This window comes from Hemicordylus capensis, chromosome 4 (assembly GCF_027244095.1).
Source record: "Hemicordylus capensis ecotype Gifberg chromosome 4, rHemCap1.1.pri, whole genome shotgun sequence".
NCBI lineage: Eukaryota > Metazoa > Chordata > Lepidosauria > Squamata > Cordylidae > Hemicordylus > Hemicordylus capensis.
In genome coordinates, this window is record NC_069660.1 from 171,314,663 (window position 1) to 171,872,199 (window position 557,537).

At 44.6% G+C, this 557,537-nt stretch overlaps 6 protein-coding genes and 1 long non-coding RNA gene across 7 annotated transcripts; 2 read left to right on the plus strand and 5 right to left on the minus strand.

Annotated features, from left to right (window-relative positions):
- The first annotated feature begins 24,233 nt into the window (after positions 1 to 24,233).
- On the plus strand, positions 24,234 to 40,145 carry LOC128325221 (uncharacterized). The gene is made up of 6 exons (XM_053250785.1): positions 24,234 to 24,494; positions 24,939 to 24,962; positions 25,646 to 25,674; positions 26,860 to 27,318; positions 27,499 to 28,148; positions 39,824 to 40,145. The coding sequence occupies exons 1-5, from the start codon at positions 24,463 to 24,465 to the stop codon at positions 27,645 to 27,647; spliced, it is 693 nt and encodes a 230-aa protein (XP_053106760.1). The 5' UTR covers positions 24,234 to 24,462; the 3' UTR covers positions 27,648 to 28,148; positions 39,824 to 40,145.
- Positions 40,146 to 42,348: 2,203 nt separating this feature from the next.
- LOC128322159 (uncharacterized) lies at positions 42,349 to 72,286 on the plus strand. The gene is made up of 4 exons (XR_008305566.1): positions 42,349 to 42,442; positions 70,089 to 70,257; positions 70,747 to 70,887; positions 72,074 to 72,286. It is a non-coding gene; the product is annotated as an uncharacterized LOC128322159 (long non-coding RNA).
- Positions 72,287 to 80,044: 7,758 nt separating this feature from the next.
- Positions 80,045 to 347,421, minus strand: LOC128323186 (protocadherin alpha-5-like). Its single transcript, XM_053245905.1, has 5 exons — positions 344,928 to 347,421; positions 334,178 to 336,592; positions 172,874 to 172,932; positions 169,208 to 169,296; positions 80,045 to 83,162 (listed from the first exon to the last, which is right to left on the minus strand). Exons 1-5 carry the CDS (start codon positions 347,298 to 347,300, stop codon positions 82,852 to 82,854), a joined length of 5,247 nt encoding a protein of 1,748 aa, XP_053101880.1. The 5' UTR covers positions 347,301 to 347,421; the 3' UTR covers positions 80,045 to 82,851.
- Positions 284,140 to 285,462, minus strand: LOC128322158 (protocadherin alpha-8-like). Its single transcript, XM_053242929.1, has 2 exons — positions 285,064 to 285,462; positions 284,140 to 284,324 (listed from the first exon to the last, which is right to left on the minus strand). Exons 1-2 carry the CDS (start codon positions 285,286 to 285,288, stop codon positions 284,280 to 284,282), a joined length of 270 nt encoding a protein of 89 aa, XP_053098904.1. The 5' UTR covers positions 285,289 to 285,462; the 3' UTR covers positions 284,140 to 284,279.
- A 32,950-nt stretch (positions 347,422 to 380,371) lies between the features above and the next one.
- On the minus strand, positions 380,372 to 382,744 carry LOC128323187 (protocadherin alpha-8-like). Its single transcript, XM_053245906.1, has one exon. It carries the CDS (start codon positions 382,742 to 382,744, stop codon positions 380,372 to 380,374), a length of 2,373 nt encoding a protein of 790 aa, XP_053101881.1.
- A 20,856-nt stretch (positions 382,745 to 403,600) lies between these two features.
- Positions 403,601 to 405,952, minus strand: LOC128323188 (protocadherin alpha-5-like). Its single transcript, XM_053245908.1, has one exon. It carries the CDS (start codon positions 405,950 to 405,952, stop codon positions 403,601 to 403,603), a length of 2,352 nt encoding a protein of 783 aa, XP_053101883.1.
- Positions 405,953 to 514,238: 108,286 nt separating this feature from the next.
- On the minus strand, positions 514,239 to 527,360 carry LOC128322157 (protocadherin-10-like). Its single transcript, XM_053242927.1, has 4 exons — positions 524,556 to 527,360; positions 518,511 to 518,563; positions 518,315 to 518,403; positions 514,239 to 517,931 (listed from the first exon to the last, which is right to left on the minus strand). Exons 1-4 carry the CDS (start codon positions 527,178 to 527,180, stop codon positions 517,672 to 517,674), a joined length of 3,027 nt encoding a protein of 1,008 aa, XP_053098902.1. The 5' UTR covers positions 527,181 to 527,360; the 3' UTR covers positions 514,239 to 517,671.
- Between the last annotated feature and the right edge of the window lie 30,177 nt (positions 527,361 to 557,537).

The window sequence follows — 557,537 nt, forward strand, 5'->3', positions numbered from 1 at the left end:
CAGGAAGAGAAGGGTTTCTTTAGGCAGTTAAAGCCTAGGCTGGGGTTGCAGCAGGACATGTGACCATGGAGTTTGGCTGCAGAAACAACTGTAGATCCTTGAGAGACAGGATTGCAGGAAGCTTGATTCTCATCAGGTGATGGTTGAGTTCAAGGGAGAAGGAAGCCAAGGCTTTTTTGTTTAGGAGATTTCTGACCCTTGCGCGATTGAACGTTCTCCCTTCGGCAGTACTTGATGGTAAATTCAAGCGACTTCCTTATGATCAGCGCTGTTGTCCCTGCGCCTCAGGAGATATAGAGTCTATCACCCATGTTATTCTTTATTGCCAGTTTTATAAGAACGCTAGCACCAAATTTATTGCTCCTATTTTAGCCATTTATCCTGGTCACACAGACCGATTTTATTTGGAAATTATGCTGGCCAATTTTAAACCTGTAATTTCAGATAATGTGTCAAAGTTCTGTTCTGTAGTGTCAAAGCTCCATAAAGACTGTATTAGTAATTTGAACAGTTTGTGATTTTGTAAACTTTTGGAATTCTTGAATTTTCTTATTAATGTTATTAATTGTTGTTTGTTAATCTGGTCTATCACCGCAATAAACATACTGCTACTACTACTACTACTACAAGGCTTTTTCACATCTGGAAGTTTAGTCTAGGGAAGAGTTTGTTAGTCAGTTAGCGTTAGACTTTTATTTTCCTTTTGTGTGCTCTGTATATTCTTGCAACTGGTCTAGAACTGTGTGTGTACCTGTAATGTAAAAAAGCTAAGAAACAATAGCCTGTGCCCATCCATCCAGGGCACTGCAAAAGTCTCCGTAAATGTTTAAAGATGCTTTTGTATTTTCCTACATCCCTGTTCCTTGCAACTGGGGTGCTTTTTGGAAGTATTCTTGCAACTACTGAGTGTTCCTTTTACCTGTAACTAAAAGATGAGAGAGCGTCAGATGGAAACTCTCTGTAGTATTTTTAATAAAGTTTCTTTTTCTTTTTGCAATTTTAACCAGCCTCTTTGAGTGGATTTTAAACTCAGGAAGGGGGGGCTGGAAAGGGGTCTACTTTGGTGCAACATGCCTCAATTTGATTGTTCAGCTAACTACCACCACAAGTAAGCTTGCATGTGGAAGGTTTTTATACTTTTCCAATAGTAAGAAAGGAGAGTTTACCTGGAAATTCACACAAGCCAGAAGGGGGTTGGTAAACTCTGTTAATAATTCAAGTGTGGTGGCAGTGAATAAATTACTAGAAGTCCAGGAAAGTTTTGGGGAGAAGCCTTTGTGCAGAAAGCTCAGGGGGGAGATGATTCCGCATTTTGCTGGGTAAATCCACTACAATGAGTAGAATTTTCAAGTATCCCCAACACATTAAAAAATTATTGAGTTATTTTATGCCCAAAGGAGAGTCAAGGCTTGAAAATTATTCAATTTGTTTATCATCTTAGCTTGTTGGGTTAAGATTGTTTGCTAAAATTCTCATGTAAAATATGATAATATATTAAACACATTCCTAGGTTAATATATAGACAGTGTCCAAATAGATTGTATAATTCTTAAAGTTCTAAATATTATTAATTTAGTAAAGAACTGAAATGTGGAAAGTGTTCTTCAAAAATTTTATGTTGTGAACCCAATTGTTGTATATGTTAATTGTTGTATATCCTGTATTGCACCACCAGAGGGTGTGCTGCTCACTCTTTCTTGCTTTCCTGACTGCCAAAAGGAAAGCATCTTCTGTCAATGGGCTCACAGACATAATTTCCAAATGGAAACAAGAAACTGAATGAAAGGATGTCTTCAGATGGTGTGGAATTTGCAAAAGATCATCTATGGCTATGATTCTATGTGTATTTACATTGGAGTAAGTCCCACTGGGTTGGGATTTCTTCTAATGCTCAGGATCAGATTGCAAATGTGTGTTTTTTGGTCATTCAGTCACTGAATGGCAGGTGGTTTCCTGCTAGTTTCTGGAGTAGCAGCAAGATGCTTGCCTGTATTCCCTGTGTCTAAAAGGATTGTGCCATTTTCCAAATATTTTGCTGTCCAGAAACATTGTGAGAAGTTGAAGCATGCAAAGAAAATACCTTGTGTGAAGTGGTCCTAAGAGGACAATGGCACAACACACTTTCAGACAGCAGCACATGCCTACACAGGAATCTGTATATCCAGAGCATGAGATTCAAACTGAGCTGGATTTAGAAGGAAAGTGGGCCAAGTGGAGAATAATATTAATCATTTTATCTCTAAACGTCCAGAGGGAGGGTAATGGAGATGTAGTGGATTTAGCAATAGCCTTCTGTTTTCTGACTTCACCTAACTAACTAACAAGGCAAACATAAAGCCAGATTTAGATATTCTTGATTTGAGTCCTTGCTGTTTAAAAGTACAAAGCAACAATATCCCTTTATAGGTTGGAGGGCTGATATTTGCTGACTAATGCTCACTGTCCTCTGGGACAGATGGAGAGGAAGGGGGATAATCAAGATGTTTGCTATCCTAGCTCCAAGTCCATCAAGTCTAGAATGGGTCCTGCCCCCACCTTGGCACCTTCCTTCCTTCCTTCCTTTTTAAGATCAAGCAGTGCATTCCCAGTCATAACAGCCCATTCTCTTATGCAGGGACCATTTGACATGTAAGGAAACTACATGTCAATACGTGTCTAATGAGGGATATTGTCTTATTCTCCTACTTTCATCACTGACTTCTCTTTAGAAATGTCCAATCTAGTTTGCATTGGACCTCACCTCACAAAACAAGAGATGCAAGCAAAAGTTAGGTGTGGATCTAAGGGATGGTATATCTGTTTATTTCCTAGAGGCAAAGGCATCTGCCTGTGCAAAAAGCAAAGCTGTATTTTTAGCCACATCATTTTGTAGTGTGTTGGTAAGTGTATGCGTGCACAACACTTCCATTTTCCATTCTCCCTATCTAACTGTCTTCACCACTTTAAATAAACACCTCTTTGGTTTACTATAATCAGACACAGGTGTGGCACTTAGGTAAACTGGACAAATTTGGGGAATTCCAATCCATTTCCTGTCAAAAATAATAAATGTCAGCTGTCAAATACCCTCAAATGTCAAAAGATGAAATAAAATGGAGTCAGGTGTGGAACACTGAATACATGGGAAGTGTTCTCTTGGAGTGGCGGGCGGTGGGGAGAGTCACGCTTTCTGGAGCATAAATCAATGAATCAGTAAATCAAACCAAACTCTACAAAGACATGTAGAAAGTCATTCTCTGTGGTTTTCAATTCCCTTTCTTTGGAGGTCTGCCAAAATCCAAGCCTCAACAATTTCCAGATGTGACAACCTGTATTCAGGCATGCTATAGTTCCTGGTACAGAGACATTTTAGTCTTTTTTTCTTTTAGTTTTCCTAGTACTATATCATTATATTGATTAATGCCATGTGGCATTATTGGATGGATCACATCCTATGTGAAGAATCCTTTGTGTTTCTGCAGACAGCTACATAAATCTGTAGTCTGATTGTTAAGAATGAGGCTAGACATGACAAATGCCTCATCAGAAAACGTATTTATTTCAGGCTGAAATTTGGGGGGCTCAAAGCCTGTCATGATGTTGTCTCAATACAGAGTTGCAGAAAGAGTTTTAGGTTTTCCATGAGAGGCCCAATTTAAGCTCCTGCTCAGTCATGAAGCTCACTCAGTTGGTGTCCTTGAGCAAGTCATTCTTTCTTATTCGACAGGATAAAGGAAATTATAATGGTTAAGCACTTTATACATGGTCTGATGCTCTAAAAAGTAACAACAATAACAGCAAATTATTATCTCTGAACCATTTCTTCCCATGTACAGAGGCAAATGTGTAACGTGCCTATTCTCATAGGCTCAGCCACAGTGGCTCCCCCACAGCCCCATCACCACTTTTAAACATTGCCAAAGGCTTTGCTCCATGGCTGTATGCTGCATTCACAGACACTGCAATAACCTGTGCTCTGTTGATTTAATGGGCAAAGGTTAAAATATACCAGAAAGATGTTGGCCAACAGTCTCACCGTTCTCAGCAGCCACAATATGTGAAATAGCAGGCCGTGCATTGCATGACACAGTTGTGTTCACGGTCCTTGATTTGTATACATATGCACTAGAGACAAGATACATCCACCTCCCACTCAGAGATAGAACATCTAGAGAACCTTGGGAGGGATTTGTCTTTTCCCTGCTGGAAATGGTGTGCACAGCATCATTTAAGAGAATGTCTTCTTTGCCATGAGTCTGGCCACCCATTGAGATCATCCAGAGAGGTCCATCTACAGTTGCCACTGGCCCATCTGGTGGCTATTTGGAGCCAGTGTAGTGTAGTGGTTAGAGTGCTGGACTAGGACCGGGGAGACCCGAGTTCAAATCCCCATTCGGCCATGAGACTTGCTGGGTGACTCTGAGCCAGTCACTTCTCTCTCAGCCTAACCTACTTCACAGGGTTGTTGTGAGGAGAAACTTAAGTATGTAGTACACCGCTCTGGGCTCCTTGGAGGAAGAGCGGGATATAAAATGTAAATAAATACATAAAATAAAATAAAATATCCAGGGACAGGCCTTCTTGCTACCATGCCAGGGCCATGGAATGCGTTCCCTGCTGAAATAAGAGCCTTGAAATCTCTGTCAGTTTTTTAAAAAGATCCTCAAGACACATTTTAAAAGTAGTCTCAAGAGATAGACATATCAGGCAGTATCTAAATGTGATAGAAAACTTTATTCACCCAAGCTTTTAACAAGATTTGTAGAATTTTGGCTTGTTTTTAATGTGTTAATTCCTGTTTTAATTTGTGCTATGTTGTAAACTGCTCAGAGACATGAATTTGGGGTGGTATATACACATGATAGATAGATAGATAGATAGATAGATAGATAGATAGATAGATAGATAGATAGATAGAATTTCCTGCCAGGGTTGCTGGGACATTGTCTTAGTCCACTCCCCAGAAAAAGAGCTCTGTTGGGGAATGTTCCAGATGCTCTGGAACACTCGCAGCCTTTGCTGCCACCTTTCCCCACCTCCAGTGTAAGTGTCTGGGGCCCTTGAGGCAGGGAAAAGGGAAAGTGGTTGTGCTGGTTCTCAGTAAGGGTATGCACAGAACCGATTCTGTTGGTTCAGTCTGAATTCAAACCAAATTTGAACTGGGCCACCAGTGTGTGAGCCGGTTCGAGTCAGACTGGCCCCCGTTTGGTTCGATAGTCAAAATGGGTCAGACTGGTTCAGAACCAGTTCAATTTGGTTTGAGGGGTAAACTTGTAAAGGGCAATCTGGTGAAGATTTCCCTTTTCAAGCAAAGGGGGGACCCTGCCTTTAAAATATTTCTAATGGTGGCCGGAGTGATGGTGAGCAGGCACCTTACCCCTGGTGTTGGCATTGGCAGCAGTGGCGCCTCTAGACTCCAGACCAGGTCCAGCTCCAGGCGATGGAGGCTGGAACCAGGCCACCATGCTGGGAGTGCCCGGAGTTTAGAGGAGCCACTGCTGCTGCCGCCAACAGTGGAAAGGTGCCCTCTCAACACCTCCCCCCCAGCCACCATTAGAAGTATTGTAAAGGCAGCCCCCCCCCAAGTATACCCCTTGAATCACCGAACTTGTTCCAGACCGCTTCCATTCAAACCGGGGTCACTTTGGTCTGAACCCGGATAGGCACCCCTTTTGGGAGGGGCAGTCTGGTTTGAGTTCAAACCAGTCACACTGGACCAGTTTACATCAACGTGGGTTCAAAAAGAACTGGTTCTGCACATCCCTAGTTCTCAGGATGGGGGCAAACACAGCCCTGCTCACAAGAGGCTGCCATCAGGTTTGTGTTTGCCCTGATCCTTCTTGCAAGCATATAAGCAGAACCATTTGCTATTTAGAGCTCCTCTACTACTTCAACACTCACCTGCTAACTTGGCAAAGAGGCACCTTTTACCATGGTGATTCTCTTTATTTAGCAGGGAGAGAGTAACTGGCCCTATCCACCTCCAGCACAGTACCTCCAGTGACTGTTGCTGGTGTCTCTCTTATGTTTCTTTTTAGACTGTGAGCCCTTTGGGGACAGGGATCCATCTTATCTTATATATTATTATTTCTCAATGTAAACCGCCCTGAGCCATTTTTGGAAGGGCGGTATAGAAATAGAGTAAACAAACAAACAAACAAACACACCCCTACTCTTCAGAGCTGCCACAGGACAATTCCATTTAGGAGTACTAACAAGTGTCAGAGCAGTAGATGACCAAGTCAGGACCAGTGGATTACAGAGACAGTGGTACCCAACCAAGCTTTTTGTTGCTCTTAACAAGTTCTTTGAATTGAGCAATTCAGAACGGTACCTACTATCTAGACCTAGCTATGACAATCTGGTTATCATTCGGAACACCTCTTCATAAGTGTTTGCACTACATTTCGATTTTTTAAAACCCTTAACTTTTTATTGTGCTTCATAATATGCTTGTGATGTTGTCTAATTTCTATGATGAAAGTTGCCATGCTTTTAATTAGTTACAAATCCTAGTTTTACAAAATTCTGGCTGACTGATATTTCCTTCATTCCTATAATATCCGTTTCAGAGTAACTCGCAGCATACTGATGTACTAGAATCAATGAAGAGAAAGAGTTGCAAGAGATAAAGAGCTTGAAGGAAATTAAATATGAGGAAAGGGAGTTAAATCAGTATACCCTGGGGAAAGGGAGATGAAAAGATACGATAAAAGCTGAAAAACATACAAAGTATGTCAACAACAAAAAGAGAAGGGGAAAAGTAAGAAAAGTTGGAGAAAGGAATAGAAGTTATACTATAAAATGACTTCGAGCACAGCATGTGTGGGCAATGCGTATTAGAAGGACAAGTGGTGCTTGCATGTAAAACTTGGTAAGTTCACATACGCAATCATTCTCAGAAACAAAGCCATCTCATGGAAGAATCATTCTGCAGTTCAGATGGAAGTAAATCACAAAGTTCATGAACTTCATTCCTGCAACTCTTGGGCCATCATTGGCTCTCTAAAACAACTCTATCCACTCAGTATGCTTGGAACTCTCTCCCAGCAAAACTCTTCCTTAAAACCCTCAACCCCAAACTTTCCCATGAACTTTCCCTTGGCTTAAACTCTTATTTTCTCCCCACCAGCTGATACCTGGTCGGCAGGTGAAAACCTATGCTCAATTAATACTATTGGATAGCTTTAGGAGGATGCAGTCGATGCCCTGCTGGATCAGACCCAAGGCCTATCTAGTCCAGTTTCCTGTTTCACACAGTGGCCCACCATGCCTCTGAAAAGCCCACAGGCAAGAGATGAGGGCACACCCTCTCTCCTGCTGTCATTCCCCTGCAACATAGGGACATACTGGAGGACAGGAAAGCAGCAAATGTAACTCCAATTTTCAAAAAGGGATCCGGTTGGGGGCGGGGGGGGGAGTCTGGGAATATACAGAACAAGTTACACATTTTTTGCTAGAAGACCAGCAATTTGAGTTCCTTCAGAGTCAGTTTAGAACATCCTCTCTCATCACCTCAAATTGGCCCAGTTATTTAGCCTCCAAGCCTGAGAAGCTCAGTTACTGAGTGCATATAAGGTTAGTATCCTCCATCGTGAAAGCAGAGACAAAGAACTCATTCAGTTTCTATGTAATCTCCTTATCCTCCTTAATAATCCCTTTCACAACCTCATAATCAAAGGGGCCAACTGCCTCCCTGGCAGGTTTTCTGCTTATGATATATTTAAAGAACTTTTTGTTATTCCCCTTGACACTTCTAGCTATATGCTCCTCAAACTCTTTTTGCATCCCTTGTCTCATTGCATTTATTTTGCCAGAGATTGAGGCTAGTCTTACTACCAGCCAAAACCGGGCTAAGGGAGCCCAGTCCAGTTTTGGCTGGTCATGTGCTGCAACAGGTGCTGCATGGCTCCTGGCAGCCAGCCCTCTGGCTCCTGGCAGCCATGCCCCCAGTTAAATGAGGTTAGTGGAGTGCATTCTTCGCTAACCCCATTTTCCTGCTTGTGCCTCCATGGCATGGCTCTGTGCCACAGCGACTCACAAGTAGACCCCCCAATGGGGAGGCTACAATACGCCTCCCAGCATCGGGGGCTCCCCAGAATGCCCCGTGCACTCTCACGGGGCATTCTGGTACTTCCAGGGGCCAGGAGGCCCCTGATCCCCACCGCCCCAACCGGCTCCGTGATGGAGCCGGTAGTCGTGTGGGCGGCTGATCTGGCCGCCTAGGGCAAGCTGCCTGCTCGTGTATGGGGAGAGCGGGTCAAGCCCGCACTCCCTGCAAACCCCCTTATGGCGCTTCACACTGCTTGTGTGAAGCGCCTCCTTATGTTCCTTTATGTTCTCTTCATTTGGGCAGCACTTCCATTTTCTGAAGGAAGTCTTCTTCCCTTTTATAGCTTCTCTGATTCTACTTGTTAGCCATGCTAGCATCCTCCTGGACTTGGTGGTACCTTTCCTCCTTCTTGGTTTACATTCTGACTGAGCGTCTATTATTGTGGTTTTGAATAAGCTCCATGCTTTCTGGAGAGATTATATCCTCCTGACTTTCCTTTTCAGCTTCCTTTTTACCAGTCCCCTCATTTTTGAGAAGTTTTCTCTTCTGAAGTCCAACGCATCTGTGTTGGACTTCCTTGGTAGTGCTTCACTCACATATAAGTTGGATTGGATCACACTAACCTCTGCTAACTTGGCAAAGAGGCACCTTTTAACATGGTGATTCTCTTTATTTAGCAGGAGGAGAATAACTGGCCCTATCCACCCTCAGCACAGTACCTCCAGTGACTGTTGCTGGTGTCTATCTTTTGTTTCTTTTTAGATTGTGAGCCCTTTGAGGACAGGGATCCATCTTATTTATTTATTATTTCTCTGTGTAAACCACTCTGAGCCATTTTTGGAAGGGTGGTATAAAAAAACAACAATAAACAACAAACAAACTATGGTCACTGCTCCCTAATGGTTCCACAACGCTGACATCTTGCACCAGGCCCTGGGCACCACTCAAAATTAAGTCCAAGATCATTTTATCTCTGGTTGGTTCCATGACCAACTGTTCTAAGGTGTAATCATTTAGCATGTCTAGAAATTTGGTCCAGGACCTACTGAATACATTCCCAACATGGTTGGTGCTGATGTGCACAACTGCCAACTTTCCCCCACTGCCTAACAGTTTATTTAGATGCTACGTGACATCCGCAACCTTCACACCAGGCAGACAAGTTACCATGCAGTCTGCATGTGGCTCACAAACTCATCTCTCCATGCCCCTAATGACTGAATCACCCACTACTAGGAAGCCCCAACCCTTGGAGGAGTATCCTCTGTGTGAGAGGATATGAGTGCATCACCCAAAGAAGGGGTCCCTTCTAAGGGACCATTCCCCTCTTCCTCAGACTGATGTCCTTCCCTGAGACCTTCATTCTTCATGACGGCAGAGGAGCTGTCAGCCAGGAAGTGAGATGCCTCTACCACATTCCTGAGAGTCTCATCCACATACCTCTCTGCCTCCCTGAGCTTCTCCAGGTCAGCCACCATGGCTTTGAGGGAACAAACTTGTTTCCTGAGAGCCAGGAGCTTTTTGCACTGAGTGCACACCAATGCCTTCTGTCCAGCAGATAGTCATGCATGCAACACTCAGTGCAATTCACTGGGAAGCATGCCTTCTTCTGCTGACAATCTACCTTTATAACTTATTTTATTGGCTATTTAGAATATAGAGAGCTTGATTACTTGAAAACTAGGTCTTAGCTGAAGTTGTCATCTAACTGAAAATTTCAAGCTCTGTCCTGAGAGCCTTGTCTTTTCAAGAACTGCTTCCAAACTGAGCCATCTCAGGAATGTGGCCCCTCCCACAAAATGTGTGAATCACCTGTAGCTAATCTCCACCCACTATCTTTCTAGGCACAACTGAAACTGAAACTGCCCAGTCAAAAACAAACCCCTAGCCAGCCAGAAATCAAACCTTAGAAAAGACTAGTCCTAACAAACCTAACTTCTCATTTCTCTCTTGTTTTCTTGTTTGTTTGCTTGTTTCTTCAGGAAAGAAAACAAAAGTTTGCTGTCTCTCCTAGACTGAGCATTGTCATCTCAAGAGCTGCTTCCAAACTCAAAGGATTCTGACTAACCCACCAAGAGCAAGATATAATTCCTTTACAGAGAGCCCATACTTCGGGTGATGGATTGTGCAGTACAGCTTTATCACTCTGTCCTCATGTTGTGCATACCCAGAAGAATATGTGGAAAACTGTGACAATGAGAACAAAGGTGAAGGGGCATTTGGATTAAAAAAAAAAAAGAAGCACTTTGCACAAACAGCCTGGCCTCATAATACACACAGAAGAAGAGCATGTTGCTAGGGAGGAGAGCTGGCCTTGTGGTAGCAAGCATAAATTGTCCCCTTTGCTATGCAGGGTCCACCCTGGTTGCATTTGAATGGGAGACTACATGTGAGCACTGGAAGAGATTCCGCTCAAGGGGCGGAGCCACTCTGGGAAAAGCATTTGCATGCTTGCATGCAGAAGGTCCCAAGTTCCCTCCCTGGCATCTCCACGATAGGGCTGAGAGAGACTACTGCCTGCCTGCAGCCTTGGAGGAGCCGCTGCCAGTCTGTGTAGACAATACTGAGCTAGATGGACCAATGGTTTGACTTGGTAGAAGGCAGCTTCCTGTGTTCCTAGCACTGGTTTTTAGAAAGCTTGCAGGTACTTTTCCTCAGGACTCCAAATATCCACTGGTTCCTCAGTTTGAGTGGAGTGATAAGATAAAAGCATCCCACGCAGCAAAGCAGAAAAATAACTAAGCTCCCTGTATTATGATGGGAATGAAGGACATCAAAGACTAAGAAAAGAAAACATTATGGGACTGATATAACTATATAAAAAACAAAAGAAATATCAAGTAAGGCCCTAAATAAAATATCTAAACAGGGCCCTAAGTAAGCATGTGAGTATCTGTAACTGAATGTTTGCCTACAAAACTCATGCCAAAGCATAGCATCCTGTCTCTGGAGTGCTTTTTGGACACTCAAGGGACTCACAACATGGACTCCACCTCTCAGTGTCACAATAGCAAAAACACTTAATTATGGTTTATGGCTAATATAGTTGAGTGCTTGTGAGCTCAGATCAGACAATAAACATTCATGCTTTGTCTCCGTATCATGGAATTCTACTCTAGGGAGGGCTGCACTCCCCCTAAAGGACCAGGTTCACAGTCTGGGGATACTCATTGATTCAGCATTAGCACTAGAGGCTCAAGTGGCCTCTTTTATCAATTTCGGCTGATATGCTGGCTGGAGATCAGTTGGCCACATTGCCCAGGTTCTGGTAACCTCCTGTTTAGAATACTACAGTGCATTGCACATGGGGCTGCCTTTGAAAACTGTTTGGAAATTGCAGTTGGTCCAAAATAGGGTTGCAAGATTATTCACTGGAACTGGATGTTTTGATCACATCATGCTAGTGTTTTCTCAAATCAAATCAAATCAATCTTTATTATGGTCTTTGACCAGCATAAAGTAGGTTACAGTCTTAAAGATGACATTAAAAGGCATACAAATGGTGATTAAAGTATTATAATCCCAAAATAGTGTTTTCTCGGCTGCACTGGCTCTTAGGCCACTTCCAGTCCCACTTCAAAGTGTTGGTTTTAACCTTGAAAGCCCTAAGCTGCTTGGAACCAGGAAAGGGCTCCTTGCCCAAGCTGGATCTTAAGAGGCTGAGACTCAACTCTCATGCAGTGGGTGAGAGGACCATGCCCTGCTGTGCAGTCCTGCATACCTCAGGCCTCCTGTGATGCTGTACTGGTGCAAATCCTTGTGGCACATGGTGAGTCCATGCCATAAGCCCTTGGGGGTACTACACCTGTTGCCAGACAGATACCAAGGGGCAATTCACATGACCCACGTGCACCATCTGAGAGGGGAGAAGGCAGGTTCCAACCTACCTTCTCCCAGACAAATGATGGGAACACTGTCTCCAAGCCCTGGAGGCATGCAAATCATGTGCCCACACGGCCAGCACGGTCCAGGAACAGCGCGGATGACACTTCATGGGGCTCCTGGCAGCACTGGTAAACAGAGGCCAGGACAAGTCACCCTGGGGCCTGTAAATCCCACAGTGCATCACGTGAGTGTGTGGTGCATTGTGGCGATCCCCCCAGTGATGGGTGGGCACCTGTCAGTGTTTCAGCACCAGCTAAAGCAACCAATGCTGACAAACAGGCAATTAAATGGGGTTAAATATGAATACGAATATGGTGAATATTTATATACTGCTTTTCAACAAAATGTTTCCAAAGTACCCGCTCCCTTAACCTCATTTAACAGCCCGGCTTCTTAGCCGAGGTTGCCACTGAGGCGCCACCAGGAGCTGCTCAGCTCCTGGTGGTTCCCATGGGCAGCTAAGCCTGGGCTTACCTGCCCTAGCCCAGTCTTGGCCGCTCATGAGAACAGCTGCCAAGCCTACTGGCCCACTTCACCATGCTTCATGGTTGGGCTAGGCCTGTGGCCCAGGGCTTCCTCAAACCTGGAGCTGGCCCTACAAAGTAACCTGTATGACATGGTATGATCCCTAATTCACTCTCCAGACTGTGAAAGACGAATGTATAGGGTAGGTTAAAGATTGCAGAAGTGATATGAATGGTGCACTCACACTGAGAGAGAGACCTGTTCCCTGGATGCCACCGTTTACTGTCTTGGTCTGCACTTGTTCAGTATGGAGCCATCAATGCTAAACTACAACAAAAGCAAAAACAACAAATTGGAGTAGACACAGGGCCAGTGTCAGGGGCTGGTCATAACTGGCAACTGCCAAGGGCTTTCTGAAGTGCTCACTGCCAAGCCCCTTGACCACCATTGTGCCCACAGCCTCCATGTGATGGTGGCAAAGCAAGCTTCTTGGGGCTCACTTGGAGGGGCAGCATGGAGGTCACTTTATAGTCTCAAACCTGGAGCTGGCCCTGAGTAGGTGGATATAAGACAACTGGCCCCCCACCCCAGAAACAGAGACAGGTTTCAAGAAAGATGCCCTATTCTTTTTCACACCTAGCCATGGCTATCTTCTGTCTTTCCTCACAGCCAGCTAAAGAGAGCCACAGAAACTACTCCAGTGGTGCAGGAATGCACTGCAAAGTAAGATGATGACAAAGTTCCCACTTGTGCATGAGAAGCAAATGTTCTTGTTCTTTTTCATCTTCTTCACACTTTTCAGCAGACATATCCTGACCACTAACTGATCAACTAAATAATCACAACTGCAACAATATGCTACAAAACTGAGTCACACTAAAACATCACAAAGAACCACCACCTCTGATTTTAAAATGGTATGTGAACATGCAAATCAGGCCTCAGAAAACCTACTGGATGAAATCTGAGTCTTGCCAGAATAGGTACTTAAAAATGAGAGCAGTTGAAGATTAAGCAGCTGCACAAAATTAGAAAATCTCATCCCAGAATCCTACAACGAGTGCCAGAGGAAATGGGGCAATATTAGCATATGCATTGAGAATGTCTGTAGAAGCTGAAATCACATAAAGAGTGTCTAGTGTGTCACACAGACACACAACTACAGGAAAATCAAGATCACAAGGGTGTGGGAAATGGTCAGAAAATAGCTCTGAAACAGGGACCAGCTGGAGAGTTCTAATTTAATTAAGTCAAGTTAGGCTGAGTAGGATTCACACATGAAGGATTATGCCCTCCCAATCTGATAAAATATTGCAGAGTACTTAGAAACCCCAGCAATGAAACTGTGGCTCTATATAATCACCTGACAACTCAGGCTGATTTGATACTCTGATACACACTAGTCTGTATAACTGGAGATAAAAAATTTTTTAAATGATATAACTATGTGGACTTTTTAACACCAAATCAATCTTGTTTCTTACTGGATTCAACATTGCTACTTTTCCATGTTTTAATTTAAGCAATATTTAGCAGAGGAACAAAATGTTGTGTTCTTGCAGTTGCATTTTTACAGTTTGAGGCACAAATAACTCTTTCACTTGTACTCTTTAAAATGTGTGGTTGTTCTTTGATTCAAAGACTTGGACGCACGATCAGTGGGAGCCGCCTGGGGAGGATTAGCGGGGAGAGCGGGCTTAGCAAGCAGTCTGCTCCGGGCACACGAGCGGACACATGAGCAGGCAGTCTGCTCCGGGTGGCAGAAACAGCCACTCACACGACTGCCAACTCCATTATGGAGCCAGCGGGAGCTGGGAGGATCGGGGGCCCCTGTCGAGACCCCTGAGCTAGGAGGCTGCTTCTCAGCCTCCTGGTTGGGGGTCTACTTGTGAGTTGGCGCGGCACGGAGCCATGCCGCAGCAACTCACAATTGGAAAGCCCAGGTTAGCGGAGTGCTCGCTCTGCTAACCTGGGCTTAAGGCAGGGGCAGTTAAGTGGGTTACCTGCTTAAGAACCACTGGGCTCTCAGCTGAGCCCGGGGGTTCTCACGATGGGAGAAAATCGGGCTAGCCTCCGCTAGCCCAATTTTCTCCCATCGTGTGAATAGCCTCTTGGTCTTCTCCAAGCAATGCTCAACTGTTTTACTTGGCTGGAAGGGCCTGTTGTGGAAAGAGACCAAGGGCAGCTTCACACAACTGCCAGCAAGTCAGTAAGCCAGGAATATGTTGGGGAGATGTTGGGAATCAAGCGTATGTGCTCCCAGCAGGCATGATATCTGAACCACCCAAGTTCAGTTCCCATGCAGGCTTCCTGAGATTCACCTGACATTCTCCCAAGATCCTCGCCTCCGGATATCCCACAATGCACTGTTCCATGAGTGTGGTACATTGAAAGCATCCCCCATCAGATGGACACTCTAGGTGCCCATCTCTGTGTCTCCTGCGTGCAGCGTGAGCACACGCACAAGCGGGGCAGCTGGGTTAAGGGAGCACTTCCTCCCTTAACTGTGTGGATCCCGGTGCTCCACACGAACAGCCTAGTCCAGGCTAGGCTGCCCTAGCCTTGGCTAGGCTGCTCATGAGAACAGCCTCTTAAAGTCCTGCAGGACTGTGGCCGCAGCATGGACACACTGGAAGGAAGGAATAAGTGTAGACACATATTCTTGAAAACAAAGAGTTGCTTTATGGAGGGATAATAGGGGTACAGAAAGCAGCAAAGGGTGGTTAACTTTGAGGGACGTTACCGGGCGTCCCAGTACTGGGAAGGGAAAGATGCTTAAGAGTGAAAGGAAGATAAAGAGGAAACCATTTATCATAGCTACTTGTGTCTAGCTAGGGATCTGTCTCTCCGGTGGCTCAAGCACAAGGCGTGCAATGAGGTGCTTCCAGGCAGTGTGGGCACAGAGTCCGACGGCAGGATGCAAGCGAGCGCACAGGCAGCAAGGGTGGCACGTGTGGCAAGAAGGTGGCAAGACAGCAATGCAGTGCCATGGTTGAGGGGGTTTTAATAGATAAAAGCATGCCCTGAGGCATGATTGAGAAGCTTCAGTGGAGGGGACTAGTAATGAGACTTTCTGAGGAATTTTCAGGATTGTAGGAGTCTAGGAATCTCTAGAATTGCAGAAGTCTTGCTCCAAATAAGGCATGGATATTGAGTATTGGTTAGATTAGGTCAGTGTGGTTCTCCTGTATGCGCCTTTAGACAAAGAGATGTTAATAAAGAAATTGCCCTGGGCAATCACCTGGATAGAGAAGGAAGGGCTTATAATGCTGTCTGGCTTTACTCACTTTTCTGATAAAGGTTGGGAGGAAATGAGGTGAGAAGTTTTGTTTACTCTTGAAACTACCTATCATCTTACATGGGAGGAAGATAGCTTGTATTCCTTTCCCTTTTGTCTCTTTTCAACTCTAATTTGGGTCTGTCCTGCATTTCTCTCTGCCTATGCTTAGATGCAGTCAGAGAGGGGCATTTCCTTTAGTCCATTGCAGTCATTTGCAAAATGACCTAAAAGGCACCAAGGGAAAGGGAAACGCCTTGCCAGAATGACCTTTTGTCTGGAGTGCAGCCAGCATTTCTCTTCTAAGCAGGCTAAGGAAAAAAAGATGGCTTAGTGGCTAAGTTTGAGAAGCACGCTGAAGCATACTGAGCATGGCTAGTAACAGATATGGAACTTGAGCCCATTCGGTCTTGATCATATCTCCTACCTTTAACAATTTTTACCCTTCCCTGCCTGCTCTTTGGAGCCCTTGACCGGGGGCGGGGGTGGGGACTTCCATGCCAAGCTCTATATGGCTGAGTATGATTTGGTACTGTGTGGATTGTGGCTGTTTTTCTGTTGCAGCATTACGTTTTCTTGGATCTCCCCTTGTTTGTCCCAGATTTGAGTGACTGAATAAATGTGCTGCCTCTTATGGGGCATACTTGGTGATAATTTTCTTGGGGGAAATAACGGGGCACACTAAGTTTTTAACATACTGATATTATTTTAGAAATGAGTTAGAGAGTTCTTGGTAAAAGTGGTGCTTACCAGTAGTTGGGGTAGTTAGAATGGAGTAATCCCAGTAACTGTCTCAGAGAAGATCAAACAGAGATGGAAGGAGTATACCGAAAATCTGTACATCAGGGACGTCAGCATCCAAGATACCCTAGAAGATACTCCCTGTTTGCAAGGGAAGATGAAGTTAGATCAGCACATTACCAAATCAGAACTCTACAGGAACTGATGGAATAGCTACAGAAATATGGCAGGCAACAGAAGAAGAATCAGTCAAGGCTCTAACCAAACTATGCCAGAAAATTTGGAGAACAACACAGTGGCCAACAGATTGGAAGAGGTCAGTCTACATACCCATACCAAAGAAAGGAGACTTAACAGATTGCACAAACCATTGCACAATATTCTTAATTTCACACACTAGCAAAATAATGCTCAGGATCATCCAACGCAGATTAGAGCCCTACATGGAAAGGGAAATGCCGGATGTTCAAGGTGGTTTCAGAAAAGGCCGAGGAACCAGAGACATCAATGCTGATGCATGCTGGATAATTAAGAAAGCCAAAGAATACCAGAAAGAAGTCAATATGTGCTTTATTGACTACAGAAAACCCTTCAATTGTGTTGACCATGTCAAGTTGTGGAATATCCTCAGGAAAATGGGCATCTCAGAACATCTCATTCTTCATGAGAAACCTATACACAGGACAGGAAGCCACAGTCCAGACAGAAAATGGAGAAACAGACTGGTTCCAGATCGGCAAAGGGGTAAGACAAGGCTGTATACTTTCTCCCTCTTTATTCAATGTATATGCTAAACATATACTGAGAGAAGCTGGATTGGAAGACAGGGCCGGATTAACATAGTAGCAAATGTAGCATTTGCTACGGGCCCCGCATTTTCTAGGGCCCCGCACGCCTGGCTTGAACGTCTGCCCCTTCTTTTGCTCTCTATTTGGTGCTCTCTGCTGACTCTCCTCATTGCCTGCTGCTGCCCATTCTCTCGCCTCACTCGAGGGCATTTAAGCAAGGTCTTCCTGGCACCATGGTGTTGATTGGGTTATCTATTATGTTAAGCAGCAGGGGAGGGAGTAGTAAGAACAACAATAGGAACAGATAGCTTGCAAAGGGGTCTTAGATAACTTAATCGCCAGGGAGTTGGTCCTTATTTGTTTAAACTGTAAAAGCTTTTAAAAACATACACAGAGAGAGTAAAAGAAATAAAAGCAGTTTAGATTAAAAAACAACCAACTATTAATGCCGGGCGGAAGAAAGGAAGCTAAAGAAGATGCTAGTTGAATGTTGCCAGCGTTTTCCGACTGACTGGGAGAGGGTAAAGATAAACACTGAGAACGTGTACCTTTAAGAGGAAAAAGAAAGCCGGAAGTAACTCAGAGGAGTCTCAAAGTTTAGTGGAACAATTGAGGGGCGCTTGGAGGGAGATTATATTATGGTCTTGTTGGGTAAGGTCACTTATATCCTCCTTTAGTATCTAGTGCTGTTGGGAGGGAATTTGTGATCATTGCTTTTCAAGGAACTGCCAAATTTAAGGTGAGCTCCTTTCCTCTCCTCTAGAACTGAAATAACTACTGCTGCGTTGCCAACTTCATTCGCTTTACATTGGGATGCCCGTTGAAATTGTCCAAAGATAAACGGAGGCTGCAAACCTAAACACACTTACTAGAGAGTAAGGCTCATTGAGTTTGGTGGGACTTACTTCTGAGTAAACATGCTTAGGGTTGCACTGAATGATTTGTGCATTTCCTCCTTTTAATATTAAGCATGTTAGTGTAATTTAGATGGAAAGAGGCTGTGCCTCCTGCCAAAAGATTGTCTTTTGGATACTTCTGTTTTCATGGAAGTTGCTAATGCACCTCATCATAATCACATTCATTTGCAATGCATCAACTATTTTAAATATACGTCTGCTTTCCTGTCAGGCTTGCACAAGAGGTTAACCATATATTCTTAATATTGTCAAATGGCCCTTTAATGTGATGGCTGCTGGGATCCAATATGTTCTGCACACATTGGAATCAAACATCCACTGTTGTGTGCCAGAATTGCTAATAGGTTCAGATTTCTCAAAGTACAGAATTCCTGATAACCTTTTAATTTCAACATTCAGAGTTTTGTTCCCCACCCCCTTTCTCTTTGTGAAAATAACTCCAAAGGAAAACCCATGGTCAGGAGTCACAAAAGTGTGTGTGTGTCTGTGTGTGTGTGTGTTGCAAAGTTTGTTGACTGGCTGGCTCAGCTGAGTGGAGGCATGGTGGTTGGTGGGGGGGCACTAGGCAAATGAAAAAATTGAATTAATTTACTATGCAAGTAAATAATTTATGTTTCAATATTTATGTGCATTTTTAAAATTTGGGGCCCCTTCATAACGTATGCTACAGGCCCCACACTAGCTTAATCTGGCCCTGTTGGAAGAAGATGAGCGTAGTTTTAAAGTTGGAGGAAGAAATATCAATAACCTGCGCTACGCTGATGACACCACTCTGATAGCTGAGAACGCAGATGATCTGCAAGCTCTAGTAATGAAAGTCAAGGAGCACAGTGGAAAAAATGGGACTGCAATTAAATGTAAAGAAGACTAAACTAATGGCAATGGGAACAGCAACCAGCATCAGAATTGACAATGAAGACATTGAAGTGGTGGATAGCTTCTGCCTTTTAGGATCAACCATCAACAATAAAGGATCCAGCAGTCAAGAAATGTGCTGCAGACTAGCACTTCGTAGGGTAGCTATGAAGGCCTTGGAAACGATATTTAGATGCCATGATGTGTCTATATCTACAAAGATTAGAATTGTTAGGACAATGGTTTTCCCTGTGAAACTCGATGGATGTGAAAGCTGGACTTTGAAGAAGCAAGATAGAAAAAGCACTGACGCTTTGAACTTTGGTGTTGGAGAAGACTTTTGAGGATACCATGGACAGCCAGGAAAACAAACAAATGGATCATAGAACAAATCAATCCAGAATTTTCACTTGAAGTACAAATGACGAGGCTCAAACTATCAAACTTTGGACACATTATGTCCAAAGCTCCAGCTCCCTTGAGAAGTCCATAATGCTGGGGAAACTTGAAGGAAAGAGACAGGGGCATATCTAGGGTGGGGCAGGCAGGGCACATGCCCCGGGCACCACTTGAAGGGGGCGCAATTTTTTTAAATAAATAAATAAATAAATAAAAATGGCCACCAAAAACAAAATGGCCACCGTGCATGCTCAAATGGCCTCTGTGAGTCCCTAGGCCATGCCAGGCCTCGCAGAGGCCATTTGAGCATGCACGGTGGCCATTTTGTTTTCAGCCATTTTAAAAATATATATATTTTTAAAAATGGCCACTGCACATGCTCAAATGGTCCCTGCGAGGCCGTAGAGGCCAGAGGGGGGAGGGGAACCTTTGCAAACCCCCTCATGGCCTTTAGGAAGCCCCTCGAAGGGGCTACAGGTGAATTGTTTTTTTAAAAAAATTAATATAAGTCACTGTACACATATTCAGATTGGCACTATGTACAGAGAATCAGGGCTTGTGAATACTGAGCTGAAGCTTATGAGCTAGGATTGTATTCATTTGCTCTTACTTTGCTTCTTGTGATAAGTGAGTTAAATAAGATGTCTTAATAATATGGCTATTAATGGTGAGTTTGTCTTTGAATCAGTGTGAAATCCTTAGTTTTAAGGCCCACTGGGAGTTTCTTGCTCTCTTTCTCTCATTTTAACTGTCTGAAATACTAGAATATATTCCAAGCAGTGACGCAGTTTACTCTGCATATCCTTTAATTATTTTCAGAGTATCTGGGAAAAGTCAAATTCTCCATTTATTTTTTAAAACTTGTGTAATAGTGATGCTACAGTGCATAATAGAGAATTAGACAGGCACTTCTGTTTAGTTTTCCAAGTATACCTCCACATAGTATTTGGGTATTTCATGAGCTCCAGCATACTGAAATTTGTAGTTTTCCAGCATTTTTTGGTCTGGCTATGTCCACTGCCATATAGTTTTTGAAATATTAAAAGATTAAGAAGCTTGACTTGTATTTTTCAGCTGATATTATGGTAAAGTTATCTGAAAGATGGGTGTCAGATGTTTGGACAGCTGGCCCTTGTGCATCAGAAAAATATGTTCCAAAGGGCTGTGAAACCCTCAGGGACATCTTTTGGGAACACACAGTGGGCTTCAGAGGGAAGGGGAAGTCAAAATGTTCATTTTGACTGTCATTGGACAGTCTCCCACGAGTGCAATGGAGCAGCAGCAGTCTGGATGCTGACATGGATTCACATGTGCCTTGTCAGCATTGGTATCAACCAGTGTCTTTATGCTACCTTTATGCATTATTTATTTTGTAAACATTCCTATGGCAAAATACATATGTTGCTACATTGTATTCATGACAGAATCATGCCATCTTCTCCATAACTGGCCATTGATAGCCCCTGATATAGTTTGATTGATTGGTTGGTCAATAAAAGATATTACAAAAATAGCATAAAATGCTAGTGCTGTTTCCTTTTAAGGAAATTGAAGTGTGCTCCTTGGACTGCCATGTAAGCATACTTGGAATCAGTGTCCTTGAAAGCATATTATGTGTACAAATAAGCCCTATTCACAAGTTATGTTCAATGCACAAATAATGGTACACTTCATATCTGTAGCCTGTGTTTGAGGGGCCTGTACTCAGGTCCACCTTTTAAATGAATCCATGTACAAGCATTCACAGAAAAATGTGTACATGTGTAGCATCTGTAACATCTGAACATAATCTAACATCTGAATAGGGCTATAGATATAAAGAAAATCAGAATTTATCTGATGGCATTTTCAGCTCAGTACAGAAAGGAGTGCTTACACATGCATTGTAGAATGTGGAGCTGGTTTTATCACCTTTTTGAGACAGAGGAAGCTACTCATGGATGTGGATTTTAAAACATCAGCACATGTGGTACAAGAAGTCCATATAGAGTTTTGTGACCCCTTCTTTGCATTTGTGCACCTTTTGGAAGTTTGGAACTCATGAAGCTATAAAACGAAGGGATTAGAAAGAATAGTTGAAAGAATAGTTGGGTGCTTTTAGATTTTATGTATTAGCCCATATGAAATATTAACATAATGGGTATTATTGGTTATTTTAATGTGTATGTATATGTGAATTTTGATGATTTTAAGGATTTATGTATTGATTTGAGTATATATGTGGGTAATTCTAAAACAGTATATATTAAATATCCAGCAACTTTCATCCTTTGGTATGTTTTGAGAAAAATCCTTACAATATTAGGTTGCAGTTGAATGTGTCCCCTTAATGTCTTTTTACAGATTTATTTAATATTGCATACAGCAAAGGGTTTGTCTGGGTGGGTTCTTGTGGTGCAATATAGAGTTTCTATTGGACTCACCTAGGTCCTTCTTCTTTTTGTTGCCATTCTTTCACCTGAAACATGTCCTTTATTTTTATTTATTTTTTGTGGGGGGGACTCTTTAAAAAGTTGAAAAACTTCTGTGGAGAGGGGTGGGAAAGTTGGCCTCATGACTGTAAACTATGAGAGCAGGTCCACCCTTCCCCGTGCCAGGGATGCACCTAGGCAATTGGGGTGCCTCCAGCAGCCACCCTGTGCCCGCCACACCACGCCACCAGGGTGGACTTGATTTAAATCAAACTGATTTAAATCACGATTTAAATCATGATTTAAATCACTAGCAGGGTGGATAAAAATCAATGATTTTTTTTTAAATCAAAAAAATCAGATTTTTAAAATTTAAATCAGATTTTTTTATTTAAATTGGATTTTTTTATTCCGATTTTTTTGATTTTTTTTTAAATCATTGATTTTTATCCACCCTGCTAGTGATTTAAATTGTGATTTAAATCGTGATTTAAATCAGTTTGATTTAAATCAAATCCACCCTGCACGCCACGCCTCTGTTTTTTGTTTTTTTGTTTTTGCATAATTCAAGCCACCATGGCATGTGTGTGGTTGAGGGGTGGGCCGGGGGGGTGAGCTGAGCAGGACTTGCCTCCCACCCCCCAGTGGTGGTGATCGGAGTGACCACTCGGCCTGTCCATTTGGCCCAGAGGTTCTTGTTTACTGCGAGGTGCTACAGCGCACTGGTGCAGTTAAAATAGATTGCCACAAGCCCATGATGCCACGCGCTGGAGCGCTTCGCAGTTATCAAGAACTACTGGGCTGAATAGACAAGCCCAGCGGTCACTTTGGACAACACCAGGGGAGCAGGTAGGCAAGTCTTGCTAAGCTCACTCCCCAGCTGCCACTCCTCGCTTAAGTTATACAAAACAAAAACACCGGACGTACGGTGTGGCGAGGCGGGCACAGGTGGTTGCAGGAGCCCCCCCCCCCGACCATTTGGAGTCTGCCCCTGGAGGCCATGGACCAGGGCCCCAATGTCCGGGGGTAAGAGCGCCTCTGCCCCCCCCCACCAACCAGTCAATCCTCAAGGAAAAACATTCTGAGCAAAAAACACTCTGAGCAAAGTGACTTTCAACAGCAACTGAGTGCTTCCGTATTTCTATGTGACACCTTTTTGCTTCCTGACAAAATAATATACTGGAGAGTAATTGCAGTGCTGTTGGTGGCGGCAGCAGCCAGAGGGGCAGGAAGTGAGGGATACATACCAGCTGACAGAATGTCAACAAAACATTAAGCAAAAGCACTTCCAACAACAACATATGGTTTAACAGAAATAATAACTGTAAGGAGGCAATAGCTAGAATGCCTAAAAATGTAAGAGCAGCATCTTTAGCGGGATTCATCCATCCCCTGTGGGGCCATGAGCTACCATGGTGGGTCTTTTGAGAGGACATAGAGGAGGTCCCTTTGTCCAATGTTTATTTTAATGTGCAGTACATCAAACTATATGCAGCAGAAACTAAGATTTTGTACAGTTGGGCCTATTGAGTTTAATAAGGATGTGGGTTGTTTCCTAAGAAGAAACAGAGGGGGCGGGGACAATTGTTTGCTTTCCATTGTCATAACCTTATACTAAAAGTACATTACAGCCTTCTGTTGCACCCTCTCATTCTTTGTGGGCCATCTGTATTTTTTGTGCTTCCCCTCTTTCCTTGTCCTTCTTATTTCCCCTCCCTCCCTCTTGGTCACTTTCGATTCATTCGCCTTTTTCCTTCTGTAAGCAAATTCTGAAGGAAGGGGGTGCTTGTGGGTAGGGGTGCGCTGCAGCCGCTGCTTGTGCAGTTGGACACAAAGTTTATAATAAACCTGCATGCTTCCTCTGTAACATGTAAGAATGCAAATGCAACAGCCGCACCCACTGCATGTCCCCAGCATCTGGGATTCTGCCTGTGCACCTGGAGGTTCTCTAGAGCCATCATGACTAATAGCCACAGAGGGATCTCTCCTCCTCCGTGAATGTTTCTAACCCCCTTTCAAGCCCATCTAAGCCAGTGGTCATCAGCACATCTAGAGGTGGTGAGTTCCAGGAGTTAATTGACTTTCTTTTTGTGTATTCTGAACAGAGACGGGCCTCAGTGCTGAATGTGATTTAGAGGAATTTCCTAGCTAAAGGACTTCAGCAAGTGATTAGGTGGAAATCTAATCTAAGTGATTAGGTGGGAAATTAGCTGGGGACATGCAATGGATGTGGCTGTCGCCTTTGCCCTCTTACATGTTACAGAGGACTCATGCAAGGCTTATTATAAACTTTGTGTCCAACTGTACAAGCAGCAGCTGCAGCCCACCCCTATCCACAAGCATCCCCTTCCTTCAGAATTTGTTAACAGAAGGGGAAAGTCAAATGAATAGAAAGTGACATGTGGGGAGCAGGGAGGGCAGGACTGGGATGACTCAGCCCTGGTGCTCTGACACTTTGAGCTGCACCCCCAAGACAGTGTTTGGATTCAAACCAGAGCCAGCATGACCAGTAACAGTAACTTGTGACTTCACAGTCAGCCACAGAATTCTGCCATCATGGTTCCCCTTGGAAACCTGCGAAGATTCTGCAGCAGGCTCACTTGGCAGCATTTTAGATTAGCTGAAGCATCTTCGATAAATTGGCTGTCTTTGGCTGTCAGTTTATTAGCAGCTTATCAGCTTAGTTGTCAAGATGGGTGGCTGTTGGTCATGTGTGGCCTGCAGGTAAGTCTCTGGCATGATGGGTGAAGCAAAATCTAATGGCGGTGTGGACTTGGTTTTTAAAGATGCCCTTCCGTTGTTTTAGCCTGTCTGGGCAGAGAACTGAAGCCCAGCCTGCTGTGTTCACACGTGTTTGTGCTCCCTGTGGGAACTTCAGTGGTCACAAGTTCACCACCACTATTCACACCACACAGCTTCTCCCTGAAATACACGCAGCCCTCGAAGGTCACCTGCTTGGCTGATTTCCACTGTGTTTCTTAAGCTTGGAGGTCCTAGACCAGTGAAGCTGTATCACTCAGGAGCTACTGGCTGGCTCCTGTGGGCCCACTTGGGGGGTTGTGGGGAAATCCTGCCCACCAGTTGAAGCTGACTTCAAAAGCTGCCCCCAGCACCCCCATGTTATTTCCAAGAACATGCCTAACCTTTTCTTCTTTCATGTTCCCATAGGTCTCACCCAGAGGCAGAACCAAAGTGAGTTGCTCTCTTCTCTACCCTTGACTCCTCTTAATGCTTTTGGCTCTGGTGTGGCCAGCTAAAGGGGTCGGGGGGGGGGGAGTGATGAGGGGGAGGTGTTCAGACATAGCCCAAACCCAGGTGTGGCATATATTGCCTCATCAAGGTGAGCCCATCTCCTTTCCATGTTCAGAATGCCAGTAATTGGCTGCTGAATCAAATGCCAATTTCATCAACTGTCCCCTTGATACCTTTGGCAGGCTGCCTCCCTCCTATTTAAAACACAAAACAGCATGTATGTGTCCCTTTGGGGGGGGGACTTTTTAAAAAGTGGGGAAACTACACTGGAGAGGGGTGGGAAAGCTGGTCTCATGACTGTGAACTACGAGAGCAGGCCCACCCCCTGCCCCACCACAACCAGTCAATCCTCAATGAAAAATACTCTGAGCAAAATGCAGTGAGTGACATTCAACGGCAATTACATTCACTGCTCCCGACTATGGAATCATCCAAAATTAGCTGGGCCAGCTAGAAGGATTAGGGGAGAGGACATACTTGGCTGCATGTGAATTAAAATTGGAGGGAGGGCACATACTAGTAATACCCCTAGTAATACTAGTAATACCCCTAGTATTACTGGGGGAGGAGACCCTCTCTTTCCTGTGATTTGCTACTAAGAATATTTCTCCTTATCTCTGCAGGGATGAAGATGAAGAGGGGGCACTGACAGGTAAGTGGATGATGAGAGTGCCTGCTTCTCCTCAGGGCTCCCCAGCCCCCCAGGGAAAGCCTCCTTGGAGAACTGTTTCTCTTAGACAATGGAGAGAGATGGGCAGACATCCATCTGATGGATGGATAGCAGGAGGGCAGGTTCAGCCACCTCTATCCTTTGCTGTTGATGCAGCCGAAAGTGTTAGAGGAGACTGGGGTGTGTGTGTGCTCTGTAAGTCACATCTAGATATCCTCCACTCAAGGAGGAGATGGGGAAGGGGCTGTGGCAGCAGGCAGGTAGGTTTGGTCATTCTCCTTTAGAGGTTGTGCACTTTTGAAAAAGTCCTGCGAGAACCCTTTGCCCACACCCAGCCCCAAAACTTCCTCTGGGTCTTTTTCTCCCTGCCTTCAAGAAGAGGAAGCTAATTATTTCCAAAGTATCTCATTTTTTTTACAATTACATGGGTCAAGATGGAATTAGAGGATCACCTGAAAACAAGGGCAACATTTCCTGGCCAATGTGCTCTGAGCTTGGTCCAAAGAGACTCTTTCTTTCTCCGACCACAGTTTTCTACCTCTAGGAGCCAGGCCCGCATTCCTGAGATCACAGCTATGCTTCCTGCTTATGGCATCCAGGCAGATGTTCAAGACCCCCACCCCACTAGGCCAAGAGGTTGTAACTGGGGGTTGGTTCGTGAACCAGAGATAGTCCATGTCAACCATCAGCTCCCATTCTGCTCAAAGGAGAAGCTTCTTTCCTCACACAGAAGGGAGAGCCCATAGCCCAGTAGTAGAACAATTGCTTTGCATGCACAAGGTCTCCTGTTGAGATTTCATCATCTTCTGTTAAAGGATCTTAGCTAGCTAGGAAAAGGCCTCTGCCCAAGAGTGGCTGCCAGCCAGAGTAGGGCAAAGAGAGCCAAGAGTATGACTTGGTAGAAGGCAGCTGCACTTGTATGTACAGCAGACAGAGCCTGGCCATTGCACTCCCTTCTGAATTGTACTTGGTGAGGGCTGTCTTGCCAGTCAGTGCTATGCAATGTACTCCTCTTCATTCCTTGCTTGTTTCCTTGGGTGGCCAACCTCACCCACAAGCCCAGGCTACTTCCCAGCTGGCTAACCTAGGCAGAAAAGGGAGGCCATTTCTATCAGGCCAACAAGCCACAATCATTTCCTGATTCCTGTTTTATTTCCTCTCTTTCAGGTCATCCCAGAAACCCAACCCATGTTGCACCACTTTCTGGGGGACTCTCCAATGTTTTGGGGGACACTCTGGGGAAAGAGCTCATTGAGGAACCCTCCATGCCAGAACCCCTTCCAGCACCTCGCATCACCAATGACATCCTGGAGGAAGAGCTCACTGAGGAACCCTCCATGCCAGAACCTCTTCCAGCACCTGGCATGACCAATGACATCCTGGAGGAAGAGCTCACTGAGGAACCCTCCATGCCAGAACCCCTTCCAACACCTTGCATCACCAATGACCTACTGGGGAAAGTGCTCATTGAGGATACCTCAGTGCCAGGTCCTTCCATCCTCACAGACACTCCAAAGGAAGCAGCTTCTGTGTCAGAGCCCTTACTAGAGCCTTCCATTGCTGATAATTATCTTGAGCAAGAAGCAGAACTCCTCAAAGGGTTACAGCATGACTATGTCCAGCAGCGTAAGTACTACGACACCTCAGAAACCTTTTGCATATACACCCAGCACAAAGAACAGCTGCAGTTTTCATACCCAGCCCAGATGATGGACTAAGCCCTAACACTGCCCTTTTTGCAAGTCACCAGTACTCAGCCTGGTCAGCACATACAACATTTGTTCCTTTTTGTTCTCTTTGTTGCAGAACTGAGGGTTCGCCGCATTTCCCAACAGTTCCCTCGTTCTCTCCGGGCCATCAACCTGCAAATCGGACACACGCGGACAAGGCTCATCCGCAGTGAAGTTCGGCTGCAGCGGTGGGAAAGGGAAGGTATGTTCACAGCCTGCCCCTGAAATTGCTGCTGGGCTAAGAACGGCTCTTTTGTTTATTTCATGTTGAAATGCTTGATTTGAGTCTGCATCTAAGGTTTCAGGGGGGAGGCCTGTGAGTGGGTTGTCAGTGCTTGCTGAAGTGTTCCTTCGTTTTCTGTCTTTCATGTGTCCAAGCTCCAGTGCCTGTAATCCAAGCAGCTTCTCAGAGTGAGCAGTGAGGGCAAGTGATGGTGGGTGTGGTAGGATGTCAGCCTTTGCAGCTGACCTCCTGCTTCTTCTTCTCTCTTGCAGAAGTTCCTGCAGGCCCTGCTGCACTTCTCCAGCCCTCTGGGTCTGATTCATCATTGTCCTCTGCTTCCCTTGAGGTTGCCTCCATCCCACCCTCCACCTCCACTTCTTCCCTCCTCCTGCATCCCTCTCCACCTCCTCCTCCTTCCCCACCTCCTCTGGAGCCGGACCTCAGCAATGTAAAAGAAACTCTGCAGAGTTTGGTAGAGATGCAGGTCCATCAGCTGCGTGACCGTAAGTCTCACAGAGGCAGCACTCCATAACCTTTTCCATCCTCATTGTGATTTTACAATCTAAAAAACTTATAGTCTAAAAACAGAGGCAGGGATAGTGATGTGCGGTTCGGTCCGGATCCGGCGGTTCGATCCCGGACCGAATCGGGCCCTTCTGGGACCGAGCCGGACCGAATCCGAGCCGGTTCGGTACCGAACCGGCTCGGGTTTCCCGAACCGGTCCGGGAGTGCAATTGAGTCTCTGGAGTGTCTCTTTAAAGTTTCAAGTGTGTCCTCCATTTTGTGTCTCCTTCCCGAAACTTTTGCTCCTCCTTGCATCCATTTTGTGATGCTATTTCCAGGCATTGTATTGGCTGCGCTATTGATCCTTGATTGGCCAGAATGAGTCCTTTGGTCTGGTAGGCTGCTTGGCTGTTGCACTGTTGAGAGCTGGCACCCTGTTGGCCGTGGGGGGAGTGCAAAGGTGGGGGCTCCCAAAGGAGGGAATTTCAAACCTATATAAACCCAAGCCTCTTCTCTGGAAACTTCTCTTGGCTGCAGTTGTGGGATCATCTCTGAGACCTTGCTTGCTCTTTTGCTGCTGGTGTCTGCTGTGAGTCCCTGACTGTGTGTCACATTAGTGTGTGTCTGTCTCTCTGCTCTCTCTGTGTGTTGTTGTGTGCCACCTTGTCCATCTGCCCTCTGTCTGTCTCTGTCCAAACCTCTTTAATACTTTCTCCTCAACTTTTTCCAACTTTTCCTGTTGTGTTTTCTGTTCTCTTCACCCTTTCTCTCTCAACCCTTCTCCCAAAGTTTTGGCTTGCCCTCCTCCCCCCCCCCCACCCCCATCTTCTGCATTGCTTTCCTGTTTTTGTGCCTTGCCTGACTTTTGTTCCACTTTTTGAGTTTCGTTCAATTATTGCTTCTGTGTAAATTTATATATTTGCTGATTTTGGTTTTTAATTAATAACTTCTGCTATTGTTATTGCTGCCTGCCTGTCTGAGTTGTGTTCCTGAGGATTTAGTTTATATTATTGCTGCAATTGGATTCCTTGTGTTCTGATTTTGATTGTTAATTTGTTCCCCTCTGGCCCTGCTCCTAGCTTCCCCCCTCCCTCCCTCCCTCCCTCCCACCCAGATAAGATTGTTTCCCTCCTGTGCTGCTGCCTGTTGAGTCTTGCATTCTTTGGATTTCTTTGTGGAATTAGGTTCTGGTTTTGGTTTTGCTCGCTGTGTGTGTCCCACCCACTCCCCCAGTCCCTCCCCTGGAAGTTGTTACCCCCCCCCCCCCGCCCTGAGACTTTCTGGCTGCCCTTTGGTTTCCTTTTTTTTTTTTACTTTGTGTATAGATTGTTTTGATTCAAATTTGATTGTTCCCCTGTGTGGCCCTCTGCTCCCAGCTTCCCCCTCCCTCCCCTCCAGAAACCCACTCCCCCCACTGCCACCTCCTCCTCCTCCACTCCTGCCCTGCCTGCCCCCTCCCACCCAGACTGAGTGTTGTTCCCCATCCTCCCTGGTGCTGCTGCTGCCTGTTGAGTCCTGTCTTAGTTACTTTGGTTTTTTGTGTGAAATCAATTAGCTTCTTTTGGTTCTGGTTTTGCTGTGTGTGTGTGTGTGTGTCCCATTCCTCCCTGCTGGTTGTTGTTGGTTCCCCCCCCCCCCGACTTTCTGCCCATTGGTCCCAGGTTTTTTTTTTTTTTGGACTTTTTTTCATATTGTTTGGTTTGCTTTGATTGATTCATTGATTGTTTCCCTCTCTGTGTGGCCCTCTGCTCTGCTCCCAGCTTCCCCCCTCCCTCCCCTCCAGAAACCCAGTCCCCCACTGCCACCTCCTCCTCCTCCACTCCTGCCCTGCCTGCCCCCTCCCACCCAGATTCATCCCCCTTTACGCATACTAATCCCCCCAAAACACACCCTGCCCTCTGGTCTCTCCCCCTCTTGCCCCCCAACTCCCCGCTACATACCCCAGACCCCCTGAAACACACTCCACCTCCCAAACACCCTCTGGTCTCTCCCCCTCTTGCCCCCCTGACTCCCCGCTACATACCCCAGACCCCCTGAAACACACTCCACCTCCCAAACACCCTCTGGTCTCTCCCCCTCTTGCCCCCCTGACTCCCCGCTACATACCCCAGACCCCCTGAAACACACTCCACCTCCCAAACACCCTCTGGTCTCTCCCCCTCTTGCCCCCCTGACTCCCCGCTACATACCCCAGACCCCCTGAAACACACTCCACCTCCCAAACACCCTCTGGTCTCTCCCCCTCTTGCCCCCCTGACTCCCCGCTACATACCCCAGACCCCCTGAAGCACACTCCACCTCCCAAACACCCTCTGGTCTCTCCCCCTCTTGCCCCCCTGACTCCCCGCTACATACCCCAGACCCCCTGAAACACACTCCACCTCCCAAACACCCTCTGTTGGTCTCTCCCCCTCTTTCCCCCCTGACTCCCCGCTACATACCCCAGACCCCCTGAAACACACTCCACCTCCCAAACACCCTCTGTTGGTCTCTCCCCCTCTTTCCCCCCTGACTCCCCGCTACATACCCCAGACCCCCTGAAACACACTCCACCTCCCAAACACCCTCTGGTCTCTCCCCCTCTTGCCCCCCTGACTCCCTGCTACATACCCCAGACCCCCTGAAACACACTCCACCTCCCAAACACCCTCTGGTCTCTCCCCCTCTTGCCCCCCTGACTCCCCGCTACATACCCCAGACCCCCTGAAACACACTCCACCCCCCAAACACCCTCTGTTGGTCTCTCCCCCTCTTGGGACCGTCACTGCTGCTGCTGCTGTCCTCCTCCCACACCCGAATCCCCCTCCCTGCTGCTACATTACAGCTCCTCCTCTCTTCTTCCTCTCTCTCTCTCTTTCTCTCTCCTCATCCCTTCACTTCTTCTTCCTCCCACAGCTGCAGCCACACAGTATCCTACCTCCGACCTCACCTGGAGGTCCCCGCCATCGGTTTTTTTTTCTTTTGAAAGTTGTTTTATTTCATTTGTCTCTGCTTGGGGTTGAGTTGAGCAACAACACATAAACAGTGTTGTCTCCTCACTTCTGCCCCTCCATCGTTGAACTACCCCGGTTGCCTGTGCCTCGTGCAGCCGCCCTGTTGTGTCCCAGCCCAGGGGGTTGGCTGGCGGCGGCGCATCCGTGACCAGCAGTGAGCGGCAGGAGAAGGACCGAAAGAAGAGGGGTTAGTGCGTGTGCAATTGTGCACCTTTTGTTGCCCCCTTTCTCTCCCTAGCTGGCAGTTTTAAATAGGGACACCCCTATCTTGAAATGCATTTGGGTGTGGGGAGGAGGGAGAGGAGATGTACCGTTGCAACTTGTGTCTTCATGCCCAATAAAGAAATTGCTGCTGTGTGTTGCGTTGCATTGCATGCGTCTTGCAGGTGGTTTTTGAACAGGTGCCTTCTTCCAGAGTGTTTCCTTGCCTCTGGGGCAGTCTGAGTGGGGTCAGGGGATCGGATGCTGCCACTACATGCTGGGCCAATGCCACGCCAGAGTGCTTCGTTGCCTCTGGGGCAGTCTGAGTGGGGTCAGGGGATCAGATGCTGCAACTACATGCTGGGCCAATGCCACGCCAGAGTGTTTCCTTGCCTCTGGGGCAGTCTGAGTGGGGTCAGGGGATTGGATGCTGCCACTACATGCTGGGCCAATGCCACGCCAGAGTGCTTCCTTGCCTCTGGGGCAGTCTGAGTGGGGTCCTGGGTTCTGATGCTGCCACTACATGCTGGGCCCATGCCATGCCAGAGTGCTTCCTTGCCTCTGGGGAAGTCTGAGTGGGGTCCTGGGCTCTGCTGCTGCCACTACATGCTGGGCCCATGCCATGCCAGAGTGCTTCCTTGCCTCTGGGGAAGTCTGAGTGGGATCCTGGGCTCTGATGCTGCCACTACATGCTGGGCCCATGCCATGCCAGAGTGCTTCCTTGCCTCTGGGGAAGTCTGAGTGGGGTCCTGGGCTCTGATGCTGCCACTACATGCTGGGCCAATACACACATATGATGATGATCATGATGTTCAATCCATGAGGCTGCCATCAAGTGTTTGCTGCTGCTTGCTTACCATGGCATTGGGCGGGCAGAGTCACAGAGTGGGTGGGTTCAACCTCTGTGTAGGTGTGACTGGGTTCTGGTTTTGGTTGTGTGCAATTTAGAGTCACTAAATAGGCTGCATTGAGTTTGATGCTCCCCCCACAGGAGCATTACTTGAGAACCACCCCCCAGAACCCACACTTTGTGTTCCAGTTCACTAAATAAGGGTTTCCTCCTTTGATCTGCAGGTTCCCAAGCATTGACTGCGTCCCTCCCCCACCCCTGGTAGGTGCTGTGCCCTCCCCCCATCCACTCTCCCCCCCAAAAAAAGTTAAAAACTTGCCACCCACACCACAACTACTCCACCCAACTGCCCGTGCCACCCTCCCACACCAGGGGTCCACCCTTTAACCCCCTATTTTTTTTAAAAAAAACCCTCCCAGTCCCATCTCCCCAATTGGCTTGGTAGTTGACTCCCAAATTCTAAAAGGACACCCTCCCCCTCACTTCAATTGGCTTTCCCCCCCCCCATATCAAAAAGTCTTCCTTTCCCCCCAATTGGCTTCCTTTTTTAAAAACAAACTCCCCCCCCCCGCCATCTCCAAATCAGCTGCCTTTTTTTTGGCCCCTAAGCCCCTCCAAATTATTTTTTTTGACCCTGTCTGGCCTTCCTCCTAAAGTCTCCCTCCTTCTGACCTAGCAGCATGTCTGAGCGCCGTGTGGCGGGAAGGGCTCGCTCAAGGCTGGCAGGCAGAGGTGGGAGAGGCCAGGTGCGGGGTGCGCCTGCGGCACGGGGAGGGAGAGGACGTGGGGAGCCTGAGGACACCCCAGTTCTCCCCATTGGAGAATTCTTTGCTCCGGCCCCATCTTTGGTGCGCAGGATTCAGTTCCCCACACCTGCTGCCACCAATCGTGGCAGAGGCAGAGGCACCGTTAGGGCTGTGGTGGGTCCCTCCTCGCCGGCGGCACCAGGTGCTGCTGAGGTACCGCCAGTTGTTGAGGTGGAGGAGACTGTGGAGTTGGAAGAGCAGGTAGAGGGCGGTGAGGACCGTGCGGCTGGCAGCGATGCAGCCAGGTTCTCCCTCCCTCTGGGGCCCCTTCCCCCTATCCTTTCGCCGCTCAGTGGGGCCCCCCCTCGTGAAGCCTGACACTCTGGTGGGGAGCGGTCTGGCGAGGTGGTGGAGGAGAGGCCTGCCTCTCCAATGCCAGTTGAGCCGGGCCCTTCCTCCGCTGTGGAGGGCGGAAGGGGCGGGTTGGGTGGCAGCAGTGGGCAGGCAGTGGCGGCCGCCCCCCCCCCCAAGGCCTGCAGCCACCCAGCGAGAAACGGCCTAGGATGGCGCCCAGGGCGCAGGAGGCCAAGGGCAGTGGTGCATGGGTGCATTTTGAGGTCCCTCAAGATGCCCCATTCCACGCCCGCTGTGTCCACTGCAGGATGCTTGTCAGCCGTGGAAGGGACCCTGCGCACCTGGGTACGACGCCTATGTGGAGACACATAGAGCGTCACCACCCAGGTCTCAGGGGACAGGCTGGCAGCGCTAGTGCGCCTTGTGCATCTGCCACTAGGGCAGGCAGCGGCAGTGTGCCAGCCAGCAGGCAGGCTACACTGCCCGTCCAGCAGTGGACGCAGTCCTCGGGCAGCCAGCGTATTGTTCGCGTGGACCATCATCACCTCACCCGCCTCATAGGGGAGATGATTTCCACCGATGACCAGCCGTTTCAGGTGGTCGAGAACAACGGCTTCCGCCGGATTCTCCAATACCTGGCTCCCGAATACGTCATCCCCTCAAGGACCACGTTCAGCCGGAACGTGGTCCCCTCCCTGTACCGCCGGTGCAGGGAGCTCGTGTCGGCCGAGCTGCGTGCAGCTCCAGCCGGGACAAGCGTGCATTTCACGACTGACCTCTGGACCAGTGTCAGTGGGATGCACGCTTCTTTCCTGGCCCTCACTGCCCACTGGTGGGGACTGGAGAGTGAGGGGACCTCCGCGGGCGATGCTTCCGGGTCCGGCGCGGCTCCCGCTGCACTACGGCACAGGTCGGCCGTCCTGCACGTGGAGACGATGGACACGAGGCCCACCGCGGAGGAGGTGGTGGCCGTACTCGACCGCCAGATAGAGGAGTGGATTGGCGGGTGTCCACACCTCTCCCGCAGCTTCATTGTCACCGACAATGGAGCCAACGTTACCGCCGCTGTCGAGACAGTCATGGACTGTGTGAACATACGGTGTATGGCACACGCTCCATCTGACCGTCAGGGACGCCCTTGGCCTTAAGGAGCTGAAGGCGTCCCAGGAGAAGGGGGCCCACCCCATCCCAGCTGCTGTTGCTGCCACGGCCACGCTTGTGGATAAGTCTCGCAAGCTGGCCGCCCACTTCCACCGCAGCGAGAAGTTCAGGAGACTGCTTCGCCAGAAGCAGGATGACCTTGGCCTTCCTCGCCATCTCATCCCTATGGATGTGGAGACGCGGTGGAACTCCACCTTCCTCCTGTTCCAGCGCCTGTTCCAGCGCCCTGGCGAGGGACGAGTCCTTGGATGTCTGCGACTTCTCGAACGCAGAGTGGAAGCAGATGTCCGAGGCGGTGTCGGCACTCGAGCCCTTCCAGCTTGCCACGAAGGGCTTGTGTGGTGACACCACTCCCTTGAGCCAGGCGCTGCCCACAGCTGTTGGTCTCGAGAAGCTGATGGGTGGACTCCATATCTCTCTGACCACGCCAGAGGGTCGTGCTCTGGCTGGGAGGCTGAGGTCTGGGGTTGACAAGCGGCTCGTTGATGTGCTGGGAGACAGGGAGGAGTATGTCCTCGCTTGTCTCTGTCACCCAGCCCTCAAGGGCAATGCCGTGAGTGCCGACGAATTGCCTAGGTGGAGGGGCATCCTGGTCGAGAAGGTTAGGGAGGAGGAGGCCGCTAGGGCCCGCAGAGACCAGGGTGTTGGTAGTGGTGCGGGGGCAGCCCTCGCGGCCCAACCCGCACCCAGCAGCAGCATGGGCGGCCAGCCGGCGTCAGCTTCCCCTTCCCCGTCCAGCAGCGCGGCATCCCAGGCGGCGCCATCGCAGCAGCCACTTGCTACCGACTCGAGATCCGCCCAGTGGTTTCAGTGGTTCTGCTATGGCGCCATGCCTGGTATGCGGGAGGCTCGACCTGCCAGGCCCCCCTCCAGTGCTGAGCAATGCGTTGCGCAGTACTTGGAGGAGCCTGTGGAGGGAGACGGCGTGGACTGCGCACAGTTCTGGGCGAGCCGCCGCCAAGTGTGGCCGGACCTGGCGGTGGTGGCTGTGCGCCTCCTCTCCTGCCCCCCAACCAGTGTCCAGAGCGAGCGGGTGTTTTCACGTGCCAGGGACGTGGTGACACCCTCTCACTCCCGCTTGGACCCTGGTCTGGTGGAGCAGCTGGTCTTCCTTAAGGTGAACCTCCCCCTGTTGGGCTACCCCAAGCTGGAGTTTGAGCCGGGCGAGTGATTACCGTTGGTTGCCCCATGGTTGGTCACCTGCCTGGCTCGACCTCTGTGCTTATCCCTACCCTCCCCCCTTCCACCTCTAGCTGAGCTGACGTGACAGATGCTGAGCCGTGCCAGCCAGTCGCAGCGTGTAGTGTGCCCACACAGAGATGCAGTTGTAGTAGTAGTTGTAGTGCTGCGACTGGCCAGATGTTTACAATGCCCACGCCCACCTAAAAAGAAACCCAATGCTGACCAGCACAGGCCCTTTATCTATCCACCTGTCAGCATTTGGGGACCTGGCGTGGGCACGGCACACCCCCCCAAAGTAGCACAGCCCACAGAGTACTAGACTTAGCGGCAGCGGCGGGTATACGTTCTAAAATGCAGTGTAGATATGTAAATACTGTATGTAAATAAACATGTAAATAAATTTTTCTTTAAAAACCCCATGTTAAAATCAAGCCTCAAAATTATGCAAAAGAAAGAAAAAAAGGTGACAAAGGGAGAACAAAATGATGAATGCCAAATGAATTGATTTTATTGAAAATGTCGCCAGAAATCATGTGTGGGGGGCTTGGTTTACATGGAGAAAATGATTGGATGATTTTTTTCTAATGAAACGAATGAATTATTATCATCTTATGTTCATCTTGATTGTGGTCACTGTTGATGTTGGCTGATGGCAAAAAACCCAAAACCATCAGAATAGCAATGAACTGGCTGCCAACACAACATATTGATTGATAACTGTGCAGGGGGGGGAATTGGGTCTGTGTGTGTGTGTGGTGCAGGCTCAGTCTGTCTCTTCCTGTTGTGTGTCTGTCTGTCTGTCTGTGTGAATGGATGCCTAGCACTGTCTCTGTGTGTGGATGCTTTCTGTGTGTAGTGTGGTGTGTGTCTGTCTACATGGTTTTTCCTCCCCCCTCCAACTCCCTCCCCCCCGTGCCTCCCTCCATCCCTCCCCTCTCATCCTCCCCCCTTCCTCTTCACCACCCTCCATCCTCCCTCCCTTCCAGCCCACCACCGCCTCACCTGCCCCCAACCCCGGTCTGGCAGATGATGAGAGTCTGGTCTCTCCCACCGAAGCACACACGTGAGCACGTGTGTGCACAAATATGTGGCTGAGCAACTCTGAGCCGGACCCTCCCCCCCTTCAATCCCCTCTACATCCCTCTCCCCCTCCCCTTTCCTCCCCCCTGCCTCCCTCCCTGCCTCCCTCCCTCCCCCCTCCTAGCTAGCAGCGCACACATACACAGTACACACACAAAAAACACCTGTGGTGGCAAACACCACCAGCACACATGCACTCACACTGGTGCCACCACCTGCCTTGGGCCTCTCTGTGTCCTTGAGCAAATATGTGGTGGTGGACCAGAGAAGCATTTCTTTCCAGCAAGGCAAAAGGCATGCACTCACTGCGCACACACACACACACACACGAAGAAGAGGTGAAAAGACGAGAAGAGGCAACTTCTAGAACCAGCAGCAGCAGGTGAGTGTCGTGTAATTGTGTTGCTTCCCAAGGCCACTGCCCATGCTCAATGCTCAGTCTGCTGAAACTAAAGAACTAGCCACAATCATCCTTCCTCACACACAGCGCAGCGCAGCTCAGCTCAGCTCAGCTGCACAGCACACTGACTAACTAGATACTACAGCTGGTGGTAGAAAAAACAGAAGTCTAGATTCTAGAAGATGTCCTGGTGGATTTTAAACTTTCAAATCTGTGCTAGGATTGCCTCGCCGCCTCCTCCTCCTCCTGCTGCCTGTAATTGTGCCCTCTCCCCTTGCAGTTGCGCCGTCATGATGGGTTGGTGATGTGCGTGCGCCGTCTACTTAGCGCTCTCCTCCTCATGTTGGCTGGGCTTGCCAGGCACTGGCTGGCAGCAGCTGTTGGCTGTGTGCTAGGCTCAGGCTGTGGCGCGCGTGACTGGACTGGGAATGTGATTGTAGCGGAAACACTGGTTGTGGTGGTAGCAGTAGTAGCTGTTGCTGTTGCTGGGCTGGTGGCTGCTGGCCTGTGCTGACTCTGCGCACTTGGTCTGGTCTGGTAATTTGGATGCAGATGTAGGGTGTGTGTGCATCATCCATGGGGAGCATCAGAGCAGAGCAGAGCAGGTTGGCTGGCTTCTGTCTGTCGGGCCTAGTCAGTGGCAGGCACTGAGTGAGGCGGTGGTTTCTTTGGGCATCACATCTCCCATCATGCAGAGCGGCAGGTCTGCTGCTCTGCTGCTCCGCCTCCTGCTTCTTCTCTGTGTGTGCTGCTCTTGTGCTTAGTGTGCTTCTCCGCTGCTGCTGCTGTGCTGGCAGGCAGCACAGCAGTGGCCTTTTTGTTAGATCAGAGAGTGGGTGTTGTCTCTCTGAGTGTCCTCCTCTTACTTGCTTGGATAGGAGTGGTGGTAGTAGGTAGGCATTAAGATGGACTGACTAGGTGTTACGTGTTAGGGCGCCCAGAGAGAGGCGCCAAAAAGATGGGGTGGCAATTGTTGGGTTGCTCCTAGTATTATTGGTGAATTTTTGAAGAAAATTTTTTTTTCCATTGGCTAGAATGGGGGTTTGGGGTTGCCCCAGACCCACCTCTGTGGGGTGGCAGCACCGCCAAAGTGGGTCCAGGGCCATGGCAAAAATGCCCTCAGTCCCTCCCAGCAATCCCCGTAGAGATAGAAGTGATGGTTCTGTTGTTTTTCTGAGGTGTTCTGAGTGAGTGTGGATTCTGTGATAGCAAATGAGAGTGGATTCATGGTGTCTCATTGGAAATCTCATTAGCTATCATAGAATCTACACTCAGAACACCTCAGAAAAACAACAGAACCATCACTCCTATCTCTACGGGGATTGCTGGGAGGGACTGAGGGCATTTTTGCCATGGCCCCGGACCCACTTTGGGGGTGCTGCCACCCCACAGAGGTGGGTCTGGGGCAGCCCTAAACCCCCATTCTAGCCAATGGGAAAAAAATTTCTTCAAAAATTCACCAATAATACTAGGAGCCACCAATTGCCTTGGGATTTTTGGGGTGGAGGACACCCATGGGTGGCTACCACCCACCCCAGCTTTTTTGCCCCTAAGGGCTCCACATTGTGAGTTATGGGCAAAAATTAATTTTTTTTAAAAAAATTGTAAAAAATCAGAGGAAGGTCCAATCGACTTGAAATTTGGGTGGCAGGTAGAACACAATGTCCCCTTCAAAACCAGCCACTTTTTGTGATCCGAATCGGTTCAGTTCGGATCCGAACCGGACCGGGGTGGTGGTCCGGCAAAACCAAAACCGAACCACCCCGGTCCGGTCCGGACCCGGTCTGGACCCGAACCGAACCGGGAGAACCGGTTTTATGCACATCCCTAGGCAGGGATACAATAGAAGAAGTAGAGGGAAGCTGAGGTGGGGGCAAGTGGGGGAAAGATGTGTATGTATTTCAGCTGCACCTCCTTAGGACCAGGGAGACCCAGGTTTGAATTCTCATCCAGTCATGAAACTCTCTGGGTGACTTTGGGCCAGTCACTTGTCCCACAGCCTAACTTACCTGTTAGGGTTATTGTGAGGAAAAAATAACCATGTATAAACCTCCCTGAGCTGCTTGAGGAAGAGCAGAATATGAATGCTAAAAGAAAAACAAATATCAGCCCTTTTGAGTTTAAGCTGAGATGAAACAGGAAACCAAGGAGGATGATATACAATTGTGCATATTGCAAATCCTCCTTATAGTGTCATCAATGTACATGGGCAAAAGTTCCCTGCCACCAGGAGCATACAGTCTAAAGTTTGGCTTTAGAGAGAGAAGTGAGGAAGAGGAGGAATGGGAGAGGAAAGGATAAGGGGCATTCAATTCAAGCCGATGGAGCTGCCTCTACTGAGGCATTACGCCAAAGGCTGCGCAGTGGAGGTGGGTTTTCAGGTATCATTGGAGGGATAGGAGAGAGACGAGGGGGCACATCTGAGTGGCTGTTCCAGACCCAAGGGTCAGCGAGAGAGAAGAGAAAGAGTTGTTTTAGAGAGCAGGAGACCTTCAGGTGGCTCCTGAAGACAGAGAAGCTGGAAGAGCAAAAATCAACCTGACGAGGTGCAAGTTCACCGGGGGGGGGCGGGTACATAGCCATGGAGGGTTTTCAAGACAGAGAGGAGGAGTCTGTGCTGGGCATGGAAGGGGACTAGAAGTCCGTGCAGGGACTGACATGGTGGAGGACAGGCCCCTTCACCCTGTTTGTTTTCTCTCCTTCAAGGCCAAAGAGACCTCCGCAGCTGCCAGGAATGCTTACAAAGCTTCAAGGCACTGAGGGGACAATTGAGGCGGCTAAGGAGCAGACTGGCCAGGGTGGAAGCCACTATGGGGATCATGGTTCCTCCAAGGGAGCTGGACGTTGCTGAGGAAGAAGGGGAAGGCAAATTAAAAGAGACAACTGTGCTACTATTTACATAAGTAGCAATAAAATGCTGTGTATATATTTTTTAAAAATTAAATATTTGTTTTAATAGGATGTAGAGATAGAACAGCAATAAAACTTGCATATTTATTGTTTAAAAAAATAAAATGTTTTATTTTAAAGAAAATACATTTGTCTTGCTTTGAATATTCTTTGGGTAGAGTTGGGTAAAAAGGTCTTTGGGTCAAACTCAGCTACAGAAAAGACTCTCTTGGCCAGTCCACTCAGGGCCAAGAGATGTTTGAGAGGTTCAAGATGTAGCTCAAGATAGACAGTTCCTTGCCAGGAGGCTCATGCAGAGCTTGTCTGCCCCAACATGTATGGCTAGGAGGCTGGATTTTGGCCCTGAAGAGGGATCTGCCCCGTGTGGAAGAAGATAGAATGGTGATGCGGAAGAGGAAGCTTGATTTAGGGCAGGGCTGCACAACTCTAGCCTTCCAGCTGCTGTTTGGCTACATTTCCCATCAACCCTGACTATTGGCTACTGCAACTACTGGGGACTATGGGAGCTGTAATCAAACAACAGCTGGAAGGCCCAAGTTCGAGGCCAAATGTTATTCTCCAGCCCTCTTATTTTCCACCAAGAGCCAAAGCAGCAGCTGGAGGCTTAGATCCAGGCAGAGTCAAACTGAGTGACTGATTTGGCCCTGGGGGAACAGCTAGGGCGTGGCACCTCCATTTCCTTTGCAGGAAGAAAAGCTGTGGGGGTGGCTCTCTGTAGAGCATGACAGGAAAGAACCAAAAAAGGCAGCCTCCATATCAGGCCACCTCCCAGGACCTTCCAGCCTTGCTTGTACTCTGGCAGAAGAACCCAAGGAGACCACCTTTATATCATGAGAGCTCTGTATCAGACCTCCACCCCGGGCAATCCATCCCTGCTGATACTTCAGGGAAAGAGAATGAAGAGGCCCCCTACATAGGGCCTCCTCCCAAATGCAGGATCAGCAATGAGATTAGACCTTTAGCCTCCAGGCTGTTTTTCTGCCGGAGAAGAGAGAAGAAGGAAAGCCTGAAAGATAGCACTTGTCACTGCAGATGTTAGATTTGATATGACAATGAAATAAGACAACAATGCAGGGACCACTGCATTAGCTACACAACTTGGTGGTCGAATGCCTGTCCTTGACCATCTCTAACAGCCCTTAAAGATGGTCAAGTGTAAGGACAAGAATATGTTTGCTCTTGAGGCTCATTGTGCATGCACTGAGAAGAATCATTAGAATCAACAGAAGATGCCTTCTTAATGGGATACATTGGGCTGAGTGTTTGCACCTAGAACAACACATCACCATGGGAGTGCTGTGCCCATGAATGCAGTAATGCAAAGAGGTGATGTTTCAGACAAATGGTGCGCCTGATTCAGACAGCTCTAGGCAACAAGCTTGATACTCTGGCAATGATTCAGGAATATCATCCAGTCTTCAATGTCAGTTTCCTTTTAAAAGTGAAGAGAGAATTTCTGTAATCCTGACACCATTATTACATTTTATTAACATTATGCTAACTGGATGGTCATACATTGATTTTCTTAAAAGGATTCAATTTCCTGGCCAGAGTGACCAACATTTAGTCTACTAATTGTTTTAACTTAAGAGAAATAAACAGCTCCAGGAGATATGACTGTTTTGGATGCCCCTTAATAAAAATGGAACTACTTTGATAGAATTTCCTTATTTTGCCAAGACCAGATGGCTGAATTTTGAAAGCACATTTAGCAAATAGTTTCTCTCTCTCTCTCTCTCTCTCTCTCTCTCTTTTCTTCTGATAGAGAATAGTTCATATCTGTATCAATATATGCCAGCCCAGGGCCAACTCCAAAAGTAAATGGGATATTTGGCCCAGGGGTCGGGGAGCCAACAAAACAGCAGCTGAAAGTCCCTTGCTGTTGCCTAGCAACTAATACACATCCCTTTGCCTTGGCTCAGCAAAATTGCCAAATCAGATCTCAACATGGATATCACAAGCCACTGCACACCTAACCATGACAGTGCCTGCAACGAGGCAAGAAAGGATGCATCTTGTCAAGGAAAGGGACACCACCTGCATTCAAGGGTGGAACTTGAGGGGGCAGCCAGGGCACATGCCCTAGGGCCACTGAGGAGGGGGCGCCACACCATTTCCTGCCACCCCCACCCCATTGCCCACCGGCCCCGCCCCAGGGCCCCTCAGCCACTTGCCATCCTGCTTGCCTTGCCCTCCGGCTCTGGCCTAGGATCCAAGCGGCCTGCAAACTGCAGAGAGCTCTTCTTCTCTCCCCGCCTCTCAGCTGATTGGCAGGTGGGCGGGGCTTCCAGAGAGGCCTCCGTGTAGGCCTCCCTGAAGCCTGAACTTGGCATTCCCCTGCAAGCCAGGAAGGAGGCAGGAAGAGTTCTCTGCAGCAGACTCTCTGCCCAGACCATCCAACACAGCTTTTGCAAGGTAGACTGTGAATTCCTTTTTGTGGTTACCCTCCCCCCACCCCAGGTATATAGGGATCTGCTTGCCATAGAGCTTTGATATGGGGGGTGGGGAGAGACTGAGAAGTCTCTGAATATTTAATTTAGAACAGATTGAAAAATTTCTGGCTTTAAATTTCTGGCTTTTTACTATCTAAAAAGGCCTGTTGCTTGTTTCATGGCAGAAAATTACAAAAACTTCTGGAACAAACAATATTATATTCATTCATTTATGTATAAATGCACTTATGTTCAAGTTGTTTTGCAACCCAGAAGATCTGAGTGAGAACTGTGAAGCATGTGTTGTGCTTTTATTTTATTTTATTTTATTTGTGTGTGAACTGCTCTCCAATAACTCACAGGACTTCAGGGTATATCTGGCCAACATGTGAATGCAGCACCTCCATTCCAGAGGAGATGTGTGTTAAAGGGCTTTAAAAGCCTCATGTGAAAAACCTCCTGGAATCAAACTTTACTGAATTTGTTCAAGAATTCTGAGAAAACAAACATAGGCTCACCCTGCATGGTTGAAAGTCTCCTTTGCTAATCTGCAGCGAGGAGGCCATTTTAATAATTAGTGTTTCTGGTGTGTTCTAGGTATTAAAAGTAGCACAAATATATAATACTCAATGTATATCACTATATATTGTGAAGTGTCTGTGTGTGTATTCAGTGAAATGTATTTCCAGGCAGCATACTTAATTTGAAATATCAGACTTAAATCCTTGGGGGCCTGGGGTGCGTGGAGGCCCTGGACTTTGAGGGGCTGGTGGCCCATCTTGGCCCATTCCAACCTTGCTATGCCCCTGGCGGTCACTACACATGGGTTTCTGCACAGCACCTGCACAGAAGAAACTTCCATGTAGAAAATGTGTCTCTTGTAAACTGACCTTGAATTTTCCATCCATGAGTGGGATATCTGAGATTTAGAATCAATAATAAAAGAAAAGCACTCTGCTTGTGATGGGAAGGGGCAAATTACAACGATTTCTTAGTCTGGCAGGGGCTGGTTTTGGCCCTGGCAGAACTTGGCTGTCTGATCCTGTTGAAAATTCCTCTATCTAGTGTGGCAAACTAATGTATCCTCCTCCCTCCTGGTGTCAAAGTAAGCACTGGTGTGGTGAATGCACATATACCCCATCATGAGCCAACAGTCATCATAAGACAAAGGCTGGCAGGAATCATTCACTGGTTTATAGACACACACACACACCACCACCACCACCACCACCACCACCTTCTTCCCCTATTTTGCTAGTGGCTATTTGGGTAGGTGATCCTCTAGTCTAGGACAAAGTCATGTTTTTTAAAAAGCATGATATGAGACAGAGAAAATGACACTTGGAATCCTCACATAACTCCTGACTGTTGTTCTAAGTCTTTTACAGAGATGGCTCATGTTTTCAGGTTTTGATCAACAACCATGCCTAGATGGTACAGTGTTCCTTTTAACAGGGATTTCCAGATATTGTTGACTACAAGTCCCATCATTCCTGTTTGGATAAGGGCGCAATTTCAGTGCTTGCCCTAGGCGCTATTTTCCCTAGATACGCCTCTGGAAAGAGAAGAAGAGGACAACTAGCAGCAAGGTTGATAGACTCGATTACGACAGCAATTAATGCACCACTGAGAGACCTTAAAGGCCAAGTTGAAGACAGATCATCCAGGAGAGATTCTATCGCTGTGGTCGCTAAAAGTCAACACTGACTTGATGGCACTTAATCAATCAATCAATTCCATGAACCTGGGGGCCCTGTCAGAGGTAGAGCTAATCCTGGGTGAATCTTCATCGTTAACTGGGTGAATCTTCTTCCAGTCAAAAATAACAAGTTCTGCCTCATAGTGAGGTCCTCCCATTGGTTCAATTAACATGTTAGTGAGCCTCCCCCATAGTGCCTCCTGGCTCAATCAAGTGAGCAAAGGGATATTGAAATGTATAGTTCCCATGCTTCCTGGTGGCAATGGATGCCTTGAGAGCGCCCTCTTTCCCACCAGAAGTTGGTGCCAAGCTAAACCCAATGTGAGCTGCAGCCAGTTTTTGGTGGACATCTGTGGGGGCAAATTCCAGCAATTGATATACACAGCACCTACAATATTTCTTTAAACTAAGAGCAATCGTGTTGCCCCCCCCCCATGGTCCATACAGCATCTAATTAAGCATAGATATCCTCACATTTTAAGAGCTTGTGTGCATGTTTATGTGCATGAGGTACTACTGGCGCAACATCCATACAACCATGTGCTGCTGTAACTGTTTCTGTATAATGTGAATGGAGTGGGTGCATTCACATATCGGCTAGATTTACCCCGAAGTCCCTGCGAGTTATCCGGGAGCAGTTCACACACACTTCAGGTTTTTCACTGAGTGTTAGAGCGTAGCCCAATTTATATCCAGGGTAAAAATATCCACTATTTATGGCAGTTTTTGGGGACAACTTCAAGTTTGTAGTAAAGCCTCCCCATAAACTCGCGGTAAAACCTGCTGTGAGTAAAAGTCCCTGGTAGCTTAAGATAAACCACTCTGTTTCAGCCTCATCTGTTGTATGGGGATAATCTTCCTTACACAGTCGTATAAGATCTTCCTTACACAGTCGTATATTAGATGTTTGAACACTCTAAAGTACTATATAAATGCTATTAAAAATAGGACTTTTAATTACTTTAATCTGACTTTGAATGTGCACATGTCACTTCTGAAATTAGCCAACCCAAGCACAGTTCTAAAATGTTTAGCAAAACAAATATTTGATTATAGCTGGACCATTAAGGCTGAAAAGTGTAGGTGTAGATAACACAAAAGAAAGAAATGAAAGATTGGAATGATGGCTAATCTACTCACTTTATTTTCACAACACTGTTATCAGCATCAGCGGTCATTTTAAAACAGCCTCATATTTTGGAGGAAATTAAAAGTAGACTTTGACTCCTATCTGTGCAAAAAAAAAAAATCATAGCTGTAGGATCATAATAATAATAAAACTCTTGTCTTTGTTCACAGCATCTGTTGGCTTTTAGTTTGGCAGCACTATGACTATGCATTTGTTTGGGGGCCAGTTTAGCCCTGACAGCAGCAGCCACATGTCTGCCTTATTCACATACAAAATGGAGGGTGTCTCGTTTTAACATCAAAAGGAGCACAAATGTGAGGGGAGCTGAATCCCCCCCCCACTCCCCATGATCAGCCACCCATGAATTCCTCCCCTCCCCTCCCCCATACTACCACCCAAACATCTTTTTCACCAAGCCTGGCACCAATATCAGAAGGAAATAAGCATGGTTTGGTGGAGACAAAAGTGTCTGGGGTGAGGAACCACAAGAAGAAAAGATGAGGGAGAGGGAGGGTTCAGGCTTCCCTTACCGTTTATTAAAAGCAGATTAACATTAATCTACTGCTAACATTAAAAGCAGATATGTGCTGATATGTGAACTGGGCAGACACATGATCAAATAAACATGATTGTCTTGTCATTTAATTGACCTTTTGTCTAGGCTTGTGGTTATTTCTTGTATATATATTTTTCTTTATTTGATTTATATACCACCCCTCCAAAAATGGCTCAGGGCGTTTTACAATTTATGTTGACAGAAAGGTGAGGCAGTGAGTTGAGTCCAAAGAAGTAAAGTGTTGTTTGGTCAAGTATCCAGTAGATACTAATAGCAATAGCAATAGCACTTACATTTATATACCGCTTTATAGCCAGAGCTCTCTAAGCGGTTTACAATGATTTAGCATATTGCCCCCCCAACATTCTGGGTACTCATTTTACCGACCTCGGAAGGATGGAAGGCTGAGTCAACCTTGAGCCCCTGGTCAGGATCGAACTTGTAACCTTCTGGTTACAGGGCGGCAGTTTTACCACTGCGCCACCAGGGGCTCATGAATGGTTTGTCCTCATAAATATTTAATACCAATTTTGTAGACTGTGGTGTTTTGGGTTAATCCATTCCTTGATCCAGGCCAGCTTTTGAATAGGGCTTTAGTTACTTATATTCCAGCCCGGGAGTAGAGGCAGGGCTGACAAACAACCAGCAGCAAGAGCACTGAAAAACAGTCTGCATTTGCCTATCTGTACATAATATCTGTTTCATTAAACTATTAATATTCCTGATTCCACTCCATTGCCTTGTCTTGCATACCACAATTCTTTCCCCTTGGATTATACAACTACTATAGATAAATTCAGCCTTCCAACTGGTGAGTAAATAAAGAATTAGCACCGAGAAAGAAAGTTGACATGCACTACTGACATCACCAAGCAGAGAGGAGAATTCCATTAAGCCCTCTCCTGTAAGGATTCAAACTATCATCAGGCCAGCTGTCTGTGAGAAGCACGGTGTGCCAGGAAATTGGCTGGGGCTGGGGTGGGGCTATTTTGGGAAATGCCTGATCTTTGCCCTGTTGCAGCATCATTGGAGTGCTATGAGTTGAGCTATTCTCAATTCATCTGATTGATTGATTGATTGATTTTTGTGCCTATATGCAGAACTTTGCATTTGTCTCTGCTGGATTTCATTTTGTTAGTGACAGCCCAGTTTTCCATTCTATTGAGGCCATTTTGCATTTCATTCCTGAGTTCTGAGGTGTTAGCTCTCCCAGTTCTGCATTATTTACAAACTACAAAGAGCACCTGCACCTCTAGTTCTGCCCCTCCCCACTGCTACCGTTTCTTCCCCCGCCTGCTGCTACCATTTTCTTCCCCCACCCACCTGGCCACCCACTGCCGCGGATTTCTCCTCCCACCCCTCGCCATCTTTCCCGCCTCTCCTGCAAGCCTGTTCACTGGCACCACCGCTTTCCTCTCCCCCTGCCAGCAGCTCGCTCGTGAACTCTTGCGAGAGCTGCCATGCATGGGATTAGTGACCGGTACACCTTAGAGAAATATATATAGATAGATTTTATGAAGATTCCCTCCAAAAAGCCCTATGCCTCCCCACTCAAAACCTCCCTCCAGTGTGATGAGCCACAGATGAGCACTCTTTCAGTACACTTTTCAAAGCAGTTGTGAATCCACCTGATGGTATTATCATCTAGTCCACAACAGACCAGTTTGGTAACCAAAATATCATGGGGAACATTGTCAAAAATGTTACTGAAATCAAGATAATTTATGCCCGCAGCATGCCCACAAAGCACAAAGATAGTAGTCCAATCATAAAAATAGAAAAGATTACTGCATTGATAACAATATGAGTACAGATAAACTGTTATTCTCTGTTCTGATATCTTCCCTGATTCCGAAGTCAGACTGATCAGTCTATAGTTTCCCAGATCCTTCTCCTCCCCACCTTTTTAAAGATGGGGATATTAATTTGTCTTCAGTCTTGTGACACCTCATCCACTCCAAAATTTCTCAAAGAGGATAGAAAGAGATTCTGAGAGTACATCAGTCAGTTATTTTAGTACTCTATGTAGTTCATCTGGTCTTGACACCTTGCTTTTTTTGTCTGTTCACTATATTTCTAAACCACTTTTGTAAAAACAATTGTATACAAAGCAGTTTACATAAAGCAGAACACAATATCAAGAAATCAAATATAAGAAAAAGTTACCAACAAACAAATACAACAGAATACAAGTAATTCTAAGTAGAACTGATTGAGCCTGCTTTCCACTTCCTTAAACATGATGACTCTTGCCAAGGACCCCCTCTCATGTGCTGAGGATTGGGTTTATATCCAACTATCAGCACATAAGGTACAAAGGGGTGCTGCCTATAGTGCCTGCTATCTTGAACCAACTTGGCTGATAGGCAAAAACAAGGTTCCTCTAGGACCCCCTCCCATGTGCTGCAAATTAGGTTTGTAATGGCTGTAAATGCAAATGATACTAGAGGACATACACATAGTGATCTCATAAATCTTCTTTCCTTCAGAAAGTCCATTAAAAATGGTATAAAGCCTGCTTAAAATATTAATTGCCGTTAAAAGCCAATTGAAAAGAGATGAATTTTGTGGGCAGTTAATGATTACCAACTTGGGAGCCTGTTGGAGCTCCTTGGGTAGAGAATTCCATAAATACAGTGCCATGACTGAGAAGGCCCTGTCCCTGGTCCCGACAAGTCAAAGCTGTGTTGGCATACAGGCCAGACTGCAGGGCCAGCTGTTCAAACCTAAGAGACAGGCAGATACATATTGGGGAAGGCAGTCTTTCAGTAACTCAGTTCTAAGTTGTGTAGGGCTTTAATGGTAACAATCAGCATCTTGAATTGGACTTGAACACATTTAAGACAGCTAGGCATTTCCTGACCAACTCCTTATCAAGCCTGAACTGTAATCCAGCTACTCATCATTCATGACCTGTCCCTTTCATTTCTCATACATGTTGCTTTTTAAAAAATCATCTCATTAGAAATCTTTTTGTGTAGCCAAATTGTCTATTTTAGGTGTCTCTCATTGGAACTGTTTGCTACTGTATCTATAGTAATTCCCTAAGGAACACCCATCCTTATTAGGCTCATTTTCCCATTAGTCATGGGATCCCACTTGTTGTTGAGTTTGTAAAAATCAGCTTTCCTGAAATCCATGGTACATGTTTGAATACAATCACCTTTAACTGTCCATTAGATCAAGAGTTTCAGCATTAACCACCACTTCCCCCAACGTTCCAGCCAATCTCATTGACCAACTCTTCCAGGTTGTTAGCATTGAGTCAAGGATTCCCCTTGTGCCTTCCTCCACCTTCTAAAAGAAGAAGTTGTCAGGAAGGCATGTCAGGAATTCATTGGTAATTTGATGCTTAGTGGAGTTTGTCTCTCAACAGCTATCAGGGTAGCTGAAACCCCCCATTACTTCTCATCCTTGCTTCCTTGAAATATCTATAATTTGTTTCAGGAATGGAGGCTGCTCAGCAGCAGCAGCACATGGTAGATTGCTGCTATGGAATCTGGTATGTGCAACACTGATGTGCACTGAAGTATACTATTCTGTGAGTATGTATAGAATTAGAGCAGGAGGTTAGAGATGGACTTGGGAACCCAGTCAAGTGAAGTGCATTTTGCTGCTGCAAGCATCAGCAATATTCAGTCAGTGTAAACCACTTGTGTTACAGAGATGCCTTTAACCTCTGTGTGCTCCATGGAAGAGTGGATCCCCAGAGTTATACCTGGCCTTTGAAATCCAGCACCTGTCAGTTGAGATTAGATTTGCTTCTCTTCATGTCTAGCAGCTATTTTAATGGAAAGGCATGTAGGTGCTCTAAAGAACGCTCAGTTTTAAAAGAAAACAATTCTTTTGGCTATTGCAATAAGGGAATCTGAACAAAAAAAATCATGGCTAAAGCCAAGGAAGAGAATTCAAAAGCTCATTTTATGCAGATGACGTTGTGATGACTGTGATTAAGACTGGTGATTCCTTGAGGGTTTATTGGAAATTAATTAGTGTTCATATTGAAATCTCTGAATACAAGGTTGGCAAGACTGCACTGGAACTTTTGGGTCTTAATTTAACTAAAGCTGAGAAAAAATTGCTAGGAGAATTAGTAGAAACATCTTGCAAAACAACACCAGTGAGATACTTGGGAATAAAAATGACAACAGATAATGAGGATTCTTTTAAACTGAACTGCTCATGGGAAAAGAAAGTCATCAGAGATACAAGGAAGGTCATACATGAAAATCAATCAATCTCTTTATTTCGGTCAGCGACCAGCATAAGATTAAAACAAATGTAAAAGAGAGGACAATCAAACTTCTATTGCAAACAGTAACACCAGATAAATTTTAAAAAGTCCTCCTCAGCATAGATCAGGATACTAAAAATACTACTAAAATAATTGGAGATAAAAGAGGCAGCAGTATTTCCTACTTATGAGGCTATTACACAAAATCAAAACTCAACCAATTGCCTTCTCGACTCCTAAATCTGAGGGGGGTTAAACAATTCAGGAGCTCTGAAAAATATTGTCATTAAATTTACAGCTGATATACAGGTGATACCAGTACCTGCGTGCCCACCTGCAGCTAGCTACATTATGGCTACAAGTTGCTCTGGCCTTAGATCCATCGCCTATTTTCCCATTACTAAGTTCTTCCGCAAACGAAGGGCTGCACTGCGAAATTTAGCTACCTGTCTGGTAGCGCAGGAATTGCTTCCTTCCAACAGCCTGTCAGTCATCTGAGGAGAATCAAGACCTGGGCATTTAGCTATCAAAGGGTAAACAAGATCCCGGCGCAGGTCTCTATAGAACAAACATTCCAATAGCACATGGGTGACTGTTTCCACTTGACCCTCACTACATGGGCAGAGCCTCTCCCCATAGGGAATCCCTCTATATCGGCCCTCTAAGAGGGCTGAAGGCAGGGCATTGCATCTTGCCAGGGTAAAAACTCTTCTAAGAGGGGGCACCTCCAAGACAGTGAGGTAGGATGCTGGGGCCAAACTATATCTGACTGAATCCTGGCTCTGAAAGTCAGGTACCCTTGCTGTATCTGTTTGTCTCTCGATATCCTCAATTCTCTGTTTGATGAGTTTCCTAGCTGTCTCCAAACTTTGCGTAAGCAGGGCAGACTGATCGAGGCCCAAAGTGGTCATCTTTTGGTTCAGAGCACACTTCCAGGGCGACTGATAAGAATCCTCTAATACTAAGCGGCTCAGCCCTGTGTCCGAGGAAAAAACTCTCAGCCAGTAAAACAGCGCCATTTGCCAACATCTGGCCTCAACTTTGATGAGGCCCGCCTCCAATCTGAGCCTCGCATTAGAGATACACTTGGGTGTCTGAAATACTGCTCTCAAGAACTTAGACTGCACCACTTCTAAGGGGGACAGATCTGGGTAAGGACCCAATTGGGCACCATACAATAACTGTGCCAATGATTTCACTTGAAAAAGTTTTAAGGCTGCGGGGATAAAAAACCCTCCCCTGGTTCTATAGAACCGCAAAATAGCTCAGGCGCTGTTTTGGGCAGCCTGGGCCACGTGAGAGGCATGGGCCCGTCTTGATCCCGATGAGTGAACTGCTACCCCCAAGTATACAAAATTTTGGACCTGCTCTATCCTTTGTCCATCGATTTTCCATACCCGTCTCTTGGGTCTCCTAGCAAAGGAGAGAACCTTTGTTTTCTGGTAGTTAATACTCAGCCGTTCTCTCTTACAATAAACAGCCAGTGCCCCCAAGGCCCTCCTTAGACCGACTGGGGTTCTGGCCAGAATGGCCGCATCGTCTGCATACAGCAACACCGAGATACTTCTTCCAGCTAGCTTGGGGGGATGGAAATCGCAGCTATCTAGATGGGTCACCATATCATTAACGAAAAAGTTAAACAGCAAGGGCACCAGCACACATCATTGACGGACCCCCTTTCCAATTGGAATAGCTCTGGTTAATCCTCCCTGTGGATTACACCTAACCCTCATGGTTGGCGATATGTGTAGGGCTCTAATTAGAGCTAAGAGTCGCCGATCAATGGAGGAAGCTCTCAATTTATCCCAGAGCCTATCCCGTGGGATTGAGTCAAAGGCAAACCTAAGATCTACAAAGGCAACATGCAAGGACTGAGCATATTTCTGTGCTAGATGGTGCAGAACAAAACAATGGTCAACAGTAGACCTCCCTTCTCTGAACCCCGCTTGCTCTTCTGCAAGAATGTTATCCTGGTCCATCCAATCCCTCAGCTTCCCATAGAGGTGTTTAGCGTAAAGTTTGCTAACTGTACTCAGAAGGCTGATCGGCCTATAGTTGCCTGGCTCACTTCTGCACCCCTTCTTATAGATAGGTACAATGATGGACAGGCCCCAATCTTTCGGTATGCACCCTGAGCTATCAATGGCAGTAAACAACGATGCGAGCACCGGCGCCCACCAGTCCACATTGGACAAAACCAACTCCGGTGGAACCAGGTCAGCGCTGGGGGCCTTGCCAGGCTTCAGTTGGCGTATTAGGTCAGCAACTTCTGCTGTGGTAACGGGCGGCCAGTCAGGTAATGGCTCCTCATTGAATGTAAAGGGGCCTGGCAAAGTCCCTTCCTCCCAGTACAACTTTCAAAAGTGCCTCTCCCAAAGCTCCGGATGGATGTGGGCATCGGGCGTCAGATGTCTTCCGAGCGGAATCCCTGCCACTGTTCTCCAGAAAAGGGACTGTTGTCTTGATCGGATTGAATACAATAACAGATCCCAAGAGGATTTCATATAGACCCTCTTTTTCTGTCTGATCAGCTGTTTATATTGCTTTTTCTGTAACATTAGTTCTTGGGCTGATGTTGAAGTGGGATCTACCTTGTAAGCTTGGAATCTGCCCAAAAGAAGATGTCTACTCTCCACACAATCTTGGTCAAACCATGGCTTGGAAGGTCTCCACTGTCCATTGGAGGGTTCATGCTGTTTAGAAATAAGATGTTTTTGCAATTCCAAGGTGATGGAGTTGTAGACTTGTAAGAGTTGAACCGGGTCCAAGGAATCAAGCATATCTTGGCTCAGCTTCTGTAGATGATGCGACTGGAGAAGAGTGGAGATTTTATCAGCCAAACTCTGGGACCATCTGACACGACAGCAGTTATCCTCTGTCTTCATAGAAGGCACTGACTCGTACTGTTTAGGGCCCAGGGGGATTTGCAACAGCAGAGTAACTGGGTGGTGGTCACTTTCCACTTGTGGGACCACCTCCAGACTTGGGGAGTACTGGGCCAGGCACCTCGAAATAATAAAATAGTCAATGGCACTCGCTCTCCTCCCCGCCCAAAATGTCAACTCTGCCGGGTGGTCGTTGTCCCCTGAGCCATTTAAAACAAATAAATCTAAGCCATAGGTCATTTGGGCCAAACAATAACCACCCAAATTTGAGGTGTTGTCCTTAGAGAGGCACATGTACGGAAGCACTTACTCTTCCCAAATAGGGGGACTTCTCTTATATCGGGCATAAAGTAATTCATCACTGGGGCCCATTCTTGCGTTAAAGTCACCTCCCAGAATTATACTTGCATTGGGAAATTCCTCTGTGAGGGCAACGATGTACCCTTCCAGCTTCCCCCAAATTTCCTTAATTTCCTGGGCCCTGCATTTCGGGGGGAGATATACGTTGACTATCAGCACTGCAGTCTGATTGTGAACAACTTCCACAGTCAGTGCTATGTTATCCAAAGAAGAGACCCATTTTGATAATGCCCATAACTTAGTTGAGATAAAAGTCCCGAGGCCCCCACTGGGTCTGCCCTTTTTCTTACTCTTAACGGCCTGTAGGGAAAATACATAAAATCCGTTAAGTATCAGATCAGAGAGTGCCCAGGTTTCTTGCATCAATATGATGTCAAATCTGTCCAAAAGGCTCAAACATGAGGGGTCCTTGGATCTAGCATCCCATCCCCCCACATTCCAGGACACTAGAGCAAGCCCATGCTGATCTGCCTCCCTTCAATGGCTGAATGGAGCCTCTCTACCCCTGGGAGTTTCCTGGGCCAATATTTCTTGACCTGTTTCCAGGGAGGAGTTCTCTTGCGTTTCCTTCAGAGCCATTGGATTAGGATCTGTGTGAGAAGCTAGAATTTGTAATGGAGCAGTAAGAGTGTTCGGGTTCATCATATCAGCTTGGGTTTCAGAGGTGATGCTTTTAGTTGGAAAATCTGGAGTTTTAAAGCAGTCTTGGCCTGACTTCAGAAGTGGCATAGCAACTGCAAAGTGGGGGTCAGCCAACAAATTAAACCACCGATCTTTCTTAGGGGGAGTTTCCAGCTGGTTAAATACCTCTGCAAGGTGTACCAAAAGTGGAAGGTCCGTCTTGATTAATTCCAGCTCATGTTGCAAGTCAGCCCCCTTCTGGCCCTGTGAGGAAGGCATATGATCACTAGTCATAACTGGTGAGGAAGAAAGAAAGTCTGCCTTGTTATCTGTCGGCTCCTCGGACTGTCTCCAGATAGGCTGGTTACTTGCATCGGACGGCTCTTCTATCATTGAAGAGATGCTAATTACCGAAGGGTTCAACTCGTCGATTGTAACGTTGATTCCCTCTGTAAACTGCATGAAGAGGGAGTTAACTGAGTGAGATTCCATGGGCGAAAGTAATTCAGACACATTAGGTTCAGTCTCGGCACGTTTACGGTGCCCTCGTTCACCCGGCTGCTCTGGTATTTTCCTGGGAGATTTTAAAATTAGGGGCTCCAAGATGGTGTTGGCAAAACAACGATTAGGGAATATCTCAAAACCTTCAATCCAGGATTTTCTTTGGAAAATCCTATTTGGGATCCGGGAAGAATAGAAATCCAGCATGAACCTACTTTGGAAATGGTTAGATGGTAGCCTCTCAAATCGTTTGAGGTCTACATCTCTCAGGCTGCAATTCAGGAGCTGACTTAGTGAGGATCTAATAGCATAGAAATTATACCACTTGTAGTTTACCCTATTCAGGTATACTACAAGAGAAATACGGTGTGGTTGTAATATTCTATTAACTAAGCTTCTACCTCCTGGAATCACATGGGAATTGTGGTAGGTCTGATAAATGCCACAGCCACAGCCATGCTTCTTCTCCCCACTAATATCATTATCAGACCTCTCCCTCTTAGTCTGGCCTTTAGACAGATCATGCAGAAGAGTCTTAACAATGTCCACCTTCCTCTCTAGTAATGAGAGTCTATCAAACACAGCTTTGAGCGTTTCCGCTACCAGTCGACAAGATGATAGTTCTGAAGGCTGCTGAGGCTGAGGCTTTTGGGGTATCTTAATTTTGGGGGCTGATAGTTTACCCATCCCCTCATTGTTGTTAGAATTCTGAGAGGTATGGGAAGTTGCTTGAAGAGATCTCCATTCCCTCCCTTTAGCATTGGGTGTGGGCTGCTCTGTTGAAGTTAATAGGTCATTCCCTAAGCATAACAGCTTCTGGGAGGCTCCGTTTCTCTCCGTGGTATGCCTAAGCTGTATAAGATCTAGCTCTGGTGCACCTGAGATTTGCGTGTGACCCTGCACCACCAAGTTAGAAGATAGAGAGCCTGAGTCCAAAGAACTTACAGTGTCTGCAGTTGGCAAGTAATGACAAATTGAAGCTTGCTTGCTTGCTTGCTTGCTTTGAAACTTGCTTTGCACGTTTGTTGGGCTCCGTGGTTGAATTGCATGGGCTGTTTCTTGACCGCTTTCTTCCCACTGTAACCAGCTAAAGTCTAACTCAGACTGAGTCAGCAAACATAGAAAGCAGACGGGAGCTTCGGACTTGTATCTCCTACTCCAAGTGCCGACCTTGAAATACCTTGCTGACAGGTTCAATGTTAGCAGTAAAAAGGAACGAAGGGCAGAGGAGAGAAAAAACAAAGCCTCAGAACAGAAGATTCTGAGGGGATAGTGAGTCCCCTTGGAAAATGCCTCTTCTAATGCTAACCTGTCCAAGTGTCTCGCCATTGATTGTTAACTGTGTACGCCACATGCTCATTGCTTTTTTTATAAATATCTGAATGTTTTTGCTGACACCAGTTGTTTCTAAACATTTTAGTATCCATGTGTGAGGCAATGAATCGAAGGCTTTCTTGTAGTCAATCCATGCAACACTTAGATTGGTTTTTCTTCTCTTGCAATTTTCTAAAATCATTTTGTCAATCAGCAGCTGGTCTTTTGTGCCTCTGGTGTTCGGGCAATTTCCTTTCTGTTCGACTGGAAGCTGTTTGTTAGTTAATAAGTGTTGCATCACTTCATCTGCTATTATTCCAGTTAATAATTTGAACATGGTTGGCAGACAGGTTATCTGTCTATAATTACTTGGAACTGCACCTTTTGCTGGGTCTTTCATGATGAGATGAGTTTTCCCAGTTGTTAGACATTGTTCAATATCACCTCCTTGAAAAATGTGATTGAACTGTTTTGATAGTTGTTTATGAAGGCTTGTTAGGTGTTTAAGCCGAAAGCCATGCAGTTCATCGTCGCCTGGCACAGTCCAATTTTTAATTTTCTTTGCTCTTTCACTTATTAATTCTGGTATTATTATTAGATCTTGCATTTGTTGGTGACATTTTTTGACCTCTTTCATCCAGCCTGCTTTTTTATTATAATCTATTGGGTTGTTGTTGTTGTTGTTGTTGTTGTTGTTGTTGTTGTTGTTGTTGTTATTATTATTATTATGTTTTAATATTAAAATTCATTTTGGGCAAACAAATATCCAAATCTAAGATTACTCTGAATTTAAGATGACTCCCCTAAAAAAAGGTTGTGTTGATCAAAAAGTAAAAGGACCCTGAATTTAAGAGAACCCTCTTAAAAAAGGAAATCTTATACTGGACACACACACACACAGAGATTATTGTAAAAAATCTTTATTGCATATTGATTTGAACCAAATTTGCTACAGCTGTAGGGACTCATAGGACATACTCAGTGGTGTAGTTTGTGATGATGTTATCCACCCTGATTCAAGAGGGCGGAAACATAAACATTTGAGGCACAAGTGGGCTGATCTGTGGACCGTCTATGCATTTTGAACCAAATTTTGATACAGGTGTAGTGAGTGACACACAGGGAGACCTCAACAGCATAGTTTGTGATGAAGTCATCCACCCTAATTCAAGATGGCAGGCGCATAACTATTTGAGGCACAAGTGGGCTGATGTGGACTGTCTAACAGATTTGAACAGTTGTAGTGAGTGACACATAGGGACACCTCCAAGGTGTAGTTTGTGGTGATGTCATCCATTACAATCCAAGATGGTGGACACATGAACATTTGAGGTAACAGTCAGCTAACTTGTGAACTGCCTAACCGATTTGGACCAAATTTAGTCCAGTTGTAGGGATAGTGAAAGTAAAGTAGTCAGACTAGTTCTTACCAGAACTTCTCTTTAAAAAAGAAAAAAAGAGCTACTATAGATTCAGTGAATAAACCACCTTTGAGAGGCACTCTAAAGACAGCCACCTTGTACTTTCATGGTATTAGGGGACAGGGCAGGAAATACTGCAGAGAAGAGAGAACAGAGCATGGGGAGGAGAGATCAAATCTAATTGTCCCTTTTTAGACAAAATAAAATGAAGTCATCTGAGTTTGAAAAGGTCCACCATCCTCCTTGTCTGTACAAGAATATCTGCTGTGGACAATGTGCACCATACTTCCACCCCCACAGTCCCTGGTAATGCCTGAGGAGCGCAAGAGCTGCTCTCGTGCTGGAATCTCCAAGGGTGGAAGAGAGTGGAAGTGCCCCCACTCACTCACTCTCTCTCTCTCTCTCTCTCTCACACACACACACCACCCCGGTGCAAATTCATATTGGCCCCACCCCTCCTGCAGCATCTTCAAGCATGTTTCCTCACCTCTAGACTCATCTTGCTCAGCCCAGCCCTCCCTCTTGCCCTCCATGGGGCACAGCCAGTTCCTCCATCCCTGTCTGCACATTGCACGCATCCACCCCTGCTGCCTGCACTCTCTCAGACCCCAGACCATTGAGGCTAGCCAGATTACAAAGGGTGGGGAAGGCTGAGGAGGAGAGGATAACACAACTTGTTGCTAGCGACTGAGGTTTACTTCTGAGTAAGCAGCTGCAGAGCTTGGTGAAAGCACGGGGCAGGGCGAGAGCCTAGTGGGTTTACTTTTGAGTAAGCACAGCCTTCAGAGCTTGGTGAAAGTGTGTTTTTGCCAAGCTCTGCAACTGTTTACACAGAAGTAAATCCCACTTGGAACTTCTTTTCTATGAAGTATCTCTGTAACTGTAACTTTAAATATACATTAAACTTTTTCTCTGTGGAAATCAATGGATTTGATTTGATAGCTTTTTAGTTTTGATCTGACCCTTCAAATCCAAGACCTTCCACATGCAAACCTGGTCTCCTCTTTGTTTACACAGGAGTAAACAAAGTATCCTACTGAGTGCAATACTTACTCCAAAGTAGGTATGCCTATGAGTCTCTCCCAATTTCCGGCTCTACTGCCACACGGCAAGGAGGAGCTAGCAGGGCCTGAGAAGAATGCCTGCTCAGGCCGGAGGAATGATATTCAAGCATGTGTGCACACTCACTCTCCAGGACTCAGGGGAATGGCAAGGAGGAGCATTGGTTCTGAGGGACTGCATCCGCTTGCACTCAGACTCTCAGAGCAACTCTTGATCACAGCTGGCTGCCCCAGCAGGGATTCCTGGTCTGCACATTTAAGATGACCCCCCCACACACATTCTAAAATGCAGGAAAACCTCATCCTGGGTTCAGTAAATACAGTATCTGAGAACTGCAAAACATGTTTTGCAGAGGCCTAGGGGGAAAGGAGATATTGGTCTACCATGCACTACCAATTTTTAATTTATATGCCAACTAGTTATAGTTGGCATATAAATAATAGTGCATAGCTAGTTCCCAATATAAAATCTGAATTTTCTTATTTGCTCTCAGCTCCCTGCTCTTATCCCAGCCTTCTATCCACTCTCTTTCTCTAAACCTGACCCCATAAATCTTTCCCAGCCCACATTCCCCATATTTTATGTGTACATAAGATAGAGCTTTCACACCTTCCTCGTGTCCCAGGATTATTTTATATAGCCCTCTCCTAATGGTTTTCATTCAGACCTAGTGAAGTTACTTCATGAAAAAGTAGATGTGGAGATGTTCAGAGTCATTCCAATGTGTGCTTTTTAATGGCTGCAATTCTGAGAGACACTGTTGTTTTGTTTAAAAAAGCAAATCAGGGGACCTTTAGCTCCCAACCCCTAATGCCCTGTGACGAGACTCAGATGCATGCCCATAGATGCATACTGTTAGATTTGGTCCCTACTTGCCCGCGTAGTAAGACATTCCAGGGGTGAAGCACTACTTGAATTCTACTACTATGTCAGTTTTCAAATTCTGGCTTCCTTTGGAAGACAGGTCATTGGGGACTTACAGCACCAATGCAGTTAATTTGAGAAGTTCTGTGAGGTTGCTCTCTCAGTGCACTGATACATCCTTGTACATCTACCAGGACATGGCACAATGCATCCTTGTGCATGTACAGCCACGACATGTACCATTTTAGTATGTGAAGCAGAAGATGACACTAACACAGTGACAGGCAAGTGCAAAGACTGCCTTCTCACCTTATGCCAATAGTGTGGCATGTGTGCCACGCTGCAGCTCCACCTTCCTAGTCTGTCACCTATTTTGAGAGAGAGATTGCTGATGTGCCAGAAGGAACAGCACTGCAATGGCCCCCACACCATCAGCATAACATAAAAAATGGGTCTGAGAGGCCATGAGGCTAGGGAAGGTAGAGAGACAGCATGATACGGGAACTTATGCTAATTGTCTTAAAATTGGTGCAGGGAAGAAGGTTGTAACACTCCTTATGCTCTCTCCCTTATAGCAGCGTAAAGCCCAGAAGTGGCTAAAAGCAATACTCCCATCTCCCCATGTCCTCTGCAACATATGGAAGTCGGATAAATGATACTGTCACACTTGGAATATTGGACACAATTCTTGTTTCTGGATCCCAAAAAGGATATTGTAGCACCAAGAAAGATGGAGAAAAGAGCAACCAAAATGATCAAGATGCAGGCCTGCTCAACTTAGGCCCCCCAGCTGGTTTTGGACTACAAATCCCATGATCCACAGACACAGTGGCCAATAGCCAGAGATTATGGGAGTTGTAGGCCAACATCTGCAGGAGGGCCAAAGTTGAGCAGCCCTGAATGAGGATGAAACACCTTCCCATCAATGTAGGCTAAAAGCATCTGGAGCTTTTTAGTTGAGAAATGTGACTAATGGGGGACATGATAGGTAGTTATAAAAGTATGCATGTGGAAAAAAGTGGCTGGAGAGTCATTTTCCTCCCACGTCCATATCATTGTAGTGCTGAATCCCCAATTATATTAATTGGCTGTAGATTTCAGATAGACCATTAAAAAGAGTCCTCCTTCACACAACATATAATTAACTTATGGAATTCAGTGCCACAAGATGTGGTGATGGTCACTGGCCCAGATAGCTTTAAAAGGGGGTTTAGACAAATGCATGGAGGATAGGCCATCAACAGCCATGGTAGCTAAATAGAACTTGTATGATCAGAGACAGTGTACTACTTCAGAGACTTTACCAGTCCCTGGGGATGGAGCCATTGCTCAGTGGCAGAGCATCTGCTCTGCATGCAGAATGTCCCAGGTTCAATCCCTAGCATCTTCAAAGAGGGCTGGGAAAGACACCTGTCTAAATACTTGGGGAGCTGCTGCCAGTCAGTGTAGATAATACTGAGCTAGACGGACCAACAGTGCAAGGCAGCTTCCTATGCTGCAGTTGCTGGTGGGCAAGCAAGAGGGGAGAGCTGCTGCTTCATGCCCTGCTTGTGGGCTTCCATGATAGTGGACTAGGTAGATCATGGACCTGATCCAGCAAGGCTCTTCTTATGTCATATTTCACTCTGACGTTAGCAGGAGGGAATCCAAGCAGGCTCCAGTTTTTACAACACATTTGTCATGGATTATGAATCCTCCAACAGAAAGGAAAAGAGGCAGCACCAAGGACTCCAAAGAACCATGGAAAAAAGAGGCAACGTCTCAGATGGCTGCTCTAAATAATGGAAAACGATTGTCGTGTGTAATGTGGCCAATGGATTTCAATTTATATTTTCTTTGGAGACAAGAAAATATTATACTGTGTTGTTTCCCTGTTTTGTTACATCGGTTTACTTAATGTTTTTGGGCTCATGGGAGAAGAAGGGTACTTGCAATCCTCAAACCACTGCTCTGAGGGTAATCTAATTATTATACATAAAACTGCTTCAGAATACAAAGTCAGATGTCTTTAGATTAACTACTTGAGCTGCTACAAATGTTCCAGAGGCTGTAATTCTATGCAAACAGATTTAGGAATAAACCTTACTGAACTTAGTTGGTCTTACATTCAAGTAAGCATGCACTGGATTGGGCTGTAGATCCTCTAGGGCAGTGGTTCCTAACCTGGGGGCCTCCAGATGTTGCTAAACTATGACTCGCATCAGCCCCAGCTACAATTTTCCATCAGCTGGGAATAATGGGAATTGTAGTTCAGCAACATCTGGAGGCCCCCAGGTTGGGAACCACTGCTCTAGAGTGAAGCTTCTACAGTACAGCTGATCTACATTGTAGGGTTGTTGCTTTTTTAAGGATGAGTTTAGGTGATGCTGAAGGGATGGACAAGCTCTTCTTGACTCAATTCAGAATCAGCTTGGCATTTATGAGCCTTTATGGTAAGCATTCAGAAGAAATTTGCCTATTTAACAACAGTTTCCTCCCAGTTCCTAATATTAGCTTTTGTGCACTGATGCTGCTGCATGCATGCACATTACTGTATTCCCTCCTAGGAATTTGGTTTCACCTGTCTTGCACCTACCCACAGTACCAGCCATGGCAGAGAGCTGTTTGGAAATGCAATCTCTCCAAGCAAAGACACACACACAGACACACACCAAAGGGTCTTAGCGCTGAATGAAGGGCAACCCCATAAAACTTTGCAATGAACAATCACAAGAGTTGACCCAAACAAAATGCTGCTTGCTCAGATAGTCTGGTCACATCATCCATAGCCATCAATAAGTGTTTCACGAAGAGTAAGCTGACTTTGGTTGGCTGGTCTCTCCAGAATGCTAGCCACAAATGTGCAGAATCTAATGTAACATTCAGTCATTCAAAAACTCTCATCTTTTGTTTAAGATGAGAGTTGATGCTTCCCATTTTCACTTGTGCTCTAAAAAGCATGGAAATTGCAAGTTACAGTGCCCATCTTAACTTCTGTGCCATTTAAGCTGTAAAGTCTTTAAACAGTCTCATATATGATGTTGGCGTTACAAATGAGGCTCCATGCAGACACACTTTGCCTCGGTCTTTCAGCTGGACATTGGACTGCACAGGGATTCATCCATGTAGAAATTTAATAGGTGCAGCTTCCCCAATAATTTCCTCAATATGCCCCGATGTATTTCTGCCTCTAAAAAGCACATGATCATTATTATTAAGAAAATAGTAGAATGATCTTGTAAGTCCTCAAACCACACAACAGCACATCCAAATGTTGAATGCCAAAAATGCTGTAATCCCTTCAACTAAAGTCATAAAGTGGATTCAGTAACAGTGGCAGTGTGATCCTACCTTGTGATTGCTACAGCAGTGAATGAAGACACAAGAAGCATAATTTGTGTTCACTTCAAATTTGTATTTCTTTTCTTTTTAAAATCACACAAATAAGAATGGTCAGTTAAAAAAAGCAACAACTGCTTTAGACATAGTGTCCAGAATTAAGGATTGCCTTCCCAGAAATTTCCCACAAGTCTCGCCTTCCTGCTTGATTCAGATCCCTTCATGATGGTGTTGAGAGCAGATCTTCACTGTTGTCTCCTGAAATAGTGACTGTATAATGGCTTATCAACAGGCCTTAAGTCAGGCTGCTATCTCGGCCTCCTAAAACCTTCAGATCCTCGATATTTTGGATATATGATAACACATACTCTGCTTTATGGATCCCTAGTCAACAGCCCCCAACTTCTTCGCTGCCAGTCTGTGTAGACAATACTGAGCTAGATGGACTCAGTAGAAGGCAGCTTCTTATGTTCTTGAAACTCCAACTCTGCTAAAGATTGGAAACCTATGAGTCTTCTTGTTGTTTTTCCTTCCTTCACTCAGGACACACAGGTCTTAAGTAGGGATGTGTCTTAAGTAGGCTCACCTCGAAGGTTTGCCCTCGACTAGCTCAAACCAGAGGGGAGCTGGTCCAAGGGCGAGCTGAGCCAAGCCCGGCTCGAAAATCCACCTTGAGAGCCAGCTCAGTGGCTCAACAGCCAAGGATTCCCTTTACAAGTCAAAGGCTAAATGCCATGGGTGGGGGTGCAGTCAGGGAAAAGGCTCCTTGAAGTTTTAATTACCTTTTAAAACAAGCCGCAAATGAGGATGGCTTCCTTCCACCACCACTATCCTCCTCTCCTGGCCTCCCAAATGACAGGCCAGCCACTCTACAGCCCGTTTCTGCAGTGTGTGCAAAGGTCCTAAACGGGCCACAGTGTGGCCAGTGGGGGTGGAAGGAGCCCCTGCCTCTGCCACCACCATCCCCGCCAGCGGAGATTGGTTGATGGATGGATGGATTGATTGATTACATTTCTATACCGCCCCAAACTCACCTCTCTAAGGTTTATTTTTAAGGTAAATAAAACCTTAAGGAACCTCCCTCCCACACACACATCTAACCCTTTACTTGTACAGGGGAATCCTTGCCAGATTCCCCTGTACAAATATCCCCATCTAGCCCCTCGATTCACCTTGCGAGGCGGCTCGTCGGTCAGGCTCAAATCCAGGGATGGCTCTGAGGGAACAAACAAGGCGGAAACGGTGTCAATGCAGGACCTCCTGAACATCAGAAGGGTGCGTTTATTTATAGAGTACAAAAGAGGTGGTGCAAATGTATAGGGAGAGAGCGTGGAAAGAACGGATTGGTTCTATTTTGCCGTAAGTATGGGAGGAGTGCTTATCAGGGTGCGACCGCCACATTCCAGTATGGTATGCCAGTCCTGGGTGGGGTGTTTACCCTTATCAGCCTACATCTCCCCCTTTTCTGTTTTCACACGGTGATATGCATAATAAAGCTCTCGGCGTGTAGGAGTGTGGGGTCGGAGAAGGGTAAAAAAGGAGGGGACACATTGTATACAGCAACATAACAGAACCCCGACACTCAATACACCGACGATAGTCAGGAGGACATAGCGAAGCCAAGGGAGGCCAGGCAACCAGTCCCAAAGCCAGGCGAAGGGATTCTGGGCGCCTGCCACATTATTTGTGATCAGGGATTGCAGATGAGCGAGCTCATCTTCAATTTTGCGGTTTAAATCATGGTAGTGTACCTGACAGCCGGAGGAGCCTACAACAGAGCAGAATCCTCCACTCTTAGCTAAAAGAAAGTCTACTGCAAATCGAAGCTGCATTTGATCTTGGTGGAGGCCAGCTAGTTCCTCCTGGACGTCGCGAGCTATGCGTCCAGTAGCATTGATGGTTTTTTCTAAGCGGCACGTGAGACCAATAATGGACCGCCGGTTTTCCTGCGCTATGATTCCTGGATAGGAGCCAAGAGTCAGAAATCCAGTAAACAAACCTGCTAAGGCCCGCCCTCCCGAAGAGCCCTCAGAGAGTTGAGGTCCCACAATGACCTCATCTTGGCACTGCGGCCCCATGGCCTCCCTACGGGCTCGTTGCGGGCTGGGACGGGTTGCTGCCGGTGTCACAACTTGCACCGGAAGCGTTAGGTAGCCCACTGCCGCGCACAGGTATTGGACGGGATGATAATTTGTGGCAGTGGAGTTAAAAAAGAACCATAAGTTGGGGTCCTTGATTTGCCATCCATTGCAGATGGAGCCCCCAGAGAGGCCAGTCAAGTTGGGTGTGAACATGGGGAAGGCGGTGTAAAGATCATCTAAAGAGCCATTCAAAGCTGTAACATTAAACACGTAAGAATTATTATACGTTCCATACAGATAAAACCGATCAGTACATCCCGAGTAGTTGCCTGCACCTTTTCTCCAATAGCCCACCTTTTTATGACCTTTCCACTTGTTATCCCAAGTGCCAGAATTATGGCAACAGAAGCAAAGGCCTGGGAGCGCGCGACGATACCGTAAAAGACGGAACGTCGTTGCATTCAATTCACCTGGGGGGTCGGAAAATAGCATGGACCGATTAAGGTTCTGCAACTGGCCTACAATTACTTCCGGGCTATTGATGGGGGTGGGCAAAAAGGACAGGTGGGACACAGATAAAGGGTGCTCATATATCAGGGAGACATTGGTTCCATGGGTGTGAAACATATAATACGCGTGACGGACCCACATGTTGGGGTGTGAAAGAGAAGCCAAGGGCAAAGCTTCAGTAGGTACATAAAAAAGGCAGAAGAAATAACAAAACAGAATAAGGCAAGAATTTGCATTCAGGGCTGCAAACACGGCTGCCAGAAAGTTCTCAGGGGTCTTTTCTTTTTCCTCCTGCTCCAGGAGCACGGTCGCCTGCGCTGCCAGATTCTTCACCATTCCCCAGGTCACTGGTGGGTTGTTCTTCCTGTTGCTGCCTCGTTGTTGGGGCTGTGCCGGGAAGCTCTCCTTCAGGTGGAGGCCAAAGTTCAGGATCGGGTTGGACAGACCTTGATGCCATGACATCCTGGGTTGGTCGAACACAGCGGGCAGGTACCCACAACGGGCCTGTTGGGAGATCCACAGCAGCATAACCCCGGCCCCAAGTGATCAGGGGAACAGGACCTTTCCACTGCGGGTCCGGCAGGCACTTGTAACGCACCAAGGGCCGGGGGGACGGCTCGGTGGTGCGAAAGTGTTTTTGTACGCGGGATAAATAATGAGAATCAGAGAAAATAAGGTTTAAGTGATTAATAGTAAATAGAACAGATGCAAGCAGTTGCTCCCTGTCCGGCAAGGACAGGGGACTTCCCCCTTTCCTGTCTTGTCGAACCAAAGCAGCCTTCAAAGTGCGGTTGGCCCGTTCGACGATAGCTTGGCCCGTTGAATTGTAAGGTATGCCGAAAGTATGACGGATGTCCCAACGCTCACAGAAGGAAGCAAAGGCCGAGGAACAGTAGGCAGGGCCATTATCAGTTTTTAAAGCAGACGGCTGTCCCATGACTGCAAAGCAGCGGACAAGGTGATTGCAGACATGGCGAGTTTTTTCGCCCTTCTGCGGGGTGGCCCAAATGTACCCTGAGTAAGTATCGTGAAGCCAGCGCCAGGGAGCGAATGGGGGCCACTGCGCTACATCCATCTGCCACAACGCATTGGCTCCCAACCCCCTGGGATTTACCCCTGTGGACGGATAAGAGGCTTGGCCTGAACATTGGGGGCACTGTTGAATAATGGCCTGGGCGTCTGTGAGGGGAATAGAGAACCTATGGGCGAGGCTGCGGGCAGATTGATGGTGCATGGCATGACTTTGCGCTGGGGAGACTGGAAAGGCGCGTAATAGCTGATCAGCTTTTGCATTTCCCTCTGCCAGCGAGCCTGGAAAGGGTTGATGGCTGCGAATATGGGCGGCAAAGAGAAGCGTTCGGTGCTGCGCCAGCAGACGTTGCAATGCAATAAACAAACCAAGAAGGTCCCTGTCTAGATTGTGAGAGACATAACTTCCTTCAAGTACAGTGAGGACATTATAAACGTACAAGCTGTCAATGTGATTAAATTAAAACTAGAGTCTGCAAACACTGTGCAAGCCAGGACTACCGCAGCAAGCTCTGCACGTTGCGGAGATGTTTGTGGGGTAGTATATCGGGCTTTCCATTCGCCGTCCACCTGCCAAGTCATCACACCTCTGGTAGGTGACCCATCAGTAAAGACAGTGGGCGCCCCTTGGAGGGGGGCTGGGCTTAGGCAAGTGCCGAGTCTAATAGGCAAATGGGGGAGAAGTTGCAACCGTACATCCTTGGGAAGGTGGTATACAACCTCTCCAGTAAAATCAGCTAACACGAGTTGCAAGGCTAAGGAAGAACGGAAACCAGACTCCCAGTCACTTTGGGGGATGGGTATGTGGAGTCGAATAGGATCCATGCCAAAAAGGGCCAAGCAACGATCGCGCCCTTTGCGGAGGATCAAAGCTAGCATAGCCAATTGAGTCAAGACAGTGGTTTTTGGCGTATGTGCAAGGTGGAGCCACTCCAAAATCTGCACCTCCGACAAGGAGACTTGAGCGATTGCTCCGGTGAACTGAGGTCGGGTTGCTACGATTAGAAGTGCAGGGGGCATATTTTCTATTGCACGATCTACCCAACGCTCTTTTAGGGCGATATTCACCTTCTTAATCACTTCTAACTGAGGCTGAGATAATGTAATGAGGTCAGCCGGTTGTCAGCCTTGCTTAAGGGCCTCAAAAAGCAGGTGGAGGTCATCAGTTGTCAATTTATAGTATGGCCGTGCCCAATTAAGGGTCCCTAAGATTTGTTGTAAGTGTACATAAGTCAGCTTTGGTGGCAAAATAATTTCGGGTAGTTGGGGCATGGCGTAGGCGCTCATCAAACAGTGGCCAAGATACAAAAAGGGCTCGGAGAGCTGGATTTTTTCAGGTGCAATTATTAACCCAAACTCTCTCAGGGACTGAGTTAGAATAGGTAACCAATTAAGAGGTAATCTAGGCCCCGAAACCAAGATATCATCTATGTAATGAATAACTAGGAGGGTCGGATAACGCTTACGAAACTCCGATAATGCTTGATGCACGTAAAGCTGACACAGCGTAGGGGAGTTCAATATGCCTTGGGGCAATACCGACCAATGATACCTTTGTGTGGGCTGGGCATTATTCAGAACTGGTACCGTGAATGCAAACTTTTTCTTATCTTGAGGTTGAAGGGGAATAGTGTAAAAACAGTCTTTCAAATCTACGATGGCGACCTGGTAACCCGCAGGTATTAAGTTAGGATTAGGTAGTCCACATTGCAAGGGGCCCATGGGTTCAATAATTTTATTTACTTCCCTCAAATCATGTAAGAGTCGCCATTTCCCTGATTTTTTCTTTATCACAAAAACAGGGGTATTGTAAGGGCTAGAGGAAAATTCCAAGTGTCCAGCTTGCACCTGCTCCTTTACCAGGTGCAGCAGAGCCTCTAATTTGTCTTTTGGCAAAGGCCATTGCTCTACCCAAATGGGTTCTTCAGTTTTCCAGGTGAGGGCCAATGCTCGGTGCGGGGAAGCTACTCCCGCATGTTGATCCGAGTTCCCAGCTGTTGCAGGAGGTCGCGTCCCCATAGGTTAAAAGGGAGCGGTATTATGACCGGTTGAAAGTGAGCTATAACTGGACCGGCTTGACTTGCTCTCACCGCCAACCACTCAGTGCTCTGGCTAGAAGATTGTTCCCCACCCACTCCCCAAATAGAGGGGGTGGGCTCCTTAGGCCACTGAGACAGCCATTCCTTTACCGTAAGTGTCCAACAACCCTTCTAGGCAGTGCCCATGAATCCAAAACTTACGAGTTGGCTTTCCACTGGCAATGTTCGTCTGGACCAGCGCAACCTGTGGGGATAACATAGAGGCCTTAGGCCCCACTGGGGTGAGGTTCCGTACACTTAGGCAATGAGCCCACGAATCTCCCTGCTTAAGGGTCAGGGGCATGTGCCCCCAAACCTGAAGCATGATAGATGTCTGGGGAATGTAGTCAAGCAATTCCGGGACCACAAAAATCCCTTGGGGGCTCGCTGCTTGCGTTGGTAAAATAAGCAGTGGCTCAGGACCCTCAAAGGGAGTCGCTGGCAATGTGGGAACAAGTATAACTTCCCCTGGGAACACTGAGGTGGCATTCTTTTGAAGCACAAGCGCGACAGCACATCCGGGTGTCAGCAATGATTCCTCTTTCTTTATTCCAGGGCCCGAGGAAGGCCTGCTCCCCGATTTCCCGGGGAGGTCTCTGTTCCTACAGGGTTAGTACGGCATTGGTTAGCCCAATGGTAGCCCTTACTACATCTGGGACACTTCTTCGAGGGGCGACCAGCATTCTTCTGGTTCGATCCAGATTTATGTGCTCCTCCGCCTGGCGCTCGGCATGCAGCATGGAAGTGGCCAGGCTTCTGGCAGTTGTAGCAGTTCCCCGTGGGCTTATTGGATTGTTTCAAAGCCATAGCTAGCAGGCCCATATCGTACGATTTTGAGCCAATTTCAGCACAAGCCTGAATCATGTCCGCCAGGGAATAAGTCTGACGGTGGATAACTCCCTGCAAGGCCTTTTTGCTGTCCGTGTTGGCATTCTCAAATGCCAATTTTTGCAGCAGCTCTCCCTGAGCCTCTACATTGTCCAACTGCCGAGCGATCACAACCTTCAGACGGTCCACAAAGCTTGTGTACGGCTCTGAGGGTCCTTGCTTGATTACTGCAAAGGAGCAAGCCGGGGTGCCAGCCGAGGGCACCCTGCGGAGCGCTCGGAGGACACACATTCCAACCGCCTTAATGTCTCCATCAGGCAACTGGCATTGCATGGCCAGAGGCTCGAACTGCCCAGAGCCATAAACCTGCTCTGCTGTAATCTGCGCTGTGGCGCCCAAATGGGCTGCCTGCTGGTATTCGCTATCCCACACCACATACTGTGAAGGCGTTAAAATCATACGAAACAACGCCTTCCAGTCGTGCGGGGTCATGAGGTATCCATTGTTAAGACCTTCCAAAATGCCCTGGACAAAGGTAGACTGGAGTCCTGAGTCCTTCACGGCTCGATTTAACTCCCGGAGGACTGAATACGGAAGTGGTTCCCAGTCCACTTGGGCGTTTCCTTGGCCGTCTACCAGACCTCGCGTCACTGGGAATAGAGCTGGGTTCTCTCCAGCCCATTCTTCCCCATCTACCAGGATTTGTCCGGACTTTTTGGCATGATGGAGTCCCTCCATAACAACCCCTCGAAAGCCCAGATTCTCCTTAAGAGCCCTGGCGTTCGGGGGCCCCGAGGCCGTCGGCGTGACGGCGGGCAGCAACACAGGGTACGGAGGGGGCGCGGCATCCACAACTTCAGATTTCAGGAGCACAGGCTCCCCACCGAAAAAAGCCGCGACTGCTTCCAGCACCTTTCTGCTGAGCAGGAGGTGCTGGATCGGAGCTCGTGGCTCCGCCTGCAGCTCGGTCCCTATCTTTCTCCAATGTTCTGCTTTCAATGTCCCTTTGTACGGATACCAAGGGCATTGACAATCGACCTCCCGTAAGAGATCAGCGAGATCGTGCACAGGCACCACCTCCCCGGAATGTTGCCAGATAATTTTTTGCAATTCTTCTGCATGCTGTTTCTGATCAACAGAAAGACTAGAGCCCATACTTACGAGGGAGCCGAAGCTGAGTGCACTAAGAAGACTGTTCCAGTCACGTAAGCAGGGTGCTGAGGGATCTGGATCACGTCGGGGTCACCAGATGAGGGAACAAACAAGGCGGAAACGGTGTCAATGCAGGACCTCCTGAACATCAGAAGGGTGCGTTTATTTATAGAGTACAAAAGAGGTGGTGCAAATGTATAGGGAGAGAGCGTGGAAAGAGCGGATTGGTTCTATTTTGCCCTAAGTATGGGAGGAGTGCTTATCAGGGTGCAACCGCCACATTCCAGTATGGTATGCCAGTCCTGGGTGGGGTGTTTACCCTTATCAGCCTACATGGCTCGAATCCAGTCCAGATTCAAGCCGAACTGGGCAGCCATCTGGCTCACACATGCCCAGTCCCCTAGTCTTAAGCAGGCCCTGGAAAGGTGAAAAAAGGGGCTGCTCAAGTTCTCTCAGCCCAGAGCTGACCCCTCAGGCACTGATAATGTGAGCTCCTCAGGCCTTAGTTCTTTTTCTTCTTTTAATAAAGTTGGGTTCTGTTTTAGTAACACTTTTGTTTATTTATCATCATCATCATCATCATCATCATCATCATCATCATCATCATCATCATCATTTGTGTTTGTCTCTTTTTCTCCTATCCAGAAACTAGTACATTTTAAAAGCAACAGGCAACATAGCCTCTAAGCATGGGCAGAGTACATTTCTACTCTTCAAGCCACAGGTTTCCACTTAATGATTGATATGAGTAAAATTACGCAAAAAAGTCAAATTGAAATTAAAAAGGTAGGCATTGCCTAACTTGTCTTTTTAATTTTAACAGAATTACTTTGAATAATTTCCTTGTGTCAGCCTCTCTTTTTCTTGCTGTATTATTTACAAAGTGGGAGAGGGGGATGTTATTGGCATTCTTATTCTAAATATACTATGCCCTCTGGGAAGCTGTGGTTAATGTCAGATTCTGTGAGCCCAGTCTGTGTGCTGGTTGGGGCGGTGGTAGAGCTGGTGGGCTTATATTACAGGATTGTTCAGTGCTTCTCACACACATTTTCTAAAGGATATTTCCAGTATTCTTCCCTAAACACCATTTTTTCAGGGATTGTTCAGTGATTTCCTCTTTATAGGCAAGTCCCATTTTGTTCAACAGAGCTTATTTCAAAGCAAGTGTGCACATAGAATTACAGGATCAGTCATTAGAACGCTGTTTGAAAGGGGATTCAGCCCAGCTTCCTCTTTCCCAAAGTGCTCAGCCAGATAAATGCAGGAAGCTCCACACACTATCCCCACCCACTGCCAACAGTCTAGTATTCTGGTGTAGACTGCCCTGCCCTTGAACATGGAGGTTCTTCTTCAGAGCCACGTTGTCTATGAATACTTCCGCATTATGGGCAAGTGAAGCCTCCATATTCACAGGCAGTTCGGTTCAAGTAGAGTTTGCACCACCAAGGGGTCAGCTAGTTTGTTAGTGGTAGGCAGACATAATTCTTGGGATTCTGTTCCTTGCAGAATCCCAAGGAACAGTTCTTTCCTTTGAATCCTGTGGGATTCAAAGAAGAATCCCACTTCTTTGGAGCTTCCTAACCTTGGTTGCAATCCTACACATCTTTACTCAGAAGTAAGCCCCAGAGAAATCCATGGACTTTTATTCAGTACGTTTTTCTATTCTATGCTTGCTGGGGGGCGGGGGGAAGCGGGCACACATTCTTGCCAGGATGAGCAGAGTCCTTCGGGTCTAAGGACTCTGCTGGTCCTGAGTCCATGTGTATTTACTCAGAAGTATGCCCTCCTGAAATCAATAACCTTACTTCTCTGTAACTTATTCCAAGGTTTGCTGAAGGGCTTTGCTTCCCTTTTGCTGAGGGAAAGAGAAAAGAGGCAGAAGAAAACAAAAGCCCATAAAAGGAAGGGGAGGGGGGAGGAATGGTTGTTTAACCATACACGTGCCAGAGTGCTCATAGACACTCCTTATCAGGTTCTATTTTCAGAACCAGGAAGTAACTCTCCAGAACCTGCCAGGACTGGAGGAGGAGGAGGAGGACGACAACAACAACAACAACAACAACGACTCAGGTGACCAACTAACCTCCTCCCCTGGCTGTTCCTGAGGCTGGCCTTTTCTGTGCTTACCCAGTCATTCTGGAGTTCAAGAAGGGCCAGGAGCCCACCTCACCGCTGGAGGTTTGACACTGCTGTTATGTAGGGATGTATGCAAACAGACTGACTGGCCGTTTGGTGGCAAGGGGAAGGGCTAGGAGGGTGCTCTTCTCCTCACCCCCCACCACATTTCCCCCTCTGGAACTCTCACCAAAATCACTGGCACAGGGTGGCAGCCTACCTCCTTGCCGCCCTGGTCAGTGTGCTCGTGCATCGGGTACATCCCATTTTGGCAAGAGCACCAGTGGTGGGAATGGGGGGGTGGGGCTTAAGAGCACCATCCCAGTCCCTTGAAGGTAAACCACCACCACCCTGAACTGGTCTGAGCACCAGACCTCTGATCCGGTTTGAGCACATCCCTACTGTTATGGAGACCCTGGAACACTTATTACTCAAAAAATACTAGTTGGGAGCTTTTCAAACATGCAAAAGGCACTACTCTGAACTGACCTGAACTTTTGGAGATAATTAAAGATGCATTAAAATTTTTAAAGCTTATGTTATCTGTGGTGAAAAAGGTTAGCCAGCAATCCTTCTGTATAAGAGTTATTTCTTAAACTGTTGAATCTAAGCCATTTTTCAACAGATCTGCACCAAATTTGGAGGGGTGGTGTCTGCTGTCACCTAATTGATGTATTTGACAGATGGTTTCAGTTTTATGTCCAATGGAATGTTCAGGGCTCATAATGGTGGGATGTTGAAACAACTTCTCATCTTAGCCAATTTCTTAGTCAAATAAGAACTTCTAAGGCACTTGATTCATAATTCAGCTGAGCATTATGAGCTGCTCAAATCTGCATACTGAACCAGGTAATTATGAATTTCAGTTACATCACTGGCTGACATACTGTGCAAGAGTACTTCAGTCTAGTAGCATTGCAATTGGGCAATTTGCATAATTGCATGAGTTGCACAAATGCAAAATTTGTGTAGATTATGCAAGTTGTGCAAATGCAACATTAAATTATTTGGCTGATGTTCTCTTGTGCAGGGGCAGAGCTTTCAGTGTTCCAAGATATGTTGGAACATGAGGCATCTGGGGGCAGCCTCACCTCCCCCTTCCCCCCCCCCCCACTGGCCAGCATTCTAGCTGCCTCACCAGCCCCTGCTGCTGCCGCCTCCTGCCTGCCCACCTGCTGCCACTTGCCAGGGCTCTTGGGCTGGTTGGAAGCAGGAAGGCTTCCTCTTTCCAATGAGCCTGTAAGCCTCCTGGGAATGGAGTTCTGTGTCTGCAGCAGGGTGCATGTATGCCCTCCATTCCCAGCAGACTTCCGGGCCCAGTAGAAGCAGGAAGCCGTTCTCCTTCTAACTAGGAATGTGCACAAGTCTACACCAATTGGGGCTTGTGCTGGCATGGACGTGGCAGGGAACAGTTCCCTTAAAAAGCAGGTAAGCAGCCCTTACCTGTTCTGCTGCTCCCCTGCCGCTTTTACAGGCACAGTGCTCACTCCACCAAAGGCCGTGTGTAGCTGTGGCGCTGTTCCCTGCAGTCTGCGCATGGGGTCAGTACGCACATGGTCGCTGCACATGCATGTGTTGTGTGTCTGCCAATGCCACATACAGCCTGCAGGGAACAGCAACATAGCTGCGCACGACCTTTGGTAGAGCGAGTGCCATGCCCGGAAAAGCAGCAGGTCAGCAGCGGAACAGGTAAGGACTTGCTTACCTGCTTTTAAAAGGAACCACTCCCCATCCCCACCTCACCGCCAAACTGGTTTGGCTGCGGGTGCCCAAGTCGGTTCAGTGCTTCCCAAAAGAGGCACCAAACCGGCTAGTACACATCCCTACTGGGAAGCAGCGGTGGCGGTGGTTAGATGGCAGAACAGTGGCGCATGAGGCAGGAATGGTGGTATGGTGCCCACTGTGCGTGAGCAGGGGGATGTGACATGGACCTGGGCCCGCTCTGCTCACAGTACACCACCAGCAGTATGTCAGCCACTAGGCTCCAGAACTGCTACACCTCTGCTCTCTGCACTTAGCACATATTTATATTAGTACAGTATACGATCTTGCAAATGACCATATGTTGATGGAATATAGATATGTTACCAGAGCAATACAGGTGGAACTGAAGAGGCAGTATCAACCATGGCTTTCATGCCAGTGTATGAACTGGGCCAGAAACTGCAGTCTTAAGCACACGCCCTTGGAATAAGTTCCAAACTAAGTTTAGGTACAATCCTGCAAGGCTCACATCTAGAAGGCAATGTGTGGAGCTGCCCTACAGCAGTCAGTTCACTGCCTGGCCTCCTCCACACAACTGGCTGTGCAACATTGTGGCCAGGCAATTGATTTCAGGACAGGGCTTTCTGTCCCTCCCCTAAAAGCAGGCATCCCCAAACTGCGGCCCTCCAGATGTTGCCAAACTACAACTCCCAGCATCCCTAGACACAATTTTTTGTGGCTGGATATGCTGGAAGTTGTAGTTTAGCAAGATCTGGAGGGCCGCAGTTTGGGGATGTCTTCCTAAAAGCATCTGCAAGTCCGTCCTCCCCCTGTCCCAACCTCAGCTTGTGGCTTACTCTTCTTTTTCCTGGAAATTGCCTGTGCCCTAGTGAAGGATACCTGTAGAGGGAGCACATAAGAGTCTTATTTGAAAAAATAATTTGTACTTGCTCTGCTATACGTTTGGCAGCATTGTGGTAGTTCAGCATCACAATGGCCCAGGGCTCTACAGATTCCAGTAGGAGTCTAATAGCATGGGCTATTCTGTACAGGTAGGTCCTGCAACCTGAGGCATTTTAAAGACTATCAGATTAATTGTGGCACAAGCTTTCATGGATTAGATTCTACTTTAGATTCTACTTCCACAAAGTGCTGCATTCACTGGTACCTATATGAAAGATGGTTACATTTTAAAAATAAAATAAAATTGAACACAGTGGGTACAAAAGACCATGAAATGCGAGAAGTTCAAGAGGTTATTGAAACACAACTCAAATGAATACAAGATTCACAATTTCCCCATCCTGGGCTAGTCCTTAATTAATTAATAGCTATTAATTATTATCAATTTTAATAATTGAAATTATTAATAATTATTAATCATTCTCTTCAGTCCCTCATATCCAGCTGTAGCAACTCCAAAGGCAGCCCTGACGGTGTAGCGACAGGCCTGCTGTGGAATGACTTTCAAGCGCTTCTGGACTGCAGCACAGCACTCCTTTCCACTGTTCAGAAACAATGGAAATCATTCCAAAGATTTACATATTGCTTTATAACCAAAATAAAAAAAGTTCTAAGATCATTTACATAGCAAAAAGAATGAAAAATTGTTCTGCATCCCAAAGTGGTAGATTCCAGATGGTGTCACTTAGAGACTGTTGCTCTCCAAAGCAAGAATTAATGTATGGAGTTCCACAAGGCTCCATACTGTCTCCAATGCTCTTTAACATCTACAGGAAACTTCTGGGAAAGATCATCAGGAGATTTGATGCAGAGTGTTACCAATAGGTCGGTCTTGATAAATCTTTTTCTCCATATCAGCCATCAAGAAATGGCATAACTTCCCTAAATGCCTGCCTGGAGGTGGTAATGGGCTCGATGAGGGATAACAAACTGAAGTTGAATCTAGATAAGATGGAGGTACTGATTGTGGGGGGTCAAGACCCAAGAGATGGTTTAGATCTGCCTGTTCTGGATGAGGTTACCCCCACACCCAAATAACAAGTACATAGCTTGGGAGTGTTCCTGTATCCAAAACTTTCTGGTTTCTCAGGCTGAGGAGTGCTTTTTATCAGCTTCGGCTGATATTTTGTGCTTTTATCAGCTATGCCAATTTCTGGAGCTAAATGACCTTAAAACAGTGGTACATATGCTGGTAACCTTCAGACAACTACCACAATGCACTCTCTGTGGGGCCGTCTTTGTACATAATCTGGAAACTAAAATTGGTATAGAATGTGGCAGCCAGACTGATCTCTGGGACAACCCAAAGGGACCATATAACACCAGTTTTAAAAGAACTGTACTGGCTGCTATGTTTCTGAGCAAAATACAAAGTTCTGGTTATAACCTATAAAGCCCTTAATGGCTTGAGTCTAGGGTACTTAAGAGGGTTCCTTCTTTGTCATGAACCCTGCTGCCTATTAAGTGCATCTGGGGAGGTCCAGTTATGGTTGCCACTGGCTTGTCTGGTGCTGACTCGGAACTGGGCCTTCTCTGTGGCTGCCCCGGGGCTTTGGAATAAGCTTCCTGTCAAAATAAGAGCTTCTCCAGCTCCGATTGCTTTTAAAAAGATCCTCAAGACACACCTGTTTTCTCAGGCATTTAGTTAAAAGTAATTTTAAACTGTTTTAATTGTCTTTATTCTGTTTTAAATTGTGTTTTGGATTGTTTACACCCCCTAGAGATACACATATCAGGCAGTATATAAATTAAATTAAATTAAATTAAATTAAATTAAATTAAGCAATTCACAGTCTAAACAGAAACACAAAAGAGACATCAGCAACAGCCCCTGGAGAGATGCTTTGCTGGGCAGAAGTGGGATAGTTGCTCTCCCCTCTTAAATATTAGAGAAACGCCACATTAATAGGTGCCTCTTTGCTCACTTAGCAGAGAATAAGATACTAAGGAGGCATAGCAAGGTGCCTGCCTCAGGTGGAGGATTGGCAGAGGTGCACCCATCATGAATTTTTTAAAGGCAGTCTTCTCTTTTATTTAGCAGGGGGAGAGTAACTGGCCCTATCCACCCCCAGCACAGTACTTCCAGTGACTGTTGCTGGTGTCTATCTGATGTTTCTTTTTAGATTGTGAGCCCTTTGGGGACAGGGGTCCATCTTATTTATTTATTATTTCTCTGTGTAAACCACCCTGAGCCATTTTTGGAAGGGCGGTATAGAAATCAGAGAGAGAGAGAGAGAGAGAGTCATCACTCTGAGGCATTCCTGCCAACAGAGTGGCAGGCAGTTCCATACATTTCCTGCCACTCTATTCCCCAACCTCTGCCTTTTGAAAAAAGCAGGACAAGACAAGTAGGAGGAGTAAGGAGAAGGAGTAACAGCTGTTGCTGCCACTGCCTCCACTATCACCAGGTTTAGGGGAGACAGGGAAAATTGGGTGGGGGAGAAATCAGCATACTTTACATGCTATGGGGGGGATTTGTGGGAAACTGGCATGCGGCATCATGATTAGTTGGAAACTGGCATGTGGCATCTTCTTCACATCACAGGAGTGGGAAACAGGGAGAAGATTGGTATGTGGCACTCTACATGCAGAGCAGGAGTGGGAGCAGCAGAACACCCAGGCCCAGGGAGCACAGTTGGTAATAGTTGGTCATCCTGTGCTAATTTAAAACCTGTAATCAAAGAACATAGCAAAAGTAGCATAGCAAAGCTAAAAAGGTGATGTCATCTCCAGTTTGTTGTGAAGTCAGTGGCTAACATGTTGAGCAGCATACTACATGCAGGAGTTGTACTAGTGCAAAGCTGTTGTGCTAACTCATTGTACTATGTCTGGAGTGTGTGTTGTAGACTAGTGTCACATAGCTATCGTGCTATTGTACAATGATTCCCAAAGTTAATGGGAACCTGTGTACAATCGCGCTATAGCACTCTTGCACAAATCCCAATTTTAACCTAACTATGACAGTAGTGCTGTTTGCACATGTGGTACACTGCTCAACAGGTCTTATATACATTTTATGAGCTTTTAGCCCCATGATTTACAATCTTTTTCACTGTATTCTCATGTATAGTGTTTTTCATAATCAAGCTGTTTTTGCTTAAGGTGCTGCAGACCTCTTTGTTCCCTTAGAACAAGCCCAAGGTTGAATTTCTATTGATTAAATATGAACAATCCATAAAATATGAACAACCCTGCACATATCTTGCAGCACCAATTACTTTAACATGAAGTTGTTTGCTTCATGGTGATCGATATATAGCTAACTACATTATTAATATTGATCAGGTTAGAAAGGCACGTGACAAAATGCACCAGTGGACTGATAACTTAAACTGTTTGTGCATCAACTTATTCAGAGTATGTGTATGTGAGTCCATCCAAAGGAATACATCCATGAGCACAGAATTGTGCATAATTGAATGTGTTACCTTTACTGCAGGTGGCTCAACCATCATACAAAGAATGAATGGAGTTACCAAGTACGTTGCAGCTCAAAGTCTGAGTCTCTGGTATTGCTGATATCAACTGTATCATATATCTGGTAGTACAGCAGACAACAGGGGCTGCCTGGCCCAGGAGTCCATTAAGAAAACAATCTATATGAGCAGCTCTGCATCTTTCAGTTTGAAAGATGAATGCTTTCTATATGGCATATAATGATTCCTTCCCACATGATGCACATAACCTTCATTTGTAGATTTGTAGATTAAAAAGTCAGATGGTCTGATTTTTCTTCTTATTTTCCTCAAGAGCAAATGAATCACAAGACTGGATCAAACAAACCCTATTATCCCACTCCTAAAGCATATTGGATTTAGAAGCAAGAGCAACAGTATTATTCTGGGTTTAGAATCGTATCGCTCATATGGGTGTGCAATTTCTCTCTGAATCTTGGCCAAATCCATGATCTTACCCACTTTCTATGGCAGTAACAGTGAGTACTAGGATTTTATTACATAGCCTGCAGAAAGCATTGTTCTACTTATTCCAAAACATTCAGTCATATCCCTGGTTATCTTTTCATGTGCTTAGCAAAATAAAAGTCAGCTGTGGTCATTCTCAGTTATTATACTTCTCAAACCAGAAGTGGCAAGAGACAGATCCATGCACAGTGTAGGTATTTTGGAATTACAATCATTGTAACACCAGCAAGATTTCACACCATAATTGCCATGGTTGATATATAATATTTCACATCTTGTTTGAAAGAAATGTATGGAAGTCACTGTGCAAGTAGTTTTCTTACCAGCATCAGTATTTTTGTGTATTTCATCCAAGAGGTCCTAATGATACAACTGGGTAATTCCTCTTCTTGTTCTTCAGAGACATCCAGATCTATGCTACATACAAATACAAGCAGACCAACAGATCACAGCACCATGTGCAGCCTGAAGATGATTGAACAGTGATGACCCCCCAGGATCTTTGCAGTGGTTGCATGAATATTGCTGCTGTGCAATACGAAAAGAAGCTGAATTGAGTTCTTTACTAAAGATGCCGTTCTAGAAGTTCACAGTGCTATACGTAGTACTTTGTTTTAGTCTTGAGGAATGCTAAAGAAATAAGGTATAGATAGGGTGCAATGATTCCCAGAACAAATTGACATACAGACGTTATTTCATCACAGCATTAACCGGATTCCTCAATTGTCTGTGGTACCTTCTCTTATGTCCTACTCCCTCAAGAGGCAAAAGCTGGTAAGTAAAGAAGTTAGTAACAATTTTAAAACAAGAATGTTTTAAGAGGCTTTGAATAAATTTTTTTAAGTTGCCTGATACACTCTAAATATGAATCAGGAAGATGTTTCATCATACATTTATGGCAGACACATAATTGAAAATGTTGTAACAGAGAGATCTTATTGCAACAGTGTGACATCATGCAGGAGCCAACATGGTTTGGCAAGAGTATTTTTGAAACATGTAACCTTGGAAATGTGTTCAGTTAGGCAGAATGGAACTTACTTCTAACCAAGTGTGCTTCGAATAAAGGTGACAGGCTGCTGTTTTCAAACTTTCTGTATCAAAGCAGTCCCACTGGCTTCAATGAGATTATTCCAATTTAAATAGTTCGAAAGGCACATTTTTACAGCACAATATTGGGACACAGGTTTTACAAACAGCAGCTTTTTAAACTTAATGAATTGCCAACAAATTTGAAATCATATTCAACCATTTTACAAGTATTCAATATATTCCCTTTAATAAAAGATTAGAGTGAGCATTAATACTTTAAGAACTCTCATATCACACAGAGTTTGCATTTACAGAACCCTCTGAGCGATGGGCCAGTATCTGGTATCCCCATGCACATACAGAACAGTCAGCCCCCTTCTGTCTGCCAAAGAGTGGGTGGCTCTCTTTTGGGTGGCTCTCTTCTATTAAGCAGGGGGAGAACAACTGTCCCTATTTGGCCCAAAACAGCAGCTTTTCAGGTGACTCCTGCTGGCGTCTCCCTAGTCTTTCATTGTAGATGGCAGATTGTCAGCTCCTTTGGGACACAAGGAACCATTTTCTTACTCAGTTTGCTATGTAAATGGCTTTGATAGTTTTTTTTTAAAGAAATTGAAAAGAATAACATAAACGTTGAAGAATAAATAATAGCCAGTTTCTTGATTTCCACTTTCAACTGCAGATCCTTGCACTGTGTCAAAAGTTACGTATGAGGCTTCTTTGACTTCAAAAAACATCTTAGGTCATATGGGGAGGATACAATACTTACTTACTACTATTATTTATATACCACTTCTCAACAACAACAAAATCCCAAAGCGATTTACATAGAAAAGGAGTAATAGAAGAGGGGCCTATAAATGCCTTAATGTGTGAAAGCTCCTCAAGTCGCCTTGTGGCATACCCTCCAATATTTAACATTTCTTCTTCTAGCACTCCTTGACAGCCTCTATGCTGCTTAATACACAGAATAGTTTTGTGTCTAGTACAATTTCAGTCCAAATCTCAGCTGTATATTTGCTTTTTAGGAGGCAAAGCTACATTGCTTCATAGTCCCCTCACTCCCACTTCTGAAATAATATCCTGTGATGTACTGATTTCTTGATTTAAGAAAGATATTTTACTTGTGTTTCAATTCATACACAAAAACTGGTAACTAACAGTGGCTTAAAAATATTAACACTACACTTTTTCACAAGCGTACAAAAAAAAAATGGATTTACATTCAACAGTAAAGCTTAATGTCCACGCTAGGTAATAGTTGCATTGACATTCACATACACAAAGCACAGAATAAATATTTCAGGATACTTATAAGAGCGTATAGCATACATACAGTACTTGAATTTTACATAATGAGTGTTAGTTGTAGGGTCAGAAATGTATTAACTCATCGAGAAGTAAAACTAAAACCCAAGGAGGTCATGTGGGAGATAATAACACCAAAACACTGCACAGGGCTAGCAGGTTAGTAGATCTGCTTGTGTGAAAAAGGGTTTGCTTCCGCTTCCTCTGATGAAAATTTGTTTGCAAATGTTGTGTACTCAAAGTGCAGAGTAAAGAATGCAAAAAGAGAAAGAGAAAATCTTGTATTTCTTAATGCATGCAAGAGGCAGCCCCCCACCCCACCCAGTGACCTGACAGAATAAAGCTGTGATTGGCAGATATAATACAGATGTTTCAGGCAATTTTTTTTTCTAAAGCACTTCAATAGCAGCAATTATATTTTCTGATGGCTGTAAATTTACTTCAGTTTGGGTTAAAGGACATCGTATATCTTTTTCACCTACAGCTATTTTCCCTTTATAAATAAAATCACAATTAGCATAGATAAGGTTTTTCTTGTTTTCTTGTTTTGTCCTTACTTTTGCATATGTGTTATGGAAAATACTCTGACCTTTTCAGAGACATTATGTGCAAAAGAATGTTAAATAGAGTGGAAACAAGGACATAAAGGAAACATCACAGTCCGTTACATTCCTGAGATGTCAGCCCTTCCTTCCCTTGTTAAACTCTGAGGGCATGTCTGCACAGTGGTTTCAAAAGGCATCAGATGTGCCCTGGATGGACATCCAACTCCCTGTGGTACACACATGCCATGGTCTGGGTTGCAGGACCCCCAGTGCTGTCTGTCTACACAGCTGAGTACAAGATGTGAGCAAGGGAATTCCCACTCCCCAACGTTCCTGTTGGGGTTTTTAAGAGAGAGATCTCCCGCACTTCCTGTTAGCACTAAAGCACTGAGCCAAGAGTGTGAGAGGTTGCCATGCAGACGTTCCCTGAGGGACATCCTTGCAAGGAGAACAAAGGCCTTATTGTGGCGATATGGCCAATGGCTTGGAGGAAGATATACTTTATGGTATCTCATAAGAGTTGCCAAGTGAGCCTTCCACTTTGCTGGAGTGTGTATATAAAATATATAAAAGCTCCAGCGGACTACACACTAGATTTGGTGTATTACGAAAAATCTAATTGCAAATTGTAAGATAGTTCCCCAGGCCACTCAGCATTGCACATTTCACAAGGAACTTCATTTGTTCATGTTTTACAAGCTCTTCTTGTGACATTTTAATTTGATCTTGCATCATCTAGCCAATAATCAGCACACAAAAGTTTCTAATCAGATACAGGGTGCACAATACCAAAAATGTTTTTCCCCCCTATAAGTGTCATCAAGACAGGATCACAGGAACCACAATGCAAAGAGTCCAACCTCTCACTGGCTGTATTGTGAAGAGTCTCCTTTTCGGCGTAGGAGAAAAGAAACTTGTGTCTGCTTTTTAGATTCTGAAAACAAGCCAGAGTGGAGAAAAAGAGTTAACACCAGGCTTAATAAAGCTTTCAAGACAAAACCTGTTAAGCAATCTAGACAGAAATTGTGAATTCCCTGTGGATTTTTGAAGTCTTGCACATACAGGAAATTGGTTAACAGTAGGAAGAAGTCGGGAGTTGCTACATAGGAGAGATCTTCCATGATTACAAAAATTGGCTAAGTAGATTGTTCTGTATAAACCCCTCACTGGTCACTGTTGTCAGTGGTGCTGTTGCCCTTTTCTTTTTTCTCCTGAGCCTTGTTTCCCTTCTTCTTTTTCTTCTTTTTCTTGGTCTCCTCCTTCTTGCCGAAGGTTATGAAGTCACTTTTGTCAGTTTGGCTGTTTGGTGGATCCTGTCGAATGGAGATGATTGCAGGAGATCCTGGGATAATGAATTTGTCTGGCAACTCACCGGGCCCAGGCTGCTTGGAGTTGCCAGGTCCATATTTAAAGGTCCAGCTGTTGCTGTTCACGCCAGCTCCCACTGGGGGGGACACCTCGCCAGCCTCAGGTTCTGAAAGAAAGACAAAGCAAACATTAAAACCCTACAGCATTAGTATTATACAGTTATCTGCAACTGCCGGTGCCACACATTTGCCAACTGGGTCCTCTCAAATGAAAATGAAAATTAGACCATAATTACAGACTCCTCCACAGATGGAGTTTACTCTAATTTAAAGAGAAATATATTGCTAGGTACTCTTTCAAAACATTGGAAAATGAAAGCTGTGGGGGACTGCAAACTGGAATACCAAGTCATGACTATAGGCAACAGATTCAGCATGATGTAGGAGAGACAATGGCTGCCTAAGGAACTCACCTCAGGTTCGCCTTGCCACCACCCCGTCATCCAAATGGCCAGAACCACATTGTCCAAATGACCCAACCGCAGTTCCGATTTTGCTACCAAACCTAGGAATGAACCCTCAATCTGTAGTGAGTTTCACTCCCCCAACCGAGGGTCCATTGCCTCCTCCGTGTTGTCCGGATTTGAATTTTAATAGAGGAAGCTCCTCTATTCCCTCACATTGGCTGGTGTGGGCTATCCTTCCATGGTTGGAGGAAGCCCGTGCAACTAGTCCTGCCCCTGTTGCTGGCTCCCAGACTGGGATTGTTATCATCTGGGAGAGCGTGGAGGGGGGATGGAGGCAAACTGGGGAGCTGTTGGACCTGCGGTTTGCCCTTGTGTCCAAATGTATCAGTGAACTGAATGATCAAAAATATTTTATCATATTATATCTTCATAACTGAATTATATGTATATCAGCATATTTTAGAAGCTCATACATATTTAATTTCACGTTTAATTAGGTTTAACTCCATGCTACTACAAAAAATAGACTCTTGTCTATGAAAGATAAGCATTAGCAGACATTCCTAAGGCTTAAACTACAGTTATTTTATTTATTTATTTATTACATTTTATATCCCACTCTTCCTCCAAGGGGCCCAGAGTGATGTACTAGATACTTAAGTTTCTCCTCACAACAACCCTGTGCAGTAGGTTAGGCTGAGAGAGAAGTGACTGGCCCAGAGTCACCCAGCAAGTCTCATGGCTGAATGGGGATTTGAACTCGGGTCTCCCCGGTCCTAGTCCAGCACTCTAACCACTACACCACGCTGGCTACCTTGCATGCTTGTTCTTTCCCCCCAAAGAAGTAGTGATGTGGGGCCCAATCTAGACTGGAAGCATGCATGGGGAAGGGGGGCTTTAATACTTTGCCTCTAGGCCCATTCACTTTAATGTTCAACTCTTGTACGAGTGTACAGTATACACAGGTGCAGAGCTGTACATCAGTACAGTCCACAAATTATGCTGAACACAGGTACAGCACTATACTTCCTATCTGTACTATGAATTTGAGGGACCTGTACCCAGGCAGAGGGGTTTTTATCCCTGGACCTTGGGGCTCCAGTCTGTGGCCTCCAAGGGTCCAGGGGGCCCTCCAGGGGGGTCTCAGGATGCCACCCCACACCTGCCCCACCGCACTGAATTGCCAAAAATTACATTAATTTTAGCCACCAATGTGTGCAGCCAGAGGGTGGGTTGAGCAGGACTCCCCCTGCCCCGTGGTGGACGCAGTGAGTGGAGCAGCTGCTGGGCCTGCCCGTCTGACCCAGCTGCTCTTGAAAACAGTGAGGAGCTCCAGCATGTCTGCATTCTGCACACGCATGCCGGAGTGCCTCGCAGTTTTCAATGGCCACTGGGCCAGACAGTCACCCACCAGCCGCGCACATTGGCGGCTAAAATTAATGTAAATTTTAGTACATTGGCATGGCAGGGCAGGTGCAGGGTGGCAGCAGGAGGCCCCCCAAAATGCAGGGGGGTGTCGTAAATCTGTTAGCTCGGCTCACCCAACAGGATTTACAACCCCCTTCAGCACTCCCCCTATGGGTTAACAGAAAGCAGCAGCAAAGCTACACGAAGGAAAATAAAAGGCTCACAAAGAAAACAGTAAATGAATTAAGTCCCCCTGAACTGAACTAGGTACTCCCCTCTAACAATAACTGAGTAATAACGGAAAAGAAAACACAGAGCGGAGAATGAAGGACACCAGAAACAAGGAATTAATGGAACAAAGCAGGAAAGCATAAACAAGGGCAAACTGGAATTTGGAAAATTCAGAACAGCACACGGACTTCGGTCAGCAACGTTGCTAACAGCATCTGAGCAACTGACAGACTGCTAAATATATATGGTTCAAGAGAACCAGCAGCCAATCAGGCTTCCCTGAGTCAGCACTTCTGCTTCCTCTCTTGTTATCTCCTGCGCCTGCGTGACTCCCACTGAGCCTGCCTCTTGAGACGTCTTCTCAAGACAGGTGAAATCCCAGGCTCCTCCTCATCAGAAATCATGTCTGGCAGCTGTTCTGAATCCTCAGCTCCAGAGTGTGGTCTCCCTGCCCAATCCTGTTGCTGTGCCTCTGAGCCCTCACTAGCAGGCGAATCTAACTGCTCTGACTCTTCTGAGTCAGAAGTCTGAGCCATGACGGGGGGGGGGCACTCTGGGTACCAGTATTATGTAGATGTGCCACTGTACCCAGCTTCACTTTTAACATACATGCTGGTACAGTGATTCACACGAACACATGTATGAGTGTACAGACATCATACAGAATAATATCTGAATGGACCTAATGTCATATCCCAATCCAGTTTGGATTCTCTCTACAGTTATTTTCCCCAGGAGGGTCATAACATCATAAAAAGAGTCAGCAATGCCTATTTACTATAAATTAAAACATATTGTTGTTGTTATTAAAAAAGGGTTTTTGTTTCATTTGGGAGAAGAATAAAGTTTGTTTTGCCCACCTTAACAATTATCTTTCTTTTTAATGTTTTAAAATTACATCAACTAATATTTTGCTTTAGTATAGCATTCTTTTTAACTTAAAAATCTTATTTACTTTGCTCGTGCTTCCTTTTGGTGACTCCAGTGTTTCAGAAATGACTTTGACATCCAAAGCTCTGTTTTTACTTAAACTTAATTAAATATTTTTGGGGTAATTGTGTATTCCTCTCACCTCCTTGAAATAATAAATTACACAGTTGAACATTGAGTATCTTGGCCTACTACACATCATAATTCAATCCTCCCTGCCTTTTGCACAAAAAATGAAATGTGTTCTGAATAGTAAATTAGCTATATTTGACAGTTAATAGTGTTTTGTCTATAACTTCTGTAACTGTAAGGTATCAATAACCTTGACCTAGATGCACAGCTTCTAGTGTTCAAAAAGGATCAGGATGAAATGGGAAGTAAGAGGGCAAAAAACAGAAGAGCTAAACTGTCAGTCACTATAACTTTTCCCCAGCTCAGTAATATGTGCAACAGTTCATAAAACCCATGGTCACACTTTTAGGAACACAAGAAGCTGCCTTATACTGAATCAGACCATTGGTCTAGCTAGTATTGTCTACATCAGGGATTCTCAAACTTGGGTCCTCAGGTGTTATTGGACTTCAACTCCCATAATCCCCAGCCTCAGTGGCCTTTGGTTGGGGATTATGGGAGCTGAAGTCCAATAACACCTGAGGACCCAAGTTTGAGAATCACTAGTCTACATGAATGGCAGTGGCTCTCCAAGGTTACAGGCAGGAGTCTTTCCCAGCCCTACCTGAAAATGCCAGAGTATGAAACTAGAACCTTCAGCATGCAAGCATGCAGATGCTCTTTCGCTTTGCTATGCCCCCATCCCCTAAGGGGAATGTCTTACAGCCCTCACATGTAGTCTCCCATCCAAATGCAAACCAAGGCAGACCCTGCTTTGCAAAAGGGGACAATTCATGCTTGCTGCCACAAGACCAATTCTCCCTTTAATTAGGGGTGTGCACAGACTAGTTTGTGGTTGAACAAGTCCACCGCAAACCAGGTGATTTGAGTGGTTCGATTACAAACCGCTCCAAACCAGTTTGAGCTGTTTTGTCCGTTCGACCAACCCAGCTGGTAGGTCCAACAAACTGGTTTGTGGAGCAACAGTTAGGTTCACATTCAGACCGACTCCTCACATGTGGTCCATATACACCCCTACCTTTTATGGTTCCACTTTGGAAAAATACCTGTTAGCACAATTAGTAGTTGGTGACACTAGAGAGATGGAGGAAGAAAGACCCGGTTTGGTGCAAGCTGTTGTGTGACACTGTCAAAGGCTGTGAGAGAGCCATGGCTGCATGCAGCATGTGGTAGGGCTGGCACCTCTTCACTGACAAATTATGGATAGTTACGCCATTTACCATATCAGTGGAGCAAAAAAGAGGGGGTAAACATTGGAGAGCTTATTTTAACCACGGGATAATCTCATGGCTTGCCATTTATTTTTACTGTTAAAAAATGAAGATGGGAAGTAGGTCACTAAAGCCTCATTAACGTTCGAGTCTCTTACTATCCTAAACTGTTATTTGAGCTGCCTTATGGTTCATGCAGGTGGCCATTCCATATAGTCCAGTATTATCTATTCTGTCTCCCTCCAGGGTTTGGGGCTGGAGTCTTCCCAGTCCTGCTGGTTGGGATACTTTGAGAGCCAGTGTTAGGGACTTGGACCTGGGAATTTCTCCATGTTCCGCCACTAAATTACAGTTCAGCTACAGCCCCTGTGAAATGTTCAGTTTCCAGAGTGGTTGTACTATACAAAATAACTACAATGGGTTATATTTAATGTTTGCTCTTGCTCTCTGTTGCCACCTCAAGTCCTTTCCCCCCATTAAACATATTTTTTGAACTGAAGGCAGGGTTGAAGATTGATTAAACACAATCTGACTCCACAAAAGTATTGAAAAACGTGTGTGTTCAAAATAACAGTTCACAACTTGCAGCTCCATCCATTACAATTAGTACATTTTCTTGAGTATATTTATACATTTCATGAAAATACTATATCTTTGCTGACATTAAAAAGGAAACTAAGTTGAAATCTGCATTTTTTAAAAGAACAAATATTACATAACTTTTCATTTCCCCCCAGATTTCCTTTCACAGATACCCACTCCCCAAGGAAAAAAGAGAGAAAAAGAAATACTTTTTCTTCCTCCATGGTTTCAAAATTTCTGGAAATTTTATTTTTCAAGGTGGATCCCAGCAGTAAACACTGTTTATCCACAGTCTCCTGTCATCATGCTATACTTGCATATAACAAGTCAACCTAGTGCAATCCAGTTTTCAAATGCCTTACAAGGCAAAGCAAGAATTAAAAGTGCATAAACAAGTGAGGACAGTTATAAAATGATCACAGGCTTAGAATTTAAAACCAGTGCAAAGCTGATCACTCAAGCAATGGTGCCAAAGCCAAGAACATGACTGCTGATACTTCAAAACTCATGCAAAGCAGCACATGTAGCTTGTTCATTTCCTTGAGTGATCTGCAAGCTGCTTAATGGAAGTGGATAAATTACATGCTTCTGAAACTTAACATGAAATAGGTAACTCCAGGAGGTGAGCCAAATCCTTAGTCCTCTTCTCACCTTACTCTCTATACACAGACTGAACATGTGGAAAGAGAGCAGGATTTTCCTGGCCACCCTGACCACTGTACATTAGATGAATGTTAATACTGGAGTCTACCTGTGTACAGTTGATTTCCAACAATAGAACATAGAGCCCTACTTGCATAAGTCTGAAGATTTGTGTAAGTCTGAAGACTTGTGTAAGTCTTGTGTAAGGGAATGGGGCAAGGCCATGCAGGGTCCCACTGTGCAGGTGCGGTGGCCTCCAAAATGGCCACCACACCGGGGAATAGGCCCAGAAAGGGCCAAAGATGCCCTTTTTAGAAAAAGGAAGGCTGGCAGGGGGAGGGTGAACCTCCGCAGACTCTCCTTCCAACTTGGAGAAGCCCCACGGAGGGGGTAATTTAAGAAAAGAAAAGAAAAGGACCCCCCCAAAATGTTCAGCGAACCACCACCCCCATACCGAACCACACTGGGGCCACAGTTTTGAAGGCCGCCAAAACCAAACTGGCCCAGTGCGGTTTGGGTTCAGTCCAAACTCAAACTGAACCAGACCAGGTGGTTTTGTGCAGACCCCTAGGCAAAACCAGTTAGCATGTTCTTCCTCCCACTCCATGCATTCAGTCAATATGTTAAAGATAAGGTGAAAAGGGGGCCACTCCTATTCACACGCACAGGAAATACCATCTCTCCTTCATTCTCATTCACACAGAGAATCCTTATTACTCTCTCTTCTTGTTCTGTCTGAATCACACAAGGAACTCCTGGTGCTCCCACCCCTCTGTTTCTCTCTATCACAGAGAGAGAATTCTCCTAGCTCACTCTTCCTTTTGGTATGAGCAGCCTGCATGGGAGGAAGGGGTCTGAATGGTCCCTGGATGGCTCAACTGGAAAGCGTCAGATTGTGACATCAAGGCCCAATATATTGTGACACATTCAACACAGCTGCACCATTGGATAGGACCAGGGTGCTACAAGAGTCCTCTTCTGTGCACCAATCTCTTGAATATGGAGAGCTAGATGATGGCCACTGTTACAAAAAAGAAAGTTTAAAACTAAGGACAGGATTGAGACTAAGTTAATCATGACTAAGCATCACTGAAATAAATGAGATAAGTTAGTCATTAATAACTTACATCCCATTAATTTCAATGGGAGTTAGCCATGACTAACTTAGTCTGGATCATGCCTCAAGGTCTATACAAAAATAGCAAATTTCCCCATATTGTATTAATCGGGACAAAAACCTGTGCCACTTATCTTCACATAGATGAGCCAAGTCTAAGTTCAACGGAAATGAACTTCGAACTGACACTGATCTTCATTTTGGTCATTAAAAAAAGTAAAATACACTTTGAAATGTGCAACACTGTAAAGCACAAAACATGAAAAATCCATTCTTTGTTCGTACCCTGAGACTAGTTTATATAATTAGGAGGAGAACTGGTCTTGTGCTGCTTCCATTTGTTTCCCTTTAGCCAGCTCAAAAGAACTTCCCAGTGGGTTCATCATTTCCTTGGCACCAAATTCTGTGGCTTTCTGCACCATGCAATACCTGCTCTGATTAAAAGGCTGAGGGTCAGAACACAAAACGTGTAAATGCATTCGGTTGGAGAAGATGGGTTTTGCTTGCTTGTAATCCATTTTAAATGAAGTGTAAGTAGAACAAAGCTGACAATACAGAGTGACAGGTAAAAATAGCAGAACTGAGATGTCTCAACAGGCAGACAAGATGGCTGTTTATTGAGCACAATGAAGAATGCCACTCAGTTGGAAATTCAGTGCTCCAGCAATATCAGAAAGGGCTCCCCCCCCCCCACTTTTCCTTTTTAAAACTGACAGTCTCTTCCTTTTGGGGGAGTATGTGCACGCTCTTGTCGTCTCTCCACAGCCTTAAAGCCGCAATCTGTCATTTCCTAGGAACAGGTGGGGCTCACTCTGTCTAATGAAAACTATATTATAAGCACCGTGACTCGTCTCTGCCTCTTGTCCCTCTGTTGCTTTCTCTTAATAAATCTTTGTCATTACAAGGGGAGCCTTCAAATGCAAGAACATTGCAAGGAGAGATAGTTCAGGCTTTGCCACGTAGCTCGCTTTCCCTGCAGAGACATTTGTGTCTGGATGACATGTTCAGCCCAGACTGCAGCTTTTTCATGTAGCCCCACCTCTTCCCGGTGATCCTTTGATTTTTCTTTCTCTGTAAGGATTTCAACATCTTGCGTATTGGAGAGGCTATTCGGATAAAAGCTTTACTCAAATGACTTGTACTATAGCTAAAGGAAACCTTCTTGGGTTTCCCAATCATTTCAGCCACCACCAGAACCCACACTATAAATACTGTATATATTTAGGACTAGCCCACTCATCCTAAAGGTCAATGTAAAATAACACTATTATTAATTAAATGCATTTCTTAAAAACACAAGCAGGCTGGCAGGAAATTGCAGCAACAACTAATGATTAACCTGATTTTTCCTCTTTCCTGCCTTTGTTTATGCAATGCTGGGTGCTGCTTCTCCCTCTGGCTGGCATGATGAATATTTGCTGCTACAAAAAGAACAGCTCACAGAGCACAAACATTACCCTTGCTGAGAAACAAAAGAATGTCAGTGTAATATGATAAATAAATAAATAATATTCTGAATGCACTTATCTTCTCTAACCCTTTTCTGGATTAAGATATCTAGGCTGTCCTTGTTGATCAACAGCAATAACTATTATTATTTGAATTAAGAGCAAAGATAGAAAAGGAAAGAGAGAGAGAAAAACCCAAGTCAATGCATAATTTTAAGCAGAAAAATCAAACTAAGCCCTGCTCTTCTCTTGGTACTACATATTACATCCTCTATCTGATTTAGAAATACAACATCCAAAATAAGAGTCAGCTCCTCCATCAAGATAGCCTGCTGCTTTAAGTCTTGCTTCATACCTAGCCATTAAAGTAGGTCATCCTTGCAAAAATCTGACCGCGTAGTACTCTAGTAAAGTAGAGTAAAGTGTGCCGTCAAGTTGATTGTGACTCCTGGTGCCCACAGAGCCCTGTGGTTTTCTTTTGGTAGAACACAGGAGGGGTTTACCATTGCCTCCTCCTGAGCAGTTTGAGATGATGCCTTTCAATATCTTCCTATATCGCTGCTGCTCAATATAGTACCAGCGGGGATTTGACCAGCAACCTTTTGGTTGTTAGTCAAGCATTTCCCTACTGCGCCACTTACTCCAGTGCCACATACAAAAAGACCACATGGTGTTCACTAACATAGAATTGGAAGCTCCAAACAATCCTTAAGCAAACACAGAATCAGTGCTCCACAACTCTACTGCCATTAAACTCATCTCTTATTTTAAAGCATTTTCACAAGCTTCATGTTTCATTTTCTTTCAGACTAGTCAGCTTATACACTTGTGACAAGCCAAATTTCCCCATGGCTGCTTCTCCAGCTGTAGCAGTAGACACCTGTTACACTTAGCCACAGAGTCTTAAAGTTCTCTTTTCCAAACTGAGAAGTAACAGCAGCACCTACATATGGGTGTTTTCCAGACTATAAGTTTTGCAATTGGCAAAGTGTTGCAAAGTGTGACAGGATAGTGAAACGGTTTAAAACCAAGAGTAAAGCATTGTTCAATGTTGTTTTGTAGGCTGGTGGCCATTCATATTTTCTGTCCACTGCAACGTGTTTTCAAGGCAGGACTGTGCATATTCTCCTTGTAACACGTTCATCTGCCCCTCCTCCTGCTCCATTTGGGCCAATGGAGTTGCAGGGGTGGGGGTGGAACATGAACATTTTTAAAAATATATTTCTTGGCTGCCTAGTAAAAATCTGCCAGCAGGGGGAAGCGCTATTCTCAAACAAACAGAAATCATTGCATTCATTTGCATTGTTGCACCTAATAATATTAATAATAATAATAATAATAATAATAATTATTATTATTATTATTATTATTATTATTTTAAAATCCCATGGTGGAGAGGAGGCCGTAAAAGGAGGGAGCTGCACCAAGTGTCTGCCCAGCCCTGGCCCTGCACCTTCCGCCCTGCCTGCCTGCCTTCCTAGAGGCTCCGCTCTGCAGGGCTGGGGGAGGCGGGTGGCTGCTGCCCAGGAAGAAGCCGTGTCTCTGCATCCCGCACCCCCCACACGAGCGTGGCAGGAAGTAGCAAGAGCAGCCTGGAGGCTTTGCTCCACTGGGCAGAGCCCGGGGGGTGCTGCCTGGGCTGCCCACGAAGAGGCCGGGTCTCTGCACCCTGTGACCATGCCGGTTGGTAGCAAGAGCGGTGGCTCCTCTGGGACTGGGAGTTGTTGCGGGCGGGGGGGGGCCCTGGGTCCTGCCTGGGCTCATGCGATTACCACGTTATAGAGTCACTAGTAACTTTAAGCCCGTTAAATTAACAGGCGCTAGTAGACCGCTATTGCGTCCCGCATCTTGCCCTTCCCCCTCCCCCTCTTGCTCTTCCCCCTCCCCGCTGCCCCACTCCCTCTTGCCCCTCCTCCTCCCCCCTGCCCCACTTCCTCTTGCCCTTCCCCCTCCCCCTGCCCCACTCCCTCTTGCCCCTCCCCCTCCACCCTGCCCCACTCCCTCTTAAGTAAATAACGGGTGCTAGGAGGGGGTGGGGGGGAGTCAGTCTAAGGGGGCGTGTGTGAGACAGACAGAGTTCCAAGTTCCCCTTTTCCAGCACTCCCTTTATTTTTAGTGTTGGCTCTCGGGTGGCTGGGAGGGCGGAGAGCGTTGGTGTTGGCCACTGCTTGTGTGTTTTTGTGTGTTGTGCTTGGTGTAACTGTTCGTTTTGGGCTTCGGGCGGCCGGGCCGGACCCACCGTCACCACCTCTGCCCTCCCCGTGGCCGCCTCTGGCCTTTCCGCGGCTGGCCTGACCAACCGGCCAACATGGCCGTCTGGTGCCAGCGGTCGTGTCTCGCTCGGCTGTTCTGGGCATGCGCGCCGCGCATGCCCAGAACAGCCGAGGGAGACACGGACGCAGACACCAGCCTTACAGACACGGATGGACATGCCAGGCACTTTATTATATAGGATAACACATCATTCAAATTAGAAACTAGATATTGGAAATATGGATGGCACGCTGCTGACAGCACAGCAAGAGTGATGTCAAAACACTGGCAATACGGAGGGGCACTTATGGTACACGTGGCAGCATGTAATCTGGAAAACGTCTGAGTGCCACATTCTTCTTAAAGGAAGAAAAATAGGGCCAGAAAGATGGGAACTCCAATAAATCAATTCTATGTCTACAGTATTTCCTGTATAGTATTGCTGTGAGTTTGGGATGGTTAGGTGGCTGGGTGTTCTTTTGTAAATTAAATCATGTTAACTCTCAATTACTTACATCTTGAAGTCAGGAAATGTGGGAAGTCACATACTTCTTGCCTTATGGGAAGGTGTAGGATTTTTCTGAACACCTTCCTTGCAAGGTGTTTGTATGTTAAACCCGTGTAAAAAGAGCAGGTGAGCTGCTAGGTGAGAGATTGAATTTACTCATGCCACAAAACTGTGGGGTTTGTGGCCCATGTAGAGGAGCAATCTGGATGATCACCCTTCTCATGCAAGTAAAGGATGTCCCAACAGCCTGATGGGACATCCATCAGTGACATCAGGGTAGGTGCATTCTCAACACTTCCCTGCTTTCAGTGCATGTGTTGGAAGTGATTGTGTGAACCAGTTCAAAAACATCATAAGTCTCCAATGACGCTCCTTCCAGTGACGCTCCTTCCAATGACGCTCCTTCCAGAGGAAATCAGAATCCAAGGTGCACAAGCTCCTGGGACTTCTCACACTTGGGTAAGTGGGGCAACCAGAAGCAGCATTAACAGCATTTATGGTGAAGTTAGATGTTAGATTGTAGACATTTACAGCTAGAAGCAATTTCCCTGGTTGCTGCAGCTGCAAAATTGCTGTTGCAGTTATGGGAATTCATGAGAACTGAATCTGTGATCACTTGGTTTACACTGTCTATATGAATGTATGACTGAGAACATAGGGACTACTTCCTTGTCGGGTCAAAATAGCTTATGTAAACTAGATCTAAATATTACCATGAGGGCTTATTTCAGGGAGAAAAACTGAGAAAGTTTCACTACTTTCCTCTGTAGCTGTAGACTTACTGGCGGTCAGAACATGCCCCTCTCTTCTCCTCCCAGTTTATGCCAGAGTGTAATACAGTATTAAGCATCCATTGTATTCCATTTTTACGTAAGGGAGCAGGGAATGAGGGTGAACAGAACAAATGAATAGCTCCTTGGGGAACCAGCCCATCTGTTGCTGTAACTTTCACAGTCTTTACCCATTCATTCTCTCTGTTTATAAAAACAAAAAAAATTGTTAGCTAAGACAAAAAAACACTATTCTGAGTGCAGTTAGCTTGTGATGCATGAGGAAATTACACTTGGAAGAATATGCAGGAAGTCAGATAATTTTGTTAGCTATATTTCAGAATTGCATCTCCTCTGGTTTTGTTTTAAAATAAAGTTCTATGAGTAGAAAGAAAGTCATAGAAGGGGATTTTCCCATTTCCTCCCCCTTGTTAAGCTCCTGCTCCTGAAGTTCAAGAGACCCTTGGGAATAGAATGGCTTGTGCCACAGGGTAAGGGGAAATCTGCTGAAATTGGGCAGTGGCCTCTTGTCTGAGTTGACTTCTGGTAGGATTCTTTCTCCTAATTTAACTATTGACATCATTTAAAGCTATTATGATTTCACTTTTGTTTGTTTTCTCTTTCTGGTTCTGCTTAGGATGTGCAAATTTGTACCCAAATTTTCAGGTGATTTGTGGACAAAACAAATCACCCCTGTACTAGATGGCCAGATTCAGGTCCAAAACAAATCACCAGGATTTTGGACCCCAAAAATTAATAGATTCAGACCTCCATTTTGTGGCAATCTCTCTTGCTGTCTCCATTTTGTGTCAGGAAATGTTTTTGAAAATCCTGCCCTCCCAAGTTTAAGATGTGCAATGATTCAGTATGCAATGATTGGCTGGCAATTCCCCCCTAGTTCCAGATTGGCTGATTTCCATTCAAACATTGTGTTGCCAGGGATCACTGACGCAGCATTGGCTAAGGGAAGGGTCAAAGAAGGGACAAGGGTGGAGGGAGTTCAAAGGAGGGATTTTCAAATGTACTTAAGGAGGCAGGAAGCCACTATTCTGCCTTTCTGCCTCGTGGGAAGAGAGAGAGAGAGAGAGAGAGAGAGAGAGAGAGAGAGAGGAGCTTTGCTTTGCTTTGCCTTGTCTGCCTGCTGCCTAGAATAGATTCTCTGGTTTTTGTTCCTGCTTTTCTGATTGAGGAAAAGAGAAGAGATTTTTTTCCCCACCCCCTTCCGGCTGCTGAGAGAATCACTGCCTGCACAGTGCTGTCTCTGCGAATCAATTTGGGTACAAAACGATTTGTACCCGAATCTAAGTGTTTTGGGCAATTTTTGAACAAAACAAATTGCCCCTGTGCTAGCTGGCCAGATTCAGACCAAAAACAAATCAGGGATGATTTGCTTCCGGTACAAATTGGTGTGTGTGTGTGTGTGTGTGTGTGTGTGTGTGTGTGTGTGTGTGTGAGAATTTGTGCACATCTCTAGTTCTGATGCATTTTCCTCCAATAAATAAATATTAATAGTAATAAATAAATCTCATATTATTATTCCATAATAATTCTCTCTTTCTCTTGTGGATTTTATTTGATTTTAGAATCCCCCCCCCCACCCATGTCCCTGTTTTCTCAGCCACGGTTTTCAAGTCTGCTAATTCGCCTGATCTTGTCCTGTTTCTCATCATCTCCTGCTCTTTCTCTCTTTTTTCCTTTGTTTATAATCTTACACACCACCCTGGCTATGTGAGTGGCTTTTCCATCCCATGGGGTACTGAAAGCATGACCTAATTAAAGTTTGCTAACGAAAATGATGGCTTCCAGATATATTGCCATGGTTTCAATTAAACACTTTGGCAGCCTGCTGCTTTAGTCCATTGTACTATTGTATTGTTGTGGGTGATTTCCTATCAGTGTTTGACAACGCATGCTCCACAGGACACTTCCTCAGCCAGGGTGGGATTGAGGCCTAGTTCTTGGGGCCAAACTAAATGTGACAGGAGCAGCCATATTTGTTCTTCAAATGCTTGCCTCATTCATGTATAATGGGGTCTAATGCTTCGAGTGCTTGCCTCATTCATGTATATATAGTGGGGTCTAATTTCTACAACAAAAGGAAGTAACTGAACTCTGCCCTTGCCATACTCTGCTGCTTCAGGCTCTCTTCCCCCAGCTCAATTCAAATACTGGCAGTGAACTAGGCTGGGAAGAAATGTGCCTGAAGCAATGGAGCATAGGGAGGCAAGGCAAAGGAGTGTTCTGTTCTTCTTACCTGAGCACAGTGGCACACCTAGGTCATTTTGGAGCCCGGATCTGAAGGGCTTCTGAGCCCCTGCCCCTGCTAGGCCCCGCTGAAAAATCTTTTGGCCAAAAGCCTGCTGCCACCCTGCCACTGCCCCACTGATCTTTGATGTTTTTGCCATCATTTGCGTAGCCAGGGGGGTGGGGGTGGGGGGGAGTGAGCCAGGCAGGCCTCCCCCATGGTGGTGGTGGCGGCAGGTGCAGAAGCTGGTGGGCCTGTCTGACCAGGGAAGCCTGAGCAGTGAAAGGATCGAGCGTTGCAAGCCTGTGATGTCACAGGCTTGCGACACTTGATTCTCTCACTGGATGAACAGGCCCACCATCCGCTCCGACTGCCGCTGCCACGGGAGGGGCCTGCTTGGCTCACCCCTCAGCTGTGAAAATGGTGGCGAAAACGGCTTAGATCAGTGTGGTGGGGCAGCAGCAGGACGGGTGCAGGGCAGCAGTTGGGCAGGTGTGGGGTGGCAGCAGGCCTCTGAGGAGGCCCCCCTGGAGACAGGAGGCCGTGGGCCAGATCCTCAAGGGAAAGATCAACTCTGCCTGTGCACCCTGTTTAATGTTAAAATTAGACTCCAACTTCGCTTTATACATGAAAAGGGCAGTGATATGAACAGGTATAGCTGCCTTTAGGCCTTTCCAGATGGCAATAAATGGCAGGATGTTAAAAGCTTTTGAACAAGCCCCAAGTGTGATCTTATTCCCTGTACACATGCTGCACAAGCTTCCATGCTACTTCCTAGCATGACCTTACACACGCCAAGCAGGGACCTCATGTGATTTTCGCAGAGCCATCTGCCAGCCAGCTCTCTTGAGAGCTGGTCTTGTGGTAACAAGCATGAATTTGCTAAGCAGGGTCTGCCTTGGTTTGCATTTGGATGGGAGATACATGTGAGTGTTGTAAGATATTACCCTTAGAGGATGGAGCCATACCTCAGTGGAAGAACATCTACATGCTTGCATGCAGAAGGTCCCAGGTTTACTCCCTGGCATCTCCAGGTTTGGCTGGAAGAGACTCCTGCCTATAACCTTGGAGAGCTGCTGCCAGATGTAGACAATATTGAGTCACAACAACAAATACTTATATACTGCTTTTCAACAAAAGTTTCCAAAGCGGCTTACATATAGAATTTTAATTAATGAATAAGTAGATAACTAGATGAATGAATGAATGAATGAATAAGATGGACTGTCTGATGCAGTTAAGGCAGCTTCTTATTTTCGAAGAAGAACCCACCTTTCCCCAAGTTGCCACAAAAGTAGTAATGGAAAGGGATGGGTTCTTCTTGGAATGCAAGAGCTGGCTAGCAGGTGGAACAGCAAAAACTGCATGAAGACCCTGCTCACTGTGCATACAAAGGATAAGAATGCGCTAGGAAGTACTTTGGAAGCTTGATGCAGTGTTTCTACAGGGAGTAAGATCATGTTTAGAATCTGTGCAAAAGCTTTTAACATCCCATAGTTTATTGCCATGGAAATCCCCTTCATTACATCTAGTTTAGCCCTCAAAAGAGCAGATAAGGCGCTAAACCTGTTTCTGGACTATAGGACGGCTTCTGAGTGCATGTGAGTGCTCACATAACTGAATGCTCCTCCGTCCAAAATTATTCCTTCCATATAGAAACATTGAGGAAAAGGCTATGGAGTACCCTTCTCCGTAACATGCAGATTTTATGTTCAGGGAATTAATAACAACAACAACATTGTTCAACATATTGAGTAAGAGTTGAACATACACAGAGGGCGGGGAGGGGTGAGTTTTGGTGATCATCCTTCCCTCAACCTCAAACCTCATGTCCTTTTCTTCTCCTTTCTCTCTCCTTTTCCTCATGTTCTTTTCCTCTCCTTTTCCTCTCTCCTTTTTAGAGACATTCAAAAGGCAAATAGCTTTAAAAAGATGTTAGCACAGGCAAATATGCACTGTTTTTTCATCCCCTCCTTCTCAGATATCCAGAAACTAAATCTATGAACAGCAGGGGGGAAAACACATCTTTTGGTGCTATACATACATACATACATAGCATATAAATGCGCACACACTGCACACATACATGGGCACACAATACCAGGGCTCTGCTCCCCTTCCATCTCCTTCCCCACCATATAACCACCCATATTGCTAAAGGTATAAAATAACTGCATTGCAAAGGCCATTTGGTTTAAGGAAGAAGATGAAGACTTGTGTGTGTGTGTGTGTGTGTATACATACACACACACACACATATATATACACACATCACTTTTCAACAAAAGTTCCCAAAGCAATGTACATAGATATAAAGGAAAGGAAAGGAAAGGAAAGGAAAGGAAAGGAAAGGAAAGGAAAGGAAAGGAAAGGAAAGGAAAGGAAAGGAACAAGTTAGAATAATAGAATCATAGTGTTGGAGGAGCACTGTAGTCCAACTAATCCAACCCTCTGCTCACTGCAGGAAATCCAGAGCTAGAGCATACCCCAGATGGCTTAAAGACCTCCAGTGACAGAGAGCCTACAAACCCCCCCAAGTAACCTATTCCATCACCAAACTAAGCCTAACATTACGAACTTTTGACCAATATTCAGCCAAAATCCACCCTACTATAACTTAAGCCAAATAGATCTAGTCCTGCTCTCTGGGGGCAGCAGAGAACAGAAAGTATTTACCCTCTTCTTTCTGACAGCCCTTCAGATATTTGAAGAATGCTATAATGTCCCCCTGTAGGGATTTGCAGAACTGGTTAGATTCAGTTCGATTTGAACGGGGCTGGTTCAACCAGTTCAAACTCGAACCTGACCAGCCTGCAAAAAGGCGGTGCCAGACTGAGTTCAGACCAAACTGACCCAGTTCAAATGGAAACAGTTCAGAACTGGTTTGAGGAATATGCTAGTAAAGGGGAATCTGGTGAGGATTCCCCTTTACAAGCAAAGAGGAGAACCCTGCCTTTAAAATACTTCTACTGGCGGCCGGTGGGGGGGGGGGCGGTGGCAAGAGTGGACCTTACCACTGGTGGCACTAAACTCCAGACCAGGTCTGGCACTCCCAGCAGCACAGCCCGGTGCCTCCATGCATGCGTGGAGGTCACACAAGTTGCTTCCACACATTTGCGGAGGCTGGAACTGGGCTGCGCTGCTGGGAGTGCCAGACCTAATCCAGAGTTTAGAGGAGCCACCAGCACTGGTAGTAAAGTGACCTGTCATCACCACATCCGGCCACCATTAGATGTATTTTAACGATAGGGTTCTCCACTTTGCTTGTAAAGGGGAATCCTCACCAGATTCCCTATACAAGCATACCCTTCAAACCGAAGCAAACTGGTTCTGAACCGGTCCAAACCGGTCCGACCATTGAACCGAACCAGGGGCCCATTCAATTCAAACTATCTTGTGGAGTGGTGGTCCAGTTCAAATTTGGCTTCTATTCTAACCGAACCACCGGAATTGGTTCCATGCACACTCCTATCCCTCTCAGTCTTCTCTTCTCCATGCTAAACATATCCAGCTCCTTCAATGTTTCCTCAGGGATTTTCTCCGCAGACTTCTCACCATCTTTGTTGCCCTCCATGAGCCTGTTCAAATTCATCTACATTGTCCTTAAAATGTCACACCCAGAACTGAACACAATCTGGTCAAATAGGGTTTAATCAATGTGGAATAAAGTGGATTACTCCTTGTGACTTAGTTCTGCTAATGCTCTATATGATTCTTTGTTTTTGGTATACTGTATATGGCTAAGTCTGTGGGATGACAAATGTGTCTTTTTCTTGACCTGCTATGGCTGCTCTGTGGTGTGTGCATTGTGGGTTTGAGACTTCCCTCCTTCTCCTCTTTTTCTTTTGGCACAGGTGTTGCTGGTCAGGCATGCAAATGACATGGTTGGCTTTAATTCTAGCATCCACCCCCCTAGCATTCAGCTGGGCTCAAACCTGGCTTCCTTGACTCCCATCTTAGGTCTCTTTGTAGTGAGCTACTAATATCTTGGAGAGGAGAGGAGGTCTTGTGGTAGCAAGCATGACTTGTCCCCCAAGCTAAGCAGGGTCTGCCCTGGTTGCATTTGAATGGGAGTCCACATGTGAGCACTGTAAGATATTCCCCTCAGGGGATGGAGCCACTCTGGGAAGAGCCGAAGGTTTCAATTTCTCTCTCTTTGGCTTCTCCAAGATAGGGCTGAGAGAGATAGGGGTGTGCACGGAACCACCAACTGCGGTCCGGCACTGGGGTGGGGGGTAACTTTAAGAGCGGCAGGAGGGTTTACTTACCCCTCCCGCCGCTTTCCGCTGTGGTGCCCGTAATCCTCTGTGTAATTGGGGCGGCAGGACACCTCCCTGCCGCCCCTTCCCCGACGTTACTTGCAAAAAACCCCAGCAGTCCTTTGCGCGCACGCAGGCACGTCACAGAGACGAGCACGCGCACAAAGGACTGCTGGGGTTTTTTGCAAGTAACGTCGGGGAAGGGGCGGCAGGGAGGTGTCCTGCCGCCCCAATTACACAGAGGATTACGGGCACCACAGCGGAAAGCAGCGGGAGGGGTAAGTAAACCCTCCCGCCGCGCTTAAAGGTACCGAACCACCCAGCTCCGGACCAGTCCGGAGGCCTTTTTAATGGCCTCTGGACCGGTCCAGGCCCATCCCTAGAGAGAGATTCCTGCCCACAACCTTGGAGAAGCTGCTGCCAGACTGTGTAGATAATACTGAGCTAGACAGACCAATGATCTGACTCAGTATATGGCAGCTTCCTATGTTCCTATGTTCCTATCTTCCTCTATGTGAGTGTGAAGAGGTTCTCCTTGTTGCTTGTTCCAATTCCTCTTCTGGCAAAATGATCATTTGCTGTACACAAAGCCTCTGTGTTTGTTTTACCTGCTTTTTCCTTCTCAAAAGGGCTATTGTCATTGTCTTTGTCTTTGTGTTCCAAAAGTTGGTTATTACTGTGTTTGTGTGAGTGAGGAGTATAGGGTGATTTCTCTCAGGGTGCCGAGGTCCCTGGCATAATTCAGTTTCTGGCTTCTTGCAGCCTGTGCCAGGGCAGCTCATGCAATAGAAGGCACTATGTCAGGTGGGGTTGTATGTTTTGTGTATGTGGTATGGTGTGGTGTGCTGACATCATGGGGGGCATCTCCCTGTCACCACAAGGGGATTGGTTCCTTCCATGACAATGCATTGTCAGCATGCCACCCTGTGACTAGTGTATGCCAATGTGGTTGCTATGGGTGCTGTGAAAGTGACAGCATGATACTTTCTCCCCCCCCCCTCAGATTGAGCCAGTTCCCATTGAATTCAAGGGGTATACTCCCAGAAAGGGGGTGATTGGGTTGCTGGTTTCCCCACACACACACATGCCCCCGTGAAAAGTTCTGCAGATGGCCTTATTATTATTTATGATTATTTATTTATTACATTTATAAACCACCCCATCTGAAGGCTCTGGGCTGTGTACAACAAATTTTAAAAGACACAAACATAAACACTATTTAAAAGACAATGCTGAAAACAATATAAAAACAATTTAAAAACCATTTTAAACCATTTAAAATACTTTAAAAACAATTTAAAAACCTTGGAAGGCCAGGCCAAAAAAATAGGTTTTTAGGGCTCTCTTAAAGGCCAACAAAGAGCCTAAACTGTGGATATCTGCCGGGAGTACATTCCACAGGCCAGGAGCAGGCACAGATAAGGCCCAGTTCCAAGTCGCCACCAGACAGACTGGTGGTAACTTGAGACGGACCTTTCCAGATGACTTCAACGTGCAATGGGCCTTGAAGGACAGGTGAGGTTTTTGGGGAGACCTTTCTGGTTTTTGTTTTACTGCTCTTGTTTTCTCTTCGCGTCTTATTTTGGAAGTAAGTAAGTTACACCAGTGTAATTGGACCACAGAATTGCTCTGCCAGTTCAAGGGCATTTTGAGTGCTCATGTGTTTTTGTGGTACACTGGGGGAATGCTTACCTTACTTTAGTAGTAAGGAGAAAGAGAAGACATAATTCAAAATGGTTGCAAAATGACACAATCACAAAAGGGAAGAGTTGTGATGTTCATCACTAGTGCTCTGACAGGCACTAATCAAAAGGTGCTCATGACACTCATATCGCCAGTGTCCAAAATACACAAATATACTACAATCGCTGCACAAGCTGGGGAGAAAAATAATGTTTTTTCCAATTACATATTTCATTGGAAGGTGTGTAAATTCACATTTCCTACAAACAAACTGCTTTCTGGGGTGGGGGGAAGGAATCTGTATTTTCCAACAAGTAAGGAATAACTACATATCTATTGTGTTAAAAAAAATGTCTCATTTCACTTGCCCCTGCCCCTGCCTCCTTTGAAAGCTAGTTAAGGCTGCTTTAGGCTGAAGAGGCTGTTCTCACACACAGCCTAACCCAGGCTAGGGATGCTGCCTAGCCCCACTTCTTAACCCAGCTTTTAGCCAAGGTTAAGAGAGCAAGCACTCCCTTAACTCAGGCTTGCTGCTCATGTGCGAGCCGGGCTGCTTCCAGCCTGGCTACACACAGAGACAGATGCCTAGAGTGCCTGACTCCTGTGGGAATCCCCCAATGCATCGCACGTGTCATGTGGTGCATTGTGGGATCTCTGGAGGCCAGGACACGTTATCACGCCACGCAGTGCTGCTGGTCTGGGAGCATGGTCCGCACTCCCAGAGAAACACCATTGCTTGCCTGGGAGGAAAGTGAGTAAAACCAGCCTCCACCCCTGCCCACCCGGTCAAGTGAATGACCTCAATATGTTTTTTGCACGCACTTTGTTTTGTAAATCTTAACATAGATGGGTATGATCCAGCTCCTTCTCTGCAAGGGGCAATGTGTGCACACATAGCTCTGCACGTGCATGGGAAGATGACATGCAAGGGGAACCAGCAGTCCAGGATTCCTCCACCCACACAGCTTCAAATGCATCATGCATGGGAGAGGGTTGATCTTGAGAGAGGCTGAGTCGTACCTACATCTTTTGTGCTTCAGAACAGGGGCGTAACTATAATAGAGCAAGGGGAGACAGTTGTCTGGGGGCCACTGCCTTGGGGGGCCCCCAGAGGCAAGTCACATGACTGACTCCACCAGCCCCCACCCCCGCCGGGCTTCCTTCAGTTGTATTCATCTTCCAAAATTGATGTGAGTGTTAAGACCTGGAGCTACCAGAACAGCATGTCTTTCTCTAGTACCTTGCCACAGGGAACTCCTGGAGTATTCCTTGACAGGACCTTTAGCTCAGGAATGGAGGGCATGAGTTCACATATTGGCCAGATTTACCCTGAAAGTCCATGAGACATATCGGAGGTCATACACAAATTGGATTTCCCCCTGCATATTGGAGTCTAGCCCGGTTTATGTCCGGGAAGTTTTTCACACTTGGCTTTTAGTGTACATCTCCTCTGGAATGGAGCGGGGATGCTCACATATCAGGCAAATTTACTCCAAATCACTGTGAGCTATCGGGGAGCACTTCACACACAATTCAGGTTTTTCATTGCATCTTAATATATGCCTCAAACCCACAGTAAATTATGGGTAAAGCCTGCTGTCTGGGAAAGCTCCAGGTTGGCTCATAACTGCCATTATGCCATTATGGGTAACACATTTACCCATATGGGGAAACTATGGTTCCCTTATGCAAGATGTTGCTTAGGTAAAATGATGTGAAATGATCTAAAAATGTATTTTCATGTTCATCATATATTTTGTTTATGTTGAAAAATAGCAAGTGTTTGCTTTTTTTAAATGAGCAGACAAAGAAAGCTGTATCTTTCCTATGCAGTCAAGAACTGGTTGACAAAAACCAGAACAAGAGAATTCCTGTCCTTCCGACAATATGCGAGTCACCTCACATTAGCTGTTTCCTATCATCTCCTGTTAGGATCTCAGCCTATTATTATTCTTTTTATGAATGCACTACAAACAAAGCTAATATGGCACCAAGCCATATTAGCAAGGAAAAAAGGAAATTAATTAAATGTGATGGGTAGCTGCTAATATTATGTGATGAGCCTAGTGGAGAGGGCATATAATAAGTTTCTCTTCTCTCCCCACTCCAGAAACTTTCCTAGAAATGAAAATGGAACTGGTTTTCAATAATAATTATTTTGAAAACATCTTGGTAAGTTAAACTCACACAAATAAAATGATTCTACCATCATTATCATGAAAGAGTTCCGTTTATACCTAGTTCGCTCAGGCAATGACTTAAAACATTAACACAATTTCCCCCTCCAATTACTCTAAGAGCTTAATTTTGTCATAATCTGTTATCCCAAAACAATAATCCTCTATCTCTCATCAATCTCTGATTTGTTAATGCAATCAAGGGGTCAGTCCAAGGCTGCAGGGAGTTCAGAACAAGATAAATCACTAGGAAGGTGAAAGGCCTTCGGCTTAACTCTCTGGTGCTTACCCTCCAAAAAGGGCTTGCATGTACAACAGTTTTGTTATGGAGAGAACATGGGGCTCCAGGTTCTCAAGAAGCAAATATATCCTCTACTCTAATTACTTTGTGTGACAAACGCAGAGCTCCATCATCTTGAAGTGAGAGCATCACTCCACATAGACCCTCCCTTCACCCATTCCCTAATCTTATCTGACACAGGCGATAGGGACCCTTTGCATCTCACCACCCAGAGGGGAAGAAATTGGAATACTCTTTGAACTATGGACAGGTGTGAGACCCACAGCTGCCTCTGCAAATGGGTGTTCCAGGGAAGACTAGAGATTAATGCTCTCTCAGCCAAGGACCTGCCTACTGATAGACTAAGGTAAAACTCAGTGCTAGTCAGTTAGTAAATGTTTTGTATTTTCTTTTGAATTCCTGTGTGCCTTTCTTTACTTCCAGTTTCAACCTATTTTCCCCTAATACCTTATTCTGCGTGCAACCCTTAAAAAAAGAAATAAAGTTAATATTCTTAGAAGTGGCTTCAGTCTGATTTAACAGGTTCTGGAGGGTTGCTTGCAAAACTCTTCCCCATGTGCCTCGTAAGGTCATTTGTTACTGTTGAGTTTTTTTCAGAATAATATATTGTTGTCTAGAGTTGGATCATGAAGACTTTGGCTATAAATGCCTATAAGCCCCAAGCCAGACAGTTCTAGGTTGTTGGAGCCGTGTCTAAGCCGGGTCAGTGGCTTTAGATCAGTCTTCAACTGGTGGCAGCCTACCTTGAAAGAGTGGCATGCTCCTAGGGATCAGAGCAATCTCTCTAATGGGGGTAGATCCCAGGAAAGCCTAGGGTAACCCCTGTTTTGTTACACTTCCTTTTCGGTGGAATTAGAATGCCCTGACTATTTCAATTTGAAGTATATGTATGAAAAATAATAGGAGGAAAAAAGGAAAAAAAATGAAAGAGAAAGAGAAAAAATTATCTTGCTGCTGGCAGCATTTGGCTGGGTTTATTTGTTTGTTACGTGTATGCCTTGCTTTTCTTCCATGGTGGACCTAGCAGTGGTCTTCTACCTGGGTAGTGGCAAGGCCCAGGCCTGCTTGGCTTCAGCAAGGCTGCCTTCCAGAGGCGTAACTAGGGAAAACGGTGCCCGGGGCAAGCACTGAAATTGCGCCCCCCCGCCGCCGCCCCAGCATACATCTGACTGACACACATGTGTTTTTTCCTCACAACAACCCTGTGAAGTTGGCTTGTATCTCAAACAACAGAATTATGATGCAATGATGATACACACACCACATTATACTTAGGTTTTCCCTCACAAGCAACAACCCTGTTGAGTTGGCCTGTATCTCAAACAACAGAATTATGATACAATGATGATACACACCTCATTATACTTAGGTTTTCCCTCACAAGCAACAACCCTGTGGAGTTGGCTTGTATCTCAAACAACAGAATTATGATACAATGATGATACACACCACATTATAATTAGGTTTTTCCTCACAAGCAACAACCCTGTGGAGTTGGCCTGTATCTCAAACAACAGAATTATGATGCAATGATTGATGATACACACCACATTATACTTAGGTTTTTCCTCACAAGCAAGAGACAATCTCCAAAGGTCCTGGCATATAACCCCCTCCCCCATTTTTCTTGCCAAACTTTGTGTCTTTAGCAGAATACCACAGGCACTTGTTAAAGCTAACGCCGCAGGTTTTTCTGAGATGGAGCTGTTATAGGAGCACTTCAGCGTAAACTGAGATCACAAGGCAAGCTTTCACAGTGCAAAAACGAGCATGCCAGCAAGCAGAACTCATGGTAAAACTCTCTTGAAACACCTTGTAACAATGCACAGGCAGCTATGTTACACTGCTTGAGTCAACTCACACTGCTGTACTACCCAGGCTGTGGGAATTGACTCTCAGTTCCATATACATGCATGCATTTAAGATTGAGTGCCAAAGAATCTTTATGATTGTTTTTCTTTCTTTTGGGGTGGAGAGAGGAGCATATAATGCAAACATTAACACCTGTTAGGCACCTGAGACCATAGTTGGGCAGCTAAATAAAAGCCTGAATCTTTAATATGTTTTTCCCCCACATGTGGCTTCTGTAGTTTTTGCAACTCATTCAATTTCTCACCCTGACACTTGGTCTGCTGCTTCCACCCGCCCGCCGCCGAATCCTTTCTTCTGTGTAGGTGTCCGTGTGTGTCCTCGTCATCCTGCCTGCGCCTGCTGCAGTGCAGCCCCATCCCCAGCAACCACGCTTTCCTCCGCGACGGCGACCGCGCCACCACATGCAGGCAAACAGAGGAGGATGGACGCACCACACGCATGCGCAGCGCAACTCAGCACTCTGGCCAAGTCGTGCGTGCGTGTGTCACTGACTAGAGACCCTCTGGCTTGCAAGCCACTTGAGGGCCTCTTTCTGGCTGTTCCAGACTAAGCGAGCGATGGAGCGAGCAAGCCTCAGCCAAGGGCAGGCGCAGTGAGCAGCATGAAAGGCGCCCGCTGCGGTGCCCGCCGCCGCCAAGCCAGGCCACTGACTGGCCGCCAGCAAAGCAATGGGGGGGCACGGGCGGCGCGGAAGGAACCGCTCGTGGGGGAGGGGGCGCTGACACGCTCCCTTGACTGCTGCAGCGCTGCTGCACTGAGCAGGAGAAATTTGTATTTAAAAAAATTTAAAAAATGAATTTGGTCATGGCGGCGCCCCCCATGTGACCCGAAAAGATGGCGCCCGGGGCACGTGCCCCCCCTGCCCCCCCTATAGTTACGCCTCTGCTGCCTTCAGACCACTTTCCCCACCCACTGTCCACTTCAATGGTACACTTCCTCCCAGAAGGGGTGCCATTTTAGGTTTCAATGTGCTTTTGGAATAGGGGAAGATTTGGTACAATTCTCAGCAAGTTTCAAAAGCCTACTCTTGGATGTATTCAAGATTCAATGAGGAACATTCAAGAATAGAAATAATGCATTATTAATGTAAGGAATTTGCTGCCACAAGAGCAACGTTTAGTCCTGGCACGTTATATTGGCAATTGTTGGGGACCCTCCCCAACCCCAACATTAAACCCAGAGCCACCAACCCAGAATTATATGGAACCCAGGCCTGTGTCTGATTCCATTTTATAAGAGTTCAATTAAATGCCTGAACTCAAGGTGAACTGACACCCAGATCTCAGGACTGCCTCACGAACTGCTCTGTGAAAGAGGAGGTAATCCAGCATTGTATTGTGAAATGGGCACTCACAGAAACACAAGGGCGAGGCCTGAGCTAATCAATATGCTAAAATGTAACTCACTATCAGATAATGTCTGTGGAAGAGGCCAGGGGCTGATCTCCCACTTCCTGTTGCAAGAAGTCTATGTTAATCCTTGTCAATGATTGCTCTGCTATGCCCAAAGGGGATTACTCAGTTGCTGTCTATAGAAATTCCACCCTAGGAGAACACCTGTAGATTTAGTCCCTTTACTAACACCTTCTGGGACCAGGCCCAAATCTGGGGACAAGAGAAGAGGCCCATTTGCAGCTCAGAGATGCAGATTTGCTTTGGTCCCCTCCCCAAGATAGCAGCTAACGGAAGATGGGATTAAGATCTCCCTGGACTGCCTGAATAATTAAAAAAGACATTATCCAGAAGGTAACAGCAAGTTGTCACCTTTTGGGACCCAGGAAAGATGATGGGAGATCAAAGGAAGATACAACTATAAAGAATGAGGCTTACTGGACAGAGAGCTAGCAGTCTTTTGCCTACAAGCAGTCTTTTGCCTACAAGCAAGATCTGCTCATGAGCAATCCAAGGCTTTGCTGCCCAAGCCGCGGGACAGGGGCGTAACTATGGGGGCAGGGGGGGCACGTGCCCTGGGCGCCACCCCAGCGGGTCACGTGGGGGGCGCCAAAAAGTGGCTTCCCCCCACACCCCTCTGGATCGCCCGCCGAGTGTGGCGGTGGGCGTGCGGTGTTGTTGGCGATGGCCAGGCTGTAGCAGGCCGAGCTGCGGCGTTGGCAATGACCTGTAGCGGGCTGAGCGGCAGCACGGCGGGTCGCCCGCCGAGGACTACTGCAGAGCGGCACCGAGCCTGCCTGGCGGCGCCGGGCCAGCAGGCAGGCTCGGCGCCGCTCTGCAGTAGTCCTCGGCGGGTGACCCGCCGCGCTGCCGCTCGGCCCGCTACAGGCCATCGCCAACGCCACGGGCGACCCGCCGTGCCACCGCTCGGCCCGCTACAGGCCATTGCCAACGCCGCGGGTGACCCGCCGCGCCGCCGCTCGGCCCGCTACAGGCCATCGCCAATGCCGCTGCTGCACGCCCGCTGCCGAATTGCCGCCGCCAGGTATGTGGGGGGCCGAGGGGGCGGCGGGGGGCGCCATTTCAGGGCCAGCCAGCCCTGGGCGCCATTTACCCCCGATACGCCATTGCCGCAGGGCTAGAGGCAGGAACTCTTTCCAGGGAGAAGGGACTGTCTGTTTATGACTTCTGCTGCACAGTAAGAAGTCAAGACTCCCTGGCCATGATACTCCCTAGCAATCTTGCCTAACAAGCATACTTGCTCAAGAGCCATCCCAGAGTTTGCTGCTAAGCTGTGGGGCAACAAGCAGGAACTCTGTCCATGGACAGGAACTCTGTGACTTCTGCTGCACAGTGAGAAGTCAAGACTTCCCCAACCATAGTGCTCTGACTCTCAGCCTTGCTTTGAGCAAACTGCATGCTTGATCATCGCTCTAAAAGCTCCTGTCCCCAGCCACAGCCTCACTCCTTCAGCTGAAAGATCCACCGTTCTCAAGCCTCTGATCCTGGTAATATGCTGCCTTCACAAGCCTTGGATCCCTCTTCCCTCCTTTCTACTAATCACTGCCATCCCTCTCCTAAGCCCTCCCTCCTTCTTTCTTCTCTCTAAATGTTTTATTAGGATTTGTTAGATTATTAGATGGCTGTAATTACTGATTGCACATACATATGTTAGTTAGGCACATTACACTACACTTTGAATCAGAAACATGTTTTTAATGTGGATTATTTTATCCCGATGAGCAACTTTTTATAATTGAACTTTCTGAGTGTGTCTCTATCTCTGTTTGTGCGTCCAGATCCTACATGGTCACCATCTCCAAGAACCAATTCAGTTTGTGTATGATGTGACTTTGCCTCTTTCCCTCTGAGCATGTACAGAGTGCAAAACCAGGTGTAGTTCACAACACAATCCCTACCCAGAGAAACTCACCTGGTGCCAACCCAGATGTCCTTTCAACACGAACCTAGCAAGGACTTTGACTATGCTAGGGATTCTCAAACTTGAGTCACCATAACAGGAGCATAGCCAGGAGGGGCCTGTGAGAGCAGCGCCAGGCGGGGAGGGGGGGAGGTACCTTTAAGGAGGTAATAAGCAGGTGCTTACCATCGTGTAAGCAGCACTTGCAAGCTGTGGCGCTCCGCCTGCAATCCCACACGGGGCAGCAGTGCTCCGCCCAGCATCCAGCAGGGCCATGTGTGCGAATGGGCGAATAAGGGAGAGAGCAGCTTTGTTGATGGTGTGTGAATATATGAAGTGACTGCATCATCATCATCATCATCATCATCATCATCATCATCATCATCATTTCTTGTTTACACAGTCAGACAGGTGTTATTGACTGGTTTGTTTTATCCAGACATCGAGTCCTTCCCAAGGACCTGGGATAGCTGAATTGTATCAATGTTGTTGCTGTTATTATAGATGTCGTCACAGGCTGTTCCCAGTAAAGTTGCTTTTTGTAATTGGCTGATGGTGATTTCTATGGCCCCTATAGTGTTGAGGTGCTCTTCAAGTTGTTTTGGAATTGCACCTAGGGCACCAATTAGCACTGGGATTATTTTTTCTTTTTGTGCCACAGCCTTTCAATTTCAATTTGTAGATCTTTGTATTTTGTTATTTTTTCTGTTTCTTTTTCTTCTATTCTATTCTATTCTATTCTATTCATACTACTACTAATAATAATAATTCTATTTCTATACCGCCCTTCCAAAAATGGTTCAGGGTGGTTTACACAGACAAACAATAAACAATTTGATTTCTAATTCGATTTCTAATAATTTGATTTCTATACCGCCCTTCCAAAAATGGTTCAGGGTGGTTTACACAGACAAAAAATAAACAAATAAGATGGCTCTCTGTCCCCAAAGTAGTCCCCTGTCATAGTATGTTTATATGTTAAAAAAATATTTCTGAGTCAGGGAATGCACATATATATAAGCATATGTGTGAAAGTGTGCATGGGGAGTGTGATATTTTTTGTATAGGAGCAAGAGAAAGGGTGTGCCAAGAATGTTTGTTTTTCACAGAATCCTTACAGTTTGTCTGCAGCAAAGACATGGAGGGAGAAGGAGAAGAAGGCGGGGGTAGGGGTCCACCTTCACGTCTTGTCCCAGGACCCTCTCCAACACTGCTGTGTCTCTGCCCCAGATATTGCTGGACTACAACTCATATCATCCTCAACCACAATGGTCTTTGCCAACAACACCTTTTTAGATCACAGTCTTTTTAGGGGGGCAAGGGAGGGCAATGGCCCCGGGGCTCACTCACAAAGGGGAACCCCATCCAAAGTATGGTTCAGTATTTAAATGATCAGATCAATCATTTTCATTCAAAGCAGTAAAACTAATCAGTTAAACTGTAACCCAGGTTCAAGAGTTACTTCAGTATTTTGGGTTATTACATTGGCCGGATTCAGACGAAATACAAAACCAGAGGTCCCTTCACCTCTGGTTTTGCTAATCGAACATCCAAACCTGGGGAACTACAGTTAAAAGGGAAAAAACAGACCCATGGTTTCCCTAGCCAAACTCCATTTGTCACCTTCTAGTATCTTTAGGTTTCATTAGTATGTTCAAACGTGGCACTGCTGTTAGTCTTTTCTCAAGCTGGAGTTGAGGGAGGAAGCTCCTTCCTTGCTCTGGCTGCTATTGGCTATGTGGGCCTGTCCTTCAGGAAAGAAGGAAGCCTGCACAGCCTGCTCCTTACCTCTCTGCATTCTCAGTGACTGCAGAGCGGCCCCTCTTCCCCAAATGTGGATGGGAGAGCGGAGGGAGTGGGTGGGGAACTGTGGTTCCATATTATGTCTTAACAGGGCCATGGACACAAGATGCAGTAGCTGACATACTGTGCAACATTATGCATGAAGTGGACAGTAATGTTTGTGCAGTTGTGCAAAAGCGCCGTTGTAGTACTACAAAAATTGTGCAAACCAAGTTGTGTGACAGAGCAGTCATATAATGGCTGCCTTGTTGTGTAACTCTGTTTGTGCCATTTATGCACTTACGCAAATGTTACATTCCACTGTGTGCAAAACACTGCACAGTATTTCAGCTAGAGAGAAGATGCGGGGCGGGGGTGCTCAAATAAACATTCTGCCTCTATGCGCCTCAGGGCCTTAAAAAGGCCCTTCTGGGGACCCTAGTTTGAGAACCTCTGAAGCCTCCCAGCATGTGGAGCAGTTGATTTTACTTGATGTTTTATCGTTCCTTTGGATTTTATTGTCTGGTGATAGCTGCAGTTGCTGCTTTGATTTTATGAGGTTTCCTTGATTGGTTCTTGGCTCTTGACTCTATCCTGTCCCGAGAGCTTTATGCCAAAGGCTGGCTAACCCATTTTCTAAATAAAACAAAATAAATAAGATGGGGTCTTCTATGATGTATATAAATGCTCCAGAGAAATAACCACGAATGTTCTGAAAAACATGGAAGGGGAACTACCTCTCCTTGCTCTCCCAAACTGGAGCTCATGTAATCCAGATTCCTTGTTTTAGTTAAGTTCAAACTCTGTTGTTATTAGACGCAAGTGCAATCATGATTTCTCCGTAGCGATATCTTTTAAAAAATAGTTTTCAAGTAATGTTTTGTTCTTCCATGAAAATAAAAATGCAGACAAAAGAGAGAATCGCATGTGTGGAATGTTTTGGACATTTTAAAATTTTTTGAACTGTAAACCATGCTCTGAGACAGCCCAGGTGCCCTCAAGTAAACCACTGGTAAGTGGTTCTCAGTTTACATCTTTGCCCCGGTAGCATGTGACATAAGTGAAAATCTACCTTTTTCATCTTCCTCCTCCTTTGAATTGGCTCTCCATTAAGGCTGCAGTACTATAAACATGTACTTGGAAGACATGCCAACCATTACCTAGGACTGGGCTGCAATTCTGTCAGGCAACACTGTACCAAATGGGACTGAGCTTCCCTGTACTGAAGCACAGTCTTTTTGATGCCGTTAGTCACTCACATGATATTTTTATTTTAAAATTTCCATGGAGAAAAATTAATTGGATTGATAAAAACCCTACACATTAATGAGGTCTGCAGGCAGTTATATCCTGTCAGCTTTTGCAGCTACAATTGCTATGCTGCATACAGAATATATCACCTGTTTTAGCCTGGATTAATTCATCCAAAATTGCTGACACATGTTAATTGATGAATAAATAGTTCTTGAACAGGCATACCTGCACCCCCTGCTCAGTTACCAACAGGGTCAAAGCAACTCTGCATGAAAATGGTCAGAGGAAAATGTCATTCCAAGAGCAGAGGCAAAGCATTGTTCCACTGCTGCACTTTTAAAGGCAGGACATTCAAGAGTCTGCCCATTTGGCTTCATGGTTTACACTGGTATTCGGTGTGTCAAGGCCAGAGCAGCCACATCCAGTCTTCCCTCTTAACAGGGATTTCAAGATGTTGTTCACAATAACTCCCAGCATCCCCAGCTGCAATGGCTTTTGGCTGGGCATTATGGGAGTTGTAGTCAACAAGATCTGGGAATTCCTGTTAGAAGGAACACTGGCCACATCACCTTATCGAGCTGCCACCTCAGCAGTTCAAGAGTGAGCCATGCATATGTATTGTTATTATTTTACACAGTCAGACAGGTGTTATTGACTGGTTTGTTTTATCCAGACATCAAGTCCTTCCCAAGGACCTGGGATGCCAGAATTTTATTGTCAGTTGTTATAGATATCGTCGCAGAATATAGGCTGTTCCCAGTAAAGCTGCTTTTTGTAATTGGCTGATGGTGATTTCTGTGGCCCCTATGGTGTTGAGGTGCTCTTCAAGTTGTTTTGGAACTGCACCCAGGGCGCCAATTACCACTGGGATTATTTTGGTCTTTTTCTGCCACAGCCTTTCAATTGCAATTTGTAGATCTTTGTATTTGGTGATTTTTTCTATTTCTTTTTCTTCTATTCTGCTATCCCCTGGTATTACTATGTCGATTATTTTGACTTGTTTTTCTTTCTTCTCAACTACAGTTATATCTGGTGTACTGTGTGGCAGATGTTTGTCTGTTTGTATTCGGAAGTCCCATAATATTTTTACATCTTCATTTTCTTCAACTTTTTCAATTTTATGGTCCCACCAATTTTTGGCTACAAGTAGCTTGTATTTTTTACAGATGTTCTAGTGTATCATCCTGCTACTTTGTCATGCCTTTGTTTGTAGTCAGTCTGTGGGATCTTTTTACAACAGCTGATTAGGTGGTCCACTGTTTCATCTGCTTCTTTACAAAGGCGGCACTTGCTGTTTGTGGTTGATTTTTGGACTTTTGCTCTTATTACATTTGTTCTTAGTGCCTGTTCTTGTGCAGCCAGTATTAAACCCTCTGTTTCTTTCTTCAAGTTGCCATTCTTAAGCCATTGCCAGGTCTTGGTGATGTCTGATTTTCCACTTATATTGTGCAAATATTGACCATACAATGGCTTATTTTTCCATTTTCCTGCTCTTTTCTTGACTTGTTCTTTCTTGTAGGCCTGCTTTGTTTCATTGGTCTTGAATAGTTTCGCATTATTGACCATTTGAATTGCATCTTCTTCACTGTCCTTGATATATTCTTCAAGGCCTCTTTTCTCCTCCTCTACTGTTTGATGGACTTGCAGCTTTCCTCTTCCACCTGAGCTGCGAGGGAGCTGAGGTGGAAGCTCTGGTCAAATTATTATTATTATATCTTGTTTACACAGTCAGACAGGTGTTATTGACTGGTTTGTTTTATCCAGACATCGAGTCCTTCCCAAGGACCTGGGATGGCTGAATTTTATCATCAATACTGTTGGTTATTATAGATATCGTCGCAAAATATAGGCTGTTCCCAGTAAAGCTGCTTTTTGTAATTGGCTGATGGTGATTTCTGTGGCCCCTATGGTGTTGAGGTGCTCTTCAAGGTCTTTTGGGACTGCACCCAGGGCGCCAATTACCACTGGGATTATTTGGGTCTTTTTCTGCCACAGCCTTTCAATTGCAATTTGTAGATCTTTGTATTTGGTGATTTTTTCTATTTCTTTTTCTTCTATTCTGCTATCCCCTGGTATTGCTATGTCGATTATTTTGACTTGTTTTTCTTTCTTCTCGACTACAGTTATATCTGCTGTATTGTGTGGCAGATGTTTGTCTGTTTGTATTCGGAAGTCCCATAATATTTTTACATCTTCATTTTCTTCAACTTTTTCAATTTTATGGTCCCACCAATTTTTGGCTACAGGTAGCTTGTATTTTTTGCAGATGTTCCAGTGTATCATCCCTGCTACTTTGTCATGCCTTTGTTTGTAGTCAGTCTGTGCGATCTTCTTACAACAGTTGATCAGGTGGTCCACTGTTTCATCTGCTTCTTTACAAAGGCGGCACTTGCTGTTTGTTGTTGATTTTTCTACTTTTGCTCTTATTGCATTTGTTCTTAGTGCCTGTTCTTGTGCAGCCAGTATTAAACCCTCTGTTTCTTTCTTCAAGTTGCCATTCTTAAGCCATTGCCAGGTCTTGGTGATGTCTGATTTTCCAGTTATATTGTGCAAGTATTGTCCATTGCCAGGTCTTGGTGATGTCTGATTTTCCACTTATTATTATTATTATATTATCATTATCATTATTATTATTATTATTATTATTATTTTACATTTATATCCCGCTCTTCCTCCAAGGAGCCCAGAGCGGTGTACTACATACTAGTTTCTCTTTCACAACAACCCTGTGAAGTAGGTTAGGCTGAGAGAGAAGTGACTGGCCCAGAGTCACCCAGCTAGTATTATGGCTGAATGGGGATTTGAACTCCGGTCTCCCCGGTCCTAGTCCAGCACTCTAACCACTACACCATGCTGGCTCTCAAACATGTTTGCCATATCAAACCGCCAAGATATGAATTTTGGCGGTACAGAAATGTGAAAATAAATATTAGTCAGTGGGCAATCACTTTAAAAACACACAGATATAATAATACAAATCTAACTTTTCCAAACCTAGCCATAAACAGATTAGGCAGAAACTAGAACTAGTGTCAACATTTCTAGAGAAGCAGGTTTTCAAAACCATATTTCATAATGCGGACACTAATCATTTTAAGCAAATGTAATCACTGGGGAGCTCTATGGACAGCAATTCATGCAGTCAAGCCAAAGACAAAACCCACAGTTGCTAACCCCAGTTTAACAAAGAAATAGAGGAGGGTAAGAATGGTAGAGCAGAGAAGACAAGACTCCTTGGGGAATTTAGCCAATCCTGAAAATTTCCCTTTTAGCTGATTGGTTTATTATTTTAGGCATATGCAGGGATTGATGAATGCAAAAGAATTATTTGAACTACCAACCCTTATTATGTTTAGCCTGCTTTTTGAGGGAAAGAAGCATTTATGAGATCACCATGCCTTTGTCTTTGTGTGCGTCCCTAATAACTTGTGTGCGCAGTCCAATACAATATCAAATTTACAACACAGGAAGGGGATCCTAGGGGACCCTGATGTGGGTATTTCCCCCCATCTGTCATCTTGTTTCAAGATGGCAGCCAGTATAAACAAAAATCTTTATAAACCCTTGATTTTATTTTTAATTTTTTTACATTTTATATCCCGCTATTCCTCCAAGGAGCCCAGAGCAGTGTACTACATACTTAAGTTTCTCCTCACAACAACCCTGTGGAGTAGGTTAGGCTGAGAGAGAAGTGACTGGCCCAGAGCCACCCAGCAAGTCTCGTGGCTGAATGGGGATTTGAACTCGGGTCTTCCCAGTCCTAGTCCAGCACTCTAACCACTACACCACACTGGCCCCCTTGATCTTAAATATAAACACCATCCCCTTAGAACCTGTGTGCTGACAGTCCAGAACACACCAGATTCATAACACATGGAAAGGGGGTCTAGGGTATTTGCATTACAACCCTTCATCTTGAAAACAAATGGCAGCCATGCACATTATAGGCACTTCTCTGTTAAAACTGCATGGGGGGAGGGAGGGAACAGTGGATAAACAAGCCACATTTCCAAGAACGGTAATAAAATACTATCAAATGGTTTTAAACCCTTAATATGTTTGGGCCCTTGGATGCTTAGTGGAAAATATGCTCCATCATGTGAGAGCCAGTGGGTCCCACATCACTACTTCTTTGGGGGGAAAGAACAAGCATGCAAGGTAGCCAGCGTGGTGTAGTGGTTAGAGTGCTGGACTAGGACCGGGGAGACCCGAGTTCAAATCCCCATTCAGCCATGAGACTTGCTGGGTGACTCTTGGCCAGTCACTTCTCTCTCAGCCTAACCTACTTCACAGGGTTATTGTGAGGAGAAACTTAAGTATGTAGTACACCGCTCTGGGCTCCTTGGAGGAAGAGCGGGATATAAAAAATGTTTTGTTTTTTTTAAAAAAATAATTCTAATTAGAAATGCTTGTTTAAAATTAAAAGGCATCACTCAAAGGAAATGGAAGAATTTCGTATTGTTGTACTGAAGAATGTATTCTAATGTTTTCTGCAAACTGGGGCCACTTCCTTAATATGACAGGATGGAATTTAAATATCAAGACTGCTTAAGTTGGAGCTGTAGGGCATCCAAATGTTCTGTCTCAGACATTTTGCTCAGCTGGGCAAATGGGCAAAGTTCATAAAAGAAAGGGTTTAAAGAAAAGAATAGAAACAGTGGTGAACTTTTCATGGTTATGAAACTGGTGCATGAGACATAGCCAGCTTTCATGTCTGTAATATGGGAAACACAAATCCAGAATTCTGAGTGTCAAGCATCACACATACACAACCAATATAAGAATGCCATATACCCTAGAGGACTTTCTTTTCAATATGCCTACAACTGGACTAAATTCGGTCCAAATTGGTTAGGCAGTTAAATTAGCCCAGTTGTGCCTCAAATGTTCATCTTGAATTGGGGTGAATGACATCATCACAAATTATGTGTTTGAGGTGTCCCTATGTCTCCCTACAACTACACCAAATTTATTCCAAATCTGTTCCTGCTTGAACCTCAGATGTTCACATGTCTGCCATCATGAATCAGGGTGGATGACATCATTAAAAACAATGCCATTGAGGTTTCCCTATGTGTCACTCACTACAGCGGTAGCAAATTTGGTTAGGCAGTTCACAAGTTAGCCCACTTGCACCTCAAATGTTTCTTCATCTGCCATCTTGAACTGAGGTGAATGACATCATCATAAACTACACTGTTGAGGTGTCCCTGTGTGTCAGTCACTACAACTGTACTAAATTTGGTTCAAATTGGTTAGACGGTCCACAAGTTAGCCCACTTGCGCCTCAAATGTTGATGCATACACCATCTTGAATCAGGATGGATGACCTCATCACAAACTAAGCATCACTACTGTAGGGACATCACTATGTGATGTATCCCTACAGCTGTAGCAAATTTGGTTTAAGTTGGTTAGGCGGGTCACAGGTTAGCCCACTTGCGCCTCAAAAGTGTATATATCTGCCATCTTGAATTGGGGTGGATGACATAATCACAGACTATGCCATTGTGGTGTCCCTAGGTGACCTACAGCTATGCCCATCAATTTAGTTCATATTGGTTCAGGCATTGCAAAGTTGATGGGGGTGGGGGAACACACAGATGGATGGACACAAACACGGGATGCCAGGTTATCTCATAAGCCTACTGGAAAGTAGGCTAAAAAAAATCATTCTTTCAATCAGTAGTTATCAGAATACTATTGACAATACAATCTGCTGCTCAGTGATGTGTTTTGTCTAGTTATTAGACCCTCGTTGTTTTGTTTTGTTTTTAATCAGCTGTATTTTGTGTATGATCATTGCTCTGCTGTTTTATGATGTTTTAACTTTGTAAACCACCTTGAGCAGTTCCATTTCCTGAACAGGAAAAGCGGATATAAATTCTCAAATGAAGAAAGGTATGCACACAGGCTCCCACCCCCCCTCCCCCGGAAAGTGATGAGGAAGTGTGAAGCATTTGCCTTTCCTGTTAATTCCAAAACACTGCTTGTCTGCTCTGGGCAAAATGTACTGACATTTAGGGAGATTTATAATGTACAGTCATCCCTCACCAATCACGAGGGTTCCGTTCCAGGAAAACCTCATGATTGGCATATTTGTGGTTGAAAAGCAATGGAAAGCTATGGGAAACAGGGGGTTAGGGGAACCACAGTCACAAAAGCAGCTCAAAAACAAGGAGAAACAATGAGAAACAAAGCACCAAAATCCACTCACAAAGGGAAACAAGTTGAAAAGCACTAAAAATCCACTCTCGCTCTGTTCTGGCCCGAGAAGGTAGCGGAGGACCAACGTTCCCTGCCCGCTTGCTTGCCTCTCTCTCTCTCTCTCTCCTTTGCTGCTCTCCATCTCTCTCTCTTTCCTCCCTCCCTCTCTCTGTTCATATTCTCTGCTTCCTCCAAGGAGCCTGCCCTTTCCTCCCAGCCCTCCTCAAGTTTCCCCATCCACTCACTCACCTGCCGGCTGACCCACTCACTCACAAGCCCATGGACCAGAATAGCAGGCACACACGTTCTTTGGCTCTTCTGTTCCTAATTCTTCATCTCTCTCTTGTCTCTTCCCTCTCTCTCTCTTCTCCCTCCTTCTCTCTGTTCATGTTCTTTGCTTTCTCCAATTAGCCTGCCCTTTCGCCCTAGCACACTCCTCCTGTGGCTGCCTCACTGAGAGGAGGAATGGACAGTTTTGCACCTCAGATGTTCACATGTCTGCCATCATGAATCAGGGTGGATGACATCATTAAAAACAATGCCATTGAGGTTTCCCTCTGCGTCACTCACTACAGCAGTAGCAAATTTGGTTAGGCAGTTCACAAGTTAGCCTCAAAGTGCAAGTTTTGCTGCAATGCAAACCAGCAGCGGCTACTTGCCACATTTTGCTAAAATGGAACTAAGTGGCGCGTGAGGATGGAGAAGCAAGTGGAAATGCGTGCACGACCCCCAGCAGGTCCTAGGCAGCTCACAAGCTTAGCAGGACATGTTGGAGACATGATGCAGCCACCTCCTCCCCTCAGCTCCTGCTCACCCCCTGCCCCGTCCTTCAGGTTGGCACCTCTCTGAAGCAAAGCCAGCCCTGTCTCCCCTCCTGAGAGCTCTCTCCCCCATGAATGACAGACAGGTTGTCTCTTTCTCACCTCTGCTTCTCTCTCTCCTCTCCTTCCCGCTTCTTGCCACCCAAATAACAACATAACTCGTGGATACTTGGGTCGTATTAGGCAAGACCGGTCACAAATGCCCAGTCACGGATCCTGAAAATCACATTTGGGAAAACAGCAGCTGGAGAGGGATAACTGTATAAAAGGACTTGAGGACAGTGGCAGCAAGTTCCAAAACGAATGCTATAAGAGTGGTAACCCAGGTTTCAAGTTCTTTGCATAAACACACACAAAGCACAGCTCAACAAATGAATATCTGTTTGTATCACTTCTAGTTGACACAAAGTGAGTACTCCTCCTAAAGTCGTGTATTAACAGACAATAAACAACTGAAATTTCAGCAAAGGCTTAAAAATTGTGGGAATATAGTAGGGATGTGCGTTTCGTTTCAGATACAAAATGTTTTGTTGTTTCGGCTGTTTTGGAACTCCATTTTGCAATCACAAAAAGTCTTTCTCCTTCAGTCTCCATTTTGAGTTTTGACATCTGTTTGAATTTCCAGCCCTTCCAGCCCACAGACTGGCCAGTGAAAGCACGGACTGATCTGCTGGCAATTGCTTCCTTATTCCTTTTAAGCAAATTTAAGGGTAAATTTTACCCTCATTGGCTAGTGGGGCAGTGTGCATTTACCCTCATTGGCTAGTGGGGCAGTGTGCATTTACCCTCATTGCCCAGTGGGGCAGTGTGCATTTCATAGTTGTTGTTTCACACTGTTGTGTATAGCTCAATTGCATTTTGGGCGGGAGGGATGTGGATGTGCATGACCTTTGGAAATCTGCCTGATTTTTTCCAAAGCTCTGCTGTTGTTGATGTGTGATGTTGATGTTATTTGGGGTGGCTTGGGGCAGAAAGGGGGCTTTAGGGGCAGAAGAGTGGTTCAGGTGGTAGTGCCCCAATGGGTGCCTGCTGCCACCCAGATACCAAAGGAATTGGGGAAAGGGCTGATTTTTAAAGAATTTCTGAAGTTGACATGTCTTTGGGGCAGATTCGGGGCAGAAAGGGCACCTGAGGGGCAAAACAGTGGGTTAGGTGGCAGTGCCCCAAGGGGTGCCTGCCACTTGCCCTATTCCAAAGGAATAGGGCAAAGGGCTGATTTCTTAGGAATTGTTGAAGTTTATGCTTCTTTAAGGTCCCCCCTCCCAGGTAATAAAGGAGGTTTCAGAAGGGTAGCCTGGGGGGCACTGGGGTAGCTTCATGTTGGGGGGAAAGGGGTGGCCCAGAGCAGAGTAGGGTGGGTGGTAGTGCCCGGGGGGGCAAAGAAGCTGCCAGAATTATTTCAAAGGAATTGGGCAGAGGGCTGATTTTTAAAGATGTAATGGAGTTTGCGCATCTGTAAAGTTCTTCCCCATCGGGAATGATGGACCTCCATAATTCCTGCCCCATAACTGCACTTGGGGGGCACCAGGGTGGCCCAGAGAGAGTGGTGGTGTTGTGCACACAGGGTGCCAACCACAGGGTGCTGGGTTCTGCTGTTTCTGAGGTGTACTTAGTATAGATTCTCTGGTAGCACATGAGATTTTCAATGACAAACCATGAATCCACTCTCATATGCTACCAGAGAATCTGAATCTACACTCAAACATCTCAGAAACAACAGAACCCAGTACCCCATGGGTTAGCAACCCATGGGGGTGGTTGGCACCCTATGTGCTCTACACCACCACTCGCTCTGGGCCCCCCTGGTGCCCCCCAAGTGCAGTTATGGGGCAGGAATTATGGAGGTCCATCATTCCCGATGGGGAAGAACTTTACAGATGCGCAAACTCCATTACATCTTTAAAAATCAGCCCTCTGCCCAATTCCTTTGAAATAATTCTGGCAGCTTCTTTGCCCCCCCTGGGCACTACCACCCACCCTACTCTGCTCTGGGCCACCCCTTTCCCCCCAACATGAAGCTATACTTTTGCTGAAACCTCCATTCTTCCCTATGGGAAAAATCCTCTACTTCAAAAATTCACCAAAAATCAGCCCTTTGCCCAATTCCTCTGAAATTTGGGTGGTAGTTTCCACCCATTGGGCACTACCCCCCCCCCACTAGTTTTTCCCCAGGGCCATTTTTCAAAATCCAAAACATTTCAGATTCGGATTTTGCAATTTCAAACAAAGAACAAAATTGGGGTGTTTTGGATTGGCTGATTTCGAACAAATCACAAAACAGGGGTGTTTCGGATTCGCGCCAAAAACAAAACAGGAAGGAAAAAAACGCACAACCCTAGAATATAGTGACACCCAATCCACTTCATACTCAGAGAGAATATAATTAAATGATATCTGAGGATACTAAGCACATGTGATAGTTACATGTGTAGACAGATACAGTGGCACTACTAACTTCTGCTTACAGAGGGTGAATTGAGCCAGTTATGATAGCTAAGTTAAGAGGTCAACTGTAAGTTAAGGCTTTGTCAACATTTTCTGTTGAATGGGGAAAGAATGCTTTACATATAGGAAAAGCAAAACCAATAGAGTCTTGCAGCACCTTAAAAGTAACAGATTCATTTCTTGTGGTATCAGCTTTCTTGGACTAGAGACCACTTTGTCAGATGTGCAGAATTAGCTGAGGATACCTCTTAATGCAGCCACCTAATGGCACAGTGGGGAAACAATCTGCCTAGCAAGCAAGAGGTTGCTGGGAAACTCCTATATCAGGCAGCAGCGATATAGGAAGCTGCTGAAAGACATCACACTGTGTGGGAGGAGGCAATGGTAAACCCCTCTTGTATTCTACCAAAAGAAAACCACATGGCTCTGTGGTCACCAGGAGTCGACACAGACTCGAGGGCACAATTTTACCTTTACCTCTTAATGCATATGATAGAGCCCTCAATGGCTTGGGTCCAAGGTATGTAAAAGAGCACCTTCTTTGTCATGAACCCTGCCGCCTATTAAGATCATCTGGAGAGGTCCAGTTACGATTGCTACTGGGCCTGGCTCATTTGGTGGAGCCTTCTCTGTGGCTGCCCCGAGGCTCAGGAATACACCCCCTGTTGAAATAAGAGCCTCTCCTTCTCTGTTTGCTTTTAGGAAGGCCCTATTTTCCCAGGCTTCTAACTGAAATTTGAGATTATTGAATATGCTTTTTATCTTCTGAAGTCATTTTTACTTGTTTTGTGAATGTTAACTGTTTTTATATGGTTTTACGTCTGCTATGTTTTTAACTTTGTACACCGCCTAGAGACGTCTATATCAGAAGGTACAGAAATATGACAAACAAACATATATGATGAAGTGGGGTCTACCAGTCCACAAAACCTTGTTCTACTTGTTAGCCTTTAAAGTGCTACAAAACTCTTTATTGCTTTTTTTGCAGCAGACTAATACAGCTAGGTAAAGGTAAAGTGTGCCGTCGAGTCGGTGTGTTGACTCCTGGTGACCACAGAGCCCTGTGGTTGTCTACTCCTAGGGAATTTTATATACCGGAAGCCAAATCTTGTTGAGACAAAATGAAACTACACTCAAATTTGACAAAACATTTGGTTGCATACCATACAGTGAGGAGCATAGATCCTTGACATTTCTTTTAACTAGGAAAGTTTTAAAAACTTATAGGCAAATAATTTCTATAATTTTACCTTTCACTAATGACATTTAAAGTTCCTACCCTCTCCTGCGAGGATTCCACTTTAGGGGACAGCAGTAGCAGGGGGCTTCTAAAAGTGTTTTTTAAAGTGAAAAATTTAAAGAAAATTACTCACCATGGTTGCCGGTGGCAATGGGGTGGGGGCCCCTTACCCCTGCTGGCCTCCCGTGTGCCCACTCCCGTGACCTGGGATGGCTCAGGCCTGATTTGGGCCCAGTTTGGGCTTGCTTTGGCCCATTTTGGACCTCTGATCATGCATGGCCCTCTAATTTTTTTCCCTTCTGTCTGCTGAATGAGCTTTGTTCTAGGCGTCAGTTTCAAGGCAGTATGCACACATGTGAATTTGGAGTGGAGCCTTCCAGATTAAATCAGAGTGTTGGATCTAAATTAACTGAATGGACATCAAAAAACCTGTGAGCATGCACATGTGCACATGCCTTAGAGGGTCATCTCCTGCCTTTCTATTCCACACATGTGGTCATTTTGACACCAAACTCAATACAAACTCAACACAAGCTCTTACTTTAATCAGATTAGGATTTAGGATTCAGCAGATAGCAATTTCCTGGTCAACCTCATTTAAAAATAAAATGAGGAGTGAACTGCAGATTCCAAGGTCACAGTGCAAGAATGAGCAAGTGTTGACTTCTCATGCTGAGGATTTCTGCTCTCCTTTTCTCCCCTCTTTTTAACGTATGCATTTCATTCACTCTCACACACTGATAGATCTTCAGATTCCAAAGATTATTTTTTAGCCTACTTTCCAGTAGGCTTATGAGATCACCCAGTATTCTGTGTGTGTGTATCCGTGTGTCCATCCGTGTGTGTGTCCGTCCGGCCCCCCGCCATCAAATTCGCAACACCTGGACCATAATGAACCAAATTCGGTACAGTTGTAGGGACACATAGGGACACCTCAATGGCATAGTTTGTGATGATGTCATCCACCCCGATCCAAGATGGTGGACGCGTAAACTTTAGAGGCACAAGTGGGCTAACTTGTGAACCATCTAACCGATTTGAAGCAAATTTGCTACAGCTGTAGAGACACATAGGGATGCCCAAATGGTGTGGTGTGTGATGATGTCATCCACTCCAATTCAAGATGGCGGCCACATGAACATCTGAGGCTCAAGTAAGCTAATTTGTGGACAGTCTAAACAATTCAAACCAAATTAGGGACAGTTGCAGTGAGTGACACATAGGGACACCTAAATGGCATAGTTTGTGATGATGTCATCCACCCCGAACCAAGATGACGGATGCATAAACCTTTGAGGCACAGTGGGCTAACTTGCGAACCACCTAACCAATTTGAATCAAATTTGCTACAGCTGTAGAGACACATAGAGATGCCCAAATGGCATGGAGTGTGATGATGTCATCCACTCCAATTCAAGATGGCCACCGTGTGAACTATTGAGCCACAAATGGGCTAATTTGTGGACTGCCTAACCTATTTGAACCAAATTGGGTACAGCTGCAGTGAGTGACACACAGGGACATCTCAATGGCATAGTTTGTGATGATGTCATCCACCCCAATTCAAGATGGTGGACACATAAACCTTTGAGGTGCAAGTGCAATAATGTGAGGACTGTCTAACCGATTTGAACCAAATTTGGAACAGCTGTAATGAGTGACACACAGGGACACCTCAATGGTTCGGTTTGTAATGATGACATCCACCCCGATCAAAGATGGCGAACACATGAACATTTGAGGCGCAAGAGATCTAACTTGTGGACCTCGATTTGCACCAAATTTAGTCCAGATTTAGACACAGTGAAAGGAAGGTGAGCTGATTAGTTCTTACTAGAACAACTTGTTTGTGTTTAACACAGGAAGTGAGGTCATCTGTTTCATTCTGAAATCACAGGGAACAGTCGCTGCTGACAGGATCTGGGGACAATGCTTGCTGCTCAGGCTTCAAAACACACAGCAGGCTTCCCCCAAGAGTGCTGTGGAGGCCATTTTTTGACCTCCGCACATGCACACCTGTGTCACACAAATGGCCAGTGCGCATGCACAGAGGTCAAAGAAACATCCTCCATTCATGCGCAGAGGCCTGAAATGGGCTGGGAAAGGCCCAAACTGGGCCTGAATTGGGCCTGAGCTGACTCTGAACACTGGAGAGGAGGAGGAGGAGTTGGGGGAGCCGCCATTGTTGGTGGCCATAGTAATTTCCCTTAAATGTTTTGCTTTTTAGAACACTTTTAGAAGCCCCCTCCCCCCACTCCCACTGCCCCTTGCTGGATTCCCCTTTGCTGGTACAGCTCTGAACCATCCCCATCGGTCTGATTCAGACCCGGTTCAGTTCAATTCCAAGCCACTCAAACCTAACCAGCTCTAATTAGAGGCTCGCAGTTCCCTGTCCCAGTTCAGGCTATTACAGAGCATGAACATGAGAAAAAGAAAGGGGAATGAGGGTTTATCAGCTTTGCAGATCTTGCTGGGGAAATTATTGTTCCGTTCCTCTGCTGTTTGTCCCATGAGAAAAGATCCCGCTTGTGCCAACAACCGCTATTTCCTTTTAAAACACGCACACAGATTAACATATGAATCATATGGCCATAAGCAGTTGTGTTAGAAAGTCAACTCCCATTTCTGTAGGGCAACTGAAGGTGCTGGTTGCTTATCACACTGTCATGAGAGACAACTGCACCCTTTCAGATATGTCAGCATGAGTGAATGGAAAGGAGTATCATCTCTGATCCAGCAGGGCTCTACTTATTTCTTAGGAATTCAGTATGCCTGGAAAGCTGGTATGAGAAGTTAACAGAGGAATGGATTAAAGAGATACTGAGGTAATTCACACAATCAAAAACTGTGTTCTACCTGGGTTTGGGAGCTGTGTGTAGGGATGTGCACAGAACCAGTGGTTCAGCTGGTTCGACAGTGGTGGGGGTCTCCCTTTAAGAGTGGGGGAGTGTGCACTTACCCCTCCTGCCACTTCCCCCTGCTGGCGTCCGTGTTTCTTAATGCCCATCAGGGTGACAGTGTACCTCCCTGCTGCCCTGTTGACCTTGTCTTCTGGATATGACCAGAAGTTGCTGCTGTGCCTGTGCATGCCAGCACAGGTGCACGTGTGTGCATGACGTGCCAGCGCACACAGACATGTCGGTGACTTCTGGTCATATCAGGAAGACGAGGGTGACAGGGTGGCAGGGAGGTATGCTGCCGCCTCAATGGGCATTAAGAAACACGGATGCCGGCAGGGGGAAAGCGGCAGGAGGGGTAAGTGCACTCTGCCCCGCTCTTGAAGGGAGACCCCCGCCACCTTCGAGCCTCCCTGCCATGGTTCCATGCACATCACTAGCTGTGTGTGCTCTAGTGGTGTGCCCGAACCGGTCCGGCGGCCATTCCAAAGAATGGCCGAACTGCCGGACCGGTTCGGACTGGGCTGGTTCGGGTCCGGGTGGGGGGTATATCTTTAAGGGCGGGGAGGGCTTGCTTAGCCCTCCCGCCTCCTTGCCCCCGCCAGCGCCCGTATTTAACATTATAGGGGCGCTGGAAACCAGCCGCCCCCCCCACCGCCGCCACCGCCGCCACCGCGAAATCACTCTTAAAAACATCCAGCCCTCCCTCCCTCCCAGCTAGCTGCCCGCCCGCCCGCCCCCCCACCCACCCACCCAGTCGCTCACCCGGTCGGTAGATACTAAGCGAGAGGAGCTCCGGCACAGAGCTCCTCTCGCTAGGAAGGCCTCCGGGAGAATGGTGGCTTGCGCGCGCGTGCATGCGCGCGCCGCAAACCACGCCGTTCTCCGGAGGCCCGGTCTACCCGCCGGGAAAGGGCCAGGTAGACCGGGCCTCCGATCGCTGGGTAGACCGGGCCTCCGATCGCCGGAGGCCCGGTCTACCCAGCGATCGGAGGCCCGGTCTACCCGGCCCTTTCCCGGCGGGTAGACCGGGCCTCCGGAGAACGGTGTGGTTTGCGGCGCGCGCATGCGCGCGCAAGCCACCATTCTCCCGGAGGCCTTCCTAGCGAGAGGAGCTCTGTGCCGGAGCTCCTCTCGCTTAGTATCTACCGACCGGGTGAGCGACTGGGTGGGTGGGTGGGTCGGGGGGCGGGCGGGCAGCTAGCTGGGAGGGAGGGAGGGCTGGATGTTTTTAAGAGTGATTTCGCGGCGGCGGCGGTGGTGGCGGCGGGGGGGGCGGCTGGTTTCCAGCGCCCCTATAATGTTAAATACGGGCGCTGGCGGGGGCAAGGAGGCGGGAGGGCTAAGCAAGCCCTCCCCGCCCTAAAAACAAGGCCCCCCTTCGGTGCCGGTCCGGACTTCTCCGGACCGTGCACATCCCTAGTGTGCTCCCAATTTTCAGTTTTGTGGAAGCAAAGTAGGTGGAAAACCTGGGTTGAAGTGATTGCGTGAAAGCAAGTTAGGAGGAAAACCTGGGTAGCTTTTCCTCCTACCCTGCTTCCACACAATCACTTCTACCCAGGTTTTCCTCTTACCTTGCTTCCACACATCTGAAAATTGGGAGCACATAATTGTGTGAATGGCCTCACTGTGTGAACGACTTAAGAGTCGTCCCAGATAGAGATGACTTAATTTCTCTGTTGTGATCTCTCTCTTCCAGATGTCCAGAGGTAATCCAGAGTTAGTCTGGCATCTCTATCATTCTTCCAAATGATAAGAAGGACTCTAGCACACATAGGCCCAAGCCTATCATTTCTCTGAGCCTGGTATAAACTTTTGATGTTGACCACCTCCTCCTCCCTCTCATGAAAGGCCATGTCTTTTTGGAAAACTAGAAAATAGTTTGGTGTCCTGTAGCTTCTAGAAGTTCCTTTCTAAAGCTGTTTACGTTTCTGGATGCCTGATTTGTGTTTATATCCAGATATGGCAGTATGGCATGGATATTAATTATACACAAGAGACAAATGCCCTTTAGTCCTCTTTGTGAAGCCAGAACACAAAGGAAGTTTGTGTTTCAAAAAAGGCTGTGCCAGACATTGATAACCCACTTCCTATATACTTGGATTCCCCACACCCCCAAATGTTTAAGAATTGCTTTTTAAAAAATTATTTGGAAGCTTATTTTATCAATGACAGTGGTATGGAAGCTTTGTAAATTAACTACATCATTATCCTTACAATGCACTTTAATCATAGGTATACCCCCCAATACATTCTGAAGTTAATATACCTGCCTTTGAAAACAGTGCGCTCGCACTTTTGAGCTCTCTCTCTCTCTCTCTCTCTCTCTCTCTCTCTCTCTCTCTCTGTCAAAGACTGATTAATCAATAATCATGGTCTGCAACACAAGGGGAAAATGCGTACCAAAAGCTTACTTCAAATTTCTGCAGACGCCTCTCTATTCTTCTTTAGCATTCCGGTATTATGCTCCTTCCCTAAAGGCTGCAAGGACCTACACTATTTCCCTGCATAACTGCATCTGGCACTTGACCTGAATATGTTTCTCCAGATTAGGCAATGACATTCTCATCTGGAAGCTCCATTTGTACATGGCAGACTTTTATTTCAGTACAGGAGGCAGACTCCATCTATTCTGGAAAACACTGTCTGGAAATGTTGTGTGTGTGTGTGTGTGTGTGTGTGTGTGTGTGTGTGTGTGTTTCTACAGTATATAGCTTAAACCTCTGGAGATTTCAACAGCTGAAGTGATATGGAGCCTTTCACCTCTAGATCACTGGCCTGAATTACAGCTTAATGCTGTGACTGTCTCATGCTTCCTTGATAATCCATGTGAAATGAGGTTGATCTGTGTCAGATCCTGATGAGACAGACCCAGATTTCTTTGTCACAAATATGCATAATAATAATAATAATAATAATAATAATAAGAAGAAGAAGAAGAAGAAGAAGAAGAAGAAGAAGGACGATCTGAAGTTGTGTGGAAAGTCCCAGTCAGAAATTGAATCACTGCTAAACACTGTCCGTATATTCAGTAGCGATATAGCAATGGAGTTTGGACTAGACAAGTGTGCTGCATTAATAATGAACAGAGGGAAAATAAGAAAAACAGAAGGAATAGAACTGACCAATGGAAACAACATCAAGAACCTGGAAGAGAAAGAACATTACAAATACTTGGGCATTCTCCAGGCTAATAACATTGCACACACTGAAGTTAAAAGAAAAATTGGAAGTGAATACATCAGGAGAGTTAGAAAAATCCTAAATGGCGGGAACACTATACAAGCCATAAATACCTGGGTTATACCTGTTATCAGATACACTGCAGGAATAATAGACTGGACCCTGGCAGAGCTAGAGACGCTAGATCATAAGACCAGGAAAATCATGACCATCAATCATGCTCTGCACCCCTGCAGTGATGTAGATAGGTTCTACCTCCCTTGCAGCTCAGGTGGAAGAGGAATGCTGCAAGTCCATCAAACAGTAGAGGAGAAGAAAAGAGGCCTTGAAGAATATATCAAGGACAGTGAAGAAGATGCACTTCAAATGGTCAATAACGAGAAACTATTCAACACCAATGAAACAAAGCAGGCCTACAAGAAAGAACAAGTCAAGAACCGAGCAGAAAAATGGAAAAATAAGCCACTGCATGGTCAATATTTGCACAATATAAGTGGAAAATCAGACATCACCAAGACCTGGCAATGGCTTAAGAATGGCAACTTGAAGAAAGAAACAGAGGGTTTAATACTGGCTGCACAAGAACAGGCACTAAGAACAAATGCAATAAGAGCAAAAGTCCAAAAATCAACAACAAACAGCAAGTGCTGTCTTTGTAAAGAAGCAGATGAAACTGTGGACCACCTAATCAGCTGTTGTAAAAAGATCGCACAGACTGACCACAAACAAAGGCATGACAAGGTAGCAGGGATGATACACTGGAACATCTGCAAAAAATACAAGCTACCTGTAGCCAAAAATTGGTGGGACCATACAATTGAAAAAGTTGGAGAAAATGAAGATGTAAAAATATTATGGGACTTCCAACTACAAACAAACATCTGCCACACAATACAGCAGATATAACTGTAGTCGAGAAGAAAGAAAAACAAGTTAAAATAATCGACATAGCAATACCAGGGGATAGCAGAATAGAAGACAAAGAAATAGAAAAAATCACCAAATACAAAGATCTACAAATTGAAATTGAAAGGCTGTGGCAGAAAAAGACAAAAATAATCCAGGTGGTAATTGGCGCCCTGGGTGCAGTTCCAAAAGACCTCGAAGAGCACCTCAACACCATAGGGACCACAGAAATCACCAACAGCCAATTACAAAAAGCAACATTACTGGGAACAGCCTATATTCTGCGACGATATCTATAATAATAACAACAACAACATTGACAATAAAATTCAGCCATCCCAGATCCTTGGGAAGGACTCGCTGTCTGGATAAAACAAACCAGTCAATAACACCTGTCTGACTGTGTAAATTAATAATAATAATAATAGTAATAATAATAGTAATAATAATAGTAATAATAATAATAATAGAAAGGGCCCAATAATTAAAGTACCAAATCCAGTCAATAACATCTGGTAGACTGTGTGTAAATAGATAATAACTAGCTGAATCCACACAGAGCATCTGGGAACAGCCTATATTTTGCGACAATATCTATAATAACCAACAGTATTGATGATAAAATTCAGCCATCCCAGGTCCTTGGGAAGGACTCGATGTCTGGGTAAAACAAACCAGTCAATAACACCTGTCTGACTGTGTAAATTAATAATAATAATAATAATAATAATAATAATAATAATAGAAAGGGCCCAATAATTAAAGTACCAAATCCAGTCAATAACATCTGGTGGACTGTGTGTAAATAGATAATAACTAGCTGAATCCACACAGAGCATCTGTGCGGTAGGACACTGAGCCTGTGGCATCCCCCCCTCTCCTCCCACAACTCACTCTCCCTCCACAACCCTCTCTCTCATGCGCGCTGCCCCCCACAACACTCTCGCTCACGCACACACACTGCCCTGCAGAACCCTCTTGCTCTCTCACACGCACCTCCCCCCACAACCCTCTCTTGCGCACACACTGCCCCCCACAACTCATCCCTCATCCTTGGCCTGCCGGCGGCTGCTTTCCTTCAACCCGCCAGCAGCCGCACCCCCGTCAGCCTGCCGGCAGCCGCTCCCTCTCGACCCACTAGCTGACCCAGCAGCAGCCACTTCTCCTTGGGCCGCCGGCCAACCTGGCAACAACTGCCTCCTCAATCTGTGCCCTCTTCTCGGGCCACTGGCTGGCCCAGTAACAACCGCCTCCTCAACCTGAGCCCGCAGCCGCCTCCTTCCTCTTGAGGCCAGTGGGGCTTTGCCCGCTTGTGGGGCTTCTCCTGAGGCCGGAGGGGCTTCTCCCCCCTTCCCCACCAGGCCACTTCTCCCCACTTCCCCGCTAGACCGCTTCTCCTCCCACCACTACTACGCCTCCTCCTAAGCTAAGCCTGGCGGTGGCCTCCTCCGGGTGGTGAGGCTTTGCCTGCCACCTGGCTCCCTCCCTCCCTCTCTGCCAGCCAGCTAGTCAGGCAGCCATTTGCGGGCAGCTGTGCCGCAGCCGCGTCCCCTCCTAAGCCCATTGTCTGTCCCCGGAGCTGAACAGCAGCTCCGCCTCTGCCTTTTCATTGGTCGTGGCTGCAGTGGGGGCAGGGCTTCCCAAACATCCCCATACATCCCCACCCAGTTCTATACTCAGTCGGCTGTAAGAAAATTAAATATATAGATAATAATACCACCCGGTGTTAGTGGAATAGAAGAAAAAGAAAGAGAAGAAATAACAAAATACAAAGATCAACAAATTGAAATTGAAAGGCTGTGGCAGAAGACCAAAATAATCCCAGTATTAATTGGCACCCTAGGTGCAATTCCAAAACAACTAGAAGAGCACTTCAACACCATAGGGGCCACAGAAATCACCATCAGTCAATTACAAAAAGCAACATTACTGGGAACAGCCTATATTCCGCGATGATATCTATAATAATAACAGCAACAACACTGATAATAACATTCAGCCATCCCAGGTCCTTGGGAAGGACTCGATGTCTGGATAAAACAAACCAGTCAATAACACCTGTCTGACTGTGTAAACAAGAAATAATAATAACTAGTGGGCCCGGGCACAGAGCATCTGTGCCTCTAGTGCGGCCGGGCCCGCCGCCTTTCCTCCACGGTCAGGCCCGCCGCCGCCGCCTGGCCTGCTGCCGCCGCCGGGCCCACCGCCTTGCCTCCGCAGGCGGGCCCGTCGCCACCGCCTGGCCCACTGCGGCCAGGCCTGCCGCCTTGCCTCCGCAGCCGCCCAGCCAGGCAATTCTCCTGGGTGCGCCAGGACCAATCAGGCGTCCCCGCAGCCCAGCCAATCAGCTGGGCTGCCGGGACGCATTTTTCCTGGGCACACCCAGGATAATTATATATATAGATCAGCAAACTGTCCTCCTGTTAGCTTTCTTGATGGGGAAACTACTATCTGTGCAGGAGCAGATTATAAAGTCTCTATATAAGGGAAAACTAAAGAATGACTGTCACAAGTATCTCTACTAGGCCTCTGCTCACGTCATGTAAGCATGCTTTCACAAGCTTCTAGGGGATGCACACAATAATGGCTTTTCCTAAATCTTATACTAATCCAAACAGGAAAGATTCACCTTGAAAGTATTTTCCAACCCAAGGTGACCAGCTGCTAATTATGTGGAGCAGAAACTGAGAAATGTATGGCATGATGACTTTCTATTGATTGATTATTTCTCTATGTAAACCGCTTTGGAACCTTTTGTCGAAAAGCGGTATATAAATTGTTGTTGTTGTTGTTGTTAGTGGCATGCAGCAAATGATCCTAAACATTATGAGGGTAAGGGAGGCAACTTGACACTCAGTGGGGCTATTCAGATGATTGGCAAAAATCAGGCTAGGAATTCCTAGCCTGATTTTTGCCGATCGTAAGAACCACTGGGCTCGCAGCCAAGACTGGTGGTTCTAGAGCGGGTAACCCACTCGAGAACCCCTGCCTTAAAACTAGGTTTGTGGAGTGAGTGCTCCGCAAACCTGGTTTTAATTATTGTGAGTAGCCGCGGTGCGCCTTCGCACCACGCCTACTCATGAGTAGATCCCTGGAGGGGAAGTGAATAGCCACCTCCTAGCTCCGGGGGTCTCCCCAGTATGCCCTGCGCACTCACGCAGGGCATACTGGGGCTTCCGGGGGCCACACGGCCCCTGAGCTCCCCAGCCCCCGCTGGCTCCATCTCGGAGCCGGCAATCAGGTGGACGGCCGATCTGGCCACCCAGGGCTCCCTTCCCGCTTACCGCCCCAAACCAGGTCTCACGGATCATGAGACCCGGTCCAGTATCACAAGATATATTTCATATTGATGCTTTTAAATTCTTAAATTCACAGAATATCCTAGTGTTACTGGGTATGTTTCCTTTCTGCTGCAGAACTGGCTGTGGTTTACTACAGTATATGCAATATGCTTTAATGCAGTTTAAGTTATTCATTTTCTTGGCAACCTGTTGGTTCAGCTGACTTCTCAGTTAAAGATGGGAGGTGGAATCATGCTAATCTGTATTGAAAGAGGAATGCAAGTAATGGTATTGAAAGAGGACTGGTGATGATGGCATGAGAGCAGTGAAGCCTGAATTTACAGCCAGACTTCCTGTTTTTCTTCTTTTCTTTGTAGTTCCTAGGCCTCTGCACGGCCCAAAATGTCAGGTTTCAATCTGACCCAATCTGACCTGTTGAGAAGGGCCATATTAGCCCCTCCCAACTGCTGTGTCATAGATGTCACGTCAGGGCTGGTTGGGAGACCCACATGACCGTTAGATCCCCCACCCACTCTCCCCTCCCCCCTTCCTTTACCTGAGGCAGGGCTGGGAGCAGGGGGTGTATTTTGTTTGTTTGTTTGTTCTTTAAGTTCTCTTCTTAGGTGGCTCTGAGATTCATCTTTTTTCTGAAGCAGGCAAAGTGAAGAGGGTGTTGCACAACCTGCCTCCTGCCCCCACCTGGGTCCCAGGTAAAGGATGGAGAGGAAGAATGAGCAGGAGAGGGGAGGGGAGGGCTCAGCAGGCATGTTGGAATCCTCTGAGTTCTGCGACAACAGCAAGGGGGTTTCCAACAGTTCCAGCCCGCTGGGAGGCTCTCTGCTGTCATGACAGAACTCCCCCAGCAATGCCTGATGAACTGCACAGGCCTAGTAGTTCCTATAGATGAGGAACTAACATTTGGGAGGATTTCTCTGGCACATCACAGAAGGATCAAACCTATCTTTTTTCTTCCCTTCTGAGTTTTGTTTTGTTTTTTACAACCGTACCTCTCTCATCCAGTAGTTCAAGAGAATGAAGAGATGACCAGATATACATGCTAGCTGACATACTGTGCAACGGTATTTCAGCCTAGTAATGTTACACACATACAAATTGCACAAATGGTGTTATGTGAGAGTAAGCCTATTGGACATAATGGGCTGTAACATCATATCCACACATTTTGCATTTGCACAACATGAATAACTTGGGTGGATGCAATATTACTAGGCTGACATACTGTTGTGCAGTATGTCAGCCACTAACAGTTATTGTACAGAATTAATAATACCCCTTTCATTAAGCATCTCTTGAAAGATGCAGCTTTAGTTCTGAATATATTGGAGTGGATAAAATTTATTTGTGGGGGGAAATCAGATTTTTGTGTAGTTAAATCAATTTGTGTTATATTTGAATATTATGTATCATATATTTTTAATTTTCTCAATAAAACTATGAAGTACACAATTTTACCACACCTGAGATTCTCCACCCAACTTGTCACCAATATTTGGAGTTGGGCAGAGAATCTTGGGCAGAAGTTAGGAACTGCAGGTTGGCAGGTTCACATCACACCCACTGGGAGTATGTGCTCCCTGGGAACCTCCGGTTCCCATGTTACTTTTGGGCGGTCACACAGGAACATAGGAAGCTGCCATATACTGAGTCAGACCATTGGTCTATCTAGCTCAGTATTGTCTTCACAGACTGGCAGTGGCTTCTCCAAGGCTGCAGGCAGGAATCTCTCTCAGCCCTATGTTGGAGATGCCACAGAGGGAACTTGGGACCTCTGCATGCAAGCATATACATGAACCAGCCGTATATAAAACAAGGTCTTGCTATTCCTTCCTGTCATAAATCTTATTTATAGCTTTCTTAAGAAGCAGTCAGATCATGCATACATGTAGGATTAGTGAGTTACTGTTGAAAAGAGGATGGGATTGTTTGGAATTGTAGCTATAGCCACTTTTTGTTATGGCTTGGGTAACCACTTCCTTCTCCACACTGCAAATCACCAAATATATGTGTGGAGTGTTCATTGAAAGGCTTTGGGCCTTCACTAATGCCGCAACTTGAAGCATCACAAAATATATTCCATGTAGGGAGGAATTTTCAGAGGCTGGCACGATGCCTCTCAATACCAGTTGCAGGGGAGCAACAGCAGGAGAGAGGGCATGCACATACCTTTTGCCTCAGAGGCATCTAGTGGGCTACTGTGTGAAACAGAATGCTGGACTAGATAGGCCTTGGGCCTGATCCAGCAGGGCTGTTCTTATGTTTATAAAGTATACAACTTAATAATTAAAGTCACCATTTGTTGTGCCTAAGGTTGCCACATGTCCAAGATTGGCCTGGACAATACAGAAATCGTACGTCCTGTCCAGGATGTAGGAAAAGTGTAATCCTGGATATGAAATGTCCAGGAATTTGAGCAGGAAGATTGCTTTAACAATTTTTATCACTTCTCTCCAGGTGCTTCTCTCCAGGAGCTTTTTCAGATGGTGATTTTACTGTGACTTTACTTTGGGAGGGTGTGTGTGTGTGTGTTCACATATCAGCCTGATTTAATTTGATATTTCAGAGAGCTTTGGGTTTCCCCCTCCATATTAGAACATAGGAACATAGGAAACTGCCATATACTGAGTCAGACCATTGGTCTATCTAGCTCAGTATTGTCTTCACAGACTGGTAGCAGCTTCTCCAAAGTTGCAGGCAGGAATCTCTCTCAGCCCTATTTTGGAGAAGCCATGAAGGGAACTTGAAACCTTCTGCTCTTCCCAGAGTGGCTCCATCCCGAGGGGAATATCTTACAGTGCTCTCACTTCTAGTCTCCCTTTCATATGCAACCAGGGTGGACCCTGCTTAGCTTAAGGGGACAAGTCATGCTTGCTACCACAAGACCAGCTCTCTTCCCTATAAACCTAGCCCGATTTATGTCCAGGATACAAAAATCCTCTTTTTGTGTCGGAGTATCCATTATTCCCCGAACTCACAGTAAAGCCTTTCAGTAAACCCGCAATAAAGCCTGCTGCTTGAAAAGACTCCAAGCATTGTAAAGTAAAGTAAAGTTGTGTCCTTGAGTCAGTGTCGGCTCCTGGTGACCACAGAGCCCTGTGGTTGTATTTGGTAGAATACAGGGGGGGGTTACCATTGCCATCTCCAGCACAGTATGAGGTGATGCCTTTCAGCACCTTCCTGTATCGCTGCTGCCCGATATATAGGTGTTTCCCATAATCTGGGAAACATACCAGTGGGGATTCGAACCAGCAACCTATTGCTCGCTAAGCAAGTCATTTTCCTGCTGCGCCATTAAGTGGCTCCAGGCATTGTAGCTACTCCTAAGTGGGTTTGTACACACAAAGTGGTTTATACACACATTTGCTGCATTCCAAGGCAGTTAACTTGCATTCAACTTCAAACCACTTCACCACATTTCAGAAATGGCTGTCTGTCTTCACCTTAACTGTCTTTTCCTGACTAAGACACTTTCTTGTATCTAACACAAGAAAAATGTCTACTATGATGCCAAAGAGTTGTACAGTTTTAATGAAGGTTTCTCTCAAAGTATTGCTTTGGGCACAAAGACCTACATCTTGCTCCTACTCACTGACCTATAAGACACCCGGTACTACTTCCCACAAATAAGCCATTTCATCCAGACAAAAGAACTCCATAGACATTTCAAAATCTAATATCATTCTGGGCAGACGAAGCTGAATTCCCCAACTGGTGTTATAAAAAAAAAAAAGAAAGCCTGCAGTCAGGATTGTCCTCATTCATCTACAAAGGGCTCCACTCCAGCTTTCAAGTTGTCTGCAACAAATGCCAGTTTTATATGAGCCTTGCTTAGTTATTGTGTGATGAAAAGAAGAATGATAAAAAAGCAACAAAAGTTAATTGCAATGCTTCATACATTCTTTTTTTTTTAATTCTACATGCTTCTGCTAATTCTAAAAAGAAGCCATCTAGAAACCTTAATTTCACATATGCTGCTTTACAGATAACCTAGTTTATTTTTGTACAAATTCTCATTTAACTTCTCTTTCAGGATCTATAACTTTAACAGAAAGAAAACTTGCACACATAGCAAGCACAAAACATAGAATGGAAGTGCAGCCTTCCATGGGCACTGCGTATCCAGCTGTGCTTCAAACATGACCTGAATTTGACCTCTGAGGGATTCAGGCTCCCTGACCCATTAGCCTCCCTGCTAAGGCGGCCAATTATGATGGCTTATATGAGAGTGTTTCCTATCATGTGACTGCATGTCTACTGGGAGCCAGGCTAGACTCAGAGGATGGTCAGAAAGCACATGATGCAGCTCTACTGCTGAAGCTGAGTGGGCCAGGTCCTGAGCACAGCCTGGATGGGAGGAACCGTATATAAGCTGCTCTGGAAGGAAGGCGGGACACAAATGCTAAAAGGGATCAACACCTCATTTTGCCTGCTGGAGATCCAGAAATGAACGCTTCCTTTTCCTATTTGATAGATTTTAGGGCCAGATACTTGAAGCCAGTTTGAAATGATGCGAAATGTCTCCTTCATGGTGCCATTGTGAAGTAACACAGCCCAGCATGCAGTTCCAAAGAGCATTTACACATTATAGTCGCACATTATAGATGGAAGGTGGCACTCATGTGGAATCTCTCTATGTAATGTGGAGTAATCTCACAAGCCACCCACTGCACAACATGTTACAAGCAAAAAAATGGAGAAGATATTAAATGTGTTTTTATAACATACAGGCCAGCCCTAAAAAGAATCTGATGGGCCATTCTCCATGCTCTGTCTCTGAAACTAAAATTTAATTATAGTTAGGACAGGGTTCTGTGTGATATTAACAGTTGTCATTCTGTCTACAACTCAATGTGGTACCAAAACATAATATTTTCAGATAAATAATTGAATTTACTTGTGCATCTTAATCCTCTGGTGTGAACATTATGGTGTATGACATCCTTCTGTTCCTTGCCATTCATCTATGGTTTTTTGTTGGTTTTCCGCCTGACAGGTGGCCCCTACTTCATTGTTTGACAGCCTTTTCAGAAAACTCAACCAACAGTAGAAATGTGTGAAATGATTCGGGTACAGAACGATCTGTACCCAAATCTACCTGTTTCAGGTACCCGAATCTACCTGTTTCAAAACAAATCACCCCTCTGCTAACCCAGCCAGATTTGGGTCCAAAACAAATCGCCTGAATTTCAGAGCCAAATGTTTTGTTGTTTCGGACCTCCATTTTGTGACAATCTCCATGCAGTCTCCATTTTGTGCTTTGACATCGTTTTGAATTTCCTGCCCTTCCAAGCTTCAGATTGGTGAACGAAAACATGGACTGATTTGCTGACGATTCCCTCCTGGTTCCAGATTGGCTCTTTTGGCTCTTGCCACTGCTGACTGACCTGGCATTGGCCAGGGGAAGGGTCAAAGAAGGGGCAAGGGCGGGGGGAGTTCAAGGAGGGATTTTAGAATAGATTTAAAGAGGCAGCAGCCACCATTCTGCCTTTCTGCCTCGTGAGAGAGAGAGAGAGAGAGAGAGAGAGAGAGAGAGGAGTTTTGCTTTGCCTATTGCCTTGCGAGCCCAGCCTGCCTGCCCCTACTGCATGCCAGCCTGGACTGGATTCTATGCTGCATTACTTTTTTTGTTCCAGCTGCTGATTTGGGAATAGAGAAGAAAAGAGAATTATTTTTTCACCCTCTTCATGCTGCTGAATCACTGCCTGCCTGTGCCTGCTGCCTGTGCCAGCCACCAGACCCAGAGCCCCCAGACCCAGCCAGCCACCAGACCCAGCCAGCCACCCCTTCCCCCCCAGATTTTCCAGGCTTTTGCCCCAGCCCCCCCCCCCCCGCTAATCTGAAGACTGGAGAAGGAGAAGGAGATTGAAGAAGAAAGAATAGACTCAGCAGAGACCAGACCACAGAAGTGGACAACTGGATGCAACATGGGCAAAGTCCTAGGCTGAGGAAGTATCTTCTTTAACACACACATACACACACAAGCACACACACACATCTTGAATTGTGTGTTTGGGGTTTTTTTTCCTGGATGGAGGGAGGTTTGACTTGCATTTTAAAAAGTTGTGTGTGTTTAGTTTAAAAGAAGTTTAAACAGGGGTTCTGTTTGTGATCCCCATTAGCTAGGTACGAGATCCCCATTAGCTAGGTACGAGGTGGTTAGGAAGAGTAGCCTAGCCTATTGGTTTAAAAAAAATCATTCTGACTTTTTTCCAATTCCAAAGATTTATTTATTTATTTTGCATTTTTAAAAAACACACAGAGGCCTCTGTCTCCAGCCCTCTGTGTGTGTCACCCCACACTCCAGCCTTTAAGAAAGGAAACCCCAGACCCACCCCAAGTCCACCAGCAGTCATAGGTCTCTGCCAGCCAGCAGCCTACAGGCTCTGAGCGGGCATACACCCCAGCCTCCTCCTTGTGCCCAGTTCTTGCCCACCCACCCCCTACTCTAGCCTTAAAACAAGGAAACCCCAGACCCACCCAAGTCCACCAGCAGTACCAGGACTCTGCCCACCGAGCAGCCCACAGGTTCTGAGAAGGCACACACACCAGCCACATCCAACTCAAGCCTTCTCAGCTTCCAGCCCAAGCCTATTTTCTGCTGCACGTGCTCAGCACAACAACCCATTGGCACTGGGTGTGTGTGTGGGTGCACTCCACAGAAGTCAGCCCAGCCCCAACTGAGTCAGCCATTTTCCCAACTGAGCACCCCCTGCCCTGAGACACTCATCCCACTTCTGCCCCTTGCCCCCCCAATGGTTTCAAAAAAGTTTTGTTTTTTTTAAGTCAGGGTTTTTAAAAGAAGCCCCCAAGAAAGATGGCTGGGAGGGGCAGTAGAATGTCAGGTAGGGGGAAGGTCGCTGATCATGGTGGGTGGCAGCAACAGGGGCCTAATCCCCGAGTCCCCCCCCCCTTCTGCTTTAGTGCGCAGGCTGGACTTCTCTAATCTGCCTGGCCCTATACCAGAGCCTGTGGCTCGGAAACAGTTCGGGGAGAGGGGCCTCCCTTGCCAGGGAAGAGGTTCTTCCCATGGCAGATGTGGAGGTGGTGAAGGTGGAGCTGGCTGCCAGTCCAGCCAGATCCACCTTGCCAGATCCAACAGTCCCTGTGGAGGGTGGGAGCCCAAAGGTTGTGTTGGAGGAGGCCCAGGAGGAAGCCTCTGTGTTTCCTGTCCCTGGGACTTCCCAGGGCAGCTCTGAGGGCCATGGTGGTGGCATGCCCCAGAAGAAACCAGGAGAAGCACCATCACCCAAGTGGCCACATGCCACAGGAGAGTCGAGCAGTGTGGTGTGGGATCACTTTGAGCTTTGACCTGGTGATCCCAGCCATGGTCCCTGCATCCACTGCAAGGCACTTGTTAGCAGAGGCAAGGACCTCAAGCATTTCAGCACGTCTAGTCTGCTGTTGTACCTGTAGGGTCACCCGGGGGTCCAAACCTCTTCTGGCAGCGGTGCTGGGCCAAGTTCCTCCTCTAGCAGCAAGAAGTCAGCAGCTCCTGCTCCTAGGCAGGAAAAGCTGACTGAGTGGTGGGTGCAGCCTCTGGGGAAGCAGTTTGATCGCCCAAAACCATATCTGATTACCCAGACCATTGGGAAGATGATGGTATTGGACAATCAGCCATTTAATATGGTGGAGAATGTCAGCTTCCACCGTCTGCTCCAGCTGCTTGCCCCAGAGTAAAAAATCCCCTTATGCACTACCTTCAGTAGGAGCATGGTGCCCTCCTTATACAGGGAGGCTGGATTGGCCCGGTTGCTTGCCCAGCACCAGTGCATACTTCACTGCGGATCTCTGGACACTGCCTTCATGGTCCTGACAGTCTACTGGTGGAGTCATGAGGGTGAAAGGACATCCAGCTCCTCTGGTGCTGTAGCCATCTCCTCCCATGCAGGCAAGCCTTCTTGGACAGTGTTGCATGTGGAGGCGAGGGACACAGACCACAGGTTGGATGAGTTGTCGGCGATCATGGACCAACAGGTGGAGACTTGGCTAGCCAGGGAGAGAAACCTCCGCCGAGGTTTTATGGTCACCGACAAGGCAGCCAACATTAGTAAGGCGGCCAGGCAGGTTCAATTTGTGCACATCGCTTGTGTTGCACACACTTTGAACCTGGTGGTGCAGGATGCACTTGGACTTAAGGAGGCAAAGCCCAAGTGCCAGCAGAGGTTAGGTTTAGTTCCCGCCCCAGAACCTGCGGCTTCTGTGGCCACTCTTGTGGACCAGTGCCACAAGATTGCTGGCCACTTCCACCGGAGTTAAAAGGCAAGGTGCCTGCTCAAGGCCAGGCAGATTGAGCTGGGCCTGCCTGAACACCTGATCATTCAGGATGTTCCTACCCGGTGGAATGCCACTTTTCTCTTGCTCCAGCACCTGTGGAAGCAAGAGAAAACCATGGACAGCCTGGCAAGGTGTAGTGGCTTGGATGTGTGTGACCTGTACACTGTGGACTGGAAGCTTATTTCCAAGCTGGTCTTACTACTCGAGCCATTCTATGCCACATACTCAGCTATGCTGAGCCAGGCTTTGCCCACTGGTCTTCTCCTCAAGACAACCATGGGTGATCTCCAGGCCACTCTGACCACTGGGGACACAGTTGCCCTGGCAGGTCGGCTGAGGACTGGGGTAGTGGAATGGCTCATGACACCCTTGGGTGCATCTGCATGGCATGTCCTGGCATGCATCTGCAACCCAAGGATGAAGGACAGAGCTGTCACCCTGCCCAGCTGCCCAGGTGGAGGGACCTCCTGGTCGAGCATGTTAGGTGTGCAGAGGAGAAGAGGCTAGGTGCAGATAATGACCAGGAGGAGGGGGCTGCTGCGCAGCCTAGCAGTGTGCATTCCAACCCCAGCAGCACTGCCACCACCACCACTTCTTCCCAGTGCAGCAGCGTGGTTTCTCTGGCAGTGGCACCAATGGAGTGGCCAGTGCCACCTCTGTGTTCCACCACCTGGTGGTTCACAGAGGGCTTCCTTGTCAGTGGGACAGGAGGAGCCTGCCGCTCCCTGCAGCCGTGCTAAGCAGTCTGTTCTGCAATACCTACAGGAGCCGGTGGAAGTCTGGGAGGTGGAGCCCTGCCAGTTTTGGGCAATGTGTCGCCATGTCTGGCTGGACTTGGGAACCGTTGCTGGTCGGTTCCTCTCATGCCTGCCAACCAGTTTCTTGAGTGAGAGGTTGTTCTCTATGGCTGGGGACTTGGTGACCCCTCTGTGCTCATGGCTGGAGGCTGAGTTGGTTGAGCAGCTGGTCTTCTTGGAGGCCAACCTCCCCCTGCTGGGCTACCCCAAGCTGGCCGTGGAGGGGAGTGACTTGTGTCACCCCCTTTATGCAGCACCTCCCACGTCACGGCAGCTCATCCCAACCAAGATGTGTCACAGTCTCTGGCCCTTACTGCTGCTGACACATCCAGAAATGCACACAGGCACCGCCACACTGCCAGCCCGAGAATGGTGCGATGAGGCACTGCTGCTGTGCTGGCACTCAGGGCTAGGAGAAGTGAGTGCTCCCGGCATCAGGGAGGGGTTCTCCCAGATGTTACTGAGAGAGACTACAGCTCCCATTCCCCACTGTTGAAATGGCTGGCCACCATCAAGACTAGGGACAATGGGAGTTGTAGTCACTCTCAGCAGCATACATCTGTGGATCCCTCCCTCTTGCAGGAGCACGTGCTTGCCCAGTCCTGAGGGCCGGAAGGCAGAAATGGCACACCATCCATCACAGAGGCAGGCTTCTGCTGAACTTTTGGATGTTACGTTTCACACATGCCTATGTTGAACTACACACATGAGGAGCACACTGTCACAGAGGGTTTATTTTGTTTTCCTTTAATGTTGAATATTGTTTGATTTGTCTCAACCACACATGACACAACTGAGGTGGGTGGCATGCTGGCCTGGTGCCACCATGGCCCAGCAGCAGCACCACCACACATCCATCAGAAGCTGTGCGGGGTGAGGGGGACGCAGGAGGGAGGGTTTTGGAAGATGCATGCTGATGTGAAAGAATTGCTTTTATTGACTAATTGAATTGACGCTGAACTGAAAATGATGAATGTCAATGTGATAATATGATGCTGATGCTGATGATTTGGTGATGAGTTGTTCATGCATTTCCATTTTGTAATGTGGCTTGCATTTGTCTCTTTAATGTTTGTTGTATGAGACTTTGCTTTGCTTTTTCCACTCACGGAAGGACTGTGACTGAAGCAGCACATGCACCTACCCCCACCCAACACCCCACCCCAGCCGTGGCCAAGGATGAGCTTGCTGCTGGTGCCCTCACATATAGTCACCCTGTCTGTGTCATGCAGAGGGCACATAGCATTCTGAGGATCCCCATTATTCCCTATGGGGGAAAGTATTAAAGACTAGGGATGTGCAAACCAGTTCGAATTCTAACTGGTTCAAATTTGAACCAGGGTAGTTTGAAGGTTCGAATTCGAACCAAACCAGCCATCAGGTTCGAGCTGCATGTTCGAATTCAAACCGAACCAGGGGTGGTTCGATTTGAACTGGTTCAAACTGGTTTGAACTGATTCAGACATCCAAAAATGGGTAGGGTGGTAGCTGGCACCCAGGGGTACCTAGTACCCAAACCCCAAAGCAATCGGACACTCGTACGATTTTTAATGACTTTTGAATTTTATTTTTATTTTTTCTCATAGAGTATAATGGGACTTGAACCAGCCCATTACTCCTTATTGTGGAGCACCCATGGGTGCCAACAACCACCCAAACCCTGAAGCAATTGGACACTCATACGATTTTTTATGTATATTTGAAATATTTTCAATTATTTTTCTTATAGAGTATAATGGGACCCAAACCAGCCCATATCCCCTATTGTGGAGCACCTAGGGGCACAAAAGTGGGGTGGGTGGTAGACAGACAGGGGTGCCTACCACCCACAAAACCCCAAGGCAATTAGACACTCCTCTGATTATTGGTGAATTTTTAAACTATTTTTGAATTCCTCATAGGGAATAATTAGGATTGCAGCAAATGTATAGCTTCATGTTGGGGGGAAAGAGCGGAGTGTGGTGGGTGGTAGTTCCTAGGGTGGGCAAGGAAGCTATCAGAATTATTTGAAAGGAATTGGGCAACGGGCTGATTTTTAAGTGATTTTTGAAGTTTATGCGTCTTTAAGGTTTTTCTCCATAAAGAAGCATGCAGGTGTCAGCAAATGTATAACTTCACGTCGGGGGCAAAGGGGTGGCCTAGAGCAGAGTATGGAGGGTGGTAGCGCCCAAGGGGGGCCAGGAAGCTATCAGAATTATTTGAAAGGAATTGGGCAAAGGGCTGATTTTTTAAGTGATTTTTGAAGTTTATGTGTCTTTAAGGTTAGCAGATGAGAGTGGATTCATGGTTTGTCATTGAAAATCTAATATGCTACCAAAGAATCTACACTCAGAACACTTCAGAAACAACAAAACCCAGTACCCCATGGGTTAGCAACCCATGGGGGTGGTTGGCACCCTCTGTGCACTAGATCATGGATTCTCAACGTGTGGGTCCCCAGATGTAATTGGACTTCAACTCCCATAATTCCCAACCAAAGGCCACTGGGGCTGGAGATTATGGGAGTTGAAGTCCAATAACATCTGGGGACCTACACGTTGAGAAACCCTGCACTAGATCACCACTCACTCTGGGCCACCCCAGCACCCCACAAGTGGCTTTAAGGTTTTTCTCTCTCCATAGGGAAGAATGGAGGTTTCAGCAGCCCCATAACTGCACTTGGGGGGTGTTGGGGTGGCCCAGAGCGAGGGAGACACCCCTGGGTGTCTACCACCCACCCCACCTTTGTGCCCCTAGGTGCTCCACAATAGGGTATATGGGCTGGTTCGGGTCCCATTATACTCTATGAGGAAAATAATTAAAAATATTTCAAATATTAATAAAAAATCATAGGGGTGTCCGATTGCTTTGGGGTTTGTGTGGTTGTTGGCACCCATGGGTGATCCACAATAGGGAATGATGGGGTGGTTCGAGTCCCATTATGCCCTATGAGGAAAAAATTAAAATAATTTTCAAAAATTCATAGAAAATCGTACGAGTGTCCGATTGCTTTGGGGTTTGGGTGGCAGGTACCCCTGGGTGCCAGCTACCACCCTACCCATTTTTGGATGTCTGGACCTGTTCAAATTCAAACCAAACCAGGGGGAGGTTCAAGCAAAACCAAAACCGAACCACCCCCTCCTGGTTCGAACCTGGTTCGAATTTGAACCAAACCGGGCAAACCGGTTTTGTGCACATCCCTATTAAAGATGTGCAAACTTCAGAAATTCTTTAAAAATCACCCCTTTCACCAATTTATTTGAAATCTGGGTGGTAGCAGGCACCCATTGGGACACTACCGCCTGACCCACTCTTCTGCCCCCAAAACCCCTTTTCTGCCCTATCTGCCCCAAAGACATGCCAACTTCAAAAATCTTTTAAATATCACCCTTTGCCCAATTCCTGGGTGGCAATCTGGGTGGCAGCTTCCTTGCAGCCATTGGGCACAACCACCCACCACAACCCACTCTGGGCCACCCTGGTGTCCCGCCCCCCCCCCCCCCCCCCCCGGAGAGTTATAACTAAGTCTGCTGAAATCCCCATTATTCCCTATGTTTCCCTTAAAGATGCGTAAACATCAAAAATCATTTAAAAATCACCCCTTTGCCCAATTTCTTTGAAATCTGGGTGGTAGCTGCCTTGCACCCATTGGGCACTGCCACCCACCCCACTCTTTTGGCCCTGGGACCCTTTTTAAAAATCTGAATTGATTCGTAAAATTCAAGTACAAATTGAATCTGGGGTGATTGGGGGGGTCAGATTCGGACCCAAAACAAATCGGGGGTGATTCGACTTGGGTACATCCCTAACCAATAGTGCTGCAATTGCTGCTTATTTCTTGAGTAGAATCTAGGTATCTTTTCTCAAGAAAATACTTCTGTTTTCAGATCACCAGATTTTCCCAGCACCAAAATCTAACATACTGCTACTGGCAAAATGCAGTTCTTTCTCCAGTTTCTCATGGGCCAGTGTGATTTAATTGCTGCTTGGAATGTGGTCGCACAAGCACCATTCACAGGATTCTCATGACAGCTAAATTTGACTTGCCTCTATGGTAATATGAGTGTATGTGTCAGTTTGAGGCTCAGACTGCATGCAGCAGACACATTTGTTTAAAGCTGGGTTTGCCCCCCAATAGGGTGTGTGTTGCAATGTTTAGAGCAAAATAAATGCACAGATGAGAATGCTAAACCTTCTTCCCCTGCTTGTATCTTACTTCCCTTCAGTCTGCTCTCCTCAAGCATCTTTCTCCCAGCTGGGGGAAAGAGATGTTGGGAGCAGTGTTCCCTCTAACAAGGATTCCCAGATGTTGTTGACTACAATTCTCAGCATCCACAGCTGCAATAGCCTTTGCTTGGAAATTATGGGAATTGTCAACACCATCTCTGAATCCCTGTTAGAAGGAACACTGGTTGGGAGACAGGCTTCAGGGAGCTAAGCCACAAGAAGGAGAGAGGAGTTAGCACGTCCACCTATCCCTTTTCTTAAATTTAAAATACAGGACCCCCACTTCCCACTTAATAAGTGATTGTGACAAACCTGCATTTAAACAAGTGGGTCAGTCCCCATCATCTACAGTCAAAGCCCAAGATACAGACACACAAACACACAGGTCGAGCGAGCGAGCTACTGCAGCAGGGTTGCACGGGGGCCTTTTACATCTTGCAGATTCTGAACCTCTCATTTCTTGAAGGCACACAGAAGGGAGGGCGAGACACCAAGAGGTGTAGTATGTTGCATGAGAAATATAGTGATAACTGGCTTTGTAGTTCTCCATTAAATCTTCTCCACCACAATGTTAAGGATTTGTGAGAGAAAGTTGGACAGTGACCTGTGCTGACTCTGTTTCATTTGTTTTTACTGAGCACACTAATTAGTTCTGAGAAGCCAAGTATAGCATCATTGTGCTGATATTTCTAAGTTATGAGGGATTTATTTTCCTGTGGGAAATCAGATCATACGAATGCAATGAATATTTATATACCAAAATCAGATCATTCACAAAAAGCACTTTTCTGCATACCTCCTGCACTATAAATTTCTTTCAAGTCTGAAGTTTCTTCACCCTGAAGAAACACTTCACCTGCTCTTTTATACAAACACTAGCTGTTCAACATGAGTATACAGACAGTGTCATACCTGCCAACAGTTCCTATTTCCCCATTCAGGTGAATGGAAAAATAGGGACATGTTGGCAAGTATGCAATGTGCTCCCAGGTGCAGAAGTTTGCACCCCAAGCACTAACTCCCTTCTGCTGCTGAATGAATTACTTCTGTGACCAGATATTTTGCTCAGTCACAGGTAGGAAGCTGCTTCCCTGTGAGGCTATCCTATATGTGAATATTGCAACCACAGGGATAGTAGGGAGGGTGATAACTGTTGGAAGTGAAGGACTTTGCGCTGTCTCTTGTCTCAATGACAGTGGAGGACAGACTAGTGAGTCAGAGGGCTAGAGGGTCAAGACACTGGTCATCCCTTCTCTACTGCTCTGACACTATCCCTTTGGAATGTAGATTGCTAATCTTAGGGAGTTCCTTCCTGCCACTTCCTCTTCCCTTTCTCTTCCTGTTCCTTCAGCCTTGCAACATGCAAGCTCTCTTCTCTCCCTGAACCATGTGTGCAGAGATGCAGAATCCATCTGCATCCAGCTAAATAGATAGATTAGAGATACTAACTCCTTACTTTCCTATCTAGAATAGAGTTCTCTAATAAATGCCATATATATTGATTTGAAACTATGAACTGGCTCCAAGTTACTTTACTCTCAGCATACACGCATGCCTAACCAGATTCCGCTGTGTTGTGCCTCTGTGCACTCTGCTATAATGAAAAAGGGATTCTCTTACCAGAGAGAATTCCCAACAATAACTGGGTGGAAACCCCATGTGGTTCTCATCTTCATACACATATCACAGCTAATAATGGGGAATAGCCCCATGGGTAAGGAATTCCACTCAGGTCCCCCACCCACCCACTCCCATGAGAGAGATGGGGGGTGGGGGACCTGAATTTCTATCTCTTTATGTTTATATGAGTTTCCCCCCATTTACATAGCACATCAGTGCTTTGCTCAAAATGAAAGAAAAAACAAAGAAACAAGCACTAAGAAAAAGACCCCACCCACACAGACCTCAAAAGGAGAAAGGAAACAAACTCCTGCAAACTCACTTAAAGCTGTACACACATGTGCACACCATAATCCCAGTTGGTCTGTATCTGTTTTAAATGTGCCGACTAAGCAGAGAAATGGAAGCTAAGTGGTAAATGAGCAGAGAGTGCCTGCCAAGGTCTCCTGCTCTTTTCTCTGATGAGTCTATCTACCTGCACACAACTGCATCCAATTTCCTTCAATACAAACAGAGCCAGACAATTTCCATAGCAGCTTACAAAAGCTGGGTTTTTCCTCCAGTGAATCCATTTTCTTTCTGGATTGTGAATGCATGCTGGAGGGGGATGCTTTTAGTGATACGTGAATCTAATTATATAAGACAACAACAGACACAGTGCACTCAGACACATATTTTCTCCACAGCAAGAGCCTTGGCTTTCTGGGAACTAAATCCCCATAATGAAGAGGAAACCACTGAGTACTGTTGTGACTGTTTTACATCCTTCATTACACTCCGAGAGTGCACACAAGTAATGACTGAACTGCTCAGAGTTTAAAGATTTCACAGCACATGCAGCGTCTTTAGGTCAGTGTTATGTAAACACATTATGCACTGGAGAGGTAGAAAATGCAGTGCTGGAGACTGCTGTGCTCTGCCTAGTAAACCTCACCATTGCTTTGGGCTTTGCAAGCAAATAAGCAACAACAACAAAACCTGGAGCATTTCCAGACAGCAGGCATTACTGCGGGTTTACTGCAAGGCTTTACTGAGAGTTCAAATTTGCCCCCAAGAACGGATGCAAAAAGTGGATTTTTTTACCCCGGACATAAATTGGGCTAGGCTCCAATGAGCAATTAAAAACCTGAATTGTGTGTGAAGTGCTACCCAATATCCTGCACAGACTGCGGCGCAAATCCGGCCGATGTGAGAATGCACACCTACCATTCTAGTAGAGGAGCGAGCCAAAAGCCCAGTCTGAGAATGCTCCTGGTACAGAAATAACAGAAAAGGCACAGGAGAGATATGCCTACAGTTCCAATAAGGAGCTTTCATGTCTTTCCATGTCACTACAAATATTACTAGAATGGAAAATGGACTGGAAGGCAGAAAGTGATTTCTTAATGATCAGTGACGACCATTATTTCATGTGGAAATATCAATGGAGCCAGCACGGTGTAGTGGTTAGAGTGCTGGACTAGGACCGGGGAGACCCGAGTTCAAATCCCCATTCAGCCATGAAACTAGCTGGGTGACTCTGGGCCAGTCACTCTCTCTCAGCCTAACCTACTTCACAGGGTTGTTATTGTGAGGAGAAACCTAAGTATGTAGTACTCTGGGCTCCTTGGAGGAAGAGCGGGATAGAAAATATTTAAAAAAATTTATTATGATTATCATGTTATAACAACAAAGATGGAGCACAATCCACTGGGAATTCTCAGTGCAACTTCAGCGGAATAACTTTTAGGTGGATCATGCCCCTCTCCCCTGCCCCCATCTCTGAATGACTGATTGATTGATTGATTGTGCTGGCAAGTTGGTGTCGACTCTTAATGAGCACATAGCTAGATTCTCTGCATGATGATCTGTCTTCAACTTGGCCTTTAAGGTCTCTCAGTGGTGCATTCTTTGTTGTTGTAATCGAGTCCATCTACCTTGCTGCTGGTCGTCGTCTTCTCTTTCTTTCAACTTTCCCTAGCATTATAGACTTCTCAAGGGAGCTGGGTTTTCACATAATGTGTCTGAAATATGATAGTTTGAGCCTGGTCATTTGTGCCTCAAGTGAAAATTCTGGATTAATTTGTTCTATGGTCTGTTCTATTGTTCTATAGGGGTGTAGCTATGGGAGAGGGGGGCCTGTGTTCATCCCTCTCTTTGGCGGCCCCTCACAGTAAGAGAGATAATGAAAAGAATAGGGAGGGGTGGAGCTGGAGGGCCCACAGGAACTCAGGGGTCTGGGTTCTTTGAACCCATTCGCTCAATTATAGCTACACCCCTGTCCATTTGTTTGTTTTCCTGGCTATCCATGGTATCCTCAAAAGTCTTCTCCAGCACCAAAGTTCAAAATCATCTCTACTGCCCTGATATTTTTAAAAAACGTGTTTACCCCTGCTAACTGGGCAAAGAGGCACCTTTTACCGTGGTGATTCTCTTTATTTAGCAGGGGGAGAGTAACTGGCCTTATTCACCCCCAGCACAGTACTTCCAGTGACTGTAGCTGGGGTCTATCTTATGTTTCTTTTTAGAATGTGAGCCCTTTGGGGACAGGGTTCCATCTTATTTATTTGTTTGTTATTTCTCTGTGTAAACCGCCCTGAGCCATTTTTGGAAGGGCGGTATAGAAATTGAATTATTATTATTATTATTATTATTATTATTATTATTATTATACATAGCCATAACAAATATTTAAAATCATAGGAACATAGGAAACTGCCATATACTGAGTCAAACCATTGGTCTATCTAGCTCAGTATTGTCTTCACAGACTGGCAGCAGCTTCTTCAAGGTTGCAGGCAGGAATCTCTCTCAGCCCTATCTTGGAGAAGCCAAGAGGGAAGCTTGGAACCTTCTGCTCTTCCCAGAGTGGCTTCATCCCCTGAAGGGAATATCTTGCAGTGCTCACACATCAGGTCTCCCATTCATATGCAACCAGGGCAGACTCTGCTTAGCTATGGGGACAAGTCATGCTTGCTAACACAAGACCAGCTCTCCTCGCCTTACTATTCATGTGAAAGGCAAGAATAAATATGAGCTGGAGGGATGGTTTTTTAAACCCATTAAAAAAAAAAAAGCTGCCAGGCCAAACTTTAATTTCAAAATCATTCTACATGAAACAGTGTATCTGTGAAGTGAGAAATGATCTTAAGTAGTGCAGTCAACACAGTAGCTGCTGTCTTGGATGAGATCCATAGAATCCTTCCAAGTAGTGGCCACACAATCCCTTGCTTAGTTTATCACAAGATTAACACCCAGGGAAGTGAAGCTGCAGGGCAGTGATATTTCCTCTTTTGCTTGCACTTACTGAAGCCTCTGAGAAATAACAGGAATGAGATCCATGTTGTCTGCACTGTGCCCTGCAGCAGACTATTACCACAAGGCGTGCAAAGCATCAAATCTCGGCATTCTCTGAGTGTCATGGTTAATACAGCTGCACAAATTGAGTATCATGTGAAATGTTGGTTGCCCTCAAAACTTGATTGGGAATGAAGCTGTAACATTCTAAAGTTTGGTGAAAGAGGCATTTGTTGCCCTGAAAACAAATACCTCAAAATGCAGTGAATTGGTGTTCAACCATTTCCATCACACCTTAGAATTTGCCTGTCTTCACTCTTTGAAAACTATAGGAAAACTCATAGGTTACAAAATGAAATAAACTCTTATAATTTAACATGAATTTCACTCAATGAATGAAGTCTTTAAAACTTTTAGAAATGTAATTTCCTCGATCCCTATTCTGTTCTCTTCCTGTGGACTTCCACTCTTGACACAATTAAGTCTTTCATTACGAATCTCCAAAGATAATGTGCAGAACATTCCAAGGACAATTTCAAGTGTTCTGAGCTTGGAACAGAGCATCCTTTAAAGGGGGGGCCTGTTCCGAGCTCGGATCAGAATGACCCATTCCGAAGCTAAACATTCTGACCCATTCTGAGTGCCATTTTGCAATCCAAAATGGCTCTTGGAACAGAGCAGAATGTTCTTATGGAACAGAGTCATTCCATTGGAACAACCAACTCGACTGGTTGCTCTGATGAAACATTCTGCACATTTTGCATTCCGTTCCGAGCTCGTGCACATCCCTAAAGAAACTAAATCTAGACCACACCATTCCTTTCCTTATTGTTTCCTAAAATATGAACCTTAATTACAAATCTGCACCAATGGCAGTGATATAGATGAGATGCTGATTTATCTATCAGCCAGAAGCAAAAGTTACAGATTTATTCTCATTTTATTTTAAGGTCTGATTGCTGCAGTATATTATTGGGGTTAATATTGCCCCCCCTCAAAAGTTCAAAACTTTAGGCATATTTCTCTATCCTCGATTTTGCCTTTCTTCCAGGTAATCCAGGAGAAACCAAGCTGCATGTGTGGAGTGGGTCTTGTCCTTTTCCAGAGTTTCATTTTATCAAGGGTCTACTTGAGCAGTACTCCAGTCCTTATGCTTGAGGCCAGGGCTCGTATTCAGGGCATGTAAAATAATGATTGTTATATTTTTTTAAAGAATGCCTTCAGCACATGCATTTGCTTTCAAATGCCTCAAGTTTGCATACAGGTGGCTCTCATTATCTGCAGTCCCAGCACCCGCGATTTTACATATCCTTGGTCAGGCAACAAAAACTCAACCTCATTATATGTGGTTCAAAAAAAGTAAATATTTGCTTATCCATGGTTCCTGAGCATGGGCGGAACTGGGGTGGGGCAGCCAGGGCACGTGCCCTAGGCGCCACTGAGGGGAGGGCGCCATGCCAGTTCCTGCCACCCCCACCCCATTGCCCACCTGCCCAGCCCCAGGGCCCCTCAGCCACTTGCCATCCTGCTTGCCTTCTGCGAGGCCTAGGATCCTCTGCGGGCTGGGCCTGCAAACTGCAGAGCAGCTCTTCTCTCCCCGCCTCTCAGCTGATCGGTGGGTGGGCGGGGCTTACAGAGAGGCCTCTGTGTAGGCCTCCCTGAAGCCTGAACTCGGCAGGCCCCAAGGAAGCCAGGAAGAAGGCAGGCAGAGTTATCTGCTGCAGCAGACCCTCTGCCCAGAACATCCAGCACAGCTTTTGCCAGGTCCTGTGAATTCCTTTTTGTGGTTTACTCCCCCCCCCCCCATATATAGGGATCTGCTTGCCATAGGGCTTTGATATGGGTGGTGCTGGGGGGAGACTGAGAAGTCTGAATATTTAATTTAAAACAGAGTGGAAACTTTGCTGGCTTTAAAAACAAAAACTATCTAAAAAGCCCTATAAGTGGCTTGTTTCATGGAAGAAAATTACAAAAACTTCTGGAACAATATTATATTTATTTATTCATTCATTCATTTGTTCATTCATTCACTCACTCATAAATGCACTTATGTTCAAGTTGTTTTGCAACCCAGAAGGTCTGAGTGAGAACTGTGAAGCATGTGTGTGCTTTTGTTATATTTTATTTTATTTTTCTTATGTGTGAACTGCTCCCCAATAACTTGCAGGGACTTCAGGGTAAATCTGGCCAACATGTGAATACACCACCTCCATTCCAGAGGAGAGGTGTGTTATAGGGCTTTAAAAGCCCCGTGTGAAAAACCTCCTGGAATCAAACTTTACTGAATTTGTTCAGAATTCTGAGAAAACAAACATAGGCTCACCCTGCATGGTTGAAAGTCTTCTTTGCTAATCTGCAGCGAGGGGTCCATTTTAATAATTAGTGTTTCTGGTGTGTTCTAGGCATTAAAAGTAGCACAAACATATAGTACTCAATGTATATCACTATATATTGTGAAGTGTCTGTGTGTGTATTCAGTGAAATGTATTTCCAGGCAGCATACTTATTTTGAAATATCAGACTTAAATCCTTGGGGGCCTGGGGTGTGTGGACGCCCTGGACTTTGAGGGGCTGGGGGCCCATTTTAAAATCTCATCTCTGGGCCCATTCCAACCTTGCTATGCCCCTGGCAGTCACTACACATGGGTTTCTGCACAACACCTGCACAGAAGAAACTCCCATGTAGAAAATGTGTCTCTTGTAAATGGACCCTGAATTTTCCATCCATGACTGGGATATCTGAGAGTTACAGTCAATAATAAAAGAACAGCACACTGCTTGTGACAGGAAGGGGCAAATTACAATGATTTCTTAGTCTGGCAGGGGCTGGTTTTGGCCCTGGCAGAACTTGGCTGTCTGCTCCTGTTGAAAATGCCTCTGTCTAGTGTGGCAAACTAATGTATCCTCCTCCCTCCTGGTGTCAAATTAAGCACTAGTGTGGTGAATGCACATATTAAGCACATAGTGTGGTGAATGCACATCATGAGCCAACAATCATCATAAGACAAAGGCTGGCAGGAATCATTCACTGGTTTATAGACACCCCACCACCACCACCTTCTTCTTCCCCGATTTTGCTAGTGGCTATTTGGGCAGGTGATCCTCTAGGACAAAGTCATGTTCTTTAAAAAGGGTGAGATGAGACAGAGAAATTGACACTTGGAATCCTCGCATAACTCCTGACTGTTGTTCTAAGTCTTTTACAGAGATGGCTCATGTTTTCAGGTTTTGATCAACAACCATGTCTAGATGGTACAGTGTTCCTTTTAACAGGGATTTCCAGAAATTGTTGACTACAAGTCCCATCATTCCTGTTTGGACAGGGGCGCAATTTCACTGCTTTGCCCTAGGCGATATTTTCCCTAGATACGCCTCTGTTCCTGAGTCACCAGAAATGACTTCTGATGTCATTTCTGGCCACCATTTTACTGAACAGAACCATTTTGTGGCTCTTTTGTCCCGTTCCCCCCCCCCCCCGGTGATTTTTTGCAGTAAATTGGCAGAATTGGGGCTTGGAGAGATCATTGCTGGACAGCTGGAAACCTGGAGAGCATGGTACAGTGCTTTATTTCTCTTTATTTCTGCCTCCTCCCTGCTTTTTTAGGCTTTTTTTGACCTCCAGGAATCGAATCTCCCAGTCCCCATAGGGTTAAGACTTCATTAACACAGTTTTGTTATCTGCTATTGTAGGTGAGAATGGAACCTCAGGGGGGCCACCTGTACTTTTCCAATAAGAATATGTCACTTTACTTGCTTTTTATCCTGAAGAATTTGAAGAGAGGGAGTTTTTACACATCCTTGAAAGTGAGAACTGTGATTACTGAAATTATTTCAGGGGTTGCCATAGTCACAGCAGAGCTTTATCCTAATTTGGAGGTTTAATTCTATAACATGAGAGATTCAGAGCTGGTTCCCTTGTCAAGTCTGGGTCAGCTGTGGCAATGAAGAGAACAGCTTGTGGAGATAAGAAGCATCTTCGAATTCTCCTAGCTGGCTGAGGAGGGGGTCAAAAGGAAATTTTCAGGGTTTTAAAACTGGTTTAAATGTTTTAACTGTGAATTGATTCTAATTGTTTTATTTTAATGTACACCACCCTGATCCATGCTCTGTCATGGAGCCAGTTGGGGCTGTGGGGAATGGGGGCTGCCCAGCCCATGGAAGTCCCAAAATGGGGAGGTACTCTGGGGAGCCCCTCTGACACCAGAAGACTTGTTTTAGCCTCCCAGTCGGGGGTCTCCTCATGAGTCACTGCAGCACAGAGCTCAGTGGCTTTTTTAAAGCCAAATTTTGGGTTATGGCCCATTTGACCCAAGAGTATACACTGCAGGTTCTGGCAACTATGAGCTGCACCGTGGTCACTCATGATCACAGAAATGGGGTTAGTGGAGCACTCGCTCCGCTAACCTTGTTTCAGGGGAGGGGTATTTTGGTGGGCTAGCTGCTGCTGAACCACCGGGCTCACCTGCAAGCCCATTGGTTCTCATGACCACTCAAAAGTGGGCTGGGCTCCCTTAGCCCCTTTCGAGCAGTCGTGAGAATAGCCTTTTAGTCAAAGAGCCACAAGTTCAAAGGGGGCCACCACTGACTCTGAAGTCTTCAAACTAATATTAAGCCAAAGAAAGCCTCATGCCAACCTCCAAAAACCTAGGTCTACAAAATGATAATAAAAACTGTTCTCTCTCTCTCTCTCTCTCTCTCTCTCTCTCTCTCTCTCTCTTTCAGTTTCTTGGAGCATTTGCACACTTACAGCAGTGCTTCCAACCACTGGATAGCATCTGTCAGATTTTCTGCAGTGGCTACACACAGTGGCTACACAGTGGCAGCCCAAAGCACAAAAAAAAACCACACACACACACAAGGGAAGGTGGGAGGTGAAGCACAATCAAAACCCAAGCTTTTGCAGCAGTGGAATGCAAGTGTGTGTTTGTGTGTGTGTGTGTATGTGTGATATGGAAGAGCAGAAATCTAGCAAAATATTGGAAGTGAACTGTGTGCCACAGGAAAGTAGAGTGTAGGGATATACCCAGGTGAGGAGGTGGGGGCATGCCATAGGTGGATTCTGCATCCTCCAAACTGCAGTTTGCATTTAACCTGTCCACACATATTTTCACACTCCTCACTGCCATTTTCAAGATAGTTTAAATACACAACTATGTTTTAAAGACACTTATTTCATGCACTGAAGGGCTAATCATCATGCAAACAGCCAGGAAAGGCCTTTTGCCATCTGAACACCTCACAGTTGTGACTGTAATTAAGCTGCTCTAAATCACTGAGACTCTACACACAATCCGTGTGTAGAGCCTGAAAAGGTTCTGTGGAGAGAGTGGGCTCAGCCCTCTCTCCCCGCAGATGAGCAGCCACTTGTTGCTGGGCGGCTGGATCAGCTGCTCACATGGCTACCGGCTCTGTCACAGAGCTGGTAGGGGTTGCAGGGATCAGGGGCCACCTGGCCCCACGGAAGTGCGTGGGGCTTCCTGGGGAGACCCCTGGGACTGGGAGGCTTGTTTGAGACTCCTGGTGGGGGTCTCCTCATGTGTCGCTGTGGTGCAGAGCTGCACCACGGCAGTACACAATCAGAAAACCTGGGTTAGCAGAGTGCTTGCTCTGCTAACCTGGGTTAAGGGGAGGGCTACCTTGGCGGGCTTGCTGCCAGAGAACCACCAGGCTCGTGGGTGAGCCCGGTGGTTCTCACGATGGGAGAAAACTGGGCTGGGCTCCCTTAGCCCGATTTAGCCTGATCGTGAGAATCGCCTCACTATCTGGAAAATCTCTATGTGAAGGCAAGGAGCCCTGAAAAGCCTAACAACACTGAGGCTGTTCTCATGAGCATCCAAGCCCAGGTTTAGGTAGTCAAGCCTGGGCTTGGCTGCCCATGAAAACTGCCAGGATCCAGATGGATCCTGAAGGTGCCTCAGCACCAAACCCTGTGCTGAAGCCTGGGTCTGCACCTTAATCCAGCAGCCAGGATTGTGTATCAGTGCAAGCTGCTGACACAGAGACGGGCATCTAGAACACCTATCCCCCAGTGCACTGCACTCGGTGAGTCCAGCCTCAGAGCGATCCACCATGTTCCATACTACACAGAGCACTGGGGATCATGTGGGGACACACTCCCACCAAGCAAACAATGAGGCTATTCTCATAAGCAGCAAGAACCAGGCTAAGGGAGCCAAGCCTGGTTCCTACTGCTCATGTGCAGCAACAGGAGCCATGCAGCTCGATGGCAAGCCCACTTACAGAACCCGCTGCTTAACCCAGGTTTCAGGTGCAAGAGCGCCCAAAAACTGGGTTAAAGGTTCGTGTATCACTGTGGCACAACTCCGCTCTGCAGCAACTCACGAGTAGCCTGCCAACCAGGAGCCTACAACAAGCCTCCCGGCATCGAGAGGCTCCCCAGAATGCCCTGCGAACTTGTACAGATCATTCTGGGACTTTGGGGGGCCAGGAGGCTCCAGAACCCCGCTGCCCCAACCGTCTCCGTGATGGAGCCGGTAATCATCTGGACAGCCGATGTGGTCGCCCAGGGCAGGCTAGCCCGTCGTCTGCGGGAAGAGCAAGCCAAACCCACTCTCCCCACTAACCCCCTTTAATGATTATCTGGAGGGGAAGGCAAGGTTGTGAACGGCCCCTTTGCCTGTTACAATGGATAGACTAGAACTGCAACTGCATTTCATTATTAAACCATTTGCAACAAATCAAGCCAGGAAAGGAACCCATTAGAAGTCACCATTGTGAAAATGACATCTAGTGGATGCTCTGCTAGCCAGGATTCCAAATCTCCCAGAGGTGACCTCTGGACATTCAGGGCTGCCATGTATGGCTAAGTGCTGAATGCATGGATGCCTGGGACTGTGACCAGCCAATGAGGCTCAGCACATGATCTGTGTGTAGAGCCTGGGAGGGTTCTGCTGGGAGAGCAGGCTTAGCCCGCTCTCCCCACAGACAAGCAGTGGCTCCGTCACGAAGCCAGTGGGGGCTGTGGGAAGTCCCAGGATGCCCCGCACGAGTGAGCGGGGCATTCTGGTGTGGACCCCTGATACCAGGAGGCTGCTTGTAGCCTCCCAGTCAGGGGTCTACTCATGTGTCGCCGTGCACCACAGGGGTACACGAGCAAGAAAACAAGGTTAACGGAGCGCCCGCTCCATTAACCTCATTTAAGAGGAGAGTGTTCTAGGCAAGCTAGCCGCCTTTGGAGCACTGGGCTTGCCTGCGAACCTGGTGGTTCCCATGATCACTCAAAAGCAGGCTAAGCTCCCTTTCCTCGTGGGAATAACCTCAGTGTGTTGGTGCAGCAGGGCCGCTGGATAGCCAGTGTGCTCTCATTTTCCCCTCACGCATTGGCTATACACATGGGGATAATGTCTGAAGAGCGCTGATGTCTGAAGGCACCCTCTGTTTCACAGCCACACTTGAAAATGTCTGGAGCCTGCAGGCAGTGCAGAACACAGAGGCCCATCTGCTAAGAGGAATAGGCTCTGGGAGCAAACTGCAAGTTTAAACAGCAAACTTATAGAGACCCCCTCCTTCCTTATGTTGCACTGCAATCCCTACAATTGACTAAGAGCTCCCACCATATCGTAGGGCCAAACTAGGTTGATGGAGGCAATTGTGTGTGTTTATTTACATGTACAAAGCAAAGGTGAGGCATGTATTTTTAATATCAGAAGGGGTACATGGGTGAGGGGAGCTGAATCCTCTCCCCTCCCTGCACTCCATTACTTCAGCCAATTTTCTGTCAGCCCAGCTCACTTTTGGTGTCTGAGCTGAGCTAAGAGGAAAATGCCTCAAGTGATGGAGCACAGGGAGATAAAGCAAGGGAAGGAGAAGAGCAGCAATGGAAGGGGAAAGCCTCCTAATCAGTGAGCACTGAGAGGCGATGTTGAAGGCAGGAGGAAGCTGGGCCAGCACCATGCATGCGGACAGCTGCTGGCTAGCCAGTGAGCACACAGGTGGCCAGTCAGTAACTGCACACCAGCATGGCTGCCCACTCAGCCTCCTCTAGATTTCTTGACACATTCTGGTAGAAGACTGGAACTCCCCTCCCCCCCAGTAACTACTTAATGTGGTGGGGGCCAAGTACTATCAGCCACGCAGAATGATTTAAAGGCAAGCCAGTTCTCCATTTGCTGATCTGGCAATCCTTGTTCTGAAAATCTCAGCCCTTTCCCCTCCATTACTCTCTCTAGTTCTTAGTTCTTGTCCCTGGTTCACCTCACATTTCCTTAAGTGCCATCCTCCAATTTTAGTTCAATTGTCTGAATATATTTTTTAAAAATGATATTGGCAAAAGCCAATCAGAATAAAGTATGCAAATTAAACAAATATAATTCAGCATGATTTATTCTATTTACAGAACTTATTTGGCATAGGACATTGTGTATTAAGCACACATTTTACCAGAGAACAATTATCTTTAGTACATTAGTATTCTACAACCATGGAATAAACATTTCTAAATCAGCATTTCTAACAGCCTGTCTCCTGCTGACAACGATGGAGAAAAATCAGAAATCCAGTAAGCCACCAAAAGGACCGATCTTAACTGTTTCTTCTGCTTTACACATAGGGAGTCCCTTACAACAACAGACTAGCCATGGATTTAAAAAGCAGCTCAGCCATTCTTTTGCAGCTTTGAGCACTCTCATTATGCCAGAGTGAAATTCAGGGCACCGCATTAGCTTAAAAGGAATAAGCACCAACAGGATAAACTCTGCTGTTCTTTGCTTAGGTGAAACTCCCTTTGAATCCGATGGAAGTTTGATCCATGTAACTGAGAACAGGCTTTAACGTTAAAGGTACAGAACCACCACTATGCCACACAAATTCAGAGTGCAGCTGTGTGCAAGGAATTAAGGATTTTCTGGCTTAACGATTAACTTCTTTATCCTTCTTAAAACTTACTGTGACATCATCTTTTGAAGCTCTCATTGATTAACTCTCTGATTCCTCCACTATGAAGCATTTTAGTCCAAGCTCTTGTGGACAGCTAAACTAAATGAATGGTTTACTGACCCACCTATTGGAATTAATCAATTGAGCAAACCGGCTACATAGCATATCTACCTAAAATTGGGATCAAAGGCACTTTATTCCAGTTACAGGCTGAGAGCTAAATGGCTACATATGTTGATGGCTGCAGACAACAAGCAGCTAATTAATGCGTGATGATGAGACACAGGTGTAAGGGACAGTGAAAATGACACAGCAAAAGCAAATGTTTGGTTGGCTTATGTTAGTGTAATTGCATGAAATGGGTCAATTGCCAAATGAAAAGCATATCTTTGCATCTTAATTTGATGGGGAAAGTTACATGAGTTCATGAACCTGGGCATCAGAGCAGAAAGGAACAAATGAAACAAGAGGTGCTGCTGGGAATAGAGAGCTATAATTAAAACACAGGAGGTGCAACATTATTTGGAAATATCACATTAGCCATATGTTATACTGAAAATGTTTTTTAAAGCACCCCTCTCCTTTGATGACCTTGACATTCCCCTTTTGGTTTGCACCTAATGTGTTCACCAGTTAGAGCTGACAGATTTAGTACTGGACAGAGATTAATAGCTGTACAGAAGGACATTTTCCCTACTGTCATGGTGTAAGAAAAGTAATAGAAGAAGCTGCAACTTGCCAACAACTTCATCTTTACATAGGCTCTTAAAAAGACAACTGCCCGGTCCCATACTGATATAGGCAAATCTATCACCAATAGACATACTGACGGATACTCCTGCCCCTTCCTTTAGAGCCCCAGTCTGGCCATATTGCATTATACTGGCAGAAAACTTGTTGTTTTATAGTGTTTTATAATCTCTGTTTAATTGATTTTAATGGTTTTGTTTTAATTGTAAACCACCCTGAGCCATTTTGGAAGGGCAGTATAAAAACGGAATAAATAATAAATAAATAATAATGTGGCAGCGGTGGCGGCAGTGAAAAGTTAGCAGTTAGCTAACTAACTTTACGCAGTTACCAGCTAACTTTTTAAAGAGGTGACTCTCTTCTTCTTATCATGGGGTGAGCAACTGTCCCTATCCAACCCCAGCACAACATTTCCTCAGTGGCTGATGCTGGTGTTACCTTGCATTTATTTTTAGACTGTGAGCCTTTGGTGGGGCAGGGGAGCACCTTTATTATTTATTTTTCTTTGAAAACCACTATGAAACCTTCTACTGAAAAGCTGTCTATAAATATTTGCAGTCGTAGAGAACAGCAAGCAAGTGGGAGACCATGCACACACCACTGTGCCAGCATTCAAAGAGGCTGGCTCAGGAGCCAGCTGGCTGCCCTGCCTTGAGCCAAGAGGTGAAGCTGCTGGCCTGGCTGGGGAGAGCGGGCTGGGTGACCCAAGGCAGGGAGGAGGACAGAGGACTGTGTGTGTGGTAAACCTACCCAGGAAATGAATTTATGGTTAAGAAGGAGGGGCCTTGAGAACTCTCTGCACCTAGACAGTAGACTGAGCAGAAACTCAGCTCACCTGGTCATCAGCTTCACAGTGGTGAGCTATATTTTTTCTCAAATTATCCAATTTTTATTTAAAAAAAATATGCATATATAACACCAATAAATATGCAAATTTTATGCCAAGTGGAGACTTTTTGGAAATATTTTGGTGAAGATCATCCTCTGTTTCCGCTTTTTTGGTGATGGATATCAACTTTTTTCACCATCTAGATCTGGCAACCCTAGTCTTTGCACCCTAGGCTCCTGTCATTACCACCTAATCTGTTTTTCTCTCAGCACAGCCACTTGCACACCTCTCCCAGGCTTCTATCCAATCACAGCAGTAAGATTGTCCTCCCCACTCCCACATGTTTCTAGTTCTTTAGTCCCAACAAGGAGGGATTGGAGCAGCAAGTGTTTCGAGGCATATGCCAGCAGTGCCTGGCGTCTCTTGGCCCCTTAGGATGGAACTTCCTCCCCAAGAGCCCCCAATTCCTCTCCCAAAGTTGGGACTTGCGGTGAAGCTCTCATTCCTCCTCCCTCCTGGCAGGTTTCAGAACAAGGAGGGCTGCCTCTGGTGATTTGCTTTCCACCTCTGAAGGGGGGGGGGGGGCGGGAGTCAGACTAAAAGTGGGGCTGGAGATGCAAAATGCTGTGTTTTACTTTTCTGTGAAGTTTTCCTCTGAATACATTTTCTCCCCCTCTCCATATCCACTGAGTTAACTCACAGCCTCCTTCCCACCTCGTTTCCATTCAGAGGCAATAAACAATGGCCAGTCCTGTAACTTCCCTATTCTGTAACCAGACCAGAGCTCAATGGCAAGTCCCAGCTCTGGGAGATAAATTGGGGGCTTGGAGGAGCCTTTGAGGGAGGACAGCATTGGAGAAGACTCAAGAACTCTTGCTGGCATTCCATATTTATCTCCTGCATTTGGGGCACTAAGGGGAGAAGGAAGCTGGGTTGTTGCTTTGGCATTTGTGTTGATGCAGCAAAAAAAAATTGTTTTGTTTTGCTTTGGCTTCCCTTTGTACACTTCTCTCTCTTCTCTTGTTCTCTTTAGGGATGTGCATGGAACCAGCGGTGACAGGAGGATACCTTTAAGGATCGGGGAGGGTGCCCTTACCCCACAAACACATTTTCTCCACAGGCACTGTGTTTAAAAACAGTCGTGGGGCAGCAGCATACCTCTTTGCCACCCCAGTGCACGTCAGACTGGAAGTATCCAGTGCATGTGTGTGCATGCAATGTGCATGCGCTCTGAGTACTGATGTGCACTGGGTACTTCCATGCACACACACACTAGGTAATATATTTCCGGTCCGACATGCTGACACGTCCGATATGGGTGACAAGGAGGTACACTGCCGCCCCACGGGACTGTTTTTTAACACAGCACCGGCGGGTAGGAAACACAGTGGGGAGGGGGGTAAGGGCACCCTCCCCGATCCTTAAAGAAGCCCCTCCCCCCTCATTTGAACTGGTTCAAATGCCAGTTTCCAAACCAGTTCATCGTTCTAGGAATAGAACACCAAACTGGTTCGTGCACATCGCTAGTTCTCTTACCTCTCCTTCAGTTGTTTGGAACAGCAGAGATGAGGGAGACTTTTGTTTAGAAACAGCAATGGGGACACAGTTCTGAGGCAAAAAAAATTATGCCTGCCTCATTGTAGGGGCCTTTGCTGAAGGAGGAAAAGAATCAAACTTTGTTTCTCTCCCTCCTGGCTGCTGTGCATGTGAGTTAGCTAATGAAGCTGCATTTTATGCATAGGTGGACATACTGCTTGGTGTTATTACTCAGAGGTCTAGCTTAAGGAGCTAGATTAGAATTTTTAAAAATTCCCTTTTTGGGTGGGGGGTAGACTTGTTTAATACTGTTGAGTTCGACCTACAAGCCAGGGATATATTCACACACTAATCAATTCAATTTAAAATCTATGGTTATCCCCCAATCATTCAAGCAGGCAGGGCTGTGTAAGTACACAGCATGTGTGCATCACAATGAGGCTATTCACACAATTGTAGAAAATCGGGCTAGCCTCTGCTAGGCTAGCCCGATTTTCTACAATCATGAGAACCACCGGGCTCGGCTGCGAGCCCAGTGGTTCTTGAGCGGGTAACCCGCTCAAGTAGCCCACCCCTTAAACCAGGTTTGCGGAGCGAGTGCTCCACAAACCCAGTTTTTGAGATCATGAGTAGCCATGGCGGGAGGTTGAAAAGCAGCCTCCCGGCTCGGGGGGTCTCCCCAGTATGCCCTGCGCGCTCACACAGGGCATACTGGAGCGTCCGGAGGCCACGCGCCCCCCAAACTTCCCAGCCCCCACTGGCTCCATCACGGAGCTGGCAGTCATGTGGGTGGCCGATCTGGCCACCCAGGGCTCCCGCCCTGCTCATCTGCAGGGAGAGCGGGCTTAACCCACTCTCCCAGCTTAGCTTTACAAAACGGGTCTCGGTCCAAGCTGGCTTGTGATCCAGGTGTGTGTTTGAACTGTGGAACAAGAGACACGCATTATGTCCCAGTTGGTTACCGAATGGACAAGAATCCATTGGTCTTTTTTTACAAATGCACTCTGGCCACACCTGTGAGTTTATGATAAATGAGCAAGAAGGTGTGTAATCAGCCAGAATTTAAGTGCCTGGACTCTCAGTGCAAAATATGGTATGTCTGTGTAGGTCACTGGGAAGTATATTCTTCAGAATTTTTTCTTTTTTTTAAAAAAGGGTTGCTTTCCCTGAGCAAGTTCTGGTGTAAAAAAATTAGTGCATTGCAGCTTATTTTTTGGCGGTGGCAAGGGGGCATCTCCAAAGGGCATGAGGGGGCGGGGGGGCCTCCAAAGGCCTTAAGGTCCAGGCTCTAAAACTGTCTAGGTGCACCTTTGCGCCCATGCCTGTTAGGTCCAGGAAGGAGGAGCTATTTTTACAACAAGGTGGCCATCCATGGCAGCACTGCACTTGCAAAAGTCTGCCAAGCTCAGCCCATAGTGACTATAAAGGAGTTTTGCTTCTGACTAGTGTTTGGAGGACTCACTGGTTTTAACACTGACATTATTAGCTGGTGGTGGTTATTTGAACTGAGTCTCTGTTTCTGGTTCTACATATTTTTCAATGTTTCAGGCTATAATTGTATCTGTTTTATTGCTAGTGGTTTGATTTGCTGTAATACACCTTGAATCCCCTCTAGAAGGAAGGGAGAATATAAAAATTTAAAACAAGTGAAATCACAAAGCAGCAAACAAAAGAGAGGATATGGGATGGGGGGCCATGCTGTGCAGTGCAAACACTGTGCCACTGCACCTGCACAGAGGTCTCCACTAACCAGAATGGTTATGAAATTGATTAGGCTTTGCTACAGTCAGGGGCAAAGCTGTACTAGGGTGGGCGGGTTCAAAGAACCCATTATGCCCTTCATCCGGGAGCCACCAAGCCTCTGGGAAGAGCCACCCAACTCCCCCTTCCACTGGCTGGAGCTCCCACCACTGTTGTCATTGGGCATCTGTGGCCACCACCACCAACCGCTTCTTTAGGTGGCTTGCCTGGCTCTGACCATCCTCCTTCCATCAAGAGAACATGCACTTACTTCCAGTAGTCCACAATGGAAGGAAGATGGGCAGAGCCTACCAAGTGGGGATGTGCACCGCCAGCCACCTCCTTTGGCTGCTTGCTCTCCTCCCATCCTCCCTCCATCAACTGGGAACCTGGCCAATGGAAGGAGGATGGGCAGAGCCTGTTGAGTGGGGATGTGTGTGTGCCACCACCACACCACCACGAGTGAATGCTGTCCATGTTTGAACATGGGACCCCTCTACCCTTGCTATGTCCCTGCTGGTAGTAGGTGGCCACTGCACAGATATGGTGCACTGAACGGCCTGGCCTCCCCCTCACTCCATCTTCCTTTCATCTGTTTCTCAATATACAGCAATAGCAGCCTGGTAGCATAGTCTCCCCATGGGCTTAAGACCTTTCAGTTGTTCTTGTGGTATATTAAACCACTACTGTGTAGATCTTAGTTCTGCTCAGGGGAAGGCCTGTAAGATACCTGCAGTGCCAGATTGAGGCAGAAGCTAAGTAAGCTACAGCTTAGGGCCCCACATTATGAGGGGCTTCTGGATAATTTTTTGAATAAAAGAGAGAAACTAAACTTTTACATAATTGGTTGAAAAATAAATAAGAAATGAAAAACATCTAAAACATACATTCAGAAAAGACAAAAATATACTTATATGGATATACGATTATTTATCATATTGAGTTTATACATCTGAGGATAATTATTATTTATATTTATTATTTCTATTTTCATTGTCCTTTTTGTTATATTAATGCTATGGAGTTTTTTAAGCTTAACATGACTTAGGGCCTCAGCATGTCATAACCCAGCCCTGGATTCCTGGCATATATGTTCAGAGATCTTTACATTAGATAGATCCTTTAATAGGTAGATCCCCTTACACTGCTGTCTGTGGCACTGTGCCTGGTAAAACTGTGCCCCAGCAGAAGAAGCATGTAAGGGGGCAGCTCCTGAGGGCTGCATGGTTTTCAGGGCAGGGTACCAAGGGTTTTTTATCCTGGACCCGAGACGGCTTGCATATAGTGATGTGCACAAAATGGTCTGCAGGCCATGTTAGAGGCCTGCGAACTGGTTCGCAAGTGGCCCAGTCCAGTGGTCCGACACCAGGGGCGGGGTGTCTCGCTTTAAGGGTGGGAGGGTTGTACTTACCCCTCCTGCCGCTTTTCCCCCTCTGGCGCTCCATTTTTCAGTGAAATGTTTGGGGCGGCAGCATACCTCCCGGCCACCCCTGCCCACTTGTTGACTGGTAAATGTGGAAGTAACTTCCGTGCATGTGCCCACGACTGCCGTGCCCACCACACAGCATGCACACGCAACCTGTGACGTGTGTGGCGGGTGCACGGGTGTCAGCGGCAAGCGCATGCGCTGAAGTTACTTCCACTTTTACCAGTCAACAAGGGTGGCAGGGAGGAACGCTGCTGCCCTGAAAATTTCACTGAAAAATGGAGTCCCGGAGGGGGGAAAGCGGTGGGAGGGGTAAGTACAACCCCCCCGCCCTTAAAGTGAGACACACACACACACACACCCAGCGTCGGACTGCGCCTCAGCGCTCCGTGTACAACCCTAATTGCATACATGTGGAACATCTACAACTTTCCTTCTTCTCATCTTTTTGGGTGCAAGGTAATAGCCATAGGAACATAGGAAGCTGCCATAAACTGAGTCAGACCATTGGTCTATCTAGCTCAGTATTGTCTTCACAGACTGGCAGCAGCCTCTCCAAGGTTGCAGGCAGGAGTCTCTCTCAGCCCTTTCTCGGAGAAGCCAGGGAGGGAACTTGAAACCTTCTGCTCTTCCCAGAGTGGCTCCTTCCCCTGAGGGGAATATCTTACAGTGCCCACACTTCTATGCTCCCATTCACATGCAACCAGGGTGGACCCTGCTTAGCTAAGGGGACAAGTCATGCTTACTACCACAAGACTAGCTCTCCTCTCCTTTTATAGTCAATTGGCTATAATGCTCTAAAACATGGTTGTTATCAGTTATATCTCAAGTCTCTTCTGAGAAGTGGAAGGAAATGCACAAGCACTTTACCCTGAGCTCATAAAATAGGAATGGAGGATAAATTGCATTCTGCAGTAATTACTTTGTACCCGATTTTGCATGATAGGTCTCTTTTATGTTGACTAACATTTTTCTTCAAAGCAAAATCCCTGCCCAGAATACTCCCAAAGTATCTTCTGATGAAGATTGCTGGGACTCAGCCCCTTATCTCTGGTATCCATTTGTACCCTACTGTTTCTTTGTTGTTGTAGTATTTGTCCATATTCAAGAGGTTCTTTGACAGAGAGTGGGTTCAGGTTTCAGACATGAAGCTGAGAGACAATCAGGAACAATCTAGCTGGAAGTCTTATGGTTTCAAGACTAAGAAACCATAAGAAGCCATTTACTGGGAGACGGTTCCCACTATTCCTTTAACAAAAAACCAGAATATTCATTCCCTAACCTGTTGTTGCACTGGATACAGTTGGCCACTGCTGTTCAGGTCCTCCTGGTCCTCCACGTAAGCCTGCTGCTTCCTCCATGTGCACAGCACTAAACAAATATACACAGTGATTAGATGATATAGTTCTTAGCAAAACCGCATGGCTCCTTTTTGCATAACCAACCTTTCACATAACCCTTTTGTGATCATCTGTCTCCAAAATGTATACTATTACAGTGGCACACAATTTGCACAAGTGGTACTATCTGCTCTATTGCAGTGTGCTAGCCATTGTTGAGGTCTCTCGTGTTTCAGTTCTGTAAAATTTGCAATAATTGACCTTCATTACATATTTGCATTCCACAACTTAATGCAGGGAGATCATGTTGCACAAATGTTGCCTTTATGGAATGGTCTGTTTCCATTAATGAGCTGAGACATGTCTAACATGGCTCAGAAATCACTAAATCCCGATAGTGTTTATGTCTTAGTGTTGAAGTAAATAATGAAACACTGTCCTGTCAGTTCCAGGCATTCTTCAGCATGCTATCGTCAACCAAACCCTTAGAGCAAGTATTCTTTGTAATTTACAGTACTCAACAGTGATTGCACCTTATGCCTTTGGCTAGCAAAAAGAGAAAACTTCAGAAAGCATACTACAGACCAGAGACAGCTGGTGAGGGTAGTGTTGTGGGGACAGTGAGAGGTACCTTTAAAAAGTCATTCCCAGCAGTACCACTGGCACCTGCAAGCTGCCGGGAACAGCCGTGCTCCCTCCAGCATCCTGCATGGTGGCTGCCACAGCTACGGCACTCACCTGACCTCTGTGAAAGCACGTTGGCCATTTGCATGGTCAGCATGGTATTTATTTTATTTTATTTTATTTAACATATTTTTATACCGCCCAAAACTGATGTCTCTGGGCAGTTTACAACAAAGCAAAATAAATGACAACAGAGAAGTTAAAACATTACAACAATTTAAAATTTTAAAACAATGTTAAAACTATTAAAACATATTTAAGTAAAAGCCTGGGTGAACAGATGTGTCATTAAAGACTTTTTAAAAGTTGTCAGAGATGGGGAGGCTCTTATTTCAGCGGGGAGCACATTCCAAAGCCTCGGGGCAGCAAAGGAGAAGTCCCATCCCCGAGTAGCCACCAGACGAGCCGGTAGCAACTGCTGATGGACCTCTCCTGATGATTTCAATGGACAGTGGGGTTCATGACAAAGAAGACGTTATTGCTGACCACACAAATGGATGCCACACATGCGCAGAAGTCAGGTGAGTGCTGTAGCTGTGGCAGCCACTGTACAGGATGCCAGACAGAGCACCGCTGTTTCCAGACAGAGCACCGCTGGTGATATTGCTAGTAATTACCTTTTTAAAGTCCCTCTCACACACACACCCAGCGCCACCCTCACTGGCCGCCTCTCCCATAGACACTTTTATGGAACAGCATATGATGAACATTCAGCCATGAGACTAATGAATTTATTTGTCTCACATTATTACAGTGTAATAGGAAAAATGAGAAAAGAATGTTCATTAAAAAAACAATAAGTCCAGTAGATCCACGGTTCCGCACCTGCTCCCCCCACCCACAGCCAGATGAAATGGAGAGCTACCTCTCTTCAATCTCGCTGACTGCAGAGAGGAGAGGGAAGGCTGTGCAGGCGTCCTTCTTTGATGATGGACAGCCTGCACAGCCAATAGGAGCCAGAGTGAGGGAATAGTTTCCTCCTTCTACTCCAGTTTCAGAGGAGTGAAACAGCGGTGCTAGCATTCAGTTGTAACGCTGGCACCACATAGCCACAGTTGTAACTCAGTGAAACCTTGTGCAAAATGAAGGTACAATTTACAGTTTGGGGAAGAAAACAGTGGGTCCATTTTTGGTCAAAACTGTGGTTCCCTGCATTCGGATGTACAGCTTTAGAAGCTAGAGGTGAAGGGACCTCCGGTTTCATGTTACGTCTGAATTTGGCCAGAGGGTCTGTTCAGACATCACACAAACTTTAATTGAAGCTGGGCCCCATGCAACATCTCTGCACCTCAGACTAGGAGTGTGCACAGAACCGGCTGGTCCGGTTCGGTTCAAGTACGAACTGGACTGGGCCACTTTGGTTGGCACCCCCTCGAACCGGTTCAGTTAGGGAGGGGTTCACAACTCTCTTAATTTTTTTTTAACTTACATCCTCTGGGGGAATTGCTCAAGGCAGCGGCAGGGGGTCTGCAGAGCTTCCCCTCCCCCACCCCCGCTGGCCTCCCTTACTGCCCAAACCGGCCTGTTAGGCCAGCTCTTTGGCCCATTCAGGCCTTCCCCCTCCAGCACGGCAGCTATTTTGGAAGCTACTGCAGCTGTGCAATGGGCCTCCCCAGGCCATGCAGAGGCCTTTTGTGCAGGTATGGCAGCCTTCAAAATGGCCACCGCACCACAGTGGGAAGGCCCAAACAGGGTCAGACCAAACCGGGGGTGGTTCAGTTCAAGCTGAACCAAACCGGTTCGACGTCAAACACATTCGACATCGAACCTGTTTGCACATCAATACCTCAGACATATGTGTCCCTGCACAAGTGCTACTTTCTACCTAGGTTAAAATAAAGCAAGATTGGTTGTGATGTCTAAACCTTGGTTTATAGTTGCCTACTTACTTCAAATATGCCAAGAACTGAACCCAATGTTTGAAGTAAGTTACAGATCTTTGCATATTTGAAGTAAGTAGGCTACAATAAACTGAGATAGGCTAGTTTGAATTTCATGCCCAATCTTGCCTTATTTTCACCTAGAGAGGAAATGAATGGTGCTCATGTGGGGATGGGAGAGGGGAGCACATGTGCCCCAGGCCCAGAGACATCACACAGAACCTGTCTTTAACCAGGTTCCGCATGGCATCTGAATCATCCTATTGTAAATTTCTTGGCCCAGTTATTAACTTTCATTAATGAATGCAAATGCAAAATAACTCTTTAACCCAGAGCAGGTTACTTACTGCCATTTTTGCTACCTTACTGCTGTCTACTTAGCCTCTGGCAATGTCCCCACATCTACTATTGCTTGGATATTTGAGTCTGAATGAGGAGACCCACTGGACTCAAATCCCTGATCAGCCATGAAGGAAATTTTGCATGGCTTTGGACAGGTTATAGTGTCACCACCTAGCCTACTTCACATGATAGCTACTTCACTTAGCCTACTTCACATGGGAACATAAATGAGACAACAGTTACAAAGTGCTTGAACCAAAACAACTGATCAAACAGTCCTAATGATACAAAATTAACAAGATGTGTAGAGATAAAATATGTGCAGAAATGATTGCTGTTGATTATGACAATGAGCTTTAATGGGGTACAATAATTCAGTAACTGTAATCAGTCATTATTCATCAACGTGTAAGGAAAAATGGGGTGCACAAAGCACATATTAATATGATGTAAGAAACTATTAAAACAAGCCTGGAAAAGATCTGATAGTTGCAGGATCCAAAGAGCAGAACTTGAGTGCTTCCCTCACAGCTGTTTATGGGCACACAAACCCTACAGGAAGTATAGGCCCCAAGAGCATGTGCAGGAGAATGTCCCAGTGGATTGTGTCCTTGCCACTCATAGCAACCAAATTACAAAGCTACCATTTTTTTCACAGAAGGGTTATGGTATAATCCCTTAAAGATGGGAAACAGTACATACCCTTGCATTCCAGCTCTTAAGGATGCAGAATAACGCCAGTCAGGATTAGGTGGTTTTGGCTGCAAAACAAAAGAAAGAATCAATATTTAATTGTGCTTTAAATATATTTAAAAAGCTATGCATTCTCATTTAGGATCCCATCCAAAATTCTTCCACTTCTTTATTTCTTGCTAAATGATCACATCAACACTTAGTCTGGCTGACATCCAGACTAAGATATTCAATAGTACTACTTAGAAGTCACTCTAAAAGACTACTTAATTTCAATAGAACTTCTGTCAAGTAGTCTATTCAGGATGTCAGCCATTATTTTAAATGCAATAGGAGCAGCTAGCCCTTCAGCCCTATATATTTCACAGCAGCATTTTTTTTTTCAATCACACCAAAGCCACTGTTGGTAGAATTAGTTTACAGAAGCTGGTTTTAAGCATAAATGATTTTTTTTTTTAGTGATTATTTCTCTAAAAAAATAATATACCTCTCTGCAAGAGCCAGTGTTTCTTGTTCTGCTCTACACTGCACTTTGCTAGGGATGTGCACGAATCGTTTTGGTGGGACAGGGAAGAGTACCTTTAAGCACAAGTAAGGTTGGTGCTCACCCTGCTCCTCTGCCGCTCCAGAGACTTGTGTTTTGGGCAGTATACAAATGTGTTAAATAAAAAATAAAAATAAAATACAGTGATCTACATGTTTGTTCCTTAAATTACTGCAACAACTAAACTCTATACTCTGTAACTGGTGTGGTAGCTTCCTTGGACTTTACTTAATAATCACAAACCCCAACATGTGGGCATGCGGCATTTGCCTACTTTTATCACTGAGGGATGCATGGATGAGAAGAGATGAACCCTCCCTGCTTACCTCCCCATGCACCATCACTTCAGACACTTTTCTCAACTGAATTCTAGCACTTCTAGCACCAGAGTCAGGCTAGAGGAAAAGAGCTTCAATTGATGGAGCACAGGGAGGGATCAACTTTCCTCACCTGCAGCAACCTTTCTTATATAAAAAGAAGACTTTGGAGAACATTTGTGGCTGCCCAGAGGTTGTCTAATTTTTTTGCAAGAAGGCAAGTGTTCGTTCACACTTGATCATATCATGGTGTCCATACCTACTTCTGTTTGCCACTGCCCCTTGTGTTGTTTTTCCATCCACACACACTTTTTGCGCCACAAACTACTGCAGAGTTTGAGCTCTCCTACATCCCATTAGCCTACCTTACTCGGCCCCTTTTGGTTTTGTGCCCGCTATTTCTGCCCACAAGCTGCAACATGCTAAGCACATGCACACCTGGGGAAACAGTGAAGATGACAAAACCTTCACAGGTCTTGCTCTTCTTCACTGTTGCCACTTATTTGCGTGCACAGCTGAGGATCCAACCTTCCTGTTTTTTGTTTTTGTTTTTTTCATTGCTTGCATATTCTGAAGCGTGCAATGAACAACGGTGTGCCCTGTTTTGAATGGAATGTCCAGTTTTATCAGCCATTGCACCTGAGCACCCTAACTAGCCACTAATGGTGGTGGTGGGGTCATTCTATGTTTTCCCCTCCTTCCTATGCTGGTAGAAGTTGTATAAAAGGGTTTCCTGCTTCAGTTCTCTTTATATTTCTTTGAGTTGCTTTCTGGTATGTTGTGGTTCAGCACTCTGGAGGGCCATTATGCTCCCCAGCAGTAACCAGCAGATTGGGTGTGCCTCAAGTACCAGTACTGGGGGCTGCAACTGGAAAAAGTAATTCTTGTTGGCTGGTGGGTTTGCAAGGAGCAGGGACATTTCCTCCTTGGAACCAGGGGGACACTCATCTTTCCCAGCCATTGTGAAGGAAAGGCACTGAAGTCAAACTGGAGGAGGGTAGCAGGAAGTATATGGCAAATGCAGCAGCTCCATAAGGGGACAAAGTAGGGGCAAGTGGGGAGCCATGGGAATCCACCCCCTAAAAAGACTTTTGGAGATCTGAAAGTGACAGCAGGGCCACAAATGAGCACTCACGCCTGTAAAAATCTGTTTCTTTCTTTCTTTTTTTTAATGGTGCTTTCAGCCCAAATGCAGAACAAAAAACCAACCACACTGGAGCCCAAACGGGAAGAGGAATGAGAGGAGAAAAAAGATGTATTAAAAGTGTGCCCAGTCATAAAAGTCAGGGTGTTTGTTGGACAGGAAAATTGTCCTCTATGCTGCCACTCACATAATTATCCATACCCCACCTCCTTGTGTAAATTCTAGCTACACACTGATTTGCAAAGTGCAATAAAATTCCTCTCGCACTTAAACAAACAAACAAACAAACAAAGCAGGGGTTCTACTACATATTTCATGGATTAGAAGGCTATTTGTTGTGCAAAAACTGTGGGAGGGGTTCACTCACTTGGTTGTGCCACAGCATTATTCATGGAAATCATCAGTGGAGTTGAGATAAATTACTGCATAGAAATCCTCCCAGTCACACCTGGTCGGACCTGGTGGAAGGCTACCATTTTTGGTAGTAGCGTCTTGGCTTACATAATTGTTTTCCATTTTAAAAACTATCATAAAAACTATTCATTCATTCATTCATTCATTCAGTTTCTATACCACCGTTCCAAAAATGGTTCAGGGTAGTTTACACAGAGAAATAACAAATTAATAAGATGGCTCCCTGTCCCCAAAGGGCTCACAATCTAAAAAGAAACATAAGATAGACACCAGCAACAGTCATTGGAGGTACTGCACTAGGGGTGGATAGGGCCAATTACTCTTCCCCTGCTAAATTAAGAGAATCACCACGTTGAAAAGGTGCCTCTTTGCCCAGTTAGCAGGGGTTGTGAAAAAGCTGTAAGAGGAAAAACAGTCACAATAATAGGGTTAGGGTTAGGGTTTTAAAAAATGGACTAACTCCCTACAAGAAAAGATTCAATATCTACAAAGAAGAAGAGGTGTGTATTTACAGCACTGTGAAATTTCTACTGTGTGCCATGCTCTGCTACACAGAGATGAGAAATGATGTGATGGGAAAGAAACTATTAAGGCTGTAATCCTCGGCATATTGGTACTTGCTTTTAAGTAAATATGCCCAGGATTGTACTGTAAGGATTACAGAGAAATATGTGGAAAAGGCAGAAGTTTTTTGTTCGTTCGTTCGTTTGTTGGTTTAAATAAATAACACTTTGCTTGTCTGTCCTGTAAAAATTAGAAAAGGGTGTTTTCAACATTAGAAAATGTTGTTTTTCTGGAAGGTGTCTTTCCAAGTTCCTATAAAGTGCAGCCTCCTGTAAAGAGTGCATTTCAGCCAGTCTGCTTATGATGGGTTTTCTGCTGGGGTTTATGGACTGCAGAGAATTGCACTAGATTATATCAGGCTTGCCGACTGCAGCAGATTTTTATTGAAGGCAGACATGTTTTTCTCACAGCAGCAGGAGCTTATGTGTGAACAAAAATGGCCCAGAAACAGGAGGAATAAATGGAAAAGAAACCCTAGAAACAAACTCAAATTTCAGCACTGACCAGTAGCATCAGTATCAGAGTTACCTAAGAATACAAACAACAGTCTTATGGCACCCTAAGGATGACAAAATTTATTATTTATCTATTCATTTATTCATTTAATTTCATTTTTATCCCCCTTTTCTACATCAAGGTGAGCTCAAGGAAGCATACAATACAAATTAAATATAAATATCAAAAACAATTCATAAAACAGTGACTGACATCCTGACAAAGGTTGCACACATGCTAGATGAGATGTGCCTGTGCAGCAAAAAGCTTCTATTAACATTGCGACACTTATCACATGGGGGTGGTGGGCAGATTTTTGTTAATCTCCCTTTCCCACAGAAGTGCCTTATGCCACCTGAAAATATGTCCCTCAAAGAAATGCAGTCCTCAGGGACATATTTTTTGGTGGCACAGGGCAATTCTAAGGGAAGAAGGTCATCAAAAATCACACACACACACACACACACACACACACACACACACACACACACACGTGCTGCGGTTGTCAGGAATTATTCACAGCACAAGCACTTCTTCCCACTGTGTGTGCACAACCTTAGTCAGGATGTTAGCCGGTAAGAAAATAAACAATAAAACAATATAAAAGAAGAGCAGTGCTTGCTTGAATATAAAAACCATTGAAAAATAGGCAATGAGGAGGGTATTCCTGAACTGTGGCACCACCACTGAGCAGGCCCTGTCACTAGTACCAGCCAGCCATGTCTTCAAAAGCAATGCGCCAGAGAGAATCAGAATGTCCATCAGCCTCCTTCAGAAACTGGAAATGAAAAGTCCAGCTGTGTGTCATTGGCATACTGATGGCACTTTTAGACCAAACTCTCCAGATGACCTTTCTCAGCAGTTTCATGTCTATGTTAAAAAGCATAGGGGGAAAGATAGATCTTCGTAATACCCTGCAAACCAAAGGCTACAGAGAAGAACAGCAATCGGCCAGCACCACTTTCTGAGAATGTTTGTTCAGGAATAGGGATGTGCAAGCTCTCCCCCAGCTGCCCTCACACGATGCTGGCACACATTCAGGAAAGACAGAAGCCATTGAAAAACAGGGCCTCCTAGCCCTGTCCTATCCAAATGACCCAGAAGGATACCGTGATCAATGGCACTGAATACCATCATTCCATTTGGCAATGCAAATTATCCACTAGGGCAACCATGGCAGTTCAATGGCAGTTCAACCATGGCAGTTCAACCATGGCAGTTCAGAATCCAGAAGGAAATGGATCCAGATAACTTGTTTCATCCAGAAATGTCTGGCGCTGAGGCATCACTATGTGTTCCAATACCATGTTCAAGAATGGAAGATTTAAGAGCAGGCAATGGTTGTTTATATTGTCGGGGTCAAGACTGGGTTTCTTCAAGAGGATATCACCACCGCTTCCTTTATGGCAACAGAAACCATATATTCTGTCAAGGAGGCACTGCGCATCTATAATAGCTACAGAGAGAGACCCAGTTTGGCAGCTTTTAAGAAGGGCAAGGACACAAACACAAGTGGTCTGTGTCCGTCTCAAGCCTCTAAGCAGTCAGTCCACATCCTCAGGTTACACAAACTGAAAGGTATACATAATAAATCCAGTTGGATCCAGTTAGATGGCATCATAGCTACATCCATCTCCACCTCTGCTGTTAACTGTGGCTATGAATCAGAATGGACGTGAGCAATTTTATCTGCAAAATGTTTTGGAAAACAGTAGGCTATTGAGGGTTCTTCTCCAGTCCAGATTGTAAAAGGCCATGCAGAAAAGCTCCACTTCTCAGCACTATACAGATGCAATGATAGTAGGGAAATGTTTTTTTGGTTGCCGCCACCACCACCATGACGGTGGTGTAGGTCCTAACATGAGCTTCAGTCTATGTTTGGCTAACATGAGTTTTCCACCATTTGTGCTCCAGCCATCAGCCCAAACATTTCATTCAGGGGTGGCGCAAGGTATTGTGGTGCCTGAGACAAAGTGCCAAATGCAGCCTTGCCCCATGTCCCTGGTGGGGGCCAGCCCTCTTTCAAAACCAACTCTGACAAGCTTTGAAAGTGACACAGAGGAGGGAAGGTTGCTGGCAGCCTCCTCTTATTTCCTTGACTGCCTTCAAGCCTTGCAAGGACTTTGAGGGGAAGGGCTCCTTGCAAAGATTGCAACGGTCAGATGGGTCTCAAGGAGCTGCTCTGGTGGCAGTAGCTGGGAAAAGAATCTTGCTGTTCTCCCAGCACCCCAATAATCTTCTGACTGAGGTGAGTGCCTCAGGCATCTTGCCTCATGAAATGGTTGTTTCTGATTTCATTGTCCCCAATTCCTTAGTGAACATTTTATTTCAGATGTTCTAGCCACATTATTCTGCTCCTCTTCTGCCCTGCTGTAGCCTTGATGTGCCAGCTCTCTCAATCTAGTAGACCTGAATTCAGGAAAGTTTATGCCTCAGCAATCTGTTCATCTTCAGGTGCCAGAAGACCCTTCATTGTTTTTGCTTTGAGGTAGGGCAGGGAGAGACTACACAACTCCCAAACGATCAATACATCTTGATCATTCACCACAAACCCACAGATCTGAAGTGCACACCCCCCCCAAAAAAATAAACCCCATGAAAGCCCTAATGGATTCACACAGCTTCTTGGCCATTCACAAACTATCTGGGATACGACATGTGTCCCTTGCTCCACAGTATAAACACAAAACCAACTTGGACATATAGTGCATTCATAACGAAAATAAATTAAAGCCACAGCACATGCCCCTTGCTTCATAGTTCTCATGCAGACCTTTTGGGTCAAAAACCAACTTGAGCATAGTGCATTTGTAAAAAGAAAATTGTTTGTTTATTCAGATGAAACAGTTAGTTCCACTTTCACTAGGCGTGAAGTACTTTATGGATTGAGATAACTCCTTCTGGCAGCTTTACTGCAGTAGGGGAAAATTCATTAAAAATCACAGGATTGACCATTTTCCTTGAAATAAAAATAAACAGAGTCCTGCCATCCTGGGCTATATGTGTGTCCAATTTCAGAACTCTAAGCTGAGTCATTCTAGAAATGTAAAGGGTCAGGAAAAAAGTGGGGTTGTTGGTCTTTTTTTTTATGAAGGCAAAAGGCAGAATGACAGTCCATGCTAGGCTTCAGTTCCAGAAGTTTTTGTAATATTCTGTCATGAAATAAGCCACTTTAGCACTTTTTTTGAAGTTTTTTTTAATTAAAAAAAATCCATTAAAAATAAATGGATCACTTCAAAATCAATACACGGAGATCTGATAACCTGTCCTGCATCTGTGCCAAATTCCAGAACTCTAGGCCAAGCCATTCTGGAAATATAAAATGGGCCCTCTTTTCCCCTAGGAGAGTGGGCACACAGACCTGAGCCCCCAGATCCGTGCCTAAAGGTGCCCCTGACCCAGCTACAGCCAATGTGTGCAGAGTCACACCCACTAACGACATATTCATGCTGCCACCAGGGGTGCACCTTAATCCTAAGCATTTGAGGAGTTCCTCCCTTCATTTTACTGAACCCTCCAGCCAAAGCTAATAACCCATGTTTCCTTTAAAGCGTCCCTCCAAAGGTTTCAGGGAGGTATACATGAGGTTTTTTATTTCATCTTCACAATCAAGGCTGCCAACATGATCATCATACACTATTTGTAATCAGGTTCATCATGTACTGTGTACATATACACACATGCATGTGGCCATGTAGCACCATGCTGAAATGTGAACCCAAGCTCCCCTAACCCTGCCCTGTAGATTCAGCTATATTCCCCACCCTCTAGGGTCCCTGCTTACGAGAACCCTGGCCGAGCACTTCTGTATGTCTAACAGAGCACTTTCAGAGCTAACAGAGAGCTCAAAAATAATTGCACTCTTGCACAAAAGTGCCCACAATTCAGGTGTGCAGTCACAGACTAGCGTGGTGGCTAGCGGTGCATTCACATTGGAAGCATTAATGCTGTGTGTTTGAAGCATTCATACATATGAGTCCCTCCAGTGGATGTTGCTGGTGTCTATTTTATGCTTCTGTTTTAGATTGTGAGCCCTTTGGGGACAGGGGGCTATTTATTTATTTATCTACTTACTTACTTATATCTATGTAAATTGCTTTGGGAACTTTTGTTGAAAAGCAGTATATAAATATTCATCATATTCATATTTGTCATTTTATGTGGAGTTCTGTGATTCTTTCTTCCACATCCCACACTTAACCCTAAGCAGCCTGGGTAGGCTGCATTTGGAAGTGGAAAAAAGCTGTTGAACACTTTCCCTTCAGTTCACTTTTCAGCTCAGAATAGGTTTTCTCAAGCTGCTATTTTACCCATGTGGGGGGCAGGGGCGTAGCAAGGTTGGAGTGGGCCCAGAGACAAGATTTTTAAATGCCCCCCCCCAAGTCCAGGGCCTCCGCACACCCCAGGCCCCCAAGGATTTAAGTCTGATATTTCAAAATAAGTATGCTGCCTGCAAATACATTTCACTGAATACACACACACGTGTCACAATATATAGTGATATACATTGAGTACTATACATTTGTATTACTTTTAATGCCTAGAACACACTAGAAAGATGAATGATTAAAATGGGCCCCTTGCTGCAGATTAGCAAAGGAGACTTTCAACCATGCAGGGTGAGCCTATGTTTGTTTTCTCAGAATTCTGAACAAATTCAGTCAAGTTTGATTCCAGGAGATTTTTCACAGGAGGCTTTTAAAGCCCTTAAACACACATCTCCTCTGGAATGGAGGTGCTGCATTCACATGTTGGCCAGATTTACCCTGAAGTCCCTGCGAGTTATTGGGGAGCAGTTCACACACAAGAAAAATAAAATAAAATAAAAGCACAAGACATGCTTCACAGTTCTCACTCGGACCTTCTGGGTTGCAAAACAACTTGAACATAAGTGCATTTATAAATGAATGAATGAATAAATAAAATTAATAAAATACTGTTCCAGAAGTTTTTGCAATTTTCTGCCATGAAACAAGCCACTTATAGGACTTTTTAGATAGGTTTTTTTAAGTCAGCAAATTTTCCAAGCTGTTTCAAAATAAATATTCAGAGACTTCTCGGTCCCTCCCCCCCCCATATCCAAGCCCTATGGCAAGCAGATCCCTATATATGGGGGGGGGGCGGGAAAGGTAGCCACAAAAAGGAGTTCACACTCTACCTGGCAAATGCTGGTCTGGGTTAAGCAGGGCAGCAAGGGGTCTTCTGCTGCCGAGAACACTCTGGCTGCCTCCTCCTTCCTGGCTTGTTTGGGCCCTACTCGAGTTCAGGCTTCACTGCGGCCTACACGGAGGCCTCCGTGGAAGCCCCGCCCACCCGCCGATCAGCTGACAGGCGGGAGAAAAGGAGCTCTTTGCAGCTGGGCTGCTGACTCAATTGCCGGCCAGGAGAACAAGCAGGAGAGACGGCGAAGAGGGCAAGTGGCTGAGAGGCTATGGGGCTGGGCAGGGGGCAATGGGGAGTCACATGAGGTGCCTCTGGGGTGCCCCTCCAGGCAGTGGGGCCCCCAGACAACTGTGTCCCCTTGCCCTATCATTGTTACGTGCCTGGTGGGGGGAAACCCCAGGCAACAGGGGGTCTGTTTGGCTCTACAGAACTGTGACTTTGGCTTAGGTTTCTCAGTCTGAGCAGCTTGTCTCTAGGAGTAGCTACATCGACTGCCTCACTTCCCAAGACCTCATCCTGCTGCTTTTCGAAACCCAGCCTTCTGCTTGACTTGACTATGGTCAACACCCCTGACTAATGCTGCACACATGCAGCCAAAAGCAGCATGCAAGCAGCGGTCACACAGCACTCAAGGATGTATTTGCATGTTGTACAGAGTGCTTCCAGAGGAAGGGGAGATCAACAGAAATCGCCTTCCCATCCACAAGCATTCATGCCTTAGAGGTAGGAGCACATCTGCTGTACATGTGCTTCTTTTGGCTGCATGTGTGTGTGGTGTTAGAATGTCAGTTTCTGCTTCTCCCCATGGAAAAACTCTGTTTGCTGTGCTGGACCTTGACCTGCCTGCCTATGTACCTGCCTCAAATGCAACCCAAATTTTCCTCTACTTTATTTATTTTTTATTTTTACATTTCTATTTTATTTTTACATTACCTTTCGTTAAAAACAACCCCAAGGCGGGGTTGCATTCAAGCTATCATCCCAACTGTTTCATTGCCCCAGCTCCCTCTTGTGTTAGTCTGTAACATCTCAACGAGCCCTATGGCTCCTGAAAAACTAACAAATTTATTGCGGTATAAGCCTTCATGGACTAAAACCCACTTCATCAGTTATATGAATTCTTATCGTCAGTTGAAAGTGCGCTGTATATTGTAAATAGTGGCTGACATCCTGACTCAATTCACTAGAGGAAGTCCTACTGAAATTTAGCCATCCTTTACAGAAACTCCTGAGTAGGACTATTTAGTCAGAATGTGAGCCAGTGAAAACAGAATACTATACTGTGCAAGGGGCAGAAGTACATCTGTCATATTTCTGTGTAGAGCCCACATGTATACCAGATATGAGATTGACGCATTCACAAGAGTTGCCACTGGTGATAAGGATCTTTCTTGCTCTGTTAATTTAACACATAAACAGAGGTAATACTTTCTAGAGTAGCAGAGATACCCTCAGTCTCAGGTCCAAATTGAACAGAATCAAAATTTGCTGATAAATCATGCTTATGCAATTTTGCATTGGAGCCTCCTTTGAAATCTTTTTAAATTTATGTATGGTTAGCAGCTAAGTGTCCTGAAATATTCTACCACTGGTTTTAGTAGTGCCATTTTAATGTCTGAACTGTGTCCATTTGCCCTCTTATATAGAAACTGACTTGTTTCTCCCATGTAAACAGCAGAGGGCATTGTTGCCAGAAGTTCAAGCAGATAGCAGGCTTTACCACGGGTTTACTAGGAGCCTTTACTACTAGTTAGAAGTTGCCCAAAAAAACCAATGAAAAAAGTGGATTATTTTTGATTGATTGATTAAGCGCCGTAAAATCGGTGTCGACTCTTAGCAACCACAAAGAGATTATTTTTACCCTGGATATACATCAGGCTACACTCTAGCATGCAATGGAAAACCCAAATTGTGTGTGAACTAATCACCGATAGCTCGCAGGGACTTTAGAATAAATTTTGCTGATATGTAAATGCACACCTCCATTCTGGAGGAGATGCAAACTAAAAGCCAGATGTGAAAAACCTATATATGATGACATATACGGCACTGGAGTATATGTAGGCAAATAAATGATGTGGCTAATGTTATTTGGTCCCAAGTGTAAAGATTATCTACTAACTGAGGATAACTCATCATGCATAAGACAATGTGAGCTCCAGTTCATAAAAGCACATGCCACAATAACATTATTAAGGTGGCATGGTGTACCCCAGTGTTCTGCTGTTTATGTACTCAAAGCACTCCACCCAGAAAATCCTTCTTGGACTAGCCTTGCTTAATGTCAGAAGTCCATGTTTGAAAAAGTTGGCTCTGTGTTATAATGGATGATATTCATTCTAGTACAGTGCCAGGCACACAAATAATACATGATATTAAGACTGTCATTGCCGTGAAACTGGGAAACAGCCCAGGAACGAAAGCCCAGTCCTGTTCAAGAAAATGGTGTGCAACACCATAAATTATGTAAAGCTAGTTCTGCTTTTACTCTTGGGGTTCTTACAGAATGCTCTCATGGATCAATATGCTTTATACAAATAAAGAAGCTTCAACAGCCATCTTCCTTCTTTATTTAATTAGAATCCACATTAAACCTCACAGCATCTCTACCAATATGATAATCCATACTCTGCCATTTTGCACACCTGTGGAACGTTTCATTCAGTGCAACAAGATACTAGTGCTTCAGTATGAGAGGATGGTGTGGTGGCGGGTGTGTGGGTTGATGTTTGAGTCACAGAAGTCCATAGGTCTGCTAGATGTGTGATTCCCAGTTTGTGGTCAATAGACTAGACACAATCCAGTAAGTCATGACTAACATCTTGATGGCCCCATGAGAATGCCTGCAGGAGTCATGAGCATGTGTCCTGAAGAAGATTGTGTGGCATTTGCCCTGGCAAGGATGCCAGCAAAGCCCACTGCACTCAGCTCTGAATACAAGCTTCAGGAGTTCATAAGTCTCACTTCAAAAAAGTGAGGCACCTCAATGAAGTGGCAAGCATTAGGAACCTCAGAATGCTTCACTGGCTTGGATTAAAACCCAAACCAGAGAAGAATTCCCAGTTTACCCAGACCTCCCGGTCATCATCCAGACTCACTGAGCTTATGTTTCAGAGGGAAGAAAGGAGGGAGAGTGAGAAAATATGCAAAAATAGCTGATCTATGATGTTAAATGGAGATACAATGTTCTGTCTTAATGGACACATACATACATGTATACACACACACACACACACACACACACACACACACTTGCAATAATTATCTATATAACACATAACTTTATACACCTTTCATATACATAATTTCACAAACATTTAGTATGCTCTATCAAAAAGATGGGTTTTGAGGGGGGCGGGTTATATGACAATTTATCTAATCCTGTCTGACTCATGAGCATCTTACTTGGAGTAGAGTTCATGGGAGCCCTGTGCAGGTAGTCACTGAGTGTATACATGAGTATGTGGGGAGAAACCCAAGATTTGGGTGTACATAGGAAAGCTTATGTATAAACAGGATCTTGAATGTGTGGAGTTTGGGGATAGGGACAGTAGACGTGATCCTTCATGCACTTAATTGTACACTCAGTGACCATCTGTTTGTATCTGTATCTGGTTCAGTGAATATGACAATGGAAATGGCTCAAATGAAAATGACAATGGAAATGGCTCAAATCCTGTTCAAGGTAGAGAAATATAAATCACATCAATACAAATAATAATCAAAAGTCAATGCTGCTAAACACACATGAACACACACACTATATAACCACTCACAGACACAGTGGAATACCACAAGTTCCTTTTTTCATTTTTTTAAAAAAATGGTCCTCTTTGAGGTAAAAGTGAGGTGGTTTATGAAATCCTTCTAATAATGCATCTCAGTTTTCCTTCTACAAAGAAGCTATTCTGCAATTGCATAAGCTTGATGTTCAGATTTTTTTTTTAATCTAAATTCTGTGACTACAATGACAAATATTTATATCCTGCTCTTCAACCAAAGTTCTCAAAGCGGTTTACATAGAAAAATAAATAATACATAAATAAGATGGTCCCTTGTCCCCAAAGGGTTCACAATCTAAAAAGAAACATTAGGCAGGTACCAGCAACAGCCACTGGAAGGTGCTGTGCTGGGGTTGGATAGGGCCAGTTGCTCTTTCCCTGCTAAATATGAGAGAATCACCACTTTCAAAGGTGTCTCTTTGCTTAGTTAGCAAGCAGGGGCAATTCTATGCAGGATTGGTGGGAAAATGCTTCTTATTAATTCTGTGTGGAGATTCAACTATTTATAGCCCTAGCATAAGCTTGTCTTTCAAGGAATTAGAGTGAAAAGCTAAGAAACAACTAATTCCTCAACAAATCATTCCATACTAATAATCACTACTTGCATTCCCATTTTTGTCTTCAGTGAGACAAAAATGAAATTTAAAAGAAAATGTCTCCAAAATGTATTTAATGAGTTTAGAATGGGGGCGGGGGGACCATTCATTTATTGAATGGTAGTTATGGCAACTTTTCATACAAAAATATTGTCCAAGAGAAGGACCAAGACCACAGTGCTCTTGCGTAACTCCAGTTTATTTCAGTGGGACTTGCACTAAGAAATTCCCTACTACCTTGTTTCAAATATCTTTAACCCTCATCTGGATTTTATGTAAATGTGCATAAACAAGCAAACCACTGCATTCCTAGCTATGCCCTTGTTGTCATACTCTTACCTGCACTTTGGTACCCAATATATCCACAAGTATGGCCCACTCTCCGGTTATGATATTTATCTTATTAGTAAAAATATGACACAGAGTAGAAAACCATCCCAACATGAATAGACTCCCTATGGTGTGATGGTTTCTATTCCATTCCTATTTTATGTCAATTGGGAGAAAAACCACCCCAGAAATAAATGGGCTTTCTATTGCGGGATATCCTATTCCCATGTTAAGCCATTCCAGATAGGAAAGAATTCCCTGGAAACTTCAGTTTTGTTTCCCCTTGCAAACTCAATTGACCTTGAAAGACGATTGTGTCTGAAAAATAGTCAGAGGCACTCCATAGTTCTGTGCTCCTGAGTTAAGGCAGATGAAACCAGTCCCTCTTAGAATGTCAGACCTAGTGTTTGGAACAAGTACATCATTCAGAAGAACCTGTTCTTGCAGAAGCAGGGATTTTAGCCAGCAGAACAAACCAAAAGGATCACAACAGCATGTCAGCATCATACAGCATGTCATCATCAATAAGCTTGGATCAAACATACATAGTATGTCTCTGGTCTTTTCCCGTTTCTCCTAGTGGGACACATTCCAAAAAGGTGAGCTGCTGTGGCCCTGAAATTATGACATGTACAGGGCTGTGTTCATCTGCATTTGCCCAGAGGATTGTGCGGGGGGATAACTATTTTCCCAGTGTACAGCTGGCAGAGGCTCTCCTGAGCAAGGAGTTGACCTATGTAGGCACTATGAGACACAACAAGCCAGACATACCCCCAGAGATACAACCACATTCACAAAGAGAAGCACTGTCATCTGTGAAGACATAGGGTTTGTATGTATACAAAAAGTGTGTGCCCAAGAATAGCTGACAAGAAACCCAAACACAAAAAATATGATGACGGTGGGAGACTGACCTGTAGAATGTACTCGACCAACCCCCAGACCTGTGATGATTGCCTTTAGGTCAGTCACAGTGTGTCTCTTCGGCTGAAATGTTAAGATTTTAAGCATGGATTCTTGTTTTATTCATTTATGTATTCATTCATTACATTTCTATCCAAAGGCTCTGGGTGTTGTATGGTGTGAAACGCTCATTTTTCTTAGCTAACAACTCACATTCTCAGTGAGTTGTGCAGTCACACAGGTCACCAATGCACTCCCCTGAAGTGAAATCAGGGCTAGATTAAGACACGCTGAGGCCTTAAGCTATGGTAAGTGTAAAAGGCCTCATAACATTACAAAATGGAGACGAAGTCCCACCTTGGCGCATCACTCAACACCCCCTCCCCCACTCCCCTCACCACACTGCTCAAAGTTGCAGCAGCATTAGTCTGAAGAGGCAAACGCTGCCTGTAACCATGATGGTGGACCCTGGTCTAAACCAAGCTCTAATAAAATTTCAGTAAAATTTAGTTATTTCTGCACAGATTTATGAACTCAAAATGATAAATGATTATGTGTAGCCACATAAGTCTGTTTTGGGTCCCCCACCCCCCACCCCACTTTCTCCTTTATTTTTCAATCAGTTATGTAAAACCTGAAATTTTGGCTTAAAAAAATAATAATTCAGAGGCCCCTAAGTGTGGGGCCCTAAGCTGTAACTTACTTAGCTTATGCCTAAATCTGACACTGAGCGAAATATTACATTATTGTAGGTTCTGTGGTCTGGAAACATATGGGGGGGGGGATTCAATGTAACCAATGGGAATACTTGGGAGTAGGAGGTCCTACTCAAGATGATCATGATCTTGACTCAGGATGAGGAGTAAATCTCTCATGAAAAATCTTTGGTATTGATTCATATGAACATGACAATGCTTTGGATAGATTTAGGCTCTTCACAAAAGTTAAGGTATTTATTTCTAATATATAGCCTTTGAAGGAGACAGAGATCGGGTTGTGAGGTAGGGGGGAGCTGGCAGTTACTACCTTGCTTTAGGTTCCCGTGACAGTTTCCCATAGTTCAAGATTGATGTCTCAGTTTTCAGTGCCCCTCCGCCCTTTATCCTTCCCTAGGCTAGCCCTTATTTTCATTCAAGGCAGAGCTCCACAGCATTCTTCCTCAGCCTCCCCAATCCTCTGCCTTTTAGTAATGGCTCTCAGACCATGCCCACTTCCTACTGCCCTTTCCTTCCTTTGGAGTAGTCAACCTGTTTACCATTCCTTGCTCACATATAACTGCAGTTTCTCAGGAAAGCATCCAAGTATCCCTATCACATTTTCAATGTGGCCATCTCCCACTATCTCCTGATTACCCACAACCTCAACTTCCCACAAGCCCTTCAACTCCTGCCCCTCCCTCAGATCCCCTGCTCCTCCACAACACAGTCCCACACATGCACACAGATACCAAGTGCTGCAGAAGAAAACTGCTTCAGCAATGAGTTGGGCGGGGGGTGGGGAGCAATTCAAGTACAGTTCCAGATTTAACGGTTTGCAGTAAGCAGTTTCAGCATTCTTTCTGTAAAGTGTGGCCAATGTATTAGTCAGCAAATTGGGCTCTTCTGCTGCTGAATACCTTTTCTGAGCATCAAAATGGTGGCATGAGCTTCAAAGTGAGTTCACTGTTCTCAGGCAAAGTTGTATGCCAACTGCCCCAAAATAATAGCCTATCATGCATTTTTGCCAAAGGCACTGTTTTAAGACCTAGTGCCAATCTGATGGCTTATCCCTCCACTGAAGTGAAAGACTTGTCATAACAGCTGAGACTCACTGAGAAGGCTTAACTGCATCTGAGGAGAGCAACAGATGATAAAGGTAAAAACCCAGAGCATAAAACATCTGTAGCTATAAGTATTTCAGCAATTCACTGTGGTGGAATGGGAGATAAAGCATAAATGCTTAAGAAATTCAAGCAGTGACAGATATTTGCCAAACAAGGCAGCCCACCAGTCATGTTAAAAGCCCAACTGTAAGAGGATATTTCTTCCCTCCCCATGCAAGAAAGCAATTGCAAATGCTGGCTTTAATCTCTCAGTGTGTTTCAGTAGTGAAGCCAAGATGGTTTGCCAGAGTTGGTTGTTCCCCTTAGGTAATTACCCTGCCCTGACCGCACTGTTCATCCAGCAGTGATGAATTATAACACTAGACATTCATTAAATCCTATGCCACGATCCTTTGCCCCTGCAGTGCCACTGACAATCTCTCTGCTGTCTGCTGAATACTGGACTGCTGAAATGCCCCAGAGCTTTTCTTTTTTCTTTACACATAACACCGCCCATTTAAAACTGCCATTTGGAGACAGACAAAGCACTCATGTTTAGGATATGTTTTTTTCAGAATTACACTGAATTATAATTCAGTTAACGTCCTAATGGGCAGCATCAACATGAGCTTTTTCAGACAATGACTTTACTGCAACTTTACATTAGGAGGGTGGGTGGGTGTTCACATATTGGCCAGATTTACTCCAAAGTCTGTGTGATATTTCAGACAGCACTTCACACACGATTCGGGTTTCCTCCTCTGTATTGGAGTCTAGCCCGACTTCTGTCCAGCATTTTAAAAATCCTCTTTTTGCATCAGTGTATCCATTATGCCCCAAACTCACCCCACAATAAAGCCAGCTGCCCGAAAAAGCTCCATGCTGCCTCACCCTAGAATAAAATGGCTCCTTCTACCTGCTAACCCCTGTTAACTGGGCAAAGAGGGCCCTTTTAATGTGGTGATTCTCTTTATTTAGCAGGGGGAGAGTAACTGGCCCTATCCACCCCCAGCACAGTACTTCCAGTGACTGTTGCTGGTGTCTATCTTGTGTTTCTTTTTAGATTGTGAGCCCTTTGGGGACAGGGATCTATCTTATTTATTTGTTATTTCTCTGTGTAAACCATCCTGAGCCATTTTTGGAAGGGCAGTATAGAAATCGAATAAATAAAAATAAAATAAATAAATAAAATACTCTCTATAAAAGTGCTTCCTCTGCTTCACCATATTTAAGAACAATGAACCTGTCTTCCTTTGGCAAAGGTAAGAATGAGCAGACAGAGAGCTCACTTAGAGGTAGTCAGGTTATGGCCCCTTCCCCCTTGCATTTTCTCTGTGCTGTTACTACTGCTGCCTTGCTCATGCCCTAAGCCTTCATTGGAACTGGCTCTCTGCGCCTGTCCCATTGTCTATTTTGGAATAGTTATTATTTACTTTTTTGCTATGTTGAATTAATTCACTTTAGGATTCCAATCTTACCCTTCCACTTCAAAACCAAGAGTTCAATGAGCTAACATGAAAATTAAAAATGTTTTCTATATTGTTCCTGTCCTGGGAGCATAAAGCAGGGAAAGGAAATTGTTCATTTGCAAATTTTGCAAAAGGAGCTCATTAAATGACTGTGTAGAAACTGTAGACACCACTGCCTTTTTATCTGACTCCCTCATCCCATTCTTCTCCATCTACAGATCCATAGCTTCTGAAGTATATCTTATTTATCACAGAACTGAACTGATTTAGTAGCTATTCCTCCTTCTCCCCTGGGAATCCAGGGAATGGAAACCCAAGAACTGGAATCCACAGGATCAAGGCAAATGGAGGCAAGCAGTTCTCTATGAGATAATTTTCAGCACTGTTACCAAGCAACAATTTCCAGATTTATTTATTTTAAATGTGGGAAGACATGAAAGACACCCCCTGCCTGTGGCCTTCTTGGAGGCATCTGGTGGGCCACTGTGTGAAACAGGATGCTGGACTAGATAGGCCTTAGGCCTGATGCAGCAGGGCTGTTCCTAGGTTCTTATGAAAGTTAAACTGGTATATAAAGCAGATATAAATATCCTATTGAAACTTGCTTGGCAACTGTAGTATCACACAGTTGCAAAGCAACCAAAAGGCTGTGTAGCCCAATCCTTGCCCTAAGCCTCAGTATCCTATATTTTGCATTCCATATAGGTGCTCTTGAAGCCTTATCTTGAAAAAAAGAAGGAGATACCATAACCTACTGGATAACTTATGCCACTGACTGCAGATCCTGCAGATTAGCAGGATTTCCTCCTATTTTAACCGAAATCAAGCTTTGGCTTCCTATTCAAGTCCTGCATACCTCCTGGAGGCCTTTTCAGACAGCTCACCTTCCAATTACCCAGCTTGCTGAGGCTTTCTGAAAAATCTAAGCACAGGCGATCTGCTGGAAGCTACTGGGATGTGCTCAGCACCTTTTGAAAAAATGACCTTGCTTCTGATTGCTGAGCATGTAAAACCCTGGCTCACTTCCCTATAGAAATAGAACAGGAGAGGGAACAGAAACAATGAAGCATCACAGTTAAAAATGTCTTTCTCACACAAAAAATATCCTGTGATTGTTACAGCCCTAGAAAATTCTTCATCTCTTTGATACTGATAACACAGTGTAGAAACCATTCACAAAGCTACAAATCCCCTAATTTGGACAAAACAAGCATGACTTCCTCTTTTTTTTACCCCAGCATAGTATTGCTAAACACACACACACACACAGAGCAAAGACTTGTTCTCTGCTGCCTCAGACGCAAGACTATATCTAATGGGCTTAAGTTACATGTAGATAAACTTGGGATGAACATTAGGAGAAGTTTCAAAATGGTAAGAGCATGGAACCAATTATTGGGGGAGAGTGGGCATTACTAATTGCAGGTCTTCAAGCGAAGGCTGGACAGTCATCTGCTGTGGATCCTGCACTGAGCAGGGGGTTGGACTAGATGGCCTACAAGAAACCCTGTGATTTAAATTACATACTGTGGAATAATTCTTGGGCCAAGCTAGACAAGAAAGCTATGCACATGAGCAGCCAAACCCAGGCTGAGGCAGCGGGCGGGTGGGCAGGAGATAATAATGACGGCGGTGGTGAGAGAGCAGAGGAGACTGGGGCAGAAGGGGATGGGGGAGAGAGAGGACTGGGGCAGAAGGGGCGAGGGGAGAGGAGGCTGAGGCAGAAGGGGGCAGGGGGAGTGGAGACTGGGGTAGAAGGGGGCGGGGGGAGACGAGCGGGTGGGCAAGAAATAATGGTGGCACAGTGGGCGGGCAGGAGATAAATAATTGCGGCAGCGGCGAGAGAGCAGAGGAGAATGGGCCAGAAGGCAGGGGGGGCTGAGGAGATTGGGGCAGAAGGGGTGGGGGGAGAGGAGCAGTCAAACTAGAAAAAATAGTGGCCGAGCAGGCTAGCAGGAGATAAATAATGGCAGCGGCAAGAAAGCAGAGGAGATAGGGGCATAAGGGGCGGGGAGAGAGGAGACTGGGGCAGAAGGGGGCAGGAGAGAGGAGCGGGTGGGTGAGAAATAATGGTGGCCAAGCGAGTGGGCAGGAGATAAATAATGGCAGCGGCGAGAAAGCAGAGGAGACTGGAGCAGAAGGGGGTTGGAGAGAGAGGAGACTGGGGCATAAGGGGGCGGGGGAGAGAGAGGAGACTGGGGCATAAGGGGGCGGGGGAGAGAGGAGAATGGGGCAGAAGGGGAGAGAGAGAGAGGAGACTGGGGCATAAGGGGGCGGGGGAGAGAGGAGAATGGGGCAGAAGGGGAGGGAGAGAGAGGAGACTGAGTGCCACGGGCGGGAGATAAATAATGGTCGCGGCAGCGGCGAAAAGCAGAGGAAAATGGGCCTGAAGGTGGGGGGCCAGGGAGACTGGGGAAGAAGAGGCAGGGGGGAGAAGACTGGGGCAGATGGGTGCGGGGGTAGTGGAGACTGGGGCAGAAGGGGGTGGAGGGAGAGGATCGGGTAGGCAAGAAATAATGGTGGCCGAGTGAGCAGGCAGGAGATAAATAATGGCAGCGGTGGTGAGAGAGCAGAGGAAACTGGGGCAGAAGGGGGCGGGGGGAGAGAAGACTGGGGCAGAAGGGGCAGGGGAGTTGAGACTGGGGCAGAAGAGGGTGGTTGGGAGAGGAGACTGGGGCAGAAGCAGGTGGGGGAGGTGGGCAGAAGGTGGGGGGAGTGTACTGCCGCACAGATGCTCTGTGTGGGTTCAGGTAGTATCTGTAATCTTAAGTATCTAGTATCTAGTATCTTAAGTCTCCAAGATTAATACACTATGCGTGGGGACGTGGCAGAAAGGAGGCGACTGGCTGACAGAGGGGTAGAGAATTCCGGAGCAGCAGGGAGTTTTGCAGGGAGGCTGGAAATCAATTTGACAGTTGGCTGGGGCACTGTGAAGCGGCAGGGAGCTCTGAGGCTGGGGGCTGCTTCGGGAGCTGGACAGTTGGCTCTGGGGGCTTCAGGCAGCAGATAGTTGGCTGAGCTGCGCATGAAGAGGCATGGAACAGGGAGCTTGGAGGCTGTCAGGTGAGCATGCGACAGTCCCTGGCAGCAGCAGGGGGAAGCAAGGACTGCGAGACAGAGATAGAGACACGGAAGACAGAGATAGAGATAGAGAGAGGGTGTTGTGGGGAGAGTGAGCGAAAGTTGTGGGGCAGCGAGAGCAGGTGAGAGAGTTGTGGGGGGTGGCGAGAGTGAGTGAGAGAGTTGTGAGGGGATGGCGAGAGCGAGTGAGAGTTGTGGGGGCAGTGAGAGCGAGCAAGAGAGTTGTGGGGAGCAGCAAGAGTGAGAGAGAGTGTGGTGGAGGCGGCGAGAGCAAGTGAAAGAGTTGTGGGGGTGATGAGAGTGAGTGAGAGAGTTGAGGGGGCAGCGAGAGTGAGCAAGAGAGTTGGGGGGCAGAGCATAGTGGGGGTGGTGAGAGTTGTGGGGTGCGGCAAGAGAGTTGTGGGAGTGGCGAGAGCAAGTGAGAGAGTTGGGGGTGTGTGAGAGAATTGTGGGGGCAGCAAGAGCGAGCGAGAGAGTTGTGAGGAGCAGCGAGAGCGGGCGAGAGAGTTGTGGCAGGGGGGGAATGCCACAGGCTCAGTGCACGACCGCACAGAAGCTCTGTGCAGGGTCAGCTAGTAGTACTTATTCTGCAAGCATTTTATCTGGATTCTGATCAAACAACTGAATTATATCTATTGTTTCAATTCATAAATTAAAATCTTGGTTAGCAAGTTGGCACTGTATCCTCAATAGACTGTCCATCAAACCAAGCCCATTAAAACTTCTCCTGGCATAATCCATTCTGTTTCTCAGAAATGGCTAGTTTACTATAAAAGATGTAGCAGAAATCTTTTAAAATGGGGGATCACTGGAAAAAAACAACATTGGGACAATTTCATCTTAGAGCTTTTTAGCAGCAAATATTTTCACTATTTAACCTGCATTTTGCATTTTAACAACAGATAGCCTCATTTTCTACTGCGTCACTTTTATTTTCAGCAAAATTTGGCCTTTTTAAAGACTTTTTTTTTCTACCACTGGAGACAAATGGATTTTAGCTGATTAAAACTGCTGGTTTTCATTCAATTCAGTCATTCATTCCCTTTATTCAGACTATTTGGTTTGGTATTTAACCAGGAGGAATGCATTAAATAGTTCCTCCAGCAAGTTATAATTGTGTTGCTAAAGAAACCTTTTCAAGTTCATGTGGAAGGGAAGGGAAATCACATTATATTCCTCAAAAGGTATTGCCTTCATACATACATAATAGTTGGTATCATATCTTTCATAAACACAGTAAAGCAGTAATAAACAATAAATTTTACTGCTTATTAATCTGAATAAAAATATCCTAAATTGCCCAGCAAAACACCCAATACCATATTTCTGCTTTCAGTTCCAAAAGTTACAAAATAGAAATATTATACAAGTTCATTTATAAATAGATCCATGGGATGCATCATAAAAAACTAAAGCTACTAATGTATCGCTACAGGAGAAGATGATCATAGATAGAGGAGAAGCAAGCTTGGCCTTAGGTATTCCACAGTTTTCAACCGCATATCAACAGATGGCCAGTTACAAACCTGGCAAATGGAATCAACATACTGAAATATATTACTAGACATTTAGAGAAAGAGGGGATGTAGAAAAGGAGAAACAAGAAGAAGACTATGATACTGAGTAAAAACAATAACTTCAGTATGCTTTGTGTATTCTCGGGCTCCTGAAAAACATCTAACGATAAAACCAGAAGTATCTTAGTTATTAGTGATCTAGAAGATGGAACTGAACAGTAAATTGCCAAGTGTTTTAACCTCTATGAAGTATATTGATTCTCAGACTGACTGTTTCTTCTGTGCAACTCTACTAACATTAAAAAAAATTGTTATAATGTAATCTGTGGGGGTGGATGTTCTCCTACTAGTAGAAAGGTAGGGAAAAGAAGTAGAAAGAAACAGACAGAAAGGAAAATCTGCTCAAAATCAGGAATTTAAATACCATGTGCTGCAGAAATTAACATGTATGCCATCATACCAGCAAAAGTTAAAAAGCTTCAGGGTTTGTCCTGCAAAATAATGAATGGTATACTCTACAGTTCTTTCCATGCAGTCTAGTTTCCTGTCATTCTTCACCACTCAACGTTTATCTCTACAAGACAAGTGGTTAAATTCAGAACACATTCAGAACTATTATTCAATCCTCACCTCATTTGGTGTAATGGGCTCACTTTTAAGTAGAATCAGGTTTTGTGAGCTCTGTCCACTCTGTCCAGTCAGATGTCTCTCAGCCATCAGAGTCTGAGGGGTGATTCCTGCAGGGGCCCCAGTATTGTAAAACATGAAAGTGTCACTTCCTGACCCTGCAGTCAAGCAGGCTTTATAGCAGTAAGTCTTGGAGAGAGACCCATTGCCCCGCACTTCAATGAAATGGGGCTGAACTTTTAAGCCATGGGGCATTTGAGTATCAAGGTGGTTGTTTGCCTTCTTGAATGTTTCCACTGGGCACCTTTCTCTAGGGGTCCCACAGAAGCCCCCACAGCATGAGTCACCATGTACACTGTATCTGTAGCACTTGATCACAGTGAGGACAATGATTGTCAAGAGAAATATAAATGAGACAGAGCTCAGAGCAATGATGAGGTAAAGGGTTATCTCAGAGTAGTTTGTGGGACTTTTGATGTGTCTCCTGGTGTCAGGAATGATTTTAGAAACCCTGTCCACCACAGCAATGATTATAGTCACAGAGGAAGATAGGGGTGGCTCTCCATTGTCTCTCACCACAACGGTCAGGTTGAAGACGGCCATGGTGTCTTCCCCCAGTTTGCGAGTAGTCCTAATTTCCCCACTGTGAACTTCTACTCTAAAGACATCTGGAGCTGAAGCCTGGGCCAGGTGAAAGAACAGCCATGCATTTTGCCCAGAGTCTGCATCTATGGCTATGACTTTGGTGACCAAGTATCCAGCATTGGCAGAGAGAGGGATCATCTCCATTGCTGCTGAGGCATTAACTGAGGTAGGGTACAGAATCTGTGGTGCGTGGTCATTCTGATCCACCACATAGATGTGTACAGTAGCCGTGCTACTGAGAGGAGGCACCCCCGAGTCTTGGGCCTTCACAACAACCTGAAACTCTCTCAGTGTTTCATAGTCAAAGGTGCTGTCAGCATAAATGTTGCCAGTGTCAGACTGAATGGAGACATAAGAGGCAATGGGTAGCCCTTGAATAGCTCCATTCAGGAGAGAGTAGGTAACATAGGCATTCTCATTGGTATCAGGGTCAATAGCCTTGGCAGTGCACAGGGAAACTCCTGGGGCATTATTTTCAGGGATGTAAACAGAGTATGTGAGCTCTTCAAACTGTGGTGGGTTGTCATTGATATCAGAGATATCCACCTGGATGACTCTCTGGGAAGACAAGGGTGGCGTTCCGGCATCTATGGCTGTGATGGTGATGTTGTAGGAGGAAGCCTTTTCACGGTCAAGGAGCCCCTGAGTGACCAGGGTGTAAGAGTTTTTGAACGAATTGAGTTTGAAAGGTAGATCAGCAGGAATGTTCAAGCTGACTTGCCGGTTCTCACCAGAATCCTGGTCAGTGACGCTCATTAAGGCCACCACGGTTGCGGGATGGGCATCTTCGGGGACCGGGCTGTACAAAGAAGTCAGTATCACCTCGGGGGCATTATCGTTGGCATCTACAACATTGACTAATACCTTGCAGTGTCCAGCCATAGGCACAGAACCTCGATCAGTGGCTTGCACATAGATCTCATAGGAGGCGGCTTCCTCAAAGTCCAAGGTGCCATTGACTCTTACCTCTCCCGACTGGGGGTCCACGCTGAAGAGCTGGCGCACTTTCTGCGGGGTATAGCTGCTGAAGGAATAGTGCAAGTCCCCGTTGGAGCCCTCGTCCGGGTCGGAGGCGTTCAGCTTTACGACCAGAGTGCCCGGGGAGGCGTTTTCCAGCAGGCTCACGGTATAGGTGCCACGGTCAAACTCCGGAGGGTTGTCGTTGGTGTCCAAGACAACCACGGAGATTTGAGCTGTGGCAGATTTTGCAGGGTTGCCCCCGTCGACAGCTGTGAGCACAAGCCGCTGGAGGGTGCTCTGCTCGCGGTCCAGGGGCTGGAGCAGCACCAGTTCCAGGAGTTTGCTGCCACGCTCAAAGCCCCGGAGATCCAGGGCAAAGTGCTCGTGGGGGCTGAGGCGGTAGCTCTGGACCGAGTTGGAGCCCACGTCCGGGTCCTGCGCGCCCTCGATGGGGAAGCGGGCGCCCGGCAGGGCGGACTCGCTAATCTCCAGCTGGTACTCCTGCTGGGGGAAACGGGGCGTGTTGTCGTTGATGTCCAGCACTTCCACCTCCACGTTGTGCACTTCGACCGGCTGCTCGATTACCAGTTCCAGGCTGAGGAAGCAGGAAGGGCTGAGCTCGCAGAGCGCCTCCCGGTCCATGCGCTCCTTCACCATCAGCAGCCCTCGGCTCAGATCCAGCGCCAAGTACTGCCTGCCGCTGCCCGACGTCAGCCGGGCCCCCCTCGATTCCAGGTGCCGCGGGTCCAGGGCCAGGTCCCTGGCCACGTTGCCCACTACGGCGCCTCGCGGCAGCTCCTCCTGCACCACATAGCGGACCTGCCCGCCGACCAGCTCCAGGCGAAGCAGCAAGAGTAGCAGCATGCCGAGTGTCTCCGCCCCGCGGCAGTGCCGAGGACCAAGCGGCGTCATGGCAAATGGGAGGAGAGAGGCCCCGAAGCAGCTGCCCCCTCTCCAGCCAAGCATCCTCTCAGCCGCCCGGCAGCAGCAATAGGGTCATCTGAGCGGCTACCAGGCGACGCTGCCGAGAGTCCCTGGTGCCGTCGCAGCTGCAGCCACCGTGCCCTTCCTCTGATCGGGGGCCGCTGCCACCGCCGCGCCCAGCCGGTTCATGCCTCTTCGTCGCCAGGTCTGGCCCCGCAGCCTCGGGGGCCTCTCCTCCGGCGACGGCCCGGCTGCTTTCCTTCTCCTCCCCTTCCTTCCCCGCGGCTGACGCGGCTGCTCCGCTGCTGTTGCTGCTGGGAGTGCGTGCTGGGGAGGGGCGCGCTAAGCTCCAAGCTAGCTTCACCGTTTCAGCACCTGGGCTTGGAACAGCGACCTCGAGGCAGGCGGCCAAAAGCGGCCGCCCAGACAGAGCGTGGCCGAGGAGGAGGGGGGAGGGGCAAGTACAGGATGGCGGCGGAGCCCGCTCTACAAACCCAACGCCCCCTCTCACACACCCCGCTTCTCAGAGAAATGTAACAAACAAACAAACACACAAACTGGGAGTTTGTTGCTGCCACCTCATGTGGGAGCTACAAGTGCTGCCTGAGAGACGAATGGCCATCAGTCTGATTCCAGTCTTGATACAGACTGTTCCGTTCCCGACATGTTACAAAGCTGCTGGTGGTGCATTTAGCCCAGTGCTGTCTACTCCACCCAACAGCAGTTCTCTAGAGGTTCCCATCCCTGCTACTTTTTAACTAAAGATGCCAGGGATTGGACCTGGGGTCTTCTGGAAGCAAAGCCTGTGCTGTACTGAGCTGTGGCCCTTCCCGTCTGAGAGCGCCAATCCCATCCCGAGAGAACACCCACCCAGCTGAAAACCCCAAGGAAGGAAAACGGGGGTGCTTCTGCTTCGACACACTCACTGTAGTTCTGCACTCTTCAGTCCACCGATATTTCTATAGTGTGGGTGGGTGTGAACCCCAGTGTAAAAGTTGGAAACACCATCTTGAAAAGAATATTTTATATAAAACAAGGGAACAATTGCCACTCACAACTCACTGTAGGTAATTTACCTGAGGTAAAGAAGCAAAGAGGGTGAGAAAAAAGGAAATTAACTATTGGATTGCTTGTTAATATAAACCCACCTGATACTTAGGGTGATCATGGAAGAGAAAAACAACCAATTCAAATTCAATAAAAGAGTGACTAGATTATTTTTAACCCTATTAAAACATCAGGGCTTCACCATCATTTTCAGGCCTACTAGCAAGAGCCCACCCATTCTCACAAGCCTTCTGTGAGATTTTACCTGGAAAGCAAATTCTACAGTTGTGGCACAGCCTCTGGAAGGCCTCACCAAATATCACTGATGTCCACAATTGACAGTGCTGAGGTACCCTTGTCATGTCTTATTTCATGCTTTGCATTGCTACAGTGTGCCTGCCTCCTCCACTCCACCCACCCACACAAATCACCCATACCAGGAATCTCTATCTCAATACTTGCTGGACCTCCCCACTACTTTTCCTTCCCCCATCCCTTCAAGGCCCTACATTTCACTGCTTATACATTTCAGTCCAACACACATATACTGTGCCAACAATGATAAGAATGTTGCTTCACTTTGAAGTTCACTTCTATGAATTATATCAGACCCACATAATTTGTGACCTATCAAGTCAAAACCCAGCCCACCAAACCATGCCCATAACAAGCTTTTGCTGCCTGGTTGTTAAAATAGGGAAACAGTGTCAAACATCTGGTAGGTTGCAATGAATGGCTGGTAAACTACATTTGGCTTAGGGGTCACAAGTTGGGCAAGTCCATATTCCTGTTTATCTTGATTAAATCACATGTTTTATAAAATCTATAATTAATTGTAGTATTTCGGTAGAGGGAAGCATGGGCGTCCTTAGGAATTTTTCTGGGGAGGGTAAAGTATATATTATTGGGAGCCACCCAGACAGCATTTTGTTATGGGGTGGCTAACAAATTACATTTATGGGGGGGGGGAGTGTAAACTGCCCAGATGTGAGTTTGGGGTGGTTTATAAATACTTTAAACAAACAATTACTACTACTACTACTACTACAAATATATGTATACAATATGAAAACAGAAATCTAATTCAGCCATGAATCCAGCTGGCAACATCCCCCTTTGCCTGCCACCCTGCAGATGCCCATTGAGAGAAGGGACCATAGCTCAGGAGTAACGTAAATGCTTTGCACACAGAAGGTTGAGATCTCCAAGCATCTCAACCCCTGCCTGAAACTCTGCTGACAATCAGTGCAAATAGATATTGAGCTAGATGGATCAGTGGTCTAAATCAAAATGATCATCCAATCCTATGGATGAAAATGATCCAATCCTATGGATGAAAATGTGAAGTAAATACTATTAACTCCTTCTACTGCCCAAGGTTGTTCTCTGATAAGCTTAGATCCATTCTGTGTGTCGTGGTTTTAGACCTTGGAATCAAATCAATTTTCCTATTTTTCATAATGTCCTATTGATCATATATGAGAGAGCGGGGGAGCGGGGGGACAGAGAGAGAGAGAGAGTTGTGGGGGAGTCAGGAGAATGCTATACAGAAAACCTTAAACAGCAATGCAGCTTCTATAGACACTAGACAGACAGTGTCATGGGAGCTGAATCTAAAACTGTGTATGCTTTAGAGGCTAAATTGGAAAAAATGCAGAATCATTAGAAGAACAATGTCAGAAGGGTGGAGATCACTTCCTTAAATCCTTTGTCACTTTATGCCACACTTCATCCATATCAAACTGCACTGGTTTTCTGGCAATATGTGCCATCATTTTCTAGTTTACCACCTCAGTGGGAAATTACCCCATACATACACACACAACTGCTGTTGATGAAGAATCATTGTTTCTTTAACTTTGGGGCTAGAATTAGGCTCTTTGCAGTGGACACTGGATTCTCCATGAGCTGCTGAATTTCACTACCAAGATAATCTCCTCATAAAGCCTCTGGTTCTCCCCGTATCTAAATATATTTCTAAACCCCTCCTGAGCTGGTGTGTATTTCTTGTTCTCATTTTGCCTCTGACATTTTGTTTCATGTTTCAATCCGCTTTTATGCCTGACTTGCTTGCTTACATTTTCTCTCCTCATGCAAAGCTGTTGGTCTCAGTTTATCGCATAGGTGCAACTTTACTAAACTGACCATCGGTATGAATCTGTTCCCCACTCTCACCCCAGTGTTTCAATTTGAATCTCATCTCATCTTTGCTGTAAATCTCATTAATCCAATCTTTTCTTGGTTGAGTTTAATAAATCAGGAACCAGGCTGTTTCAAATACAGCTGCTTTTGTAATCAAAGCTGCCAGCAAACCAGAGAAAAAGCAGCATAAACACTTATTCTGTTTAGGTCGTACATCCTTTGATTTTAGGTCACTGCTGACTTTACTGTTGTTTCAGAAATTAGTCCACAAAAATAATAGTCCTCATCCTTTATCTCATCTCTCAACATGTATATGAGGCTGCTGGATAAGAATTAGATTTAAGTGACATTATAAGGTAAGGCTGTAGCCACCTAATGGCACAGCAGGGAAGTAACTTGCCTAGTGAGCAAGCGGTTGCCAGTTCGAATCCCTGCTGATATGTTTCCCAGACTATGGGAAACTCCTACATCGGGCAGCAGCGATACAGGAAGATGCTGAAAGGCATCATCTCATACTGCACAGGAGATGGCAACGGTAAACCCCTCCTGTATTCTACCAAAGAAAACCACATGGCTCTGTGGTTGCTAGGAGTCAACACCGACTCGACAGCACAACTTTCCTTTACCTTTATAGGGTAAGTCTGCAATGAAAAGTCAACGGAATTTGAACAGCCAAACTGTGTTCAGGAGTCTGCAGCCTTAAACAGATGGTGTCTAGGTCAAGTTCTTCTTGACAATAAACTTATGGCTGAGCTTGTACTGCCTCAGACTGCTGGCTGGGGGCATGCGACTGAATCTTCCACCTTACAGAAAAATTTCCCTGCACTCAGAAAATGTGTGTGCCAAAACGAGAAGGTTAGACTAGAACTTCTCTTCACCTAGTTTTCTATATGGAAGATCTAAAAATAAAATAAAATTGTGGAGCCATATAAAACCAAGCCCGCCATGTGAACCCCCCCTGCCATCTGGAGTCATGCAAGTGCAACCCAGAGACAGGTTGACAATATCAGTGGGAGAAGAATGAGGCCCTGGTGTTCATCCTCTCTCTCTTTGCTCCACTGCTTTTCATCCTGTTCAGGTCATTTGCTCTGAGTGCTCCTTTCTCATTTTCTGGCTGTGCTGGGGGCTAAATGTAGACAAGCTAATTGAAGCTGAATCCAGACAAGACAGAGGTAATGATGGTTGGCAGAGGGGATAAGGACACTCATTAGAGAGGATGTTCAGCCTCCTTAGGTCACATAGGTTCATGGCTATAGAGTGCTTCTGTTGTTATCATGCACCTGGATTTTAATGTTGTAGAAACAACCAGGAGTGCTTTGGAATGAGGGAGGGTGAGGGGTAGCTCTAGGTGATAGTTTGGAAAAATAATAATAACAACAATAATAATATGCTTGAGTGAATAGATCATCAGGCCAGGTGTGTCCCAGCTTCCTTTCAAGGTTATAGAGCTTATAAATCCTGAGATGGCTTGGGACTTAGATATTTCCATTATGGTCCCTAAAAGCATATGACAGTCTCAAATTGATTATACAACATAGGCACTAAGGTTATACAAGAAAATTGCCCAAAATCAATGGTATTTCCTCCCTCTGGAGAGTCAGAGGAGGAACCTGGGCATTTTCTGTCATCGCTGCTTGTTTGGAGGCTGGCTTTCACTGGCCAAGATTAAGATGGCAAGAGATCATTGTTGATGTAGTATCATCAATGGTATGTTACAAGACAGTGTATACTCCTGATTTCACTTGGTTGTGTTTCAAAAGTTGCTGAACTGCTAAAGCAAATTCATATGAAATGTTTTTGCACAGCAAGCTTGCCTGGAATCTCAGCCTCTGGTCCAAGAAGTCCTGCCTTCTATCCCAAGGTGCATGGAGGCTGCCTGCAATGGCTTGTTGAAGATTGTGAGGAAAGAACTCAGCATATTTATCTATTTTATTTTTACCCTATTTGTAACTGGTTGAAGCAAAACATCTTACATTGCTTCCAAAAACAGATAGGGCCAGCCTCAAGTGGGCTTCCAAGGGGATTGACTTGGATTATCCTTAGAGTTGCCATTAAGAATGGCTCCAGTTGATATTCCAGTTCTTCTCCAAGATAATGTCCTCCAGGAGAACATATCCATATTGATTTCAACCTTGTTATGAAGTAGACAAACTTGATTATATGAATGGCCCAAGCCAATATTCTTCTGTTCAACTAAAGAAGATCTGAGCACATGAGCTTCAATTATTGGTGGGGCCCAGTTTAATGGGATCCAGTTTGCACAGACTGACCATCCATGTCTGAGCTGTGTAACTCCAGACTGCAGGTGTGGGAATCCTTTACTGAATACAAAAACATGCCTCTGCATAGCAGTCTAGATGCAAGAGAGAAGGGTTCCAACCTAGTTTCTATATGGAGACACATTCAGTTATGTGAGCCCTGACCTACAATTTTAATTGGTCCCGCCCAGATACAGGCTGGCCATATCCGTGATGAAGTCTTTGGTAGCCTAATATTACAGGTTAGAGCAGTAAAAAAGAAACTAAATGCCTATCTAAACATTCATGAGGATTGTGTTGATGAAAAGAACTGAGCCTGGAGTTCCATTTTGTCCCACCCACACCAATTTCCAGAAAATTCCAGACCATTCAAAGGTAATTGACTATTATTTTTACATTACAGTGCAATCCTACTCTACTGAAATCAATGGGAGTTTTGCTACTGGCTTCAATAAGAGCAAGATTCTACCTGATGGCAATACTCAGAAGATATCCAGTTCAGTTCTGATTAAAACTGTGATTCCTACAGACTACTTAGGAAGTGCCTGGAAATTACAAAAGCTAATTCTATTTCCGGTTTTCCCCTGCCCCTAATGTTTGTAATGATTTGTCAAAGATTGTGGACAGAGGCATAGAAATGTTAACTATACAAGCAATTGGTAAGAGTCATTTTCCTCTCAGCTGAGTAGGAGAAAGGAAGTAAGACATACTGGTTTTCTTTCATTCCCTGTACTTCAGTGGTGCCAGCATTGCTTGGTGAATAAAGTCTTGGTCCTTCCTACAGGATGAATGAACATACAATATAGCAATGATCTTCATTATTTTTCAATCAGCGACCACTTTGGCAAAAAGCCTTCCCCACCTCACTGGCTTCCGTGCACTACTGTGTTTTGTCCTTTAAGAGAAACGGAGCTACTACCATCTTGAAAGGTGTACAGATGCTGGACTGGATGGGCCTTGGCCTGATCCAGCAGGGCTTTTCATATGGTCTATACAGTTCTAAAGGGAGAAATCTGGGAAGGACTACTCCTTTCAATTTTCTGTGCATGCCTTCCAAGATGACACTGGAGTTTGAAAGGACTCTATTTCCTTTAAAGGAGCCCAAGCTGCAATGGGCAAAGTGCAGCACTTCATGGTGGAAACAGCCGCCTCTGTACCAGGCGCCTCAAGGGCTGTGGGGAGTATCCGGCTTCAGCTGAAGCTTTGCACAGGATTAATAAATGGTGAGGTCATTCTCACGGCCAAAATGGGGAGGGCTGGGGGAAAGGCAGGATCAAGACTTCCCTCACATGATCAGCAGCTCCCCCAAGACTCTGCCATCTCTATGCTCAGACAAGCTGTGCGGCAGCAAGCAGTGCAATGAGAGGGAGATGCGGGAAAGGAAACTGGGCCACCAGACAGACCACAATGCACTGTGCGAGTAGCACAGTGCCCTGGGAAGGCTGGATGCTGCCAAGACGCTCTTTCCCCCCAGGCCTCTATGGTGCAGGTGGCTGTGGTAGCTCTGGAGCAGCTGCTGGCAGCCTGAGCACATACACAACCAGGCAGTGGGGCAGGAGGCATGTGGGCTTTCAAACCCGAGCTACCCCGTGGAAGAGCGCCAGGATCAGGGGTAATCCCAGCGCTTCTCATGACTAGCCCTATCCAGGCTAAGACTGCCCAACTTGGTTAGGGCTGGCCATGAGAAGGACCTCAATTAGTCAGGGAGCTGCACTTGGGGTCAATGGGAGCCGCCACTGCTTCCCAGGCCTGGCAATGAAGAACGCTGCAGTACAGCAGTCCTATATGGCAGCTGTACTGCAGTACAGCTTAACCACAGCAGTTCTTCTCCTCTTTCTTCCTTTAGCATGATGAGGTTGCAGTGTTCAGTGTTCAACCGTGGTTCTCAGTATCTACTTGAAAGAAAACCAAACCAAGCCATGGAGGGACTGAAGGGCTGTAGTGTGCGCTAGGGGGGCAAAATCTCCAGTCTAAATTCTTGGATTTGACTTCTGTGGCATTTTTGGTTAATCCATTCCTTGATACAGACCAACTTTTGAATAAGGCTTTATTTACTTGTATTCCAGTCCTGGAGTAGAGGAGGGGCTTAAAAAAAAACAGCCAGCAGCAAGAACACTGAAAGCAGACTCCACTTGACTCTCATAAATAATATCTATTTCAATAAACCATTAACATTCCTGATTCTACTCCACTCCACTGCCTTGTCTTTGCATATCACAACTCTTTCCTCTGGATTCTACAATTTCCACTCTAGTGTCTTGGACTTGACTTCTGACACAATATAATAAAAAGACTAAATTACAGAATCCTTTATCAGTTACAGGGTCCTATAAGCATTTGGTTATAGGGTTAATGGCTTATAGGATTTGGTTATAAGAACAATGAAATCAATGGTTATAGGATCAATGAAATCAGTGGGCTTATTTCTAAGCATAACCACAGTTTAAGAACATAAGAACAGCCCTGCTGGTTCAGGCCCAAGGCCCATCTAGTCCAGCATCCTGTTTCTCACAGTGGCCCACCAGATGCCGCTGGAAGCCTACAGACAGGAGGTGAGGGCATGTCCTCTCTCCAGCTGTTACTCATCTGCAACTGGTACTCAGAGGCATCCTGCCTTTGAGGCTGGAAGTGGCCGATAGCCCTCCAACTAGTAGCCATTGATAGACCTCTCCTCCATGAAGTTATCCAAACTCCGCTTAAAGCCATCCAGGTTGTTAGCTGTCACCACATCTTGTGGCAGAAAATTCCACAAATTGATTATGTGTTGTGTGAAAAAGTACCTCCATTTTCTGGTCCTAAATTTCCTGGCAATTAATTTCATGGAATGACCCCTGGTTCTAGTGCTATGTGAGAGGGAGAATTAACTCCGCTTAAAGCCATCCAGGTTGTTGGCTGTCACCACATCTTGTGGCAGAAAATTCCACAAATTGATTATGTGTTGTGTGAAAAAGTACCTCCATTTTCTGGTCCTAAATTTCCTGGCAATCAATTTCATGGAATGACCCCTGGTTCTAGTGCTATGTGAGAGGGAGAATAATTTATCTCTATCCACTTTCTCTCTACCATGCATGATTTTATAGACCTCTATCATATCTCCCCACAGTCATCTTTTTTCTAAACTAAATAGTCCCAGGTGTTGTAGCCTTGCCTCATAAGAAAGGTACTCTAGGCCCCTGATCATCTTGGCTGCCCTCTTCTGCACCTTTTCCAGTTCTAGTGTCCTTTTTTCGATGTGGTGACCAGAGTTGTATGCAGTACTCCAGGTGTGGCAGCACCATAGTTTTGTATAAGGGTATTATAATAATAGCAGTTTTGTTTTCTATCCCCTTCCTAATGATCCCTAGCATTGAATTTGCCTTTTTCACAGCTGCCACACATTGAGTTGACACTTTCAAGGAGCTGTCCACCACGACCCCAAGATCCCTCTCCTGGTCAGTCACCGACAGCTCAGATCCCAACAGCGTATACCTGAAGTTGTGGTTTTTCATCCCAATGTGCATCACTTTACACTTGCCAACATTGAACCACATTTGCCATTTTTTTGCCCACTCACCCAGTTTGGAGAGATCCTTTTGGAGCCCCTCACAATCTGTTTTGGATTTCACTACCTGAAAGAGTTTGGTATCATCTGCAAATCTGGCCACCTCTCTGCTTACCCCTGCTTCTAGATCATTTATGAATAAATTAAAAAGCACCGGTCCCAGTACACATCCCTGGGGGACCCCACTTCTTACTTCCCTCCATTGTGAAAACTCTTCATTTATACCTACCCTTTCAAGCAGTTAGAAATCCACACATGTACTTTCCCCTTATCCCATGACTGCTAAGTTTTCTTTTAAGAAGTCTTTGATGAGGAACATTGTCAAAAGCTTTTTGGAAGCCCAGGTATACTATGTCAACTGGATCACCTTGATCCACACACTCGTTGACACTCTCAAAGAACTCCAAAAGGTTGGTGAGGCAAGATTTCCCTTTGCAGAAGCCATGTTGGTTCTCTCCCAGCAGGGCCTGTTCTTCTATGTGCTTTACAATTTTATCCTTGAGGATGCTTCCCATCAATTTGCCTGGAACAGATATTAAGCTAACTGGCCTGTAATTTCCCGGATCTCCCCTGGATCATTTGCTACTTTCCAGTCTTCTGGTACAGAGCCTGATTGCAGGGATAAGTTATATATTTTAGCAAGGAGGTCAGCAATTCCACATTTGAGTTCTTTGAGGATTCTTGGATGGATGCCATCCAGCCCTGGTGCTTTGCTAGTTTTCCGTTTTTCCAGACAGTTTAGAACATCATCTCTAGTCACTTCTATCTGACTCAGTTCTTTAGCCTCCATCCCCGAAAACCCTGGTTCAGGAACAGGTATATGCCCAGTATCCTCTGCCATGAAGACGGACACAAATAACTCATTTAGTTCTCTGCAACCTCCATATCCTCCTCAATAACCCCTTTCACTCCCTCATGGTCTAATGGTCCAACCGCCTCCCTGGCATACAGCAATAAATAATAAATAAATAAATAAAATGCCAAACATAGTGCTTCATTTATTAATCCCTATATCTGGACAGCCATTAATTTAGCAAATACATTGAACTGCACCACAAATATACTGTATAAAGGTCCTGACATCTAATGCTCAGTTCTCACAAACAGCAGATGAGATTATATTATTATTATTATTTCAGTTTAAACCTGTGTCTGGGCTGAACCACTTCAGACTAAATGTGAGGCTCGCATAATTATACTCCTCCAAACAAAAAATAATCTCTGTGCTCAGAAAACCTGACATCAGGGAGAAAGGGATTAGCCTAGCATTCTCCCTGACACTTGCATATCATATTTAATTTATGCTCTATTGCCCTCAGAATTCCTTATCGTAAAACTCTGCTCATTGAAGTGCCTAATAGTTTCTTAATGCATTTTTAGGCTTCCAAAAATACCAGAGTCCTTCCTCTGACCTGACAAATGAGGAAAAAGTACAGTCACTTCTCAGCTGGTCCACATTATTTCACAACTGTTCTGAGTCCTCTAGTTATGCTTTAAATTATGATATAAGCCATAAACTCACTACATAGCTTTAGGTAAGCCTCTCCCTCTTGACTTAAGCCTCCTGTCTGCAATATGGAGATAAAAATGTTAACCAACCTCACTGGGTTGGTTAATTGGGTTGGAATTACCAAGATTATGTTTGTGAAGTGTTAGGAATACTTAAAAAAACAAACAGACCCCAAACCCTATATAGATGCTGTTGTAGCTGTGGGTTTTCTTATTTGCATTTCATCTGGGAAAGGATGTGAAAATCACTATAGCATAAGATGGCCTGCATGAAGTCTATATAGAACCCAACTTCTATCTGGAAAAGGAAAACAAATTGGGTAGATTTGGGTGAATGTGTTCATTCACTTTAGCAGTGTTCACTGTTTCGTGATGAACTGTGAACCTAAAGATTGAAATTAGACTTCTGCCATCCAGCAGAAATCTTATCTATGAGGATGTCAAAAGTATAGAAGTATGTAACTTTACATAAACTCACACAAACAGATCTCAGGGCTCGCAACAAACAAAAATCCTCTGGGATTTTGCACAGCAAGTAGTATACACTATTAGTAGTAGGCTAGCAGTATACACTGTTAATATTAACAATGACCTTCATAGTCCCCTGTGGTTGTAGCAAGTTTGGAAATTTGTCACCTGCCTTAACAGGTAAATTAAGGCAAGATTCATGCACACCAGTAGCAGCATGCTTGCCTTCAAATCCTACATTATAGAGGGGGATCCACACCACTGCTGGGAACATATGAATTGTTACTACACTGCCTCACCCCAGTGGTGTAGAACATTTTCATTCCAGCATCAGTAGCTTCCAGCAAGGTGGAACTCTGACATGAGAACGTTACATAATGTAGGGTGACTTTACACATAACAATACACAACAAGTAAATATGGGAGAGCCACCAGTTGCCACCGGGTGCACACGCCCACTACTGCTGCCATTTTCTTGATGTCTGAAGCTGCCAATGTCAGGATGACATTTGCTGCCTCCGCCCAACATACAAAACCAACATTCGGAGTTAGCTTGACGAAGTTCTTCAGACGTCAAGAAAATGGCAGTCGGAGTGACCATACTTATTTGCTGCCATTGGTTCTCCCATACTTACTTGCCACCATAATGTGTGAAGCCACTCATAATGTATTATTATTTATTATATATTTAATTTATATACTGCCTGACTCCAAAGGCTCTAGGCAGTTCACAATCATGTATGCAGCACAACATGGTAAACAAAGCATGTGTTCCCAACAGCAGCATGGCAAACCCCGCAATGTCAAAGTAACTTAGGGCAGCAACCACATGACTGCAAGTTTCATGTGAATCAGGAATAACATGCTACGTGCACTGGAACTGATGCTAGACAGTCTAGCATGGCTGCTCATGTTACAGGTCATCAGGTGTCCTACACAAGGGGACTTGATTAATTATGTGCCTGATTATACCATCAGCTGATCTTTTGCTTCTTCATTTAGGTGCTCTGCTGATGTTTTATCATGCTTTCCACTGCCAAGAGAGTATTGCCAGACATATATAACTTCTGAATCCCTATGCCAATTATCTTGCAGTTTATCTTGTTTATGCCAGATCTGAACAAAATTTTCCATCTGTTCCCATAGAGAGGCAACTTTCCTTTTTCCTGGTGACCAAACTTATGGCCCCTTCAAAGTCTGGCCATATATTATTAGGGAGTGATGTTTCACTTGCTCAGAAATTTAAATTTTAGTATGGAAATTCAGCATACATGCTGCATGGACAGAAGACAAAGGGCAGGATCCAGACTAAGTTAATCATCATGACTGAGCACTATTGAAATAAATGTGAGATAATTTAGTCATGACTTAAGCAGGATCTTAGTCTGGATCCTGGCCATCTCTCCACAACCTCATTAAAGAGAAATCTGGAAAGTCACTCCATTGTCCCCCAATTACAAGGGTGAATTTAAAAAGACAATATTCCAAACCCCTGGCTACCGTACTTTTCAGCTAGTAAATGGAGATGGGATGTCTTTAGAAATTGAGCACTCCCTTGGAACGGTAACCAGATTGTCTCCATTACTCCCTATAATTCCTTGGGTGGAAAGACCAACATGAGGAAGAGAGGTATAGAGGTGTTTTCAGGTGGAGACAAGTAAGTACTGTGTACCCGGATGGATTCTAAGTTCCTATACCTCAAATGTGCAAGTATGGAGAGACATAACTGAAGCACAAGACAAACACCTTTGTAAAGTAAATGCAAGGGCAGGCCAAAAAAACCCAAACCCCTTTTCACTTACATCAACAAAAGAAGGGAAGCTGCAGCTCTTGTTCAGTAAATGGATAAAAGAAGACATACCAGAGAGTTTAATCAATTATTTAAATCTACCCAAACTTGCAGTTGAACAAGCTGAGCTACAGTAATCAGAATCACCAAGGTCATGCAAGTCAATTTTACAGTTAACAAATAGCAACATCTTGCTCCTAAGAAAAGTAGAAGAGCCTGCTGGATCAGGCTAAAGGTCCACCTAGTTCCACAGTGCCCAGCTATTTGCTTTTAGGAAGTAGGGATGTGCGAAACGTTTCGGATACAAAACATTTTGTACCCAATACAGCCTGTTTTGGGTATTTTGTAGACAAAACAAAACACCCATTTTCCAGATCCAAAAGTTTTGTATACAAAACAAAATGTCCCTCTTTCGGCTACAAAACATTTTGTTGTTTCGGACCTCCATTTTGTGGTGATCTCTGAGTCAGTCTCCATTTTGTGTTTGACATTTCTTTGAATTTCCCACCCTTCCAGTCTTCTGATCAGTGACCTAAATCATGGGCTGACCTGCTAACAATTCCCTCCTTGTTCCCCATTGGCTCTTTTGCTTCTTCCCACTCTTTACTGACCCCACATTGGCCAGGGGAAGGGTTGCTAACCCATGGGGTGCTGGGTTCTGTTGTTTCTGTGGTGTTCTGAGTGTAGATTCTCTGGTAGCATTTGAGAGTGGATTCTTGTTTTTCGCTGAAAATCTCATATGCTACCAGGGAATCTACAATGAACACCTCAGAAACAACAAAACCCAGTACCCCACAGGCTTGTGGGTATGGGGGTGGTTGGCACCCTATGTGCACTACACAACCCCTCGCTCTGGGCAACCCCAGTGCCCCCCAAGTGGAATTATGGGGCTGCTGAAACCTCCATTATTCCCTATGGGAGAAATCTTAAAGACACGTAAACTTCAACAAATCACAAAAGATCAGCCCTTTGCCCAATTCCTTTGAAATAATTCTGGAAGTTTCCCTGCCCCCATTGGGCACTACCACCCACCACACTCTGCTCTGAGTCATCCCTTTCCCCTTGATTTGAAATGATACATTTGCTGGAATCCTCATTATTCCCTATGGGAAAATTCTTAAAGATGTGTAAACTTTAAAAAAAATTCACACAAAAAATCAGCCCTTTGGCGAATTCCTTTGAAATTTGGGTGGTAGCTTCCACCCATTGGACACTACCACCACCACCCACTCTTTTTACCCTGGGACCCTTTTTAAAAATCCAAATCGATTTGGATTCGGAAAATTTGGCTACAAAACAAAACAGGGCTGATTCAGATTCAGAAAATTTGGGTACAAAACAAAACGGGGATGTTTCGATTCAGATACAAATCGAAACAAGAAAATTCCAAAATGCACACCCCTATTAGGAAGCCCCAAAACAGGAGATCTGATATACAGATATACTGCCTCTGAACACAAAGGCTCAATTTAGCTATCTCATAGCTAACAGATACTAATAGACCTATTCTGCATGGATTAGTCTAATTCCTCTTTAAAGCTATCTAAGCCAGTGGCCGTAACAACACCTTGCAACACTGAATCCCCTAAGTTAATTATGGAGCTGCTTTTTTTTTTGTCCTGAATGTACTGCTCCTCAATTTCACTGTGTGACTCCACATTCTAGTATGAGAGGAAGAAAACAATTATCTGTATCTGTTCTCCACACCATAGATAATGCATAATAGATGGCAATGACAACAATGCTTGATAAATGGCAAGGCCAGATATATATAAGACAAAATGAAGAAGTATTTGTGCCTACTTCAGAGAATCAAGCTTCCAGGGATCTTACACAATAGGAACTAGGTCTGGCAAGAATTACAGAAGGTTTCTGTGTCTGGAGCAGCATATCTTGAGGGTCAAGACACATAGTCATCTGCTACATGAAGACCAATATATGTAATTATTCACAATGACCCACTATGATGTGCAAGGCAACACCAGCATTCCTGACTGGCTGTTGCTACTGCCCACGTGGAAGCCAGCCCCAGCAGGATTCACATGGTTTCCCGTGTAATTAGTGCAGTGCAAGAGTAAGTGCACTGTTTTAAGTAGTTGCACAACTGTGTTCTTGCACAACACTGCTGGGGCTAGTTTCTATGTGCACAGAACCAAGGGCCAATTGGGAACGCCTGTGCTGCCTTGTACATCATGTGGGCCTCTGAATTTCCATGGAACAGGTGCATAGTACAATCATACAGCTGTCAAGCAACTGGCCACGTGTCAAGGAACCCACTTGAAAAAATCAACAACGACACCATGAGAACAAAACATTAGAATGTAAGTAATGTCTTGCTAGATCAGACTAAGGCCTGTCCAATTCAACACTCTGTGTCCAACACTAGCTAGCCAGATATCTCTGGGAACTCAGGCTATGAAGGTGACCGCTTTGCCCTTTTGTTTCTCCCCAGCATTTACTATCCATAGGTATAGTGCTTCTGAATATGGAGGCTCCATTAAGCTATCTTGGTAATAGCTATTAATGGACTTATTTCTCTTGCATAATTTTTCTGTGATTTTTTTTTAAAGCCACCTAAAGGCACATAAGGAAGAGGCTGTCCATCATTACATCTTGTGGCAGGGCATTTCATACATTAATTGCATGTTGTGTGTATGTAGATGTATTTCCTTTTGTCTAACTAGAACCTTACTGTATGTCAGCTTCATTAGGTAACCCAACTGCATCCCTGTGTTCTGAGGTAAGAAGAAAAATGTCTACATCTACTCTGTCAACACCATTCATAGTTTTATAAACTAGTTTTATAAACCTCTAACAAAAACAAATGGTTTTATATTGTGAACCGCCCAGGGACTTTTTTGTATGGGGCGGCATATAAATGTACTTAAGTAAGTAAATAAGATTAGCACACCAATGATATTGATTTTTATTTTTATTTATTTATTTTGGTAATCTGCTCTGAGCAGCAGTATGCTAGGGGTGGGATAGAAATACTTAAAAAAAATTTTTTTTAAGACAAATCAATGTTTAATGGGTGGGGAGTGGGGACCCATCTTCCTTATCTTTTATGCCAGCTACTGAATGCTGCATGAGGACATGATTTAGCCAAATTTTGAGTGAGTCAGGGGTGCAGCTTCTAAATTTTGAGTTGACACCTCCTACCTTCTCTGCCTCCCCCCCCCCCCCGCCGCCCACATACACACACAGTAATTCAAGCACTGTGACAAAGAATTGTTGAACCTCTACTTGTCTGTTAGGCACACCCACTACTTAGAGCTAGGAGAGCTTAGCATATTGGTTGGAGATTAGATACTGGCCCTAGAGTTCTAATAAGTCACCCAGAAAACTAAACATTTCTTAAATCAAATATCTATGTTCTCAGTTGTTGAGTATAACCTTCCAAATGAAACCCAAGAGTAAACCAATATGCCTGTTCCCTTCCTGAGCTTGCATAAAGTTTCATTTTCCTTGTCCCTACCAATGTCATTGGCATATCAGCTCTAAAACACAGTGGTGACATTTCGCTGTCAGCTTTCATTATTTCTTTGCTGACAGATATTTCAGCTGGAGAAACAGGAAACAAGATTGGAAGGAAGCCCATGCAGAGGTGGGAAGTGGCAACAGCTGTAAAGAATGACAAGCAAGAGGGGAACCTGGAGGAGATGCTGGAGGATGGGGGAGGAGAGGAGGAGGCAAGAGATTACTAGGGGAGAGGATGAAGAAAGACGTTAGTGTGTGTGTGTGTGTGTGTGTGTGTGTGTGTGTACGTACAATATTGCTACAATAGTTCCATTTTATCACTTATGTAGCCCTGGGGACTGTTTTAATTAATATGTTCTTAAAACATTACTTAGAATACTGAGGCTATAAATTATAAATATACATGTTAGCAATTCTAAGAGCCTACAATTCCACAAGTGGATGATGTGACCAAGAAACAAAGAAAACAGGAGTGTCTTCATGTCAAAAGAGAGATGCTGTAAACTCTGCCCCTATATACAAAGTACCGTAGCTAGAAGGTCTCTAGTTCAAAGTGCAACTTTGCCATGAATCCACCCATGTGGCCTAGGCAACTGGCCATGTGGCCTTAGGCCTTGACCTCAGCTTTCCCTCTGCAACAGAGATCATAATTCTGGCCCACCTTACAAGGCTATTGTAAGGATTGTGATGCATGTACAAAAGGAAGAGACATGGAAGGGAAGGTGAAAGAAAGAAAGATACAGGTGAACAACTGAGAGAATGCACAGGGAAGTAGACGGGGATGTGGGGCAGGGAAGAGACATGAGAAAAAGATTTTCCCACAATCCACCAATTAGGAGCTGAAAGGTGTGTGTGTGGGAGGGGTGAATTCTGGTGGTTGGACTTTAGCAGACATTCACTACAGATCTCTAATGAGATAGGACTAAATACATCTTTTATTCCTATTGTGATTCTCTTGTGTCACTCTGAAAAGTTTCCTGTTCTGCCTCAGTAATAAATAACAAGGATCTGAACATAAAACTGCAGTGTCTAGAATATCCCACAAAGAACAGCAAAGGAAGTATTAAGTCCAAAGCTGTGGGGTTCCTCTGAGCCTAGTCCTGGGAAACCTCATTCAAAAGAATATTCCCACCTCAAGTAAGCACATTTTACTGAAGAGTTTAGCTTACGACATAAAGCAATCCAGAGTTATTGTCAAGAAATATACTTCGTTTTTTATAATTTCAGCACCAAGGATGTCACAATACACCAACTGTTACATAAAAGAAAAGATAGGAAGGAAGGAAGGAAGGAAGGAAGGAAGGAAGGAAGGAAGGAAGGAAGGAAGGAAGGAAGGAGATCTTTATTTTGGTTTTTGACCAGCATAAGGTAAAAGGAGACATATAAAGAATTAACCATTGTAGTGTTCACTGATAATGCATTTCTATTTTGTAAGAATGATGAAGTGATCTTCATTATTTTTCAAGTGGGGTCACTTTGGCAAAAAAAACTCTTCAACATGAGAGTCATTTCCCACTGTGCTGCCCTCTGCATAGTATTGAGCTTTTCTCAGTAGAGTTGGGAAGGCCTTTTAAGAGAGACCAAGTCAGGGGCGTAACTATAATAGGGCAAGGGGAAACAGTTGTCTGGGGGCCCAATGCCTTGGGGGGGCCCTCCAGAGGCAAGTTACATGACTGACTCCCCCAGCTGCACACCCGCCTGGGCTTCCTTCAGTTGTATTCATCCTCCGAAATTGTCTTTCTCTAGTACCATTTCTCTAGTACCAATTGTGGGCGACTTGCATCGTCCACAATTTACAAAACCTTTAAAAAATAATTTAGGATGATGTTCTATTGTGGCACATAGGAGATAGATAGATAGATAGATAGATAGATAGATAGATAGATAGATAGATAGATAGATAGATACTATGCTTTTTGTTACCACTATTCAGCCTCATTTAAGATTTCTTTACTTCATGAGCCAAGCTTCAATGGTGGGGGGATTTTAAATCTTGTCTCTGGGCCCACTCCAACCTTGCTATGCCCCTGGACCGAGTCATCTCTTAAAAGCTCTTGGAGGACAGCACTGGAAATAGCTACACTTCCTAGCACACTGTGCACACCTTCCATTATGGTGCAGGGGCTCAGGAAGGCTCCATTTCCCTTAAAGAAGCGCCCCGCCCCATGCTAGGTAAAGGGCAGCACTGCCTGATGAGAATGGTCACCTCCACATGGTGCCAGGGGAAGTGTTCAGAGTATGTATGTATGTATGTATGTATGTATGTATGTATGTATGTATATGTAAACAGCTTTGGGGACATTTGTTTAAAAGCAATATATAAATATTTGTCATATTCATATTCAGCTTACGCCGAATCTTTGCCCAGGTCCAGTAAACCATTTGCCAGGGAGCCACACTTTGGGTTGATGGGGTTCACCCCTGGCCCCCAGGCCTTACAATGATGAACACTGGTCTAAATATTGGTGGATAATATATTGAGGCAGACCATGGGTGCATCTAGCCCTCATCCATGGGCAGCTCTTCTTGACTGGGGATGCTGGGGCCTGAACCTGGGACTTCTATGCAGGCAGGGCATGTAATCTTCCAATGCACTAAGCGGGCCCCTCCCCTTCAGAGTTAGTGAAATCACCACTAGAACCCATTTTAGAGGTTCATTTGATTTGATGGTTTGGGGCACCAAAACCCAGGTAGTGAGAATGCTGCCACATGATTATGAATGATTATATTCAGTCCTTTCATGATTTCCCATGCATATGGAGTTGTTGTTGTTGTTGCTGGTTTTAAGGAAACACAGGCTTCTGCATTCATTTTTTTAAAGGACGTTTCTAGTCCTGCGGCTGGGGAGATAGTTCTGAAAATGTGTGGACAATGGCTCATAAAATATTTGAAGCCAGAGGGGAGAATAGAGCAGGATGGCACACAGTCATTCGAGTGGGACTTGGATGCTCTGCATCTTTCCTTTCCTTTTGTGTCCCAGAAGTTATGGCGGATTAACGTAGTAGCAAATGCAGCATTTGCTATGGGCCCTGCATTTTTGAGGGCCCCGCACACCTGGCTTCCAACTGGGAATTAAAGTTAAAACTTTACCTGTTTTATTTGGTCCATGTTAGATAAAATATCCCTTTTCTGCTAAATATGCCTTTTAAGAGAAGGCCCAGCACAGCATTTGTCCAGTGGCTGTTGCTGGTGCCTACCACATTTTTCTTTTGAGAGTGTGAGCCCTTTGCAGACAGAGAATCATCTATCCACTCTTTATTTTTCTATGTAAACCACTCTGAGAATTTTGATTGAAAAACGGCATATAAATGTTCACTGTTGTTGTAGTAAGTGTGAGTTTGTGGCTTGGTCTCCCATACTCCAAAATATAGCAAATGAAAAAATTGAATTACTTTACAATGCAAGTAAATAATTTATGTTTTAATATTTATGTGCATTTTTTAAAATTTAGGGCCCCTTTATAACATTTGCTACAGGCCCCGCACTAGCTTAATCCAGCCCTGCCCAGAAGCTGTGTGTCTCAGGCAAAATAAGTAAATCTATGTCAATTTGACTAATTTGCATGATTCATCCAGGTCACAGAACTCATTTTTCTTCATAACGGAAATTGATTGTTTTCGCCTCAGAGTGTGTGGGCGTGTGACATGCTTTCCATTTTGCTGCCACACACACGACAGGGCACAGATTGAAGCAAGATGCCATGACATGTAGTTCAGCTCCATCTCGCTTTCTCAACTGAAAGTCTACATGCAGTTCTATTTTTGGAGGCATGGCCTGGATTTCAGACACAAAACACTGCAGGATCACACATTCCATTTGTGCAAAGAGAATCTAAGCCCCACCGTCCACCCAAATGAGATGGATGTCTTTAAAATAAATAGATCAATGCAAACCCAAATTAACTACTGAAAAAACCATTGATTTCCTTTCATTTACTATCTATATAAAATAAATAAATTGAATAAATAAATAAATAAAATAATGAAATAATAAAAATAATAGATCACATGGACTCCAATGACTTTCACTCTTCGCATAGCAGTGAGGAGGTGTATAGTCTAATGGGGGGGGGAGTGAACCCATATTTGTAGCTCAGTCCTAGCTAATATTTACCCAGTTTCAACAGGAATAAAGCAAGTGCATTTAGGATTGCAGACATAAAATGCATGTGCATTTTCAGTGCAAATAGCTGAAGTTTTCTTTGTACTCTGCAGAGAGACAGAGTAAAAGCAGCATGCTCAGTATTGATCATGGTTAGCTGTCCTGAGCTAAATACTTCCATTTAGCTCTATACTTATTGTTGTTGTTATTGTTATCTCTTGCCAGAGTAAATGAGTAATGAATGCTTGTATCTGAAAATGGAAGTCAATCAATAACTCATCTAGCATGGATGTATATTGCATCTATTAGTATGTTGCGCTCACTAGTACTGAACGTTTTGATTTAATTTCTACTACAAAGAACATTTAGGGCATGGCACAAGTAGAAGTTACAAAATCACTTCTGCCCCTAGAAGTAGCCATGTGCCAAGTTTCTCCTCCCCTTCCACAATGTCTGTCTCAATTTATCTTGTGCCCTGGCATTTCCCCACCTCTGTCAACAGCAGCTAATGCTATACTAGGGTATAATGGTATTGTGTAAGGGCATCAGATGATGAAGTAAGTTAACATTGTGCAGGGACTTGACATAGAGTTTTTTTAATAGCAGCAACCTTGTTTTTTAGGTAAGAAAATTGTGCACAGTTTTACCAAATTTAAAGACATTTGTCCCATTGATTTCAGTAGAAGAGTCAGGCACATGCTTAAATCTACTCAGCTGAAATCAACAGAACTTAAAGCATTTAGCTTTAATTTGACCGTGCCCTTAGATTTCTGAGTGTTGACCTTACGGTAATTTGTTTTGCATTCCTTTAGCAACAGTATGCACTATGAGTATGATTCAAAGTTAGCAACAGCATGCACTCTGAGTATGGTTTTGAAGATACAATGGCAACAATAATTTTCTTGCAACAACCCGAAGCAGGGAAGGTATGTGAACTCATACTGCATACTTGTGCCATTGCATTACATAACATAGTGGGAAACCTTGACTTCTACAAAAATTTCATTGGCAAATTGGCTGTTGATGTGCACTCACCAGAGTTGTGACATATCTACAACCTTCTATCAGTTCAGGGGAAACTCCACCCCATCTAAAGAAAAGCCAGAGTTCCACAGCACTGATTAGCTGGCCTTTATGTCAGTCATAACGCAATCCATCCCTCTCAGAGCAGGGTTATACATATCTCTGATTGGCTGCTAGTCAGGCAGCCACATGCTAAGGTAAGGTTGCGCCATCGAGTCAGTGTCAACTCCTGGCAACCACAAAGCCCTGTGATTGTCTTTGGTAGAATACAGGAGAGGTTTACCATTGCCATCTCCCACACAGTATGAGATGATGCCTTTCAGCATCTTCCTATAGCACTGCTGCCCAATATAGGTGTTTCCCGTAGTCTGAGAAGCTTACCAGCAGGCCACCTGCTACCCAAGATAAATGGGAGGGAGTGGGAAAGCATGGGTGGGTGGCCTTTAACAAAGAGAACTGTTGATCAAATACTTGGGTGGGAGGAACAAAGCAGATGGCCTGCCTCCACACTTCTATTAGCTTTCATTCCACCTTAAGTGGTGCAGCAGGGAAATGCTCGACTAACAAGCAGAAGGTTGCCAGTTCGAACCCCTGCTGGTATTTTCCCCAGACTATGGGAAACACCTATATCAGGCAGAGGCGATATAGGAAGATGCTGAAAGGTATCATCTCATACTGCATGGGAGGAGGCAATGGTAAACCCCTCCAGTATTCTACCAAAAGAAAACCACAAGGCTCTGTGGGCACCAGGAGTCAATATCAACTTGACAGGCACACTTTACCTTTTACCAGAGCAAAGTACAAGAGAGAAAGTTGGGCGAAGCAAAGCTCACTTCTGAAGAAAAGTCCTTATGCAGCCTTTAAATTCTTATTTCTAATAACTTAATATCACATATTTCTAATAACTTAATATCACATCCCTATGCAGCCTTTAAATTCTTATTTCTAATAACTTAATATTTGTTAAGGTAACTCCGTTTGTACTACAAAGACTTCTCACCTCTTCATTTGATGCCCCCAGGGTTAGTTTGGTTTTTAATTAAGAATGTTTTATATTAAGAAAAGAACTAGTGTAGTATGTTGGTGAAGTGTATGAACTATAAGCCAACAAATCCCTGCTTTAAATCTTGTTTCACCTATGAACTCATTAAGCAGTTTTAACAGTTTGCCTATTTTCTCCACTGAGCTTGGAATATGTGGGTACTAATAAAAACCAACCAACCTTACAAGGCTGGATTACTGAGATAATATTTGTGAAGTGCTTTGAACACTAAAGTGTGAGGACTGTGATAATGTCCTCATTTCCAAACACCAAACATCATAAACTCAGATCTCCATGAAGGTGATTCCCATGCTCTTTAGATTCATTTTTGTATTACTATCCCTATCTTCTGCTTTGTGAGATGAGGTAACTTTAGTTCTCCTGTTCAACATTTTTGACACTTTTTACTAGAAGAACTACTACTACTTATATACCAATTTTCAACAAAAGTTCTCAAAGTGACATAGAAAAATAAGTAATAACATAAATAAATAAGATGGTTTCCTGTCCCAAAAGAGTTCACCATCTAAACAGAAACATAGACACAAGCAACAGCCCCTGGATAGGGTTGTATAGGGACAGTTGGTCTCCCCCTGCTTAATATAAAATACCCACCACTTTAAAAGGTGCCTCTTTGCTCAGTTAGCAGGGGTAGATCAAACAGTCTTTTATGATAAATGTATGTCCACTTTAAAATGAAAGTTTCTTCTCTAGGCATACATATTCAGGGGGAAACTAAATAGTGCTTTGAAGATTCAAGTGTGAGAAGCAGATGTTTCTTAAAATCGAGATATGCCTAACCCAAGGTGTCCAATAGTCTGGGAATGTAAAAAGAGCATCTATCTATTGCCAGGGGCGTAACTGGGGTGTAAGCAGGGGCAAGGGGAGACAATTGTCTGGGGGCCCACTGCCTTGGGGGGGGCCCCAGAGGCAAGTCACATGACTGACTCCCCCAGCCACGCACTGGGCTTCCTTCAGTTGTATTCATCCTCCAAAACTGATATGAGTGTTAAGACCTGGAGCTACCAGAACAGCATGTCTTTCTCTAGTACTATTAAATGACTTGCATCGTCCACAATATACAAAACCTTTTAAAAAATAATTTAGGACGATGTTCTATTGTGGCACATAGGGGTGTGTGTGTGTGTGTGTGTGTGTGTGTGTGTGTATATGTTTACTTCAGTGAGGGGGGGCATTTTAAATCTTGTCTTTGGGCCCACTCCAACCTTGCTACACCCTTGTATTGAGCTGATGAAGTAATGACTAAGGCTGCAGTCCTATGCACACTTACTAGGGAGTAAGTCCCATGGAATCCAGTGGGACTTATTTCTGAGAAAACATGCAAAGAATTAGGCTGCAACAGAGCTATGAATTCGAAAGGCCCTGATTTGAAATTTGCCTTGGCCTTGAACTGACTCGGTGGCCTTAGATAATCTGCTCTCTTTCTGCACCAACTCCACCCTCAATCTGCAACGTGGGGATAATAATACTGACCTTCCCTACAGGACTGCTCTACGGCTTATAATATATGCAATGTGATTTGAACTCTGCAAAGCCCTATTTAAGTACTAAATATTACTGTAGACTGGAAGTATTACATGCCTCGGAATTCTAATAACTGGGCCTCAGAATTCAAAAAGTGAAATATTGACCACTCAAGAATGAACACAGCCAAGAAGATAATGTAGGTGATATACTTTGAACACCTAACAGTGCTATATGAGTGTGAAGTATTATTAATGAACCGTGGCTGGCATCCAGGGCAGTCAGTAACCAACGCAGTGGGGCTGCATCCCCACACAGAGAGGCTGCTCTGAATTCAGCCAGTGTCTTCCAGAACAACAGAACATCCCGGGGGGAGTGGTTTTCGTTGCTCTCTCCTGCCCCTGTAAATGCTCTTTGCCTTCCAGAAATATGTTTGTGAGGGCTGCGTGCCCTCAGGGACATATTTCGGGAAGGCAAAGAGGTCAGGGGAGAGCAACAAAAACCACTCCCTCTGCATGCTCCGCTGCTCTGGAAGGTGCTGGCTGCATCTCCAGTTCTGCTGCATCTCTAGCTGGCTGATCAGGAAATTAGCCATGATTTCTATTTTACTTCTATTCCGAATATTAATGTCTGAAAAAGAACACATCTTTCCAATGCTTCTGTATATATTTTCAACATGTAATTAATCCAGTAACTACTAATTGGTGAGCTGGCCATCACAACTCATTCAGTCTTGCTTAGGATTGACATTTCTTTTTAAAAATGTCTGCCAAAGCCAGGCTGCAATTATAAACACACTTGTATGGCAGCAGAGTGCACTGAATCCAATAGCTCATTCTTCCAAGCAAATGTGTTTGGGAATGAGATGCATGATCCAGAAGTCACTTCAATCCGTGGATATCAGTGTACCTAAGATGGTACACATATAAATGCATCATCTGGGGGCTGAAACGATGAAAGAGATTTGTGATCACTTTTAAATGATCCCTGCTAACTTGGCAAAGGGGCACCTTTTCAATGTGGTGATTCTCTTTATTTGGCAGGGGGAGAGTAACTGGCCCTATCCACCCCCAGCACAGTGCCTCCAGTGACTGTTGCTGGTGTCCACCTTATGTTTCTTTTTAGATTGTGAGCCCTTTGGGGAGAGGGAGCCATCTTATTTATTTGTTATTTCTCTGTGTAAACCATCCCGAGCCATTTTTGGAAGGGCGGTATAGAAATCGAATAAATAAAAATAAATAAATAAATTAGAATTAAATTAGATTTGTGATCACTTTCTAATTAGAATTAATTTTAATAATTTGTTTTATATTTTTATTGTGTTTATGTATTTTAATTTGTGCTTTTTAATATCAAAATTTCTACACCACCTAGAAATGTACATATCAGTCAATATAAAATATGATAAATAAATAAAATAAATAAAGCAGCTGCGGGGGGGGGGTGGCGATCTAAAACTGCTATGAGCTCCCCAGTGGGGAAAATACAGGCACAGTGTAGACACCTTTATTTTTTCCACTGAGGTGGGGGAAATGGTGGGGGAAATGGTGTGAAGAAAAAAGTTAAGATATCTCCCCCAGCATCATTGCCAGGCCTCTGTGGAGCTGGGAAGGAGTCATTGGGTCCCACGTAGCAGCACAAGAACAGTGAATCAATATTATTCCAGCCAGGCAGAACAATATCGATTCATCATAAGGGGCTCCCACAAATCGTTTCTGCACTGGGTGCTGCAAAAGAACTAGAGGTGGCCCCCAGCTGCTTTACATGAGAAAAACGGTTGGGAGTTCTGACCACAGAGTGCTTGTATTATGTCTCTTTTGGATCTGAAGTGCACTTTGTATACTCTATGACTGTAATTAAAGGTCAGTGTCTACGCACGTTTGTTCTATCTTCTGTGAAATACTATGTTTTCAAAGGACATGTAATATGTTGAATTCCTGTATAGAAACTTTGCTTTTAAAAAAAAAAACTCAGTGGGAAAGCTGAGGAACCCAACTCCTGAATCCTACAAAAATTGTCTAGATTCTACATTCAACAAGTGCATAAAAACATCTGTTCCTTATTATATAATGTTACGAGCAGGGTTGATAAAAATCACATTTAAAAAAATTTTTTTAAAGATTTTTTTAAATTCAAATTGGATTTTAAAAAAAAATTCCTAAAGAACCTAGGTCAAATATATCATCATAAGTATTAATCATAATTTCGAATTTACAGGCCTGATCAAAGTGGAGGCCATGGTGTGGGTGGCCATTCTCAGCTATTGGCTCAGACTATCCTTTTGCCCCGTTGGACTTGCTCCCTTAACTTTATGTGACAACTACCAATCTAAATGGAAACAGTCAACTGAGATAAAAATAGGCCTTTCCCCCTTGAATCTACTTAATATGGGCTATGATCAGGCCAAAGTTTCTATCAAACAGTGTTTAATGGACATAGAGCACCAAACAGATTTAAGCAGGGTCCTGAATTTTCTCATCAGTGAAGATCTTACATATTATTTACCCTCCCCAGCATCATATCTTACTCAACTGGAAGTCCAAAAAACATAGGAAGGCATTCACTTTAGCATGTTGTCATGCCCTCCCCTTCAAGCTGTGCTTAAAGGCCATTTCAGAAAAATCCCACTTGTAGAGTGACAATACCCCTGTGGCTCCGGGCAGATAGAAACAACTGAGCATGTCCTACTTCACTGTGTATTACAGAGACATTTGCTCTTCCTTTATTCTCCTATTGCTATGCAAGTACCCAGGACATTTGAGCCATATCTATGTCTTTATGCTGCTTTCTATTACATAAAGCCTGCTATTACATATAGTGTTGCCAAGTTCTGTGTGGCGGCATCTAAAATCCTGACGCTGTTAAGCGATGGGCCCAAGCAGCCCTAGGGCATCCAACTGCAGCAGCACACCATCAGAAAGACTTATGCTCCTACCAATTTTTTGTGCTATAGATTTGTACTTTTTATATGTAGTTATATATTCTCACTGTATTTATCACTTAGGCTTTTATGCAATTACACCTTTTTGTGCCTTTGATCCCTTTTTAATGCCTTTTATACCTTTTTGTCTTGCATGCCTTTTTATAGTCTTCTATGCCTTTTTATGTCTTTAAATGATTTTTTAATGTTTCCTTAGGCCTTTTAATGTATCATTGTGCATTTTACTTTGCACTGTGTAATCATCCCCTGTATTTTATGCTGTTCTATGACCGTAATAAAGATGATTGATTGATTAATTTCCAATTATATTCTATGAGCACATTAACAGTAATATATGGGGATGAGAGATAACGGACCTGATCAGCCATATTCTGCAGGTGGTGTACATGCAGAACACACAAACACAGTCAAGCCCTTGCTCCCCACCTCAAAAGTGCAAAGACAAAGTACATCAATGAATGAACAGAGAATTTAGGGGGATGGAGTAGATCTGAGCGAGGAGGAGGAGTCTGGATATAAATGCACGGGATGGGGAGGGGAATAGAAAGTGAAATCAAAAGTTAACAGAACATATTCATGCAATCCTGATGAAATGTTTTCTGAGTGTATCTTCCATTGCAGAAGGGAAACACCTATCATGGCAGGAGGCCATAAAAGAGACCCAGTTTGGGCACACTTTAACGAAGTTCTTGTACCTGTGGGTAAGAAAGGCATGTGTGCAAAAGGCAAACAGTGCAATGACGAAATCCAAGGCCTGGTTGCATGAGTAAAACAGCATTATGAGAAGTGTGTACCTATTATAGTGCATATCTACCTTCTAAACCAACAGGCATTATAGTGCATATCTACCTTCTAAAAATGAAACCTATATCTCTATATATGGATTAAGGTTTTATTAGACAAGAAGAATGTACTTTTATGAAAAGTGATGATTAAATAGAATCTTCCTTAGTAATTTAAATTGTGATTTAAATCATTACAATTGAGTCCTTCTGTGAAGCAATTTAAATCATTATTTTAAAAAATCAACCCTAGTTACGAGTATTCACAATTTATGACATACGCACATACAGGTGTCTGAATGTACACATTTTTGTGAGTGTACATGTGTTCCTTTTAAAAGTCAACACGAGAATTTGGGTCCTCAAAAATATCAAGTACGGATCACGTGTACTATTGTTATAAACACTGGATGTAGTCTGTAAGTGTATATGCACATGATCGTACATGTGAACGATCATGTGCATCAGGGTGGATAAAAATCAGTAATTTAAAAAGTCAAAAAATCAGATGTTTGTTTTTCAAAATACTAAATTTCCAATGCTCATATAAAAAATAACATGGTTAAAATGAAATCTCATCACAACATGCTACACCAACACTTACAGTTTCCTAAAAATGGAATGAATGACCATCACACACTGGAGTTACCTACCAATCAAACATGGGCATTCCTTTCATAGTCATCTAATGATAATGAAGTTCTAGTCTGCCCAACAGTGTCCAGCAACTATCAGTTCTTGCTTTTGGAAATTTCTGGGTTTTGAGTTTCTGTTTCTAAGCCTCCTTTTCACACTGGATAGAAAGGTAGCTGTTTTGTGCACCCTTAATCACCGAATGCACATATATTGAAAGTAATGTGTGGAAAGGGCTATTCTTAATAGGCATACACCACTACTTCTGCAAGGAAAAACCTTTAAAATATGGGTCGTTCTAGAGAAGGGGTTTATTTATTTATTTATTACATTTATATACTGGCCCATCCAAACAGCTCTGGGCGGTGCCTTTGTTTGTTTGCCTTTGTGTTGCATTATCTACCTTTTTGAAAGTTTTCCTTACTAGAATCCCTGTGGTACACCTATCTATATATTTAATTCTCTTACAGCCGACTGAGTAGGGAACTATGTGGGAATGTAGGGATGTGTCTGGATGCCTGCTGGAACTCTCCAAGGTCCTGCAAGAGTTCCAACCATTGCCTTGGGAGGGAAGGGCAGCCAGGGAGGCAGGCGGGAGAGAGGAGGAAGAAGCAGAATGGAAGGAGATTCGGCAGAGTCAGGGGAAAGAAGGAAGAAAGGAGGAAACCAGACCCATTGCCTTGGGAGGGGACAGCGTCAAAGGCGGCGGGACACCGGGCATCCACCCTCAAGCCGCCCGAATAATGGTGGCAGAATGGGTGGGCAGGAGATAAATAATGGCAGCGGTGAGAAAGCAGAGGAAACTGGGGCAGAAGGGGCGGGGGAGAGGAGACTGGGGCAGAAGGGGGTGGGAAAGAGGAAGTCTGTGGGACAAGGGGTCGGGGGGGGGTAAGAGGTGACTGGGGCAGAAAGGGGTGGGGGAGGTGGGCAGAAGGTGGGGGGAGTGTACTGCCGCACAGATGCTCTGTGCGGGTTCAGCTAGTATGTATTAATTTTACAAAGCAAATGAAAATACTCATGATCTAACAATTGACATAATTAATCTGTGATCAAAGCCTAAGTACCCTAATGAATTAAAATGAGATTCATGTAGGCCAGCTTTCCTTGCAAGAATCTCAGCAACCAGCAGCAGCTATGTGGTGAACAAAAAACTGGCCGGTGATCTACCAGTGAACCGCAAAATACCTTTGCTCAACCTTGTTCTAGATTACCATCATAAGAAGCAATTTTATGGTAAATCATACTGCATTTTCTGAAACAAATTAACAACATAACCAGGTAAAGTCCACTAAATGGAAAATTTCTTCATTCTGCTACCTAGAAAGATTTATGTGTTGTACATTTTGATTTTTCATTTTTTCACAAATCTCAAGACTATGAGTATTCTTGCTCTTTTTTAAAAAAACTGACTAAGTGTATCCATTCATACAGATAAAAGTTTGCAATATATAACCATTCTTAGAAAAATCCTTAATAAACATAAGGATTTCAAGTCTTCTGTAGTTTTACAAAGCTGTTGAAGGGCCAGAATAAATTGAATGCGTGAACCAAAACATTAACTAATCAAAATAATTTTCCCACAGTAGCTGCTGTTCTTATACTTCCCATACTACAGAGAAGATAAAAAGAGTTCTGGAAGATGGGACCAAGAATTCATCTAGTCCACCATCCCATATCCAAGAGTGGCTAGCCAAGGGCTGCACAACTTCAGTTCTCCTGCAGATGTTGGCCAACAGCTCCCAAAATTCCCAACTATTGGCCACTGTGGTTAGAGATTATAGGAACTGTAGTCCAAAAACAGGTGGAGGGCCAAGGTTTTGCAGCCCTGGACTAGCCAGATGCTACTGGGAAGTCAGAAGCAGGACATGAATGCCACAGCCTTCCCTCACTGTTTGTGCCCCAGAAATCTGTATTCAGTGTTCAATGGGCAGCTTCACACAACTGCCAGTCAGTCTGGAAGTGGGAGAAATGTTGGGGATATGCACAAGTGCACACTCCTGGAAGACATGGTGTCTGAACCCATCCAAACTGGTTCCCAAGAATATCCATCTAAGATTCTCCAAACTTCTGTCCAAAGATCTGGAAATCAGACAGAGAACTTCCCATAGGAATGGGAATGTCAGGCGGAGAGAGCACAGGAACTGGGCTTGGGTGGAGTGCAGACATGACACCCACCGGGAGTACATTCTCATGTCTAGGCACATCCACGCTCTGTTGCCAGATTTGGCTTTTTAAAAGATAAATTTTGGGTTACGGCCCATTTGACTCACGAGTATACCCCTTAGGTTCTGGCCACACTGCGATCCACGTATTTTCCCCACTTCCAGACTGCCCGGCGATCATGTTAAACCACCCATTGTTTCTGAACATGGCGATTCCATTTATTTACCATGATTAATACCATTCATAAGCCATTTTTTTTCTAATCCTCTTTTAATAAAGCCATCAAGTCAGTAGCCATCACTATATATTGTTATAACAAATTTAATAAGTAAATTATGTATTTTGTGAAGAGGTACTTTCTTTTGTCTGCCCTGAATCTACTGTCCATTGAGTGAGCCTGAATTCTAGTGTTATAAGACAGAGACATTGTGAGCAAATGGAATATGTTCTGTTGGTTGCTTGTTTTTCCCCCCCATTCTGTCATTTAATGTATGAGATTTGGGGGTGAAATTTCAGGTTACCTCTGTAAATGAAATAACCTCTGCTTTCCCCTTTCCTCCATTTCCCTAATCTTCCACTTTGGATCATGATTCTCACCCAAACTAAACCGTCTTGATATACCCCTTTTCTTCCCCCACCCCACCTTACCCAGAAAGACACTCACATTTAAAAACAACAACAAAAACCTGCTTACCACCAGAATGGCATTAAAGTGGTCACTCTTCACTTTCTGCACTTGAATGCAAGATGCTGGCACTTGTAATAATCCCGCCCCTTTGGAAAGGTTTCCGGCATCTCCATTGGGCACCAAGTTATTATTGCTAGGCCCCACGCCCAGGGCTGCCCTATACAGATAGGTGTGTGTAAGTTTTCCCATTCCTGCGACCTCAACCATCTCTGGGGTAAAATGAGAGCTTGGGAGCATGCGCACATTGTAGCGGTACTTCTCATAATCATCTGTGGGGCAACAGCAGCAGCAGTTGTGGGAGGGGCTAGTCCTACAATGGAAAAGTCGAATGGCAAGAAGGAAGATTAGAAACCCAAGGAAGACAAAAGAAAGACAGGCCAGAGAGATGATCAAGTAAAAGTTCAAGTTTGACAGCTGATGCCCACGGGCTTCCAAGCTGTCATCAAAGTCCGGGAGTGCCTGTGGAAGAGAATCAGCCAGAAGGATGCCCAGGGTCACAGAGGAGGACAGAGGGGGCTCCCCACTGTCCTTCACCAAAACCACCACTTTGTGCTTGATGGGGTCACTAGACCTCATGGAGCGACTAGTCCTGAGCTCTCCAACATTTGGTGAAACCCGAAACAAACTGGCATCGGAAGACTGCAGCAGGTGATAAGATAGCCAGGCATTCTGCCCACTGTCTGGATCATGGGCTACCACTTTGGTCACCAGGTAATCAGCATCTGCCAACCTGGGCACAATTTCAACTGCCACTGAGCCATTCCTTGCCCCCGGGTACAAGATGACCGGGGCATTGTCATTCTGGTCAAGGATGGTAATGCTGACTATGAAGGCCGCTGCCAGGGCTGGAGAGCCATTGTCCTTGGCCTCCACTTGGAAATGGAAGCTCTGAAGCTGCTCAAAGTCAAAAGTTCCCTTTGCATAGACAATTCCACTGTCAGCATTGATAGCCAAATAGCTGGATAAGGAGCTGCCTTGGATGTCAATGTCCCTGAGTAGGTAGGAGACCCGGCCATTCTCCCCCAGGTCCGGGTCGGAGGCGGACACGTGGAAGAGGGACACCCCAGGTCTGTTGTTTTCCGTCACAGAAATTTCACGCATCTGGTTAAGGAACTTGGGTGGGTTGTCGTTCACATCTGCAATTTGCACCCGCAGCATCTTCTGAGTAGCAATGGGAGGAGAGCCCAGATCAGAAGCAGTGATGGAGATGTTGTATTCGCCCACCCTTTCCCGATCTAGAAGGCCGCTGGTAACCAAACTGTAGTAACTATCGAAAGAGGACTTGAGCTGGAAGGGAATGTTGGTGGGAATCTGGCAGATGACTTTCCCATTCTCCCCTGGGTCTTTGTCAGTAATACTCAAAAGAGCTATCACTGTGCCCAGTGAGGAATCCTCCGGGATTGGGCTGGAAAGGGAGGTGACAGTAATCTCCGGGGCATTGTTGTTCACATCGGTTATTTCCACCAGCAGCTTGGCGACACTGGACATCCCAAAGACTCCCTTATCCCTCGCCTCAATGAATATCTCCAGAAGGGGTTTCTGAACATCTACAACCCCATTTACTCTTATCTCCCCAGTCTGGGGGTTGATGCGGAAGATCCTCCGTAACTCAGCAGGCGTGCTGTTGCTGAACATGTACCGGATCTCTCCGTTCTGACCTTCGTCTAAGTCTGTGGCGTGAACTTGTGTGACGAGGGTGCCATTGGGCGAGTTTTCCAAGATGCTGGCCCTATAGACAGAATGCTCGAAGGTTGGGGCGTTGTCGTTAGTGTCAAGGACGGTGACCACGACCTGGGCATCCCCAGACCTCTGAGGACTCCCTCCATCTTTGGCTGTGATCACAAGTCTGTGCATGGCTTGCTGCTCTCGGTCCAAGGGCTTCTCCAGCACCAGTTCAGGGTATTTGCTCCCGTCCCCGCGCGTTTGCATCTCCAGCCCAAAATGTTCATTGGGACTCAGGGTGTAGCTCTGGACGCAGTTTGTGCCTTCATCGGGATCCTGGGCGTTGGGCAGGGTAAACCGAGCTCCCGGGGAATGGAACTCGGCCACGTTTAAGTGATATTCGTCTAGCGGGAAGATGGGGGAGTTATCATTCACGTCCAGTATTTTGAATTGCATTTTATAAAGCTCCAAGGGGTTTTCTAGCACCAGTTCGTAATTCAGAGAGCAGGTGGGTTTTAGTGCACAGATCTGCTCTCTGTCGATGGGCTCGTTAACAGACAAAGCCCCGGTGCTTGCATCGAGGCTAAAATATTGCTTACTTGAGCTGGTGATCATGCGGAATTTCCTGGAGGGAAGCGTCGCTGCATCTATGCCCAAATCTTTCGCTAGATTCCCGACAGGCGCGCCGCGCTCCGTTTCTTCGGGGATGGAATACTCTACTTGCCCATTCACGGTGTAGGAAATAAGGCAGCACACCATTAAATAGACCCGCATTCTTCCTTCCCTGGCTTCGTCCTCAGCTCCCTGCAGCAGATCGAGTCAATAGTAACATAATCCCACGTTTTCAGCAAAGAGCTGAAGCCAGCAATCCCGGAGCGAACTGGAGCAGCAGCAAATCGAAGCACAGCGCTTGCTAAAACGCAGGGGGAGAGCATTTGCTCTTCCTTGCGCTAGCCGGAGTCATGGCTGGCTGGCTGGCTGGCTGGCTCCTCTTGTGCTGAGCCAGCTAGAGCTAGTCTTTCGCGAAGGCAGCTGCTGCCTTTGGCTCGAGATGAGCTCATGTGAAAGAGAAAGCTCGCCTGTTACACACATGGGCCACGCTACTGGTGCACAGCGCCGCTTAGGGGCTCCTACGCGAACGGCAACGTCCACAGCCTTCTCACTACTGTATCAGTAGGTCAGCGGGGAAATGGGGGGGGAAACCATCTAAACGGCGGCTGACGGACGGCGCCGCTGAACCTACAGGGAAGCAGTATGCTGAAGTGGCGGGTCACCCCTCCCCGCTCTCCGTAACTTAAGGGAAATGAGGATATTCTTGCTGGGGAGACCTGCCCCTCCTCGCTTCCTCTCTTCCGCGCTCCGCCCGCCCCCAGCCAGCGGTTTCCCTGCACTGAGAAACGCCCAGCCAAGCCATGCTGCTGTGGGCGAGTGTGAGAAGCTGCTGCACGTAGCTTCTCTATTGGGATCGATCAACACAAGTCAAAGCAACCTGAGCTCAGCAAAGGGCGGCGGCGGGAGGGCATCTGCAAAGAGATGCATGCAGGAGTGGCAGCCTTAAGAAGTTGGACGCTGCCACGCCCAGGAAATGGTGGTAGATGTCCTTTGGGTCCTCGCCACGAGCGGTTGGAGCTGGCGGTGGATTTGAAAGCGTAGGGTTAATACAGCTCCGACACACCTCCCTAGTATGGGACATGCTTAAAAGAATAACACAGGAATGTACTGCGTTTCTAAGGAGAGAGAGAATTTTCTTAAAATTGAGAAGGAAGGGGTGTGTGTGTGTGTAGGCACTGAACTATTTCAGAGTCTTTGGGGACTCCGACTCCCCATCCTAGACCCATTCTCCTGATCCCACTGATTTCAGTGGAACTTACTTCCAAGCGGTTCAGAATCGTTGACCGTCCCTTATCTAAGGGTGTAGGCAACGGTGTCAGATTCTGTTATTGTTGTGTTGATACATTCTATTGCCTCTTCATCCTCCTCCCCGCACCCCGCACGAAACTGCAGCGAATGTTCCCAGGGCAAGAAGCACATGCACGGTTTCCAGAAAGTAAGTCCAATATGTTCATACACTCCCTTGCCTTTGGGCAGGAGTTCTTAAACTTGGGTCCTGATTCCCCTGATGTTTTTGGAGTACAGTTCCCACCATCCCCAGCCATAATGGCCAAAGACTATTGTGGCTGAGGATGAGATGATGGGCGTTGTAGTCCAACAATACTTGGCGATCTAGGTTTGAGAACCTCTGTTGGGGCATTTCCAGACGTGCCACCCAGTCCTTGCTATTCCGTTTTGTCTCCCAAGGCTGTTTCCACCACACCACCGTACTTGAGCACTTTTATAGTGCTCAAACACATTATATTTTGTATTTTTATATTCTTTTCTATTTTTATATTTGTGTAATTGTGTAATTTTTAATTAATTTAATTAATTGTGTAATTTTTATAGTCTTGTTTTAACTTTTGTGTGAACCACCTTGTTTTAATGAAAGGTGGTATATAAATTTATCAATCAATCAATCAATATAGGGTGATGTTTTTCATCTACACTAGTGGGTGGCCCATAGTGTAAGATCATAAGTATGACCAACCAACACAGCCAAACTATGTTTCTATCATACTTGGCATTCACAGATACATCAAGTACTTTTGTGTGCACCTCTTCAAATTATTAGTATTTTTTAAATTGGCACTATGCTGACCATTCTGCAGCTGTTTTGGAATTCTCCCATACATACTCTTCTCAAACATGTTACAAAATAAGTGCCACTACAGTACTGGTGTAAATATAGTGTCATCACTTAGTCAATATGGTGTTCAGTCCTAGAAAAATTAGGGGTTGTGTGGTTTTTTTTAAAAAAATTGCTTTCCCCCCAAATGGAAAATGTTTAGGTGTGCAGAAATGTGGCAATGGGGTTCAAACCTACTCACTAAATGTCACTCAATACATGAAAACTATACCTATCCAAAAGAATGAAATAGTAGCACAACATCCCGCCCTGCCCCCACACAAACTAATTGTGCAGCTGTACCACTGTTCTTTTTTAAAAGTCAGATTTTCTGCATTAATCATGTTAAGCATTATTATTTATGTTAGGCATCTCCAAGATAGAAAGATGCCTGAGAAAGATGCCTGCCTTGAACCTTGGAGAAGCCACTGCCAGTCTATGTAGACAATACTGAGCTGGATGGACCAATGGTCTGACTCTGTACAAGGCAGCTTCCTATGTCCCTAAGCAGGAGGAAAGTATGGGTTGACAACAGGATGAGACATCAAGTGAAAGCCCCCATAAAGAGTGTGTGGAGGTGTGAAAATCCCAGACTAAACATCCCATCTAGAAGTATCTTTTCCCTTTAACATTATGGAAACAAATGAGGGGTGGGGGAGATAAAGGGAAGCTGATATACAGTCAGGAGCCTTGAATTTCTTGACACTGAAGAAATGAGAATTTTTAAGGAAAGAGCACCTGGCTGGTCCTGAGACTCCCCACAGACAAACAGCATATCTTAAAAGAGGCATTTCTGAGTGTGTGAGGAAAGGGGGCGTGCCTCATTTAAGATACTGCTTGCCACTAGCCATTTTTATAAATACTTGCTGATAGATAGATAGATAGATACACACACACACACACACACACACACACACACACACACATATATATTTGCTGTCCAGTCACTTAAACATCCCATCCCTAATAACAACCATGCAGTTAATAAATTAATAATTGCAAGGTATTTTACAAAGAATGAGAAGACAGGTCTCCATGCCAAGGTGTTCACAAGCTAAAATTGATGCAAGAGAAACTGCAGATGGAGGGGAGGGGAGGCAGGGTAAACTGGAGTAGAATAAGAAATTAAACATTGAATAATCAAACATGCTTCAAACTGTTACATCTGAAACCTTTCAATTTGCTTAGAGGCTTGATGAGGGCAGCAGGCTAGGCAGTGGCACCTGCAACTTCTCATTGGTCCTCTGCTTGCAACGTCGTATTCATAAACAGTAAGTCATATTCAGCCACTGTATGGCATTGATGGGGGAGGAGAGAATCGGAAGCATGTGACGTGGAGTAGAAAACTCAGCAGGTTTTTTACACACCAGCTTCTCTCCTGCGATCTGAGTAGTGAGAGTTTTGGATTTCAAGTCCGCTCTTAATTACCCTTCCTACTGGTCCTAGAGGAGGCACGTAGAGCAAGAATCGTGTCCGGACAGCAGAGCTACAGCACTGAAACTCTGCTGTACAACCACAGGAACAGTCCCAGCGCCCTGCAACCCGCCTAGCACTCGGGTCCAAGACTGGAAGGTGAAGGGCAGGAGGAGAGCTCGTGGCAGTCTCGGATGCCCTTCCTAGTAACTCACCGACTGAGTTCAGTCGTTCCGGGCGACCAGACTTCCATCTGCTGATGTGCAGACGATCTCAGCAAACTGGAGGAGCCTTCGCGATCCGGATCATTGTCCCTGAAGGAAGAAACAATCTCACTTGGACAAAAAGAAGATGAGCCCTGAGATGTTGACTGGCTGAAGGAGAGTGATTTCAGAATTTCCATTCTTCTTCAATAGTTCTTCCTAAGTCTACTCTAGAAGGAATTATGGCGGGCTTGAAGCGCTAAGCATTTCCCTTCTGTTTCCTTAAGCAGCTTCGGGTGAGGCTTCCTTTCTTGCTTCTGCACAGCAAAGAACATCTCCTCCTTTAGGGCGATTTCACAGACACAGCAACAAATTGGGGTTTCTGCCAAGCGTACATTCAAGACCCTGACCAATCCGGTAAGTTGACCAGATCTGCACGTCACACCGCTTTGTCACGTTCACATGTTATATTTTTAAGGCTGTAAAATCTTGCTTGTAAATAGGAACGTAGGGAAGCTGCTTTACAGGAGTCAGATCATTGGTCCATCTAACTCAATACTGTCTACTGGCCAGCGGCTTTCCAAGGTTTCGGGCAGAAGTCTCTCCCAGCCCTGCATGGAGATTCAAGGGGCTGAACCTGGGGCCGTCTGCATGCAAAGCAGATGCTCTCTCCTCTCCCTGGTGAATTCCTAAGGCGATGAAAACATGCGAGTCGACCTACGTGTGGACGTCCCATTCAGACAGAGGCCGCCGCCAGGGGTTGCTGCCGGAGGGTCAAAAGCGCTTAAGTGGAGACTCTGCCGGCTGAAGCTTCTGGAAAAGGAACCGGAGTTCCTGGTCTTCAGGTCGGTAGGCAGAGGTGGGCAAGGGATCTCCCAGTACTGAAAAACCCCGTTGCACGAACAAGCGCACGTCTGACCCTGAAGCCATCTCTCGCCCTGCCAGGGACTTCGGCGAGGAGGCGAGCTACCACCTCGCGTTACCGCTGCCCAGTTGAGAGAATCCGAGTCCGACTTTGTTCTGGTGGCCTTTCTTCTTGCGCCTGGCTGGCACATCTGCCAAGTCGTTGCTGTTTTAATGTGAGGGGTAAAGTGGGGGGGGAGCTTGAAGTCGGGAATGGCCCCCCTGGGGGAAGGATTTGAAAAATCTTTGAAAAAAGCCCAGCGGGGAGGGGCAGGCTTTGCTGGGGAAAGACGTTTCTAAAAGCAGGGGGTGGTCTCCCCCCCCCCAAGCCTGCCCCTCCCCGCTGGGCTTTTTTCAAAGATTTTTTCAAATCCTTCCCTCAGGGGACGCCGCTCCCGACTTCAAGCTCCCCCTTTCCACCACTTTACTCCGGCTCCGCACAGAGTCTTCCCTTCCCCTTTCCTGGAGCCAAGAGCAAGAGCGCCCCGGCAGCATCTCTCTCTGCCAAGCCACTGCCACCACAGGCAGGCAGCAAGCAACTGCAACGGCAGCAGCGGCGGGAGCCAAAGCTCCGCGACCACAGGAAAGCAGCACCCGCGGCGGATTTCTCCAGGGAGCGGAAGGAGACAGCCGATGGTGAAAGAGCAGCAGCAGGAGGAGGAGCATCCTCAGCCCGCTGCCTCCGAGGACTGCCCAGTCTGCAGCTAGCATTACAACTCCGTCGCCTCGAAGTCAAAACCTTCAACAATTGGGTCCAACCGAGATTCCTTTCCCGCCTTTCTTTTAAATCTCCGAATAACAGACAACCGGTGCGGGGATCTCCTGGAAAGAGCGCCCTGTGAAATCCCACCGCTGAAGCTCAAGAAGAGAAGACCCCGTTGAAATAAATGGGACTTGCGCAACAGTTGGGAAGGAGGGGCTGGAGGGTAGAGTAGTCCCGTTCCGTTGGCTATGGGGCTTGAGCGCAGCTCTTGCACAAGGGAGGCAGTTGCACCTATGTGATGTATACCATGGAGGAAGAATGGGAAAGGAGAAGAGGCTGACCGACCAACTGCAGAGGTATGTCTCCAGAGGGTGGGGGGGGGGCAAGTCAGGAGTGCCTGTGCCTGATGGGCTAGCATCTGAAGTCTGACTGGAGGACTGACACTCGGCAGGTTAGAACAAGGGAGGATAAAGGGATGTTTCTGGGCCTGACACTGTCCTTGGAGGCATAGGTGGCAATGGTGTACAGAAGTGCCTATTACCACTGGTATGGTATGCCAGCTACAACCCTGCTTGGAGAGGTTGGACCTCAGTCACGCATGCTTTTGTAACGTCCAGATCGGACTACTGCAAGGAGGTCTATGTCAGGCTGCCCTTGAAGATGGTTTGGAAGCTTCAGCTGGTCCAGAATGTTGCTACAGGGATGCTTGTGGGTGCAAGTCACTTCATGAGTGTCACACTCGTCCTGCGGTGGCTTCATTGGTTACCAGTCCGCTTCTGGGCTAGATTCAAGATGCTGGTCTTAACCTTTAGAGCTCCACATGGATTGCGGTTGGGTACCTGTTGACCACATTCACCCATATGAACCTGCCAGGGCCCCCTGCTTGTCATCTAAGGCCCTGCTCATAGCCCCACCACTAACAGAGATCTGGTTGGCGGGGAGTTGTGGCCCCTCAGGCTTTGATACGCCCTCCCCGAACATGCTCCTTACCTGAGTGTTTTTAAAAAACAATTTAAAAGATCTTTTTAAAGAGGCTTTTTAATGTTTTAATCTGCTACTTATATCTGGTAGGTTCTTTAGTTTTTATAGATCTCAGTTTTTAGCTTTTAAAATGACTTTTAATTTGGAACTTTAAAAAATGTAATTTTAAATCTCATTTTAGCCTGGTCTTTTATTTTACATAAATAATAATTTATTTATTAACATAAATAATAATTATGTAATAATTATTACATAAATAATAAAATAATAATAATACAAAATAATCTTTTATTTTACATTTTATCTATTTTATTAACGTTGTGAGCCACCCTGAGCGGGTGGGGTATAAATACTGTAAATAAAATAAATAAATAGACCTTTTTAGCGGGGGCACCAACATGATAGAATACTTTCTCCAGGGGAGCCCCGTTGGTCCCAGATATGATCTTTTTAAATGCCCTGTTAGCTTTTGAGGAAAGCCTTTTCAAGAAGCTGATGGATTCTGGATTTCTTGACTGGGCTGCTTTCTCCTTTCTGTTGCTGCTGTTGTGTTTTCTTTTGCTGATTGTTGGCCTTTAAAAAAAAGTCATCCTATGATATTCATTCATTCAACTGCAAGCTGGTTTCAGTGTCTGTCACGAAGAAAATCAGAGCAAAATTTCCTACAAGGCGCTGCTCTAATGTTCTTAAACATTTGTGCCTATTCAGATTTACCTAACACAGGTTACTTAAGCTTAACTGTTAGGAGATCCTGTGCATGTGATGAGCTTTGTCAGTTTAAAACATACTGGTGGACCATGGAGATTCTAGACAAAATGTAAGTAGACCAGCAAGTCTCAGTCAACCCAGCTCTGAACAATGCCTCCCATTTTCTCTTGCTGCTCCTGAAATATCTGCTTAGTGTCCCTCCTCTCTCCACTTTCAGATCCCTCCTCACAAAACTTCTCCCTTCTTTTTCATGAAGCTTTTGGGTTAACTCAATCTTCACCTTTTAACCAAGCCACTAAGTACATATAAGTGGCATAGTCACTCTTTGCTACCCTTTCTTTCCTCTTCCCCAGTGTCAAACTTTGTTTAATAAGCTTCTTGGTGATGGGCATCTCTCTCTTTTTGTATTATTTTTTAAAATAATAATAGATACCTATTGCAGTACATTGAATGCGAGAGTCACATTTGATATGTTGTTTAATAATTCCATTAATAAAGGAAGTCTTGTTATGACCCAAAATAGTATACATTTGTTCTTATTCCATCATTCTCATATCACTGGTCACCTTTCGCAGGATGGACAATGTTCAAACAATTTCTTTTCCTATTCAACTACTGTAGGAGCTGATAATATTATCCAGTGTTGGCATAATTTACAGGGAATTGGTGTAGTGTAGGAACTAATCTCTGCCATGTATTTGCTAGGTGGATTTAAGTAAGCCAGCCTCAGACCCCTCCTTCCACCAGCAATATGGGGATAAAAATACAGATCTACCTTACAGGATTGTTATAAGGGTTATGGAAAGGTAATGGAGGCAAACCACTTCAAACACTTTCAAAACATCATATTAACACTACATATTATTAATAATCTTTCAACAGCAATCATGGATGGTATCAGTTCATAATGGCTGAAAGGAAGCTCCTTTGTATAGGTTATCTTTTCTGTTGCTACCTTGATACTGAGCAGTATTCCAGTGGAGGTGAAACAGAAATACTTTAAATAAATAAATAAAATATTCCAACATTTCTTAGCTATTGAACAAACCTACCAAATATGAGGGGGAATGAAACATCCTCTTTTTGGTACTTCCAACAGGATTGCTATTTGATGTGATTTTTAAAGCTGTGATATACCACCTTGTCATTAGCTTAAAGCAGTTCTCTCTTAAATAAGCACCTAAAAAAAAATTGTTGCCACACTTCAATGGTACCATTTCAGCTTCTTATTCCCTGCCTGGAACACCTCCCCTCACACTGTGGAGATGAAGAAGCCCATCATGAAAGCAGAACATATCTTTGGACCATCACAGTAACGGAGCAAAAATTAGTGTATATGTCTATTGGACAAGACAATCCTCTGAAAAGGCAACTGGAGCAGAACATGGATCCAATACTCCACATGTCTCTGTGCATGAAAGTGAGAGCAAGAAAGGTGTTTCAATTTCCTTTCTCAACAGTTTCAACATAAAGACTCTTGGCCCTGGAAACTACACTTCCAAATTGTGGAGATGCTAAAAAAATAAACTTTTAAAAAGAACAAAACACCAAGATAACTTAATGCTACTCTCTAGCCATCTAAAAATGCCTTCACTTGCCTCATATCGATATGAGTACCAGCACCTAGTAACCATACAAAAGATACTGCAGTATCATACACCACATAATAAAGAGTATATCCGTTTGAGAACCATAACATGTAGTCCATCTTTCAGTCTACAGGTGAAACTCGGAAAATTAGAATATCGTGCAAAAGTCCATTAATTTCAGTAATGCAAATTAAAAGGTGAAACTGATATATGAGACAGACACATTACATGCAAAGCAAGATAAGTCAAGCCTTAATTTGTTATAATTGTGATGATCATGGCGTACAGCTCATGAAAACCCCAAATCCACAATCTCAGAAAATTAGAATATTACATGGAACCAAGAAGACAAGGATTGAAGAATAGAACAATATCGGACCTCTGAAAAGTATAAGCATGCATATGTATTCAGTACTTGGTTTGGGCCCCTTTTGCAGCAATTACTGCCTCAATGCGGCGTGGCATGGATGCTATCAGCCTGTGGCACTGATGAGGTATTATGGAAGACCAGGATGCTTCATTAGCGGCCTTCAGCAATTCTGCATTGTTTGGTCTCATGTCTCTCATCCTTCTCTTGGCAATGCCCCATAGATTCTCTATGGGGTCAGGTCAGGCGAGTTTGCTGGCCAGTCAAGCACAGTACACTGTATACTTTTCAGAGGTCCGATATTGTTCTATTCTTCAATCCTTGTCTTATTGGTTCCATGTAATATTCTAAATTTCTGAGATTGTGGATTTGGGGTTTTCATGAGCTGTACGCCATGATCATCACAATTATAACAAATTAAGGCTTGACTTATCTCGCTTTGCATGTAATGCGTCTGTCTCATATATCAGTTTCACCTTTTAATTTGCATTACTGAAATTAATGGACTTTTACACAATATTCTAATTTTCCGAGTTTCACCTGTATGCTGCCTCCTGAACTTCAAGCTGCTGTGTGTGTGTGTGTGTGTGTGTGTGTGTGTGTTCCCCATTGAGAACAGGCAGATCAAAACCATCTCTTGGGTCTTGACACACACACCCATACCTCCATCTTATTTGGATTCAACTTCAGTTTGTTATCCATCATCCAGCCCATTACCACCTCCAGGTAAGCATTTAGGGAAGTTATGCCATTTCCTGATGAAGTTGATAGGAAGAAATAGCTTTGGGTGTCATCAGCATATTGATAACACCCTGAACTAAATCTAATGATGATCTCTTCCAGCTGTTTCATATTGTAGATGTTAAAAAGCATTGGAGACAGTATGGAGCCTTGTGGAACTCCATTCAGTAACTCTCGCTTTGCAGAGCAACAGTCTCCAAATGACACAATCTGCAATCTACCAGAGAGGTAGGAACAGAACCACAGTAGAACAGTGCCAGCTAATCCCACCCTCCTCAGGCAACCCAGAAGGATACTATATACCGCCCTTAAAGGGAAGGGCCATAGCTCAGTGGTAGAGCCAAGGAGTCAAACCATTAAAAGTTGAGGTTTAATTCCACTTCAGGTTCATCAGTATTTTTTAACTCTCTGGCTCAGCAACTAATTTTGAAAAGTGGTTTAATAACCAATTCAGACACTGAACTGGTTTAGATACATTTTGCTTGCAATGTATGCATGAACATGAACACAATAACTACAGTCGTCCCTCATCAATCACAGGTTTACCAATCGCGGATTTGAGAATCCACAACTGGGAAATTGTCACCACCCTCACCAACTGTGACCTGAGTATCCACGGTTTGGCGCCTTTAAAAATTATTTTGGTGGTTTGGGGGGTGCTTCCAGGCTCAAGGGTGATTGTTTGGGGGTCATTTCCAGGGGTCAGGGGGGATTTTTTCTATTTTTTTCTTTATTTTTAGATACTTTCCCAATCGTGATTCCCCTAACCCCCTGTTTCCCATTCATTTCAATGCCTCGTCAACTGCGAATTCACCAACTGTGAGGGTTTCCAGGAATGGAACCCACACAGCTGGCAAGGGACGACTGAACTTGATTAGAATATTATTAAACTTTTATTTTTAAAAGGTGTTTATGAACAAAATACATAAAAGATGAAAATCAGAAAAAATAAAACATTAATCATACAACTGCAAACTAAGCTAAGTGTCTAATAATTGAACCATTTATTTGGAAATGGTTACTTATTTTTGTGTTCAGCTATATAGTTCACCTCTGTGAACTCATTTTTGGGATTAGGTTAAATTTGATTCCCTTGGTAGCACACATGTTTTGTATGCAGAAGGTCCAAGAGTAATCCCCCAACAATGTGGGGCTAGATGGACCAATAGCCTGACTTAGTAAGGCAACTTCATATGCATTATTCTTATGTCAGAAAAACAAACAGATGGGTTGGGAAACTGATATTTGAAATTGGACTGTTCCTATGGAACTGTCATAGTAGAACACCAAAAATGCAATGGGGGGCGGAGTTAAATTCTCATAAAATATACAGTGAATGATTGTAAACTGTGATTATATTCAGAGAGATAACTATTCCAAAAAAAAATTTTTTTTTTGAAAGAAGATGTTGGTCTGTGGAAAAAGAAACTGAAACATGAAAATAGTTTTTGTACCTGTCACAAGTACAGGACAGATCTTTTGGAGTAATCTATTTCCTCCCAGCAGATTCAGTCCTCAGATACAAGAGGGGACTTAAAACATTCTAAATCAACCCCTTTAGTCTTGGTTAAAACAAATCTCTATTTTAAAGTAGTGAGAAGGCAAGCACAAGTAGAGACTAAATTGAGGCTATTTTGAATAGAAAGGTTTTGGACTATTTTTTGTACCAGAAACCACAATAACATGCCACCTCCTGAGACTTCTCTTAATCATTATGAAAAGCTCGGTAGTTGTGTGATCAAAGCCTGAGAGATACAGGGCATAGTAAGAATTCCCATGCAAAGCAAACAAGAGTACTTTAACAAGTTAACTAGTTTGTTGAGGAAAAGGGAACACCAGAGTAAAACATTAGAAAAAAGAAACATATGCAAAGTGATATTTAGACACTGGCAAACAAAAACAAAGCACATCAAGGCAGTAATACTATCTCGGTATAGAAGATTATACTCCTAAAGTCCAGATGTCCTAGAATGAAGCACAGAGCTTCTGATCTGCAGTTTCAGACTGGTGAGTCTCTCTCCCAGGCATAGACTCATCACAAAGGAAGTCAAAAGTCAAAGTGAGAGCCATGTCTTTCTGGTTTTAAAGACATCAACAGATAGCATGAGGGACTGGACAATATAATTTCAAAGAATTTCCAGTCCTCCATTCTTGAGTTATACAATGCATGTTAGATATTTAAATTTACAGATATAAATCCTAGGCTAATTTCCTGCAGAAATCTCACAGTGAATAAAATCAGATTCCTAACAGAACACTCTTAGACTGGGTTTAGTTCGGGCCGTGGATTCAATGAACAGTTCATTAAGGAAATGAGACTCCTCAAGCCAGGTACAGAGCTATAAAGGAAATTCTCTGAAGCTGATAGCTCAACCATTAAAACAAAATTAGTACTCCACAACTAGGTTGTATAGCCATCACACTTTGCACTGATAAAACACGAAAAGAAAAATCTACTACTTCTAAAAAAAAAAAGTATATACTGCTTTTCAACCAAAGTTCTCAAAGCAGTTTACATAGAAAAATAATAAAGACTAGCTGAACCTGCACAGAGTATCTGTGTGGCGGTACACTCCCGCCACCTTCTGCCCACCTCGCCCGCCACCTTCTGCCCTAGTCTCCTCTCCCACCCACCCCCTTCTGCCCCAGTCTCCTCTGCTTTCTCGCCACCGCCACCATTATTTATCTCCCACCCGCCTGGCCACCATTATTTCTCACACACCCGCTCCTCTCCTCCCACCCCCTTCTGCCCCAGTCTTCACTCACCCTGCCCCCTTCTGCCCCAGTCTCCTTGGCCCCCCACCTTCCGGCCCATTCTCCTCTGCTTTCTCACCACTGCAGCCATTATTTATCTCCCTCCCGCGCCACTCCGTCTCCTCTCCCCCGCCCCCTTCTGCCCCAGTCTCCTCTGTTTTCTCAGCGCCACCATTATTTATCTCCCACCTGCCTCCTTGGCCACCATTATTTCTAGATTGCCTGCTCCTCTCCCCTCCCCCCACTTCTGCCCCAGTCTCCTCGGCCCCCCACCTTCTGGCCCATTCTCCTCTGCTTTCTCGCCGCTGCCGCCATTAATTATCTCCCGGTCGTGCCGCTCAGTCTCCTCTCTCCCCCCCGCCCCTTCTGCCCCAGTCTCCTCTCTCTCCCGCCCCCTTCTGCCCCAGTCTCCTCTGCTTTCTCGCCACCACTGCCATTATTTATCTTCTGCCCGCCCGCTTGGCCACCATTATTTCTCGCCCGCCCTCTACTCTCCCCCCATCCACTTTTGCCCACATCTCCACAAACCCTGCCCCTTCTGCATTAGTCTCCTCTCCCCCCCACCCCCTTCTGCCCCAGTCTCCTTGGCCCCCCGCCTTCTGGCCCATTCTCCTCTGCTTTCTCGCTGCTCCCGCCGCCATTATTTATCTCCCGCCCATGCTGCTCCCAAAGCGGCCGTACTTCCCGCCAGGAGGCTTGAGGGTGGATGCCTGGTGTCTCAATGCCTTCGAAGCTGTTCCCTCCCAAGGCAATGAGTCTGGTTTCTTCTTTTCTTCCTCCTTTCCCCGGACTCTGCCGATTCCCCTTCAATTCTGTTTCTTTCTCCTCTCTCCTGCATGTCTCCCTCGCTGCCGTTTCCTCCCAAGGCAATGGTTGGAACTCTTGCAGGACCTCGGAGAGTTCCAGCAGCCATCCAGATGCATCCCCACATCCCCATGCAGTTCCCTACTCAGTAGGCCGTAAGAGAATTAAATATATAGATGGTTCCCTGTCCCCAAACAGGTCACAATCTAAACAAAGTAGATACCAGAACAGCTACTAAAGGGAAGCTGTGCTGGGGTTGGATAGGGCCATCTACACAACAGAAGGAAAATACAGACATTAATTCAGTTTGAATTCATGTCCACTATTGCTGGACCTTCCTCTTGTCATCTGTTGAACTTACTTGGGCATAGAGAACAGGTCTGATCTTATATTTTAAAAAGACAGAAACAAATCAGGCAGAGCAATCCTATGATCCCAGTTACACTGAAAGTCACTTACACCACTATAACTTTGCACAGGTGTAATGCTTGAACAGTGCAAGGGCGTCTACAGCAGTATATCTTCAAGATACACCAATGCAGGAGACTTAAAGAGGCAGCAGCCACCATTCTGCCTTTCTGCCTTGTGGGAGAAGAGAGAGAGAGCTTTGCTTTGCCTTGCCTTGCCTTGCCTTGCCTATTGCCTTCTGCCTTGCCAGCCTGAGCCCAGCCTGCCTTGCCACCCAGCCTGCCTGCACCTGCTGCATGCCAGCTTGGGAATAGATTATCCGCTGCATTGCTTTTTTTTTCCCTGAGAAAAAGAGAATTCTTTTTTCACCCCCTTCCTGCTGCTGAGAGAATCACTGCCTGCCTGTGCCTGCTGTGTCTGTGCCAGCCACCAGCCCCAGTGGCCACTGGCCAGCCACCCCTTTTCCCCCATATTCTCCAGGCTTTTGCCCTAGCCCCCAACCCCCCAATCTGAAGACCAGGTGTGTGTGTGTGTGTGTGTGTGTGTGTGTGTGTACTTCTTTGCAATTAAGATTGGGTCATATTGTGACTTCTAGTATCATCATCATTTTTATTCAAACTAGATTAATTGCATCTACAATAGGTTGTGCTGGTGCCACAGGCTCCGATCCATTGCAGAAATGTCCATTTTAAAAAATGTGCCAAAAAATTGTGTGCCATTGTTGTCATAATCACTCTTCTACTTGTGTAGATGGGAGGGGGGCCAAACCTCACTGTTCCACTGTCGGAATGTTGTTTTGCATCCTTCCTTACTTAACCCACTTTTATGGCCAGGTGCCACAGATGTAGCTGTGTCTGTTGCTTGTGGATGAAAAATGCTTGGGCGGGGGGAGGGCAGGGTACATTTTATGTTGTTGTTGGCCCTAGTCTGCTGCATCTGTGATATCACACTTACTTACTTGCTTGTTGCTGGCGGCTGCTGTTACCCTGCATTGGGAGGGGACATGTGGGTCAGTGCATTTCATTGGTGTGTGTGTGTGTGTGTGTGTGTGTAGATCAATTGCATTTCTGTTGGGGGGGATAGTGGAACACAATGGATGTGCGTGACCTTTGGAAACCTTGTTCTTTGCAAAGCTCTGCTGTTGTTGATGTGTGCTGCATCCACCCTATGGGACAATGGGGACCAGGGTGGATTGATTTAAATCAAACTGATTTAAATCACGATTTAAATCACTAGCAGGGTGGATAAAAATAAACTAAAAATCTGATTTAAATCAAAAAAATCTGATTTAAATCAAAAAAATTGGATTTTTTTGATTTAAATCAGATTTTTGATTTAAATCGGATTTTTATTTAAATCGGATTTTTTTTATTTTTATCCACCCTGCTAGTGATTTAAATCATGATTTAAATTGTGATTTAAATCAGTTTGATTTAAATCAAATCCACCCTGCAGACAGTGCCCATTTCTGCCTGTGGGTGCCTCCTAGGAGTGCCACAGTGGGTCGGGTGGTAGTGCCCCAATGGGTGCCTGCTACCACCCAGGTTTCAGAGTGATTTGGCAATGGGTTGATTTTAAAGAATTTCTGAAGTATGTGTGTCTTTGGGGCAGAAAAGGGGCTTTGTGGGCAGAAGAGTGGGTCAGGTGGTAGAATTTTTGAAGTTTGTGTGTCTTTAAGCTTTCCCCCCATAGGGAATAATGGGGATTTCAGCAGCCCCACAACTCCACTTGGGGGGCACTGGGGTGACCCAGAGCAAGTGGTGGTGTAGTGCACATAGGGTGCCAACCACCCCCATACCCACAAGCCCATGGGCTACTGAATTTTGTTGTTTATGAGGTGTTCTGTATATAAATGAATCCTTAATACAGTTGGGATTCATTTATATGCAGAACAAATATGACATTAACACTGCTATATCACCACAGAACAAATTTACCAATATAGAATTAAGTACAGAAATGACAATTTCACTTGTTAAAGATTGTATTTAGAGTTCATATTAAAAACAATTACAAGAAATTGCTTGATGGAATGGGAAAAGGGGGAAAGAAAGAAGAGGTGGCATTGAACTGTTTCATCAGAAACTCTACTCAGACTTGGAATTATACTCAAATAACAAATGAAAGTTTCTCATATCACTTCTTAAAACTCACCTTTTTTGTGAAGCCTTTGGCACATCCTCTTAGTTTTCTTTCCCTGGTGTAACTAAGTTAAGCACATGTAACTGAAATAATCACATTCTTACCCTGCTTACTGCTACCTCCATTTCCTCCCCTTCTTTTGTTGTCTCCCCTGTGTTAATAGATTGTAAGCCCCTCAGGGCAGAGACTTGCCATCTCATTCTTCATAAAATGTCATGCACACGGAATCCAAATTAAGCATATTGATTAACTCCTTTCTGATTGATTCATCACATGCATCTGTTTTTTTCACAGATATAAAATAGGCTATCCCTTTGTGATCTGCAACACTCAAATGACCTACCCTGTTCATAAATGTGTCATTTAGTTTATTTTCAACTAAAGCTTGAAGTTAGGGTTGTCAGGTTAGAAGCATCCCAAAACCTGAGATACAAGAGGTGGGGCCAGTGGTGTCACAAAGCAGGGTCTGGCAATTTCCTATAGTGGGCAACAACTGAATGACCAGAAAGAAAGAAAAAGCTATGAGGGCAGAACCCTGCAGGAAAGGAGGAGAGGAAAGCCTGAGATGTGAGAGTCCAGAAAAATGGAGAAAGAGAACAGGCCCTACCTACCTACCTACCTAAATAAATCCAAAACCAGTTTTAAAAGATGTTTTTCCAGTGAGGAAATTGAAATATTTAGTTTTTCAGAAGGTAGAGCTAAATACTTTTCAAAAATAAAAGCTTTAAAATAATACTACTGAAGCCTATTACACTGCTAAACTCCTAGATCCAAGATTTAGAGACAGTAACGTTAGCAGGCTCGGACTGGCCCACAAGGCAACAGGGCATATTCCTGGGGTGCCCGCCGCACTCGGCAGCCGTGAATACTCCCACCCTTAAGTACCCATTCTGCTCAAAACCTGGCACCCTCCTCACATACATTCCTCTGCCTTCTCAGTGCCCCCAGTCCAGCCCTGAATATTAGTGATGATAGTGCTGCTGTTGCATTTGTCTGGATTACTCTCCAGCATTTTACAAATAAAGATGGAGTCATGCTTGTAATATCTCAGTTCCAATACCAAGAATCGTTGCCTGAGCTCCACCTCTCCACCCTCCATATACGCAGGATTCCACCTGCTGCATTTGTTTTCCCAGCCATAGCTGTCCTGCACAGACTTAAAATCCAAAAGAGTGTCTGTTCTGTGGGCTAAAAGGCATACTTGGAAATAGAATGGCTATACAATAAGTTTGCAATTGTTCAAAATGAGCCTCATCAGAGTGTGCAGTGCTACGATACAGTATTTATGAGCACATATTTACATGCATGTGTGCTAGAGACACTATTGCACTTGGAAATATTAGTTATAGAGACACTGGGAAGAAATCAAAGTTGTGAAGACTGACAAGTCTAAAGTAAAGTAAAGTGTGCCATTGAGTCAATGTTGACTCCTGGCGACCACAGAGCCCTGTGTTCGTCTTTGGTAGAAATCCCCCGTGTCAGACCAATGTATAAAAGTCTGAAGAATACAATGGACTATATATATCTTATTAAAACTCTTTATAGGACTCTCTAGAGAGAATGCCTAGATAAACCATCGTAAAGAAAATTGCTTCCCCTGAAGATGCCAAAAACATAATGTATAAACTGAAAATCTTATAATATGTAAAATCTACATTGTGAAATAATCACAACACTATGAACATAAAAACAATAGAATGTAAGAAATCCCAAAATACTAAATATACAAACATAAATATATATACATAGCTTGAATAATATAAATCAACTATATGTTCACACGTGCGCATACATCAGGAGATAGCAAGTGAAATAAATACATAGAATAATAACCACCATTATCAATGTTTACAATCTTAATAAATGCCCAATAGGTCATAAAGGAACAAACAATGTACTATATCAAAATGTCCAATCCACCGATGTGGATATCCTCAAATAAGATGGTAAATACCGCTCTGTGGAAGTGCCAAGAATCACAGATTCCACTCCATAAAAGTGGAGATTTAATAAGAGATATATATAGTCCATTGTATTCTTCAGACTTTTATACATTGGTCTGACACGGGGGATTTCTTCATTTTTGGCCCCTTAGCCCTGTGTGGTCCCTAGTTTTGGCGTGTCTTTGGCAGAAGACAGGAGGGGATACCATTGCCATCTCCCCGCGCAGTATGAGATGATGCCTTTCAGCATCTTCCTGTATCGCTGCTGCCCAATATAGGTACCAGCGGGGATTCGAACCAGCAACCTCTGGCTTGCTAGTCAAGTCATTTCCCCGCTGTGCCATTAGGTGGCTCTCTGAAAAGTCTAGCAACTCACTAACAAATCAAAGACAAAAACAGGGACAGTGACTAGGTTTCAAAAAGTAGGATTCCTGCAGTTAACAAGCAGTACTCTAGGGACGATGTTAGAAAAGTATTTTTCAAAAAATTCAAACTCCAAAAAGGGAATATGCCAGAGGTCTTGGAAATATGCCAACATTGCAGTAATTCCAAAACCTGATCAAGATTTAACGCAAGTTAAGAATTACAGGCCAATTTCATTGTTAAATAATGATTATAAACTTTTTGCTGCCATTTTGGCAAGAGGAATGAAGGTTGTATTAAGAGCTTTTATTTATGAAGATCATGCAGGTTTTTTTGCCAAAAAGGCAACTAAGAGACAATGTGAGAACAGTCTTGAATGTACTGGAGTACTATGAAAAACATCGTGACAAACAGAGAACTATGATCTTTTTGGATGCAGAGAAAGCATTTGATAATGTCTCCTGGCAGTTTATGTTGAAGTTATTGGATGTAATGGGAGTTGGTAATAATTTTATTAGGGCCATTAAGCCAATATATTTGGAGCAATATGCCAGAATTATTATAAATGGGGAAGTATCAAATAACTGTAAAATTAAAAAAGGAACTAGACAAGGCCGTCTGCTTTCCCCATTACTTTTTATATTAGTTCTGGAAGTGCTTTGCAGAAATATTAGAGAAGATGACCAAATACAAGGACCGAAAGTAGGGAAACAGGAGTATAAACTCAGAGCCTTCACAGATTATGTGGTGTTCTTTCTGGAAAATCCATTAGGAAAGGTTGGAAGGCTCTTGGAAAAAATAGAACAATTTGGCCAACTGGCTAGGTTTTATATTAATAAGAGTAAAATGAAGGTGATGACAAAAAATACGGACCAGCAATCAAATGATAAACTTTATGAGATAAGTGAGTTGAAAGTAGAGAAGAAAATCAAATATTTGGGCATCTAGTTGACAAATAAAAACTCTTTGTTGTTTTCAAATAATTATATTAAAATATGGAATACAGTAAGAATTGATTTGCAAAGATGGACTAGAATGAACTTATCGTTAATGGGAAGATTTTCAGTTGTGAAGATGAATGTTTTACCTAAAATGTTGTTTCTTTTTCAGACTATTCCTATAATTAACACATTAACCTGTTTTAAGCAATGACAAAAGGATATACCGTAACTAAATTTGTTTGGCAAGGGAAAAGACCAAGGATTAAATTTAAAAATTTAACAGATGCTAAAGAAAGAGGTGGTCTTACTCTGCCTGATTTAAGGCTGTATTTTGATGCTGTTTGTTTGAGGTGGTTGAAGGAATGGATAACATTAAGAAATCCCATAATACTTGATTTGGCAGGATTTGATAGAAGGTTTGGCTGGCACTCATATTTGTGGTATGATAAAGGCAAAGTGCATAAAGATTTTCTTAATCACTATGTAAGAAGGAGTCTGATGGGAGTATGGGCAAAATATAAAAAATGGCTGGAGTGTAAAACTCCACTATGTGTATCCCCAGTTGAGGCTTTGGCACGTAAAGAGATACATATGCAATCTGAATGGGGTACTTACAGGGATTTGTTATATTTTCAAGAGAAGGGCTGTACATTAAAAAATTTAAATGAAGTACAAAATTTGGTTAGTAATTGGTTTCAGTATCATCAGTAAAATGAAATTTATAAAAAGGATCTTAAGGTTGGGTTTGTGGATTAAATGCTGAGATTTGAGAAGGAGTCTCTAAGATGTATACGTTGTTGCTTTTGGAGAAGACAAGAGATGAAGTGGTCATCTATGACTATGATTAAATGGGCTCAAGATGTGGGTCATAATATAGATATGGCTGCTTGGGAAAAATTATGGAAAACTGACTTAAAGTTTACTGCATGTTAGACTTTAAAAGAAAATTATTATAAAATCATGTATAGGTGGTGTCTGACACTGAAAAAATTAGTGTTAATGTATAAAAATGTTTCAAACAAATGTTGGAAATGTGGACAATGTTAAGGAACTTTTTCCATAGGTGGTGGTCATTCGGGAAGGCAAAGGCCTTTTGGGATATGATATATAATGAGCAGAAGAAAATCTTTAAAGTGACATTCTTAAGAGGCCAGAATCCTTCCTGCTGGGAATAATTGAAAGAGAGTTCTCCAGAAGAAATTCAACAATTTTTATGTATGCAGCCATGGCAGCCAGGATAGTATATACGAAAAAATGGAAAGACACTAAAATGCCCTCAAAAGAAGACTGGTTGATAAAAATTTTAGAATATGCTGAGATGGCACAGCACTTATAAGAGACAAAAATTTGGAATGTTTTAAAGAAGATTGGGAACCATTTTTGCTTTACTTAAAGAATTATTTTTCTAATATGGACTTTTCAGTAGGGTTTGAAATATAGTTATAACAGCAGGTTGGGTTGGGTAAAATCGAGTAGTATTGTGGAGTATGTATGTTTTGATTTATTATAGCAATGGTTTATACGTATAGTTATTGTGAACCATGCAGATAGGCAAGCGGGAAGTCAATATTCACTTATGTGTAGAAATTAGATAAATGAATGCAATTTGAATGTAAAAGCTATTGTAAAATCCAATAAAATTTAAAATGCAAAAAAAAAAAAAATTCAAACTCCAGAGCATCTTCAGTTATTGTGGTCCAGACTAGGAGTCCTATTCTAGGAATATATTGCTTCTGCAACATGCCTCTGTGCAATACAGTCTAATGTAACCACCTGCTTCTCACTTGTCTCAGATTCCTTCATCTTTTCCATCGAGTGAAAAAACCCTTAAGCATGTTTGAAAGAACTCTCATGCACACACACTCAAGGAACAAAGTAACATGAGAGAAAGCTGAGAACAGGGGTGTAACGATAGGGGGGGCAGGGGGGCACGTGCCCCAGGCGCCACTGGGGGGGCGCCAAAGTGCCATGTGGACCCCCGTGCCACCACCACCCCACCCAAAAATTTTAATTTTAGCTTTGGGGCGCACAGTGCCACGGCGCCCCAGCGAGCTCAGATCCGGGCGCCACACTGCATGCTGCTGGCTGCGCTACAAACCTCCTCCTCCTGAGTCCTGGCACTCCCCGCCCCCCGGGCGCCTCTGTAATCTCTAGTTGCACGTGCTTCATTGCACGCTGAGGCTGCTCGCGAGAGAGGGAGGAGCATGTGTTTTTTTGTTGCTCCGGAGTAGAAGAGGCTGCCTGGCTGCTGTGTGGGGAGAGCAAGGAGCAGTGGACTACAATGATCAAGCCGAGGACAGAGCCAGGAAAAGGAGGAGGGGGAAGCTTGCTGCTTTCTCAACAATAAGACCAAGGGGTGTGTGTGTTTATTTATTTATTAAAATGAATTTGCAGGGGACTTGCTTGTTGCTTGGAGGTTTCTTAGCGGGCGGGGGACTGTTGGGTTGGTACGGCTGGCTTGGAGGAGAGGAGACTGAGAGACTAGCAGCAGGGCAGGAGGAGGACTGCAGGACAGACAGAGCAACTTACAAGCGAAGCAATTTGATGCATGCAATACAGTAATCCTGCATGCATAAGAGGGAGGAGGGAATACATGATGGCTGGCTGCAAAACAAAATTATCTTCTCTGGTGGTCACTCATCATGAGCTCAAATATGCAGTGGCGGCGTGGCACACCCACCATGTGACCCGTGAATGCTCCTGAAGGGGGGGCGGGCGGACGGGCAGGTGGCATTTGTAAGAGTAAAGGTGGCGCCCAGCTTTTAAAAACAGGCACAAACTTGAGGGGAGGCAGAGAGAAGTGAAGGAGGTGGCCACTGTTCCTCCTCCTGCTGCCGCTGCTGTCGCACCTTGCCTTGCCAGCCTAGAAACACGCCCACATGCCGACAGAGCGAGCAAGAGGCTGAAAAACAAGTGTGTGACTTCCCAACATCCAACACAGAAGTTAAAGTCACTTTGATTTAAATGTGAGCATTAAGTACGTTCTTAAAGCAGCTCCGTTTACTTTTAGATGCCCCGCAGCCCACCCCCGCCCTGATCATTCAGCAGAGCGCAGCCTTCAGAAGTGGAGCCCATTCTAATGCATGCAGAGATAAGAACTTCATTTTACTCCCCGTCTTTTCTATTTGTGCTGCGGGAGGGGCGTAGAAGAGGAGGGGGTGGCTGCTTTGTCAAAGTTTTTGTCTGTGGCGACATTTCTTGGGTTGTCATCAGCACCAGTTGTGAGGAAAAGAAAGGCAACAGTTTTCCCTGTAGATTCAAGCCCCAAACGCTTAGGTCAGAGGCAGAAATGCTGTTTTGCAGACACCAGAAATCTGATGAACTGCATAAAACCTTTGCCTTTATGGCCAGTCGCCGTGGTATGAAAGGAATGGTGCACCGTAGAATTTTGGGGACATTGGGAAGTGCTAATGGTAGATTGCTGTCTTTTTGGTTGATATAGTGTAGGAGATGTTTTGTTATTGGAGCAAGGAGTAAGCAGGGAGAGATGATGAAGGCATGAACTTCTTCAAGCTTTGGCAATTTACTCCTAAATTAACTTAAGCAGTAAAAGTGTCTCACTTCTGTTCTGTCAGTGTTCCTATTGTTGTTGCTTAGTGGGGATTCAAGCTTCTTTGCTTTTCCTTCAAGGTGTGGAGAAAGCGGACAGAGGCATGCCTACCTTCCAAACTTGTAATATTAGAACTTGTGGGTCATTGAATGAAATTTAATGATCAGAGATTAGGAACAAATTTAAAAACTTATTCATACAAGGAATAGTTCTTATGAAACTCACTGTCACAAGATATGATGGCCACTTGCTGAAAGAATAAGTAGAGAAAAACATGTAGGCAAGATTTATAAATGGACTCAACGGCACAACCTTACCTTAATAAAGAATGAAAACAATTTCATAACATTCTCTCCCCACCCCTTCCCCATTTTGCTGAGATGCCTTTAAAAATATTATAGCTAGATTGGATAGGTCTCTCAGTGGTGATTAATGATAATGTTATCATTAATCACCACTGAGAGACCTATATAAACCTCCACGTTCAAAGATAGTAGGTATGCCACAGAACACCAGTTGTGCTGAGCAACTGAGAACACACGGCAGCAGGCAGTTGCCTCCTGCAGGGCCAGGCTCTCTCTTGCTAGGAGAGAGACTAAATTTTTTTTAAGGTATTTATTATTTATTTTTAGCCATCCAAAGGCTCTGGGTGCTTGGGAGGGGCGCAATTTCAGTGTTTGCCCTGGGCGCCGTTTTCCCTAGTTACGCCTCTGGCTGAGAAGCTTCTTCCAACTCACAAAAAAAAACTTCGTTTCCTGAAGTACATAGAAATACTCTCAAACAGAGGTTAATGAAACTCAAACAAAACATTACCCCACAGCTCTATGTAACATAACTTGTAACTCTGGCTGCTGCTGCTGCTTCTTTGCTTCAAAGAAGCATTGGAAGAGAGTGCAGAAAAGCAGTGGGTGAGTGGCAGGCTTCCTTTGCCACTTTCCTCCTGCAGGGTTCCAGAATTCTCCCTCACTTGCTGCTTCTCTACTGCAAATTGCAACCCTCCTGAAACTGCTTTTCAGCTCCATTCACTAAAATGATGGTTGATAAAACCATGTGCACGGTCACAGATCAAAGAAAGAAAATAAACTGCCTGGTGTTTCAATGCACATGGTTGTGCTTATGTGGAGGGAAAGGAATTGGGAGCAAACACCAAAAGGTATGGAAACCCGCAGCAAGAACAAACAGCATGTGTAGTGGTCTGCACATATTCCAGAAATCCAATCAAAAATAATGGAGTGGATAACTAATGCATTAGTGTCATTTCATGACCAGAACAATGTCATTTGGAAATCCAAACCCAGGGGGAAATTGGTAGGGAGGGCATTTCAGAAGCATCATTAGACTGTACCATGGGTTACAGATCAGATAATCCATACACAGAGTCAATGTATATACATAAGTTAGTAGGTTATGCATCTGCTGCTAAAGGGCAATTAGAATTATTCATTTTTGTCCTTAAGTGCCAATACAACCACTTGTTCTACTTAAAAAGGAGTAAGATTTAGTTTGAAAAAATATATTGAAATAAAATTTTCAATATCAGTACAAATACACTTTGTACAATCAGTACAAATAACTCTCACCATGTACCTCTTCCATATTGGTAGTGCACTGATCTCTCTTTCCATTATTGCTAGTTGTTGACAGACAATGAAAAAGGTGAAAATAAAGCAGAGAATCAAATGACAGGTTTCCCCTTTTCCCCTCTAAAAGTAGTATGTCTGATGCAAAACTTTCCCAAACAGCCAGATACAAATGTGTCTCTAATGCAGCCATCTTTATAGTTTCTTCTTAGAAAGAAGTTATAAAGATCATTATTATATTCTTCTTCCCTATTCCAAAACCATTCTTTTCAGAAACCTTCTTGCAATGAAAACCCAATATTGAAACTCAAACTAGAATGCTGAATTTCACTGAAGATTCTATTTAGCTTTAGTACTTTGACAATGAGAAGATGACCACACAAAAGCTTAAAAGAGAAATCAGTACTCAGTTATTTACTCAGCTGAAAAATGAATCAGGCAGCAGGGTTTCTTATTCAAGAAAATGTAAGACCTACAGATAATTTTTAAAGTACATTACTGAAAAATCAAATCTATGTTTTAATATGGAGATATCTGAAGCCATAGATCATGTAAATTGCTAGATGGAATGGCCTGGAAAATTTGAATTATTTGTCAAGGCTCACTCAAATTGCAAAAATTGTACACAGGCAGGCACCTGCTAGCAAAAAGTAAAATATGGACTATTTCCTATTGGGCTTGCTCCATGTTAAAAAAATATGCTCTTTATTCAGTCCGTCCAGTTTAACTGAGTTTAATTAAAAACAACGGCCATCAAACAAACAAAACAGCCATCGCTTTAAGACCTGCCACATTAAATAAGTAGTCCCCCAGACACTGCACAGACAGATTTATATCTGTTTCCCCCACGCTGAACATATCATTCGTCCCCATCCGCAGCACATCAGCCGAGTTTCCATGGGAGGAGTCTGGAGCCAGCATCAAAAGCCGACTGCATAGCCTCGTGCAGCGCGCGGCCAGTTGAGACGAGAGGCAAGGTTTTGCCTAATAGGCAAAGGCCGCCTTTCCTTTGCTGCGTGTTTCAGCTCAGCAAGCATCCGGCTCCGGCATCACGCTTAGTGTTGGTTTAGCTAACTGCTGTGGACGAGTAGAAAAATCTACCTCCCCCATTGGCCTTGGACTGCCCCCCCCCCCCCCGCGCTTTCTTCCCTAAACTGCGCTGTAAAACTGGGGAAACGGCAATGAATTACCTAGTAGAGGAAGATGGCAATTAGATTAATGAATTGCTCACAGCTGGCAGGAGTCACTGAATTTGAACACGGGAAGGGAAGATAGAAGATTTCCTTCTATATTGGAAGGGAAGATAAATTTGTAACACCCTGGGACATCTATTGGGCCTGGGGAAGGTAGATTTCCTAAACGAACCACACAGAGATAGTAGGCTCGGCGTGAAGAGAGACTAGGACCTAGTTTTGCGTGCCTGTGCTTTACCCTCCCAGAGCTAATAGGGAGTAATTCAGACAGGCCTCCCTCAACACATCAATGGATTTGTGGCAGTGTGGGGCCAGGGTGGCCCAGAATGGGGGATGAGGGGAGCACGGAATTAGCTCTGCAATCCTCAGGCCAAGGAATACTTCCACTGGAGGATTTGAAAGCTAATGTGCTAATCTGTTGCAGGTCTCCTCTTACATAGTTCAGTAAACTTTGGCCCATGTTTAAATTCAGTGACATTGTCTCGCTTCATTATCTAAATAAAAAGCAGTTTTACATACATTACAAACCTAGCTTGATCTGATGAATGGTGACACATTTTGTCAAAATCCTTTCTACTAGCAAATCTCCAAGGGTTCCAAACAGGAATCTACCCCTAGAGGCTGCCACATAACACCCAGTATAATACATAATGGACAACATCCTTTATTATCTGCCATCAGAAACACCAACAATTGTTTACAGGATTTTCCCCATCTCTCTCTTCCAGATTGACTGTGGGCATAGTCTGAAACTGGAAAGATATCAAACCTCAACGAGCAGAATATTATATTGTACAGATAATTGTTCAGGGTATGCTTGTATTTAAAAACTAGAACCAATATAAACATTGTGTATCAAAATACTTCCCATAACTAATGAAATATCCCTAGCAACCTATTCTCCCCCCCCAATAATTTTTATTCAGTTTTTCCACAACATAAGACACACACACACACTCACTCACTCACTCACTCACAAAGGACTTCCATGTCATCATTAGAACAAGTATCAGTTACAATACCAAAAACTTGCCTGTAGCTTAATTGTTCTCCCCCAGTCCCCAACCTATTCTTGACTTCTTTCCAGGCTCCATTATGATCCCAAATTCTCAGTTCATCTGGGAATTACCTGTTTGGCATTATTTCAATATTTTATTATTTCTTGCAATGTTTGCTGTTTAAAAAAGCATTTTGTGGGGGCAATGATGAGCTTTGATAAACTCTAGATTTTAACCAAAACAAACATAATGCTCCATTCCAGGCTGGATCAAAAAGAGCATTTTAAAAAATAATAATTTATGTTTTATTTAAATCAGATTTAAACTGGATTTTTTAAAAAAAGTAGATAAAATACTAAATTTCCAATTCTTATATAAAGATATGCAGATATGCTTACAATTAAATTTCATCACAAACATACTGCACCAACAGTAATATTTTCCTAAAAATGAATTAATGACTTTCTATAACACACATAGAGTTGCCTACCCATCAAACACGGGCATTCATTTCAGTTTCATCTCATGAAAAAGGCTCTGGTCTGCCTAGCAAAGCCCAGCAACTACTAGCTCTTGCTCTTGGAAATTTCTGAGTGTTTCATTTCTCTTTGTAATCCTGTGTTTCATGTGCAAAGAGGTGGATAGTAGGGTGGTTGTTTTGTGGTAGGGCTTGGACAAGGCAGGAGTTAAAGTGGACACAATATAGGAAAGGAGGTGGAGTAGAAAAACGGGGGGAGAAAAGGGAAGACATTATTTAGTACACAGCTTTTGTGTATTGCCCCATATTTGCCACCAAAAAAACCCTGTCATAGCTTCTGTAGGTAGGAGAAATCTTATCTGGGAATATTTTGAATAAATGTCTTCCCTGGGTAAAATGGAAAATGTATCAAGGGTAAGCAGTACAAAAAGGAGATACAGGGTGCTTGACACAGTTAATAAGTAATGGTGTCCATTACATTAAAAACCAGGTTACCAGAACCTGTAAAGAACCAGGTTCTTACGTTTGTAAAAATCAAATTATCAAAAAAAATACACAAAGTATACTCTCCTACATATTGTAAATACTCTATTGAGTTGTAAATTAATATGTTTTAATGATGAGAGCTGCACTGTGGTTTAAGAAATATATGAAAAAGTATCAGTGGGAAACTTGTTCTAAAATAATTATTAAAATAATTATTAATTAATAATTATATAATACTAATTAAATATACAATTATATAAATATTATATAATAATATAATAATTAATAATTATTAAAATAATTATTTAAATGGAGGTTTTCTCTTGGTGATTTAAATGATGATTTAAATCAGCTTAATTTAAATCAATCCACCCTGCTACATGCACATGGGTTTTAACAGCTTGATCCAAAATTCTACTCTCAGAATTGCTGCTTGGGATAAATTAAGAGTGATTTAAAAAATAATTTTCAGTTGCCTTGATATTTGTTTAATCAATCACATGCATTATGTAAATCTGCTGCTACATCAATGGCTTGTGACTTTTTTAGCCCAGCAAAGATTATCACCAGAGAGCTGCTAGATTATCTCCTTTACTCTGGGCAAAATGTATTACTGCTTGGGTTATGTATCCGCAGAGCAGATACACCAGGTCACCAGCTAACTAATTTTTTTCCTTACTTAATTGAATAAATGTTTTAAAGGCTTAACTTGTTCAATATTTTCATCATCACCTTCGTTTGGGTCATTTCTCCAAAATTACTCCCCGCCCCTCCAATTTTTGTTGTCGTTTAGTATCCGCTGGTGTTTCTTACAAGAGGTGCCAGATCCTTAAGGAGTTCTTACTTGCATCCCTATTTGTATTGTGGAAATAAGGGCTATAAATCAGCATATAACTGGGACGAAGGTTTATAATCTTCTATAGCAGCAAAGAAGTTCTGAGGGCCTTGGAAACAGTCTATGATTTTCTCGAAATTAAAGCTAAAAGGAAAAGGGAGTGCAAAGCTAACCCTGCTAGACTTTTTTAGTGGTGGGAGAGTTGTCCAAGCCTATTTTCAGACTTCAGTACACACACTGATCTCTGTGTCTGAGGCAGTGTGCCAAGTCGTCCCCCCACCCTGCTTGCATTCATCAGATCATCATTCTGCCTCACTGTTCCAGTGCCCCTGCACTAATCTGCTACCTGAGGTGATCGCCTCACCTTCTGTATGGAAGGATCGCTCCTGAGTGCACATTATACAGAAATGCATGTAACAATGCCCCAACAGTGGCTTTTTTTTTTTTAAGGAAAACTGTTTAGGGGGGAGACAATTTAGAGCAAAGAAGAGGGAGAGGAAACCCTTTCTCTCTCAGTTCACCATTCCAAACTGCTCCCTCAGCCCTCTTCTTCCCCACTGATTTCCAAAAGTGTTTGTAGTTACAAACATGCATTTCAAACTCTGCAAAAGAAAAAGCAGCTATGAGGGAGGGAATACCAATGTAGAGCATAAAACATGGCCAGTGGTGAAAAAATGATTTTGCCCTGTTACCCTCGTGCACCATTCCTCCACTCTACATTACACCCTCCTGAAGCAAGTTTGATTTTTTTTTTTAATTACCCCTGGGGGTAATATTACATACAGTTGCATATATTGTATAGTTTGCTGTCAGACATTTCTGATGATGAAATAAAGAAACAAAAAACCAGTGTCTTCTATATCTTGTCCTTCTAGAATTATTTATCAAAACACACATGCAACCAAACAAATCCTGCTTTAGATGTGTGCTAGATACAAATGACTTCAAACAGACTTTAACTCTCCCATGGATATGAATGTATACATGAATGTATGCATTTATCACTGGCTTCAGTTCTCTGGAAGACTTTAAATCAGTCATTCTCACTCAGATTCCAATTTACCTAACTTAATTTGTTTGAGAATAAAACAGGGAAAACAGTGATGATGATGATGATGATGATGATGATGATGATGATGATGATGATGAAAGATGGCATCCAGACTAACTTTGCAGTCAGGTAAATGCGGTTGCAGTAGCATAAGGCTGCTTTAGCCTTACTACTGTTTTAGGAAACGAAAGACACATCTCTTCAGCCAAGCTTTTTCATTATTTGGTAGTTTTATAGGTATTTTAATCATTATATTTTATATATGTTTTAATTGTTTAAAGTTCTTGGTTTGTTTTATTGTTGTAAACCACCTAGAGACTTCGGTAGTGTGCAGCATACAAATATGTTAGTCAGTCAGTCAGTTAGTTAGTTAGTCAGTTAGTTAGAGAGCCAGCATGGTGTAGTGGTTAGAGTGCTGGACTGGGGAGACCCGAGTTCAAATCCCCATTCAGCCATGATACTTGCTGGGTGACTCTGGGCCAGTCACTTCTCTCTCAGCCTAACCTATCCACCCCCAGCACAGTACTTCCAGTGACTGTTGCTGCTGTGTATCTTATGTTTCGTTTTAGAATGTGAGCCCTTTGGGGATAGGGAGCCATCTTATTTATTTATTATTTCTCTGTGTAAACCGCCCTGAGCTATTTTTGGAAGGGCGGTATAGAAATCGAAATAATAATAACAACAACAACTTACTTCTCAGGGTTGTTGTGAGGAGAAACCTAAGTATGTAGTACACCGCTCTGGGCTCCTTGGAGGAAGAGCGGGATATAAAAATGAAATAAATAAATAAATAAATATAGTTAGTTAGTTAGTTAGTTAGTTAAACAAACAAACAAACAAACAAAGGATGTAGCACAAGGTTGTACAAAGATAGTTACCTTTCATTCCACCAGACTAGTTCTTGCACTAGTGGAAGATGTATTAGCAGTAGCACAACGTGGTGCAGTAGCTCATTGTTGAGCAACACATTGCGCTTCTGATCACACAAGTTTGTATTTTTTTCTGAGATCATTCATCTGATGATTCCTCTTCCACTAGCAGTCATACAACATTGTAAAACACTGCAACTTCTGTGAGTGTCACTATGAATGTGTCAGGAGGTCATGGCCACTACAGATTTGGTAGGTGTATATTGGAGGGTATGGGGGGCAGGTATATAAGGTAAAGCTCTGAAGAAGTGTGTGAGCAGCATTTACCCTGAAATGGGTGGAAGTTCTGTGCACCAACATGGGTGCAGAAATCTTAGATTTTTTTAAATTAAGTAATTACAGTTAAATGTCAGGTTAACTCATCTGTGAGCTATGAAAAATAAATAGATCTATGGATTAATTAATGACTTGAAAAATAAACATGAAAGCATATATCTCCAGGGGAAATGTCCTCGCTTCAACAAAAGAAAGACACACATTGGCCATGTTCTTTTGGCCTAGTCGATGCCAGAGCAACAGGAAAGGGGAGGTTTGTGAGGTATGCATACTCCCAATTTCTGGTCATAATTTCTGGAAATGTTCAGTGATGTTGGGCTGGCACCACACCAACCTGACATATGACAGAGATTGGTAATCCAGGATTTGACCTAGGGTCTTCACGTTCCCCCGTATCATATGGGTAATGAGAACCCATCCATTTTCTAAAAGGCAAAAGGATCTGTTGGTTTTGTGTCCCAAGCACATATTGTGTCCAAGCACATATGCCATAAATGAGAATGGTTAATTTTATTTCAAAAGATGTTGTAAAAGAGTGACTAGAATGAAAAAAGCACAGTAACCACTCAAAAACACTCTTTGGTGTCATTCTCCAAAGACAATCACAATAAACATATTATTCCCTAAATACAATCTCATGGTAGATATTTATTGTATGTAGATACTGGCTGACATACTATGCAAGGTTCTGTCAGCCTAGGAATGCAGAATTTGCACAGTTTCACAAGAATGCTCTTGCACAAGACCATATAATTATGCAAACAGTTGTGCAATAGAGGGCCATTGTAAATAATGTACTTCTATAACATAGAAGGGCAATTATGCTGTCATGTGCAACTGTGCAAACACTCAATTCACAGGCTGATGGAGCCTTGTGCAGTATGTCAGCCACAGAGTTAAAATGAAAAACATTTGAAATGTTGTTGTTTTTTTAAATCAAAATCCATCTGCAGCTTACCTGTCCAGGTGCATTTGGAACCAGCTCCTTCCCATTTGGAACTTCCCCATTCTCTGCAAACACAGGAATGTTGGGGCTGAAAACCATGAGGTCGTTCTTGGCACTGGCCTCTCCACTCACACCGGCCAGGATATGACTGTGGCGATTTGAATATGACCAGCTCCCCACTTCACTGGCACAAACCAGAGTGGCTGTGCCAGGACCATACATCATTGTCTCCTTGGGCTGACACTGGCATCGCAGAGCCAAATACACAATAATAACCAGCAGGAACAAGCTGGACACTGAACAGATGGCAATAATCAGGTAAACATTGGCATTATCCACCAAAGGCCCTGGGCTCACTCCCAGCTTGGGAAGGCGGGCATCAGTGTGAATGGCTTGGGCACTTGCCACAAGAGACACGCTAAAGGTGGCTGTGGATGATAGCACAGGCTTGCCATGATCTTTCACCAGCACCAACAGATTCTGTGTGCTACTGACTTCTGTCTCATCCAGAGCACGAATGGTGCTGATCTCACCACTGTACAGTCCCACCCGCCAAGGGCCACTGGTTGCCTCAAGCAGCTCATAGCGCAACCATGCATTGTAGCCTGAGTCAGCATCCAACGCATGGATTTTCCCCAACATGTGCCCAGGTGCCACTGGGACCACCAGTAAGGTAGGGACATCCTGTGTTGGCCCAGACACCATGGGTGCATTGTCGTTCTCATCCACTACAAAGACTTGCACCGTCACATTGCCACACAAAGAGGGCAGCCCAGCATCTTTGGCTCTCACTTGGAACTCCAGCAGCTTCATCTCCTCATAGTCCAAGGGCTGCAAGGCATAGAGCTTCCCACTCTCTGAGTGCACTGAGAGGTAGCTGGACAGCGGCCAGAGCTTCTCATCTATCCAGTAGCTGATGAGGGCGTTCTCCGCCACGTCTGGGTCTGAGGCAGACACAGTGAAGATGTGAGCACCAGGCGGATTGTTCTCCTTCACAAAGATTGTATAGAGGGACTGTGTGAAAGTGGGTGCATTGTCATTTATGTCACTGATGGGGACAGTCAGACTGCTGGTGGTTGACAGCATTGGGTCCCCTTGATCTTGTGCCATCACTACCAGTCCATACTCAGCTACCTGCTCCCGATCCAGGTGCTCAGCCAGCACCAATGAGTAATAATTCTTGAAGGTGGACACCAGCTTGAAGGGGAGCCCAGGAGGCCACAGGGAGCAGCTGACTTGCCCATTGGTTCCAGAGTCTCTGTCAGAAATGCTGAGCAGGGCCACTACTGTCCCCAGTGGAGAGTCCTCTGGCACCGGCACTGACAAGGATGAGACTGACACTTCTGGGGCATTGTCATTCACATCCAACACCTCAATCAGAACTTTGCAGTGTCCTTTCATTGGTGGGGTGCCTTTGTCTACTGCTTCTACTCCAACTTCACCTAATTTAATGCTTTCAAAATCAAGTTCTCCATTTAACCTTATTTGTCCACTGCTTGGATCTAAATTAATCAGTGCACTTAAAGTGGGTGGATTAATAGATCGGATTGAATATGTAATGTCTTTGTTAATTCCCTCATCAAGATCTGTTGCATTGAGATTAATTATTAATGTCCCCATTCTTGCATTTTCAAGAACTTTCACTTTATACACAGACTGATTAAAAACTGGGGCATTGTCATTCACATCCAGCACATTGATCACCAGCTGAGCACTGCCAGTTTGCTCTGGCTGACCCCCATCAGTGGCTGTAAGTAATAAATTATATACATGATCTAACTCTCTATCAAGAGGTTTCCTTAACACAAGAACTAAAGACTCACCATGCTCCTCATTGTTTTGGACATCCAAGCTGAAATATTCATTCGGACTAATTTTGTAGCTGAGGTGAGAGTTTGAACCAATATCATCATCAGAGGCTCCCTCTAGTGGGAAAGATGAGCCTGGAAGTCTAGATTCTGAAATATTCAGATTGTGCTCAGCTGCTGGGAATACTGGAGAATTGTCATTGATATCCTTGATCTCCACTTCCACATGGAAGACTCTCAAGGGTTTATCCAGAATCATCTCCAGATGAATGGTGCATACAGGAATCTTGGTGCACAGCTCCTCCCGGTCTATCCGTGAATTGACAAATAAAATTCCGTTCTGAACATTTACCTCAAAATAATCTCTGCGGCCTTGAGATACCATCCGGAACATCCGAGGCATGAGTTCATCCACCTCCAGTCCCAGATCTTGTGCAATGCGGCCTACGAAGGTGCCATGCTGGGATTCCTCAGGCACAGAATAATGGAGCTGCCCACTCCCCATTTCCCAGAATCTGTGGAGCAGAATCAGCTGCAGCAGCCAGCTCTTCGCCAGGGGGCATTGGTGCAAAACAGCCATGGTAACGGTAGGTTTTTATTCCTGTTTTTAAGAAGTAAATCCACCCTCCAGTGTTGGCATTAAATGCTGAGAAACAGCCTATTGCTGCGCTGCGGTATCCATGCCATCACCCTGAGCATCTCACAGTCTCTTGTTCTTGCTCTATTGCTGGGAGGGGCTTTGATCTTGTTTGAAAAGACTATTTTGATTTTAAGTGGGTAGCGACATCTTGTGACGATTGGTAAAAATGCTATAGAGATCTTGATTTTTGATTTTCTCGATTCCTTAGACTCATTTCATCATTGTATTCTAAAATTCATATGCAGCTTGTTGATATTTTCTAATGCTGTTCCTTGCAAAGTTAAGGTATTTGTCTCAGAAAAATAACTTTAATTTTAAAAAAAAATATTCATAACCCAATCTACAGATTAGGCATATAAACCTGAATTGGCCAAAATAAACTTTGATCAAGGTACTTTGGTCCCACAGACCAAAGTCTATGAGCTTTTTTGCTAACCCAAACCCCCCATGCTTTTATATTAGTATTACAAGGATGTACTACTCATTTTAGAAGATCCCATTATGGATACCTAGGATATTTTGTCAGTTGGAAAGTAACTGAAATTATCCCTTGCTGTGTAATATCAAGGTTCCAAATGGGCATTATTTCTGGCTTCCAACGCGAAATATATAACCATCTGGTCCACTAGACTCCTCCTCCCTTCCCATTGCTTACACAATGAAGATGGTCAAGGCCCATTTTATTAAAGATTCAAAACTGGTTTTGAACAGAAAGTAATGGTACCCTTAAGTAATAATGATTTACGCCCCCACCCCCAAAGTTTCTCATTTTGCCATCTTTGCAATGCAAATGCATCATGATGTTCAAACCATCAGTGTCTTCTAGTATAAAGGAGATAATTTTGAATAAGTTTTGACTAAGCCACTTAATGGCACAGTGGGGAAATTACTTGACTACCGAGCCAGAGGTTGCCGGTTCGAATCCCGCTGGTATTGGGAAACACCTATATTGGGCAGCAGTGATATAGGAAGATGCTGAAAGGTATCATCTCACACTGCGCAGGAGGAGGCAATGGTAAACCCCTCCTGTATTCTACCAAAGACAATTACAGGGCTCTGTGGGTGCCAGGAGTCGACACCGACTTGACAGCACACTTACCTAGGTCATTATACAAAGTAATTTTGCTTTATCTTTAAATGTTTATTTGTTCATTTATTTTGTAACGTGTCCATGTGACTATACTTGCTATATATATTTAATAACAAATAGCTAAATAATAGACTACTATTATAACTTTGTCATGCAAAAGTTGTGTTTATTCCCCTATATACACACTGGGGCGGGGCGGGGGGATATTCATACCATGCTGCAGATGGTATTACTTATTTTAAAGAGGATCTCAATCATTAAAGGCATGGTCCAGCTGCCCCTTGCATTGCACCCATCCCTCCTGTGTGTGCTGCTGCTCTATGCACAGCAGCAGTTTCCTGCAGCAGCTGATCCCTCTCCCTGGCATCGCCCTTCTCACAAGCAGAGATCTTGTTTGTGGGACAGCATAAGGGACTATTTGGATTTATCCCCAAGTACTTCTGCAGTACTTCTGCAATCAAACAATGCTTATGATGATTAAGCAGTAGAGGCCACCTTTAATCAGAGAAGGCAACGTTTAGTTACTGGGGCTGAGAGTTACAAGGCACTTTTGCTTATTTTATGAGACTTGGGCATGTTACTATAAGAAAATATTTATAAGAAACTATTAAAATGGCATATCTTTCTAACTACCATTGCTAGCTTTAAAATATATGTTATCCTACACTTCCTTCAATATTCCAAAAAGCACCTATTTTTAGATTTTGAATAGTGCAGATCTATTTAAAATTGATCTATTGATGAAATGATTAATTTTGAATATGTGCAGATCTATTTAAAATTAATCTATTGATGAAATGATTAATAGTTTTGATGTAAACCGCCCTGGGCCATTTTTGGAAAGGTGGAAATAACTAAATAAATGATTGAATTATATATTGTAGTTTTATAGTATTTCCCTTTTTATTTATGTGTGTATAATATAAAATCATGTATGTTTTTGTATTTATTTTGTATTTTATGTATTATTTGATATTTATTTTGTTATTTTAAAAAAGCATTGTTCCACCATGGCTTAGCAGGAAACTGGAAACTTTTATTGAAAAGAGCTTGAAGATAAGGAATATTCCCAAGAAATATACTGACATATGGAGGCAACAGCTGAGATAAATTATGGGTCTCCAAAACCTCTTTTCTGGAGTTTCCTGGAATGGTGCTGTTGACAGTATGCTTCAGATGCCGCAATGTTGGATTTCTTAATGAATGAGGAAATATTCAAGAACTACGAGCCAAATAATTGTTAGCAGTTCATGTTGCAAATGGCAGGCACAGGTGCTGGTTCATGGGTGGCACAGTTGAGTGAGTGGAAGAATCGACAAATTCATGAAAAGGCAGGTAGCACTGCAGAATTAGATCGTTATTTTCTGAACTGGAAGCCAGGTAAATCTCTTCGGTCAGACAAGTTGGCACCTCAGGTTGTCATAGATGAAAAATAAATAGAAGAAACACCCAAATTAATAGGAAAAAATGTTATGGGATTTATATTTGAGCTTTATGTTTGGCATTTCATCAAAATGCTAACCATGACAGGAGGACTGTTAGTGCCCAGATTTGTTAGCCCTGTCCTGTTGTGATAGATTTGTTGATCCTCTCTGATTTCTTCCTGCATTTTTAACAAGATGTAACCATTGGCATGTTTTCTATTATGCACAGGCTTCTAGTTCCATCTCTGGTGATATAATGAATTAACCTTCACTGTCTCTTGAATTCTGTCTCTTGGAAAAATAATATGGTATTTCCACCCACTCTTTCATAGAGACTGTACTGTTTCCTTTTTTCGTGAATTATTTGATTTTTTAAAAAATAAGCATTGTTCGGAGTATTGAATTGAAGAAAGAACATACAGTCCGTAAATCTTTTACCTCCCTTAACCTGGATTATGAATGGATTTTCTTGCATATTTTCTTCCCTAATGTTACATTTATGTCATTCTCTCTTTGGAGATCATAAATTCTGACTTGAAACAGCAGCCTGTTTGGATGTTATTTTTAAAAATAAGAATTTTAAAGAACATTTTAATACATGTTTTGTCTGATTCTGGCCCTTGTTTAAGAATTTGCCCCAGACTAACCTGCTCACATTGCCACGTTAAATATCAAGGATCATATAACTGAAAAGCCTTACAAGGATCGCATAACTGAAAAGTGGCATAAGTGCAATGGCTGTAACAAACACTGTTCTCCTATGGAGGAAGCTTGTTCATCTAATTAAGTACAGAGGAGCACATATGAAGCCACAATTCTTTCTGACGCGTACTGCTAGGTAAGAGTGGATGCAAATCAAGTCATGGCTGTTTGCCAGGATGCAAATATCATCACTTTGGAACTGCATTTTACATTTCTCAACAGCTCCTGTTGAGAACAATGTTGGCCACTGCTGTTGAACAGCAACTGAGGGGGAGAGGGTGGACACCATTACCAGTGAGTACTGATAAACTGGAATGGGTTCAGAGGAAGGCAACCAATGAATGAGGGGTCCTATGAGAAACAGCTGAAGGAACTGGGGAATATTTACTCTGGAGAAGAAATGACTAAGAGAGTAGATTCAAATATCTGAAGAGCTGTCGTGCAAAAGATGGAGAGGATGTGCTCCCTATTGCTCCTGAGAGCAGGACTAGAACCAGAGAGTTAAAATAGCAAGGAAGCCAATTTAGGCTAGACACTGGGAGGAATTTCTTAACTTGGAGAGCTGTTTGACAGTGGGACAGCCTGCCTCATGCTCCCCTTCTCTAGAGATTTTCAACAAAGGCTGGATGGCCATCTCAGAGGCGTAACTATAATAGGGCAAGGGGAGACAGTTGTCTGGGGGCCCACTCCCTTGGGCGGCCCCCCAGAGGCAAGTCACATGACTGACTCCCTCAGCCACGCACCCGCCCGGGCTTCCTTCAGTTGTATTCATCGTCCGAAATTGCTGTGAGTGTTAAGACCTGGAGCTACCAGAACAGCACATCTTTCTCTAATACCATTCAATGACTTGCGTCATCCAAAATTTAAAAAACCTTTTAAAAAATAATTTAGGATGGTGAGCTACAGAATCAACTACAGGCTCCCATAGTGAGCCTACACCCTGGTAGGAATAGAGAATCTCCAAGATCTCTTCCACCTCTATAATTCTAAGATTATATTATCAAAGGAGTAAAGAACTATCTGGCTCTCTAGCCAGGCAGGACCTTCTGGAGCAGGAAGGATTACAGGTATTAAGGGCTTCTTGGTTTACGCTGAGATTTTACCTGAGCAAAGAGCCTGAGCAATATTCCCCTCAGGGGATGGAGCCACTCTGGGAAGAGCAGAGGGTTCCAAGTTCCCTCCCTGGCATCTCCAAGATAGGGCTGAGAGAGGTCCCTGCCTGCAGCCTTGGAGGAGCCGCTGCCAGTCTGTGAAGACAATACTGAGCTAGATAGACCAATGGTCTGACTCAGTATATGGCAGCTTCCTATGCTCCTATGTTCCTAAAGAGGCCTCCTTGGATCTGGTATATTCCTGTCTATGACTCCTGGCTTGTTTATCAGTCCTGACTTCTGACTTGACTCCTTAGTCCGGATGCCTGGCTTGTTTATCAGTTTTGACTCTTGGGTTCTGACTTCTGGCTTCAATCTTGACGTCTGGTCTGGTCCTTGATCATGGTTCCTGGCTTTCATCCTGTTTCTTTGTTTACTTTCTGGTCCTGATTCTCCTGTGGTGGCTGCCCACAGCCTTGTTCTGACAATGTTGCCTATATCGGCTGGCAGCAGGTCTCCAGGGTTTCAGACAGGTCTTTCTAGTTTATTTCAAGTTTATCAGGAGATACCAAGAGTGGAATTCCATATATAGATATAGATATATACTCACGCACACGCACACGGGATATTGTGTGGATAGATAGATAGATAGATAGATAGATAGATAGATAGATAGATAGATAGATAGATAGATACACATGGTGTGTGTGTGTGTGTAGTGTGTGTGTGTAGCAACTTGTTTTCCCTTGTTTTCAGTTAGGGTTGATTTAGGACACACACACACCCCGGAGAACCTCTCTGATGTCTACCAATGATAATCAGATTCTGCAATTTTTCTGATGTTCCACTCAACAAAGTATGACAAAGTGCTATATATGCTAAGTACTGTGTTAACCATATACTATTTTCTATCCTCTTTTAAATCACTTTCTTTCATAGATTTTCCCCACAGATTGCAACATTATCATTAGAATTTTGAAATTAGAAGCGATCAAAAGGCCGTCTAGCCAACCATGTAACCCAGCAGACTCTGAACAGATCAAGCAAAGAAAAAGAGGGCAGCAACAAAGCCAGGACACAAAAAAGGAAGCAGAGGCAGTCTCAAAAGGGTGCTCAGAATATTAGGTTCATTGGAGGAAATCTAAAATGCCCAATATTTCAGCATAACCTTGAAGCATCATGCTTTTTTGAGTTCACAATCAGTGGAACCTCTTACAAGCACCAACAGGGATTGTGTGTGTGTGTGTGTGTGTGTGTGTGTGTGTGCGCCTTGAAGAAGGCTTACTCCTAAACACTTTGGTTATTTCAGATTTTCTTCAATACACATGATGAGCACCTTTTTGCCTCTCCTTTTGTTTGTTGTTTTCAACACAGATAAACCCAGACAATCCAGAACACAAACTTCTGTAAGCAGAATGCAGATACAAGGACAGAATGTGCTCTGATCCATCATTTCAGGTGATTCATTCAACAAGCCAAGCCACCATCCATGGTTTCATATTTATTCATTTATTTTAACTTTTCTATATGTTCTAGTGATTGCAGCAATGGCACTAAACAAACAGTGAATACACAGAAACACTCAATTATTTAAAAGTTGATGACATTCACTGCTATCTTCTGATGTTACTTTATCAAAACAATCGAAGGTGCTTGATGTTATTCACACATTATCAAAGATCAACCCTGTCTTTCCGTTACATTAATTCATACCACTAAGTTATACATTAAGTTAAGACATTAAATTAAGTCATGAAAAGGTGCACCGTTTGCAAAAACAAACCATTCTTACGTTTTTGAACAGGAGGCTAATACACTTGACTTTAACAAGTATGGACATGCAACAAAATGTTGCACTATATCCCCAGTGTACGTGTGATTCTGAGGCTGGCCTTGGTGACAAAACAAATGGTAGCAACAATGACAGGACAGGAGTCTGTCCTCTAATTTTGGACTTCGCTTTATGAATAAGCAAATTTTAGTAAGCAAATTTTTAGTAAGAAAATTTTCCTACTCCCTTTACAGAAAAACCACAGTGGCTGGTCTTTCTTTCTTTCTTCCTCATACAATTTTTAACTGCCTTTCATAATGCATCTCAAGGCAGTTTACAAAAGTTAAAATACAATAAAATTCCATACAAATTACATTTAAAACGTTAAAATCAGTGAAACAGTAAAAAGCACCACAAAAAACCACAAAAAAACACCCCACCATTAAAAAGACAAACAGAAACAAGTAAACGGAGAGACCCAGCTAATGAGTAAAAGCCTGAACAAATAAAAAGGTCTTCAGTTGTTGTTTTGTTTTTTAAACAGCCACAGATGTCAAGGAGCAGACATTCACTGAGAGAACATTCCAGAGCCTGGGGGCAACAACAGAGAAAGCCCTGTCCCGTGTGCACAACAATTTAGCCTCTCTGAATGCCAGCACATTGAATAAAGGCCCTCTGATAATCTTATTGGGTGGGCAGAAAACTTTGGGAGCAGGCGGTCCTTTGGGTTTCCAGGGCCCGAACCGCTAACGGCTTTAAAGGTAATAACCAGCATCTTGAATTGGATCAGGAAACAAACTGGCAACCAGTGCAGCTTTTACAGAGTAGGTGTAATATGTTCCGAACAAGCAGTTCCAGAGAGAACTCTGGCACCTGCATTCTGCACCAGCTGAAGTTTCCAAATATTCTTCAAGAGCAGTCCCACATAGAGTGCATTGCAGTAATCCAGCCACAACGTGACTAAGGCATGGGTAACCATGGCCAGATCTGCCTTCTTGAGAAAGGAATGAAGCTGGTGCACTAGTCGAAGCTGTGCAGAGGCACCCCTGGCCACACCCTCCATCTGAGCATCCAAAAGCAGAGCCAGGTCCAGCAGCACCCCCAAGCTGCTCACTTGCTCTTTCAAAAAGGGAACAACCCCATCCAGCCCAAAGCTTTTCTACTGACCAACAGTACTTGTGTCTTGTTTGGATTTAGCCTCAGTTTGCTAACCCACATTCAGCCCATCACTACCTTCAGCCCTTGGTTCAGTACATTTGCTGCTTCCCTAGGCTCTGATGTGTCATTTGTCTCTGGAAATGGACCTAGCTGAAGCTGATAAAAAGTGCTCCTGGCCACTTCCTCAGCCTGAGAAATCAGAGAGAGTTTTGGATCCAAGAGCACTCCCAAGCTACATAGTTGATCTTTCAGAGGGAATGTAACCCCACCCAGATCAGGCAGATCTAAACCATCTCTTGGGTCCCGACCCCCCACAGTCAGTACCTCTGACTTATTTGGATTCAGCTTCAGTTTGTTATCCCTCATCCAGCCCATTACCACCTCCAGGCAGGCATTTAGGAAAGTTATGCAATACACCAAATAACTTGAAGCCTACATGCTCAAAAGATCATCTTCACGGGAACTGACAGCCAATGGCATTATTTAGATAGTCATCTTTATTAACCAAATAAGAATCGTAATGCACCCCACCATCACTATATTCTTGGTGATCTGTATATTTGTTTATTATTTATCTATTTATTTTATATACCACTTAACTGAAAAGTATCCTTGAAGTGGTTTATAAAAATAATATTAAAAGCAAGATCTAAAACAACAAAAATAAAAATAGACACACAGCATCAGTCTACCAAATATCATCAGTGTGAATCAAAGAACTCCTTTTAATTTGAGCATTGCTGTACCTACCTTGAGCCTGGAAGGAAAAGCGGAGAGGACAACTCAAAATATTAAGAATTAAATTACGTAATAAAAAATCACGGCATTTTAGAGTTGGATCCGTACTTAGAGGTCTTCTAGCCCAACCCACGGCTTCAGCATCCCTGAGAGATGGCTGTCCAGCCTCTGCATGAAAATCTCCAGCAAAGGAGAGCCCACCATTGACCAGGCAGACTGTTCCACTGTGAAACAGCTATAGTAAGCCTATACATATCAAATCCTGGCCAAGAGTTGCCCCCCATGCTCCAGTATTATACTTGGTTCTATATTTCTTACCAAAAGGCATAAAGAGATAACAAAGTATGTCAAACAGGCCAAAACAGAATAACTGAAGAATTACAGTATCAATCCACATAACTCACCTGCCCAGCTGAATTGGGACCTGGATCTTTCACATCTCCCACCTCTGCATTCTCCACACAGGCAGGAATATTGGGGCTGAAAACCATGAGGTCAGTCTTTGCACCAGCATCTCCGCTCACCCCTGCCAGGATGTGGCTGTGGCGATTGGAATATGACCAGCTGCCCACTTCACTGGCACACACCAAGGTGGCAGTTCCAGGACCATACACCATTGCCTCCTTTGCCTGGCATTGGCAACGCAGAGCCATGTATACTATTATCACTAGCAAGAATAAGCTGGACACTGAGCAGATGGAGATGATCAAGTAGACATTGATATTGTCCATCAGTGGCTTTGGGCTCCCTCCCATCCTGGAAAGGTGAGTGTCAGCACTGGCAGCCTTGGCACTCGCCACCAGTGACACACTCAAAGTAGCTGTGGATGACAGTGTTGGCTTGCCATGGTCTTTCACGACAACCAGTAGTCTATGGCTGCTACTCCCCTCTGCCTCATCCAGTGTGCGTGTGGTGCTGATCTCTCCACTGTACAATCCCACTCTCCAAGGACCATTGGTCAACTCCTGCACCTCATATCGTAGCCATGCATTGTAACCTGAATCAGCATCCAAAGCATGGATCTTCCCTACCACAAGCCCAGAAGCCACAGGGACCACAAGAGAGATGGAAACCTCTTCTGGGCCAGACACTGTGGGCACATTGTCATTCTCATCCACTACAAAGACTTGCACTGTCACATTGCCACACAAGGAGGGCAGCCCAGAATCCTTGGCACTCACTTGGAACTCCAGCAGCTTCATCTCCTCATAGTCCAAGGACTGCAGGGCATAGAGCTTCCCACTCTCCGAGTGCACTGAGATGTAGCTGGAAAGTGGCCAGAGCTTCTCATCTATCCAGTAGCTGACTTGGGCATTCTCAGCCACATCTGAATCTGAGGCAGACACAGTGAAGATGTGAGCACCAGGTGGGTTGTTCTCCTTCACAAATATTGTGTAGGAGGGCTGCATGAAGGCAGGTGGATTGTCATTCACATCACTGATTGGTATTATCAGGCTTCTCGTAGCAGACAATGGTGGGACTCCTTGGTCTTGTGCTGTCACCACCAGATTATACTCCTCCACCTGCTCCCGATCCACCAGTTCAGCAAGCATTAGTGAATAGTAATTCTTGAAGGTGGACACCAGCTGGAAGGGGCTACCAGGGGGCCCTAAGGAACTGCTTACTTGTCCATTGATGCCACTGTCACTGTCTGAGATGCTGATCAGGGCCACCACCATCCCCAGTGGGGAGTCCTCTGGAATGGGTATCAAGAGGGACATCACTGAAATCTCAGGAGGATTATCATTCACATCCAGAACCTTAATCAAAACTTTGCAGTGTCCTGATAGCGGAGGATTCCCCTTATCTTTTGCCTCAATCTGTATTTCATAAGAATTGATGTCTTCAAAATCCATTTCCCCTTTTACGTGAATCTCACCAGTCTTTTGGTCAAGGACAAACTTTTCCTTTCCATTTGGAGGAGAAAAAGTGCTTGATGTGTATGAAAACTCCTTATTTGTTCCCTCATCCAGATCTGTTGCATTGAGCTTAATTGCTAATAACCCACTCTCTGAGTTTTCAAACAACTGGGCTATGTAAACTGATTGATTAAATACAGGAGAGTTATCATTTGCATCTAGCACTTTGATCACTAGCTGGACTGTGCCTGTGAGTTGTGGTTGGCCTCCATCAGTGGCCGTGAGTAATAAATGGTGAGCAGTGCACTCTTCTCTGTCAAGAGGTTTATTTAAAACAAGGAATAAAGAAGTGCTGTGTTCAGGATTTTCCTTTACCTCTAGACTAAAATGTAGATTTGGGCTGAGTTTGTAGTTGAGCAGAGAGTTTGCAGTGATATCTGCATCAGAGGCTCCCTCCAGAGGAAAGCGTGTATCACGAATGCTGGACTCTGCAATACTAAAATGCTTCTCCATTACTGGGAAAATGGGAGCATTGTCATTGATGTCTGCAATCTCTACTTCCACGTGGAAAACCCTTAGGGGTTTGTCTACAAGTGCTTCCAGGTGAATAATGCACAGAACATTCTTGGCACACAATTCCTCCCTGTCTATCCGAGAATTCACAAACAAAATCCCATTCTGTACATTTACATCAAAATAGTCCCCATGTCCTTTGGACACCATCCGGAACATCCGAGGCACCAGGTCACCTACCTCCATCCCCAGGTCCTGAGCAATGCGGCCTACGAAGGTGCCATGCTGGGATTCCTCAGGCACAGAATAATGGAGCTGGCCACTTCCCATAAACCAGGCTGTGTGGAAGAGAATCAGCTGCAGCAGCCGCCTCTTTACAAAATCTCCCTCCCAAGCAAACATGGCAAACTCAGACACAAAGCCCAGCAGAGTCTTGTTATCTGCATAAATCTCTTTCCTTGAAAAGCAGTCGAAGAAGCTCATCCAAGGGGGGTTGTGTAAAATCAGCCGATTTCTGCATCCAGTATCTGATAGCCCTATTGGGGATCTGTCAGGTAGGGTTTTCTGTCACATTTGAGGGAGGAGCTCTGAATTTTCAATCTCATTTAAGTATTTTCTTAGGAAACACTGACCCCTAGTGACTGAGTTTTGAAATGGAGATAGAAACTACTATTTTATATGTTTTTAATCAAATGTTTAATCTTTTGTCAGGTGAAGTTCTTAGTCTCCATTTGTCTTTCTCTTATAGTTTCATGTGTTTTCTTTTGATACATGAGTATCTTCTTTTAGCTTCATTGAGGAATCGTCAGTTAATGGTTCTATTTGATTTATGTCCATTATATATTGTCATAATTTTCATTCTTCTACTGGATGTTTCCAGGTTCCATACTTTCAGGGGAAACCAGTTTGGTCCTTCCTCCACTTCATCTCTCTTTTGCTTCACTGGGAGAGTCACATGGTTGTTACCATTCTAACAATGCCAGTAATTGTCATGTTCTTTTTTCCTCTCTACGGAAACCAACTCTTCCCTTTCTGATACTAGGTAATTTTCACAATGATTGAAATGTTGGAGAGCTTTCCACTCCCCAGTTCAAATGTTAAGAGTAGTATATAGTGAAACTGTTACTCTCAAGAGCAAAGCAGAAATAAATTTAGGGCAGGATTCCCACCTCACTTCATTGTGAGCTTCATTCTGACTGTCCGTTGCATGCCATCTATTGTAATTTTGCTGTTCCTAAGTGAAAATGGTTTGTGAGTAAAATTGCTTCCCCAAGAGCATTTTCAGAGAGCAGGCTTTATCACAAGTTTACTGTGAGGCTTTACTGTTAATTTAAAGTTGCCCAAATATATCGATACAAAAAGTGAGTTTTTTTACCCAGGATATAAATCAGGCTACACTCTAATGTGCAATGAGATACCTGAATCATGTGTGAAGTGCTCCTTGATTGATTGCAGGGACTTTGGGGTAAGTCTGGCCGATATGTGAATGCATACCCTCCATTGCCAAGGAGATACAAACTAAAAGCCCTGTGTGAAAAAGCTCAAACTAGTTGCAGGCTAGTTTCCTTCCTTCCTTCCTTCACTCCCTCCCTCCTTCCTTAAATTTGGTGCACTGATATAATTCAAAGAGGTTTAATGGAATTCTGCAGGACTGATACCTTTTTTGCCGTGGATTTCAGTCTGTGTGAAATCATGGAGATATAATCAAGACAGAGAGCAGTATAGAGCTCAAGGCCAAGAGTTGCAGCTGAGTATTAAGAAATAACAATATGGCAGGTATAGAATAGCATCTCCTTTTTAATGACCTTTAGATCAACGTCCTTGTATTCGCCAAGGTATAATTGTGGATCATGTTTGCAGCTCTAATATGAGACATTTAGACAAAAGAGGAAGAAACCAAGATCCTGAGTGGTAAAGTGCTTCATTAGATCTCCAAAGAGATAGTTTTTAAGAAGAGTTTTGAATATGAAATCCTGATTCACTTAAGACTTTTGTTGCCACAAGTATTTCTGCCAATTCTGTTGCTTCTTAGTCCTTGAATATCAGTTTTGTCTTCTCTGGACAGGAAAATGGCAGCAACATGCAGAACCAAAGCTTTCCTCTGGGAAACTTTTAATAATATTTAGCACAACTATTAGGTGAAACCAACTGTTCCTTGGTTTCACCTAATCTGATAACAAAGCCCTCCACATCCTCGTGAAGGTTATGATGTAAACCAAGGGTCAGCAACCTATGACGTGTGCCAAAAGTGGCACGCAAAGTGATTTTGAGTGGCAAGTGTGCTGCCACAGGATCCCTCCTGCAACTGCAGCTCCATGACAGCAGCACCAGCAGTGCCACACCCACCACCCAAAGCATTGGAGGGTGCTGGGCTGGTATGGTGTCCCTCCTGGAGCTGAGTGGCAGGAAGTGGAGGGTCAGGGCTGTTGCTGCAAACAGAGGCAACGGGAGAGCCAGTGCAGAAGGGGCTGGATGTGAAGGAACAAGACAGCAGAGGCTTGAGAAGAGGAAGGCAACCAAAGTAGGAAGTGGTGGGAGGTGCTTAAAGTGGGAATTGATCCACTTTACTTAACATGGTGGGGACTGGGGATGAGAGGATGGACAGAATGGGAAGTCAAGATCTTCTGGAGAGAGGCCAGGCCAGTTTAAGAGACGTCGAGTAGGAGGAGGAATAGAGTGAAACAACTCCCTCCCCTACAGCTCTAAGGCCGTTAGCAGTGTGAACCAACCCCTTTCCATGGAGCAGCCCTGACTACAGCACTGTGTTTGACGTTAAAACGCATTACTGGCATGCAATACCAAGAATAAATGTAGACTTGGCACACCACTTCTAAAAGGTTGCCAACTCATGAAGTAAACCATAGTTTTAATTAGGTTTGATATCCTGGTTTGAAATCAAACTATGATTTGAGCAACTAAAGTTTGCCCAATTCTGATGCAATGGTAGACTAAATCATAAATGATTTAAATCAAAACTAAATCACTAAATCAGAAGTGAGGCAGGAAACCAAGGTATGTATGGGAAATAAGGGAACATGCAAACACAGGACTCATGTATATAGTGCCGGACCATGGACTAGTGTTATAAGTGAAACAAATCAATGGTACTGAAGAGACAATTTTCTAGAATTCTGTAACAGTAAAGGCTGGGTGTTTGTTGGGCTAGGAAGGAATTTCCCTCCATGAAAAACATGTCCATTTGCAAGTGATTCAGAGCCAGTTCAGGTGAGCATCCAGCGGCTCACCTGTTGAGGGCAGGGACACAGTGAGAATGTGCCTGTCCTGGCGTCACTAAAGGGATGATGTATGAGAAGGGCGTTCATCCTTTCATTTAGAGAGATCCAAGGCAGAGCTAAAGAGGCAATCTAGCCAACTATTCATTACAAGGTAATGCTTCTTCTGATCAAGTAAAAACACTGGGATGACGGGTAAGCATTTGGTCATTTGGCACATATTTCTTAACGTAATTAAACATTAAGATGAAATAGTTGTACTTGTATTTAGTTTTGCAGATTTGTCTTGTATTATGATGTCCCTCAGTCTACACATACACACACACACACACACCCTATATGAGAACACAGTCAGAATGTTTTTGGCTTTGATACAACCATTATCACAAAATTATTACTTTTTACTAAAAGAACAACCCAGTTTTAAACATATTTATGTCACAGAGTTCCAGAGACTGCAGTAGGTCATGAATTGTGCCAACATCTACTCTGGATTCATTCATTCATTCATTCATTCATTCATTCATTCATTTCTATGTACAACGCTTTGAGAACTTTTGTTGAAAAGCGGTATATAAATATTTGTCATATTCATTTCCTATAGCATTTCCAACAAAATCACATCAGGAGTACAATACTCATACAATATTCTAAAGAGCTAGAAGACTGCATACATTGATATGTCTGGCAGAAGTGTCCAAGAATGCCAACCTTTTGACAGCAAGCATGTGAAATGGAGTCAATGAATTAAACATTTGAGTTTAGTTCTGGTTCAGGTTCATCAGTAATGTTTTAACACTCCAGCTCTGGTTCAGAGAGTGGCTAATATAGTGCACAGTCCACCATTGGTCTAAGGAAGATGCCACCTTGCAGTGGTGTTCTTCTGCTCAAAATCAGCATGCACACAACAGCCTCCAAAACATGATGTCATCACAGGAGCTACAGAGATCCCATTATGCCATAGGAGCTCCATTGCTCCTGCAATGAGGTTGTGCTTTGGAGCCACGGAGGCTGCTGCATGTGTGCAAGCCATAGTGGTGTGTTTTTAAGTAGAAGAACACCACTGTGAGAGGGCATCTTCCTTAGACCAATGGCTTTAGAACAACTGCCACTGTATGTGAGTGCAGTATCTGAGCCACTGACTTTAAAAAGTGGTTGGGAAACTGGTTCGGACACCTTGATCTAGTTGTGAATTGGTTTAGGTACATTTCATGTTGAAAAATAACTGCTAACTGAGCAAAGAGGCATCTTTAAAAAGTGCAATTCTCTTTATTTAGTAAGGGGAGAGCAACTGGCCCTGTCCATCTCCAGCACAGCATCCCTCCAATGGCTGTTGCTGGTGTCTCTTGTGTTTCTTTATTAGATTGAGAGCCCTTTGGGGACAGGGAGCCATTTTAGTTAGTTAGTTAGTTAGTTAGTTAGTTATATCTATGTAAATCACTTTGGAAACTTTTGTTGAAAAATGGTATATAAATATTCATTCAATCAATATTAAATATCAAACCGACAATTTATATAAAGCTGTAAGAAAACAACTGAAAGTAATGTTGCTGTTTTCATGCCTGCTCCCTCTACATTCAGGTTCAACATCAGCATGTGGTATTCAAAGGTTGGGGCCACAGCCCATCAAAAAGGTCCTCCACCACCACTGATGTCTGCATTGCCACTGGGTCTCCTAAATCTTCACAGTGATCCTATGTCAGGGGCAAAGCATTGTGGGAAAATATCAATGGTGCTTCTATCCACTTTTGCACAGAGAAGAAAGTTACTACTGCTAACCACCTGGGGTAACTAAGCTCACCAGGTGAGCCCCCACATGGGTGGGTCCTGGTGGACTTACCAGGATATGGCAAAGTGATGATGGCCATGGTACCCATCTTAGCACCAGCACAGCTGGAGAGCATCACTACATCAGGGGTTGAGACACTGTGGGGAAATTAAAATGTCATCTCCAGTTGTGCTGGTGTTGAGAGGCGCGCTACTGCCATTGTTGCCATGGCCACAGCTGCACAACAGCAGTGGTCACTGCCACTTGCCACCCAATAAGCTCACCAGGATCTACTCAAATGGGGAGATATATCATAGGAGGAGGGCCCATGAGGGCAATTTGCCCTAAGCCCTCTCAAATCCGGAGTTGGCCCTGCCTATACTACAGCAATGTGCCATTATAAAAATATTGTTGGAGGGAGCTAAAATTAGGGAACTGATTCTTCCCAAGACCTTTGCTAACACTACTGAACTGCATACAATTTAAGCAAAGTAAGTGGCCTTTGCATCATGAAACTGCAAGCCGAATATGCAATGTAATATGCAATGGTTATTTTCTGGGAGAAAAGGTAAACTCAAGAAATAGGCTCAGCCACCCAAGGAAGCCTCAGGCAAAGTAATAAAATAATTATTTTATCAATGAGTGTAAAAGCTTCTAAGCACTCCTCTGCTTTCAAATTGAGCCTCCCTTCTTCTCCTACTCAATCTTACAGCCTTCCTCTCCTTTTAAACATCATCTCCTCTACTCCCAGCTCCTCAGGACTCTATCTTCTCTTTCAAAAAACCTCCACTAACTCAGCAAAATAGGAAATAGTGTACCCTGTTTAGGCTGAATGGTAGAACAGCAGTAAGGTGGAACTTCAGTACCAAGAAAACCCAAGATACTTCCTGCTCCGTTCAAGCATCCTCAACACGGAGGCCTTGTTCTTCAGCCACAGCCTGTATGTGGGCAAGCTTCTTCTTGAGAGAAATAGGACTAGCAGTCCTAGACTGTGTCTAGAAAATTTTCATGTTCCTTCTTTTCAAGATCACTGGGATACATAGTTCCTCCAATTATGCCTGCAGCAGAAAGGAACTCACCATCCTGCAAAGAATCTCCCAAGTGACCAATTATTTTGTTTGTTTGGTTGGTTGGTTCAGGTTCTAGGCAACCAAGAGAGTTTAGGTTTGGGTTCAATTCCAGCTCACTGGAAAACCCTCTCTGAACCAGTTTTTAGATTCAGATTCAGTTTGATTCCCCAATTATTTATTTTATTTATTTATTGTTAAATTTATACCCCGCCTTTCATTTGAAAAAATCTCAAGGCGGCTTCCACTAGTTCTACTACTAGTTCCACTAGTAGTAGCCACTAGTTCCACTAGTAGTAGCCACTAGCCACTAGTATACCACTAGTTCTACTACTATACATGGCTATAATATTTCACAAGACACTTATTATCATTCTTCCTTAATGGCGGCAAAGCTGGAGCTTGCCGAAGCCAATTGGAAGCCTGCTAAAATTCCATTGCGGAATCTATGGTTGCACAAAGTATGGGAGTTACCTGTCATGAAGAAACTCTCACATCAATGTAAAGAGACAATGAGGTTCATTACATGAGAGTGGGGTGGGCGGGGGGGGAGGCTTTGCTTCACTCACCTTCCCCCCGGACAATTGTCAAAATGTTGCTGGAAGCGCCATCCATGTACCCACACGGTTCACTTTCAGAGAGCTGGGATGATGCGTCCCATACTCGGGTGTTCCATAATGCACCGTGCACTGAGTGGTTGGAGGAAAACCTGGGTGGAAGTGATTGTATGGAAGCAAGGTAGGAGGAAATCCTGGGTAGCTTTTCCTCCTACCTTCCACACAGTCACTTCTACCCAGGTTTTTCTCTTCCCTCGCTTCCACACAACTGAAAATTGGGAGCACACACAGCTCCCAAACCTGGGTAGAACACAGTTTTTGATTGTGGGAATTACCTCATTGGGCATCGTTGATCCTGAATATTTCTGTTTAATATGGAATCCTTTACACAGAAGCTTAAGTGGCACTTGCCAACAAACCCTTCATTTTCAGCTCTCTACTTATTGACTTAACTGCCATTTTTAATCTACATTCTACAACAAATACATTTTCTCACATCATGCTGATCCTAAATTGGCAGAATAGAAATGTAGTGCTAGAGAAATTACAGTTAAATGCGTCATTTCAAGGATTCTCAGGGTTGCACATGACTTACCTCTCCTGATGAATTTGGGACCAGTTCCTTCCCTTTCCTGACTTCTCCATTCTCTGCAAAAACAGGTATGTTGGGACTGAAAACCATGAGGTCATTCTTGCCACTGGCCTCCCCACTTACTCCTGCCAGAATGTGGCTGTGACGATTGGAATATGACCAGCTGCCCACTTCACTGGCACACACCAATGTGGCTGTGCCTGGGCCATATGTCATTGCCTCTTTTGCCTGGCATTGGCATCGCAGAGCCATGTATATGATGATCACTAGCAAGAATAAGCTGGACACTGAACAGATGGAAATGATTAAGTAGACATTGACATTGTCCACCAAGGGCTTTGGGCCCCCTCCTGTCCTAGAAAGATGGGTGTCAGTTTTAATGGCCTGAGCATTTGCCACCAGTGACACACTAAGTGTGGCTGTGGCTGAGAGTGGTGGTTTTCCATGATCCTTCACTAGAACTATCAGATTCTGGTTGCTTCTGTCTTCCATCTCATCCAGTGCACGCATAGTGCTAATCTCACCACTGTAAAGCCCGACTCTCCAGAGTCCATTACTTCCTTCATGCAGCTCATAGCGCAACCATGCATTGTAACCTGAGTCAGCATCTAGGGCATGGATCTTGCCAACCACATGCCCAGCTGACAGAGGGACCACCAAAACAGTAGGGATATCCTCTGATGGTGTAGACACTGCAGGAGCATTGTCGTTCTCATCCACTACAAAGACTTGCACCGTCACATTGCCACACAAAGAGGGCAGCCCAGCATCCTTGGCTCTCACTTGGAACTCCAGCAGCTTCATCTCCTCATAGTCCAAAGGCTGCAGGGCATAGAGCTTCCCACTCTCTGAGTGTACTGAGATGTAGCTGGACAGCGGCCAGAGCTTCTCATCCAGCCAGTAGCTGACCTGGCCATTCTCAGCCACATCAGGATCTGAGGCGGACACTGTGAAGATGTGAGCACCAGGTGGGTTGTTCTCCTTCACGAAGACCGTGTAGGAAGATTGTGCAAACGTGGGTGTGTTATCATTTACATCACTGATTGGCACTACTAGGCTGCTAGTAGCAGACAGGGGTGGAACTCCTTGGTCTTGTGCCATCACCACCAACCTGTACTCAGCTACCTGTTCCCGGTCCAGAGGCTCAGCCAGGATCAGTGAGTAGTAATTCTTGAATGTTGACTCCAGTTTGAAGGGCAGCCCAGGTGGCCATAGAGAACAGCTCACTTGCCCATTGGCTCCAGAGTCTTTGTCTGAGACACTAATCAGGGCCACCACTATCCCTAGTGGGGAGTCCTCAGGCACTGGCACAGACAGAGAAGTCACTGACACTTCTGGAATGTTGTCATTCATATCTAACACCTCAATCAGAATTTTACAGTGTCCCGATAAGGGAAGATTGGCTTTATCTTCTGCAACAATTTCAAGGTTATACAAATTAATGACTTCAAAATCTACTTCTCCAATTACTGTGATTTCCCCTGTGTAGGAATTAATGCTAAAAATCTTTGTGTAACTTGGAGGCACATTATTACTATAAAAATACAAGATTTCCTTATTAATTCCTTCATCTAAGTCTGTAGCATTAAGCTTAATAACTAATGTTCCAATACTTGCATTTTCTAGCAACTGTACCCTATAAACAGATTGGTTAAATACAGGAGGGTTGTCATTTGCATCTAACACATTGATCACCAACTGAGCTGTGCCAGTCAGCTTCTGTTTGCCCCCATCAGTGGCCAGGAGTACTAAATGGTGCACAGGGGTCTCCTCCCTGTCCAGTGGACTTTTTAATATAAGTACTGGAGATTTATTCTGATCCTCATCACTTCCGGAATCAAGAATGAAATAGTCATTCAGGCTGAGTGTGTAGGTTAGCAGGGCATTGGCATCTATATCTGCATCAGAGGCACCTGCTAGTAAGAAACGACTACCTGGTAATCTTGATTCTGCAATAGCTAAACTTTGTTCATTAATTGCAAAAACAGGTGCATTATCATTTATGTCCTTGATCTCCACCTCCACATGGAAGACCCTCAGGGGTCTATCCACAATCACCTCCAGGTGAATGGAGCACACAGGGCTCTTGCTGCAAAGCTCCTCTCGATCTATGCGCGAATTAACAAACAAGATCCCATTCTGCACATTTACCTCAAAATAGTCCTCGGGTCCTTTGGAAACCATCCGGAAGAGCCGAGGCACCAGCTCACTCACCTCCAGCCCCAGATCCTGGGCGATGCGGCCCACAAAAGTGCCATGCTGGGATTCCTCAGGCACAGAATAATGGAGCTGGCTGGTCCCCACCTCCCAGGCTGTGTGGAGCAGAATCAGCTGCAGCAGCCGCTTTGCCACAAAATCATTCTCCCAGGCAACCATTGCAAATGCAGACACAAGCCTCGCAGTCTCTGATCTTTGTTAAAGATCTCTTTCCTTAGAGGAGTGAAGAATCCAAGCAACTCATCTAGACTGATAGGTGTAAAATCATTGGGATATTTTCCAGTGGTGTTGCATCCATTGTGTGATATCCCGCTTGTAGATTTGACAGGCAGGATTTTCTGTCGGTCTGAGGGAGGAGCTCTGAATTTCACCATCCTTAAATATTTCCTTAGACCACAGTGACCCCTTGTGACTGAATTGTGAAATGGAGATGCTGTACAAGCTTACAGTTCAATAGAAATGACGCAAAAGGGGAAAGGCATGAAGAGGGAAGGCCCAATTCAGGTACCAAACTTTCCAGTTGTATCATGACCAGGTGGGATGGCTACAGTAAAGACAGTTTTGGGAGGGGAAGAGCCATATGGCAGCTGGCCCCAACTAAGTCAATGGAGCAGGCCTTACCACCACCACCATCACCCTTCTCTCTCTCCTGCAGCCTTGGCCTCTAAAACCCCTTTACGTCTATGTAAAGTGCTTTGCAGTCATTAGTTTATCTCTTATGTTTGCATTTTTCTTTTCATTATCTGAATGTCCTGCTTGAATTCACATTTACTTCTTTCTGAAATAATCCTGATGCAGGCAGGCCAACTTCACACCTTGTGTTACTTTAGGTGTTCACCTAAGATTATGTAAGTGTGCATCTAAAATCTAGCATGTGAATTTGACCGGCACATGTTTGTCAAAACTCAGGCAAACTCATCAGGGATAGGGTTGCCATATTCAAGCTTCCCCAATCTGGGTGGCCTGATTAGTTGTGGATCCCTGTTGAGTGTACATTTGCAAACAAGTCTCAGTTTGTTGCCATGTAATGTGTGATGTGAAAGAGCCCTTAATTATTCTATTTGCTATATGTTGATTACAGGTAAGTCATGGTCCCTAACTCTGAACTGAGAACAGGCTTAGACTCATCTTCTCCCTGGTGTCTCCAGTCAGTGGTGGGCTACTTGCCAGCGTGGTGTAGTGGTTAGAGTGCTGGACTGGGGCCGGGGAGACCTGAGTTCAAATCCCCATTCAGCCATAATACTAGCTGGCTGACTCTGGGCCAGTCACTTCTCTCTCAGCCTAACCTCCTTCACAGGGTTGTTGTGAAAGAGAAACTTAAGTATGTAGTTAAGCGGGATATAAATGTAATAATAATAATAATAATAAAACCTCAAGGGCCTTTGCAGGTGTCCAGCCATGCCAACTGCTAATGCTGGTCCTTCTAATTTGATATTGCCTTACTTCCATTCTTTCTCTTCATCTTCTGGAACACACAGCACTGGCCCATAATGCTGGATGAATTGCCTTCTACGCATTTTCCTCTTCATTGTCACTTGTGCTACTGATGGAAGCTAATTTCCAAGAGCACTGAAATATTATCAGCCTCTCAAAAGAGCAATGCTGTAAGTTAAAGAATAACGGAAGTGGGATGGTTTCAAAGTGGGAGGGTGAAAGGAGGTGGAATCATCAGCTGCAACTGCCCTGTTTTCCAGGGACAGTCCCCGTTTTCTGGAATCTGTCTCTGGTAAATCACTGCCCTTATTTTGTCCCTAGTTGACTCTTAGGGATGCCTTGTTCGGTTTTCTTTTCCACACGTGTTGCTACAGTTGTCATTCTTCAGGATTTTGCTTCTTCACCAGAGTCTCTAGAAATTAAATCTCCAGGTGGGTGACTGAATGCATCGTGTCTCTAATGCACCTGCATGTAAATGGGTATACAGCACTAAGATGCTATGCAGTGTGCAGCTTATAGCCTAGTGAAATCCAGTCTTCAGCAATGTGTAATAGTGAAAGGATGGCGAAGCGTGGGCCATAATCCTTGTTCTGGAAGCTGGTGGTTGAAAGGGTATCTCTGTTTTCATCTGTGAAATGTTGGAAGGTATGGGCTTGGCTCACCTGCTTTGGTAATCTGGAATAATGTGCTTTGCAGGCACTTAACTACCTGCTTTCCATTTTATGGCATGCATTTTATGGCATGCACCCAGCTAGTATCATGGCTGAATGGGGATTTGAACTCGGGTTTCCCTGGTCCTAGTACGTTTGGGGCAGTATACAAGTTTGATAAATAAATAAAATGAATATATTCATTGGGATGTCTTTATTTTCATCAGTGAAATATTGGAGAGCATGTGGAATGGTTAGGCCAGGCTCTAAAAAGAAGTGGTGTAGTTTTAGGTCTTCATGAATAGAAGAGGAATCGTTTTAGGTCCACATGAAAAGAAGTGGGATGGTCTTTCCTCTCCGCAGTTCTTCTAGTACCAGTCGTTCATGGTGAAACCATTTCTTGCCTGCAAGCAGTGGAGCTTTGAGTTCCATTCTTTCCCATCACATGCTGGGTTCTCTTGCTTTGTTCGGCTGCATTGCACACAATGTGTTTTTTATTTGCTGTTGATTGCAATTCAAAATGCAGTGTGAGTGGCAGATGTGCCATCAAGAAAGGTTTAGAGGATGAGAAAAGCATGTTTGTTACGTACATCCTGTGGTGTCTGTACCTCTTTCCATCTTTGTTGCAGAATGATGAAATGGGACTGATGCAGTCTAAAAGACTCTGGAGGAGTTTTCAATAGGTTTTGGGTCATTTGAGATTATGAGGGTGTTACCAAGATAAGGAGTGGTGTATGGCTCATACCAAAGATGTATGGAAATATATAAAGAAATACTATTACTTTTGAGTAGGTAATCATTTCCCTTTTATGACCTCCTAACTAAATTTCATTGTATTGATCAAGGTGTGTGTATGGGTTAGGTTTGCAGCTCTGTTCTGATGAAACATTTAGGCATAAGAGGAAGAGAACAGTTGCAGACTGTTTTACTAGATCTCCAAACAGTTGACTCATGAAGAGAGTTTTGAATATAATGATAACAATTATTTTCCATCTTAGAGTTCAGTTGGAAATGCTTCTGCTGTCTCATATACCTGTCTGTCCATGGATTTCAATCTCTCTAGCCAGGATACTACCAACCACAATTAAGTAGAAGTAACAGATAATATTTAGCAATCTGAGAAATGTTATTTAAATGTGTTGCACAAATTCAGCTACAAATGCTTCAGTCGCCAGGAGTCGACACCAGCTCGACAGCATACTTTACCTTTACCATGAAGATGATCTCAGTGGCTAGGTGGTATGGCCAGAGAAAAAGGTAAGTCATCTGATTTGAAAGCCTGCAGTGGTTGCTTTGATTGGCCAAGACACAGGACCCCACCCAATCCCCCCCCCCCCGCAGGAGGGGTATCACATCCACAGCTCACACCTTTGGCCATTTTTCCATGAGCAAAGGAAAAGGTGCTTGCTGGGGGCGTGACTTATCATGCCCATGATAAGTCTTTCTTGTGTCTGCTGGGTAGACAGAACTGGGTACTGGCTGGCTAGTTATAGAACTGTTTTGGGTAGAGAACTACCAGGTAGAAGAGGCTGGGTAGTTACAGAACTGCTCTGTGGCCTGGGGAATATAGGTTTGAAACCTGCCTGTTCTTCCTCAATCTCTGTGCCGTGACCTGCAAGCATTTTATTTATTTATTTGGAGAGGGTGGAAAAGGAGTCTGACTCAGTATATGGCAGCATCCTATGTTCCTATGTTCCTAGGTCCCTGTCCAGCTTCTGCTTGAAGGCCTCCAGTGAGGGAAAGCTCTCCCTGCTCCCATAATTGGCTCCAATGCAAAACTGCTCAGACCATTAAGAAGTTTCTTCTAATGTTCAACCAATATCTACCTTCCTGTAACTTAAGCCTATAGATCTAGCCCTGACCCCTGAGATGGTAAAGAACAAATCTTTCGCCTTTTCTATATGGCAGTCCTTGAGGTATTTGAAGAATGCTGTCCTAGCCCCACTCAGCCTTCTACTCTCAAGGCTTAACACACTCAAGTACTTTCAACTTTTCCTCACAGTGCCTTTTCCCCCAGACCCCTGATCATCTTTATTGCTTGCCATTGAACCCTTTCCAATCTGTCTATGTCCCTCTTTACATGTGACTTCAGACCTGGAGACAGTATTTCAGATGAAGGCTGACTAGTGTGGAATGAAGTGGAACTATAATTTCTCGTGACTTGAAGACTCAGTGTGAGGCAGCTGTTAAAAAAAAAAAGGCAAAATCCATGCTTGGGATCATTAGGAAGGGGACTGAAAATAAAACTGATAATATTATAATGCTTTCATACAAATCTATGGTGTGGCCACATTTGGAGTACTGTGCACAGTTCTGGCCACCATCTCTCAAAAGGGATATTGTAGAAATAGAAAAGGTGCAGAGAAAGGCAACCAAGGTGATCAGGGGCCTAGAGCACCTTCTTTATGAGACAAGGCGACAACATCTGGGGCTTTTTAGAAGACTAAGAGGAGACATGATGGAGGTTTATAAAATTAAGAATGGTGTGGAAAGAAATTTCTCTCTCATAACACTAGTACCGGGGGGTGATCCCATGAAACTGATTGCCAAGAAATTTAGGATCAACAAAAGGAAGGACTTTTCCACACAGCGCATAATTAATCTGTAGAATTCTCTGCCACGGGATGTGTTGATGACCACCAGCTTGGATGCACTTAAAAAGGCCCAGACAAGTTCATGGAAGACAGGTCTATCAATGGCTACTAGTCTTGATGGCTATATGATACCTCCAGGCTCAGAGGCAGGATGCTTCAGAATACCAGTTGCAGGGGAGCAACAGCAGAAGAGAGGACATGCCTTCATATCTTGCCTTCTCAAACACATCTGGTGGGCCACTGTGCAAAACAGGATGCTGCATTAGATAAGCCTTGGACCTGACATTAGATAGGCCTTGGCCTAACATTAGATGTTGCATTAGATAGGCCTTGGGGCTAACAACAGCAGGGCTTATGTTCTTATGTTAGTGCAGCTTAAAACTGCATTAGCCTTCTTTGCAACTGTATCACACCACTAACTCATGTTCAGCTTGTGATCAACTGCAATTCCAAGATCCTTTTAACTTGTACTGTTGCCAAGCAGTGTTCCCTCTAACAGGGATTCCCAGATGTTGTTGACTACAAGTCCCACAATTCCCAAGCAAAGGCTATTGCAGCTGGGGATGCTGGGAGTTGTAGTCAACAACATCTGGGAATCCCTGTTAGAGGGAATACTGTTGCCAAGCCATTCTAGTCCTGTGTGTTTGATTTATTTTATTTTGTCGCCTAAATGTAGAATTTTGCATTTGTCCCTGTTGAATTTCATTTTGTTAGTTTCAGCCCAGTTTTCCATTCTGTGAAGAACAGAATGTTATTCTTCCCTTCTGAGGTGTTGGCTATCCCTCTGAGTTTTGTGTGATCTGGAAATCTGGTGATGATTTCCTCCATCCCTTCATCGAAGTCAGTGATAAACATATTGAAGAGAACTGGGCCCAGTACAGAACCTCATGGTACCTCACTCAAAACCTCCCAACAGTTTGATAAGAGTCATTGATGATACTCTTTGAGTATGGTATGGTTTTCTAACTGCTAGTGAATCTGCCTGATAGTATTGCCATCTAGCCCTCATTTAACAAATCTGTTCTGATGGGAACTTTGTCAAATATTTTGCTAAAAACATGATAAACATAAGGATAAAGAGGAGAAGGAAAAGAAAAGGTGAAGAAAGAGATTTTATTTTTAAAAAACTTTTATTTGATACTTCTTAATTGTTTTCAAGGAAACTGGATATCGCTGACAAAGGTTATGAACAAATTAAAATATATAATCTTTGGAAATATTGTGTCCAATTAGAAGAAATATTAAATTCTGAGACAGAGGATACTAAAAACTTGATTAGTAAATTGGACATTCCAGCATTATCACAAGGCAACACATGACTATTCCAGCAAGCATTTGGGGCTAGCTGACTGGCTTTTAAATTAAATTTTAAATGGCTACTTTGGGATATCTGCTATGATCTAGCTATTGTTCGAGGCTGCCATTTTATTTTATGTTGTGCTGTTTTGTTTAATATTGTAATTATGTTTGGGTTTTTAAAAATCATTTTTATTGATTTTTTTTGTACAAGGTAGAGATTTTAAAAAGAGAAAATTATTACAACAGATAAAATAGAAAACACATAAACAACATGCCTGAGAGTCTTATTTAGGTTTAATCAGAACAAAATATTTGAGTACCATTTGGTGAGGTAAGGCTATCGTGTTTGTTATTATTATATTTTGTTTTTATATTGTATTATAAACTTCTAGATTGGCATTTTCAGAAAAATGGAAAATATGTTTTAACAAATAAATACATGCACACATGCATACATACAGATAGACTAGAGGAACCTGTTAATAGGGAAGTAGAATATAAGGCAACAGAGTTGAACAACACTTTGGTCACAGTACAGGATTCTATTATGTTTTCAAAGGTTACTTAACTCCAAAGCTCGAGTTGCATATTGCATAAAGAATAAGACAACCCTGGATACAACGCAAAAATTATATTAACGTTTTACATTTTTGGAATTGCAAAATGTTTCAATTCCTTAATTTTTGCTATTTTATTTTTGAAGCAAATATAATCTTAATCCCTAAGGCAGAAAAAGATGAGGGGGGAAGCCAATTGTTTTAGACAGCTATCAATTCTAAACACTGGCTGGTATCCAGAGCAATGAACCACTTGCCAAAAGACTTTATGCTAGTGCAAAACTGTTGGACTAGCTAGCAGTTTAAGTCTGTAGCTTGCATTTCAAACAAATGTAGGGATGTGCACAAACTGGTTTGGCGCCTCCTTAAGGAAGCGCTGAACTGGTTCGGGCTCTTGCAGCCACACTGATTTGGTGGCCTACTCCTCTGCCACCCCAGTGCTTTTCCAGGTGTGGCACTCGCTTTATTTTTTGATTTGATTTGATTTGATTTGATTTGATTTGTATACCGCCCTTCCAAAATGGCTCAGGGTGGTTTACAATTAAACTTTACCAAATTTACCAAAGACTGTGTGTGGCTGTGGCACTGTTCCCTGAGACCTGCACATGCCCTTTGGTAGAGCAAGTGCTGTGCCCAGGAAAGCGATGAGGCAGCAGCAGAGCAGGTAAGGACCTGATTACCTGCGTCTTAAGGAAACCACTCCCTATTCTGCCTGTGGCTGCCTGAGCCCATTCAGACACAACCCCTAAACTAATGCTGCACAACTGCAAGCATACCTACAGTTGTACAGCAGTTGTCCAAATGCGGCATGCCTCATGAAGGAAAATCCAATTAAATCTGCACACAGCTTAATCAATACATGTTATTATGGTATGATAGATTGAAAGGAATCAAGGAATAGACTTTGACCTGTGGTTGCCCTGATAAAGAACACTTTCCACATAACTGGGTAGGCCAAGGTAACCGACGACAGAGAATAAGGTTAACAAGAATAAAAGATGAGTAAAAGGGATTGAGAACAAGAAGTTGACTGCAAGAACATACTTCATAACTGAGGGAGGGGGAAGTGTGTTAAGTCATAAGATGATATCAGGGGAAGAATTTACGTGAAAGGGGTGAACCAATCGCATGAAATGCAGTGGGTACAAGAAAGAACTACCTGGTCAGCATAAGCCAATTGTAATGGAGAATTCAACAAATACAGCCTTTTATTCCTCTAAGGTGGCACAATAAATGTGTGTTTTGCTGAGGAGATGGGACTGGCTGTTTCTGTCAGCCTAGCCTCAACATGCATGCTGTCTGTCAGTTGTTATTTGTTGTTGCAATCTATTTTGTATCTGCATACTGCTTGCTTTAAAATGAATGTGATACAATACATATTACAAATTTTACTTTATACATTTAATGTATTGGAGTCTGATTCTCTGGCAGCAGGCAATTGAAAGGAGAGGGCTTAAATTTTGTCTTGCAGCTAAATTATTGACTAGATTGGTGCTGCATGTAATCTGTTTTGGGGGAGCTTATTAACTCTCCTAAGCCACCTAATGGCACAACAGGGTAACTTACCTAGGGAGCAAGAGGTTGCTGGCTCGAATCCCACTGGTATGTTTCCCAGACTATGGGAAAGTTTGTATGTTTTCCAGACTATGGGAAAAAACTATGGGAAACACCTATATCGGGCAGAAGTGATATAGGAAGATGCTTAAAGGCATCATCTCATACTGTGTGGGAGATGGCAATAGTAAACCCCTCCTGTTTTCTACCAAAGACAACCACATGGCTCTGTGGTCGCCAGGAGTTGACATTGACTCGACAGCACAACTTTACAACTTTATTAACTCTCCTACACTCATTTATTGAGCCCCTGGTGGCGCAGTGGTAAAACTGCTGCCCTGTAACCAGAAGGTTACAAGTTCGATCCTGACCAAGGGGCTCAAGGTTGACTCAGCCTTCCATCCTTCCGAGGTCGGTAAAATGAGTACCCAGAATGTTGGGGGGCAATATGCTAAATCATTGTAAACCGCTTAGAGAGCTTCCAGCTATAGAGCGGTATATAAATGTAAGTGCTTATTCCAATGGAAACTTTTCCAGAAGAGCACTCTCTCACAATCCCCATTTTTAGTGCAACCAAGCCATCCTTTAGAGGTAGTGCAAAAGTGTTCATTTTGCATGCTGTTCCTCAGTCTGTATGTTAACCACTGATTATGAAATTTTAACAATGATATTGATAGAAAAGGTTAATCCGTTATTATGCAGTTATATTCATAGGGACTATTCCAGCTTTCTGAAGAAGAGGCAGCTTATGGAAAATATTAGGAAAGTGATCAATTCATCACCAATTTTCCAAATTACCTGCTTTTATTATATTGTTGTCATTACTGAGAAGGCATGTGACAGAATAGAATGTTCTTTACCAAAAGATATAGTGAAGGAATCAGGATTTTGTCTTAATATGCCAAACTGAATTGAGCTGATTTGTTGCACACCTCCTTCAAAAATAATTTTCAACAGGCAACAATCAAACCTTATACTCTTTAGAAGGAATACATTACATTTGATGTTTGCTAATATGTGTACAGACCTGGCAATCACAGAGCTGGAAAAAGATGCTAACAAGATTGGAGTACTTGAGAATTAGTTGAAAATAGCACTCTGTGTAGACGGTGTAATATTGGAGGGGGTGGGGGTGGGAAAATACATTCCAGAGTTTCAGTAAAGAAATACAGTGGGGTATAAACTAAATGTTTTAAAAGAGCTGTTAGGAATACATAGAAATTTGGAGAATAAGGATGTAGTAAGAAATAGTGGTGTGCTAGATGGACAGAAAAAATACTTCAGATATCTAAAAGTAAATTTATTTAAAGATGTATAGATTGTATAGATTGGAATCAATATATTATTGATAACTAAAATGACAAGATTTAAACAAGTGGTCAAAGGTAAAAAATATACTACATGAGGAGAATTAGGACTATGAAAGTAAATATATTGCTACAATTCTTATTAATTTTCCTAACTAAAATGAAAAATATGATTTATTATGTTTCTGTTGTTTATAACAGCTGACATGATGCCCAGCATGCTGACAATCATGCGAACTGCATTGGGGCTGCAGCAGACCCATAAGTCCTGTCACTATTGAGAATGAGTGGTTGTGCGATCAGCAGTGCTGCAGTTATTCCCATTGCTGACTGCTCAGTCATTCATTCTCAAGAGCACCAGTGCTGCCTTATAAGTCTGCAGCAGCCCTGGCATGTAATGTTTTGCCACTGGCATCTTGCGTGTTGTGCCGGCCAAGAATTTCATGGTTTTGTATTTCAATATTTAAGCCGTGTTTCGTAATTCACTTTGTAAATGTCTTTGAAATGAGAAGGCAGGGGAGAAATAATTTTAATCAATCAATCAATTAGCATACCATCGCAGATGCTAAATCTAATCCAATGTTTGATAAATCAATTCAAATTAGAATAATAAAACTCCACAAATTATTCACTAAATAAAGAATACAAACTGAGCAGCAGAAAGTTTTAGAAGATGATGTGGCCGTGCTAAATATTATTACCATGCTGCTAAGTATCTTCATCATGAATTTCTCAGTGGTAAGAAACAAAGGCTGCAGTCCTATGCACAGCTACTTCAGATAAAGTCCTATTCAGCTCAATAGATCTTGGTTCCATGGTTCACACACTAATATAACATGCATGTAAGAACATTTTGCATGTGCAAGGCAGGAGGGGTGATTTTGGTCAATCCCCCTTTCCTCTGCTGCTCCAATGCCCCCCTCCCCCCAAAAAAATGTCCCTAAGCATTGGGGGACCTTCAGGGATGTATTCTCAGGAGGGCATCAAGGGTGACAGAAGGAAGGGGGGATCAGAGAAAATTGCTGTTTGTCAGTATTTGAGCTCATGTAAGCATTCACAGGATTTTGTTGAAACAGTCTTAATTTCAGCTGAGATAGAACAGCATTACATTTCTCTACAACCTTCAAGCATTGGACCATGTGAGCTGGGGAAATGATAGAAGATGGATTAAAATCTTATTGTTACTGTTTTCAATAACTATTATAAATTATATATATATTTATTTCAGTCATAGACCAGTAAAATAAAATAAAATAAAAACAGATAAAAATGAAAATAGGAACGACAATAGAACATTCATTACACTATGTGAGTCCGCATTTGACATATTATATAGCAAAATTTAGCCACCGTATCTACAACATCAGAATTTAAGTTGGTAAGCAGATAATTTAAATAAAATTCATCTTGATGACCCGGGAAATTATTCAAGAGCAGGGCTATTAATTTACATCTTACTTCTCTATAGTGATCACAGTACAACAGGACATGAGCGGTTGTTTCGATATGGCCAGATCCACATGGGCACACTCTAGATACACTTGACGTGCCTGCGAATCTTCCAAATAAAACTGCTGTAGGTAGAGCGTTTAATCGGGTGAGAGTGAGAGCTCGTCTGAACTTTGGTATCAAGACATTACTTAAATATGGAGCTGGCTTAAACTCAATGTTCTGACTTCCAAGATATATACCACCCGGTAAGTTTGCCTGTTCCATTTGCAGCTCTACATCCTGTGTACGCTGTATAATCAAGCGCTTAGCTCGATCAAATCCTAGTCTGGTTATCTCCACTAGGGAGAATCCATATGCTGATAATTTTTCCATGATTCCTAATTCCCAATTAGATTTGAAGGATCCTCCAGGATAAGATATACCAACCCAACCTTTGTAAACACAAGCTTTAGCCAGAAAAGTATAATGGCTTTCCAGTAGCAGGATTCAATTGTGGTCAGTCCCACCTCTCTTCTAATGACAGAATTTGAGACACACCTTGGAAGTTGCAGTATACGTCTTATAAATTTAGTTTGCAAAGATTCGATCAAGGCAAAATTAGTAAATGTACCTAACTGCGCACCATACATTATTTGCGGAAGTACTTTGGCAGCAAATAGTTTTAATGCAACAGGTATATACCTAGCTCCACGTGAGAAGTGAAATGATTTGATTAAGTTAATTGAGGTTTGAGCGCTCTGGATAATATGTTTTTGGTGTACATTCCGAATGCCAGCTGCATGGAAAACAACTCCCAGGTATTTATAAGATTTTGCTTGTTCAATTTTATTTCCATTCATATGCCAAGTATGAATCTTAGGCCTCTTGGTGAAAACTAATACCTTGGTCTTCTGGCAGTTTACCTCAATCAGCTCTCTGTTGCAATATAAAGTTAATTGCGCCAGGGCTCTATGTAATCCAATGGGGGTCTGGAAGAGAAGGATCATGTCATCGGCATATAGCAAAATTGCTATATGCTTCTGTGCCAGCCTAGGTGGATGTAAGGATGAATCATCAAGGCAGCTCACTACCGAATTAATGTAAACATTAAATAAAATAGGCGCCAGTATACATCCCTGCCTTACCCCTCTATTTACTGAGACCTCTGCTGATAATTGATCATCCTGGGTATATCGCACCCACAGGCGGGTCTTCTCATATAACTTATATATCAATAATAGTAAACGTTTATCAATAGCCAATTCTATTAATTTCTGCCAAAGCCTATCTCTTGAGATGGAGTCGAATGCCGATTTCAAATCTATAAATGCAGTGTACAGGGCCACTCCCGGCCTAGCAGTATATTTTTCAACTAGATAGTGGAGAGTCAAAGCATGTTCCATCGTAGAGTAGCCAGCTTGGAAACCGGCCTGTTCAACAGCAAGAATGTTGTTATCTTTAATCCAATCCTCCAATTTGATTGCTAAATGTTTGGCATATATTTTGCTAACCACACTCAAGAGACTTATTGGTTGGTAACTGGCAGGATCACTTCAGCTACCTTTTTTATAAATTGGTACTATTATTACATAGGAACATAGGAAGCTGCCATATACTGAGTCAGACCATTGGTCTATCTAGCTCAGTATTGTCTTCACAGACTGGCAGCGGCTTCTCCAAGGTTGCAGGCAGGAATCTCTCTCAGCACTATCTTGGAGAAGCCAGGGAGGGAACGTGAAACCTTCTGCTCTCCCAAGAGTGGTTCCATCCCCTGAGGAGAATATCTTACAGTGCTCACACTTCTAGTCTCCCTTTCAAATGCAACCAGGGCAGACCCTGCTTAGCTAAGGGGACAAGTTATGCATGCTACCACAAGACCAGCTCTCCTCCCAGACCAGAAACCCCCCAGTCAGATGGGATGGTTGCAGTACTATCAATGTAAGTGAATAAGGAGGCTAATACTGGTATCCACCAATCCATATTAGATAAAGTATTTTCAATAGTGATTTTATCAATTCCAGGGGCTTTGCCCTTTTTAAATTGTCTCACTAGATCAGCCACTTCCGAACAAGAGACCGGGTTCCACCTAGGCAAATCAACTGTGTAGTCCTCTATGGACCTTATGGGGGCTTTATTTTGCCTGTTTAGCCTATTGAAATGGCTCACTCAAATTTCTGCAGATATTATATTATCAGGTGTGGATGGAGCCCTTCCCAATGGTAAAGCTATCAATCGCCAAAAAGTTGCCTGATTTTTCATATTGGCTGCTTCAATAATCTCCTTCACTTTCTGTTTCTCCCAAAGTATTTTCTTTTGTTTTAATAAACTCTGATATTGCCTTCTCATTAATAATAATTCATGAACATTATCCTTAATTGCATCATCGTTATACCTAGCAAATGCCTTCATTAGCATGCATTTTGCCTCCTTACAGGCTCTATCAAACCAAGGGCGTAAAGGTACTTTTTGCTCCTTGTTTGAAGTTATACCAGTAAACATTGGCTGTATTAATGCTAGAAGTCTGTCATAATGCTCTATTAGACAATTCCTGTCAGGCAATGTTGACCCAGAGATAATAGGCTCCCGCAAATATTGGGCTTTTGAAGAGTTGAGTAAATCAGTAAGACGGGCAGATTGCTGTGCCGTTCTTTTCACTCTATGCGTAACGTTTCCTTTAGCCATATCCAATTCCTGACACCCCCTAGATGAAATATTCACTCTTATCATTAAATTCGTAGCTAGAGGGAAGTGATCGCTTTCCGGACGAGGAATCACTTGAAAGCTCCCCACCCACGGGACTACATTTCTCGTGACCGAGACATAATCAATCAATGAAGGATTTAATCCTGCCCAATGGGAATAATCCGCTGGATAATCGGGTAACATCGCACCATTAAGTAAATGAAGGTCCAGTTTACGAAGTGTTAAAAGCAAATTTAGGCCCGAAAGATTAGCTACTACATCCTTTGATTGTCTTATTAATAGTGGAGAAGGAACAGGCACAGACGCAGGGAACATATGGTATTTTGCGAAGGCTAACTCATCCGACTCTCCCACCCGTGCGTTAAAATCGCCAGCAATAATTAGGTAGGAATCATAATATGTCATTTTGATATCAGCAATAAATGTTTCTACTTTAGCCCATACTTCAGACATCAGAGCATTTGTAGTTATTGGCGCTAAATAGATATTAATCACAATCAAATTAAAAGATCCAATATTAAATTGAATAGCAAGTGCATATGGATCCAGCTTTCTGATAAGAGACAGTTGAGAAGTCAGAGCAGTGGAGACAAAAGTTATTAAACCCCTGCTAAGCCTTCCTCTACTCGCAGTTTTAGCAGCTTTAAGGGAAATCGATGTAACACCAGGAAGGGAAAAATCATCAGTCAACCAAGTTTCTTGAAATATTAAGATACCATACTTCAGAAGAAAAGACTTGAAGTCAGGATCGTTAGATTTTGGTCTCAAACCAGCCACATTCCAAACTAGGACAGCGACTTGGTTAGAAGACTTTAACTGTCAATCAACTACAGATTTCTTTTCTGCCTCCAACGGTAATAATGAATCCTGGGAACCAGGTACCATTTGTATTTGATGTGCATCCTCATTATTCACCAGTGTTGAAGTCCTCAATACTATGACATTTGAGTCAGTGGATTGCTTACGTTCTTTTCCAGATACATTACTCATAATAGAGTTGGAGAAAGCCGTGACACAGTTGTCTCCCATATTCCTTTTTGGCTCAACGGGTATTTCTATTATTTTTCATAAAGATTTTTCTATAGTTAAAAAAGAAAGTCATTAGAGAGTTTAGAAAATATGGAAATGGTGAGATTACATTATTTTTGTATTGACAGGCTGACAATGAGATGATGAACATAATTCAAGAGCCTTAATTCTTTCAGTACTTACAAATGAAGGCTTAATGCAGACAATTTCACCCATCCCATACTGCATTGTATGCACAGCACACTAGATGGTCTGGGAAATGGGAGATCTGTGCACACCCCATCCCACCCTTTACCTCATGTTGCTCAAGCTGCAGCACTCAAATAACTTGACCAACAGAGTGAGGGCTGAATGGAGACATTAGAAGAGTGCACAGACCACCAAATCCGTGTAACAGTCCATTTTGCTGCAAAAGGGCAGAATTCTTTTTAGCCTACTTTCCAGTAGGCTTATGAGATCACCTGGCATTCTGCGTGTGTGTGTGTGTGTGTGTGTGTGTGTGTGTGTGTGTGTGTGTGTGTGTGTGTGTGTGTGTGTCCCCTGCTATCAACTTTGCAATGCCTGGACCAATATGAACCAAATCAGGTACAGTTGTAGGGACACAAAGGGACACCTAAACAGCATAGTTCATGATCATGTCATTCACCCCAATTCAAGATGGAGGATGAGTAAACATTTGGGACACAAGTGAACTTGTGAACCGCCTAACCAATTTGAACCAAATTTTCTACAGCTGTAGGGGCACAGAAGGATACCTAAATGGCACAGTTTGTGATGATGTCATCCTCCTCGATTCAAGATGGTGGACATTTTAGATGCAAGAGGGCTAATTTGTGGACTGCCTAACTGATTTGAACCAAAGTTGGCACAATTGTAGTGAGTGTCACACAGGGGCACATCAATGGCATGGTTTGTGATGATGTCATCCACTCCAATTCAAGATGGAGGACACATAAACATTTGAGCCACAAATGGGCTAACGTGAACCACCTAACCATTTTGAACCAACTTTGTTATAGATGTAGGGACACATAAGGATGGCTCAAGGGTGTAGTTTGTAATGTCATCTACCCTGATTCAAGATGGCAGACATGTGAATGTTTGAGGTGCAAGAGGGAACCAATTTGGACCAAATTTGGTATAGTTGTAGGGATGCATAGGGACACCTCAAACACCTACTTTGTGATGATGTCATCAACCCCAATTCAAAATAGCAGACACATAAATGTTTGAGATGCAAGTGGGCTAACTTGTAAACTGCCTAACCAATCTGGACCAAATTTACTCCAGCTGTAGGGATAGTGAAAGGAAAGTAAGCAGATTAGTTCTTACTAGAACAACTTGTTCATCTTGTTCTTTTTCTTAAACTTTTAAGCATATAATTGTTTTGACAGATGCAAACTTTCCATTCCACATCAAACAAAACATAATCAACTATGAACATTTAGAAATATCAGTTACACAACTCCATCAGTGAAAAAAATTATATCTCTTTAAATTTTAATAGACATAGTGGCAGTGGCAGTGGCATATTGGTGGGGCTGAGGAGGCACAGAATCACCCACAGGTGCAGCTCATCCCCACTCTTCTCACTGCATCCAAGCTGCCCCTCTCCCACTCTTCTCGCCCTGCCACAATGAGTAATGACCAGTGAGTAACTGATCCATATGTCTGGGGTTAATGCTAAGGTGGAGTGAGGCAAGAAAGAGAGAGAGAGGTAGCCTGGATGGGGTGAGAAAAAGTGGGAATTAACCACACCTATTCTCCACCCTGCCAACCCCACCCCTACTGACTGTCACAGCAAGGGATCTGGTGCAGGGGGCTGCAGTAGATAAGGAGAATTCCCAGGAACAGATCACAAGCACATTCTAGGACTGGAGCACCTAACCCGTCTAAGAGATTCAGATCCATTATATACTGATAGTCTGTTAATATAAAAGCCACATCACCAGCATATAATGCCAACTTACTTGTTCTCCCACTCTTAGTCATTTGATAAAATTATAATCTAGTTGTGATAGCTTGGGGACTTCAGTGGGGTGGAGACTGCCTTGATCAGCCTGATGGATGATCTCCAATTGGGAACTTATAGAGGGAGTGTGACTCTGTTGGTCCTTTTGGATCTCTCAGCAGCTTTTGATACTATTGAACATAGTATCCTTCTGGAACATCTGCGGGGATTGGGGATGGGAGGCACTGCTTTGCAGTGGTTCCAATCCTATTTCACGGGCAGATTCCAGATGGTATTTCTTGGAGACTGTTGTTCTTCCAAATATGAACTTTCGTATGGTGTCCCTCAGGACTCCATATTGTCTCCGATGCTGTTTAACATCTACATGAAACCGCTGGTAGAGATCATCAGGAGATTTGATGCAGGGTGTTATCAGTATGCTGATGACACCCAAATCTATTTATCCATGTCAACATCATCTGGAGAAAGCATAACCTCCCTAAATGCCTGCCTGGAGGCAGTAATGGGCTGGATGAGGGATAACAAACTGAGGCTGAATCCAGATAAGACGGAGGTACTTATCATATGGGGTCGGAACTCGGGAGACAATTTTGCTCTGCCTGTTCTAGGTGGGGTCACGGTCCCCCGGAAGGAACAGGTACACCGTCTGGAGGTGCTTCTGGATCGAGACCTCTCCCTGGTGGCCAGAGGTGCTTTTCATCAGCTTCAGCTGATACACCAGCTGTGTTCGTTTCTTGAGAAGAATGACCTCAAAATGGTAGTACATATGCTGGTAACCATATGCTGGATTACTGCAATGTGCTCTATGTGGGGCTGCCTTTGTATGTAGTCCAGAAACTGCATTTGGTCCAAAATGTGGCAGTCAGGTTGGTCTCTGGGTCATCTAGGAAAGACCATATTACTCCTGTGTTGAAAGGACTGCACGGGCTTGCTGATAAGTTTCCAGGCAAAATACAAGGTGCTGGTTATTACCTATAAAGCCCTAAATAGCTTAGGCCCTGGGTATTTAAGAGAACATCTTCGCCATGAGCCCCACCAAATGTTAAGATCATCTGGATAGGTTCGTCTGTGGTTGCTGCCAACTCATCTGGTGGCTACTCGGGAATGGACCTTCTCCGTTGCTGCCCCTGGACTTTGGAATGAACTCCCTGTTGAAATAAGAGCCTCCCCATCTCTGGGAACTTTTTAAAAGGCACTGAAAACACATTTATTTACCCTGGCTTTTAATTAGATTTATAGTTTTAAAATTTTTAATACTGGGTTTTAAATGTTTTAAATGATTCTAATTGTTAATTGATTTGATGTTTTAAATGATTTAAATTGTAAACTGCGCAGATATTCAAACTTTGGGTGGCACAGAAATATTATAAATAAATAAATAAATAAATAAATAAATAAATAAATAAATAAAAGCTAAGATGTCAATGCATAGAACAAAGAGTAGGCTCTATCCAAAGAGAATTAGTCATGACTAAATCCCACTGAAATGGATGGTGCTTAATTATGACTTTGAATATAACCCATTATCAGTGAGAGGGGTATTCCTTTCCCCAAAGCCACATTTCATTGTTCATTGTTAATATTAAGAAACATTCCGGAGTCTGGTTTACCATATGATAAAGATATTCTTTGTTACAAATTCTCTCCCAATCCAAACTGGTAATAGCTTTAAAAAATTGCCATTCAACTTAATCAAAAGCCTTTTTAGCATCTAGAAACATCATGTTATGATTATTTGCTAACACATTATTTCCCCCTGCAGAGAAAACCATTAAAAATAGCCTCTCCCCCTTTGTGTGACAGTGCAACATCCAAACGGTGACAGTCTGGATGTTGCACCAGTGCAGTGCTGGCCTAGATGTCAGCCAATAGATTTGCAGTGTTGAAACCACTTCTCATACATTATCTAGTTGTATCCCTTGCAACAACCCTATAAATTACATCAATGTTATTATTCCAACATGGGTAGGGGCAGGGCTGAGAGAGAGGGGGGTTTGCCTAAAACCACCTTGTGAGTTCATAGCAGTGATGAGATGTCTGCTGGGGACTGCCTGACTCATAGCTCAAGATTTTAGCCACTACACTGCACCAGATTTTAACAAGCACATTTCACTTCCTTTCAGCCTCACATATTTCTTCTTTACATCCTTCCAAACCCCTTTCATAACACTGCTAGTCTCACTATAATATATAAGAGGGATGGTGTGTGTGTGGGGGGGGGGCGGTTTGAGGAATGTGATGGATATGTATATACTATATAAAGTTGAGAAAGGGAAATGTTTTATTCTTGTCTTAATATATGTTTGCTAAACCTGTTCATCCTATCTGGAAAATTATTAATTAAAAATATCCACAAACCCTACCCATGAGATGTGACCACACTGCAGAGCTGACAAGACTGTTTGAAATATACTGAACTGCACTCAAGAAAAGCCCATTCCAATTGTTAGTCCAGCTATATTTGATCTATAGCACAATTCTCCTGCAACTAGTTTCTGTTGTGAGGCAGATAATCCTGGCATTACAGAGATTACAATGTGGTGCCTAAGGAAAACTCCAAATCCTCCCCACTGCCAGTGTAATAAATGAAATTTATTACACGGTACTTTATGATGGAGATATGCTTTATGGTTAGGTTAATAGATATAGTTGGACTACAACTCCCATCATCCCTTGCCACAGTGGCCTTTGGCCATTGTGGTTGGGGATGATGAGAACTGCAGTCCAACAACTTCTGGGAACCCAAGGCTGCGAACCCCTCCTGGAGGAGGACAGGAGTAACACTGCTGGTAAAAAGGGATGCCAACTGGACAGAAAAAATGTCATCTTCTTGTGCCTTTAGCAGCAGTTTGATCTGCAGTAATTAGCAAATAAAGCTTTTCATTGTAGGATGCTAAACTATCACCTGTTCATTGCTTCAGATCAAATGCTTGCTAAAGGGTGGGCTCAAGATAAAGCATACTGGACAATGTGAAGAGAAACATCCTGTTTAAAACAGAATAGGGCTGGAGCCACAGCAACCCTTCCTTGCTTTCTTAAACTTGTGGTCATAGGAGTGTTCCTATGCAGGAACGCTGCAGCAAAGAACTGCACAATATAACAAACAGGAATTTGCCTTGTGTGGGAAAGGATGTGGAGGAGAACATGGCTATCAGAGAGCCCTCTCTTTTCTCTTTTCATCTTGGTAAATTTGGGGAAGTGCTGGAAAGAGGAAGGAGGGAAACTGGCAGTAAGGTTGACTGGTGATAGCTGAGGAGCTCCCCTGGGCTAGATCTCTCCAGGCTTTGAAGAATGTATGAGTGAAGTCCACAGAACTTGCTTTCATAGAACAATGGTTATAACAAGAGATTATTGGAAGACTTGTCCTATCATGTGATGATACAGCACTTGAATAAATCACATGGCCACAATAGAATTCTCATCAAATGCTCTTGAGCAAACTTAGCAGTCATGGGATAAGGGGACAGGTTGATGTGTGGATTAGTAACCGGTTAAAGGACAAGAAACTGAGGTTTGGAATAAATGGACAGTTTTCACAATGGAGGGGAGTAAAAAGTGGGGTCCCTGGTCTCCCAGGAATCTGTATTGGGACCTGTGATTTTTAATTTATTCCTAAATTATCTAGAAGTTTGGGTAAGCAGCAAGGTGTCCATGTTTGCAGATGACACTAAACTTTTCAGGGTAGTGAGATCCAAAACAGATTGTGAGGAGCTCCAAAAGGCTCTCTCCAAACTGGGTGAGCAGGTAACAAAATGGCAAATATGGTTCAATGTAAGTAAATGTAAAGTTATGCAAATTGGGACAAAAAACCCCAGCTTCACATATACACTGGTGGGGTCTGAGCTGTCAGTGATGACCAGGAGAGGGATCATGGAGTCATTCATGGTGCACAGCTCATTGAAAGTGTCTACTCAGTATGCAGCAGCTGTGAAAAAGGCAAATTCCATGCTTAGGATAATTAGGAAGGGGGTTGAAAATAAAACTGCTAATATTAAACAAAACGATGCCCTTAAACAAAGCTATGGTGTGGTCACATGTGGAGTACTATGTACAGTTCTGGCCACTGTATCTCAAAAAGGACAGTATAGAACTCAAAAAGGTTCAGAAGAGCATAACCAAGATGATCAGAGGCCTGGAGCACCTTCCTTAGGAGGCAAGGCTATAACATATGGGACTGTTTTGTTTAGAAAAAAGGCAACTGAGGAGGGACATGACATATATGACATGACAACATAAGGAGAGACATATAGACCTCTATGTCTATAAAATTATGCATGATGTGGAGAGAGTAAATAGAGAGCTTTTTCTCCCTCTCTCACAACACTAGAACCATCCCATGAAATTTGGGGAATATGATGATTCAGCAAGGCTCTTCATATGTTATTACACTCTTATGAATTAATGTAAAACTGTGTGAGATCACAGAAATGGTTGCAAACTGTGTCTTATTAGGTAGTGATAATTAAAGTATAGCACAATTAATTTCTAATTATAGAAAATCATTAGATTTCTGGATTAATTCATGCCCTTATTGTTAATTAGTTGAAAATGAAACATCCATAGCCTTACCACATAACTCTTCATTTGAACAACAGAAAATCACACATATTAGCAGATAGATGAACTCTTGGTATTATATCTAAATACAAATTTCATCAAGTAATATGGTCAAATTTATCTCAAAATTAAATCCCAAGTAATATGGTCAAATTTATCCCCAAAAGGAACTGTAAAAGTGAATGCATAATAACCACCAAATAAAACTCAGCACAATTGAAAAATTAGAGAAAGAAAAGTTGTTCCTTCAACCTATATGCACAGAAGCATTTGGAGGCATATCCTTTCCATTCCTGACTACCCCATTCTCCACAAAGAGAGGAGAATTAAAACCATGAGGTCATTTTTGGCTCCAGCCACCCTAGTCACATCTCCCATGTTGCAGCTGTGGCACAGAGGATATGGCTGGCTGCCGTCTTCACTGGTGCACACTAGTGTGGTTGTGCCAGGGCCATGCATCACTGTCTCCTTGAGTTGACACTGGCATTGCAGAGCCACATATATGATGATTGCCAGCAGGAACAAACTGGACACTGAACAGATGGTGATGATCAAGTAGACATAGGTGTTCTCTGCAAGAGGCTCTAACTGCCCTCTGTCCTAGAAAGGTAGGCATCAGTATGGATGGTCTGAGTATTCACAAGTGATACACTCAGGGTAGCTGTGGTTGACAGTATTGACTTGCCATGCTCCTTCACCAGCACCAGAAGACTCTGGCTGATTTCAGTGGGGTCAAATAATAACTTTTGAGCTGTTCCCAAAGCAACTCTCGTCGTCCCTCTCGTCATCTAGACTGAAGATAGAATCAATACCCAATGATAACCTTGAAAATGCAGGAAGTTAAACCCACCTTCTTCAACAGGAAGTTGAAGTTTACAAAGTGAAAATTAAGGTGGGTATCCTTGCCATAAGAAGTCATTGACTAATTTATCGACTTCCTTAAAATATGCTGAAGGTACAAGAACTGGAAGACCTCTTAAAGTATATAAGAGCTTCAGTATTAATCTTAATCACATTTATTTTGCCATAAATACTCAACAGAATCGTAGCTCACCAATCTAAGTCATTTTTCATTTGAACCAAAAATTTGGAAAAATTTGAATTTACTAATTGAGAAAGCTTTCTAGAAATTACTATGCCTAAATATGTAATGACCTGCCTTGGCCGACTGCTGAGCAGCTGCAAAAACCACTCTTTTCAGAGGGGAAGGGAGAGCCAACAGACAGGGATGGAGACGGAGAGTAGTCACAAATGTTTCCAGAAGTCAACACCGGGAATTCCACAGGATCGGGGTAAAAACAAATCGGGGTCAGACAACAACAAACAGGTCCAGATTTCCAGGTTAAGGTTGCTCATGATAGAGCTGGTCACCACGGACATTGTTTCCAGCACAGACCCAGCTCTCAGGCTGCTCTAAATAGGCAGTGTGCTGAGAGTCCCGCCCAACTGCAGCTGAGGGAGATGCAGCCGGGTCAGAGCTGGAACACCTGTTCCTTCTGGTCATCCTCTCCAGCCTACAGTGTTCCTCCCTCCAAGCCTGTACTCTGGCCAAATGTCGCTGTTGGGGGTCTGGGGCAGGCACCTCGACTTCAGCAGCCTCGGAGGCTTCATCAGGAGGAGGGAGGGAAGGAGGCAGAGGGGCCTGCAAGCCTGTCAGCTCTGGCTCTGCTGATTCAACCGGAGTTTCAACCTGCTCCCTCTGCTCTGGGTCTTCATTTGAGGAATCCTCCTCCATGACACCCATGAGAGTCATCACACAATACACAAGAGACTCTGGACACCACCTAAAACCCCAAATCCTACACTCATCCAGAGAATCTGTAAAATAGGTGCACTGGTCTTCCCCGGTCATGTAGATGGCCAGTGCACATACGCAGCGGCCTCCAAAATGGCCACCGCCAGTGCAGAGAGGCCCAGAATGGGCCAGAAATGATGTGAACTGGGCCATTTTGAGACTGGGGGGGAGCAGCGGGCAGAGGGGGGGACCGCCAGAGATTTCCCTGTGGCTGCAGCAATGCCCCCTGGAGGCGTAAGGTTCAGGAACCCCTGAATCAGCTTGAATCCGAGCTGAGGCGGGGGGGTCTGTCTGGGGGCAACACCGAATACGCCAAGTTATGTTCAAGTCTGGTTTGGACTCAAATTGATCTGAGCAAACCAGTTTTGTGCACACCCCTACTGTAGAACCCAAAGGCATCAAATCCGTTTACCCCAATTTACGGAGTAACTCAATAAATTGCCAAACTTTTGAACTAAAGAAATAAGATTAGGAATGGAGACCCTGGTTTGTCAATAAAACATAGAATGTCATTTGCATATAAAATCAACTTGTGCTCAATCCCATCTAGTGTGATACCCTTTATATTATCAGAGTCTCTAACAGCACGAGCCACGGGTTCTAAGACCATATTTAAAGAAGAGGAGAGAAAAGACATCCCTGATGTGTGCCCTGTTCTAGCCTAATTGAAGGGGACAATACGCATTGGTGATTATTTATGAATAAGGAGCCATACTGTATATAGCTTAGTGACCCAAGTCAAAAAAATCCAAATTTAATCAAAACATTTTTCATGAACCCCAAATGGACCATATCAAATGCCTTCTTTGTGTCTAAAGATGTTACAGAGGCTGGGTCTTGCTTCTCTGAGGATAAGGCTAATACATCAATCAACACTCTTAATTGATTGCTTATTACAATCAATTATCTAATCCTTGGCGGCCCGATAGAAATCCTATCTGAACTGGATGAATAATGGTAAGGAACACAGTCTGCACCCTACATGCCAGAGTGGCTGTCAATATCTTAGCATCAACATTTTTTAAAAAATATAGGTCTATAAATATACCGGGATCTTTACCAGGTTTAAGGAGAACAGTCATGTGAACGACCTTAGTGTCTGGAACCTTTTCATCTAATCAGGAGAATGGGTTTATTCTTTGGATCTCTGCAAACATAATGTATTTTTTCTAACAAAATTAATATTCTAGGATGCTTGGACTTGATCATATAAGAAGGGGGAAAGTTATTCTACTAAACATAATAATTATTAAGAATCTATCTATCTATCTATCTGTCTATCTATCTATCTATCTATCTATCTATCTATCTATCTATAAATAAAATACCTGTTGCTAATCCCATGCGTGGCAGCTCTTGCAAGAGTTTGCGAGCAGCTGCCTGGGGGATAACAACGAGGATGGGGGAGAAAATGGTGGCAGCAGCCAGTCGGCCAGAGGGCAAGTGCTGGCTGGCCAGCAAGAGAAAGTGCCAGGCCGGCCGGCGAGAGAAAACACTGCAGGCAGGGAGGGAGGGAGGGAAAGCACCAGCCAGGCCGGCGGGCAGGCAGGGAAGCGAAGTGAAGCGCTGGCCAGGCTGGCTGGCAAGAACACTGCTGACGGGGAGGGAGGGAAAGCGCCGGACACACCAGCTGGCAAGGGAGGCCGGTGGCGGAGGGAAAGTGGCCTGGGAGGAGAATCGACTGGGTTGCAGTGTGGGGGAGGATGGACTGGGGCTGAAGGAGGGGAATGAACTAGGGGCTCAGATGTTCTGCGCTGGATCAGCTAGTATTTCTTAAGGATATAGAAATATTAATTAACACAATCTCTCTTTGTTCAAAGGTGCATTCTCTGTTATACCTCCAGCATCTTTAGAATATATATACCTCTACCTAATTTCTTAAAATAACATGTTAAAAACTCATGACATTGTTTCTCTTTTGTAGTAATTTTTCAGTGTATGCATTATGTGAATTTCTTCTTTTTGAAGGATTCCATCTTCTTCACTTGGGGCTAAACAGATGCCATTGTGAGTTCTTAAATGCTGCATGTCATCCGTAGCAAGAATATCCTCCACTGGCCATTTATATAGGAGCATTAAAATATATATGTAAGTTGGACATGTTAATAATCTTATGGTTTGTAATGGCTTACATCTGATCATGAGGACAAGTGCAAAGAAAATCAAATACTCCATAAATTGTATGGTTATAGTAGATCCCAGCAGACATTTATCTGAGTCCTAAACAGACATTCAAACTATATATAGCGAATGTGCATCGGGGGAACTAGATTATGACACCATATTCCATTTGAGACCTACTCATGCTCAGTGTATAGTCAGCACAAACCCTATGATTATAGAACTTGTTGGTGCATAGGCTCAGTATGTGCCTACATGCATGTAGTGTGAATGCCACAGGGCCTGTGCAAGCAAGGCCTGCTGTCTTTCCCTCTATGTGCATTCACTGTACACAGTTGAACACCCACATGGTCTTTAGTAATCGACCTTGCAGCAGATTTCCCTGTAACTCAATGAAGTTCTGAGAGATGTTTTAGTAGATGTTTCTTGAAAGCTTCAGTTGAAATTGACTCCATCATTTCCCTGAGCATATTTCTATGACTGCTATTGAACTGAACTTATCTACAGGACTTTCCCCCTAATAGTTAACCTAGATCCGCATTCCTCCCATTTAATTCCATTTTGCCTGCTTTGTGTCCTCCATCGATAGGGTGGTCTTTGATATTAAAACTCATCAGATAATTGAAAACTGTTACCAAGTCCAAATTCAATCTTATTGTATGTAGGACAAGCATAAGCAGTCCCTTCAGGTTTCATTTATATATTATTTGGATTTCCTTTTAGTCTTTTTATCAATTCCTCTTGCTTTCCTCTTGAACAAGCGGCAAGGTAGACGACTGGAGCGCAAGTGGAGGAAGACTCGACTCGAATCCGACAGATTACGACATAGAGCACATTTAAAGATCTATGCTCTGGCTATACGTTCAGCAAAGAAGTGTTTCTTTTCTGCCCGTATTGCTTCCGCAGGCTCTCGTCCAGCGGAGCTATTCAGGGTTGTGAGGGGTCTAGTAGGGCCCCCTACTCCCCTGAATCTGAATTTGGAACCATCAGTTGCCCGCTGTGATGCTTTTAATGAGTTTTTTGTGGACAAAGTCTCTCGTATTCGGGTCGATTTAGATTCCACAGTTATCGCAGTGTCAGATGCAGAGGTATCCAGCAACTCCTCTTGTGTGGTTAGACGGGATCAATTTCAGTTTGTGACTCCTGAGGATGTGGACAAGCTGCTCAGAACGGTGCGTCCTACCACCTGTCTGCTTGATCCTTGCCCATCGTGGCTTATACTATCTGGCAAGGGGGTTGTTGTGGAGAGCCTGGTGGCAATTATAAATACCTCTCTGAGGGAGGGCAGGATGCCTCCTTGTTTAAAGGAGGCAATTATTAGACCTATTCTTAAGAAGCCTGCCTTGGACCCCTCAGAGTTTAATAGCTACAGGCCTATCTCCAACCTCCCATGGTTGGGCAAGGTGATTGAGAGGGTGGTGGCCTCCCAGCTCCAGGCGGTCTTGAAGGAAACTGATTATCTAGACCCATTCAGGCGGGCTATGGGGTGGAGACTGCCTTGGTCAGCCTGATGGATGATCTCCAATTGGGAATGGACAGAGGAAGTGTGACTCTGTTGGTCCTTTTGGATCTCTTGGCGGCTTTCGATACTATCGACCATAGTATCCTTCTGGAACGTCTGAGAGTGTTGGGGGTGGGAGGCACTGCTTTGCAGTGGTTCCGTTCCTACCTTTCTGGCAGATTCCAGATGGTGTCGCTTGGAGACTGCTGCTCTTCAAAATCCGAGCTTTTATATGGGGTCCCTCAGGGGTCCATACTGTCTCCAATGCTTTTTAATATCTATATGAAACCGTTGGGAGAGATCATCCGGAGATTTGGTGCTGGGTGTTATCAGTATGCCGATGACACCCAAATCTATTTCTCCATGTCAACATCATCAGGAGAAGGCATATCCTTCCTGAATGCCTGCTTGGAAGCAGTAATGGGATGGATGAGGGATAACAAACTGAGACTGAATCCAGACAAGACGGAGGTACTTATTGTGCGCGGTTGTCACTCGGGAAGCGATATTGATCTACCTGTTCTAGATGGGGTCACACTTCCTCAGAAGGAACAGGTACGCAGTCTGGGAGTGCTTCTGGATCCACACCTCTCCCTGGTTCCCCAGGTTGAGGCAGTGGCCAGAAGCGCTTTCTATCAGCTTCGGTTGATACGCCAGCTGCGTCCGTTTCTTGACGTTCATGATCTCAAAACAGTAGTACACTTGCTGGTAACCTCCAGACTTGATTACTGCAATGCGCTCTATGTGGGGCTGCCTTTGTACGTAGTCCGGAAACTACAATTAGTACAAAATGCGGCAGCCAGGTTGGTCTCCTGGTCATCTCGAAGAGACCATATTACTCCTATATTACAGGAGTTGAACTGGCTGCTGATAGGTTTCCGGGCAAAATACAAAGTGCTGGTTATAACCTATAAAGCCCTAAACAGCGTAGGCCCACAGTATTTAAGAGAGCGTCTTCTTCTGCATGATCCCCATCGTCCATTACGTTCATCAGGAGATGCTCGTCTGTGGCTACCTTCATGTCGTTTGGTGGCCACCCAGGGACGGGCCTTCTCTGTTGTCGCCCCAAGACTTTGGAACGCACTTCCCGTGGGGATAAGAGTCTCCCCATCTCTAGTGGCTTTTAAAAGGGGTCTAAAGACTTATCTTTTTACCCAAGCTTTTTAACTTTTAGCTTTTTAACTTTTTAATTTTTTAAACTTTTGATTGTTATTATTTGTTTTAAATTGTTTTTAGTATTTGTTTGTTGTGAACCGCCCTGAGACCTTGGGTTAGGGCAGTATAAATTGTGTTAAATAAATAAATAAAATAAACAAACAAATCTAGCATGATAGTCATCCAGTTCTAGTACCCAGAGTTGAACTAAGTCCAGTATCCCATTAATCAAGTGGACTTGAATACTTTGTTAACTCTCTGAAGTGTGTTCCTCTTTGTCACAAGGGCTGCAGTCTTATGCATGCTTACTTTGAGAGTAAATTCTATACAGTTCTGTGGGGCATGCTGCTATGTAAACATGCATAGAATCAAGCTTCCAGTCTTGCACTCGCATTAGTCAGTTGGCTTCCTAAGGAGCATGCAAGAAACACTGAGATTCAGTACACAGTGGACTTTGGTTTATATTCTAGTCATCAGGTCACAGGATATATCTACTCCCTGGGTATATTTAAAGTTCCTAAACATTTCAGTTTCAGTATCACTTATTTTTGGAAAGTACGAGCACAGTTTCATTAATACCATTTATTTTTCATTCATTTCCATTGTTTTGCTCTCCACAGTACTGCAACTTCCATTTCCAAAGGTACCATTTTGAATTATAGCATGTGGAAAAACATATTCAGAACTGAAAGACTCCTAAAGAAAACATATGAATGTTCCTGATTATCCAGCAGTCTAATTTTTAATTATTTTTTCCAGCTCATGCATCAGCAATACATGTTGTTTGAAAGGAGGCATCCTATTCAGAATCTTCCCTATATGCAATGCAGGAGATATCTACCAGCATTGGTCAAATATTTAGTACATATATTTTTGAGGTCAGCATATTTTCCTTTGCAATGGTTGCTAGGAGTCTACATTATGCTCTCAGAAATTCATGCGTGAACAACCCTTTTTTTGAACATGGTTATGTGGAAGGACTTTTGATAAATTAGGGGAACAGATAACACAGATTTTTTGAGATTCGGATGACATATTGCAGTTAAGAATGGCCTCCCACAAACACAAGGTGTTCTTTGAGACACCAGTGAGGGGAGCTTGTGATACTCACATAAACTGCAAGGGCATTTGATAATATATGATGAAGATGCTGATGTTGCTATCGTATAAGAAGAGTGAATTCACTACTAATTAAGGTACAAATTCTTAGTGTGATTTATTATCTACTTTCATGCCAAACACATTTACTTGGACATTCCATTGACGTAAATAAGGCATCCAAATCAATATATTATGGATCAGGAATAACTCACCGACAAATTACAAAGATGATGCAGAGGACCTAAACAATTTCCCATATTACTACAGAACTGATTAAGGCAACTTTTATTAATACAAGTAGCACTATCAATATGAGAATGATATTCTTTTAAATCTTGCCATTTATTCTATAAAACATCCAGGCCGATCCTAGGCATCTTTCTAAAGTCCCACTAACTTCCATCGACTGTTTTCAAAGTGAGTATGCATAGGAATGCAACCTAAAAAAATTAGCATTAAATGGATATTTTACAATACAAGGAAATAGAACAAATATAGCTATTCAGCTCAGTTGCCAGCATGTCTATATACTACTGACTTTCAGTGGTTCTTCTTAAGTGTAAGAGTGCTTGATAGTGTTACAGTGGCTGACATCCTGACTGAATTACTCAGTGGAAGTCCAGTTGAAATTTAGTAGTCCTTTAGAGTAACTCCTGAGTAGAACTATTGTGTAGCTTTCTCTGAATGTCAGCCAGTCTGCCTTGCAGTGGGCTCTCCTTCGCTCAAGGCCTTCAAACAAAGGCCGCCTGCCTGGGTTGCTCCAGCAGATTTCTGTGCTGAGCATTCGGTTGAACTAGAGCACCTCCAAGGTACCTTCCAGCTATAAAATTCTATGCCTCTATTATTATCACCCAATTCCCAAGGGAGCCAGGAAATGTTGTTCAGAGAGGGAATTATGGTTCTCTTAACAGAAAATTTTCTCAGCACACTCACAAAACAATATATCCTAGGATTCTTTGAGGAGGTCATGCCAGTTTAAAATCAAATAAATATGTAATGTGATTATGCCCTGAATTCCACTGATCTGTTCTATACAAGAAGACTCCTCAACAGAAAAGATGCTGTAAAAGTATTGTATATAAACTGAGTAAAGCAAAGTGTGCCATTGAGTTGGTGTTGACTCCTGGCGACCACAGAGTCCTGTGGTTGTCTTTGGTAGAATATAGGAGGGGTTTACCATTATCTCCTACACAGTACGAGATGATGCCTTTCAGCATCTTCCTATATAGCTGCTGCCTGATATAGGTGTTTCTGGGAAACATACCAGTGGAGATTCGAACCGGCAACCTCTGGCTTGCTAGTCAAGTCATTTCGACGCTACGCCATTAGGTGGCTAAGGGATAATTATTGAAATGAAGTTCAACAGAAATAATTTCAAATTCACTACTGAATTACTAAGACATATTATTCTTCAATGTTACAGAAAATGCATAACCCCTGAGGGGGGAACCCCATAATTACTAACCATTGCACAGAGCAGGTCCTGCTGTTTCCCATTCTCAGAAGAAGCAGGTATATTGGGGCTGAAAACCATGAGGTCGCTCTTGGCACCGGCTTCCCCACTCACTCCTGCCAGGATGTGGCTGTGGCGATTCGAATATGACCAGCTGCCCACTTCACTGGCACATACCAGTGTGGCTGTGCCAGGACCATACATCATTGCTTCTTTTGCTTGGCTCTGGCATCGCAAGGCCACATACAAGATGATTGCCAGCAGAAACAAGCTGGACACTGAGCAGATAGCGATGATTAGGTAGACATTGACATTGTCCATCAGGGGCTTTGGACTTTCACCTGTCCTGGGAAGGCGGGTATCAGTTTTTATGGCTTGGGCACTTGTCACCAATGACACGCTTAAGGTGGCTGTGGCTGAGAGGGGTGGTTTACCATGATCCTTCACCACAATCAGCAGGTTCTGGCTGCCACTGCCCTCTGCCTCATCTAGAGTACGCGTAGTACTGATCTCACCACTATACAGCCCAATCCGCCAAGAGCCACTTGTCAATTCATGCAGCTCATAACGAAGCCATGCATTGTAGCCTGAGTCGGCATCTAGGGCATGGACCTTGCCTATCACATGCCCAGACGCCACCGGTATCACCAAGTGGGCAAAGGTCTCCTGTGTTGTCCCAGACACCATGGGTGCATTGTCATTCTCATCCACTACAAAGACTTGCACTGTCACATTGCCACACAAGGAGGGCAGCCCAGCATCCTTGGCACTCACTTGGAACTCCAGCAGCTTCATCTCTTCATAGTCCAAAGGTTGCAGGGCATAGAGCTTCCCACTCTCCGAGTGCACCGAGATGTAGCTGGACAGCGGCCAGAGCTTCTCATCTATCCAGTAGCTGACTTGGGCATTCTCAGCCACATCTGGATCTGAGGCAGACACTGTAAAGATGTGAGCACCAGGTGGGTTGTTCTCCTTCACAAAGATTGTATAGATGGACTGCGTGAAAGTGGGTGCATTGTCATTTATGTCACTGATGGGCACAACCAGACTGCTGCTGGCTGACAGTGATGGGTCCCCTTGGTCTCTGGCCATCACAATCAATCCATACTCAGCAACCTGCTCCCGATCGAGGGCCTCAGCTACCACTAATGAATAGTAATTCTTGTAAGTGGACATCAGCTTGAAGGGGAGCCCAGGAGGCCACAGGGAGCAGCTGACTTGCCCATTGGGCCCAGAGTCCCTGTCCAAGACACTGATCAAGGCCACCACCATCCCCAGCGCAGAATCCTCTGGCACCGGCACTGACACGGATGAGACTGACACTTCCGGAGCATTGTCATTCATATCCAGCACCTCAATGACCACTTGGCAATGCCCAGACAAAGGAAGACTGGCTTTATCTTCTGCCACAATCTGAAGATCATATACATTAATGTCTTCAAAATCCACTCTTCCATCTACTTTTACTTCCCCCGTGTTGGAATTAATGCTAAAAATCTTTTGGAAATTTAGTGGTACATGATTGCTAAAGGAGTAGGAGATTTCCTTATTCATTCCTTCATCTAAATCAGTGGCATTTAGCTTAATAACCAATGTTCCAATAGCTGCATTTTCCAATAATGTCACCCTGTAAACTGATTGGTTAAAAACAGGAGGGTTGTCATTTGCATCCAGCACATTGATCACCAGCTGGACTGTGCCGGTGAGCTCTGGTTTGCCTCCGTCAGTGGCTGTGAGTAACAAATGATGCACAGGGGTCTCCTCTCTGTCCAATGGCTTCTTTAAAACAATGGCTAAGGGCTTGTTGTGTTGGTCAGCTGTTGCCTGCTCTACAATGAAATATTCATTGGGCCTGAGCTTGTAGGTTAGCTGAGCGTTAGTACCAATGTCTGCATCAGAAGCTCCCTCTAATGGGAATCGGGTGCCAGGTGCTGTTATAAATTCTGCTATGCTCAGGGTTTGTTTGTTTGCAGAGAAAATGGGGGCATTGTCATTTATGTCTCTGATTTCCACCTCTATGTGGAAGACTCTCAGGGGTTTATCCACAATCACCTCTAAATGAACGACACACTCAGCATTCTTGGCACACAGCTCCTCCCTGTCTATCCGAGAATTCACAAACAAAATCCCATTCTGCACATTTACCTCAAAATACTCTGCATGGCTTTTGGACACCATCCGGAACATCCGAGGCACCAGCTCATCCACCTCCAGCCCCAGATCCTGGGCGATGCGGCCCACAAAGGTGCCATGCTGGGATTCCTCAGGCACTGAATAATGGAGCTGGCCGCTCCCCATTTCCCAGGCGGTGTGGAGTAAAACCAGCTGCAGCAGCTGCCTTGTGCAATCTGTCTTCCAAGCAACCATTGCAAACTCCGCTTCAAAGCCCACCAGTGTCTTGTCCTTTTTATAAATTCCTTTATTTAAAGGAGTGAAGAGCAGAATCCCAAGGAGCTCATCCAAACTGGCCCTTGTGAAATCATTTAAATAGATTCCAGAGGTGTTGCATTCTGTGTTTCATACTGCTATTGTGAATCTGAAAGGCAGATTTTTCAGTCACGCTGAGGGAGGAGCTCTGAATTTTCAGCCTTTTTCTATATTTCCTTAGGCAACAGTGACCCCTAGTGAAATTGAGAAGCAAATACTTGCATTTTATCCAAAGTGTCCCATAATCTGAGATAGCTTGTTCTTCCATATGAATCGATGCATTTTTACTTTCAAACGTAGTTCTTAGCATCTGTCCTGATGGTTCACACATGTATATCATTTCGCTGTTCTACATTTTGTCATCGTACACATGATGACTTGAATGTGAATGTTTGGACGAACATTTAAAAATGTTACATTTGTGGAGACACAAAATGGTATGAAAGTTATCAGTTATGCTAGATCTGTGATAGCTCTCAGGGACATATTTTCATGTGGCACAAAGCACCAGCAGGGGAAGAGAAGGTCGTATAAAATTTTCCCCATGTGAGTGCCCAGTGCTTTCCCATGTGAGCAGCCCAGTGCTTTCTCCCCTAGCACCAGCACTTTGTAACTCAGGATGTTAACCACTAATGTTACTTTCTAAAACTGATCTTACATTTGTTAATTACATTCAATAGTTGTCTAGTAAAACTAGACAGTAGTCTGTATGCAGTAAAAACCAGACTGATCATAATGTATGTAACTTCCAATCATTTTGCTACCATGGATAGTTGGAAAGATTTTATAATCCTGGATTAACAATAGTATTGCTCTGTAGCAATCAGTGAGACGGTTCTCATGCCCAGGCAAAACTGGGCTAAAGAATCCAAGCTGGTCTTGCCCACATGCAAGAACTGGCGAGATCGAGCCCACCTAGGCAGCCACCTGCATAAATGAGGTGGCTCCATTCATCCCATTGTGTTAATCGTGTGGCAGTGTTGGCTACTTTCAGTCGATGCTGCGACACTGACAGGCAGCTGCCCATCACTGGGGGAATCCCCATAATGCACCACGCACTCCTGGGGCAATGCATCTTGGCCCCAACTCTCCACACTGCCGGGGAAGCCAGCAGAGGCGTATCTAGGGAAAATAGCGCCTAGGGCAAGCACTGAAATAGCGCCCCCTGTCCAAACATCTGACACCCATCTTTCAGATAACTTTACCATAATATCAGCTCAAAAATACAAGTCAAGCTTCTTAATCTTTTAATATTTCAAAAACTATTTAGCAGTGGACGTAACCAGATCAAAAAATGCTGGAAAACTACAAATTTCAGTATGCGGGGGCTCATGAAGTACCCAAATACTATGTTGAGGTGTACTTGGAAAACTAAACAGAAGTGCCTGTCTAATTCTCTACTATGCATTGTAGCATCACTATTACGTAAGTTTTTTTTTAAATGGAGAATTTGACTTTTCCCAGATACTCTGAAAATAATTAAAGGATATGCAGAGTAAACTGTGTCACTGCTTGGAATATATTCTAGTATTTCAGAAAGACAGTTAAAATGAGAGAAAGAGAGCAAGAAACTCCCAGTGGGCCTTAATACTAAGAATTTCACACTGATTCAAAGACAAACTCACCATTAATAGCCATATTATTTAGACATCACATTTAACTCACTTATCATAAGAGCAAATGAATACAATCCTAGCTCATAAGCTTCAGCTCAGTATTCACAAGCCCTGATTCTCTGTACATAGTGCCAAACTGAATATGTGTACAGTGACTTATATTATATTAAATAATAAACAACAACACCTGTAGCCCATTCTGGGGGCTTCCTAAAGGCCGTGGTGGTGGGGGTCTGCAAAGGTTCCCCCTCCCCCCGCTGTCCTCTAGGGCCTCTCAGGGACCATTTGAGCATGTGCGGTGGCCATTATATATATATAATGGCTGCTGAAAACAAAATGGCTGCTGCACATGCTCAAATGGCCTCTGAAAGGCCTGGCATGGCCTAGGGCCTCACAGAGGCCATTTGAGCATGCGCAGTGGCCACGTGCCCTGCCTGCCCTACCCTAGATACGCCCCTGGCAGCCAGCAATCGTCTAGGCCCAGCCCTTCAAGCCCTTTCTCACCAATCATGAGAATTCTATTTCATTTAAGGTTAAACCAATTGTGAGAAAGGGCTCAGTAAGTGTTAATTTTTCCTCCTTTAGATATTCATGGTATCAACACATCATTCTAATTTGTTGGAATTTGGAGTAACAACTATTTATTAAAGCAGTTGTTAAGTGTGCAATGTCCAGATTAATCATGACTAAGTCCCACTGAATTTCCCACTGGAATTAATGGGACTTGAGTTAGACATGGTTAACTAGTCCCACTGATTTCAAAGGTGCTTAGTCATGACTACGTTTTCATGACATTATCATATTTTCCTGGAAACTATTTTGGTCTAGATTTGTTTTCTTTCAAGTTCTTTATAATCTGTTTTAGTAGGTCATATATTTATATAGTTCCCCCCACCCACCCACCCCCAAAATTGTGTTCCTCACTCAGCTCTTCATTTTCCAGTGGAAACAAAGTATTTTTGTTTGGAATGACTGGAAGTATTTGGAACAGATAATCAAGTTTGTCGTGTGCCAGCAAGCATCTCAAAATGGGGCTTTCCAGTGGCTAGACTCCAGTGTTTTACATCTTGCATCATTACAACTGTGTGACATCCAGAACAGTCAGATTGAGACTTAGCAGAGCTGTGTCCAGTGCAGAGAGGCTGTTCTTAACTCAGACAGAATGTGTACACACAGTACACACAGTATACATGCAGGGGAAAAGGAGCTATTTTTGCTGCTCTTCCCTATGTAAGTTCCCTTTGCCTTCAAAAAATATGTCCCTGCAGGTCATAGGAACTGGGGAGAACAATGTGAATAGCTACACAAACACACACACACATACACACACATACACACACACACAATGCTGTTCAGCAACACTCAGAGCCCAGAACAGCTTCTCTGTGCTGAACGCAGCTCTGTAATGTCCTGATTTGGCTACTCCGTCTCTACTACAAGCCTGTAAGACTGAGTTCTGTACTTTGAGAGCTCCATCTAAAGGAGAGCTGGTCTTGTGGTAGCAAGCATGACTTGTCCCCTTAGCTAAGCAGGGTCTGCCCTGACTGAATATGAATGAGAGACTAGAAGTGTGAGCACTGTAGGATATTCCCCTCAGGGGATGGAACCACTCTTGGGAGAGCAGAAGGTTTCACGTTCCCTCCCTGGCTTCTCCAAGATAGGGTTGAGAGAGATTCCTGCCTGCAATCTTGGAGAAGCTGCTGCCAGTATGTGAAGACAATACTGAGCTAGATAGACCAATGGTCTGACTCAGTATATGGCAGCTTCCTATGTTCCTATGCATTACCAGCCTGCTTGTGCATGCAATCAGCAAACCACAAAGGTAAATCTCTACCTACCATGTCATAAGAACAAAAGAACAGCCCTGCTGGATCAGGCTTAGGTGTTGGGAGACAAGTAGTAACTAATATTTGAAGTTTGAGCCTGGGGTGCCCAAACTTCTAAGGGTTTATGGGCAGGCTACTTAAATATATGTTGCAGAGTATTTCAGGAGCTAACTCATGCCCATTACAGCAGAAGTTAATAGGGTCTCGGGGGCAACAGCTTGTAAATTATAAGCATGGAGATTCATTAAAGGTTAAACTAATCTTCTTTATTTAGAAGTATATGATGATAGGAAAGACATATACCTAGCTGCCAGCTACATGGTGGTAAGAGAGAGACCCATAGAAGCATGGTGTTTCTAGCACCCTTTCTCATTGTCTGTTGCACTAGTTAACAACTCCCATCTTCTCACAAAGCAAAGTTACAGCCCCACTATAAACCCCAGTGATGAGAGGGGAGCTGGCCTGAAGAGCAATAGAGTTAATAGCATCTAGAGCTGATCTTTTGGTAGTGGCTTGGTCAGTCCATCTGCCACCAGCTCTTTAGTTGGGCAGTACTTCAACTTGACTAGGCCCTTCTCTTGTGCATCTCGCATGTAGTGGTGCTTTGCGTCAAGGTGCTTTGTTCAAGACTTGACTTTCTCCATCTGTGGGAGCTGAATACAACTTTGGTTTTCTTTAAACATCTCAGTAGGCTTTGGAGCTTCAATCCCAAATTCCAGCAGTAGCTTGTGTATCCACACAGCTTCCTTGCATGCTTCAGTAGCTGATATGTACTCTTTTGCTGTAGTAGTACTTTATTACAGCCAACGGCCTCTCAATAAAACAAAACCACACACAAAACTACACGTCACATCAGAAACATCAAAAGAAACTGCAATAGAAACAGTACAGTAAGAGTATCATACATGAAGAATTTTCAAAAAATGAAATCTGTTCACCCTCCTACTATACTATGCCCACATCTAGCCTCTCGACATATCTTCTGCGAAGTTTACTTGCAATACAAAGAAACTTGGCTACTCTTGTCGAGATGAAATCATCCGAGTCTGCAAGTAAAAACTCCACTTTCTCCTGACCTGAGGTCAATCTGCGATCTCTTAAAAGGGGGGAAATTAATTCTGCTCTTAGCTCCTTATAAAAACAACAATTCGACAACACATGTTGGGTAGATTCAACCTCTCCCGCATGACACGGGCACCATCTCTGGAGATAAGGGATTTTCAGAAATCGCCCTTCCAGGACGGCCAAAGGAAGGACATTGAACCTGGCCGCAGTCATTGCTCTACGGTGTTCAACGAAGGATAGCTTTGTCAAGTATCGAGCCAGGAGCCGACTATCAATTTGTGCCCCCATAAAAACCCCAGATCTTATTTTACTAACATCCTCCTGCCTGGCAATGTCCATTATGCGTTGGTTTATGGCGTCTGAGGCCTTCTTGAGGCCCATCTGTCTTATCACCAAAAATGAAAAACCCAACCTGCTTAATCTGTTGTCAATAACCCGTTTCCATCGGGTCTTAAAAGAATCTTTTAGGACTAACGGGGCAAGCCCATCAGGGCAGAAAAACAACTTAAGCCAAAAATTGAACATGGCCTTCCAGATTCTAGTATCAACAGTAGGCCAGCCCACTTCCAGTCTAAGGCATGGATTGGGGACCGACCGAGCAACCCTCAGTATACCCCTGAGGAATTTGGTTTGAACAATTTCTATCCTCCGAAAGTTAGTGTAGGAGCCCATCTGTGCACCCACCATAAGTAGGGCCAAAACTTTGGCTTTGAAAAGTTCAAGGACCACCTGAACTGATTGGGCATGTTTTCTGGCATGTAAAGATTGGATTGCCGAGGCAACTCTTTGGGCATTGAGACTTACATAATCCTTATGGGCAGCAAGCTCTTATTTGCCTGCAGAACCCATCCTAAGTATTTGAATTGCCTCACTTGCTCCAATTTATGGCCATTTAAGGACCAAGCACAGTTTCTAGGTCTATTTAAGAAAACCATAATTTTGGTTTTGTCATAATTTATGGCTAGCTCCTGGGTGGTGCAATAATCTGCCAACGCCCGTAACACGCTTTTAAGACCAATTTGAGTTCTTGAAACTAATGCGGCATCATCTGCATAAAGTAAAACATTAACATGTCTGCCAGCTAATTTTGGTGGATGGAACTCTAGTTTCTTCATGTGAGTGACTAGGAGTTAATATAAAAATTAAAAAGCATGGGGGCCAAAATGCACCCTTGCCGAACCCCCGTTTTGTGATAATTGGCCTAGTCACCTGTCCTCTGTTGTTGAGCCGGACCCTTAGTGAAGTATCATCATGGAGTTTAAGTATCAAGTAAAGCAGTCTCCTGTCTATGGATGTTGCAGCAAGTTTCTCCCATAGCCTACCTCTCGGGACTGAATCAAATGCGAACTTTAAGTCCACAAATGCTGTATATAATGCGTCTGGGGCCTTCCCCGAGTATTTTTCTGCCAGATGTTGTAACACAACTATAGAGTCCATAATCGACCTTCCAGCCCTAAAGCCATTTTGTTCCTCGGCAAGAATCTGGTTGTTATCAAGCCACTCCATGAAGCGAACAAGACGATGCCTGGCATATAATTTGCCTATAAAACTTAAAAGGCTGATGGGGCGGAAGTTCCCTGGTTGGTCCCTTTGACCTTTCTTATATATTGGAACAATAATCACCGACCCCTAATCTTTGGGGATCTGGGCTGTCCGATTGATGTGTGAAAAGAGGGCTGCCAGAAGGAGCCCCTGGTGGCGCAGTGGTAAAACTGTCGCCCTGTAACCAGAAGGTTACAAGTTCGATCCTGACCAGGGGCTCAAGGTTGACTCAGCCTTCCATCCTTCCGAGGTCAGTAAAATGAGTACCCAGAATGTTGGGGGCAATATGCTAAATCATTGTAAACCGCTTAGAGAGCTCCGGCTATAGAGCGGTATATAAATGTAAGTGCTATTGCTATTGCTATTGCTATTGCCAATATCGGGGCCCACCACTCCAAGTTGTTCCTAATACACTCCACCAAAATATAGTCTGGCCCAGGGGCCTTACCCACTTTAAATTGATTTACCAGGGATACTATATCAGAGCATGAGACCAGCGACCAAACTTGACATTCCTCCAGATTTACCAACATTGGGGGGGAAGGCCGTTCATCCGAGCCATATAGTCTGGGGAAATGGTCTTCCCATACAACTGCTGGAATTCGAGGTTCAACTCTGGATATTCCCCTTCCCAAAAATTTGGAAATCAAACGCCAAAAATAAGAGTGGTTTTTTTGTTGGGCGTCAAAGATCAGCTGCTGCCAGTCCGCTCTGTCTGCCTCAAGTTTTTTGACTCTGATACATTTTTTATATGCCCTCTTCAGGTGTAATCAATTGGAAGCAAGAGTTGAATCAGATGACTCACGGTATCTATTGTATTCATTAACCAAGACCCTTTTCAGCTTCCTACACTCGTCATCAAACCAGGTTCTCGAAGAGGGAGGGCCCATCCTCTTATGGGCTCCCTGCTGGACACACAAGGCAGGGCGGAGTAACTCGATTAGCCCTTGGTAGGCATCTATACGTTCCCTAGGTTCCTCGCCCATCAATATTTGGTTCCTTAAGGTAATAGCAGACTCAGAATTCAAGAGAAATGACGATCTCTCTTGTTGAGTTAGAGACCATCTTAATCTGGTGGGCATAACTTCTAGAGACTCAGCATCAAAGGCTGTGTAGTCATGTATCTGAATCTTAACTGGGAATGATAAGCATAACTCCAGTGGAAGGTGGTCACTATCAAGTCTAGGGACAACACTAAATCCTGCAAACAGATCTAGCAGATCTTGGGAGCATATCATATAATCAATTGTCGAAGTTCTAGAACCTGACCAAAAGGTAAATTCTGCTGGGTAGTCATGGGGACTGGTGCCATTTAATATGTACAAATTTAAATCATAGATGGTCTGGGCTAACTTTAGACCAGCAAAAGAGACCCCCCTATCCTTAAATCGGCGTACTAGGTGGCCATCAGGAACTGACTGATCAGGGGGATAAAGATGGAATCTGCTGAATAATGCTTTATCATCATGCCCCATGCGGGCATTGAAATCACCCACTATCAGAAGAGAGGCATCGAGAAATTTAATCTGGAATTCCGTGAGATATGGCTCAAGACGTAAACAGGTCTGGTTGACATAGGCTTTCTGGCGTCTCGGAGGTATATATACATTGACCACTATAAGGGATAAATTACCCAATTGTATATAAATGGCCATAGCAATGGAATCCAGAGATGCAATTTCCCTAACCTGCACCCTAAGTGACGTTGACACAAACACTGCAAGGCCACCAGCTGATATGTACTCTGCTTCTGTGGTTGAGAGTGCAAAAAGTGACTGCTTCTGTCCCCATCTCCATAGAAACGTATGGCTCTGTCTCCATAGAAAAAGAGGTGTCCACTGGTCAACCTGCAATCAGCTTTGTCTTCAGCCCAATCTGCATCCATGTAGCCCACTAGTCTGGGGTTGCTGCTTGCTGGTTTCTCTAATGTGTAATGTGCAGTATGTAGCTAATGTAGTGTGCAGTAGCCTTCAGGTATCTTACCAGCCTTTTGACTGTGGTCCAGTCATTCTTGGTTGGGGCACTTACTTGTCTGCTTAGGACTCCCACAACTGCAGCAATATCTGGCCTTGTCACTGAGGCTATATAAAGAAGCTTGCCAATTGCTTTTCTGTATTGGTTGTTAGTTGGTAAAGCTCCAAAATTTGTATCCATTGGTGTACTGACTTCATTGGCATCTGTCAGTCCCAGGCATTCTAGAAGATCCTTTATTTTCTGTTTCTGGTTGAGAAGGTAACCTCTCTCAACCTTCTCTCTTTCTATTTTAATGCAGAGGTAGTATGAAATGCTTCCAAGTTCCTTTACCTCTTTTTCCTTGTTCAGGTGCTCTACATAACAGATAATCTGGTCATCAACGTAAGTCAGGATGTAAGTCCATTTATTGTCTCTGAATCTGGAGTATAGGCAGGGATCAACTTGTCCTTGCGTGAACCCCTTCTTGAGCAGCAGTTGGTTCAGCTTTTCATTCCATGGTCTAGCAACTTGCTTTAAGCCATAGATGTGTTTTTGAAGTTTTCACTTTCTTTTCCAGATACTTCAAAGCCTGGTGGTTGCTGCATGTAGATGTCTTCCTCAATTTCTCCAGGTAGGAAGTCAGTCTTTATGCCCAAGTGCAATGGAATGGAATGGGATCTTTATTACAGTAATTGACCAGATAAAATGTCTAAGTGGCCAGTGTGTGTCTTTCTGTCTGCTGCTATGCTTAGTAGTGTCCTGATGGAATTGTGTTTCATGTCTGGTGCAAATGTCTCATCATAATCTTCACCATATATTTGGGAATATCCTTTGGCTACTTGCCTTGCCTTGTAGTGCTGTCCATCCCCTTCTGCATCTTGTTTGAATTTAAAGACTCATTTGCATCCTACAGTCTTTCTTCCAGCAGGTAGTTCCACAAGTGTCCATGTCTTGTTCTTGTGCAGAAAATCAATTTCTTATTCTGCAGCTTTCCTCCATTTCTCAGCTTCATGGGTTGGCATATTTTCAGCATCTTGCTATTTGCAGGGTTCCTTCCTGTAACTCTTCACTTCTGGTCATGAGTGAGAGTCTTTGGGGTAGGACCCCTTTGTTGAGCTTCTGTGAGTGCCTCAGCTCTGGCTCAGGCTGTGCAGCCCCTTCTGAATCTGGTTCTGGTTGGGGTTCACTAGCCAGTATGAGGTGTATGAAGTTCTGCTCACCTGTTCCTCTTTCATCTGGAACGTTGGCTCAGTTTCTGGCACTTCACTTTTGGTACATATGCATATACATCACACCCAAATACTCTGATATGGTTTAGGCTAGGCATGTACCCAAACAATAGTTCAAATAGTGTACTTTCTACTGCTTTGGTTGGCAATCTGTTTTGCAAATAGTTGGCACTCAACACTGCTTCTCCTCAAAACCTTCATCATGGATCTGGCCATTTCTAGTAAAGAGCTATTTTTCCTCTCTGCCACACCATTCAGTTCTGGTGTGTATGGGGGTGTAGTCTCATGTTCTTCAGGTATGTTTTCATGTCATTTGACATGTACTTGCCTCCATTGACTGGCCTTTGTCTTTGAAGATTTCTTCCAAATTTGTTAGTGACCAGTGCAACATATTCTTCAAACTTCTCAAGCACTTGGCTCTTCTCTCTCAGAGTATAAACATAAGCAAATCTTGAAAAATCATCAATAAATGTGAGTATGTAGTGATTGCCACCTGAGCACTGTTCCAACAGACCACAGACATCACTATGAATCAACTCTAGGGGGTGCTGTGACTCTTTCTCTTCCTCTCTCTTATAAAAGGTTGGCTTCACAGTTTTAGCAGAAATGCGTCACATCTGGATGCAGCTCCTTTGCATGGCTTAGTTTAGTTTAGTTTATTTATTTACAGTCATTGACCAAAAGTAAAGCCAGAAATTACAAAGGTTGCAATAGCAAAAAACAAATATCAGGTGAACAAACAATATCACTATAGCAATTAGAACGGTACCAAATCGTCATCTCTGCATGGCTGTACTTTAAAGTCTTTAATTCCCCCCACCCTCAAGATGATGAATCACTCTAATTTCACAATGAGCATGGCGTCATGTAGGTCACATGGCTTGTGATTGCACCCTGTTGTTAGACTTGCTCTTTCATTAATAGATTCCAGTTCAAACAATCCACTCTCTCTTAGAGTTGCAGCCCTAATCAAATCATTCCCATTCGTAATATAACAATGCTTGGCTATGAACACAACCCATATTTCAATTCCATATTTCACAGAGATCAAATTATTCTCCAATGATGGCACAAACAATGAATTCTCAATAGTAACAGCTACACATCATTATCTGGTAGCTTACAATGCACGTTGCAACACCTCTCCCCTCAGCAGAGACCCATTTTCCAGCTGCAAAGAAAATCGGAACTTTATAATCCTGTAAACAGTCTAATTTTATGAAAAGATTTTCTGTGGCTCCAGAGTCTATGCAAAATGCATGCTTATTGGTTTCAATCATGGTATTATAACTTTTAGGCTTGGGTCTGCCCTTTTGATAGTTCTGTTTATAAGAATCTCCTCCCGGTATGGAATTCTGATGGTTTGTAGCATCAAGAATCTTAACCTTCTTTGTCTCTGATTTGTCTTACCTCTCCTAGCAGCAGCTCTCTTGTGCTTTGAAGGGCAATTAGCATATAAATGGTATTCGCCTTTACACTGAAAGCATCTTTTGTTTGTTCTGCCTGAGTGAAATGCTGTAACATGATCTGCAGGGGCAGAAGAAGCCATTTCTTGCTTTCTATGGAAATGTTCAGCCAAGCACTCAGAGATATATTTAAAGTTTATAGTTGCATCTGATTCTTCAATTGTTGTTTTTATGGTTTGATAATTTTCAGGCAATGAGTTTAAAATGAATACTACAATTGCAGCCTCACTGAGGTCTGTGCGCAAATCTTTAATCTGTTTTGCCAGATCCTAGATTTGTCATGTGTTCAGAGGGATTTTGGCTCCCATTTAGCTTTAAGTTGGAGAGCCTTTGAATAAGAAAAACTGTATCACTGGGGCTCTTGTGGTTATAAAGCTCATCCAGTCTTTTCCAAACTTCACTGGCCAATTCTACTCCCATAAAATGGTATTTAATTTTGGACTTACATGCATTCCAAGGATTCCAAGAATTTTCTTGTTTTGAGAATCCCAAAGTCTCTTTGCATCTTCTCCTTCCTGACCAGATCTCTGTCCTTCCAGAACATTGTTGAGTCCTTGGCTCATCAAATAGGATTTCTTCTGAAATGACCAGCCACTCTAGTTTGATCCATTCAACTTGGGAATGCTGAGGCTACTCTGACTGGAATCCATGCTGTTTCTTTGTTACTGTAGCTGTTCCTTTATCTATCCTGAGACTGAGTCCCAAAAACTCTGTTAGGAATTGGGCCCATAACCCTGTTGGAGATAAGTAATATTTGAAGTTTGAGCCTGGGGTGCCCAGGCCTGTAAGGGCTTATGGGCAGGCTACTTCAATATATATAGCAGAGTATTTCAGGAGATAACTCACTCCCACTACAGCAGAAGGTCTCAGGGGCAACTGCTTGTAAATTATAAGCACGGAGATTCATTTAAGGTTAAACTAATCTAGTTTATTTAGAAGCACATAATGATAGGAAAGACCTATACCTAGCTGCTAGCTACATGGTGGTCAGAGAGAAAGCTATAGAAGCATTCTGGGAAGAAGAAGGAGGAGGAGGAGGAGGAGGAGGAGGAGGTCACTCCCAGGAAGTTCCTGAGTATATTTTATCAATAAAGCGGTCATAGAGGCAGAGATAACAGGATAGTGAAGGAGACCCTGACTATGTCTACTCCCAATGACCCTAGTGGTCATTAGGGTTATCAGTGCAAAAGATCGATGTCATCTGGAGCTGGATATCCAACACTAAGACCTATCTAGTCCAGCATCCTGTTTTCAACAGTGGCCCACCAGATGCCTTGGGAAGCCACACAACCAGAAGAATAAGGCATGGCCCCCCTCCTGCCGCTGCTCCCCTGCAGAGGTGTAGCTAGGTTTTGGAGCCTTGGACCTATTGGGCCGATGGGGCCGCCCTCTGCAAGATAAGCATCCTCTCCATATTATATACATATACATATATACACACACAAAATCCTTCCACTTAAATCAGTGGGATGCACTACTTTTCACACCAGAATATACTTAGGAAAATAATGGAATTTTATTTTACTTATTTGTATTAGAAAATACCAATTCTAATTCCTGAGCTTTTTCTTCAGTTCAAGCAACTAGTCTCTTGTATGAGATATTGCCTGACTACACTCTTGCTCCTTTTTCCTGATTGCTGCCTTAGATCTTGACCCCTGCCTGGTTTTGACTATGCACCAACTTCTGCCCCTCCTGATCCTCATTTGCCACTTTGAAATATGACTTCTGCTTATTTTGGACCACAATCTGATTCTGGTCCAATTGGACTGACAGCCAGGTGATCCCCCCCACCCCGCCACACACACACACACACACACCCAAATAAATTAAATAAACATTGCCACTGATGTTCCAGACCCTGACTGCCCAGCAATATCTTCTCTAATCTATATTGATTCTTATAAAACTTCACAACTTATTCTATGAACTCTTCACTGGTCATAAAACCATTAGTTCCTTTCTAAGTACCAGAGGAATCAATGTTTTCCTTATTCACCTGTTTGGTTTGGTCATGCAGTGACACATCCTCAAAGAATGACTCAAACATCATGGTCTACACCAGGCAAAAAAGGTCCAGAAGAGCTATAACTCCCCTGCTAACATGGCTAAGAGGCACCTTTTAAAAGTGGTGATTCTCTTTATTTAGCAGGGGGAGAGTAACTGGCCCTATCCACCCCCAGCACAATACAGCACAATACAGTGACTGTTGCTGGTTATCTTATGTTTCTTTTAAGCTTGTGAGCCCTTTGGGGACAGCGATCCATCTTATTTATTTATTTATTTATTTATTTCTCTCTCTCTCTCTCTCTCTCTCTCTGTAAACCACTTTGGAAACTTTTGTTGAAAAGTGGTATATAAATATTTGTTGTTGTGTTGTTGCATTAATTGATATATTACATATATTTCTTTCACTCCTTTTACAATGGATTATTGCTACCTTCTCTGGGACAATGACAAATTCCTTGTCTGCACTGTTTTTAATAGAGAGAGTTGCCCCCTCCCTCCCTCCCTCCCTCCCTTCTTTCATTCCAGCTGGGGGTTTCTTTTGGGAGCCCCAACTCTCCTAAAGAGAGAGGCATGGCCAGCCCTGCATTCCTGGGACTGAAAATACCACCCCTGCTTTGTTTCAAGAGCCACACATGTCTCTTGGTCCCTTGTCCCCAATATGGCTGCTGTGTGTCCTGATGCTCTCTCCTCTCCAGGCCTCTGTAGAAGCATCAGATCTGGGTGCTAGAACAAAGCCAGGCAATGACATGGGGGTTCATACCTGCCAGCCTGGACCCATACAACCTTATTACCTTACAACCTTATTGGCTTTCTTGAATAATTTTGTTTATGAAAACATTAGTATTTTTGCTGCTTTGTAAGTTTTCATCAGATTCAACTGACTGTTAGAATTATTAGATTAATCCAGTACACCCAGATTTGTTATCTTCATGTGCTATTTCCAGTTCTCTCATCTTTTGAAGGTGTTGATCTCTTCTATTTCTTTGTATTTCCTGCACTCTGTGATATTTATGGTAATTCCTCTTCTGAATGCTTTACTTGAATCCCAAACTGTACACCAAATTATACTGGGTGAAGTGTTGAAGTGGATCTCTTCCAGGTTATTCATTATTTTTGGTGCACTTCTTTAATTTGAATTGAAAGAGTATTTAGTTTCCAACTTTTTGTGTTAGGCCTGCCTGGAGGATATACCACCAACATGACCAAACACTGCTTAAATCCAAATTCTGTTGCCATGATTTCTGACAAAGACAATGGAATTGTTTTTAAAATATATATGAACTGACAACCCCTCTGCCCCCAACATTGAATGGCTGCATTCTGGTGCATGCAAGAGCTTCATGTAAGCATGAAATGATCTAAGGATGCCCTGGGATCTGGCTGAATAAAAATTATTATTATTTCTTGTTTACACAGTCAGACAGGTGTTATTGACTGGTTTGTTTTATCCAGACATCGAGTCCTTCCCAAGGACCTGGGATGGCTGAATTTTATTATCAATGTTGTTGGTTATTATAGATATCGTCGCAAAATATAGGCTGTTCCCAGTAAAGTTGCTTTTTGTAATTGGCTGATGGTGATTTCTGTGGCCCCTATGGTGTTGAGGTGCTCTTCAAGTTGTTTTGGAATTGCACATTATTATTATTATTATTATTATTATTATTATTATTATTATTATTAGCAGACCTGCACAGAGCATCTGTGTGCTATTTGGGGCCAGCCCCACTCTCCCTCCCCCTCCCTCCCTCCTGCCCCACTCTCTTGCCCCCCTCCCTCCCACCCCCCTCCAGCCCCACTCCCACCCCACTCTCTCTTTCCCACTCACCCCCTTTCCAGTCTCTTCACTACTTCCCCGCCACTTTTTCGTCTCACTGGCCATCCCACCACCGCCTACCACCCCCGGCGGCCATGGCAGGCTTTGCCACCGCCGCCACCTCCCCCTTACCCAGGACGGCCTGTCCTGTCATCTGGCCACCTCCTCCTGCCCCCGGTGGCCAGGCCGGGCTTTGCTGCTGCCACCGCCTCCCCTTTACTTGGGATGGCCTGCCCTGCCCTCCCATCCCCGGAGGCCGGGCCGGGCTTTGCCGCCACCACCGCCTCCGCCTCCTCCCCCTTACCTGGGATGGCCTGGCCAGGCCAGGTCGTCCCACAGCCACCTCCCAGCAGCCAGCCGAGGCCGCCTACTCAGGCCGTTTTGCAGCCCGCCACCACCATCTTCCACCATTTTTTTTGGCCCCGAACTCTCGCCCAATGCCAGGAACTCTCACGAGAGTTCCACCACCAAATCCTGGGCATGCATGCCAGCGAAGTAAATTAAATATATAGATGATGATGATAAATAAGCATATATAAAAATAATATATACAATGCCATGAACACAGTGGAAGAAAGATATAATAGACTTTCACCTTGCCTGTCATTTCCAGTTACTCGGCTAATCAAAGGTTTTTAAGATAGTCAAATAACTCTGCTCTGGAGCAGAAGTCTCATTCAGTGTGGGTTTTCAGTTATTGCACAACCTAAATAATAATATGATGGCAAGGGACTGACAAACTGCGCAAGAGTACATCAGCCTAGTAATGCTGCATCTGTGTAATTAGCATAAGTTGCACACGTTTCATTGCTCAAGAGCAAGCCCTTTATTTCCAATGGTCTTACCCTTGCACACTACACATTGCACAAACACATTGTTACTAGGCTGACATATGCTTGCACAGTATGTCAGCCAATGAGATTGCCCTTGTTCATGGGCTTGGTTGGCCCTACATTACAAATTAAGTCAGAAGATTGTGTAAAGCAATGGCTGGGAAAGGGGCATTTTCATGCCAGCTACACTTCTGCCATGAGGAACTGCACACAGTTACACAATAAGAATATCTGGAAATTTGTTTTGAAGGTATGCCACAACTAATATTAAATCATATTTTTGTTCAAAGTGGCTGACATCCTGACTAAGGCGGTGTGGATGCACCAGGAAGACAAGTCCGTGCTGCAGAGAGCTTCTCCACGAATACAACAAATATTTATATACCACTTTTCAACAAAAGTTCCCAAAGCAGTTCACAGAGATATAAATAAATTAATAAAATGACTCCCTGTCCCAGTTTAAGATCACAGCCCTTGAAAACTAGTGATGTCCTTGTTAGGAAGGAAGCTAGCAAATGCCTACCAATAAATTAAATACAATGTTACAATAAAAACAAAACAAAAGCTGATCAATTACAAGCCCTCAGTTCAGACTTTTGAAATGAAACACATGTGGTAGAAATTAGTTGTATGTGTAATTGCTACAAAATATTTCCTCTATGCCTGTAGAATAAAGTAGTGCAAAACACTGCAGCACTTGTAAAATCTGCAGGAAACTAAGTGTAGGTATATTCCTTTGGATCCCAGGGTAAACCTTCCAGAATAAGTATTGGTAATAAATGTACTACCAGATATCAGTTAATTGAAGTTCTATTTATAGTTTTAAATATATTTATATTCATCAGCACAGCATTGCACAGATACTAAGATTGGGCAGCAGTTCTTCTGCCCTCCTAGAACTTGCATATCCTGAATAGGTCCGTTACAGGAACTTCTACAGTCAGCCAATGATGTGATTTGGGCAGCCCCTTAATATATCAAATAAAAATAGTAGAACCTCTTCCACCACTAGCTCTGCAATAGTCTTCCTGCAGATCAACCAAATGGGAACTCACCTCTCCAGATGAATTGGGAACCAGCTCCTTTGCATTTCCTGCTTCCCCATTCACTGCAAAGACAGGGACATTGGGACTGAAAACCATGAGGTCACTCTTGCCACCAGCTTCCCCAGCCACACCTGCCAGGATGTGGCTGTGGCGATTGGAATATGACCAGCTGCCCACTTCGCTGGCACACACCAGTGTGGCAGTTCCAGGACCATACGTCATCGCCTCCTTTGCCTGGCATTGGCATCGCAGAGCCATGTATACTATGATCACTAGCAAGAATAAGCTGGACACCGAGCAGATGGCGATGATCAAGTAGACATTGGCATTGTCCGCCAGGGGCTTTGGGCTACTTCCCATCCGGGAAAGGCGGTCATCAGCCTGAACAGTCTGGGCACTCGCCACTAATGACACACTCAAGGTGGCTGTGGCTGACAACACAGGCTTGCCATGGTCCTTCACCAGCACCAACAGGCTCTGGCTAACACCATACTCTGGCCCTTCCAGGGCAAGTGTGGTGCTGATCTCACCACTGTAAAGCCCTACTCGCCAGGGGCTGTTGTTGTTTGTCTCATGCAGCTCATAGCGCAGCCATGCATTGTAGCCTGAGTCAGCATCCACAGCACGGACCTTGCCCACAAGATGCCCAGCTGCAACAGGGACCACCAGCAGGGCAGGAGTATCTTCTGCAGGACCAGACACTGCAGGGGCATTGTCATTTTCATCCACCACAAAGACTTGCACTGTCACATTGCCACACAAGGAGGGCAGCCCAGCATCCTTGGCGGTCACTTGGAACTCCAGCAGCTTCATCTCCTCATAGTCCAAGGACTGCAGGGCATAGAGCTTCCCACTCTCCGAATGCACCGAGATGTAGCTGGACAGCGGCCAGAGCTTCTCATCCAGCCAGTAGCTGACCAGGCCATTCTCAGCCACATCCGGGTCTGAGGCAGACACAGTGAAGATGTGAGCACCAGGTGGGTTGTTCTCCTTCACAAAGATAGTATAGGTGGGCTGTGTGAAAGTGGGTGCATTATCATTCACATCCGCAATGGGCACCACCAGGCTGCTACTAGCTGATAGTGATGGAGTTCCTTCATCTCGAGCCATCACTACTAGCACATATTCAGCCACCTGCTCCCGATCAAGGGGTGCCTCCAGCACCAGTGAATAGTAATGCTTGAAGTTGGATACCAGCTTGAAGGGAAGTTCAGCAGGCCACAGTGAGCAGCTCACTTGCCCATTGGCTCCAGAGTCTCTGTCTGACACACTGATCAGGGCCACCATTGTCCCAAGCGGGGAGTCCTCCCGTACTGGAACTGACAAGGACTTCAGCAACAACTCGGGGGCATTGTCGTTCATGTCTTGAATTTCTATCACAACTTTACAGCGTCCAGCTAAAGGAGGATTCCCTTTATCTTCTGCCACAACCTGAATTTCCCACAAATTAATGTCTTCGTAATCCAGTGGCCCTGTAACCTTGATTTCACCAGTGTGCTCATTTATTTGGAAGAAATGTTTAACTTTAGAAGAAACAAGGTTGCTAAAAGAATAAGCAACGTCTTTAAAAATGCCTTCATCCAAGTCTGTGGCATTGAGTGCAATTATAAGTGTCCCATTAGCTGTATTCTCTGGCAACCTGACTTTGTAAACAGATTGATTGAATAATGGAGCATTGTCATTTACATCCAGCACATTTATCACCAGCTGGACTGTGCCAGTGAGTTCTGGTTTGCCCCCATCTGTAGCCGTAAGTAATAAATGATGTACAGAGATGTCTTCTCTATCCAGCGGTTTCTTTAATTCAAGCCCAGCAGATTTACTCTGGTCTTCACTGGTTACTACACTCAGCCTGAAATAATCATTTGGGTTGATTGCATAGGTTAACAAAGCATTGGTGCCAATATCTGCATCAGAAGCACTCTCCAGTGGGAAAGGAGAATGTGGCAGTCTTGATTCTGCAATAACCAACGTTTGCTCAGCAACAGAGAATGCAGGAGCATTGTCATTTATGTCGGCAATCTCCACTTCCACATGGAAGACCTTCAGGGGTTTATCCACAATCACCTCCAGATGAATAGAGCACAAAGGGCTCTTGCCACACAACTCCTCCCTGTCTATCCGGGTATTAACAAACAAAATCCCATTCTGCAAATTTACCCTGAAATATTCCCCACGGCCTTGGGATTCCATCCGGAACAGTCGAGGCACCAGTTCACTCACCTCCAGTCCCAGATCCTGAGCTATGCGACCCACGAAGGTGCCATGCTGGGATTCCTCAGGCACAGAGTAATGGAGCTGGCCACTCCCCACCTGCCAGGCTGTGTGGAGCAGAGCCAGCTGCAGCAGCAGCCTCCTTCTCAAGGAGACTATCCACATAATAACCATAGAGAGATGAGATTCGAATATTTGTTTCAAATGCAGCTAATGCTGGGCATGCCAGAGAGTCTGACAGAAATCTCTCTGGGTCTTGTCATCGCATCCGGATGTCTTCCGACATTTTTTCCAAATGCTCTTTTAAAGGTGGAGCATTGTCTTTTGAGGTTTCCAAGAAGATTATTTAGGCAATTGCGACACCGTGTGACTGACTGTGTTAAGTGCAGACAAAACCTTGACTCTACTTGCTGCTTGAATGTTTGGCATAGGGTTTTTTTAGGGGGAGTCATTTCATGTGCTTGTTAATATTCTTCATACAAACAGAGAATTTCAGTCTGTCTTTATACGTTGTACAAATAATGAATTTTCCTCTAGATTTTCAGTTTTAGTTTTTAAAATTATTTCTGTGTATCTGTTCATTAAATAGCTTTCTTAATAATAGAAAGAGAACACTAATGTGTTAAAAGAACACCAATGCTCCTCCCAAACTGATGACTTTCAAATTCTTTATTTTATCCATTATTTTTCTTAATGATGTCTTCTGATCAGCTAGTCTTTTGAAAGAGGATGTTGTACCAAGGAAACATAATTGCTTCTAAAAAGGTTTCTGTGCAGTCATTATTTTATTTGATAATATAGATTGCCATTCATGAATATAGGAGTACTTGGGGGGAAATCATCACCTTAAATGCCAGCATGGGGTAGTGGTTAGAGTATCAGATGAGGATTAAGAAGTCCTGGCTTCAAATCTCCACTCAGCCATGAAGTTCACTGGGTGACGGTGGGCTATCTCTCAATCTAACCTACTTCACAGGGTTGCTTTGAGGAGACTGCATGCTGTCATAAGAGCCTTGAAGGAAAATGTAATGATAATATAATAAGTAAATAATGGGGATTAAGCAGCTATCCTGATATAAATTGCAGAAATGTGCAGGGATATGCCCAGACCCCAGGTTATGCACCTCAGCTTCCTCTAGTGGTGATGGAAAAGGTGTCATTGGTAAACTGCTGTAATGTTAGTGGATTGCAACCTAAGCCTATGATCTTCCTTTGCAGAAAGTATAGTTTTATTCCAGTATTCATTTATGCACTCATATTTCCACTAAATACAAAACATTGTAATGGGTAAACACACTTACTGTACCACATGAACTGACCCATTCACATGAAGAGTTAGCAAATCACTGATGTGTTAATGTTACAAGCCAGTTGTCCAGCTCAAATTGTAAATGTGATGAAGCACACACAAAAGCCCTGTTCACACATTATATTCAACACTTGTTCAACAAATGTATAGTGTACATAGGTACAGATCTGTTCACAGGTACAGCTATTCAGACATTATGTTGAACATTGGTACAGCAGTACACTTCCTATGTTGGAGTGTTCTGTACCCAGGTTCACTTTTACAATTAATATGGTCATTCACACAGAAACCTGTACAAGTGTACTGACATCTGTATACTCATACAACATAGTGTCTGAAAGAATGCTTTCAGATGGAAGCATTTTGATTTGCCCATGACCACCAGCACACCTTTTTTGTCTTTTCGATAACAGCTAAAATATTGCCTCAGATATTTAGCTCTTATAAATAATAAAACTTTTGTTTTATACACATTTTTTAGTTTCTGAGAATCCGTTAGATCTATTAATTCAATCTGAACCTTATTTTTGATATATTTAATAAATATTTTTGCCTAAAACCATTATTGTTTAGTCAACTGGAGTCTTCAAAAGCAAAAGACATATCTTGAATGCCTGATGATAAAGGAAAAATGTTTGGTTCTTTCTGTATTTATTACAAATTATCAATATGCAGTTCGGTGTTATCTTTCTTACTGACACCAAATGACTCACTTTCTTACTGACACCAAATGAATCACCAAATGATTATTGACTCAGTGTAATTTCTGAGTTGCCTGTTTTGTATGTGAGGAAATCCAGAATAAGTGAGTATAATTTTTCCCAACAGTTAAAAACAAAAAAACCAGCAAACATAGCTGTGGAAGCTCCACACTTGAGCAGAGGCCCAGCAGTAGCAGAAGGGCTGCTCAAGCTTTTCACCTGGGACCATTTTTCCACTCAAGATTACCACCCCCACAAAAAGTGATATCCTACTTTTTCCTTAGAGTACCCCAAGCAAATCACAAGAATATTCCAAGGCACTATACAATAAAATATGCCACAAAGATAAAACATGAATCAAAGATGAAGCAAGAAATAAAACACACATCAATAGAAACAGATCAGCTGGTCAGATATCATCGAGGAAGCCTGTCAGAACAGGAAGCACCAAAATGCCTGCAACGGAATGCCAGCGAACTCCCATGGGAGGGAGTTTCATAGTGGGGGGGGGGGGGGGCTACAACAGAGAAGGCTTTCCCTCATTTTACCGCTAAATATGCATCAAAAGGCAAAGAAACATGCATGAAACTCTCTCCAGATGGTTTCAGAATACAGGCAGGCTCATAAGCGAAACAACAGATCTTTTGGCAAATTGGTCCCAACTGATTTAGGGCTTTACAGGGTAAAAGTCAAAACTCACTATTCACTCTGCAAGGGAAACCATACAAGTAGCCATATATCCTTAATACACAGTTCATTGGAACAAATTGGAGGTATGCAGATTGGAGGTATGCAAGAGTACTGCCAGAATAACTTAGTAACATATATTAATACTTTTGCTCAGACTGTTATTTCATGGGCACAAATGTTAATATTTCTATCTGAGTAAGTTCCTCTTTTGGTACAATCTACCTGTATGTTTGATAAGTCCATCATTATCTGAACTCTTATGCTCAGGTGATCGCTTTTGAGACCTCTTAAGCATTCTCAGGGTGCTGTCAAGTTATCTTTTCTATGGGCTCTTCTCAAATGTAAGGTGGAGAAACTCCCAACTGTGATTCCGAAGCCATATAAGCTCCTAAAAATGGATCATGTGGGAGGTGAAATGTCAGAGGAGGACCAGGACATGAACATGTGTGAGAAACAATCCTGGTCGGGCAGGAAGGATAACGGACCTCCTCCATCCTAGATCAAATTCCAGATTAACGATATTGACTTCCCACATTGCCTGATGCGCTTCACGCACATGATCTCTTCCCAGTCCACTGCCTGACATTTCTGCCATCCACACAATCAATTTTTGAAAGTATGTACAGCTCCAGAATCGTGGCTGGGAGCTCCTCCACTTTACATAGAAAGTGGGTTGTGAGAACCAGTCCTATTTATCATTATTGCAATGTTACTAATATCCCTAAACATGCATCTTTTGTGCCTATTGAGTTCCAAGATATTCCTGAAAATCAGTTCCTAACTAGGAAAGCTACCATTCTGCATCAAGTTAATTCAAAATTTGTCCTTCTGTACATTACAGAATACCATTAATCTTTATACAATAATCCAATTCTTCATCTCTATGCTTTAAAAATTCTGAGTGCTTAGCATGATTAGATACCACTTGATCTAAAGCCTTTATATTTACTTTAGTGTTATAACACGATAATTATTTCTCCATTGCAATAAACTCAGATTCAAGCCTTTAATATGCACTACCAAAGACTTTACTAACTTGAGTGGGTTTTTTTAATTACAGTCATTAAATATATATTTACAGCATCGATATTTTAATAAATAATATAGATTAAAATTGAAAAGAAGCTTAATGATATATTTTGTCCAATGAATCAATTCCATTATCTAACAAATATTTTTCCTTTTTCACCAGCCCATGTGGCTAAATGGTGGCAAGGAGAAGCAATTGTAGCCACACTTTTACCTGTCCTCTCCCTCCCTAGGATGGAGAAGGAGGAGCCAGATGAGGGAGAACAGGAGGGTGTCTTGCTAAATGCCTCCCCCACTAAACCTGAATTTGAATAGACAATAATTTGTGACAAATGGCCAGGAAGAAGCTAGATTTTGTTAGCATACATAAGATAAAAGAGAAAGTGAATTTTGCAAGAGAAATATTTTCTGAATTTGGAAATAATCCTAGTAAACTGCAGGTATGGAACTAGCAAAACAACAGTTGGTCACTGTCAATGCAAAACTTTATTTTTGAAATGACAGTGGGGCTATTCACAAGACCAGGTGGATGGGGGAGTGGGTGGGTTGGGGGAAGGCTGAGTGAATCCTATCTCCCCCCCCCCCCCCGCAGATGAGCCATGGAATGATCAGGAAGCCTGGCTTAAGGGAGCACTCACTCCCTTAACCCTGACTAGGAGCCAGGCTAAAAAGCCAGGCTAGACAGTGCTGCCCCCCCGCCGGGATCGGGCCGGCAGTTCTCATGCACTGCCTATCCCAGGCCGGACATCCCTAGCTTGAGTTAGGCTGCATGTGAGAATAGCCTCAGTTACTTAGTGATTTGCTAGATTCAGTAGTAACTGGGACAGCTGTAATAGCTATTTCCATACAACAGTCGAAATACTACACCTTCTGTTACAGAGGCCTACATACACCAGAAATACCATCCTAAAAGAAATTGCTGAATATTTCAACATCCCTCAAGCAATTCAGTTAGAATGTTAAACATTCTAAACTGCCCAAGCAACAGATAAAACATACTATTATCCTTTGAGAATTACTAAATCCCTTGATTTACAAGGATTACCAGAAGAATAGTACAAAAAATTAAAAAAGAAAGAAAACCAATTATCTTGCCTGTCTACAGATTAAAACATCATTAATTATCTCACCTGTGCCCAGTGAAGCTGGTAATAAATTTACAAATGATTCTGAAATACTTGGAATAAAGCAAAACTGATGGCTTTATACCAGCCAGGTGAAGATCTTAATTCCTCAGATTTGTGCAGAGCTATTTCACTTCGTAGTGCAAACTGTCAGATCATGGCATCCATAAATAATTATTTGTAGCTTTTTCTAGCCTTATATTGATTCTGATGAGACTTGTTTTATTAAAGGTGGTTGCTTGTTTGATGATTATAATATTATTATTGTAAATAAAAAATAAGAACCAGTGCTGACAATTTTGAAGTCCCTTATTGCTCAGAAAGCCATTGATAGATTAGAATGTCCATTTTTAGAAAAAAATCTCTTGGAAGAATTTGTGCGGGATAAAACATTTAATCAAACGTATAGAATGATGAACAGTTACCAAGTGCCAGGATGCTGATTAGCAGAAATTATTCAGAGCTTGTTTGTCTACAGAGAAGCACTTGTAAAGGTTTCCACTATTTCCTATAATATTTACAGTGTGTATAGTACTTTTTGTCATAGAAGTTTAGGGAGACAAAGCAATACGGGGAAATAGTACTGTACAAAAAAGCCACAAAATTAAGTTGTCTTTGGATGATGTTGTTGTGTCAATTACTGCCCCTCTTAATTCAGAAAATGCAAAGTGTAATAGCTATAGGAAGGTATCTAATATACGGTGAATATGGGCAAGTCTGAAACATTAGCAATAATTTTATCTTTAGAGAAGCTAGATTAAATTAGACATCTCCGCAAATACTAGTGATCGGTGAGGTGTCTTCAGCTCTCATCACATTTGCTCTGAAATAAGTGGAATCACTTCTCCAGAAAACTGGGAAATAGCTCCACTTATTTCTGAGCCAATCTGAATTCAGTTTGAGCAGCCTGCACCCCTATGAGCCCACAAACCCAATCTCTCCCACCCATTTACCTACATACGTTTCCTCCAAAAGATCCCTTGGATCCCCCACCCCCACCCCCAGCAGAGGCAGCACTGTTGGAGCAACAATCCAGTTAGTAAAATAGGAGGTAAGTAGAGAGGAAGTTTGAGAATCATTGGAGGGATGAGGGGAAGAGGCCTGGTTGATTGGATGAGTGGGTGGGAGGGGTTTGCTGCTGCCTGGACAGGAGGGGAATCCTTACCTGGTTCAGATTAAAATCAAAGCCAGAGAAGAATTCAGGAGTAATGATATTCATATTTCAGGCAAGCATTATGAGCCCAAGACTTGTATTTCTGAGCTTAGAAATATGGCTCTCAATGACATCACTTATAATTACCATGGAGGACTGAAAATGGTGGCAAGGAGACACAGCAGTAGCCATTGCCAGCTGCCCTCTCTTTCTCCCTCTGTCCAGTGAGCTAGAAGAGGACATCTTGTCATCTTGCTCCACCTCCATGCGATCTCTCTTGCCACTCAGCATGACTCCATATCTGGCTACGGGGCAGCAACTATTACTGACTAATATAACTGGAAGTATGTTTGTCTCCTATAAAAATTGGTAAAACAAATATGACTAATTAAAATATTTATATAAGTGGCCTCAAATGTAGGATCTGCTGCTGAATGGAGATCAAAGTGCAAATGCCCCCTAGTGTGAAAAAAAGAAACTCCTGTACATTGCAAGGGAACATGTGAAAGAAATGGCTAGACTAGAACCGTCTTTCAGACACGTACTGTTTACTTGGGGGGCCCCAATCAAGACTCCAGTTAGGGATGGCACCCACTCACCCCTGGTTATGCTCCTGGCAGCTGCAGCAAAGGAGCCTGCAGGCCTTGCAGCTGGCTACACACTGATAAAACCAAAAATCACATCAAAGCAGCAGCACATACCTTGCCAAGCAAGGCAGGTTGTCATGGCAGGTTGCCATGGATGGGCTGTAATGAGCAAAGGTTAGGACTCTTCTGAGAGAGCAGGAACCAAGTGGGCTCTTGTGACAGCTTCAGGTGGAGGGAAGGGATATTAAGGCAGTGGGAGGCAGAGGCTGAGGAGGAGGCAAGCAAGGCAGTAGATGGACAGCCTCTTGAGTGGGGGGGAAGATGGCCAAAGGAAGCAAGATCAGCAGGAGGAGCAGGAGGAGGAGGAGGAATTGAGTGCTGGCTAAACCCCCTCCTTTCCATTGCTGAAGAGTCTGAGGAAGACATTCATCAACAGTTTGTATTTACTAGTGGGAGCATTCAGAACACTCAGTCCTTACCAGCAGTCTGAAGTGGTGCAGTTCAGCTTCAGCCCAGATCATGTACAGCAATAGCAATAGCAATAGCACTTACATTTATATACCGCTCTATAGCCGAAGCTCTCTAAGCGGTTTACAATGATTTAGCATATTGCCCCCCAACATTCTGGGTACTCATTTTACCGACCTCGGAAGGATGGAAGGCTGAGTCAACCTTGAGCCCCTGGTCAGGATCGAACTTGTAACCTTCTGGTTACAGGGCGGCAGTTTTACCACTGCGCCACCAGGGGCTCTTAGCTCTGCGCCACCAGGGGCTCTTACCACTGCGCCACCAGGGGCTGCTAAAGCTAATAATAACCAGTGGGTAACTGTAATAGCCTTCAGAGAAGGAAGCTGGTCAACTTTACCCATACCATACTTAACCTAGAATACTTACATTATACAAGTCTCTTCCAACAAATGTGGGTGCCCCAACCCAGCAAGGGAGATGTATAAGTGCACATAATCCAGATGTGCAGCTAGATACAGATGGGCATTGAAAATCAGATGCTCATCTTATCTCTGCTGAAGCTCAGGCCAAGCTCCATATGAAGTTGAATGTGTCATTAGCCCTGTTGGGCTTAGTAAGATGCTCTTGCATCAATTGCTACTGCAGGGATATGCTCAAGATGACAGCATGGAGGGAGGGTTGGACCAAATCCCTGTGCTGCAGTTCCCCCAGATATGGCTGCCATTTGCACCAACAGGAGTTTCCTTCCATTATTATTATTCATTTGTTTAAAATATTTATACTCCACCCTTCCAGTGCACTACTGCTCGGGGCGGCTCACAACAATTAGATACAAAAAAAGTAATAAAATTAATTAAATTAAACAAAAATGTTGTCAGATTAAAATCCACACTCATTATTAGGTTCAAATTAAAGGTTATTTTAAAAGCTAAAAAACTTTTCCATGCGCAAATAGCCATGGGCAGGGCAATCTAGCGGATATAAACCTATCTAATAGAATAATTGTGAGCTACAATTATTGTTATTGCATATCATAATAAAATATGTACATCTTTTTAATTGTTTTGACAATTAAACCTGTGCACCAGTTGTGGAGAGAAGGAATGAAAAGAAGTATAAGGGTTTGCAGCAGCCATACATACATTTGTATGATTGCCATACAGTGTATGTCATACACTGGCAACATACTTTGACACTGAAAAGTCCTTGCCTGTCACAAGAGCCATTCTAAGTAACAGAGGTTTAATGTACCATGACTGCAGTAATGTATGATTTTAAAAAACCCAGACTGTTCTGCTTTGACCTTTCCCTTAGCCAATAGTCCAACCATCACTTGGGGATTTTATTTTATTTTATTGTCATTGCTTTTAACCTTCTTTATTATTGTCCTAATGTTATTTTATTCATATGGAAAAATGCTTGTCTCAGAAAAAAGATGCTCTATAAAGAAAAAACCAAACTGTTCCTCACAATGTGCAACTCACCTGTACTGATGTGTCACAAAGTATTTGTTCCTGTTTCTCACTGCCAGGAGGAGGAGGAATGTTGGGGCTGAAAACCATGAGGTCGCTTTTGATACCAGGCTCACCACTTACTCCTGCCAGGATATGGCTGTGACGATTCGAATACGACCAGCTGCCCACTTCGCTGGCACACACCAATGTGGCCGTGCCAGGACCATAAGTCATGGCTTCTTTTGCCTGGCTCTGGCATCTCAGGGCCATGTAAACTATGATCACCAGCAGGAACAAGCTGGACACAGAGCAGATGGCGATGATCAAATAGACATTGACATTGTCCACCAAAGGCTTTTGGCCCCCTCCTGTTCTAGAAAGGTGGGTGTCAGTTTTACTGGCCTGAGCATTTGGCACCAAGGACACACTTAGTGTGGCAGTGGCTGAGAGTGCTGGCTTGCCATGATCCTTCACTAAAACCAGCAGATTCTGGCTCCTACCACTGCTCTCTCCTTCATCAAGGACACGTGTGGTGCTGATCTCACCACTGTACAGCCCCACCCTCCATGGACCATTGGTCGCCTCAGGTAGTTCATAGCGCAGCCATGCATTGTAGCCTGAGTCAGCATCCAGGGCACGGATCTTCCCCACAAGATGTCCTGCCATCACAGGGATCACCAGCAGGACAGGGGCCTCTTCTGAAGGCCCAGACACTGCAGGGGCATTGTCATTCTCATCCACCACAAAGACTTGCACTGTCACATTGCCACATAAGGAGGGCAGCCCAGCATCCTTGGCTCTCACTTGGAACTCCAGCAGCTTCATCTCCTCATAGTCCAAGGGCTGCAGGGCATAGAGCTTCCCACTCTCCGAGTGCACTGAGATGTAGCTGGACAGCGGCCAGAGCTTCTCATCCAGCCAGTAGCTGACCAGGCCATTCTCAGCCACATCCGGATCTGAAGCTGAAACAGTGAAGATGTGAGCACCCGGAGGGTTATTCTCTTTCACAAAGACTGTGTAGGAGGACTGTGGAAATGTGGGCGCATTGTCATTCACATCACTGATGGGTACCACCAAGCTACTGGTTGTTGACAGTGATGGAGCCCCTTGATCCTGGGCTGTTACAACCACCTTGTATTCTGCCACCTGCTCCCGATCCAGAGGTTCAGCCACAACCAGAGAGTAGTAATTCTTGAAGGTAGACACCAGCTTGAAAGGAAGCCCAGGAGGATGCAGGGAGCAACTCATTTGCCCATTGGCCCCAGAGTCCCTATCTGAGACACTGAGCAGGGCCACCACCGTTCCAGGTGGGGAGTCCTCTGGGACTGGCACTGACAGAGACTTCAGTAGCATCTCAGGGGCATTGTCATTGACATCCAGCACATCAATCACAACACTACAATATCCCGTCATTGGGTTGCTTCCTTTATCACTAGCTTGTACCAGAATCTCATATTGATGATTTTCTTCAAAGTCAAGTTTTTCTTTTGTTCTTATTTCCCCTGTTATGGAATCTAAGGTGAATATGTTCTTTAATTTAACAGGCACACGGTTCTGAAATGAATATGTAATTTCCTTATTGACTGCTTCATCCAAATCTGTGGCATTCAGTCTAATCACTAATGTCCCACTCGGAACATCCTCTGTCATTTGGACTTTGTAAACAGATTGATTAAAGGCAGGTGCATTGTCGTTTTCATCAAGCACAGAAATCACCAGCTGTGCTGTGCCACTAAGTTCTGGCTTCCCCCCGTCAATGGCTGTGAGCAGCAAACGATGCACAGCCTTGACCTCTCTGTCTAGAGGGGTCTTTAAAAGGAGTCCTAATGACTGGCTTTCATCATTTTTCCTCTGAACATCTAGAGAAAAGTATTCACTGGGGCTGAGCGTATAGCTGAGGCGAGAGTTTGGACCGATATCTGCATCAGAGGCTCCCTCCAGTGGGAAAAATGAGCCTGGCGTTCTCAGTTCTGAAACAAAGACATTTTGTTCCTTTTGTGGGAATGCTGGAGCATTGTCATTTATGTCCTTGATCTCCACCTCTACATGGAAGACTCTTAGAGGCTTGTCTACAATCACCTCCAAGTGAATGGAGCACAAAGGGCTTTTGGCACACAGCTCCTCCCTGTCTATCCGGGAATTCACAAACAAGATCCCATTCTGCACATTTACCTCTAAGTAGTTGCCGTGGCCTTGGGACTCCATCCGGAACATCCGAGGCATCAGCTCATCCACCTCCAGCCCCAGGTCCTGGGCGATGCGGCCCACAAAGGTGCCATGCTGGGATTCCTCAGGCACTGAATAATGGAGCTGGCCACTCCCCACCTCTGAAGCCATGCAGAGAAAGACCAGCTGCAGCAGCTGCCGCCTCCTCACCAGGCAGCATCGGAGCAAAACAACCATAGCAATGGTAGGTTGTATTCCTGTTTCTAAAAATTAAATCCACTCTCTTGGGTTGTGGCATTAAATGCTGAGGAACAGCCAATTCTTATGCTGCAGTATTCTTTCTGTCATCTCGCTGTCTCTTTTCTCGCAGTACAGCTGGGAGGGGCTCTGATCTTTGTCTCAAATGAGGAATTTGATTTTTAGTGGGTAGCGACATCTTGTGACAATAGGTATGAATGCCATACTAATTCTCCTTCCCTTTTTTTTTAAATGTCCCCTGTTTCTAAGACATATTTAATAATTGTATTCTGGAATTCATACACAGCTTGTTGATATTATTTTCAATAGAGTTCCTTGAAAATTAACCTAAATGTCTTAAACAAGATAGTTTTGAATGTCTTATGTAATCCTTGCGCTCAGCAAATTTCTTTGCTCCCTTAGATTATCTTTCTATCTAGAAACACCCAATTCTTCAAATTATTCTTGGCCTGATGAGTTTCCTGGCCATATTCAATATTTAATCAACATAGAGTTTTCCCTATGCAAAGTACAATGTCAGTGGAAGAACAGTGGGGCAGGAATAGCCCCATCCTCCTGTCCCAAACATTATCTGGAAGGGCTTCCAGGAAGGGCTTCTTGTTCTTTGCCCCAATACTGAGGTCAAGGCAGCCAGAATCTTGACATCTGTTTCTCCTATGACAATTCTAGCTGCCATCAGGTCAGCTTTCTGTAGGAAGAAATGTGGCAGGAGGAGAAGTCCTTAGCTTCTGTCCCAGACATTGTTACCTGCTCTGCTCCTGGATTGGTCTGCGGGTCAGCAGGGTTGGGCAAGGCTTGTTCTTTATCCAGCTTCCTCTGCTGTGGCATCACTGAAGGATAATGCCAGAGGATATGTGCTACACCATAGCAGACGTCAGGCACAGAATGAGTGGGGAGGTGGGCAGCCACGTATTATGGTAAGATTAGGATAAATGTGTGTTTTAGAAAACCCAAAGGAAAATAAAAATAATGTGAAACTACAATCCAAAAGAATCATCTCCAACTAAATAATTCATATAGCGAAATAGCTATGTGCCCCAAAGTATAATGTACTATAGTTCAAAGATAATGTGTCATACTGGTGCTTCAGATGTAAAGGTAAAGTGTGCTGTAGAGTCAGTGTCGACTCTTGGCGACCAACCAACCACAAGTTTCAGTACATCCATTTTATCAAGAAAAATAACTCCTTTTTTGTGCTCAATTCTGTCATTGTTTGGAGTGGTTTTGAAATATATTCTTATTAATATTCTTTAGAAGGACTTTTTGAGAATAGGGTGCTCTTTTCCTTTGCTGAACTGAACAACCTAAGAATCTGAAACTGAAGAGCTCTTTGCCCTTAGAGATTACATTTATTGATGAGATCTTTATCCCATCTTTCCTCCAGAGACCTTCCCCTTTATTATGCTCACAACAACCCTGTGAGGTGATTTAGGCTGAGAAGCAGTGACTCCCCCAGTGTCTCCCAGCAATCTTCATAGCTGCCTGGTGATCTGCTTCACCTTTCTTGACTTTTCCATTTATCCACAGGGATACTGACAAATCAAACAAGAGGATGCATAAACACAACTATTTAAATGGAAGCTTCATTCAGAGCTTTCTGTCTCCCAGTTTAACTTTTATTTTATATTCTCCACACATGATATGATAATGAATTGATGTTATCCATACATTATCAAACTTCAGTATATTTCCTTGTGATTTCTACTTTGAACACTCTCACATCATGTGTCTTGTACAAAAACATGCTTATATATCTGAACAGTAAATAATAGGAAAATCATTGTTCAAATAAAATTACTAGACCCTGCATCAATGTATTCTGTGCCTCAGTTGCTCAGTGACACTTGACAAATGTTCTTTCTCACATTAGTCTTCTCAGTCAAGATTATTTTAAAATTATTGATTTACTGCCATGCAGCCCACACACAAACCAATGCACTTCATGACAAAGCTCCCATTTATGTTGATGGATACTGATGGCATCATATGATACATAGCTACTGAACTCTCCTTTTTTGCAGAGGTTTTAAACTTTTTTGTACTTACAGACACACACACACACACACACACACACAATCCTTAAATATTACCCATGGACCCACTGATATATTTTCATAAGGCTCCAATAAAAATTAGAGGAAAAAAGTAAGTACTCTGGATAGTTATTTTCAGGAACTTTATTCTGGCTCACCAGGAAGCAAATTAAATTTAGTGTAACAAAGATTTCCTTCTGAATACCTGGACCTACCCCATGGAACTCCAAGTTAAGAATCCCTGCTTTTAGGATCACAAATCTCTTTGTTTTCAACAGCAAAACACTCACTAATTGACTTCTAGCACAGCTATTCAGTAAGCAATAAATGCAACCTTTAGTTTCCCCTAGGTTTTGAAAATCCAGGATTCAATTACCTACAGAAGCCATTTAATATAGCTTGGTTTATACAATTATTTAAATTCAAAGTAGGGCTGATGACAATAACAGATTACTGACAAATTAAAATAGTATTGAAATGAGAAAGAATGTCCCTGACAGTGGGAAACTGGTGCTGTAATTACTGTAAATGTGGAGGTGGGGTCTTAATTTAGGCAATACTTTTAAAAATTATCTCCCATTTGTTCAATCATTTGTATGTATTTTTCATTTTACTCCTTTCGTATATATCTTCAGAATGTCATATCATTTTAATTCTGCAGTAAGCTAAATATCCAATTTGAGATATGCCGCCACCTGCCAACAATGCCCTTTTGCTTCTGCATAGGACAAAAAATATTTCCAGGAGGCATAGACAGCTGCTGAGGAAAGAGAGGACTCTGCACATCTACCCCTCCCCTGCTGCAACATGAAATATTTTCCTGCATGCACAATGTTAGTCTGGATGTCAGCCTCTGATTCCATTCATGCAGCCTAAAATTGCATTAGCTTTTTTTGCAGCTGCATCACACTGCTGACTCATGTTAAGTCTGTGGCTGACTGCAATCCCAAGATCCTTTTCACATGTAGTACTACCAAGCTAGATATCCCTCATTCTATACTGGTGCATTTGCAGGTTTTTCTTCTTCCCTTTTTGCAGAGACACCTTGCATTTTTATCTGTTGAATTTCATTTTGTTAATTTCAGCCCAGCTTTCCATTTAGTCAAAGAAATTTGGTATGTTATGTGTGTCTTCTGAAAGGTTAAGTTATCTCTCCTAGTTCTGGGTCATTTGCAAATTTGGTGAGGATCACCTTCATCTCAGTAACTGAGAAATATCACGACTGACATACAGCGTTGCTAAACACTGATGCTATTCTTATGATCCACGGAGGCTCTCCAGCAGCATACATGCAGTTTCCAGATCAATGGAAACGGCAGCACAGGTGCCTTGCTCTTGAGTTAGTGAGGCACTGTGCTGTATGTAAGTCATGAGCAGCAGGCCTGGGTACTTGGGCCAGGGCAGAGCCCTGTTGTACCCCACTAAAAAAAACCCCTCCAGTTTCATGAGGAGCCATCAGTGAGCACTCTTTCATGATGGGTTTCCAACCAACTGTGGATCCACCTGATGGTATCATCATCTAGCCTGCAGTTTACCAATTTGCTCATCTAAATATACTGGGGAACTTTTTCAATTGCTTTGCTGAAATCATAATAAATTGTGCCCACAGCAGTCACAAAAACCACTAAGTTAGTAAATCAATTTTTTAAGGTATTACTCTAGCACAATGTGCTCTTGACAAATTCTTGTTGGCTTCTAGAAATCACTGCATTGTTATCATTTGCTTCCATATTGGCAGCTTCATAAGCTGTTCTAGTATCTGCCCTGATATCGAAGTCAGACTGGGCAGTTTGTAGTTACCCAGATCTTCCTTTCCCCCCTTTTTGAAGACTGGAACAAAAATCGGCTGTCTCCAGAATTTCTCAAAGATGATAAACAGAGGTTCTTCAAGTAAATGAGCCACAAGTTCTTTTAGTACGGTGTTATCAGTCTTCTATTCAGTCTGAAAGTGTAAACCTAAACTCCCACAATTCACAATGTTTTGGTGAGGATGCACACAGTTCCCCTTTTGGAAAAGATGGAGACAAAATAAGAGTTGAACAGTTCTGCCATCACCTTGTCACCCATTAACATTTTGTCATCTTTACTGAGCAGTGGACCTCTCATTTCCTTCTTCTTACTCTGACCATATGTGGAAAGGCCCTTTTTGTTGCTCTTTGCTTCAGCTCTAATAATTAATAATAATTGCATCATCTCAGTCCAGGTAAGTACTTTGAGAACAATTTATCTCGCGTTTTGTTGGATCAATATAAATAATAATGTGTCCTTTATAAGGACTCATGATTAATGACTGAAACTTGACCATTGCTCATAGAAATACACTGATTTTTGCATATGAAAACCAAGCAACTGGTTTGAAACACTCCAGTGTCACAGTAGACCAGAGACTGGGGCATCAGAAGTCATGGACACTAGCTTCAGCTTCCTACAACCTCTCCAGCAAACAGCCAAGAGTTCCAAGCCTACATATCTAATAGACCTTAACAGAGATAGGTACAACCAGCTGAAGGATGTTATTTGGACAGTCCCTTTCCCTTAAGTGAGTGGAGCCTCTCAACCCCCAAACCACCTCTATACTATTAACACTGCACCACCAAAAATTAAAAGTAGGAATCAAATTAGGTTTTTGACAAGCATCACTATACTTGGTAGGAAAGAAATTAATAAATGTAAAGAAAAGATATGAAGAAGCACCCAAGGTATTGTGCACCATGATAATGCAGGATGCACCAATGGCATTTTCCAATTTTTGCAATTCACACAGGAATACAAGTGAGTCCATTTCAAGGATCTTAAGGGTTCCATGTGACTCACCTCTCCAGATGAATTGGGAACCAGCTCCTTTGCATTTCCCGCTTCCCCATTCACTGCAAAGACAGGGACATTGGGACTGAAAACCATGAGGTCACTCTTGCCACCAGCTTCCCCAGCCACACCTGCCAGGATGTGGCTGTGGCGATTGGAATATGACCAGCTGCCCACTTCGCTGGCGCACACCAGTGTGGCGGTCCCAGGACCATACGTCATCACCTCCTTTGCCTGGCATTGGCATCGCAGAGCCATGTATACTATGATCACTAGCAAGAATAAGCTGGACACCGAGCAGATGGCGATGATCAAGTAGACATTGGCATTGTCCGCCAGGGGCTTTGGGCTACTTCCCATCCGGGAAAGGCGGTCATCAGCCTGAACAGTCTGGGCACTCGCCACTAATGACACACTCAAGGTGGCTGTGGCTGACAACACAGGCTTGCCATGGTCCTTCACCAGCACCAACAGGCTCTGGCTAACACCATACTCTGGCCCTTCCAGGGCAAGTGTGGTGCTGATCTCACCACTGTAAAGCCCTACTCGCCAGGGGCCATTGTTGTTTGTCTCGTGCAGCTCATAGCGCAGCCATGCATTGTACCCTGAGTCTGCATCCACAGCACGGACCTTGCCCACAAGATGCCCAGCTGCAACAGGGACCATCAGCAGGTCAGGGATAACTTCTGCTGGACCAGACACTGCAGGGGCATTGTCATTTTCATCCACCACAAAGACTTGCACTGTCACATTGCCACACAAGGAGGGCAGCCCAGCATCCTTGGCGCTCACTTGGAACTCCAGCAGCTTCATCTCTTCATAGTCCAAGGACTGCAGGGCATAGAGCTTCCCACTCTCCGAGTGCAACGAGATGTAGCTGGAAAGTGGCCAGAGCTTCTCATCTAACCAGTAGCTGACTTGGGCATTCTCAGCCACATCCGGGTCTGAGGCAGACACTGTGAAGATGTGAGCACCAGGTGGGTTGTTCTCCTTCACAAAAACTGTGTAGGAAGATTGCGCAAAAGTAGGTGCATTGTCATTTACATCGCTGATGGGTAACACGAGGCTGCTGGTGGCTGATAATGAGTGAACGCCTTGGTCTCGGGCTGTTACCACCAGCCTATATTCAGCCACCTGCTCCCGATCAAGGGGTGCCTCCAGCACCAGTGAATAGTAATTCTTGAAGGTGGACACCAGCTTGAAGGGACTTCCAGGAGGCGAAAGAAAACAGCTCACTTGTGCATTGGTGCCAGTATCCCTGTCTGAGACACTGATCAGGGCCACCACCACACCCACTGTGGAGTCCTCTGGCACTGGCACAGCAAGGGATGTCACAGAGAGCTCTGGAGCATTGTCATTTTCATCCAGAACTTGGATCAGAACTTTGCAGTGCCCAACCATAGGGTATGTGCCTTGATCAGTAGCTTCCACTTGCAGTTCAAATAAGCCAATGTCTTCAAAGTCTACCTCTCCTTTCACTGTGATTTCCCCTGTGGTTGAATCTATGGAAAAAATGTTTCTTAAATGGGAAGGCACCATATTGCTAAAGGAATACAGTATTTCTTTATTTGTACCTTCATCTAAATCATATGCAGTTAGTGTAAGGACTGATGTTCCCTCAGGGATATTTTCTAGCAGACGCACCTCATATACAGACTGGTTAAACACAGGTACGTTATCATTTGCATCTAACACAGTTATCTCCAGCTGCATTGTGCCTGTTAGCTCTGGTTGGCCTCCATCAGTGGCTGTGAGAAATAAATAGTGTACATGGGATATTTCTCGATCCAGGGTGTTCTGTAGCACAAGGGCTAGAGATTTACTGAGATCACCATGCTTTTCTTCACGTAGCTGAAAGTAATCATTCGGACTAAGGCGATAGGTTAGCAGACCATTGGAACCAATATCTGCATCTGAAGCACCCTCTAGTGGGAAATAGGAGCCTGGCAGCCTGGATTCTAAAACAAACAGTTTATGTTCATTTACTGGGAAAATGGGGACATTGTCATTAATGTCCTTGATCTCCACCTCTGCATGGAAGATTCTCAGAGGCTTCTCCACAATCACCTCTAAGTGAAAGATGCATACGAGATTCTGGGCACACAGCTGCTCCCTGTCTATCCGGGAATTAACAAACAAAATCCCATTCTGCACATTTACCTCAAAATAGTCTCCAGGGCCTTTGGAAATCATCCGGAACACCCGAGGCACCAACTCTCCAATCTCTAGCCCCAAATCCTGGGCAATGCGGCCCACAAAAGTACCATGCTGGGATTCTTCCGGCACAGAATAATGGAGCTGGCCACTCCCCACCAACCAGGCTGTGTGGAGTAGAACCAGCTGCAGCAGCTGCCTTCTCCCCATCGAGTCGAGGTTTACAAGAATGATGGCAAAAAAACATGGAGTGTTATTAATCCATTCTTTGGTTAATGGGAACTGCACTGGAAACGTAGGGATCTTCTTTTCTTAGAAAGTAAGGAGGTTCCATTCAGTGATATCCGGGCTTCCCTCTGGACACTTGCATCAAATGACTTGCTTCTCATCTGTGGGTGGGGAAACACATTTCCTAGGCTTCCAAAGAGATTTTGTAGGCTAGGGCGACATCATGTGTCTGAACTCAGAACCTCTGGTGGGTTTTGTTATGTGCATGTGGGGGTTACATATTTTATGGAATATATTGCCCCTCCCACACCATTATAGATATTTCTCATGTATTTGGAGTTTTATTTCCATTTTAATTGTTAGGGTTTTTCATTATTTTAAAATAATTATTTCCATTTTAATGGTTTTATTTCCATTTTAATTGTTAGGGATTGTTTTTCTTCCCAGAAATTATAACCATGAACCAAATCTTGTTTAAGTTTAAAAGAAAAAAATCCTTGATACATCATGGGCAATCCATTTTACAATCCAGTACTGTAGCATTCAAGTGTATTGTGCTTAAGCTGGACAAAGCTACATAAAAATAAATATATATCTGACACAGATTCGCTTATTGGCCATTTTTAATAATCCTGCTTTTGTTCACGTCTGTCTGTCAATTAGTGAGGATACTGCAGAAAATATCCTGGAGTACTTTGAAGTCTGTTCTTCCATAGTATTCCTAATCTAGTGAAATGAAAAGTTCAGCACCTCTTCAGTATGACACCAATGAAGAAAAGGAGGCAGTGTATGTTCACAGTCTTGTTTTGAACAGAAATTGCATACATGCAGTGGTTACATTTTGTCGACTAATGATTCATCTGTAATCCTGAGATCTGGGATATAAGGATAACCTTTGTTTGAAGGAATTTCTTTCTCTTCAGGGTTGATAGTATATAACCCAAACAGGAGGTGATACCAGAGACATTACTCAGAGCTTACTCTGAGAAACAAGATCTGGACTGTATACAAAGTTATTTACCTCTCATTGCATTATCCTTCTGCCTTAATTGTCTCCAGGGCTTTTTTCACACAGGGCTTTTAGCTTGCATCTCCTCCGGAATGGAGGGTTTGCATTCAGATATCAGCCCGATTTACCCCGAAGTTCCCGCGAGCTATCAGGGAGCACTTCACACATGATTCGGGTTTTTCTTTGTGCCCAATTTATATCCAGGGTAAAAAAATCACTTTTTGCATCCGTTTTTTGCGACAACTTCGAACTCACAGTAAATCCTTGTAGTAAACGTGCGGTAAAGACTGCTGTGTAAAAAATGCCCAGGAAAAGATGGAATCTCTATATAGTACTTACAGGTGAAACTCGGAAAATTAGAATATCGTGCAAAAGTCCATTAATTTCAGTAATGCAAATTAAAAGGTGAAACTGATATATGAGACAGACGCATTACATGCAAAGCGAGATAAGTCAAGCCTTAATTTGTTATAATTGTGATGATCATGGCGTACAGCTCATGAAAACCCCAAATCCACAATCTCAGAAAATTAGAATATTACATGGAACCAAGAAGACAAGGATTGAAGAATAGAACAATATTGGACCTCTGAAAAGTATACAGTGTACTGTGCTTGATTGGCCAGCAAACTCGCCTGACCTGACCCCATAGAGAATCTATGGGGCATTGCCAAGAGAAGGATGAGAGACATGAGACCAAACAATGCAGAATTGCTGAAGGCCGCTAATGAAGCATCCTGGTCTTCCATAATACCTCATCAGTGCCACAGGCTGATAGCATCCATGCCACGCCGCATTGAGGCAGTAATTGCTGCAAAAGGGGCCCAAACCAAGTACTGAATACATATGCATGCTTATACTTTTCAGAGGTCCGATATTGTTCTATTCTTCAATCCTTAGTTCCATGTAATATTCTAATTTTCTGAGATTGTGGATTTGGGGTTTTCATGAGCTGTACGCCATGATCATCACAATTATAACAAATTAAGGCTTGACTTATCTTGCTTTGTATGTAATGCGTCTGTCTCATATATCAGTTTCACCTTTTAATTTGGATTACTGAAATTAATGGACTTTTGCACGATATTCTAATTTTCCGAGTTTCACCTATATCATGCAGAATGACCTTCATTTTAGATTTCTCAAGATTAGGATCTATAGATTCACAAATTCTGTAGGTGGCCTTAGACAAGTCCCTCTGAGCCTCAATCCACCCATCCCCTGCAATATGAAGGTAATAATGATGACCTACCTCAGAAGGGGAATTATGATTACTGAGATAATGGAACACTTTGAACATGCAAAATGCACTATACACATGAAGTATTATAATAATAATTGATGATAATAAATGCTGCTATAGAAATACTTTAGCTCTGAAGAACTGAAAAGTATTCCTGCAATAGGAATTAAAGTAATTGGTAGGCAGGGGAGCTAAGCATGATGCCAAATCACACCTGTCAAAATTGTTTCACATCCATCATCATTTTCATGCTTTAAGCAGCTATTGACCAGTAAGAATAAACAGTAGTTTCCAGAGGTTTGGGAGGTCAACTGTAAAAGCAGGAAGAGTGGGTCATGGGATTTTGGTTTTTGTATGTGGGAAACAGTATTGCAAATAATATGACATGGGTGAGGCTAAGATAACAATCTATTATTGTGATGGAGTGTGTGTGTGTGTGTCACACCATGGCGTTCTCCAGACTAGACCCTACAATGGGGTCAGGACGTATCTCTGAAGTGTGCTTCCACACTTCCTGCGTTGTGACACCGCAGTCCCTATGTGGACAGCAGGGTGCCGTTCACATTTCCAATGCCTTGTTGCGAATTTAATCACTGCGATAGAGAGCAAGGATGTCATATATCCGTTTTGGGGGGTTCTTAGCTGATGCTAGACTGCTCTCCTTGCTGTTTACGATCCGAATGTGACCTGCCTGGACAGAAGCATTTTGCTGGTGATGAGCAGCTAGTCTGGAAAGTGCCCATGTATGTCTATAGATCAGTAGAGGGAGTGAAGAACAAGGGACACAAGGGACATGCCTGCTCCCTCACCAATGCTTTGGGAATGTGCCATTCTCATCAACATTTGCAATATGTATATGTGTGTTTGTAATATCAACAACGTGGCCACTGATTACTGACCAGAGTTGTCCACCTTCAGAATGCTTAATGCCTACTAATTGCATATAATTGGCAGGGTGGATCTTCTAGTTATTGGCAGCTGAGGAGGCAAATATGTGACTGAATGAGGGCACTGCAATAGACAGTGGCACATCCTCAAGGGAGAGCATAGAATCACATACACCTGGAAAGGGTGCCAAGGTTCAGCAAAATCGTAGTAACTGTGAGTGACAAACAATAGTGACATATCCTTTTCTGAGTGATGCATGCTAGCTGGAATAAAATTAACAGATGATGTTAATTTTTAGATTGTGAGCCTTTTGGGGACAGTTAACCATCTTATTTATGTATTTTCCTATGTAAACCACTTTGAAAACTTTGGTTGAGGAGCGGTATATAAATATTTGTTGTAGTAGTTGTAGTAGTAGTAGCAGCAGCAGAAACAACAATAGGAACAAAATTGTTCCATGAGTGGCTGTATGGAGGGAGCAATTCTAGGGAACACCAGCAAAGAATGTTCCCTAGAATTAACGGTTTGGGCCTGGGGTACCTGAGGGACCGCCTGCTCCCAAGGGTTGCTGCCCACTTGACGAGGTCATCTGAGGGGGCTCTGCTTCGGGTGCTGACAATGAGGGAGGCTTGGTTGTTGTGCACTCGGGACAGGGCCTTCTCTGTTGTTGCCCCCAGACTCTGGAATGCTCTCCTGGTGGGTATCCGATCCTCAGTCTCTATCACAGTTTTTAGAAAGCATGTCAAATCATGGTTTTTTACTCAGGCTTTTATATGGTTGTCTCCACTGCTGCTTCTTGTATTTTGTACTGTTTTTATGCTTGTGTTTTATTTTATTTTATTTTTTAAAAAATCAGATTTGTTTTTATACTTTTTAGCTCAGTATTTCAATGTGTCTTTTTTGGAGTCGCGTTTTTAAATTTTGTTGTGAGCTACCTTAGGATTTTCTTAATGAAAGGCGGGGTATAAACTTAACAATAAAATAAACTGAAGCCTAGGGCAGCCATTTGGAGATTAGTTGTTATGGGAGGTGCATAACAAAGTCTTTCTCCAAAGCATTAGTCTTCTACTGAATTGTTATATAAAGTGTGCAGCAGCATATATTACAGCAATGATGCTATTAGTATTGGAAAAAGTCTTTGCTGAATCAAGATCTAGATAATCATTCTTCGAGATTCTCCTTTCGTTCAAGAGGGAGTGATGAGAATGATTGTAAATCAAATGTGATTGTGGAGCACAACTAAATTAGTTATAACAATAGATTTTGACCAAGCTTGGACTGCACTGAGCTTCCACTCAGTTTTTTCGTTATGTATAAGTTTGGTGGGGGCAGGGAGTTTGTTTGCTTTTTAGATGTTCTCCGGGATTTGGTCCTAAAGCAAAAGTATTGCTACTAGGTTCAAATCTGAATCAAATTCAAACTGAACCACTTGCTTTCAAACCCGTTCGGTCAAACCGACCAGCAGTTCTGTTCCATTTGACTGAACCAGTTTGGCAGTTCAAGCAGCAATACTTGTAAAAGGTAACCCGGTGAGGATTTCCCTTTACAAGGTTGAACTGACCGCCTCCTGGTTTTTCTAGAACCAGGCTTCAGGGTTTGACTGAGGTCTTCTTCTCAGAATCTTCAGAAGGAGGAGTAAACTCTAAGGGTGAGGGGCCAGAATTAGGGTGGGAGCAGACTATTTTCTGTTTTGCTTGGGAGCTTTTGCTATGTTATTCACTCCATTCCCATGTCTATCAAGCTCTACTCTCAAGATACCAGGCACAGCCTCCTCACCAGCAAAGTGCCACCCTCTGTCCCCTCCAAGTACTGGGCAGTGGGGTTCAGCCAATTTGGGAATAACAGTCTCAGCTGTGTTCTCTAATATGTTCCCTCGTCCTCACCAATGCCTACATGCTATATGCTAGATGAGGGTTAAACTGAAGTTGAATCCAGACAAGATGGAGATTACGATAGCTAGTCGTCTAAGTGATCTAGCAGAGCTGCATTTTCCTGTTCTGGATGGGGTCACACTCTCCCTGACAGAATTGGTTAGCGATCTCATTGAACTCCCAGATCTGGACATGTTCCTAGCTACCATGATTTTGGCCAAGACTGTTTTTTACCAGGTACATTTGATGCAAAGGCCCTGGATAATTAGGTTCTTTCTACAGTCATACATGGCTTGGTAACCTCACAGTTTGGATACTGTAATGCACTCTACGACATGTGGCAGACTTTGAAAATAGTTCAAACAATAGGCCTATATTGCCTATGTGTTAATCCGCCCCTGTGTTCCTCTGAAGAGGCAAACATGCTCAAGCACGTGAAAGGCAGTCCTTTAGGTATCCAGGTTCCTAGCTAGGTACCTAAGGGGAGTCCAAGTGACTACTGGTTGTTCCTGAAGTGTAATACTGTCTTTGTACGTGTTGTGTTTTATGGCTTTATTTTGGTTAATCTATTTTTACTGTGTACTGTGCTGTACACTGCTCTGAATGCTTTCTCCTGCTTAAAAATTGGGAATCCCTGCTAACTGGCAAAGCGGCCCCTTTCAAAGTGGTGATCTTCTTATAAATTTAAGATAAGCAGAGGGAGAGCAACTGGCACAGCAGCCTTCCAGTGCCTGCTGCTGGTAGTTGCTTTGTGTGTCCTTGTGTTCCTTTTTGGACTGTGAGCACTTTGGGAACAAGGAATCAACTCTTTATTACTATTATTTTACTTATTTTTCTATCTAAACTGCTTTGAGAACATTTTTGTTGAAAAGCAATATATAAGTAGTTGTAATAGTTGTAATAGTAGTTGTAATAATAAACACACATAAGTAATTATGTTACTTTTTCACACAACTAGTGGAATTCTCTGCCACAAGATGTGGTGACAGCCAACAACTTGGATGGCTTCAAGAGGGGTTTGGATAACTTCATGGAGGTCTATCAATGGCTACTAGTCGGAGGGCTGTGGGCCACCTCCAGCCTCAAAGGCAGGATACCTCTGAGTACCAGTTGCAGGGGAGTAATGGCAGGAGAGAGGGCATGCCCTCAACTCCTGTCTGTGGCTTCCAGCGGCATCTGGTGGGCCACTGTACGAAACAGGATGCTGGACTAGATGGGCCTTGGGCCTGATCCAGCAGGGCTGTTCTTATGTTTATGTTCTTAATACACATTTTATTAATTACACATTTGTAACTGGAGACGTGCCTGTTGATGATAGAAATGTATACATTTTGCTTACTTGTGAAGTATGTAAAGAATACTATTTTTCAGTTCATTGGGAGGAAAGAAGCAGGGCCAGAGATGAACATGGTATTGGAGTGTATCATCCAATTATACCTTATTCAGGCAGTAAAATGCTATGTGCATTCCTTTTCCTGAGAACTGACTCTCACTTTCTTTTAGAAGTTTGCTTTTTGCATAGAACGCAAAGAGCAATAAATTAATTTATTAAAAATAAATTAAAGAATATAAATTTATAAGTTGATTTATGAATAAATTATATGTAAAATAAAAAAGAAATTTGGGAGATTTGTGAAAGAAATAATGAGGCTGTTCTCATCTATAGCCAAGACTGGGCTAAAGAAGCCCAGGCCAGGCTTGGCTGTGCATGAGAACCGCCGGTAGTCGTGTGGCTGCCAGAGATGCCTCAGCAGCAAACCCACCAAAGAGGCCCACCTGTTAGCCAAAGTTAAGGGTGCAAGGGCACCTTTAACCTGGGCAAAATGCTCATGTGTCAGCACCACACAACGCTAACACAGGAGCAGCCTCCTAGCTAGTAGCAGGTGGGGCGGGAGGGAGTCTCCAAAATGCACCAGACACTCATGCTGTGCAATATGGGATTTCCAGGGACCAGGGGCAGCCAGTGTCATAGGGACATAGGAAGCTGCCATATACCAAGTCAGACCATTGGTCCATCTAGCTCAGTGTTGTCTACCCAGACTGGCAGCAGCTTCTCCAAGGTTGCAGGCAGGGCTCTTGCAGCCATATCTTGGAGAAGCCAGGGAGTAAACTTGAAACCTTCTGCTCTTCCCCTCCATCCTGAGGGAAATATCTTACAGTGCTCACACTTCTACTCTCCCATTCATATGCAACCTGGGCAGACCCTGCTTAGCTAAGGGGACAAGTCATGCTTGCTACCACAAGGCCAGCTCTCCATCTGGGTGCACGATTCCTGTGTGCAGCACAGACCCAACCATGGTCTGTAGGGGAGGTAAGTTCCCTGCATGCCCAGTAGCCCTTCTCATTGATCGTGAGAAAGAGCACCATCTATAACATGACATATCATCAACTATTCAGGAAGAAATGATTTGCTGCTCATAACCATAATGTAAACCCTTTGTCAGTCTAACATATGCACTTCATCTTCTCTCAAGAGATACTGGAAGAGGCCATAAGCTTGAGGTCACGTGTGGCGTTGGATTCAAAGCTGTATTGAGAAAGGTGAGATGGCCATTTACCAGCACTTTGTTTACTTACATGAGAGATGCTCAATTCCATCTTGGCTGAAGGTCTTGCCCTTTGATCTAGAAATTCATCCCCTAATAACAGATAGATGTGTGTGGCAGGGAGTAGGTATGTGTGGATACTGTGTAGTGAGAGAAACATTTTGCGTATGCCCAGGAGTACTCTCTTCATGGATTTTCAGTCTTGACATGAAGTCCATGGCTTAATCTTAGCCCACATTTGTTCAGATTCTCTCCCCACCCCCTCAACCTTCCTTTTGTGTAGCCAGAGGTGATAGGGCTTAACATTAGGCCTGCACCAACCAGTGCTTCCCTTTTCTGTAGTGACTAGTCCTGAGGTTTATGGTAGCCTGAGTGTTGTGCCCTCTTCAGTTATTTAGCCCAGATCTTCGAGAAGATGATGACAGGGACTTGATTCTCTACTGATGAATGAAAGACACTCTGCACATGCTCAGAGGAACACATTCCTTCTCAGAGGCATGTTTCAGCAAAATGCTTTGCAATGAATTATTAAAAACATGCCAAGCTGAGTCATAGTGGACACACATTTTTCTCCTCCTAGCCTCCCCCTCCCATGACTCCTGGGGCAAATCCTCAACAGCAAACAAAAGGAACTCTCCAAAACTATTGAGATCTTACTCAGTTTTTCTACTCACTGTTCTCACTTGTCACTTGCTGTTGCAAAGGAAGGGAGGAAGCTAACAAGAAAGGAGAAGGGAGAGAAGGTGATGGTGGCAGGCATATGAGAATGAGCACAGTCAATAAGGGGTTAACTGATTCAGGACAGGAGGCATTTTGAAGTTCAATGAAAAGGACTAGAGGCTTGGGTCATTTAAAACAATGAAATCTGGAAAGTCTATGAAGGGGGCCAGTTGACCTGCTAAGAAGAAGTGCAAATGATAGTTTAAGCAGTAGCTGTTTCCTGATTAGAAGGTCTGGGGATAAGGTCTTGGGATGCCAGAACCTCATGGCAGAAGAAAACGGAAATAACAGCTGTATTGTATTGTATTGTATTGTATCGTATCGTATCGTATCGTATCGTATCGTATCGTATCGTATCGTATCATATCTTCTATATATTTAATTCTCTAAGGCATACTCATGGCTAATCTCATGAGTAGCAGCTCGCACGAGAGTTCAGAGAGCTGCTGGATAGACTAGCCACAGGACAGGTGGGAGAGAAAACAGGTGTACCACTGTTTTCAGGTCATTCTCCTCAAGAAAAGGGTAGAGTTGTTGAATCAATTGCACCTAGCAAAAAGCGCTTTTGGCCACAGCCTCAACCTGAGGCACCACGTTGAAAGCTGGGTGCAAGAGCACTTCCAAGTTACAAACCTGTTCTTTCTGGGGAGTGTAACCTCATCCAGAACAGGAAGTTCTATCCTGTCGTGCAGATTACAACCTGCAACAATGAGCACCTCCATCCTGCTTGGATTCAGCTTCAGATTATTATCCCTCATCCAGCCCATTACTGCCTGAAGGCAGGCATTTAAGGGGCTAAACTATTTCCTGATATTGATGGCAACAGATTGGAGTGTCATCAGCATATTAATAACACCTAGCACCAAATCCCCTGATGACCTCACCCAATGGTTTCATGTAGATGTTAAAAAACATTGGTGACAGAATGGAGCCCTGGGGGACTCCATATAGTAGCTCTCATTTTGAAGAGCAACTGTCACTGAGTGTCACCATCTGAAATCTACCTGAGATATAGGAGCAGAACTACTGTAAAACAGTGCCTCCTATCTCCAAATCTCTCAGGCAATCCAGAAGGTCGATGGTATCAAAAGCCACTGAGAGATCCAAAAGAACCAGCAGAGCCATACTCCCTCTATCAATTCCCTGGTGAAAGGCCAACCAAGGCCATCTCAACCCCATAGCCCGCTCTAAAGCCAGTTTAAAATGGGTCTAGATAATTAATTAGTTTCCTCCAAGACTGCTTGGAGCTGGTCAGCCACCACTGTCTCAATCATCTTACCCAACAATGGTGACTGGCCTATCCATCACCAAGGGTCCAGGGATCTAAAGTGGGCTTCTTAAGAAGGGGTTTAGCCAATGCCTCTTTCAAACAAGGTGGCATCCTGCCCTCCCTCAGTGAGGTATTAATGATATCAATTAGGCCAGCTCCAACAACCTCACTGCAAGATGAAATCAGCCATTTCAGATACAGCTGAAGTCACGTTACATCAGAGATCATGACTCTAAATAACCAACCAATTTCTTGATGATGGCTTGACATGCTTTAATTTTAATCTTGCAGTTTTGCAGAGGTTAAGCACTCCTGTCATAACTTCACAACAGCTCCTACAAACTCTAGTGGAAACATGGCAGTTGGGAAGCCCTTCTCTCCTTTATTCTCCTTTGTCCAGGCTCTTCTGAGTTTCTAGAGCATTTGGAAAGATATGACTACTAATGAGATATTAGATCACTAATATCTCCCACCCAGATGCAGCACAAAAGGAAGGACAGGGCTCCCCTATTTCCTCCTTCCAAACTTTGAGACTGGTCTACATTATGTGGGACTGCTCTTGATCATAGTTTGGAAGCTTCAAATGGAGCATAATGCTGGGACCCACCTTCTGATGGGTGCAGGCGCTCCAGGGTCTGCACTGGCTTCCTATTAACTGCAGTGAGGTAGGAATACTGCAGTAGGAAGACTGGCCCAGTATAAAGATTTAAACAGTCTGGGCCCAGCATAGCACTACCACACTTTCCCCATCAGAATCTTTAAAATCAACCAAGAATGTTTTCTAAAGCTTAGTCTATGAGCCAATTTGGAACCCCAAAAGGCATGCAGAGGAGCATTCTTGGTAGCTGTTCTTCAGTTCTGGAATTCTCTTCCCTGGAGGCTCCAAAAAGACCACAAGGTTGTTCACAGGGCGGGGCTGGAGTTTACCTAACTAAGATTACCTAACTTCCCCCAGATGATCATTCATTTTCTTTGTGGTTTGCCTTGCCATATCCCCCAGAATTTAGGGTAGCCCCCGGATTTTGACTCCTCCACCCGGCTGCTGAATTCCACCCAGATTTACACAGATTTCAAATGCGCTGCCCAGATTGTCCGGATTTTACTCTGGATCTGATCTAGAATGGGAGGGCAGAGAAGGAGGGGAAAGTATACAAATATGTCAAATAAATAAATAAATAAAATTCAAATTAGTTGCCACATAATTTGCATAATATACAAATTAGGACACCCGGATTTGAGAAGCTTGAACATGGCAACCCTATGTGTGGTACATGGCTCATGAACCCAGAGCAGAGTGGATCTCTAGAGGCCGGGAAAATGAAGCCCAACCTCCAGATATCCCTAAATGCACTGTGTGAGAAGCACAGTGAATTGAGGTATTTCCCTTCAAACTGGGAGCTCTAGGTGCCCAGCTCTGTGTCTGCTCAGGCTGCCTGCAGCCCGAACATGCACATGACACTTGCGCCCTTTTACCCACGAAAAAACCTCGATCCCGGCACTTCACATGAGCAGCCCTACTCAGGTAGGACTACCCAAGCCTGAGTAGTGCTGCTCATGTGAACAGCCTCCAAGTCTAGGTGCTTTCCACAGGCAGTGTTATATTGACATTGGTCAATATGCTCCACAATGCAGTGCTGGCATTTCTGAACTGCCAGGGCTGGTGTACACACAAAAGCCACTCCCAGTGATGTTGCACAAAAACACATTTGCACAGCTAGTTAAAGCAGTGTGCATGCAATTGTACAGCACTACCGTGTGACACAGCTGTCCACATGCCATTTTAAGAAGTTGCACAAATGTGCTCTTGAGGAACACCACCGGGGCTGGCCTTTGCATGCACACCAGACCCCGCGGGACAGAAACACCAACACTGCATTGCACAGCATGTCTGTCAGTGGCTCTCTGTGGCCTGGATAAGGTGGCAAAATAGGACAAGATGGAATTTAATTAATTGATTTAATCAACCAATTTAGGCTACAATCCTAAATATGTTGAGAAGAAGGGACGTTCCATTGGACTTAGTGGGATTTATTTCTGAGTAAATATAAGGATTTTGCTGTTAATTAATTTAATTGAACTAGCAGTTGCCTGAAGCCTAAATAGATGAAGGGAAGCACTCTCTGGCCTCTACCATGGGCCAGAGGACATAGAGCTGCTGAGGGTGTGTGTATGTATTATGATTAGTACAGTTTTCTGTAAGATACCCTAATGATCTATATAAATCTTCTAAATTAATTAATTAGGGAGGAGAATGTAATTAATATTTTGATACCTACCCCTAACCCTTGAGATAAGATATATTATAAATCAAATTAGATCAGTTGTCACAAGACCTCTCTTCAATGATAGAGACCTGGGAGCTGAATGTAAAGCAGATTTTACACTAATCTAGAATTTGACAAATGTGAAGGGAAAAACGGGATGTTAAAATAAACATCGTTACACACTTACAGACACGATTCCTATGTGGAATGTGAAGCATTTTAAATTGGGAAAACAGGAAGGCCATTAATGAAAATATATAAAGAGCATTTGGATATTCAGCACAATAAAAATCAAACTAAACCGTGGGTGATGCACATGAGGGGAAAACGTCAAGGAGAAGTAACACAAACAAAAGTGTCAATACTGGCAGTTGAAGGGAATTTAATGAAACCTAAGATTATAGAAGCAATGTTTATAGAGCAGTTGCAACCCAATATTAATGTAAAGGAAGTGATGAAAGAAGCCATCAGATATAAAGTTTGCTCGTTTCCTTCTCTCCCTCCTCTCATTTGTTTCTACTTTGGTTTGGCTACTGTATTTAAGGCTTAAAGTGTTACCAGCTGGTATGCCAAAAAGTACACTGATGATGGTTGGTGTTTTACACCAAAACCTTTGCTTTGCTTACATGTTTGTAACTTTGGGAGTTTATTTTAACATCCTGGTTTTTGCACATTAAAGAGGTCATTTTGAAGCTTTTGTGAAGTGTTGTCATGCACCTTTCATTGCTGTTATATTTATTGATTTGATTTGATTTGATTTGATTTGATTTGATTTGATTTGATTTGATTTGATTTGTATACCGCCCTTCCAAAATGGCTCAGGGCGGTTTACAATTAAAAACAAACCACTAAAACAATAAAGAGCTAAAACAAACATTAAAAACAATATGACAACAGTTAACAATTTTAAAACATTTTAAAACAAGAATTAAACAATTGGAGTAATTAAAAACCCCAAAACCTGGTTAAAATATTAAAACGGATTTAAAAACCCTGGAAAGCCAGGCCGAACAAATACGTTTTAATTGCTCTCCTGAAGGCTAATAAAAAATTCAAATTACGGATTTCCGCAGGGAGCACATTCCACAGCCTCGGAGCAGCTATAGAGAAGGCCCACCTCTGAGTCACCACCAGACGAGCTGGTAGTAACTGGAGAAAAACCTCCTCAGATGACCTTAATGTGCGGTGGGAATCATGCAGAAGAAGGCGCTCTCTCAGGAAACTTGGGCCTAAGCCATTCAGGGCTTTAAAGGTAATAACCAGCACTTTGTATTTTGCCCGGAAACATATCAGCATCCAGTGCAATTGTTTCAAAACAGGCATAATATGGTCTCTCCGGGTTATCCCAGAGACCAATCTGGCTGCCGCATTCTGAACTAACTGAAGTTTCCGAACTACGTACAAAGGCAGCCCCATGTAGAGCGCATTGCAATAGTCAAGCCGGGAGGTTACCAGCTGGTGCACCACTGTTTTGAGGTCATCCTCTTCAAGGAATGGGTGTAGCTGTCGAATCAGCCGAAGCTGATAGAAAGCACTCCTGGCCATGAGAAACCAGGGTGAGGCCTGGGTCCAGGAGTACTCCCAAGCTGCGCACCTGCTCCTTCTGGGGGAGTGTAACCCCATGCAGCACAGGAAGATCTAACTCACCCCTCAGATTCTGAGCCCCCACAATGAGCACCTCCGTCTTGCTTGGATTCAGCTTCAATTTGTTATCCCTCATCCAGCCCATTACTGCCTGTAGGCAGGCATTTAGAGAATGAGTGCCATTTCCTGAAGAAGGAAAGGAGAAGTAGATTTGGGTGTCATCAGCATACCAATAACACCCAGCACCAAATCTCCTGATGACCTCACCCAGCAGTGAAAAGCATTGGTGACAGAATGGAGTCCTGAGGGACTCCATATAACAGCTCCTGCTTTGAGGAGCGACTGTCACCAAGCTCCACCATCTGGAATCTACCCAAGAGATAGGAACGGAACCACTGCAAAGCAGTGCCCCCTATTCCCAACTCCCCCAGGCAACCCAGAAGGATACCATGGTCGATTGTATCGAACGCCGCTGAGAGATCCAAGAGAACCAACAGAGTCACACTCCCTCTGTCGATTCCCTGGTAAAGGTCATCCACCAGGCCGACCAAGGCTATCTCAACTCCATAGCCCGTTCTAAAGCCAGTTTGAAATGGGTCTAGATAATCAATTTCCTCCAAAACTGCCTGGAGCTGGTTGGCCACCACCCTCTCAATTACCTTGCCCAACCAGGGGAGATTGGAGATTGGTCTATAACTATCCATCGCTGAGGGATCCAGAGAAGGAGTCTTTAGAAGAGGTCTAACTATTGCCTCCTTCAAACAAGGAGGCACCCTACCCTCCCTCAGCGATGCATTTATGATATTAACTAGGCCATCTCCAACAATCTCTCCATAAGATCGAAGCAGCCAGGTTGGGCAAGGATCCAGAGAACAAGTGGTAGCTTGTTTGTTCAGCCTTGCAACTACTGAATACTGGGACACGGGTTTGAAGAAACATGTTAGCATAAAATCTTTTGCTAACTGTAAGACGAAAGGGACTGTTTATGTCATAGTGTGTCCATATAATCTGTGGTATATTGGGAGCACTATGAGACCTGTTAAGACCCATGTTCTTGAACACAGATCTAGGCTTAAGAATAGAATATTAGATGCCCCACTAGTGCCACATTTTGTTGAGAAATCTCACTCACCTGATGATTTTAAGTTTTTCGTGCTGTTTAAATTTACACCAAGGTCCTTTGACAAACAAGATAAGCAGAGGATCCTTCTTGAAAAAGAATCATTTTTCATTCACAAGTTCAATACATGTATACCCAATGGGTTAAATGTTAATTGAGATTTCTCCTGTTTCCTTTAAATAAATAAATTACAAAGAAAGGGAAATTAAGATCAGCACAGCTGGTCCAATATTCCCACTCATTATATAATTGATTGATGGTTGGGGAGAGTATTTAACTCTAAGTTTAAGCATCATTCATTAAGGAGCATAGCATGTCTGAGCAGGCATGGTGATGAGATGCTGCTTTTAGTGACAAGGCTTTTCCAGATTTAAGGTTGGTTTGTTTGCATTTATTACATGTTTTCACTATGTATTTTGTATGATGATTGGGGCTTTGTTATTATGATCATTGATGCATAAATTGTCATACTTCTGATGAAGATACTTGCGAAACAGACCACAACCTAGGAAGTCTGTCAAGATTCCAGTTTCTACTTTCAAGATTTCTGTGCCTAGACTTTCAGGTCAAGGTTTTGTGCAGAGTGCAGAACTTCGCATTTTTGAGGACTGTTTTCTGGCAGAGCAGCACCATTTACATCATCATTCATGACCAGCATTCCAGTGACTGTTGCCAGTTTTACATTCTTTATCGTATGGGGCTTGTATTCATTTACTGTCATAATATGGGTGCCTGTGGGTATTTGTTATTACATGTTTAATTTGGTCTCTATCTGCGTTGTGCCTCTGTAATCACTGCCTTTGTCTTTGTTCATGGGTTTTGTGCTATAGTTTTTGCCTCTATTGCCCATGTTCCCCTAGTTTTTTTCTTGAAGAAAATTAAATATACAGAATACTGATTTGAAAATGTGCAAGCAAATTTGAAATTGAAGAATTTGCTTGAGAGTTTCACCCTCAACATTTGTTTAAGCTCTAGGCGGACAATTTAATGGCATTCTAATTTTAGGTATTTTAAAAAGATATTTGTATAGTTCATGCATGCATTTACCACTTGATCACTGCAGCATCAATGAAAAGGATATTAAATAAACCACTGGGTGAAGTTTCTTGTGTAAAAATAAAAAGAATGCTCCTGAGCATTCAAAATGACAGTGTTCAATCAACACGGATGAATTTTAATTAGATCACACATATAAATGAAAATCTTGTGAGATACAAGACATGACTTGCAGGCAGAGACACGTGCCCACACAGCACGTTTGTTCCTTATCCAAGTACACTTAAGACCAGAAACCCACTCCTGGGTTCGAAAATGTTTCACCAACTCTTTCTAGCACCCATTCCAAAATTATTTCAGTGGTGATGATATACACTATCAGGAGCAGGATAGTCTCCTTATGAGTCTGTAGGGTCTTTTGGTTGTGGAGCTAACGGAAGCAGGTAAAGTATTATTGTTTCCAATTCCTCAAGAATTCTCCACCACTACTTTGTGATTGAGCAGCACCTCAAGATTCCTATGTCAGGCAGTGTATAAATATGACAAATGAATAATAGGCAAAAATTAATATGGGATCTTTCCATATCAATGGAAATAAGGAATACTCCTTATGTATTCATCATTAAGACAGTGTCAAAACCATGCTTATATCATGACAGGAAAGAGAACACTACTTCCTTTCAGTGCTTACTAAGATAAGGAAGAAGATGATAAGAGAGGAGAGCTGATCTTGGGAATGAATTGCTCCCTTTGCTAAGTAGGGTCCTCCCTGGTTTGCATGTGAATGGGAGACTACTCTGGGAAGAGCATCTGCATGATTGCATGCAGAAGGCTCCAAGTTCCCTCCTGGCATCTCTTGCCTGTAACCTTGGAGAAGTTGTTGCCAGTCTGTGTAGACAGAACTGAGCTAGATATACCAATAGTCTGACTCAGTATATGGCTGCTTCCTATGTTCCTATAATTGATCAATTTAGAGATCAATTCTTTCCCTAATAAGATCAGATTTCAATGGTGATGATAAAGACATATGTCTGTTCTTCAAACAAGTTTTTTCGAGCTTTTTAATGTGTAAAATAGAATAAAATAAACTGATCTAAAATTGAGCAAACGTGTTTCAATGTTCAAACATCATTATCAATGATATATTTCAAGCAGCTGGAAACACTTAAGATTAAATACAGTTATTACAGCTAAAGTAACCAAACCAAGGATAGGAGAGAGGGGAGGAGGGGAAAATGAGTGGCTTTTTTCTTGTGAGGATTCCCCCCCGCCACAATACATTTGCACCTACGTAACAATGTCAACACTCTTGTGCCACTTTCTGAGTCAAATTCAAGGAAAATAAACCTTTGCCATTTCTTGCTTTGATAGTAAAATGTGTTCATATAGAAATGGGAGGAGGGATCAGTAGTGTGTAAAATAAACTGTTACTGTACAAATATTGCCAAAACAGTACTTCACTATATGAGATGAAAGAAGTGTCACTAACCATTGTACAGAGCAAATCCTGCTGCTTTCCATTCTCTGCAAAGACCGGTATGTTGGGGCTGAAAACCATGAGGTCATTCTTGCCACTGGCCTCCCCACTTACTCCTGCCAGGATGTGGCTCTGGCGATTCGAATATGACCAGCTGCCCACTTCACTGGCACACACCAATGTAGCTGTGCCTGGGCCATACGCCATTGCCTCCTTCGCCTGGCTTTGGCATCTCAGGGCCATGTATACTATGATCACCAGCAGAAACAAGCTGGACACTGAGCAGATGGCGATGATCAGATAGACATTGACATTGTCTGCCAGGGGCTGTGGGCCCCCTCCTGTCCTAGAAATGCGGGTATCAGTTTTAATGGCCTGAGCACTTGCCACCAATGAAATACTCAGAGTGGCTGTGGCCGACAGGACTGGTTTCCCATGGTCTTTCACCAGAACCAACAAACTATGGCTGATGCCACCCTCCATCTCTTCCAAGGCACGTACTGTGCTGACCTCACCACTGTGCAGCCCCACCCTCCAAGGGCCAGTGGTAGCCTCATGCAGCTCATAGCGCAGCCAGGCATTGTAGCCTGAGTCAGCATCCAGGGCATGGATTTTGCCCACCATGTGCCCAGCAGCCACAGGGACCACCAGCAGAGTGTGGCCATCCTCTACTGGTGCAGATACTGCAGGCACATTGTCGTTCTCATCCACCACAAAGACTTGCACCGTCACATTGCCACATAAGGAGGGCAGCCCAGCATCCTTGGCTCTCACTTGGAACTCCAGCAGCTTCATCTCCTCATAGTCCAAGGGCTGCAGGGCATAGAGCTTCCCACTCTCTGAATGCACTGAGATGTAGCTGGACAGCGGCCAGAGCTTCTCGTCCAGCCAGTAGCTGACCTGGCCATTCTCAGCCACGTCCGGATCTGAGGCAGACACGGTGAAGATGTGAGCACCAGGTGGGTTGTTCTCTTTCACGAAGATTGTGTAGGAGGGCTGTACGAAAGCAGGTGCATTGTCATTCACATCGCCAATGGGCACCACCAGGCTGCTGCTGGTGGACAGTGATGGAGCCCCGTGGTCTTGTGCTGTCACCACCAGCTTGTATTCTGCTTGCCGCTCTCGATCCAGGGTTGCAGCCACCACCAGTGAGTAATAATTCTTGAAGGTAGACATTAGCTTGAAGGGTAGACCGGGGGGACTCATGGAGCAGCTCACTTGCCCATTGGCCCCAGAGTCTCTGTCTGAGATGCTGATCAGAGCTACCACTGTCCCCAGTGGGGAGTCCTCTGGGACTGGCACGGACAGTGACTTCAGAGACATTTCCGGAGTGTTGTCATTCACATCCAGCACTTCAATAAGAACTTTGCAATGTCCAGACAAGGGATATCCACCTTTATCTGTTGCTTCAACTTGAATATCATATGCAGTACTCTCTTCAAAGTCCACCTTTCCTTTCACCCTAAGTTCTCCTTTATTCGGATCTATGCTAAACCTTTCCTTTATAGTAGGAGCAACAAGGTCACTAAATGAATAGGAAATCTGCTTATTGATTCCATCATCCATATCACTGGCCTCCAACTTAACTACTAATGTTCCAATTGCAGAGTTTTCCAATACCTTGATTTTGTAAACTGACTGGTTAAACGTTGGTGTGTTGTCATTGACATCCACCACAGTGATTACCAACAGGACTGTGCCAGTGAGTGCCGGCTGCCCACTGTCCGTTGCTGAAAGCAACAAATGATGCTCTGGAGATACTTCCCGATCTAGTGGTTTATTTAATGTCAGAACCAAAGACTTACTGTGTTCATCATTCTTGATCTCTTCCACAGAGAAATATTCACTGGGACTGAGCTTGTAAGTCACCTGACCATTAGTACCAATGTCTGCATCAGATGCTTCTTCTATGGGGAAATGGGAGCCTTGGACTCTTGATTCTAAAATAGCTATATTCTGCTCCTTGACAGAGAAAACAGGAGCATTGTCATTTATATCTGCAATCTCCACTTCCACATGAAAGACTCTCAAGGGTTTATCCACAATCACCTCCAAATGAATGGAGCACAAAGGGCTCTTGCCACACAGCTCCTCTCTATCCACCCGAGAATTCACAAACAAGATCCCATTCTGCTCATTTACCTTGAAATAGTCCCCATCACCTTGGGATTCCACCCGGAACATCCGAGGCAACAGCTCTCCCACCTCCAGTCCCAGATCCTGGGCGATGCGGCCCACAAAAGTGCCGTGCTGGGATTCCTCAGGCACAGTATAATGGAGCTGGCCGCTCCCCATTTCCCAGGCTGTGTGGAGAAGAATCAACTGCAGCAGCTGCCCTTTCCCCATGGAGGAGTCTCTCCATGGAAAAACCATCTCAGATATATTTCCTTAAATCCCTCTGTGTTGTGGTATATCCTTGTAAAATCAATAAAAACAACTTAATCCAGCCTGGCAATTGCTCTTTTGCTCCTGCAGTTGCAAGCACTAGATGATCTCCGATGACAAAGCAGAGAAAGATCCTTTTCTCCCCCTTCTTTTCTCAATAAGATAGTTAAGCAGAGAGCGACATCATGCGACTAGATGTGTAAATACAATTACCTTTTATGGAGAGATATAAAGTGTCTCCGATGTCATCATTTTTTCAGTGCATGGAGCAAGAATTGCATATTTAAATGAACAATAATTAGAGCATATATTTTTATCAAAATGCATTAAATACATTAAACAGATTGATATACTAGTTAATAACCTCTTTTTCATGTACTCTACTTTTGACAGCTTCCATCTTTTAAAGAGATTGTCCCATACCATATGAATGTGTGCATTTCCAATTAATTTTGGATTTATTTTTGTAGTTGTTGTTCCTTTTCATTTCAGTTTTTCCATGCAAGGGGGAAGGGTACGTGGGAGGAAGCTTTGAGGATATGTGCATTCCCTCAAACTTTGATAATAAGGGCATTCCCTCGAGATTTTTTCCCCTTGAAATTTTTTTTGAGGAATTGCCCTTATCCTCAAAGTCTTAAGGGGGGGGGGTACTTTTTTTAATTAAACATACTTTGAGATAACCTTTTAAATAAAATAGGAAACTAGGAACTGCAAATAAGAGTGTGAGAACCAGTCTCATGAGTTAAACACCACACTAAGTGAAGGGACAAGGTTATGTAAAACAGATGCTCAGTGGCCATCAGAAGCTCTAGGCGGGAAACAGCCAATGTTTTTTCCCACCGCACTATTCCTATTTCCATCCACTCTTCCCATACTTTTGTTTCTGGACGTGCTGTCTTTTAATTCAGGAGAACTGCTGTATGCAGTTTGAGAAGCTTCCATGGTGTCAACTTTGAAAGTTGAGCCCTGAGATGAGCACATGCAGCATTCAGACAGGACGGCTCCAAACAAGTGGGTTGCTAGAACGTGGGACATCCTTTCTCTTTTGGAATCTAGTTTCCACTTAGTGTATAACTTCAGCCTCATTACCATGTGTAAGTTTAAGAATTCTTACGACAGATTTCTTCACAGAAGTCATATTCTGTGTCTCACCAAGTCAAGCCAAGGGTGTGAATGTCAATGAATGTCCAGAATTTAGTGAATTCCCTTAAAAGTGGGGAGCATACATATTTATTTTTAGACGTCCACAAAATTAATTTGTAATTGTGAACATTCACATAATCTAAGCCTCCACCAATTTTCTCCAGTGTGTGCGCTGTGCGTGTGAATGTGAATAAGTCACACACACACAGTGAAGACCACTTATTACAACCTCTGGAAGGCAATAACTGCCTGGCTATCCAAATCAACATGAGAAATTCAGCCCACCTCCTCCCCATCTGCTGCTTCATGGTCGTTGTTGCCTCCCCGCCTTTAGGGCTGCCAAGTTCCAATGCTGCAGTTAAGGATGGAAAGCCCAACTGGCAGAATTTGCCTGTAGAACTTTAAAGTCTAGTATTTGCTTCATAAGGAAGTGAAACAAAGAGAAACATTTTGAAAAGAAATGAGTGAAAAGTACAAACAGGGACCATTTTCAAACAGAAAGTCTAGAAAATGCAACACTTCATCCTCCCACACATCTTGGGTCTCTGTTGTTAAAAGTGCCTTATAGGTCCAGCCGTTGTTGAAAGATGCCTTATAGGTCTGGGCAAATAACAATTCTTTCTAAAGCCAGGCGACTCCAAAATGTAGAAGGAAGCATGTTGCAGGCAATCCAGATTGTTCAGTTCTGTCTAATCAAAGCTAGTTAGATTTGGTCATTATTGATTTATTTTTACATTGATATTCTGCTCTTCCTCCAAGGAACCCAGAGCAGTGGTTATGTTTATCCTCATAACAACCCTGTGAAGTAGGTTAGGCTGAGAGATAAGTGACTGGCCCAGAGTCACCCAGTGAGCTTCATGGCTGAACGGGGATTTGAACTCAGGTCTCCCCAGTCCTAGTCCAGATATCTAAACACTATGCCACGCTGGCTCACGTACTGGTCCCCTACTGACCACATGCAGTTCTTTAGAAATATGACCCACTGATGTCCATGAAACTTATAATTGCACTTGGCATGAGGTTGCTAGATGAACATTTTTCAGTTCCTTCACTCATAACCTCCTTAGAAGACTGCCATCCATTATGTCTTTTAACTCATTAGGGAATTTCAGTAAATATGGTAAGGGGACTACAACTTCTGCATTAAAAAGGAGAAAATCTGTATTCCAAATAGTTTCAAGTTGAACAAGAGAAGTTGTCTCCACCATTTAGAAAAGCAGCTGGGATTTGCTCAGCTGTGTTTGTGCACTCGCTTGATACTCATAGTCCATTTAAGAACATAAGAAAAGCCCTGCTGGATCAGGCCCAAGGTCCAGCTTCCTGCTTCACACAGTGGCCCACCAGATTTCTGTCAGTCTCCATTGTCAAAGCAACTGTGAACAAATTTTCTGCCTTTAGTGCAGAAATATATCAATAGACAACAGTCTTGGCTATTGCTATCAAGAGGGTGAGCAGAGCCAGGCATGCTGTCTGCCTTGTGCAGGGAGAGAGGGTGATTTTGCCCCATCCCATTGGAGGGATGAGGCATGTAGATGGTGGGATGGCTGCAAAGGTTTGTGCATCCTAGCCAAACAGGCTGCCACTGGTTTAAGGCACCAACACCTCCCCACAGCATAGTTCCTATTCAGCACCAACCTGCTGACTCACCCAGCTTTCCTCAAGATAGGATTAGTCAACTGCTTGCATTGGGTGAGGAATAAATAGGAATTTTGTTGCTCCCATTCCCTACGTTGGTGGTGTGATGGGAGCCTTTTTCACCTACTTGTTCTGTCAAGTTGGATGGCTTCATATTCAACTTGAAACAGAATTTTGCCTTTTTAATGCAGTTGTTGTAGGGTCCCCCACCATATTTACTGAGTTTCCATAATGAGTTAAAAGACATAATGGATGGCAGTCTTCTAAGGAGGTTTTGAGTTATGGAATTATCTTACTGAAGAACAGCAACCTCATGCTAAGTGCACTTGTAAGTTTCATTGACATCAGTGGGTCATACTTCTAAATAACTGTGTGTGGTCTGAAGGGTTAAATGTATCATATCAGTTTGTGCCCTGTCAATCACAAATGGCATGTTCGGTGAGCACTGGAATGAAGGAGAGCCCTGGGAGGACGAGGATGAGCAACTCAAGGTTTCAGATTGAAAGCTGGCTTACCCAAAGCAGTCCATCATCACAGCTTACTGCCATGAGGGGATCTGTAGGGAGCTGACCCTTGGACTCTGGTGGGTCACTGGCCCCAGAGCTGAGTACACCAATAGGGGCTCCTTGATCCACCTTTAAGGTGAGTGGGTGGTGAAGAGCAAAGACCAAGTTCTGTACTGATCCAATGCTTGTTGCTGGGGAGAACTTGCCATTATAATCTGAATGGCAGCCTAGCTCTCAACTTGAAAGCAGAGAAAGTCATTTTAACTAATTCCTCAATTGCAGAGCAGTTGTCTAATAACAAAGTTGTGGCCCTTTGCTTGCCTGGTTTCATGTCTATTTACCACATCTCATGTCTTTATTCCAGGGGCAAGAAGCGGCTGTATTTAGCAATAGCAATAGCAGCAATAGCACTTACATTTATATACCGCTCTATAGCCGGAGCTCTCTAAGCGGTTTTCAATGATTTAGCATATTGCCCCCAACATTCTGGGTACTCATTTTACCGACTTCGGAAGGATGGAAGGCTGAGTCAACCTTGAGCCCCTGGTCAGGATCGAACTTATAACCTTCTGGTTACAGAGCGGCAGTTTTACCACTGCGCCACCAGGGGCTCTGGTTACAGGGCGGCATTTAATTTAAGAACTAACCTTGAAAAGGGGTGAACACAAAGCATGTCAAAAATAAAGAAGGCTACTTTTCCTATACAGCCATCTGGTTTTTTGCATGTGTTTGCTGCTGTTTTGAATGATCTTCTATTGTTTTCTGCCTCCCTGAAAAGCCTGTTCCATAGTCCAACTGGTTGTTACGGTTAGGAAGTGTTAGCTCTGTCCAAAATCTTATTCTATTTTGCTCCAGATTAGTCTGATATATTCTTGTTTAGAGGATCAACTATAATGTATGATTGACAAGTTCCCATTCATAATAAGACAAGGTCTTCCAGTGATTCAGCTACAAGCACCCTATGGCCTACTCCTTCCCAGTCCCTTCCACAAAGCCTCATTCCTGCAGGTATCCTGTACACCAAGGGGTGGGGTCTTGTTTGGTCAACAATGATCATGTGCATTGTAGCATGACTAACAAAGCATTGATACATCCATATGAGACTAATGGTTGCATTGTTATGCAGTAACCCCTGTACCCTCCATTTTGCATGAGGAAGAGGCTGGATAACACTGGATTTTTGTTTTGTTTTGTTTTGTTGCTAATTCAAAGCAAAATGGAAGTTTCTTTGGTGCACTGTCATATTTTAACTGTGAACTGGATACAAATTTGTTCGCTGGGTATTTCTCTGAAACTTTTATGGCAGAAGCCCTTTTCACATGATAGTGCATGTAGGCTGAATATTGGGGTGAGGAGGCAAGATCATTGAGCAGACATGAGGCTCTCTTCACATGGCAAGCATGTGGTTCTCTCCATATGATGAGAAACTTGGGTTCCCAATTGTGAGGGACCAAGTGCACACACACACTCGTACATGTGTAGGCTCTGTTCACACTATCAAATGAATGCATGTATATCAGGGGCACAGTCCCGCAACCCCCACCATGCCCTTTCATTTGTCACCTGAAAGGGCACCATTCAGTTCCCAGTTCCATTCCTTCCAGTATGTTCATTTTTCCATAATCCTTGGATTTGCAACTGATCCCAGTTTGGCATTACCTGTAAATCTGATGCTTAACTGTCACCTTCCAATTGATATCAATGAAATTTTAAAATATTTCATGTTGCCTGGACCAAGCTTTTACACAATTAGCTCCCTCACAAGCTTATTCAAATAAATTGTCCTGTTGTCTCAGTATCAGTCAAAAATGGCTCCTCAAGTTGCTTCTTTTATTTCTAGGTGCAAGATCTTTTTCCTAGACATAAAAACTTTCAGATTTTTCTGGGCTTTCCTCTATAAATTTTCTGCACATATATAGCTATTGACCCTTATTATTACTAGCTAATGACATGAATGCTCATTTTATCTGTTTGTAGAAGACTAGAATAACATTTTTTTTCCTCTGGGTAGGTAAAGGTAAAGTTGTGCCCTCGGGTCAGTGTCAACTCCTGGCGACCACAGAGCCCTGTGGTTTTCTTTGGTAGAATACAGGAGGGGTTTACCATTGCCTCCACCCACGCAGTGTGAGATGATGCCGTTCAGCACCTTCCTATATTGCTGCTGCCTGCTTCCTATATTGCTGCTGCAGCACCTTCCTATATTGCTGCTGCCTAAGAGGAGAGCAGGTCTTGTGGTAGCAAGCATGACTTGTCCCCTTAGCTAAGCAGGGTCCACCCTGATTGCATTTGAATGGGAGACTTGATGCATGAGCACTATAAGATATTTCCCTCAGGGAATGGAGCTGCTCTGGGAAGAGCAGAAGGTTTCAAGTTCCCTCCCTGGTTTCTCCAGGATAGGGCTGAGAGAGATTCCTGCCTGCAACCTTGGAGAAGCCACTGCCAGTCTGTGAAGACTGAGCTAGATAGACCAATGGTCTGACTCAGTATATGGCAGCTTCCTATGTTCCTATAATATTGTAGTTTCATACCAGCGGGAATTTGAAACAGCAACCTCTTGCTCACTAGGCAAGTCATTTCCCAGCTGCGCCATTAGGCATGTACTTCCAAGGCACAAGACTACTAAAAAATTCCCACCAATATATTTTCTGGATTTTTCTCCCTCCTCTTTGATTACCAATCTCCTCACCCAAATACCACTCTTAAACAGTTTGTAGGCGGAACTAATTCTTTTTCATGATTAAATGAATGTATTTTATGTATTGAGGTATATATTAATTGACTTTATGCCTAAAAAGCTCCCAAGGCACTATACAACTAGTCAAAAACAACACAGAATTAAACAAAAAATTAACAATGCTCTGCCAAATTATCGTTTGTTCCTCTGATATTTTCATAAATACATGTCTAGTTCATTGACATGTTCACTGCCAAATTTTTTAAATTTTAATGTGTTTTTATCTATTTTATTTATCTTTTTATGACTTTTAAATGTGTTATATTTTATCTTTTAGTTCTGTACACCACCTAGAGATTTTTATACTAGGCAGTATATTAATTAATATACTGCCTAGTATAAAAATCTCTAGGCGGTGTACAGAATATTAATCAATCAATCAATCAATTAATAACTAAAGAACTGCATGTTTCCCACAATAATATTTCTAAAAATAAGATTACAGGCTCACCTCTCCAGATGAATCTGAAATGATCTCCTTTGTGTTCCTCATCTCCCTGTTCTCTGCAAAGACCGGTATGTTGGGGCTGAAAACCATGAGGTCATTCTTGCCACTGGCCTCCCCACTTACTCCTGCCAGGATGTGGCTGTGGCGATTGGAATATGACCAGCTGCCCACTTCACTGGCACACACCAGTGTAGCTGTGCCTGGGCCATACGCCATTGCCTCCTTCGCCTGGTTTTGGCATCTCAGGGCCATGTATACTATGATCACCAGCAGAAACAAGCTGGACACTGAGCAGATGGCGATGATCAGATAGACATTGACATTGTCCGCCAGGGGCTGTGGGCCCCCTCCTGTCCTAGAAATGCGGGTATCAGTTTTAATGGCCTGGGCACTTGCCACCAATGAAATACTCAGAGTGGCTGTGGCCGACAGGACTGGTTTCCCATGGTCTTTCACCAGAACCAGCAAACTATGGCTGATGCCACCCTCCATCTCTTCCAAGGCACGTACTGTGCTGACCTCACCACTGTGCAGCCCCACCCTCCAAGGGCCAGTGGTAGCCTCATGCAGCTCATAGCGCAGCCAAGCATTGTAGCCTGAGTCAGCATCCAGGGCATGGATTTTGCCCACCATGTGCCCAGCAGCCACAGGGACCACCAGCAGAGTGTGGCCATCCTCTACTGGTGCAGATACTGCAGGCACATTGTCATTCTCATCCACCACAAAGACTTGCACCGTCACATTGCCACATAAGGAGGGCAGCCCAGCATCCTTGGCTCTCACTTGGAACTCCAGCAGCTTCATCTCCTCATAGTCCAAAGGCTGCAGGGCATAGAGCTTCCCACTCTCTGAGTGCACTGAGATGTAGCTGGACAGTGGCCAGAGCTTCTCATCCAGCCAGTAGCTGACCTGGCCATTCTCAGCCACGTCCGGATCTGAGGCAGACACGGTGAAGATGTGAGCACCAGGTGGGTTGTTCTCTTTCACGAAGATTGTGTAGGAGGGCTGTACGAAAGCAGGTGCATTGTCATTCACATCGCCAATGGGCACCACCAGGCTGCTGCTGGTGGACAGTGATGGAGCCCCGTGGTCTTGTGCTGTCACCACCAGCTTGTATTCTGCTTGCCACTCTCGATCCAGTGCTGCAGCCACCACCAGTGAGTAATAATTCTTGAAGGTAGACATTAGCTTGAAGGGTAGACCGGGGGGACTCATGGAGCAGCTCACTTGCCCATTGGCCCCAGAGTCTCTGTCTGAGATGCTGATCAGAGCTACCACTGTCCCCAGTGGGGAGTCCTCTGGGACTGGCACGGACAGTGACTTCAGAGACATTTCCGGAGTGTTGTCATTCACATCCAGCACTTCTATCAAAAGCTTACAGTTACCTTGCATTGGCGCATGGCCTTTGTCAGTGGCTAAGACTTGAATTTCATATAAGTTTACATCTTCAAAATCCAGCTTTCCCTTCAGCCTGACTTCCCCAGTATTTTCATCAATTCCAAATGAGGGTAGGGGTGTATTAAAGGCATAGATTATGTCTTTATTAATACCTTCATCAGGATCTGTTGCTTCTAACTTAATAACAAGAATTCCATTTGCTGACATTTCTGATAGACTCACTTCATAGACTGACTGATTAAAAACAGGACTGTTATCATTAACATCCAGCACAGTTATCAGTAGCTGTACTGTCCCTGTGAGCTCCAATTCACCCCCATCAGTTGCTGTTAGCAATAAATGGTACGAAGGGATGTCCTCTCTGTCCAAAGTTCTTTTTAAAACAAGCTCTGGTGACATGATTTTGCCATTCTTATTCTGAGTGTTCAGGACAAAGTAATCATTCAGGCTGACCCTATATGCAATCTGGGCATTTTGACCAACATCTGCATCTGAAGCACTCTCTAGTGAGAGGCGAGAGCCAGATGTTGTTGATTCCGATATAAAAAGATTTAACTGGTTTACAGAGAAAATGGGGGCATTGTCATTTATATCCTTGATCTCCACCTCTACATGGAAGATCCTCAGGGGTTTATCCACAATCACCTCCAAGTGAATGGAGCACAAAGGGCTCTTGCCACACAGCTCCTCCCTGTCTATCCGGGAATTCACAAACAAGATCCCATTCTGCACATTTACCTCAAAATAGTCCCCATGTTCTTCAGACTCAATCCGGAAGAGCCGAGGCACCAGCTCACTCACCTCCAGCCCAAGATCCTGGGCAATGCGGCCCACAAAGGTGCCATGCTGGGATTCCTCAGGCACAGAATAATGGAGCTGGCCGCTCCCCATTTCCCAGGCTGTGTGGAGCAGAACCAGCTGCAACAGCTGCTTCCTCACCAAAAAGCTTTGTTGCCAAATAACCATTGTAATTCGTTTTCATGGAGAAAGCAAAGGGATGCACAATCTTTTGATCCTTTCAGTCCAATTAGGTGAGTATGAGTTTAATATTCCAAGTGTCCAGTTCTGTTCCTATGTCAAGCAGTCATAATGGTTATTTGCTTGCTGCAGATTTCTGCAGGAAGGAGGGAGGAGCTGACTGTTCCTGTCTTCTGAGACTATTTTTTATTAAACAGCGACACCATGTGATGGAAATTGTTAACATTGAGAAATGGTGTTTTCCGCTATCTGATTTTAGACTTTAAAACATAAAGTCTAAGATCAGATAGCAAGAATGTATGTTATAACTCAGGGTTCACTAAACCCCTAGCTTTTCAATAAAATAAATTTGAAAATGTATTTAAATGCATTGTCTATTCAGCTTTCCTTAAAAGGAACTGCCCATCTTTGGGCAAATACGCAACACTAGCATTGCCACATGCAGTTAACAAGTCCATTTATTAATTTCCACACTTTATATTTATATTTATTTATTTATGTAAAAGGTTTTATCTGATTCACACTTGCCTTCAGTGGCATGGGCACTAATTCCCATTATGCAATCCACTGATAATATGGGTCTGAAGGAATCACTTGGGCTAATTGTTCTTTTCCATGCAAATGTTAGATGGGAGGGAAACATTCACGTAGGAAGGAACTGCATCATTGGCTCCAAAAGATTCCTTCCTACAAACATTCCCAAAGCAGTGTAGAAATGCACTACTTTCCTGTAATCACTCCTAATTATCTTTCTCAGATGGGCAGCCACTAAGTGACGAGGTTGGCTTAACTTTGAGTCTTTATGGGCTAATGACCAAGTAGGGCCTTGTGCACAATAATCTGGGGGTGGTTTGGGGTAGGGAAGAGCCTCAACCCTGATCCCTGCAGACAACCAGAGCCTCTGTTTGGCTCTCCTAACTCACTACCCACACCATCACAGCTGCTGAGAGCTAGGATGAGGGAAAGTCTTCTGGGTATTGGGAGAGAGCTCCCACAATGCTACTAGCCATAGAGAAAACCTCATTACATCACAGCCGTCATCTGACTAGCCACAAAAGGGAAGGAGGCAGGGCAAGCCCATCCAAGCCATATTGAGCAAGTGATCATAGAGTGTGCCATTGAGAGCAGCACATTCACTAATCACAGCCCCTCTAGCTGCAGCACTCTCGGATAAACATGGTGGCCAACACCTGCAAAAACAGGGAAATGCTAACACACAGTCAACAACCTGAGGTAGCAGGGCTACTACTCTTCACTAACCTGGATGAAAATCTAGGGTTAGAAGCAGGGTTACCCAGAGCTGGACTACCAAGGCTTGGGGGATTTACCCTGGATTACATGAGCATGCAAACCTGGGTCATCTGCCTCAAACCCAAGTTTAGATGATCACTTATTGGGGCTATTCTCACAATCAGCAAAAATCGGGCTTGGAGAGCCTAGCCTGATTTTGGCTGATTGTGTAAACCACTGGGCTCACAGGCAAGCCCAGTGGCTTACAAGCAGCTAGCCCGCTTTTTTAGCCCTCCCCTTAGCCTGGGTTTGCAGAGCGAACGCCCTGCAAACCCGGGCTTTCCGATCATGAGTAGCCGCTGTGTGGCTGCTCACGAGTAGACCCCCGGAGGGGAGGCAAAAAGTCGCCTCCCGGCTCTGGGGGTCTCCTCAGTATGCCCTGCGTGAGCGCTCTCCCTGCACACAAGCGGGGAGGGAGCCCTGGGCGGCCGAATCAGCCACCCACACGATTGCCACACGGCCTCCAAGCTCCCACTGGCTCTGTCACAGAGCCGGCAATCGTGTGGGCGGCTGATTCGGCCACCCAGAGCTCCCTCCCCGCGCACTCACAAAAACCGGGTCTCACTGATCGTGAGACTCACTGATCGTGAGACCCAGCTCACTATTGTTCCTGAAATTCAGATTAAACCTGCAAACCCTATGGAAAGCATGTGCTAGAATGTGCTAGAAGAACTGCACACAAAGAGCTAGAAGAGCTGCACCCCTGCGACTCTTTACTGTTTCCTATGTGACTGACTGAGATGCTTGACTCTTTAAGGCTATGCACACAAGCAGCCCTACCCAGGTTAGGGGAGCCCTCAGGTAGGGCTTCTCATGTGCATCTTGGATCATGTGGGCATGCAGCAGTATGCCAAGGGGGGAAATCCACAATTGTCTGGGGAGAAAGTAAATGAAACCCTGCCTTCCCGCCCACCCAAACATGTGAATATGTCTCAGATCTAAATTATTTTCCAATAGCCGCAGCAACTCCTTTAAAAAGATACTTAGTCTGAATGTCCAGATTTAATTATTTTTATTCCATAACACTTGGGGAGGTAGGGATTTGATTCTACTGAAATGCCTGCAAAGAGAGAGGTTGAAGACAGATAACAGTTTTTCCAGCAAGTTGGGCATGGAGTGGAGGTTGAAAGAAAAAGCTTGATTGTGGTATATATGGTATACATAGTTGCCACAATGTGAGTATATATTGATCAGAGGTCTCAATGGAACAGATCCTAAATACATTGTGCTAAGTTATATTTTCCATTTTTCTTCAAAACTATTGCTGAGCAAAAGAGAGAAGCAAGAGTATATGAGGCATAGTGGGAGAGAGAGAAACAGACAGGGGCAATGGGGGTGGGATGAATGAAGCTGAAAGAAGAGAAGGAAAAAATAAGTGAGCAAGAAGCAAAAGGGATGTTTGTGTGCTTTTTCTGTGTTCTAAAGGACCAAGTCACAGCTATTTAAAATATGCATACTTTATTTCAAGTCTCTTAACCAACTGAACTACTTTTCCTCGCACAGTGCACTGTGGAAGTTCTGGAAGCTGGACTGCATTCCCCCGGCCTCCAGAATGCTGTATCACTCGCCGCAGTGGTGATCATGTGTGTGACAAGGTTATATAACTTGGGACAGAGGTATTTGGAAACTCGGTGAAATAACCCAGACCTTTTTGTCTGTTAACAGGAGTTTTTGCTTCTGGGCACCTTTCTCTCTCAAGGTTTATTTCCCAGGCTTAACACTCCAGACTTCTAAAGCACTGCACTAGTGTATCACTGGCTCTACAGTCTCCATACATTCACTGACCAAGACTCTCACAAACCCCTGAACAATTTCTCCTTGTTCAGTCACCACACAAAATCAATCTCTCAGTTCCGTTCTGTCCAACCTCTCACTCCTAACAATCTCCTCCAACTGTTTCCTCCAAATGTCTTCTTTAAAAACCTTCCCTGAACATTCCATGCTTGGTTGCTATGGCAACTCTTATTCACGCACTCTCCATCCCTCTCTCTCCAGCTGCTGCATGTATGTTTCATCACAGTCCCCAATGATTCATTGTTAGTATGGATCCTGGAAAATTGACTGAGATGTTTGAGACTAAAATATCTCAGTCTTATAACCATAAAACAGTCCTATAGCCATACCAGGGCTGGAATTATCAGTATAAATATGTGGCAATAACCTGAATATCTCCCACAGGAGATATAATGGCTGTTCTCATGAGCAGCCTGATCTGGCTAGGGCCACCCAGCCTGGGTTAAACTGCTCATGTACAGTGCTGGGATCCATGCAGATCCCGGTGCTGCTTATCCACCTAACCTCACCTTGGAGCCCAGTGTTTAGCCAAGGTTAAGGACACAAGTGCGCCCTTAATCCTGGTCCTGGGATTGTGTGTTCAGGCTGCTTGCAGCCCGAGCACACACAGAGATGGGTGCCTACTCAGTGCATTGCGGGATAGGTGTTGCACTGCATGCAACAGCGCACATCATGTGGGAGCACAGTGCACACTTCCCACCAGTTCTGCTGGATAATCTGGGGGAAAGGTAAGTTTTATGCAAACTTCCCTCCCTCCACCCTCCCTCCCCGCCTCCTGGTCATGTGAATAGCCTTAATAGGCCACTAAACATGGTTCATCCTAAAATATGCTAACACCATCCTAAACATGCTAAAATTGTGTACATCCTAAGCATCCTAACAACATTGAATCATCCTGTTGTGTGCAAAATCAAGGTGATTCTCCATTGTTTCTATGCCTGCTTAATTCTGTGTCAGTGGTTGAGAGCATGTAACCAAAGTATGTGTTTGTTTTTCTCATTTTGTCTAATTAGTAGTTAGACAGAATTTATCATATCTGATAGTGTATGAGGTGAGACATAACCCACACTCAAATCTTCTGCCTTATTCCACATACATGAATGAAATCATGCTTCTGCTATTTAGGATTTCACTGATTAGCTGACAGGGCAGAACTGTGTATAAGGCCTGCTCCTCCACCTTTCTTGATATATTCTCTGGTACTGTTTAATGCCTTGGGGGTGGAAAGTGTTGAGGGGTGTGAGGAGAAACACTAAAACCCTCACACAACAGAGTATGCTCTGGTGATAAAGAAGTTCAGCCCAAGAGACTATCTGGAGGCATCGGGTTGAGTTCAAAAAACAAATAAAGATTTATTAAGAAACTAAAACATCACATACTGAGAGAGACACAGAACAACATACTCAAACAGGCACTAGCATTCAACAACTGAACAGTTCTAACTGACCAAGACAGACCTATTAACATTTCATTATGTCTCTAGTGGCCAGAAGAGGTTACTGCAGTGCTAAGAGCTATGCTTTAGAATTCTCACTTCTAATGCTCCTTCTCATTGCTCGAGCACTGATCAACAACTCCAATTATCTCTTGCAATGCAAGAAAATGATCTCTTGGCAATAGATTTGTGAGTACATCTGCTAACATCTTCGCTGTTAGGCAGTATTTCAACTCCACCAAACCCTTTTCTTGTACATCATGTACATAATGGTATTTTGTCTCAATATGTTTTGTTCTAAATTTTGTTTTGTTAAATTTTGTTAAATTTTGTTTATTATTTTGTTTTTAAAAATTGTTAAATTTTGTTTTGTTTTTGTTTTGTTCTAAATTTGTGAAAGCAAAACACAACTTTGATTGTCTGCAAACAATTCAGTTGGTTTTGGTCCATCAGCTCCAAAGTCCTGCAACAATTTGTATATCCATGCCATCTCCTGGCAAGCCTGATTGGCTGACACATATTCCGCTTCCAAGAGCAACAGTGTGTTGCTTTTGACTGCACCAACCGATCACTCCACCTCCATAAAATAATAGGTATCCACTTGTAGATTTATGATCTGTTCAGTCTTCTGCCCAATCTGTAATCACATAACCCACTAGTCTAGGATTACTATTTGCTGGCAATTTAAGTTTTAGATGAGCTGGTACCTACCCAGTCTTTTAACTGCAATACAGTCATTTTTGGTGGATGTTTACTTTCCTGCTTAAAATGCCCACAGCTCCAGCAATGTCTCATCTTGTTACTGTGGCAAGATATAGAAGTTTCCCAATTGTTTCCTACATTGCTCATTGTCTGGAAGAAGCTCGCTATTTGCATCTTGATTGAAAAAGTTGACTTCCTTTGGAGTGCTGACTTCCTTAGCATCTGTAAGACCCAGACATTCAAAAATATCTTTTATCGTCTGTTTTTGAACGTGCCTTCTCTGTAGTTGACCCAGGACTGTGGAATGCAAATATAGATTTGTTTTTTGTTTTTTTAGCTTAATATTTTAATTGTGTCATTTGTATAGTCTTGTTTTTAATTTGTGTGTGAAACGCCTTGGGATTGTTTTAATGAAAGGTGGTTTACAAATTTAACAATAAATAATAAACGATAAAAATATGTATTTATTTAACAATAAATAAAACAATAAAAATAAAAAATACACTTCCTGCTGATATTAGAGCTGCTCCATCCCTGTTGGCTTTTAGGAAACAACTAAAGACAAATCTCTTCAACCAAGCTTTTTAGTTGTTTGGTGAGGCGATTCTCACCAAAATCGGATCTAGGCTAAGGGAGCCTAGCTCAATTTTGGCCAAGTGTGAGAACCACCAGGCTCGCAGGCAAGCCCAGTTTCTCCAAAGTGGGTGACCCACTGAAATACCCCTTCCCCTTAAAAGGGGTTAGCAGAGCAAGCGCTCCGCTAACCCCATTTTTTAAAATTGTATATTGCCACGGTGCAGGCAACACACGAGGAGACCCCCGCCGGGAAGCTGAAACAAGCCTCCTAGCCCTGGGGGTCTCTTCAGGGTTGTGCAGCCCCCGATCCCCACCAGCTCCATGACAGAGCTAGCCATCATGTGGGTGGCCGATCCAGCTGGCCAGGGCTCCGCGGGCGATCGTCTGCAGGGAGAGCGGGCTAAGCCCGCTCTCCCCACAGACCTCATTTTCAGCGAGTCCCACTAATTGTGAGACTCGCCTCAGTAATATGATTTTTATATGTTTTAACTGTTAAATTATTGGTTTGATTTATGCTCTAAACTGCCTAGAGACTTCAGTAGTGGGCAGTATACAAATTTACTAAATAAATACATAAATAAGAAGATAACCTCCGTCTTTCTATTTGTATTCCGAGATAATAGGAAATGGTTCCCAGTTGCTTTACATCAATTTATTTGTTCAAATGCTTTACAATTGTATCACTATCTTCTCTCTTTTGAGAATAAACAATCAGATCATCAACATATATTAGTGTTTAAGTCCCTCTGTTGTTTATAAACCTTGAATATAGACAAGAGTCAGTTTTCCTTAATTAAACCCTTGTTTAACTAATAACTTATTTCGCTTTGTATTCCAGGCTCTTGCTGCTTGTTTTAGACCATAAATGCTCTTTTGGAGCTTACACACAAGTCCCTCCTTACCAATTCCTCAAACCCTGGCAGTTGCTCCATGTAAATCTCTTCCTTAATATCACCATGTAAAATTGCATTTTTGACATCTAAATGGTCTACATACATTTTCCTCGCTGCTGCAATACAAAGGAGCATTTTTATAGAAGAATGTTTTCTATGGGGCAAAAGTTTAATCATAATCCTTGCCATATTTCTGGAAATATCCTTCAGCTATAAGCCTTGCTTTATAACATTGGACATCTCCTTCTGCATCATGCTTCACTTTGAAAACCCATTTGAACCCTACAGTCTTTCTTCCCATAGGCAACTCTGTAAGTATCCATGAATTATTCTTTTGTAGAGTTTGGATCACTTCTTCTGCAGCTTTTCTCTAATTGAGAGCTTGATTGGCTGGCATATTCTCAATATCCTCCCATGTACCCTCTTGCACATTTTCTTCCCTAGTCAGTATGATAGTCTTTTTGCTGGAACACCTTTGTTGGTTCTTGCTGAGTATCTTATCTCTGACTGAATCTTAATGTTTTCATTTTGCTCTGGTTAATTAGTTGTCGCAATAATTACATCAGGTTCTTTCTCTGGTTTTTCTTGTTCCTGCTGGTTTTTCCCTGGTTTTTCTTGTTCCTTTTGTATCTGAATGTCAATTTTAATATCTGGAACTTTGTCAGCAGTTGACTTTTCTTTTTCACCAATATACACAGCATTATGCATTTTTACAATTTCTGTGGCAAGATCAAGTATTCTATATCCTTTACATCCTGGTGCATAGCCAACTAATATCCCTTCCTCATTCCTGCAGTTGAATTTGGTTCTTTTAGACTTTGGCACATAGGCATATGCTTTTGAGCCAAATAATATGCCCCATATTAGGCTTCTTTCCATGCCACAATTCAAATGGTGTTGTATTTATAACTTTAGTAGGCAGTTTGTTTTTAACCAAGTAGCAGTCATAATTGCCTCTCCCAAAACTTACTATGTAGTCCTGCATCCAGCAGCATGCATCTGAACATTTCTATTAAAGACCAATTCTTTCTTTCTGCAACGCTGTTTTGTTCTGGAGTATATGGCATTGTCATTTCATGTTCAATGCTCTCTTTTTTCAGATATTCAGTTCTCTCATCTCCTGTATATTCATCTCCATCATCTGATCACAGAATTTGAGGCTTCCTTCCAAACTTATTGCAAACTCTTGCAACATAGTTGGTTCTTTTCATTAATCAAATAAGTAAATGTATATCTTGAATCTATGAAAGTTAACAAATACTTGTTTTCCCCTGAAGTATTGATCTGCATAGGCCCACAAATATCACTGTGTATCAACTCAAGAAGTTCCCGGGTCTCTCTTTCTCTGTGTTGAGGAAAGGTGGGCTTAGTTCCCTTCACCCTTACACAGCATGTACACTTGGACTCTGCATTACAGTGTCTTATATTTAGGCCTTTGGCTAGATCCTCCTTCTTCAGTAGAAGTATTGCATTGGATCTCTGTGTCCCATTGTTCTGTGCCATAAATTCAAGCATTTTTAATGTGCTTTGCAATTGCTTTGCAATTTTGACCTCTTTATTTATACAACCCATTTCCAATAGCCCACTTTTGAAAGTCCTGTTCATATGTAGCTCACCTTTGTCTGTGATAAAACATTGTTTGCCTTTGAATTTCACTTCATAACCTCTCCCTGTAGTATATTTAACTGACATCAGGCTGGACTCAAGTGTGAGTCACAAACAATACATCCTCATTAATCAGTTTCACTGTTTCTCCTGTTTGCAGTGTAGCCTTGCAGAACCTCTGTCTTCAGAAAAAATCTGTTTCCCATCCGCTAGAAAAATGGGAACCTTTTAATATGTGTCCAACTTAGTAAATCTTTTTCTTTCTTTAATCAAATTGCTGGTTGTGCCTGAATCAATATAAATTCCAGCATTGCATTTTATAGAACTAGTTCTTAAATTCTTCTCTGTATTAATAAGATACATTTTATGCTCGTCAGACCTATCTTTCCTTGCATCCATGCATTTTTCTTTCTATTCTTAGGTTACTCATGCCCTCTGAAATGTGACATCGCCTCCCTTTTTAGTTGCAAATTATTTGTTCTGAGGACATTGAGCCTCCATATGTCTGGAACTCCCACAGACAAAACACTTTTTGTTCTTTTGATAAATTTTTAAAGCATTTTCTCCATATGATTTTAGTTGCTACCCATTGCCTCTGCACAAATTAAAGTCTTCCAAGCGGTTTATTACAAACTACAAACTCAAATAATCTTTGACTTCCAATATATTTACAATAGGCTCAAAATGCTCAGGATGACTGTTCAATAACAATCCAATCTGAACTGTATCAGGCAAAATTACTCCATGTGCTTGCAGCTGTTGTGACATCTCCAACATCTCATTTACATGCTTAGACAGATCCTCTCCCTCCTTTAGTTTCTTATTAAGCATCTTTATAACTTGATGCACCTTGGAGACAGCAGACTTTCATATAACTTCTTTAAAGTCTCCCACATGTCCTTTGCATGTTGTTTATTTCTTAAATGCACCATTATAGAGTTACACACTGATAAACAAATTATCCTGGTGGCTTTATCATCTGCATTGTCCCAGGATCATCTTTCTTCTCTTTCTCTGACAGGGTACTCTGTGTGTAAGACCCTGCTGGTTCCGTGGCTTTTTAGGAGCATCTCCATTTTGAAAGACCACCGTTCAAAATCTGGACCTTGTAGCTTCTCAATCCTCTGTAGCAGTTGTCCTGTCTCCATCTTTGAGAAAACCTTGTTTTCTTATTTAGGCTAATTACTTTCTTCACCAGTCTCAGAGCTCTGGGCCCATAACCTTGTTGAGGGGTGTGAGGAGAAACATTAAAAACCCCAAATAGCAAAGTATGCTCTGGTGGTAAAGGAGTTCAGCCCCAGAGATTATCTGAATACATTAGATTGAGTTAACAATACAAATAAAGATGTATTAAGAAACTAAACATCACATAGAACAACATACCCAAACAGGCACTAGCCTTCAACAACCGAACAGTTTTAATTGATTCTAAATGACCAAGACAGAACTATTAACATCTCATCATGCTTCTAGTGGCTGGAAGAGGTTACTGCGGTGCTACGAGCTTTAGAATTCTAACAAGAGTTTAACAGGATACGTGTTTAACGTATCCTTTGTTGCTCAATGTTCTCAAAGCAAACAATGTTGTTTAGAGTCTTCTGATCTTTGTCCTGAATTTTGATTAATGGTGTTCTGCCTTTGTGGCAACTTTATACAAATGGTCCTGCCATTATCAGGATGCACACAGTACTTGTGTACTACAAGCCACAGCATGAAGCATTTCCCTGCAACCTCATGCGCATGCTTCCTCTTGGTAGAAGAGGAAGAGAAGCTGAAGATTAAAAGACTGAGGCCTCGTCAGTCTGTTCCAAGGTCCAAGCTGCTCAACACAAGACATTGCAGAACTGTGCACGCACTGCTGACTTTAAAAATGCCTGGTGAAAATGCCACTTTTTGTTTTCCCTCCCTCATTTTTGGTGACAAGCTGGATACAGAAAGGAATTACTAACCTAGGAGAGCAAACTGAGTAAACCAACAAAAATTGTATGTAGCTTTGTTGGTCATAAGAAAACTTCCAAACACAGTCTAATATTAGGACCAACCAAAAAACGAACCAGAACCAGACATGTAAGTTTGGGTGGGGTATGAATTTGATACATAAAATAACATAACATAACATAAAATGACACAATGTCCTGAACAGCTAGCTTCTGAGTTATTCAGAACTCTTCATCAGGCTGGATTGTAAGAAAAACAGAGGGGAGGGACAGAAGCACCTTTATGAATGGACTTCAGGGCATAGGTCCATGCCCCAGCAGTCCCCACTATCTCAGTGGGGCCCGCAAATGCTGCAGCCCCTCGGCCCCTGTCTCCCACCAGCCACTGTGACTGTAGTCATGCTAACACCTGCCTGGAGCGACTCTCCAAAGACAGTGCAGGCTGCGTGGATAGTTAGCTGGCCCTGGCTGGCTGCAGCCCCAGTACTGAGCTGTGCATCCAATCTCCACTCTGCCATGGCTGGGCCAGTAGTGGGCATAGGCGGGCTAGTCAAGGACCATGAAGCCCTCCTTCCGACTCTCAGCACACCTGCATTGTTCCCCCTGCTTCATGTTTGCTACTGCTGCTTCTGGTAAGGAAGCCTCCAGCATCCTTAGCAACAGCAGCAAGGGTGAGGCTACCGAGGCAGGCTGGCAGCTCATGAGTGAGGCCCCCATTGCCCCCCATGCTGGAGACAGTGAGCTGGCCAGAATGCACGCCTCCCTTCCTTTTGCCACCCAACCCCGCCCCATCTCAAGCAGTAGCAGCAGCGCCACTACGAAGACCCCAGGCATAGCACAGGAGGATTGGAATCTCCTCTGAGGTGGAGCATGCAACAGCAAGCAAGCATGAATGTGACTGAGCGAGTGAGTGACTCTTGTGGAGACTAGCAGCCCAGACATGAATTAAATGGAAATGGTCCCAACAATTGCAATATTTATCTCCCCACTGTGAATTCTTTCAAACAAAACTGCCAGCAACAGTTTAAAAAAACAGGAAAACAGCAAAAGGAACAAAAATTGTTTTTGGAGTGGACCAGAGTTGTAGAAATAGGTGAGAAAAATGTGTCTCCATCCTCAACTATATTTTGGGGAAATAATATCATCCATTGAGAAAACAGTCTCACCCATTCTTTACAGGTCACTTTCTTTTTTCTTCCTTCTCTTATTTTCCTGTCCTTCCTTCCTTCCTCTGCCATGTCTCTCTTATTCTAAGAAACACTTTGAATAAACCATACTGGGTAAGCCTTAACTCTGTGCTGGATTGTGCTGCTGCCTTTACGTCCTTGGAAAAATAAGTTTCTCAGTATCGCTGGACTCTCTCATGTGTTATGCAAAAGTTCAATAGAGCATTTGCTGGGATGCATTTGTGATGGCAGTGAGTTTTGAACATCCAGTGTTTCACCTGCTATTTTCCAGTGTTGGTTTGGCAGTGTTGTTATTTGCAGGTAGAAATTGATGAACCTTTACCAGCTGAAGAGCTGAAATGATGGGTAATGCTTCACTCATTGAATGTATGTCTTCCAAGCAGTTACTAAAAGCAGGTGTCTTAAGTGGCAAATCAAGAAGTTTGCAGAGGAATGGATTTTCTACACTTAATTCAGAAAGATGTCTCTTTCGGTTGATTGTGCATTTCTGAGGTTTTCTAATACACTCCATTTCCCATTACTGAGCCAAAATAAATTTGTTTTCTGAAAACTGCAGTGATGCTAGTGGCAGGATTGTTCATGCAAAATTTAGTAATGTAAATTTAGGTGTGGGTTAGAGTTATATGCCTTTTATGTACCTTTAATTGGGATCAACAGTTTTTTTAAAATGACTTTGAATCATTTCTATCCATTTGAACTAATTTTGCTGAGGCAAGGGGAAAGTGTGCATTGCTTAGTTTCCATCAAAGGGGAAGTGCATCTGTGTTTGTCACTAATATTTATACATGGGCAAGGATGATAGTGAATGCCTCTGTTTTTGCTATAAATGTGTGTATATTTGTGTGGAGACAATGCTTATCTTGCACTGGGGGCAGGCATAATGCCATTAGCTCCAAGTTCCAAAATTACCTAGCTGCACTTCTGAGGAGGGAGCTTGGCCTGATGAAATTGCCACAAGAAGTCAGTATTTCATAACAGTCTTAAGATGGCATCAGGAGGAGTTCTGTAGGCTCATATTGATGATCCTCTTAGATGCTAGACATCTCAGGCAGCACTCAGGGCTTCTGGGACAAAGAAGAAACAGTAATGACTACATCCCTGTTTTTAGAAAATATTAAATTTAGCTCTTTTCCAGTTCCAAGATATTAAGAAAGACTGGTTCTGTGGAAGCCACGAGGGTATGTGGAATCGTTTGGGAATGTGCATACTGAATAGATCATGAACCTCATGAGAACAACCAGAAGCACTGTGAGAACTGCAATAGACTGTGTGCCTTTGAACTGGCCTTATGAGTACAGGATGAGGTGCCAACCCTTTTGAATGGTATTTTTTTGCTGACTGGTTGATTTTTGGACCCAGCCTTAAGGCTGATTTGGTGAAGCATCTATAACATACCACAGCATTCAGTGGCATATCCAAAAAGAGCTAAGACAAGCTCCTTGACTGCATATTACAAGTAACCAGAGGAATAACCATTCTACAGAAGATAAGAGAGGTCTTTAGTTGTGACAAAGCATGCTGATGAGAAAATAGAAATCTCTACCCTGTGCCAGTTGGTGCTGGCCATCAGATGCATGGATCCAAAGAAGCATATTGAAGAGAGACTCTAGAGTTCCAGGCACCCCACTGACATATGTGCCACTGCAAAAGTCTCAGTACCACTGGAGCAGATAGATGCTGTGTTCACATATGACTGTGTAAAGAGCACACTCATGGGACAAAGAAATGATGGTGCCAACATGATGAATGGGATGCAGGTAGGCATTTAAAGAAAAAATGAAGCCAACAATCCAAGTAGACATTTTGTCAATTGCTGCATCCTGTTTCAAAAATGATGCAAGAGAATTGTCTTTTATATGAAGTTTTTATTTTGAAAATATAAACAAAAAGTAAAACATATAGCAATGAAGTATAACTACCACATTAAAAGAAAAGAAAAGAACACACTGGATCTGAGTTATAAAAATCTTTTTAAAATGCATATACATATAATACAGTAAGGGAAGGATTAGTAAATGCTAGGAAAAAATGGGCTCCATTTGGCTTTTTTCTCCACTCATTCGAAAATTGCAGCACTGGACAGCGCCAGCAATGAAGATGGCCAGTGACTTCATCAGCATGCTGCGACTTTCATAAATAAGACTGTAAACATCCTCTGTGATAACAGGGAAATTTCTCTGAAGTGTTTCAAGACAATCACAGGGATTGTGTCAGTGAAGGAGGCTGAGGGATATTTTCATTGGCCACACATTTACAATTCTTCCTTTCTTTTTATATGATCTGTAAGATATAGACATTTTCTGCAGCCAACTTCAGAATAGAGACGCCAGCATTCCCTTTCTTTAGAAGGCATGCCTTCTATCATATAACCATAGTTGCCTTAGAACTGATTTGCCAATCCTTTTGCCAAAGCTACAGTTCTATGTACATGCAGATTTTATCAATTTTAAAAGTGCATGAAATGTACTTTTTGCCTTACCAACCTCCTAATTCACCACCCATGTGTTTTAATTTGGATTCTGAAAAACAACAATCCAGCATGTATCACAGGTATGCAGAGTAAGTGTGCCGTATTGCCTACAATATATTAACTTAAAACAATAACTGAAACAAAGTCCCTACCCCCCACCACCACAGATACACAACCACTGTAATCTTCCCTTCCTCCTCCTCCTGTCCCCATCATGGTAAGTAAACGTTTTATATTATCATTATTGTTATTACTATTATTATTAGTTTAAATATGAACATACCACCTTTTGCACCCAAGGCCTTTCAAGGCAGCTAACAATTGTTAACAACTGTTTTCAACAACAGATGAAAACATCAAATAAGCAGCACAGCTGAAACCAGCAAAGGGAGGTGTAGAATCCAAGGGAAAGAGTTGCAGTGTGCAAGGACAAGGCAGTGGAGTGGAATCAGGAATATTAATAGTTTAATGAAATAGATATGTCAGAGGGGCAAGTGCAGACTGCTTTTCAGTGCCCTTGCTGATGGCTGTTTGTTAGCCCCGCCTCTAATCCAGGACTGGATACAGGTAACTAAAACCCCATTCAAAAGCTAGCCTGGATCAAGGAATGGATTAACCAAAAAATACCACAGAGGAGCAAGGCAACCCAACAACTAAAGGAGAGAAATCCCCTCCACACCCAAGAGGCTCCAAGTCCCTTCTGAAACAACATGACCCTCACCCGTTGCTGGAAGGTCAGCAGTGAAAGCGTGGGATGAACCTCACCCAAGGAGGAGTTTCAGAGTTTCTGTATCACAACAGAAACGGCCTCAAGTAACTCCCTCCATCCTTTGGTCATCCAGGACAGGGCTCTGCAGAAGTTCTTAACAAACAGGAAGATCTATATGGGAGAAGACAGTCCTTTTGGTCCCAGACCATGTAGGGCTTAAAAGGTCAGCGCTACGACTCTGAACTGGTCCCAGAGACCAACTGAGAGCCAATGTTCCTATTTCTGAGAACTCCTTAAAGGAAGCCCCATATAGGTTGTGGCACAGCAAGTTAGTTTGGACTTAACTAAAGATGCACTGTCATGGCTGGGTTGTTTCTTTCTAGGAAAGGGCAAAGTCTTGGCTGGTAAAAAGCACTCTTAGTGCTCACCACCAGCTAGAAGTCCAGAAGTAGTGCCAGAACTGAGAGCCATAACCCACATTGCAAACCTGAATCTTCAGGAAGAGGGTAACTCCATTCAAAACAGGTTGTACACCTACCCCAGAGTCAACTATATCTCCCCCCCCACCAATAGTTGTTCTGTCCCAACTTAAGCTTCAGTTTGTTCACCTTCATCCAGTCCATGACAACCCCCAAAGAGCTATTCAGAACTTCCACTACCTCCCCAAGTATTAGACAGAAAAAAGAGACAGAGCTGCATTTCATATTGGTTGATCCTCAGTCCAAATCTCCGGACAAGCCTAGTGGTTTCATGTAGATATTAAATGGCTTGGGAGACAAGATGGAACTTTGCAGCTTCCTGCAAGTCAACAGCCATTGCAAAGCAATAGCCACTGTGTGGAGCAGCAATCTCCCAGTACCACCTTCTAGGACATTCCTTCCAGGTATTACAGCTGCTGTCAAAGTGGAGCCAGAGGTTCTGCCAGAGAGCAGAGCTGGGGGGTGAGGGTCAAGTAATGAGGTCCAGCCAGGAGTCCATGCCAAACCAGTACAAGCCAAGTGCTAGGAAGACTGCTGTTGCCCAGGCAAATTCTGGCAGGAAACCTTTACAGCTTCTTCCTGTCAAGAAGGATCCAAACTGCTCCCCATCCTCCTACTCAGGTGCAGTTCTTAATATATGCATACAAGGGTTGTTCTTCAGAAAACAGAAAATAAAAATGGTACCTTTGAGCACATGCAGAATGGTTACACAAACCAACCTCAAGGAGACAGCACCACATGTCAGGGAAGGCCTTCCAAGAGTGAGGGCATGACTATTAAACAGGCAGTGCCCAGGGAACACTGGTGCTTGATTCAGTGGGTACATTCTTTTTCTTTTCCAGATAGACTTAGAAATGTGGTTTCTAACCTATGTTCTACAGCTTGTAAATGTTCAGAGGTGATTTTCCAACTCTTTTCTGAAAAACCATTCTAGCAGTTATCCCAATATCCTCCCTCCATCTCTCTCTCTTGGAAGAAATAGTCTATTCATGAGTTAAGAAGATCCTTTGTAGAAGGGCAGTGGTGGAAATAAAAAGAAGAACAATTCTACAAAACAAAGTATTTGTTGGTAACCAGCAGACTAGTAGTAGTCTCATGCTACTTTTCAAGTCAGATGTTACAAGAACCATTTCAAATGTTACAAGAACCATTCAACATCATTGCCATAGACCAAAATATTATCTGGGAAAGTACCAAAAAAGTTCTAAACAACACAGTCTTCCTTTAAATTATTTTAAGGAAAGCTAGCATTACTTATTTCAGGTGGGAAAGTGGTATCATTCAGTGAAAACATGAAAGCTAATGAGGATAATATAATTTAAAATATGATTACACAAACATGCACAAGCACATCAATTCACCATAGGATCTTAAAAGGGAGGTCACTAACCGTTGCACAGAGCAGATCCTGCTGCTTCCCGTTCTCCCCAGTTGCAGGAATGTTGGGGCTGAAAACCATCAGATCATTCTTAGCACCAGCCTCCCCACTTACACCTGCCAAGATGTGGCTGTGTCGATTCGAATAAGACCAGCTGCCCACTTCACTTGCACACACCAATGTGGCTGTGCCAGGACCATAAGTCATGGCTTCATTTGCCTGGCTCTGGCATCTCAGGGCCATGTAAACTATGATCACCAGTAGAAACAAGCTGGACACTGAGCAGATGGCGATGATCAGATAGACATTGACATTGTCTGCCAGGGGCTTTGGGCTACCTCCCATCCTGGGAAGATGAGCATCAGTGTGGATGAGCTGGGTATTTGCCACCAATGACACACTCAGTGTGGCTGTAGCAGACAGTGCTGGCTTGCCATGATCCTTCACCAGCACCAGCAGATTCTGAGTGTTGCTGCCTTCCATCTCATCCAAGGCACGTGTGGTGCTGATCTCACCACTGTGCAGTCCCACCCGCCAAGGGCCTCTGGTTGCCTCATGTAACTCATAGCGCAACCATGCATTGTACCCTGAGTCAGCATCCACAGCCCGGATCTTGCCCACCATATATCCAGCTACCACAGGAACCACCAGCAGGGTTGGGGTATCCTCAGCTGCGGCAGATACTGCAGGCGCATTGTCATTTTCATCCACCACAAAGACTTGCACTGTCACATTGCCACATAAGGAGGGCAGCCCAGCATCCTTGGCTCTCACTTGGAACTCCAGTAGCTTCATCTCCTCATAGTCCAAAGGCTGCAGGGCATAGAGCTTCCCACTCTCCGAGTGCACTGAGATGTAGCTGGACAGCGGCCAGAGCTTCTCATCCAGCCAGTAGCTGACCTGGGAATTCTCGGCCACATCTGGGTCTGAAGCAGACACTGTAAAGATGTGAGCACCAGGTGGGTTGTTCTCTTTCACGAAGACTGTGTAAATGGGCTGAGCAAAAGCAGGTGCGTTGTCATTTATATCCCCAATGGGCACCACGAGGCTGCTGCTCACTGACAGTGATGGAGCCCCTTGGTCTTGGGCCATCACCACCAGCCTATACTTGGCCACTTGCTCCCGATCCAGGGGCTCAGCCAGTGTCAGCGAGTAGTAATTCTTGAAGGTAGATGACAGCTTGAAAGGGAGCACATTGGGCCACAGGGAGCAGTTCACTTGCCCATTAGCTCCAGCATCTTTGTCTGAAACACTGATTAAGGCCACCACTGTCCCCACTGGAGAGTCCTCTGGCACCGGTACCAACAGGGAAGTCACTGACACCTCTGGAACATTATCATTCACATCCAAAATATCTAGTAAAACTTTACAATGTCCAGACAAAGAGTAACCACCTTTATCAGTCGCCTCTGCTCGAATTTCATACGAATTAATGTCCTCATAATCCAGTTCTCCATTCAGTGTAATCTGCCCAGTATTTGGATCTATTCTAAATACAGTACTTAATTTGGGTGGAGTTACACTACGAATGGAATATGAAATGTCTTTATTAACACCATCATCCAGATCAGTGGCATTGAGCTTCACCACTGATGTCCCATTGGAGGCATTTTCTAACATTTGGATTTTGTATATTGACTGGCTAAAGACAGGAGGGTTGTCATTCACATCTAGCACTGTGATCGTCAACTGAATTGTTCCTGTTAGCACTGGATGGCCACTATCAGTGGCCGTGAGCAGTAAGTGATGCACAGAAATATCTTCTCTGTCTAAAGGCTTTTTAATTACTAAACCTAAAGAGTTATCACCACTCTTTTGGAAATCTAACATGAAATGTTCACTGGAGCTGAGATGGTAGGTTAACTGTGCATTTGTACCAACATCAGAATCTAAAGCTCCCTCTAGAGGAAAAAGGGATCCTGCAAGTCTTGATTCTAAAATGAACATTTTTTCCTCCCCAGCTGTGAAAAATGGAGCATTGTCATTTATGTCTGCAATCTCCACCTCCACATGAAAAACCCTCAGGGGTTTATCCACAATCACCTCCAGATGAATGGTACAAATGGGGCTTTTGTCACACAGCTCCTCCCTGTCTATCCTGGAATTCACAAACAAAATCCCATTCTGCACATTTACCTCTAAATAATCCCTGTGGTCCTTGGAAACCATCCGGAACATCCGAGGCACCAGCTCATCCACCTCCAGCCCCAGATCCTGGGCGATGCGGCCCACAAAGGTGCCATGCTGGGATTCCTCAGGCACTGAATAATGGAGCTGGCCGCTCCCCATTTCCCAGGCTGTGTGGAGCAGAATCAACTGCAGCAGCTGTTTCCCCACTGAGGAGTCTCTCCATGGAAAAACCATCTCAGATATATTCCTTTAAATTCCCCAGTGCTGTGCTTACCTTTGGGGGTAAAAATGTTAATCCTTCCTGCTGATGTTTTTTGTGCTCCTTCAGTTTCCAAGTATTGCCTGTTTTCAGATGACAATGAAAAGGAGGAGCTCTTCTTTAAGTCTGAACAAGGTATTTAAAAGTAAAGAGCGACACCATGTGAAGAGATTTAAAAATGCAATTCTTGTAATACTTGGTAGGGCTCTTCGTTTTCTGATGCAATGCTTACATCTTGTATTCTTTTTAAGTGTATGAAAATATTCTCATTTACTTTTGCAATAGTTCAGCACTTAAGAAAGTGTTTTAATACATTAAAATGCACCATTGGTCTTTTGTGATATTGATCATTTCAGGTCACTTCCCTGCCTTTGAAAGCTTCCATTCCTAAAAGTTTGTGCTCTGCAAACATTCATTCATTAGTGGAAAACATTCATTCATTCATTCATTCATTGGTGGAAGAAACATAACAGGCATGATCCAGCCAAAGGCAAGCACTTTTATCTCCCATTGACCAAGTACTATATCTCCCAGTGTGAGAGAGATTTAAGCACGTGCCTAACTTCTCAATTAAAAACAGTGAGACAGAATGTTGTTAGATCCTACACTCTGTGTTTAATATAAAGTTCAGATGTTGCTGGACTACAGCTCCCATCATTCCCAGCCACAATGGCCAAACACTGGGGTTGAAGGGATTATTATAGGCCAACAACATCTGTATACCCAAGGTTAGGAACCCCCTCTACTAGGCCAAGGGAAAGAGGAGGCTTAAGGAGACACTGCACAGTTAACTGGCTATAGCAATAGCAATAGCACTTACATTTATATACCGCTCTATAGCCAGAGCTCTCTAAGTGGTTTACAATGATTTAGCATATTGCCCCCAACATTCTGGGTACTCATTTTACCGACCTCGGAAGGATGGAAGGCTGAGTCAACCTTGAGCCCCTGGTTATGCCTGAATGTGTCTCCTCTATAAGCAGGAATGAATTCAGAAGTTGCTGATGATCTCTCTGCTCATACTGGCTGCCCCAAGATGTATTTCTTTTTAAGGAAATGGTTCTTGGTTGATTTGTATTATGCTTTTCTACACAAAATAGGAAAGTGTTGCTTATGCTGGCTGAATATATATGGATTCCTTATTCAGTGGTTTTGCATCTCCCTCATAAACGACATTTCCCTTCTATCAATTTCTACTTTATCTCCTCATGATTGATTGATTGATTGATTGATATACCACCCTTCCAACAATGGCTCAGGGTGGTTACTACTTTGAGTATGTAGAGGTATTTCCTTTGCCCTATAAGCCTTCTTACTCATGAGTTTGCTGGTCTTCTCTAGTAGTAGCCCAAGGTTCATGCTCCTCTTCAGCTGTTGTCTCCTCTCCTGAATGGTGTGTTAAAGGTGGCAAGTTTGTGTTGTTTAGGAAGTCTGGTTTGTGGTTGAAGGGGAGGCCCCCTTTGCTCAGAGGCAGGATAGTAAAAATACAATATATATTGTTTTGTGTCATATTAACTGAGTGTTTCTATGTTTAAAATATATTATGGTCCATTGTAAATTAATGGACTAACTGAGCAAATTGAGTCTGGGATCCTGTTGCCCAACTATAATTATTAGTAGAAGCATTTTATTTCAAATTACAACTGAGCCAATACTAAGCCAACTATTTTTAGTATCATTTATTAATATTATTGCCTAGTGTAATCTCACTATATCCCATATTTCTATATATATAGCTTAGGTGCTTTAGAGTATTATGAATGGAGAATTTCATCAAGTTGTGCCCTGTGCTGGAATATTTTAACCTGCATTTTAAAAACAAACTCAGTATTACCCTTCTACCACCAAGGACAATCCAAAATATCTCGGATGAAACGTATTTTGAAATTGTGTTATCCTTCCTTGAAGTACATATTCAAGACATGTTTCAGTGCTCTCAAGATTGACACATCACATGACATACTGTCTGAAATGCGACACAACAATATTGTAAAGAGTCATTAGTGACTCACCTGTACAGATGAATCTGGGGCAAGCTCCTTCATATTCCCCACCTCCCCATTCTCCGAAAAGACAGGTATGTTGGGGCTGAAAACCATGAGATCATTCTTAGCACCAGCCTCCCCACTCACTCCTGCCAGGATGTGGCTGTGGCGATTCGAATATGACCAGCTGCCCACTTCACTGGCACATACCAGTGTGGCTGTGCCAGGACCATACACAATGGCCTGCTTGGGCTGACACTGGCATCGCTGGGCCACATACAAGATGATTGCAAGCAGGAACAAACTGGACACTGAACAGATAGCGATGATTAGGTAGACATTGACTTTGTCAACCAGTGGCCTTGGGCTACCTCCCATCCTGGGAAGACCAGCATCAACATGGACCACTTGTGTGTTGACCACCAGTGACACACTCAGTGTGGTTGTAACTGACCGTGGTGGCTTGCCATGGTCCTTCACCAGCACCAGCAGGTTCTGACTGCTACTGCCCTCTGCTTCATCCAAAGCACGTGTTGTAATGATCTCACCACTGTACAGCCCCACTCTCCAGGGCCCACTGGTCAACTCATGAAGTTCATAACGCAGCCATGCATTGTAGCCTGAATCAGCATCCAGAGCATGGATCTTGCCCACCATGTATCCAGCCATGGCAGGAACTACCAAAAGGATGGAGCCTTCCTCTGGCCCAGTCAGTGTTGGGGCATTGTCATTCTCATCCACCACAAAGACTTGCACCGTCACATTGCTGCACAAGGAGGGTAGCCCAGCATCCTTGGCGCTCACTTGGAACTCCAGCAACTTTAGTTCCTCATAGTCCAAAGGCTGCAGGGCATAGACTTTCCCACTCTCTGAGTGCACTGAGATGTAGCTTGACAGTGGCCAGAGTTTCTCATCTATCCAGTAGCTGATCAGGGCATTCTCAGCCATATCCGGGTCCGAGGCAGACATTGTGAAGATGTGAGCACCAGGTGGGTTGTTCTCCTTAACAAAGACTGTGTAGGAGGGCTGTGCAAAAGCAGGTGCATTGTCATTCACATCACTGATGGGCACCACTAAGCTGCTGCTTGCTGACAGTGATGGAGCCCCTTGGTCTTTGGCCAGCACCACCAGGCTAAACTCAGCCACCTGTTCGCGATCTACAGGCTCAGCCAGCACCAGTGAATAGTAATTTTTGAAGGTTGACACCAGCTTGAATGGAAGCCCAGTGGGCAACAGGGAACAGCTCACTTGCCCATTGACCCCAGAATCTCTGTCTATGATGCTGATTAGAGCCACCACTACCCCTGGTGAGGAGTCCTCTGGGACTGGCACCAACATGGGCTTCAATGACATCTCAGGAGCATTGTCATTTATGTCTAAAATTTCAATAAGAATAGTGCAGTGTCCAGACAAAGGAGGACTACCTTTATCTTTTGCTTCAATTTCAATATTATACACACTAGTGTCTTCAAAGTCTACTTTCCCTTTCACCCTGATCTCACCTGTATCAGAATGTATAGTAAATAAATTGGAAGAAACACTGTTACTGAAGGAGTAGGAGATTTCCTTATTTGTTCCCTCATCTAAGTCCACTGCAGTGGGCTGAATAACCAATGTTCCATCTGTCACATTTTCCAATAATTTCACCCTATAGACTGACTGATTAAATACTGGTGCATTATCGTTTGCATCCATCACAGTGATCTCAAGATGAACCGTGCCTGTGAGTTCCGGGTGACCCGCATCAGTGGCTGTAAGTAATACATTATGCACAGATATTTTCTCTCTGTCCAGAGGCTTATTTAAGACAAGCACCAATGATATACTGTGCTGGTCATTTGTTTTCTCTTCAACAACAAAATAGTCAGTGGAATTGAGCTTGTACTTGAGTTGGGCATTAGAACCTATGTCTGCATCAGAGGCTGCTTTCAGAGGGAAGCGTGTACTTGGCAACATTGATTCTGCAACACTGAGAGACTGTTTGCTAGCTGAGAAAATAGGGGCATTGTCATTTATATCCTTGACTTCCACTTCTACATGGAAGATGCTCAGGGGTTTATCCACAATCACCTCCAAATGAATGGAGCACAAAGGGCTCTTGCCACACAGTTCCTCTCTATCCACCCGAGAATTCACAAACAAGATCCCATTCTGCTCATTTACCTTGAAATAGTCCCCATCACCTTGGGATTCCACCCGGAACATCCGAGGCAACAGCTCTCCCACCTCCAGTCCCAGATCCTGGGCGATGCGGCCCACAAAAGTGCCGTGCTGGGATTCCTCAGGCACAGTATAATGGAGCTGGCCGCTCCCCATTTCCCAGGCTGTGTGGAGAAGAATCAACTGCAGCAGCTGCCCTTTCCCCATGGAGGAGTCTCTCCATGGAAAAACCATCTCAGATATATTTCCTTAAATTCCTCTGTGTTGTGGTATATCCTTGTAAAATCAATTTTTAAAAAATAACTTAATCCAGCCTGGTAATATATCTGGTAATTGCTCCAGCAATTGCAAGCACTAGATGATCTCTGATGACAAAGCAGAGGAAGATCCTTTTCTCCCCCTTCTTTTCTCAACAAGATAGTTAAGCAGAGAGCGACATCATGCGACTAGATGGGTAAATACAATTTAGACAGAGAGAAAGATATTCTGAAGAACTTCTGTATTTGTTTTCAGTGCATAGTGATAAATTCGTACTTAAATGAATTACCTAGGCCATACTATTTTCTTGAAAGATTTACTAAATATATTTAACATTTAATATATTTTCACTTGCTGGTGATTGCTCAATTAAGTACACTATCCTCACCTTCAAATGCTTCTGTCTTTATGACATAAAACATTATGCTTTTTTTTTTCATTTTACTTTTATAATTGTCTTATTTTATTCAGCAGTTCTTTTGCTTGCCCTGCTGGGGTTGAATCCTTGTCCTGGGGAGAGCTATGCATTTGTGGTAGATGCCTGCTGCCTGCCTGCTTCCCCTTTGTGTTGTGTGATCAAAAAGGTGGTTATTAGCAGTATGTGTTACCACTAAGGCCGCTCTGTGCTGGGGCCTTATAGGCTCTCTCTTTCCAGCCTCTTTCTGTCTGCGCCACAGCAGCTCATGCTGTTGAAAGTGCTGTGAGTCCTCCTGTCAGGTAGGTTGTGTGGGGTGCTGATGTCATGGCAACCTTTCCCTGTTTCCATGCATAGATTGGTTCCTTCCATGCCTGGCCCATGTGGGGGCATCTTCAGCATGCTGCCCATGACTGGTGCATGGTGGTGGTATTGCCAAGGATGCTGAAGCATGGCTACTGGGGTTGCAAATCTCTGTTTTGTTTTGTTTTGTTTCCTTTATTCCTATTGTGTTGAATTGGTATAGCATCTCAATTACATCAGGCCAGCATATCTGGGATGCTAGCCTAACCAGGATTAAAGTATTGTTATGTGTTTTAGCTAGATTTTAAACACTGTTTGTTTTGGATGTATTGAGGTTTTTTTTTAATTTTTCTATTTATTTTGTTTACCATCTTAAGTAGATATTTAAGCAAGGTGGGATTAAAAGGCTGAAATACATAAAGTCATTCAAAAGTGATTTTTAATGTGCCCAGCATCCTATGAGTGAAATGCATTGAGGATAGGAAGTACACACGTGGACAAGTTTTTTTGTACCCTTACAGCTAATTGAAAAAGTGTTTTATGCCTCCTGAAAAGCGATTAAATGAAAAGCAATTGACCCATGTATACCTGCATGCCTTTGATATGTCATATGTCATTCTACAAAGATATTCTAAAGTGGCCTGGATACATTTGTTGGTACCCCTAGAAAAGATCATGAATAATTGGATTAGAGTGATTTTTCAAATTAGCTATTTTCTTTAATTAGTATCACACATGTCTTCAATCATGCAATCAGTCATTCAGCCTATTGAAATGGAGAAAAGTAGTCACTCTGCTGTTTGGTATCATCGTGTTTCCCACAATGAACATGGACCAGAGAAAGCAAAGGAGAGAGTTGTCTGAGGAGATCAGAAAGAAAATGATAGACAAGCATGTTAAAGGCAAAGGCTATGAGACCATCTCCAAGCAGTTTGATGTTCCTGTGACAACAGTTGCAAATATTATTAAGAAGTTCAAGGTCCTTGGGACTGTAGCCAACCTCCCTGCACATGGCCACAAGAGGAAAATCGACCCCAGAATGGGCAGAAGGATAGTGAGAATGGTAGACAAAAAGCCAAGGACAACTTCCAAAGAGATACAAGCTGAACTCCAAGGTCTAGGTCCATCAGTGTCTGATCGCACCATCCATTGCTTTTTGAGAGGCAGTGGGCTCAATGGAAGAAGACCCAGGAGGACTCAACTGTTGAAAGAAAAACATCAAAAAGCCAGACTTGAATTTGCTAAAATGCACATTAACAAGCCACAATGCTTCTGGGAGAATGGCCTTTGGACAGATGAGACAAAACTGGAGCTTTTTGGCAAGTCACATCAGTTCTATGTCCACAGATGAAAAAAAATGAAGCTTTCAAAGAAAAGAACACCATACATACGGTGAAACGTGGAAGTTCGGTTATGTTTTGGGGCTGCTTTGTTGTGTCTGGCACGGGGTGCCTTGAGTCTGTGCAGGGAACAATGAAATCTCAAGACTATCAAGACATTCTGGAGTGAAACGTACTGCCCAGTGTCAGAAAGCTCTGTCTCATATTTTGTTCTTATGGAGTGAACCAATCTATTCCTTTATTGCTTGCAGCCATTTATTTATTTATTTATTTATTTATTTATTTATTTATTTATTTATTTATTTACACAGTCAGACAGGTGTTATTGACTGGTTTGTTTTATCCAGACATCGAGTCCTTCCCAAGGACCTGGGATGCCAGAATTGTATTGTCAATGTTGTTGCTGTTGTTATAGATATCGTCGCAGAATATAGGCTGTTCCCAGTAAAGCTGCTTTTTGTAATTGGCTGATGGTGATTTCTGTGGCCCCTATGGTGTTGAGGTGCTCTTCAAGGTCTTTTGGGACTGCACCCAGGGCGCCAATGACCACTGGGATTATTTTGGTCTTTTTCTGCCACAGCCTTTCCATTTCAATTTGTAGATCTTTGTATTTGGTGATTTTTTCTATTTCTTTTTCTTCTATTCTGCTATCCCCTGGTATTGCTATGTCGATTATTTTGACTTGTTTTTCTTTCTTCTCGACTACAGTTATATCTGGTGTATTGTGTGGCAGATGTTTGTCTCTTTGTAGTTGGAAGTCCCATAATATTTTTGCATCTTCATTTTCTTCAACTTTTTCAATTTTATGGTCCCACCAATTTTTGGCTGCAGGTAGCTTGTATTTTTTACAGATGTTCCAGTGTACCATCCCTGCTACTTTGTCATGCCTTTGTTTGTAGTCAGTCTGTGCAATCTTTTTACAACAGCTGATTAGGTGGTCCACGGTTTCATCTGCTTCTTTACAAAGTGGGCACTTGCTGTTTGTGGTTGATTTTTTGACTTTTGCTCTTATTGCATTTGTTCTTAGTGCCTGTTCTTCTGCAACCAGTATTAAACCCTCTGTTTCTTTCTTCAAGTTGCCATTCTTAAGCCATTGCCAGGTCTTGGTGATGTCTGATTTTCCACTTATATTGTGCAAATATTGACCATGCAGTGGCTTGTTTCTCCATTTTTCTGTTCAGTTCTTGACTTGTTCTTTCTTGTAGGCCTGCTTTGTTTCATTGGTGTTGAATAGTTTCGCATTATTGACCATTTGAAGTGCATCTTCTTCACTGTCCTTGATATATTCTTCAAGGCCTCTTTTCTCCTCCTCTACTGTTTGATGGACTTGCAGCATTCCTCTTCCACCTGAGCTGCGAGGGAGGTATAGCCTATCTACATAACTGTGGGGGTGCAGAGCATGATTGATGGTCATGATTTTCCTGGTCTTACGATCTAGCATCTCTAGCAATGCCTGGGTCCAGTCTATTATTCCTGCACTGTATCTGATAGCAGGTATAGCCCAGGTGTTTATGGCTTGTATGGTGTTCCCACCATTGAGTTTGGACTTGAGGATTTTTCTAACTCTCCTGATGTATTCACTTCCAATTTTTCTTTTAATTTCAGTGTGTGCGATGTTATCAGCCTGGAGAATGCCCAAGTATTTGTAATGTTCTTTCTCTTCCAGGTTCTTGATCTTGCTTCCATTGGGCAGTTCTATTCCTTCTGTTTTTCTTATTTTCCCTCTGTTCATTATTAATGCAGCACACTTGTCTAGTCCAAACTCCATTGCTATATCGCTACTGAATATATGGACAGTGTTTAGCAGTGATTCAATTTCTGACTGGGACTTTCCATACAACTTCAGATCGTCCATGTACAGCAGATGGTTGATTTTACTTGAAGTTTTAGATGTTTGGTATCCGAGGCCTGATTTGTTTAGTATTTGTGAAAGTGGGGTCATGGCGATTACAAACAACAGAGGGGATAGTGAGTCCCCTTGGAAAATGCCTCTTCTAATGCTAACCTGTCCAAGTGTCTCGCCATTGATTCTTAACTGTGTACTCCACATGCTCATTGCTTTTTAAATAAATATCTGAATGTTTTTGCTGACACCAGTTATTTCTAAACATTTTAGTATCCATGTGTGAGGCAATGAATCGAAAGCTTTCTTGTAGTCAATCCATGCAACACTTAGATTGGTTTTTCTTCTCTTGCAATTTTCTAAAATCATTTTGTCAATCAGCAGCTGGTCTTTTGTGCCTCTGGTGTTCGGGCAATTTCCTTTCTGTTCAACTGGGAGCTGTTTGTTAGTTAATAAGTGTTGCACCACTTCATCTGCTATTATTCCAGTTAATAATTTGAACATGGTTGGCAGACAGGCTATTGGTCTATAATTACTTGGAACTGCACCTTTTGCTGGGTCTTTCACGATGACATGGGTTTTCCCAGTTGTTAGCCATTGTTCAATATCACCTCCTTGCAAAATGTGATTGAACTGTTTTGATAGTTGTTTATGAAGGCTTGTTAGGTGTTTAAGCCAAAAGCCATGCAGTTCATCGTCGCCTGGAGCTGTCCAATTTTTAATTTTCTTTGCTCTTTCACTTATTAATTCTGGTGTTATTATTAGATCTTGCATTTGTTGGTTACATTTTTTGACCTCTTTCATCCAGCCTGCTTTTTTATTATAATCTATTGGATTGTCCCATAATTTCCCCCAGAATTGCACTGTTTCTTCTTTATTTGGTGTTTCTATGTTTCTTGCAGTTACTCCTTCTATGCTTTGGTAGAAACGTCTCTGATTCGACTGGAATTGGAGATTCTGCCTGTGTTGTGTAGTTCTGGCTTCATATCTGCTAATCTTCTTTGACACTGCTGTTATTTGCTGCTTTATTATTTCCAGGACTTCTCTAATTTTCCTTGAATCTAGGTGGTATTTTTGGATCAGATACTGTTTGGTGTTTTCATTCTTCAGCTTCTTGTCTTTCATATCTTTCAATTTACTAGCATCTGATCTAAGCCTGGAGATTTTATTTTCTAATCTAATCTTCCATTTAGGTGATGTACTACTTTCTTTTTTTACAGGTCCATTGATCTTATATCCAAGCTCTTGTGTTGTTATTGTTGCTGCACTGTACATTAGTTGGTTTGTTTCTTGCAAATTATTGGTTGTTATTTCTGCAAGTACAGCATTGACATCTTTTAATACCTGAGCAAGTTGTTTTTTGGCAACTGTTTTTAGAGCTGGAAGTCGAACCCTGGTGGTTGTTTGGTTCATGTGCTCAGTTATTTTTTGCTTTAGTTCTTGTTGCTTTTCTGTTAAATGGCATTTGGGTTTTTGAGGTGAAGGCAGAGGGGAGGTTGCCTGGTTTTGATTTTGAAACAGTTCAGCAACAATGGCATCCTCTATTTCCAACACCTCCCTCCACCTGCGCCTGAGCAACTGCTTCAGTTGGTGGTAATTCTTCTTCCATATCTTGAGCCTGTGTTGCTCCTTGCAGTTCTTCCAGCTCAACTCCTGTGAATACTTTATTTCTTATTATGAATCTTCTCTGGTCTGCTAGCCTTTATTCTGTTATTTCTGTATCTGGATGCTTCTCTTTCCAAATTTAGTACATTCTTTTAAAATAACCTCTTCTAGTTGGACTAGACTTGTAATAGCAGATCATTATTTCCTTGTTGGCATTTTTCGTATATTTTTTTCGGTTAAGCGACGTTTCTTCCAGTAACTTTGCTGTCTTCAGCCCTGGTTGCTCAACTGAAGATCCTGAGTCCTGTTGCCCACTTGCCACCAGATGTCCAGGGACTCCAGCACCTGGCGCGGTCCTTGTTGACCCAGGTGATGACCGATCCGGTATAGATGTATTAAAGTTACGTCTCACCATATTGTTGATGGGAGAGGCACTATTATTATTATTATTATTATTATTATTATTATTATTTTCACACATTTATATTCCGCTCTTCTTCCAAAGAGCCCATATATTTGAAGTTAGGTTTAGTCCCATTCCACAGATCAAAAGGTGTTACTCCTTCAGTTTTAGTGAGTACATAGTTAAGTTTCTCCTCACAGCAAGCCTGTGCAGTAGGTTAGGCTGAGAGAGAAGTGACTGGCCCAGAGTCACCCAGCAAGTATCATGGCTGAATGGGGTTTTTGAACTCAGGTCTCCCTGATCCTAGTCCAGCACTCTAATCAGGCTTTGCCTTCAGTTTTATGCCAATTCATAGGTTTGGGTATTTTTTCTTATCTGGCTGCCAAATATAATCTTTTAGGTGGGACTGGGACCCCTTTATTATGTCTATCTGAGTGTCTCACTTCTGGTTCCATCTCAGTCTCCTCTTCTCCATGAGATTTCTATACTATATTGTAACTTATTATTACTTCCTCATTTTGTTGTCATGGATGCTGGTTAGACTTAGTCACAGTTAGATATTGCATTGGGGTTTGGCCTTGGTCTCTCATCAAAATATGCAACTACGCAGTTTAACAGTTTCTGAGATAGGGTCAAGTATTCTGTAGCTTTTGCTACCCAGTTCATAACCTATGAATATTCCTTCTTCACTTCTGCAATCTAATTTTTCTCTTTGTTCTTTAGGAACATATGCATATGCCTTACATCGGCACACTCTAATATATTTTAATTTAGGTTTAGTCCCATTCCACAGATCAAAAGGTATTACTCCTTCAGTTTTAGTGAGTAGTCTATTCTGCAAATAAGTTGCAGCCATTACAGCTTCTCTTCAGTGTTTATTTTCCAGACCTGAATCAAGAAGCATACTTTTGGACATTTCAGTCAGGGTTCTGTTCTTTCTCTCCATCACCCCCTTTTGCTCCAGTATAAGGTATTCTTCTCTCATGCTTTATTCCTTGTTCCTTTAGGTATTGCTCAATATCTTTCCCAATATATTCCCCATCATTGTTGGTACGCAAAGTCTTACATTTTCTTCCAAACTTGTTGCTCATTCTAGTCACATATTCTTTACATTTTAGCAATACTTCATTTTTCTCTTTGAGTAGATAAGTGTAAACATAATGAGAAAAAAATCATATATTGAAGTCAGAAAATAAAGATTATTTCCTGATGTTCTTATTGGGAAAGGCCCACAGACATCCAAGACCTTGTTAAATTAAATCCAAGACCTCAATAGATTGCTTTTCTGTGGCTGATGCATATGTGCCCCTCGTTGCATTTGGTTTAATATATTTAATGCACTTGACATCAGATTTGCATAGTTTAACCTTTAGGTTTGTTTCATACAATTCATCATACCTCAGCATGCCTTTCATTAGAAGCTTTCCTCCATTGAAAACAAAGAAATGGTGCCTTCTAAAAAGAATTCTACATCCATGCCTTGTAGTTGTCTTCACATTCATCAGACTGTTTTGCATAATTCATTATTTCATTTGCCCCAAGATCACATTTCAGGTAAACTGCATTTCCCTTCTGCAAAAATATATTCCCCATTGGCAAGGTATATTGTGATTGTATGTCCCATGTTTATTTCAGAAAAATTGTGAAAATTAAATAATAGTTGCTTCACTATCCAAATATATATTGCTTCTACTTTGACTTGCACCAATTGTGCAGATGATTTCTCTTGTGATGCATAATTTTCCATTACTCACTGCTTTCCTTTCTCTGCTTTAACTATGGCATAGATGAGATTGTTTGCTAGGAAAATCAATTTTTCTGGAATGTACTCTTAATCCCTTTTCTTTGTTGGAAATAATTTCCATGCTCTTTATTAGGGCACACATTTCCCAAATATGAAGTACTTCCACATATAAAGCATTGCCTGCCACCAGCAACTTTGTAGGCATGATTTTTAACTGATTCCTCCCGCTCAGTTTGCTTTTTCAAGTTAAATCCTTGGAAACACTCCTGCACAAAACTCAGTTACATTCTCTTTAATTTGCAGAAAATTAACATTATTCTTATATTCCTTAGACAAGGTATTTGGCAAAAGTCCAATTTTTGCTGGTTAGGGCACTCCTGCAGTTCCAACTCTCTCAATATTCCCCAAAAATGAGCATATTGTAGACTCTCTCCCTCTTTTGATCTACTATTGCATACGCGCAGCATAAGAGAAACTTGTTTTTTGTTGAAAGACCTCCTTTAATCTTTTCCACATTTATTTTGCTGTAATCTTATCTTCTATATGATAAATAACTGATCACTTAGAGTCAGAGATATGTGTCCCATGGCTTGTTTGTTTACAGAATCCCATTCTTGTAGTTTCCTCTCATTCTCTGTTGGTCTCTGTTCCTCCAGAACATAAGATAATCCCAGTGTATTTAGCAACATCTTGACTCTATAAACGACCATTTTCTGTAGTTTGTATTTTTCAGCAGTTCAATAGGAGGATGTTTCCTTACCAATTCAAAAGTAGCTATCTTGTTCACCTCTCTCACCTACCAAAAACTCCTTGTTGCTTCAGATTGTTGCTTCAAATACACATACGCACACAAACACACACACACACACAACTGGGCGCATAACGTGGTGTCGCAGAGTGATTCCTTGATTTATAAGGAATCAAACAAGAGGCTTAACTTTAGTTGCAGAAACATCTTTATTATTTATTTATTATTTATTAGCACTAGCTAACAAGGTAACAGTCACTTCTGTAAGAGGGGGAGAGCAAAACCAACTGAACTGATAAAACCACCAATCAACAGAAATGAAGACTGACTCCACCCTAAGGACCCAACATAGACACATACATACAGAGGTAAGAGAGACAATGCTTAGTTACACAGTAAAATTCCAACACACAGTACTATGAATTTGGGTCCTGGGAGGCAATATCTCCACTTGAAGGAAACTTAATCACAGCCCTCTGCTTGATACAGGAACATACGGTTGTCCAGCTTCACAATAGATGGCTATATAATTCCTGCTTGAAAGCATCCTAGTACAAGAGTGATCCCACCAACCCTCAGACTAATTGATTTCCCTTGTTGAAGTCTCTCACCATTAAGAAGTTTCTTATGGAATTCAACTGATGTACTTTAAACTTCCTGTAACTTAAGCCCATTACGACCACCTTAAGTGGCGCAGTGGGGAAATGCTTAACTAACAAGCAGAAGGTTACTGATTCAAATCCCCGCTGATACTATATCAGGCAGCAGCTATATAGGAAGATGCTGAAAGGCATCATCTCATGCTACACAGGAGGAGGCAATGGTAAACCCCTCTTGTATTCTACCAAAGACAATCACAGGGATCTGTGGTCACCAGGAGTCAACACCAACGGAAAGCACACTTTACCTTTAAGTTAAGCCCATTAGTTCTAGCCATGCCCTCAGGAGCAGCAGAGAACAAATCCTTGCTCTCCTCTGTGTGAGAACCCTTCAGGAATTTGAATAGTGCTATCATGACCTCTTTCAGACCATGCTAAGCATATCCAATTCCTTCAACTTTTCCTAGGAGGGCTTGTCTTCCTGATTCCCAACCATCTTTATCACTGCCCTCTGGTTATTCCAATTTGTCTACATTCTGTTTAAATTGGACACTGGGAAAAGGGTAAATTATCATTAATATCAATGGTTTTTAATTTATTTCAAAATGATATAATGCAGACATATAGATTACATATAAGCAGATTAATTTCATACATTGCAATGTCACACATTAATATAGCACATTATCATACTTTACATATACAGTATACATTTATTTTATATATATATACACACAGTATACACATCACACATATGTATGCATAAGTGCACACACATAAAAATTGTTTTTTTATCTTGATGATTTCCATGTCCAGATAGCAGAATGCAAGAGGATTTTCAATCACAAGCTGAAATGTTAGTTCTTAACTTACTGTCCGCCCACGCAGCTCCTCCATTGTCACTGACACTCATGCACCATGCTGCAAATCCATGTGTTTTCTTTTATTTACAGCATAATAGGCAGGCTGAGAACTGTCAGGTTTCAGATACCAAGCTTCTTGATATCTGCAATTGACTCAATGGCAGCATTAGGTTCCAGCTCCTCAAGGATCAAGCAGCAGACTTCTCCAGCTAGAGGGCACACCCCATGGTAATAGGAAGCAGAACAGGGATATTCCAACCCTGAGCCCGACAGGTTGCTCATTTCTTCACAGCAGCAGCAAAATAAAGGGTTTGCAGTAAAATCATTTCTTTGTGTTGCAACTTTGGTTCACAAATATTGTTCTCTAGCAAATATAAATATTGGAATACTTAATCTCTAGTCAAATTCTACAAAATACAGTTGCTTTGCTCTTCATTCTGCTTAAATTCTGAGCCGATGGAAGATTCACTTTGCTAGTCATTGGTTCTTTCTTTCTAGTTGTGGACAACAGCAGCACCTAGCGACTAGAACACTACTTTGCTCCATATACTGCATATAGTGATGCACAATTGATGGCTATATAAAGTCATAGGATTTAGGTTAGTGTGAATTAGCAATAATATGCTCTGGCACCATAATACACAAACTACGTTTACAAATCTCCATCCTGGATTGGTTAGTAGCCAATTGGTAGCCAGTTCAAAGCATGGATTGTTGCACCTCCAGACTTAAATAATTTTCTACTAAGCCTCTGATTTGTATAGCAAGAATACTTCCATTTAGTCTGGAACGTGTTCACTCACTTTTTACAAGGGAAGCAAATGATGCCATCATCCATCCATTGTCAATCTGTATGTTCTCTGCACTTAAATAATCACATTTTAAATAGAGAAAATCTGACTGTTTGAGAACAGATATCTGCATAGTGATCTAGAGCAGTGAGAATCCGAAGGAAGAACACCTACCGTGAATCACACAGATGATCAGAGCCTCCATTTGGCTCTGTGTACACAGCAGCCAGATGTTCTGTGCAGCCACAGGATCCATTATTTTAAAAACAGAGCTGGGTCCTTCAAGTATCCCATCATTCATACACTGTGCTCACAGCAGAGAGGCAGCCCTCAGTACAGCAACAGCTCTCCTATGACTGGCTCCTTTAGCTGTAGAACTCTATGACAAACATGGCTGTCGGCAGCCGGGAAGATTTGTAAACAGCTTTTTCAATACACCAAACTCTGAGGTAGGAAAGCTGCTATTTTCGTCCTACGTCGTTTAGAAATTAGGTAGAAGGCTACAAAGGATTGAACAAGAGAGTCCTAAGAATTCTCACAAACCGCACTAGCCGGCTTTGCTGCCCCCTACCCTCCAAGTCTTGGTTAGGAGAATGGGCTTATTATATGGCATCAGTAAAAATCAAATCTAATATTACAATTAGGATAGGGACTGAAAGTAAAACTACAAGTATGATCATTTCTTTATATACATCTATGTGGTCACATCTGGAATACTGCTTACAGTTCTGGCTGCTACATCTCAAGAAGATTACTTCACTACCAGAAAGGGTGCAGAAAAGAGCAACCAAAATGATCAAGAAATTGGAGTGCCTTTCTCACGGCAGGGGCGAACGTAAGAGGGCATTTGAGGACACCAGTGTGCTCAGTGTGCCTTGAGACAGACTGTAAGCTCAGAAGAATATCTCCAATGGCTGGTTTTCGAACTGGAGGTTACACAGGTTCAGCTACATAGAACACAGGCTCCACAGTAGCCTCCTCGTATTTCCATAGATAATTGCACAACAGTTCCAAAACAGATTGTTTGATAGGCACTAGGAGGTCCTTGAATAATCTCACCAACTTTCATCCCTTTCCACTGATACCAGTGACTTTTAACAGCTTTTCTATCTCCTGGGGGATACCACTTCCCTCTGTGACATCATAGTATCATACCCTCTAGTTGTATTTGAACACAGGTGGTAAATTCTGGATGCTTTTCTCCATCCTGCAGGGTGGGGCTTGTTCTTGCCTTCACTATCATCTTCAGCATTATTCTAATTAACACAGAACCTCTTTGTGCTCAGTGACAATCCACATATATTGTTTCTACAGGCCAGGCATATTTTCTTTTCAGAGAAGCATGGCAGAAGACTCATTATTATTATTATTATTATTATTATTATTATTATTACATTTATATCCCGCTGTTCCTCCAAGGAGCCCAGAGCAGTGTACTACATACTTGAGTTTCTCTTTCACAACAACCCTGTGAAGTAGGTTAGGCTGAGAGAGAAGTGACTGGCCCAGACTCACCCAGCTAGTTTCATGGCTGAATGGGGATTTGAACTCGGGTCTCCCCGGTCCTAGTCCAGCACTCTAACCACTACACTATGCTAGCTCTCTCTCTAAATTAGCAAATGTAAGGTCATCACATACAGTTCAGCTGCCACAATCCTTCTGCAACTAATGAATGGCTTGGGCCCTGGGTATTTTAGAAAGTGCCTTCTTCATCATTAGCCCTGTCGCCTATCAAGATAATCAGAGGAGGTCCGGTTGCAATTGCCATCAGCTTGTGGTGGTGACTCAAAATTATACACTGCCTTCTCTATAGCTCTCTGGGATTTGGGGACACACTCCCTGTCAGAATAAGAGCTTCCCCATCCCTGAATGCCTTCAAGAAAATAATTTATCTGTTTTATCTTTTAGTTAAAATTTAAACTGTTTTTGAACTGTTTTATTGCTATCTGTTTTTAATTTTATTTCATTTTATGTCAACCACCTGGAAATGTATACATCATGCAGTAAATAAATAGAAAAATAAATAAATAAAGCACTGATTGTGGGAAGAGATGCCCAGATCTTCTTGCACTAGCTGTATAGGAGGAGGTCTCCTCTTTTGTTCCCAACAGATGTTCTAGTACAAGATCATACAGTGATCTTGTAGTCTTAATGTGTTACAATGGTCTTAATGTTACTGCAACCATGTTATGTTGCCACAACAACAAAATAATCCCTGTGCAAATGCATAGGACTGGGATGCAATTTTACTGCAAAGTGGATATCATGTCAGGGCAAGTCAGGTGCATTACGAGCAGTCCACCAGGAGATGCAGAGGCAGGAAGCAACTGTCACAAGTAACACTAGCACAGAGTTGAATACAAGAAGCTCAAAAGTCAGGTAGTCAGTCCAACAGGAGTAAGCAGCATCAAGGGCAGAAGTCAGGAATCAGTCTGCCAGGAGTAAGCAAGATTTAGGTCACAATTATCAAGGTCAGAAGCCAGGAATCCAAGAAGGCAGAGAACCGGAGCATGTCCTCAAATGATGTTGCTTCAGCAGAGAAGGCAGAGGCAACTAAAGTCTTAAGCAGCAGCCAGAGATGCAGCTCCACCGAAGCCTGAAATGTCTCAGGTCTTAAAGCGCCTGTGCCCTGTTTCCCAGGCACTGGCTATGGCGGAGCTGTGTAGTGGGGATTGTGAAGCCTCTGCATCATCCTTTGAGTCATAGGACAAGGGTAGGGGAGTGTGGACAGGGACAGGGACTCTGTTGTTGGATGCAAAGTCCCCTCAATCTCACCTCATCCTGGAAGTCCTCTTTGACAGACCTAGGCATTACAGGGTTGGACTAAGGGTTAACATCCTAAGAGTCCTCTGTGTCAGACCCAGATACTATGGGGTCCATGACAGTGGAGATCTCTCATCACATTGCCCACTAAATATTCCACTAGAATCAAAAATAAGGAGGAGCAGTAGTGTATCATCCAATATGGCATACAGTGCTCCTCATCCATGTTCCTTATCTCCAGTGGCTGTCCCCAGAGCATTGATGCCCAAGCTGAATTCCCAACTGTCTAAAGCATCTTTGGGTAGCTTTGTTTCCCCAAAAGGCCTTTTGGAATACCCAAATGGAGCTTTCCCAGAGTCCAATATGACAGCCACAGAAAATACTAACAGCCTTTTGGATTCTCCTCGGGATTCCAGCTAACCACCAACATCCTGTCCCAAGTCAGAGTGGTTAGAGATAATGTAAAGACTGAAATGGCTCCGCAGCTATCTCCTATTGAAGCGCCGCTTAATTTCATCACAGAACATGTAAGGAGATGGCAGAGATCACAAATGCTGTGCATAACACAGTAGGCAAATTATAAACGCCCTTACAAAAAAAAAGGGGGGGGACTAAAGGCAAACTTCAATGACCTAGAGAATTAGCAGCGGAGGACTAACATATGATTTCTTGGGCTCCCAGGGCAGGTGGAGGGTTATGATCCAGAAACCTTCCTAGAGCAGTGGCCAGCTATGCTCCTTTCCTACCTTCCTTCTCAGATTCTGCTCACTGGGCAAGCCTATGGACAGAGACAACCAGAATTAACACCAAAGATCCAAACCTAATTGCTAGGTTTGCTGTCCCCAAGATTAGGGAAGCCATACTTAAGCTCACCCTCACAAGCACAGATTTAAAATATTTATTAATCTGAGGCCATCTTTCAGCTGAAGTTTCCAAGGCAGTTAACAAAAGAAGAATTAAAAAATTAAAAACAGATTAAGATTGCATACAGCCAGGTTCAAGCCAAGATCCTCCCGTGCCTGAAGTACCACTATCCCCACGGCACACAGAGCACAACAGGCAGCAATTTATTCCCCCTTCCCACAGTCCCAAGCTCATCCAGAGCTGCACATCAATCTCCCTCCATTTCTTCCTGCCTGGCAGCAGCATCTGCCCCATTGCTCCTCCTCCAGATTCATCCATGTCCCTATTTTCCCATTCACCTGAATGGGAGAATAGGGACATGTAGGCAGGTATGCAGATTCTGGCTGAACGTGTTCCACTTTCCCTACCTTTTGAAAAGGCAGAGAGTGGAGAACAGCAGTGGGAATTGTGGACTTCACATTTCTTGCTGTTCTGCTCCTGTCTCCTGCCTTTCCAAAAGCCAACAAAATAATAACAATTTAGAACCAATTAAAAGTACAGAGGTTGGAGGAGGAATAGAGGGAGTGGTAACTGTCAGGTCAGAGCAGGATGGCTCAGTGAGGTGGCCACACAGGCGGTAAGGAGGGCGCTTGCTACTGCCCTTCTTTACCAATCGGCCACTTGAAGCTGCTGCTTCACCATGCCTCATTGGTGGGCTGGCCCTGAAAACAGCAGATAAAAGCAGCATTCAAATCAGGAATAAAAATGAGTAACAGCAAAGATAAAATTATCAGCCCAGGAAAATAAAAGATGTCATCGCCTAGCACCATAAAGACAACCAAGTCAGCGCCAGTCAAGAATCCCGTGGCAGAGCATCCCACAACTGGACACCACTTTTGAAAAGGCCATGGGCCAGTTTGCCACCTATTTCACATCTGCAGGTGGCAGCACCCAGAGCAATGCCTAATTAAGATCAGTATTAATTAACAAGCACATTCACAGAGGTTCTTCAGATACTCTGGTCCCAAGCCTCATAGGCCTATGTAGGTAAAGCCTGCTGTTTTAGTTGTATCCAGAAACAAATTGGAAGCTGGTATAGGTCTTTTAATATTAGTGAAAGTTATTATAAGTAGCCAACATCAATTAATAAGCTGGCCACCATATTCTGAATGAACTGATATTTCCAAATAGTTTTCAAGGGCAGCCCACACACAACACATGGTAGCAATGAAGTCAGGATATTATGAATAATCATGACAAGACTATTTCTGTGCAAGAGCAGGTCATACATCACTACCAGAATCTTTTCATACAGACCCTCCTCTGAAGAGCTACCTTGTAAGATATCGCCTTTGTCTTGAGAAATGCTGGACTGTCTTATTCCTGGAGCTTCCCTTTCAAATTATGGGTATTCCATACCACATTCACCTGACAAATTGTTATCTTAAAGGAAAGACCCCATTCCCTTAAAGATTTGGACCTGAAGACACCTAACTCAGCAACGGACCCAACCCAGCAGAGCTTACATCACCTTCTGAGAATGAGGGAGAAGACTGGACTCCAGTTTGTTGATGGAATCGGCCTCACAATGGTCAACGCTGAGACTAATGTCGCCTCTGTGGAACATTTGCCTTAACTGGAATTTGATCCTCTGCTGACACCTGGTGGTCTTTTTGCTGTAATAATATGTTTTAAGACTTACCCTGTTTCTTAAACAAGGTTGGCACTGTTAATCATTGCCAGTGGACTTCACAATATGGCGCACCCCACTATAAGTAAAAATGTTTAATTTTGTTAGGAGGAAGAGGCTGTATGTGGGTTTCCCTGAGTCCCTATTCTGGACTGTGCTTCTCCCTCAACCATGGCCATACAAAACCAATTAATTCTAATTACCTTTCTATGGGAGGGTTTTCTGGCGTTCTGGTGTTGTCTGGTGGCCTGTGAACAACAGAGCTAATGCATTGCTTGCTGGGAGATATAAGCTGAAAGCACAAGAAACAGGGCAAGATGAGGAAGAGCTTTGGCTTGAACCTAGAATGCCTTACTGAAGGATGCAGAAGTTGCTTGTGTTTTTGGTTATAAAATAAGCCATTTAGCCATCTTTTGACTCAGTTGCCTGACACAAAAGATTTGGGGGGTGGAAATTCCTAAGAAAGCTTTCTTCATAACCCGCTTGCTGTTTATACTTGTGGTTTATAGTTAAAATGCATTTATTGTTATAAATGCATCATAACATGCATCTATAGTTAAAATGATGGGGGGGGACCATTGGATTCCTAGCAACTGAGCATAGACTCCTTGAAGCTCTTCTCACGATCCATGAGAAGAGCTTCTGTCAGGTCTGTGGGGAGAGCGGGCTTAACCCGCTACCTGCAGATGATCAAAGAGCAGCCCTGGGGTGGCCGGATCAGCCGCCCACACGACTGCTGGCTCCGTCATGGAGCCAGCAGGGGTTGCGGGGATCGGGGGCCATGCAGCCCCCAGAAGTCCCAGGATGCCCCGTGCAAGTGCGCGGGGCATCCTGGAGAGACCCCCAAGCCCAGGAGGCTGGCTGCAGCCTCCCGGTTGGGAGTCTACTCGTGTGCTGCCATGCGCCGCAGCAACACACAAGCAAAAAAAAAAATGAGGTTAACAGAGCACTCACTCCATTAACCTAATTTAAGGGGAGGGGGAATTAGGCAGGCTAGCCACCTTGGGAGCACTGGGTTCACCTGCAAACCCAGTGGTTCCCACGATCACTGGGAAGCGGGCTAAGCTCCCTTAGCCCGCTTCCCAGTGATCATGGGAATAGTCTGCTTGTCTTCTACTGTTATAGCAAAGAGTTGGTTCACAATTTTATTTTTATTTTTAATTCTGCAAAGATCTGGACCAATATATTTCATATGTTATTCAACATATGACACATGTTATTCTTTTATACATACATACATACAGCACCATAACAAATAGTTTTCTGGGTACCTCACAGAACAATAAAATAAAGGATACAAATAATTAAAAACACATTAAAACAGATGATGGTGATGCTCATGTGGGCCTCACAGGGAAGGCTATTCCATAAATGGGGTCCATCACCCAAAGTGCCCTCTACCTAGTTGCCGCCTGCCTCACCTCATTTGGTTGGAGCAGGGCCTCTGTAGAGGATCTTAAGGCCTGGGTATGGACATATGGGGTAGGGTACTCTTTCAGGTAACCTAGTATGGAGCTATTTAGGGTTTTAAAACCAACACTTTAAATTGGGCCTGGAAATGGACTCTGAGCCAGTGCAACAAGATTATCACTATGCCCAGTCCCAGTTAATAATCTTGAGGCCCTAGTTTGGAGAAACTGCAGTTTCTGAACCATTTTGAAAGGCAGCCCAATGTGCAACACATTGCAGTAATCTAAACATGAGGTTGCCAGAGTGTAACTATGACCAAGCTATCTCCATCCAAATAAGGCTAAAGCTGGTGCCTATGTATCAGCCAAAGCTGATAAAAGGTGCTCTGAGCCACAGAGCCCACATGAGCCTCTAGTGAAAATGCTGGATCAATTAGCAGCCCGCAAACTACAAACCTGGTCCTTTAGGGAGATGTAACCCCATCTAGAACAGGCTGGACATCACTTGCCTGAGTGAACAAACCAGTACTTCTGTCTTGTCTGGATTGAGTCTTGGTTTGTTCACCCTTATACAGTCCATTACTACACTCAAGCACTGATTCAGACAGTCGCCAGCTCATCTGCATCTGATGAAAATGAGAAATACAGCTGAGGGTCATAGGCATACTGTTGAAATAAGAGCCTCCCTGTCTCTGGCAACTTTTTAAGAGGTACAGAAGACACATTTATTCAATCAGGCTTTTAATTAAATTTATTGTTTAAATTTTTAATGCTGGTTTTAAATGATTTTAATGTTAATATTTTTAATATTTGTATGATTTATGAATTGTTTAATTGATTTAGTTTTGATTTTAACTGTTAATTGGTTTTAATTGTTTTTATTTGTTGTAAACCGCCCTGAGCCATTTTTGGAGGGGTGGTATATAAATCAAATAAATAAATAAAATAATAATACTGATGACACAAGTCAAATCTCCAGGTGACCTCTCACAGTGGTTTCATGTAGATGTTGAACAGCATGATGAGGGGAAGAATGGAACCCTATGGAACCTCAAAGCATAACTGCCAAGGCATTGAGCAGTGGTCCCCCAGCAGCACCTTCTGGAAGTTACCATCCAGGCAGGAGCAGAACCACTGCTAAGTGGTGACTACCACACTCAACCCAACCATCCTATCCAGAAGGATACCATGGTTGATGGTATCAAAAGAGAAGACCAAGAGAATCAACAGCGTTGCACTCTCCCTGCCTTTCTCTTGGCAAAGCTCATCCCACAACCAAGCCAACCAAGGCAGTTTCAATTTCAAAATCAGGCCTGAAGCTCAATTGAAATGGATCTAGATAATCTATTTCCTCCAAGAATGTCTAAAGTTAATCAGTCACAACCCGCTTACTTGAGCACCTTGTTCAGGAAGTGGAGCTTGGCTACAGGTCAAGTTGTTAACATCCTTTGGGTTCAGACTAGGTTTCTTCAGAAATGATCGAATAATAGTTTCTTTCAATGAAGTTGTAACCACTCCCTCTCTCAGTGAGGCATTTATAGCCTGCCGGACCCAGCTAGAGATCCCCTTCCTGCTGGATTTAACAAGACACAAAGGGCATGGGTCAAGCACACAAGTGGTTGGCCAAGCTCAACCAAACACCTTGTTCACATCATTAGGTTCCAGTAACTGAAACTCATCCAACAAAACCAGATGGTACTCTGGACACCTCCACCAACGATACTGCATTAATTGAAGAGCCTGAGTCATGACCAATACAAGCAACTGTACCCTCAAAGCAAACTCATCACAGTGTGCTACTTAAGATCCAACCACATCTTCCCTTTCTGGAAGGTTCTGAAGCAAGTCTCTGCACAGGTGTGAACACCCATCAGTGTGATGCATAGAGACCACACAAAAGAAAGAAGCATTTCTTCTCCTCCCTCACTGCCACAGAGTAGGCTTGGTAATGAGCTCTAACTCATTAAGTCAGACTCGCCCTGAGTTTTCCCCCACTTGCATTCCAGCTATCTCCCCACTTGCTTCATCACCCTTAGCAATGATTTTATCGATATCTCAATTTAATATCTTATTCTGTAATAGTAAGGGCTTTTCCAGCCCTATAAAATGCGAGAGCAACCCAATCAATCAGCATGAAGTACCTATCCTGACGTTCTTATTCACAAAATACATAGGATGCTTTTAAAGCATTATCTCTGCCATAACCAAATTGAAGAAGGAGATGGAGCTTGGCTTGTTAGTTAGTGAACTACAGAGACTAGAAGAAAAACACAAAAGAACCAGCTCTAGCAGGGTATATGACAACCTGCTAATGACTTGTCATAAATTAAATCTGAAAAACAAGACCACAAAGGCCCTCGTATACACCAAACAGAAATACTTCAAACAAAGCAATATGCTGAGCAGGATACTAGCATAGTGCCTGAGAGATGTCCTGAAGAGGAAGCCGGTGATTACTAATAGAACCTCATCGAACACACTTACCACCGACCAATCTCTGTTTTACTGCCACACAGTGTCAGCACACATATGAACCAGACAAAACTATTCTTTGAGCAAGTCAAGTCCTTTTTTTCACACTTTCACGGGAACATAAACAAGCAGTGGCGAAACCCAACAGTGAGGAAGAGGTAACCTGCGTGATTGAACAATTAAAACCCACCAAGTGTCCTGGACTTTACAGACTCCCCATAGAATCCTATAAGAAATTTAACCATCTGGTTTTCAATCAGAAATCGTTTAACAGAACTTGGCACAAACAAACAAAAAGCTCCCTACAAAGTACCCCTGCTAACTGAGCAAAGAGGCACCTTTTAGAGTGGTGATTTTTTTATATATTTAGCAATGGGGAGCAACTGGCCCTATCCAACCCTCAGCACAGCTTCCCTCCAGTGGCTGTTGCTGGTATCTGCCTTACATTTCTTTTTAGATTGTTCCTTTGGGGACAGGAAAGGAAAGGAAAGATTGTGCCATCGAGTCAATGTTGACTCCTGGCAACCACAGAGCCATGTGGTTTTCTTGGTAGAATACAGGAGTGGTTTACTATTGCCTTCTCCCATGCAGTATGAGATTGTGCCTTTCAGCACCTTCCTGTATCGCTGCTGCCTGATATAGGAGTTTCCCATATTCTGGGAACACACCACACCAGCAGGGGGACCATCTTATTTATGTATTATTTATAAATAAATAATATCACAAAATACTTTGTGAACTTTGGTTGAAGAGTGGTATATAAATATCAGTAGTTGTAGTAGTAGTATAAAAACTTTGTGAAACTCCATTTGATTTATGCAAATTAGAGCCAGTTCTGTTGGAAGGGATGTGGTCAAACAGGGACTTTCCATCTGTTGTGGGAATGCCCAGCTGTCCAGCAGTTTGGGGAAATGCTAGTTTATTTCTGTCAACAACTTGTCCACATTAGACCCACTGTCAATCCTAAAGCTTTATTTCTCCACTGTATTGAGCAAAGTTTAAACTGTCTGGAAAAAACTGAAAACTAGCAAATCGCCAGGGCTGGATGGCATCCATCCAAGAGCCCTCAAAGAATTCAAATGTGAAATTACCGACCTCCTTGCTAAAATATATAACTTATCCCTGCAATCAGGCTCTGTACCAGAGGACTGGAATGTAGCAAATGCAACACTGGTTTTCAAAAAGGGATCCAGGGGGGATCCAGGAAATTACAGGCTGGTTAGCTTAACGTCCGTTCCAGGCAAATTGATGGAAAGCATCCTCAATAAAATTGTAAAGCACATAGAAAAACAGGCCCTGCTGGGAGAGAACCAGCATGTCTTCTGCAGAGGTAAATCTTGCCTCACGAACCTTTGGAGTTGATGGGATCTGAGCTGTCAGTGACTGACCAGGAGAGGGATCTTGGGGTCGTGGTGGACAGCTCATTGAATGTGTCGACTCAATGTGCAGCAGCTGTGAAAAAGCTAGGGATCATTAGGAAGGGGGTTGAAAATAAAACTGCTAATATTATAATGCCCTTATACAAAACTATGGTGTGGCCACACCCAGAGTATTGTGTACAGTTCTGGTCACCACATCTAAAAAAAGACATTGTAGAACTAGAAAAGGTGCAGAAGAGTGCAACCAAGATGATCGGGGCCTAGAGCACCTTTCTTACGAGGCAAGGCTACAACACCTGAGGCTATTTAGTTTAGAAAAAAGACGACTGCGGGGAGACATGATAGAGGTCTATAAAATCATGCATGGAGGGGAGAAAGTGGATAGAGAGAAATTCTTCTCCCTCTCACATAACACTAGAAATTGATTGCCGGGAAATTTAGGACCAGCAAACAGAAGTATTTTTTCACACAATGCATAATGAGCCATTTTGGAAAGGTGGTATAAAAATCGAATAAATAAATAAATACATAATCAGCTTGTGGAATTCTCTGTCACAAGATGTGGTGACAGCCAACAAGCTGGATGGCTTTAAGAGGGGTTTGGATAGCTTCATGGAGGTCCATCAATGGCTACTAGTCAGAGGGCTGTAGGCCACCTCCAGCCTCAAAGGCAGGATCCTCTGAGTACCAGTTGCAGGGGAGTAACAGCAGGAGAGAGGGCATGCCCTCAGCTCCTGCTGTAGGCTTCCAGTGGCATCTGGTGGGCCACTGTGTGAAACAAGATGCTGGACTAGATGGGCCTTGGGCATGATCCAGCTGGGCTAGTCTTATGTTCTTATGTTCTTAAGATGAGCCTAGCTCACATGGATTTACTGGAATAAGTGTGCATTGCAATAAAACTCTGCATGGCCAAAAATAAGAAATTAGTCAAGAACCTACTAAGCATAGCTGAACAAAATAAGGGATGTGATTATTATGTATAAATTCACTCATCAAATGCAGCTGGCTAGAAATCTTGCTGATAAAGAGATTATGGAACTCTTTATTTCACTGTCAGGTCAAGACTTTTCTTATCCAATGGGCATTTATCTGCTGCCGAGCTGAATGTATTATTAACTGCTGCATTTTGCTTTTACTTCTGAATGCTGTTGCTGATATAATTTTACTTGTGATGTTTTAATTTTATCTTTTATGTTTTTAGTCTCTTTAGCATACACTGCTTTGACTACTGCAGCAGAAAAATAGTCAAGAAATTTAATAAATAAATGCAATAAAAAGAATTCAATGACAGCATGGTGTTCATTGCTCTCCTGTGTTAAATATCTCTCCAATGAGGACTACATATGTGAAAAATATAGGTATGTGTATTCAGCTTGAATTGTTAATACATCAGTTTTGTATGTCCTTGCCTCCTCATGTAATTAGCTCCTTTTTTTTAGTAATTTGGACTATTTTGACATGCTGCCAAGAACAAGAGAAGAAAACATTTCAAAGTGCCTAAGAGCTTTATTTTCAATGCAGCAGAGGGCTCATACTGCAATTGAATCTGAGCCCCCGGTGAAGGAATCTTGTCCAAAATATGTTGGGCAACCTAACAAGAAACAAACAGGGAAAGTCTTTTTGAGCCCATTCTCATGACCAGGCCCAGCCCTACCTGGGTAGGATGGGGCTAGCCTAGGTAGGGCTGGTCATCGGAGGCCCTGAGATCACTCCTGATCCTGCTGCTCCTCCCCTGGGTAGCCCTGGTCAGCGACCCAGGTTTAAAGTGAAGTAGGAGGACAAGCACACACCTCCTACCTCACTTGAAGTCATCCTGGGCTCCGTGCTGCTGCTGGTGGCTGCTTCTAGGCTGCCGGCTGCCATTTTTATAATAGAGCAGGAGCGGGGGAGGAGCAGCCAGGTAGTATGGAGCTTCCCCAGTGCACCATGCTGCTCGTGGCCCTGGCTTCCTTGCCCCTGATTGCTGCTGGGCTCCCCATTCGTGTGGGCACACAGGTGGCGGAGCCCTGGTGGGCAAATGATCATCTGGGGGAAGGCAGGTAGACTCCTGTCTTCCCTCTAGCCCCACCCCGCTGTGGCTGAATGACCTCTTTTTCTCAGACACTCTGAGGAGGCATTTTCTTCTCTTGTCTTTGATTAGGTTTGGTGCCTCCCCACTTTCTATTTTGTTTGCTCTATTTTCATCTATTGCAAGATATTCCAGTTAGTATCTGTGTATGATAGCTCTAGCCACCTAATGGCGTAGCAGGGAAATGACTTGATTATCAAGCCAGAAGTTGCCGGTTCAAATCCCCGCTGGTATGTTTCGGGCAGCAGCAATATAGGAAGATGCTGAAAGGCATCATCTCATACTGCGCAGGAGGAGGCAATGGTAAACCTCTCCTGTATTCTACCAAAGAAAACCACATGGCTCTGTGGTTGCCAGGAGTCAAAACCGACTCAACGGCACACTTTACCTTTACCTTTATGATAGCTCTACTGTTCTTGTTATTTATACAGCACCAGAGGTGGGCATTGATGCCTTACAGTCTCTGACCCCAAAGAGTTACAGTTTAAATTAAACAATGAGGAAACAAAGGGAGAGGCGCAGTAGAGAGGGATGAATGTGAGCAAAAGCCGATTTGGGTGTTTTGACAGAAAAGCAGTATACAAATAATAAATAGTAATAAAAATGTAGTTATATGAACTTAAAGCTTAGTAGCAGTTGGAAATGAGGATTAAAGGGATCAGCCAAAAGCCACACAGAAAAGATAGCATTTGAGGAGGGATTTTAAAAGAAAGAGAAAAGTGGTACTAAATACAGGTTTAGGAAAAGGAGTTGCACACATGGATGGCAGCAAGAAAGGAAGAATGAATGAATTTGAGAGAGCAGAAAGCCTTCTCAGTCACATGAGAATTGTAGAATTAAATGATCAGAGGTCAAAGGCAGGAAAATCCATCTTATTTATTATTTCTCTGTGTAAACCGCCCTGAGCCATTTTTGGAAGGGCGGTATAGAAAAGAAAGAAAGAAAGAAAGAAAGAAAGAAAGACAGGGCTCAGACAGGACTGCGAGGCCATGAAGAGTATTAAGTGAGGAAAGGGAATTTATGTTGTTAATAGAAGAGTGATGGAAGCCAGTGAAAGTTTCTGAGGGCATCACCAGATATGAGTGTCAAAACAATGTAGAGATGTGCGCAATGTTCCACTAGTGGAACTTTCTGTCTCGGAGCAGGGCATTCCGAGGGTCCGAGCTCGGAACAGAACACCCTTTTAAAAAGGGTCCTGTTCCGAACACAGAATATTCCAAATGCAGAACATTCCGACCATTACGGTTGCCATTTTGAATTTCAAAATGGCGGTCTTTCTGGCCTTGGCCATTTGTGTGATAGTGCTGACCGCACAAATGGCCACCATGCATGTGCAGAGGCCAGAAAGACTGCCATTTTGAAAACCAAAATGGCAACTGGAACAGTCCGGCAAGACAGGGTTGTTCCATCAGAGCAACCGGCTTGTCCAGTTGTTCCATCAAAATGCTTCATGCATTTTGTGTTCTGCTCCAAACTTGGAACAGAATGTAACATGCATTTTGTGTACACATTTCGTGAAACATGACAGTAGTTTCGGATAGAACCAAAAGAACTGAAGTGTGATAAGGGCAGGAAGGACTGGCCCTGCCATGAAGCAGGGTGAAACAGGATGCTTCAGGTGGCAGTTTGTGGGCCAGTTATCAAAGTGGAATGGCAACCCACCCAGCACCTTCCTCATGGATGTCCTATTGGCAGGCAAAATGGCACCATGCTGCTTTCCCTCTTCCTTTTCTAACAGAACAGGAAGAAAGGAGGAGAGTTTTGAAAGAAGAAAGGAATTGTGTCAAACGTCAGTCCCACCTACAAACTGGATGATCCAATCCTGGGCTCCGTTCTATTTACAATTTGAACTCTATGGTTGAGAGGAGAGGGGAAACCACCACACTTCAATTCACATGATAACCACCACAATTCAAATCACATGATAAGGCAGCTTCAGACATTACAAATTCTCCCTGCTTTAGCCATGTACAGCAGGGCGAAGGGAAAGAAAGCCCCACCCCCTCCGCATCACTCACCCATGCACCCTGCTGCTCACAGTTATGATGGAGCTTGTCTGAAGAGGTCAGAGCCCTCCCTGTGATGGCAGGTGCTCCTGCGATTGTGAGAATCCAGACGCTCAATAACAGGAGTGCCCACCATCACGAGGAGGGTTCTGCCCTTTTCAGACAAGCCCCATCGTAACTGTAAGCAGTGCAACATGTGGGTGCTAGACACGGGCATGGGTGCAACTTCCTCTCCTTTCACCCCACTGTACATGGCTACAGCAGGGCGAATGTATAATGTCTGAAGAGGACTATTGTGACTACCCCACATTCTAAATCCTACATTAATCTAGTATTTAAATCCAGGGTAGAGATTGTGTTTTTCCATCTGGATGGTCATTTGTACACATGTAGAGAAATCTAAACAAGCCACGCAGCAGGGAAATGACTAGACTAGCAAGCCAGAGGGTGCCAGTTCAAATCCCTGCTGGTATGTTTCCCAGACTATGGGAAACACCTCTATCGGGCAGCAGCAATATAAGAAGATGCTGAAAGGCATAATCTCATATTGCGCAGATGGCAATGGTAAACCCCTCCTGTATTCTGCCAAAGACAACCACAGGGCTCTGTGGTCACCAGGAGTCGACACCGACTCAACGGCACAACTTTACCTTTAGAAGAATCTAATCAGGAGTTAAAAGTATCATCTGAACTGGCCCATAGAGTGAGGTGCTGGCAGTGACTCCTGCCTGCAACCTTGGAGAAGCCGCTGCCAGTCTGTGAAGACAATACTGAGCTAGATAGACCAATGGTCTGACTCAGTATATGGCAGTTTCCTATGTTCCTATGTGGTCATTACTTATACCATTTATCACTAGATAGTATTTATTACTACAGGGGAGAGCTTTCACTCTAGAAACAAGAAAGGCAAAGAGGGCACACTTGGCAGGAAAAGTGAAATATATATTCTGCTAGTGTTAGAATCTTCTTTCCTACAGTCATTTCGCTTCCTTCTCCCCCTTTCTTTTCTTCCCTCCTTCCTCCCTCCTTTCCCCATGAGCATCCTGGGAAGTGTAGTCATGATGAAGACCCAGACTACAGGAACTCTAAAGGGACATGTTTCTAAACACAAAAAGGAACAAACTACAGCCTCCACGACATCTCCCATTTTGTTGGACCGACAGAATAAAGCTGTCAGCACAATCCTGTGGCCCAGCTAAAATGGCTACCACAGCAATCTTGCCTGCATCAGTGCAAGCTAGCCAGTAGCCTCGTCGTGAAGTGCGTCCTTAAGCGCACAATTCAGACTCCAAACTCCCCCGCACTCCACCTCCGTTCTTCTCTTGGCTAGAGAAAAGCATAGACTTATTAAAAACGTAGAGTAGCAATTTCATTGTCTAAAGGCTTAAGCCAAGATTTCATGTTATGCCCTTTGCTTGCCTGCCCACCTGCTCTCCTGTCCCCCGCCCCCCGGACAGAAGTGACAGCTAGGCATAAGAAACAATTTGAAGATTCAGATTTTTTTCTTTGACTTTTAGTGTCGCTATGGCTGAGCCGCAGTAGGAACGCCGGCCCCCACATATCAAAGATAAAACCAAAAACAGGAGTGTCTGCTCAGATCTTGTTTTGTGTGGGAAATGTGTGTTTTTCCTAGTTATTACCTTTTTAAAAACTGTCTTGCAAATAAAATCGAGTCCATCTTTATATTTATAAATGGATTCAGATATGAATATATTCATATTGCAGGCAAGAGGTTGAGCTCCGGTTGAGAGAGAGAGAGAGAGAGCGCTCTGCAAAGTACGTAGTCCAATGTTATAATTATATTACTTGGGAAGAGGCTAAGAGAAAGTGATGTAAGGGAACCCTGCTGTGTAATCAAATGTTATTATCCAGTCTCCTGGGAGGGGGCCTTTTTGTTTTTAGAGAAATGCAAGGGGCAGCAGAGTTGATTGCAGAAATTGTGTTGGAGGATGTGTGATTAACCCTTTCCGTGCAGGCCATGTTTGTTAAAATCAGCTCCCTCCCACATTCCCACCCACAGGAGCCTCCCTGTATTTTCTTCATGGATGGGAAAGCTGCAAATCTCAACTTCAGTAGCAAATGGGCACTTCAGGGGGGTGAGTTTTTGATTGAACATAGCTTAGCAGAGAGGTTTTACCTCTTCTTCACCATGCATGGGCCACGTATTGCTTGCTTGTATGGTTACCAGCAAATATCTCCTATACTCTATTAGGTACATTTCCCCAGTCCCCCTACTAACTGGGCTGAGAGGCACCTTTCAATGTGATGATTCTCTTCATATTTAGAAGGGGAAGAGCAATTGTCCCTATTCAATTCCTGCATAGCATCCCCCTAGTGGCTGTTGCTGGTATGTCTACCTTATGGGGGGGTTAGATTGTGAGCTCTTGGGGGACAGGGAACTATTTTATTTTTATTTTTCTGGGCAAACTGGTTTGAGAAACTTTCTGCAGAAAACCAGTATATAAATATAAAAACAATGCATCTGAATTACTTTGGACATAACACAAATGCAAAAGGAGCAGGAAGTACTGTCTCTACTCTCTGGGAAACTGCAGCCATGTCTGCTCACCGAGACAAAACCATTCAACATGCATAAGAAGAATTATGGAAAAGATTCAACCCATTTCAAGCCCTATAAGACTTGCTTAGTTGTAGAACCCAGCCAGAAATCAGAAATATTCAGATTCTTAGTAGAATTGCCACTAAGTGGGCAAGCCACAAACTGAGGTGGCTGTGCTTCACTTTCTAAAACACATGTTTTGAACAGGACCATTGCCACCAGATGGTTCTCTAAGCTCCTTACAAATATGGATGTATTCATAATGTGGAAGTTTGCCAAATGAGCTAAAACAGAGAAACAGCTAAACTGAGAAGCAGCCGCTAACAGCTCCCTTCAGGAGTGGACATTCCATTAGGTTGTCCTAACCAGCTGTATTACTTGCATCACATCACCTGAACTTTTGTTATATGCTATATCAACCAAGATTTCAGAATCCACATTGAGCAGCTGTTTGGGGTCTATCTGTCTATCAATATAATATGTTTGCTGTCTAGCAGCAGTTCAATTCTCTCTGGATACTAAGCTCTCTTCATTTTCAATTCATTGCCAAAAGATTCCAGGCACCATTAGGATTAATTCTCCTGAGCAGATGGTTTACTCACCCATTTAGATTCCCCTCCTTTACAAATTGCATACAATTTATTAATAACCTGCCAGATGCTGGGGCATTTTCCAGTATAAAGATTATATTTAATGATTGTTCAGATTTGTATAGTAGGGGAAGTAACAAATTTTCTTTTTTAATTCCATTATCTTAATCTGAATAGCAACAGTTCTAGATAATCGTTGTAAATAACGAGGTCAGGTTGTCTTTTGAGAAATATTAATTTTAGCCTGCATAAAATGCTGTAATGAGTATGACCCCAAAAGATTGGAAACATAGTAAATAATGATGAAGTAAAGAACATACTTCAGCTGTCCAGGAGTCTGTAGTAGATTCAATTACCTAGATGGGGGAAAGCTGAAAAAATAAGCTAGAGGAGAAGACATATTTGATAGTCTATTAATAAAGATAAGAAAACAACAGTATAAGAATACACCAAATCTGCTAGTAACTAGCACATGAAAGTGTTAAGGAAATAAATATCTTGTTTACAAAGTCAGACAGGTGTTATTGACTGGTTTGTTTTATCCAGACATCGAGTCCTTCCCAAGGACCTGAGATGCCAGAATTTTATTGTCAATTGTTATAGATATCGTTGCAGAATATAGGCTGTTCCCAGTAAAGCTGCTTTTTGTAATTGGCTGGTGGTGATTTCTGTGGCCCCTATGGTGTTGAGGTGCTCTTCAAGGTCTTTTGGAACTGCACCCAGGGCGCCAATGACCACTGGGATTATTTTGGTCTTTTTCTGCCACAGCCTTTCCATTTCAATTTGTAGATCTTTGTATTTGGTGATTTTTTCTATTTCTTTTTCTTCTATTCTGCTATCCCCTGGTATTGCTATGTCGATTATTTTGACTTGTTTTTCTTTCTTCTCGACTACAGTGATATCTGGTGTATTGTGTGGCAGATGTTTGTCTCTTTGTAGTCGGAAGTCCCATAATATTTTTACATCTTCATTTTCTTCAACTTTTTCCATTTTATGGTCCCACCAATGTTTGGCTACAGGTAGCTTGTATTTTTTGCAGATGTTCCAGTGTATCATCCCTGCTACTTTGTCATGCCTTTGTTTGTAGTCAGTCTGTGCGATCATTTTACAACAGCTGATTAGGTGGTCCACGGTTTCATCTGCTTCTTTACAAAGGCGGGACTTGCTGTTTGTGGTGGATTTTTCGACTTTTGCTCTTATTGCATTTGTTCTTAGTTCTTGTTTTTGTGTAGCCAGTATTAAACCCTCTGTTTCTTTCTTCAAGTTGCCATTCTTAAGCCATTGCCAGGTCTTGGTGATGTCTGATTTTCCACTTATATTGTGCAAATATTGACCATGCAGTGGCTTGTTTTTCCATTTTTTCTGCTCGGTTCTTGACTTGTTCTTTCTTGTAGGCCTGCTTTGTTTCATTGGTGTTGAATAGTTTCGCATTATTGACCATTTGAAGTGCATCTTCTTCACTGTCCTTGATATATTCTTCAAGGCATCTTTTCTCCTCCTCTACTGTTTGATGGACTTGCAGCATTCCACCTGAGCTGTGAGGGAGGTATAGCCTATCTACAACACTGCGGGTGTGCAGAGCATGATTGATGGTCATGATTTTCCTGGTCTTACGATCTGGCGTCTCTAGCTCTGCCTGGGTCCAGTCTATTATTCCTGCACTGTATCTGATAGCAGGTATAGCCCAGGTGTTTATGGCTTGTATGGTGTTCCCGCCATTGAGTTTGGACTTGAGGATTTTTCTGACTCTCCTGATGTATTCACTTCCAATTTTTCTTTTAACTTCAGTGTGTGCGATTTTATCAGCCTGGAGAATGCCCAAGTATTTGTAATGTTCTTTCTCTTCTAGGTTCTTGATCTTGCTTCCATTGGGCAGTTCTATTCCTTCTGTTTTTGTTATGTTTCCTTTGTTCATTATTAATGCAGCACACTTGTCTAGTCCAAACTCCATTGCTATATCGCTACTGAATATACGGACAGTGTTTAGCAGTGATTCAATTTCTGACTGGGACTTTCCATACAACTTCAGATCGTCCATGTACAGCAGAAGGTTTATTTACTTGATGTTTTAGATGTTTGGTATCCGAGGCCTGTTTTGTTTAGTATTTGTGAAAGTGGGGTCATGGCGATTACAAACAACAGAGGGGATAGTGAGTCCCCTTGGAAAATGCCTCTTCTAATCCTAACCTGTCCAAGTGTCTCGCCATTGATTGTTAACTGTGTATTCCACATGCTCATTGCTTTTTTTATAAATATCTGAATGTTTTTGCTGACACCAGTTGTTTCTAAACATTTTAGTATCCATGTGTGAGGCAATGAATCGAAGGCTTACTTGGAGTCAATCCATGCAACACTTAGATTGGTTTTTCTTCTCTTGCAATTTTCTAAAATCATTTTGTCAATCAGCAGCTGGTCTTTTGTGCCTCTGGTGTTCGGTCAATTTCCTTTCTGTTCAACTGGAAGCTGTTTGGGCCTGAAGAAGGGAAGAGGGAAGATCTTGGGCTGGCAGTGACTGTGTTTCTGCTTCTGCCCTACCTTTCTTCAGGTGTGTTCCATCTGTGGGGCTGACTCTGCTGCTTTAAAGCTCAGGCTGGGCCAGGGCCTGAAGAAGGGAAGAGGGAAGATCTTGGGCTGGCAGTGACTGTGTTTCTGCTTCTGCCCTACCTTTCTTCAGGTGTGTTCCATCTGTGGGGCTGACTCTGCTGCTTTAAAGCTCAGGCTGGGCCAGGGCCTGAAGAAGGGAAGAGGGAAGATCTTGGGCTGGCAGTGACTGTGTTTCTGCTTCTGCCCTACCTTTCTTCAGGTGTGTTCCATCTGTGGGGCTGACTCTGCTGCTTTAAAGCTCAGGCTGGGCCAGGGGCGTGAGCCTCTTGGCGTGAGCCGAAGGGCGAGAGCACAAGGGCTCTCAGCCGTGGGGTGAGCTGCCTGGGGCCCTGAAGATCCTTTCCTTCTGCCCTGAAGATCTGTCTTCCCACAATCAAGAAGCTAGCAGGAGATCACGCAAGTCTGGTCTTGGTTTTTTATTAAGCCAAGAAGCCGTGGTGGTTTATTCTGGGGAGATGTGCCTGGGGGAGCGAAAAAGTGGGTCTGGAGTGGGGGCGGCAATATCACGGGTGGCGGGCAGAGGGAGGTATGGCGGTGGGAGTTCGGCAGGCCATTACAGGGGAAATCGGTCCAGGCAATTGAGGCCTGTTCCTTTTTCCGGCCCTTCTCCCAACCCTCTGACCCTAGGGAGCTCTGGGAACACTCCTTCGAGGATTAGGGTGCTGCTGCTGAATGCCAGGTCAGTTAACACAAAAACATCTCTTATCCACGATCTGATTGTGGATGAGCATGCTGACCTGGTATGCGTGACGGAGACCTGGTTGGTTCCGCTGGGCGGGGTTGGTCTCTCTCAGCTTTGTCCTCCAGGTTTCCAGATCGTGCAGCAGCCCCGCCTCGAGGGTCGGGGAGGAGGCGTTGCAGTCATCTTTCGTGAGACTCTTCCCGTTTCCAGGTGCCCGGTCAGGCAATCTCAGAATTTTGAGTGTTTGTCCTTGAGGGTGGGCCTCCGAGATAGGCTGGGGATTCTGCTGGTGTACCGACCACCCCGCTGCACTTCAGTCTCCCTACCTGAGCTGGCGGGGGTGGTCTCGGAGGTGGCTTTGGGTTCCCCCAGGCTTATTGTTTTGGGGGATTTCAATGTCCACGCTGAGGCTCCCCTAGTGGGTGCGGCTCAGGATTTCATGGCCTCCATGGCAACCATGGGCCTGTCTCAATTGGTATCGGGCCCTACCCATGTGGCGGGACACACTCTGGATCTGGTTTTTGCCGACCGGGAAATAAATGATCTGGAGGTGGGGGAATTTGAGACCACTCCCTTGTCATGGACAGATCATCACCTGGTGGGGTTTAGTTTGACTGCTCCGTCTACCCTCTGCAGGGGTGGTGGGCCGATTAAGATGGTCCGCCCCCGGAGGCTTATGGATCCGCTTGGATTTCAGACGGCCCTCGGGGAGTTTCCAGTGTCCAGAGCTGGTGACCCTGTCGAGGCCTTGGTTGATCTCTGGAATGGAGAGATGGCCCGGGCTGTTGACACGGTTGCCCCCAAGCGCCCTCTCCGGCTTGGTGGAGCCCGTTCGGCTCCTTGGTTTTCCTCGGAGCTTAGGGCGATGAAGCAACTCGGGCGACGGCTGGAGCGACGCTGGAGGAAGAGTCGTCACGAATCCGACCGAACACGGGCTAGAGCCCATTTTAGGGACTATGCCGTGGCGGTGGGGGCGGCGAAGAAATGCTTTTTCTCCGCCTCCATTGCGTCTGCTCAGTGCAGACAAACAGAGCTGTTTCGTGTGGTGAAAACCTTGCTCCACACATCCCCCCAGACAATGGGGGAGGAGCCATCTACAGCTCTTTGTGATCGGTTTGCCTGTCGCTTTGCAGATAAAGTCGCTTGCATCCGTGCTGACCTGGACTCCAGAGTTTTGGCAGTTCCGGCAGACGTGCCTTTGGTACCATCTGGTCCCGTTGTGTTGGATTCTTTTCAGTTGGTGCGGCCTGAGGATGTGGACAAGATCCTGTGCAGTGTGTGGGCAACTTCGTGCGCTCTTGACCCTTGCCCTTCATGGCTAATAAAAGCTGCCAGGGAGGGGACAGGTAGATGGCTGGAGGTGATCGTTAATGCTTCATTAAGGGAGGGCAGGATGCCATCGTGCCTTAAGGAGGCGGTGGTAAGACCTCTATTAAAAAAGCCCTCCCTTGATCCCTCCAGCCTGGACAACTATAGACCTGTGTCTAACCTCCCCTTTTTGGGCAAGGTGATGGAGCGTGTGGTGGCGTCCCAGCTGCAGAGGGTCTTGGATGATACGGATTATCTGGACCCTTTTCAATCTGGCTTCCGCCCCGGGTATGGGACTGAGACTGCCTTGGTCGCCCTAGTGGATGACCTACGCCGGGAACTAGACAGGGGGAGTGCGTCCCTGTTGGTTCTGCTGGACCTCTCGGCGGCGTTCGATACCATCGACCATGGTATCCTTCTGGGCCGCCTCTCGAGTATGGGAATCGGAGGCACTGCGTTGCAGTGGTTTCGGTCCTTTCTTGAGGGGAGGGTTCAGAAGGTGGTGCTGGGGGACTACTGCTCGGCCCCGTGGCCGTTGGCCTGTGGGGTCCCGCAGGGATCGGTCTTGTCCCCCATGCTGTTTAACATCTACATGAAGCCGCTGGGAGAGGTCATCCGGAGATTTGGACTGAGTTGTCAGCAATATGCGGATGACACTCAGCTCTATCTCTCCTTGTCATCTGATCCTAGGGAGGCGGTGGATGTCCTGAATCGGGGGCTGGAGGCCGTGATGGGTTGGATGTGGGCTAACAAACTGAAATTGAATCCGGATAAGACGGAGGTACTGTTGGTCAGTAGGAGAGCCAATCGGGATGAGGAGATTTTACCGGTTCTGGATGGGGTTGCACTCCCCTTGAAGGAGCAAGTACGCAGCTTGGGGGTACTACTGGACCCGGCTCTGCTTTTGGAAGCTCAGGTGGAGGCGGTGGCCAGGGGTGCCTTTGCACGGCTTCGGCTGGTGCGCCAGCTGCGTCCCTTTCTCGAGAAGGCAGATCTGGCCACGGTTACCCACGCCTTAGTCACGTCGCGGCTGGATTACTGTAACGCGCTCTACGTGGGGCTGCCCTTGAAGAATATCCGGAAACTGCAGCTAGTGCAAAACGCGGCAGCTAGGGTTTTATCCGGAGCTGCCCGTTGGGAACATATCACCCCCATTTTGAAAGAGCTGCACTGGCTGCCGGTTCGTTTCCGGGTCCAATTCAAGGTGCTGGTTTTGACCTTTAAAGCCCTAAACGGTTTGGGCCCGGGGTATCTGAGGGACCGCCTGCTCCCACGGGTTGCTGCCCGCTTGACAAGGACATCTGAGGGGGCCCTGCTCCAGGTGCCGACAATGAGGGAGGCCCGGCTGTCGTGCACTCGGGACAGGGCCTTCTCTGTTGCTGCCCCCAGACTCTGGAATGCTCTCCCAGTGGCCATTCGTTCCTCGGACTCCATCACGGCTTTTAGAAAGCCTTTAAAGACTTGGCTTTTTACCCAGGCTTTTACATGATCGTTTTCTACTGCAGCTTCTTTGTGTTTTTATTTGTTGTATTGTTTTTATGCCTGTTTTTATGTTTTTATATTTTTAACATGATATTTTTATTGTCTTTTTATTGTATGTTTTTAACTTTTGTAAACCGCCTTGGGGTTATCTTTTTAACGAAAGGCGGTATATAAATGCAAAAATAAATAAATAAATAAATAAAAATAAATAAATAAATAAAACCTCCTATTGAGTGCTATTGCTCATTTTGCACAAGTGAAAGGGATTATGAGCTTGAGTGTCAGTAATTACTGTAATCAGCATTAACAATCATCCATATACACCAAAGATCAGTGGCCTTGGCACAAATGCTATCAATGTGAAAGTTTATGGTTAAAGAAATGGCACCATGTTCAGGATAGGGTATAAGTCCTGTATGTTAACACAAAACCAAACAAGATTTACATAGTAACACAACCTTGTAAGGAGGGTCAGAAACCAACTTTTTAAAACAAAAACTGAGTGCCTTAATAGCAGTGATTGAATCATTGAGCTATACACAACAGAATCTTTATTGCAGTCACTGACCAGTAATAGAGCTATACTGTTGCTTCTTCAAGTAATTACCAGGATAACAACTAGCTGACCCCGCACAGAGCATCTGTGCAGTAGTACACTCCCCCCACCTTCAGCCCCACTCACTTCCCCCACTAAGCCTTCTGCCCCACTCCCCTCTCCCCCACTCCCCTCTCCCCCCAGCCTTCTGCCCCACTCCCCTCCCCTCTCTCCAGCCTTCTGCCCTGTCTCAATTGCTGCCACCTGTCTTACCACCCACCCCCCAACCTTCAAGCCCAGTTTGCTCTCCCTCTGGTTCTCTTCCCCATCCGCCATCGCTTCTCCTCTTGCCAGCGCCTCCCTCAGGCCTCAAACTACACCCCGCTCTCTCTCTCCCTTCTAGCCACAGCTTTTGGCCCCGGCCAGCCGCTGTTTTGCAACTTGGCTCACCACCGCCCACCATCATTTTCTTCGTCTGTTGCCTGTCCCATTGCTGAGCAGCAGCTCCACCCCCACCTTTTAATTGGACACACCTGCAGTGGGGTCGGGGCTTGCTATACATCCCCACGCATGCCGGCTACAATAAATAAGTATATAGATGATGATGATGATGATGATGATGATATAGATTTATTATTATTATTATTATTATTATGTTGTTGTTGTTGTTGTTGTTGTTATTATTATTGCTATTATTATTTCTTGTTTACACAGTCAGACAGGTGTTATTGTCTAGTTTGTTTTATCCAGACATCGAATCCTTCCCAAGGACCTGGGATGTCTGAATTTTATTATCAATATTGTTGTTATTATTATTATAGATATCGTCGCAGAATATAGGCTGTTCCCAGTAAAGCTGCTTTTTGTAATTGGCTGATGGTGATTTCTGTGGCCCCTATGGTGCTGAGGTGCTCTTCAAGGTCTTTTGGAACTGCACCCAGGGCGCCAATGACCACTGGGATTATTTTGAATGTAGTCTTCTTCTGCCACAGCCTAATTAATTAATTAATTAATTAATTATTGTTATTATATTCTTCTTGTAACTAAAAGAGTTACGGGGGGGGAAGCAGTAGCAGGAATAATGAGCTTAATACTTGGCATGGGTATTTTCCACTATCCTCATATTAGCCAAGTGTCAGGGTGTGATGCAGAGATTTAATATCTTCATAACAAAGTACGGGCCCTAGAATCGCTATATTAATATAAATATACTTGCTTCATGTTTTTCAAAACAATTGGTTGGCTGTCCTCTGAGCCCTTTCTCACGATCCCATGAGTGGGCTTGTGGGCAGGTGGCGGGGAACGCTGCAGCAGCTTATCTAGAAGAGTTGCTGGGCTTATCTCTAGCAGGATTGCACACCCAGACAAGCCGCTGCTTCCCCAGGCAGTGCGGAGGTTCGGGGGCTAGGATGCGTTGTCCCGGCCCCGGAAATCCCACAATGCACCATGTGACGGTGGTGACAGCTGAGAGCAGCTGGCGCTGACCCACGAGCAGTTCGCCCAGGTTAAGGGCACATGTGCACCCTTAACCTCGGCTTACCAGCAAACTCCCTAGATGGGTTTGCTGCCAAGGCATCCCCCAGGAGCCACGCAGCTCCTGGCAGTGTTCACGGGCAGCCAAGCCCAAGCTTAGCTGCCCTGGCCCGGTCTTGGCTGCTCGTGAAAACTGAGACCCAGTGGATGACAGAATGAAGTCTTGTGTGTACAGTAAACACAGAGACAATATCTCTCTCTCTTTTCTGTGTTTGTTATTTTTGGTGATTATTGTTATCATTGTGTTGAAAACATCGTAGTCTATGGTGAGCTGTCTTGGGCCCCATATTGGTAGAATAAATAAATAAATAAATATCCCTGGAAAGCCAAGCACTGTGTTATGTATACCAGGACAATGTGTTTTTTGGTTACTGCTTCTTGGATCTTTGCAAGAGGTGCGTAGGAAGCCGGTGGTGGCATGGGCACCACCGGCAGTCCCTAGGTACCCTAGTCACGCCTCCTGCATCTGACATAAGATGCCTGAACCGTGGCCATATATGGAAAGAGGGCCGCATGGTGCCATTTCTGCATATGTTCACGCCCCCTGCATCGGATGTCAGACAGAGAGGGCTTGGCTAGGTTGCATGGAGCGGCTCCACAGGGAGTGACGGCTGGGTTTTTTGGACCCGTCTTTCAAGGTTGGTTCTACCCCTGCTTTGCAGCTTGCTTGCTTGCTTGCTTGCTTGCTTGCTTGCTTGCTTGCTTGCTTATTTATTTAATATACTGCGTGACTCCGAAGACTTTCTAGGCAATTATGTATTATTTGGTACGGTAACTGCTGGGTAAAGCTTATGCAGATCCTGAGTTGTAACACAGTTATGGCTGCTGTGTTTTGAGGCCTGTATCATCCTTCCATTTTTCCTGCTACTAACCTAGCAGTTTTGGCAAAAAGGATGGGATTTACTGAGAGCTGAAGAACCAGCAGCAAATGTGAAGCTGTCCTCTAGAGCTAGGGGCAAGCAGTCTGAAATATAAGCCCCAACTGGAACCCCAGCCATAACCAGCCCACTTGGCTCAAGCTAAAGCCAGGGCAAGAAGAGAAAGAGGCAGATACGGTGGTGCAGTGAGAGAGCTAGGGGCGGAGCCACCACTGGGCAAATGGTGAACCCAGGCCGCCAATCAGGGGCCATGCCTCGTGGCCCCAACACGCCCCCCACATCTGACGTCAGACACAGGGGTGCTGGCTTAGCTCCCGAGCGGGGGCTGCACGGCCCCTGTTTGGGAGTTAAATGGCCGCTGTGTTCATGGCACGGCCAGGAGCGGCTCTTCCCTGCCTTTAAGGCAGGGAAGAACCGCTCCTGGCTGAGCTTTGAACGCAGTGCCAGCCCCAGCCTAGCTTTCAAAGGGGCTGCGCAGCCCCTTCGGGAGCTAAATGGCTGGCGCCAGACTCCAACTCCTGCATGGAGCCACGCAGCTCCATTTGGGAGCCAGACCACACACCCCGCGTCTGATGTCAGACGTGGAGTGAGCGGGGCCACCGCCACAGCCAGACATGGACCACTGGCGGTCAGGCTCCGCGCCTGGAGAGAGCTGCTGCCTATTCTGCTCCCATCTTCACCAACCACACCTCCCATCACTGCCAGCCCCCAGAGCCACTGCACTCGGACCCAGCTGGGCCTCCATGGCACACTTGGCTTGGCTGCATGAAGTGGCGGCTCCAGCTGGGCTGGGCTCCCCTCTGGAGAGCAGTCCAGCAGAGCTGCACTGCACAGCTGAGCAAAGTGCACCACAGTGGGCTGGCTGGGTCCAAGTGTAGCCACTAAAACAGGAGCTGCACTCTGGGGCCAGTGGCAGTGGGGACAGGGGGATTCCAGGCTGGAATCTCTGTCCCCCCCACCACTATCATGGGGCCATGGATTGTGTGGCTCTTGGTGCTATGCCTCCAATGCACCTCACAAGGATGGTGCTGTTTGTGAGGAACTCGGAGCTTAGAAAGGAAAGTCATCATCATTCCATCTGGATCCATCCATTGCAACAATTTGCTTGGAAACCAGAAATTTGCCTTTGGCCCTACGTTTTAAAAAATTGTGGAAGAGTTTGAGCATCTTATCAAACAAGAAGTTCTTGACCCAGTTACACAGACCCAGTAGGCTACACCAATTATGCCGGGAAGCCCAACAGGAGGAGATGAGACTCCATGGGGATTACAAGAGCCCTGTAAATAAGGCACTTAAACAGTATCTGTAAATCAATCAACCGCTTGCTGTTCTTGAGGTGGGGGCAGGGAGTCTTTTCAAAACTTGATCTGGCCCATGCGTACTGACAGCAACTGGCTGTCAATTATACTGAAAAACTGAAAAAGGATCTGGGTGGGTTCAACCTAATGCACAAGAAAACCCACCACCATCTAGATATTTATGTAAAAAAAGTATGCATGGAAGGTTAAAAAAAACTATCAATGTTGTAAATAATGGAAATATATAATATCTCTAAAAACCATGGGATAGAAAAGTCATATAGAAAAACATTTAATCAACACTCTCTTATAGCACATTACTATAGACAATATGTGTGAAATAGTAAAAGTGCCTGAAAAACATGAATATAAAACCACAGATTAGTAGAATTTAAAAAAAAAAAATCAATCAGCCTCGCTGCCCAGATCCCCAAAAGGAATATGCAAAAAATATCATGACTTGCAGATCAGTCCTCCATAAGTCAAACTTTCCAGTAACTAGAAGTCCAATGTGAATTGAAGGAAAGTCCAGTTGTCCTTAAACCGGATCATATAAAATTCAAATTCTGGGGCACTGACATCCACTGCAAGCCACACATAGGGAGTGTCTTTCCTTTTTTCTCCAAATGCATTTCAGCCTATACTAATCCTCAGTGGCACTATTACAGGAATCCTTGTAGTCCCAAAGCAGCAGTTATGCTCTCATATGGAGCCAGGTGTTTAGTCTGCAACTACTAAGATTTCAAACTATCTTCAAACTGGAGGACATAAGTATATGATCATGCTGGCAGAATATCCTAATTAATAAGACAGTTTGAAATCTTAGTTATCTTAGTTCTTTGGGGTTTTCTTGTCAATTATCAGCAGATGTCCAGACAATCATCACCCATCACAGGGCATTCCAGGTTAAACGTCTGCAGTTTGGAATTCCTGTGACCCCTAGAATGTGGAATAGAATTCCAACACTGCTTTCTGAAATTCCAGGAGGGAAAACTTTGTTCCACAAAAGGTGACTATCGCTGAGCCACTTGGTTGTTTACTGGGAAAAGGAGTTCCTTGGTGCTGGACTTGACATACATGTGGATGCTTTTAGGAATGTCAAGAAATTATTGACTTCTGATTCTGTGCTTGTACATTGTGATGAAAAGAAACCACTTTCTTGTGATGCTTCACCTTATAGTGTTGGAGCTGTGCATAGTGATATATGAGGCACTAGTTGTCTGCTAGTGCTAGTAAACAAATACTAGGTCTAGTATTCGTTCTAGTACTAGGTATTCCACTGAAAGGAACGGTGCAAAAATTGACAAAGAAGCTTTTGTCATTATCACAGGAGTCATGAAGTTCCACAATTATCTCTATGGTCATGCCTTTGATCACAAATCTCTTCTGGGAATCTTCTCTAATGATAAGATTACACGCTTTGTACTGTCACCACGTATGCAGCTCTGGTGTATTTTGCTTAATGCTTACGATTATACACTTGTCTACAAGCCAGGAAGAACAACAGCAGAGCGGGATATAAATGTAAAATAACAACAACAACAACAACTGCTACTTCAAACTTCAGATTCTGATGTGCTGCCACCAATTGAAGTTTTGATGTTGGAGGCCCTCCCAGATCTACCCCTTGTTACGGGCACATGTACCCCAACCTTGGACTTAAAGGTACCAACTCAGAAGTATGTGGAATTCATACCTGTGTCTGATTTCATTTTATATTAAGAGTTCAATTAATGCCTGAACTTGAGGTGAACATGATGCCCAGATCTCATGACTGCCTGGTAAATGATTTGTAGAGGCAGGGGTAATCTAGCATTGTTTATCAGTGTTTGTGGAACCCACAAGAGACACAATGGGTCAGGCTTAATTACCAGTCTCACACTGCTGAAATTAACCTGCTGTCCGGTAATCCCCTTACCTCACTGACAGGATGCTTCTGCCTTAGTCAAATGTGTTGATTAACTCGTCTCACACCTGTACCCCTTTTTATGTTACTTTAAATATTCTCTTGTTATAATTACACACTAGATAGACGTACACAAGAAATAATGTAATTGCTGTCTCACACAAATAAAACTAAATTCTCTCACTAACTCCTGACTTTTAACACCTTTTGGGACCAGGCTAGCAAATCTGGGGGCCCATTTGCAACTCTGAGATGTAGATTTGCTTTGGGCAATGTCCCCTCCTCAAGATAGCAGCTAACGGAAGATGGGATTAAGATCTCTCTGGACTGACCAAATATCCTGAGCTGATTTTGGTAATTAAAAGACAATATTCAGAGGATAGCAGGAATAGATGCCTTTTGTGATCCAGAAGACTCAAATGAACATCAAAGGATGGAACCACTATAAGAAGGAGTCTCTGGACATGGCAGATGGGCAGTCTTGTGCCTACGAGCAATCTTGTGCCTACATGCAAGACCTGCTCACAAGCAATCTCAGAGTTTGCTGCTAAGCCGCGGGGCAACAAGCAGGAACTCTGTCCATGAACAGGAGCTGTCTGTGACTTCTATTGCACAGTGAGAAGTCAAGACTTCCCCAGCCATGGTGCTCTGACTCTCAGCCGTGATCTGAGCAAACTGCAAAAGCTCCTGTCTCCAACCAAAGGCCTTGCTCCTTCAGCTGAAGAGATCCACCGCTCTCAAGTCTCTCTGATCCTGGTAATATGCTGCCCTTACAAGCCTTGGATCCCTTCATCCCTTCCCCTCCTTCTCTTCCCCCCCCTTCCCTCTACTAATTCCTGATCTCCCCAAACCATGCCAGCCCTCAGCCTTCCTTACTTTTTCTGTCTATATCTGAATTATATTAGGCTCTAGGAAGATTTAATACACACACATATGTTAGTTAGGAACACAGGTTGAACATTGGTGCTGGCTAGGATGTTCTGTTTAAATAGTGTTAGTAATATTGATAGAGTGTTCTGCTTTCTGCTCAGCTAGAATTGGTGTTGTTATTCTTTTATACTCAATAAAGCCCACTGAATCCTTTTAGGAGTGGTTTGATCTCCTTTCTTCCTTGCGCCCAGATCCTACATGGTCACCATATAAAAAAACTTGGTCACTTGGTAACACTATGGGACAGGCCTAATTTTGTATGCTAGCTAATAAGCATATTTGTTATATAAATCAGGCCTGGAAGGTAACACCCTTCAGGCTGATCAAATTGCAAGATCAACTGTTCAAAATCCCAAACTTGCTCATGTTTTAAACTAAGTGTGGGACATTGACCATTTGAGGTACTGCCAGAAGAATTTAAGCCATTCAGAAGCAGTCAACACGAGATGTCTGCCCATAAAGAATGTTGTTTGTGGGGAAACCATGTTGTTATTCCAGAAGGAGGGTCATTGAATTGTTTTAGCCACACTACATGCAACACATCCAAAAATTGTTCACATGAAAGCCTTGGCTAGAAGTTATGCCTGGTGACCTGGAATTGACTCGGATATTGAAAAGACTGTAAATGAGTGCAGCATATGCCAGGCTACTCAGCATAATTCACAAAAGCACTTACTTTTCCCTGGAAAGTGACTAAGAAGACTTTGTCAAGAATTCATATTGCTTTTGCAGGATTATTTCAAGGAAAGAATGTCTTGATCATAGACACTCACTCTGGCGTTTTCTAGACTACAAGATTTCAACAGTTAATGAGTTGCAAACTGACAGAATAGTGTGACAGTTTCAAAACAAGAGTAAAGTGTTGTTTAATGCTTCATTGTAAGCTGGTGGCTATTCATATTTTCCATCCCCTGAAATGTATTTTCCAGGCAGGAGTGTCCATATTTTCAGGGCCGGTTCGTCCGAGGAAGCAAGAGATGCGTTGCATCGGGCACAGCTTGCTGTGGAGGGTGCAGAGCGCCACCCATTGGAGTCTGGGAAGTTGCCGATGGAACTTGAAGAAAAGCAGCAGGCTTTTCTGTCTCTTTCAGGGCAGGGAATCTTCTGCAGGCAGCCAAGTGGATTCTGAAGTGGATTGCAATGCAAAGACAGACAGACTCGCGGAGGTGGGGTGGCTTCCCTTTGTTCTCCCAGCTGTCTGCCAGTGTCCTCTGGCTCAGTCTGAGTCTACAAGTCATCAAGTCAAAACAAAGGGACTCTCTTTGTTTTGCAAAGGGACTCTCAAACAAACTTGACCAGAGCCACGTAGAAAGAGGCTCTCCTCCTCCCCTTGCTTGTTCTCTGGGCTAGACTCTCTGTACATGCATATAGTCACTCCTCACCTCATGTGTGAGGCTCTTCAGATAAGCATGAGGAGAAAGGAGACATGGGGAGCAAGACCACAGGCACAGTCTCATTTCAAAGAGGAAGCATCCTTTATCATTCATATTTCAAAAACAGTAAGCAAAAATGGCGGGGTGCATATGGGGGATGTTTTGTGAAATGGGGAGATACCAGGCATGGAATCACTCTGTGTCTGTGATTCTGGGGATGGCAGAGTATTGAATACAAAACATGCAGTCTCTGTAGAATCCAGGGCAAAAATGCAGTGTTTTAGTTGCTTAATGCAGTATAATGTTCAATTTAATTTTCAGTATGATTATTATTTTGAGTTAATTGAGTAGAATTTACAGGCATAGGTAGGGACTATTTTTTAAAGGGTGAAAATAAGGAGCAAGGACTACTTGAGTGTTTTGCCTGCTTAATCATGAATGTATGCACAAAATTGAGATTAATTGGCACAAAGAAAAAAGCCTGTGTGTGATCTTGTGCAAGTTTCAATAATGAGATAGAGGGGAGTAAGAAGGATTTTGTGAAGGTGGTTGTTCATGCTGGCCAGTGAATTGCTGTGAAATGAATACCTTGCTTATATGTTACACCTTAGTTTAAAGAATATACATACAGATCTCTCTCTCTCTCACACACACACACACACACACACACACTCCTCATTCAGTTCTGGACTTGTAAAGGTAAAGTGTGCTATTGAGTTGGTGTCTACTCCTGGTGACCACAGAGCCATGTGGTTGTCTTAGGTAGAATACAGGAGGGGATTACCATTGCCATCTCCCGCGCAGTATGCGATGATGCCTTTCAGCATCTTCCATGTAGCATGTGTATAAATGTGGTGCAGTGGTTAGAGTGCTGGACTAGGACTGGGGAGACCCGAGTTCAAATCCCCATTCAGCCATGAAACTAGCTGGGTGACTCTGGGCCAATCACTTCTCTCTCAGCCTAACCTACTTCACAGGGTTGTTGTGAAAGAGAAACTCAATTATGTAGTACACCGCTCTGGGCTCCTTGGAGGAGGAGCAGGATATAAATGTAATAATAATCTGTAAGGGACAGAGGAGCCATGCAATTTCATAACCCCATGAGAAATGAACCTGTTCTTCTATAAATAATAAATAATATAGCTTGAGAGGCAGATACTTATCTCTTCTCAGCTATCCTGGAGACCTTACTTCTTGTAAAGTCAGAGCCAGAGGTGAGGGGCTGGAGGTGAGATATAATGTTTTTGTGTGCCACACTGTGCATGGTGCATTATTTGTGTGTAGGAACACAGGAAGATAGGAGGCTGCCATATACTGAGTCAGACCATTGGTCTATCTAGCTCAGTATTGTCTTCACAGACTGGCAGCAGCTTCTCCAAGGTTGCAGGCAGGAATCTCTCTCAGCCCTATCTTTGGAGAAGCCAGGGAGGGAACTTGAAACCTTTTGTTCTTCCCAGAGCAGCTCCATTCCCTGAGGGGAATATCTTCCAGTCCTCACACATCAAGTGTCCCATTCATATGCAACCAGGGCTCAGAGGCGTAACGATAGGGGGGCAGGGGGGGCACGTGCCCCTGGTGCCACCCCGGCGGGTCACGTGGGGGGCGGCAAAAAGTGGCTTCCCCCCGGCACGCCAGCCTTCCAGCCCCGCCTCCCCTTCCCGCACAAAACAAAACTGCCACAATTTTTTTCAAAAAAAAAATTATTTTTTTTTCCCCCGCCCCAAATTCGCCCCAGCCTGCCAGGGCTGGCGTTCCGCTCACCGTGCTGCCTCTATGACCCGCACCCAGGTAGACCAGTTGCTGCTGTGCTGAATGCTCTCTGCCTACGCAACCCACCCACAAGCCCCGTGCAGGCTGAGGAACGTCATCCTCCTCGTCCACGAGTCCCACTCCTTGCGAGATCTCAGGCTAGGCAGCAGGTCACTCTTCATTGGTTGGGGAACGAGCATGCGTGCTGGATGAGACAGAGCACATGGACGGTAGTTGCAAATGCCTGCAGCCCAGCAACAAAGTGGCCATGGCTCAGGCTAGGGGCACAATGGGGTGACGTGGGCAAAGGAAAAGTGGTAGATCTGTTGGCAGGACGGGAACATTGTCTACAGGTGCCAGGTGAGCCGAGCAGCTGAGCGGGGGTCACCTTGAACCACCCCGGGAGGGATCATTTCTGTGCGCTCCCATGGAGGGAAGGGGAGGCGAGGCTGCAAAGGAGCGGCTAAAAGAGCAGCCCATTGCTTTCATTTTGTTATATTTTGCAGCGTCGCACCCTTTATATATGCAGCCCGGGCAGAATGTATCATAAAAGGTGACATTTATTTTACATCATTTCCTCTGTTGTCAAGAAGAAAGGGGGAGGTAGCGCACGGGTTTCCTTCCAGAGGAAGAAACTGAACTTTACCCATTTACATGGCTATGAAATGGGAAGGAGGAGGAAGAAGAAGAGGCGAGCAATTCCCAGGAAGGAAACCCGTGCCTGCACTCCCTCACCTGCACTCCCTCGGGCGCAGAGCTCCCATTGGCTGGTTGTGCGCGTCAGGCAGGCGGGCAGGCAGAGGGAAGAGGTAGCAGAGAAGGAAACAATGTTTGTGTGGAACGGGGTGGTGGATGTTGAAAAGCTGGCGGGAAGAGGCTCCTCTCGGTTGAGGGGAGGAGCAGCAGCCGCCGCCACCGCCGCCACCACCAGGATCCACTGAGTAGTCCTGCTTGGGACAGGAGAAGGGAAGAGGCAGGGGGCTGGGCGGGGGGAGAAGAAGCGCCCATTAAAAAGCGGCGGTGGGGAATGAGGCGGAGGAAGAAGCTTCCTGAGGCACACAATTTCCTTAAGAAAGGCAGAATCATCTCTACAAGGTTCTCTCTAGACCAAATCTTTGGTATTATGCTTTGGGGTGGGGGGCAGGAAAGCCAACAAAAGAGCAGCCCATTGCTTTCATGTTGCTATCTTTTGCAGCGTTGCGCCCTTTATATATGCAGCCCGGGCAGAATGCATCATAAAAGGTGATATTTTACATCATTTTCTCCATTGTCAAGAAGAAAAGGAGGGGAAGGGAGTGCAGGGGTTTCCTTCCAGAGCAAGAAACTGAACTTGTCCCCGTTTACCTAGCTAAGAAGTGGGAGGGAGGAGGAAGAGCGATTCCCAGGAAGGAAACCTGTGCGCTCCCTCCCCCTTTCTCCTTGCCAACGGCAGGGCTTTCTTGGGCGCTTCTTCTCTCCCCAGCCTCACCTTCACTTCCCGCTGCTCCCCCGCCCCAACACTGAATACTGGCATGATTATTTGAGATACCCCTTCCTCCGACCCTGCGATCAGAGAATGTCAGGGCTGGAAGGGATGTGGACTTGCACACAACTTTGCTGCTGCTGGCTGGGCAATCTGGGCAAGAAAAATTGAAGTGGTTGTTTGAGGAAGCCCTCAGGGCTGCTGAGAGCAGTGGGACGGATCAGCTAGTGGTCTGAAAAATACAGGAAGTGGAATGGAAGAGGAGCAGAGGAAGCATATGATCCTCCCCCCCTCCTTCCCCATCGCATCATTCCTCTCCCCTCCCCTTTATACCAGCTCTCCTCTCTCCTCTTCTCCTTTCACATATCAATATGTGTCTTTAAAATTGCATTTTAAGTAGTGCTGTGGCAAGATTCATTTGTAACTTTGTTGAACTACAAAATTCTTTCTATTTCAAATCCTCTAGTGCTCCTATTACATTACAATCCAATACATGCTTAATAGTACAACATGCCATTTTGAAAGAGGGTTTTAAAAAGTTTTGATGGTATTCAGTAGTTGTCAGCTTGCCCATTCCAAAGCTGTTATGACCAGCAGTAGACTTTGGGCTGGTTCAGGAGCCTGGCAGAGGAGCACCCAGCTAGGATTCAAAAACCATGTCCATTCCCAATAATGGATTATGCAGGCAGCAAAAGAGCCAGCTGAAGGATGGGTAAGTGGTTATGTGTGGGGAGCAGTTCTATAATTTATAACAAAGCAATCCTTTTGAGAAAAGACTGATAGAACAGACTACAAACTGTATCTAAGGAGAGGAGAGCTGGTCTGGTGGTAGCAAGCATGACTTGTCCTCTTAGCTAAGCAGGGTCCACCCTGGTTGCATATGAAGAGGAGACTAGAAGTGTGAGCACTGTAAGATATCCCCCTTAGGGGATGGAGCCGCTCTAGAGAGTAAGGCTCAGTGGGACTCACTTCTGAGTAACATGATTAGGGTGAACGATTTGTGCATTTCCTCCTTTTCTGGATTAGTGCAAGTGCATAACTATTGTATTGTGATGTTTTTGGTTCCTTCCTGTAGGATGCTTTAGAATGCTTTACCATGTATGTGTGTGTACAGATCAGAAAAGTACAAAAGTGGATGTGTTTCAGTGCCAGGAGGTACAAAATGAAGCATTTGCTAAATTCATTTAATGGGATGGTGAGGATTGTTATGGGATTAATGGGATTATTAATGGGCCAGTGTGTTATGCGCTGATGTGTGTGTTTAGCTTAAAAACTAGATTTTTACACACACACCTTCTTTCTCCTTCCCAAATTAAATAGTTGGTTCCTTTTAATAAAGTCTGAACATGCCTGGTTCTAGGGAGCATGTGCTGGAAATGGACATTGGGGATAAATAATTGCTGTGGGAGGGTGGCTTTGATTTTTTTAAAAGTATAACTAAATTGAATTACATTAAATTAAATCTTTTTAAAGATTGAGAAACGTGCATAGAGCTTCCTGATAGTCTAGACCAGGGGTCCTCAAACTTTGTTCCCCAGATGTTGTTGGACTACAACTCCCATTATCCCCAGGCACAATGGCAAAAGACAGCAGATGATGGGAGTTGTAGTGCAATAGCAGATTCAGGAGTGGGAAAACGCTTCTGCAGAGCTTCAGAAGCAGTGGAAAACTCCCTCCAATATTTTTAGTTCATTTGTACTGGCAAGGCTTTCAACTTGGTTCCCCCCCCCCCTTGATTTTTCACCTATGCAAGTGTATATTTGAGGTTTCTATGGGGAAATGCATTATTGTTCAGAAATGAAAATATGTTTTAAATGTTCTGACAGTGTGAAAACTGTTACCAGGAGATATGTATTTGTATTTTGTATTTTTACATTTATATCCCGCTCTTCCTCCAAGGAGCCCAGAGCGGTGTACTACATACTTGAGTTTCTCTTTCACAACAACCCTGTGAAGTAGGTTAGGCTGAGAGAGAAGTGACTGGCCCAGAGTCACCCAGCTAGTTTCATGGCTGAATGGGGATTTGAACTCGGGTCTCCCCGGTCCTAGTCCAGTATTTAGTTTGTGTGTCAGTCAGATGTATGTTGGGGGGGGCGGGGGGGCGCCATTTCAGTGTTTGCCCCGGGCGCCGTTTTCCCTAGTTATGCCTCTGGCGGAGCTCGCTTAGCTAAGGGGACAAGTCATGCTTGCCAGCACAAGACCAGCTCTCCTCCTATTGTATCAGTTTGAATCTGTAACTGACATTTCCATCAGTTCCCCCTAAATGTCCTTTCAAGTGGCAATCACAGAAGCTGATGACAAAAGTGTGCTATCCCTTTAAATGCCACAGGCCTTGGACGGTTCTAAGCCAGGCCTGCCTTCTGACAGCTGGGATGGATTTTTCAGCCTTGAATTTTTCAAACAGGCTTGGCTGCTGTTCCCTGATGGCTTGCTTGAATTCTTGCAGTCCTCAATCTGGTCTCTCTTTATTTTATTTTATTTATTTATTTATTTATTAGATTTATATACTGCCCTTCCAAAATGGCTCAGGGCGGTTCACAACATGATAAACCATTAAAACAAATTAACTATTAAAACTGGGTAGCCATTCCCCAGGTCATCAGTATCTAGCCAGCAATGACTCTCTTCCCTGGTAAACTGACTTCCTGAAAGGGAACAGGCACCTTAGCTCTTTGCCTGCCCTTCCTCCTTCAGCTCTGACTCCATCTTCAGCCTTCTTCCTAAGACTTCCATCCCATACAGTATCTTCCACCCAATCTGCCTGAAACCCACTAGGACCGGGGAGACCCGAGTTCAAAACCCCATTCAGCCATGAGACTTGCTGGGTGACTCTGGGCCAGTCACTTCTCTCTCAGCCTAACCTACTTCACAGGGTTGTTGTGAGGAGAAACCTAAGTATGTAGTACACCACTCTGGGCTCCTTGGACAAAGAGTGGGATATAAATGCAAAATAATAATAAAATAAAAATAATAATAAAAATACACAATTATATTATATACAATGTTATGTACATAATTACATAAAATCTTTGTGTATTAAATTTTGAATACACACTAATTGTATTTTGAATTTTTATTCTTCACAATAACTAAGGGCACTCAACAGAGTGTTGCATCTGGGCGCCAGATCCCCTAGAGCTGGCCCTGCAACAAGATCACCCTGGGGCGGGAGAAGAGATGGACACGCATCCTTTCCCACTGGCTGATCACACAAGCTTGCAGGGTGCAACTAGGGAGACGCAAGACCATTTTTCGTCCCCATGGATGCAGGCATCTTCTAAGAAAACCAAACAAAAAAAGCAATGGGAGGATGAAAGAAATGGATCGACCAATCTAAATAGACACCCTAAGGACACAGGGATGGGTCTAACCCAACAGAATAGATTCAAGGTGCTAGCAACCATGGCAGAGGTTCCAGATGCCAATGACAAATTGATCCCTCCTTCAGACTCGGCAGCTGCCCAACAGGTAGATGATTTAATCAAAGAACAGAGACAACTCAGAAAGCCCGCAAAAAACAAACAGATATCCTCGAAGCACTCAAAGGCCCCAAAGAAAACTGGACTAAATACACCCCAAACTGTAACCGACCTGGAGGAAGAGTTGAGGGTGGAACAAGACAAAGCAGCAGAAATATGGAACCTAAAGAAAGAATACAAGAGCATTCTAAAACAACATGAAGAGGAAAAGTCAGCCCTATCCAAGCCATACAAACAAAAGACCCATCAACCCAAACTTCAGGGGAGAAAGACCCCGACGTGGAAAAATTGGACCTAGTCCTAGCCCAGATTAGTGAAGATACTGCAGAACTTAAGTCGATAGACTCGAGTTACAGCTATCAGCTTGCAAGGATAAGAAACATACAGGAGGAAATGGAAGAAATTAAAAGCATCCTAGAGGACCCCCAACAGGGACACGAAGTAACTACCTTGGACAAAAATGGTGTTACTGATGATTGTATCATGACAGAAGAGAATATGTTAGTGGAAGAAGGGACAGATCCTAAAAAGAGGTGGGACGAAATTGTAGAAAAAGAACATCCCTTAGAGGCCTCCCAGGAACCTGGGAGCAAAAATTGGTCTATTCTCATCCCAAACCACCCTGCCTTGCCTCCTGTCTCTGAACCCAAAACCCCCTCCCCCTTACCAACCCTCCCCGGGGCCCATCTGCCTCAAAGTAGGTTTACATTTTCACGTGAAGTAAACGTGGAAGGGGTAGGAGGTAATACTGTTATCATGGAAGACATGGAGGTAAGGGTTGAATTAACCCAATAAGCCCCTTTGAACAATACTTGGCACGATCTTAGATCTGAGGAACAAATGCCTACCATTCCATTGCCTCGCTTCTACATGAACAGTGACTCTTTGTCTGAATGGGTCCAGGCCTTACACATAACACCCTCCTATCATGGGTTGTCGGGCCAATTCCTATAATATACTTACACTAGCTGAACCCGCACAGAGCTTCTGTGCGGTAGTTTATTTACTTTTTGGAGTTGTGTTGTGAGAATTTGGCTGGTTGTTCAGTTGTGTCTTTATTTTCCCATGTGTCCTCGTTGTCTTTTTGCAGTTCTTTCTGAGCATCAGTGCACTTTGTTCTTGGATTCTTTGGGGGAGGTTGGTGTTTCAAGTATTTGCTTAGGTTTTTTTTCTTGTCCCTGCTGTTTTGTGGGGTTTTTTTCTCCCCCTCTTAGCAGGGTCAGGTAGTAGCCAGATATTATTTGTTTTTGTGGGGAGTGTGGCTACTGTAGACCCTCTAATTTTAATTTTTTTATTATTTTTAATTGTGGTGGTAAGACTGGTTACCCTTGTCCCTCACAGTCCAGTGTTTTGGTTTCCATCCACCTCTCCTCTTGCCCCACTGTTGTCCTTAAAAGCCCGCCCCCCGTTTGTCTTTTTTTTGTCTCGCCTTCCATCCACCCACCTATTGCCCCACTGTCTCGCCTGCCATCTCCCCGCCTTCTGCCCCACTCTCTCGCCTGCCATCTCCCCGCCTTCTGCCCCACTCTCTCGCCTGACATCTCCCTCACCTCTTTCCCCAGTGTTGTCTCTAAAAGCCCCCTGGTTTCTGTGTTTGTTTCTTTGAATGTTTTTATGGAATCACACAGAACATCTTTCTCCTCCCTAGCTCTTACCCCAGTGTTTGTCCTAGAAGTCCTTTGGGGTTTTGTTTTTGTTTTTAGTGTTGAGTGTGGCTACTGTTGGACCGATGTTTTTCAAGGTAGTACTTTAGTGGGGGGGGGGAGATCTGGGGGGAGATCTGTTTCTCCTCACAGTCTGGCTCTCTGTAGCTTCCCCCCGCAGCCCGTCAGTTTTCTCCCCCGCCGATACAGTGTGGGAGACTAAGCTGAATCTCGCCTGTCAACCGTCTCCTCTGTCACGAGTCCCCGCTTGCCCCTACAGCCGGGCCCCCTGCAATCTTTGGCCTCCCAGACATGCCCACGGATGCTGCCTCCACGGCCGCCAGGTCCTCCGCCGCCACTTGCCCTCAGGCCGCGCCTCTTGCAATCTTTGGCCATGCCCCCCAATGCTGCCTCTTGTTTGCTCGGCTGCCGGCCAGGCCTGCCGCCGCCGCTTGGCTCTACGGCCCGCTGGGCCCGCATGCCACCTCTGGCTTCCTCGGCCATGCCTGTGGGGCCACCAGCCAGGCCCGCTGCTGCCGCCGCCGCTTTCCTGCGTGGCCGCTGAACCCTCCGCTGCCGCTTGCCCCCGTGTCCGGGCTCACCTGCTGCTTGTCTCCCCGGCCATGGCCGCCTCTCCTGTGCACGGCCGCCGCCTTGCCTCTATAGCCACCCGGCCAGGCAATTCTCCTAGGTGCGCCAGGACCAATCAGGTGCCCTCTGCAGCCCAGCCAATCAGCTGGGCTGCTGGGACACATTTTCCATGGGCACACCCAGGAGAATTATATATATAGATGGAATGTTAATGGATTAAGGTCACCAAATCGTAGGCAAGAGATCCTACACTTTTTAACAAAATGGAACTATCACATCTATGTTCTGCAAGAGACCCATTTCGAAAATGAGAGCCACCGCTTTTCGGCACAACAACAATGGACAGTAGGCCCATCCTTCTGGTCCTACGATGGGAGTGGCAATGCAGGGGTAGCGATATTGTTCAAAGACAGACCTGATCTCAAAATCGAGAGGGTATTGGAAATTGATCAGGGCAGACTAATGTATGTAGATTTTACTGTCAGGGGTGACCCAAGCTCGACAACCACTCTAAGGCTTGACCGAGCCTTTAGACTTTGTGCCATATATGCCCCGGTACAATCACACCTAAGGAAGGTTCTTTGGGCTAAACTAAAAGATATATGTGACACCAAGCGCCACCTCCTGATCATGGGGGATTTTAATAACAGAGCCCAACTGAGCGACAGGATTCCCCCTCAAGTCCCTCTCTAACGAATGAGGAAAAAGCTCTCCAACGTTTTCTGAGTGAGACTCTGGGTTTAGATGATAAGGCCTTGGGGGTATATAATGATTTGGATTTTTCCCCAATCCATCACGAAGAGAACTTTAAATCGCAGTATAGACATAAATTTAAAACTGGAGTCAAATTTACATATTACCACCTGAGATCAGCTAGCCGGCTAGATAGACTCTAGGCTCCCCCTTCTTTTGAAGTCTACAGGTGTAAACTAGTATTTACCCCATGGTCAGACCATGCGGCTGTGGGATTTATTTGTAATCTTTCTGAGGTAATTCCACATGCTAAGCCTTTGTGGCGATTACGCCCAAAAATGTTAAGTGATGAATATCTCAAAGGTGTACTTTTATCAGAACTGAGGCGACAGATCCCTCGGCTATTAGAAGCAGAAGATGATCTTTTGGGAGCCTGGGAGACACTTAAAAAGAGGGTGGGCTGCCGTACTAGGGCAGTGACCAGCCGGACATATAAGAGAGGGGTCAAAAGTTATCAGAAAGCGATCACCCAACATCTGAGGATTGTTGATAAGATGAACAGGGGAGAAGCCTTCGACGTGGAATCATGCCGCCGCTACAAAGAGACAATCAGGACATTTCAAAATGAGCTGCGGCACAGGCGTTTAGAAAATAAGCGGTATCGCTTCAAAGGATCTATAGTTGAAAAAGGTGAGTGGGCAAAGGACAAGACGCATGCATCTAGTTTGACATTCCAAGGCCTGCGATCGGATGGAAGTAGCCCACTAATGGCCGACCCCCACGATATGTTAAAGATCATGGCCCAGTTTTATACAAACTTGTATGCATTGAAGGATATTTCTGTAAAGGACATTCAATCCTATCTAGATAGGTCCTGCAGTCTGAATGAATATGGTCTCTGCTATTCCCTCACTGGGGGTGGGGAAGCTCTTTGACCCATCCTGTAAAGATAGAAGAGGTCAGAGCAGTTATCTCAGCAGGAAAGAACACATCAGCCCCGGGGCCTGATGGTCTGACATGACCTTTACGCAGACCAGCTTTACGCAGACCAGCTACTACCAGTTTTAGTACAATTATTTAATTTTGTCCTAGACAATGGGTGTTTAAATAGGTCCTTTGGGGATGGCCTCTTAATTTTTTTCCCCAAGAAAGGTGACACCACTTTACCACAAAACTGGAGACCGATAACCCTCACAAATATTGATTACAGAATCTTTGCCAAAATCCTAAATAACAGATTGGCGAAAGTGGCCCCTAAATTGGTCCACAGCTTGCAGACAAGCGCGATCTGGGGAAGAAAGATGACAGACTCATTGTGTCTGCTGAGAGAACTTTTTTACTCTATACAGAATGAAAGTTGGAAAGGTCACCTCCTCTTATTGGATCAAGTTAAGGCCTTTGACAAAGTGAACCATAATTATCTGTGGACATTGTTGAAAGCTAAAGGTATACCACCCCTCTTCGTTACGTGGATACAGCTGCTCTATATGAATGCAAAGGTGACACCACAGATTAATGGATGGCGGGGCGACCCGATCACTTTGCATTCGGGTGTCCGCCAAGGATGCCCACTGAGCCCATTACTTTATGTTTTTGCCCTGGATCCAATCCTGATCAGGATTCAGAGAGAACCCCATCTGCAAGGACTCTCGGTCTCTATCCCTCCACCCTGCGAGATCTTCCCAGAAGGGAGGAGGAGGGAGAGTGGTGGGATAGCCGAACCACCTGTCCACTCAGAACCGCATTCTGATTTAGGGTAAAATTTGTAGCTCATGCCGATGATGTTACATTACTGTTATCGGATGAACATGAAATCTCTGTAATACTAGACCTCTTCTGGGAATAAGGCAAGATCTCGGGCTCAGAATTAAATGCTGACAAAAGTGTATTTGTTAAAATGGACCCCGGACGCAAGCAACTTTCACGCCTACCCATCTCTGAATGTAAAAGTGAAGGAGCCCCAGAGTCCAAACTGAAGTGGGTAGATACAGTAAACATTTTGGGGATTGAATATGGAATTAAGGAAAAGTTCTGGGGGGGGGGGGATTGGACAGATTGGGAAGAAAAAGTAATGCTTAAAATCACCATGTGGAAAAAATGGAGCCTTGGCATGTACCAGAAAGCGGTTTATATCCGGAGGGGAAAGCCAAGATTTCTCCCTGCCTGGAGGAAGAAAGCATGGGGCAGAGGCAAAGAACTGTCCAGACTGCAAAACACTACAATGAATAAAATGCGGGGCAAGGCTCCCTATTCCTGCAGCACATTTACAATGTTGTAAGGCAAAAACACCTCATTAAAATTTGAATCAAGGCATGGGAAATGTGAATGCACCCTGCTGACAAAGTAGTGACACTGATGTGGAAACGCAGGCAATATGGAGAGGCACTTAGCGGATACGGTGTGAGTATGTTGCAGAGTGTAATCTGGAAAACGCCCTGGAGAGCATCTACTATGCTTTTTGTTACCACTATTCAGCCTCATTTAAAATTTCTTTACTTCATGAGCTGAGCTTCAGTGAGGGGGGTGGGGCATTTTAAAAATCTTGCCTCTGGGCCCACTCCAGCCTTGCTATCCCCCTGCCCTCACCCAAGGTCAGCTATACATTGGGTTGGTTTTATTTAAATCAAACCAATGTAAATCAAGATTTAAATCGCATTAGAAAAGGACTCAATTTTAATTGTTTAAATCACTAGTCAGGAAGATTCTATATAATCATCATTTTCTAGTAAAAGTACATTTTTGTTGGTGTATTTGATGGGCCACTGTGTGAAACAGGATGCTGGACTAGATAGTCCAGGGCTTCTCAACTTCAGCCCTCCTGCAGATGCTGGCCTACAACTCCCATAATCCCTGGCTATTGGCCACTGTGGCTGGGGATTATGGGAGTTCTAGTCCAAAAACAGCTGGGGGGCCTAAACTGAGCTGGCCTGAGATAGGCCATGGGCCTGATCCAGCAGGGCTGTTCTTATGTTCTCTAATATAACCTTTACACATATTCAGAGATATATGTTAGGGAAGTACACAGACCACGGAGGCGCAGTCCAATGCCGGGGTGTGTGTGTGTCTTGCTTTAAGGGCGGGGAGGTTGTACCTACCCCTCCCGCCGCTTTTCCCCCTCCAGAGCTCCATTTTTCAGTGAAATTTTCGGGGCGGCAGCATTCCTCCCTACCACCCCTGCCCCCTTGTTGACCGCTAAAAGCGGAAGTAACTTCCGCACATGCACCCGCTACTGACGCACGTGCGCCCACCGCGCAGCATGCGCACGCAACATATGACGTGTGCAGCAGGCGCGTGCACATCAGCGGTGTGCGGGCGCACGTCAGCTGCGGGCGCATGCACGGAAGTTACTTCTGCTTTTATCGGTCAACAAGGGGGCAGCAGTGGTAGGGAGGAATGCTGCCGCCCCGAAAATTTCACTGAAAAATGGAGCTCTGGAGGGGGGAAAGCAGCAGGAGGGGTAAGTACAACCCCCCTGCCCTTAAAGTGACACACACACACACACACACACCCAGCGTCAGACCGCTGATCGGGCCACTTGCGAACCGGTTCACAGGCCTCTAACATGGCCTGCGGACCAGTTCGTGCATGTCACTAATATATGTAGGTTTCATTTTTAGACGGTAGGGACATACTATCATAGGTACACACTTCTCATAATGCTGTCCAGGCCTTGCATTACTTTGCTGCACTCTTTGGTGCAACTTTTGGTTTCACTCTCTATTCCCCTCCCTTCCCCTATCCCTTGCATTTATATCCAGACTCCTCCTCACTCAGGCCTACTCCATCCCCCACCGTCCTCTATTCATTTATTGACCACCTTTGCCTTGGCACTTTTAGACACAGAGAGGGGCAAGGGCTTGACTATGTGTGTGTGCTGCATGTACACCACCTGCAGAATAGGATTGATCCAGTCTGTTATCTCTTGTTGCCATATTATGCCCTTAACATGTTCACAGACTAATAAGGTTATGATTAATATTCATGATTATATCTTTGACCAAGTTTCTTTTTTTATGAATTGGTTAAAAAATTTAAAAAATTGATTTAAATCAGAAATCTGTTTTGGTTTTTAAAAAAAAATTATCTATTTTTAAATCATTGGTTTTTATCAATCCTGGTATACATTTTGGCCTGTTCTCACAATACTCTGTGCAGACCAGACAATTACATCATCTCACCTTTCATATGCTTGTCTGTTAGGGCTGGTGGGGAAGCCAATGGAAAAGCAGACTGCTAGACTGACCCAGGCACCAGGGAAATTGAATCCATGTCTTGACAGTTCTGGGGTGACAGGAATACATGGTGGAGGAATAACATGCGCTAGAGGGTGTCACAGAGATTTGCTTTGCCAATCCTAAAGTGGAATTCTGTGCTGAAAGCATAGAGTGGGACCACACAGCTCTGCTGCACCTGCCATTTAAAAACCCGACATTACAAAATTTGGAATTTATCTCTATGTGGATTATTATTACCCGGGCTGATCTAATTGGATTGCAAAGTAATGACAGCGAGGACATTTTTCTGCACACTTTTCCAAACCATGCTGCCTACTGGGGAGAGAAACAAAGGGAAATTAAAGTAGTTCATCACAAGAACTGTCATTTTTCTTGATAATTAGACCTTCCTTAGCAAATTCCAAAGGTGAGGTCAGAAAGTGGATGAATAAAGAGGTACAGCTGAGCTCCATTTGGAAGTCCAAGGGGAGGAAGAGTTGGGTTTTTTTCAATAGTGTGAGTAAAGGTTATTCCTCTTTGTCTGGGATGTATTTTAGCTGGACAATGAGTTCTGAGACTGCAAGGTAGCTCATAAGGAACCTTTGCTTTCACCAGCATTGTATTAAATATTAACGAATTGAGTAAGCTTGTCGACTACACATCTTGCAGTAAGAAGGAGAGTACCTGCGAGGCTTTTATTTATCCTACTGAATAAACCAAAGATGTTTCACAGAGGGATGCTATGTAAATTACTTTATCTTGAAAAATAATCCCACATGGGGAATTGGCTTTGGGGGAAGCCTCAGTATCTTCTTAATGTTTTACATCTTCAAGAGGCATTGCAAGATTCATGTTTACTATTGTTGCCGATGCATTTAAAATAAGAGATTGGTTTAGATTTAACATGAAAGGCTGGGTGCAAAGATTTGTTGAGGGTTCCTTCTAGAATACATCAGTGCATTTACACTGATGGTGAGCAACGGGTGGCCTGTGAGCCCAGGGCTGCTAGAGGCATATTTTCATAAACAGCTAGGAGGAGCTATGTATTGGCGGGGGTGGGGCATTGGCTGGCTATTGTCTGACAAACTAAACAACCCATGCAACAGCCCAACACACCTGAGAAGCTGGAAATGCTATGAGATGTGCTGCTGAGCCTCAATCTGTGGCCAGAACAGGCATCTGGGAAGAAGTCTAGCCCAGTCATTCTTGGACTCAAATGGTATGTTATGAGGAGTTTTTCTATTCTTTTCACTCTTTGTTGTTGTTTTTCCCCCTTCAAAAAAATGTCTCAGCAAAAGAGTTGTACATGGAGAAAGGTTGCTAACCCCCTCTCTAATTCTTTTCCAGCCAAAAATAACCCTCTCCAACCTGCTTTTTCAATCAATGCAGGGTCAGTGAGATTCTCATACCTTTCCCATCATGGATGAATAAACAGATTGACAGGGGCGTAGCTAGGGGTGAGGGGGCCCGTGTATACCCCTCTCCCTGCCAGTCGTTCGAAGTTAGGAAGTTAATGAAGAAAATAGGAGGGGTGGATCTGGGGGGGGCTCTCAAAAGCTGGGGGGCAGGTTCTTTGAACCCATCTGCTCAATTATAGCTACTAGGGATGTGTGAACTGGTTTGGGGGTTCGGGTTAGATTCCAACCCCCCCCCCCCGGTCTGGCTGGACTGAACCAAACCCCCTGCCCCAGTTCACGAATAGAAATAAAATAAAATTCTTTACCTGTAGTCCCTTCAGGGGGCTTCCTAAAGGCTGCAGGGGGGTCTGCAAAGGTTCCCCCTCCCCCTGCTGGCCTTCTATCTCACCCCCTAGCCCGTCCCGTGCTGATTTTTGGCCCATTCAGACCTGTAAAGATCAGCGCAGTGGCCATTTTGTGACCAAATAAGAATTTCAGTGTTTCCCTGTTTCAAGGAGATGGAAGATTCATATTATACATAGTTCATATCTCAAACCACTTAGATTTCTATACTGAACTGTTTGATATTCCTGAAGAGATTGTTCATTTGGGCAATAATACTACAATTAAAGCAAAGAAGAAAGGTGAAGGAATTTTGTATTGTAAGTTATTGGATGGATGGATGGATCAATTAATGAGTTTTTTTGTGAGAGATGTTTTGTATATCCCTGACTTCTCAAGCTCCTTGCTTTAATATCCAAGCTAGAGAAACAAGGCTGTGAACTGTATATTAGAAATGGACAATGTGTTGTTACCCAAAATGGAGAAGTTTGCCCTGTAGGCTCTGAATGCAAAGGCCTGTACAGCATGCAGGAGCAACTTGTATCAAAGACAGACAGAAAAAGACCAGCCTGGTACAAACCTGAAGCATGCCAGCCTAATGAAGTGAACCTTGCTCAGTCATCCTCACATGAAAACTACTTGCAACTGTGGCATAGACGCCTGGGACACAGGTGCTATGAGTCAATCCAGAACATGAAGGAAAGGGGATTAGCTGATGGCATTGATTTTGTACCATGTGACATTGTGACTAACTGTGTTTGTTGTTTTGAGTCCAAAGCAGTTAACAAGCCATTACCTAAGCAGAGTGAAAGGAATACCAGAAGACCCCTGGAGCTGATCCACAGAGATATATCTGGACCACTACCAGCAACCATAGGTAATTTCAAATATTTTCTCACATTCATGGATGATTTCTCATGATACACAATTGTATTTCTACTAAAGGAGAAACCACAGATGCTCGAGAAACTCCAGGACTACGTGGCCATGGCAAGCAACAAATTTGAGCGGAAACCAAAGATCCTGTGCACAGACAATGGAGGATAGTATATGTCCAGTGCCACACAGCAGTTCCTGAGAGAACATGGAATTGTGCATCAAACCACAGTAGCTTACAATCCATCACAAAATGGAGTCTTAGAAAGAAAGAACAGAAGCCTCCTGGATATGGTAAGATGCATGCTTGCTGATGCACACCTCCCACAGGAACTCTGGGGAGAAGGCATCATGACTGCTACATACATACAAAACAGAACGCACACAAAGCCTGTAGGAACAACACCATATGAACTTTGGCATGGTCATAAGCCGTCCATGACGCATTTGCGTGTCTTTGGAAGCACGGCTTACTCATACATCCCAAAGGAAAAAAGGACTAAGTTAGGGGTTAGGGCCACAAAAGGGAATTTTGTAGGCTACTCAGCACAATCCAAAGGCTACAGAATTCTGGATCCTGACACCAACAAGATAACCATAAGCAGATCTGTGTATTTTGATGAGAATGAAAGAGCTACGTCTTCAGAGGGGGCCTACATCAAAGCAAGCAACCAGACCAAACACCCCGATGACTGGATTATGCTTCCTGATCTCAGCGGAATTGAGGAGGAGGAGACAGCAGTTCCAACAACGCTCAACACTAAGACCCCCAGCGATGCACCAGACACACCTGAGATAATGGAAGGGACCACAGAGGGTGAGGTGAGGCGATCAATGCGCTCAACCAGAGGTGTTCCAGCCCCGAGACTGTCCTACCTTGCAAGAATGGCGGAACAACCAGAACCTTCATCATGGGAGCTAATATCCCAGCTACCACAACCAGAAGCCCAGAAGTGGAAACAAGCTGCAATTGAAGAGCTAGAGGCTCTACAAAAAATCAAAACTTGGACTCTTACTAAGTTACCTCAAGAGAGGAAAGTTATAGGCTGCAAATGGGTTTTCAAACTCAAACATGATGCTGATGGTGAGATTCAGTGCTACAAAGCCAGATTAGTAGCGAAAGGATATTCACAGAAATATGGAGAAGATTATGATGAAACATTTGCACCAGTGGTTAAACACACCACAGTGAAGACTCTGTTAAGTATTGCTGCTAGCAAAGGAATGCATGTTGAACACCTAGATGTGAAAACTGCATTCTTGCATGGTGAACTAGAAGAGGGCATTTACATGCAACAACCACCAGGTTTCTTGGAGAAAGGCAAAGAGGACCATGTATGCAAACTGCAAAAGAGAATTTATGGCTTAAAACAGGCTGCCAGAGCATGGAACACAAAACTAAATGATATGCTGCTTCAAAAGAAGTGAAGCAGATCCCTGCCTGTACACGAAATGCAGAGATGGCAAATGGACTTACATTTTGGCATATGTTGATGATTTGATTCTTGCCTATGAGAATCCAGATGACAGCAAGGAAATAATGCATCATCTGAACAGAGATGTGGAAGTCAAACAACTTGGCAACATTACACACTACTTGGGGATTCAAGTACAAAGAAAGGAAGATCTTTCTTTCCTCATCAACCAAGAACAGAAAATTAAAGACTTGATAAACCTGCTCAGACTAGAAAATGCGAATCCTACACCAACTCCAACGGAAATGAACTACATAAAGCAAGAAGATCAAACCGAGCCACTATCTGACAACCATAGATATCGTGAAGCATTGGGTAAGCTTCTATACATTAGTACACTCAGTAGGCCAGATATTAGTACAGCAGTTGGCTTACTTTGCAGAAAGACTGCATCACCAACAGTCAAGGTCTAGAAGACTTGTTAGGTACCTAAAGGGTACTGCACACTTTAAGCTCAAGCTGCCAGCTAACAGTCAACCAAAACTAGAAGCATACGTAGATGCAGACTGGGGTGGAGACCTACAGAAAGGAAATCCACCAGCAGTCACATAATTTTCTATGGAGATGGAGCGAGCCATAAGCTGGTCAAGCACCAATCAAGACATAACAGCAGCATCAACCACTGAAGCAGAATATGTATCAGCTGCACAGGGCTGTCACGAGATACAATGGCTGTGTCAACTACTGAAAGATCTAGGTATAGATGTACCACAGCCCATACCAGTGTATGAAGACAACCAAAGCTGCATTCAACTCTCCAAACAAGAAGATGTAAAGAGGCGTACCAAGCATATTGATGTGAAGTACCATGTAGTGAGAAATCTGCAAAAGGATGGACTAATCAAGCTGATCTACTGCCCAACAAATGAAATGCTTACAGATCTACTCACTAAGCCACGACCAAGACCCTGCTTTGAAAAGCTGAGAAAGAAAATGAATCTTGTGAACTGAGTCATGAGACACTGAGAGGGGGTGTTAGAAGTGAAGGACTACAGGTGAAACTCGGAAAATTAGAATATCGTGCAAAAGTCCATTAATTTCAGTAATGCAAATTAAAAGGTGAAACTGATATATGAGACAGACGCATTACATGCAAAGCGAGATAAGTCAAGCCTTAATTTGTTATAATTGTGATGATCATGGCATACAGCTCATGAAAACCCCAAATCCACAATCCCAGAAAATTAGAATATTACATGGAACCAAGAAGACAAGGATTGAAGAATAGAACAATATCAGACCTCTGAAAAGTATACAGTGTACTGTGCTTGATTGGCCAGCAAACTCGCCTGACCTGACTCCATAGAGAATCTATGGGGCATTGCCAAGAGAAGGATGAGAGACATGAGACCAAACAATGCAGAATTGCTGAAGGCCGCTAATGAAGCATCCTGGTCTTCCATAATACCTCATCAGTGCCACAGGCTGATAGCATCCATGCCACGCCGCATTGAGGCAGTAATTGCTACAAAAGGGGCCCAAACCAAGTACTGAATACATATGCATGCTTATACTTTTCAGAGGTCCGATATTGTTCTATTCTACAATCCTTGTCTTCTTGGTTCCATGTAATATTCTAATTTTCTTCTTGGTTCCATGTAATATTCTAATTTTCTGAGATTGTGGATTTGGGGTTTTCATGAGCTGTACGCCATGATCATCACAATTATAACAAATTAAGGCTTGACTTATCTCGCTTTGCATGTAATGCGTCTGTCTCATATATCAGTTTCACCTTTTAATTTGCATTACTGAAATTAATGGACTTTTGCACGATATTCTAATTTTCCGAGTTTCACCTGTATGTGCTGTCTTTTGTCTCAATGACAGAGGAGGCCAGACTAGTGAGTCAGAAGGCTAGAGGGTCAAGACATTGGTCATCCCTTCTCTACTGCTCTGACACTATCCCTTTGGAATGTAGATTGCTAATCTTAGGGAGTTCCTTCCTTCCAGCCACTTCCTTCCTCTCTCCCTTCTCTTCCTGTTCCTTCTCCCTTGCAACATGCAAGCCCCTCTCCCTGCACCGTGTGTGTGTAGAGATGCAGAATCCATCTGCATCCAGATAGATAGATAAGAGATCCCAGCTCCTCACTTTCCTGTCTAGAATGGAGTTCTCTAATAAATACCATATATATTGATTTGAAACTATGAACTGGCTGCAAGTTACTTTACTCTCAGCATACACGCATGCCTAACTAAATTCCGCTGTGTTGTGCCTCTGTGCACTCTGCTATAATGAAAAAGGGTTTCTCCTACCAGAGAGAATTCCCAACATTTTGGAGGCCGCCACACATGCTCAAATAGCCTCTGTGAGGCCTGGCAAGGCCTAGGGCCTCGCAGGGACCATTTGAGTATGCACAGCAGCCATTTTTTTAATTAAATTTTTTTTTAAATGGCTGCCAAAACCAAAATGGCCACCATGCATGCTCAAATGGTCCCTGCAAGGCCCTAGACCTTGCAAGGCCTCACAGAGGCCATTTGAGCATGCGCGCCGGCCATTTGATTCTCAAATGGGGCCGCACAGCCCCGCTCAGGAGCTAAACTGGCACCCCACCCTCCGTCTGACATTCTTTGAACCTGTTTGCCAATGGTGGCTCTGCCCCGATTGTTAGCATGTCCTTCCTCTGACTCCTTTGCAAATAATATCACACATTCCCCACATATACTTGCATATCTGTGCATTCCTCTGGCTCAAATATTTTAAAAATATGTCTCTATTATGATCACCTCATATTTATTCAACATCAGTAATTCTTCTATCTTTCTTATTCACCTGTTCACACTCTCGCTCATACACACACACACACACACACACACACACACACACACACACACAGGTTTTCCATGGGAAACCTGAGTCCCAGATTTCACCCCAGGATTTAGAGGTTAACTGAACCCAGTTGCTAAGGAATGTTTGGAGAGAGAAAAGGAGTGTTATGGCTTTACTGTTATTTTTAATGAGGGCTGGATTCAGAAAGAGTTCTAAGCTCCTTTAATTGAAGATATTTTCAGCTCAGTCTCAGCTTAGGTGGGAAGAGGAGGGGAGAGGAGTGTCAAGCAGCATCTCTCCCTCCTCCTCTCCTCGTGACTGACTGGCTGATGCTCAGTAGTAGTTCCCTCACTGTTGAACCTATCAGTCAGGCTGAGAGTGGGGTGTGCAGAACCTGAGCACTAGCCACATGATCAGGAGGAGAGGAGAGAGGGGCACATCCTGATGCTCCTTCCCTCTCCCCTCCTGGAGAGAACTTATCTTGTTTAAAGCCAAGACAAGTCCTCCGAATGAGTTGTCACCCAACTAGCAGGCCCCACCCTCAGTAACTCAAAGACATTTCTCTCCCCCACCACCACCCGCCGCCTGCCCTTTCAATTATAGCTATGCCCTGGTCTCTGCAAAAGAAATGCAACCTCAAGGGAAGTTGTATGCATTCCATAGAACTATTTGTACATTGTTTTTATTGCACTGTTTATTGTATGGAAAGGGGCAGCAATCAGGGGCAGCACACAGCCTACTTAGGAGGTAGGTTTGTTCTACCTTGGTAAAGACCTGGGAGCTGGGCTACCCAGGTCTGGAGCATGTGGAGTCAGAGGGCTCCCATTGCTCCAGGCAGCTCACGCTGTGTGAATAGAGTCATAGACTGATACACACACTCAAAGCCACTCTCACCCAAATGTTTCACGTTTCAAATGTGAGAAACATGATGAAATCAGACACAAAGAGCTAATGAACAGCTCACCCCATCAACCAATACTTTATTTCCTTCCTCTCTCGTTACCATTTTTACAAATTGCTGCTCTCCAGCTCCCAGTTAGCTTAGGAGCCCTGGAAATGTGTTCCCTCCTGACTTCATCTGAGAACTAGAATGAATGACTTCATTTACAATATCTCAACTGGAAAACTTCTATTCCCCACCCTCTCCTGTGTCCCTTATTCTCTTTGTTCCCTCTTATAATTCAGAACAAATTAAACTAATAACTCTATGTACATCTGCACATATTATCGAGATAGTGGCCTTCAGGAATAAATAGGCAGAGAGATCCAAAGCCAGCTCTGTCATGCAGAAGATGTACCACTGTGTGCTTTCCCTTGCAACAATCTCGAGCTCTGAAAGAATGTGCAGACTTGAACATCTTTTTCCATAATAATTTTAATTCTAATTCTGAGCAGCAGCAAAGAATTATGACTGCCTCATCCCCAGTCTGATTTGAAAAAGGTTGCAATGCCTCTACAAGGTGGCTTTCTAACAAATGGCTCCCAGAATAGTTTCCCCTTGTCTTCTTTTTGACAACTGAAGAGTGCAAGCAAACAAAGCATGGGTGAGAACCTTGAAATTTTTACTCTTTGGGTGGGGTGGCGGGTGGAGAACAGTCCTTTAACTAAACAAGCCAGGGTTAATCATGCTTCATAGTTTCTGTAATAGATTCCCCCCAATTTCAAGGAAATGTCTGAAATACTCAAGCTAAGGGATCTAGAATAGTCCAACTATCATCATTCCCTCCAGAATGAACTTACAGCTGTGTCTCTAGCATCCCTGTACCAAACAAGCTCACTTAGAAGTTAGTCTCATTGATTCCCAAAGAAATACAGTTAGGATTTAAAAAGCAGAAACTCGATTGCTTTCCTCCCTTCAATAACACTTTTCCGGGAATAGATTTGTCTTGCTTTGTGAGACAGGGATTTATTTTTATTTTATTTTTAATGTTTTTACATTTTTATCCCACTCTTCCTCCAAGGAGCCCAGAGCGGTGTACTACATACTTGAGTTTCTCCTCACAACAACCCTGTGAAGTAGGTTAGGCTGAGAGAGAAGTAACTGGCCCTAGTGTCTGTGTAAATTTATGTTGCATATTAGGGATGTGCGAAACATTTCAGATCCAAAAGTTTTGTATACAAAACAAAACGTCCCTGTTTCGGCTACAAAACGTTTTGTTGTTTCGGACCTCCATTTTGTGGTGATCTCTGAGTCAGTCTCCATTTTGTGTTTGACATCTCTTTGAATTTTCCACCCTCCCAATCGGTGACCTAAATCATGGGCTGACCTGCTGACAACTCCCTCCTTGTTCCCCAATGGCTCTTTTGCTTCTTCCCACTCTTTACTGACCCCACATTGGCCAGGGGAAGGGTTGCTAACCCATGGGGTGCTGGGTTCTGTTGTTTCTGTGGTGTTCTGAGTGTAGATTCTCTGGTAGCATATGAGAGTGGATTCTTGTTTTTCACTGAAAATCTCATATACTACCAGAGAATCTACAATGAACACCTCAGAAACACAAAACCCAGTACCCCAAGGGCTTGTGGGTATGGAGGTAGTTGGTACCCTATGTGCACTACACAACCCCTCACTCTGGGAAACCCCAGTGCCCCCCAAGTGGAATTATGGGGCTGCTGAAACCTCCATTATTCCCTATGGGAGAAATCTTAAAAGACACGTAAACTTCAACAATTCACAAAAGATCAGCCCTTTGCCCTATGGAGAGGAGAACTGGTCTTGTGGTTGAGCATGACTTGTCTCCATAGCTAAGCAGGATCTGCCCTGGTTGCATATGAATGGGAGACTTGATGTGTGAGCACTGCAAGATATTCCCCTCAGGGGATGAAGCCGCTCTGGGAAGAGCAGAAGGTTGCAAGTTCCCTCCCTGGCTTCTCCAAGATAGGGCTGAGAGAGATTCCTGCCTGCAACCTTGGAGAAGCCGCTGCCAGTCTGTGAAGACAATACTGAGCTAGATAGACCAATGGTCTGACTCAGTATATGGCTGTTACCTATGTTCCTAATTCCTTTGAGATAATTCTGGAAGTTTCCTTGCCCCCTTTGGGCACTACCACCCACCTCACTCCACTCTGAGTCATCCCTTTCCCCTTGATTTGAAGCAATACATTTGCTGGAATCCCCATTATTCCCTATGGGAAAATTCTTAAAGATGTGTAAACTTAAAAAATTCACAAAAAATCAGCCCTTTGCCTAATTCCTTTGAAATTTGGATGGTAGCTTCCACCCATTGGACACTACCAGCACCACCCACTCTTTTTGCCCTGGTACCCTTTTTAAAAATCCAAATCGATTCAGATTCGGAAAATTTGGCTACAAAACAAAACAGGGCTGATTCGGATTCAGAAAATTTGGGTACAAAACAAAACGGGGGTGTTTCGATTTAGATACAAATGGAAACAAGAAAATTCCAAAATGCACACCCCTATTGCATATGTAATCAATATGTGCAAAGGAGGAGAGCTGGTCTTGTGGTAGCAAGCATAAATAGTCCCCTTTGCTAAGCAAGGTCTGCCCTGCTTTGCATTTGAATGGGAGGCTAGATGTGTGAGCACTGCAAGATATTCCCCTTAGGGGATGGAGCCGCTCTGGGCAAGGTTCCAAGTTCCCTCCCTGAATCTCCAAGATATGGCTGAGGGAGGCTCCTGCCCCCTGGAGAAGCCACTGCCTGTCTGACAATACTGAGCTAGATGGACCAATGGTCTGACTCAGTATATGGCAGCTTCCTATGTTCCTATATTTTTATTAGCTAAGTAGAAAAGAACATGGAGTTTTGCAAGTTCAGTGACTATATACAAATGATTGGTTTTCATTCACTTAAGATACTATGAACATTCCTTCTAGATAGCCAAGTGAAAACAACAGCAACATGAAATGGCCGACATAGATAGAGCTTTACTCTTGTGGAAACATGGAAGTGGCATATGCAATATTTGCATGGGCCATTGGAGATATAATTGCCAAGTGGTGGCTACTTACCATGCCAGCATTTTGTAACCATTCACAGCCTGGTCTACCAACTTCTGTATCATTTTTTAATTACCTGGTTTTCCTTTTGCATAGATGTGCTCATGGTAGCATAACGTTAAATTTCTGATCATAACCATCTTGTGCAAGCAAGCACAGACTTTCATCCAGATGAGACTCGCCACTTTTGCAAATCTGCTACAACTCCAGAGGTGTGTGTTGCATTTCTGTAGACTATTGTATACAGCAATGTCTGCAACTAGTCACTTTTCTGAGTATAAAACCTCTTTTTAATGTGCACAGCCTCAGTAACTACAGCAGTAACTGCAGCCCTGTGCATAGTTATCTCTGTGAAAGTTCATTTCAAATCAAATGGCGCATATGTGCTGCTAACTGAGCACAGGACTGTAACCTAAAACAAGCTGTTGATGACAGTCGCCTTTGCCAAGTTACCCACACATATGTCCCATGTGTGCCAAAATACAAGCATTTGTATTTTTTAAATCCCCCTTTAAAAGATGTATTAGAATTAGTTACTGGGGGGAAATATTATGCATGATTTAAAGAGGTGATAGAAGCAAGATGCTTCTTCAGATTACATTCCCTAGAGTCACATATGTAGAATTGGGAAGAATCTGGCCTCATCTAGTACATGAAGCAGGATCTTTCCTATTCAGTTCCTTAGGGCAGCGCTGCATGTTCCAAGATGTGTCTCCAATGCTACATTATGCCTGGAGACAGGCCTGATCAAGATTGAGGCTAGTTCTTCCACTAACATATCTGCCCACAGCACCAAAATCATATCTGCCCACAGCACCAAAATCATTGTGTGCCACAAGAAATGAGCAGAAGCAAGCAAGTCATATCTTGGAATCAAGAACCATATAGCTGGAGTGGGCCTGTAGGCCATTTTGTCCAGCTCTCTGCTCAATACAGGAAAGCCAGAGCTAAAGCATCTGCAACAGATGGCTGTCCAGCATCTTTTTCAAGACCTCCACTGAGGGAGAGCCCACCAACCCCCTAAGTAATTGCTCCCGTTGTTGAATTGCCCTTACTGTTAAGATTTCTCTCAACAGTCAACTGAAATCTGTCCCTTCTGTAGCTTAAGTCCATTCAGTCTAGCCCTTCCCTCAGAAGCAGGAGAACACAAGTCTTTGACTTCTTCTGTGTGACAGCCCATCAAGGATTGGATGAGTCTTATCATGTCCACCTTCAGGTTTCTCCTCTCCAGGCTAAACATACATAACTCCTTCAACTGTTCCCCACAGGCTTCTTTTCCAAACTCTTGACTAGCTTTCTTGTCGTCATACCAATCTAGCAGTGACTTTAGGGCAAGGAGCACTTTTTAGCCTACTTTCCAGTAGGTTTATGAGATCACCCAGCATTCTGTGTGTCCATGTGTGTGTCCCCCATCCCCAACAACTTTGCAACGCCCTGACCAATATGAACCACATCGGCTACAGTTGTAGGGACACACTGGGTCACCTCAACAGCATAGTTTGTGATGATGTCATCCACCCCAATTCAAGATGGCAGATGCATAAACCTTTGAGGCACAAGCTGGCTAACTTGTGAACCACCTAACTGATTTGAAGCAAATTTGCTACAGCTGTAGGGACATATAGGGATGCCCCAGTGGCGTAGTTTGTGTTGATGTCATTCACCCCAATTCAAGATGGTAGATGCTTAAATGTTTGAGGTGCAAGTGGGCTAACTTGTGGACTTTCTAACCGATTTGAACCAAATGAGGTGCAATTGTAGTGAGTGACACACAGGAATGGCGTAGTTTGTGATAATGTCATCCACCCCAATTCAAGATGGCAGATGCATACACTTTTGAGGCACAAGTGGGCTAACTTGTGACCCGCCTAACTGATTTCAACCAAATTTGCTACAGCTGTAGGGGCACACAGGGAAACATCAATGCCATAGTTTATGATGATGTCATCCACCCCGATCCAAGATGGCGGACTTGTGAACTTTTGAGGCGCAAGTGCACTAACTTGATGACTGTCTAACCTATTTGGACCAAATTAGGTGCAGTTGTAGTGAGTGACACACAGGGACACCTCAGTGGTGTAGTGTGTAATGATGTCATCCACCCCAATGCAAGACGGTGGACGCTTGAACATTTGAGGTGCAAGAGATCTAACTTGTGGACCTCGATTTGAACCAAATTTAGTCCAGTTGTAGAGACAGTGAATGGAAAGTAGGCAGATTAGTTCTTACTAGAACAACTTGTTCCTTATTGTGTGGATTTTATTTTAGGGAAGAACCACCTTGCAGCAAGACAAGCAGGCACTCCCAATGTCTACATTCTTGTGTTCTCAACTTTTTAAATCTTCTTCATTCAAATCCCTCCTCAAAAATCTCTCTTTTCTCTTTTGGCTCCCTTTTTGTCTTTGCTTCACCCATCACTCCGCTCCCATTTTGAACTTTAGGATGCAAGTTCCTTGAGAAGAGACTTGTCATTTTGCTTATGTTGTGAATTACAGTGCACATTGTACAGCAACAATAGACCTGCAAAGTTTCCATTCTGGTTTCCATTATGGTAAGCTAAACAACATCCAGGAATTCTATACCACATCCCAGGACATTAGGCAAAGCATTAAATATCTGATCTCCCACACGTTGCCAAACCACTCTATAGAATATGTGGTGCTGAGTCAGCAGTGTGTGACATCTTAAAGACAACCTGCAAACATCAGGTCTTCCTGTAACTTTTTTAACATTGATAGGAATGCAGGAAGCTGCCATTTACCAAGTCAGACCATTGGCCCATCTAACGCAGTACTGTATGCACAGACTGGCAGCAGTTTCTCCAAGGTTACAGGCAGTAGCGCTCTCTCTAAAGCATGCACATGTGCGTGTGCACAAGTTTTTTTATGTCTGCTCAGTTAATTTTAGATCCCGCACAAAGGAATCACAAAGGTCCCACTCTGAATATATGTGCAGACACACTGCCTTGATACTGCAGCCCAGAACAAAACCCATTCTGCACACAGATGAAAAAGATTAGACAGAACACTGACAGGCAGGAGTCCTTGGAGAAATGATTTTAGGCAAAGTAAACCACACCAGAGGGCCCACAAAAATACAGAATATGCAGGACACAAGAGGCATCCAGGAGGAGGCAAGGTTCAGCCTTTCCAACTTGCTCCAGCTTAAAAAAGCTAAGACTGGTTCCTTGGAGCAGGCTGTCCAGCACAGAACCTGTCCAGATTCTGCCTCGCCTGAGCTGACAGATGACAGCAGCAGAACAAGGATATGGCCTGGTTTTATTTAGAATTAAACCAAAGTAGCTAGCTGCCTAATGGCACAGCGGGGAAATGCTTGACTAACAAGCAGAAGGTTGCCGGTTTGAATCCCCACTGCACTTATATCGGGCAGCAGTGATATAGGAAGATGCTGAAAGGCATCATCTCATGCTGCATGGGAGGAGCCAATGGCAAACTCCTCCTGTATTTTACCAAAAGAAAACCACAGGGCTCTGTGGATGCCAGGAAATGAAATCAACTTGATGGCACACTTTACCTTTCGTTGTGCACTGCAGTAGCTAACAACAATTATTTTTCACAGATGGGTGCTTAAAGGACATCTAAAATGTCCTTTATATAAAGGACCTCCTTTAAACATGCTTTGTTTAAAGGGAAAAAGGAAGGAAAGATTGTGCCATCGAGTCGGTGTCAACTCCTGGAGACCATAGAGCCATGTGGTTTTCTTGGTAGAATACAGGAAGAGTTTACCATTGCCTCCTTCTGCGCAGTATGAGATGATGCCTTTCAGCATCTTCCTGTATCGCTGCTGCCTGATATATAGGGATGTGCACGGAACCGCGGAGCTGTGGTCCGGCACAGGTGTGGGGAGTTCTTTAAGGGCGGGGGAGGGTGTACTTACCCCCTCCGCCGCGTTTCCCCCGCCGGCGTGTTCGTTTGGAAAAGCTTTTGGGGCGGCAGGATACCTCCCTGCCGCCCCTTCCCCCAGTTGTCAGCAAAAGGCTTCAAAAAGCCTTTTGCGCGTGCGCATGTCGCCCGCACACGTCACGTCTCTGCGATGAGTGCGCACACGTGACATGGAGACGTGATGTGCGCGCGATGTGCGCACACGCAAAAGGCTTTTTGAAGCCTTTTGCCGACAACTGGGGTAAGGGGCGGCAGAGAGGTATCCTGCCACCCCAAAAGCTTTTCCAAACGAACGCACCAGCGAGGGAAAAGCGGCAGGGGGGGGGTAAGTACACCCTCACCCGCCCTTAAAGAGCCCCCCACACCTATGCCAGACCACTGGACCGCCCTCATGTCCAGACCAGTCTGGAGGTCTTCAGAATGGCCTCCGGACCAGTCCAGGCTCATCCCTACTGATATAGGTGTTTCCCATTGTCTGGGAAAGATACCAGCGGGGATTCAAACTGACAGCCTCTTGCTCCCTAGGCAAGTTGCTTCCCTGCCATTAGGTGGCTCCTTTGTTTAAAGGATACCCCAAATGTCCTGATGGATATTTATAGGGAATCCCAAAAGGTAAACTGTTGACAATGCAATCTGTTGATATAGCTCAATTGTAGCCAGACAAAGGCTTGTGAAACATTATAACAAGTCAAAAGTAGTTTTGTGTCAAAAATAATTAATGTTAAATGTTTGTCCAATTTGTGTTCATTTACTTGATGTTAAAGTTAACTGTATTATGTGTCTAATGAATCCTGACTAGAATTTGGTTTATAAATGTACTACAAGTCATGCAATCATCTTTGCTTGAGTTGTAATTACAAACAAATCATTATATTAATCATTAAAATGTTAGATATGCAATCATGTTCTCAGGGCTGCAATGTAGGCAGTGGCCATTAGGTGGTAGTGCATGACCAAAAGCCAGGACTGGGAGAGCCAGGCAACTGGTTGGGGCTCAGGGATCAAAACCAGTAAGCTGGAAGTCAAGAACACTCCAGAGGTCAAGTCAAGCAAGTGCAAGGAAGTGAGCAGGAACAACCACACCAGCAGCAAGGAGACTGTGAAACTGAGGCAAAGAAGCTGTTCTCACAAGGATCAAAGACCAAGCTAAGGCAACTAAGTCCGGGCTTGGCTGCCCGTGAGAAAAGCAGACCCCGGCACCGATGCCACTTACGGAGCCCACGGGTTAGCCAAGGTTAAGGTTGCAAGTACGCCCTTAACTCAGGCTAACTGCTCATGTGGGAGCACCGACTGATCCCAGCCAATGCTGGCACAGGAGCGGGCTCCCAGCCGTCGCTGGGGGGATCTCCACAATGCACCGTGCCCTCATGCAGTGCATTGTGGGACCGCCATGGGCCACATAGTCCTGGCTTCCAGAGGCATGCATGAAGTATATGCTCCATGTCTGAGACTCCCTGGTGGGGTGGGAATACATGCACGTGTGCATACACTCAGGACCCTAACTTGACACTTCAAAGTTGGTCTTTGAAGAAGCAAGATAGAAAGAGTATTGACGCTTTTGAACTTCAGTGCTGGAGAAGACTTTTGAGATACCATGGACAGGCAGGAAAACAAACAAGTCGATCATAGAACTAATCAATCCAGAATATACTTTCAAGGCACAAATGACCAGGCTCAAACTATCACATTACCTCGGACACATTATGCAAAAACCCAGCTCCCCTGAGTAATGCTGAGGAAAGTTGAAGGAAAGAGAAGAAGAGGATGACCAGCAGCAAGGTGGATGGACTCCATCACAACAGCAATGAATACACCAATGAGAGACCTTAAAGGCCAAGTTGAAGACAGATCATCCTGGAGAGAATCTATCTATGTGGTCGCTAAGAGTTGACACCAACTTGACAGCACTTAATCAATCCATCCATCCATCCGTTGATTACCAACAAAAAAATCAAACACTTCTTAAATCATATAATAGTACAATAAATATATTTAAAGCTATCAAGTTATAGAAGGGGAATTTAAAAGGGGGAATTTATGCTAGAAGGGGAATTTAGCAAATAAATTCATTTGAGTAGTTTGAACAGTAGCTCTCTGTTTAAGCATGACTCTCCTGTTTATTTAAGCACTTGCTAGCAACTTTTTAGGAAGGTGCACTAATTCAAGCTAAAGAGCAGGGCAAAAGCACTGAGTAACAGAATGGAGGAAGTACATATATGGTTGCTTCCACACCATTTTTTCTGGAATTGACATCATTCGTGCACTTGGTTATGGTGAGTGTATGAATAACTGCATTCCAGTATTTTGCTTGTTCTCTTGTCTTTAAGACTTGGTTTGTGGCAATTTTTCTGACTTTAAGCATAATGTTAAGTATGTGGAATAGAAGAGTGCTATTGATGCACCTGGAGAAAGGAATGGGGCAGTTAGATGGTGATATCCTACCTTGCTGCATAGCTCATCCAGCTGCTATTGGCTAGTGTCTGTCACCTCCTCAACACTTCCACACTAATCCCTAGAGCAGTTTTGCAACTGTTTCTGCAATTTTTATAAGCTGAAGTATGTCATTTTATGATGTTTTTAAAGGCAGACAACCTACCTGAAGGAAACAGAATGGGAGAGGCATAACTGACAGCTGGAATAGCATTTGACCTACTGATATATATAAGGCAAGTTTTCACAACTGGGATCACATTGCAGGCAAAACACCAGCTGTGACTCTGTTAAAATGCTACACCTGCCTGCCCCCTGAAGACACTTGTCCTTGCCCAGTGGACCTTCAGGTGATATACAATGTTCATTTTGTACATTGCCTTGTGTTTTTTTAGATAGTTTTGATAATCAGGCCCAGAGAGCTCCCATTTGTGTGGCGAGTCCCAGGTCTATAACCAGCCTCAAAATTTGGATGGGGATTGCAGAAGTCAGGGGAGGCAGGTTATAAAATGTTCAGTGAAAACAGTCAGTGAGGCTGGGGAGGAAAGAGAATTTTTTGGTGTCTCAGGTACACACCATGACACCAGCTGGCTACAGGCCTGGTGAGTCCTCCTCTTTAATCATATTTCATGCACCCTGAAATTAAAACTTCAGTTTATCTGGTCACAGCAACAACAGCTTTCACAGATTCATTCATCAAGGCAAGTTTAGTCCAGACAAAAGCATAGTTGAAAATGGAAGGTGAGGTGAAGACAGTGGTTGTTGTCAGTGAAAAATAGTGACTGTTTATGCCCACAGGTTTCCTTCTCTTTTGTAGCTCAAAATATTGTAGCATCTATTGGAAGCTTTGAAGAAAATGGTAACACAATCTGCACTACATCCATCAGTACTTTCAAACATATGTAGAATTCTCTGCCACTAGAAGGCACTCAAATTCCATGGCAATGAATTAATACAAAGCACACACACACAAAAATCATTCCTGGATAGTCCTTTTCTTGCTTGGTTTATTAGAATGGAGAAGCTTCTGTCATTATATCCATGAATAATACCGAAAGAAAACAGTATGAAAACCATATATTTCAGATAGTTTGTGTTTGGTTAAAGCTATTATCACAACCGGGCGGGTGGATGAGGGGGGAGACAGGGAGAGACCTACTTTCCCCTGATGATCCCTGATGTCCTCTTCGGCACGCCACCATGCACCCACACAGTCCTTGCTGCACAGAGCAGCGCAGGGCTCTGGAGGCTGAGACAAGTCCCAGCTTCAAAGAATCCCACAATGCAACAACCATGGTACATTGGGGGATTCTTCCAGGAGTCGGGCACTCTAGGCACCTGACTCTATGTATGCTTGGGCTGTGTTCACTTACCAGGCGCGGTTCGTGAACCCGCCTCCAGGGGGGTGGTTGGGGGGCTTCTTTAAGGTAAACGGAGCCGGTACTCCGTGCCGCCCAGCAGCCCCCGCAGCGGGGAATCACCTCAGCCACTCACCTGGCTCCCGCAGAGGCGAGCCCCTGCCAGGGGCCAGGTGAGTGATGGAGGCGATTCTCCGCCACAGGGGCTGCTGGGTGGCACAGAGCACCGGCTCTGTTTACCTTAAAGAAGCCACCCACCGCCCCCGCCCCCCCACCGCCGGAGGCGCGTTCACGAGCCGCGCCTGTCACTCACACCCTTTAACCCAGGTAAAAGCCCAAGTACAAAGTCCTGGTACAAAACCTGGGCTTTCAGGGGAGACAGAGTCAGGATTGGGCTCGATCTCAGCACTGCACACAAGCAGCCCTACCTGCGTAGGGTAGGGATGTGCACAGAACCGGGCAGGGGAAGTTCAAAGATGGGGGGGGGACTTAAAGGGTGGGGGAGGGTGCACTTACCCCTCCCTCAGCTTCCCCTCCGCTGGCACTCCATTATCAAAGGCTCCTTCAGGGCGGCAGCATACCTCCCTGTCGCCCCATCCCTCTTTGCCCAGAAGTACCAGGAAGTACCTGGCCCATGCATCCCTAAGGTGCGCCCATTCAGTCCCTTACTGCTGTGTGAGCCGGCTGGCAAGCGGTGGTAAGCAGGCGGCAGCAGTGGTGGTGGGGAGCAGAGTACTCCCAGGAGGAGGGGCAGGGGCAAGCAGCAAGAGACCTCAGTAGCCCCCAGACCTAGGGTGGCTTGTGTTCTTGGAACATGTAGAGTTATGACCCTGATGGTGGCCATATCTGACACTATTATATTTATGCAACAGAAATACATCGCCACCTCCATAGTTGTACAATACAAGATTCACCAAGGTCCTAGATCATAGATGCCTAAACTCAGCTAAGTGAACCACACCTGCATAGGCCAAGGTGGAATTGTAGTCCCTGGAGATTGAGAGAGTAGTATCAGCTTCCTCCTCATACTACCCTGGACCTTTACCTTTCTAACTGGCTTTCTCCAGGATCACTGGTGCTTCCTAGCTGATCAGGTAAGGAGGCTTCTCTGTGGGTTTATGGCATCATCTTATCTCCCCATATCAGCATTCTCCAGCTGGTCTAGGCGGCTTTCAGTGACAAGGCACACACCTGAGCCTCTCTACTAATCTCTTTGATTGCAGGGAGAAAACAGCTTATAAAGAACACTGACACCACCTCACTGGATCAGCAGGCCCACCTGAAAGTGATGAGATAGAGCTTGCCAAGTCAGAGTGTTCAAGCTTAACTCCATGCTGAGCAGGAGTTTGCTGAAAGGAGGACTTATTGTGGGCAGCTGCATGTGCAGCAGGTTGATCTGCATATGCAGCAGGTTCAAGCAACTTTCTGTTGCTTATAGAAGAGAGCCCACTTTCCACAAGCTTCAGGTCATCCCTGCAGAAGTGTCTGGAGTCCTGTAGCAATGAACAAAGCCTCAAGGAAAGGAGTGGGGAAAGAGATGGAAGATCATCTATACTGCCCTGTCTCTTTTGGAAATAGTTAAAGGGTGTCAGTCCAAGACTGAAACAAGCCAATTCAGATCACTTTGGACCATATCCAAAGCAGTGTAGACAGTCCGAGATATGACCCAGGTGGATCTGATAAGTGTGAGTTTCTTCAAATATGTCAGTTTTTAAAGGAGGTGTAATTGAAGCAAGGAGTAGAAATCTCCTTGAATGGAACATATGAAAGTCATTCCAGCAGGCCTGGTCCAAACCCCCATTACCACCTGAGGCAGCTGGCAAGATGATCTTCCCTCCCAGCCATCCCTGCTACCAGAGACTTGTAGAGACATCTGAGACTTGTAGGGTTTGCCACACTTGGGATGCCAGATTTCTCTCAAGAAGACTAGGATCACAACTCTATATGGAGGCCAAATCAAGTTAGAACCAAATTCAAATTGGATTTCTTCTCTTGGGTGCCAAGATGTTTGGGGCCAGCTCCGATCAATTGCTGAACAGGAGAAAGAGATTCCTTCTCCTCCTCCTCTACTCTGCATCATGATAATCATGTGTTCTAATATTAAACTTGGCCCTATGCCTGTCAGCTGGCCACCCACAGACAAAGTTGTGATTTCTGCATACTCAGGGGACTCCCCATGCATGCTGAAATATATTCATTTTTAAACCTCCCAAACAGACTGATAAGGATGAAGCCTGCTCAGTGGCATCCAGGAAGCATGAACTGTTAAGTGCCTCTGCAGGGGCAGGGGGAACAGGTGGGGGGAAGTTGCCTTATCAAGCCCCTAACATCTTATGATATATTGTGGGGGCAGAGTGGGGAAAGGAATTTGCTTTGATCTCACAATGCATACATCCTCAACACTTATTGTCCCCACCATCCAGGATGCTATATGCTTCTAAGGATTCTAACCACTTTGAAGCTAAAAGAGTTGGGAAGGGTATGTCGGAAAACATTTCATCAGTCCTAATTAATCACCTGTCAGAGGGGGCAGAGTGCATAGTAACTCAGAGTACTCTGGGGGGAGGAATAAAATTAGGGTCTGTGCTGTGATGTGCACAATTTTCTACCCAAGTTCCATATACACTGGGGGGAAGGGGAGGTAAATATACCCCCTGCTCTCCACTGTGTCATCCAGGTGTGGGGCTGGATGAGCAGCTTCCATTCAGCACCAAATTTCAGCAATCAGTCAACACTGGAAGGCACTTGTATTACAGCATTAAATTGCTGAGGGGAAGGCCTATATGAATGGTAAGCTATTCATTAGCTTCAGAGCCTCACAGGCTCAAACATTTGTGCAAGAGAGGGAAGAGATTTTCCAGTCATTTATTTCCCCCTTCCATTCCATGATTCCACACACTGCCCCTGTCCCCACCTCCACAAGGTGTTGCTTTTAATACCACTTAGTAGTCCCATAGCTATCCATTAGGCAATACACAATGTCACCCAAAGACAAAGTAGTGATCCCTGTATATTTGGGAGATTCTCCTGCTCCCCACCACCTCTGTAGGAAAGAGGACTCCATTGCCATTTTTAATGCATTGTTTGTGGGCTTCCTGGAGGCATCTGGTTGGCCACCATGAGGAACAGGATGCTGGATCACCAGGACCTTTGGTCTGTGCCAGCAGGACTCTTCTTCGTTTGTAAATTAAAAGGGGGGAAATCCCAAAAATGATCCAACAAGATCAGCATGCTGAGCATGCTCAGAAGTCATCAGGAGCCATGTAGTGTTAAGGGCTGTTCAGTCTCCCTGACCTTTTGCTGACCCCAACCCTTCTCTCCCCAACCCTTCTCCCCAACTAACACTAACAGGAAAACTGGTAGGGGGAGAAATTGACCTACTCAAACCTTTAGCTTCTTTTATTTTCCTAGAGCAGGGGTTCTGTTTATTCATGTCAGTTACAATTCAGCAACATCTGGACAGGAAACCCCTGTCCTAGAAGGAGGGACTAGGATCACAGGGATGCATGCCATGAGTTTAAAACATTCTGTTGTGAATTAAAGCCTTTGTCTCAGAGCAAGCTCACATGAGAGAAAGAAATGCTGAATCATCCCTGCGGAGCTGCCTGGCTAGGCTTCTCCTAAAATTATTCTGTATTGTCAGTAAGTTTAAAACGTTGCCACCGCCACCCCTCTTATCGACAAAGCTTGAACTTCCCTGGGCTTGGGGTGGAATCCCAGGGGAAACTCTCTTTATTTCGCCATTTAAGTGCAAAAATCATCCACGTGCACGCCTATATGTGGTGAACAAACTGATAGCTGCGGAACATTTGAGGACATGTTTGCACCAGAGAAATCCCTCATCAGCCCCTACCCCCTTTTTCTGAGTTAAAAATCAACTCGGAGAGGCTTGTAAAAAGAAAAGAACTTGAAAAAACTCAGTTTTATAATAGAATAATATCAGGAATATGCAAAAGCACACACCAAAGAAACACAGATTCTAGCACAAACTCTTACTAAACCACTTTCTCCTGCCTTAAACTTCTGAAGCCACTAGCCTTGGGTTCCTTTTTCCTTGAACTCACCAATTCCTGTTGAGAATTTAAGGTTCCTGCCCTCCTGTTTTTCAAGGAACTGCAGAGTTATTCTCCTACAGCCAACCTCCATGGCCACATCTCCTCCTGTGCACCTCCAACCTAGCTTCTTCCAACAAAGAACTTCCTTCCTCCTGGCAACAGCTCTCTAGGTCCCACCCACCTGGTGCACTGATTGGCTGAGCCCTGGGGCTCACCAGCCTGTTAGTCAAGGCAGGGTTCACTTCCAGCTAACTCTTTAGGGGGAGGGGAGGCTGATCACTACACATTCTATTTAAGGAAGTTGAAAGTGGGGAGAAGAAGGGCCATAATGTAGTAGAAAAGCATGTGCTTTATATGGAGAAGAGTTCAGGTACAGTCTCTTTAAAATGATCAGACAGCAGCAAGTGACGGGAAAGACCTCTCCCTGAAACCTTGGAGAGTTGCTACGGTTAGAATACCCAGTACTGAGCTAGACAGACCAATGACCTAAAATAAGGCAGTTTCATATATTTACTTTTTAAAGATGGACATTTTTTCCCCTTTGCTCCTCTCCACAAACCAGTGGCAGCTGGTCAGGAGGGGTAATGCCCCCCCCTCACAAAAATAAACAAGCTAATAAAGGATCAGACTTACCAGCAGCCAGGGAAAACTTCAGAACAGGAAACTTCTTCCAGCCCCTCCTCTCCTGCCTGTAACTTCTTGTTTTAGTCTTACTGGCTGGAACACCTGCTACTCATGCTGTTCCAGCCAATCTGATTACTAGGGGGCTCTTCCTGGCACTGCCCCCAGGAAGAAGTGGTTGGAGTGCTAGACTAGGACCGGGGAGACTTGAGTTCAGATCCCCATTCAGCCATGATACTTGCTGGGTGACTCTGGGCCAGTCACTTCTCTCTCAGCCTAACCTACTTCACAGGGTTGTTGTGAGGAGAAACTTAAGTATGTAGTACACCACTTTGGGCTCCTTGGAGGAAGAACAGGATATTAAAAATGATTTTTTTAAAATGCACTTCCTGGTTGCTTCAGGGAGTATATTTTTAAAACATTTTCCCCTTCTTCCTGGGGGCAGTGCCATGAAGAGCCTCCTAGGAATCAGACTGGCTGGAATTTGAGCAGTAGCTGTTCCAGCCAGTAAGACCAAAAGTGGAAGTTGCAGGCAGGGGAGGAAGTTCCCTGCTTTGTAGAATTCCTGGGCTGGTGGCCGGTAAGTCTGAACTTTTACTAGCTTGTTTGTTTGGTGGGATTGGGGATGCAATCCCTGTTTTCTGCCTTTCTCCCTGCTTTTTGCCCTGGCTTTTTTGCATTCTGTCTTCTCCCCCCCACCCCAACTTTTCTGTTTTCTGCTTTTGCCCCTGCTTGCCTTTTCTCTTTCTGTTTTCCTCAATGCTAGCAGAAAAGCCCATGGCATGGAGGAAGTGGGGGTAGGCTTCTGCCTCGGTGACCAGGTTCTCCCCTGTCCGTCCGTAGCTCCACCACCACCACTCCAATGTCCACCAGCCACTACTGTCACAAACCCAAGCCTTCCACTCCCAAAACACAGCACTAAAGTACTCTGGTTCTAGCTGGTGCAGCTGTCATGAAAGTGGCAGGTGGGGGTGGGGGAATGGGTTAGAGCCTAGGAACTGTGGGAAATGAAATAAGTTTTGTTGTTGGAAAGGGGTATTTTTGCTGATCCTGCCTTCTGCTGAAACCCACTGTGGCCCCTAAAAATCTGCTCTTGGAAATCTGCTTCCCCACCCTCAGTCCTCCCAAGCAGGTTTTCAGGGGGCAAAAGAGGCTACAGAGGGAAGGGAGAATTGGCAAAAACCACACACACACACCATGCACAAAAGTAGTTATTCCATTAAAGAAAACATTATTAAGAATCAACTCATGGCATCTCTTTTCCTTCCCCGGCTCTCCCTCACAGACCTTCCCCCTACAAGTGCTGAGCAGCATTACAGTGTTTCTGTTTCAGGTGTGCTGCAATCCTGAACAGGACAACCCCTATTCTACAATGCACTATTTTTCTGAAAGTCCCCACTTGTTACTTCTACTAATCTTAATCCATGGAGAACTGGAGAGAAATGCAAAAATTTCAGAAACTATAAATTAGCAGAAACCATTAGTAACCAGAACTTCTTGAATACCCCTGAACAAAAAAGAAAAAGGCCTTTTTTAAAAAGTCAGAGTTATCATCATTAAGAAAAGATGGAGTGAAGAAAACCTTGCAATAGTGTTTACTGGTTATCTCAGGTTACATTTCAAGGGGGCATTGCCCAAGACATTCAACAGAAAATAATAAATGCATAAAGATAGGTCGCAGCTCAAGTGGCTCTTCTCCCCACTGAGTTTCAAATACACACATTTATAACCCTACAAAGGGGAAGGCCACTAGAGGGTGATTTGGAGTGGCAAAACAGGGGACAGGGAAGGATTTAAGCACCTACTGCCACTTCTCTACTCCTAACTGACCCCTTTTCAATGACAACAAAACTGCTAGGCCGCCATTACACACACCTAGTTCTAATGAAATTTGGCCGTATATCTTTCCTGCTTGGAGTTGAGTTCTATGCCTATTGAGAGAAATATGGCATCCAATGCAGCAAACCCTGAGTGAGCAATAACCAACTAGAACTCAACTCAGGCAGGTGAAAAGCAAGCTGTTGACTAGTTCTGGTTGCCATGAGAACTAGAAAAGTCAGAAAAGAAGAGGTCATATGGGAGAGAAAGTGTGAAAAGGGGACAACTGAAAACTGTTTGCTGGAGAGAGATCTTCCTGGACCAGAGGAGGTTCTGTCTGAAAACTGAGCAGAGCAAACCCTCTCTGAAAGCCAAGGAGACAGATCTGCCTAAGATTCAAACTACACACATTCCATGATACTTCCCTCTGTTTCTTTTTTAAACCCAAAGCAGCCCTGCACAGGATGCCAATCTAAGACATAGAGGAAGAGCAAGTAGAGCCCTGTAAGAGACTCCAACTTCGACTGGAGCAACAGCAATAGTGAAGGAGTGGTTTTAACGTTTCTTTGCCTCATTTTGTGCCTGTATCCACACACACACACCCCCGCCACCTCACTAACAGAGCTAATAGCAGCTGAAGATAGGGCAATAGATACGAGGGGGCACTGAAAAGTTCTCGGCCCAACCCACTTCCTAAAATCTGAGCATAATTTTGTCACTGTAGCTGGAAAGAGTGTTCTTTTATATTGTAAAGTGCCAATTTGCAGGATCATAGCGCTAAGTTTTGAATCTTTTTCAGATCATTGAAAGAACCATGTCAACAAAAAGTGTGGAATTTTCAAGTGTTGAACTCCAGGCTGTCACAAAGTTCCTGTTCCTGCAGAAGAAAACTCCAAAGGAAATCCATAAGTGTATGATTCAAACATTGAGTGACAAGTGCCCATCATATTCAACTGTGAAGAAGTGGTGTGCCAACTTTCATAATGGAACACCACTACTCCCTCCAAAATCAGAGCCCTAGAATGTTTTGGTCCAGAATCTAACTCCTATATATAGGATCATTCTTCCTGGCTAAAATCTATGCAGTGAGGTTTGACGTTTGAAAACCCACTCATGGAAGACCACAAAGATTTGGGCCCTCATTTATCTCTTCCCCTGCCCCCTGTGAGATCCACTCACTCCTGTAAAAGAAACCATTTATGGAAGCAACATGCAGCAGTTCCTGCCTTCTTCCTCCCAAGGAGTCTGTTCCATTGCTCCTTCCGGCATCTCTCTCAATAAGATTCTGTACTACACCAGCAAATATATATATTTCCTAAAAACAAGTTTGCCATTTAACACAATACAGATGGGGGGGGAGATATTTGCAAGGACTGAAGGGAGATTCTTGACCCTTCCCCTGCCAGCCAACGGTTCCCTGTAAAAGGCCCTTCCTTGTTTTCCTCACAGCCTCCAGTTTGATGGCCTAGCTGAGGGGAGGCGGGGGGGGGGATATTGATGGACAGAGAAAGGGTTAGGCATCCTTGTCCTACCTTCTGCTGCCCCAATGGCCCTAAATTCCAGTTAAGAAGGAAACCTGGAGTTTGGAACTTGGTGTTTCCCTCGACAAGAAAAGCAACTGCTTCTGTTTGCAATGGCCCTTTTTGAGCTCTGCTTGTAGCAATCCCCTATTCAGAATAAAGAAGGGGGTATCACTGGAATCAACTTACCGTGAGCAAAAGACATAATTTTGCATGCCTCTGCACAAGCCACATGTAAAGGCGATGAGGTGAAGAGCAAAATGGCATCTTCCAGGTACAGTGAACAATTAATCTAACTCACTGGTCAAAAGCAGGAAAAGCAAGAGGCTGCCAGAAACAGAGTGAGTATGTCCCTGAGCCTCCCTCAAGGCTATTCAGGTGCAGAGAGAAAGCAAGGGTTTGCCACATCTTGATTTTACACATTGCACCCTTTATAAAAGTGCACAACTGGCAAAAGAATGAGGATTGACCCTGGGCTCTCAGGGCTGTGAGGGAAATCTGGACCCAGAAGCTGGCAGCTGGCCCCATAACTGTGCTTTAGCCTTTTTTTTTTTTCTCCCTTTTGTGCTTTAACATTTAAAAACTTTCTGGAATGTAAGGTCCGTACTCCAGATGAATTAAACTCTTATTCACTTTTTAGTGCAGTCAAACAAACATGTTTCACAATGTTTGCACACAATGTTCACTTTTTAGTGCAGTCAAACAAACATGCTTCACAATGTTTGCACACAATGCACACACTAACATAGAAACTGAAAGGAATGAGAATGAAGGAGGCAGTGGTGGAGCTTAACTCCAGGCCACAACATAATGGTTAACCTACCTCACAGGGTTGTTGTGAGGATAAAAATAACCATGTACCTCACTCTGAGCTCCTTGGAGGAACAGCGGGATATAAATGCAAAAATAAATAAATAATGTTTGGGTATTTAACTCTCTGGTAGGCATGCTACAACTGTGGGAAATCAAGGAAAGGGTGTGTTTTTCCACTTTCCCTCCTGAGCTCCGCCCACTGCTGTGAGCCCCAAACAGCTCTGACAGGAAGAGGAATAAGGAGCAGAAGGAAGTGTGGGGTCCTCCCCGCATTTCCTTCAGCTCCCTGCCTTTTCAAATGCCAGGGAAAGGAGGGAAATAGAGAGGCAGCTGCCATCACTGCCAAGTAAGGAGAGGTCAGACAGGAGGGCAAAGGAAGATTCCGCAGGGCAGGGAAGCTACAGGGGAGGAGCATAAGAATGTCATACAGGGGAAATGGATCGTGCTGGAGGGGCTAGGGATGTGCACAAACCTGTTCGGAGGCCCTTTCTGGGTGGGTGGGCTCGTGCGCAAATGCGCCAGCTACCTCTGGCCAGGGAGCGGATGGGGCAGCAGGGAGGTATGCTGTCACCCCGTAGGACTTTGCAAATACTGAGCACCAGCGAGGGGGGGAGCAGAGGGAGGGGTAAGTGCACCCTCCCCCACCCTTAATGTGCGACACACACACCACCATTGAACCACCCCCACTTGGTTCCATGCACATCCCTAGGAGGGGCTTTGTGTGGGGAGATGTTTGTCACACAGGGAGGTTGGGAAGGGAGGAGGGACTTGGAATGTCATGCAGGGAGTGTGGTTTGGGGAACTAGTGGGGGATATGGGAAGATCATCTGTGAGGTGTGGGTCACTTAGGAGGAGCTTGGGAAGGCTGAGGACTTAATAGAGTGGGACTGGGACAGGTGATGGGCATATTTTGTCATTAACCTTGCCACCTACTATGATCTTCTAGAGAGGTCCAATTAAGGTTGCCACCAGCTCTTTTGGTGGCGACTCAGGACCAGGCCTTCTCTGTGGCTGCCCCAGGGCTTTGGAATATGCTCCCTGTTGAAATAAGAGCATCTCCTTCTCCATTTGTTTTCAGGAAGACCCTCAAGATGCACCTGTTCTCGCAGGCTTTTAACTGGAATTAATTGTAATAATTTGTTTTAACAACTGCTTTTATGAGATTGTTTTTATTTGTGTTTTGTGGGTTTTTAATCTGTTTTAAATTTTGTTCACTGCCTAGAGATATCAGGTGGTATACAAATATGAAGAAAGAAAGAAAGAAAGAAAGAAAGAAAGAAAGAAAGAAAGAAAGAAAGAAAGAAAGAAAGGCACACTGTGGTATTGGTTGCATGGGATGGGAAGCCTTGTGATGGGAGAGTAGGGTTCAGATTTTGCAAGGTGGGGGCGTTTTGACACCTGGCTGGCACTCTTTGCGCACCATGGAGTTAAAATGGGGCTGCAGCTCAATAATCTGTTCCAAGTACCAGTGTGGCTTGGGACCGGCCTGCAGCAGACAGTAGTTGATGCTATCTATCTATCTATGTGATTTCTATACTGCCCTTCCAAAATGGCTCAGGGCGGCTTACAATACATTTAATGGATGCCATAAGAAAAAGGATAAATCCATTATAACCAACAAAATTAGTTCATTGTTCAGTCACAAATAATGAAGTAAATTAAATTTTACTCTGCACATCTGATCATTGTTGTTGCGATTCAAGGTGCAAGTGGTACAAGCTGAAATGAGGTTTCAAGTGGAACAGAAGGACAGAAATATGGCTGGGGGCAGTACTGTGATAGATGTAATGTGATAACAAAAAGAAGAGGCAGAACTTCAGAAAAGGGGAGGCAACATGACACAACATAATGGAGGAGTCTCTTCAAAACATAACAAGAATTCCAGCTGATATAACCAATATGGCATCCCCAGAATTCTAAAGCCTGTAGGTTGTTTTTATTATCTTCTCTGTCCTTCACAGAGACAAGATTAGGAATGTTTTCAAGGAACCCTGTATATTTGTGTCATAGATGAAGATACAGTTCAAACAGAAAAATTGTTCCACTCAAGACTCAGTTCTGACCATGAAAAAGTAAAAGGAAGGAATGCAAGAGCCCTCTCTCAAAGGATTCTGTAATCAGGGTTTCAGTACTATTACCCATCTATTATTTAGCAAAACACAAGCAAGCAGGAAAACCTGGAGGTACTTTGGGGACAGTGGGACAGAGGCTGAGAAGGCTTACCCCTTTGTCTGAATTAGAGTAGTTTCTGTTTGTGTTCTTTCACCCACCCCATATCTATGTTCTGGCTCACCATAGTATTATGAGTATCTGTTTAAACAAAGGTTAGGCAGGATGCCTAAGAAAGAAACCAGAACACCTGAATTCCCAAGCAAAGCCAGAAGTATTTTACCAGAAAACTGTTCATTAGGAAACAAGTGTCTGCAAATATACAAAAGAGCATATAAGAAATAAACAGAAGAAATACATTCATTTACCTTAAGTTAAGCTGTATTCTGACATAAAATTGAAATCAAATTCACTAGACTAGGACATAACAATATGAGGTAGTAATATAGGCTGTATTCAGACATAATGAGGCTCTTCACACAATCAGTGTGAAGAGCCGTAAAGGGGTTTGTGGGGAAAGTGGGCTTAGCCCGCTCTCTCCGCAGACAATCAAAAGGCAGCCCTGGGAGGCCAGATCAGCCACCCACACGACTGCCAGCTCTGTCACGGAGCTGGCGGGGATCGGAGGCCACGCGGCAAGTGCACGGGGCATCCTGGAGAGACCCACGAGAGACCCACGAGTCGAGGGTCTACTCATGTGTCATCGCACACCACAGCAACACACGAGCAAAAAGATGAGGTTAACGGAGCACTTGCTCCGTTAACCTCATCTAAGGGGAGGGGTACTTAGCGAGGTTTGCTCCCAGGAGCCGCGCTCCTCCTGTTGCGGCACATGATCCCCCAAAAGCAGACTAGGCTCCCTTAGCCCGCTTTTGAGCGATCGTGAGAATAGCCACAATGACTGACTGTAGTTAATCGTGGCCAGGGTTCCAGTTCTTAACTCCGTTTCATGTTGCAGACATTCACCAAGCTGTAGCCTGCCAAACTCCAGTTGTGGGAGAGTGGAGCCCCTCCCTGCTGCTTGGCCTCCCACACCACTTGGATGCACACGTTTAGACATTATGAAAGCACCTGCAGAACAAACAAATTGTATGTCGCAAGCAATGTCTTAGAGGAGGAATAGGATTATCATGGATTTACAGGGAAAACAGAGGCATTCACTATCATTCTTGCCTATCTATAAATAGCAGTAATAAACACAGATGCACTTCCACTGTGATGGAAACTAAGTAATGCACACCTTCCCCTTGCCTCAGCAAAATTAGTTCAAATAGATAGAAACTATTCCAAGTCATTTTTTAAAACTGTTGATTCCAATTAAAGGTACATAACTCTAACCCACACCACCTACAGATACCAAATTTTGCATGAACACTCCTGCCACTAGCATCACTGCAGTTTTCAGAAAACAAATTTATTTTGGCTCAGTAATGGGAAATGGAGCGTATTAGAAAACCTCAGAAATACACAATCAACCAAGAGAGACATCTTTCTGAATTAAGTGCAGAAAATCCCTTCCTCTGCAACCTTCTTGATTTGCCATTTAAGACACCTGCTTTTGTGGCAGGTCTTCTCTGCCTTTAATAACTGCTTGGAAGACATACATTCAATGAGTGAAGCATTTCTCATCATTTCAGCTCTTCAGCTGGTAAAGGTTCATCAGTTTCTACCTGCAAATAACAACACTGCCAAACCAACACTGGCAAAAAGCAGGTGAAACACTAGATGTTCAGAACTCACTAAACTGCCATCACAAATGCATCCCAGCATACGCTCTATTGAACTTTTGCATAACACATGAGAGAGTCCAGCGATACTGAGAAACTTGTTTTTCCAAGGACATGAAGGCAGCAGCACAACCCAGCACAGAGTTAAGGCTTACCCAGCAGGGTTTATTCAAAGTGTTTCTTCAAACCGCAAAAGAAGCCAAAGCAGCCCCCCACATTTCCAATCTGTGGGAATCAGAGCACCTTCAAAACTATTTCTAATTGAAAAAGAAAAACATAGCAGAGAAGGGAAACTGAGGATGAATAGAGAACTTCAGAGAAAGAGACAAGAAGTAGGAGGGAAGGAAGGACAGGAAAATAAGAGGAGGAAGAAAGACTGTGTCGATGTGGCTTGCAAAGAATGAATGGGACTATTTTCTCAGTGGATGAGATTACTTCCCCAAACTATAGTTGAGGACCGAGACACGTTTTTCTCATCCATTTCTACAACTCTGGTCCAAACATAATTTCTACTACACAATTTTTTTCCTTTTGCTGTTTTCCTGTTTTTTTAACTGTTGCTGGCGGTTTTGTTTGAAAGAAAGGGTTAGAATTCACAATGGGGACCGAGGGCAATCCAGCCTGTTCCATGGCAAGACTGTGGGGAAAGCATCACCGTGTCAGCGGCTCAGCCCGCGATCTAGAAGGGGTGTTCCGAGCGCGATCATGCATTTTTAGAACGTTTCACCCGCCCTTGGTAGGGAAAGAGCATTGAGAGCCCTTTAAATGCCCTGCAATGCCAGCCTTGGAACCGCCATCCACCAAGTAGCCCTACACCCCAAAAGCACCACACTTGCATGAATTTCCCTGTGGTTTGGGGGCCAGGGTGTGTGGATTGGAATGCCGGGGAAATCCACATTTGCTAGAATGGGATATGCAGATGAGGGAGGGCAAAGGATGCTGGGGGATCTGTCCCACCATAACCTGGGAAACTTCGTGATGAGTGACCCCAGCAAAGCAGCCCATCCAGACCCAAGCAAATTCCTTCAGTCTGGCAGCATTGGGCTGGCAATCTCATGAGAGGGACAGTCTATTGGGGATGTAGACTGGTTTTGCCCATAAAAGGGCAATCCCCCACCCGCATATGGCAAGCTCACTTAACCACCAGTGAATTCAAGGGAGCCCCACTTTAGTGGGGCCCCAACTCTCTTTGTTAAAAAATATAAAATATTCTCCACTACCTCCCTCTCCCTGAAACCCTCTGAAGCCTTGCATGCTCCCCAGAGGAGATCCTGACACTTTATGTGCCATGTGTGTGGCTATGTAGTGCGGCAACGGAACCGGGTTCACTCCGTCTGTGCCTGGGTTCACTCCATCTGTGCACCATATGCAGATAAGTGGGCATGGGTAATCACGAGAGAAGGCACTTTCCTCCTCTCCCCCAGCCCTGGAGCAGTGGAATTGACTGCAGGGGCCACAGGCGAGGGTGCAGCTGTGCACAGATGCAGACGGCCAGCAAGGGGCTTGTTTCCGCAGCACCTTGGCTGCCAGAATCAGAAAAGCAGACTTTGGAATACCCCTGCCTACCGCTTCCCAACACACAGCAGCACAGCACAGCTTTACTCAGAGCACCCATGGCCTGACACTCTCGTGAGTGAGCATGGTCTACGTGGCCTATCACATATGAAGAATCTTTCCAAAAACCTCAATTGATCCTGATCCTGCTGGCCCTGCTCATGAGTAAACCTGGGTTGCAAACCCCCCACTCCCTCAGGGGAAGTGGTTGGGCCTCACTTCCCCACCCTTTATTAGCTAAAAAAAGAAAATAGAGCAGATTCCCCCTAAGAACACACACACACACCTTTGCTGTGCAGGCTTTTGCATGCACCCAGAGGACATCTAGATGTTCCATGTGTCATTGCCTGGACTGGACAGGAGGGGAAGCCACTGGGACAGACTTTTACACCCAAGCACAATCCTACCCCATCTGTGTGCCATATGCAGATCTGCATCCACGGAGAATTGCAGGAGAGAGGATCCCCCGTTCTCCAGCCATCTGGGACAGCAGGGCAGCTGTTCCAGAGCTCTGGCAAGGTTGCACATGTACACATGGGTGGGCATGCTGGCAGGGGTCATGGTTTCATGGGAACTTGCCAGCAGTTCCGAAGAATAGTAGAGCAGTCTCCGCGGTAGCCCTCCCTGTGGCTTGCCTGCACACGGCAACCTGGCTGTATTCAGAGCCCACATGGCCTGACACTCTCATGAGGGAGGTATTGTTGAGAAAGGGGGATGTATTGCCCTCTTGAATCAGTGATCATTTGTCCAGGCATTTCTCTCCCCCACCCCGGAATGAGTTGTCTCGGGGTGTCTTTGTGGCCTTTCCCTCTCATGCCTGGTTAGTGAGCCCTGGGTCAGGTGGCAGGATCCTTAAAGAAGGATCTCAGTTGACACAAGACTGACCCTAGTGACTGGCCTTGATAATGAGGAGCTGGGCCCCCCTTCCCCAACCTCTTGGTGAAAAAGATAGAACTTGGCTGCTAGGGAATCCCTGCTGGGTGCTGCCTTTCAAAGCCTGCCAATAGCATCCCCACCCAAGACATTTGCATGGACAGTGTAAACAAGGGGCTGTGGCACAGAGTCTTACACTCATTCAAAATTCCCAGGTCCGGCCCAATGTGGCGCCATATGCAGATCTTCCAGTGTGGGGATTCCCAGAAGTAGAGAGCCCCAGTTTCCAGCTACCCCAGGTTGGCTGTGTTGCCAATGGGGGGGGGGGCGCCGACAGGGGTGCACATCTCCACACGAGTGGGTGGGCTGGCAGGGGACACATTTATGCAGCAGCTTGGCTGTGGTCCCCAAGACGTAGAAAGTTGTCTCTAGGGCACCACTCCCAACAGCCGTCATCCAAAAAGCAACCTTGCTCTACTTAGAGCCCCTATGGCCTGACACTCTCATGAGAGGGCTGTCCATGGGAGAAGGGGATGTTTGGCCATCAGGCATCAGTAGAGTTCTTGCTCGGCAATTTTCTCCCCTCCCCTCTGATGGTCCTTCTCTGAGTTGTCTGGGGGTGTCCCTGTGGCCCCTCCCTCTCATACCTGGCCATTGAGCCCTGGGTTGGGTGGCTGTATTCTTGGAAAAGGATCTCAGTCGAACCAAAACTGGCCCTGGTGACCAGCCTTTATTATGAGTAAGCCTGTAGGGGCATGGACCCAAAAAGGGGAAGGGGTTGGGCCTCTCTTTCCCAACATTTCTGTGAAAAGAATAGAACTTGGCTGCTTTTTGGGAACCCCTTTCAAACCCTGCTAATAGCACCGCCACCCAAACCATTTGCATGGATGGTGCAGACAATGGGCTGCAGCACGGACCCTATAACCCATTCAAAATTCCTGGGACCAGCCTTGCATGGCACCATATGCAGATCTCTAGGCACAGGTATCATTGGAAGAGGGGATCCCCAGTTTCCAGCTGCCCCGGGGCGACAGCGTCACCCCTGGGGGAGCAGGCAGGAGTGCACATCTCCACCTTGGCAGGCAGGCTGGCAGGGTACAGGGTTTGACAGCTGATTGGCGGCAATTGCCGAGACTGGGACAGCACTTGCCCAAGTGCCCATCCCCGTGGCTTCCCTGCATCTTCCCTCACTCCTCTTAGTCTGCCACTCTCATGAGAGAGCGATCTGTGGGATAATGCCCTCCCTTCCCCAACCCATCTGTTAAAAAAATAGAATTTTGCTGCTCTGCCTTTTACACTCCCCCACCCAATGTTCCCCTCCCAGCACTGTAATGGGGTGCCCTGTTTATGTTGCCACTTGGAGTGCTTGTTTTTGTGAACATACATGACTCTTGCTCTCTTCTCGGGGAGCAAAGCACTTAGTGCCCATCCTGTCATCCTGCCCCCTCACCCTACCACTTGCCAGGTGGGGGGGAGCAAGGGACAGAGTAGGAATCGGGGCTGCCCCCATGCGACTTTGCAGCTTGACTGGCTGACAAGTCCAGGATGGGGCATGTCAACATCCCTGCTGCCTGGCAATTCCATAACTGCATAACTGACAGGAGGGGCAGGGCTGGTTTCCCGAGAGACTGCCAGAGAGAAGCACAGAAAGCACTGAGCAGCCAAGTCCCTGGGCGTGTCTGCACCACCACCTCTGTGACTGGGGTTTGAAAATCTGCACAAAACCACGGTTATAGCCGTGTCAGTGGTTTGGACATAATACTTCAGCGGCAAAACCTGTTATCAGCGGTGAACCTTAGAGATAACCGAAAGTTCCAATTGGAGTTTGGTGAAGGAAACCAGAAGTCGCTTTGGGGCCAGAACCGTGGTTTCACACGTTTGGGCATAACAGAGTTACAACCTCGGTCAGGTTTAACTGTGGTTAGCTGTTGCATCTTAATGCGGCCATAAGGTTGAACTGGGGAAACTGGAAGCAAGGGTCACATGAGACACTCTAGGTAGTTCTCAGATGGACAAAGATACTGGTCCGACCCTTGCTGATTTGAAGTGTCAGATCATGGTCAGAAAGCTCATCAGCCCAGCAAGACCAAGTGTCCTGGGGAACTCGGGGGCCTTGTATATTTTTTGCCACTGTTGGGAGCTTGATTCTGAGCAACTTATCAGATGAAGGAGCTGCTCGAGATATTGCTGTACTGTGCCATGCCTCCTGCCTTTTGGAACCAAAGTCTGACATCCTACATTGGATTATGTTACAATGGGTGGCTCTCCAATGAGGCAAGGTAAGGCAATGGCCTCAGGCAGTGAATGTTCCATGGGGTGGTGAGTAGAGGGCCCCACCTGCATGGGCATCACCTCACCTGCCTGCTGCGAACAACACCCCATCTCCATCTCAGTACTTCCCCCTCTTCCCGGCCCCACCCAACTCACCGGAAACCCAGCACTGATCACTGCCTCTCTTGTTGTTGTTGTTGTTGTTGTTGTTATTGACAGTGTCCAGTGCTATTCTCAAACTTGTCTGCTTTATCCCCTCCATTTTGGGAAATGGGATATGAAAAGTCTCCTTTCATTTTTTCAGAGCTCAAGCACACAAGGGAGTGCCAGCTGGCACAACGAAGGAGCCCGCCACTGCTGGTGCTGAATAATGCCCTCTGCCTGCTATAGCAAGCAGTGATGGACATGCTCTGTCTCTCCTCCAGCAACAAACTTATGTGCTTTGTCTGTTCCTGAAACGAAGGAGACAAAATAGGCAAGTTTGCTGAAGGTGAGAAAGACCAGCAAGGATTAAGCATTGCCAGCCAAAGAACGCCACTGAACACTACCAAGAAAAAGAGAGGCAGCAATCAGCACTGGGCTTCTGGTCTGGATGTCCTGAGTCGGGTGGCAGTGGGCAGGGTCAGTTACATGCGAGATGGGGTAGTGTACGCACCCCACTGGTACAGGGCATGGAACTGCCAAAGCAGCCATTGCTTCGAGTAGTGGCTCACTTCAAAACTGCTACTGCCCTGAACTTGCAACTGCTGGTTTGGGGGTTTGATATCTTACGTGCTTCAGACTAGACCTCCTGCTTCTTGTTCCTCTGACTGCCTTCTCTAGAAACTGACCCCTGCCTGCCCTTGACATGTGTCTACTCGTTTCTGTACTAGCAAATCACATCATCCTTTCATGTAGGCAAATTTGCATTTGCACTTCAGCAATCAGTGGTTTTCATGAGATAAGCCAGGAGACTATAAGAATAATTTTGCAATACACTTAAAGTAGGTACAACTATTAATATTCCCAGCATCATAAATCCTCTTCCTACGTGTTTGCATGTATTGTATAAGCCATGAATGCTTATTGGCAAAAACTTAATAGCAAAAACTTACTTGCAAGGACCAGCACACACACAACCGCCCCCCCACAAAAAATCCCTAGAGAAATAAATGTGGGACATAGGTATTAGAGCAGCGCAACTGTAGCACCTGTGCTGCTGAGAGGCAGGACTTCTGCTGTAAATAGCTGGGTCATGCCCACCACACGTTGGCCAACCCAGAGAAGGTATAGGTCAATATCAGGGCTAAATTTCATAGGAACATAGGAAGCTGCCATATACCAAGTCAGACCATTGGTCCATCTAGTTCAGTATTGTCTACACATTCTGGCCATGGCTTCTCCAAGGCTGCAGGTAGGAATCTATCTGGGATATGCCAGGGAGGGAACTTGGAACCTTCTTTATGCAAGCATGCAGGTGTTCTTCCCAGAGCAGCCCCATCCCCAAGGGGAATATCTTACTGTGCCCATACATATCTCCCATTCAAATGGAAACCAGGGCAGACCCAGCTTAGTAATTCATGCTTGCTACCACAAAACCAGTTCTCCTCCCTTCATCCCTTCTATTTTCTCTTCCCAACTGAGCCACCTTTAAAGCTGCTGCCCTACGCCTACCATGCTGGGGGAGGAGATGGGGAAGGCACGTGATTACTCCACAATCATATCATGGTTTGGGGGTTGTTGTTCAGCACTTTTTGAATTGGTCAAGGCATAATCTCAGCTACCCTTACAATAGCACTGTACAGTAGACCAGGATTGTTATATTGCAGATGGGATGCTGAGGCTGATTGCCCAAGGCCTCTGAGTAACTTTGTCACTGAGGTGAGGTTCAAACAGGACTTCACAGTCCACACTCTGAAGGTGCAATCCTATACTTTTTTTAATGGTTTGAACAGCAAGGATTTGGCAGAATCTCTTCTTTGCTGGCAGAACTTGACATATGCCTCCACCACTGGAACTGTACCAATATGCCCCCAAGAACTCCATGCCGGCATGTCTCACACCACTGGCATAAACTCTGCTGGTGTAGGGTCCAAATGTGGGGAGGACATGGGCATATAATGGGTCGGGTAGGAAGGAGCTCACATAGGCCAAGTCCTATGCCCCCTCCAGACCCTTGCCAAACCACATCAACACAGCATTACACCAGCTTAAGTGGTGGTATATAGGTCAAAGAGCACCCACTGAATTCAATGGAGGGTTAAAATGCATTGCACGCATCTCCCCCCACACCACCACCACAGGGTATAGCCTGGAGCAAATCACAGCACACCATCAGCAGTATATAAAACCCTGGCAGGGAGATCATAACTCAGACAGCAGGGTGCTGTGTTTCTCTGGTCCCAAGTTATGGCAGAAGGGGAATTTTGGTGATGGAGAAAAGGTTCTTTGCATGCGAAAAAGGAAGAACTGGGCACAAACTGTCTGCTGCCCACAAAACTCATATGGGAAGCACTTTGCTAACACTTGTCCTTTCGGAAGCCTTACAAGTATTCTGCCCAAGAACTCCAGGCACAAACACTCAGTGGAACCTCCGCTCCACCACACTCGCTTGGGGATGCAGGGAAACTGCACTCCATGCAGGTAAGCAAAGGGGGGATTACTGTGTCTCAAAGCATGTATGTTGCAAATGTTTCTTCCCCCAACCCCACTCCTGTATTGGCAGCTGTGTCTTGGCGAAACTGCATCAGCTGACAGCTCATTCTCCCTTCTCCCTTGACAACAAATAGCAGTATCTCTCACAGCGGATAAGCATTGTTTCTGTTGATAAATACAAGGTACTCCACTCCAATAATTGCTACCGCTGGCCATACACTCAAGAGCCTTTTTGTTTTTCAGGATTGCAGCCTTGGCTGAACAGAGCCGAACTAACCGTCACAGCAGCATGCAGACCGAGTTCCACTGTGAGTATCCACAGAAGAGAAGAAGGTATTTTCCCAACAGGGGCAGAGATGTTGAGACTGCAGCAAGGGCACACCTAAGCACTCGGATGGCACCACCACTCTCTCACAGTGACCAGGCACCTAGCTCTGGACACCAGGTGTTATGACTGCTGATCATTGCATGATGCTCTCACTTTGCTCTCCACAGGCAGCTTTCCAATAGGTGCAGGAGAGATGGACCAATGGTCCATAGGGCAGCTTCCTACGTTCCTATGAAGTTTAGCCCTGATGTTGGCCTCTACCTTGTTTGGTATTGGATCTTTCACATACCCAGTGCTGTGCAGATCACAAGGGAAACCCATAGCATGACCAGCAGAAGTGCACAGTGCAAACCCAGCTGTTTCAGGAGGAGAGCTGGTCTTCTGGCAGCAAGCATGACTTGTCCCCTTAGCTAAGCAGGGTCTGCCTTGGTTGAATATGAATGGGAGACTACACTGCAAGATATTCCCCTCAGGGGATGAAGCCGCTCTGGGAAGAGCAGAAGGTTTCAAGTTCCCTCCCTGGCTTCTCCAAGATAGGGCTGAGAGAAATTCCTGCCTGCAGCCTTAGAGAAGCCATGGCCAGTCTGTGTAGACGATACTGAGCTAGATGGACCAATGGTCTGATTTGATATATGGCCAATTCCTATCTTCCCATGTTCGTATGTTCTGTGGATTGCTAGCCTATTTATTCCAGACAGGCTCCTGTTGCTTTGCTAGCTTCATGTCAGACAGTTGAAACCAACCTATAACAACATCTGTTTCTCTGATGTCTATCAGACAGTCTTCTTCTGGAGAAGATGGTTGGCACCTTCATTCATCCTTCTATTTTTCAGGCCCCACTCCATCTGCGATGCTCTTCAATAAATCTTTTAACTCTGTCACAGTAGTTGTGGTTTGGTTGCTTGCTGTTTATTATTATTATTATTTTACATTTTATATCCCGCCCTTCCTCCAAGGAGCCCAGAGCGGTGTACTACATACTTGAGTTTCTCCTCACAACAACCCTCTGTGAAGTAGGTTAGGCTGAGAGAGAAGTGACTGGCCCAGAGTCACCCAGCTAGTATCATGGTTGAATGGGGATTTGAACTCGGGTCTCCCCAGTCCTAGTCCAGCACTCTAACCACTATACCCCACTGGCTCTCTTATACAGAGAGGGATCCTTCTCCCCACCCCACCCTAGCTGTTCCTTACCTCAGCTGGCAACCAGTTGGCACTCTAAAAGGAAGGGATTCTTTGCTACCAAGATTCAGGGTCTGCAATTTCTCAGCTTTATGCTACATGAGCTCAGTGGGGAGAGAGAGAGAGGGAGGTTCCTTGGGGCTCTCAAGCAGTTGGGTCACTGATGCCATATGAATGAGGCAGTCAGTTGAGATGGATATATGATAAGGGCTATTTTGGATGCTCAGGCAATCAAGCAAACAAGCATGGAGTATATGTGGCTAGATAGGATAGTTTATGCAAAAGGCATCCATCTCATCTAAGAACCAGATGACATGATGGACTCATGTAGTGCTCTCTCTGATTGGTTCAGCCATTGCAGCCTCCTTGTTGTACCCAGGGCTCGATTATGACATGCTGAGCCCCTAAGCTATGTCAAGCTTAAAAGACCCCGCAATATATATAAAAAATTATTGTTCTAACAAGAAGGACAATTAATACAGAAATTTTAAAAAAAAAACCTTTGTTCTTACTTGGCAAAGATGCAATGAAAAAAACAATTATCTTGCAATTATCCTGTTGATATTTAAAATATCTTTAAATGAAAATACATTATGTAAAATGTGAAATTTAGTCTTTTAAAATAAAAAATTCAGAGGCCTCTTATAATGTGAAGCCCTTTACTGTAGCTTACTTAACTTATACCTAAATCCAGCATTGGTTGCCTATTTATGGACTCCTCCAGCCTTCTCCAGTGGGATTCAACCTGTGATCTTGGGGCACTTGTGCTATTCCACAGGGTTACGGTTATATGATTGCGTTTTTTTAGTGGAGAAGTGAAAGATAACATGGTGTGTGATTTCCCAGCTTCCGCTGTGGAATCCAAAAATGGAATCCAAAATGGTGGCCAGAATGGTTGGAATGTTCTGGCCAGAACGGGCCATTCCATTCCAAGCTAGGAACAGGATCCCCTTTATAAGGGCATTCTGTTCCAAGCTCAAAACTCTTGAAACAGCCCATTTTGAGGCAGATCATTCTGCTAGTGGAATGTTCTGCATACCTCTACTCAGGACCCCCTAGTAGCAATTAATGGTTGTAATTATTATTTTAACTTGGTGTAATTAATATACAGCAAAGTCTCTTTGTTTAGCTTTTTTTGTAAATTTTGTTATATATAATTTTGAATACTGAATTTATGTTTGTGTTTGTATTTGGAAGATATATAAAACATTTATACACACACACAGGGGTGGGTGTGTGTGTGTGTGTGTGTGTGTGTGTGTCACAAAAACAATAGGTCTGTCTAGCCAATCTCGAAGAATGCTATCAAACACAAAACTGTAATATTTTTTTAAAAAGGGAGCTTAGCCCACTTTCCAGGGATCATGGGAACCACCGGGCTCGCAGGTGAGCTCATTGCTTCCAAGGCGGCTAGCCTGCCTAATTCCCCCTCCCCTTAAATGAGGCTAACGGTGGCGGTAAATAACAGGGCTAGGCAGTGCTGCCCTACTGGGATCAGGCCCAATCCCAGCAGTTCTTACACACAGTCTAATCTAGGCTGGGCATCCCTAGCCCAGGTTAGGCTGCATGTGAGACCAGTCTCCATGAATGGGTTTAATTATCTTGTTTATGCAGCTCTGCTGAGAATTCTACCAGCCTCAGCATTCTTCACACTGAGGCAGGTCTCACGATCACAGAGACCCGCCTCTATAGGGTTTGCGGGGAGAGCGGGCTTTCCCCGCAGACGAGCAGGGATGGAGCCCTGGGTGGCCGGATCGGCCGCCCACACGACTGCCGGCTCCGTGATGGAGCCAGCAGTGACTGGGAGGATCGGGGACCGTGCAGCCCCTGGAAGCTCCAGCATGCCATGCGCGAGTGTGCCGGGCATACTGGAGAGAACCCCGAGTCGGGAGGCTGCTTTTAAGCCTCCCGGCTGGGGGTCTACTCATGAGTAGCTTTGGCGACTCACAATTTTGAAAAGCCAGTTTAAGGGGCGTGACCTGCTTGTAAGTACAGAAGTGGGTGACCTGCTTGTAAGCCACCGGGCTCGCCTGCAAACCTGGTGGTTTACACGAGCAGCAAAAATCGGGCTAGGCTCTCCTAGCCCGATTTTTGCTGCTCGTGGGAATAGCCCCACTGTCACCTTGACTCACAGTGTTCATTGAAATCACAACTGTGCGTTACTGAGGACGGTGGATGCTGAAACGTCTGACCAAAACTGTTTGAAAGTGATCTCTGTTTTGTCAGTTGTAGGTAGGTAGATATCCCTCTCTCACCACAACATTTTTAATAGGCTTCTGAGGTCACACAGATACTCCAGCAGGCAGATTTGTAGTAGCACTCATAAGACATTTGCTAACACCTGAATTTCACACAATCTTGGAGTAGAAGACTGAAGTAAATCCTTCTATAAATAACTGGTTTTTAGCGACTGCAGAATAAAACATTTCAGCTCTGATTATTCTAAAGAATGTAGACATCCAGAGCAAATAGAGACAGCCGATCCTTTCCTTCAGGTTCAAACTGCAATTTAACCCCAATCCTTGTGTTTTCAGGTGTAGCTGCCCTTCTTCCACACTTGGCAACCCAGTCTAGCTGAAATGCTGCTAACATGTATAATGTTTCCCTGAGCTGACAACTGCTTCCTGTGATTTTCTGCCCTCATCGTTTCTTTATATATAGCAACATTTTTTTTCTGAATAAGTCATATGTATGATAAAGAATCGCTGTAGCCATTTCATGATGTTTCCCATTGTACACGTTATTAAAATGAACACACCTGATATGATCAGGAGACTTCCATCCTTGACCTTTCCTGGAATCCTCTTACTTCTTATTTCTTGCATTTTTTTTTCACCTGCTGTAGATATTCCAAGCAATGAACTAAAAGAAGGCAGGGGGAACCTTATCACAAATGCCTCCAGACCCTTTGAATGTATTTCTGATGGCTGACTGCACAAATATTTTATTTTTCAATTCATTTAGCATGAACTTGTTTGCCCTGCTTCTTGGGACTGGAGCAGCACTTTGAATTCCAATGGCTGCAATAAAAATGCTGCTATTGTTTAAAGCATGTTTAAAATCTATCATTTATTTAACTGTAAGATTTGTACATCATTGAATTTCATGGGAGAAGAGTCATTAGGCAAAGTGAAGCCTGCACTGGAGGTCATGTTTAATTTATTTTCTGGGGCTTGATTTGTGCTCTTTGAACAAAAATGTCATAAGTTATTCAATACACAAAGGTGTCTACTTTCATCTCACAATAATTAAGCTGATTAATTCGTATTATCACTAACAAGAAACATTCATTCCAGCAGAGTGAACCCTGCAAACAGAACCTGTGACATTTCCACCACTTTACACTAAGAATGCATTATAGGCAAACTGGGAGTTATAAGATCTGCTCAACAAAGGCCGCATTCAACATTTTATCTTTATTGAAAACGTGGGCTGTGATACTTGCAGCTGAGCATAAAATATAAGGAAAGGAGGAGAAATAGTGATGTGGGGCCATCATACTTTGCAGATTTCCAGTTCTTAAATGTAAGGTCAAGGCTAACTTATCAAAAAGAAAACAATTATCAGGCATAAGCCTAATAACAGAATTGAAATGCTATGTAGAAAATGTGGAAGGAGACTTAGATTCCAAATGTCTGGCTCTTATAGAATTACTTATGAGGTATACTTAGACTCTGATACTGTTCTGATGGAAAACAGTGATATTCCGTAATGGCTAAATATGGGAGCACATGATTTGGGAGCAATTTCTGGTCTCTGTGGGGGTGGGAGGAGATACAAGAATATTGGAGACGGAACCGTTCGGTCTATTTCTATGTACTGGAGCTAGGCAAAGTGTCAGTTTGTAGTTTGTTGGAGATTAGGAAAAGTCTTTTGTTTATTTCATAATAAAAGTAATGCTATTATTTGTTGGTCATGTACATACAAGGAACAGCACTTTTAATATTTTTGTGCCATTATTATTATTACATTTCTATACCACTCTTCTGCAGAGACTGCATTCATAGTGATGTACAAAGTCAAAATCAAATTGACAACGATAAAATTCAACTAAATAACACAGCAAAATCTGACAAAATGAGTGAAGCGTGGCTGAAAACACAACAGCACTCTACATGGGCCAGTGAGGCCCCCAAGACTTATCTAAAAAGAATCTTTTTCGCAAGCAGCCGGAAGATGGCCATGGAGGCGGCTTGCCAGGTATGTTTCAAAAGGGGGAGGGTGTTCCATAGCTTGAGTGCCACCAAGAAAAGCCCCCTTCTTGGCAGTGAAACCTGGAACAACAACTTTCCTGAGGATGTTAATGTTTGGGCAAGCTCATATAGGGGGAGAGGGTCCTTTAAGTACCTGGGCCCCAAACCATTTACTGCTGCTGCTGCTGCTGCTTGCTGCTGCTGCTACTACTACAACAGATATTTATATACTGCTCTTCAACCAAAGTTTTCGAAGTGGTTTACATAGAACAATAAATAATACATAAATAAGATGGCTCCCTGTCCCCAAAGGGTTCACAATCTAAAAAGAAACATAAAGCAGATACCAGCAACAACCACTAGAGGGATGCTGTGCCGGGGTTGGATAGGGTCAGTTGCTCTTGCTCTGCGAAATATAAGAGAATCACCACTTTAAAAGGTGTCTCTTTGCTCAGTTAGCAGGGATCTAAAGCATTTAGAGCTTTAAAGGTAATGACCAGCACCTTGAATTGCACCCAGAAACAAATTAGGAGACAAGGCAAATGGGACAACATGGGACACACATCCTCCCTATAACTAGCTCCTGACAGCAGTCTAGGCACTGCATTCAGTACTAACTGTGGCTTCCAAATGCTTTTCAGAACAGGTTGCAGTAATCAAGTCTTCATGTGACCAAGACATGGGTGAAAATGACAAGATCTTCTGTTGCCCGGAAAGGGCACTGCTGGCACACCAACCAAAACTGCATTTTGGGAGTTTTGGTTGGTATACCAGCATATTGGGTTGTGAGAACAGTGGCTGTTTCACACAACATAATAACCTGTGTTATTGCATTACATAAGAACATAATGCCAGGGGCGTATCTAGGATAGGGCAGGCAGGGCACATGTCCCGGGCGCCACTTGAAGGGGCGCCATTTTGTAAAATAAAAAAAAAATTAAATGGCTGCCAAAAACAAAATGGCCACTGTGCATGCTCAAATGGCCTCTGTGAGGCCCTAGGTCATGCCAGGACTTGCAGAGGCCATTTGAGCATGCGCGGTGGCCATTTTGTTTTCAGTGGCCTTTTAAAAAAGGTCATTTTTTTAAATGGCCACCGGACATGCTCAAATGGTCCCTGCGAGGCCCTAGAGGCCAGCGGGGGGAGGGGGAACCTCTGCAAACCCCCCCACAGCCTTTAGGAAGCCCCCAAAAGGGGCTACAGGTTAAAAAAAATAAATAATTAATATAATATAAGACACTGTACACATATTCAGATTGGCACTATGTACAGAGAATCAGGGCTTGTGAATACTGAGCTGACGCATATGAGCTAGGATTGTATTCATTTGCTCTTACTTTGCTTCTTGTGATAAGTGAGTTAAATGTGAAGTCTTGCTAATATGGCTATTAATGGTGAGTTTGTCTTTGAATCAGTGTGAAATCCTTAATATTAAGGCCCACTGGGAGTTTCTTGCTCTCTTTCTCTCATTTTAACTGTCTTTCTGAAAGACTAGAATATATTCCAAGCAGTGACACAGTTTACTCTGCATATCCTTTAATTATTTTCAGAGTATCTGGGAAAAGTCAAATTCTCCATTGATTTTTAAAACTTATGTAATGGTGATGCATAGTAGAGAATTAGACAGGGACCTGTTTAGTTTTCCAAGTACACCTCCATATAGTATTTGGGTATTTCATGAGCCCTAGCATACTGAAATTTGTAGTTTTGGAGCATTTTTTGGTCTGGCTAAGACCACTGCTAAATAGTTTGTGAAATATTAAAAGATTAACGAGCCTGACTTGTATTTTTGAGCTGATATTATGGTAAAGTTATCTGAAATATGGGTGTCAGATGCTTAGACAGGGGGCGCAATTTCAGTGCTTGCCCTAGGCGCTATTTTCCCTAGATATGCCTCTGCATAAGACAAGAACTGCTGGATCAGACACAAGGCCTAGCTAGTCCAGCATCTATTTTCACACAGTGGCCCACCAGATGCCTCTTGGAAGCCCACAGGCAAGAGCGGAGGCCATGCCCTCTCTTCTGATGTTACTCCCTTGCAACTGGTATCTAGAGGCATTATGCCTCTGAGGCTGGAGGTGGCCTATAGTCCTCACACTAGTAGCCACTGATAGACCTGTCCTCCGTGAATTTATCTAAACCCCTCTTAAAGCCATCCAGCCTGTTGGCTGTCACCACATCTCGTGGCAGAGAATTCCATCTGTAGCCAAGTTGTCCTCTGACACAAGATGTCCTCCAACACAGGAAAATGGGTCACTGCTATTCCAACAGCTATCACAGTTGCAGGAGCAGAGAAGGTGTATGAAGCACCACCACTGATGACTTACCTACACATTATCTGAGGTGTGTTTGGGCCAGACTAAGAAGGTGATATCAGTGCATTCCCACAAACCTAATGCATGAAAGTTCGCTTTTATCATGGAATTCAAGTGGTATGCAACACAGCATGAGGAGCATGCTGCTTGAGAAAGATACAATGGCACTGTAGCAATGACACATTTGTGTTTGTGTGCTGCTGCAGGTATGATATCTACAGAATGAGGGCCCTGGTCTGCTTCAATCCTGCCTGTTTTTTTCCAAGTATGCTATTCCACAAATGCACAGTGCAGGAACACTCTGTATTTAATTTTCATCAGTCTTGACAATATTTCAGAGTAGCCTCATGAGTTTTGTATATCCCAAGTACTAAGAGCAAGTGCGTATGGAATGCATTTCAGCACTTGCTTTGGGTAGGGATATAAAAATAAATGGATTGTAGGGCTAAGATGTTACATTTTTAATCATACTTTCCCCCTCAGGGAGGACTGTGAACAGAGAGGTATTTTAGACATACATGCTTAACCCTGGTTTGTCTTTAGAAAAGCTGAAGAATCCTGGTGTAGCAAGACATTTGAACTATGTCTGCTGAAGTTCCTCAAAAAGAATTACTGCTCTGTTGTTTTATACCAGCTTGTACATTCCTTCATACCTGTATGTGAGTTTTTGCTGTTAGAATTTGAATTTGTAATATTGTAGTATTTCTCAAAATTAACAGGGAAGACCAATACTCCATCTTTCTTATATCTAATCTCCGGCAATGGCCAATACCAGATGTTTCATAAAAAGACAAAGCAAGATCAGAGTAGAAGAATCCTATAAAGGTTACCTTTTTATCATTAGTTAAAGCTCCTGAATCTTGAATCATGGCACACTGTCTTGAGAGAAGAGATGCAAATATATTGTATTACACTGAATAAAAGGAATCTGACATTTTCTTTTATAGAGGTTGAGATGGAAATTATCCCTCCCTCCCTCCCTTCCTTTATGTTGTCAGCTTACCCTTTCCCAACAGGTTACAGATAAAGCCATATCCCCAAACCGTGTGTGTGTGTGTGTGTGTGTGTGTAACTACAATGTTTAGAATTCTTTAGACTTATAGCCTACAGAAATACAAACTATAATATCTAAAATCCCCACATTCTTCAAACAACACTCCCATTTCTTTGCCTCTTATCTACCCATCCCACACCCAAACAGGCAACAGATCTGCCCAGCCCAGAAACATATAAAATCTTCTACTTCCTCCTATAAATTCCCCAGTTAACCCATCCTTCAGCATAAGTATCCCCATCCCACCCATGAAATTCTTATCCATCCCACCATCCTACACGCACACCTCAACCTCACTGTCCAAATTGTCCACTTAAACTATAGAGCTCTTCTCACAATCCATGAGAAGAGCTCCGGGGTGGTCTGTGGGGAAGGAGGGTTTAACTTCCTTCCCCACAGATGATCTCCTTCAGGTGCCTGGGCGGGCGAATTGCCCGCCCAGATGAGCAGCGGCTTCCACTGCAGCTACTGGGGTCAGGATGCCGGGATGTGCTGCTGTGCATTGCCCCAACCCCCAGAGCCCCAAAAATGCACAGCGCAAGTGCGTGGTGCATTAATTAGATCCCCTCCCCCCCCCCCGAGTGTGCCAGCCACAACACGTGTTCATTTTACAAGTGAACCTGGATACTACAAGCTCCCTCAAATGCAGGGTACAGATAGGAAGTATACTATTGTACATGTATTGAATATAAGGTCATTTCCACATCGACACCCCACCACCACCAGTCTCTTTTATGGGTACTTATAATCAGTTTGGACCCTCTCAGCATATATTTGTGATCAGGATTTGTCCAAATGTGCATCATTTGTACTTAATTTCAAAATAAGATTGCTTCTCCCCTATAAATTGCACGCACATCCTTCCCACTGCTATTTGGTGGTGGTGGTAGTGACTTGAATTCCTAGAGTCTGGTGGTGACTTGGGACCCAGGCCTGGGGCTACTCCTGGACAGCCCTCAGAGGAGCCTGCTTGCCCATCAGAACAATGGGAGTCAGCTCTGACACACAGAAGAGGACAAGCAGAAGCTTGCATGAACACAACAATGTGTGCCAATGGCTGCACACTCCAAGGTTTATTCTAAGCTTTGTTTCCTCCTGCACAAACAACGGATGCAGCCTATCGCCATCCATAAGCATCCTTTTACTCCAGCTATCCAAAGAGAAAGAGAAAGAAGAAAGACAGAAGGGGATGTGAAAATTAATAGAAAAGAAAGAGACAGACGGAGAGAGGGAAAACAGCAAAGGGAAACATGAGAAAGACAAAGACAGAGAAGAAGCAAGAAAAATGGAAGTACCTTGTAAAGAATAGGAGAGAGTAAGAAACAACCTACTTGGTTATTGAACTCTGTAGGCCAAACATGTGTCCAGCTGCATGTTAGAATAAACTTTGGCATGTTCTGTGTCCAATTTAAGCAGCAACCGTCTGTCACGCATGGCTGCTAATCAGAATAGTCATCTAATCCTTTAGGACTGACAGGTGGAGTTTGGTGGGGGGGGGTGTTTTATTGTTGCTGCTGTTGTTTGCATAGCAGATCATCAACACATTTTCACTGCCAGCATTCTTCCAGGAAAAGAGGCACTCCTACCTTTCTGTTATTCCTAGAGCATGTTGCTACTAGTGCTGAAAAGCTCAATTGATGATTACGCATTGATTTAAAAAATGATAAACTATTGCATTTTTGTTTGCAACTTACTGTACATCTAGAAAGACCCCACATTAGGTTTTAAATAACACTTGATCATCAAGTTGAGTGCTGGACAGATGAGCCCAAATACATAAATTTGCATATGGTTTGCCTAGCATACCTTGGAGACAGCCTCTCCCCAAGGTGGTGCTCTCTTAACAATACCATCAGTGCAGCATCACAACATCTTCTCACTTGGAGAGGTTTTTCAGTAGTTTCCCTGCAACTTTTCTGGAGATTCACTAAAGACTTTAAAGACGATCTTATTTGGACTGACATTTGACAGCAAGGACTAGTGCTGAGGCAGGCTGTCCTATCTGAAGAAGAACACTGTAGAACTGGAGAAGGTGCAGAAGAGGGCAACCAAGATGATCAGAGGCCTGGAGCACTTTCCTTACAAGGCAAGGCTACAACACTTGGTGCTTTTTAGTTTAGAAAAAAGATGATTGAGGGGAGACATGATAGAGGTCTATAAAATGATGCATGGTGTGGAGAAAGTGAATAGAGAGGAATTTTTCTCCCTCTCGCATAATGCTAGAACCTTACTTACTTACTCCCATGAAACTGATTGCCAAGAAATTTAGGACCAAAAAAAGGAAGTAATTTTTCACACAATGTATAATCAACCTATAGAATTCTCTCCCACAAAATATGATGACAGCCAACAGCCTGAATGACTTTAAGAGGGGTTTAGATAAATTCACAGAGGACAAGTCTATCGATGGCTATTAGTCTGGTGTCTATAGGCCACCTCCAGTCTCAGAGGCATTATGCCTCCAAATATCAGATGTAGGGGAGTAGCAATAGGAGAGAGGGCATGCCCTCAGCTCTTGTCTGTGGACTTCCCAGAGGCATCTGGTGGGCAACTGTGTGAAAATAGATGCTGGACTAGCTAGGCCTTGGGTCTGATCCAGCAGGGCTTGTCATATGTTCTTGTGTTATTAAAATGTAATATTTATCATATCTTGGACAAAACTGTACTGCTGACAAGCATATCCACCACTAGTCGATTATGGATCGGGCTGTGAAATAAATGCGAGACCCACAAAATATGCTGGCAATAACCTACAGCAGAAGAACCAAGGAAATGTGATGAAGTCAGTAGAGTGGTTACTCTGTTTTCATGAAGTATCTGTCCATGATGACCTAGAGACATGGGGGAAGCTAGCCACCCCATGAGTCTGTCTCAGGAAATATGAAGGCTTGAAGAGTTTGCCTTAACAAATAACTGGAGTGGAGTTCCAGCAAGTGGACTATCCCCAACTCTTTCATGCCATCTTTCTTACAACCAAACTGGCTCAACAGTGTTGGCAATTGCCCTTCCTCTAAATTTGGCCTTTGAGGTCAAATCCCCCACTCCAGTTTTGGGTAAGTTTTGAGTCTCCACTTCACAGCCTGGACTTTGGAAGCAAACTGTTTTGAGCAATGCTGCAGATGTTTCAGGCCCAGGAGAATGTTTCAAACTCATTAATGTAAGAAGACAAAGAGTCTCCAACATTTCTTAACACTTTTTATTTTAAATTTCCAACTCTGTCAGTGTAAAAACATAAATGTATAAGCACGTTATTGCCTACCCAGGGCTTCTGGGTCTGGGTCAACTAAAGATTTAAATAAATCTTGTGACTGTGCAATTCACGCCACAAAGTGATGCACCTGCCCCCATTCCAATGTGCATTCTCAATCACTTGCAACATTGCCTGTGTCAAGCCAGAGGAGAAAGCCCAATAATTCAAAATTCCTCCTTTGATTAGAAGGCCCTCAGGCTGTGGATTTAAAATGTCTTCCACCCACTGCCATCCTTAGCAGCACTCTGAGTGACTCAGATATGTACAGAGATAACTTCACCCATAGTGAAAGTTAAGCAATCTAGGCATTCAAGGTCCATCATTCTGCAATAAAGTCGCCCAGCAGGGATTGCAGAAGGAGAGTAAATTTCCTCTTCCCTGAAAACGGCAAGATGAAGTAGTTTAATATTGCTCACATTTGAGACTGTAATTGCAACAAGTAAGTGCACTTCAAAAGAGTGCTGTAGAAAACGGAGCCTGAACTGCAGCTCAGGGGCTCTCAAGTCGTGTCCTCAAAACCAACACCCTCCCACCCCACACAAAAAACAACATTGCCGTAGCAGCTGTGTCTGCTCCTGCTGATGTGGCCACACCAAAAAACAACCCCCAAAAACCCAGCCAGGTTTCCATTTTGGTTTATTAAAGAACACTTTTATTGGTATAAATAAAACATTGTGAAATAAACGTTTGTGTATTTTAAAAGAATTCTTCATGCACTGCATGTTTTGTTCAAAAGGCAATAAGCTATAACACAAACAAAAATGCAAGCAATTTTTTTTTCTTTCTGTGATGCCAGCAGACTTGTTAACATGGTTTCCATGCATACAGGCCAAAAGGTACCTTTTAAGAGAGATTATTCCCACCTGTGCATTATCTTAAATAGGCCTGTCAGACTGAATTGCCCATGAAAGAACCTGCTACCCACAGAGGCCAGCCTTGAGAAAGATGAGTCACAGATTGAAGTGCCTACTGCAAGCACCTTGAGTTGGACCCATGGCTGCCTTGGGTTCAGATTCTAGCAGCCATTCTTCCTGCTTCGATCCCATATCAAGAGCAATCCTGGAACAAGTTGGAGCCTGGGACGTCCCTTTGATTTTCCCCATAGGAAACTCACTGGTATGCAGAGCCTAGTGGGCGGGTACTTGGCCACTCCATGGCCATTTCAGGTACCTTTTCAGTTATCATCAGCTCCCCCTCCTGCACCCAGCTGTCAGACAATGAGGCTGCGATACTGGTGAAAAGCAAGTGTAAAGTACCTTGGTGTTCTCCTGCTGCCAGCACCCAAGAGACTTAGGTTAGTGCTGCACCTCTTTCTCTTTCCAGCATCTCACCCTGCTCTTCTGGCTGCGGGATGGTCTGTGCCACCTGTGCCACCTTTGCCCTGTGCGAAAGAGTAAGTAGAGGCAGTACCAGTCTGATGCTACAGAGGGTACTAACAGTAACAGACAGACATCTGGTACTTGGAAACTCCCCTACCGACTTGAAATCCTTCACCATGGAGAAAATGCAATGCAGTACAAGCCCCAAACTGCAGGTGTCCACAAGTAAAGGGGAGGGAGATGAATATGCAGCAAGGCAATGAGGGAGAAAGAGCAAGAATTCTATTGTCTGTTGTAATGGGGAAGGGGACTGGTAAAGCGCTTGTGGTATGGGACTGTCAGCAAGACTTCCAATAGGTCAGTTCTGCCCCATTAAGAGGATCTGGACACTTTAAAACCATCTTTCATTTGAAGAAAGCCTTGCCCCCTTCTTCTGTTGTTTTGCCAATGCAATAAGGGCAACGTGTTTGTGTTCAAGATCCCTTTTGCCTTGAAAATTAGCCAAGCTTGGGGAAGCATAGCAGGGAAAGCTTGGCCTATTTAGCCACTTTCAGAGATCCATAATTGCAGTTGCACTTCCCACAGAAACTGTACTGAGATCCACCCACATTCAGTTTGCTGGCAGACAGGAAGATTGCATAGCTTGCTTCCGTAGCCTGGCAGACTGCAAGATCCTCATGGGAAAAACAAAGGTGTCTATTCACCCCTGATGAAGACAAGATATTTGATGTCTTTTCTTCATCCCTTCAGGGGCTGCATGGGTCTCCTTGCCAGCTTTACCCCTTAAAAGCCAGCCTTACCCTTCTTAGCAGGGCTGCATGTATTCTGGGTTTCCACAAAAGTTCAGAGAAAGCATAGGATATATGACTGGGTGCAGAATTTGGTTTCCTGAGATACTCAGCTTCCACTGAAAAAAGAACAGGTTTCCAACCTTTATGGCAGTAAAGATCTGCTTGAAAGCATATGAGAAATGCCAGTTTAAACTCAGAAGCTGGGGTGGGGTGGGGTCTGAGCTGAGATTCTCAGTGGCTGGGAGGCGGGGCTTCTGTGGCCTGCGCAGTCTATCCCCTCTTCATACCTTGCAGAACTAGAATATATTATGGAAAATAGTCAACACAGCAAAATAAATTATTCATAACAAAAGATACAATGAAATGTTGCATCATTTGTATAAATTGCATTTCTCTTAGTGCAGAATTTGGATTGTCTGTGTGCAGAATTTTAAATTTTCTAGCACAGAGTGCTTGGAGAGGGAGCTGGCCTTGTGGGAGCAAGCATGACTTGTCCCCTTAGCTAAGCAGGGTCTGCCCTGGTTGCATATGAAAGGGAGACTAGAAGTGTGAGCACTATAAGATATTCCCCTCAGGGGATGAAGCCGCTCTGGGATGAGCAGAAGGTTTCAAGTTCCCTCCCTGGCATCTCCAAGATAGGGCTGAGAGAGACTCCTGCCTGCAACCTTGGAGAAGCTGCTGCCAGTCTGTGAAGACAATACTGAGCTAGATAGACCAATGGTCTGACTCAGTATATGGCAGCTTCCTATGTTCCTAAGCCCTGAAGTCCACTGTTGTTCTTGATAGCGGAACATTAAGCTCACAAGAAAATGCAGCCCCATCTTTGGCAAGTGCTCTCCTATATATGCATCCAGTGGGCTAGATCTAGAAGGCTCCTGTCTGTCCAGTTTCTATTTCATTCCACCACCAAAGTCCCAGGTTGAAGGAAAGAGGGCAGTGGTGGTGGTGAGAAAATTCTTATTAAAGACTCTTCCTCCACCTCTTTCCCAAATTTCAGTCACTAAGCTTAACAAAATAAGTCCTTTTAGAACCTGACTGTTTTGAATCACAACATTAATGTCAATCAAAAAGGCTTCCTGTCTAAGTGTTAGGATGTTTTGCTTTTCATTCAAATGAGTGTGATCAAAAAATAAGCCATCAGGCAATGTTTTTATCTTCAGATGAAATAGGAAATGAATTGATTGGTTTTTGCATGCTGGGCAGTATCTCATCCCCAGTAAGAAATTATTCACAGTTTCTGAAGAATTAAGATTTCCTTACTGAAGGAGCACACATCTCCATCAACTAACTTAAGTATTTTCTTGGCTTCCCAGGATTTTCCACATTGCAGCCATTTTGGTGTGCGAACAAAATGAGAAACACACAGAGGTGCACGTGATAGATTCACACAGACCAAGAAAAGAAACCACAACATCTACAGACTGGAACTGTTGCTACAACGCTTATTGAAGTGTGCAGGGCACCGCAGTTTTGACAAGTTCCAGACCTTACCGCCAACCTCCATGAGACCTATTTTGTTCCATAACATAAGACAGATTGTTCATTTAACACTGAGTGACCAGTTTCAAACTGCCAGTCATGTGGTATCTTCTGCTCAGAGCAGCACACCAGCCCTGCCAGTCAAAGCAGGAAGAATTACATCTGTGTTCTTGGGGTTTCCCTTTCATTTTCTCAATCCAGGTCGAGCTGCCAACCACCGTGCAGTCCACTTTGCTTATCCACAGTTTCAGTACAGATTATAACTGCAGTTGGTGTCTTAACATCACAGTGTTCTACGGTTCACCAAGCTTTCAAGATGGCAGCCTGTTCAGAAGACCACTCAGCCACTTGTACTAGGCCAAAAAGTGCAGTTGGCTAAGGCCAGAAATCTCATCCTAGCCTCACCAGCATCATGGAAAGCATCTGAGCAGCCTCCACAGCCTCTGCTGGCCAAGAGCAAGCACTATTTCAGGTTATTGGTAATAACCATGTTGTCATGTATATCACAATAGGTGGTCATTTTTTTCCTCTTCCCAAAAGTGGAGAAGCTATTCTTGGTCTCCTGATCCAGAAAAAGGTGTCCATCCTTGCTGGCGGGCATGGTTGGGGTCCCCGGAATATACACATTATGTTGGTAATCCAGAGGTGAGATATGCTGAGAATACAAGGGAGCGTATCGAGGGGTCCAGATGCTGTTAGAGGCTCCAGGTGCCTTCTGGAGCTCTGTAAAAAGCAAAATGTTATCAATGATAGGAGGGAAAGTCTGAGGGAACCGAGCACATCAAACACCACCCAATTTACAAGACATGCCTATCCAAAGCATCCCTTTAAAATGTCTAAGACAGAAAAAGAAACATGTCTTACAGGCTTGGTTTTCTATAGCCAGCCCTTCTGCAGAGCTGCCCTTGCCCTTATGAACCACCACAGTGCCATCCCTACAAATCTGTTCTCCTTAGCTCAGTACAAACATTTCCCTATGGCAAGAACCGGAAACGGGAATACTCCACAGAAGGGTGGAGGCAAGCATTTGATGGAAGCTTGTTGTCAGCTTAAAAACAACCAGGGTCATTGGGTTCAGTTCTGGGGCTCCAAGGTCCAAAACTCACCAGAGACTGGAGTGACCAAAGTGCGCAACCTATCATGTTCCTTCTGGACTCCCCGCCGAACTCCTCCTACATCCTCTAGGCTCTGTGAGCTAAAATAAGGAGCAAGGAAACATAGATATACTAGATTAGGGTCAGCTCCTAACAGGCTCACCAATCATTGCTCTGAGATGAAATGACCCAAGTCAGCCCCCAGTACCTCTTCAATGTTGATTGCTTAGATGGCAGTCGGTCAGTATTGGGCTGTTTCATCTGCAAAGGAGAAAAAGGATTATGCTAAACAGAATCTCCATCTTCATGACACTTGACAGGGGGGCGGGGAGCTTTTTGAGTTTTCAGTTGGCTGTTTGCAGTTGTATGAGTGCTTTATATTAGGGGAACCAAACATAAGTCCTGAGCCATTTTTGGAAGGGCAGTATATAGATTGAATGAATGAATGAATGAATGAATAAGTTCTGAGGGCCTTATTAGTTTCCAATACCACACTCCAGACAACTATCAGAACTACTTTCTGGGCTGAAAAGCCAGTGACTTTAGCAGGGCAAACAAGTGCATCGCCAATGGCTGCTACTCCCCTCCCCCCCCTCCTCCCTCATCCCTGCCATTCTCTTTAAACTAGCAGTCTGCATGTCAAAGACTGTGGCAAAAATAGAATAGAGTGAAGCAGTCAGCAAAGCAGAGTAGACTTTGCTAATGGCCAATATTTGCAAGCTGATGGGGACAGAAAGCGGGGGGGGCAGGTAGCTTGGGCTGGGGGCACTGGGAGTCTGGGGCAATCTGTTTTGGAAGATGGGAGACTTTTGATGGGTAAGCAGTGGGGTTAGATGCCAAGGGGCTGGGGGCTGCAGGAGAATGCTCTAGCCTAGGTGTGTAGATGGCAAAGGGAGAGTGGCAGAAGGCAGGGGACAGCAGTGGAGATACATTAAGGGGGTTGCTGAGGAAGGAAATGATCTGGAAAAGGTGTTTTGGCAGACCAGATGATACAGAAGTGTCATACAGGGAGAAGAGTTGGATACAGTGGCGCTCACTGGATATAAAATGGAAGCAGAGGCAAACTTGTGCATTTGGTGTGGGGGGAGGGTCAAATGCACAGGCACAGGGCAGAAGATACCTGGTTTGACAGTTAGTACATGTGAAAAGAATCTCAGGACTGCAGTCGATCACAAACTGAACATGAGTCAGTATCAATGCAACTGCAAAAAAGGCAAATGTGGTTTTAGGCTGTATCACAAGAAGCAAAAGTTCCACTTTATTACACACTATCAGGCATCATCTGGAGTATTGTGTCAGATTTGGGATGCTGCATTTGAAGGAGAACGTGGTCAAAATGAATGGATTTAGAGGAAGGCAAAAAAGATGGGCAAGGGTTTGGAAAACAAACCCTATGAAGAAAGCTTGAGGGAACTGGGTGTGTTTAACATGAGGAAAAAAGACCAGGGGAGACATGAGAACACTCTTCAGATAGCTGAACGGCTTTCAGACAGAGGAGGGCAAAGACTTCACAGGATGGTAGATTTCAGCTAAACACTAGGAGCAGAGGCATAGCAAGGTTGGATCGGGCCCTGGGGGCGGGGGGGGAGTGAAGATGGCTCCTTGTGCATACAGCTCCCTTCCCCACTGCCACTTTTTAAAGAGAGATGCAAGGGTGAAAGCAAAGAGCAAGCTGCCACCAAACCAGTGCCGCCCCCTTTCTCTCTCAGGGGCCCAGGGACCTTTGTTCCCCTTTCCAGCTCAATTGCAGCTACTTCCCTGATTAGAAGACATTTCTTAAAGGTAAGAGTATTTCAACAATGCAACCAGTTGCTTGGGATAGGCACTTCTCCCTTACTCCCTTCAGCAGAGGCTGAGCCACCTGTTGATGATGCTCTAGCTCTGAAATTCCAGGATCCAACAGGGGATTGGACTAGGTGACCTATGGGGCCTGCAAACTCTATGATTCAATTATTCAAATGATTCAGGGTTAATGAGCCCAGAAAATGAGAACTACCATCAGGGATGTTGCTAGGTATTTAAAAGATCCAGGACCCAGACCCAGAGCCCCGCTTTTAATAAATTCAATCACACCCCTCCAAGAATAATTATGTATGTTTTTTTAAAAAATCTCTAATAGTACAGTGGAAGCAGCAGAAGCTAGGAGCTCTCTCCCTTGCTCTGTTCAGGTGCCTCCACTGCTGACTTCCTTTCTGGAAGAGGTCATGGAGGAGGGAGATGGCTAATGAGGTTTGGGCTTCTGAGCCATTCATTGGGGGCCTGTACCCCCATGGGCCACCCCAATGATGCCCCTGGCCATTATGCAAGCAGAAGTCTCCTGTTTTCTGGGGAAGGATTATTACTATTAGTAGAACCCTAGCTTCATGGAAAGCACATGTTTTGCATCCAGAAAGACCCAGGCTTTGTCCCTAACCCTGATGTCTCCATTTAAATGGATCTCAGGTAGCAAAGCTGGAAAAGGGATCTCTGCTTGAGACCTTGGAGAGTTTTAGTTAGTTAGTTAGTTATTTTATTACATTTTATATCCCGCTCTTCCTCCAAGGAGCCCAGAGCGATGTACTACATACTTACGTTTCTCCTCACAACAACCCTGTGAAGTAGGTTAGGTTGAGAGAAAAGTGACTGGCCCAAAGTCACCCAGCAAGTATCATTCATGGCTGAATGGGGATTTGAACTCGGGTCTCCGGTCCTAGGTCCTAGTCCAGCACTCTAACCACTACATCATGCAGGCTCTCGCCAGCACTGGGCTAAGTGAACGAATAGCTTCCAAGCAGAGGTGCTCTTACCCCTGGACTTCTGGGCCAAAGTCATAGGAACTTAGGAAGCTGCCATATACTGAGTCAGACCATTGGTCTATCTAGCTCAGTATTGTCTTCACAGACTGGCAGCAGCTTCTCCAAGGTTGCAGGCAGAAATTTCCACAGCCCCTGGGGGCCCCCAAATCCTCTTTAGTCTGTCTTGGGTGATGTGGTCGCCCAGCAGAGCATGATTATGCTTAGTTTTCAGAGGAAGGCGGCCTCCAAAGGCCCTTAGGTCCAGGCTCCAAAATTATAGAGATGCACCTCTGCTTCCAAGACCATTTCATAAGACCTGGGGGCTATTCGATCCCAGGGCATGTGGCTGCTGCTGCCAACCAGGAGCTCCTTCCCATGAGCAAGTTGCCGGGGGAGGGTCCAAACACCAAGGAGCCGCTGGCCGGCCGGCCTCTTCCTTTGAGGCTTCCTGAAATCCAATGAAGAAGTTTTAAAAAAACAAACCTTGAGTGCCGCCCCACTTCAGAGGCCGAGTGGCCTCTGTGATCATCCATGCGGGCCCCACAGAACTGGCCTGCGTTCCTAATCCGCCCCCTTCACATCCCTGGGAAGGGACGCGAAGCAACCGCTAAGGAGCTCTGAACGGCGCGGCGCTCTTTTCAAAGGCACCTCATTGGTATTCCGTTGTCTCGGGCGCGCTCCGGCTTGGCTTTCGCCGAAGTGATTTTTTTAATCTCGGTGTCAGACTCGCTGGATTGTGAAATGGAAGCGCCGTTCGCTTCGGCTTACTTTGAAAATCCCCAATTATTGCCCTATTGTTATGCGTTTTGACTTAATATGCCTGCCTCGTTAGCATGGAGGTCACGTACGGGAAGCAACGCGCTCCCTCGCTCGCTCTTCCCCTGTCAACGTGCCACCCGCCCTCTGACTGGAGAGGCCTTTGCCAAGCGGGCCGGAGCCGCTCAAGCCCTTCCGCAACTGATGGGGGAGGCTGGGGTGGGGGGGGCGCGGGGGCGGAGGATCAATGAGGAGATGCCAGTCTTGGGGAAAGCAACAGCTCCTTGAAAGGGAGGGGAGGCTTCCATCGATCGCCCAGGCCCTGATCTGGAGGAGCGAAAGGGCCAAGGCACCTCCTCAGAAAGCTCTCTGCTCGCCTATATCCCACCCCGGTTAAGACAGCGCCTGCTGCTCCTCCTCTTCCTCCCTTCTTTCAGCGCAGCCCTTTGATCAAGTGGCCTGAACGCGCGCAGCTTGGAATAAAGCGGCGGGGGGTGGGGGTGGTTGCTGGTGGAGGCCGCCTGTCCTATCCCTCTCAAGCCCTTTCTGCTGACTGGGGGCCTTTCTGGAACGCCACTTCCCCTACAGCGAGCCACCCCAAAGCAAGCCTATAGCCGCTTCCGGCTCATCGTGCCCAAGCGGGGAGCAGGAGAGCCCACCCATTCCTCAGAAGGGAAAGCGGGGGGGGGGGAGTTGACAACAGAGAGGCCCAGCCCAGCCCAGACTTTTCCCTGAGAGATCCCACGCAGCTTGTCTGCCCCTGTGGGTCTCCCTTTCTCCGGAGTACGTTAGATCCTTCTGGTGTGGGACGGACGCGTCTCCCCTTTTTTCTCCCAGCTCCACCACTACTCCTGTAGCAAGGGAGATGCTGTTGCATTGCCACTCTCCCTTTGGTCCGCCCGAGGCGGAGAGCTGTGGAAATCAGCTCCGCACATCAAGTCACTAGGGGGAGTTTGTAACTGACTAGAAGAAAATCGCATTAACATATTAGACAACTGTGTCCAATGATCCAAGGAAAAATGTGAAAAGAAGACCTGTCTAAAGAATGTCTTCTGCTCGTTATAAAAGGGTTCTTTGGTTAAAAGTGATGTTGTTTTTAACGTCTGTAAGTGGATTAGACCTTTCATCCTCATCTATCTCAGGGGGAAAGAGAATATTTCATCGAAAAAATTAGACGTTCTTCACTTCCATGTGCTTAACAAATGTTGACCAGAAAAGGCCCTTTCACTCTGTCATGCTGTTTTCCTTGCTCCCAGAGCAGCCAATCCATTCTATTCTTGTCACACCATCCCAGCCATCAGCTCGCTGAAAGGGCAACGCCGTTTGTCTCCCCGCAAAGCGCTCCTCCCCCCCACCCCACTCTCCCGCCCCACCTTCTTCACTGACAGTAGTCCAACGTGCATTTCAAGAGGTGCCAGAAGGGTGGTGGAGTCCTCTGCAAAAGGGGCCATGGCAAAGAAGAAAAGACTGAAGGAACCAAGCAAGACGACAGGCACAGGGGCAGGCTAGGCCTTCCTAGGCGGAAAGATCTGGCAAGGCAAACGGCTGCTGCAGTAGCAGCGTGCCGCTTTAACCCCTTCCCTTTCTTGATTTATGATGGGAAAGGAAGGGAAGGAGGTAGAGGCGGTTTAAGCAACCCTGAGCACAATTGCCCGGGAAGGGCTCCTACGCCAACCCCATATATTTTCTTAAGCAATTGCAGGGGAGCAACAGCAGGAGAGAGGGCATGCACGTACCTCTTGCCCGTGGGCTCCCAGAGGCATCTGGTGGGCCACTGTGTGAAACAGGATGCTGGACTAGATGGGCCTTGGGCCTGATCCAGCAGGGCTGTTCGTATGTTTATAAAGGGGTTTGCAGGAGAAGTTCGGGTGGATTGCGCCCCTGACAAGCATGATAAGCCGAGGGCGCTTATGGGGACTACATTTAAGTAAAGGCCGGCTAGATCCATGGGAGGTCCTGGGCCTGTTTCTGCCGCCCTTTTGATTCTCGATCTGAGAAGATCAAATTACTCCATGATTACTCGGAAGTAAGTCCCACCGGGCTCAGAGCGACTTACTCCCCAAGTAAGTGTGCTTTAGTCTACCTGGTTCTTCTGCCAGAGGGTTTTCTCTCCCCTCAGAGGGGGAAGAGGTGCCTCGGGGCCGGCCGGGTCCTGCTGTGGCCTTGACTGTGTGCTGAAGAGAAATAGCACAAGCAGCAGACCTGGCGAGTTTGCATCAGGCAGGGAGAGAAGACGGAGAGCGGCGAGGGAGGGAGGGGCAGCGAGACAGGCAGGCAGAGCCCAAGACGGGCGGCGGCGCCGTCAAAAAAAGGGGCTGCTGTCATCTCTCTCGACAGAGCCGGTCCCAGATTCCTCGGCGCGCTTCGCATTTCAGCATTAATGGGCGCTGGAGGATCACTTCTGAGCGCTTTCTGCTTGTCCCACTAATTTAAAACGAGGCTGACGTTTTCAAAATAATTAACTAAAACGGCAAGAAGCCTGGTGGAGAATTCTTTGCTGTCTGATGGTTACTAATGTCGACGCTGCCACTTGATCAAAGGGCCGGGTAATTATCTTTAAAAAGTTGCTCAGGAATGAAAAGATTCCGTCCTGCTCGGATTTAATTTTATTTTAAAAAGAGGGGGCCTCGCGGGGGGAGACTTTTCTCCCCCTTTTCGGGGGACTTACTCACACTGCCTCTCTCGGAGATCTCCCTCCCCGTTCTCTGTGCCCAAGAGATTACCTGGCTGGAGGGTTGCAGAGAATTATTGGCCACCCGGGGCGTCTTCCCGGGAGCTGGTGGCAAGTTTTCGGGAGCTTTCTCGTTGTTCCTCGGAGGGACTGGGCTGTAGGGCTTCAGGAACATGAAGTCGCTCTTGGCCGACTCCGGAGTGAGGCAGACCTTGTAACAATAGCCCGGGGGGCCACCAATAGCCGCCCCGCTATCCCCACAGTTGGTGGCCACTTTGTTGCCCGACGAGATTTGGGGCTTGATGTTGTTGGAGTTTTTGAAGATGTCCGAAGGGGGTCCCGACTGGTCGCAGGAGCAGCAGCAGCAGCTGTTGCCGCCCTCGCCGCAAGTGGGGAGAGAGCAGCCATAGTCCTGCAGGGTGAGCCGGTCCTTGTGGCACTTGATGGCCGTGAGGATGACAATGGCCACCAAGAAAGTGAAGGACACGGAGCCGAGGGAGACGATCAGGTAGAGGGTCAGCGTGGACGAGGCGGCCTCAGGCCCCAGCGGGAATTCACTGAAATCCGACAGGACCTCGGGCACGCTGTCCACCACGGAGAGCAGCAGAGACACCGAGGCCGAGAGCGGCGGCTGCCCGTTGTCGCGCACCTGGACCAGAAGGCGGTGCCTCGGGGCATCTTTCTCCAGGAAAGCGCGGATGGTGCGGATCTCGCCGGTGTAGAGGGCCACGCTGAAGAGGCTGGTGTCCGTGGCCTGAACGATCTGGTAGGACAGCCGCGAGTTCTGCCCAGCATCCGCGTCCACTGCGGAGACCTTCCCCACCAAATAGCCCGGGTCTGCCGAGCGGGGCACCACCTCCACAGCCACCGAGCCATTGCGGGGCACAGGGGCCACAATGATGGGGGCGTTGTCATTCTGGTCCAGCACGAAGACGTGGACCGTGACATTGCTGCTGAGCGGCGGGAAGCCGGCGTCCTGAGCTAGCACTTGGATCTGGAAGTTGCGGATCTGCTCGTAGTCCAGGGAGCGCAGCGCGTACATGTGCCCGCTGTCTGAGTTGATGGAGACGTAGGTGGCCACGGGCATGCCCTGGATCTGCCCCTCGGCGATGGAATACGACAGATAGGCGTTCTGCTTGCAGTCCGGGTCCAGGGCACTGACCGAGCAGATGGACGCCCCCGGAGCGTTGTTCTCCATCACATAGACGCTGTAGGAGGGCTGCAGAAAGCGGGGTGCGTTGTCGTTGATGTCCGACACCTGGACTGTCAGGGTTTTCCTGGTGGCCAGCGCAGGCGAGCCCAGATCCCGGGCCATGATGCTGATATTATACTCGGGCACAGCCTCCCGGTCCAGGGCCTCAGTGGTCACCAGCGTGTAGTAGTTGTGGAAGGAGGACTGGAGCTGGAAGGGCACGTCGAGTGGAATCTCGCAGCTCACCTTGCCGTTGTCGCCAGAGTCCCTGTCCAGCACGCTGATCACAGCGATGACAGTGCCCGGAGGCGCGTCCTCCAGGACCGGCGTGGAGACCGAGGTGAGCGTCACCTCGGGCGCGTTGTCGTTGACGTCCAGCAGATGCACCAGCACTCGGCAGTGGACAGCGACAGCGGAGGGACCCCGGTCCTTGGCCTGCACGTACAGCTCGTGGAGGCTGGCTCGCTCGTAATCCAGCTGGCCCTTCAGGCGCACTTGCCCGCTGCGGGGCTCCACACTGAAGAGCTCCCGCACCCGTGGGGGAGCGTGCCCGCTGAAGGAATACTCAATCTCCCCATTGGTGCCCTCATCCAAGTCAGTGGCGTTGAGCCGGAGGACCAGCGTCCCCTTGGGCGCGTCCTCCGGCAGACTCACGCTGTAGGAGGACTGGTCAAAGACCGGCACATTGTCGTTGGCGTCCAGCACTGTGACTACGACCCTCGCCGTGCCGGAGCGCTCAGGGAGGCCGCCGTCCAAAGCCGTAAGCAAGACCCGGTGGCTGCGCTGCTGCTCCCGATCCAGACTCCTCTCCAGCACCAGCTCGGCGAACTTGCTGCCGTCGCTGCGGGTCTGCACCTCCAGGGAGAAGAAGCCGTTGGGGCTAAGCCTGTAGGTGCGCAGGGAGTTGGCGCCCACGTCCGGGTCCTGCGCGCTCTCCAAGGGAAAACGGGCTCCCGGCAGCGCCGACTCAGTCACCTCCAGCACGTACTCTTGCCAGGGGAAACTGGGCGCATTGTCGTTGATGTCCAGCACCTCCACCTCGATGCGGTATAGCTCCAAGGGGCTCTCGATGACCAACTGCAGGTGCAGGAGGCATGGCCCGCTGGCCTCGCACACCTCTTCCCGGTCGATCTTTTCGTTGACGAAGAGGATCCCGTTCTCCAAGTTCACCTCCAGGTGCTGCTTACTGCCCGCCCGGGACACAATGCGGAACCGCCTGGCAGACAGCTTGGAGACGTCCAGACCCAGATCTTCGGCGATGTTTGCCACGAAGGCTCCATGCTCCAGTTCTTCAGGCACCGAGTAGCGGAGCTGGCCAGCTGCTGGAGCTGGAGCCAGAGCCAGAGCCAAGCAAGAAGTTAGCAGAAGCAACAGCGCCAGCCTCCCCCAACTCCGAGCGCCACCCCGCAGGCTCCGGCAGACCCAGAGTTCCCCTGAGCCCCTCACCCAGCGGAGAGTCCCGCTGTCTCCAGCGGGAGAAGGCATCGGCAGGCTCAGTGAGGACGCCGCAGAGCACAGGCACTGGCACCGCCGCAGCTGCAGCCTCCGCTCCCGCCCTTGTGCGTCTTCATCATCAATTGACTTGGACTTCCAACTACTTTCGGCTGGCAGGGGGAGCCGGCAAGGGAGGACCCGCCTGCCATTTCAGCACCGCATTGGTGGACAGCGCCGTCGAGCCAGAGCCAGAGCGGCAGCAACGAGGACTGGCAGAATCAGGATTAACCCTTTGGTAACCAAAGGAGGCAGGGGAGGGAGTGGTGAGAGTGGAAAGGGGTGGGAGAGAGAGCGCGCGGCGCTGTTTTAATTCTTATACCCGGGAGACTGCAATCATTTCCAAGCAGCAAAAGGTCAGAACCTTCCCAGCGTGGCGCGGTGTGTTTTCAGCAAAGCGAGCGTGGCTCAGAACTCCCTGGTGCAACAAATTGACTGTGTCGGAGACTGAGTTGATATCGACAAACAGCAACCCTAATCTGGCTGATGCCAGAGATGAGCCGCTGGAGAGGGGAACTCTCGCTTCGCCTCGCATTGCCTTGCCTTGCCTCTCTGGGTGTCCCCGCCTTAGTTCTCTATATCCAGAGGAATAAACTTCATTCCACTTGGAGACTGCGGGACTTCTCCCCCTCCCCGCCCACCGTGATCTGATGCAAACACATTATTGAGGCCAGTCAGTCATATTTTTTTACCCACAGCTGTTTGCCTCATCATCATCAGTGGGGTAGATTAAAGACTCCCGAACACATAGAAAGCCAAATCCTCCGTATCCTGACATCAGACTCCGCGCATGGATTTAACCTTTAACAGATGGTTAAGCTCCTACAGAATTGATTACATTTTCCTGCACACCGTTTTCCTTGTAATGCTGATTTTTTTTAATTACCAGAGAAGGGGATTACATCCCAGACAGCCGGATCAAGGTTGATTCCATCAACGCAGAGTCATGGAGAAAGCCCACCCCCGCCGCCCGCCCGCTTCTCCAACGCTCTTCCTAGCTCTCAGGCCGCAGGAGTTCCCAAGTGTCTCTAATCCCATGGACTCCGACTGTGAGAGCAGAAACAGCGAAAAGCGCCCGAAGGAAGGAGGCTCCTTCCTACCACCGTGTGGCGGCTCTACAGGTTTTACATTAACCTTTCCGCAGAGTACTCCAGGCAGGCTGACACTCCAGCCACGGGCGTAGGTGGGAGGCTGAAATAAATGGACTCCAGTGTTCCAACTCATTGGACTAGCTCTTGAATTTATGCTGATGCTGCTCCAGAGGAAGGAGTTTGAAGCCTCTTTCCCTTTGGTATTTTGACAGGCTCGCCCGTTTGCATCCGCTACTAGTAGTTGCACGATGATGCAAGTCGAATTATCTGGTGTACGGAGAAGGAGGTTCTGTCTGTGACTCCGCAGTCCGCACCCTTCTGACATTTTCAACAGGCCGACCCACAAGGCACCGTTTAAGCGGATGTATGACCCTTGGGAATCCATAGGACTCCTCTGGCTTACCCCATGCTAGAGTATTTCAGCTGAATTGGGCCCTACCTCAGTGGTATAGCTCCTGTATGAAACCCCGAAGAGCTGTTGCCAGTCAGTGTCGACAGTACTGAGATGGACCAAGGGTCTGACTCGGTATAAGGCAGCTTCCTATGTGGTTCCTTTGTATGGTAAAGCACAGTCAAGAAAGACTATACAAATGTACATTATGACTGCGACTGTTGGCAGGGGTAGTTAGGGTAGAGGCGGCCCTGTTCACCCCCTCCCCAGAGCTGGTGGGGCGGGTTCTTTGAAGCCATCCGCTCAATTATAGCTACACCCCTGACTGTTGGTAGCAGTGCCTGCTTCCAGTCTGATCCACATAATTCAATTGTCTTCAAGACCAAGCTCACCTAAAGGTCTTCGGGTAAAGAACGCCCCCCCCCCACCCCTCAATAAATTAATTGGCTTGGAAAGAAGCTCTGGTTACATTAATGGGGATTCCTCCTAAGAAAATGTGTGATTCACGTCCGGCCTCCAGTCCTCCTATAGTGGGACCTTCGGTTTAACCAGGGTTCCGCTGTTGTTCGGCAGCGGCCTCCTTCATTCGATTCCCTGCCTCTCACTGAACATGATTTTGTCCCTGACTCCAGTAAACCATCCTGGGTCTTATTCTCAGGAGGCTGCTCACTTATCCCAGTCATAGTTTAGGCGGATGAAAACAGCCAGGGGCTTCTCCTGGCGTTAATTAGGGGATATTGTGGAAGCCAGCGGAGCCCTGCGAGCAAAACCCTCCCGAAGGGGACTTGATTAAAGGGGAGGGGGAGAGAGAGATAATCTGTTAACAATCTACTTAAGGGATTTCGCAGAGGCACAGATTTCAGAGGAGATTTAGCGGTGCACTGATACTGTACTGAACACAAATCAGGCCTAGACACACAGAGAGTTGCTCTCCCTTGGCTGGCTCTCTCTTTCCATTGTTGAATGGTCGAACCTCCAGAAGCCTCTGGAGGTTCTGGGCTCGTGGTGGGGACGAGTTCACAAAGGCGAAGAGAAAGGAAAGGAGTGGAAATGTTTAGCTCTGGGGCAATGGAATTAGAGGGAAGTCCAGGCACAGCCTCAGGGGCGTAACTACTATTAGGCAAGGGGAGGTGGCTGCCTGGGGGCCCCCATGCCTTGAGGGGCCCCCCAGAGGCAAGTCACATGACTATATATTGTAAAGTGTGTGTGTGTGTAACAGCGAGGGGCCCAATTTAAAATTTTGTCTCTGGGCCCACTCCAGCCTTGTTACGCCCCTGCACAGCCTGCATTACACCTGAGCGTTGGGGGCTTGGGTGAATGGTGATGGTGACAAAGCTAAGGAGATTTACCTTGGCCACAACCTGAGGCATGTGGTGTGATGTTGCATTTCAGCGAAAAAATTGAGTTTCAGATGCATTCACATCTCCCACAAGGCAAGGTAGCCATTTACTTATTCTCTCTTTCTCCCCTCTCCCTTTCTTCTAAAAAGTAACACACTGATAAAATAGGTGGAGTTTATTTTCTTTTTGCTAGTCCAAAAAACATTTACAAGATAATTTTAAACACTCCCAAAATAAAACTCAAGTTGCCTAGTAATTGGCTGGGCCTGGTACAGGTATGTGTCTTGGACTGTCCAGAGATGCAGGGGTGGCGGGTGACTCTGGGGCAGGGAGAATCGATGAAGATATGGCATTGGTAGGTTAGCAGGGCATTACGGGGGAAGGGGATTCAGAACTTTAATTGCTGTTTCCCCTTCCAGCAGGCTTGCCAACTCTTTGACCTTGGAGAGCAGTGCCACAACCCACAAAACCTCACCTTATTACTCTGTAATGCCAGGTCGGTTCAAAATAACTCTGAGATCATGATTATGGATGAAGGAGCTGGCCTGATGTGCATCACAGAGACCTGGTTGGTTAGTGGTCCAGTTAGTGGTCCATTTTGGTCCCAGCTTCTCTAAGTGGGTTACTACATGGTGGAACAGGTGAGAGGATGTAGGTGGGGAGGTGGGGTGGCTGTGGCCTATAAGAATGCCATCTCCCTTACCAGGATCCCTATCAGGGAATTGGCCTATTTGAATGTGTGTACCTAAGTCTAGAGACCAAGGATAAACTGGGACTTCTCTTGGATGTACCGATCACCCCACTGCTCAACAGAGTCCCTAACTGAGCTGATGCACCTGGTTGAATTAGCATTGGAGTGGCCCAGGTTGTTGATGGTGGGGGACTTCATTGTTCATTTTGGGTCTGGGTTGTCAGGAGCAGCTCACAAGTTCATCGAGGCCATGATGACAATGGGCCTAATCTAATTGGTTTCTGGACCGACGCATGATGCAAGTCACACACTCGATTGGGTCTTTTGCTCTGTTCAGGGTGAAGTTCTGTGGGTGGCCGGGGCGGAGCTATCATTGGGTGAACGGGTTCAAAGAACCCGGGCTGTGCCCAATCAGGGGCTGCACTTTGCGGCCCCAACACACCCCTCGCGTCTGACATCAGACCTGGGGGTGCTAGTTTAGCTCCCGAGCGGAGGCCATGCAGCCCCTTTGAGAACTAAACTAAGGCTGGCGCTGCATTCGCAGCACCAGCCAGGAGAGGCTCTTCCCTGCTAAGGCAGGGAAGAGCTGCTTCTGGTTGCGCTGCGAACGCAGCGCCAGCCTAAGTAGCTCCTGAAGGGGCCGTGCAGCCCCTTCAGGAGTTAAAAGGCTGCTGCTGCATTCGCAGCACAACCAGGAGCAGCTCTTCCCTGCGGGGAATAGCTGCTCCTGGCTGCACTGCGAAAGCAGTGGCAGCCTTAGTTTAACTCCTGAAGGGGCCATGTGGCCCCTTCGGGAGTTAAACTCCAACTCCCGAACAGAGCCTGCCCCCTGTGTCTGACATCAGACGCAGAGAGCGGGGTTAGCGGGGCGGCTGCCACAGCTTCACACAAGCCGCCGGCAGTCCCGGTCCACCGCTGGTGGGTGGCGACTCCTGTCATCTCCCCATTATCATGGACGGCAGAGGCATAACTAGGGAAAACGATGCCCGGGGCAAGCACTGAAATTGTGCCCCCCCGCGCCCCCCCCACCGCCCCCCAGCATACATCTGATTGACACACGTTTCAGAAAACTTTTATTTTAAAAATTAAAAAAAAATACAAAAATTACCAAAAATTTCAAAATGCGATAAATAACAAAAAATGCGATAAATAACCAAAAATGCAAACTCTCCCTCCAAGTAGCCCAGAGTGGTGTACTACATACTTAGGTTTTTCCTCACAAGCAACAACCCTGTGGAGTTGGCCTGTATCTCAAACAACAGAATTATGATGCAATGATTGATGATACACACCACATTATACTTAGGTTTTTCCTCACAAGCAACAACCCTGTGGAGTTGGCTTGTATCTCAAACAACAGAATTATGATGCAATGATTGATGATACACACCACATTATACTTAGGTTTTTCCTCACAAGCAAGAGACAATCTCCAAAGGTCCTGGCATATAACCCCCTCCCCCATTTTTCTTGCCAAACTTTGTGTCTTTAGCATGGTTCCACAGGCACTTGTTAAAGCTTACACTGCAGGTTTTTCTGAGATGGAGCTGTTATAGGAGCACTTCAGCGTAAACTGAGATCACAAGGCAAGCTTTCACAGTGCAAAAACGAGCATGCCAGCAAGCAGAACTCATGGTAAAACTCTCTTGAAACACCTTGTAACAATGCACAGGCAGCTATGTTACACTGCTTGAGTCAACTCACCCAGGCTGTGGGAATTGACTCTCAGTTCCATATACATGCATGCATTTAAGACTGAGTGCCAAAGAATCTTTATGATTGTTTTTCTTTCTTTTGGGGCAGAGAGAGGAGCGTATAATGCAAACATTAACACCTGTTAGGCACCTGAGACCATAGTTGGGCAGCTAAATAAAAGCCTGATTCTTTAATATGTTTCCCCCCCCACATGTGGCTTCTGTAGTTTTTGCAACTCATTCAATTTCTCATCCTGACACTTGGTCTGCTGCTTCCACCCGCCCGCCGCTGAATCCTTTCTTCCGTGCCGGGTGTCCGTGTGTGTCCTGCCTGCGCCTGCTGCAGTGCAGCCCTAGCCCCAGCAACAACGCTTTCCTCCACGACGGCGACCACGCCACCACGTGCAGGCGAACAGAGTAGGATGGACGCACCGCACGCATGTGCAGCGCGACTCGGCACGCTGGCCGAGTCGCGCGTGCATGCGTCACTGACTAGAGACCCTCTGGCTGGCAAGCCACTAGAGGGCCTCTTTCTGGCTGTTCCAGACTAAGCGAGCGATGGAGTGAGCGAGCCTCAGCCAAGGGCAGGCGCAGTGAGCAGCATGAAAGACACCCGCCATGGCGCCCGCCGCCAAGCCAGGCCACTGACTGGCCGCAAGCAAAGCAATGGGGGGGCGCGGGCGGGCAGGCGCAGTGAGCAGCATTAAAGGCGCCCGCCGCCGCCAAGCCAGGCCACTGACTGGCCACCAGCAAAGCAATGGGGGGGCGTGGGCGGCGCGGAAGGGACCTCTCGTGGGGGAGGGGGCGCCGACGCGCTCCCTTGACTGCTGCAGCGCTGCTGCACTGAGCAGGATAAATTTGTATTAATTTAAAAAAAAAAAATTGGTCATGGCGGCGCCCCCCACGTGACCCAAAAAGGTGGCGCCCAGGGCACGTGCCCCCCTGCCCCCCTATAGTTACGCCTCTGATGGACGGATCACCATCTGGTTAAAGTAGGACTTGCAACCACAACCCACCTCTACAGGGGTGAGGGACCTATTAGGTTGGTCTGCCTAAGGAGGTTAATGGATCCAATAAGATTCCAAGAAGCCTTGGAAGGCTTTAGAGTTGTCTCTGTTAGTGATTCTGTCGATGCTCTGGTGCAAATTTGGAATAATAAACTCACTAGAGCAGTAGACGCAATCTCTCCTAAGCGTCCTCTCCAACCCACTTCAAAGTCAATGCAGTGGTATTCAGAAGAAGAACAGAAGCTGAAGGGACAAGGTGGATGAATAGTGTGCAAATGGTGGAAGACTCGGTGTGAATCTGACAGGTTCACAGAGTACATTTGAAGATCTATGCTCTGGCAGTGTGCGTGGCAAAGAAGTGGTTCTTTTCTGCCCACATTGCTTCCACAAATTAACATCCAGTGGAGTTGTCTAGGGTCATGAGAGGGCTAGTATGTGCCCCTCCACCCCTGAAATTGAACTTGGAACCATCAGTCACTTGCTGTGACATCTTCAATGACATTTTTGCAGATAAAATATCTCACATTAGGGCCAAACTGGATTCTACAGTTACTTCAGAGTCAACTGTGAAGATGTCCAGCAACTCCTCTTATAGGATTAGATTGGATCACCTTCAGTTTGTGACTTCCGAGGATGTAGATAGACTGCTTCGGAATATGTGTCCTACAACCTGTTCTCTGTTGGACCCTTGCCCAATTTGGCTTATCTCATCTGGTAATCATATTTTCACAGAGAGTATGGTAAATATTATAAATGCTTCTCTGAGGGAGGGCAGGATGCCTCCTAGTCTTAACAAGGCTATTATTAGTCCTAATTTGAAATTATCTGCATTGAATCTCTCAAAGTTAGCTAATTACAGACCCATTTCTAATCTTCCATGGTTGGGCAAGATGAGTGAACGAGTGGTGGCCTCTCAGCAACAGGCAATTTGGGATGATACAGATTATCTAGATCCATTTCAAACCGGCTTTCAAGTGGGCTATGGGTCTGAGACTGCCTTAGTTGGCCTGATGAATGATCTCCAATTGGCTATCAAAAAAGGGAGTGTGAGTGTACTGATCCTTTTAGATTTCTTGGCGGCTTTAAATATCATTGACAATGTACCCTTCTGGCTCACCTGAGGAGGGTGGGATTGGGTGGCACTGTTCTACAGTGGTTCTGTTCCTACTTTTCTGGTAGATTCCAGATGTTTTCACTTGGAGACTGTTGCTCTGCAAAGTGAGAACTAAAGTATGGAGCTCCACAAGGCTCCATACTGTCTTCAATGCTCATTAACATCTACATGGAACTGCTGGGAGAGGTTATCAGGAGATTTGGTGCAGGATGTTATCAATATGCTGATGACACCCAGATCTATTTCTCAATGTCATCGACCCCATCAGGAAATAACTTCCCTAAATGCCTGCCTGGGGATGGTAACGGGCTGGATGAAGGATAACAAATGAAGTTGAATCCAAATAAGACAGAGGTACTGGCTGTGGGGGTCAGGACCTGAGAGATGGTTTAGATCCGCCTGTTCTGGATGGGGTTACACTCCCCCTGAAAGATCAGGTACATAGCTTGGGAGTGCTCCTGGATCCAAAGCTCTCCCTGGTTTTTCAGGTTGAGGCAGTGGCCAGGAGCGCTTTTTATCAGCTTCAGCTGATATGTCAGTTACATCCATTTCTGGAGGCAAATGATGTTAAAACAGTAGTGCATATGCTGGTAACTCCAGACTTGACTACTATACTGTACTCTACGTGGGGCTGCCTTTGTATGTAATCCAGAAACTACAACTGGTATAGAATGAAGCAGCCAGACTGGTCTCTGGGACATCCCGAAGGAACCATATAACACCAATTTTAAATGAACTGCATTGGCTGCTGATAAGTTTCTGGGAAAAATACAAAATTCTGGTTATTACCTATAAAGCCCTTAATGGCTTGGGCCCAGGGTACTTAAGAGAGCACCTTCTTTGTCATGAACCCTGTCGCCTATTAAGATCACTTGGGGAGGTCCGGTTACTGTTGCTGCGGCTCTTTTGGTGGTGACTCGGGACTGGGCCTTCTCTGTGGCTGCCCTGGGGCTTTGGAATATGCTCCCTGCTGAAATAAGAGCTGAGCATCTCCTTCTCTGTTAGCTTTTAGGAAGACTCTCAAACCAGAAGACTCTCTCTGTACCTGTTTTCACAAGCTTTTAACTGAAATTAATTGTAAACTGTTTGTTTTTATTTTGTCAGACTGTTTTTCTTGTATTTTGTGAAAAAATAACTGTTCTTACTGTTTTATATTGTGTTTTAAATTTTGTACACCAGCTAGAGATGTACATATTAGGCGGTATAGAAATATGATAAATAAATACATACATAAATAATATCATGGGGAGCCATCCATGAAAGGCTAAGTTGGTTGCCATGGATGGAGTGTACTTATGTTTGATCATACATGCAGCTAGGAAGAATTTATTCTACACAAGTCTGAGCAGACATGAAGTTCCTGTTTGTTTGTTTGTTTGTTTGTTTGTCTTTGGGAGGAGCGTGGTACTCTTACAGGCCTGTAGCAAAATAAACTTCTAAACCCTGCTTTATTTAGTGTGACTCTCCCTGCAAAACACACACACACACACCATTGGCTCTCTAGTGTGCTGCTTCTACTGCTACCTTGCATGTGGGAGTCCTCCCAACTTCTAATTGAAGCCCAGAAGTGAAGCTCCAATCACACTGAACTGTAACCGCTTGAGGAGATGACAGCAAGAGTGGTGAGGGTATGTTGCAGCGTGAGTGGGGGGGGAGGCAGGCAGAAGCAATGATGACTAAGCAGGGCAGGTGCTGGAGGCTGATGTCTGGATCCAGCAATGGTACAAATGTATATTATCTACTGGATACTCATTCCCTCTGGATCTACTAATTGTGCCCAACTGCAGTTGGGTCAGGGTCTACCGAGTGGTTCAGAGAAAGAAGGGAGGCATTACGGAATAGAACCTTATCTGGAGGCTTGGTCAGCTCAGACCTGCTTCCCTCCCTGTTTGGTATAGGAGAAGGAAGCCGAGAGAGGGTAAAGTCCCAAGCTGAGGGGCAGGGGTAGGGAGGTGAGGGGGCAACATACCTGCCTAGTTGCAGCAAAGGCAGTTTCTGAAGCCTCCTTCCTTCCCTCCACGCCCCTCCCCGAACCTGATCTCCAGCCAAGAGCTTCTGAGCTCAATTTGTTGAAGTCAACTTTCGCTCAATTATTCCTGCACCACTTTTGACCAGCTTTCTAACCACAATCACCTGCTCCATCTGCTCTTCTTCCTTCCATTGCTAGAACTGCTTAGCAGTTCTTTGCTGATTTCAGTGGTGAGAAGCGGCCTGCAGCGGCCTGCATTCAAAATTTTATAAGGGCCTCCCCCACATCTTTTCTTTGTGTGTGTGTGGCACCATAGGTGCTGCTGAATTTTGGAGAGGGAATTGCTGACCCTCTGCCAAGCCAAACACCACCCCTGCCCATCATTCCCATGTAGCACTAGCTCATGCAGTGAACGGTGATTCGTTGGGCTCTTTCCTAGCTCAGGCAAGGTTCACATCAGGGCATATGCGTGACTACTGCCAATTCCAGGCCAGCTTGCATGGTGGGGAGCAGATGCATGGGCTTTTTTCTTAAAAGCCTTTTGCTCGTGCAGGTGAATGGGGGAGAAGGAAAGGGATTCTCAGTGCACTTCTTCTTGGGGGCATTCTGGGTGGCTCGTGGTTTTCACACTGTGATGAAGCGGGGATTATTCTAGGCTTTCTGGGATCTACCCTTGGTAGAGAGACTGCTGTGATCCCAATCTAGGAGCACGCTGCTCCTTTGCGGTAGGCTACAGTTATGCCGTTGGCTGATTTGGCTGCTCCTGGCTCAGCTTCTTGCTTCTTCCTTCTCTCTGCACCCCTACGGCACCACTATTTGCCTGCTACACATGGACATTTGGGTGTGATCGCTATAGCCACTTGTATTTTCCTAGTGGCCTCTTGCTCTTCCCAACAAGAACTGTTCTTCAGCAGACACATCAGATCTACCACAAGAGCAGATGCAAGTATTGTAGGTCCATTGCCCTCATTAGAGCACCTGGATTATATAAAGTATATTTGACTTCTGTATTAATTGTTGCCAAACTATATTTATTTTTATTCATTTATTTGATTTATTTACCACCCTTCCAAAAATGGCTCAGGGCAGTTTACATCAAAACCAAAACAATTAAAATCAAAACTAAATTAAACAATTAAATTCATTTAAACATTAAAATCATTAACATTAAAATAATTTAAAACCATCATTAAATATTTAAAAGTATAGGGAAAGCTCACTGTTTTAATATTTACAAGAGACTGGTGAATGAGCTCAGTGGGTGCCCAGAAATGAGGAGAAGTCTGAGTCCTATTTTTAATTTAATTTAATTTAATTTAATTTTTCATTTTTATTATTCAGTTTTTATGCCGCCTTTCATAAAGCATCCCAAGGCAGTTTACAAAAATTAAAATACAATAAAACTCCATAAAAATCATTTTTAAAATCAGTTAAACAGTAAAAACCTTATGAAACACATACCCACACCCAAAAAACCCATAAAAAGACAACAGAAGCAGGAGAGCTGAGAGGCCTGGTAACCCCTCAGGTGTAAAAGCCTGAACAAATAAAAAGGTCTTTAGTGTTGTTGTTTTTTAAAGCAGCCACAGATGTCAAAGAGCATTCACTGGGAGAGCATTACTCATTGTTTTCTACCCCTAGTGTAGTGGCAAGCACAAACTTGGTTGTTAGTGAAAAAATAATATGTATCTCCTAAAGTAAACTAATAATTATTTGTATCAGGGGGCGTAACTATAATAGGGCAAGGGGAGACAGTTGTCTGGGGGCCCACTGTCTTGGGGGCCCCCCAGAGGCAAGTCACATGACTGACTCCCCCAGTTGCGCACCCGCCCGGGCTTCCTTCAGTTGTATTCATCCTCCGAAATTGATGTGAGTGTTAAGACCTGTGAAATATATAAATATTTCACAGGTCTTAACACTCACATCAATTTCGGAGGATGAATACAACTGAAGGAAGCCCGGGCACAGCTGGGGGATATATATATATATATATATATATATATATATATATATATATATATGCTTTTTGTTACCACTATTCAGCCTCACTTAAGTTTCCTTTACTTCATGAGCTGAGCTTCAGTGACGGGTGGGCGGGGGGTGCATTTTAAATCTTGTATCAGGGCCCACTCCAACCTTGCTACGCCCCTGATTGTATATTTCCTATTTTCCTATAACAAGCACCATCTCCTAACTTTTGTTGACTGAGAAGATCTGGCTTCTGTGATCTGGCAACAAGTTGCATAGTAGAGTTGAGGCTCAGTGGAAGAGGAGATGCTTTGCATGCAGAGATGCCTTGCTTGGTTCAGTTCCTGGCATCTCCAGAAAGGGCTGGGGGAAAGCCCTGCCTGAAGCCCTGCAGAGCTGCTGCCAATCAGCTTAGACAATACAAAGCTAGATAGGCCCATCGCCCAACTCAGTAGAAGGCAGTTTAATATGTTCAAAACCAATTCCTGCTCAAGGTTGCAACTCTGAGCAGCAAAACATCTTTGGGCAGCAAATTTTCATTTGCCGTCTGTAGCGTTAAAGAGGTGATGTATCCTCCTCCTCCAATGACTACAAAAGAGATTTATGAATGTTCATAAACAGGCAGATAATATTGCGGGATGAACAGGCAAGCCGCAGCAGGTGTAGAATAGTATCCAGCATTTTACAATTCTGAGACGCGGTGCCCTTGCTAACCACAAAGAATAATGGATGAATATAGGACGGTATATGTGGGTACAAATTATGGGTGAATGTATAGATAAACTTATCTCTAAGCAAGAATTCAAAGGGAAGAATCGCCTAGCTGAAAACAGAAAGGGAGGCCAAGAACAGCAAGATATGTCCTTCGCTGACATTCAGGAATTCATTAGCAAACACACACCCCTGAGTAGGTAGGATAAAAGTGGTAAAAGCACACTCCTCCAGCGGTCAGTCTGCTAGTATGGGCAGAGGAAGCAGCAGACAGAACACAACCACAACAGGGACCGGATCCGTGTGCTGCACACAGACTTTGATGACCAGGAAAAGAAAAATGGTAGTGACCTTTCAAAAAAGATATGCCTGTACTTACCCTGCATTTGTCCCAGTACAAGGCATAATTTCTCAGTGCGGGAAGTCATTTGAGGGCAGTTCTCTCCCTAGACTGTTCTGCTGGTGTTCCACCAACCTCTTGTTGGTTACAGGTTCCTCTTCCCACCCCACCACCCTGTTCCTCATGTGAAAGTGAACACTCTGTCCCCAGATTCTATCCCATTGCTTCCTGATAGGAAGGGAGAGGCTATTTCTGGCTAGTGCAGGTCAGTAATGTAGCTGACTAATGGGTAGTAGGAGAGGAGGCACATTTGAGTTGGAGGTGGAGAAAGCCCTTAGGGGAGCTGTGTGCCTGCAGTGCCTCCCTCTGGCCTTGCCTGTGGGTGAAGCATCTCCCCTACCTTTCCTGATCTTACCAGCAGCCACCAATTATTTTGGTCACCCCACCCCCACCCCCTACCCCATCCCTGTCCCCATCCCCACCCCTGCCTGCAAAGGGCATGTGCAATCTTGAGCTAGTGGAAGCAAAGGCCCATCAGCTCCACCATCTGGCTGTTTCTTCTGACCTTCCTACTAGTAGAACTTTAGCCCAGAGTCTGAGCCAACTTCTGTCCCCACCCTGCCTGCTCCCTTTTCATGATGGATCAACACGCCCACCCACCCCTGTGCTTGTTCCACCTCATAGATGGCTGCAGAGAGGTGCCTGGCCCTATCACCTCCACTCAATACCAGGGAGATCCAGGGAGATCTTGGAGATTTATCTTTGAAGAAATGTTAATAAAGTTTATCAGTGTATATGATTTCTGCACAACTGAAGACAATTCTTTATTGAAGCTCTCTGTATTTAGGATACATGTGGTATTTGATCTATGCTGGCAATCATGATGTGCAATATACAAAATGCTCCACATGAAAACGACATTGGCCAAACCCCGTTGTTCTTAAGAACTCAAATGAGCTTTCACTGAAAAATGATGGACAAGACCAAGTTAATCTTTTTTCTGTCTTCCAAAGTCAGCTCAAACTTTGTACAGGGCAGCTGGACTCCAAAGGAATCCACAGACAAAAACAAGAACCTTCAGAGACATATTTGTGAGAGGCACAGTGGGCCGCAGAGGGAAGGGGAGATTGGTGAAAACCACTCCTCCCTTGTAGTGCACCATGTTAATCTGGAAGTCAGCAGCTATTTGTTCTGGTTGAAGAAACAGGAAGAATATACAAGAATTACATACTTTTAAAATAAATTAACACTTGCAGTAGGGTATACCTGTGATACTCCAGATACTCCAACCTGTGATACTCCAGATGTTGTTGAACTACAACTCCCATCATCCCCCATTGTAACTGGGGATTATGGGAGTTGTAGTTCAGATATATCTGGAGAACCACAGGTTGGGAACCTCTGAATTACAGTATCATCATGACCTGAACCCTGATCAGGAAATTATAAAACCCATTCAGAGCAGGAGACAGATGCATGCAAACCCATCTTTACATTTAATTGGTTGCAGAGATAACACCCCATGGTCACCTCTAAAACCTGAATCGGTCTGATTATAATTCAGACCTGCCTCTATTTTCTGATTAGATGCAGTCAAGTGCATTGCTAGGGAATGTTGGTAGCAATACACTCTACATAAGAGTTACCTAGGCTGTTAGGAAGTATTTACAGCAGTTTTGAAGGCACCTTGAGAGTCAGTTAATACCCTAGATAATAATCCCTGACCAGCAAGACAGACTTCTGGATGACTCATCAGTCACACTGAATATTAGATCTTTGTAAACTCTCACAGTAAATTAGCTTAATTTGTCTAGCAGTATGGGCCATGTTCGTGTGGATTAATTACACTCTTCTTCTTTACCACCACCACCACCACCACCCTTACATGGGTAACATAACTCCAGGACTACTGCATGAATATGCACAGAAAAAGAAAAGACTTATTCTAAGGTACAGACGGACAGGTATGCCCTATAGCCATGGGACAAAACTGGAGCACTCGGCACAGTCCTGAACAGAGGCTATGTTGAGCTGACCTACCAAACAGAATACTCATGAATAGGGAAGGACATGGCTTTCAGGGTGATTGTGTCCCACAGTCCCAAAGAAGTGTTCATGCTACATAAATACTGCCCAGCTGGACGCTTGCAATGTAAGAAGCCCAGGGCTGCAGCAGCAAGAGGTCCTGCCCATCAGAGGACAGCCCTATGCAGTGCTCTGGCAATATTGCATGCTCGTCCCAGGGATGGGTTACTGTAGGTCAGAATGGATGCACTCAGGCACAGTTGTGTGGGTGGCCAGGGCAGGAATAGCAGGGATGTTGCTGGTCAGCACTGATGCACATTGGCAGCACTGGGCAAAGCAGCAGAGTTGGAAATAGCAGGGAGTGCTGCAGGTTACAGATGAGATGCCTTGGCACAGCTGCCTCCTGGCTTCCAGCCTGGCCTGGCCAATATTATTATTCCACTTTCATGCACACCAAATAATTAGATTATTATTTTAACAATGAGCTACACATCTCTCACAGAAGAATGTGAACAAATGCTGGATGATTAGGGAGAGAGGAAAATACCTTTATGACAAGATATGGCTTGGGAATAATAGCTTCAGTTTCTGGTATTATTTCTTTGTTTTATCGTGTGTGTGTGTGTGTTGTGTGTGTGTGTGTAAGATCCACAACTCTTTTTCTGTGGATGTATCATCTGTTTAAAGCTGAGATGTGCCTGAAAGGCTGATGCTGCCCTGGGGAGCATCTACATGGATTAGAAGGACATGGAATGGGAGTGAAACCTATTACAATATTGCTATTAATGTGAGGAGTCAATTGCAGCAAGTTATATTTCTACAGTTAGATGCTTCACAGAGAGTGAGAGAGAGAGAAGAGAGAGAGTGGTGGGGGATTGCTAGGTAGTAGTAGAGGTGTTCTGTGATGTGGGTACCTCTGTAAGTTAATCATCCATCCTTCCCTCAGGGAGTTTCAGCTCTTTGCATTAAACTAAGGAAGATAAACAGAGGTGCCTTTAGGGGAATGAGGTGGCTGTGTGAATGTGGTATTTGTATTTATTAACTCACAAGATGGACCGCAGGTCTCCATGTGATAGGACAGAAAATATTAAAATCCTACACACCACACAAGGCTAGCAGCACCGAGCCACAGTTTCTAATAAGCCATTCTAGTCAGGGATGAAGAGCAACCAACTGCAAAAGGAAATAAATATATCTTCTATTGTGCCCGGGAGGGTCCCATACACATGCTCTGGCAAGCTTGCTGAGGGGGTGCACTGGAAAAACTCCTTGGATAATGCATTTCCATTTACTAAAAGCCAAAGGACTGCCTGATCTCCACTAGCACAAGTTGTAAGGCCTCAGACGCTTGCGTCACACATGCCTAAAAAGGTAATGTGTGGATGTGACAATCTGCTTTTCCCTAACACATGTATCATGCAGGCACACTATTCAGGAAGCTGCTCTAGGCTGTGGCTCCCTGTTGCATGCATATTTCATGGCAACCTGGGGTTTGCTGCTAACCACTGTGAGGCCACAATCGGATCCACGAGCATACCAAGATTGGTGGTTGCCCTGGGGGGTGATATACACACACCTCAGTGCCCTCCCCACCTGCATGTCCGCCTGCCTTCTTCTTCACTGCCACCTACCCAGTCACTGTGCCTACCTATTTTGTGCTGGCCCGGTCTGATGATGTCACTGAGCTGGCAGAGCTGCTCTGGCTCGGTGGGGTGGGGCTGCACGGATGCCAGAAAGCACAGGCCTGTTTTCAAGGGGCCATCTGTTCTCGCATAGACTGGGGCAGCTCTAGGATCGCGGCCAGCAGAGCATCCAACGTGGGGTGCAGAGGAGGCAGCTAGCGGCCCCCAGACAGTGTGGCAGGGCAGCAGTGGCCTCTTTTCTACCACACAACACCCCATCTTAATTGGCCTACACCCTGATCCAGTCCTTAAAACAAGCCACTGCCAAGGGAGCATGCCTGAGGTGCTCACTGAGCTAGCATAGCCGTCGTCACCGCCACCTACTACTACTACTACGAATATTTACATGCCACTTTTCAACAAAAGTTCCCAAAATGGTTTACATAGAGAAATATAAAAAAATAAATAAAATGGCTCCCTGTCCCCAAAGGGCTCACAATCTAAAAAAGAAACATTAGACACTAGCAACAGCCACTGGAAAGATGCTGTGCTGGGGATGGATAGGGCCAGTTGCTCTCCCCCCTGCTAAATAAAGAGAATCACCACTTTATCAAGGTGCTTTTTTGCTCAGTTAGCAAGGGATAGCCTGACCTGGAAACTGCATGGCACTGGAGTGCAAGTTCGGGCTGCAACAATATTTATTATTTATTTATTTACCATATTTATACCCCGCCCCTCCAGTGCACTACTGCTTGGGGCGGCTCACAACAATAAAATAGATACAAGACACAATAAAAGTAATAAAATTAACTAACAAGTTAAGAGTCAGGTTAAAACCACACTCATTATTAGGTTCAAATTAAAAGTTATTTTAAAAGCTAAAATCTGAACATTATAAAAAAGCTAAAGAACCTACCAGATATAACAAAAAATGGAGCATTAAAAAGCCTCCTTAAAAAGGTGTGTTGTTTTTTAAAAACACTGAGGGAGGGAGCATGGCAAAGCTCTTCAGGGAAGGCGTTCCAAAGCTGAGGGGCCACAACTGCAAAGGCCCTGTCTTTAGTCCCCTCCAACCGGATCTCTGTTAGTGGCGGGGCCATGAGCAGGGCCTGAGATGATGTGGAGGGCCCCAGCAGATACATATGGGCAGAAGCTGTCCGACAGGTATCCCAGGCCCAAGCTGTGTACAGCTTCAAAGGTCAAGACCAGCACCTTGAATCTAGCCCGAAAGCGGACCAGTAACTAATGAAGCTGCCGCAGGATGGGTGTGATACTCATGAAACAACTTGCACCCACATGCATCCTTGCAGCAGCATTCTGAACCAGCTGCAGCTTCTGAACAGTCTTCAAGGGCAGCCTCACGTAGAGCACATTGCAGTAGTCCAATTTGGATGTTACCAACACATAAGTGACTGAGATCAGGTCTGACTTCTCCAAGTATGGTCACAGCTGGCGTACCAGCCATAGTTGGTAAAGGGCGCTTCTGCACAACACCGCCACTTGTGTCTCCAAGGACAATGTCGGGTCCAGAAGCACCCCATGTGACCCCACCCAAGACCAGATTTACATCATTACTTGGATGATCAGTTCTACCAGCCCAGAGCACTTACGTTTCAGCTTGTTTGCCCCCATCCAGTCCAGAACAGCCTCCAAGCCCCGGTTCAGAGCATCCACTGCCTCCCTGGTATCTGCTGACTTAAAAGATAGGTAGCACTGGGTGTCATCAGCATATTGATGGCACTGCAGCCCACACCTATGGATGACCTCTCCCTGTAAATGTACAGCATGGGGAACAGAACAGATCTTTGTGGCACCCCATAGACCAAAGGCCAAGATGGAGCAGGCACCACCTTCTGAGTACGACCCTCCAGGTAGGAGCAGAGCCAATGTATAACCGTGCCCCCAAGTCCCAACCCAGAGAGACATCCCAGAAGGATACCATGGTCTATGGTATTGAAAGCCGCTGAGAGGTCCAGGAGGATCAACAGAGTCACACTCCTTCTGTCATCCACCAGGGTGACCAAGGCAGTTTCAGTCCCATATCCAGGTTGGGAGCCAGACTGGAAAGGATCCAAGTAATCAGATTCATCCAGGACTGCCTGGAGCTGAGACGCCACAACGTCTCAACATCTCCAACATCTTGCCCAAGAAGGGGAGTTTTGAAACTGGTCAAAAGTTATTTAAGTCATCTGGGTGCAATGAGGGTTAAGTCATCTGGGTCCAATGACTGCCTCAAAGGAGACAGTCATTAGGCCCCTCCTTTAAAAATCCTCATTGGTCCAGAATGCAGCAGCCAGGTTGGTCTTTGGATCATCTCAGAGAGACCATATCACTCCTATCTTAAAATATCTACACTGGTTGCCGATAAGTTTCCAGGCCAAATACAAGGCCTTGGTTATCCTCTATAATAAGATGGTAAAGTGTGTGTCCGTGCCTTAGAACGCTGGGGTCTGTGTCCGTGTCTCCCTGGGCTGTTCTGGGCATGCGCGAAGCGCATGCCCAGAACAGACCGAGGGAGACACGACTGCCGACACCAGGCGGCCATGCTGGCTGGTTCTATTGCTGCCGCGTCTGTCCGCCCTGCGACACCGGGAGGGGAAAGACGGCGGGGGCGGGCAGCAACCTGGCCGGCGGGGACGGCACTCTGGGAGGCGGGAGGGAAGGGGACACCGGGGCCGCCGATCGCCCAACCGCCCTCCCAGCTGCCCGAGTCCTCCTCACCTGCCCCCCCCCATGATTAAGGGCCAAATCGGCCCAAACAATTGCCGCCGCGGCCACGGCCGCCGCCCGCCCTCCCAGCTGCCCGAGTCCTCCTCACCCTGTTAGGCCCGCGTCAGGTGATCAAGGACCATATTCTAAGAAGGAGAGAGGAGCTCGCAAACAGAGCTCCTCTCTGTGCAAAGCCTCTGCCTGAACTGGCGCTATGGACGCAAAGGACGCAACAGGCGTCCTTTGCGCCCAAAGCACAAGTTCGGGCAGAGGCTTTGCACAGAGAGGAGCTCTGTTTTCGAGCTCCTCTCTCCTTCTCAGATTATGGTCCTTGATCGCCTGACTGACACGGGCTGAAGACGGGGGTGAGGAGGACTCGGGCAGCTGGGAGGGTGAGCGGGCAGGCGGCGGCAGTTGTTTGGGCCGACTTGGCCCTTAATCGTGGGGGGGGGGGCGGGGCGGAGGAAGAAGGAATAAAGGGGGGGGGGAATTCTAGCGCCCGTTATTATAACGGGCTGAAAAATACTAGTAACCTATAAAGCAGGGCCGGACTGGGGGCACTGAGAGGGTGATGGAATATATGTGGGGAGGGGGCAGGTTTTAAGCAGAATGGGTAATTAAGGGTGGGAGTTGGGGCGCAGGGGTGGGGTGGGGCAGGTGGGGCACACCGGGAATATGCCCTGTTGCCCTAAGGGCAGTCTGAGCCTACTTCTCACGACCAATCGGAAGGAGAGGAGGTGGGGCTCTCCAGACAGGGAGAGGGGGAAAGGGGAGCTGGGCAGCTGGCACAGGGAGAGCCCAGCGAGCGCAGGAGGGTGCACCAGGCAAGGGTGCACCAGGAAAATACCTTGCTGCTCGGTGAGCCAGTCCGAGCCTGCTATAAAGCCCTAAACAGCTTGGGCAGTAGGTATTTAAGAGAACGTCTTCTTCACTATGAACTGCACTGCCCATTGAGATCATCTGGAGAGGTTCGTCTGCAGTTGCCACCAGCCTGTCTGGTGGCTACTCAGGGACGGGCCTTCTCCATTGCTACCCCTGGCATATGGAATGTGCTCCCTCTTTAATGTGCTTGGAATGTGCTCCCTCTTGAAATAAGAGCTTCCCCATCGCTTATAGCTTTTTAAAAGGCAGTCAAGATGCATTTGTTCACCCAGGCTTTTAATTAGATATTGTTTTAACTGTGTTTTTAATAGTTTTAACATTTTAAATTTTAAATTGTTGTCATGTTTTCATCTTTTTCTCTGTTGTTTTGTTTTTATTGTTTTGTTGTAAACTGCCCAGAGACTTGCATTTTGGGCGGTATACAAATGTGTTAAATATAAATACATACATAAATTTTGAAGAGGGTTACATAGTACCCAAGACCATTTTCTTCCCTAATGTGAAAGTGAACAAGACAAGGAGCATAACAGGTGAACATACACCCAATGTAACAGAGAGGGCAGCCTAGACTGAAGCCGTGGAAAGGAATGCAGAACATAACTGGAGGCAACGCTGCCCTCTCTACCCAGCACCTTCTTATGATGCACCAAACAACGCAGTGCCCACATGCAACTAGCTATCCCCATTTTCCTACGTGACTTCAGCAGCCAGACTCATGCTGGCCTCACAGCAGAGTCATGGCTAAAGTAGCATCCAACTCTCTCCTCAAAGCCAAAGAGGAATGCTACCATCACCTGCAGCACCCCTCAACTCAACACCTATGCAGGTACCCACTCAGCAACTCAGGCCCTGCTCATGGTCCCGCCACTAACAGAGATCCAGTTGGTGGGGACTAGAGACAGGGCTTTTTTGGTTGTGGCCCCTCGGCAGTGTAACGTCCTCCTGGAAGAGCTTCACCATGCTCCCTCCCTCTGTGTTTTTAAAAAGCAATTGAAAACACAGCTTTTAAAAGACGTTTTTTAATGTTTCATTTCTGTTTATATCTGGTAGGTTCTTTAGTTTTTATAGTACTCAGTTTTTAGCTTTTAAAATCACTTTTAATTTGAAACTTGTAAAAAAAAAACATATTGAAGCTCTTCTCATGATCCGTGAGAAGAGCGTCTGTCGGGTCTGCAGGCTTAGCCCGCTCTCCCTGCAGATGATCGAACTGGTAGTCCTGGGCTGCCCGATTGGCTGCCCACATGACTGCTCGCTCCATCACTGAGCCAGTGGGGGCTGTGGGGATTGGGGGCCGTGTGGCCCCCGGAAGTTCCAGGATGCCCCGAGACTGGGAGGCTTGTTGCACGGTCGGGTAAACGGGGTTAGCGGAATGCGCTCTCCGCTAACCTCATTTAAGGGGCAGGGTGAGTATGGAGGTTAGCTGCTGGGAGCTGCAGGGCTCCCGTTGCAGCACACGATTGCTCAGAAATGGGCTGGGCTCCCTTGGCCGGCTTTTGGGCGATCGTGGGAGTAGCCTCATTGTAATTTTAAATTTATTTATTATTTATGTAGTACATTTATATACCGCCCCATACAAAAAAGTCCCTGGGCAGTTCACAATACAAAACCATTAAAACCATTAAAATATATAATTATAAACATAATTATAACAATTTAAATACAATAAAAACTCTAAAACCAAAGCTTTAAAACTAAACTAAAAAGCCTGACTAAACAGGTATATTTTCAGGTCCTTCTTAAAAACATTCAGAGAAGGGGAAATTCTAATTTTGATAGGAAGCACATTCCAGAGTCCTAGGGCAACTCTAGGAAAGGCCCGGTCTTGAGTTGCCACCATGCGAGCTGGTGGCAACTTGAGAACCACAATGTGGATTTAGCTTGGTCTTTTAACTTGTTTAACGTAAATTTGGTTAACTTTATTAGTCTTATTTTACATTGTATCTTTTTATTATGTTGTGAGCTGCCCTGAGCAGTAGTGTACTTTGTGGGGGGGGGGATAAATATTTTATATAATTAATAAATAAATAACCCAAGGGAACCAGGAACCACAACAGAAATTGAGCTCTGGTTTCCAGAAGTATGCCCCTAATGCTGACCCAAATTAGTTGTAATGCACAGTAAACAATCAGAGAGTAAAATGAAGCTATCATATGCTGAATTCCCTGGTAATGGGAGAAAGTTTTAGGACCCACAAGACCCCAACTCATCATACACAAGCAGGGTATAACCACCCCTATGTGTAATTGCAACAACTATCCATGACAATATGAAATCAATGAAGAGTTATTCAATCCCCCAATTAATGTGTCAAATCCACATAAACAGTTTGAGCAATATTAACTGCTAATTAATATTACTGAATAAGATAATAAAAGATAAACAAGAAGAAGAATAAAATATTTATATTCACATTTAGAGCATCCAAAGTGCTTCACATACATTCGCTTGTAATCCTTACAATAACCCTGTGAAGGGCTGAGGCTGAGAGTGCTTTCCTAGTAAGTCATAGTAGACAGGTGGTTTGAACAAGGAACTTCCTGATTTCATAGCTGAATCTCTGAGTCACTATGTTACAACAGATGATTAAAACCAGATGATTAAAACTGAAATAACCCCAATGAAACATTTTGAGTACAGCATACATTGCAACTTGTAACTGTAATTTCCAGGGGTTTATTCCAGCGTTAATTATCTGATGAAACATAGTGGTGAAGAGACTCAGAAAAAGTTCATTGCTCATCTAGAATATGTGCATAATACTGACCTACTTTACAAGGTTGTTGTAGGCTGTAACTTTTATTGATGTTTGAAGCAAAAAGGTTTGCTTTTTAAATGAAAATTTCTCTGGGCCTTTTTAAAATAAGTGATGAGGATTCCCACAAGATATCCTGCCCCCCCCACCAGATGCCTACCTAAAATGCCCATATCCAGCCCCAAATATCCCAGATCCCCGTACAAGCTCATGCTCCATCCATCATCCTTCCCACTCTTTTGGCTGAGGCCAGACCCATGTCAGAACCTTGTAAATCAGCACTTCACTTGGGCTGAGTCTAAATGCTCATCCAAACCCATGTCTGTCTGTCTTGTCTGTCTGTGTCTGTCTGCTCTCACGCTCTCTCTCGCTCTCGCTCTCTCCCCAAGACAGAGGTGAATGGCCACCACCACTGAACACAGACAACAGAACTGTTCACTGAATGTACAATCCTCTCCCTCTCCTTCCTTCACTTTCCATAGGGGACCACGACTATCCCCTTTGCCTGCATCTCGTAACCTGCATTGCTGGAAGCCCCATAGCATGATCTGCACCCAGTACACTGGGACTGGCACATTGACATGGGGGTGGAGCCTTACTTTGGCCAACTTAATATGCACTTCTGGTACAAGCTATAAAGAGTTATAAGTTGGATGCCAGTCAGGGTGCCTGAGATGTACATATTAGGCAGTATAAAAATATGATAGATAGATAGATAGATAGATAGATAGATAGATAGATAGATAGATAGATAGATAGATAGATAGATAGATAGATGAGGTTATGGAACATTTGAGAACAGGATTAAAACCATATTATGCCTGTTCAGTGAACTAAGGAATTTTGGGACTTAGTATATCACAAAGGGAAGTGTACACCTCTCTGTTTCTCACACTACATTCTGGAGTCTACTGCACAAGCACATCAATTCTCACCTTGGATGATGTGTTTGGATGATGAGCTTGAACTGGCCCTACCTATGTGCAGGGCTGTGCCTGAGAGCATGTCACCCTCCCCTCCCAGAATGCCATTCCCTCCCCCGCCTTCTTTTTCTTCTTTTTTGGTAGTGAAGGGCAGAGCTCATCTATTCTAAACAACCCCTCACATGCATTCTACGCACCACTTTAACCTAGTAAAGCCTGGACCATCAGCGCACTGTTCAGAAGTTGCTTCTTCAAAACCTGGAGACACCTAATATAGCTATGGGGAATGTCTGCATAAACAGTCTCAAACATCATCTACATTTTAGCCTCATTTCTCCCCTTCATAATAATAGGCCTGCAGTCCCTGCTAACTGAGCCAAGAGGCACCTTTTTAAAGTGGTGATTTTCTTTATTGAATGAGGAAGAGCAACTGGCCCTATCCAGCCCCAGCACAGCATCCCTCCAGTGGCTGTTGCTGGGGTCTACGTACCTTATGTGTCTTCCTAGATTGCGAGCCCTTTGCAGACAGAGAGCCATCTTTATTTATTTATTTTTATTTCTCCCACTTAGGGAACTTTTGCAGTATATAAATATTCATAGTAGCCCAAGTCAGCCCCATCTGGACCTCCAAATACCAGTACAAAGCATCCGTTTCCCAGCCTGCAATATTTGGGTCCAGGAGGGGAGAGGGAATGAGTGAATGGCAAAAGGGAGAATAAAGTTATGTGGGGAAAGGACACAGGCTTTGGGGAAAGAGGAAAGTAGGTTGTCACAAAGACAAAATTAGGAAAAATAAAGGAATTAATGCCTTTTGATGGTAACATCAGATGGTTACTAATGGTAATTTTCAGGGTCTGAGTTTCAGTATACACATGGCTAAATGCTAGACAGAGTGTCATAAAGCCTCTGACTTCAGATAAGAAGAGAATTTGCCTATTACAATTGAAAAGAAGCTTTCTGTATCATAAGGCTATTAAATCCCAAACACAGTGTGAGGTCTCCAAAGTCTGTAGATGTATGTCCAGTTGTGGGGTTCTTAGAAGAACCAATTGCTTTCTTATACCAACATGGCACTAGGTGCCTCTGACAATGTGGCAGTGTACATATGTGCACTGTACTGTACATTACAACAGCTCAGACCATTGTCTCTCCACCTCCTTTGCCAAGCAGTCTCAGAATGTGCCCCACAGCTTCAAGTGGAGATGAGCCACCAAGTGCTGTCTAAATAACCTCTGGCATGGTGCTGAAGTATGGTAGTAACATGGGATGACCGGCCTCCACAGATGTGGGAGAAGTGCTGTGGTGAAGTAGAGACTTGGAGATGGAAGAAGGGGTGTTCATGTTGGACCTGAAGGAAGAGGAAGGCATGCAAACCTACAGAGGGAAGGAGGAAGTATTTGTTTGTTTGTTTGTTTGCTTGCTTATTATTCACATTTCTATCCCATCCATTTTCCAAGGCTCAGGGAGGCATGAATGGATATCTTATCCTAACAACCCTGTGACATCAGTTAGGCTGAAGGGAAGAAACTGCCCAAGGTCACTAACTGAGTTTTGCTTTTCAAACAGGGATTCAGGCCCAAGTCCAACCACTACTCCACACTGGTTTTCCACACAGAGCCAATGTGGTGTAGTGGTTAGAATGTTGGACTAGGACTGGGGAGACCTGAGTTCAAAACCCCATTCAGCCATGAAACTCACTGGGTGACTCTGGGCCAGTCACATATCTCTCTACTGGGATTGGATAGGGGCAGTTGGTCTGTCCCTGCTAAACATAAAATTATATATATATATATATATATAGAGAGAGAGAGAGAGAGAGAGACTTTCTCACTTAGCTGGGGTAGGTAGTAGACCTGGGGTAAATACTCAGGGCCCAGATGCAACCCCAGCCTCTTACAGAAGGGAAAAAGTACCCTCATGGCTAAAATTCTCCAAACAATATGTGATCAAATACCCTCAGAAGTGTTCTTCTGGCAGCTCTTTTTCTATATTGCATCATTATGCATAATTATATGTATGGGGGAGATAAATTTAGGAGGACTAAGAGCTAAGGAACTGGAGGAAGGGAGGAGAATAACATTCAGAAGGGAAGAGGAAGAGAGAAGGACTGTGGGGAGGCAAGAGCTGAGGAAACAGAGAGCGGGGTGGAGAGAAGGGATTGCAGCATATGGCAAATGACAGAAAAGGGGAAACATGGCAGAAAAGAGACCTCTTCAGCTGGGAAAGAGGTAACTCCACTGGCTTCTGGGAAAAGGAGAGGTGACAAAGAAAATGGAGCAAAGGATTTGATTCTGCATCATTTTATTCAGCAATGAGAGCTAGATAAGAAGAAGTAGTTATTAAGTTATATCGTGCTTCATCAGCAAACAAAGCACTCAGCAATCGGCTCATTAATCTTTATGTCTAGGGCTGAAATGAACAGAGCTTTTCAAGTTCACAACTGACATTCAAAACTCCTAACTGTATATGAGCATTCAGATTTCCATGCAGGAGCCTTTGAGTATTTTGACAAAATGTTGGAACTGCTCCAGCCTGTTCTGCAAGGGCAAGCCCTGATCAACACCACCAGCCAGGCTGCTGCTTACCACTCTGGCCAGCCATCAAGCAGGGTCGTCCTTAGGGGGTGTCCCATGCGGCATGGGCCAATGAATTGCCCAGAGTCCATCAGCCACCTCCCTCCTCCATGACCTCTTCCAGAAAGAAAATGTATAGGAACATAGGAAGCTGCCACATACTGAGTCAGCCCATAGGTCCATCTGGTTCAGTATTGTCTACACACAAACTGGCAGCAGCTTCTCCAAGGTTGCAAACAGGAATCTCTCTCATCCCTATCTTGGAGAAAAGGGACCACCTGGACTACTTGAGAGATTTGTTATTCACACTAAAAAAAATGGAAGGTTGAACTGGATCTATTTAAAGGATTCTCCTCAGTTAAGCAGCTAAGGAAAACAATTTATGGAGAGATTCTAGAAGTGGCCTATTTTAAGCCCGATTTAGAATGTAAACGCTACAAACACCACACTTCACAGTACTTGTTGCAACCCGATCACCATATCGCTCTCTTTAAGGTGAAAAGGGTCCCTTTTCATTTATGGGAAATGAGGTGGCGCTTATACCACCAAGTACTGCCACTTAACGCAGCCAAGCCATGGCTCCCAGAAGACAAGCAAGAGTGTCCCAAAATCACCTGCAAACAGAAAGTTAGTGAGCTAGGCAAGACATTCAGGGAAACCCACTCACATTTCTTAAAAGAGTGTGTGGTAGCCAAAAGAATGTGGCAGGGAGTAAGCAAGCTGTTAGAGTGGCCTGATTTGGAAAAACAGACTTGGGAAGAACTAGCCTCAGGTTTGAGCGACAGAACCTCTTTTTGAGGTCCCAGAAAGAAGCACTCAAGGAAACGAGATGGAACGGGTGGCCTCATACTAGGGAACTGGAACATTCCCCCTCTTGTAATTAGGTTAGTAAACCTGTATGTCATTTATGCAATGTTCCTGCATAGGAACAGGGAGGGAAGACGTGACCAAGAGGTCCATGTGGATAAGACAGTAAATTTCTTCTGGAAAAGTCTGTATGGTTATGTGCAGAAAGACAAGTGTATCTCTTCTAAACAGCAATGGGACAAACTGTGGAAATGGACATTGGACTTTTTATATAATTGTGCTTTGGTAACGTACTGTATGCTTTGGTAGTTTGTTGGTTCAATAAAAAATCTTGTTGTCCTAAAAAAACCTTGTTGTCCTATCTTGGAGATGCCAGGGAGGGAACTTGGAACCTAGATGCTCTTCCCAGAGCACTCCATCCCCTGAGGGGAATATTTTACAGTGCTCACACATCAAGGCTCCCATTCGTATGCAATAAGGGTAGACCCTGATGCTTAGTTAAGGGGACAGGTCATGCTTGCTCCCACAAAACCAGCTTTCCTCTCACCTGTGCAGTTACCTGCCCAGAGCAAGGGAGAGAGATCCTAGCCTCAGCTAGCTCTCTGCTGCTTTTACCTTCATAGGTGCTATATTATAACATTAGTGACTTTAAAAACATATGTTGTTATTGGGGGAAGAATATGATTGAGTTTATCAAAAGGGCTGTGGACTCAGCCTCAAATCTTTAAATACCTAGCAATGCCCCTGCCACCAAAGCATAAGTGTCACACTCAGATGGGTGAGAACCAGAGGGGCAAAATCCTCAGCAAGCAGAGGGCCAGCACCTCATCCAAATGTCTCCCCCAACAAAAGGTTATAATGAACAAAAGTTCACCTGGTATATGCAAAGTGTCTTTCTCTTGTGTGCTTGGTATTTTAGTGGAGAGGGAGGACAAATAACATGGTGTTTCCAGGAAAATTTGAACTGCAGCACTTCCCTTTGGAGGGCAAGAATTAGCCCTTCCCCTCATCTTATCACTAAATAATTACAGCTAAGTTCAAGAGTTTGGCAGTGGGAAAGAAGAGATGGCATGGCTTCCAGTTCTAGCAGGCTTTATTTCCAGCTCCCTGCTCTTCCAGTCAGAAGAAAAAGGCTTAAAAGAGCATAGTCGTCAGTCTCATCTCTCTCCCCTCTACACAACTTAAAAACCAGCATTGTCCCCTGGAATTTTTTCCCAAAGGCAGATCAGTTTTCTGACCCCTTCCCCACTGTTCCTTGCCTTCAGTGATTCACCTCTATCAAGTGGAGATCCCCCATGGAAGCAGCAGCAAGCTGTGTTTGGAAAAGCCAGAAATAAAGGAAATAAAGAAAGCATGCACAGGGATATAGTCTAATGTGGGGTTGGTAAAATGGGGCAATGGGGGAAAGCTTATAAATTTTGTCCAAATATTTGGACATCCAGGGTCCTTAGGCAATTTGGGTGGGGAAATGTAGTGGCCTTATTCAGGACATTTGGGCTCCGCTCAGACAGTTTTTATTTTATTTATTTATTTATTATATTAGAACAGTATTCACATAATGACATAGAACAGTATCACATAATAACACAATACATTCAACAATCATATTTTCCATATATCACAAGAAAATCCAAAATCAGATCTAGCACTGTTAATATAATAAATACCATCTGCCCAAATATGGTGGAACTGTGATTCTAGTATCACAGCCTGCATTCATCTAATCTTATCAATGATCTTTTCTAACAACACAATTGGCCACATCTTATTATATCACTTCTCAATTGTTAATTGAGCCAAGTATTTCCATTGTTGAACAATTATCATTTTTGCTGCCAAAATTAAAAAAGTTACAAGTTTCTTATTTTTTAACTTGGCATTATTTCCTACAAATATATGTAATAGCCCTAATTCCAGAGATATAGGCTCTGTACAGAGCCGCTTTATAACTTTATTGTGGGATTGTTTTAAGTACTGCACCGAGAGGGAGATTTTTATTATAAAGCATCAGGAGCTTGACATCACAGATCGTATCCCTGAAAGGTATTCTGAAAGATAGGCAGAAAACAGGGCAGAGACAAGCTGGGACAAGGCCTTGGTGTGCCCTAGGCAAACTTTGAAAATTACACACCTAGTAGAAGTACGAAATGCTGTACACAGTTTTATCCTTCAGAACAGTTCCTGTGACAGTGCCCGACTTACACCTGAGATTCTCCATCCAACTTGTTACTGACATTTGGGCAGTGAATCTTGGATGAAAGTTGGGTACCAGCACAAGGAAACAGACGTTGGGGGGTTCAGCTTACACACCCGCTGGGAAAAGGCATTCTCTGGAAACCTCCGGTACTTACTTTTGAGCATCCATGGAAACCACCCCTATATATAACAGGGTTCTGGTATCCCTTCCTGCCATAAATAACATATTTATAGCTTTCATGCATACATTTCAGGCTCTAGGTTTAGTGAATTACTGTTGGAAGGAGGGTGAGATTCTTATTTCATATTGCAGTTATTCTGTCCACCTTTTGCAATGGGTTGGGTAACCCCTCCTTTCCTCACACTGCAAATCTCCAAATATCCTTGTGGTTTGGTCCACTGAACGGCTTTGGGCCTTCATTTCAACACCAGCAACTTAGGAACATAGGAACCTAGGAAGCTGCCATATACTGAGTCAGACCATTGGTCTATCTAGCTCAGTATTGTCTTCACAGACTGGCAGCGGCTTCTCCAAGGTGGCAGGCAGGAATCTCTCTCAGCCCTATCTTGGAGATGCCAGGAGGGGAGCTTGGAACCTTCTGCTCTTCCCAGAACGGCTTCATCCCCCGAGGGGAATATCTTATAGTGCTCATGCATCAAGTCTCCCATTCATATGCAACCAGGGCAGACCCTGCTTAGCTAAGGGGACAAGTCATGCTTGCTCCCACAAGACCAGCTCTCCTCTCCAGACTTGGTACATCACAAAATATATGCCATGGAAAGAGGAATTTTCTATACTAAAACATGTTTATAAAGTGCCAAAATTGGGACCCAGAGAACCAGAGCATCTGCAGGCAAGTGGGAGCTAATGGCAGACTCAGGGTGGGCCACAGAATATGTTGGTGTTTAAAAAAAAAATCTGAAGGGAAAAAAATCTAAGGGGACCCAAAAATACCCCAACTGCTCCCACGTTAATCAATAGGATGGAATGTTTATTATTACTACTACTACTACATTTATATCCCGCTCTTCCGCCTAGGAGCCCAGAGCAGTGTACTACATGCTTGCGTTTCTCTTTCACAACAACCCTGAGTTCAGGCAGTTAACAGTTAACAAAGCAGATGGGTGGAGGGAATGGAAGTCTGTGGTGACAGAGGAGGAGGGCTTGAACAAAAAGAGTGCAAGCAATTTATTTGAGTTGAGTCTTATGCTGGGATCTCCAAGTGGAGGACTAAAACTTTGGTGTGAGGGGCTAGAAACAGGCAGGGGCAGACTATTTCCTACTTGGGCAGTTGAGAAGTTTTGCTGTCGATTCTCACACAACCCCCATCCCACAAACATTTACCAGACTCAACCATAATCACCAGGCAAAGCTGGGCTCTGTTTGCCCACACTAAGTGCCACCCTTTCCCCCATTAGGCTCCACTTGGTTGCAATCAGGCACACAGACCCACAAGGGCTGAGGAATCTTCATTCAATGAAGGAACTGATTGCACAAGATTTTGAACACATATTAGGCAGATGGTACACCATTACAAATGTCCCC

Coding starts and splice junctions, on each gene's coding strand:
- LOC128325221 (XM_053250785.1), top strand. CDS start 24,463: ATGGGTGGCTGTTGGTCATGTGTGGCCTGCAG. Junction 24,495..24,938: donor TGGTCATGTGTGGCCTGCAG/GTAAGTCTCTGG, acceptor ATGTTCCCATAG/GTCTCACCCAGAGGCAGAAC. Junction 25,675..26,859: donor TGAAGAGGGGGCACTGACAG/GTAAGTGGATGA, acceptor CCTCTCTTTCAG/GTCATCCCAGAAACCCAACC.
- LOC128323186 (XM_053245905.1), bottom strand. CDS start 347,300: ATGGTTGTTTTGCTCCGATGCTGCCTGGTGAGGAGGCGGCAGCTGCTG. Junction 169,297..172,873: donor TTAAGAGCTGGAATGCAAGG/GTATGTACTGTT, acceptor ATATTTGTTTAG/TGCTGTGCACATGGAGGAAG. Junction 83,163..169,207: donor TGTATCCAGTGCAACAACAG/GTTAGGGAATGA, acceptor TCTTTCTTTCAG/AACCTGAGGCTGGCGAGGTG.
- LOC128322158 (XM_053242929.1), bottom strand. CDS start 285,288: ATGGTTGCCTGGGAGAATGATTTTGTGGCAAAGCGGCTGCTGCAGCTG. Junction 284,325..285,063: donor GACCCGAGGACTATTTTGAG/GTAAATGTGCAG, acceptor AAATTGTTGCAG/AAGATAAAGCCAATCTTCCC.
- LOC128323188 (XM_053245908.1), bottom strand. CDS start 405,952: ATGGGGAAAGGGCAGCTGCTGCAGTTGATTCTTCTCCACACAGCCTGG.
- LOC128323187 (XM_053245906.1), bottom strand. CDS start 382,744: ATGGTTATTTGGCAACAAAGCTTTTTGGTGAGGAAGCAGCTGTTGCAG.
- LOC128322157 (XM_053242927.1), bottom strand. CDS start 527,180: ATGCCTTCTCCCGCTGGAGACAGCGGGACTCTCCGCTGGGTGAGGGGC. Junction 518,404..518,510: donor AAGCAATCAACATTGAAGAG/GTACTGGGGGCT, acceptor TCCTTATTTTAG/CTCACAGAGCCTAGAGGATG. Junction 517,932..518,314: donor TTTGGTCACTCCAGTCTCTG/GTGAGTTTTGGA, acceptor TGCTTTTTACAG/AGCTCCAGAAGGCACCTGGA.